Genomic DNA, 519,449 nt, shown 5'->3' on the forward strand with positions numbered 1-519,449 from the left:
TCCATTTTCGAGTAAACTTTAAATTTTCTTTTTTAAAGTTTCATGTCTAATTCTAAGTAAAACTTTAAGCCCAAATCATTCCAAATTTAAAACCAATTCTCCAAATTTTAAACCAATTCAACCAGATTCTTTTTGAAAAAGTTCCCTTTTAATTTATAACACAAGTTTTCTGAGAATATTCATCAAGTCATTCATATTGAATCTCAATTCTATATGCGTAATGCATGTATATTCCACCATAACTCCGGAACCCCGAAACGGTTCTTCATCAAACTTTAGTAACTTTTATTTTTGTTATAACAAACGACAAAGCAAATCGTTTTCCCATATAAAGAGATAAACAAGAAATCTTTTCTTTGTGTCTCCAATTATGTCAGTTTTTCGGTTGTAAAGTGACCACCAGATCCCGGCAGAAGGCCGAAACGATCGAAATTAACCAGTCCAGGCGACATCATTCTTCCGAACGTCTTAATTTGTTGTGGCACGCATTGCAGTTTTACACCAGTTTGCGTTGCGAAAATTATCACTACATTTGCGCTGAACTTTAAGACTTTAAGACAGACCCCAGAACCACTGGACTGGACTGGTGGTGGTTTCTGGTGGTGGTGTGTAAGGCGTCAGCAGACAATATTTTTTAATAGAGGAAAATTGTTGATATAAAATAAGTAATCAACAATCAGCGTAGCGAAGCTGCGTACGACACGATACGGCTTCTGGCCACGGTCCTCACAGGACAGGACTGCGTACAGTTCATCCACCGCCGCCGCCGCTGCCGCCGTCAGGAGCAACTCAAACCAACCAACCAACCAAGCAACGATCGTGAAATCGTAAAAATATTATGAGTAAATAAAACATATTACATGTAGTGACCAATGATCAAGTATCAATAAAACGTCCCATCAATAAAATATTATATCAATAAATGCGGAAATCATGTCGTATGATATAGGCTTTTGCAGTTATTAATAATGGCTAGCATAATGGGATTGGTTTCTAGTATTTTTACAGTATGGAAGTGTTTGTGTGTTCGTTCTAGAGCGGGAAAGAATACACAATTTAGCTGCGTGAGCCGGTGGAAGTATTATAAAATCCCATTAAAAATTGTGAAAAGCAATGTTTGTCGATCGCTTTGGGTCTTTTGTCGACACTTTTGATGTCGGTTAAAGTTGTTGTCCCAGTCTTTTTTTTTTACCGAAAACATTATAAAACTTTATTGCATTATAATCGGTACGAAAAAGTAACAACAACAACATTCATGTGCGTGTTTTTAACTCGCCAGCATCCGGTCGAGATTGTCCGTTTTTAAACCAATTTTGTAATATGATCCAATCATCTTTGGCTGGAGCCAACGACCTCCGTCAAACGGAAAGTTCTATTCCCCGTTCAAGGGTCGACTGCAAAAAAAAATAGCAGAATATCACTAGCGTAGCCGGGGCATAAACAAATGGTAGGGTGCCTGACCTTTCAGAAGAAACTACTTATCACATTCTCGAAAGAAGTTAGATTTAAAATCAAAGTGGAAATTAGACTTGGAACTAGAAAGTGGACCAAAAATCGGGCTTAAATTAGATATAAATTTGGACTAATTTGGGCTTCAACATTTATTTCAAATTAAACTGGATTTAAAATTGGATTTGAAGTTGGCTTTAAATATGGAATAATATAGACTGAAAGTTTTAAGCTTTTACTTCACTTTTTGCGCTAACGTAAGAACTGACGAAACTATTAACACGGGGTTGTTAACTGTTCCGTTGTCCCGTTTGTCCGTCCCAGCTTTTTTTTTTTATCCCGTTTGAACGTGTTTGGAAAAAGTCCAGTTGTCGTCGTTTCTCCTATCGGTTTTCTTTTTTCTCTCTTGTTATTCTTATTTGCCCTTTTGGTTGCTCTCGTTTTCTGTAACGTTTTCCCTTGTCTCATTTACCCTCTTTTTCATTCCCGTTTTTTCATCTTATCTATCACATTTTTCTCTCTCTTTTTTTACTGTCTTTTCTGCTCTTTCTACCCTTTTCATCTTATCTATCACATTTTTCTCTCTCTTTTTTTACTGTCTTTTCTGCTCTTTCTACCCGTAGTTTACTTTTCCTTTCCTGTTCCGTTTTCCGTCTTTTTTTATCCGTTTTCTCGTTTTTCTAGTCCCCAGTCCAGTTTTATTGTTTTCTGTGACTTTTATTTTTTCGTCTTCGTTTATTCCGTTCTTCTTTTAATTATGTATTACTTTGCCTCATTTTCCGTCTCGTGTTGTGTTTCGTTTTAATTTTTTACCTCCATTTTTCTCTCTTTCTGTTCTCTTTTCTCCACTTTCCCCCTTCCGTATTTTCTGCTTTTCTTTTCCTCCTTTTCTATCCCGATTTTTGTTCCGGTTTTTCACAGTTTCTGTCCAGTTTGACCTCATTTTACTTTTCGGTTTTACTTCTTTCAATTTTTCTTCCGTTCTGCTTTTTTGTCCAGTCTCCTGTTTTTTCACCTCTGTTTCTCTCTTTACGTCTCGTTTTATCTCCCATTCTGTCACGATTTTCACGATCCTCTCTTACAATGCCAACAGAAAGACAACGATCAGGTAGTAAAACGATAATATTTTTGCTGTCATAAAACAAGCAGGGCAACAGGAAAATGGCAAAATAGTGAGAGAAAAAACAAGCTACAAAAAGACGCCAAAAACGACAAAATGAATCGCCGAAGAAATAACAAAAAATGCTAATAGCAGAGGTCATAACGATAAACTCGATAAAACATGGCTAAAGAACCATTGAAAGATGACAAAAATTCGACAGAAAATGACAGAAAGACAATGAATACGAAGAAAAGACTTATTGTGATGATAAAAGACGGCAAAAAGGCACCGAAAAGATAAAGATAAGCTGATAAAAATACTACAAAAAGAAAAGTTCTGACAGCAAATAGACGATAAAAAGACGACGAAGAAATGGTGAAAAGATGACGCAAAAATAATGGAAAAGTAATTGGAAGTATGCGTAAAGGCGATGGAATAAATGAATTAATACTAAAATACGATAAAAAAGGTGTCGAAAAAGGCCAAGGAAGTGACAGAAAATGTCAAAAAAGACAATAAAAAACAGCGAACAGACTATAAACGGATGTATGGAAGGTGATAAAGAGATTAAAAGACAGTCAAACAGCAAAAAGAATTGGCAACAAAAAAGAACCTAACAAGAGCAACCAAAAATGCACCATTAAACACGATCAAAAATGAAAACAAATCGGCAAAAAATTATACAAAAGGACGATGATAAGAAAATGAAACAAAAAACAACATTGTGACACGATTGGAGAGAAAACAAGACGTAAAAGAAGAAAACCGTGGAAAAAATAAAATGGAAGAAAAAAGAAAAAACGAACCAAAAAACTGGAGACTGCGACTGGAGAGAAATTGAGAGAAAACGGAAGATAAAAAAACCAAAAAGAAGAGAAAAAAAGGAAAATTTATACAGAAAAGCAGAAAAATAGCAAAAACGGAAAGAAACGCTTTAGAAAAGGAGGAAAAACAAAGGAGAAAATACGGGAGAAATAACTGAACAGACGAAATAAAAAAAGGAAAGGAATCAACGGGACAGAGAACAGAGGAAACAGGGCTAGAAACTGAGGAAGAAAAAAAGCTAAAAAACGGAACAGAAAATAGATAAATAAGTGGATAGAGGAACGAGTGAAACAGTAAACTGCGGGCAGAAAAAAGGGAACAACGTGATAGTAAAAGAGGAAAAACAAGACAAATAGAGGGTAGATGAAGCAGAAAAAGGACAAAACGTGACAGAAACGGTGGAAAAACGGGAAAGTGTGAGAGGTAAAACGAGACACCGGAACAAAAAATAAGAGAATCCAAAAAGAAAGAATAAATGCGAGAGTAAAAAAGAAAACCGATAGAGCAAACGAGGAAACATCCCGTAAAAAAATTTACATTGAATTTTGAGTTATAAACAATGCGTTCTCAACAGTTTTTATTGTGGACATTGAAACTTATGGTAAATTTATTGTAAAAGTGTCTCAAATTCAAATTTTTTCATATTTTTGTTTCTTATTTTATGCAATAGAATTGGCCGTATTTCATCAATTTTATTTTTTCGCTTAAAAAATTACCATAAAAGAACGATAACTTTCACTGTACATGAAAATTTTTGTTCGCGAAAAATAATTTTTTTTATTATTAAGATACTTAATAACCCGTCATTTTTATAGTAGTATCTCTCAAAACCATGAAAGTTATGGTGGACTACAATAAGTTTGATGGTTTGGTTATAGTTTCTGACGATAAGTTTTATTGTTTTTACTGTATCCTACTGTTACCATAATTTTTATCTTCGTGATATGGTTATATTTTTCCGGGAAGGATATAGTCAAGCGGAATATAATAAGGGAAAGATGGAACAAATTGGGAATCAGAAATGAGATGAGAAAATGAGACAGAAAAAAAGAAATTTGGAAGAATAAAACTAAAAACAGTAGAGTAAAAACGAAAAACGGGAGATAAAAGAAGAAAACCGGAGAGTAAAGAGTAAAATAAATTGACAAATATACTACAAATGAACAACAGAAAGACAGCAAATAGACGATGAAAAGACGACAAAGAGGCAGCGAAAGTATGACGGAAAGATAACGAGAAAGTGATGACAGGTATGTGAAAAGCCGATGGAAAAAGTTAAAGATTACAAAGATTACGATGCAAACACGTCGAATAACGCCAACGAAGTGACAAAAAATGTCAAACAAGGCAATAAGAAACGATAAAACGACTATAAATGAATGTAAAAAAAAGTGTTAGAGAAACGAAAAGACAGCAACACAACGAAAAGGATTGCCAACAAAAAAACGCTATCAAGAGCAACTAAAAATACCAAAAAACACCATAAGAAATAACAACAAATCGCTGAAAATAGACATAAAGACAGTATAAAGTTGCCAGATAGGCTTTGTTAAAGAGATAAAAACTTTAAAACAAATCAAACATCAAGAAGACGCTAGCAATTAACATGAAAATACGACAGCGACAAACAAAAATAAAACAAAACTAGGTATTAAACTACCCAGTATAACGGGCGGCAGTAGTTTAGTGAGTAAAACATTCGAGTACCAGCCAAAAGAACTTGGTGGGTGCGAACTCCACCTACTATTGCCCTGATTTATTTCTGGTCTATAAATAAATTTACCAGTTCATCCAATAAATCATTCTTCGCATCAGACACTTCCTCTGTTTCCAAAATATGATTTTTAATTCAATCTTCTAAAAAACGACTGCTTTGGTTGAGTGATCGGAATTAGGAGCTGATCACAATTATATGCGTTCACGGTAAATAGGACAACGAAAAGTTGTAAAATCTGATAAAAAGACAAAAAACAACGAAACAGCGATAACGACGATATTAAGATAGCAAAAAGACCATACAAATACGATAGAAGGATGACAAAAGGACGGCGAAAAGGCATCGAAAAGACAACAATAAGATGGGTATGAAATGGGGAAGGCAAATGATGAGCGTCCAATATAGCTCTAGCCATCCCAAGCGCCTACCTAGCGCCTCCACGTGACCATACCTGGTAATGCTCTATTGAGTAGCCAAGCTAGGAGGTCTGATGCTGGGTAGTTCCCAGCTGCTTGATCTCAAAACCGCGGTTTTGGGCAGACGGCGGAGCCACACGGCCTTGCTAATAGGTAAACCTAATATAAGTTACTAGTTGAACCCGAATCTTACGATCCGGAAAATGTAAGTGTCTGTTCAGAATACAGAAAACTGCGGATACATTCCATTGGCCAATGTTTGCGAAGATATTTAATCTTTGTATTAGTTCTTGGAGAAGATATAAGAATTGCATAATATAGCTCGAAGATGTTGCCATAGCCGGAAACTGAAACAAATAGTTTTAATGGTCGTATTGGATTTTATTTAACTGAATAAAAACATTATCTCTCCACTGTGCCGATTATATAGGCGTGCAATATGGCTCTTTTGTGTGAGTGGCTTTGAACCGTCTATTGTCTGCCGCAAACCGATTCATATGGTCGGTGTTAAGTCAGACAGAACCGAGTGGCAAAATTCTGACTTCGAGAAAACGCATTCAAAGTTTGCTGCATTCGAAATCATCTTCTAACTTCACTCTGGCTGTTTGCAACATTGATGTAGTCCGATTAGAGTGAAATGTTGCTTAGAAAATTCTTGATCGTTTGGTATCATTGACTCATTTTTTTTAATTTTGCGACTTGGACCGGTCTGATTTAACACCAACCGACCCAGTTGAGCAGGTGAGTCGAGCAGCCGAATCAAGCAATCGTGTCGAGCAGTCGAGTCGAACAGTCAAGTCGAGTAGTCAAATCGAGCTGATCAGTCAAGCAGTCCGGTCGAGCAGTCCAGTCGAGCAGTTTAATCGAGCAGTTAAGTCGAGTAGTCCAGTCGAGGAGTTGAATCGAGTAGTCTATTCGAGCACTTAAGTTGAACAGTCGAACCGAATGGTTTAGTCAAGCAGTCGGGTCAAGCGGTTAAGTCCAACAGTTGAGTCGAGCAGTCGAGTAGTTTATTAGAGCAGTTGAGTCGAGTAGTCCAGTTGAGCAATTAAGTCGAGCAGTCGAGTAGTTTATTCGAGCAGTTGAGTCGAGTAGTCCAGTTGAGCAATTAAGTCGAGCAATCGAGTCGAGTAGTCCAGTCGAGCAGTTGAGTTGAGTAGTCCATTCGAGCAATTAAGTCGAGCTGTCGGATGAAACACATGTCAAGCAGTTGAGTCGAGTAGTCAAATCGAGCAGTCTAGTCGAGCAGTTAAATAAAGCTGTTCAGTCAAGCAGTCCAGCCGAGCAGTTGAGTCGAGCCGCCGAGTTGGACAGTTGAACCGAGCAATCTAGTCCAGCGGTTTAATCGAGCGGTCCAGTCGAGCAGTTAAGTCGAACAGTTGAGTCGAGCAGTTCAGGCGAGTAGTCCAGTCGAGCAGTTAAGTCCAGATGTCGAATCAAACAGTTAAGTCAAGCAGTTGAGTCGAGCAGTCTATTGAGTGGCTAAGTCGAGGAGTTAAGTCGAGCAGTCTAGTCGAGCTGTTGAATCAAGCTGTCAGTTAAGTCGAGCAATTAAATCGAGTAGTCTAGTCGAGCAGTTGAATCGAATAGTCCAATCGAGCAGTTGGTTCAAGCAGTTCATTCGAGCAGTCTAGTCGAGCAGCTGAGTCGAGTAGTCCAGTCGAGCAGTGGAATCAAGCAGTCGAGTCGAGCAATTAAATCGAGAAGTCCAGTCGAGCAGTCTAGTCAACCAGTTGAGCAATCGACCAGTGAGGTGACTGAGAATGCAACCCATTGCTACGAAAGTATGACGTCAGGGACCTTTTAATTACCGATAAGCCTCTTATGACGTCCTGTCAGAGACCTGGTTTTCGGTACAGACATAAGCCTCTTATATAAATAGATTTCAATTATTTTTTTCGTTTTAGCTTATGAAGCATCTCCTGCTATATAGTAAAAACTTTGGCCAAAACGAGTTTTAATACTGCACATGGATACCAGAATGAAAAAATTCAAAGGAGACAACTCTATTCCATACGAAGGACTGCTGGTGAGATTGTTCTATTGTTTGCCCATATATACCACATTTCATCTTAATACCATATTATTAATAGTATGTATTATTATTGATATCACAAATGTGAAAGGCTGGATGATGGAGTGGATTGCCAACCTGAATCCTTAAGTCTGAAGCAAATATGACACTTGTCAATTCAAAACAAACAAATCATCACGTGGGTTAAAGTTGGTACAACGAAATTGATGATTACATGGAAGGATCATAATGCTGGAAGGCGACTCTTATAACCCCGGAATGCGCACAAGTACCTCTGCTTGTCGGTCCGCCCAATCCCTTTTGGCCCTTCTGTAACGGCATTAGTGTGAAATTCATTTGATAATCAAATTTGGATCTACTGTAATTCTACCTACATACATTGGCAAGTCCTTGAAGTGATGGTGACTTTCCCCGACTACTACTACTACGAAAAGACAACAATAGGATGACCAAAGATAGAAAATAGACAACAAAAAGGCGTCGACGAGATGGCGAAAAGACAACGGCAAGATGATGAAACAGTGAGAGCAAGTAGATAAAAATGACGAAAAAAGTACGATAAAAAGACACCGAAAAACGGCAAAAGTCCAAAAAAGGCAATAGAAAAGCGACGAACAAGCAAGACGACTATGAAAGACGATGAACAAAATAAAAAAAAGCAAAACTGCTACACGACATATCAAAGAAAGCTACAAATGACGACAAAAAGACGATCTAAAGATGCCAAAAAGCGTGATGTTGAAAGATCGAAAAACGACTCACATCACAGAAAAAGACGAAAAGTTAAAGACAAGAAGCGAAATAATCAAACGTCGAAAAATGGAAAATAAAGGACGGAAAAGCATTGCGGAAGGGGACGAAAGGTGCCGAGTTCATCCAAATAATCAAATACTCTTGTATATTAGAAAGGATTGGTAAAGGCCGAAACACAAATGGCCGAACAACAAATAACCGAAATCCAAATGGCCGAATTTCAATAACTGTCACAGAAGCAAATGTTTCCTAAATGATTCAGGGCGAAATCCCTTATTTGAGTCCGAACAAGCGGTAGTGAGTAAGGACAGCATATGGCCAACATTTGTGCAGGTTGAAGGCTGTGAATTCGGTCGAATATGACATTCGGCCATTCGTAGGTAATCCTGTTAGGAAACAGTACACCTCGAAATAAATTTACATTAATTTATAACGCTGTTCCCTACCCTATGTCCAATCGCAATTCCAAATTTAAGTTTAATTTCGAACAGAATTTCAAGTCCAATTTCAACTTTAATTTCAAATCCAAATGCAAGTCTAATTCAATTTCAAATGCAATTTCAAACAAAAACTTCAAATTCCAAGTAAAATTTCCAGTCCAAATTACTCCAACTTGAAATAAAGCTTCAAGCCCAAATTGGTTTAAATTCAAGTCTAATTTATCTCCCGATGTTAAGTCCAGTTTCAACTTTGATTTTAAATCGTTTAAAGTCCGGAGTTGACAACCTAACCCGATTACTCGATTTTCCATAGGGCAAAACATTCTTCGGAATAGCTGGGTGCCCCACCTCTTGTTTCTCTCTGGACACGCTAGTGCTTCTTTCCTTGTTTAAGGATCGACTGCAAACAAAAAAAATAGCAGAAAAGTACGATAGAAATTTTATCAAATTTTGCGAATCATCTTTCGGATGCTGCCGCGAGGCAGCGAATATGCACAGGCACAGGACAGACAGGATGCTGTTCTCATAATCGCAAACCACCCGCCGAAAGGAAGCTGTGAAGTGATGCTGCGGCGGTGCGGTGGAACATCTCGCACTCAATCCGTGTTCTCTCCCGCTCTCTCCGGTTCTGCGCCTCTCGTGGCTCTCTTTGCTCTCGTTCGCGTGGTTCCCACCGACCGAACGGGGGGTTCTCGCGGGCGCGCGTACGGTCGCGGTCGGTTCATGATGACACGTTCATCGCCGGCCGAAGGTAGAGCACTCTCAGCGTGTGCATATCTATGCTCCCCAGCAGCAGCTACGGGGACGACGGTGGCGGTGGCTCCGCCGCCGCGGAGGACCGTCGTTGTCGTATTCACCGCAATCTGACGTGACGACGGTTGCGGGTTTGCGATTGTGACGCGGTGGCGGTGGCGGCGGCAGCGGCAGCAGCGACCGGCGCGCGCGGCAGAAGAAAACACACAGCACAGCACACAGTGCACGGACGGAGTCGTTTACCAGTTCGCGGCGTTCGGGCCCTGGCCGAACCACTGGAGAGCCCGCTAGTTTTTCTTCTTTTAAGCGGGCAGCAGCAGAAAAACGGCATTAGTAGAATTAAACACTTGAACCGAAGAAGACGGAACCGACCGCGTGGCGAGAGCGTCTTGGTCGTGATTTTTTTTTGAAAAAAAAAAATAAAAAAGGGTTTTCGGTGCGCGCGGATCCCGCACCCGAAGCCTTGAGCTTAACAAAAGTAATTTTTGAAAAAAAAAATTTTTTTTTTCCGATTTTTTTGTGACAAAAACCTAGAACTGTGAAAGTGCGATTTTTGAAATTCGGCAGAATTTCGAAATTCGATCAGTGTGGACTCGAGGGTCAGAATAGGACACAGTGCTTGCCAGTGCTCCCCCCATTTCGGGAGTCCGGTCGAGCGAGATAGAACGACCCGAGTCGTGAATGTGTGTGGACACGGACGAAACATACCACAAGAAATTGCAACACACATAGAGGAGCATACCGCCGCGGCGCGCGAGCGGAAAGCAGGAGCAGAAAAAAAAAGATTTTTCGTACATATCTCTCCCTTTTCGGGAAGGTGGTGAAGAAGATCTGTGCGCCCTCTCTTAGTTTGGTCGTGAACGCCAACCGAGCCAGTCCGGTCTGGTGTGTAGTCTGCTCCGGTGGTGGTCAAGCATCATCACCATCATCAATAGCATCATCATCATCAGCTAGCCAGCCAGCCAGCCAGCATCATCATCACCGCTAACAGTCAGCAGCATCGACATCATCCCCTTGTGCTGTTGTTGTTGTTGCTGCTGCTGCTGCTGCTGCTGCTGCCGCTGCCTAGGCCAGTGCTGAGCTTCGCCTCAGTCAGTCAGTTTCAGTTCAGTGGTCAAAGTGTGTGCAAGTGCGTGCAGTTTAGTCCCCTGGACTTCTCTGGTTCGAGTGTGGTGGCCTAGCGACAGTTATTATACACTAACTTACAAATGATAATCAATCGACCATCAATCGAGCAATCAATCGAGAAGGCAAATCAAACAAAAAAAAACAACTCAACCGCCACTTGTGTGTTTGATAAAAAAAATAAAAAGCTCCGTTCCGATTTCCGGGAAAAACAAATCTAATGAAAAAAAAATGAAAAAATTTTAAAACGAAAAGAATAGTTTGAAACCAAACCGAATTATTAGGCGGATGCTTTCGAAAATATTTGTGGTGTGGAACTAAGCAAGGATACTTCTTCAACTTGAAATTTTTTTTTACAGGAAAAAAAGCGAAAAGCGGAAGAACCCAATTATCGGATTAAAATAGTGTGCATTTATTGGAGAAAGAGAGGAAAAAAAATTGTGTGATTTTTATTCTGTTGTTGGTGAAAAACGACGGCAAACCTAAGCGCTACTAGGAACAACCCCAAATCGCGACGCGCCAGTGTTTTTTGTCCAAAAAATAAAAGCAATCAATCTCTCTACTAGAAGTAGTAGTAGCCGAAGTAGTAGTGTTTCGTCCGAGGGCAGGTTTTGCTTCCTTCGATCTAATCGACTAGTAATCGAGTAGTAACGGGCCTATTTCCCGGGCAGGCAGGGTTCCCTCCTCCTCCCCCACACCCCGCGTCAATTTGGATCTCGTCGTCGCGCTGCCGGACGTTGGCCATTTGTGTCGAGAGTTGGTGATTATTTTAGCGAAGATTAGGTGAGTAGTGATTTTTTGTTTTAATTTTTTTTGTGGATATTTTAAATGAAATAAAATTTAAATTGCTTTTTTCGAATCTAATTTGAGAGTAGTTTCAAAACTAGATTTTTTCTAGTTTTTGCAAAAATTAGAACAGTAAATGAGATTGAAAAAAAAATTTGAAGAAGAAAAATTTTTTTTGAAGAAAAAAAAATTTTGAAGAAAAAAAAATTTGAGATCAAAAAAAAATTTTTTTTTCAAAAATTAATCTACTAATTGAGAATTAAATCCCAGAAATTTGCAAGCTATTGATAAGTATCAGAAAGTGAAATGCTCCAATTGTTTTTCAACTAGGAATGAAAACGAAAAAATTAACAATATTTATGACTATCAAAATTTTTAAATATAAATTTTAAGAAGAACACTATTATATTTACATATCAGTTCTATTAAAAATATAGGCAACAGTCCCTTATAAAAGTGCCTTTAGATCATTTCTAGATGAATTTGGGACGGGGAATTTGGGAAATTTCCAACGTTTCAACATTCAACTGGCACGATTCTAATAAATCAATCAATGTGGGACACTTTTCGGGACACTTTCTGGAACGAGTCATTAAAACCCAGAATTGTTCCGCAAAATGTCCGAGATGTCTGGTCAACTTAGGGAAATTTTTTTTTGTGGAAATCTCAAAAAGTAACTGAAACTGAACCGCGACTCACGATGGCTAATAACAATCGACCTTGATTCGAATCTTGGTTGGACAATTATCTGCCTGACTCTTAACTGTTGAGTTTTTCTACTTCTGAAATGATGTTTACAGAAATCTAAATCAGTGAATTTTTGGGATTAAAAATGCCTTGAAGCTACGTTCTACATTCGGAACTTTGCCTGCTGTATTTTTATCTATCGACAGACTTCGCTGCCAGTTGTTACAGTACAGGATAATTGCGGGCTCTCGCAGTTGAACATAGGAACATACAACGCTTAGCTTATTAGACCAGAGTCGTACCTCGATTCAATTGGCACGATTCTTAACAATCAATCAATACGGGACACTTGTCGGGACACTTTCTTGGGGACAAGTCATCAAAACCCGGAACTGTTCCGTAAAAAGTCCGAGAAGTTCAGTCAACTTAGGGAAATCGTTTTTTTTTTGAAAATCTCAAGAAAGTAACTAAAATGAACCGATTCATGGCTAATAACAGTCGAGCTTCATTCGAATCTTGGTTGGAGAAAAGCTGTCTGCTTGACTCTCAACTGATTAAAACTGATTAAAGTGTACATTTTTTGTTTTTTTTCCGAAGTTTTTTTTCCCATTTTGAATTTATTAAACTTAAATTCAAAAACTTCGGCTCCAAATATTTATAATTTAAAAAGAATTTAAGAAGAATTTCGGAACTTTACCTTCAGTCAACTGGCTCGATAAAAAAAATCAATCTATGTGGGACACCTTTTCGGGACATCATCAAAATCCGGGTGGTGGTCTGGTCACTCTAAGGAAACATTTTTTCTGGCAACACTCAAGGAAGAAACTGAAACGGATCGACCTTGAGCAGAATCTTGGTTGTAAAATCTAGAGCAATTCCACATTCGGAACTTGAACTTCCGTTTTTTTTTGTTCAACAAACTTCGGCAGTCGGCTGGGCCACCGCCAACAATCGCAGAAACGAGTGGGATGAGTTTCAAACTGATACAATAACAATTCTTCAGGGCCAACTCTTTGACATTTTCATACAAAAAAAAACTCAGCTGAAGTATTTCTCCTAACGTTTCAACATTCTACTGGCACGATAGCAAAAAATCTGTAATTTATGGTCATTTTTCGGGACACTTTCTGGGACAGGTCAACAAAATCCGGAACTGTCCGCGCAAAATCCAGAATCTCTGAATACTAAAATACTAAGGAAATACTTCTTTTTGTAGCTCTCGAGGAAGAAACTGAAACGAATCGACTCATGGCTAATAATTACCGACCTTGAATTTGGTCTTACATTTAGTGTAACGGGACACAGCACTTACAGTTCTTACAAATTTGATCTTAGTTGGAGAGCTGTCTGCTTATCTGTTTTCAGTTTTTTTTTGATTTTGAACTTATTAATTCAGAATTCGAAAATTTCGGCCTCAAAGTTTTGCTTCATTCCGCACTCGGAATTTCGTTATCTGATTTGTTTTTTTTTTTTGCAGTTGAGCGTCTTCGCTGCCAACTGCTAAGAGTGCAAAACAATTGCGGAGCTAGTGATACGATCATTCGGTTGACTCTTATCAGGCTCGCCCAGTCGAACATGGGAACACACAACGACTGGCTTGTTAGATTGGTGCTGTGCCTTGAGGTCCACTGGGAAGTCTACTGGGACTTTTATGAATATTGATGTAAAGCAAAGCCTAGGTGCTACATTCCGTTATCGAAAATTGACCTTCTGTTTTTTTATACGACAGACTTTACAGTCAGCTGTTAGAGTACAGGACAGTTGCAGGATTAGTGATATGATGATCCTCCAGTTGACTCTTACAGCCTTTCCCAGTCGAACATGGGAACATACAACGACTAGCTTGTTAGATCGGTGTCGTACCTCGCAGTCCACTAGGAAGTCTACTGGGACTTATAAGATTATTAATATAACATTTCGAAACGCATTGAATGAATGAAGCATTCGCTTTACTAGATAAGCGCGTCATATTTTCAAAAACCGATTCCAGTAAAATTTACTAAATTTTTAAAACAGATGCTTTATATTATATTAGTGAAATGTCGGTATGGTTGGCCCATCTTTGAGCATTTAACTTTCGTTTCAAAAGGCATTTCGGCAATGGCAAAAAAATTACATGTATTTTAAACTGATTTAACAATTCTTCAATTTGCCTAAACATTCTTCTCAGCAGTAGCATTTCTCATTTACTGACACTGGCATCAATTCATATGGATCACTTTCTGGGACACAACCCGGAGCTGTCCTGCAAAATCCGGAATCTCTGGTTAGCCTAAGGAAACAAATTTTTGTTGTAACACTCAAGGAAGAAATTGAAATGAACCAACTCATGGCTAATAATTATCGGCTTTGAATTGGTCTTCTTGGTTGGAAAATTATCTGCCTGACTCTTAACTGATGATTTTCTATATTTCTGAATAGATTCTTACAGAAATCTAAATCAGTTCAGTTGTTTTTTTCTGTTTCGAATTTACTAAGCTAGAATTTAAAAGCACCGGGCTAAAAATTTTATGATGCCTTGGTCCTCACATTCCGCATTCGGAACTTCACCTTCTGTATTTTTTCATTCGACGGGCTTCGCAGCCAACTATTAGAAAACAAAACGATCGCGACGCTAGTGCTACGAACCTCCAGTTGACTCTTATCAGGCTCTCCCAGTCGAACATACAATGACTAGCTTGTTTTGTTAGATCGGTGTCATACCTCGAAGCCCAACTAGGAAGTCTACTGGGACTTTTATGATTATTAATATAACATTTCTAAACACAAGAACAAGTGAAACATTCTTTTTCCCAGATGAGTGTCTCATATTTTTTGGCATACTAGTCAGATTCTAGTCAGATTTTCTAACACAGTTGCTTCAATACTTCGTAAAAATACTTAAAAGAGTGTCAAAAAGGCGGCCAAAAACACTGCTGCGCTGATGAAAAGCAGAGAAATGCAAAATTTCCCTTTTAGTTTAAAAAGTTTGAATCAACTTAAGTTTCTTGGTTGAGTGTTTTGGTAGAATTCGAAAATAAAAGAAAGACCTATTCAGTGGCAATTAAATACAAAATTGCTTATTAACCAATTCTTCGTTAGGAGAGCTCTTCTCAGCAGCATACAACTGACTCGATAAACAAAATCAATCAATACGGGACACTTTTCGGGACATTCTCTGGGACAAAGCAATCATCAAAATTGTGTTCGAACTGTCCCGGGATATCCAATCAGGCTGAAGAAATATTTTTTTTTAATACTCAACGAAGAAACTGAAATAAAGCAACTCATGGCTAACGATTATCGACCTTGAATTGGGCCTTCTTGATTGGAAAATTGTCTACCTGGCTCTTTTCACTGATGGCTGCTTAGAGCGTATACGAAACAATTGCGAGGCTAGTGCTATGATTTTTTTTAATGCCCCTTGCAGCTTCTCCCAGTCGAACATATAACGACTAGATTGTTAGATCGGTTTCGTACTTCGGAACCCCACTAGGAAGCCTACTGGGACTTATATGATTAATAATATAACATTTCCAAATATGCAGAATGAGTGAAGCATTCTTTCACTAGATTAGCGCCAGATTCAGTAAAATTTTCTAAATTTTTAAAACAGTTGCTTTAATAGTTCGTGTAAATAATTACCGAAAACCAGTTGAGAAAGGTATAAATTCAAAAATTCTCGAATGGCTTGTCCCATGTGACCAAGTAGCATCCCAGAAAGTGTCCCGCATTGAAGATTTTTTTATCGTGCCTGTTGAATATTGAAACGCTCAGCGAAATGCTACAGACAATGAGACAGATTTTCTGAGAAAAATTCAACCAGATTTTAAAAAAACTTTCTATTAACGAAAGACTGTTGAAACAACCACAACTCTCAGTTCCCAAGTAACAATTTGGGTTTTATTACACTTTAATAATGGCTTTTGTGACCAAAATTAGTCATGAGAGCCGCAATAACAGCGCTATAAAACTCGCATGGTTACTTGGGTTATAGTGTGTATGTAACTTTGCATTAAGTTGCCTCTAAATAAATTTTGGGACAAAATCTAAACCATGAGTCACCCACAAGTATTCTCTCCAAGAGAAAAATAGTAATTTTTCATAAGCTTTTTCGACATTCTAAGAAAAATAACGGTGTCCCATTATTGTTCTATGGCTTTCCATGGTTTTGCACAATTATGGGTCACGCTTTTACGCAGAATAGCATTAAAAGCGCAGTAGAAAGTTTTGATTTTTTGGCTACTAGGTAATGGGAATGCTTTCTTAGAAAGCAATAAGTTCAACACGATTTAGTCTGTGTTATTGAAAAAGCACACAAAAGAAACGAAAGAATTTTAGTGATTTTTATTGAAGTTTTAAAACAGTTGCATTAATACTTCGTAAAATCAATTGTAAAAAGCTGTTGAGAAGCATATTTGATTAACAAGTTTGGATCAACTAAAGTTTCTTTGTTGACCATTTCAGTAGAATACGACAAGAAAACAAAAATCCGAGCTTTTCCCTCCTGTTGAATTCTACTTTGCATATTTTTCTTACAGACAAGCATTTCGCCTACGACATTCAGGCTTCAGCACCGTACGTGTGCGTGCCAACTCTACCTGGTAGTTAGCTAGATTACTAGAATAAAGTGAACAGATTATTTTCCAACCGAATGTGGGACACTCTGGATGGCAAATAGAAAATCGGGAAATTTATTGGCAGCACCTGAAAGTAAATTGATTTACTTTCAGCTTCGTTAACAGAGATTTGACAGGTATTTAGAACAAAACAAAGGCACGTTAAAAACTGAACAACGCGGGACACTTTCTTCGTCGTTTGGGACAACTTATCGCAGTGCGGAACTGTCCCACAACATCCGGGACGTTTGGTCAGTTTAAGCTAAAAATGAATTTTTTATCCGCGGCTTCTTTGAAAAGTAGCCAGAATATTAGAGCTAATCTCAAACGCGCTTCTTGTCTGTATTGGTATTTAATTTGATTAGCAAGTAATCTAGGAAACAATAAATGGCACATTAATAAAAGAACATGCAGGATACTTTCTGGGACACTTGGTCATTCGGGACAGGTCCCAGACTTACGGGTCACACGGGTGGGACCGTCCCACATATTCACTACAGAAAAAAAACGATTGCATGTACGTTGAAAATTTTAGCAATGTGGGACACTTTCTTAGGCGTCCGGGACAACTCATCGCAATCCGGGACTGTCCCATAAAATCCCAAACGTTTGATCAGCTTTAGCTAAAAATAGTTCTTTTATCCGTTAGAAGATTAGAAGCTAGTCTCAAACGCACTTCTTGTCCGTATTAATATTTAATTTTATTAACAAGGCAACTAAAGTTGCTTTGTTGAGCGTCTTAGTAAAACCCGAAAATTAAAGAAAGAATGGTCAACCTTTTCCGGTCAAATTCTACTGCATTTATATTATTCTGATAGATACTCAATTCGCCTACGACCTGCAGGGTTTATCACAATAACTTAGCGTACCAACTCTGCCTGGGTCGTAACTAGAATAAAGTGACCAGAACGGGACACTTGATCATATAGGATAGGTTTTACACGTATGAGACCGTCCCACATATTAACTGCAGAAAAACAGTTATTTCACGTTAAAAAATTGATAAATGTGGGACACTTTCTTAGTCATTTGGGACAACTCATGGTAATCGCGGGACCGTCCCACAAAATCTGGAACTTTGGTCAGTTTAGGTTTGAAATAGATGTTTTATCCATTAGAAGATTAGAAGCTAATCTCAAACGCAGTTCTTGTCTGCAGTAAGTTTCAATTTGCTTAGCAAGTCAATTAAAGTATCTTTGAGCTGAGCGGCTTGGTAGAATACGAAAAACGCAGAAAGAATAGTCCCGACAAAAACGCAACCAACATTCAACGACTTCTTGTAGGCTTCATCAGAAGTGTTCGAACATTAATGAGACGACCGAAATCATTCAACTAGGGACAACAGCCCACGTAACCGATAAGCATCAAATACAAGCCTCATAAGCATTTAAGTCACTCTAAATGCTACTTAAAAACTACTTCGGCGAAATATTCGGCTACTTTACTACTAATGCTCCTATACTGCTGAGAATGCTAATCTGCAAATGATTACTGACTGACAAGATGAATTTGAATTAGAATTTTGGATGCCAATTTACAGCTGCTGCGCAGCGTTAAAAAGCTGATATACAGCAGCGTGCAGTTAAAAATGCCAGAAATGCCAATAAATGAGTGATTTACTGCATTCATTATTGGGACTTATTGGTTACCTGGGGTTGCCTTTATCTGTAATGCTGTCAAATGTATGAAATTGGAATTGAAAAGTCGCAATTTTTCGTACCAGTCAATCGATTATATATAAGAAGAGTCATGCATGACTATTTCCTAGCAAGATTTTCCTACTCCTATTCATATCTTTTCTATTTTGTTGATGAGCAAAATATTTACACCCAACGCCCAACAAACAGAGTTGAGTGAAGTTTGGTTTTTCCGAACCAGAAACGAAACCGACCATATGGTCGGTTGGTGGTCAAATGCCAACCTACATTATGATACAATGATGGAAAGGAATGAAAATTCAGCAAACATAAAAACACAACTCAGCAGATCAAACAGGTGTTCGATAACATGCTCAACTGGAAGTTGAGCAGAGTTGAGTTAACTCGCGAGAGTGTTGCATTCGAGCAATATTGAAGATCTGAAAAAAAGGAGTCGGTTTTTCGGTTAAAACAATTAGGCTTTTTGGCATGTCCCATTTATCCAATTATTTTTTACTATTTAACACTAAACGTACCGTGAAAGGGGTCATTTGACCTCTTGCATTTTGGCTTATTTTCACAGCATTATAACACACTATTCTGCTCAACTGCTTTGCGAAACAGTCTCTGCAAATTCCCTAGTGGCTTTTCCCATATGACCAAGCGTCCCAGAAAGTGTCCCACATTGAGGAGTTTTTTACGTCATTCCCGTTGAATGTTGGAACCATGTCGGAATCATGGGTCTCATGCAAATTTTAGTCACCGTTGATTTAAACTACTTATTTACGTTTTAATGTTACTTATTGACTGAAAAAATAATTTTTCAAGGTAAAATTTGTATTCTCCTAAAGCGAAAAAGCCTGGGTGCTAATTCCGTTATCGAAATATGACCTTCTGTTTTTATACGACAGACTTCGCAGCCAGCTGTTAGAATACAGGACAGTGCGAGGTCAGTACTACGATCCTATTGACTCTAACAGCCTCTCCCAGCCGAGATTCGAACATACGACGACTGGCTTATTAGACCAGCGTCGTACCTCGAGGCCAACTGGAGGAAAGCGAGAGTTTTCTATAAGCTTTTTGACCGTTCTAAGGAAAATAAAAGTGACCCATTTGTTGTGCCATGGTTTTCCAGGCTTTTGCACAATTATGGGACACTTTTTCTGCAGATTACTACGGAAATTGCTGTCGAAAATTTTGATTATTTCGATACTAACTAATGAAACTGTTTTCTTAGAAAGCAATAAGTTCAGCACGAATAATTTCGTGTTATGGAAAAAGCAAAATATAATTAGCAACGTGATAATTTTTTAAGTGTCCCATAATTGTAGAACGATCGTCACAATTTTTTATTGTGACAAATAAGCCACACAATATGTCCCATATTCCACTAAAAATTATCTGGTCACTTTATCTTAAAGTACACTTTAATCTAAGATTCTGAGCGGAAAATTTGAATCTAGTTTCTAGTTTGGCTATTTTCTACCAATCTTCAGGCAGATTTTAAGATAATTCTAAGTTGTTTCAAACAACTTATTATCAGCAATTTATCGGAGTATTTTGTAGTGTGCTAAAAGGTTACAAAAAAATGAAGAATAATAATAAAGTAAGTTCTTCTTTATCGACATATCGAGGGGAATTAATTGAGTGCTCATGAATTAACAATGACATCAACTCTGAGAATTATTGCTAGATTAACATACCTAATAATCACAACAGTTCTCGCCTTTCTGCCATGAATAGCTTGGTTTGGTATGGGATTCCCACCAATAATCGTGAATTCGTGACTGACAATTTTAGGTAAATTAAAACGAATCAAATCACAGCTCTTCCAGTGAGACCAAGATTGTTGTAGAATACTGACGATTGCTGTTGCTTGTTCGTGTTAATAATTCTTCGTTAGCACAGATTTAGTGGGGTTATGAAAAAAATCCGTCTTACCTTAGCATTGCGTAGCATTAACATTTAACTGGCTTTCCTCAGTGGTCCAGTTTTGAATTTCTGTGACTGTGACTTTAACTTTCGAAACGAATGTTACGAAAAGATAAGTGCAGAACAATAAAAATCAGTCAATGCAGGACACTTTCCGGGACACTTAGTCATCCGAGACAGGTCTTTCAAATACCGGCCGTCCCACAAATTCACTACAGGACAAAAAAAGTAATGCACCTTGAAAATTTAACCAATGTGGGACACTTTTCGAGACAACTTTCTGAGCCATCCGGGATAACTGTGCCAATTCCGGGACTGTCGCACAAAATTCGAGGCGTTTGGTCCGTTTAAGACGGTTTAAAAAACTAATCCAATCTAAGTATCAGCCAATTAGAGGTTGCTGTTTGTTAAAGTTAATCTCAAACGCATTTCGCAAAATGAGACTCCATCTCTTTGAGATGGAAAGTTCATACTGCACCGAAACGCTGATAGACGCGCTTCGGAGGTTCGCTTTCCTTTGATTTCATCCTAGTTTTCAAGCAACTTGAAGCAGTAGAAATTTGCTCTGATTGCTGCCACTGATTGCTTTGAGCTTCCGAGAACAAATTTTTTTCCCTATCTTCCAGCTTCTCCTTGAAGCAAAACTGGGATTTCCAGTCGTCATCAAATATACGTTCTATTCAGAGTCGGAACAGCGCGCGCTAACTTTCATCCTCCAGTTTAGAGTGTGGCCTATGTCCAGCTGGAAGCTGGATTTTTTTCTCATTCGCCCCCCACAGAAGTGGGTCAAATTAGCCGGCCAGAAACGGACGCATCGTTCCGGACACTCTGATGATGAGCTGCCAATTGAATTCCTGATGAGGTGGCCTTCAGAGCTTTTATAACGGTAGTGAAGAATCACTAATTCTTTTACAAACAACTTCATTTGAACAGTTTAAACGTTTTAACCGGAAAACAGGACGCTTGCTCGCGATTCAAGTTCTCGTTGTACATAACAAAATTTCCCACCAATCGTATATCGATGTACAAAAATTATCGTAAATATCCCTTAACAAAATCGGAATCGTAAATAAAGCCTAATAAAGTGCGGTTGGCGTTGTTGGTCGATTAGATCTTACGGGTCCCGATTCCCAATCTGTAATTTTTTCTCACCATTTTTACTGCCGGGACATCAATTTCAAGCGTTTACTCATAAAAGAAATTGGAGGATGATACGCCTCAAGCTTGGTGTTGCATATAGGACTTGGTGTGAGAACCAAAATCCTAGTTAAAGTAGAAAGTTAGCCTAGTGTTTTTGTGTAGGTCTCTTACAAACAATTATTTTGTACGAAATTTGGAGAAATTGGCAAGTTTGAAGCAAGATCTTTACATACTTCCAGCAGCTAAAAAACCGTGCCAATGACTAACCCTTTGGGGTAATCTCATCAGGTGTCCAAACTTTCGTCTTAATTTGAAAGCAATTCTCAAATTTGTGCATCTAAAATTTGATCGAAATTTAATCAATTTAACCGGCGAGTTTTTGCGTTTGGGAGAAAACAGATACCACTCTTTCTCTCTCCCAATTCCAAAGTCATAAAATTCGCCATCGAACTTGGCTTTCGTGCTGCTCGAATCTCGGCCGGTCGGTTCGTTGTGTGGAACAGGATTGTGATAATTGGCAATGGGGCAAATTATGCAAATTATTCTCCTGTTTTTTTTTTGTTTTTTGTTTGCATTGTTTACACCAAAATGTAATGACCAAACTAGCGCTTTCGCGGGGCGCATCTAGGCAAGAGCTGTAAACCGTATTTGCCAATTTTCTTTTTGCACCACCACTTGACTTACGAGTGCAGTAAGCCGATTTCAGTAATTTCGAAGAAGGAACTGCCTACGTCAGTCAGTGGTTTACTTTCTTGTTGCGATTTCACAACTGTAACAAAAGGGAACTTTGAAATGCGATTTACTGTTTTCGAATTTCATAAAAAGCAACATAACAGTGCTAATTCATCTAATGGTGAAGATAACAAATGAAATCAGTTCATTTTGACATTCACCAAATCTATCAGCGGGCAAAGCATAAAAAGACCAACCGGCTTAACTGGTTGTCGGCTTCGCCGATCACCAAGCCTGACATATCACCATCCAATAAAAACCGTTGAACAAATTCACTTTAATATTCTTAGCTAACACCCAGCTCTAGTACCACCTTCGTTCCGTCGTTCCGTCGACAGAATGGACCCGAGCACTCAGCAGTACCGTGCCAGCCGGTTGGGCGCTTCTCGGAGCGCGCAAAGGGGCATTAATTAACTGCACATCTAAGCACGCGGCTTTAACGAGCTGAGCCCGATTTTAGCGGTTCGCTCTTAAGCCGGTTCCTCGAGCGCGGCCGGCGGCAGCGCGCTAATGCGCTAGCGTCAATTAAAACGGTTCGGCTAATCGTCGCGGCACAGCAGCGTGCCGTTCCGTACCGTACCGGTACCGTACCGTCGTCGTCGTCGTGTGTCGTGCCGTGTTTCAGTTCGTTCCAGTTTTAGCCCCTCGGGGTTGACTGACGGACTGACTGGCCTGGCCGGGTGCGGAGAAGTTTCACTGCCCGGTACCCACGCCGCGCGCCGACCGTAAGTAGTGAAATTTCGCCGAAACTCTCACTTCGCCGGCCTGCAGCAGCGGGGACCCGATCGGGGTGATTGGTTAAATGATCCGGCCGGCAGGTCGGTCGGCCGATCAGTCAGTCAGTCGGTCGATTGGTCGGTAATTTGACGATGCATCGATTTTGTATCCCACGGCTTGTTCTTCGGGGTTCCGAATGTGGGTTTTGTATGGCTTTTCACTTTCACGATGGAAGGATTTTGGGCCAAACAACCAGCTGATTGGAATGCTCGCTGTGCGGGATCCGCTTTCCGCGGCGACTTTTTCTTTGTACGCGAGTGCTAAGTGATGATCGCACTAGTTAGAGCTGTGTTTTGTAGTGGCCTAATTCCGATGATTTGTTAAAATCAATAACAAGTTTACTGAACTTTTCCAAACAGTGTGAAAACATGAAACAGAACTGATCGAAAAGTTAAATGGCATAGGATTTTTAGGACGACCAGCATAGGGACCACGATGCTACCTTGAGGAACATTCGAGAAGTTAAAAGATCAATCCTTCAATGGGAAACGGGAATTCAGCAAAAACTCTGTTGAATAACTCTGAACTGAGCTATTTCGTGACATCCAAATAGTCTTGCATCATAGTCGAACTCGAAAAAAATCACTGCAGCCATTAACACCGATGGTAAAGTTTGTTTTCAACTCAAGGCGTTTTTACCATGAAAATTTTCTTGGGAGCAAGGTTTAGTAATCCTCACATTTTATACAATAAGTAAGCTTGAGGTTTATCATCCTGATACAACATCACACTGTTTGTCCACTGTTGAGTAGGACATTTGATATTGATGTCTCGGTGGAAAAAATAACGAATCGTTGGCTTTTCGCCATTTTCTTTTGAGACGTTATTAACATTGGGAAATAAGTATAATTTTCAAACTTTAATTACAGCGAAATTATGTCTGCAAAGAGATTAAAGCCAACTAAACCAGCTACAAAAAAAGTCGAGAGGAAATCGAAACATGTTATAGCATGGAACAAGTTTATAATACAATTTTGTAGAAAAAAAAAACTTTTCACATATTTTTATAGCTTAAAAATTTCGTGTAAATCATTTTAATTAGGAGAGTGTCGTCGTGGTTGGGCCACGTTTTGGAATTCGCCCATAACTTTCGTTTCAAAAAGGAATTTCGGAAATCTAGATACATCGTTGCAAAGGTCTAAGAATAAAGTATATTTCCGGAAAGTTTTGAACTGATTGCTTGAAAAATAAAAAAGTTATAGGCTTTTAAGTGAAGACAAAAAATGTTGCATTGTCGGGCCATGTTGTACAGGTTGGGCCACCGCAGAAAATCTAAGACATACGTATTGAAATTCTATATAGAGACATGAAAAGAATGAATTCCGTGAACAACGGCTCGTATAGGTACAATACCCTATTTTTAATTGCATTTTTGCGAAATTTTGGCGATCTTGTAAAATCAATATTGCTACAATCGCTTTTTCCGAAGTGTACAACTACAATAAAAAAACAACAAAAATCTAGTTTATTGTATTAATTTTGCTTTATTTCATCACATTTTACGTGACTGACATTCTCTAGCGATTATTGCGCTTCTGCGCTTAAAATTATGGTGGCCCAACCATGACTACTCAAGTGGCCCGACCTTTACAAATAGCGCTTTTCTAGTATTTCACCTTAGCCTTCCCAAACACCTTACTGGAGGGGATTTTTCCATAGTCTTCGTGTGCAGCATAACACACTTCATATATTTTCAAAATTTATCTCGATAATTGCATTTCATGAATCATTTCTTGAAGAAAAGTTCATTGCGCCTGGAAAACTTTTTTTGTAAGATTTAGATTTAGTTACTAAAACTGTAAAATCGTGATGACCCGTCCATAAGAGTGGCCCGACGATGACGACAATACCCTACTTTTTAGATAGTTTGGAATCGAAACATTCCAAGCCTTCCTTCCTTTTTAGCCATTTGTAAGATATTCCAAGAATGATTTCGGTTAAATTTTTCCTCAATATAGGTAACACTTCTTTAAATAAAACATTAGAATAAGATCGCACCTTTTAGGCCGCGTGCTGGTCACATAATTACAAAGGCCTACTACAACTAGGCATAACTGAAATAGACAAGACCAAATGGATGAAAGGCCGAATAGACGTCAGATCGAATGGATGTGAGTCCAAATGGACGTGAGGCCAAATGGGTGTTAGGCTGAATTGACATAACACCCGATTGGACGTAAGACTTAGGCCGAATGGATGTGAAGTAAAATAGCCGTGAGACCGAATGGATGTGTGACAAAATAGATGTGGAAACGAACGGACACGAGGCCGAACGGAAGTAAGACCACACCCCTACTAGCACGGTTGTTACAAAGCAGTTGTGGTAACCGAATTATGACTAATTTCAGTCGTAACGAATGGATGTGAGACCAAATGGACAGGAAACCAAATTTATTTATTTATTTATTTATTTATATTATTAAAGTCAACAAGTAAAACATCACCCCAATGACAGAGTTAACTACACAACTACATATAAATAGTATTATAAACGAGCTTTACATTCAGTTTTATATCGAAAACGGCTTTTTTATTACTGCCTGACGTTTCGGCCTTCGATTTGGGCATTTTTCAAAGGGAATATGGTTACGTTTTCTTGTCTAGTCGTTGATTACCATCGGACGGAACTGCACAACTTGTGCACTATGGTCAAAAGGTTTAGGTGTGTACATTATTTTAGCACCAAACTAGTGCATTTGGAGCCGTTAAAATTTAAACTTCCGTCCGTTGGTAATCAACGACTAGACAAGAAAACGTAACCATATTACCTTTGAAAAGGCCAAAACCGAAAGCCGAAACGTCAGGCAGTTTAAAAAAGCCGTTTTCGATACAAAACTGGCTGTAAAACCGAGAATACACACGCCAAACTTAGTACCTCAGCCGATCTTAACAACAGAAATTGACATAAAACACGAATTGAAAATGCACCCATATAGGTGTGACCGTATGGATGTGAGACGTAATAAAATTTGAGACCGCATTAACGTCAGGCCGAATGAATATGAGTTCACATTGACGTGAGATCAAATGGGCGCCAGGCTGAATAGACGTGAGGCCCAATAGACATGAGACCGCTTGGAAATCAGACTGAATAGACATCAAACTGAACGGACATGAGATCGAATCGACGTGAGACTGAATTGAGGTGAGCTTGAATGATTGTGAGTTTGAATCAAAGTAAGGCCGAATGGACGTTGGATCAAATAGATTTCAGACCGAATAGACGTGAGACCGAATGGACGTGAGATCCAACGGATATGGGACCTGATGGATGTGGCACCAAATCGATACAAGACTAAATTGACAAGCGTACGCACATACACTCATACAGATGAAAATCAATGGACATCAAACCGATAGAATGCAAGACCGGGTAGACATGATGTTTTCGTGAGATCAAATAGACGTTAGACCGAATGGATGTGAGCCCGAATTGACATGAGATCGAATGGACCAGAGCCCGAAAGGACGTGCGACAGAATGGACGAGGAACCGAATGTACGCGAGGTCGATTTGCAGTTAAAAGGAACATTTTTCCCCTATTTCCGACGTTTCGATTTACATTGATGCTTTATCAAGGATTAGAAAAAGATCATTTTTCGTCCATTGAATTTTACCAATCTTTTCGAATCTTCTCCTGTCTCCGGTGATTTCTTGTTGTTTTCGCTGTGTATCTGGTGTCTGATTTAAAAAAGCGGGTCTGTTATAAATAAATAAAAACAATGTTTACCAACTATCTATTGGTTCAGGTGTCAAACGTTATATTGCAATTAACGATAAACACAAAAGAAACTGAGATGCATGGGAGAGCAATGTTGCTGCGTTGAGTAAATTTATTGTCGCACAGAATTGAGCTGTTTCCGAAATGTACAATATGCGTTATAAAGTAACGACATCTGTTGTATTCAACAGCGAAACTCTCACATGATAAGATACTAGCGCCAACTTCTGTTATTTATTATCAGAAACTAGAGGCGCTGTCCTGTAGGCGATGTGGGTTGTCCCGTTTAAAACGTTAAAACCTTCCATAGTTATTGATTTTCAATTGTCCAAACCGTATTTGTGACCGATTTCTGGCTAGAATAATAATAAACAAATCCGTACTCTAGAGCAAAACAAAACGGAGTTTGAAGCCGGTATAACTTTTTTTTTAAGTGCCGATGGGGAACAACATAATCGTTCGATTTGACTTTCATTTCAGCTGAGCTTTGATGTTCATGTCGGTAGCAAAGAAGCAAATAATTTTCATAAATAACCGATAATTCGTTCAAATCTACCACTTACAGTACAAGTTCCGTAAACTGTTCGATTATCGCAATATTAGTTTTTTTTCCGGCCTAAGTGCAACAGAACTCCCCTCTGCCTGCCTGCCTGTCTGCCTATCTCGGTATACCGATACTGTGTTCCTCTAACCTACATCCAGCGTGCACCCTGTGCTGCAGCCGCAGCATCTCACAATATCAATCTGGGTCACCATTAGCTTATTTTCCCACTCTGCCTGCCTGCCTGTTACCCGCGTCTGGGGTTTCCGTTTACGAGTTTTTTATTTTTATTTTTGCAAATCCCCTTCTTTTTCGCCACTACTTTCATCCCATCCACATTCAAAATATTGTCTCGAACCGGTTCTCTTCGACGGCGGCGGCTGCTGTCTCAATTTACACCTGTCCATCCAGAAAATCGAAAACGTTCTTTTGGTAATCAATCATCCGGTGTCCACCCGACACCCGACAGCGCGCAACAGGGCGGCCGGGCGGCGGCTTAGCGCTCGAATTACAACCGAACGACAAATTTGCTCACTCTTAGCACACTCCAAATATGGACGGACGGACGAATGGACGAACTTCTGTTTTGACAGCTCCCGGTTTCCTTGGACTTGGATCGGCCGTGGCGGTAGCAACCCAAAATCCGCAAGACAAAAAAAAACCTTATGAAAATATTTATCATAATGATTAGTATTAGCGCCATAATCATTTTATATCATCCAATCCTGCTAATTAGCATAATTCTTCTTTCCGGACCGTCGTCGTGCCTGCCTGCCTGTCTGCCTGGCTGCCGGGGACCGTAATAAAAACGTGTAAGGGGAAGGGAAACCACCGTTATGGGCTCTGAACTGATGAATCTCCTCCGTCGGGCGGTGCGTCTCTATTCCGTTCGTTCGTTCGTTCGTTCTTCAGGTTCAGTGATTTTTGTCGCACCCCGGTTGAGTGGCGGCCACCGCCATCGCCACCTTCACCGACCGACCGACCGCCCGCGGTCGTGTCTTCCAAATTAAACCGCTGCGATCTTCATCGTCGTCTTCACGTTCTATCGCACGTTTGGCCACATTCTCCTCTACCGGAGCCGAAAGAGTTGGTCTGTTCGGTGTGTATGGAATGTGTGTGTACCGTGGTTCCCGGTGACCAAAATAACAGCACCGAAGAACTGGTCCACAGCAGCAGTTCGTCTCGAAGAACAGTTTTTAAATTAATTAAACTATCTTCGCGATCATCGCGTGGTGGTTCGTCTCCTTCGCTTCCATCACTCATCAACGCACCACCGCGCATCACCCGGTAACAGAGGAAGTGATCATCATTGGCATCGTCAGCATGATCGTGATCATCAACGTGACGGTGTGTGTGTGTGTGGTGAGCGGTGGGAAGGCGCCTTCTCGTTCGATCGCTTCGATTTCGGACAGCGCGAAGATCCGTTGGTTTTAGGCCGATGCTGGCTGCTGCTTCTGTTGCTGTTGCTGCGCCGGCAGAGTAGCGGAAATCACGTGGTGAAATGTCTCCGTTACTTTTATTTTCCGCCTCTTGCCTAGCGAACCATGGCGCGATATGCGCCAGTGAGACTGCTGGCTGGATGGCTGCTGGGCTTCGCCGGTTGAGGGAACCCTCCCTGGATGGCCGGTCGTCCGATCAGCTTCGATTCATCATTTTGTCTGTCTGTTTCTTCCATCTTTTCCCACATGGTTCTCAATCATGACAGAAACCTAATTGGGCCACCGAACTCATTACGAAGATTTCAGTTTCATTATCATCACACTCGTTCGTTTCACTGCATCCAGGAGGATCTCCTCTCGGATGATGCATCATCCGTCCGTTCGGCTTTCGGCCGGCCGAGATTCGCAGCTCGGTGCAGTTAATCCACCTACAAATGGTAAACCATCTGTCCGATTTTCTAGTGCAACGGGGAAGCAAGACTGGCCCGGCCGGGAAGGACAATTTGGTTTCATTATCAAGTGTGTGCTACCGGTCGGTCGTCTTTCTCTCTTTCTCCGCTCATCCATTCATTCATTTATTCATTCATTCATGCGGTGATACGAATCTGTCTTTGGCTAGGCAATTTATTTATTAAATAATCTCGGAATATCTCCGAACTAGCCGAGAGCCGTCGAGTCTATTGTGCTACTGCTGGCTGGCGATTTATGCTTCCAGATAGGTCTTCATATGGCTGCCTGTCTCGGACGGGACGGGAAGGCAGATTCGCCTTCAGATGACATACAGACTTGTTGTTATAATGATGATAATCTATCTTTTTCCACCCTCGTAGATTCTGGCTTGAGGCTGTGACTCTCCCTCCTAAGTGTCTGCTCTGCTCCGTTCTGCTCAGTTTTGAATGGGAAGGGGACAGGGTGAATGGTGGTCAGTGGATAACTAGGGCTTTACGGTAATAGCCTCGACAGACGACAGACGAAAATCGATATTTATTTATAGCCCGGTTCTAAACTAGACAGGCAGGCAGGTTTGTCGCGAATTTGATCTTCCACTTGGTTTTGCTTTTACTCTCGCTTGCTTGTTCTATCCAAGCCAGTGGTGATGTTCTGCTGAGGAGAAATCACTTCCAAACCTGTTTAAGTCCGTCAGTCGAAGCGTCGCAATTGAATCATCGTGACCGGATCGATTGATCAACCGGTGATCGTCCGGAAATAGCCGCAAGACATTATTTAGTTCTCACTGGAGGAGCTCCTTGCTTCATGCAAACTTTTTGAAAAAGATAAATAAAATTTAGGCTGTTTATTTTAATACATGGAAAAAATGCATTTAATGTGTTTTGATTTGAAAAAATTAAAATGTTCACACTTGCAGTGACGGTCCGCCACCTCGTTCACGGATCGATGACTATTCAATTAAGAAAACTTGTTTACGCTGCTGCCACCACCGCGGCGCCGCCGCCGCCGTTCAACCGTTTGTAGATAGTCATCTATTTTGTTAAGCTATTTTTTTTATTGGTTTTGCTACATGCTGTTTTGTACCGTTTCACCGGAATGACACATACCCACAGCAGCCAGCGGTAGTTCCAAATGTAAACTTGGTTGGAATTGTAATGCCATTACTCAGCTTAAAAAATCTCCGAAGGAAAGGAAACTCCCAGTCTACCCCGAGCGGGCAGCGCAACGGTGTGACGTTCTTAAGAGATGAAATCATTACCGGAGTTGAGGCGTTCGTCGTGAGTTCGCATTTTAGATCCTCATCGACCTTCCTCGAATCGGCTAAAAATCTACACGACTGTTCTTTGTGACCAAATTTATTGTTTTAAGCTATTAGTGCGTCATTCTTAATCATGATTTGTTTTTAAATAGAACTACATCATATATTGTTGTAGTCTCAGAAACCCATGAGAGCGGCAGAAAGTACTACAGCATTGAAATACCATATCCAGGAGACAAGAAAGTCATAAAAAATCCTAACCCCATTCTGCAATAAAATAATAATAAATTGAAAGTCGGCTCTTATCAGTACTCGAAAACATTGACATCCCTGCATGAAGGCGAATATAAAATGCATTCAACGCATACAGTTAGTTTTACCCCTGATAGTATGCTTTTATCTGTCAGCCCATGAAAATGACTACTGGACTGTTGGCAGTGTTTGCCTTTCTCATTTGTCTACCCTTTAGCACAATTCATTCTTGAATTGCAGTGCTGAACGGTTGGTCGACTAACCAGTCAGTCAATTTGCTTGCTTTTGGCTGACATTTTAGATCTCAAAGTTTAGGGTTTTAAACTGCTTGCTTTTTAAAACCAACCTAAGCAACCAAGGCTGAAAGAAATTATTTAAAACTTTTAGGTAATGCTTACGTTTATTGCAATTTATTTTGCCGTTTTTGGGCAGATTAAAACAAATAAATGATTCACATTTCATTTCATTCACTCGAATCGTTGGTTTCCGGTTGCTGAGTCATCTGTTCTATACTAGAAACAGCAAAGAATTAGCAGTATATTGCATCAATTCAGGCGTATTGCATAAATTGAATATTACAATATTTCTAAACACTAACCATAATCACATCTTCATTGACTTCAAAGCAACATACGATACAGTCGATCGAGACCAGCATGGTATAGTTTCCGGACAAAGTGACACCAGAAGTCCCTTCTAGACACGGCGAAGGTTGCGACAAGCTGAGACGGCTTGTTCCTGCATGTTATTCAACGTCGCCCTTGAGGGGATGATCTGAAGTGCGGGTATCGAAACGAGTGGCACCAACTCCCAGGCGTCGCATATGATTTTGATATTATAGCGAGGAACTTTGCGTGGACGGTAACCGTTAACAGCGACAAGCTTGACAAGTTTGTGTATTGCGAATTGCTGGTGACCGCAAACAACAGCACTAGTAATCCAATAACTCATTTAAGCCGGAAATCGGTTCCACTTTGCACTTCGCAAAACGCTTCGAACCAGGAACATACGCCACCGTGCGAAGCTGACAATGTACAAAACCCGGTAGTTCTTCATAAACTTGAAGCTGTGACACTGCTCACGGAGAACGTACGCGCCCTCGTCGTGTTCGAGCGCAAGGTGCTGCGAACGCTATTTGGCGGAGCACGAACTGAAAGTGGAGAGTGACAGAGGTGTATAAATGACGAACTATAGACATTGCTTGGAAAGAAAGATTCCCATCGTACATCTGGCGAAAGCCGGTAGGCTACGGTTGATGACCGGACACGTCGTGAGGTTGCCGGACGACAGTGTAGTGAAAATGGTTCTTTTCTACAACCCCACAGGCACCAGAAACAGAGGGGCCGAACGTGCGGGATGGGTCAACCAGGTAGAAAGTGACTAGAGACACCTGAGAAATTGGTTACGAGTGGCTCGAGATCTAGCTGATAGGAGACACCCGAGCTCTATACCGGTGACGACGACAACGGAATAGCGGACCTGAAAAGGATCGTTTCAAAATCACTCTCGTATCCTCGAATTGTTAGTCTCGTATCGTCCGTTGTTGTCCTTCAGATAGGTCATTGGAGTTAAAGTAACAAACAGGGTTTACAACATGTTGAAATAAATGCTATTTACTGGATAAACGATACTGCTAGAGGAAGCAATCAAGGCAATTTTTACCATTTATGGCCATTTACATATTTTTCACGATTGCGAGCCAGGCGAGCTACTTGTTTCGATTCTACATTTTGATTAAACCTATTCTGATCAGGATTCTCGTGTTAAATTCCAATCGACATGTATCATAGTAGTACACAGTCTGATCTGAATTGAGAATAAAGTGCATCCCAATATAGTCATCAGAGAAGTTATTCTACGTCAAAAATGGTGTTTGATCCGGCACAATGCTGGGACTTTCTCGTCAGAAAATACGCGCACACAAACAAAGCGAACGCAAATTCGACTGGTTCGGTGGACGATTTATTACGGACTGATTTAAGTTAAATCTGTCGACGTTTGCTGTTCGAAATTATATCGATTGACAACATGTGTCGCTAGAGAGTATAAATAGAGCTACTTTCACCGACAATAAGACCGTTGAAGATTACGCTGTGGCCTAATTTAGACAAAATTCTAGTTAAATTCCTAATCGGTGCGAGCAAATGGTTGAGTGCAGACTCACCTCTGTGGATCCTTAACCTGAAAAGATAATAAAACCAGATTTTTAGTTTCCTTGCGACATTAAACTTTGCACATCACATCAGAGTTACTCGACGCAAAATAATTTAAAATATATATTAAACAAAAATTCCGGTTATAAACAAATCAAATGAGCACCCATGGGAAACCTCCTTTGAATTTTTCTGTTTAAGCTGTCTTGACAAAACATAGAAAATAAATTACTCTGCTCACAATACATACAGTAACAACAGCAAACGTTATCGTTGAACTTTTTTCACTAAAATATTATGACCCGATGAATTAGAAATAAATATTTTATAATTTTTTCCATGAGATGGAACACAGTTTTTACAATTTTTCTCTGGCGTTTTCACTGCCGCGCGCCGGTCACATACACAAGTTATGATGCTTGTTCCAACACTCACATTCGAGCAATTTTACTGTTGATATTTTTTCACTCATATTCAATTGTGCAACCGTGATTTATTGGGATAATTTTTAAAACATGCCCCAATAACTTTATCTACTATATCAGTTACATAGACGACGTAATTTCATCTAGCTATTTTTACTACCCGGACATCAATTGTCGGTGTCTGTTGGAACTTGATGTTAATAACCGAAACCTATCGAATGGAAGACAAGTCTAAACTAAAATAACTTTTAAAATATTAAGAATGCGTTCCCAAGCAACATTGTGAGTTTTATTGTACTCTTATGGTGGTCTTCAAGACCAATTTTGGTCTTAAATGCCATCATAAGAGTGTAATAATACCCAAATTGTTACTTGGGTTTGATTTAAATTGACACTGAAGGATTCACAAATACATTTCGTTTGAAGCTTAAGAATTATTTCAGATAAGATCATATCTGGTTATTAAAAGTTCATACATGGCATGTATTACATGCCAAATGAGCCTATACTCTTTCTCCACCTTATCTTCTAGTAGCATAGAGCCGGGGTGGCTCATGCCTTTATTCCTGGTGTCGGTAAAATCCTTGAAGAGATTTCACTTCACAGCCGTTCGGTATCCTTGTGACGTAAAATGTGTTGAATTAAATTTTTCAAGGACAGTGACTCTCGATTTTCGTTCTTGATCAACCTTCATCATTCGCCTTTCGCTTTCGCTTTCGTTGTTCTTTCATCTTTCATTTTGCGTCTTTTGTTCTAATTTTTTTGTCTTTTTTAAAGGCATGTTGTTATGTAGGACTCATTTTATGCCATTTTATGTTATTTTATGTCATTTTATGCTGTCATCTTCTGGTAGTATTTTGTTGGCTTTCTGGCATTTTGACATCGTCTTCTTGTCTGTTTTAAGTAATTTGTTGGCATTTCTTGTCGCTGTTTGCCGTCTTTTTATCATCTCTTTATCGCCTTTTCTGTGTCTATTTATAGTGTTTTCGTAGTATTTCATTCTTTTTTGTTTGGCATTTTTGTCGCTTCTTTGGCGTTCTTTCAGTACCTTTTAATCAAAGTTTTCTCGTTTTCGATTTTTTTTACCGTTTTCTCGCCAACCTGTCATCGCTTTTTCGTCATCTTTCCTCTAGTTTTTTCACGATCAATTCGCCGCCTTTTCGTCATCTATTTGCTGTCTTTTCGTCCGTTCTTTCATCGTCTTTTCGTCGTTCTACGTTACCTTTTCAACACTTTTTCGCCAACGTTTTGTTATTGTCATCTTTTTGTTTTCTTTTCTTTGTATTCTTCGTCTTCTTGTCATTTCTCGATCGTATTTTTGTCATTTAATGGTCTTTTTGTCATCTTTTCATCGCCTGTAGTTTTCTGACATCTGTTTATGGTTTGCTTGTTTGTTTGTTTGTTTATATTTGAGACCTTTTAACCATATCTAGTCATTCAGGTCTGTAGGAAAATTTATATTATATTACAATGCTTTCGTTACATGTGTGCTTTCTTTAGAATGCTGGTATTTTTGTCACTTTAAAAGTGATTTTTTTTGCCGTTTTTTCGTCCTTTTTTTGTTGGTTTGGTGTCTTTCTGACGTCATTTTGTGATCTTTTCTCCGTTGGTTCTTTTCATCGTCGTTTCACCGTTTTTCTTTTTATTGTCTTTTCGTCCCTTTCTTGCCGTTTTCTCACCGGGCTATTTGTTGTCTAGCTTCTTAGCTTAGTTGTTTGTTTCTTAGAGAGACTCCGGTGCATTCGTGTCTGAAATGTTGTCTTTATACTGTCTCTTCATCATTCTGTCGTCATCTTTTCATCGTGTTTTTGCGTGCCTCGTTTCCTTCTTGACGCTTATTAATTGAAATTTTCGCTTCTTTGGCATTTGTCCGGCGTCTTTTTACCTTTGTTTATCGTATTTTTGTCGTCTTTCGTCTTTTTTCACCGATTTCTCACTAAATCTTCATCACTCTGGTTTCATCTTCCACCTTGTTTTTTCACTATCTTTTCGCCACTTTTTTGTCATCGATTTGCTGCCTTTTAGTCGTTCTTTCATCGTCTTTTCGTTATTCTATGTTATTTTTTCAATGCCTTTTTGTCAACTTTTCGTTTTTATCATCTGTGTACGCCTCAAGTTCGGCAGTTCTAAGCAGTCTCAAGGCCGATCTGGAAATTGTCGATCTATTATTGTTATTATTGAAGATACGAAATTATACATATTTGTAACTTCTAATCATGTTAGTCACCAGCAAAGTTTCTTTAAATCATAGTCGATTTATTGTTCCAGCCGGATTCATCATCCAAACCAGAACCGTCCATAATAAAATTCAATAACAATGAATGAGAAACACAAACTTTTCGCTTTTCTGAAATATTTTTTTCCAGGCTTCATTCATATCAAAAAGAGCGCTCATTTGGCTACCAAAGGGGTAGCAATCGCATAGCGCCGTAAATACTTACTTCCTTCAACAATAATGTAGATATTAATTAGCTCTACAATTTCCCTTTACATTACTTTTTCGAGTTCTGTTTCGTTGAGGCGCTGCAGTCAATTGAGCATCTACTGAGCAAAAAACCAAGAATGAAGCCTGCTTTTTTCTCCAGCGACTTCAATTTTAAGCGAGTCAAAGTGAAAGGTTTTGTCTGTGCGAGGGATAATTACAATGTTTTTACATACTTTTAAGTGATTGATGTAGTATATTAGACAACAGTTTGTAACCAATCTTTTTTTCCTTCTGCTTTCAGGTAATTATGATTCTTGTTCAAGTAATAAAATGGTTCTAACCAATCTGACCATGCATTAGTAAGTACTTATAACATTCTAGAATTAAAGTGAAATCGAACACAGTTTTAAAAAAACGCGAAATTATAATCTAATCCAATAATTTGAGAAATGGAATCCAAATGAGCAGACGTCATTTTATGCCATTATTGCTGTAATATTTATATTTTTCATAAGCTTTCAATCAAAAGACTTTGTCTTATCAAACTTAAGAGTTTTTATATTAAAATTAAACAAAAAAAATTGTTTAAACTGCGTCGTTTCATTACTATTTGCTAAAAATGAATGAAATAAATTAAGCACGGCCAACACGAATCTTAGTTTGACGGACTCGCAAACTGGCAGTAAACGAGTTAACATGGAAGGCAGCAAATTTTAGCGCTGAAGAGGAGCAATCATTTCTAGTAGAAACTTGCTCGACGCAGTTAAACTCCCGGGAAAAGTTTTCTTCTGTGGTGGAAAATTGGCCACTGCCGAAGAAATGGTACATTTATTGGCAAAGAAAGCTAATTTGTGTTGATGTGCCTTTGCCTGGAGTTTTCATTCCGCCCTTAACTTTTGCTGCTATCATCTTAATGCTCTAAAATGAGACCCAACAGAAGCTGGCATGACGTTTGATTTTCTTATGATTATGAATTTAACAATTTTATTTATTCAAGTTGCGCCCATTTTCCGAAGAGCAGAACCGAGCAATCTTCTCCTAGGAACTGTTTGAAACTCTTCCGAACGAGCACCGGATGATAAGTTAGCCTTAATTCAATGAGGACAACTGAAATCAAAAGAAAATTCTTCTTCCATGTTTAATGGCGACCATCAGTGTAACACTTTATTGATATTTCCTACCACTTCTGCACTTTGTTTTTAACTTTGTTTCTCAATTTCATAAAATCAGACCTCTTGCCGTCTGCCCCGCGCAACACCGCATTACCGAAAAATGGCTATCAACCTAACACTTTACAGTCTTCTCAGCATCCAGACCGGTGCAATTGGATCGCATCTCGATCCCGGTTGTTCGTGTGCGCAATTCTATCATTATCATTATCAACCTCTCAATGGTCAATAAAATTCTTCCCCACTTTTGATGACGAGAGGCGAACAACAATACACAACATACTCTCCTCGTAAAGTGGATCGATTTTTACATCCCGATAAATGACGAGGTTCGATTTTACGATGATTGTGCATCGAAAGTTGATTACCGATGCCTGATCGAATTGTTCAAACATAAACCAACAACAAGAAGCAAGCGAAGAGAGGAACCAACCAATGGGTCAATCCAATTGCTAGAAAAATATCACAAACGAGAATCCCTTTCACGATTTATGATCACGCCCGTAAAAATAGTTTTGCATTATTCTATATAATTTCAATAACAGTTTTCTATATACTGGCTGATTCTCTCTTTCTCTCTCTCTGTCTGTCTCTCGCGCTCTCATTCAATCGTCGAATGCAGTCTGGCTGTCGGTCTTTGTGTAGCATTATGTTTCACACAAAGAACTGTGTGTTTATTTACAAAACGTAAACGTTTGTATACTTCTCCGATTTATGTCGGGAAACAAACCAAATACAGTTGTATTTCCTTCCACTGTACTGGCATCAGGAATACATGAATAATAGATTCGAAAAAAATCTAAGGGAAGATTAAGACAGAATTTAAGGGAACAGTCTGATGAAAAATACTAAGTCGAAATTGACAAAAAAAATCCACACTTCAAGCAATATGAAAACTGGTCTTCTTTCAGAGGACTCTCAGACGTCTTGCAAATAGCTTTCAGCCGATTTTCAACCGATCTTTAGATGACTGTCAAACAACTTTCAGACAATTTTCCGAAAACTTTTGGACGACTTTTTAAAAACTTCCAGGCTCCCGGATAATCAAAAGGTACCTTTTAAAAGGCTCAAATGGCTCAACTCCTTAACGACTTTTAGTCGATATTCACATGACTTTCACGGCGACAAATTTTATACGACTTTAAAATAACTTTCAAGAATCTTAGTTAACCTACAAACAAATTTCGGACGATTTTTCGATAACTTTCAGGCGACTTTTAAACGACTTTCAGCAGATGCAGCTTTTAGATGTTTTCCAAACGCTCTACGGGTAACTTCCGAATGACTTTTAGACGATATTGAGATGACTTCCAAGTCCGCCTTCAAATGGCTACAAAACGACTTCAGACTGGGCGATTTTCAGAGAACTTTTTCTGAAAAAATTTTCGACGACTTTCTAACAACTTTTGGACAATATTCAGATAACTTTGAAATGATTTTCTAGCGGCCTTCAATCGTTTTTCAGAAGACATTCAAGCCGTTCAGATGGTTTTCAGACAACTTACAGACGACTTTCGGACATCTTTCAGATGGCCATCGTTTTTAGATGACTTTCAAACGACTTTTAAAACCACTTTTAAACGATTTCCACTTTCAGGCGGCTATCAGACGTCTTTCAAAAAGCTTTCACGTAACTTTTAAGCGATCTCAAGACAATATTCACATGACTTTGGGCTGACTTTTGGATGGCTCCTAAACAACATTTAGACGACCTTCATTTAATGCAGATTTTTCTTTCAACGACTCTCAGGTAAATTTACGTCGGCTACCAGATTGCTTTTAGAGGGCATTAGATAGCTTTACAATGACCTTCAAACGGTTTTCAGATTACCTTTAAAAGGTTTTCAGACGACTTTCAGTCGATTTTTTTAAACGACTTACAGGCATGTTTCGGACGGTTTTCAGATGACTTCTTATACGACTTTTAGATGGTTATTAGACAACTTCCAGCGGACTACTAGGTGCCTTTTAGATGAGTCTCAGGTGACTTTCAGGCGACATTCAGATGATGTTCATTTGACTTAAAAGATTATCCGGCCAGTATAAGACTTCCCAGCTAGCACCAACTCGTATATCAATGTACAGAAATTATCGAAAATATCTCCTAACAAATTCGAAATCGTAACTAAAGCTGGATAAAGTAGGAACAAGTTAATTTTCTATCGTATATAATGATAATAACTGACACACATGCGATTTTCTGCACAAAATCGTATAGTAGTACGGAGCGACTCGCGCTTAATCGGGTATTATCGTATATAAATACTTATATAGTCGTAACACTCAAAATTATTCGCAATCTCGTATATCGCCTCCAAAATAGTACGGATATGCTAATTTTGCGCATCAAATACGATTTATTGGCATGTATATCTGTACGTAATGCTGATTTTTATCTTTTTTATGCATATGAAAATGCTAGCTGGGTTCTTCTAAACAGCTTTGTGACCTCTTTTGGGCGACTTTTTCGGACAGCTTTTACAGAATTGTTAACCTTTCGACTTTCAGACGATTTTCGGACAACTTTCAGATGACTGTCAGACGTCTTTTAAAATATTTTCAGATGATTTCTATTAATGTTTCAGATCGCTGCCGGATGGTTTTTAAACTCCCCTCAAACAATATTCTGACGACTTTCCAATGGCTTCTAGAAAGAAACTAGAGACCTTTCAGGCAGCGAACGTCAGACTCAGGACGATTTTCTGATGACTTTTATACGATTTTCTGATTGCAACGATTTTTTAAAACTTAGATAACCTTTAAAAGATTTTCAATCGATTATCACAAGTTTAGACATCTCCCAAACAGCTTTCGGGTACTTTTCAAATGACTAAATGTCTTTTCGGCGACTTCTGGACGTTTTTGGACGACATTCATACGGCTTTGACTTTTAAACGAACTTTTATAGTCAATTTTCAGACGGGTTCAAATAAAATCTTTAAAATCTGACTTGGGTGGCTTTTGGACGTCTTTCTAGAGGCTTTCAGGTAACTTCGCGACAGCTTTTAGACGATGTTCATGTTCACATATCACTTCGAGAGGCTTTGCATTCGATTTTTAGAAGAACCTCAAACAGCATGTAAGAGCATCAGGCGACTTTCAGACGATTTTCAGATGGCTTTCACACGACTTTCATACGATGTTTAGACAACGTTCAGGCGACTTCAAATAGCTTTCAGACAGCTGTAAGACGGATTTAGACGGAATTCTTAAAGGACTTCCTACGACTTTTAGACAGCTTTTCGGAATGATTTTGAGCTAACTTTCTTTCACGGCTTGCAAACGACCTTCAGGTGATTTTAAAAAACAAACAAACGTCTTCTAATGATTTTCAAGTCATTTCTGGACGACTATTAGGAAACTTTCAGATGACGTTCGTACGGTTTCCTGTTGACTTTTAGACAACTTTCTGACGCCTTTTAGAGAAGAGTCATTTTAACTCTTTTAGGTCATTCCTGACTTCTACGGGGTTGGGATTTGAACCCGGGTCCTCGGCGTGGTAGGCGTAAATGCTAACCAATACACCGGGACTGACCCCTTTGCATTATTTAAAAAGAACTTTCAAACGATTTTCGGACAACTTTCAGATAACTTATAGAAGAATTGCTGGCAGCATTCAGACGACCTTTAGACGATATGTAGATAACTTTTAAAAGAATTTCAGACAACTATTAGACGCCTTTCAGACGACTTTCAGAAGAAAGTCAGATAATTTTAAGAAAACTTTCCCACGGTTTTCAAAAAACTTTAGATGATTTTCAGATTACCTTCAGTCGACTTTCAAACGACTTTCGGACGATTTTCTCACAACTTCTAGATGACTGTCAGATGACTTTTAAAAGACTTTCAGATGACACTCAGATGGTTTATTACTGTTATTATTTTCTTTATTTCGGAGGTTTCCAGCCTAGGGACGGTGCGTCTCAGCTCTCAAACTGCCTTCAGACGTCTTTTAAGCGACTTTTCCCATACCTTCAGGCGACTTAATCTCTTTTAAACGATTACCGCATTTAAGAGGACGCTTAGATAACTTTCAGTTGTCTTTCAGAAGTATTTCACTCTTTTGGACGACTTTTAGATGATGTTATATAGATATATAGATGACTTTTAAAAGAATTTCAGACAACTATTAGACGCCTTTCAGACGACTTTCAGAAGAAACTCAGATAATTTCAAGAAAACTTTCCCACGGTTTTCAAAAAACTTTCAGATGACTTTCAGATTACCTTCAGTCGACTTTCAAACGACTTTCGGACGATTTTCTCACAACTTCTGGACGACTGTCAGATGACCTTTAAAAGACTTTCAGATGACGCTCAGACGGTTTATTATTATTTTTATTTTCTTTATTTGGGAGATTTCCAGCCTAGAGACGGTTCGTCTCAACTCTCAAACTGCCTTCAGACGTCTTCCAAACGACTTTCAGCTGACTTATAAACGGGTTTTAGGTGGCTTCTAGTTGATACTCATACGTCTTTTAAGCGACTTTTACCATACTTTCAGGCGACTTAGATCGCTTTGAAACGATTACCGAATTTAAGGGGACGTTTAGATAACTTTCAGTTGTCTTTCAGAGGTATTTCACACTTTTGGACGACTTTTAGATGCTGTTCGCGTGACTTTTAGGTGATTTTCAGATGACTTTCAATCGACTTTCAAACGATTTTTAGCTTGAAACTATTTTTTGATATATTTTATGCGACTTGCTTATGGCTTTCAGATGACTTTCAGTTGACAAACGACTTTCAAACATCTTTTACGCGTTATTCAGACGATATTTAGGTGACTTTCCGACGACTTTTAGACGAAGCTCAAGCGATTTTCAGGAACTTTACGGCGGCCTTCAGAAAACTGTTAGATAATTTTCGAATCACCTTGAGTCGTCTTTCAGGTGATTTGCAGATCGCTTTCAGTCGATTTTCAAATGACTTTCCGATGACTTTTAGACGACTATCAAATGACTTTCGGGCAATTTTCCGAAAACTTTCAGAAAACCTTTGAAAGATGTTCAGGAGGCTCTCCGGTGGCTTATAATAATTAATACTTTCTTTATTTGTGAGTCTTTCGGCCTAGGGTTAGTCTTTTAACACTCTTCAGTTGACTTCCAAATGGATTTTAGGCGACTTCTATACGACTTTAAGTGGACATTAACGCACCATTTAAGCGACTTTTAGGAGACTTTCAGGCGACTAAGACGGCTCTTACACGATAACAAACTGGCTTTTTGACGGCTTTTAGAAGAATCTCATAAACATCGAAATTCGTCTTTTTCAAATGATTTTTCGACAATTTCCATGCGTTTTTAAACGACTTTTAGAAATCTCTCAGATAGCTATCAGACATCCTTCAAACGACTTTCAGATGGCTTTCAAACGTCTTTTTCAGACGACTTTAAAACGGCTATTAGATGGCTTTTAGATGGCTTTCAGTTGACCTCCAACTACTTTTAGCTGATAATATAAAAGAGTTTCAGAAGTCTTCAAATTAGTTTTTGGCAATTCAGATCGTTTTTTAATGGCTTCAAGACGATTATCGGATGACCTTCAGGCAACTTTTACTTTAGAACGATTTTTAGGCAACTTTTTAACGGCTTTCAGGCGAATTTTAAAATACTTGAAGATTGTGGTTTTCAGACAACTTTTGTACGATTTCCAACCGGCGCACAGGCAGAAGGTTACAGCTAACTTTCCAGACGTCTTCCAACACCTTCCATGCAATTTCTAGACGACTTTCAGATGACTATCATACGACCTGCTGTCGGTTTTTAGACGGAAAACTTAGAATCATTTTAAAATGGCTTTAAAATGATTTACAAATGACTTTCAGGAAACTTTTAGAGGAATTCTAGACTTTTAGACGACTTTTAAACGCTGTTCAAATGATTTTCGGACGACTTTCAGACTGTTATAAAACAACTCAGCTAGTCATAAGCCGCAACAAGACTTCAATAAAACTTCACTTGAAATGAGCCAGAAACTCTTGGACGCAAGATGCTTGAAAGTGATGTCTCAATAGAACGAACTACCAGCAAAAGATCCTTTTTAACACCGTGATTTTAACATGCAGATTACTTTCATAGATTTTTTTTTCTGCTCTGGAGTATAAAATTGTACGGATTTGGTTCGTTCATTTTAAAATCCAAGAGTAACACAATTTGAGTTTGATTGCTCCTTTATACTAGATAGAGTGACTAATAGTGGTCATGAAACCAAATTGTTGTTTGGTTGTTGTGTTCATTTTTGTTTGCTGTCATGATTAGGTAATCTAAAACAGATTTTACATTCTCTAAGTTTTCTTTCTCAATTTATTATTCCTAAAAATGTTTTAACACTGTCTTTTTCAAAGAGTAGATATATCAATGGAGTGAAACACGGATGTCGTGTATGTTTCTATTAATCCAATGTTGGTTTTGGTAAAAAAAAAGAAATGAAAAATTAAAATTCCCTCTCAAAGTTGATGTCTGGATGAAGTCCCACAAGAATACCCATCTTACGGTATGCGGTTTTTTATGAAGTGCATTTCATTTTTGTTCGCTTTTTTGAACGTCTACACTTTCGGTTGCAAAAAAAGTCGGTTGCTCGTCAAGTTTGGTTGGTCTTCTACATGTTTGTGATATAAAAGCATCGCTATTTGAAAATTCTAAACTAAATTAGTGAAGTAGATTTTTGTGGTTCTGCCACTGAACTGCGGTCAATGTCTAGAACAGAGTCAAAACATTTTGTTTTATTTGGAGATAACGATCATGGGAAACTAGTGATATTTTTCATCACAAAAAAACCGACATCATAATCCAATCTGATATAGCACTCATTGCATTTTGGTCTTTAAAACCGGAGAAGAGACACAGCTGAGCCGCACCACGTTATGATGATGGCCTCGGATCTACATAGTTAGTAATTCAGCTCGAAAGCAACGAACTGCCGTGATTAGGAACCAACCTGCCCCCGCTCGGATCCGCTCCCCTCGCTCGTCCCCACGATCCACCCACGCTGTTTGCAGTTCAATGGCAAAGTACAATTCCGGCAGCATCCTCCAAACTGCTGAACTGCTCTCAGATTACCTCGGAATTTATGAATGAATTCAGGCCGTTGTTACCGCCGCGGCGCACTGCAAACGAACCGACGAACGAACGAACGAACGACGTTAGAATTTCTAAACTGGCCTCCTCCCGGGCAGCAAGTAATCAGTCGGATGCGAATTTTATGAGTGTCGGTAAGATTTCCTGCCATCCGCATGCCAGAGTGCCGGAGTGCAGAAAAGTTTTGCGCTCAACGTCGATTTTAGGACGAGAATTTCCAAACTGATGATGAAGACGTTTTTTGGAACATCAAAGTTGATTCCGGATGAATCGATTTTTGACGCACATGGCTCATGGAAAGAACGTTTCGGTTGAAAAAACCTTCAACACCTACCTACCTACCCACCCACCGCCTAGGTGTTCGCGTTAAATGAATTGAAAGCGAGAGAGAAAAAAAGTACTTTAGCTAAGTGTCAAGATTTACACCGTCGTCGTCCCGAAAACCGCACCCGCGACTTTACGGTAGATTTACAGGGCGGGTACATCAAACTGCTGCGGTGCACCAGGAGCCAAACGATGATGACAAAAAGCCTCGTAAAAATATTCTTTTACTCATTTTACGATCTGGCTAAGGTTAAATTGAATGGGAATTTATTGTCCATACGTTGCTCTGCTAGGTGAATTCGATCTTCCTGATCTGGACGGAGTCCGTCGTCGTCGGCTTGCACTTTATGCAATAATTCTATACGTCGTCGACGACGACGACGACGTCCATCCGGAGACCTTGTCAATCATCGTCGCTGCGCGATCCACGGCCATCCAGGCAGGACTTCACCGTAATTTAGGTCGATTTTCTTCGCTTGCTGGGCGAACAATGTTTGACAATGCAAAATGCAATTAGTCATCTCGTTCTCGTTGGGGCCGTCAAGTCGACGGAAATCCTTGAACTTCGTCGGTCGTCGCTGCGCGCGTTCGATCGGACGACGTAACACCTTTTGACGAAGGTTCGAAAACGCGTCCAAAACCCATCCATCCGCTTCCAGCAGGAGGTTCGCACTCTGGTTCCGAGAAAAAATGTGAGCAAAACTAGCGCTGGACATTCCGTAACGCGCGGGTTAACGGAATGCTGCCGGAATGGCTCGTAAGTAGTACCCCGTGAACAGATGTTATTTTCTGCTCCATTTTTTTCTGCTCCTCCTGCTGCTTCGATATGTGTTCCAGCCAACACACACTGGCCAACCGGCGGCGGCGGCGGCGGGGCAGTTCCTGGTACGAGGTACCGAGAACTCGAATAAGCGCACCAATCTGCAAAGTGGTTGCCCGGAGCCCGGGGGAACCAGGGCAGGGCAGGGGTATTTCCAACTTTGGGGTTATTGATGCTGAGCGGTTGCTCTATAATGTGTGTAAATATGCCGGACGGACGGACGGCCGGACGGTTGCCATGGAAGCTGGATGCTGGCAGGAAAGAGTCACTAACAAGAGAGGTGCAGAAAGCAATGAAGTGCGTGTCGTCGCCTTCTTCATCGTCGTCGTCGCAGTCGTTTTGGTGGTCGCGTGGGTTTCATTGAATCAAAATTGTGATTTTTTTTTTCTCGTATTCCATCTCAGCTGCGCGGGCCTGCCACTGCCTGTCTGACTGAGGTGGGTTATTTTGAAAGACGCCTGATTCATGAATTGAATCCGGAAACTCCGTCGGTTGGTTTGACGACTGGACTGCAGTCCCGGCTTGCTTGCTGCTTGCCCGTCAGTCAGTCAGTCAGAGGCAGGCTGTCGTTCTTGGCTCGTTTTTTTTGCTTCTCATTTCTTATTTTGATTTCAGATTTGCCATGTTTTTATTATTTCATTTGCGGGGAGTGTTTGGCTTGCAGTTGTTGCTGCAGTCGGCGGTTTATTGTAATCCATTCGCTCCATTTGCCGAAGACGGAGAGCCACACCAATGAACAATTAAGATCCGACCCGGACCAGTAGGGATGAAATTGAATGGCTGATTGCTTCCTGGCTGTCGGTCGGTCGGTCGGTCGGACGATCGACCGCGGCTTGGGGAAACTCTCCGGCACGGTATTTTGCATGTCACAAGTCACCGGAGATTAGTAGGTTGATGCCGTTTGACCTCAGCGCAGCGCAGCAGGCAAACCGCGAGCCTTTGAATGGCAGTGTCAGTGCAGTTGCAGGACGGTAAAAACCCGAGTGGCATTTTCTCACCTTCACCTGACAGTGAATAGGTTACCGATTTGTTTTATTATTTCGCTTTGAAGGCATCTAAACGGCCACGTTGAAACAACACATAAAGATAACTGAATCAAAATTTAATTTTTTTAGCTGAATTTTTGAGGAAACAACATCAAATATCTACTTAGGAATAAAATTATTGAAAAACATAAACAAAAATAGAACAAAATTTTTCGAATATTTAGATTAGCCTTATGAAACCGGTACATACTGAGTGTCGTTTCGTATGGCAGTTTAGCATGGTTTGTTTTAGTGCCTCGCTCGTTGCAAAAACAGTCATTTTTCCGAGAGTGGTTGTTTTTGAAGGCCATTATGATTTTTAAGGGCGCACTTAGCAAGCCAAGATTTTCATTAAAGTATTGTAAACGAGTTTTGTCGTTTTGTTTTTCTTTGTTTTTTCAATTTTGTATTAATGCTAAATTACTGATGCTATCTATCTGAGCGTAAGAAAAATCTATAACCAACCTAATCTAGAAATTTTCTCTTTTCTGCTTTTAGGTAATTATTATTTTCCCCTGAATTCTCCTACGTACCGACGAGCAAATCGGCATTCAGTAAGTACTTAGTAATTTGCTCCCATACCACACACCATAACACTACCCTCACGCAAACCGTACAAATAAATACAATGTTTAAACAGAATAAATTTCCAGAAAAAAACGGAGCGATCGAATGTAACAACAATCGTTAACCGTGCTTCTAGACCTTTCTCATGGAAAAGCTGTTTGCAGTTCCTCTAAAAATCTGAAAAGCCTTTGAAAGTTGTTTGAAAACCGTTCGAAGATATCCTCCAAAAACTGTTTTAATATCTCTTCTCCCGTGCGCATAGAAGTCTAAAAGCCTTCAGATAGTAGTTCGAAATTCTTCTAAAAGTCATCTGAAAGCCGGCTAAAGGCTGCTTGAAAGTACCCTAAAATTTGCACGAAAGCTGTTATAAGATCGTCTAGCAGCCGTCCGAAAGTCGTTTGGTCTACATCAGAGGTGGGCATAATTCCGCTAATCCGCTAACAGCTAATTAGCTCAGCTAACATTTTGGTTAGCGGTTAGCGTTTTCGCTAATTTTTATAACCGTTAGCGTTTTTGTTAGCTTCCGCTAAATTTGTATACCGCTAAATAAACCGCTAACTTTTTTTTTGCAGAAGGAAAATTTGTAAGAAATATCGCACAGGCTTCGGTCGAAGGATTCCAAATTCCAAACTTTTGTATGTACTTTACCAGCCAAGAGCCGGGGTGGCTCTTGCCGTATCAAGAATTCCTCTCCATTGTACTTCTGGGTCCTAGGCTACTCGTTTCCAATTTGTTACGCGTGAACATGCAAGTTGGCTTCAACCTGGTCAAACCATCTAACTCGTTTGGCCCCTCTATTCCTGTTGCCGGTGAAGCTCTTGAAGAGAACGAATTTTACGTTCGGTATCCTTGCGATGTGGCCGGCCCACCGTAGTCTCCCAACTTTTTCCCAAATAGTGACTACAACTCATACGTTTATGCCACTCTCCGCTATCCGTTTGTACTCCGCCAAAAATAGTCCGCAACATCTTTCGTTCAAATACGGCAAGTGCACTTCCGTAAACAAAGTTGTTGTCTCAAGTCCGTAGAGGACTACTTTTGTACGCGGACTCAAATAAATCGATATTTAAAAACTTCGAGGCCTCTTACATTCACTGAAAACATCAAGGGAGATTTTTCGATTTTCTCGGACATCACTCGTTTTATAAATGCATAAGTGCTCGGCCAAATTTCAACGCAATAAATTTTTCACAACAACCAAGGAAAATTATTATCTACAAAATATTTTTTTACAAATTTTCTACCTTCTGATTCTGATTCCTTTTATTTTGATTTCATTGTATTTTTACTAAAAACTTGAAGTTTTATTACTAGATGCGCCACTACTGGTACGGTATAAATAACTTTTTATTAAGCAATCCAGAGAAAATATTATTTGGAAAGCATTTACATAAATTTTCACAGCAATGGAAAACTCCAATAAAAAATCGAGGAATCTATGGCATGGAACATGGAAATGTTTTGTACCCTTTTAATGTGATAATATGCGAAGTGATAATGTTATTTAAACATTTGTCATGAATGCCTGCAATTCTTTGCACGGAATTATCTCAAGAATTTTTTCTTAGACCTTTGAAACAAAAATTTTCTTTTATTGCCGAAATCAGCGCTTATCAAAGTAATGCTGATTCTACAGTGCTAACAAATTTAGCTGTTAGCGGTTAGCGTTAGCTTCCGCTAAATTGTTGGTTGATTTAGCGGTTAGCGGTTATCGAAGCTAACGTTCTGATTTAGCGGATTAGCTGTTAGCGAAGCTAAAATTTCGGTTAGCGGTGCCCACCTCTGGTCTACATGAAAAATCGTAGCTGGGAAAAGCCGCATTGAGTAGAATAAACTATTCATCCTAAAATCCCCAAACCCAGTAAATCTTTTCATAACAAAAATTACAAAGAAACAAATAAATACAAGCATATTCCGGAGAGGTTCATGCAGACCATAATTGGTACGCCGTGTTCCTACTCCTAGAAGGTGTAATAGTCGTTGAGGTCGTGAGGGGCAATACAACTAAAGCGAAGAGAAGCTGGACAGATAAATATTCCCGCTAGAATTGTATGGGCCGTCGTAGCTGTGATATCTTTCGGTCTTTTACGATCGTAAAAGTGAGCAATAATATTTTATTTATTGAAATTCGGAATAAGTCATATATAAACAGCGAAAACAGTAAAGATCCTACAGTGCTACCCTGAGGTACTCCTGAGCAATTTCCGCATCAATCGGATAAAGATGCGCCCTAGTTACACAGCCATTTTGCAGTTCTGTAGATACGAGACAAGCCATGTTGTAAAAGTTACCGAAGATCCAAGTTCATCGAGTTTAGCTAACAAAATACCTTCTATATAAAAGTGGATTGCTGTCTGTCTGTCGGGATGTTCCTTATAGAATCAAAAACTACTGAACCAATCGGCGTGAAAATTTGCATGTAGAGGTTTTTGGGGCCAGAAAAGATTTTAGTGGTGGTTAGAGACCCCTCCCCCCACTAAGAGGGGGGCTCCCATACAAATGAAACACAAATTTCTGCATAACTCGAGAACTAATCAAGCGAAAGGAACCAAATTTGGCATGTGAAGGTTTTCGAGGCCAAGAATATTTTCTATGGTGAATTAGGACCGCTCCCCACTTTAAAAGGGAGGGAGGCTCTTGTACAAATGAAATACAAATTTCCTCATAACTCGAGAACTAATCAAGCAAATAGAACCAAATTTGGCATGTGGAGGTTTTTGAAGGCAAAAATATTTTCTATGGTGAACCCCTCCCCACTTTAAGAGGGGAAGGGGGGCTTCTACACAAATGAAAAACAAATTTCCTCATAATTCAAGAACTAATCAAGCAAATGGAACCATATTTGGCATGTGGGTGTTTTTGGAGGCAACCATTTTTTCTATGATGAATTAGGACCCCTTACCTTTTTAGGAGGGGGGGGCTCCCATACAAACGAAATACAAATCTCCTCATAACTCTAGAACTAATCAAACAAATGGAACCAAATTTAGCATGTGAAGGTTTTTGTAGGCAAGAATATTTTCTATGGTGAATTAGGACCCCTCGCCACTTTAGGAGGAGGGGCTCCTAAACAAATGAAAAACAAATTTCCTCATAACTCGAGAACTAATCAATCAAATGGAACCAAATTTGACATGTAAGTGGTTTTGGAGGCAAGATTTTTTTCTATGGTGAATTGAGATTCCTCTCCTCTTTAGAAAGTGAGTTATGACCCATCTCCTCTTTAAGAAGGTGGGCTTCCATACAAATGCAATGCAAATTTCTTCTTATCTCGAGAACTAATCAAGCAAATGGAACCAACTTTGGCATGTGGAAGATTTTGGAGTCTTGAATTTATTTTATGATAGTTAGAGAGCTCTCACCCCTGTGGTAGGGGGATATGGACTCTCAAACAAATAAAACAGATTTTTTTTGCGAAACTCAAAAACTAATCGAACTCGAGAAATTCGAGACTCTTCCATAAAACATTAGTCATTAACAAGACCACAAAAACTATCTATAGTAACACTAGATCATTCAGGACGAGACGGCCGCGAGTGTTGCCGGCGACCCGCCGTCGGAAGCGCCGCCCACTGGGGGGAGGCAACTCCCCGCAGAAATCACTACTGTCTAGGTTTATTTGTTTTCCTAGGCCTACCTGGGTTTCCTGGAACGAGCGACACCGAGTAAGGAGAGGATCGCGAAATGGTACTTTCCACAAAAAATTTTTCCGTTTAAGGTTTTTCGCTAAATTATATTCGGCGAAATGTTGTACAATCATGGCGAAAATTACTATCCACTTTCTGGCTATGCAATGAGGGGACAGGGGAGTTGTTTTCTACTTTACTGTGAGGAAAAATTGCGATTTTGTATATTAAACTACCCATTCCAGGTAACTGATAAGCATTAACATAAGCAGCAAATCAGCATATCTGGCATTTTATACTGCACGTTGTTGTATATTAGCTTTTTGACTGCATAGGTGTTGTAAATTGGCATTGTATTCAAATTCTTCGTGTCGGTAAATAGCTGTAAATTAGCATTGTCAGCACTATAAGAAGGTTAGCAGTAAAGTAGCGGTATATTTTGCCAAAATAGCATTTAAGTAGCATTTAAGGTGACTTAAATGCTTATTGGCCTACTTTCGCATAGCATTGGTGATGCTTATTGATTACCTGGGATACTTGCAAAACTCGAGATTGTGACAAAGATCTCTCGGATGATGATTTCATGATTTATGTACAACACAGATTAATTTGTGGTAATACGAAGTTTGTCGGGTCAGCTAGTTATCGTATAAAGATCGTTCAAAAGTGACCAGAAAGCCGTTTGGAAGACGTCTGATTGTCTTCTAAAAGATAGATGAACACATCAAACACCCTACTTGGCTTATGGGCCTTGTGATCACAGTAATAAAGTGAAATCGTTAAATCCTAAATAGAAAAACATTTTTTTTAAATATGCATCAGAAGTTTACCTTATCTGTATGGATTCAAAAGTCAAACATGGAAAGCCGAAAACGCAGTTAGAATTTTAGTTGAAAGCCAAAAGTAAAATGTCAAAAATGAAAACTTAAAATTCAAACGGAAAAAACAAAATTTAAAAGCCAACATAAATCTAAAGTCAAACAAAAATTCTACAAAAAGTTGAAGGATGGAGCTTTCCTTGAATTTCCAGAGGATGATGAATGCTCTAACATAGATGTTAAAGATGATTTTTGAATTTCCCGTGAAATTACCGTAAGCATTTGTAGAAGCTGAAACCAAAGTTCTCACCGGCGGAATCTACAAATGGAATGAATTCTAACTCGCACAGAAAGTCCACAAGAAGTGGTCACAACCCGCCATCGGTCGTCGTCATCCGGTATCGTTTACGGCGGCGGACATGCCGATCGATCGAAAACCACAAAATAAGAAAGTGCCATTAAATTGCATAAACACTGACGACCGTGGCGAACCGCAGCAGCGACCAAGACGACGACGCCGATCGGCCATCAAAGTTGTGGCCAGAGCGATCTCGACAAACAACACCGCGGCCGGTGGCGCGCGAAGGGAAGGACCCACATACCTCTCCAGGCAGGCAGGCAAGCAGGCAGGCAGCTGGCCAATCGGAGAGAAAGGTGCCAGAGAATGGTCCAATCTGGCTAGTGTGGCTGGTCTGGGAGGAGGGCTGGAGCCAGCGCGGACAGATGTGTACACATAAATATGTGTACCGAGGCAGCTCGAAGAATTCCATACCGGGAAAAATTAGGTTAGCGAGGAAAAAGCAGCAACTGACTGGCCTGGCGTGTGTCTCTCTCCGCACCGCCCCTTCTGCCGGTTTTGGAAGAGGAGCTGGGCCCGCTCGCTCGCCGGATCGAAAACCGGTGGTTGGAGGTCTGGTTTAGAAAAAGGAAAAAGGCTGAGTCTATGTAGAAGCGCAATGATCATCTATCGGTTATTATTGGTGACCTCCTTACTGGCTGGCTGGTGTGCCTCGCTATGAGCTGCAAGTGTAGATGTGGATGTGTGCGAGAGCAGCCGGGGACCATTCACACAGATTTCACAGAGCCATGCATCGAGCCGAGATGCACATTAGCTGCTCGTTTCGATAACAATTGCTGCCGCCGGGAATTGCATGGGGAGTTTCTCACATTTTTTCGCTAATAACGGCAGCCGGGCCTGTACTGTACTGTACTGTACGGCCGGAATGACTTGGCTGAAGTTTTAGGTGAAAGTGAGAGCCCAATCCCGGGGCCAGTTAGTTGTTGTTAGTTTTGATTTTACTTACTTCCCTCGGGAGGGAGATTTCTGTCACATCATCCTAATCATCGTCATCATCATCATCATCATCATCTCATACCATCGTTGGCGGCGCATCATCATTATCGGCAACCGGCCATCGGCCGATGAGGGAAAGTGAGTTAGTGTGTGATGCGCCTCCTAAAACCCGGGGAAGACCACCGCCCCCGGCATTCGGCATTTCGAATGGCGACTCGAAATGACTCTCCGAAATAACGGTATCGAACGCGACGATAAAGACTGTGTGCTTCCCCTGCCTGTCAGCCCCAGCCGCCGGCTGGCAACGATCTCGGGAATCTCGGGATGATTTCAGTGACCTATTGAAGATGTGTGTACCGGGGCCGGCTGGCTGGCAAAAGCAGAAACAAGGGATGAACTGCAGTTGCAGCTAACTTTTACTGCGCCTCTCCGCGGCGTTGGTGGGACGTTGTGTGTGGTTTCGTTCGCCGGACCGTGGCTTTGGCTGGCTCTGCCTGGCCGGCCTGGCCTGTGAGAAGCAAACCGTTTTTGGCCATCAAGATCGGCGTGAGATCGTGGGATTCGTTCGGGGTGATAGTCATCGTAGCTTTTTTTTTTCTTCCTCTATCTTCGTCCATAGCACAGCATCCAACCGAAGGCAAGTGAGTTCGATCTGCCTATCGGCGGGATCAGTCACGGGCCACTCGAAGCAAACGACCGGATAATTGGATTCGAATTTGGTGAGCTTTCACCAAACTAGGTCAGCGGCACACAGCGGGCCATTATGTCACATGTGAATTCCGGCCCTCAATCGCTTGCTTTCAGCTGGCCTGGCAGTTAATTTCCATCCATCCAAGCCTCGCAGAGCTCAATTAGACCTTCATACAAACGAATGGGCCTCTTTTCGTTCGTTTGCAAGCTCTCTAACCCGAAAAGTATCAACAAATCAACGCTCATCAGTTGTCGTTAACCGCAAATTGGCTGGAAGATAACTGCTTTAACGATCGTTTGTTCAGCGAGCACTTCACCACAGCAAAAATCCATAACGATCCGGCCGCGAAACAAGCATGGCGAAAAGAAAGAATATAAACACGTGATGTTATAGCGCTTGAACTTGCAATCAAATAAAGCATGTAGTGCTTAGAAATTCACAGATTAACTCAAGCCACGGGAAGAAAGAGACAACAGGAAAAAAAAAAGAAACACAAAATAACACAAACAGATCTTATCCTTTTAATGGCCCCACCGAACAACTTCCTGATTTGTGCGAGATTTCTCGACCATTTTTGCGTATGCCCCGGAGGGGCCAACAAAAAAGTAATAAAAAATCAGCACAAACGCACAAATACCCATCCCGCTGCTTCTGCTTCTGCTGCCACTTTTGTGCGTGCCTGTGCCTGTTGTACGTATGCAAGTCATTCTTGGTTCCCCCCAACCCCAACCCTCATCCGGTTCGTGTCGGTCGGTTTCCAAGCTAACGCGAGAAAAAAAGAAAGAAAAGCTCACTGCTGGGGTCAAGCTCTCGATGTGCAGAGTAGAAGTCGGCAAACTGTTGTAATACGTACGTACTAATAGGATGGATCTGGTGCCTCAGGATGTGACAGTTGCAAACCGGATCCGGATACGAATCCGCTGCTCAAGTGCGGAGCCGAGCCTATAACGGACGGAAGTTTGCATGGAAAACATCGGAGAGGCAGTTTGAGTTGGAAAAATATTAAAACTTTTAATAGAAAAACAATGGGTGGCGGAATGAAATTTTGGCCTTTGAAAAAAATTGTGTTTATTGGACACGGTTGGAATTGATGCTTAGATCGGATGATGAAAAATTGACTAGAAAGAACTTTTTCCTGTCAGATGTCAAAACCCCGCTATGAATTAGAAAGCTTCAATTTGATTGCGGTTTGCTGAACAGTCAGTATTAGGGTGTAAATGGCTTTATAAGCCATGAAATCCTAGCTAAGAGTCTATGGGGGGGACTTTTTGAACAAATTGCCCATTTGGTACAAAAAAAATTGATAACGTTTTGCTTCTGAGTAATCAGATTTTTTATGAAGCCGTACGACGTTAGTTATCATCCTTCACTGTCAATAAGTTGGTCATTTTGATATTCAAATTTTTTTAGCTTCTGTTTTCAATAATTTCTTTTCGCGGCTTCCTCTTAACTTGACACAACTTTCAGAAAACTTTCATTATATAACGTATATTAACTTAGAAAATAGTTCAAAGAAATTTTTGGAAATATAGGCCTACCAGTCGGTAATCGTCGATTATAGATTTTTCGACAAAAAAAACATTTAAAAAACATTTAAAAAGATAGATTTGTCGACTATTATATGGATTTTTCTACGTGTGGAAAATTTTGTACCAAATGCTTTACCTATAATATTCTTTTATTTTTCTTCAATATTGAGTCAATTTGCTTGCTTGGTTCAAGAGTTAACATTCAAGAGTTAAGTAAGTAATTTTGAACAATTCCCGTTTTGGCGAACTTCTTTTGGGATTATTTTTGAAATCCTTTATAAATTCTTTTGGAGCTCTTCTGGGACTCCTTTATAACTCTCGTTAAACTTATCTTGCGCGTCTTTTGGCGCCTTCTTGAGCTCTTTCTGGACTCTTCATGCATTCTTTTGAGGTTTTTCACGGACCTGTATTGAAGTCCTTTTGGATTCCCCTTGGATTTTTTTAGACTCTTTCTGAACTTTTTTAGACTTACTTGGACTCATTTCGGAGTAAGTTTGAAATACTTTTGCACTATTTTTGAACTCCTTTCGGTCTCCTCTTGGATTCCTCTCGGACTCCTTTACGACTTCTTTTCGACTACTTTAAGACTCCTTTTGGACTTCTTTTAGAATTCTTTGGGCTCGTTTTGGACTCTTTTGGGCTTCCTGTTGGTTTCCTTTTCGACTCCTTTTGGACTTATTTTGGATTGGATTGCTTTCGGATTCCTCTTGGATTCTTTTTGAGCTCCTTTTGAACTCCTCTTGGACTTCTTTAGAATTCGTTTTGGACTTTTCTTGGATTCTTTTTGTATTCCTTTGGGGATCTACTGTAGCTCTTTTTGGACTTCCTTTTAATTCTTGTTGGACTCCTCTTAAACTCCTCGTGGAATCTTTTTGAACTTCTTCCAAGCTGGACTTTTGGACTTTTTTGGAACTTTGAACTCAGTTTGGACTGTTTTTGGACTTCTTTGTAAATTCTTTTGGAGCTGTTTTTGGACTCGTTTTAAACTCTTTCTGAACATATCTCGGACTTCTTTTGACCTCTTTTTGGACTCATTTTGGACTCCACTTCGACTTCTTTAGAAGTCGTTATGCACTTTTCTTGAATTCTTTCTGAATTCCTTTAGGAATTTATTGGACCTCTTTTTGGACTCCTCTTAGACTCCTTTTTGACTTTTTGATATTTCTTTTAACTCTTGTCGGACGCCTCTTAAACCGCTCATGAAATCCTTTTGGACTCTTTTAAACTCCCCTTGGACTTCTATTGAACTTTGAACTCAGTTTGGACACATTTTGGACGCTTTTAAGACTTCTTCAGGATTTCTCCTAGGAAACTCCTAGTTTACTTCAGGAGCCTCTTCTTGGTCTCCTTTTGGAATCCATTTGAATTCATTTTGGACTCCATTTGAGCTCCTTCTGGACTCTTCACGCATTCTTCAAAGACTCCTCATGGACTCCTTTGGAACTCCTGTTGGACTCCTTTTGGATTACTTTTAGACTCTTTCTATACTCTTTTTCGACTCATTTAGACTCATTTTGGAGTCCGTTTGAAATCTTTTTGAACTATTTTTGGACTTCTTTTGACCTGCCCTTGGTTTCCTCCTGGATTTCTCTTGAACTCCTTTACGACTCAACTGGGCTTCTTTTGAGCTCCGTTTGGATTGGACTTTCTGGGCATCTTCTTGGACTCCTTTTAGACTCACCTTGGACTACTTTTAGGCTCTTTTAAAACTCCATTTGAACTTCTTTCGGACTCCTTGTGAACTCTTTTTGAGCTCCTTTTGAAATTTGAAATTTTCGATACTTTTTAGACTCCATTTAGTCTTAAGCACTTTTTTGACTTCCCACGAACTCCTTACGGACTTATTTTGGAGACTCTTTGGATTCTTTTTGACTCCTTCTAAACTCCTTTTGAACTTTTTAAGATTTCTTGTGAACTCCTTTTGAACTTTTTTTTGAGCACCTTTTGGAATTCTTCGTGAATCTATTTGAACTCCTTTTAAACTCCTCTTGGACTACTTTAGAACTCCTTTTGGACTTTTTGGACTTCCTTTCAACTCTTGTTGAACTCGTCTTAAACTCCTCGTGAAATCCTTTTGGACTCGTTTTCAACTCTCCTTGGACTCCTGTTGAACTTTGAACTCAATTTAGGCTTATTTCGGACTCTTTTTGAACTCCTTACTGATATTTTTGAAGCTCTTTTGGATCCCTTTCGAACTCCTTTTGAATTATTTGGGCTGCATTTGAACTCCTTCTGGATTCTTCTTTTAAAACTCCTTGTAGACTCCTTTCAGACTTCTTTTGGACTTCTCTTGGATTCCTTTCTGACTCCATTTCTAGGCTCCGTTTAGACTCATTTGGACTCATTTTGGAGCCCGTTTGAACTATGTTTGGACTCTTTTTGGTCTCTTGGGCTTCTTTCGAGCTCATTTTGGACTCCGTTTGGATTGAACTTTTTGGGTCTCTCCTTGGATTTCTTCTGGACTCCTCTTCGACTTCTTTTAGCCTCTTTTAATACTCCATTTAGACTGCTTTTGGACTCCTTGTGAACTCCTTTTAAAGGTCTCTTGGACTCCTTTTCGACTCTTTTTAGACTTCATTTAGACTCATTTGGGCTTCCACTTGAACTTTTTTCCGACTCATTTTGAACTTCTTTTAGACTTGTTTTTTTTCCTTTTCGACTCCTTTAGGACTTCTTTAGGCTTCCTCTAGGATTCCTTTTGGACTTGTTTTGGATTCCTTTTGGACTCCTTCTACGCCTCTTTGGGCTTCGTCTTGAACATTTTTCCGACTCATTTTGAACTTCTTTTAGACTTCATTTGGACTTCTTTTAGACTTCATTTGGACTCATTTAGACTCTATTTGGACTTTTTTCAGGCTCCTTTGGATTTTCGCTTGAACTTTTTTGGACTTCTTTAAAACTTCGGGCTTCCACAGGAATTTTTTGGACTTTTTTATGACTCCTTTTAGACTTTTTTGGATTCCTTTTGGACTCCTTCTAGGCCTGTTTGGGCTTCGTCTTGAACTTTTTACCAACTTCTTTTGGACTTCTTTCAGACTCTTTTGAGCTTCCTCTTGGACTCTTTTTGGGCTCGTTTTACACTCTATTTGGACTCTTTCTGAACTGCTTTTAGTCTCCTTTTGGACTTCTTTTAGACTCCGTTGGGCTTCCACATGAACTTTTTGGACTTCTTTAAGACTCCTTTTCGACTCTTTTTGGATTCCTTTTGGACTCCTTCTAGGCCTCTTTGGGCTTCGTCTTGAACTTTTTACCGACTCCTTTTGGACTCTTTTTGGGCTCGTTTTACACTCTATTTGGACTCTTTCTGAACTGCTTTTAGTCTCCTTTTGGACTTCTTTTAGACTCCTTTGGGCTTCCACATGAACTTTTTGGACTTCTTTAAGACTCCTTTTAGACTTTTTTGGGATTCCTTTTGGACTCCTTCTAGGCCTCTTTGGGCTTCGTCTTGAACTTTTTACCGACTCCTTTTGACCTTCTTTCAGATTCCTCTTGAACTCTTTTTGGGCTCGTTTTACACTCTATTTGGACTCTTTCTGAACTACTTTTAGTCTCCTTTTGGACTTCTTTTAGACTCCTTTGGGCTTCCACATGAACTTTTTGGACTTCTTTAAGACTGGTTTTAGATTTTTTTGGATTCCTTTTTAACTCCTTCTAGGCCTCTTTGGACTTCGTCTTGAACTTTTTTCCGACTCCCTTTGGACTTCTTTCAGACTCCTCTTGGACTCTTTTTGGGCTCGTTTTGAACTCTATTTAGACTGCTTTTGAACAGCGTTTAGTCTCCTTTTGGACTTCTTTTAGATTCCTTTGGGCTTCCTCTTGGACTCCTTTTGGGCTCGTCTTGGACTGCTTTGGGACTTCTTTTGGTTTCCTTTTCGACTCCTTTTGGACTTCGTTTGGATTCCTTTTCGACTCTTTTAGGACTCCGTTAGGACACCTTCTGGACTTCTTTGGGCTTCCTGTTGGACTCCTTTTCGACTCCTTTTGGACTTTGCTTGGGCTTCTTTTAGATTCTTTTTAGACAAGAGGAAATTAAAAAACTAACAACCGCATTGCAAGTCGTGCTTAAAAGTTTTTCTCCGTTCGGTCAGCCATATGCTCTTCATAGTCGTAAGTTTCTCCACTTTAGCTGACGTTATTTTATCATTTAAAGATTAGCTTGATGAGCAAGACAAAAATATTTTTTAAAACTTCATGAGGTAGAACATAATTCTTCCAATTTTTATTTGGATTTTTTCGCTGCTATGAAAAATTTTGTGCGTAAAATGTTTCATTTAATGTTTTTACTCGATTATTCAGAAAAATTATCTTCTGACGCCAAAAGCACCGTCCGAGGAAATCCGAGGAAATTTTCTTCGAATTTTTTTTTGGTAAAACGTGGATGTTCAAAGGCATTCAAGACCATTAGACTTGGTGATGACTTGGTGGTGATGTGATGAAATTTAGTTTCGTTAGTTTTATCAGTAAAAGATTTGATGTAAACGAACCTAGATTGTAATATTTTAACTATTATCTTTTCTATCAAAACCGCATGGTTTGTAATTCAGCTATGAAGTAAACCAAAAAAAACAATTTACTGCAGAACTTCTCATGTCGTGACAAACTCTCTTCCTTCGTTGGCTTCCACACCTGTTCCGATGAAAAACTTCGTCAACCGTTCTGGCATGCAGTGATGCTTCCGATAGCCCCGAGGCAAACTGCAGCATATTTCTAATCTCGGTGTAACCAACCAACCAACAACGGTGTCTGAGAACTCCACCCCACTTTACTGAGAACGACCCAAACGGCCGTCGTCGCCACCGCCGCCGGCCGGGTGGCTTTCGAACAGTGTCTTACCGACACTTTGCAGAATCTTGTTCCTCCCCTACTCGTTCAGTTGTTGTAAAAGAACGCCGCACTTTTGTGTGTGCTATGCATACATCATACACCGGATCAAGTCACGTGTGTGCATAATTGCTACAAACCCTTCGCTTTGCACCGTCCTGTCCCGTTCCGGTCCCTTCCCATCGCAATCTGTCATGTGGTCGGAACCTAGTCGGAGAAATTGTCCCCGTGTGTGCAGCAGCCCATCAACAGAGTAAACAGTTTGCCATAATCTGCGCTACAATTTATGTAAATCCAAATGAATTAATTACCCTGCCAAGTGCTTGAGGGAAGAAGCACCAACCGCCGCCCGCGTTTGTTGAGAGGACCGCGGCGGCGGCGGGCAAATTGAATATTCAACAAGAAGCCACCTTCTCCGGATAATGATGAACGGAAGACGACGACGACGACGACGTTGAGGCTGTGACTGACTGACATACACACAGCCGGTGAATTCCGTCTGCAGGTAGCAGCCGTTTTCCGCAATATTTCCATAGGTTGCAATTACTTTCAGGTACAGTTAAACTATGCAGAGGACCCCCGGCGGACCGGGGGCCGGGGCAACGGGAAACGTTTCTAACTTTCACAAATTCTTTCTCGGAATGCGGTGACCTATTGGGATGACCATCTTTTGCTGTGGTTGTACAAACAAAACTTCATCGTCGCTGTCGCGTGTTCGACCGTGTGCAGTGTGCACGGATGCTGTAGGTAGGTAGGTACGATGCATGCAGCAGCATCGATCATGTTCATGTCTGACTCATGTGTCAATGCTTTAACCTGTCTCCGCTTGCTTCGCCTCCCACCCACGGACGACACAAGTCTTTTTTTTTTGTTTTTTTCGTGTAGTCACAGCCAGAGTGCTGATAGTTGCTGATGTAATGTTTACTTTCTTCGGGTTGGCCCCGCAGGGGCCCTCTTTTCAACGGAAGGGGTTTTGGGTGATTTCACAGAGAACGAACCTGCTGCTGCTGCTGATGCTAAGGCTGCGTCCAATCGGGCAAACTTTCGTACCGATCTTCGCTTCCCCGGTCATCATCAGCAAGCAGAGTATGTGAAGGAAAAGAGAACGCTTTCCTTACCGTTATTTCTATATATACCAATATGAATGTGAATATAATCACTTGCTTCCTCCGCCGGAAAGGGGCGTACGATGGACCCCAATGCATTGGAAGAGGTTATCGATGTGTGTGTGTGTATGTGTTAGAGTGAAGCAAACTGGTTGGTATGTGCGAACTTCTTCCCCCTGTCGAACCATGATTCTGCTCAAGATCTGGATGGCAGCAGACTCACTCACTACGGGAGAGGAGTCCCGTTCCGGTCCACCTCGCGGTTAGAGGTTGGAGCTGATATGTTTCCCGAGGATGGGCAGTGCAAGATCGCCTTCAACAAAGCTATGAAAGATAAGATACGCACACTCACACACTCACCCGGAGAAATGCGAAGTTGACCATAAATCGATCGCGCAAGAAAATGTTTGTAGAATGTTGGTACACTCGGGTTTTTCCTTTGGTAAACCCGACACGGCTTGGTTGGCACTGTGTACTGTGCCGTGACATTCTTCTGGTCACCGTGGCACAGTGGGAGCAGGAGACGGACGAACGGAGGGAACGACGGCTTAGTGACACACTTTTTCGGCGGTTTGTCGAGTGCATCTCGTATGTCAAGCTGATTACGGGATGGGCTCTCGGTAACACGGTTCTACTGCTGATGCTGTTGCTGGCGGTGGTGCTGGTTGTCACTTGAATCGGGTTATTTGTTGCATCGAATTTCATTATCGGTGATAAGGACAGGAAAACAAGACTACTGTTTAACTGTTCTTCTTTTCAATGGCTTTGTGGTGATGGTTTCCTTGCGCTGCGAATTATCATGAGTTGGTTTTTACGACAAAACTTGCTGCAATTCAGGAAAACATTCATGAAAAGTTTCCGTAAAATTTCTTCCCTTCTTTACGATTTTTGTTCTTTACCCAGAAACCGCATTTTTATCAGTTGCTTGACTGACAATTTCGTACCAAACATTTCAACTCATCGGTTATGAATTTTAAAGCATTTGATGCCCGATAGAATTTAAAACGCATCTCATGATAATTCAAAACAAAATACCGTTCATGGATATATGAACAACATGTATGAATTTTTTTTCATAATGCTCTTTAGAAATGTTGACAATTTAGTTCTAACTTAATTTGATGAAGTATTTGATTCTAAATAAACTTTACCTCAAAAGTTTACTTTAAATTCTGGGCAACTCCTATAAACAAGCCGAAAGGGCATCCATGAGAAACACCCTTTCGCTGATTTTTTTTTCAACAATAATTTGATCCTCATTCCAAAGACAAGCAAGACATAATCAATTTTAATTTGGTTCAAACAAAACATTCTAGGAACAATGACTTTTACTGTCTCTTACGAAACTTCTTCAAACGTTTACCGATAACGAAAAATTCTCGAGCAACTTGTGAAAAGGGCTTGTATGCAAATGGGAGATTCTCTTCGTGTCTCCTCTCTTCCGCTTATCACGGCAATGCAAATGCACTTGAACGGATCAATTTTGCATGGAACGGTTGCTGGCATTACTAGCTTGCTATTGCTCACGAAAATATGCGTAAGAATGTATTTATCTCGCCGCATATTTCGCAGCCAGCTGTTAGAGTTCAAGACAATTGCAGGGCCAGTTACTACGATCCTAGTGACTCTTTGTTCCGCGGGTTACTCTGCTATTGCTGCTCATTATAGTGCTAAAAATTTTCCGATATATGTAAAGAATTGTGTCACAGTTTCACCACTATTCATGATTACTGCCAGGCATATTGCCAGAAGGTATTATGGACACAAATGGATGAGAGACCGATAAGACCCGCAGTCGAATGTGAGATCAAGTGGTATTGGACTACTATTGGATGCTCACTTCTCACTATTCACTTTTCACTATTCACTATTTTTAAAAACAACTTCACTACTCACCTCTCACTTTTGACTAGAAAAAGTGATTTTTTTACTCCCTAAACCCTAACCGGAGATATTTGATATAGACAAAAGTGTAGTGTAGTTTAAGTCCCGACTGCCTACTTACTGCCAGTATTTTCTGCACTTATTTAGTTTCAATCGCTCTAAACTATCAACAATTAATTCTTCAAAAAAGGCTGGAAGAATGCTGACCGACTAACCGAAGGTAAAAAATTCGGGAAAGTCAGTCCGCGATGCATTGTTAGGCGTTTTCAATTACGTCCTTATACTCGTCCACCACAATGTTTTGTTTCACGTTCAGGGTGGGTTCGAGTTCCCCACCAGACACGGAGAAGGCCACCCTGAGCATAGGAAATTACCTTTTTGTTCGCAAGATCGTTTCCTTCCTGAATTACCGGTAGAACCTTAGGACACGGTCCAGCGAAGATGATTTCACTTAGCTTACTGTACTCAACACCAAGCATTTTACACCATGCAATCGTACAGTCCATCTACTATTCGCTTCTCGCTACTCTGCATTCTCCACTTATCATTTTTCACTACTACTACTACTACTACTACTACTCGCACTTTCTCACTTCTGACTACTCAATTTTTTTGCATCTAACTTTACCACTCATTTTACGCTTCTTATTCCTCAACACTAACTTCTCACTTCACACAATTTACTTTTAACTACTCACTTTTCACTAATTTTTCACTACTCACTGCTCACTTTTTACTGTTTACGTCCCACTATTCATTACTAACTTCTTACCACTCACTACAATTTTCACTTATTACTTGTCACTTCTCACTACTTACATCTCACCAATCACTTTTTACTACTCATTTCTCAATAATTACTATTTTCTATTCATATTTCATTATTCACTACTCACCTTCGTTACTGATATACAAATGATTGTGCAAAACCGAAGCGGCTCATCGTCTTACGGGCAAAATGCTGAAAACGTTTTATAAATAATAAGTTCAAGGCGAAGAGACGGCTGCAAACCACTGCAGTGAACAACCTTCAACCAACCTTGGTTTGGTCTCACGGACATTCGACCTCGTTTTAATTAGCGGTTCTGCGTTGCATGCATTTTTCGAAGTTCGTCAAAAGCCTGGTTTCAATTCTATTCACAAGAGGACGAGACTCAATCCTGCAAATTTGCATTTGTCCTTGTGTTTTTTGCTTTCTTTTTAACAATAAAGTGTCGTCGGAAGTTTTGTTTGTATGTATATCCGTAATAATCTGAAAGTGCTATAAGTTAGTAATAGGTTACTATGATAAAAATAAAAAAAAACTATTTTTTCTGCGTTATGAAGGAGATAAAGACATGGAAAATGTAAAACCAAGCAACTTTGCTGAAGAAATGACATTTATTACTATATCGGTTGCAGAGTTACAGAGCAATTTCTTTGGAAGCTCTTTAAAAATAAGTTTTTCATGCTTAACTTTTGTTAGTTGCAATTTAGAAAAATACAATGCTTGTGACAATTATTGAAACACTCAAAACACATACACATGTGCGTTTCATTTTGAAGCTTAGGTCATGCACTCCCCAGCTAGCATCAAATCGTATAACAATGTAAGAAAATTATTGTAAATATCTTTTAATAAAGTTGGAATCGTAAATAAGGCTTAATCAAGTGCGCCCAAGTTGATTTTCAATCGTATATAATGACAATAACTGACACATATACGATTTTCAGCACAGAATTGTATAGCAGTATGGAACGAGTCGTGCTTAATCGGATATTGGAATACGAATTCAGAAAGCCCAAAACGCGGTTCAGAGACACAGAAATTCCTTGCAGGACAAAACAAAAACCAGCGGAACATTAAAAGCAAATAAAGAGGAAAACAATGCAGGGTTTGGAAAAGCAATAATTCAACCAAACGTAACCTTTTCGAACCCCGAAAGTCCGGGCTTTTAATTTCCGAATTTTGGTACCATTATTGGTCCAATCATGGTAATTTGTATTGAATGTTTTTAAACCGAAAACAAAACAGTTCGTCTTTCTTTAGTTTATCAACTGGTCCAAAGAAATAATATTTTTTAGTTTTTCTACCCCGTTGTTTCTATTTATTCCAGTCAATATGCTATTTAAATTTTTTGAAGCAGAACTATCTGTCAGTGAATGAAAATTGACGTTTTTTCTGCCATGGAAAACAATGTTCTTGTTCTTGCTCAGCCTCCCAGTTGTCCCCTCGAGGTACTGATCTAACTAGCCGGCTACGACTGGGGCCTCGGGAAGACTATCAGAGGTAATAGGATCGTACCACTAACCTTGCCACAGTGCCCTCCTGTACACTAAATAGTTTTAACAGCGAAGTTTGTCAAACGAAAAATCGGAAGGTCAGGTCCGGCAGATTACGCTACAGGTTCTAATTTTGATTTACCTTTTGTTCTGCTCATTTCGCTTGCTTGACCTAATCGTACGCCGCCTTGAAATTCCCAAATAGATGAAGTCTGAAGGTTGTACATTCGGAACTCGTGTAGAATCTTTTGAATAGTAATTATTTCATCATAAATTAGTAAAATATTCGATGACATGCACTTTTAAATGTTCTGCATAAGATTTAGTGTAACGTGAAGAAGTAATAGTGCTAATAACTACACACCATTCAGGTCATTCACTTGATTTTCGCAAACTTTTTGCTTTTGAAATAAATAGCGCAGAGCTGTTGTAAGAAAATAAAATGTCAAAAATTATTTTACAGAAACAATTGTTAAAAATAGTTCTTTTAATGATAACAAAAAAAATTCAAAAATATATTCAAATTAAATTATATTCTAATTTGAAATCAATTCTCTTCTCATTACAGGTAACGATCAAATTATCCAACTATAACAACCTGTTTCTTTAAACAAGCGCTGTACGGCCACACAAGTGAGTAATACTTCAACCTGCGCAAGAGACAAAAACAAATATAAACCGGTCTTTACTTTCGGTTTGCTAGAATTAACCCTCATTGGGGTCAATTTGGACTGCACGTCCAAATAAAACTTTTCCTGACAAATATCAACTGCATATCACTTATTCGGCTATTTCACTATCACTTGCGTTGTGCCGGGCCGGGCAGTGGCACGCGGGGGCACGCACGGAAGTGAAAGTAATTTTTCTATTTCGATGTTCGAAAAAAAAAGTCATAAAAAACAGCGAAAATACTCCTCATTCACATACGCGCGCGGAACGCAAATCTGGGCCGACTTCGAGCGACTTTACACCACTTTAAGACAATTTCACTGCTGCTGCCGCCGTCGTCTTCTTCCGCAGGCGCGCGATGCGCCGCCGGAATTCAAGTTCATCTCGTCGTCGTCGTCGTCGTTGCAATTTGCTCCCGATCCTCCATGATAATCCGCTCGAGTCCAAGTGAGTCCGTTCCTCCCCCGCATCAATTGCTTCCAGCTCACCGACCGACCAACCGACCGGAGACCTTGCTGTTCCATCACGTAATCACTTTTACTGCCATCAAACTACCGTGTTCGTCGTGGCATCTCATCCCTCTCGACGACGACAACGACGTTTTCGACGCACGCACACGACGCGGTTAATTGATAAATTGTGTCTCATCTTGGCCAATAAGAAATCCATTGAACATTCACGTTCAACCTAAGCTAGGCCGCGGCTTTTCGAGTTTTAGCCTGCTGAAAATCTGCGCGCATACAAATCACACGACGCAACGCAACGCAGCACGATTTGCATATCGCTCGACTCGGTCCGACTGCGTGGCGTTAGCTAAGGTGGTCCACGAACTTTCGTCTCTAGGAAGCCTCAACAAACGAAAGTTTAATCGGGAGCAACCCTAACCTTCTACGTACATACGTGCGTGTATCGATCCATATGGTGGCGAACAAATTCCAAGTGCTCTTCCCTCACGTACAAGAGCACACCTCGTTTGGAATACACACACGAGAAATGCGGACACCTGTCGAAGCCAAGCCGCCGTTGCCGTTGCCTCGCCGTGGACTCGAGGAGGCGTCCGACGAGGAGCGCAGCGTTGCGTTGCCCATCGAGAAGTACTTTCGTGAAGAAATCGCCGCAACAATTAGTCCACCATGCGATGCGAAGGGTGACCATCACCGTCACCGTCACCGTCATCATCATCATCATAAAGTTTCGTTCTTGACAACGCGACTGCGCGTGCATGACATGGGGCGTGACGATCGTCGGCTGTACGGGTTTTATGTCGTAGAAAACCCAGGACACGTACGGGACCGTCAGGTTCGCGCTGCAGCAGCGCTTGAATTGAGGTCCCAAATGTTGCCTTCGGCAACTACAATGTTGCACGGACGGGAGAATTTGGGAACAACGAAAAGAAAGTTTGGTTATTTTTGCACACAGGTCGTGACGCAATCGAAAGTTTGAAATCCCGTTTCGGGGGGAAATTTGTCACATTTCTTGAAGATACCGGATGAAGATAAGCGGCCTTCGGTGTGAACCTTGGGGAGCTCACACAGAAAGTTTTTTTTTTGATATTACATCGATCGATTGTAAATTTTAGATCGATTGACATTCTTTTTTTTGTTCTGAACAATGGCAGTAAAGTGATAACAATCTTGCCCCCAGCAGCTAGGTACCTGTCAGTGGAATGTATCGTTGACACTCTCTTGACGTTGGAGGGAGCCGTGCATACTAATTGGGGGCCGCGGTTACAGCTGTTAACATGCGCGAAGTACGTGCGTAGACAAGTGTGAATTTGTTAGTAAAGGTCCCTCCTGTCTGGGTTAAATGTGGTGGCCAATTTTCGATTCACTTTTTTATGTTTCTGCGTCATTTCATTCAAGGTATTTGTCATGAATTCGGTTTTACTGACCAACCAAAGCCTTGAGAAAGGTAGAGAATTGAATTTTTACAATAATGATGCCAGACGAAAGTGGCGACGGCATTGAAAGAGGTCGCTAGCATTTGATAGCGCTAGCGATTTTGATAGTCAAACACAGAATTTATTGAAAAAGTTTGATTCATTGGTTCAACTTTCCTCTTATATTATTTTAGTTTTGATTAGATTCTTTATTCCAAAAGTTTTCAGTACGCAGCTGATTTGCCTTTTTTTGTATTATTTTAATTTCAGTATTAAACTCAATTTTGTTTTTTGTATTGACTAATTATCAATCGTCAATTGACTTAAATTTCTTTCCTTTTTATCTAATGTTTTTGGTCAATTTAGTTTTAATACCCTCCTGATTTTTCGCTTAGTTCGAGATTGGAATTCATTCAGCATTTAATTTTCTAACAGTTTTTTTTGTTTTGTTTCGACTACTTATACTTAGTTTTACTGTGAAATCACTATTCACATTTATAACAGTTTTAGTGAGCACAATTGATTACAAATCACACAATAAATCTGATAATAAATATTAAATAATAAATCAGAAGTAAAACAAATAAGAAATGAGAATTAAAAAATAGGAAATAAGCAACAAGAAACAAAAAACAAGAAACAAGAAACAAAAAGCAATAAATAAGAAACGAGCGACTAGAAAAACAAAACTAGAAATAGGGCTCAAGTAATAAGAAATCAGAAAACAGAAGCTTGACTGAACTGAACTATTCAATTCTACTACAGTATTCCGATTTTGTCAGCTCCCGATTTTGGCTACTCCCGATTTTGTCTACCCCCGATTTCATCCGCATTTTATCCCGATTTTGTCAGCCTACACATTTTGTTTAACTTTGGTGCTTTTAAACATGATTTATAATACTTTTCAGCCTGCTTGAAACTATTCTTATTCTCTTGGGAGAGTTTTTGAATAAAATGATACCTTCCTGCGAGTTATTCGGGGTCAAAATTAGAGTATTTTTATAGTAAAAGTTCTATAGTTCCCAAACAAGCAAAGCTAGAGGTGTACTATATTCAGCAATGTTGCGTATTTTTACTATTTATGCAACTTTGTAGAACAAGAAAAAGTCATACAACAACTACAAAAACAGCTATAATAGAAAAATTGATTTTACCGATTTTTCATTTAGGAGAAATAGGATTTTTCTATCTTTGCTGAAGAGATAGAAGGTTACTGTGTTCAGCAAAATTTCTGGTGATAATATACTGTAAAACTTTGCAGAACACATCAATGTGTTGTATTGAAACTGAAGAAAAATAAATTTTTTATTTCACTTTTAAGGGTGATTAATCAAAATTTGAATTCCGCTGGACGTTAGAACTTTTAATTTTAAGACAGTCTTCCAAAGGTTCCATCAACCAGTGTGCTGTGCCCGGTTCATTGAGCTTTCGCTTGACCAATTGAGGATTAAAATTTAATTTTTAGTAGAAGTCTTCGATATTGCAAGGTCTTAGGTCTTGAATTTTGAAAAAAATTTCGAAAAAAAAAATTCCCGATTTTGTCAGCCCAAAATTCAACATGGGGCTGACAAAATCGGAACATTACTGTAATAAAAAATACAAAATAGTAGAGACGGATCAACCACAAGCTAAAATCTTTCAAAGTGAAGAATTCAATCTAATAAAAAATGAAAGAAGAACAACTCAAAACTAAAAACAAAACAAAAATAAAGTAAAACGGAAACGTAAATCATAGGAACAACAAACAACAACAACAAACAGAGCAACAATAGAATAGAAGAACAAAAGGGGAGGAGACCAAAAGAACATAAGAACAACAAAAGAAATGAACAGAACAGATAAACCGAGGAACAGTGGAATGGAACAGAAGAACAGAATAGATGAACAAAAAGAAACAGAAAAAAAGAATAAATGAGCAGAAAAATTGGAGAACACAGAAACAGAATAACGTAATATTGAAATAGAACAGAAGAACAAAATAACAATAGAAACAAGAAAGGAACAGAAGGACGGAAGCATATAAGAACAGCAAAACGGAACAGAAGAAAAAAATGAACTGAAAAATAGAAGGTCAAAAGAACAGAATCAAAGAATAGAAAAAGAGCAAAATAGAACTTTTTTTTTCGTTTTACTGATACTGACTTTTTCGCGGTCAAACGTAAACTCTATTTTGATAAAAGCAGAGGAGCGTTTGGTGCGAAAAATGTTAGACCGAATACTGGGCAAGTTTTCGATCTGCGGCTAAAAATATATTGGGTTTAGTTCGTGGCAGTGGGACTCCAACCCACAATTTCTCGATTGGTACTCGAGTCCGTGTGCGAATGCTTGGACTGGTAGGACAAAGCTAGATCTGAGACTAATTAATACATGGGTGTGGTATAGTTTAAATGCGTAAAGCAGTCGAGTACTAATCGAGAAATTGTGGGTTGGAGTCCCACTGCCACGAACTAAACTCAATATATTTTTAGCCGCAGATCGAAAACTTGCCCAGTATTCAGTCTAACATTTTTCGCACCAAACGTTCCTCTGCTTTAATCAAAATAGAAAATAGAATATAACAATAGAAGAACGGATGAACCAAAGAATTGAAGAATAAGAGAGCAAAAAAGCACAGAAGAACAACAGTAGGAAAAAGTACTGACTCGAAAAATGAAAAATTGTAAGAATGAAACATGGAACATGGAATAACAGGAAAACGCGAAATGTTAAAAGTAGAACGAAAAGTGAAAAATGGAAAATGAAAAATGAAAATGGAAAAGAAGAAATTAAAACCTAAAAATGAAAAATGAAAAATGGAAAATATAAAATGAGAAAAGAAAACTGTAGAATTAATGAAAAATTAACAATGAGGAATGAAGAATCAAAAATGAGAAATGAAGAATAAAGAATGAGCAATGAAGAATGAGATATGAAGAATGATGAATGAAATATCAATTGCAAATGAAAAATAAGGAATGAAAAACGAAAATTGAAGTGTGAAAATGAAAAATGCAGAATGAAAAATAAAAAATGAAGAAAGAAAATTTACGAATGAAGAATGAGGAATGAGGAGCGAAGTATGATGAGGAATAAAAAATGAAAAATGAAGAATGAAGAATGACGGATTAAGAATGTGGAAGGAAGAATCAAAAATGAAAAATAAGGAATGAAAAATGAAGAATGATGAATGGAGCATAAAGGAAAAAGGAGTAGAAACTAAGAGTAAAAAGTGAAGAATAAAGAATGAGGAGTCAAGAATTAAGAACAGCGCTTAGAAATCTCATATTCACTTTATGTAATCCGCCTAAATTGATGCAATATAGTGCTCGTTCTTTGCTGCTTCGGGTACAGATGAAATGAACTCAGCATCACTGGCGTTTATGACATGTTATTCTCAACATTCATTTATTCTCGATAATAGCGAATGAAATCAAATGTGAATCACTCATTCATTTTGAACTGCCGACAACGGCAAACGAAATTAGAATGAACGTAAACATTGCTCCGACGTTTTAATTGTGTTCCTTCAGCCAGGTTTTGGTTGATTTAAAAAAAAACAGGTATTTTACAAAACTAAACTTTAAAATCTAAAATATCAATCAAGAGCAAGAAAATTAACTCACAGGTTAGTCCAGCAATCATTTAGCGCTGTAATTCATGGACGAATTGTTTTGAAGGGTATAATACTGAGAAAGACAAATACTGTCAGCAGTTCAGTAGTCATACCCATGGGCTGACAGACAGATAAAAGAATACTACCAGGGGTAAAACCGTGTGCGTTTTATATTCGCCTTTATGCAAAGCAAAGCCTTGGGCTTAAACCGTCATTAAACATTGCCCTTCTTTATCGACTGGCTGTTACAGTACAGGAAAATTACGGGGTCAGTGTAACGATCCTACCGACTCTATCTAGCAAGCACAGCCTAGCCGAGACTCGAGCATACGACGCGACTAGCTTGCTAGACCAGCATCGTACCTCGAAGCTAACTGGGCGGTTCGCCTGGCTGCAGGGCTGTCAATGTTTTTGACTGCTGATTAAGAATGCAGTATGAAGAACGAAAAATTAAGAATGGAGAAGGAGGAATGAAGAATTAATAATGCAGAATGAAGACTGAAGAATGAGGAACGACGAGTGAAGAATGAGGAATGAAGAATGAAAAGTGAAAAATGAAGATTGAAGAATGCAGAAATGAAAGATGAATAAAAAAATGACGAATGAAGAATGAGGAATGAAGAAATGAAAAATGAAAAAATGAAAAATGAAAAATGCAAAAATGAAAAATGAAAAAATGAAAAAGGAAAAAATGAAAAATAAGGAATGAAAAATAAAATATGAAAAATGAATAATGAAGTATGAAAAATGATGAATGAGGAATGAAGAATGAAAGATGATAAATGAGGAATAAAGAATAAGGAATGAGGAATGCAGAGTGCAGAATGAAGAATAAGAAGCAGAAAGGAAGAATGAAGAATGGAGAATGAGGAATGAATTAGAGGAATGCAAAATGGAAAATGGAAAATGAAAAATGAAAAATGGACAGTGAAAAATGAAAAAAATAGAAATAAAATGAAATACAGCAAATACATAAAATATCGTTTGAATTCGGAATTCATTTGTAAGAGAAATTTTACTTGATAAATTTTTCAGAATTTAAAACATCTCTCTTAAACATATTGAAAGGACATATTTCGTTGAAATATTTCACAGAGAAGAGGTCGCTTATAAGAACAAAAAAGTTTTTTTTGAGTAATTCAATTGAGCGCGGAGTTTGGGAGTTGCTAAAAGTTTTTTTTTGTCTTTCGAGATATTCAAAACTCAAAGTCGCCGAATAAAAAAGTTGAAATCTATCTGTCTCAGACCCATTTACTATTCGATTATACGCCCGAATGCGCTCGTATCGAATCAATTTCTAACATCCAAATTAGATTCTGTATCCTTTAGCCGTTCCCTTCACCCGTGACCCGTGAAAATCTAATCAAGCAATATGAGTATGAGATACAATCCCACCATCCTTCTGAAGCTTCAGAAGGTTATTGACCGTGACATTTCTGAGAGAAGGAAAAACGGGCTTCCATGAATGAAAATTATATTTCTCCGAATCGTCGCCATGGGCGGCGCTCGCGAACTGTTCGCCAACGCATTCATCAATGATTATTTTCCATTTATTTCTGCGACCTATTATTATTTACTCAACTTCTGCATAACGACGGTGATCATCCATCAAAATTTGAAAACGATTTTTCCGCCCCGTTCAGCCCTGTTCTCAGCGCCGGCAGCGAATGATGACTTGAACGATATTATTTAGATTGTTGCCAAAAGCTTGCAACGGATCCAGCGGAAATTATCATCATCCTTTAGCCGCACTGAGAACGTCAATCAAAATTCGCTCGTCCCTTTCCCCGGACCGACCTTCATTCATTTCGGAATGACTTCGTCAATCAGAAGTCCATGTCTATTTTGGTGACGGACTGACTGCAGCAATGGTGAATTCTCAATTGACCATCCGAGACTCCCCCCCCCGTCTCCGTCGCCATTCGGTCAGTGAACATGGATCATCCATCCTCATGACAATTTGATCATTTGTGCCGTTTTGTGTGCGAGTGTGTATGCATTCCATTATAACAGCTCTCATCCACTGGATTCCCATTTTTCCCGGTCCCCAGTCACCCAAAGGACAAGCTAGAAAAAAGCACCAAAAACACACAACCGATAAAAACATCAAACAGATGCCTTCTTGCCCGGTTGTCCAGAAGCTGGATCTGGATGGGGAACGACGGGATGTGAGATTTTTCTGACGCAGCAGCAGCAGCATCGCAAATGAGGTCAGCAAAAGAGAAATCAACCGAAACGCGGGGAATTTGTCCGAAAACAGTCCAAAACTATACGCCAAACCGATCATCATCGTCGTCCGTCTCCGGCGTCGTCATCATCATCATCGTCAGCCAGTCAGACAGTCCTCCAGACTTGCTCCTGGGCAGGCGGTCGGTCGGTCGGTGATAAAAAAAAACTTTGTGTGTCCTCCGCGCCGATATGGGAAATAGTTTGGAGCACTTTTTTATTCGCTAGAGTTTGTCTTTTCGGACTGCGGAGGACTGGAGAAATAACTAGGCAAAATGTTTTAAATATGAATTCCCTGCCCGGGCTCGGGCCTGCGGGGTCCGGTGGCACCGGGACGGATGCGGACGCGAGAGGAGATTTGATGTGGCCTGTGGCCGGCTCATCACTATGTGCTGTCGGAACTTGACAGGGTATGGATTTGTGCATGTTTTGCTCCCCGATAAGGAGGAGGGAGTTGCTATTTTAGTTTTTTTTTTTTTTGGGGAAAGATGAGTTTTATTTTTATGCTTTTAGGGTATTTTTTTAAATTTTGGTTCACTGAATATGCTGTGGGAGGAATTGGGAGAAAGTTGCCTGTGCGGAATGTGTCAGCCAAGTTGATTCGAGTGTGGGCTGCGTTGGAAGTTGGCCAATCGGTTCGGTTCGGCGAGAAATTGTTTATTGATGCAGATTGGCAAAACTTTTTTTGGATAATGGAATTGGGTCGAAACTGATATGAGCCACAGCTGGATTTTTATGGTGGCAATTAACGTCCGATTTGAAGCTTTCCGATGACATGGGATGAATTTTTAATAGTTACAAATTATCCAAGAGGCTCACTAGGTCTGTCACTAGCCTGTCATTCTGTTGAATCACTTAATACTTCAAAGCCGACAACTTTCTGCTGAAACGATGCAACTACACTACCGTGGGAGACGAGCAACCAAGAAGCTGATTAGCAAATTCGATAACTTACACAAGCGCATCTTAGGTCAAGAGTACCAATTGGCGATCCTTCTCCTCCTCCTCGTAATCCGCCTCTGCCAGAACTCAAAAACTACCATCGGTTATAGTCGATAAATACCGACGTATGTATGGCGTAACGATGGCAACCGCGTCAACACTTGGTTTCGGAGGCTACGAATAAGCACGTTTCGCCAAGTGCCCTCTCGAGAAAAAAAGTGGCAACCCTTAGTAGTTTCCAATCCCCACAAGCAGAAGAAGCAATTTCTGTAACAATCCATCAAATGTGCTGCGCTGTGTACCCTCATTTTTTCTGATACTCCTCTCCCACTTCTGCTTCTCCTCCTCCTCCTCCATGTGTGTGTGTGTGCTTTGCGTTTCTGATCGCGCCTTCGCGTTTCGCATCTTCAAATAGCTACTCCCCCTTTTGCATATCGGTTGTCGGTCTTTTGGTCGGTCGGTCGGTCGCTCGATTCGGTATGCAATTCTCAATCTCCTGTGTGCACTTTGGGTGCGCTCTTTCACGATTTTCACTCAAGGGCAAGTGGCACACAAATGCTTGCCGCCGCCAAACCGATCTCCCATGTGGGTGCATGGTTATAATAATAATAATTATTATTATTATTACTGTGCGCGGGAAGCCTCCCAAAGTGCGGGTGTGCAAACGGCCAACCAGCCTAGTCTCCTCATCGGGCGGTCGACTGGCTTTCGGTTCAAGCTGATGATGCGAGCTATTAGTATTCCATGCGAATATGATAAGCTTAGTCAGCCAGCCGGCCAGCCAGCAGGGTCCGTCCGTCCGTCCAATGGCGCATTAGTGACCGGCTGACCGCACTAAGCTTGCAAACGCCAACGTTGCAATTTATCGTACTTTCAATCAGAGCAATAATAGTATTTTGAATCGATTTAAAATAATCTATATCGACGAAATTTATGGGTTTTTTTTAATCATTTTGTTTATAATTTGTTGAGTAGTTCTTGCTTGCTCTGATGATGGTGGTATAAAATAAGACCGAAACGTTGGGTGATTCGAGCGAAAGTCCATTTTACTGACACCATTCGGTTGATCCTGCAACTTAATGTGTTATAACGAGAAAGCGGAGAGGGAAAAATAAAAATTTCAAACCGCTGAACTCAAGTGGATATTTCTTGCAGCTTGTTTTGTTAAGAGGGAATTGTAAAAGCAATGTGAATTAGGATTCATATTATGTATATTAATATAACAATGAATCATGAAAAATTGCGATAAAATCAGATCCGAAAAAAAATATTACGTTGTTGAGAGTGATATGTACACATAACTAAAGAATGACTTAGCCATTGAAAAACTAATTTTTAAGGAATCAAACGCTCTATAATTCTGCACCCGATGAAGATAAAAATGTTATTTCTTTAGCAAAGGTACTTGCTTCTACATTTTCTACAACTTTGCCGTAGAAATCATGTCTCTATCTACTGATATAAAAAAACAGTTTAGCAGTGACCTGTAATGAACCAACGGCGGCCGCAAAATGCATAAAATTTATGCTTGCCTCAGATTTTTTTTGGCTCGGGTTGCACGTTCTCCATGCTTGCCTCACTCCAATATGCGTGGATGGGCACCTGGGCAAGTTTGTACCCGGGAAAAAATAACCATAAAACGACGATAAAAATTATGGTTACAAATTACAGTAAAAACAATAAAATTTTTCGTCCGAAAAGATAACCAAACTATCAAATTTATTATTGTCCACCATAACATTTATGGTTTTCAAAGATTCTACCATAAAAATGATGCGTTGTTATGTTAAGTATCTTAACAATAAAAAAATCTAGCTTTTCGCGAACAAAAATTTTCATTTAGAGTAAAAGTTATCGTCCTTTTATAGTAACTTTTTTGGGTGAAAAACAAAATATAATTAAAAAAGGCAGTAAATTTATAATGGAATATGTCCAATTCTGTATCGTGAAATAAGAAACAAAAATATTAATAAAATTTGAAGTTCAAGTTAAGTTTCAATGGTAACAAAAAAAACTGTTGTTTCTGGTACAAAATTTAATGTAAATTTTTTTCCGGGTACTGCTTGACCTAAGCTTCAAGCTGAAGTATTGATTTCATATTTCCACTTGCCCCATGTTACCCTACCGTAGGTTCGTGATGTTAAGGAAAAATTTAGCAGGAAAAATATGCGATAACTTTGTAGCGAAAGGTCCTAGAGATGCAACTAACAAAAGTTGAATATGAAAAACTAATTTTTAAGGAACTTGAAATTAAGAAAATACTCCAGAACTTTGCACCAGATGGAGATACAAATTGCATTTTTTCAGCAAAGTTTCTTGTTAGTGCAAAGTCGTTAGTTTAATTCGATTTTCATCATAGTCAGCCATGATTATCTTTTGATATTTTGGTTTTGTTACAGTTTGAGTAAAGAGCTAGTTTTAAGGGCTTGTCCAAAACCATCACTTCGTAGCTAATTTCCATTAAGTGATGCATGCTTGGTGGTTTTAGCAAAGTTATCTGCTTTGATATTTACAACAACTTTGCCGAAGACACCAAAGCTGTGTCTCGGATGTATGAGAAAACAAATTTCGTATCGCACGTTTAAGAGGATCAATCAGCCGACGGTTACAGCCCGAAGAAAGAGTTTTTTATACTAAGAAACTTTTCCGAAGACACTACATGCGAAATAGCATTCGTTTCGCCATAATCTCACAGAATTACGTATTTTGCTGTTTAAATTACTGTGCAAACGCGCGAATTGGCAGGATCGCCAATGTGATGTACGGTGTTTTTTTTTGCTTTTTATTGTTTGTATTTTTGTTTTAATTTTAATTCAACTTTGTTAAATTCTTTTTCTTAATTGTATTTAGCTTTAAGTTTGGTTCGATATTGTTTGAATTTTCAAATCTTTAAGTTCCGTCTCAAATTACTTAGTGACTTAGTAACAATGTAACCAATGAAACCAAGAACGATTAGGACGTGTAAAAGTAAAAGTGAATTCACTAAAAGAAAGAATTCATTTGGACAAACCAATCAAACCTACAAATTATTCTATTATCGCAAATTTTTAAAAATTTGACAAAGCAAATTTGTAACAAATGAATATTATTCTTGAATACAGTAATGTTCCGATTTAGTCAGCCCCATGTTGAATTTTGGGCTGACAAAATGGGGAAACTGACAAAATCGATAAAAAAAACTCGAGGATTTTTTTCAAAATTCCAGATTTAAGACCCTGCAATTTCGATGACTTCTACTATAAATTAAGTTTTAACTTTCAATTGGTCAACCGAAAGCTCAATGAACCAGGCACAGCACACTGGTGCAGAACCTGTTTTGGTGCGCATTAGCTTTGAGCGGAAAAACTTGGTCTTAGGTTTTTGGAACCTTTGGAAGAGTTTCTTAAAATTAAAAGTTCTATCGTCCAGCGGAATTCTAATTTTGATCAATTCCCCTAAAAGTGCAATAAAAAATTTATTTCTCTTCAGTTTCAATATAACACACTGATGTGTTCTGCAAAGTTTTACGGCATATTATTACAAGAAATTTTGCTGAAGACAGTAACCTTCTATCTTTCCAGCAAAGATAGAAAAATCCTATTTCTCATAAATGAAAAACCCTTAAAATCAGTTTTTCTATTTTAGCTGTTTTTGTAGTTGTTGTATGACTTTTTCTTGTTTCACAAAGCTGTAGAAATAGTAAAAATACATAACATTGCTGAATATATTATACCTCTATCTTTGCTTGCTTAGGAACTATAGAACTTTTACTATAAAAATACTCTAATTTTGACCTCGAATAACTCGCAAGAAGTCAGCATTTTATTCAAAAACTCTCCCCAGAGAATCAGAATAGTTTCAAGCTGACTGAAAAGTATTATAAGTCAAGTTTAAGAGCACAAAAGTTAGGTAAAATTTATAGGCTGACAAAATCGGGATAAAAAGCTGATAAAATCGGGGGTAGACAAAATCGGGAGCTGACAAAATCGAAACATTACTGTATTATGAATGGATGTCTTCTAAATTCTGGCTCGATTTAGAATGAATCTTCTTTGATTTTAAATCATGTATAAAAGTGAACGTGAGCATGTATGCATGTTCAACCATAACTCCGGAACGCTTGAACCGTTCTCCACCAAAATTGGCTTACTTATTCCATGACATAAGAAAATCAGTTCTGGGAGGCAAAAGGGGGTATAAGTACAATGGGTTGCGTTTCTCTTACATTTGGTCTAAAAAGCAATACTGTGGACTAAAAACACGAGGTGGTTCTATCCCATAGGAATGGAGTATTTCACCGAAAACCCGCGCTGAGAATCGCGGCTAACATGCTGACAGACGAACAGCTCCTTGCAAATCGCAAGGGCCTGCATAGTGTCGTCGTCCTGCCAGTAAAAACAAGTTAAATTAAACTTCTCGGTCGGTGGTTTCTACAGTAGACGGGGGAAGAGGCACAATTTATATCTAAAAATAACCCAACCAGATACGTCGCTAGCTTAATAATAGCTTAATAATAGCTCTTTTCCCTCCATTCCAATAAAATTTTTTAATACTTTCCCCTACCGTCCCTTCATCAATTCTAGAACCACCGTTTCAAACAATATTAATTTATATGCCTGACCGCATTTCAAGGTCAAGACTAAAAAAAATCAGAGGGGTTGTGTACAAGACACGACCGCATATATAGGTGACGTAGGACTACGTAAGTTTCTTTGTAGTGATAGTAGCATGTATTCATGCTTGTAATCATTCGATTCTTCATGTATATATGCTATATGCAACATATATACATGCTACATATTCATACAGAGTCGTATTGTAACCGAACACTACAGCTGTAGCACATTTTTCCAACACAGATATCAAATTCGCCTAGGTTTAATCGTCTCGCAGTAAAGAATTTGCAATCTGTTGGGACAACGAACTTGTGTCATTTTTTATTCTGGCATACTTCCGTAACACAGACAAATTAGACTAGGTTTAATCGCGTTCGTAAGAAATCTGTTGGCGCAAGGGGGCTTTAACACTCTTTCTGGCGTACTTCCCAAGCAAGGACATCAAAATGGTCTAGGTTTAACCGCGGCGATAAGAAATCTTGTTGAAATGAGGAAACTTCGTCACTTGTTTTGGCTCACTTCCCAAGCACAGATATCAAATTTGTATAGGTTTAGATCATCGTAAAGAATCTTCCAACCAATCACGAAGCGGGAATTTTGGTAAAACATAGGTTCATTATTTTCAATTTTTCAATAGTTCAACATCAAGAATTCATACTTTTCTTCATTTGGGTCAATTCTTAGAAGATTTTCCGATCGATTGGTGTAAGAATATTGAAAATCGATCGGAAAACCGCTGAGCTATTAGCGCTCAAAACCTTTCATTTTTCGTGACGCTCGCATTTTTCGATTTTTTGGAATGACACCCTATCTCAAAACTTGCCGTAAGACGTAGTCCTACGTCAAAACACGAGGTTGATGTAAAAGCAACAGTAAAAAAAAGTTAGGTATGGCGTCTGGAAAGTGGGGGCACCACTAAGGTAGAAGCTCGAATTAAGGAAAAAGACTTTGTTTTCCTTCTATTATAGGGATTTTCGGAGAGGAAACAGATGCAGTTTCTTTTGCATTTAAAATGATAAGAGATGTACAAGTGGCAGGGAGACAAGACCCAATCAACATTTTCCAATCGATATTTTTTCTTCATTGTAGAGAAAAATTTGTAGCATTTTCCCGAAAAAAAAAATTATTCTAGGACGCTTAGTCCAAGAGTTTTGAATGCACTTTTGGAACAAGTCCTGTCCAAGACAATCGATAAATTTCCCTTGGAGTTTTCTAGGAAAATCGGAGAGCTCGAACTTTTTAAATTTTTTTTGCTTGTATGCAAGATTTCATGAAATTGTGAGACATTTCTACCTTTTAAAAAAATATCCGAATATCACATTGGCGATCCTGCCAGTATGCACCTCCGGTGTGTTTGAGCAGGAAAGGGTTTTGTTTTCAAATTGATGTACTTGTGCTTGAAGGGACACTGTTGACAAAACAAGAGGATTGCAATTTCTTCTAGGCCGACAAGCTGCGCTATACAGAAGTAGATTCGTCTCTTCTTCCGCTCTGTGGTGGGTTTGAAAGTTGTTCAAATCTTGTTTTACCCAAAAGTTGTGCCCGGCAGGAAGGACTGTTTGCATATCCTCCGAATCCTCCGCAGGCTGCAGGCTTGGAGACGTAATTGTGAAGCAAACAGGGGGCTTGCTCTTATGGTTTGTGCCCGTTTGTTTTCGCGAAAATTGAGATCTATTGAGTCAAAGAAAGCCCGAGGTCAACACTTATAAAGATTAAAGGCCTCCTTATCGCGATATATTTTCAACGATTTCAATGCAACCTAATGATTTTGGCGAAGTTTTGGTACAATTTCTTTGTCAATTTAGTCATATTCTTTTAGTTACTTTTCCTTAGTACTTCATTCTAATTGAAGCATTAACAACTCACGTTTTTGGGGTTTGATGTCTTTTCTGGCAACAAATGACTTCTACAACGGCTTCTTCTTTCGATGTAGTAAGACGTTTTCCCGATCGAAGTGAATGGTAGTCGGATGGCGTCAAATCTGGTGAATATGGCGGGTGGGATAAAACTTCTTAGTCGTTGATTATCCATCAACGTTTTGACCGATATCGAATCAGTGGTTGATCAATTTTAGAAAAGGAAAATGAAATTATTAAATAGCAAAAACATCTTCCTAAGCTTAATTCAAAATGGCATTTAATAAATTTCCATTCAGTTGAACGTTTCTAGGTGGCACATAAAATAGAAACTAGCACAATTTAAATTTTTCTCATCGCAAGCGAACGGATTCTTCCTACTAACTGCGCATAAGTTGATTTATAATTGTGGTCGTAGAATTAGCTGGTTCAATTGGACAGCCCTGACCAGAATTATCAGGACCGTAATAGTTATATCATTTTAGGCTCGAGTCCAGCCCACTTTTCGTGAGACCTGCTGCAGACTAGCAGAAGCTTCTCGTGCTCCTAGAAACGGTAAAGATTATCTTGACCTGACCGACACGACGGTGACGGTGACTGACTTAGTTGAATTGGGATCTTTTTTTCTAGTAAAATAACGTGCTTTTGCACTTCTTTTGAGATTATCTTGTTACTAACCGCTCAAGGACAGAGTTGAAGACGTTCTTTTGTTGTTCAAGTTAAGTCAAGAGTAATTAGTATTGACCGGTTTAGAGCTGATCACCGAATAGTTACATGATTTAAGGCTAAACTTCTCACACAGTTCTGAGCTCGTCGAATGAACAACCGAAACAACGTGATCATCTCAAGGAAGCCCCGTTCGGGCTTCAACAAAAGCGGTCGGGAATTCCTCCCATCATCGTTGCGCTGTGCCGTGCGTTCACGTCTCGGCCGCTGATCTGATGGATGGATGGATGGATGCCAAACTTCCGCATCTTCCAAAAACGACCTAACAAATCATCGTTTTCCTGTTCGGCATATATTCCGGAGGGGGCAATTAATAACCACCAACCATCATCATCATTTCGCACCGATGCCTCAATTAGAACCTCTTACCACCTCCTCGTTTTATATTCACATTCCCATTCAGTCAGACACAGCTCGAGTTCAAACCGAACATTTTGTTTGATTCATCAAAGTGCGAAGATTCTCCAGGTCTCTTGATTGGACTCTCGTTTTGGCCCTCGTGTTCCCGGCCACAATAACAGCACATCACGGTCGGGACGGATAGTGTGCTCTAACCCACAAACGGATGAGCCATAATTGATTCCCGCCATTCATTGTTGAGCTTATTCCAGGAAGAAGCAACAAAAAAAATCGCGACCATTATCAAAAACTAATCCAACAAAGAACTTCGAGATTCCGGCTCCCACGATCATTTGGGGCCACAAAATCGAAGCAATAAAAATGTGATTCCAAACGGTGTGGTGTGGAGTGGCAAGCGGAATCCGAAATCCGGTAGCCGTTAATTTAGTGTCTACCTAGTGTCAGGCAACCGGAAGCTCGTACGGCACCTGCCTGGCCGGAGAGACGACAAGATCGATGGGGACCTCCCATCGCGATCGCGACCCATAGTTGATCTCTCTTTGGCTAATGATCTTAGCCAAATTTAAATTCCACACGACGACGACGACTAACCGGGACGGGATCAAAGTGAAAGCTTGAGCTCTGGGTTAGAAAATTTCGGCATCTTCGGTCGGGTGGTCCGTCCGACCCCTTTTGCCTTTTTGGGGTTAATTACGACGAGCCTCGTATCGCATCTTATCGTTCAGGCTACAAAATGCAATCAAATGTTTCTCCCCCTGTCAGCCTAACAGCCCAACACAGAAAAAAAGGATGGCCCATGAGTCCATAAGTTAACTAACATTTTCCCCCGCTGCGCTGAGCTCCGCACCGCTCCGCGCCGCACCAGAAGGAAACAACATACGAGTACAAGAACCACTCGCAAAGCAGAAGACAGCAGAATAGTCAGACTCTCGGGTGTTTGCATTGTGGGAACAAAATTAGTTCCATTTTTCATGTTTCACGATTTCTGCGGTTCTACCACTCCGGCTCCGGCCGCCTGCTGCCTCTGCCCGAGCCCATCAACCAGGCCGGGCGGTCGGTCGGTCGGTCGGTTGGTCGGTCAAACCTTCCACTCCCCGGTTCAAAGCACTGTTGTTTATTACCCGCCCCAACCCTCATTGTCCCTCATCCCACCACACCGGCGCGTTGCGTTCGTGTGGTTCGCTGATTCGTCCGCCCGAAGGGGACGGTGAAGATGTTGTTCTTTACCCCCTTGTCCGGCGCCGCCGCCGCCGCTGCTGCTGCTGCTGCTGCTCCTGCCAGGGATTCGCAATTGGAAGAGAAAGCCTCTTCAGGACTTAAGGGTTTAAGATCGACGACTTGGCTCCGACTTGGCAGATTTGATTAAGAACCCGCGAAAAAAAAACGAACGAACGAACGAGCTCTCAGAGGCCAACAGTCGAAAAGTGGTCATCTAATCTCGTCGATCACCGGTCCGGACCCGGAGCGGACCGGAGGGGCTTCAAGACCGAGGCTTCGCCCGGAGATGATTGTCCGAGTGCTGAAGTTGCAGGCCCTGAACGAAGTTTGCGAATCTTTGGCGAAACCTACTTCCAGTGGATTCGTTTCTATTTCGAACTGATTGACTGACTCCAGTGGGCTCTGTGTTAAGAAATGTTTTTTTAAGATGGATGATTTGGGAGAATCCAAACATGAAGATGGACCGGACGGTGGACTGTGCAATGAACCAACACTCTTGAAGGAAGGGGGAAGCATGAGTTGAAGAGGCGCGCACGAAACAACAGATGTTTGTTCTGATTTCGACGTTCTTCTTTTGTGTAAATAACCTGAACACAGGAAAACGGAAACGTACGCAAGGAAAAGTAAACAAACCGAAAACAGTTTCGTGATAGATTTTCCCCAGCACGGGGCAATTGGCTGGTCTCTCCCCACGGAGAAGTCAGTCTTTCACGATTGCGATTAATCAGACCTTTTAATTCGGGGCAAACTTTATTTGCTGCTGATGCTGCAATTATAGCTATCGACTGTCGAGATCCGAAGAGCTGCAAACAAATAACCGGCGGCGATTGAATTTCAAAGTTTTCTGTAAAAGAAATCTTTCCACCCAAAAAAAATCTATTTTTTTTATTGAAAGAATTTAAACTCTTCCAGCAAACGGTGAACCAACCAAGATAACCGGTAATTATAAAAACTCGCAGCTTACCGTAAGTTAATGTTTTTCATTATTACACAATTCGAAGCTTGTAAAATTAGTTACCGTTTGCATCACTTCAACAGGCGCTTCGAAAGTGATTAGAAACTGATCATAGCGGGTACGCACAATGAAGAGCAAAAAAAAGCAACTAATTTTAGAACTAAAATTCCTTTCCCAAATATGCACTGCTCAAACAGGAAATTATTAGGCTTTTTCGATTGACGTTCAGCCGGCCCAGCCTTCCAATCAGCTCTCTTTGTTCAATCGGAACAATATCCTAGAATTATGGCAAAAACAACAGATTATTTGATATAATGCATGAAAGTGCACTCTCCAGATCGAGAGCGAAAACTTAGCGAAAGTCAAACCGTTAAGACCCCGCAAAGAGAGAATGTTTTCATTCCAGACGTGGCTAAAAAAAACTGAAAACTTTTATCAGTAACATTCGACTATGTGCAAAAGAAACGAATTGACCTAAAGACAGCATAGGTATGCACTATGGGCCAGAAATTAAAATTTTGGGACAAATATATATAAATGTCTGTTGAAATAAACATGTTACAAGAAGAAATGTGATTTGAGGGGTCGTTTATAAACAAAGATCTATTGCTGAAAATGGGTAAAAGGTAGAAGTTTCATATCTTCAGAAAAATTACTTGAAATTGGTTTATCTGTAATATTTTGCATCCAAAAAAGTGAAAAAATATTTACTCAAAAAGTTATTACTTAAATTGTTGTTTAAGTAATGCTTAAATATTGGACGACCCCTTCAAAATATGCATCAATTTTTTATTCAAAAAGTTGCCGAAGACCACATTGAGCTGAGACATGCCGCTTAACCGTGAATATTTTTGACCCAAAATTTTAATTTCTGACCCATAGTGGTATGTGAAGCAGGAAAAGTTGAAGCAAAGCGAGAGACAAGCCGCACTAGTTAACCCTAGTGCTTGTTCGTAAGTTTTAGGGGATCAACTACTTTGTAGAAAATCTGTTCACCATGAGTGACGATGGCCAAAGACTGCCAAACGATGCTGAAAAGTTCGCTTTTACGTGAAAGTTTCTCAGTGATCAATGGTTTTCGAACCGATTACTAAAGAAGATTACAGTGACGAACGATGTTTACGTGCGAGAGAGTTTGAATCGACGTTTATTGCCCAATCCTGCGTTTTTGCGGTGATAGTCCTGGCCCGGTATTTCTTCTGAATTTACTTTCTGTGTGTGTCAATTACAAGCCGTGCTTGCCTTCAAATTTTACGGTTGAGCATCTTCAATTTTTTGTATTAGTCTTTTAACGGTTCAACAGGTCTTCCCCCACCACCCTAAAACGAACACAATATATAAGAACCTGCATGTCTTATAATTCCAACTCAAAGTCAGCAACCTGCGAAGGATTCGATGTACAAACAAACCGAACAAACATAACCATTTTTTGATTTGAGATTGCTTGATTCTTTTCGGTGAAATGATAACTATGTTTGTTTTATGCGTTACGCGTTTCAGCCTACTGCATTCTTTCGGCCATCTTCGGACGCCTGCGGAAGTGTAGAATTTTATTTACTTTAATTTTAATGTTTCACAATTACGCAATGATTTTACAAAAATTAGCGAGCTTCTTATCAATATAAAGTGAACAGTTATAAAACAATTTACAATACACACAAATCTAAATTAACACGAATCTTGCACTTACAAAACAGGCACGTCTAGTTACATTAAGCGTTCAATGTCTATTCCGTGGTATCATCGGTTCTCTGTTGTGTTGATCCTCCGTGGGTTGGGTTGTTTTTCGTTTGTATGCGACGGAGTTTTGGTATTAACCCGTCGTATGCTGTGTTGAAATTTCCACACTCACGCTGCAGGTTGACCGTTCTATCTTCACCGAGCACTTTAATGTGAAACCCACCCAACCCACGGAGGATCAACACAACAGAGAACCGATGATACCACGGAATAGACATTGAACGCTTAATGTAACTAGACGTGCCTGTTTTGTAAGTGCAAGATTCGTGTTAATTTAGATTTGTGTGTATTGTAAATTGTTTTATAACTGTTCACTTTATATTGATAAGAAGCTCGCTAATTTTTGTAAAATCATTGCGTAATTGTGAAACATTAAAATTAAAGTAAATAAAATTCTACACTTCCGCAGGCGTCCGAAGATGGCCGAAAGAATGCAGTAGGCTGAAACGCGTAACGCATAAAACAAACATAGTTATCATTTCACCGAAAAGAATCAAGCAATCTCAAATCATAATATTGCGGTGATTTAACGTTCTAAATAACCATTTTTTGCTTCCTTTCTGCCGAGAACAGTTTGCGGTAACACAAGATTTGAACAACTTTCCAACTCAAAGCGGAAGAAGATTCCAATCTTCTTCTGTATGACAACCTGTCGGCCTTCAATTTCCAGATCATTTTCCTTGTTTCAACAACCTCCTTCCAATCAGTTGCATCAATCGAAAAATAAAAACCTTTTCTTCACAAACACACTAGAGGTACGCGTACTGGCAGGATCGCCAATGCACCGTGCTCCAGCACGGAAAATTGAGTGGGAATTTAATTTTTCCTGCGAAACTCTATGGGATAGCCTCACAGTGCCTAAAAGAGAAATTTTGCATTGCAAAGAACCGTTCTATTGATGGTTAGGCACCGCATTTGATGGTTAGGGAGGTTTTAATTTTACAAAATAATAGTTATCTTGTAGCACTTTTGTAAAAATATTCAGAGCAAATCGGCCGTCTAAAAAGTTCAACCTAGAGCGAAACAAAGCTCACCCCGCATGAAAAAACAATCTTTTGGACAGCCGTTAGATTGAAACTAGGGCGAACCTAGGTTGGACCTAAACAAAAACAATTTTCATTTGTTTACGAATAACTTTACCGAAGAAAGCATCGTTCTATCTGTTATAGTTTCAATAAATGAGTCATCCCACGCGAAGCGTCCGAGACCTGTGTAAATCGACCATTACGGATTTGAATCAAATTTTTCCAGATTGTTCATTTTTGGTCAGAATATAAAAATCTAAAATTTGGTGCCGGTTGGACCTCTCTCGATTGAAGGGGGCAGCTCAGCTCGGATTATGATCAATGTTAGACATGTTTAATTTAAAAAAATTGTAAATAAATAGCTGTCCTGAGGTTGACAATAAATGAAAAATAATCATTTCCGCATGCAACCCGTGAGAAAAAGTTAGTACCCAATTTATTAAAAAAAAAAAAGAAAAGTGAGAACAAAACTAAATGAAAAGTAGAAAAGCATAAAGATTAATGAATTTCATTACTTTCATAGATGCTAGAATTGGATTTTTTCCGACTGAGTCTCTTTACCTTGGTCATTTATCGGCTCAACAGCCTCTCAAAAAATAAAAACGAACACAAAACATAAGAACATGCCCCCTGGTTGCTTTAAAATTTCCTCTCCATGTAGCCTGTAACCAGAAGATTCGAAATACAACAAAATGGTTCAATTACTTTTTTGCTTTCTTTCTGCCGAGCACACTTTTCGTTAAAAAACAAGTTTTGAATACCTTCCAAACCCAAAACCGAAGAAGAAAGCAATCTAACAGTCTCTCTAATCTCCATGTTTATGTGCTGCTAAGATAAAATTCTTTTCGCTAGTCTCAACAACCTCGCTGCAATCAGTTGCATCAATCCAAAAACCAAAACCTTTCACGCACAAACTCCCTGAAGGTGCAAACTGGCAGGATCGCTAGGATGTACAGTATCACAGTGATCCAAAGCTTTAGAGTTTTGAGTACGCAAACTTGGTTATAGGTTTGTGGAACCTTTGGAAGAGTTTCTTGAAATTGAAAGCTCTATCTTTGACGTGGACTACATCTTTTGATTAATTCACCTAAAAGTGAAATACAAAATTTATTTTTCTTCAACTTCAATATAACACATTGATGTGTTTTGCGAAGGTTTAGAGCATATTATTACAAGAAATTTTGCTGAAGACAGTAACCTTCTATCTCTTCAGTGACAATAAAAATATCCTCTAACTTATGTATGAAACGTTAATATCAGTATTTCTATTTTACCTCTTTTTGTAGGTGTTGTATGACTGTTTTCATGTTTTATAAAGTTGTACAAATAGTAAAAATACACAACTTTGCTGAATATAGTATATCTTTATCGTTGTTTGTTTAGGGACTGTAGAAATTTTAAAATAAAAAATACCCTAATTTTGACCCCAAATTATTCGACTATAAGACTTGCATTGCGTTGAGCGGGGTGGGTAAAGTAGAGCTAGCATTGAAGGAAGGGTAAACCCAATAGCCAATAGACACACAAGCACGCATGAGCTTTTTGCTCATTCAACAGCGAGCGATTATAGGAAAAATGTTATCTATGGTATGAGCTGCGTCCAGGGCTTGAAAAGGGATCGCAAGTTGAATGTGACTGCCGTGAATGCGAACTTTCCGCATTCAAACTCCGCTTTTTGAACGATCATTTGACTGTTTTTTGAACTCAGTCAATCTGCCGCTTGCGCTGCTGCCGTCTTACAATTCATGCAGTATCTCAGCAAAAGCAAATAGTTGATCTCCCGTTTTGCTTTGCGCGTTGAGAATATAAACTGCAAACTGACTGGAAGCATACGGTGACGTATTTTTTCGTTTCTCTTTTTGTCTCCAAATCGGCTGCTCACAGTAATAGTCCGGGTGACAAAACCCGGACGTCGGTCCGACGCAAGCAAAATATTCGTTTGTATTGGACGGAATCCGACCGACTTCTTCCATGCACTTGTAGTGGTTGTTTTTTTTTGTAGTATTGAATCATACGATTGTGCGGTTGCTTTTCGTTAGCGTGATGATTGCCAGTCACTTGACTGTTTTGCAGTCATTCGCTGCTCCAAACGGTAAAGGCAACTTGATCGAAACGAAAATGTTAAAAAGCTTTAGAACGCGTTCGTTCTACTGCGTGCAATCGGCGTTTGACTGAGCAAACTGCCAGTTGTGTTATGCATAGCGTTCATATTCCACCACTAAACGGACGGCGTGAACTTGAACGCGGGTTGGTGTGACTGCGGTAGAAAAAAAGGATCGGTCGAAGCTCTGGCTGCGTCATTGAAAATGATGAATGAAAAGAAGAGTCAACAATGCTACCCTGCGGTACACCTGATTTGTCTTGCCAATCACTCTTTATAGGTATTGCCCTTGATGGCATTTGGAGTAAATTAGTACTTTTTTCAATTAAATCACTACATGATACTTTTAAGATTTAACTTAAATCAATTAGGTCATTAAATTAAATTTATATGTTTTTCTGTCTTTCATCTTTTTTTCTGTTTTTTCGGTTCCGTTTTTTATTTTCGTGTTTGACATTTTTTGTCATTTCTCTGATGGTTTTTTTTCGTCGTCTTTTCATCGTATATTTGTCGTCTTTCGTCTTTTATGTCCATCGTGTTTATTTTCGCCTACTTGGCATCACTTTTTTGTCATCTTTTCACTCTCTTTTCGTCACCTCTTCGCCATTTCTTTTTCGTTGTATACTTGCTATCTTTTTGTCGCTTTTAATGTTGTCTATTCGTAATATTTTTGTTGTTTTTTTGACGCGATTTCACCGTCTTTTTGTCATCTCTCTGTCACCATGTTGTCGTCTTTTCATAGTCGTCTTGCCATCATTTCATCACATTTCCGACGTCCGTTCATCATTTTTTACTCCGTTTTTGCATTTTTTGTCATCTTTTTCAACGGCTTTTTACCGTTGTTGTAGTCTTTTTTGTTGTTCGTCATTTTGTCGAGTTTGTTTTTTTGTTTTGTTTTTTTTTTGTGAGATTTGGGTACCTTTTCTCGTCGTTCTGTTTGTTGCCAAGACAACCAAAACGACTGCCATAAAAGACGATCCATCTTAAGACTGTCGTAGTGGCCAGCGCAGTGGGTTAAAAAACCCAACGGCCTTCTGGCACAAAAAAGACAATCGAAATATTGTTTCCTTTATTGTCGTTTCATCGTTTTTTTTTATCATCTTTTCGCATAGTTTGTTGTGTTTTCTGGTTTTGTTGGTTTTTTACAGTTCGTGTCACTATTTTAGCGTCTTTTCGTCGTCAGTTTTTTCGGTTTTCAGTCGTATATTCATCTTTTTTTTCGTCTTTTTTTACGTCTTTTAAACATTTTTTTCATTTTCGTATTTTTTGTTTCTTTTTATCGTTGTTTTGTTGTCATATTTTTATTTTATTTCCACTGGCTATTTGTCAGTCGGGTTTTGACCTCCATTTTTGGAATTTTCGTCGATTTTTTCGGCGACTTTTTGACGCTGCTGTCGTTATTTTTTTTTTTGCTGTTTTGGGCACGTTTTTTATTGTCGTCTTTTGTCATCGTTTCGCTAGATTTTTTGTCGTCTTTTCATCTTTGTATTGTGGTCTTTTCGATACCATTTCGTCGTCTTTTCGTCATCTCTTTACCATATTTCTACCGTCTTCTCATGCTCTTTTTGCCTAACTTTCAACGCATTTTCGCTATCTGTTCACTTTATTATTGGTATCTGCTTTTGGCACTTTTTGTCGGATTTTACGGTTTTCGTCGTCTATTTTGTTTTCACACGTTTTTAACACATTTAAATATCTTTTTGCCGTATTTTTTGTTTTCTTTGTCATATTAGGTCATGTGGTTTTTTCGTTGTTTTTTTTTTAATTCGTCGTCCTTTTGTCATTACTCTATCGTATTTTTGTTCTTGCCTTATACCGTTTTTTGTCTATTTTTGGTTGCTGTTTTGGCGTCTTTTCTTCGTTTATGTAATCTTTTCCTAGCGTTTTGTCATCGTTTCGGCGTTTTTTGCTGTTGTGTTTTCGCTACTTCTTCATGATTTCAATTGCTGTTAAGACAGCAAAAATGTAACCTGTTAACTTTTTTGTTCATCGTTCTTCCATTGTCGTTTTTAGCATGTTTGACGCCGTTAAATCTCTTTTTGTCAGGTTTCTGTCCTTTTTATCGCTGTTTTTGCGTCTCTGCAACGCATTTTAGTGTTGCTTCGGTCGTATTTTTGTCGTTTTTCGTTGAATTTTCGTTAATTTTCATTGTATTTTCGCCATTTTCTCATTACTTTTTCATTTTTTCCATCGCATGTTCGGATCTGAGAAAAACGAAGTTGATTTTTTAATTGATCATTTTCAAGCGCACTAAACTCTTAATTTCCTCTTAATCTTAACTCTCAATATATTATTCTCAAAATATTTATCGACCGATTTACATTTCTCTGCTTTGCAACAATGTTGATCTGTGCGTTTTATGCAATTGCAAAAATTGCATCACAATGTCCCTCAAGGAAGTATTGTGGGACCATGTAGCATTTTTACTTTTATAAATATTTTTCATCTGAATACGATTTTCTACGAGTGAGGAACCAACAACAATATTTATTTTTATAGGATATATGTATAGACGAGTGTTTTTGAGTCACTCGCATTGTGGCATTGAAATTCAATGACGCGAGCACCATAAATTCAGATTGATCAAGCCAACCAATATTTTTCAGATGGTTTCTTTTTCATAACAAGCCAATCACTTCAATCAATGAGCTTAACATCGGTAGAAGTAACATTTTCGGAGAAGTTATGTCCTAAACCTATTCATATCCATCGAAAAACAGTTACTACGAGTACGAGTAGTGACCTTGGCACTCACCACTCGAAACCAACCAAACGAAATGTCAGGCAAAACCCTCAAACCTGGTGCCAAACGCACCCCCGCTAGCTGGCTAGTGGTTGTTCCAATTTCCAAGCTCACTCCGCGGATCGAAAGTATCCGTCCGGTCACTTCGCGAGCCCTCAATTTGGCTCGGCATTCCATCCGGCGTCATCGTCGTCATCGTCGTCGATCGATACAATGCCAATGTTTCGTCAAGGTCAGCTGATGGGCTCCTCGAAAACGACGTCCAAACGAATGCAGCCACCACCCTGCTGAGAAGAGCCCTTAAAGCTTCCCCGAAGCTTTGCGCCCGGGCTAAGCTAAGCGGCCGCATCCTCTAGACCTCTAACGAACGGGCTCGAACAAAAACAATAACACACTCACTACTCGATTGCACATCGATGCGTCTCAATTAGTTATTTCGATCGATCGATCGATCGATGGAGGTCACCATCATTTTGGGCCTTTCGCAAGTTGCACGAATTCAGGTTTTTTTTCTGTACCTTTTTTTTGAAGGCGATTGATTTAAGCCAAAAGTAGATTAACCTTTCCGGTGGGACCCATCTCCCATTCAGTCGAGAGACGACCATCGTTCGAAAGTAATCGTCCTCCATTTAGGCACGACTTAGCGCAGCTCTCGCGCAAAATCTAAGTCAAAATCCGGGCAATTCCCACAGTATCATGGGCTCGCATCGGCTCGGCGAAAGCGAAGATGCAAAAAAGGTGATTCGGCAGCAGCTGCTGCTGCAATCGATTGTGGTTTTTCGTGCCAAATCAGATCAAGTGAGGCTGCTTTCATCGTTGGTTGGAAGTGTTGCCAACCTTCAATAGGTCGACGTCGTCGTCGTCGTGGGGATTTGTTTCCATGACCTTGACCTTAATTCAGCCGTAATTGAATCTAGTGGACTTTTCTCCGCGTCGGTGAGGTTCCCGGGCACTCACTGGCAGCACTGGCAGACGTTTTTCCCGGAGGGAAGCTCGCATCTCACGGTTCGGGCGCAATTAGTCGCACGTCGCTAGCCAGCACCTTGGGCCCCTCGCGGCTGAGGGGACAAGATTGTTGAAAACGGCTGTCCACTTCTGCCTTTGCTCTTGTTTGGAGTTGTTATTTTTGTTACCCAGCACCAAAGGCAGAGCCAGAGCGGTCACTTGGCTATTCTATTTTTTCGTTGTTTTTTTTCGCTACATTCACTGTGCACTGTTTTCCCTCTCAATGCCCTCTGAGCACGGCCAAGTTTTCTCATCTATTCAGGCGAGGGAAAGAACGAGCCAGCCAGCGAATGAACGGACGAACGAACGAATCGACGTGCAGACAGGGGTAAAGTGCCGTTAAATTAGAGTATTTAGTTACCGTTGCTTCGAACAGAGGCCTTTTCGCGCGCAGTGGAAACAAGTTGCTCTGGATAAAGCCTCCAGGCGGCCTCGACTCCAGTTTTAGAGAAGAGCTCCAGTGCATTCGGTAGGGGCATGCGTGTGCTAATCCGAGGTGCCCGCTTCTATCGCATCCGTAGGAAGAAAAGAAGTAGGAAAGCTAGCTGAAGCAAAAAAAAAACAACACATAGAAGAAGGTTCCCGGCAGGAAGTGCGCGAGAAACTGGCGGTTGTAAATTTAATAGGTAGTATAAAGTTTTTCTCCAGTGAGGGGTTCAATACAGGGAAAAAATCACGGCACCCCACCGAGCGAGGGGGGTCCCTCCGACCGACGGGGGGTTCTCTCGACGGAGGGAACCTATAATTTTCCGAACCATATATGTACGTGCGGGCTTGTTATTTCTGCGCGCCTGCGCGGTAGCCTACGGGATTGCACGTCCCGTCCCGAGCGAGCGCAACTGAGAAGAAATCGATAATTATCGGGCAGCATCTCTTTAAAATTGCTCATCAGCTTCGATTTGCTGCGCCCAAATCGCCGCGCGAAAAGGTTAAAATTTGAACGATTCACCACCGTCGGATCGGAAGAATGGGAAGAATGGTGCCTGATGGGGAGCAGAAGAAGCCACGGCAAAAAAAAAACTCGACGATCGATGAAAGAAAAAAGAAAACTCCAACATTTGATCCATTTAGAAATTGAGCAAATAATAGGCCCCCCTTCCGAGAGGTTACTTCTCTTGTGTATGGCTCTTCTGCTGCTGCTGCTGCTGCGATGTTTAGCTTTTCAACTCGCACTGAACGGTCATCTCCATCAAGCTCATAACGACCCATGGATGGCTGTGATTAGCATAATTAAATAATCACCGGTCTAACGTTGCGGTGAATTTTTTTTCGGGGTCCTAACCGTCCCAGAATCCGTTGCCTGTGAGTGGTTAGTTAGCCGAAGCCGAGTGATGGAGAGCGGGGTTTCCGAGCTGGTCGCTGATCGCTGGTCGCGCGAATAAGGTATCATCGGTTTGGTCGTTGTCGTCGTCGATCGAATCGTGCGAAATATTTTCCGAACTCCTCCGTGCCCGGCAAGGCCTGGCTTGGCCAGGTCCGGCATGGCAGGCCAGGCAACACTTGAGACAGCAGCGCAGCGCAGCGCGGTACTCATCGAGGATCGAACGGCATGGATTTCGAGAAATTGTAGTCCAATTGAAGGGGGGCTTCAACAAGTGGTGCTGTAATTATTGCACGCTGGCGAAACCACGCGGTGAGAATCAAATCAGGTTTTGCCGAGCCGAACCGAGCTGGGCTGGTCTGCCGGCCGAGAATGAGATTTTGGTCTAAGGTTTTCCAAGAAGGAAACCTTTGCAGATGTTCTTTTCATAAGATTAGTGAGGATTCGTTTCTGGTTAAGCCATATTTCATAAATAGAATTTATTTAGCTTAGGTTTATTCACTCATCTAATTATCGTTTTGAAACTTCATAATATTTTATGATTCTTTTTCAACCCTTAAGATAGAGAGTAAAATTTAATTGGCTTAGATGACTCCCTTGAGGAACGAATGAAGTATCTCAGGATTCTGATCTTAAAATTCTACACATTTCGTTGAATTGTTTGAATTCGTTGAATAAAGCATCTAAACTTCAACAAATAGTTCGAATCTCCAGTTGTTTAATTAGTCAAAAATTCAATCTAATAACCATAATCTAACCGGAATTTGATAAAAAAAAGTCATTTCACAGCATCGTTTATGAAATATCTGAAATGTCTTTAAAAATTACAAATTTATGCCTAAAAAATGCACAAAGTTATGATAAAACAAACAGAAAAAAGCGCGCTAAAGTGAAACTTGTGAATCCACGCACTGCACTGCTAGCCGTGCTAAAATGTTTTGCACCATCACTCATAGCTAGCATGGTCTCGGTGCATTTTACCAGAACACGCTAAGGAAACGGATATTACACCACACCTTGAAGCTAATTTCTTTTGTATGGTATCAGCATCTGTGGCTCGAGCAGCACGTTCCTCACAATCATGTGGAATATTTGTACCTTCTATGGCATGGTGCTATAAGTAATCGGAGCGCACCGTGCGATACCGTGCTGCAGCATGACAACTTTTTAACAACTTTGAGCCGCAGTTGCTAGTGCTGTTTCAAGCAGTCGTCTTCATTCAACTCGTTTTTAGGCCCCTCGTCTCGGGCCATCTCACACGTTGGGCCCTTCTGTTCCTGCTACCGGGGGGTACATTTTGTACACCATTTGAGGACAATTTTTCAACGATGCTCGGCTACATACTTTCTGGGACAGTCTTTATCAATTTTGGAATTTCAGTAATAAAATAATATAAAAATAAAAGGTCCTACAACACTACCTAGAGGCGCTTCAAAAAATCTCAAATTCCCCAGTAATTTTGTAATTGCGTAAATGAAACCCTAACTAAGCTGCAATCCCAACAGATGCCTTTCTTCGCATCATTATAAAGATTGTATAGACTCTTGCGAATTTTTGTTGCTGCTGTCTTCGTTGGCAAACGCGTCTCTAATAAGAACGCTAAATTCGCGGCCGCACAGTCAAACAGTGAGGTTGTTGAAAAGAACCATATTCGTCGCACTGTCGTCCGGCATGCTTACGACGTGTCCGGCCCACCGTAGCCTACCGACTTTCGCCAGAAGTACGATGGAAATCTCTTGAAGCAGTGCTTCATATGTGATTCATATGCCTCCGCCACTCTCCGCTTTCAGGTTAGACTATGCCAAATATCGTCCACAGCATCTTCCGCTCGAAGGTCCGGCTTCGAAATCGGAATGTAGCGCCAAGGCTTGAAGCAATTCGAGGGAATTCAAGCAAACCGACATCGACATCCAAGCTCGACAAAAAGTCCCATTTACTAGAAACTAAACCGTGCTTGCTGGAATCTCCTAAACTTTTTCGAATTAAAATGCACAAAAATTCTCTAGTAACTGTCCAAAGTTTAGTACAGATGCAAAGATTTTGCTACACGATCCACTTACGTTTTGGGAGTAAACCAGTAGAGGGATTGTATGGCACTAGCAGCTGAATTGTTAGAAGCTTTTCCTGTAGCTATGCGATCTAAAAATGCTGTGTTTCATCGAAATATTTCAATGCTTTTTGTTTTCATAAATGAACAGTAGTTTAATGCAAATTCAATCATGAAAAGAAAGTCAGTAAAACTATGGTCTATGTTTTGCCTCGTGAACAATTTTCAAAATCTTTTTTTTTCTTTATTAACTATTGCTATCTCAGGGATCTTATCTTATCTTCTGATTAGCAAAGAGCATTTTTTCATTTTGCTGCTTTGCTCTGTCAGCAATGAGCGCTGATTTTTCTTCCTCGCCCTTTTTCTGATGGAGCACTTCTAAATGCATTTTCCTCTCACGGTTACTGAACAAATCGTTTCTGTCAGTTCAGTCATGCCTATCCGCTGTTCCGCCGCTATTTAACAGCATGCGAAGCAAGTAACTTGGCCTATAAATATGGTGTAAAAAGAAGAAAAGTGGGGCTAGAAGTTGAACAAAAAATTGAAAACTCTCCAAGTTGCTGTGAGAAGCAGATTTGTCTGTAACTTTACTACATAGATGAGCAAACAGAAGCTTGCTAATAATCGTGTGACTCAATCATGTTGAGCCCCTCTATTCCAGCTTCCCGTGGACTTCTTGAGGAATACAGATTTCACTGCACAGTCTTCCGGCATTCTGGCGACGGACGTGGCCAGCCTGCCGTAACATCTCGACTTTCGTCAGGCATACGACGGGAATCTCTCCGAATAGTGCCTGCCGCTCGTATTTGTTACGCCTGTATTTAGCTACCAACCACGGTCGTCGCTGTTGTTCGTCATTGCAGCCCGAGCAGCCAGTACCGATCCCTCGCGAGGGCTCGCACTCCCGCCCGTGAGTGGAATCGAGGGTGAAGCTGAAGAAGAAAAGGAAAAGTAATGCAAAATCTGTATGCCAGTGCGCCACTAGCACTAACGGGCAGCTGACTCCCCCCAGAGTTGTTTGACTCGCGAGTGGTCTGTGCAGAAAGACGATATGAGGCTGTGCGTTCGCGAGTGTGTACGTAGCAGAATGTCTACACACAGCAACGGCAGCTCCCAGCTAGTATTTTCATACGTACAAAAAAGAAAAAATTCAGTATTACGTACAGATATACATACTAATAAATCGTACTTAATGCGCGAAATTGGCATATCCGTACTATTTTGAAGGCGATATACGTGATTACGAATAATTTTGAGCGATACGACTGTATAATTATTTATATACGATAATATCCGATTAAGCGCGAGTCGCTTCGTACTACTATACGATTTTCTGCTGTTATTATCATTACATACGATAGAAAATCAACTTGGTCCCACTTTATACAGCTTTAGTTACGGTTTCGAATTTGTTAGGAGTAATTTACGATAATTTTTGTACATTGATATACGAGTTGGTGCTAGCTGTTTGTCTTACGCTTACGTGAGTAGCGTAAGTGTTGATTGCTATGCTACTTATATTCGTTCGCTTGAGAGTAGGCATCGTTGGCTTCTAGCTAGATTTGTAACATTGATCTCAAATCCGTAGAGGACTACCGATCTGACGAGCGTTTTGTCAGTGGTTTGTACGGTGGCGTATGCTCCTTGATCGAATCGTCTTGTAGAGGAAAATAAGATAAGATTTACACGGGAAAGATAAAAAGCAAACTGTTTTATTCATACGACCTATTGTCGACGTTGACCATAGATCCCAAATATGCGAACTCATCAACCACTTCCAGTTCATTGCCGTCAATAGTTACTGTCTGTGGGAGGCAAACTTTGTTTTCTCTAGAGCCCCTTCCTACCATATATTTGGTTTTTGATGCATGGACTATGGAGTCGTAACCCAGTTCTCCTAGCCTTCGTTTTTAGACTGGTGTAGATTGCCTCTATCGTTCCAGCTCTAGTAACCATTTGAATTTTATTGTATTCTTATGGTGGCATTTAAGACCAAAATTGGTCTTGAAGACCACTATAAGAGTACAATAAAACTCACATTGTTGCTTGGGAAGGTATCAAGTAATAATCAAAAGCAACAATGTGAGTTTTATTGTACTCTAATGGCAGTTTTCATGACCAATTCTGGTCTTAAATGCCATCATAAGAGTGTAATAAAACCCAAATTGTTACTTGGGATGTCAAGGTCGGATGCGAAAGCTAGGCAGGGCTACTTTTGCCGTGTCAGTTTGTTCGGAAACCCATAGTCATGCATTATCTGCCATGGTTGTTCGCGCTCGACTGTATCGTATTTCGCCTTGAAATCCACGTGGACACGCGGTACCCCCGATATTTCTGGAAAAAACTTGATCCGTAATAGGACGGCTCGCCTGAGAATGCTAACCAAGTTCTTTATCTTTTTCACGTTTCCACAGTGATAAACTGTAAAATTTTGTATTTGCGATTGTCACAGGGATAAGTAAATAGACTGGTTAAGATGTAATTGAATGATAAAGATTTCATTCTTTTGTTTGTTCATCTATTACTGTACACATTTAAGCTCCCATGTGCAAGCTGAATCTATGTTTATGTTGAACCGAACAAGCCTGCAAATTGGAGGTAAAGTAGTACTCTATCGGAATATTGAAGACATCGTAGAATTATTAAGAAAAATTTGCTAGTTCCTCAATTTATAGATTTTATTACTATACACTGAAGTCGCTTTTTACGCGACTATTTTTACGCGAATTTCGGAATTTACGCCTTTTTTACGCGAAATTCGAAATTTACACGGCTTTTTTACGCGATTTTCGGAATTTACGCGGTTTTTTACGCGAATTTCAGAATTTACGCGGTTGTTTTTACGCAATTTTCGGAATTCACGCGGTTTTTTACGCGATTTTCGGAATTTACGCGGTTTTTTTCACGTGATTTTCGGAATTTAAACGTTTTTTTTACGCGAGTTTTGGAATTTACGCGGATTTTTTTACGCGAATTTCGGAATTTACACTATATTTTTTACGCGAATTTCGGAATTTACGCAGTTTTTACGCGATTTTCGGAATTTAAACGTTTTTTATGCGAATTTCGGAATTTAAACGTTTTTTTATGCGAATTTCGGAATATACGCGGTTTTTTCACGTGATTTTCGGGATTTAAACGTTTTTTTTACGCGAATTTCGGAATTTAAACGTTTTTCGAATTTCGAAATTTACGCAGTTTTTCACCTGTTTTTCGGAATTTAAACGTTCGGAATTTACGTTTAAATTTCGGATTTTACGCGGTTTTTTACGTAATTTTCGGAATTTACGTGGTTTTTTACGTGAATTTCGGAATTTACGCGATTTTCGGAATTTACGCGGATGTGCTCAAAACGTCTATTTTTTCGCGTAGTGTTTAAACCCACAAAGTTTTTTTTACACGAAATTTTGGTTTTTCACGCGAATTTTGGAACTTACGCGGTTTTTTTTACGCGAATTTCGAAATTTACGCGGTTTTTTTACACGATTTTCGGAATTTACGCGAATTTTGGAATTTACGCGGGACGTATCCTTCGCGTAAAAAGCGACTTGAGTTTATAAGGCATCAGTAAGGGTGGCTCAGACGGCACGTTCTACTCTTGTAATAGAAGAATTGGGCCTCTACTACTGTACTGTGGCCATCTGGTAGTTCAATTATTAAATAACATAAAAATTAGATGTCCCAGAACACAACCTTGAGGTATTGATTTTTACTTTTTGTCCAGCTTTTTAGTCTTTATAGACATCAGAACAGTTTTTTAAATTCTGTCTGACGTTTCGGCTTTGTATTTATGCCTTTTTCAAGCCGAAACGTCGAAAAAATATAAAAAACTGTTCTGATTTCTGCAAAAGACTAAAAAGCCGGACAAAAAGTAAAAATTAACATCAAAGACACCAGTCGATAGAACACATTTTAATAAACCACATTATTCTGAAGATTCTTATCCATACCACTTAAGAAAAAGAAGACGTTTTTTATTAAATTTTGTGTGGACATTGTCACTGCGACCAGTATTATAATCTAAAGTGGTATCATCCATGAGTATTTTTCTGTATTCCGCACTTCGTTATTTTTCAGTATCGCTATTAATTGACTGAACTGCTTATTATCCGTGCTTGAATGTCGGCGTTTTTCATCCCACCCATATTTTTGTACTGATTTTCAACCATTCTATTGAGCCAGCAAGTGCGTAGACTAGTTTTAATTTGCTAATGGGCTTCATTGTGGCCCTCGAGTCAGTACCTTTCTGATAAACTTGCTCCAAAATTCCTTTAAACGGACTCTGTAACCACACGGTTACCAAGTCTGCTTTCACAAGTGAGTGGTCGTGGGTTCTTAGCAGGATCCAACCATTCGATGTCAAGTGGCTGTAGCATGGGTTTATTCTCAGACCGCTCATCACCCTTCCTTCGTGCTGAATCTTCTATTACCTCGATGAGACCCGCTTGACGGTGCAAATAAAATAAAAGGATCCATGTCAGAGATAATCAGAATGAAAATCAATTGTAGTAAAATGTTATGCTTCCATGGATCTATTTTGTGACACATATTTCTGCGAAAACGTTCCGGATTACGATCACAAGCTGACCATTTAGAACGACCGCTGAACGTTTAGAACCAATGAATCTCTGTATGGAGTTTTGCGAATTAAAATGCCCGAAAATTCGTTTAGTGTTCTGTTCAACGACCAGCCTCCCGAAGATAAAAACTTGGTCTTTGCATTTCAAAATAAAATCATTTGAAGGAAACGTGCAAAGTTCAGTGTAAATGCAGAGATTTTGCCGTAGAGTCCACGCACATTCTGGTAGTAAACCAGTAACGACTACTGAGTTGGAGTCACCCGAGGAGTCGAGTGGTTGAAAACATATTGAGAGCTAAATTTTTCTCTGGATTTTTTTACAGTTTTGAATCCTCGAGGATTGCTGTATCTTCTCTCAAAATTACAGACAAAGTTAGTTTCACAAGCCTCATTTAATTGGGGTTGGAAATGTTTCGATTGTGTCAAATGTCAAAAAGAAAAGCCGATGTGAAGTTTCTCAAACAAACGAGCCAATTTGTTTTCTGGATGATATTTTGATGATGCTTGGAAAATTTGTTCTTAATTTCAAAGCAAATCAAAGCCTAGGTGCTACATTCCGTTTTCGAAGCTTGACTTTCTATTTTCGTTTAACAGACTTCACAGCCTGGTGTTAGAGTACAGGACAATTGCGGGGTTACTGCCACGATCCTATTGACTTGTACTTAACTTCATGAATAATACATAATTCATTAATTCAGTAATCAAGTAATCAAGTAGCAAGCTACAATTTCATTGTTTTTAGAAATTTAGAGGTCTTAAGTTGATTAACCACATAATTATTTTAAATAACTAGCAAATTGATCACTTTAATAAACAATTACCAACGCTTATAGCATTGAACCTAAGTCAAATTAGGAATCTGGCCAAAGTGCATTACTCGGTTAAAAAAGACAATCGAAAAACAATCGGATCCATTCTGTCAACTGATCGCGGCGAAAAAAAAAATTATCCGCTTAATAATAATAAATTGTGATTAACCGGACCAGACAATACATTTAGTTGTGCATTTTGCTTTATGGTTAATGACTTTATAGCTCAATAACAAACAATTTAATGTCGCGCTTTGTTTGATTTTTTTTCCGGTTAAGTACTTTTTGGCGATCAGTTTCGTTTGAAACAGGTTGATTGAGTGAGTAAATTGTTCGCAATTATTTGACCAAACTTGACTGGGTGATGATGAATCAGTTCAAATGCAAAAAAAAACTAGTACTTCAGTCATTCAATTTAAGCTGTTCGTTTATTTTTGGTTTAATAACCTACTTCCTAGAATATGAATGTAAATTTATGCAGGATGCTTTTTCCAACGTTTCGGTTCCGGCTGAATGGACTTCAACGTAACCTGGTGTTTTCCCATTTTTTTTTTTTTGCGCTCAAACTACTCATCAAAAAGGACTGTTACTGACTCAAACCGGTCTGTGATAAAGCAAAAAAAGCGCACGAAAATATCATTTGTCATCCAAGTCAAGTCAAGTATCGGAAATTGCTCCCGGCAGCCGATCCCGGTTTCCAACAGTACCGAGACTGGAAGTGACTCGCTGCCACCAACCATCTTTGGCACGTCAATTCCCTTCCATACAAGGAGTCCGGAGAGTCCAGTTGACCGACCACATACGGATCAAACTAAACGGTGGAACAAATTTCCAAGCACGTCGCCTCCCTGCGACGATCGTCGATCGTGTTCTATTTCATCGGTTGACTACCAATCTATCTCTAATAATAATAATAGTAGTAATAACAACCGAAAACCTCGATCGCACGACGTGACTCGAATCGCGGCAGCGGTTCAACGGAACCTGAGATCGATCACACGAGAGGTTCTTACCCTCTCGGCTGAGCGCCAAAACCAGTATCCGAAAAGTTACGCAACCCTCGTTGTCGTCGTCCCCGTCGTCATCGTCATCATCGTTCTCAGAGCACCAAACCGGTGCTGCGGTGCTGCGATGCGGATGGATGGTGTGGCCCACTTCATCGTTGCCGCTTATGCGCGCTCTTATTATGCGGCAACGAACGGTCCGGTTCGGAAGAGATCTGCATTCGAGTCGCGTTGATGATCACGACGATGACGACGACGACCAGTGGTTGACCATGATCTTGAGCGAGGCGACGCGCTTCGCCTGTGCGAACTTGACCGAAACAAACCGGTGATCGGTTCGCTGATCCTTTTGCGGAATGCAGTATGTTTACTTGCGGCCATAAATATAGAGCGGCAGTCGGCCGCTCGGTAGCCCGTTGTTGACCAACTCTTGCACTATGACGGAACCGGATCGCCGCCGCCGCCGCTGCTGCTGCTGCCGGCAGCCGCGAAAGCTTCCATCGCGAAAAAAAATCGTGCAGATCAGCTCACACTCAAGTGGACGCGTGAACGCGAAAAGGAACCAGTTTTTACAGTAATAATAATAGCAATAATACGCCACTTATGGAAAAAAGAAACACTGACATAAATTTCGAACAGAGCGTTCCACTCGTACGTCCCAAACTCCGCGCCTCCGGCGCACCCCATACCAAGGAAAAACTCTACCCCGGAATCGATACGCCGAACCGAAAAGGGTAAGAAGAGTGCCTGAAGAGTGCGAGGCAAAATAAAAAGTAAGTCAATGTAATCAACGCCAGCCAAACGGCGCTGTTGGATGCTGTGAGGGAAGATTTGGATGATCTCTTCCTTCCTCTTCGGGTCCAACCCACCCCACCCCATACCTCCCACCGACCGAACTACTCCATGTAAATCGAGAAAAACCACAACGCCCGCGGCGGCTTGCTAATGAGCTCCACACAAAAGCGCCTGTCGCGCGCAATCTCAACCCCAACTCATCATCACCAATAGCAGCATCCGCAGCATCAGCAACGGCGAGTGAAAGTATCACTGCTTTGCATTTTCCACCTTCGCCATCAAAGCATCAGCGACGCTTCATTTATGATCACTTTCTCGGTGCGTCGTCGTCTTTGCATCCGCCCCGCCCCTAATCAATAGTAATAATTCGACTTAAACCCAAGCAAATTGTGGGTCACAATTCTTCGTCCACAGCCTCCCACCCCACCCAACAGGGTGGTTCGTCACTTGCGCATCGGTTGAAGTCACTCAATCGACAGTTAAAATCACACATAAAAAAAAACAGGCAGACAACGCCTGCTCTTATGCTTCTTTAATGCTTTAATGCTTTGACCCAATTTTAATCGATCTGTTTTTGTTTTGCTCTCTTTCTCTCTCTCTCACACACAGGGTATAAGGAAACAGTCGCCATGATCAGCAGGAGTTCGAGCCTCAAGGGGCTCGAATCGATAGCAACCTGTCTAATAGCAGTCGCGATACTAGTCGGGACATCACAAGTTAACGCTGGTAAGTAATAATGGCCCTCATCACCTCCCCCTCTCCCAACCGATCCCATCCCAACCTGGGGGGCGGCGGTACCGCCCGGGTGAAACACCGGAAGCCACCGTGATTGGCCGGGTGGCAGGCTGGCTCGTGTATTTAAATTTTTTTTGTCGCCAATAGAAAAAGTTGATAATGGAGGTGCAACGACGAAAAAAAACAGCATCCCAGTTATGGGAGCACCAGTAGCGGAATTACCTTTCCTTTACCTTGCACTCATACACTGGGACTGGAGGATTGGATTGGTTGGTGAATAATAACGAACGAACTGTGCGAAACTATGTCATGCGAGCAATTATGGGGCCCCCGGAACGATTGAGATTTGATGACACAATCATCATAGTTCCACTCTCCGGGGAGTCATAAAGCTACTGCTAAATCAGAAACATGAAAGAATAGTGTGCGCTTTTCTGGTGTGCGCGCGCGCTTTTTTTTTATCTCCGAAGAGTAACAAAACGATAATTGGGTACATTAGTTATGAAGATCCATAACGGACGCGCACAACAAACGAGGGTACAGTTATTTTCGCTAGATTGACTGTCTCACTCACTCACTCACTCACTCAGTTAGAGCGTTGTGAGCTGCAGCGTGCGCTTTATCACTTTTAGTGCGTACACCGGAGGAGAGAGCCTTTAATGAGGAAAATGTGTTTTTTTTTCTCTTCCTTTTTGCTCTGGCTTCGGTGCACAACTTCAAAAGGCGGTGATTGAAGCGTTGCATTTCATGGCACTGTGTTTACGATTCCAATTATGTGACATTTGTAAGGATTTGCTTTTTATTGCAGGAAGATCCGAGAATTCCAGGGAAATTTTATTGGACGGATTTTATCCCCTCTGCTGTCGTTAAAAACAAATCTGCTGTTATTATTATGTTTTTTTTTTGTTATCAATGCTTTTGAAGTTTACTAAAGAATTCCTAAATTACACACCGTTCAATGGATGTATGAGAGTTCTGAAAATGGTTGCCTTTCCTTGTGCGATTTTTAATATACAGTCGATCACAAAATTTAAAGTTTAATCTTTTCAAAATCGTTTACGGTTTCTGCCCATCAAAAATACTCATTTTCTGTTGATATTAAATATGAACTCTCATGCGTCTGCTTAGCAAAATGCAAATATTTAAAAACCCAACCAATAAATCTTCAATCCAATATGTTTCCAACAAAACTCACTGACATACCTTTCACTTGATCAATAAACTCGATTCGGTTGTTGTAAAATTATGATTTTTTTTTTATTTTTTTAATCACAAAGCAAAAATGATCCAATTTTTCCTCCGAAGAGGAGGTTCAGCGGATTTGAACAAAATCGAACCACTTTTCAGTTTCATGGGGGGAAGGGGAGGAGTTATGCGCAGGCTTCTGCTGTGCTCTCCAGGATCTCTCCAAAGGAATCGCAGAAAAATCAATTGAAAAATGTGTTATTTTTTGATAAAATTTTTTATAGCTCATCAAATAGGCATCTTCGCGAAAAACAGTCTTCAGAGAAAATGTGTATTTTAGTATGCTGAATAACTTTGTAGAACATTTGAGAGCAATAAAAAAATTGTGTGCAAAGTTATTAGGCACTAATTGATTTTTAAGTGCTCCTTTATTGGCACATCATTATATTTCGCAACCGGTAAGAGATAGATAGTTACTATGTTCAGCAAAATTGCTTATTTTAGTATGTTCTGCAACTTTTTGAAGAAAATTTTTTTTTTGAAATTATTTTTAAAAAAACAAAAGTTCGTATCACCCTAATAGGTGAATTCGCGGTCACCCTAATAGTGCAAAAAGATGCCCTATATTTTATTATTAAGCTTGTCCGAAGGCAACACCCCTGAAAAATTACGCATTTTTTACCCAATTGCTAATGTCCGCGTTTTTTTTTCAAAATTTGACCATTAACTGTGCGCTCCTTCTGCGCAAGATGAGTGGTCGTAAGGGAAAACAGTTCTATTCAGGCATCGTTCGAAAGGGACGGAGAGGAAACGGTTGAACAGAAAACGAAAGCTTGGACTTATACGTTGTGAGAAGCATATTGCTCTTCCTCTGTATGCATAAGATGAGCAAAATGAAGCCTGGTGTCGGATTTCCTATCTCGGAGATATTTTCTAACAAAGACAGAGGACCTCCCGTCAAGAGCAAAACCCTGTGATGAGGTCACTATTTTATTGACTACATAAATATAAATACATGACTGTTTTTACGTTTGACGAAAAGTCAGTTTTGCAGTGTTTTTCAAACGTTTTAGTACAAAGGCACAGAAGAGGAACTGATTTGCCTTTTATCTTTTGAAGTCGTTCAAAGCAACAGATTTTTTTGTCTCTTTTTGCAGGATAGATGAGAAAGCAGAAACCAATTTTCTTTACATTTGCGTTTAACTTGATCTAAATTTGATTTGTTTTTAATCAACTGGGCTAATGATAAATCCAAATTTGGTAATTTTTTATCGGTTATACTGGCTTCGAGTTACTATTTCTTTCCCTCGAGAAGATTAAATGCATTTTTGTGTACAATGACTGACTGAACTGTCAATCTCCGGTCGAGTGCGTTTTTCAATTAGACCACCGGCCAGTTTATCAGTAGGGAGTCTGATAAAGCTTGCTTTAGATAGTATACAAAAACAATTGCGTGTATTTCAGTTATTTATTATTGAATTCAACGGTTTCGAAAGAATTCTCTAACTTGTCCTGTAATATGGCTCATTAGGCGGCGCACACTTTCTTCGCCCATCGTTTTGGCTTTCTTATTTCATCAGGTCTTCATCTGATTGATGTCTTTGACAACTTTTCCCTACTGCCTTGAGTCTCCTCTTCATGATTGCCCAGTATTTCTCAATAGGGCAGAACTGGGGGCAATTGGGTGGGTTAAGATCTTTCGAAAAACAAACTGGACCCCTTTCTCTGCATACCTGCATTCTTGAACGACTTTACTGTAATGACAGCTTTTGGCCAAATCTGGCCAAAACATCGCGGGATGGTGATAGGTTTGAATGAACGGCAAAATTCGTTTTTGGAGACACTCCTTTTTCATTGTCATATTTGTAACGAAAACTTTCGTTTTTCTGCCACACAGCTGCAAATGCCCTGCCAAATCATAAATTTTCGTGCAAACTTGTCGACAAAACCAAATTTAAATTGGCTTGGAATATCTCCCCGAGCCGTTGACAAGTAAAATCTTTGATCTGGCATTTGCCCGAAGGTTTGGCTGTTCGCTAGCACGACACGGCTTGATTTCTTCCCGGAGTCGAATTCTCCTCACGGTGCTATGGGCAGCACCGAATTTTCTGGCCAAAGCACGGTCCGACCGATTGGGATTCCTCTTGATGGTCTTCAAAATCTTACCACGCAGTTTCCGGTCGACAGTTCCACTCCGATGATTAGCTTGAGGTTTCCGAATCGTCGTCAGTGTTTCCTTATGCCATTTGATGACGTGCCATACGGTCTTTCTGGGCAATTTCCGCTGTTTAGCTAGCCTAGATGCAGAACACAAGACTGATTGGAAATGCAAAGTTAGATAAGCTCATATGCAACTAACACAACCCAAGCAACAATTTGGTTTTTATCACTCTAATAATGGTTTTTATGACCAAAACTCCTATAAGAGTGTAATAAAACTCACATTTTTACTTGGGGACTTTGCATGGGTAAAAATTATTTTTCTTTTCGAGATAGTGTTTACAAACAGGCACGAAGAGCACGCATGGGAAACCTCCTATTGTCGTTAGAAATCAAACTAAAGGATAAAAATCTTTTACTAATTCATTCGTTGGTGGAGATGTGTAAACGACATTTTTTAAATTAAAAAATAGGATAAATTCGAAAAATTCTTTCCACTGCTGAGGCTGACTCTTACGTTTTCATCTCTGTCATCATGTCGGTGTCTTTTGCTTTTGGGAGTCGATAAAATTTTGTTAACATGGGTGCGAATCATAGTAGAATCAGGCCATTCGATGCATGATTCAGCGCAGGTTTATTCTCAGACGCCTCCACATCCACTTTTCTACAAAGTAGCCTCTTGCCATGATAAGTTATAAGAATCGTACTGGCTCGAGGGGCGTAATGAAACCTCTTCCTCCGTACATCCTTGTTCCAGATAACTAGAAATCGGCGAAAAGCTCGCGAGCCCCGGTTCACAATAAAGAGCGTTCAAAAGAATGGCTCTTGAATGGCAGATTTACAGTTCTTCAAATGTAGCCGAAGGTGACACGAAGTTTGGTTCGTGAATCGCAATTTACTGAACTGTCAACTTGGCGAACATATGAATCTTGAGTCATGAACCGCTCCTTTGAGTCAGCAAAGCAAATGAACGATTCAGATTTTAAGTCGCTCACTCAAGAGACATTTTACCCACCTCTACCGAGAATGAGATTGGTTAAAAAAATTGGGTTTCCCCAACATCAGTAAAACGCTTGGATAACAAATTGAACACAAATTTTATAGCAAATTATCATGATGACTTGGCATTGGTTACAAGCATACAGAAGGAGCGCCCATGGGAAACTTCCTTTTGCCGTTTCTACCAAGCGTACAAGTAGAAACCGGATTTTTTTCGAAGAAAACACGGTATTATTATTACATTCAAATGGAAAACCAATTGGCAATTTGTGAATGCCCCACGACACCAAAAGAACTGTTCCTTTTTAGAACCAAACCAGAATCAGAATTGGAGCGTTGCTCAGCAAGTGCATGTCTCATCGATACAAATAAGTTGTAGTCGGAAGGAGTCAAGTCTGGTGAATAAGCCGCTTGTGTAACACCCCGACAAAATAAACTTAACGGTTTTGCAGTGTGTGATGGAACATTATCATGCAGCAAAATCACTTTGTGCTCACTTTCTTACTGGTTTCATTAGTACTTTTTTCTTACTGGAAGACGCAAAAGCTCCATAGGAGCTAAGCAAATGCGTCAAACTGTCTAATTCTGAATCGCAAAGGCGGTAAAAGTCACTCAAGACTTTGTCGAATCTCTTCAAATGATAAATAAGTGGAAATAAGTGCACTTTTAATGGTCACTCACAATCCGATGGAAAAATGACGTCCTTCCTTTTGTACCTGCGGAGCAGCATTTCACATTTGTTTTTTCGGTTTCCCTGCTGTGTTTCGTTCAACTCTTGTGGAATTCATTTTTCGATCTTCTAGGTTTAGGCCCATGGCCTTCGAACGTATGGAACTAGTTACTTGAATGACGTCCAATTGATCCGAGAGTTGTTGTTGCGTTTGAATTCATTTTCGTCTAAAAGTGCTTGTGGATAGCTCATTATCATCGAACCTTTTAGGTTTTCCACGCACTCATACCATAATCAATTCAGAAATACTGTAGATTACGTTCAGTTTTACAAATGTTTCATTCATTTCTTATGCAGATTTTGCTTGTCTGAGACTTGTCTCGAATGAGTGCAAATAAGTGTAACTGAGTGCAGCAGCTCTGACCCAGATAGCACCAACCCTTCAATTCAATGTTGCCTATTCGAGTGAGAAGTCAACCATGCCTACTCACACGCAAAAGAGTATGAGAAACATTGCATTCAACGCTCACAGCGCACACGCAGGCGTAAAAGAAACAGCCGTCGGTGCTGTGTGCAGACATTCTGCTACCCACACACTCGCGAACGGACATCCTCACATCGTCTTGCTGCATAGCTTATTTCCGAGGCAAAAAACTCGTGGGGAATCAGTTTCTTCTGTCCAGTTCAGTTTCATTCTTCTTCTACTTCTTCATAATCTTCGCCCACGATTCTACTCACGGGCGGGAGTACGAGCCGTCGCTAGTAGTCGGTATCAGCAGATCGGGCTGCAACGACGAACGACGAGCAACGACTGTAGCTGTTAGCTAAACACACACACTCGCAAAAACTCGTTGCACCGCATGAAGAAAAAAGAGCGGGAGTTTAAAAGGGATGCTTATGCCGGTGTGTTCGTTTGAGCGAGTACGCGTGTGTGAGAAAGCTAGACCACACGAGTGTGGGCTTCGTAACACTGCCCTAATTGGGAATAAATTGGAGAAAAAACCCAAAATCGAGACACAATACTGCAACGACCAACGATTCAAACGTATTTTAAATACCATACGATTTGACTCATGTTTTAAGGAAAAATTCATTTTAAAATTGACCAAAGTTGACTTCTATGTTTCTATTCTCAATTCGATGACTGGAATGAACGGTGTGTGTGTGTGTGTGTGTGTGTGTGTGTGTGTGTGAGAGAGAGAGAGAGAGAGAGAGAGAGAGAGAGAGAGAGAGAGAGAGAGAGAGAGAGAGAGTGTGTGTGTGTTAGTGAGAGTGTTAGTGAGTGAGTAGAAGTGAATTAAGCTTTCGCTGCTATGGTTTTCTAGTTAGCTATACGTGTTTTTGGACTTGTATCCTCTTGGCATTGCGCAATACCACAATAAAACCAGAGGTAATGATTAATACCGTAATAAAACCTTTATAAAATTCAAGTAAACCCAAGTGGCTTTAGAATTGTTACTTGAAATGTCTTTTGCTGGGGGGCTCTGTAGCCTCAAGTTTACCGAGTCTGATGATTTAGCACAGGTTTATTCTGAGGCGCCTCCACATCCACATTCTATTATACTAAATTCGCCATTGACCAAGAATCATGCCTCTTGCCAGGATAAGTTATAAGAGTGGTGCTGGCTTGAGGTGCGTAATGAAACCTCTTGTCCATGGGCAAATTATATCTAGTCTCTGCACTTCCTGGTTCTAAAAAATTATTGGTCAAAAAAAATTGTTCTTCCCCAATACAACTTAAACAATTGGAAGTATAAAGTCAAAATTTATACGAATTACTTCCGCAAGCAGACCGAAGGAGCGCCCATGGGAAACCTCCTGTTGCCGTTTCGTATATGTATGAAACTGGATTTAAAAAAAACTCGTTTGTTGTATTAAAATGCCAAACTCTATTTTATTCAAACTATTTTCCATCTTTAGAACCGAACTATTTATAAGCCACTTTCCCACATTATCGTAAGAATTGAGGCGCTACTCAGCAAGTGCGTGTCCCATCGACAAAGATATAGGTGGTAGTCCGAGGGAGCCAAGTCTAGTACCGAAAGTCGCATATGAATGAACGCCACAACCAAATGACTTAATCCAAATGGCTTAATCCAAATGACCAAAAGACTTTTAGTAACAGTTTCGCCTGGTTTGAGTAGCTCACAGTAGATGGAACCTTTCTGAGCCCATCAAACGCAAAACACTGTATTTCGCCCATAACAACTGATGCTGATGGTTTCCTAAGATTTCACCATCCAAGATCTTTCACGCTTTGGACTCTTGAAATAAATCCACTTGTCATCACCAGTCACAATCCGAACGAGAAATGACTCATGGCTCATGTGGAACTCATTTTCAAATCTTCCAGATCTTTCCCACAGCCTTCAAACGTATCAAGATGGCTAAATTCTTGAGTCTCATTCAATAAATTCGCAAGTTGTTGTGGCATTTCCAAGTTATCTTCGTCCTAAAGTGCTTGGACAAGTGTTCCTATCATCGAACCTTTTGGAAGGTTTGCCACCCACCCATAGCGTAATCAATTCACAACTATTGTAGATTAAGTTCAGCTTTACAAATGTTTCATGCTTGACTACTGCAGATGTTGCTTGTATGAAGCAATACACTCGAATGAGCGTAAGTGAGCGTAACTGTTATCACATATTAGGATTAAATTGAAAAAAATAAAAAAAGAACCTAAGATCGAGACACATAAAGGGATTAACTACGAATGATCGAAATAACAAATCGCACAATAGATTTGAAGGCCGAATTACAAAAGCATTCCGAGAAAATACGTCTTTTCATGTTGAGCATTTCGAGACTCGCCAAAATACGACCTTTCAGCCTTTCGTGATTCGGCCAAATATGATTTCGGTTTTTTTTTAAAGTTGTTCAAATTCGGCCGTTTGGATTTCGGTTATTTTTCATTCAGTCTACGGCAGGAAAACCGCATGGCTACTCAAACGAGGCTAAAATTTCTTTTCGTTTTGTCTCATGTTTTATGGCGCTGGTGCCGAATGGCCGAAACACAAAAGGCCGAATCAAGAAAGGCCGAAATCCAAATGGCCGAATTTCAACAACAGTCACAGAAGGTCGAATCACGAAAGACCGAATTTTTTCGGAATGCCTAAATAACTATTCAATAAACAAACATAAATTGGCAATCAGATGACAAATAACTTTAATCAAACAAAAATGCAATAAGCAACACAACTATTTACTATGAAGTATAGATAATTAAGAGCTTTTTCTTCCCCTAAGCACAAATGATTTAAGATTTACGTTCATTATAAGGTGCGAGACCAATTTACCGTGTCCGTAGCAAATGTTTCCTAGAGGATTCAGGGCGAGACGGCCGCGACCCGCGAGTGTGCGCCGGTGACCCGCCTTCGGAAGCGCCGGCCACTGCGGGGGGACAGCCCCTCTGTAGAAACCACTTCTATTTAGGTGCTTACATTTTCCTAGGTTTACTGACTACTAGGGATTATCCCTTAGTTAAGTCCGAACGAGCGGTAGCGAGTAAGGACAGCATATATCCAACATTTGTGCAAGTTGAAGGCCGTGAATATGTTCGGCCGAATATGACGTTCGGTCATTCGTGTTTCGGCCTTTTGTGATTCAGCCATTAGATATATTACGCTATTTGTTATTTCGGCCATTCGTAGGTAATCCGTTTTATGGATAAATTCATTTTGAAATTGTCTCAACTTTATTCCGACCTTCTATGTTTCTCTTCTCAATTCCGTGAGTAGAATGACAGTGTGAGCGAGCTATTGAATGAGTGAGTAAGAGTGAGTCGAGCAGTTGAGCCGTCGTTAGGGTAGAGCCGTGGTGGCTCATGCTGTTTCAAGAAGTTGTATCCATTCAACTCGATCGTGGGCTATTCGTCGCATTTTTTCCAGACGAGCCAATACATAATTTTATTTAGACATGGAAGTCACTTTTTACGCCTATATTTTTACATTTCGAAGTTTCAGAATTTACACAATTTTTCTTGCGCGAACCCCGCAACTTTGCTCGAGAGCGCTTAGAAAGTTCTAACGCGTTTTGAAAATCAAAATTTCTAAGAAAAAAGAATGGTTCGTCAGCGCTATTAGAGTAGAATTTAAAATCAACCAAATTTAAAAAAAATCCTTTCAATACAAATTTTGTGATTAGCGTTCTTTCATAAATGCACTGTTGCATTTTACGATCTGATCCGACAAAAATGTTTTGCATTTCTAATTGACCGTTTGCTTTTTAAGGTACTTTACACACCATCCCCCCTCCGGGGAGAATAATGCAACGGAGTGAAATTGTTCTAAAACACCCTGAAATCGCATTCTCACCGGTTGTTACGCAACTATATTTACACGAGTTCCGGAATTGACGCATTCTTTTACGCAAATTTTGGAACTTACGCAACTCATTTTAAAACTAACAAAGTTTTTTCGTAAATTTTGAAATGAATTTACGCGTTTTTTACGTGAATTTGCTTACGCGAAACGTTCCCGTCGCGTAAAAAGTGACTCGAATGTGCTGATGTTCTCCAATTATCCTTTACAGAGAGTTACTATCATGTCACAAAGTATTTTTTCTCTAAGCTATTTTCAAAGCGAACGAACTGTTTTTTGAGCTTTTAAGAACACGTGAAAGTTTCTGCAATTCGTCAACTCACGTAAAAGTGGTTGTATTATTGCACTCCTACAATTATTTTTATGACCAAAATTGGTCATTAAAACCATTATAAGAATGCAACAAAACTCAAATTGTTATTTGGAAAGTTTACGCGAATAAAAAAATAAAAAAATTGAATACATTCTAACCGTAAGTTCCATTTGACAATGTTTTGTAAAGCGATTTTCTCTCAGACAACGCAAGGCTAATTCGCTAGATTTCACCAAAAACCTATTTAGAAATGGAATTCTATTTCCTTTTAACAAAACTTTGCTGTGTATTGTAGAACAATAACACAAAGTTACGCAGTCACGAAGCTGTAGGTTGTTTTTTTTGTTCGTACAGCAAGTGTTGGCAGTTAACACACAAATTAAACCGACCGTCCGCCTTGTCAAAAGCGTTGTTTTGCGCTTCCGCTAATCTCTTTGACCATGTCAGGTGAATCACTAGTTAATAGGTGATGAGCTCACATAATGGCGCGCAAATGAGGATGATGATTTTGCAGGATTCTTTCCTTGAAAGTAACAAGATGGTCTATGGTCGATCCACTGCGAACAAGAAAAAAAATCGAGTGAGTGAGTGTTAAAGATTGCAGTTGAGCGATTCCATGGCAGACAATAAAAAAAAATTAGAATGATTTTTCCTGGATCTTGACAGCTCCAATTTCAAATTAAATATTCTATTAAGCTGTGCCATATGGGCAAGCCCCAGGAGCTTTTTTCCTCTACTAACTCGGAGCAATCTGGCTTACCTTGGGCTGAATGCATTCGCGCGTGCATGCCGCGTTCTGGCGGTCATTCGGTAACAATTTGCAACCGATCTTGAATCGGAGCTCTGAGCTCTGAGCTAAACTGAACCGAGAGTTGAGGAACAGCAGCCGAAAAAAAACGGAACTCATTACCATAGTTCCATGTTCTCATTCGCTACAGCAGAATTGAAAAACTTGCAGCAATTGCGCAGAACATCAAACGCATCATCATCGCAGTTTATTACGGTTTCAAATTCCAGCCAAAAAAAGAATTAAGAAAAGAAACGACGACGGCGACGGCGACGACGACGGGGACCGAAGGCAAGCGGAAGCAAGGGGGGATTTCTCGGAGGGTATTGTGCAGGTCCGCGATCGTGCGGTCCCTGGCTGGCTGGCTTACTAGCTGATGGCTGACGGCACAGTGCAGAAACAGCGTGTCTTAATTGTGGCAATTAACCTTTTTGCAACCACCAACTTGGATGGAAAGAACCTGAGAAGTACGGTTTATTTTTTAATGCTTGTTTTTTGTTTGCCTGCTGAGCTGCCAAGTGGGTGTTACTATCGGTCCATTGCGGCGCGGAAACAACGGTCAAACGGCACGGCACTGACTTCCGGGGTACCTACGGATTTACTGCGCTGTGCGCAAACAACACTCGCTCGGTGGCCGATGCGATCCGATGGTGTTAATTAGGGGAGGAACATCTTCGCGCGTTGATCGTCGTCGATCGTTCGGTGGGTCGGTTGGTTGGTCTGCTATGATAATTGCGATGATCGGAAATTTTGTCCACAACTGCGCTGAGCTTCGGTTAGGGAAAACCACAAATGGGAGAAATCCTAAACGTTTCTCATCGATGATGATGATGACGATGATGATGCTGATGAGGTTGAGATTCGTTAGGTTGGTTCCAATTTGCTCACCTTACCGGAAGTTACAGCTTACGGCTTTGATGGCCCCGCAGAAGCACCGTGGCACAGTGAAATGCAAGCAAGGTGAGAAACGGTTTTCGTCGATGGAGAAGAAAAAAATTGGTCCATTCGGTCGAACAGGTTCAGAGCCAGTGGAAATCGTTCCAGTTTCACCTCGGCGGCGGCCGGCGCCACCGACACAGACCGGTGCCGAGTTCACCGATTCCGCCCCTTTCGGAGTTAGTTGGTAATCCAATTTGGTGGGCTCGAATGGTTCCCGGTTCGATGTCCTGGATTCGGTGATTGATTCATGCGCTTTGGCTGCCGTTCCCTTTGGTTGCCAGCAAAGGGGCAAAAAATACAATCTTAATTCAAGATAATCGACACTAATCGCTCCTATATCAGCCCAGCTTTTCTTGCTTTCGCTGCGGAGTTTTCTAAGCGAAACCTTTTTCTCTCGCTTTTTTTTTCCCACTCGTTCCTTTTTCTGATGAAGTAATCCCGCAATCTAAATGTCTGCCCGCCAAGCACAATGATGATGAAGAGAAAAGGGAAGTGGCTCGTTTTAATTGCCGTAAACATTCAACCCAAAGTGGTCAATTACGGTGGATTTTTTTTTTTCGTTTTCGGGAGGTAGGTAATGATTTAACCAAATATGAAACAAGACACGTTCTGCTTCCCCCGCACGAATAGCGATGGAGTGCACTTGTTTCCATCCAGCCCAGCCTCCGTCGGTTCAACGGGACGGGAACAGACCCCGGCAGACGGTCAGTCATCAAGTCGCTGCGATGGTTTGTTTTGTTTTTTGACAGTTTCACTCGTTCAGCCACCAACCAACCAACCAAACGACAGCAACGACGAACGGAACGCGGTAACGACATGTCATTCATCTCTGGAAATTGAGTAGGAAGAACATTCTTTCCCGTTTTTGTTTTATGGTTTCCCCTTTCCCAGCATCATCATCATCATCATCATCATCGTTATTACTATTATTATTATTATTATTATCATCGTTATGTCGGTGTGCATTCCTAATCATCTTCTAGACTCGAACATTCAGAGTCGTACGTATGCGTTGAGCAAACAAAAACACTTGCTGGTGGAACAAATTTGTTGTGGTCTTTTCGGACCACAAGCAGAAGGTGTCATACCAACCGAATCGAACCGATCGAAACCGGACTTTTCGATTTCGATTTGACCTAGATTTGTCTGACAACGGACTCCGTCCGTTGCTCACAAAAGAGATTGTTCGGTGGATGAAAAGAAAAGTTGTTAAAGTTGTCTTTAACCTGACTGATTTAAAATCATCACCATAGTTTAGATTCCAGAGAAGCGTCATTTAACAAAAAAGATGCATTTTTTCGATAGCATAAATAGTCATAACGTTTTGCTTTGACACGGTTTCTCACACATAAGTCGAAGCATCGCAACCGAGGAGATGGCATCTACTGGGATGTTATTTTTCATATATATAATTTCTCACATCACATAAAATTGACAGTTGAATAAGTGTGCCAACAGTGAGCTTTCTTCCAGTGGCACAGTTATTCGTAATTACGAATACTTTCGGTTTTACACTCTAACACTTTCACTGCATACTTCTTCAACGGAAGCAAAACAAAAACGTTTGTCAAGTTTCCATTCATATAAAATTCCATTCGAGGAGAAAATTAACAAAAAATATGACCTTTCGCGGCTGTCGAATCCAACTAGTGCTAAACAGAACACTGAACCTTGTAGCCTCTAGCCGGTCTTCACAAAAATCCGGGAAGGATATTCTTTGAACGAACCTGCCTTCTGTGAAGGGTTACGCAGCATCAGGCAAATTGTGGGGGCCTCCTCCGCCGAAGGTCACCAGCACCGTGAAGAGTTCTTCGTACTAAAAGGTGTGTTCGGCAAGGATCTTAAATTTCTTAAATTTCTCAAATTTTGCTCCGGCCTCCCAAATGCCGCCAAAGTGTGGGGGCTTCGAGGAGACTATAAAATTCCACTCAATTAACTGCCGTGAGGAACAAACCTGCAGGCATCGGTTATGTTGTTCGTTTCGAAAGGGTGCAACGATGGATCGCGTTGTTTGTCGCACTATTTGAATGAAGTCGCTCTCATAAAGGCCCCTGAAGACCGTCTGACAGTCGTTTGAAAGTCGTCTAAAACTCATACGAATGTATTCTAAAAGTCGTCCTAAACAGCTCAGCTAAATATCATCTGAAAATCGATCAGAACCATTTAAAATCCAAAAAAAGTCCAGTCAGATTACTGAAAGCTCTTACCTCTTCGGAAGTTTCCTTGTTACCCCATAACAAACAAGAGCTCTAAACTTCAAGAAAATAATTGGTCCGTTATGACTCCCCAGTATTTGCCAGTAACTGCCCAAGTGATTGTTGTAGTGATGCATAGTTGTCAGGTTTCAGCGGAACCAGTTGTCCCTACCAAATGTCTACAAATGGACACAAGACCAACAACACCGGAGCACAGTGGTCCAAAAGGCCGAAAAGCGGAACTTTTTTCCTAGTGTCTTTTGCTTTCATTTTAGCATTAATGGTCTTCAGCACATTTGTTTATATCCCCCTTAATCTAATACTGTCAAAAGTTAGTCATTGCTTACTATAATGAAAATAAAAAAATTACCTTTTTGTGTTCGGAAATATAGACATAGTTTTTTCGGCAAAGTTGTAAATAATGTAAAAACAAGCAACTTTGCTGAAGAAATAAAATTTCTATCTTCATCGAGTGCTGAACTGGAGGGCATATTCTTTGAAATTTGTTTAAAAATTACTTTCTCATTCTTAGCTTTTGTTAGTTGCATTTTACAAGAACACATTCTTCTAGGTAATTATCGAAGTTCTCAAAACAGGTTTTTGCAGAAGACCATAAGTCTCTAAGGGACTTTTACGTTCTAAGTTATCGCATATTCAAACTTTAAATTTTCATAGCTTCACGAGCCCATGGGGTAAAATGGGGCAAGTGGATTTATGAAATCAGTGCCTCATCTTAAAGCTGAAGTCGAGTACTATAAACTTGAACGGATTCCGCTTGTCCCCAACCACCGAAATGAGAGTACGGCAAGCATATGTTTTATGTGTTTGGAGTTCACTATAGGCTCGATACACGTACATTCTTTTGTGTTAGTAGATAGACCTTCGGCAAAGTTAGGCAAAATATAAAGGCAAATAACTTTGCTAAAGAAATGACATTTCTATCTCTATCGAGTGCAGAGCTATAGGGCATTTTCATTGGAAATTCTTTAAAAATTAGTTTTTCATACTTAGCTTATGTTGGTTGCATTTTACAAGAATATATGGTCCTAGACCAGCGGTTCCCAACCTTTTTTCGGTTCGCGTACCTCCTGGCGGATTTCCCTATACTATTCTGCAGCGAACTAAAGTTTTGGCGAACCCCTGGGGGTTCGCGAACCCCCATTTGGGAACCGCTGTCCTAGACGATTATTGAAGGACTCAAAATATATAGTTTTGCAGAAGATTGCAAATCTCTAGGACCTTTTCTTACAAAGTTGTCGCTTTTAGCTCGTGATGTTAAGGAAAAATATAGCTTAAATAAGCGATAACTTTTAAAGGAAAGGTCCTAGAGATTTGTAACCTTCTGCATAAACATGTGTTTTGAGTTCTTCTAGAACCATATACTCTTGTAAATTGCAACCAACATACGCTAAGTATGAACAACTTATTTTTAAAGAATTTCCAAAGAAAATGTTCTATAGTTCTCCACTCGATAGAGATAGAAATGTCATTTCTTTATCAAAGTTGTTTGCTTTTATATTTTGCATAGCTTTGCCGAAGAAACCATGTGTCTATCTACTAACACAACAGAATGGTCCCCAGAAAAAGTGCTTCAGTTCCATAATGCGTCTAAAATGGTACTTGAACAATTTTGTGACGGTTTCCCAGATGCCTCCGAAATGTGGTGCCAACCGAGGTGAAGCGAAATGTTCCATCATTCCCACAAAAGAGAAATGACCCCATTCTTTCGAACTTGAATTTCTGCAGAAATGAATTCCTGTCACATTTTACGTAACTGTAAATCCAACCTTCGACGAATTCCGGTCGCCTTGTCATACGAGCGAGGCGGCGGGTTCCCAATCTTTTGATAGTGCTGATCCCACTCAATGAACGTATGTAAAACGAAATCACAGAAATCCATCTCAGAAAATGAGAAACGGTTGAGCCATTCCTGATGTTATTTGTGTATTATGTTTTTGTGTTGCTTTTGTATACAGTAATGTTCCGATTTTGTCAGCCCCATGTTAAATTTTGGGCTGACAAAACCGGGAAATTTTTATTTTCGTATTTTTTTTCAAAATTCAGGATCAAAGACCTTGCAATATCGAAGACTTCTACTAAAAATTAAATATCAACCCTCAATTGGTCAACTGAAAGCTTAACGAACCGAGCACAGCACACTGGTCCAGAGCCTTTTTTGGTGCCCATTAGCTTTGAGCGGAAAAACGTGGTTTTAGGTTGATGGAACCTTTGGAAGCGTCCAGCGGAATTCAAATTTTGATTAATCCGCCTAAAAGTGAAATAAAAAAATTATTTTTCTTTGGTTTCATTATAACACATTGATGTGTTCTTCAAAGTTTTACAGCATATTATTACAAGAAACTTTGCCGAAGACAGTAACCTTCTATCTCTGCAGCGAAGATGGAAAAATCTTATTTATTGTATATGAATTTGTAAAATCAGTTTTTATATTTTAGCAGTTTTTATAGTTGATGTATGACTTTTTCAAGTTTTACAAAGTTGTACAAATAGTAAAAATACACAACATTACTGGATATAGTAAACCTCTATCTTTGCTTGTTTAGAAACTATAGAACTTTAACTATAAAAATACCCTAATTTTGACCCCGATTTACTCGCAAGAAGGCATCATTTTATTCAAGAACTCTCCCCCAGAGAATCAGAATAGTTTCAAGCAGGCAGAAAAGTTTTATACAATGTTTAAAAGCACAAAAGTTAAACAAAATTTATAGGCTGACAAAATCGGGATAAAAAGCTGATAAAATCGGGGGTAGACAAAATCGGAAGCTGACAAAATCGAAACATTACTGTATATTGAGTGTCATTTTTGTGCCATTTTAATGTCATGTTTGTACTATTTTTTAATCATTTTTCTAATCTGCGCCATTTTTGTGCAATTTTTATATCATTTTTGCGTCATTTTGAGTAATTGGAATTTTGCAGCATATTTTTTGTATTAGCTTGTGTTCTTTTTCAGATTTTTTAAAATTAATTTCCTGTTATTTTTGTGGTATTGTAACCATACTCCGTTAGAGTTTTGGACCGTTTATATTTCACTAGCTGACCCAAAGCCCCCCACATGGCAAATTAGGTTCTATTTGCTAGGTTAGTTCTCGAATTGTGAGGAAAATTGTATTTCATTTGAGGAGCACCCCTCCTAAAGTGGAGAGGGGTCCTAATTCACCATAGAAAAAAATTCTTGCCTCCAAAAACCCCCACATGCCAAATTTGGTTACATTTGCTTGATTGGTTCTCGAGTTATGAGGAAATTTGTATTTCATTTGTATGGGAGCCCCCCTCTTAAAGAGGGGAGGGGTAATAATTCCTTTCCTAAAGAGGGGATGGGTTTCCATTCACCATATAAAAAATTCTTCTCTCCAAAAACCCCCACATGCCAAATTTGGTTACATTTGATTGATTAGTTTTCGAGTTATGAGGAAATTTGTATTTCATTTGTATGGGAGCCCCCCCTCTCTTTTAGTGGGGGGAGGGGTCTCTTACCATCATAAATCATTATTCCCCGGCCCCAAAAACCCGTACATGTAAATTTTCACGCCGATCGGTTTAGTAGTTTTCGATTCTATAAGGAACATACAGACAGACAGACAGAAATCCATTTTTATAGGTATAGATTTTTGTTGCGTCATTCGTTAATTTTGCGTCAGTTTTGCTATTTTTCAGTTATTTTTTTTCGTCAAGTCTTGCTGTTTTAAAATCATTTTTGTATTATTTTTATTTTATTTTAATTAATATTCCTTCCATGAGCATCCTAACAAAATCCATAGATTGCGGACGAAAACACTTTTCCTTTGTTTTTGTTTTTGACGTAGGATTACGTCTCGCGGCAAGGTTTGGTTGGGTAAGGTGTCATTCCAAAAAATCTTTCTCGAAAAGCGGTCAGGTTTAGTTTTAAATGCTAATACCTTAGCGGTTTCCCGATCAATTTTCAATATTTTTGCACCAATCGATCAGAACATCTTCTAAGAATTAGCTCAAATGAAAAACGCTATTATTTCGTAAGTGTACACTATTGAAAAACTGAAAATAATGAAGCATTGTCCAACAAGAAATCCTCGCATCCTGATTGGTCGAAGAAAAGACGTCATCATGGTTTGCACGTGTTTTTTGCAAAAAAGTGACAGAAACACCTCGTCCCAATTGGTCGAAGATTCTTTACGTCGCTTAAACCTATACCAATTTGATATCTGTGCTTGGGAAATACCTCAGAGTGCAAAACTACCCCTCTTCTTCAACCGATGATATCGTTTCAGCTAGGTTTACTAGTCTAATGTGATGTCCTGAAAGTAAACCATTTTCTTAAAGTATAAAACCACCCCTTTTCTTCAACCGCCTTTAACAATTAAGATTGAAATTAGTCCAAATTGATGTCCTGAAGGTGAAACGTCATCAAAAAGTGAGCGGTCATCCTTTCCTTTTGCCAGATTGTATCCATATAGGTCCATATAGCAAGAATTTGTTCGAAACTGTTGTCTTGCATTTGTGCATGTGACGTGAGACGTGACGCAGAATTCTCAAATCAGTGACTCCGAGAATAGTTTTGAAGGTTTCGTTTGCTGCTTTGCATCAGTTAGTTACTGGCAATTCTTTACATAGTTTCCATAATCAAGCATTACATTTAAATTAATTTCTTTCGAAAATGATGGACAAGACCAGGCAGGAGGGACCCGTAGTAATGCTTGCAAAAATTCGGATTTCTCAACTTGCAGCACAACCAAACCATTTTAACATAACAATTTTTTGATATCATCAAATCAAATACATAAATACATATATGTCTAACTAAATAGTGTTTGATGTTGAAGTAAGATTTGAGACGCTATTAACATTCATTCGAAAATAATTGAATATTCTCAACCTGAAGAATCGTATTACTACATGCATGGATACATGCTACTATCGCCACAAAGAGACTTACGTAGTCCTTCGTCACCTATATGCGGTTGTGTCTTGTACACAACCTCTCTGATTTTTTTGCTTTACCAAATGCGAACTCGCGCTGTTTTTAAGCAGCATATTTCCTCATTATTCCGGAAAAAATATCTGGAAAAGTTTTTTAAACTTTGCAAGCATTACTAACAAGTTTTTTTCAACAGCTTCATAAAAAAATGTGGGTTTTTGTATCGGTTAGTACAATAGCTATAATTTTTTTAAACAAACCATGTTCGAAAAAATTATAGAATTTCCATTTAAGTTCTCGGAAAAATTATTACCTCGAATTTGAAATAATGTTTTTTGTTGATAAGTCCATAAAGTATGATCATTAACAAAAAAAAAGTATGATTTTTTTTTTTCAAATATAGCAAGCAGTCCTGGCTGGCGCTACATTCCGTTCGAAATTCTACCTTCTAATTTTATGTTCGGTAGACTTCGCGACCACCTGTTACTGTACAGGACAATTTCGGGATTAATGCTGCAATCCTATTGATGTTAGAGTCATATTCTTACAGTCGAGCTGAGAACATACGACGACCAATGTTGCAATTCGAGCGAGAAGCAGGTATCAGGTATTATCTAAGTATAGTTCTGCACAACCCGCTCATGAAACCAATAGCTCATGAACTGTCAACAGCGGGGGAACGTGATTCTTACACCCTGGCTTCACACGCCGGATAAGAGTGCGGGCCCTCGTAAGCGTTCGATATTAACTTCTCGGGATGCGATAACGAGTGAGAGCGACGACCGTGGCTGATAGCTAAATACACAGCTAAATGCAAAAAAATGCAGCTGGAGCGATGCAAAAAAGCTGAAAAAAAGCTGAAATTTCCGACGCTGTCACTGGCACCAGCTTAAAAGTGAAGTACATCAGATTAACGGTTGTTACAATGTTGTTATGGTAACCGAAATATGACTAATTTCAGTCGAAATCCGGTTGCTTCAACTAAATGGACCTTTAATGTGCTACTTGGGTACAGTGACGAAGATTACAAGTTGTAACCGAAATACGCATATCTAAGAAGATCGCTCTAAGCAGTAGTAGAAAGTTTTCTCGTTTACTATATGTAAGGAACATGCTGCTCAAGCCACAATTGCTGATACTCAACGGTACGCTCCTATTTTATTTGAAATTCTATGAATTCAGACATATTTTTCCATCCACTCCAAACAAGAATGAGATAAATTGCTTCAATTTATCTCTAGCACAGTGCGACAGATAGCATTCCTTTGGTTAGGAATTTTTTCCCCAACTGCCGGAATTAACCGGAAAACTGTGCGGTCATCGACCAAACCAACTCCAGCGGATCAAGATGATCTCACTCCGCTGATCAAGATCTAACGGCAGAAAAGTATCGTTTTTCACGACGACTCATCCCGTCCCGTCATGCATTGAAAAGAGGAAAAAAGTCCAAAGCCTAGTGTTGCGTGACTACTGACTGCCAGGCAGGAATCTGCACGCCCTTGACAGTGTGGTGGCCGTGTGCTGCTTATTGCGAAAAATAGGAAAAAAATAAAAACATAAAACTAATCTCTGCAGCTCTAATCTAAGCTATCGCGATGAAACCGATCCGTTTGCCGTCTTCTTCATCCAGTTACCATCCTCATCATCTCTAGAAGTATCACATAAATCATTATGCAATTCTTCTATTTTTGTCTTCAATCTTCTTGCTCCGCCCTTCGTTCGTTCGTTCGGCCGCCGGTGAGCGGTTAGTTCCGCTGTCGGTTGGTGCGAAGCTTCCGTGAAACCGATCCACACGAATTCATATTCTAAAACCCCCCCGAAAAAAGTCGAGCAAAACACAGCACCAAACCAGCAACAAGCGGAGAAGAATGGAATGACTTCCAGAAATTGAGATTTCACACACCCAATCCTCACCTACCTGAACGAACGTCCGTGGAATCCGTTTCATTCCGAAAACAAAGCAAGGTGTCTGCATCATTAAAGCTTGCCTTTTTTCGTACGGCCAATCTCCATTCCATTCCATTCCCCGGTACTCGGTCGGTCGGTCGGTCGATCGGTGGCTGGTGGCTGACGACGGTGTCGACCTAGCTCATTGCCAAGTTCACTACCGTTATAAACTAGTTCCACTCCGTTCGTCCGCCCGGCCGTCCGTCCGTCTGCGACGGTCGTCGTTTGCTGCGAGGCTCTGCACCTGACTCAGGCTTGGAAAAAGAAGGCACACGCGCCATCGAAGAAAAGATCCACACGCAACAGCAGCCACACCAGCAACGACGACGACGACGACGACGACGGATGGAAGACCATAAATTATTATACTCTCCTCTGAGCGGAACTTGCCCTGCAATGTGTATATTTATTTGCCGATTGCTTGTTGTTGTCCTGGGGCGTAGAAATTAAAATCAATGTCACACCGGCTCAGACAGCATCAGCAGTGGCAGCAGAACAAGAAGGGATTCGTTCGGCGACAAGATGCAATTAAGATCGGACCGTCGGTCGCTGCGTTCAATTTCGCCATTACCACCAATACCACCTACTACCGTGGCGGTGCGTTCCGTTCCGTTTCGTTCCGTTGTTGGTAAGATACCACCACACCAGCAGCGAAGACCGGAATCTAATTTCCTCGGGTACCGGCAAAAGGAACGAAAATAAATAAACAAGCGTCGTTGTCGTCGTTCTGAAATTTTCGGCTAAGGGCGAACGGAATGAATATTCATCAAGTATCGTTTACTACTTGATAACGGTTCCCCAACAACCAACGTTTTCAGTTCAACGGGAGAACTGACTGACTAAATGCGTCATAAGTTTAATTTCTCGTGGGATGCAGGCGGCAGCTAATTATAGCAAATTTCTTGTTTTCATCTCGAAAATAAACAACATCGCATCCCAACCGCATAAAAATCCGATAAAAATCTCCCCCCCGCTTCGCTTCGTACGGCTAGAGTTACGGTTTCGTTGTTGGTTCAGCCCGCAAAGAATGCAACGAGCGAACGACACACGAAATGATAGCCATCTATAATTCATGAGACCTGCCCGGTAGTACCTGGAACTGGTAATGGAAACCCAACCCGACCGAACTCACCCGAACCCAACACAATGACAGGGCGAATGGGAATCCAGCAACTATGCTGGATCCCATCATCATGGTTGGTGCAGAAATGGGCCTTAATTTTCCTGGTTCTCTTCTGTGTTGTCTGACTGTGACTGTGTGACACATTCTGACCGTTCCCCAGAATGGTTCCAGAAACAAACGAAAAAAAAACGAACGGTAAGAACTGGAACTGTTCGGTGGCAGTTGCAAAAGTTTTTGACAGAATAGTTAACGGTCACTCGGAACTACACACTGGCGTGCCCAGACAGAAACAAAAGGTGGACCACCACCCGAGCTTTCCAGAAGAATGTTTTAGCCTGGAAAATCGAGTATTCGTACTACTTAGCACAAAAATAGCGGCCGTTTAGGTTGAAAACTTCGGACTTTCGGGACCGATTGAATTTAAAATCAAAGATAAATAGGAACTAGAAATCAACCTTAAAGCAGAACTAGAAATTAGAGTTGAAATTGGACTTAAGATCGGACTAGACATAGGGCATTAAATTAGATTTGAATTTGGACTCGAAGCTTGACCCACGGAGCAAACCTCATCTTTCATCCCCCCGACATTTATTCACTATCTACAGGGCAAATTGAATGCAGCGCGACGGTGGCGTTCGCGGTAGTCGACAGAAGCTATAAGCCATCGAGTCGTGCCCGCCAAGACGCAACCCCCGAGATCAAACAACTAGTGCGCACTATTTTTAATGGGAATCCACGGCCAAACCTTAAAAACCGACCGCCACCAAGCACTCTGCTGTCTCCGCAGCTTCCTAATAGATATATGCTTGCAACCGCGGAATACGGTCGAATGGCCTCCCTTCTGAACATATAAAATTAACGAAATTTTTTAATACAGTAATGTTTCGACTTTGTCAGCCCAATGTTGAATTTTGGGCTGACAAAATGGGGAAACTGACAAAATCGGGAAAACAATTTTTCGAAATTTTTTTCAAAATTCAAGACTTAAGACCTTGCAATATCGAAGACCTCTACTAAAAATTAAATTTTAACCCTCAATTGGTCAACCGAAAGCTCAATGAACCAAGCACAGCACACTGGTCCAGAACGTTTTTTGATGCGGATTAGCTTTGAGCGGGAAAACTTGGTTTTAGGTTTAAGGAACATTTAGAAGAGTTTCTTAAAATTATAAGTTCTATCGTCCAGCGGAATTGGATGTGGGATGTGTTCTGCAAAGTGTTATGGCATATTATTACAAGAATTTTTGCTGAAGACAGTAACCTTCTATCTCTTCAGCTAAGATAGAAAAATCTTATTTCTCATAAATGAAAAATCGTTAAAATCAGTTTTTCTATTGAAGCTGTTTTTGTAGTTGTTGTATCACTTTTTCTTGTTTTACAAAGTTGAATAAATAGTAAAAATACACAATATTGCTGAAGAGTATATACCTCTATCTTTGCTTGTTTAGGAACTATAGAACTTTTACTATAAAAATACTTTAATTTTGACCCCGAATAACTCGCAAGAAGGCATCATTTTATTCAAAAACCGTCCCCAGAGAATCATAATAGTTTCAAGCAGGCTGAAAAGTATTATAAATCATGTTAAAAAGCACAAAAGTTAAACAAAATTTATAGGCTGACAAAATCGGGGATAGCTAAAATCGGGAGCTGACAAAATGGAACATTACTGTATTTTGATCCTACCTTTTTTCAGCGGTTTACTGTTCCTCTTCTCACCCAGATTTCCGGCAATAAAGCAAACTGAAAGAAAATGAAAAAAAAACTCCCTTTGGGTAGACCAAAACTTGCAACTCGGGCAAGCCTAGCCAAAGTCCTGAACGTTATAACGAATTGATTTAAAAAGGCCTTTGGTACACTTCACCACATTTGACATTTGTGTAAAGATACAGAGCAGCCTTAGGATGCCTTAGGATGTGGTTGCAGTTAAGCAATCCTCAAGGTTATGCCAAGCTCAGGAGATTTTACCCATTTTTCTTATTTTGATTCCTGTTTTTCCTCTTGCGTTTCACTCATTTTTTTTGTAACAGCAAGTTCCGTGTTTCGTCCCGTTTTTCTCTTCCCTTTTTCATTTGTTCGTTTTCAGTTTTCGTTTTTTTTTCTAAGTCTCTTCCTTCTCGATTTTCGTCTTCAAGATGTTCCAATTTTTCTTTTTTTTTTGTCACATTTATTCTTTTTCTGGCACCATTTTTCCCTTTGCTCTCTGGTTTTGCTTTTAATCTTCCGTCCATGTGTTTAGCTTTTACTCTACAGTTTTACCATTTGCTTTGTTCCTTTTTTGCCTGTTTTTCTTTTCTTCTTTTTTTGTCCCATTTTTCCATCCCATTTTTGCAACTCTTTTTCTATTTTCTTCATTTCATCTATCGGTCTTCTCACTCAGTTCCACTATTTTCCTTTTCCATTTTTGTTCTCTGTATCTCCTTTTTTCTTGTTCCGTTTTATGCCTTTTGCTCTGATTTTCCTCTTGTTTATCTCTTTTCGGTTCCATTTTTTGTCTTTTTTCTTCCATGTTTAGTTCTGTTTGACTCCCTTTACAGACTCATTTTATGTGCCCTATCTCGACAACTCCTTTTCGATTTATTTTTAAAAAGTCCTAACAAATGAATATCAATAACATAAGCATGTTTTGTATTTTTTTGTGTTCGTCTGTTTTGCTTTTCCTCCTTTCCTGTCACGTTCCGTTTTGTTTTCAGTTTTCGTTTATCTCTCGCTCTCTCTATTGTCCTCTTTTTCTGTTCTCGTTTCTCAATTTTATTGCTTCCACATTTTCTCTTTTTTATTCCGTTTTTCCATTTTTATTCCATCTTATCTTGTTTTCTATCCAGTTTATTCTCATTTTCTTGCACACTATCCTCGTTCTATTTATCGTTCTCTCTTCTTTTCTCCTCCGTTTTCCCTCTTTTCTGTCCAGTCGGCTCTTTTTGCCTCGTTTTCCCTTTTTCCGTATTCTTCTGTTGGGCTTTTTCTCCTTTTAGGTGTGTCACGATTTTTCTTTCGTTTTGCTTTTTTTCGTACCAGTTTTTTGCTTTTTCTCTCGAGGGTTTTGTCTTTTCCTATCACGTTTGTCAAAGTTTTGTCACGGTTTCTCCTATACTTTTTTCCCTTACCCTTGTCTTGCCTTGCCTTAAGAAAAAAGGAAAAATAAGAGAAAAATAATCCGTCTCGATTTTTTTGTTTTCGTCTGTTTCGTTCCGCCTATTATTATGCCCTGCTTTTCCTCCTTTTCTGGTGTGTTTTTCGATTTTATCCCGTTTGTTTATCCGTTTTCTTTTTATCCCTCAATTCTCTGTTTCCTCGTTTTCTTTACTCGTTTCCATCTTCTGTCTCATTTTTCTTCTCGTCTCCTTTCCGTTTTTTATTCTATCCAATCGCCTCTTTTTTACCTAGCTTTATTCTCTGTATGCTTCTGCACAACCTTTTTGTTTTCACTTTTTACGTCTCGTTTTCCCTTCCTTTTGTGTTTTTCGTTTTGCCTTTTTTTCATGCCAGTTTTTCTTCTTTTTCTCTCGCGGTCAGTCCCGTCTTTTTCTTTCAATCTCGTTGGTCAAGTTTTTGTTACGTTTTCCCCATTGCTCTTTTCCCTTGCCCTTAGCTTAACATTTTCGAGGAAAGCGAGAAAAAAAATGAGGACAAACTGGGCATAAAAAGGGAGAAGGACGGAACAAAAAAGGGAAAGACAACGAGAAAATGAAAAGAAGAAAATACGAGAGTAGGAAAACTAAGATACAATAATAAAAAAAAAGAAAAAAATGGTTTTCTATTTGGCTGAAAACCGAAGACAAACAGGATCAAACGAACAGAACCTGACGGAAAAGGAGGAAAAGCAGGACACAAGAAGAAAAATGGAACACACGAAAACAAAAAATAGAAAAGGTCCCGTTAGAAACGGTACAGAAACCAAAACAGAAAACCGGAAAAAAGAAAAAACGGGTCTGATAATGAATGAAAAACGAACAGAAAAGATTAAAAGAAGAGAAAAATTAAGGTCAAGAAACTGGATAAGAGGAACTCGTGGCTCGTGAAAATGGAAGGAAAAAACACAAAAAACGGAATAAAAAAGAAAAAAAAAACAAGATAAAAAGCAGAACTAAAAGAGGCAACAAGAAAAGAAGAGATCGAGGAAACAGCGAACAGAAAAAAACGAAAAACGGACATGAAAAGGAGGTAAAACGAGACAACTAGAAGGAAGACGGAACCAAAGAAGAAAAATGCAAATAAAAAATTTTCCCGAAGCAGGAAGGGAAAATGGAACAGATAACAAGTGAAACAATAATAAGAAGAATAAGAATTATTCTCAATTTAAGAACAGCGAGAGAACAAAGAGTGGAGGAAATGAGGAAAACGGGAAACGAAAGTAAAACGGGATAAAATAAAATAAGAAAGATTGGACAAATTTTAAATTTTTGCCGCAGCGAAAATTTAAAATTTTTACCAAACCACAAACCTAGTGGCGAATTAAATTGTAAACAGCGAACATCTGGGTTACGGAAATTATTTTGTTTTCTATTAGCTTTTAAAGAGAAGGTGGGCCCCAGAATGCCCCAACCTAGGCACACCATTGCATTGTTATGTTGAGTTTTCTATGCTGAGTCAACACGAAAAAATAGAAAAGGCAGAGTCTAATGAGCGGGAAACCGGAACAGATGAAATTAAAAAAGGAGAAAGGCAGAGAACGGGACAAAAAAAAAACGAGACTGAAAAAGAAGTAAAACGTGCCTGACGGAAACGGAAACCAGAACAGACTAGAGAAAAACAGTAGGAAAATCAGGACTGAGGAAGGCGAAAAACGGGATAGGATAATAAGAGAGGGAGGAAACCGTGGGCAGAAAAGAGGCAAAAGGAGACAAATAGAGGAAAAATAAGACGGAAAAAGAAAAAAAAACATGTTCGTCACAGGAAAGATGAAGATGAAGAGGGAAAACTGGAAAACTGGAATAGAAAATAATTGCAACCAAAAGAGAAAACAAGACGAGCGAGAGAAAAAAAAATCGATGGAGGAAACGAGGAAAACGAGAATAAGAGGTCAAACGGGATATAAAAGGAGAAAGGTGGGACAAAAAGTGGGATGCGATGTGAAAATGGGACCAAAAACTAAGAAATAATAAAACAAAAACAGACAGAACACAAAACCAAGAAAACGGACAAAATGAAAAGGTAAAACTGTACAGAAAAAGACGAAAAACGAGATATAAAACAAGAAAACCGGAAAGCAAAGGGAAAAAAGAGGGTCATAAATAGAATAAACGGGACTGAAAATAAGAAAAAAAGGTAGCAACTTAAATAGGACAAACGGAACAGATGAAAACAAAAACGAGAGGGGAAAAAGTATAGAAAAAGACGAAAATTGGCAGCGAAAAAAGACGAAAAACGCGAAAAAAAGTGACACAAAATGAGAAGAAAACAAGAGGCAAACCCGAAATGAAATTATCAGGAATGAAAAAATGGGACAGGAAACGAGGAAAATCGGAATAATGAAAAAGAAAGTACGGAAGGAAAAGGAAGAAAAGTGAGAGCAAAATTCAATAAAACGGTACAGATAAGAAGAAAATATAAAACAAAAGCTGGAAAACCGGGACTGGAAAAGAAAAAAAAATTGAACAGAAAAGTCTAATTCAATTTCAATTTTAACTCAAATTTCAACTCTGCTTTTAAGCAAAATTTGAATTCCAATTTCAAGTCTAATTTCTTCTGAATGGTCGGGTGCCTCACCTTTTGCCCTTCTGCCTGGGCACGCTAGTGACGGTCACTCGTCCTACGGCAGAACACGGCAACTGTCACCTAGCAACCTGATTCCAAGGAAAAAGTTCCATACTTCTTCCAACTTCCAACTTCTAACAGAACACGATACAGAGACGCGAAACGATTGCAGCAGAAACTAGCACCGGGAAAAAAAGGGATGATTTATCTCGATAATTAACTTAGCATCTGTGTGCATTTCACCACCCGCCGCCGGTGCGGTGCGCTATGCTGCCACACTGCGGCAAAAGCGACGAAGAAACAAAACCCGAAAGGACGCGCAAACAAGATATGACAGATATGATTCATAATTTTGCCATTTGCCAATTTTCTCCCCCACCCCTCCTCCCGTCGAGAAAAAAAGGGTCATATCGTAAAAGTTACCCGGTAGGATGCTCTCTCTCTATCTCACACGCACTCACCCACCGAGGTAAAGTGAGTGCTTCGCACTGCCCGGGTTGATGGGAAATTAGGCCCGCAGGGTATGAAGATGAAGCTGAAGATTGTGTAAGTCAAAGTGATGATGAAGTATGTGAAGTATGAATTTCATTCTTTGCCGACTCCGTCGGTACATTATCGTTATTTATGTGAACTTTTTTTTATGCGAAACGTTTACATGGAATTTTTTTACTGACGTCACAAATTTCGCGTAAAACATGTTTTACGACAACATCTGGTTTGGTTTATGATTCCGAGTTGAGCTGTGCCAAAAGTCAACCTTCCCTCGAACATATTACAGCGAAAAGTCTGTGATCGACAATTAATTTGAAATGTTTCTGTTCTTTTTCCTTTCCCTTTGCAGCACCTATGTACGAGAGCGATCAGACTGACTTAGAGAATTCTGGCGAAGCGATGGGCTGTTACTATAATTACCATCCCTACAGCGAAGGCGATCGTATTATGACGAAAGAACCCTGCCTCAACTGTACCTGTCACGATCGTATGCTAATGTGCTACCTCCGGGTGTGTCCCTTCACCAAAGCGATCGGTCAGAACTGTACGATGGAGAAGCGCGAAGATCAGTGCTGCCCGGTGATCAAATGTCCCGAAGTCGAAGTAGTGGTGGACCACCAGACGACCCCCTCGACGGCCGTGGCTGCGCCCGACCAGTTCGGTTGCATGATCGATAACCGATTCTACCCCGACGGAGCTCAAGTAAGTACCAGGTTCAACGGTTCAACTCGTGATCGCGATCACTAAACGTGTCCTTCATCCCTAGGTGCCATCAAACCCCCACAAACCTTGCGAACTGTGCTACTGCATTCATAACATGACCACTTGTGTGATGCAAGAATGTACGCTACACATCGACGGATGTCAACCAGTCTACAACCGAGGCGTTTGCTGTCCAGTGCGATACGATTGCGGTAAGATCCTCTCCCATCCACCTCCAAGTAACTCTCAACTTAACCCCTACACCTCTTCACAGATCACGAACGGGAAACTCCACTGGAAATTGAAGACGAAATGACCACTACGGTTCGCCCGACGCCTGGCTTCATCCTGCCGACTACGATGCCTCCAGCGACCACCACGGACTGTATCCACAATGGTGAAGTGTACGCCGACGGAGCGATGATCAACACCGACAAACCATGCGAACACTGCTACTGTATGCGCGGTGACATCGTCTGTGCCGTCCAGGAGTGCGGAACCCCACTGGAGAACGAAGGCAAGAACTGCAAACCAATTCCGCCAGCACCGGATCAGTGCTGCCCGGATACGTACATGTGCGACGGTGGAATGGATGCCACTACAATCCTCTCGGACGAGCAACTGCTGGAGGAAGCCGTCACCACAGCCAGACCTGCACCAGCCGTCAGCAGCGACGAAAGCACGAAACCGGAAGACGAGGAAGATGTTCAACAACAGCACGTTCCTCACGAAGGAGTCATGGTCGATGACAAATCAGAAAGCGAAGAGGACGATTTTGCCCCGGAACCAATTGCTCACGATGTCCAAACTGCTGATGAATCGGAAGAAGAACCACAAGCTCCGGTGAAACCAGAAGCAGATGAAAGACCAACAGCAACTACCAGCCAACCAAGTGCAGCAGCCGATGAGAAGGAATTCACTACAGTCGCAGCCGCTCAGGACGAGAAACAACCAGAAGCTCCGATCGAACCAGTTGTCGCTTCCGACGATGAAAAACCAGAGGAACCTCAACTGACAACTGTAGCTCCCTCAGTCGAAGCGGACGCCGTACCAGAACAAGAAGAACCCATCGTCAGTCACGACGTTCCGGAGGAACCATTCACCACCGAAAGCCCATCCGAGCCAGAGAAGGACCTAATCGCACCAACCGCCGCCAGCGACGAGGAATCCCCAGCAGCGTTCACAACCATCGCACCGAAAGAAGCGGAAGCTGAAGCACCGGAAGCCACCACCACGTTCGCCTTCACCGCCAGCGATGAGGACATCGGCCAAACCACAGAAAGTCGCACATACCTACCTCCACTGCACGATTCGGAAACCACAACCACTCGAGTAGCAGCGGACGAAGAAGCTACCACCCCTGTTCCAGCTCCAGCTGCCGACGAACTCCCAGAAATCGAACCCGAACAGCCCGAACTTCCAGCCGAATCCGACCAACCGGAAGCCCCGGTCACCACGGTTAGACCACTGGAATCCACGACCTACGCCAAGGAACCAGCTCACAAGTTCGAAGACCACGTACCCGAACAGGACTTCATCGACCTCCCACCGGCCGTAGTCGTCACCGAGCTGCCACCAATTCCATCCAGCGAAGCTCCAACCACTGCTCGACTCCCGGAAATGCCCGAGGAGGAAGTCCAAACCAGTTACCCACTGGAAGCCGACTCGCACGTTCTCGACGACGCCTCAAGCTCGACCGCTGCCGCTCCTGCCGCCGAAGAACCACAGGAACAACCCGAAAAGATTCAACCCGACCTTGACGAACCAGTCGAAATGAACACCGTCATTCCGTCGGAAGACGAAACCAAGAAGCCAGCCAGCAAACCGGTGGCCGATGAAACTACACTGGAGCCAATGTTCCCCGAGGCCATCCCCGGTGAAGGTGACTGCCTGGTAGATGGCAAGACCTACAAGAACGCTGCCTCAATCCCGGCGCACAACAAGTGCCAAGTAGCCTGTACCTGCTCCAACAGTGTCGTTCGATGCGAGATGGTACCATGTGCCAGCGCTCCGTCCAAGGACTGCGCCCCAGTTCCAGCCGCTCCTGGTGAGTGCTGTCCAACGTACAAGTGCAATGCCGTTGAACAACTCGACAGTACCTCTGAATCGGACAGCTCGGAAGAACCTCAGGTTCTCGAAGACGCCAAGCAACCTCAACCAACCGAAAGCTCCTCCACGGAAAGCTCGTCATCCTCGTCCTCATCCAGTGCCGATGAGACGGAAGAATCCAAGGAAGAAGATGATGAACAATCCGAAAGCGATTCCACTTCGGACGATGAAAGCGAAGAGGATGACGAATCTAACCAGATCGAAGATCAAGCCACGGTTACGACCAAGCGCCCGGTAGCAACCTCCACCGTTAAGATCGAACAGGATGAAACCTCGGAGAGTGAATCCAGTTCCGAAAGCGATGAAGCCGAGTCTGGGGAAGGACAGAAACCAGTACCAGTACCAGTGACTACTGCTGCTCCTGCCGCTGCGGTTGAACAACCCGAAGCTACCACTCCGGCCAAGGTTTCCGATGCGGAAGAGGAACAGGATAAGGTAACAACCGCCGCTCCAGTAGCAACCGCCGACGAAGTCGCACCAACTGAAAAGCAACCAGCACTTGATGAACAGCAGCACGTTGAACCAGTGGAAGCTGACCAGGAAGAGGATCAACCAGCCGCTCCAGCAACAACCGCTGCTCCATTGGCTGCCGCAGAGGAAGTACTGACCACCGCAGCACCAGTTGCCGATGAAGAAAAGCCCGAGTCTGCCGTCGTTCCAGAAGTTAGCGACGAAGTCGCTAAACCTGAATTACCAACGGAAGAGAAGGATGAAGAACCTGCACAGCCAGAAGAAGCAACCACCGTGAGGATCGCTGCCGATGAAAAGGAACCCGAGCCGGTTGAGCCAGAACGTGACCAAGAACCGGTCGCACCAGTTGAACACGACGAACCATCCGACGAAGATGAGATCCAAGAAGTGCAGGCAACGACAGCGAGAGTACAGGAACCGGCGGCCGCTGAAGCTGCCACCACTCTAGCCGCTCAACTAGACGAAGAGGAAGTAGCCGCTACAACGGCAAAGGCCGAAGAACCCAGTGCGCCCAGTGTTTCCGCCGATCTACCTGTTGCTGCTCAGGACGAAGAAGAAAAGGAAGAAGAGATTAGTCCGGCTACCACCGCTCAACCAGCTGCTGCCGCACCTGCCGAAACCGAAGAAATCAGTCCCGCCGAGCAGGATCAACCAGAAAAGGCAGAGGAATCTCCCGCTACCACCGCCCAACCAGCAGCTGCTGTACCTTCCGAAGCCGAAGAAACTGAAGAGGTCAGTCCTGCTGAGCAGGACCAACCCGAAAAGGCAGAAGAAGCACCAGCAACTACCGCTCAACCAGCAGCCGCCGTACCTTCGGAAGCCGAAGAACCTGAAGAGGTCAGTCCTGCGGAGCAGGATCAACCAGAAAAGGCAGAAGAGTCCCCAGCTACCACAGTCCAGCCAGCTGCTGCTGCTGCCCCATCTGAAGCGGAAGAAAGCGAAGAAGTTAGTCCTGCCGAGCAGGACGCCATTCCAGAGGAAGCACCAGCTACCACTGCCCAACCGTCGGTTGCCGATGAAGTTGCACCCGCCGAGAAGGACGAGGAAACGCCGGAAGCTCCGGCTCCAGCGGAGCACGACCTACCGGAACAACCCGAACCGGAAGCCCCAGTAACCGCTGCACCTGCCGAAGAACCCGCCGCTACGGTTGCCTCTGACGATCACATCATTCACTTCCCACAGGAGGACACCCAGTTCGAACCGGCCGCGCCTGAACATCCCAAACCTGCAGTATCGGCGGACGAAGAAAAGGAACAACAACCAGAACACGACGACAGTATTCACTTCCCCGATGAATCAGAAGAAGAGGAGGATGAGTTACCAATCCACAAACCTGCAGTCGAACATGATCACATCCCGGGACACGTTCACGAAGAAGAGGAACCGGAAGAACCCAAGGTAACCACAAGCAAACCAGCAGCCGCCGACGAAGAGGAGGCCGCAACCACCGTCAAGGCCGAACCAAGTGCAGATGAACAACCAACCATCGTAGAAGAAGAAGTCGAAGCTGAGAAACCAGCGGAAGACCTACCGGCAACCACGCCAGCGGCTGCGGCGGAGCCCGAACGAGATGAAGCTCAGGAGGAAGCTCAACCCACGACCGGTGCACCAGCGAGTCACGACGAAGCGCCAGAAATGCCAGCCGAAGAGATCCATCCACAGATGCCTCTGGAAGCGGACGATCAAATTAAGGAACACGACGAAGCTCCGGCTACCACCACCGTGAAGGCTGAGCTGGCTCCGTCGGCTGACGAGGAAGAGGAAAAACCGGCTGTCCAACCTGCTGTTGTCCCTGCCGAAGACGAAAACGTAAGCGCAGAAGAGGATCAGGAACATGTACCGATTAGCCACGATACCGGAGCGGAAGATGAAAGTGAAAGTGACGAAGAAACACCAGCGGACGTGCACGAAGTATCGGCACCAACCTCGGATGAACACGACGAAGAAGAAAAACCAGCAGTCGAAAAGGAGCAGGAAAAACCTGCCGTTGTGAGTGATGAAAAACCAGTGGAACAGGCCGAGGAAGAGGAAAAGAAACCAGTACCGGAGGTGCCTGCAGTTGTAAGCGACGAAAAACCAACTGAACAGGAACAAGAGGTTGAGAAACAGACCGAAGCTGTTCCGGCAGTGGAGAGCGATCAGAAACCGGTGGGTGAGGAGGAAGAAACTAAACCAACTGAAGGTGTTCCAGCGGTGGAAAGTGACCATAAACCTGCTGCCGAACAGGAAGAGGAAGCTGTGAAACCAACTGAAGCAGTTCCAGCGGTGGAAAGTGATCAGAAACCGGTTGGTGAGGAAGGTGAAGAAGCTCCAGCAGTTGAAAGTGATCAAAAACCAGTTGAATCAGATGAGGAGGAGGAGGAAGCGGCGAAACCGACTGAAGCGGCTCCAGCAGTAGAAAGTGACGAGAAACCGGCTGCAGAAGTTGAAGAAGAAACGAAACCGGTTGAGACCGTTCCGGAAGCCGATCAAGGACTAGATGAAAAGATTGACGATGAAGTGAAACCAGCTGAGGTTAAACCAACTGAAGCTCCAGTCGCTCATGATGAAGAAGAGGAGACAACGGCAGTGAGTGATGAGAAGCCAGCAGAAGAACAGCCAACGGCTACTGCGGATGAAGAAAAGCAACCAGCTCTGGACGAAGAAGAAGCACCAGCGACGACCGTTGCCCCAGTAAGAGATGAGGTTAAACCAGAATCCGACGAAACTCAGCCACCAGCCGTGGAAGAAATGGAAGAAGTACAAAAACCAGCAGTAACAGCCGATGAAGAAGAAAAGACCCCGGAAGTTGCTGTGGAAGAGGAACCAAAACCTGCGGAAGACGAAGAAGAGAAGGTTGCTACCACGGCTGCTCCAGTAAGAGATATGGAAGAACCAGCTCCAGTTGAGGATCAAGTTCCGGTTGAGGTTAGCGAAGAAGAAGAGAAACAACCTACTACAGTTGCACCAGCTAAGGATGAAGAGGAACCATCTTCGTTAGCTCCTGCTAAGGATGATGAAGCCCCGGAATCTGACGAGGTTGGCCAGAAACCAGCCGAAGTCGAATCAGACGAAGAAGAGAAGGCACCCGCTACGACGCAAGCTCCATCCAAGGACGAAGAGGAACCAACTGAGTCTGCGGAAGAACACAAACCATCTCCAGCTGCCGATGAGGAAGAGAAACCTGCTGAGGAACAGGATGAAGTACAGCCCACAACCGCAGCCCCTGCTGCTGCTGATGCCAGTGAACCAGTTGAACCAGTGGAAGAGGAGAAGCCAGAAGCCGACGAAGAGGAGCTGAAACCTACCGAAGCACCAGCTAAGGATGATCAAGAAACCGAGGAAGAGAAACCGGTCGTCAAACCAGTCGAACCTGTGGAAGCTGAAGAACATGATGAAATTCCTGAACTGGATGATCATACGGAGGAGGAAGAGGATGAAGTCGAGAAACCCACTCCAACTGATGTTGCTGCTGAAGAGAAACCCACGGCGGAACCGGTACCTGAATCCGATGAAGCTGAAAAACCAGAAGAAAAGCCAACCGTACAACCAGCGGAAAGTGACGAGACGAGTGAGAGCGATGAGACGCCAGCAAAACCAACTGAACTTCCGGTCAGCGCAGATGAAACTGAGAAGGCAACGGAGGCTCCAGTGACGGGTGTGGAAGAGGAACCGAAACCAGTGGCAACCGCCGATGAAGCCGAGAAACCAGCTGTGGAACCAGTGGAAGCCGATGAACAAGAAGAAGTCAAGCCAAGTACCGTTGCGGCACCACTTGAAGACGAAGAAGAAAAACCCGAGGACGACGGAACAGCTCCAGTGGAAGCAGAAGCTCCAACTACTGCTGCTCCTGCATTGGATGAAGAAAAGAAACCCGAAGCTGACGAGGTGGAAACTGAGACCCCAACGAAGGTTGCTGATGAAGAAGCACCGAGCGTGGAAGCTGACGAAGAGGAGAAACCAGCGGAAGCTACGACTGCCGCGGCAGCAGTCGAACCTGAATCCGATGAAGCGGAAAAACCAACTCCCGAAGCCGATGATCAAGTGAAACCCGAAGTCAGTGCTGATGAGAAGGAAGAAGAACCAAAGGTTACCGAGGCACCAGAGCAGGAACCCAAGCCCACAGCTGCTGCCGATGAGGTAGAAGAAGAAAAACCAGCGGAACAAGAGCCAGTGCCAGTTGTACCAACGGCCGATGAAGAGGAGAAACCAGTGAGCACCGAACAGGCTGTCGAAGATAAACCAGAAGAGGAACCTGCTAAGGTGTCGGATGAACTTCCCGCAACAACAGCCGTTCCTGTGGAACAGGACGTTGGAAAACCATCAATCGTTGAAGAACCAACTCACGCAGAGGAAGAAGAGCCACAACAGGTTCCAGTTCAACCGGTTGAGGCTGAAGAAGAGCAGCAGACCCCGGCTGCGCCAGTGCAAGACGAAGTTGAAACTGGTGAACAGGAAGTAGCTGCTCCAGTGGAGCATGACAAGGAGGAAGAAGAAAAGAAACCTGAACCTGTTGAAGCCGATGAGGAGAAGGGTCCTGAACTGGCTGAGCCAGTTTCCACCGTGGCACCTGCCGTTGCTGCTGAAGACGAAAAAGAAGCCACCGAAACCCCGGCTACTGTAGAAAAAGACGAACCAGCACCAGTGCCGGTTAGCGACGCTGAAGAGGAAGCCCCTGAACCCACCACGGCCAAGGCTGAGGTAACAGAAGCACCTGCGCAGGAACCGGAAGCACCCACGACGAGTGTTCCAGTTAAAGCTGATGAAGCAGAAAAGGAACAGGAAGCTACGACACTTGCTCATGAGGAGGAACCTGCAAAGGAAACCACCGCAGCACCAGCAATTTCCGCACTTGAAACTGAAAAGGAAGAAGTCAAACCAGCGCAACCGGCTCAGGATGAGCTCCCTAAACCAAGCGAAGAAGGAGTTCAGAAACCCGAAGAGGAGAAACCTGAAACTCCAGCGGAGGATGAAGAAGACTTACAGCAACAGGCTAAGCCAGTGTTCGACGAAGAAGGTCACAAACCAGTCGCTCCTTCAGCGGAAGACGAAGATGACTCACAGCAAGAGACCAAGCCAGTATTCGATGATCAAGATAGTCAGAAACCTGCTTCACCCGCAGCAGTACCCGAAGACAGTTACGCTCCATCTAGCACTAAAAAGCCCGAACCAGCCGAAACACCCGAACCGTCGTACGGACCACCTGGTACTCACTACGATGCTGGTTACGGTCACATGCCACCGCACTATCCACCGGGATCGTACGAATACGACGACGAGGAAGACCCATCGGCATTCGGACCGGGAACGTGTCGGTACGGTGGCAAACTGTACGTCTCCGCGCAACAGATTCCACGCGACGATCCGTGCGATTTCTGCTTCTGCTTCCGAAGTGATATCATCTGTCTGCAGCAATCGTGCCCGCCGCCGATCAGCGGCTGCCACGAGGAACCGATCTCCGGTTTCTGCTGCCCGCGGTACGAGTGTCCGGTCTCGATGGCCACCGTGCTCAATGTGACGACCAGTACGACCACCACCACAACCACGCTACCTCCGCACTTCCTATCGCACGCGTACAAGGGCGCGGTGACGAAGCGCGGCTGCCAGATTCAGGGCAAAGCGTACAACGTCGGCGAGACGGTTTCCTCGGCCAGTGGGCCCTGCATGCGATGCACGTAAGTACCGGTTGCTTTCTACGTTCATTATTAGCTTGAAAATGATATTTGTTGACGTATGGGCGATACATAAAATATCCAAGGAATAGGCCACTTACTTGAATATTGTAGTTCTCGTTATGCCTCTCGCATCTAATATCTAAAACTAAACAATATTCTTTGATTCAATTCCATATTCCAGTTCCATACTGGAGTAGGGCAATGGCTCAGAAGAAATTAGGTTTTCCACGACTGGCTAATATTGTTAACAGCCTCTCGTCAGTCAACCTTCATCCATCGTTAATCATTTTGATGGGTTATTTTATGGAACGAACCATTCTCTCCCACATCCCCCCGTATGGCGAGCAAAAACTGAATAAACTAGGTTCTTGCTTCAGTAAATATCAGCAATCTGGTCGATCACATTTTTGATTTGACGTTTTTTTGGAATTATTTGACCGAGAGAACCACGAATCTACGAACCACTATCATAAAAGACTCAATCGTCTAGGTGAATGCGGTAGTTGCCTCTCTGCATGCCGGCTCCTATTTTCTACCTGTTTTATATAAAAAAGACTTCGAGTAAAACTCATCGTGTTTTCGCTGTTTAATCCTACTACCACAGGAAATATTCTTCTCCACTCTTCAGGATTTCTTTGTACAATGACCGGCATCCATTGCTTGTCAATCGTAGCGACGTCATTGTCATTGTACCACTGCTGTTTGGTCAAATTTGAGTCAAGCTGCCAACTTAACTGTCAAATGCCGAGACTCTTTCTATTTCGTGTCCCTCGATGACAGCTTCGGGTTCTGTCGGGTTCCTGTCAACGGGCGGTTGTTCTCCGGATCGATGCCCCGGACATATCGTGGATTTGGGCCGAGTTTCTTTAATTCTCATCCCAGATTTTCACTGCAAACGTGCCAGGATCGACTCGCACTGAGCTTGTTCCGTTACAACCTTGATGCAAACCAGTGTATAACCAATTTGTACTGTGAAATTGTAACCAGAGCTGTGCTCTAAAATCGCCTTATAGAAGATACTTCTAAGCCCTTCTTTAATTCTAAACAAACTTATCGGGCAGTAGAATTGAAATTCCACTGTTTAATTTCTTTTACCCTACCCACAGAGGTAAGTTCAAAAGATGAAAAAAGGTGCTCCACATTCAGGTATCAAGTATCAGGTATCAGCATCTTTGGCTTGAGCAGCACGTTCCTCACAATGCCTTGCGCCTTTGTGTCCTGTTCATCTCGCCCGTGTCATCATTTACTTGATGAGGATGGGAAAAAGGAATAAGAAAAGACTACATCATTCAGTTTGGCTCGGTTAATGTTAGCCAAAAAAGCTATTGTTCTTTTCATTTTCCATCGAAGCAATAAAGGTTGCCCACCTTGAAAAGATGACGCTGTGAACAGTATCTTCTACCAAATTACTCGCCAGAATGAGAAAGCAGGAAAACAGAAAAGACGCTAAGCTTTTGTATTATAAAAATAAGGAAATGTAATACAAATTTCCAAGTAGAGGGAAAACCAAAACAGTACTTTTCAGGACATTTAATTTCCTCGAAGAGTTAAATTTATGTATTGTTGATCCTATCAAACAGTTACATATAATTCGTCTCAATAATGCTCAAACTGAGTACCTCTTTGAGAAATATTTAACATTGAGGGTAAATCCTATGTTAAGAGTAGTATTCCTACGGTAAGCCTATGTTCATGCCCCAGGCACACAAACCCTCCTTTTTGCTTCGTATAACCTTTCTACCAAGGATGGCAAATTAATTTATTGTACTCTTATGGTGGTCTTCAAGACCAATTTTGGTCTTAAATGCCATCAGAAGAGTCTAATAAAACCCAAATTGTTACTTAGGTTATTTCTGGTGCTAGGGGACTTCTAGAAAAGAACAGATTTTATTACAAAGTCGACCGGCATCTTTGCGCTGTAGCCGGCAAATTGATTGATGGCAAATCAATTTCTATGAAAACAAAATATCGTCAGTTTACCCTAAACTGATGCTCATTTCCAACAGTTTTTTGGGTCTTCTTCATGGTCAACTTTGCTCAGCTTTGGGGGGGGGGCGGATTTTTAGGCGGCATCTCACTTCATGGTCTTTGTTCCGTAATAAGCCACATGAATAAAATAGTTTGCTTTACTTTTCCCTTGTTATGTTTTATCCATACGACCTAATAACAGGTTGCAAAAATCGGCTAAAACAGCACGGAACAATTAGGAATGTTCCATTAGAAACTGTAGTAGATGGTTTTCTAGATACTTGTTGGCTTAAATTTTCTAGTTGACGGACCCAGTTGTACTAAAAATTATAAGTACAGGTAGCCTTCCAAACCAGCCTAACTGACAGTTTCATATGCTTGAAAATGTCTGCCACCCTTTTCCTTCCGGTGACTGTATAAAATTCCTAATCAAAAAGCCATTTGAAATCTGCCTCAACGTAGGTTTCATCGTCTATCACCAGGCAACCAAACTTTGGCACTTGGTAGCAGCATCGTCGTGGACAGATTCCGGGGTCGTGTTTTGATCATTTTTTTTGTTTGTCGTTGCGATTCAGTGAAACCTTTTGAAAAGCCGACAGTCCAGCTTGTTTCTTTAGCTTTAGGAAAGTTTGGAGTCCCGCTTGAAGGCGCTGCTGGTCGATTCGGCATTCGATTTGCCCTCTCGATCAAAGCTTCCTGACTGTCGGAAAAAGTTCTCCGAACACTTTTATTCCATTGGTGACAACTGATTTTGGTGTTTTTGAGCAAATGTCAACATCAAAATAGAGCTGTCATTCTGCACGCAGATTTCTGCAAAATGAAGAATATTTATGCTTTTCTACCCTGGCTTATGGCGTGCTCTAAAAATAATCTCATTTCTCAGCGTTTGGATTTGCTCTCTCTGTAGACCTTCTCCGAAAAGCAAGGAGAATATTTTCTTTTACAATGTGTTGATGACAAAACCCCAACAAATGTTTACTACGGGCTTTTCCCCGTTCAATCTCAATGTGCTTTGGCCATGGATTATCCTTTTTCAATCCTAATTTGCGTTGACCGTGACCTTTTTCCAGCCCACCTTTAGTATGCGTTGGCCATTGCCCTTTGCCGGCTGAACCCTAATATACATTGGTGATGGGCTTTTAACGGCCCAATGCTAATTCACGATAGCCATAGCTCTCTCGCCGGTTCAACTTTATGACGAATTGGCCACGGGTTGATCCCGGTTTAATCTTAATATACGTTCACATTTACCTCATGGTAATTTTTATTAGCATGTATAACTTTAATCACAAATGGAGTCCGGCCAGTTGCATTTGTTGTTGCGAATGTATCTACCTCTTTGCGTGCAAAACCCACAGTGCGAAAAGCTTCGCAAAACAAACGCCAAAGAACGCCGCTACAAAATATATCCCATTTTTCTTAGCTCAACGTCGTCGTATAAATTTACCCAGATGGTTCAATAGACAAGATCGCCAATGTGATATTCTGTGGTTTTCCATCTGCTTGACTGACTCGAGTCGATCGGGCCATTTACTCCGACCTTTTCTCTCTGTGCCAGTTACACGCTACAGGCCAGATAACACACTTTACACATTGCAGGAAAATCCTCTAATGTAGTGTAAATACAAGGATGCCACAGTGATGAGTGACCCGGTACCCGGATCGCATGACACGATAGCTAAGGGTTTATCCGTTCAAATGTTACTTGGAAATAGAAATTGGACCTCCATTTGGAACCAATTTTGACTTGAAACTTTACTTCAAATTGAACAAGAAATTGGACTTCGATTGAATTTTCGCATTGGACGTGAAATCGGACTTCAGTTTTAATGTGTGCTTAAAGCTTTGCTTCAAATTAAAATAGGACTTGGGATTGAATTTGAATTTAATTTGAAATCTTAACGTCCTCTTTTACTACGCCCGAAGTTTGAATTAACGTTCGCTCTTTTTACGTCCGAAATTTAAGTTAACATCCGGAATATGAATTAACGTCTTCCTTTTTTACGTTCAAAATTTGTATTGACGTTCTCTTTAATTTTACGTCCGAAATTAGAATTAACAGTCTCTTTTTTACGTCCAAAATTCGAATTAACGTCCTCTCTTTTTTCGTTCAAAGTTCGAATTGACGTTCTCTCTTTTCACGTCCGAAATCCGAATGAACGTTTTCTCTATTAACTCTCTATTAATCTCTCTATTATTATTTTACATCCAAAATTTGAATTGAAGTTCTCTCTTTTTACATCCAAAATTTGAATCTGTTTACGTCTAAAATTCGAATTACGTCCTCTCTTTTTTCGCTCAAAGTTCGAATTGACGTTCTCTCTTCTCACGTCCGAAATCCGAATTCACATTTTCTCTATTAACGGCTAAGATATAAATTACATCGTCTCTTTTTAAATCTAAAATTTGAATTGAAGTTCTTTCTTTCTACGTCCAAAATTTGAATTAACGTCCTCTCTTTTTACGTCCAAAATTCGAATTAACGTTCTCTATTTTTTCGTTCAAAGTTCGAATTGACGTTCTATCTTTTCACGTCTAAAATCCAAATTACGTCGTCTCTTTTTAGATCCAAAATTTGAATTGAAGTTCTCTCTTTTTACGTCCAAAATTTGAATTTGTAAGCCAAACTCCCCGAAAGACGTTCGAATCTACCGAAATAAAACGCACCGATTCTTATAACTATGCCTTTATTCCATCAGGGTATAATTCGTCTCTTTTTACGTCCAAAATTGGAATTACCGTCTTCTCTTTTTAAGCCCGATATTTTAAATAACGTCCTCTCTTTTACAGTCGACTTAACGTCCTCTTTTTTAACGTCCAAAATTTGTATTAATTTCCTCTCTTTTTACGTCAGTAAATTTGAATTAACGTTCTCTCTTTTTACGTCCGAAATTTGAATTAGCGTCATATCTATTTACGTCTAAAATTCGAATTAACGTCCTCTCTTTTTTCGTTCAAAGTTCGAATTGACGTTCTCTCTTTTTACGTCCAAAGTTCGAATTGACGTTCTCTCTTTTTACGTCCATAATTCGAATTGATGTTCTCTCTTTTCACGTCCGAAATGCGAATCAATGTTTTCTCTATTAACGTCTGAGATTTGAATTACGTCGATTCTTTTTACATCCAAAATTTGAATTGAAGTTCTCTCTTTTTACGTCCAAAATTTGAATTAACGTCCTCTCTTTTTACGTCCAAAATTGGAATTACCGTCTTCCCTTCTTAAGCCCAACTTTTGAAATAACGTCCTCTCTTTTAAAGTCGACTTAACGTCCTCTTTTTTAACGTCCAAAATTTGTATTAATTTCCTCTCTTTTTACGTCAGAAAATTTAAATTAGCGTCAGATCTATTTACGTCTAAAATTCGAATGAACGTCCTCTCTTTTTTCGTTCAAAGTTCGAATTGACGTTTTCTCTTTTTACGTCAAAATTCGAACAGATGTTCTCACTTTTCACGTCCGAAATCCGAATTAACGTTTTCTCTGTTAACGTCTGAGATATGAATTACGTCATCTCTTTTTACGTCCAAAATTTGAATTAACGTCCTCTCTTTTTACGTCTAAAATTTAAATTAACGTCCTCTCTTTTTACGTCCAAAATTCGAATTGACGTTCTCTCTTTTTTCGTTCAAAGTTAGAATTGACGTTCTATCTTTTCACGTCCGAAATCCGAATTACGTCGTCTCTTTTTACATCCAAAATTTGAATTGAAGTTCTCTCTTTTTACGTCCAAAGTTGCAATTACCGTCTTCTCTTTTTAAGCCCGCCATTTGAAATAACGTCCTCTCTTTCAAAGTCGACTTAACGTCCTCTTTTTTAACGTCCAAAATTTGTATTAATTTCCTCTCTTTTTACGTCAGAAAATTTGAATTAACGTTCTCTCTTTTTTCATCCGAAATTTGAACTAGCGTCATATCTATTTACGTCTAAAATTCGAATTAACGTCCGTTCTTTTTTCGTTCAAAGTTCGAATTGACGTTCTCTCTTGTTACGTCCGAAATCCGAATTAACGTTTTCTCGTTAAACGGCTAAGATTTGAATTACGTCGTCTCTTTTTACGTAAAAAATTAGAATTAACGTCCTTCCTTTTTACGTCCAAAATTTGAATTAGCGTCCTCTATTTTTACGTCCAAAATTGGAGTTACCGTCTTCTCTTCTTAAGCCCGACATTTGAAGTAGCATCCTCTCTTTTAAAGTCGACTTAACGTCCTCTTTTTTAATGTCCAAAATTTGTATTAATTTCCTCTCTTTTTACGTCCAAACTTCGAACTAACGTCCTCTCTTTTTATGTCTAAAATTTGGTTTAATATTTAAATTTTAAATTTTAATATGCTGTTTGAATCATTTTTCTGCAATTTTTGTATCAATTTGTTACCATTTTTGTACCGTTTCATATGTCGGTTTTGTTTTATGTTTATATGCCAGTCATTTTGATATTTATTTGTAGTTTTTAGTCAGTTCTATGTTATTTTTGTCTAATGCTGTTTTGATGACCATCCTATTAGAATTTATAGACTTAGGAAGATGCTACTATTACTGTTAACTCTATGCACTAGCTGTACTACACAATAAAATTTAATACAAACTAAATTTAATGCGCGTATGCTGTACAACTACGGCAACTGCTGAAAATTTCTCATATATTCTTTCGGATATTTTATTATGGTCGCTCTAAGTCGACTCGATCAGATCTAATCTGACAGTAAAACTTTACTTTATATATTTTCAAGTTTAAAGCTGTCTGGGTGTTTAAGGTTTTCACGCAGTTTTTCAAGTTTGTCGAACAAAGCGAAAAACTTCATTATATTATGATGGGTGCCGTTAAGTAGCGAAAGGCATAATCGGAGCAGAGCGTACTCAAGCCTACTTGAGCTTATGGTCTGACTCTTCAAGAGATTATAAAAACCTTCTGAAGAGTGGACCTCTTGGTCTAAAGGAAGTTTTATAGCGGTCATCAGAAGATTCTAATGGAGCTTAAAGTATTAAACGAAATAAAACTTAAATTGCTGCTTGAGAGGATTTCTCATCAATTGTTTTTTTTTTTTCGATAATTTTCCTTACAGATGCGGCGGCGACGGTCAGATGAAGTGCGAACCGAAAGCCTGCAGTCCCGAACCGATGCTGCAGCAGATGATCGCCGTGGCAGCGTCCCGACGGAGATGAAGGGACTAAAGCGGACACAACCACAACCACAACGGATTGGGGATGTTCGAGAGAATCCGAGAGACCGACAGAGAAAGAAAGAAAAAAGAGAGACAGAGAGAGAGCGAATGCGAATGCGGTGAAATTGCGAACCGAGAGTGAATTCAAACATAGAAGGTAATCTCGAGCTAGAACTTTTTTTCAAAACGGGAGAGACAACTGTATGATATGATGGTGAAATGGGAACGAAAGTGACCATTTCGGTTTCGGTAAAGCAGAACGGAAACGTAAACGACGGAAAAGGAAAAACAAACAACGTAGGAGACATCATCACACACGAAACAAAGTAGCTCATTTTATCTCGAAGACTCGACTCACACACGTACACACACATTCACACGTAAACAAACAAACAAATAGTTCAGTAAAAAACGAAACAACGATTTTTAAGCAGCCTTTGGCTGATCTAAGCAGGCCTTTGGCCTGCTTTGTCAGTGCGAATGGCGAACTTACAACTTTTTTCTTTTGTGTATAGAAAAATTGTTTCACAATTATAAACAAAAAACATTTAGCAGGCAATTTAACAAATTAGACAAACGTCGGAATCGTGATCGTCGTGTCTCAAACAATTACTTCTAGTCTCTCTGTTTTACAATTTACAAATAGAAGAAAGGACAAAAACGGAAGCAAAACGAAACAAAAACACAACAAAACCGGTGGATCGTTGCGTATAACTCAAATCGCCGAATATCTTGTCTGTGAAATGGCACACCATTCCCCCCCCCTCTCCATGCATATGGAACACATACATACACATCGAAACGACAACCCCCCTTTTTCCCCCTACCCAAACTCTCTACTAGAGCGCTCTTGTAAGTGTAAATTGAACCTCAACGTGAATGTTATTTTTTAATACTTGGATATGAATATGCATTTCCGTTTTTTTACGTGTTAAATTTATTGATTTTTGATGTAATTTCGTGTAGTAATCCGATAAGAAAGTGTGTAAAAGTGGCAACAAGAGGTGCATCGACTCGCCCCTCGAATGTGAACAAACAAAAAAATGCTCAAAAACGAATAGTGGAATGAAACTGAAACGGACTAACTAACTAACGGTAGTATTAGCAGCGAAGTCAAGCCCGAATTTTAGGAATGTTCAAAATGGAGGACGGGTGACAGGACAGTCGATGATCAATGGATTCCATGGAAGCCCCCCTCACAATAAGGTAAACAGCTTCCAATGAACTCATTAACTATTGACAGTGTTACCCAACCCAAAAGAAAAACCAGCACATCAGTCAAACTTGCCCGAAAGAAAACTTAGCTTACACACTAAAAACGAATCCGCACAAACTTGAGTGAAAAAAACCCACAACAAACGAGGTAGAAAGATGTGATATGTATTTTTACAACATTTAGCACTGCAACATTTCCGGGGAAAACTAGAAAACATTCCATCTAGTATTGTTTTTTTTTTCTTAGGATTTTGGTTTTTTCCAAAAAAACACTTAACTCTAACTCGTTTGGAACCGAACCGACGGACCGACGGAATCAAGCTCAATAGATCCACGAACAAACAAAAAAAAAACGAAGAAAAATTTACCTTTTTCCGACTCTCTGGTCGTCTCACTGCACCTAACTATTGCGCATTTCCATTCCTGTTCTGTGTTGTTTGTTTTCTCCATCATCATCACCAACACCATCACCACCACCTTTGTTCTATGTCAAACCAAGTTTGAGATTGGCTGGTGTTTGCTTGTGTGCGCAACAAAACAAAGCCCAAGATCGCGATCGAGTCAATTGGCAATCACAGTTTAGCTTCTTTTTTGATTGAGAAGGGGGGCGAGCAGAGAGCGTGAAAGATGTAAATATATTACTAATTTATAGAGAGAAAAAAAAGAAGATAGAGATAGAAGAGAGAGCGGTGGGAGAACGGAAGAAGCAGGAGATCATTTGATGACACACACACGCACTATGTAGTAGGCCGTTTTTTCTACTTTTAACTTTGTCGAATCGAAACGAACCACAGAATCGTTCGAAATTATTACAAAAGTAAGCGCAGAACCAATTGATAAATTAATTAGAAACGGAACCAGTAGACAAAGCTCAGAAAAAAAAAAGTGAAGGTAAAACAAAAGAGAGAGAAAAAGCGAAACAGCAGAAAAAGAGAGAGTATTTTTATCTTAGTTTATGTGTTTCTGTCACTTCTTTTATACTTGTATATTTGCCATAATTTTAATCAGTTTAATAATCAAATCGCAATGTTTCAAAATAATTTTGAAAAAAAAAGAAACGAAATCGTATGTGAAAAACAAGTTAAGCAATATTGCAATTTAGGAAACAACTTCCTTCCCGAAAGTAACGGAATAGAAAACATTTAAATATCAAGAAAAAAAATCCAAGCGAATATTGACTATCGATTTAAATGTATTACTTAGCTATTAATTTAATCAAAGCAACCCATACTTTATAGTAGAACAGAAGAAGTAAACAAACAAAAAAGAACACTCGAAAGAAGGAAACCAACAAGATCAAAACAAAAACAAAAGCAAGGGTAAACAAACAGAACTGAAAGGATCGTCGCCAAGTAAGTAAACCATCATTTTGTATGTAGAAAAAAGAAAAAAAACAACAGAACAGAAACCGAACCCTCAAAAAAAAAACATAAAATAAAAACGTAAAATCAGGTTGAAGCGAGAGGAGAAGATGAACGAAACCCGTGGACGCGCGTGTGAACTGGAGCGACATTAGCTCGCCCGTGCTGTACTTTTTTCCCCTGACGGATGCTCCGGTCGTGCCAACAACAACAACAACCTCGTGAGATTGTAATTTACTGACTAACAACATTTAACGCTAACACACACTAGTAGCTTTTTTTTTCTTCCTTTGTCACACACCGCCGAGACTGTACTTAGGAAGTTTTTAACCCAAATCACTGAGAGTGACCTAATCTTTGACCAATCCTCGATAGACACTGTGAAAACGAATCATGTTATTTTCGCTTAAGTTATTACAAAGTATGCCACTAGGAAATGAGAGAAAACAAAACAAAGAAACCAACCAGGATAGCACTAGGAAGCAGCCGCCCAGTTGGCAGCCTCCATCTGCTATCCTTTCGCGCGATGACCTCTTCCTGTGTCTATCGGCTTCCTCCCCAGTACTGGGGAGTTTTAGAAAATTAACCTTTGCTTGTTTTGTTTAGTTTTTTTTTTCGTTTGGTCGAACCAAACCCCAACGGAGCATACCACCAACATCATAGTGTAGGCAGCGGGAAAGCGACACAGCACGGCGGCGACCAGAAATCTTGCTCAAGTTCAATTTTTAAGTTATTTAATTTAACGAAACAAAAAAAATCACACTCAAACAAACACACTCACATGCAGAGAAAGAGAGAAACCGCACACACATTCAAGCGCAGCAACCGGGATCGGCAAGTAACGCTCTCCGGGTGCTGCGCAGCAGCACGTAGAAAGCGAATAAGACAAAGCAAATTAACAAACAAACAAAAACAAGTAAGGAATCGCATGGAAGCAACACCTCAAACAATTTCCCAAGTTTCCAAAATCGAAAACTTCGAAGCCCCGGTTTCTTCGAATTCATTAGAAGAGAATCGGGCAAGGGAAAGAATTAGAAAGTAAAAATATTGCGCCAATCAACAATAGCCAACAATAAATATGTAAAAGCAGCAGCTGCCAACATGCGCAGCATGCTAGGAGGGACGCTCGAGCGAGAGAGAGAGACAGACCGCTCGAGCGCACAAGAGCAGTAGTAGCAAGAACGTAAGATTGAAGAAAGAATTAAGAAAAAAAAAACAGAAGAATTAAAAAATAAATCAGGATATTTTTAAGTGTCCTTTTATACTGAAGAAAAATTTTTACGTAAAAATTGAATAAAAAATAACTGCCGTGTTTTCACTGGAGAACGAGATCCGAACTCATCACAGGCTGCTGTGTGGCTGCAGTAGTAGGCTGGTAATTCTTTTGTTTCCAATTACATATTTGGTAGCTGTCAAAAAACGTCGTTCGAGTATCGCTGAAAATTAGTTGCAAATTAGCTCATTATTACGAGAGCATTCGTCATCCACATTCGTCTCTTCAAGTAGTGCCTGCAGCTCGTGGCTCAAACACCTACGCCACTCTCCGCTTTCCGGTTGTAATCCGCAAAAAAATTGTTTGCAACACCTTTGATTCAAATCCGGCAAGTCGCGTATGGCTTCCGTAAGCAAAGTCCGTAGAGGACTACCGGTCTGATCCTGTCTGCTGTCGATACCCGCTCGCCGGAGCACACCTTTCATAGCGATGTTGAATAACATACAGGACAATCCATCCGCAACCCTCTGCGCGATTCGAAAGGACTCGCTCCAGGGTAGCCTTGATCAGCCGCGTTATTTCGACCGTTCTTGTGCATTAACTGCCATAGCTGTTCACACTCGACTGTATCGTACGCTGTCTTGAAATCCACGAAAATCGTTGTACTCCTGACATTTCTGGATGATTTGTCGGACAGTAAAAATTTAATCCCTAGTAGCACTGGCCCTCGTAAAGCTCGCCTGATACTTCCCGACGATCTCTCCTACTATTGGGGATGGACGACGTAACAAAATCTGGGAGAGCACCAGGCTGATAGATAGTTTCTCCTCCTTCCAAAAACCGTGCCGTTTCTTTGCTGTTTTTGGAGTTCTGCTGTGAGTCGGTTGCTTTGTTAGTTGCAGAGTTGTTTTCAGTTGTCCGATTTCTCATCAAATCTCTCAAAGACACTGTTATCACTCGATAGCACTCCTACATTAACTTCCGTTCCGTCTTCTGTTACATCGGTATTGTGAAACTCATCGAAGAACTGCTTCCACCTATCGACCACCTCGCACTCGTTCATCGTTGATCAGGGTTCTCTCCTCGTCCCTACACATTCCTGACTTCGATATCTATCCTTTACGATTTTGATTCACCTTCTCAGAGAACTTCCGCGTGTCATTAGTCTGGAATAGCTGTTCTAGCTCATCACGATTCCGGTGCTTCTTCGGGCTCTTCTTCGTTCTCGCTTGTTGGCATTCCCCGTTAAACCAGTCGTCTCGAGCAGTCAAAGTTTCGTCATCTCTCTGACGGCCGTGCGTATCCTGCTGCATCCGTCTTCGAGGGTCCAAGTACCTAGCTCCACTGAGGAAGACTCATTCAGTAAGCGTGCGTAATTCTCGGCAACTCGCGGGTTTACTAATAGCCGATTGTTTAACCAAGTTTTGAGCGCTTGTACTATTGCACTAGGTAATGATCCGAGACGGTATCCACACCCCGTAGTGAGCGTATGTCGGTGAGGTTCGAGAAGAATCGACTATCGATCGATGAGAATATGGTCTGTTTGGTGCGAAAGTTCGTTGGTCCCGTAATCTCCAGGTGGTTTTGTGGATATCGTTGCAGGAAAACTAAGTACTCTTGATCATCAGTCCTCGAGAAGCTGCAAAGGCGATGCATCGCTGGTCGATACCGTTCATGTCGGTGAGCAAAAAGTGCCAAACGGAGGACAGAACTTGTAAAGAAGCAGAACACTTGTTTCGATCTAATGACACGCGCAAGATTTATGAGAAGTTAAACCAAACTCGTAAGAGCTACACACCAAAAGCTGACATGCATAGGGAGGAGGGAGGGAATTCAAATCACAAACGAGCGCGAGGTAGTCAACAGGTGGAAGCAATTCTTTGATGATCAGCCCAATGAATGAAGAAATTGCAGAAGAAGGCGAAACGGAAGTTAAGCTAGGAGTACCCATGGAAGATAATAATGTCTCAGCATCTGATCTACAAGAAGTCAAACGAGAAATCGAATTGCTGAAGACTAATAATAAGCCGCTGGCCGGCAAGAAGCGTCTACCAGCAGAGCTCTGTAAATATGGCCGAGAAAAGCTGACAACCGTTCTAAACTGGGTAATTTTCAATATTTGGGAGGAGGAGAAGCTATCGGAGGAATGGATGAAGGGAGTGATTTGTCCCATCTACAAAAAGGGTGCTGCAACTATCGCGGCATAACGCTGGTTAACACTGCTGTCACCGATAGCACAAGGTTTCGTAGGGAATTATCTGGCGGGCTTCATGGGGCTCGCACCACTACGGACCAAATTTTCACCATCCGCCAGATCTTGCAGAAATTTCGGGAGTACAACGAGCCCACGCAACACATCATTATTGACTTTAAAGCGGCATACGATACAGTCGATCCCGAACAGCTATGGCAGATAATGAATGTACGAACACGGTTTTCCGAAGAAACTGACGCCACTGATCAGAGCTACATTGAATCGAGTGATGTGTTTCGTGCGCATCTCGAGCACGCTCTAGAGTCCCTTTGAAATGCGGGACGGATTATCCTGCATGCTGTTCAACATCGCCTTTGAGGGAGTTGATCCGAAGAGCGGGTATCGAACAAGAGGCCCGATTTTCACCAAGAGTAACCAACTCCTAGAGTTTGCAAATGACTTTGCCAGGAACTTAGCCAGGAACTTTGCGATGGTGGAGGTAATCTATGCCAGAGTACAGACAATCTATGTACCGAATACATGAAAGGAAGAGGCTCAAGGAGGAAACAAGCGCACGCCTCCCATGACCATTCCCATGACCGTTGACGGCGACGAACTAGAAGTGGTAGACAAATTCGCTAGTGACCACGGATAACAACACTAGTAAGGAGATCCATCGGCACATTCAAGCGGGAAATCGGGCCTACGTTGCTCTTCGCAGGCTGGCTTCACCGGCTGGGGTACGCAACTTTTCCGGTGGACTGGATGCAGGACCTATTGGTCAAAGTCTCTAAAAAGAGAGATCTAACTGAATACGGTAACTGGCGTGGCATCACATTACTCTGTAATACTCTCAAAGTGCTCAACCGGATCCACTCTCCGGTGGCAGCAAGCTGCACTCCTTGTTAGCCGATTATGTGTAGACCATATCACAACGTTCCGCATTGTATTGCCCAGATCAACGAATTCCAGGACTCTCTAGGCGCCTTTAAATATCTTGGTAGCCAGACAACGCCCGATGGTGGTCCCAACACTGATATAGCCACACGGATCAGGAAGGTCAGGAGTGCCTTTGCAGAACTGCGAAACATTTGGCGCTCAAGCCACTCTATCACTCTACATACGAAAACCCGAATTTTTTACTCAATTGTTAAATCCGTAATGCTGTTTGCCTGCGAAACGTGATGCGTCTCAGCGAAGACAATGCATAAACCGCAGGTATTTATTAACCGGTGCCTACGATACATCATTCGTGCCTGGTGGCCTGACAACTCGATTTCCAAAGAGGAACTTCATCGTCGAAGTCATCAACGGCCGATAGCCACAGAAATTCGTGAACGTAGGTGGAAGTGGATCAGACACACCTTGAGGAAAGGAGCGAACGAGGTTTGCAAAGACGCACTCGACTCGACGCACGCACTCGAGGTAAAAGCTATGGCGGGTAATCGCCAGCAGTGGAGATTTCTTATTTCATCCCTTTGTACTGCCGGACCGGCGGACATGGACACATAAGTAGATTGCCTCCGCCCAAGGTGTCTAGTAATGATGTGACAGTCCATCCAATTGCCACAACCCTCTGTGCGAGGGTTGCCATTGAAACACGCACGTAGCACATGCTCTGGAATAGTTTTGATTAATCGCTTGACTCGAAAACCGTTTGCGTGCATAGATGTTTGCACTCGACTGTATCATATGCTGCCCTGAAATCTTCAAAAATATGACGCTTGAGTTCGTTGCACTCCCGACATTTCTGGATGATTTGTCGGAGGGTAAAACTATAATCCGTAGTAGCATGGGAACCCCTGAAGTCCCTCTGATATTGCCCTACGAAATCTCTTGCTAGTGGAGATAAACCACGTAACAAGATCTGGGAGTAAGTACTTCGTAAGCAGCGTTGATCAACGTAACGCTGCGGTAATTGCAGCAATCGAACCAATCGCCCTTTTTATGGATTGCACAAATCACACCTTCCTCCTCCCAAATTCTTCAAATTATCCAGTAATTTCTGGCTCGCTGTTTTACTTCACCTGACCGATTTTTCGCCGGATCTCTTTGAGATCAAAAACAGGCACGCTGTTATGGTTTATAGACACTCTTATGTCGAATTTGTTTATTCAATCCGGATTGGAACTGGATGAACTTTTTGTGTTCATTTGCTTCTATCTGACAGATAAAATTTATCCAGTTTCAACCCGGATTGAATAAACAAATTCGACATTAGGTTAATTTCCGTTCCGTCTGTTATATCGCCGATGCTCATCGAAGAATTGCTTTACAAGATTGGTTCACCTTCTCATAGAACTTGTGCATCTCATTAGTCCGGAATAGCTGTTCAAGTTCTTCACGACCTCTGTCCTCCTTATGATGCTTTTTTCTCCTCAGGATCCTGCTCAAGTCATTCTGCGCTTGTCGATACTTGCCCAAATTCTCCCTCGTAACAATGCTTAGGAAGTTTTCCAAGGACTTTTTTCTTTCCTCTTCATTGCTTACTGGAATTTAGTGCAGCTGCAAACGTCATGCGACACCCACCGACAGTGCATGCTATGGGGCTTGATCACCGCTCTACGCATCGCTTTCTTCCGATATAAGCTTTTATATCCCCGATGACGATCTTGATGTCCCAGGACGAAGAGCTATCGTACCCTACCTCTAGCTGCGCATAGAACGCTCCCTTTCCGTCGTCGGATCTACCTTCGTGTGGACCTGGACAGTGCACGTTAAGGATGATGTATTTGAAGAAACGGCCTTTATTCCTCAACATATATATTTTCTCGTTGATCGTCTTCCAGTCTATCACGCGACCCTTCATTATGGCCATCACTACAAAACCTGTTCCAAGCTCGTTGCGCTTATTGCGTCGCCTTTGACCATTCCGAATGTCCCGAATCGAGTTTCCTTGATTGTACGTAGTATTTTTGATGTGCCACCCCCATCGATAAGGGAAGTTGAAGAAGGCATCCAGCGGCTAAAGAACAACAATGCAGCGGGAAAGGATTGGAGCGGAACTTATTAACATGGGCCCGGACAAGTTGGCCGGCTGTCTACATCAACTGATTGTCAAGAATTGCGGTACGGAACAACTACCGAAGCAGTGGATAGACGGGGTTATTTGCCCTATCTACCAGTTAGGCGATAAGCTGGATTGTGAGAACTACCGAGTGATCACTATCCTGAATGCCGCCTACAAAGTGCTGTCCCAAGTCTTCCATCGACTATCGCCAGTATCCAATAGATCAGGCCGGCTTTGGCAGTGCCGTGGTAATCGATGGGGATGAGTTTGAGGTAGTCGACGAGTTCGTATACATTGGCTCACTGGTAACCAGCCGTGATATTAAAAGGCGTATTATCAGCGGAAGTCGGGCCTGCTACGGACTTCACAAACACTTGCGGTAGAACAATCTGAGCACCCGTAAAAAGTGCACACTGTACAAAACGCTAATTAGACCGGTTGTCCTCTACGGGCAATCTTGAACACTGCTGAAAGCAGACTTACGAGCACTCGAAGTTTTCGAACGGCGGGTACTAAGAACCATCTTTGGTGGCGTACAAGAGAACGGTGTATGAAGGCGAAGAATGAACCACGAGCTCGCGCATCTCTACGGCGAACCCAGTATTCAGAAAGTGGTTAAAGCCGGACGGATACGTTGGGCAGCACATGTTGCTAGAATTCCGGACAACTATCCAGCAAAAATGGTTTTCGCATCAAATCCGGTAGACCAGGTGGAACGAGATCTGACGAGCACTGGGTGCCCGTGGAACTGGAGACCAGCTGCCATGGACCGAAATAGATGGAGAAATGTTACGCAGGACTTGTCACAAGACGCTAGGCCAAAGTAAGTAAATAAGTAACGTAGTATTTTTAGATGTAAGTAGGTTGCCCTTACAGGGACACACTATCGAGTCTACTGATGGGGCTGTCATCTTAGATGTAGTGCTGAGACAGCACATTTCCGGTCTGGTTCAAATGCTGTCGTGAGCCGCTCCTAACCTGGAGTACAACCTGGAGCACTTGGTTGAGGAATCTTCAAGCCATCAAGAGCCACCCCTGATATGGGAATAGACGCTCAAAGCTGACAAGCCAGCGTTATCTACGTTGCTTGATATTTTAAAATGATCTAGAGAACATCCGAACATCTACAGAAAAGTCGTGGCGGGAAGCTATCACCGATATTCTATGTCCGGAAATCAAAGCTACTTTAACCTCGATGATACAATTAGTTTCTGCCAGCCGAGCCGTTCCGTTTCTGTGCTCGATATACTATGAACCTGCAATCGAACAAAGGAGGGTTTTTGCTGATTTCGTCAATGCCCAACAACCGTTTTACCGCTTGAGTCACATTTGTTCATTTTTGGGATGCTCATTGCATTGAATTTTGGAAAATTCCTCTTGCCCAATCGTACCGTTTTCTGCCAATATTCACCGGTCGTCCCGAAACTGTGGCTAGATGTGAATCAAAGGTCTTCCAACTTGCCTTCTCAGGCAAGTATACACAAGTTCTCATAGATTCCTTATTCTCAAAAAAATAACACAGTAATCAACTATCGAGGCATTACATTACGCTGAATGCAGTCGCGAAGCTATTTAAACCAGGGGGGATCTATCGGTAAGGAATTGTGAAACTCACATGTGAAGGGGCAGGCAGGTGACCATAATTTTCAATGCCGCTCTTGCTACTTTTTTTCTTACCGATTTGCTGCTCTTACCTGTATGTGTAGCTTCCGAAAAGTTTATTAGTTTGTTTTATTTACGCTAAAAAGCAGATAAATCCATTATCGGGATCAAAACAATACAAACGACAATTGCGCTGCGTGTTTGGGTTTGAGTTTCTGTCAACTGCAGCAGACAAAAATAGAGTTGCGAGTCCCTTGGCTCGAAATCAATCACACGCCGTTTGGTCCATGACAGTACAAACGTCATGGACCAAACACCATCTGCGGTAACGCACACATGTATGGAATCTGACAGCAATAGATCCCCCCTGATTTAAACTGGTTCAATGACCCTCTACGTACTCGCCGTAAGTAATATCTAAGTACTGATAAACACGGTTTCACTTTCCAGCGCTTTTGCTCTATCACCACTAATCGACTGTGTCTTACATCTTATGTATGGCCCAACGAGCTCAAACAGATGCTTTACACACAGACTTGTCGGCAGATTTCGATGAGATACACCACGCCATCGCAATTGCAACTTGTAAGACTCGTCAAGAATAACTCAAGGAAGTATCCAAGATGATTTTAAAATGCACTTCTGAGTCCATTATGGTTAGAACCTGACAACTATTCGGGCTAAATCAAGCATGTTGATTTCAATAATTAATTATTGCATTATTCCAAAGTAGTTTGAAATGACCTTTGAGAGCGGTGTGAAAATAAGGTTTCCTTAGTTTAAGAAATAGATTTAACAAACAGTTTTTTTCAGTTGTTAGTAAAAGATTTTTCCCATAAATTTGATGAATTTGCAATTTATGGAAGATTTGTAGGTCACATAATTGTATATCTTCATAAAAAATTTCATCAATTTCTGAAATGGCGGTTTTTGGAAAATCGTTTTGTAATTTTTAAAATGTTTTTTCTTTTTTCAGTTTTTTTATGAAAATTCAGAAAATTTCCAAACAAAAAAGAAAGAAAATTTAAATTTAAGTCCCTTCCAAAAGTTAGCCTAGACCAATTTTGGAAAAACTAAGCATGCAAAGTTGCTTATTTACATGAACTCTCCACACACACACACACACACACACACACACACACACACACACACACACACACACACACACACACACACACACACACACACACACGCGCGCGCACACACACGCACACACACGCACACACACACACACAGTTTCATTGAATTCTGAGAGGGTCGTGCCAACCTTTGCTCGAGTTGGCATCAAATCCGTCCAACCCATCGACATCTCTATAACGAGCTGCAGTGAACGTCAGCGACAACATGTCCTGGGCTCAAAATTTGACAGCGGGCCCAAATCAGACTGCTGGCAGTTGAGTGAAACGCCGTGCTGACATGCTGTCTCATTTTCGCACGCACGAGATGTTGGCAGCGAAAACATGGTTGCCTGCCGATGGGGTGAATCCGTCTATTGTATAAGTTAGAGGTAGCGAGAAGAAAAGATAGGGGAGAGCGGGAGCTCGATACTTCCACACTATCACTTGGCGTACTATAAGCACGTTCCCTGAGAATCATATTTTTTAAAGAAAAGCTTTTACTCGATATTATTTATGAGGTTTCGGTTTTACCAGCACTGCTGCTTTTAACGCCCGGCGAAACGGAGTTTTCTATTTCACTATATATCAAAAATATTCAAAAAATGTATCTAACAGACCTCGTAGAACGAAGAACATAGAGTCAAACTAAGATTCAGTGAAAATTGTTAGTCGAAAAATGACATACAAAGATGGAATTTATGTCAAAATTTTTGGGGTGTAGGTTTTACCCACAGTTCTCCAATACCATGCAGATTTTGTTTTGTTTTTCGTTCTTCCAATGCGCATCCCAATATAGACATTGAAGACGTACTCCTACGGCAAAAAACTTCGGTGTTAGAACTTCTTACAAATATGGATCGAATCATCTTCGGTCACTGGAATTGAAAATGTACCCGTAAACAGTTAAAGCACCACGTAAAGGTATAGTTTCAAAAGCATAAAGATCGTCTGTTCAATGAATTAATTATTTATTATCACTGCTGGTCTGTTCGGTAAGCAGAATCAAGACTTAGGGAAAAACAGCTCTTCTACTGCTGCTGATGGCCGCCCGTCACGTAACAATTTATGAGAGAATTTCAATTCTTTAAATTAAAATAATAAAAAAATGGCGATGATAAAAACTGTTTTGATCGGTTCTATAAAGGGAAATAATTTACCACGTACCTGTCCTCGGCACTACAGAGTATTCAAAACTCCGCAAAACAGCAGCAAGCAGCACAGCAGCAGAAATCCGTCGACTAAAAACCTTTCAAATATTTCAATCCTTCGATATCAACCAAAGTGAAATCCTCAGCAAGCATGCGGTCCGGTAGCTCCAACCGCAAACAGCAATCTTCAGGCAATTATCCAGGAACCATTTCATCCCAGCAGCAGCAGCAGCGGCTTCAACAAACAGCCACAATTTAATCGTGCCCCTTACAGCCGATCTGCACTTTCCAGTTCCACCAAATACATAAATACACTCATTGATCGATGCCCTATTCGAGCCATACCAGAAACCACACAAAACAAAATGGTTATTAAATGAACACTCAGCATCAGCAACCACCGTCACACGGTGAACCCCCCTTTCACTAATCACTACACACTTGCAAAAAAGCAACGCCGGCCGAAGGCCACCGCTTTCTAAAATGGCGTTTGCCCCGGCATCGCACTTGCTTCTATGCACTATGACCAGGCCGCTTTTCCTATAGACTATACAAAATCACTGATCACATATCTGCTACTCGACGAGCATATTCTGGTTAAAAAAATTGACGGCTTTTCATCTGTGAAGAGGTGAAATTATCACCTCAAACACCGCACATTTTCTTTGCAAAACACTTGCTGCACTACCGCAAGACCGGTCGCGGGTCGCGTCGGACAAAATCGCGAGTAAAATCACTGTAAAACCACACTTTCGCGAAAACACTAACGTATGCAAATTACCGGATTTATGCTCGTCGCCAAATGTTTTACCGAAGCGATTAAACAAAAACCGGCACGAAAAGAAAACTAAACTCGTCGCGTTGCTTAGCTAGCAAAAACTGGCTGGTCAGAGTGAACTGCGATTTCAACTCGCGAGTCGCGACGCGACTCTGTTCGGTACCGTTCTAAAAGTACCGTTACATGCGTTCGGCGAGGGTTCATTCACGTGCTTGTACGAGCTAGAGACAGCGACGTCCAGCAGATCGGCGGATGTTTGTGCACGCATAAATTGAGGGCCCTTCCTTCTTTAACTCGCGACGCGAATGGATACATTCACCCGCATTTTATTTATTTGTATTCCGTTCCATTGAATTGTTTCGTTCATTCAATTTTGCTGGTGGAATGTGGAATGGCACAACTACTGTCGTAGTTTCGTTTGACAAACAGATCCGTAGAAATCAATGTGAATACATAGTCTATTTACCCTCATTACGTAGTTCTCAGCCAGTTCTCAATAATTATTGTTGAATTCGAGTTTGGCGCTTATCCAAAGTCAAGGAAAAGGAACAACGCCATTCTTTTCTTCAAACCGATCATTCCGCTGAAAAGCATTCCCAAAAAAAAGCGCTTATTCTGTTCTGTTTTTAATTTATTATTCGGTAAAAAATGCATGAAATTTTATTTTCATTAATTTTCACTTTTACAGAAGTGGAATAGCCTTTCCGCCCTAGCCTTCTCGTTAATTCTTCTGTGGATTTTTTTTTGTTTTCTTCCCCACAGAAAGACGACTGCACCACTGCGTGGGTTATGTAAATTACCTCCTGCCTTGTTTGCTCTCTTGGCTTGTATCGTCTCCTATCAATAGGTGTAAGTTTACTGCTATTTTGTTTTTCATTTTAATTTTATCTTCTTTTGTTTACTTATTTATCTGTTCTTTTTTTTAAAGAGAAAAACACAAAAAATTTGCTTGCTTTTTCTAATGGTAAACGTAGTTTTGCTTGCGAATGTGTGTGTTTGTGTGTTTTTACCTCCGCGTAAGTGTACAAACCGAGGAATACAACAGACAGAGTCGATTACTCTGCCGTAGATTTAGTACTTTTAATTCGTTGATTCTAATCAATGCAGCCAATGTTTGCACAGAAAATGATTATCAGCACCACATTCAAAATAGATTGATTATCTCACACATTTTCGATTTGTCGAACTGAAATGCAAAAAAGCTTTTTTCACGTGCAGGGAATGAGATGTGTGCGTTTTATAAATTTTTTTTTATTTCGTTTTTATTGTGTTTTTGTGAATTGTGAATGAAAGTCGTCGTAAAATGCTTTTTTTAGAAGAATAGATGACTAACTACGAAGAGTGTAGAAGAGAATGTTAAAGGTTTTAGCAATTGTTTAGTTTGATTCTTTTTTTTCATCTCGTTTAGTTTTAGTAGTTCTTCCGTGGTATAACTTTCCATTTAAGAGAAAAATAGTTTGGCCTTTCGTTTGGTCTTTTCTCCTGCGCACTTGTTTGCTGCTGCTGCACTCTTTTTGATTCACGACACTGCTCTAGTGTCGTCTTTCAAATGTTTGTTTACTTTTGCTTCTGGAAAAGTATTTACATTTTTTTTCATTTGGTATTTTACGGGAAATGTTTCATCATTTCTAAGTTTACAAACCTTCTGTTCTATGCTTTTTTCTTTTGTAAACAACTACCGTTGTTGTCCACCTTATTTTTTCGGTAAACTTCATTCATTCAGCTTCCCTCCTCAACTCTAATTACGCTTGCTTGCTTGCTTGCAAAAGCTTTTGCAGTGCACTAAATAGTATCACAAAGTACAACTTTTTTTTTGTTTGTTTTCGTTTTAATAGTTGATTTTTTTTTCTTCAAATAGTAAGAATGAAACGACTAGTTTTTGTGCTTGCCTGTTTTGTTGTTTTTCTTTCTCGCTCACTTCTGCTGCAGTTGCTGCAGCGCCTGCTTAGATGCTGGACATTGATGTTTTGTTGTTGTTGTTGGAGTGTACATCGAAACTTCATTCTGTGTTGTGTTTTGTTTTGGTTGCTAACTTTGGGACATACATTGAAGGTTACAAAAATGGTTTTGCGATATTTTGATTCCTTTTTTTTTTCGTGTTCAAAATTTTATCTTTTGCCGAACAGCCCCAGTGAGATGCTGCTTGCGTACTTACAATTCAAATTCGCCCCGCCTTCCTTCTCCCCCCAAAGGGGTTTGCTCTAAAACGACCAAACCCGCTTGTTTATGTTTTGGTTTATGATGAGTTAATTCACATACTTAATTGCGTATGTGTTACAATTTGGCTTTAGTTTATTCATTTATTTACTTTTTGTAGTATCTTCACATTTAAATACGTCAAAAGTTTGGAATTTTCTTTAGTTAAGTTTTTTTGTTTTCAATTATTTATTATCCTACTAGTGAAAGTGATGAATTTTAATGTTTTGCTCTGGCATGCTTACTGAGAAGGGAATGAAAAACACCTATTAAGGATTATGATTTTGATTTTTTTTCTAGTTTTGCATTTTAACTAATGCTGACAAATTGTGATATCTGAAAGACTGAATTTAAAAGGCTGTTTTTTCTTCTTTCTACAATATGTTACGGTGATTTCCGTCCGATCATCATCGGACTAATGGTGCATCAGCAATTGTGACATTTTAATGTGATAGGAAAAGTAAACTTTAAAACATGAGACTTCTAGTGTTCTAGTTTGATTTTTAAAAGATTTAAATATTACTGTATGCCATTTGTGTCTTACCAACAACCCTGTAATGTTTTTTTCGTGTCCCAAAGCAAAAGGGGAAATCGCCAATTCTGTGTGCGTGCACATTTTCATCGAAACTTTCCGTCTAATTGACCAACTACTGTCCAATTCATTTCCTACGCGGTTGAAACTTATTGAATATAGCATGACCTCAGGAAATCTTTCCATCTCTGACCCAACTTCCTAGAACAGATATCCTTTTTTAGTCTGTAAACAGTCTTTGAATACTTCATCCGATTTTTGGTTGATTAATTTTGCGTTATATCCATCTGTTTTACATTTCCATCAGAGAAAATTCTATTATTAATACTTTAATACAACAATGGAGACAAAGAGGAAACAAATTTTACATTCCATGATATGGTCGGAGTTCTGCCAAAACGAACCAAGCACCAACAATATCCAACTGATTGCAGACCTGACCTAATGAATAATTTTATCGCCCACTGTATCGGTGTATAAATCAATTGGTAATGGTAGGATCGTTGGACGACACATGTGTTGGTTAGGTACGAACCTCTAACGTATACGATTGCTCTTGGTTCAGTCCACTTTCGGATAGGGCTTTTCACACTAACACTAATGTGACTTCTGGGGGGCACACATTGCATTAGGCCAGCTCAAGTTAAAATGTAAACATTGAATAAAAAAGTGTTTAGCTGCATTTCTCACTGCTTTTTACCATTTTTTATGTACGAAAAGTGAGTAAAAGAATATTGTTTATGTTTAATTGGTTAAATCTTTAAGCCAGAATATAAAAAAAGGCATTTTACTTCGTAAAACTTGAGCGAGATTTAGATGCGGTGTTCGTGGGGATCATCGACCAATTTTTATGATATTTCTTATAATACTTAGAATCTAACATACATTAACTACTGAAAAGTTGCAGTGAAAAAGTTATTGCTGCAACATGTAAACTTGCTGCTTCCAATCTGAATATTGTCAAGGCAATTGCAATATGAAGTTTGAACCAAGGTTTGAACTATTTTGATAATGTATAGACCTCTTATTAAATCTTAAATCTTTGAAAACGTCTAGTCTACAAGAGTAGTTAAACATTACCTAACTATTCTGCTGACATTAACTATATTTAAATATAGTACTTTAGGAAAATGCCATTAAATTTGCCGCCTTCAATCTTTGATAGTAATTATTAAATTGTTTATACCTTCAACATTTTGCAAGCTTAAGGACTTATGTATATGATTTTCATGCATAAAAATTTGTTAGATACTTAACGATATCGAATTAGATAACGTTTTTCGGTAAAGTATAGGTTAAAAAATACTTTTAGTACAGTTGACAGGAAGCAAGACCTTTCCAAAACTTTTTTAAAGCAAACCAAAACATTGTACATCATTAAAACTTATCGCTATGCTGTTTCTGAGTATCTTAAACGAAATACTTATTTAAAAAAAATTAAAATAAATCTTATTCAACACCTTTCCCATTTATTTTGGCCTGGCTGTAAGGCCATGTGTGCCCCCCAGATCACTAATACATTTACACATAGGCAAAAGCCCTATTCGGAGAGTCAGTTAGAGATATGCAATCGTTGGAAATGGTCGATTTGTCGCCTCGTGCGTCGGTAGTATAGTCACGAGTGTTCGAATATCTTTTATCAGTACAAAATGGCGACGAGAAACAGAAATCTGGTGAACACGGGAACGGAAAACATGATTTCCTTCAACAAATGGTAAAGTGAGAGTACTGAATATTTGTGGTTTTATGTCAAAAGGTGAACCATAATCGAGGTAAAAGTGATGATGGGAAAAAATGTGCGTAAATATGGCTCAGTACAAGAAGAAAAGATGTATGCGTGCTCGCGTGCGGTGGGAAGAAAGCAAGCGAAAACTTTTGGCAGTAATATAGAATGTGATCGCAGCAAGCTGTGTGCTGTAAAGTGTGCGCTGAAATTTGAAATGGAAAATTATTCTTCGTGAATATGTTATGGAACGGTTTTGTATGAAACGGCCAGTATAAAATTATGGAACGGAGGGGCGTTCTATGTGCCGAAAGCTGTTTGCGGAAAATATGATTGACGTTTGTCAATCGGTGTGATTGCGAAATCATGATGCGAATACAGGTTAGTGTTGATATACAAAGAACATGTGTTTCCCAAAATGACAACGTGGATAAGAATGGCTTTCGAATTTGCAAGCGTCGAATTTGTAATCTTATACATAAAAATGGATTTCTGTCTGTCTATCGGGATATTCCTTATAGAATCAAAAACTACTGAACCAATCGGCGTGAAAATTTGCATGTAGAGAGGTTTTTGGGGCCAGGAAAGGTTTTAGTGATGGTTAGAGACCTCTCCCCCCACTAAAAGGGGGGGCTCCCATACAAATGAAACACAAATTTGGAACCAAATTTGGCATGTGCAGGTTTTAGAGGGCAAGAATATTTTCTATGGTGAATTAGGACCCCTCTCCACTTTAAGAGAGGGGGGCTCCTGTACAAATGAAAAACAAATTTCCTCATAATTCGAGAACTAATCAAGCAAATAGAACCAAATTTGGCATGTGGGTGTTTTGGAGACAAAATTTTTTTTCTATGATGAATTGGGATCCCTCCCTGCTTTAGGAGGGGGGGCTCCTATACACTTGAAATACAAATTTCCTTATAACTCGAGAACTAATCAAGCAAGTGGAACCAAATTTGGCATGTCAAGGTTTTTGGAGGCAAAAATATTTTCTATGGTGAGCTAAAACCCCTTCCCACTTTAAGGGGGGGCTTCTACACAAATGAAATACAAATTTCCTCATAATTCGAGAACTAATCAAGCAAATGGAATCAAATTTAGCATGTGGGTGTTTTTGTACGCAAGAATATTTTCTATGGTGAATTAGGACCCCTCCCCACTTTAGGAGGGGGGCTCCTATACAAATGAAATACACATTTCCTCATAACTCGAGAATTAATCAATTGATTGGAACCAAATTTGACATCCCAAGCAACAATGTGCGTTTTATAGTACTCTTATGGTGGTCTTCAAGACCAATTTTGGTCTTAAATGCGATCATAAGAGTAATAAAACCCAAATTGTTGCTTGGGATGTGAGTGGTTTTGGAGGCAAGATTTTTTTTCTATGGTGAATTGAGACCCCATTCCTCTTTAGAAAGCGAGTTATGACCCATCTTCCCTTTAAGCGGGTGGGCTTCCATACAAATGAAATGCAAATTCCCTCTTATCTCGAGAACTAATCAAGCAAATGGAACCAAATTTGGCATGTGGGAGTTTTAGATGGTAGACATTTTTTCTTTGGTGAATTGCATTCAGAGATTAAATCGGGAAAGGGATTTTTGAATTTCTGTGACATTGTGGACTGGCTATTTGAAACTTTCAACATCTCGGATCCATTCAACAGCTTTCTACTTGCCTTTCTTCCCACAGTTAAAACATTGTTGAAGCAACTAACAGCACAATGGCCCCTCTTTGCAGCTATCGTATCCATCGATGATTAATACGTCGAACAATGCTGTGAACTCAATGGTGCTGTGTTACAGTGGAACTGCAGAAGTATCATCCCCAAATTCGACCTTTCAAACAATTAGAGTACGGAGGGGTAAAAGTGCGATTCAATAATTTATCGGTGCAGATTCCGAGTAAATTTTCTACATTGGCATGGATGGGTGACTACTTTGACAGCTTGAATCTAACGAAAACTTTAGTTGCTTACGAAGCATAGCTGCTGAGTTATGTGCAAATGTTATTTTAGGGCGGTTTTGATGTCATTTTTTGTTATATGGCAAATGCGATATCAACAGGAGGATATTACTTGTTGAAAATTTGTAGCAGCGTTTTACATCACTCACATATCTGTTTTGAAAATACGATGAAAAGAATTTACAAAATATATTTCGCTTTTCCACAAATTAATCAAACCCCGTCAAGCCCCTAGCGGGATAACAGTGCGATTCACGGACGGGGCAAAAGTGCGGTTCATGGACAAGGCAAAAATGTATAGCTAATTATGTAAAGCTTTAGGCACTATATTATAGATACTAGAAATGAAAGATCTGCAGAAAACTGTGCGCTCTACAGATGTTGGCCGAAGAAAAACAATGTTTTTCCGCTGATGAAACAAAAAACAAACGTTTAGAAAAGTTTCGATCTAACTGAGGCTGCAATACACCAGCCCAAAATAGAAAAGGTGCAAATTGAGAATATTCCTTACCGAAACATAACGCAGATTGAAGATAATATGGTTTTGTTAGCTACTGCTGGGCTAATTTCATGGATTCTAGCTTCGAACTTTTGCCCCGCGGTATTCGCACTTTTGCCCCGCTAGTGGGGGAGATTTCAATGGAAGTCGCTATACGACGACAACCGATCCTCCCTAATTAATAACCTGATTGACGACTTCGATATGGCACTTCTAAATACTGGGGAAGCGACACGTATACGTAATCTTGCAGCTCGCGCCAGCGTACCGGATCTATCTCTGTTCAACATCACTAGCGTTAGATTGCAAGTGGAAGGTAATCAATGATTTCCACGGTAGTGATCATCTGCCAATCCTTATATCAATTACTAATGGGTACCCGCCCGTGCATTTGATCAATGTTACATATGACCTTACAAGCAATATCGATTGGATTGGACGCTACGCGGGGTAATCTGAGAAAACATCGAATCGCGCGATGAACTTCCTCCGGAGGAAGAATACGACTTTATTACTGGCTTGATCCTCGACGCCGCGACTCAAGCTCAGACGAAACCGATACCCGGAAAAAATGTTCAACCGGCGGTCTTCCACCATCTGGTGGGACAAAGAGTGCTCGGAACTGTACGCGCAAAAGTCCTTAGCGTATAGGGACTTTTGAAAACACGGTTCGATAGATCTGCTTATGAAGTACGAGGTACTTGAGAGACAGATGAAGAGCTTGGTGAAAGCGAAAAAGTGCGGATATTGGCACCGGTTCGTGAGCGGATTGTCGAGAGAAACAGCGATGAGCACTTTTTGGAGCACCGCTCGACGCATGCGGAACCGTTACGTTACAAACTAAAGCACGGAATACTCTAACCGATGGATCTGCGACTTTGCCAATGTCTGTCCAGATCCAGACTCTGTCCCAGCTCAAAGATCTTTTCGCGACGCGTCCCCTTCGACTGCAAGTGTTACAATTTTCTATAGCTCTCCTCTCTTGCAGCAACACTGCTTCAGGGGTTTTTTTCCTGTTGGGTACATTTTCTACTGCGACCAGTTATTTGATCTATTGTGGCAGGCCCCAGTTTATTGTACGCCACATCAGGGCGTCGAATCACTATTAGTATGAGTGATTTCCACTTGCAGATCGACGGCATTGTCCCAATAAGGTATTACGGCCGATTGCGATACTTTCCTGTATCCGAAAGCTAATGTAGAGAATGATCGTCCTTCGCCTAGATAAATGGATCGAAGAGAATGGCTTACTTTCAAATACCCAATTTGGCCTCAGCAGGGCAAAGGAACAAACGATTGCTTAGCGTTGCTGTCTACGGAGATTCAACTCGCCTACGCTCAGAAGGAGCATCCGAAATGGCATCCGTCTTTTTGGACATTAAAGAGGCCTTTGATTCTGTCTCCGTAGAAGTTTTGACCGAGAAACTTCACTTGCAGGGACTCTCACCGGTTTGTGAATAATTTTTTGCTTAATTTGTTGTCGGAAAAACGCATGAGGCTCAGGTCTAAGTCCTCTTCTGTATAATTTTTATGTAAACTATTTTGATAGTTGTCTCGAAGAGTCATGCACGTTAAAGCAGCTTGCAGATGATAGCGTTGTTTCCATTACAGGATCCACGGCTAACGATTTGCAAGGACCTTTGCAAGATACTTTGGACAATTTGTCCAGCTGGGCGTTAAAGCTGGGTATCGAATTCTCCCCGGAAAAATCAGAGTTGGTCGTTTTTTCTAGGAAGCATGATCCAGCCCAACTTCAGCTCCTACTTATGGGTAAAACGATCGCTCAGGTACTAGTTTACAAATATCTCGGTATCTGGTTCGATTCCAAATGCACTTGGGCATGCCACTTTAGGTATCTTTAGGTATAGCCAACAGAGGATAAACTTTCTTCGTACAATTACCGGAACTTGGTGGGGAGCTCACCCAGGAGACCTTACAAGGCCATACCAAACAACGATACTATCTGTACTTGAATATGGGTGTTTCTGCTTCCGATCTGACGCTAACGCGCGTATTGTCAAGCTAGAGCGAATACAATATCGTTATCTGCGTATAGCCTTAGGCTGCATGCAATCGACCCATACGATGAGTCTTGAATTGCTGGCGGGGATTCTACCGTTGAAGAATCGCTTTTGGGAATGGTCCTATCGTCTACTCATTCGATGTGAGATTATGAACCCGTTAGTAATTGGTAATTTCGAAAGGCTAGTCGAACTTGAATTTTAGTCTAGATTTAAGACCTTATATCTTGACTACATGGCTCAACATATCAACCCTTCTCAGTACACTCCCATAAATGTCGCATCACTAGATACTCCTAAGTCTGCTCTATACTTCGACACTACCATGAAACAAGAAACTTTCGGTATCCCGCATCAATTGCGATCGCAAGAGATTCTCAAAAAAAAAATTCAATAAATTTAAAAGTGTTAGTTGCGATAAGATGTTTTATTCTGACGGATCCTACCTCGGCGAGTTCACTGGCTTCGGTGTCTTCAACGAAAACTTTACTGCCTCCTACAAACTCGATGCTCCTGCTTCCGTGTATGTCGCAGAACTTGCTGCAATTCAATACTCCCTTGGGATCATCGAAACTATGCCCGCAGATCATTACTTCACATCTTCACAGATAGTCTCAGTGCCATTGAGGCTCTGCGATCGATGCAGATGGTAAAGCACTCCCCGTATTTCCTGGGGAAAATACGGGAGCTTTTGAGTGCTTTACCTGATAAAAAAAATTTAAGGTAACCTTAGCCTGGGTCCCTTCTCATTGCTCAACACCGGGTAATGAGAAGGCTAATTCTTTAGCTAAGGTGGGTGCGATTGATGGCATTACTTTTGATAGACCAATTGCTTATAACAAATTTTATAGTACCTTGCGTCAGAAGTCGCTCATTAGTTGGCACGAACATAGACGAGTTGGGACGATGGCTACATTCCATCATTCCAGTCTGTCGATGGATCAAGTGGTTTACATACCATCGTCCAAGAAAATAACAGCCAGATTTTGTTCAGTGTGACTTCAAGCGTTCCAGTTCAATAGCAAAATGGGGCGACAAATTTTGATGCTAAGAAAGAGAAACTAACGGCTGAATTTGCTCGGAAAGTCAACCTACAAATACCTGAGGGCTACAAATATACTAAATATATAACAGGAGGGCACTCAAAAGGATCAGCCTCGTCAGCCGTAAGCGGCTGTCTCCAGGTTAGGGGCGGCTCATGGTGGTGTTCCCATCGCACAGAGCATCGCCATTCCTGTACCAGGTATGCGACTGTACCCCAGGTTAGGGGCGGCATACAACAGCGCCCGATCCGGAGAAGGCGGTCAACCTATGGAACGCTAGGTCTCGCCAGCTATACCCAAGACGGCATGCTGTTAAAGAACTCTTTCGGGTATCCTGGCAAGAGAGCTGCAGAAGATGAAGGCTGAGGTTACAGCCAGGGCCGGCGCTAGCCAATTTGTCGCCCAACGCAATTTCTCAAAATGGTGCCCCCAGAGCGATCTGTGTGTAGACATTTTGCTACCTACACACTCGCAAACGCACAGCCTCGTAGCGTTTTTCTGAACAAGGCAAACAACTCACGGGCAGCTGTGAGGACTAGTGGTACATTGGGATACAGATTTTGCATTACTTTTTGTTTTCTTCTTCATCTTACGCCCTGGATTCTACACGCGGGTGGGAGTGTGACTCCTCGCGAGTGATCGGTATCAGTTGCTCAGGCTGCAATGACGTGCGAGAGCGACGCCCGTGGCTGTTAGCTAAATACACACTCGCAAAAGTCATTGCAGTGCATGAATAAACAAGAGCGGGAGTCCGAAAGGAATGCTTATGCCGGCGTGTTCATTAGAACGAGTACGCGTGAGTGAGACGTATGGATCATGCACTGCAGGCACTAATTGGAATGATTCTCAAAGCACATTTGTCGAAATTTGGGAGAGTACGATTGGTCGATAACGTCGCAAGAATACCGGATGACCGTGCAGTGAATCTGTTCTCTTCGGCCTTAAGGGCCCCATACACGTACGCATATATTGGCTTGGAAACGAATAAAATGTTGGGGAATCATTCAGGTCGAGCGACAAACCCAACATCTTCTTTATTCTGTGCTTGGTTCGTGGCGCTCATACACAGGCGAGAGTGTTGACCGAGCATGAATGTAAGGGAGAAAGAGACGGACGACGAATGATCACGACGAAGCGGCATAGAGAGAAGACAGTTAGTGTGCCGAGAGATCTCAAAGCAACCGTCCGAGTTTTGGTTGTTCCGCGTGATGTAGTTATTTGAAGGAAATCCCATTTAAATATATTATTGTTATTCTATTAAATAGCTACAAATAAAACTTGCTTATTATTATCACATGAATTCACCAACATTTTCGGCCAACATGTTCGTACGTATATGAGGGCATTTAGGAATAGAGAGACCCAACTTATTAGATGGCTCAACCAGGTTGAAGCCGATTTGCTTGTGTCGAGATGCTCAACGAATTGATGGCAAACAGCCCAGGACCCAATACAGTGGAGAGTAACTCTAGATACACCACTTGCCATCCCGGCTTTAAGCTGCTAAAGGAGAAGGAAGAAAGTTTATATTAACCACTTATTTATTTAATGCTACAGTTTTTTTAATGTAGGGTAAATGGCGCTCCAAGCAGCTGCCTGGTTGCAGCCATCCAGGAAGTGCGACATGGATCCCTCCATGGAAGGCGTCGAAGAGTAAAGCGCACAAACCTCCGTTGTACAGCCTCGATACGGTCAACTCCATTTTGGTAATGTGGATTCCAAATTTGGCCGCAATACTCGAGAGATGAATGCACCAGCTAACAGTACAAAGACTTTAGACAATAGATGTTACTGAAATCCTTAGCGATCCGGAACATGAAACCTAGATTTCTACAGGCTTTCCCGATTACAAATGAAATATGCTGCTGGAACGATAGTTTGCTATCTAACAGCACGCCTAGATCTTTGATGCAGTTAGTTCTTTCACTGCTAGTAGCCAAGAGCTTGTAGCCGAAAGAGATAGTGCTGAAGGTGAGCGTCGGCGATAGAGCTGATTCGATAGAAAATTTTCAAATCATCGGCGAAGGAAAAAAAGGGGAACTTTGAGTTTAAAATTCACATCACTGATGTATAGAAGAAATATCAACGGTCCTAGGTGGCTGCCTTCAGGAATTCCAGATAGAGCAGAAAATTCATCAGAATAATTCAGAAGTATCACATCTACTAATGTGGCAGCTGTAAAGCAGAGCATGCAGTCCAATTCGTGTTATATGGAAAACGAATGAAGCGTATCATTAGGTGGAGGCCCATTAATGACCGTCTATGCGTGTTGAGGATTGAGGGCAAATTCTTTAACTACAGCCTGATAAATGTGTACGCACCAACAAACGACAAACTCGATGACGTAAAATAGGAGTTCTAGGATCTTCTCAAGAGACATAATGATAGTCACAGAGGACAGACGCGAAGTTTCGTCCCGTTATTGGTAGCGAAAGCTTCCATCCGGCCACAAACGACAATGTCCCTAGGCTTATCAACTTGGCTGCAGCCAGAGGAACGGCTATCTGTAGTACCGATTTTGCACGATGGAACATTCGAAAGCACACCTGGAAACACCTCAATAGAGAGGCCTATCAACCATGTTCTGGTTGATGGCCGGCAATTTTCTGATGTCGCAGACGTGCGGTCCTTCCGGGGATCAAACGTCGACTCGGACCACTGTCTGCTAGTAAACAAGATCCGCGCCCCGTTGTCCACTGTATTCAAATCGAAACCAACGAGGAAGATACGACTGAACATTCGGCGGTTATCAGCGAAAGGAGAATTGCTTCGAGAAGCGGCACGATACGAGAAGCTTCTTAAATACGATCAATGGAACCAGGAACCGAACCGTGCCAATTCCTGTTATGTGTAACGACAAGGAGGGGAACCTGATTACCGAAAGATCGGAGGTGGCTAGGCGTTGGAAACAATATTTCGATGCATTGTTGAATGGTAAACAAGATGAAGCGATCAACAGAAATAGGATAACGATTGAGGATGTTGGACAAGCTGTGGATCTACCAACTTTGAACGAGGTTAAAAGCAACGAGAGAGCTGAAAAACGGCAAAGCAGCTGGAAAGGACGGCATCCCTGCCGAACTTTTGAAAGTCGGGAGCGAACGGCTGTATTGTGCAATCCAGCAGGTTATACTTGACTAGCTGTAAGCTGCGCGCGTCGCCTCGCGTCTAGTTGAGAGCAAATTGGAGGTACGCTATGTAACTCTATGAGGTGCAACTACGTTGCTTTTGCTCGTCTTGAATGCAATCTGGTATGATTGGTTTGAGTCCTTGCTTAATGTGGGCGAATATTACCACGAAAATACATTTCGCGCCCCTCGTTTTGGCGACAGACAAGGCTCTTATATATATAGATGAGGAGGAACTACCTACGCACTGGTTGGAAGGTCTCAAATGCCCAATGTACAGAAAGGACCATCAAATCGCAATGCAGCAATTACCGGACCATTACTCTCCTCAATTCCGCATACAAAATTCTCTCCCGCATCCGGTTTCTCCGACTGAGGTCGTTGCAGGAAACCTTTGTTGGCGAATATCAGTGTGGGTTTTGAGAGAGACGCTCCACGACGGACCAAATCTTCGATTACTTCCGGGAATTCAACTTGCAGACTCACCATTTGTTTATGGAGTTCCGGGCGGGGTACGATTCAGTTAAACGAAATGAGCTTGAACATGATCCTCCAACAAAACTGACTAAGTAGGCTGATACGTGTTACTCTCTTGATGGTTCAAAATCAAGCGTCAGAATAGTGGGTGAGACATTGGACTCGTTTGTGACGATAAATGGTGTGAAGAAAAGTGGCGTACTATCGAATTTGCTGTTCAACATTGCGTTGGAAGGTCCTATTCGAAAACTCGTGCTCTATTAGACACTGATTTTCCCGGTGGTACTCTCCGGCCATGAAGCGGTGGACGTTGAAAGAGCGACCAACCGACGAGCTGTTGGCGTTTTTGAGCGTAAGATCCTGCGATCAATTCTTGGCGGCATATTAAACGAAGGAGTGTGCCGAACTTGACCCATCAGTCCAGGCTTAAAATGAGTTAAAAAAGAGTTGTCGAGAATTTTGAGGATTTCATGTTCAGTTTAAAGATAACCGATGTAAATTGTGTGACAATGATTGTATGGTTGTTGGCTAAATTAGTGAGGGATGCAGCTCTGGTGAATTGAGAAAGAAATTATTGATGAAGGAAAGCTGTGAATGACTGTTTCTAAGAGATGTCCGAAGCCGCAAAATTTGATAAAGCTTCGGATATACAGGAACAATTACTTTCAGGATAAAACGATCGCTATCCTCTGGTTTATAGCTCGCTCTGGTTGAATGCCATATTGTTTTTTTAACTGTCCGGTAATTAACACGGTGTAAATAACACAATTTTTGAAAAATTAGTGCTTGGTTCATTTTGGTTCACCACGAACATAAGGCCCCAAAAAAGCTTAAATTATTTTTTGTTACAATCCGGCATGTTGATTATTGAGAATATAAAATGCAAAATGGCGGAACACCTCTTTTAAGTATTCTTTGGATCTTCTAATTTTAATCGAAGCAACCCAGGATAACACAAATCTGCAAGACAAAAAACAAAATAATGTTTGACAGTTTGGGTCAAATAAAGTCAAACTGGAATTCCTCTGATGGATCTGCACAGAATAGAGGTTCGTACAAATTGTTCTCTCAAATTTCAAAAGTGGCAAACTACAAAAGGAAAACAGTCACAAAAGAAAAAAAAACCCTGCAAAATGCACCAGCAACAATGATATGACGTTAGCTAGGATTTGGGAAAGGGCAAACAAACTATTAGTTCTGTGTTGGCTTGCTAAAATCTTCTGCACAAAATGTGTGCCCTGCTTCGGTCCTTCCCAGATAAAGGGTTTCGTAACGCGAACCGACCTGCCCTGTAAAAATGCTTGAATAATCAATAGCGTTCCTCTAGGTTATGTTAAGTTTCTTCTTTTTTCTTTGTAGTTAATATGTTTACGATATAATTCTTCATTAACATTAAATGTGTGTGCGCAATTGAGTTTACAGTAAATTTCCTTTCAAAGGTACAAATTTTATCATATCTTTTGCTCGTCTCTTCTCCGCTTTTTTTTCACCTCTAAAACATTTTGATAATAGTAATAATTATAATAATACGGTTGTATGCATGCTGTATGTATGTATCATCAGTATAAAATATAGGCTCTACTGACCCAATAAATATATTCGTTTTTTAGTGTTCCCCAAAACAGAAAACAAACTAAGTTCTTTTGTTTTGCTCCAATTTTAGTATATAACTTTTTCAATTCTCTTAAATAGATAGGTCTTCGATTCAATGTTTTTTTTGTCTCTTATTTAAATAGGATACGGCGTTTCGTTTCTCTTCTCCTCCGAACGCACTAGGACAGAATATAATGCAGGAAACAGGTACAAAATACGAGTAAGTAGCACGAATCACCAATTGTTTGTTTCTGTATGCGTTTTTTTTTTGTTTTGGTTTGGTTTTTGGTTCTGACAATTTTTTCGTACAATTTTAATTCACTCCAAAACATTTGTAACGGAAAACTGCTGGCTGAGACGCGTCGGTTGGGAGCACTGCCAATCAATCTATAGTCGGAGGGAATTTTCCATGACGACAACCATGCCATGGGCTACACTTAGTGGGGGGGCGGTTGAACAAAAAACAAAAAACTTTTCCTTTTAGCACCTGATTATAATACCTCTAATAACTAACGGTCGGGGAAAAAGAACCTCAAATTACTTCCCATCCCACTCCAATTTGTTCAAAAATTTCAGTTTAAACTGTACCTAATTTTGTGCTTCTTGTTTTTTTCCTACTTTTCCTCCAGCTCTCTTCACTTTTACTAAACGATTTTTCCTGTTTTTTTTGGGATAAAATCGTTCCAAAACACAAGCTCATCTAATGGTTTGTTTCCTCTTGTTTTTTTTAAAGCAACTGGCGACCTTTAGTCGCACAAGTTTTTTCTTGCAAAATACTCCCTTCTACCCAAACATTCAACATTTTACAGATGAAATCTTACGACTAGAAAATGTGTGTGTGTATGTGTCTGTGTTACGTTACGTTACGATTGAAACATCCAAAAACGATGCGGTTCAAACTAAATTCGTCTAAACATTCATGCACGGACTAAAACTGAATGGCACAACTAGATTTTCGATTAGATTTTTTTATGTTGGATAAAAGCATTCCTCTTCTTTTGTTTAGTTTTTTTCACAATCAATCATTCATCTTCAAACAAAATCGAGGTCACTCCCTGGCATCAGCGAGATATCAACCGCAACCGAGTCGCAATCCACTCGCTGGGACAGTGACTGTGACTGTGGCTGCGGATGTTGTGGCATCTGTTCCGGCTGCTGCTGCTGCTGCTGTAGCAGCATTCCAGTCCCAACTGCCGCCGTACTGGCGGAACTGCGGCGCACTTTGTGCCCCTTGTGCCGTCCACCGGCTATGATGGCCACTTCGGCGATATCCTCGCTGATAACCGTGCTCTGCCGAGGGGAGAGCCCTAGCTAGTTGAATCAGGAATCGACCAGGACGTGCCATCGCGTCACCAGTTCCGAGCGTGGATTCATGGCGTCCCGCATGTCGCCCCAGTGGGCGTTCTCCTCCGGGCCGCTCGAGTTCAGCCCGAGACTGAACCAGCCGACCATCTCGTTACGCTTCATGTTCCGTTTCGCGTACACCGACACCATCAGGGTGACGTCGTTCAACTGGAATAAGGCCACCTGCAAAATAAGAAAGAAACTCAGCATGTGGATTAATCGAAAAAATGTCGAGGCCAAACAAACCTGAAAGATAAACGTCTCCTTAAACAACGGATTCGGTTGACCACGACGGGTTGAAGTCTTCGCCCTGGCCATCTCCTGACCCATACTGCTGACCAGGCACAGCTTCACGTACGTGTCGGGCACTTTGTTCAGTGCGAGGTTCCGGAATTGGCTGCCCTTGACGATCTGTAATTCAAGAGATATGCAATAGAAGCATTTAAAACCGCTAGTTTGTCATTATCCCGAAAAAAATGGATTTTATTCCAAATGTTAATTTCGCCCTGAAGGACACCCTAGATGAATGCCCTGGTCGTCAATGTGATGGCAGGAACTACTTACGCTGCACTTGTCCAAAAAGGGTACACGACTCTGAGTAAACAGAACTGGGAGAAAACGTGGCAACCCTCTGGAAAGACAAGATTCATCACGCAGCAGCTGACCAACGAAATAGGCCTAACACTAATCGATTTTCCGTCTCCAAGGGTATGGCCGTACGTAATACTTTCTTCCAGCATAAACTCCATCTCTAGTACTCCTGGAGGTCATCAAATGAGACAGAAACACAGATCGACCACGAATTGATCGACTGTCGGTACTTCTCAGACATCATTGACGTCAGAGCCAGGGCTCAAAAAAAAAATCGCAAGTTGACTGTGACTGCGTGAATACGTACGCTTTCTGCATTCAACTTGCGCTTCAAGCACGATTGTTTTATAAATGCCGCTTCCCAGTTGGCTTCGAGGTATGACGCTGGCTTAATAAGCCAGTCATCGTATGTTCGAATCTCGACTGGGAGAGGCTGTTAGAGTCAATAGTCAATTGGCCCTGCAATTGTCCTGCACTCTAACAGCTGGCTGCGAAGTCTGTCGTATAAAAACAGGAAGGTCAAGTTTCGATAACGAAATGTAGCACCTAGGCACTATGGGCCAAAAATTAAAATTTCGGGACAAAAATATTTGCGGTAAAACGGCATGTCTCAGCTCAATGTGGTCTTCGGCAACTTTTTAAATAAAAAATTGATGCATATTTTGAAGGGGTCCAATATTTAAGCGTTACTTAAACAACAATTTAAGTAATAACTTTTTGAGTAAACTTTTTTTCACCTTTTTGGTTTCAAAATATTAAAGATAAACCAATTTCAAGTAATTTGTCTGAAGATATGAAACTTCTACCTTTTACCCATTTTCAGCAATAAACCTTTGTTTATAAACGACCCCTCAAATCACATTTGTTCTTATAACATGTTTAGTTCAACAGACAACTCAATGTGATGTTCTAGAAAATAATTTGCACATAAAAGAGGAATATTTTTGTGGAAGACTGTTTTGTTTTATAAGCATTAATTAATAAGATATAACTGATTTTATGTTAAAAACCGTTTGATGAAAAATCCGAATATCTTAGCCATCTGCAAGTATCTGCAATTAGTTTGCATACTAATTTGTAGGGAATTGTTAAAGTTATCTGCTCAAATACACATATTTTAGAGAATACCTGGGAATACCAGGGAATAACGCGGATTTTTTTTTCAAACATTTTATAACTTAATAAATATGCGTCCTAGCGTCAAACAGTCTTCACAGAAAATATGTATTTTAATATACTGAATAACTTTGTAGAACATTTGAAAGCAATAAAATAATCGTGTGCAAAGTTATTGAGTGTAATTGATATTTAAGTGCTCTTTTTTAACACAGCATTATATTTCGCAACCGGTAAGAGACAGATAGTTACTTTATTCAGCAAAGTTGTTTATTTTAATATTTTCTGCAACATGCGGTGAAAAAAACTTTTTTTTTAAATTATTTAAGAAAACAAAGGTTTGTATCACCCTAATAGGCGAATTCATGGCCACCCTAATAGTGCAGGAAGATGCACTATATTTTATTATTTTACTTCTCTGAAGACACCACTCTTGAAAAAATACACATTTTTCATCAGACGGTTTTTAACCTAAAAACAGTTATATCTTATTAATTAATGTAGAAAAAGCAAAACAGTCTTCAGCAAAAATATTCCTCTTTTATGTGCAAAATGTTGTCTGGAACACCACATTGAGCTGTCTGTTGAAATAAACATGTTACAAGAAGAAATGTGATTTGAGGGGTCGTTTATAAACAAAGGTCTATTGCTGAAAATTGGTAAAAGGTAGAAGTTTGATATCTTCAGAAAAAATACTTGAAATTGGTTTATCTTTAATATTTTGAAACCAAAAAGGTGAAAATAAATTTACTCAAAAAGTTATTACTTAAATTGTTGTTAAAGTAACACCTAAATATTGGACGACCCCTTCAAAATATGCATCATTTTTTCATTCAAAAAGTTGTCGAAGACTACATTGAGCTGAGATATGGCGTTTAACCGCAAATATATTTGTCCCGAAATTTGCATTTTTCTGACCCATAGTGCTAGGCTTTGCCTTTATGAATGCAGTCAATCTGCCGCATGCGAATACCGCAGCCAACTATCCATGTGGCCTCTCAAGAGAAGCCAACAATCGTTCTCCTGCGTTGCATTCATATTGAAGAGTGTAAACTCCAAACTGACTGGGAGCGACGTAATTTTTCGTTTCTCTTTTTGTCTTTAAATCGGCTACAGACAGTAAAAGTTTTGTCGCCTGGCGTCAAGCAAAATGTTCTTTTATGTCGGACGGCGTCCGACCGACTCAGTCACGCACTCACTCGAAGTCATTCTACCGGAAGAAGATGAACTTGAGCTGGAAGAGCAGGAGTATGCGGAGCTGGAGCAGCGTTCCCAAGTAACCAAAAGTTCCGATAAAAGGGGATTTTTTGGCTTAATCAGCCAACGAAATGATTATGAATAGAACTCTATTCAACTTCATTTTTAAGTAATTAACCGTACTTTCAAGTTCGTATTTGATGATTAAACTTCGAAGGGAATACAAAGTAACTTCTAACAGAACTAGAAAGTTCGCAAAAAGTATACTTAAGTCGCTATATAGAACACTGTTCAGCCCGAAAAGAAACTCCAATAATTTTAGAAATAAAAAAAAGATTGGGGGAATATTTTCCCACTTCTTTTTGTTTTGCAGATTCATGACATTTCTCATTAGGGTATTTAAAATTTCGATTAATAACCGACTGTTTTTTTTTTTTTAAATATTAATTTATTGTAACTTACCACACACCACCAACCAAAATCTCGAGGATTTGAACTCGAGTACTTCTTTTCGGTGACTTAGACGCATACCACTGCTCCGTTGCTGGAATATGTGATTTGCATCGTTTTTACTCGATGTGCTAATTTCGCATTTATCACAGCCCCGAAACGAACTTACACTTAATAACAACTCATCGGCAAAATTCATGTCACTAGCGGCGTCAGAGATGGTGCAATGCATTAGGATAGGCTTGCAACGCGGAACGCTCGGGTTCAAATCCAGCAGCGGGCGGTGTTAGTTAGGCCTTTTTTTATATGGTCTATCTTAATCGCATGACCGACGCAACCGACTTTACAAAAGTTAGGATGAGGCGGAGGAAGAAAATAGAAAAGTATAAAAATAGAACTAAAAGTGCTGTTTTATAAACTTTTGCCAAAGTTTCTTTAGAAGCTGCTTGGCGCTCTGTGCAGCGAACTTAAGGCAACTTTAAGTTCGGTTAATTACAAGTAAAGCTACTTAGCCAGCTATAAATCCATAGACATAAAGCTTGTTAACCTTCCTTAGACACCATTATCCGAACTCTAAGTTACTTTCAAGTTATATGTTGAACTTTCAAGCTGCATGTTGGACTTTCAAGTTGCCATAGATATTAACGGTACTTTAATGAGAATGAAGTTCGGTTTACAAATGTAGTGTCTGGTTGTTCAGCAAGAAAGTTCTGCGGAACTAAATTTGAACCAAATATGAACTTTCAAGTTTGTTTCTTAAGTGAAATTCGAACTTTTGGTTGCTTGGGTTGTCAGGTAATGTGAAAAGTCTCCACCGGAAACTGAACGCATTTTGCAAAAGATTTGTGTCACGAGAAAAAAAATTGTCTGGTTAAGAATGACAGTATGCAGAAGATGCACGATCGTGAGCTGACCAACAGGAGGAAGCAGCACTTCAATGAACTCCTAAATGGCATTCAGGTGGAGAACTTTGGCGGCGGGTAAGGGTTTCGAGGGTGCCACAAACGTGGAAGAGATGCCAGCCACAACGACAGACAGAAAGTTAAGGAGACAATCAAATTGAAGAGCAATAAATAAGACTAAGGAGGTGGCATCGGAGCGAAGCTTATAAAAATGGGACCGGAAAAACTGACCACCTGTGCACCGGTCTTGGATTATAAACGTCTTTAAGACTTGGCTCTTCTTTATCAACAAACTTCGCAGCCGGTTATTCGAGTGCAGGACAATTGCGGGGCTGGTGCGACGATCCTACTGACTCTAGCAGTGTTGCTCAGCCGAGATTCGAACATACAACTGGCTTATTAGACTAACATCGTAATTGGGCAGTTGACCCATTTGTTCGTTGACTTCAAAGCGGTATATGATGCCATCGACCGTAAATAGTAATAGAATCATGCACTTCTCTGGAAAGCTAATCAGATTGATTAAATCCACAATGGAAGGTACACCGTGCTGTTTACGGATTTTTAGTGGAATGTCCAATCTCACAGAAAGCTTCAGAGGAAGAAAGGTGACTGAAGATGGACGGATATGGCGAGCAGGGCATGTTGCAAAGATGCCCGACGATTACCCCGCTAAAATGGTGTTTGCTTCAAATGCGATAGGAATAAGACGTGCAGTAGCACAGCGAGCAATTATAAGAATTAGAGAGTGGCAGCATATAACCAAGTTGATAGCAGAAATTTTATTCATCAAGCTATGTCAAGCTATGACACGGGGTTCCATAAGGTTATTATAGAGTCTTCCTTGACGAGCGAATGGTCGTGGGTTCAAATCTTAGTAGAATCAAGGTCAAGCCATGTCGAGTGACTTAAGCACGCGTTTAATCTCGTCCCCCCCCCACCTACACCCCCACTTATTGAGGTAAGGTCCCGAATCGGGTGGAATCTTCCACATAACTTTGAGGCATAATATAGCGATTCAAGGCTTCCAGGATATGTCCCGAATGGTGTTGGATGTTAGGAAAGCTAAGACAGCTGCCCGTCAACGATACGCCGAACTGGAGAGGGCTGTTAAACGAGCTTGTAGGCGGGGGGAACAAGCGGAAACCGCCACCGCCAATGGTGATATCCTTAGTGGTGCCAGAATGAATGCAAAGATGCCGCTAAACGACAGAGCTGGACAGCTTCTGACTGACCGTACACAACAGCAGGGATCGACAAAAGCAGCAGCGTATGACGCTAATAGTTCGTCAAATTTATTACGTCAACTCGGAGACGCCATCGCTGGATGAAATTAAAGCATATTAGAGCAGATCAACGAATTCCAGGACTCTCTTCTGTTGGTGTTCGTTGACTTCGCCGTTCGATCGATTCAACCACGAAAACATCTGGGGCGCACTTAGGCGTAGATGAGTTGCAGATAAGCTAGTCCATCTTATCGATAAGATCAGATAAGCTAAGTACGAGGCGTTCTCTTGCAAGGTTTTGCACAACAGCGTCTTGTCCGATAGAGGTTACAGCTAGCTACAGTTTCTCATCGTTATGGATGAGATATTATTTGAAGCAATTGACAGTAGACCAAATCGAGGATAACCTCGAAATCGTCTAACCATGGAGTACCTGAATGACCTCGACCTAGTCAACGACATTATATTTCGCGCACAACGCCATATCGATATGCAAAGCAAGATGATCTCTTCTCCGAGAGCTTCCAGGCAGCATTCAGCAGGTTTCACAGACTGACTGACTGATTTTACTGATAATCCCATCAGCTTCATAGTAGCGGGACAACAGGTTGAGAAAGTGGAGCCAGGCTGCGCCGATGGTAGTGCCGAGAGTGATATAGTCTTTGCTGGTTGAACATTGGTATCCTTGAAACAGTCAATCCCATTCTCCAATAGGTTCGGCGAATGTCAAAGCCGGTTCGGTGATCATATCTTTAATCTCGTAGTATTTATTAACCCACGAAAATTTAACAACTCGCGCAAAGGTATTTTACGATTTTGCCACAAACCGATATGTGTCTAGATTAGGATGGCAGTCTTCTCACGAACTAATGAGAAGCGGTCGAAAGGTGGGATCAATACTACAATGAGCACTCTAACGATGATACAATAATGAACGTAACAGTATGGCAATAGATCTAGTACCCTATGCAGACGACGACCGGTTAACAGCCCTCGATCTTCAAAAAGAGTAGATCGGACGGTAAAGGACAATAATGACACACAACTTTGAGACGATGGCGAAAACGTAGATAACGCTGAAGCATGCGGCTCGTCTTCATGCATTATCTGCCATTGTCGGTCTCGATCGACTGTATCGTATGCTGCTTCGAAGTCAATAAACATGATAAGTGGGAACGTTGTATTCCCGGAATTTCTGTCAGATCACGTGGTAAAAATTTGGTCTGCAGGGGCGCTGGCTTCCATAAATTGCACTTGGTAGTTCCTTGCGAATTCTCGGGCTGCCGGTGACAATCGGCTGTACAAAATTTGAGGAGTGCTTTGTAGGCAGCGTTTATCAGCGTTATGCTGTGGTAGTCACAGCAGTCAAACTGACCAATCTTTGTGTAGATGGGTCAAACAACTTCTTCCATTCACTCTATTCAAGTCTCCTACGTCCAGATTTTGGAAATTATCCAGTGTAATGTTGTTTTTAGCGTTTCTTTGCCGTGAAACTCTAGTTCCACTTGTAGTCGGTTCTTACTGACGGCTCTGTTGGACTTCAATAACCAGATTTCTCACTTACCCGCTCAACTTTAACTTCAAAAGATGCAATTTTGAATCAATTAATAGACTGTTTGCTGAGATTCGCTGGGAGGAGTTTCTTGTTGGATGCAGTACTGATGAAGCCGTATCACGTTTCTATGAGCGCATTTATGGTACACTCCATGATGTTGTCCCTATGAAGCAACAATTTTGTCAGCGTGGTAGTAGAGAACCGTGGTGGAACAACCAGCTACAGCATCTGCGTAACCGTCTCTGTAAGGCAAGAAAAAAATATTTTCGCTGAAAAGATGATAGCCATAAAGCTGTGCTGCGTGACATGGAGAGCGAATACAACTCATTGCTTGCTCACTGCTTTCGTGGCTATATTCGTCGCATGGAAAACACCATTAAGCACGATCCTGCATCGTTTTGGACGTACGTGAAAAATCGCTAGCAACAAGGTGGAATCCCTCTTCTTCTTCTTCTTCTTCAGCAGCATAGAGCCGGGGTGGCTCGTGCTATTTCAAGCACTCGTCTCCATTCAACTCGATCTTGGGCCACTCGTCGCCAAATTCCTAGTCGTCTCAGAAGTCGCAAATCGCTTTCGACCTGGTCGAGCCATCGTGCACGTTGAGCCCCCTGTTCCTGGTACCGGTGGGGTTGTTGAAGAGGACTATTTTCGTCGCACTGTCGTCCGGCATCCCTACGGCGTGTCCGGCATACCGTAGCCTGCTAACTTTCGCTAGATGTACGATGGGAGTCTCCCCAAGCAGTGCCTGTAGCTCGTGATTGCTCTCCGCTTTCAGTTTGTACTCCGCCAAATACCGTCCGCAGCACCTTCCGCTCGAACACGGCAAGGGCGCGCATGTCCTCCGTGACCAGCGTCACGGCTTCAAGTCCATAAAGAACTACCGGTCTAATGAGGGTTTTGTACATTGTAAGCTTCGTGCGGCGGCGTATGCTTCCTAATCGTAGCGTTTTACGAAAGGCAAAGTAGGGCCGATTTCCCACTTGGATGCGCCGCTAGATCTCTTTACTAGCGTTGTTGTCCGAGGTCACCAGCGACCCTAAATACACGAACTCCTCTACCACTTCTAGTTCGTCGCCGTCAATGGTTAGCGTCCGTGGGAGACGCGCGTTTGTTTCCTTTGAGCCTCTTCCTTTCATGTATTTGGTCTTCGACGCATTTATGTTTAGCCCAATTCTCCGAGACTCCGCTTTCAGTCTGGCGTCGATTGCCGCCGCCGTCGCAAAGTTCCTGGCTATGATATCGAAGTCATCTGCAAAGCCTAGAAGTTGGCTACTCTTGGTAAAAATCGGGCCACTCGTTTCGATACCCGTTCGTCGGATCACTCCCTCAAGAGCGAACAGCATGCAGGATAAACCGTTTGTCCGGAAAACCGTGTCATAACATAAAATCATGTGAGTTTCCCATGACGGCCAAACCGAAAACCAAATTAACCACATCTACATTAGCCAAAATTGGAGAAGGCGCCTTCTTGATGCACGCAACAAAGGCAGCGCGGATATTGCATCTAACCACCACCTTGTTATCGCTAAGAGACGCGTCGCATGTGTCCGATGACGGAGGGAGAAAGTTGGGTCTCGTTACGACGATCGTCGAATCCTCAAGCGAAAAGGGCGTTTGTCGAACAACTTGAAACCCAAGCGCAGCGGTTGGAGGAACTGGAGCGGCAACTTAAAGTACTCTGTAAGGTGATCCTTAACCGGATTCAGGAGAAGATCGACACTACTCTCCGGCAGCAACAAGCTGAACGGCATACTAGCCGATCATGTGTAGATCACATTACAACGCTCCGCATTATATTGGAGCAGATCAACCAATTCCAAAACTCTCTTCTGCTGGTGTTCGTTGAAAAGGCGTTTGACCACGAAGAGTTCGAGATAAGCCAATCTATCTCATCGAGGCTCAGTACGAGGCGTTCTCATGCAGGGTGTTGCACAACGACGTCTTACCCGTCCCTATAAGGATTACTGCTGGTGTGAGGAAGGGCTACTTATCATAGCTGCTATTTATTATCGTTATGGATGAGATACCAGTTGAAGCAATTGATAGTAGACCAAATCGAAATTCGATAACCTCGAAACCCTCTAACGATAGAGCAGCTAAATGACCTCGGCCTAGCCGACGACATTGTTAAAAAATCGTGTAAACCGAAGCGGTGGGGATCGTCGTCATCGTTCAGCCGAGGTAACTCGTGCTGTTTCAAGTAATGGTCTCCATTCAACTTGTTCTTGGGCCACTTGTCGTCAATTTTCTCGCACGTTAATTTCTTCTATCCTAGGCGCCGCGCCGGTGAGGTTGAAGAGGTCCATTGCCTTGCTTGCGAGTAGTTGTTGGGGATCTTAGGATACGGTAAATAGTCGAAGCCGCAACATTTTCGCTTTTAAAATGTTGTACCGTATACTTTTTCCCGAGATCTTTGTGCAATTCGTAGAAGTGTACAACACGCTCGCGAAATGCTTCTTGTTTTGACGCCATTTTTAACTAAACTTGGCAAGTATAAATAAAATAAAAAATATTGGCAGAAAGAGAGAGAGAGAGCTAACACATACACACTCTCATTTCTCTTTGTGCTCGTTTGTTGTTATGCATAGGGACCTCGAAAAAATTACAAAATTTTTGTTGCCACCCGTTAGGTGTCTGAAGCTCTTACTAAAACTCACGTCACTCGTTTCTACGCACGCCTCTCGAATCTCCTTTTTTTTAGAGCGATGTTAAATAGCATGCAGGATAAGCCAATATCTTATCTCAACCCTCGCCAGCTTATCTTGAAGGGGATAGAGATTGCCTTAAATAAAGTGACCAGATTTTTTTAATGAATGCGGGACATATTAAATGGCTCATTTGCTAAATCGGTTCCGTAGTAAAGATGGGATCATTTAGAAATTGGGCACTTCATTTTGGCGATAGCGGCGCTCCCAGTGGCCGTGGATGCTAGCTTTCGGTAGCGTTGTGTTATTTGTAAAGAGTTCTGCTCGGTATATTTTTTTCGCAGTTTCGCAGGTAACGTGGTTTCGAGACATTCATCATGTAGGAGGAGAAATGAAAGTAATTGTGTGCGGTCACCTGCAGAATCCATCAGTGTCGGTTCGGGAGCCAGCGGAACTAGCTTCCAGCATCCTAAAAGAGCAGTGGTGTGAGTAATTGAGGGTTGCAAAAAAACTTTCATGACTGTCCGCAAGGCGCAGGCCGGACGTTCGAATTGCACTCTTGATCGTCAACTGCGTTTGAGGGTCATTCGACTGAATACTAACCGCTGTATTGAACGGCGAATCCGTCTCGTAATGGCTACAAGTGTTACCGTACAAGTGAGGAGCCCAACAGAAGCCTCAAACACTAAACAAAGGCTAGAATCCGGTCTCGCGGGCTACGCGGCCGGGTGGTGCGAAACCGGTAGAATCGAGGGCGAAGAAGAAGAAGAAAAGAAAAAGTAATGCAAAATTTTTATCCCAGTGCGCCACTAAGCCACACGGGCAGCTGATTCCTTAGGAGTTATTTAACTCGCGAGTAAGCTTAGCAGAAAGACGATGTGAGTATGTGCATGCGCGAGTGTGTGGGTAGCAGAATGTCTGCACACAGTACCGGCGGCTGTTTCTGTTATGCCTGCGTGTGCGGCGTAAGCGTCGAATGCTATGTTTCTCATACTCTTTCGCGTGTGTGTAGGCATGGTTGACTTCTCGCTCGATTCGCAACATTGGGCGAAACGCGATACATGTGTCTGACTCGATGATGAATAAGCTTCAGAGAAGGCCGATTTCAGCCAAACGCAGTAGGGTTTGTAGCAGATTTTAGATTGGTTTTGGGAAAGGGTTCGTGATAAAAGGTCATGACTTAGCAAGGGATCTGTTTCATTGGCATCCGTGTGAAAACCACTGTTTTGTGACGGATAAGAATTCGGATATACACAGGGGTAGGTGCCTCACTAAGCGGATTATGCCTTTCATTAAGTCCCCTGATAGCCTGCCGCAGTCTCAGCATGCATGCTACAATGGACAATGCACTTCAGTTCATCTCAATAGAGCTGATTGCACCAAATTGTCCCCGGGTTTGTGCAGTATTGAAATACTGGGGGATAATTAAGCGAAAGCTGAAGATGAAGAGAACACTCACCAGTGACATTGGTCAGATGAGGAGTTCGAGGTGTCGGCTGGCCGAGGCCGTGACTGCGGAGGGTGTGCACCGGCTGATGAGCGGTGTCAGCAATAGGTTTTTTCATGCAATGTAACATAATTTCCTATGTTTCATCCTTACAAACTGTTTCGATTAAAAAAATTAATCAATGCGGGACGTCTGGTCAGCGTACCTTAAACACACACGAACACGAACCAATGTTGCTCGGATCAATCGCCCAAGCTGGCTTGGAATTCATGCATTATCGGCTATTGCCGGTCTCGAACGACTGTATCGTATGCTGCTTCGAAGTCAATAAACATGATACGTGGGAACGTTGTATTCCTGGCATTTCTGCCAGAGCTGTTAGGTGGTGAAAATTTGGTCCGCAATGGCGCGAGCTCCCCTGGATTCCACTTGGTAGTTCCCTTCGAATCCTAGGGTTGTCGGTGACAGTCGGTTATACAAGATCTGGGAAGAATACTTTGTACTTTGTAGGCGGCGTTTAGCAGCGTTACGCCACGGTAGTCGCAGTGGATTGCCTATCGAGCTGCGCCAAACAATTCCTCCGGTAGCTTCTCTGACACCCAGATCTTGGAAATTATCCAGTGTAATGCTGTTTCCAGCATTTCTCCATCGTAGAGTTCCGCTAGTAGTCATTCGTTACTGGGGTATCTGTTGGTCTTCAATAACCAGATTTCTCCAGATGATGAATTTTTACGCAAATTTATAAACACACTTATAATCGTTTTTGTTAGGAATATCATCCGGGTCATTGCCAGATAAAATTTTTGCCCTGGTTTCTGAACGGAGTCCGCTATCACGTATGTTCATCGTCAAATTTGGCCAGTACATGATGGTGAAGCTTTTGGACACGGGTTCTGGCCCCACTGTTTTAAGTTCTTAAAAATATTAAATGATTCATTGATTCTACTCGCAATCGGCGTGAAGTTGGCCCTTATTTCACAAAAAAAAATATCATTGATTCCTACAAATTTCATTATTGAATGTTCCATAAAAGGGAATTTTGAAGAAAAGTCTTCTAGAGAAATGAATAACAAAGAAACTATTATCTAACTTACCTCCACTGTGAGTCGTCCGGTAGTTCCATTATACCCCAATCCAAGTAGAAGTTCGGATACACCGCCATGCTGCATGGAGGTCGTTGAACCCGTACTGTCCGACCGCGCCAAACTCAGTAGATCGCTGGTTGATCCGGTATTCTACAATTTACAGAGAAACAAAGGTTTCATTATTAAACGGCAACAAAAACAAACTAAGGTTCTACTCACCGCAGCATTCGCCCTCGGTTCCAGCGGTAGCCACAGGTTGGTTTCCAGCTCCAAATCAATATTGGCAAAACTGACGATCGCTTCTCCAATCAACCGTTCGCGTCGCATTCGTTCACACCCGTAAACCCGGATACGTAGCCCCATCGAGTTCACCTCCTCCGGGTTAACCCGGTGAAGCAGAAAGCTCTCCATAAACTGTGGATTCTCACCGGATCGGATCTTGGTTTTGTGCTTCTGCTTCTTACTGGGCAGCATCAGCAGCCGAACCTGGGTGTGCGTCGTCGATTGGCTGGTTTTGGCGTTCGCTTCAGCCGCCGTCGCCGTCGGATTCGACAGAATACTGGCTGCTGCCGCCGCACTCGCCACACTGCTACGGGACGGAATTCCACGGGCCTGCAGAACGTGCACCGTCATCTTGCGCATCGGTGCATCGTACAGAAGGGACACTTCCAGCACTCCGTTCGGACTGCTGGTCGAGGTTGGACTTTCCGGTCCGAGACCGATGGTCCCGGTGTCCGATTTGAGGGACTTCAAATCGCTAGTATCGAAAAGAGGTTCCTGCGAGAGGACCACAATACACTTTTGGATGAGAAAACAAAAAAACGGATTAAAATAACGCGTGAAATTAGGTGAAGCATACTCACGTCCTGATTACTGTTAATATCGGGCACATCTTCCAGGCTATCCTGGCGCTGAACCGGCATCCGGCTGTATTTAGCCGTTTCCGATAAACTCCCCGCATTGTTGTTCCCAAATTCCTTACCTTCCGCTAGTGTTTCCTTGCCAGCAAGACTACCAGAACTTCCCAGTGTCCTACCGGTTGCCGACGGCAGAATCAACCGCCGGTCCTTCTTCTCCCCACCGACCAGTCCCGTGTTACTTTCAACCGAAGCTTCGACGGAGCTGTTCGAACTGCACTCACTGCTCGAGTGAGGCATTCCGATCTTACCCCGTTCGGCCAACGCCAGTGGATCCCTCGATGACGATCCGTGTCGACGACTTCCACCGTGGTGATGACTGTGATGGTGTTGGTGCTGGTGACCATGTTTCTTGCTGTCTTTCCGGGATAAACCACCCAGTTCGGGCGGATCGCCCTGAGCGCCAATGGTGACATGCTGCAGACTACCGAGACTGGGCACAAGATCCGGTTCCAGTGGGCTCAAAGCCCCGGCACCGTAGCGCGACAGTTGACCACTGTGCAAACTGCACGACTGCTGCAACTTCAGCCGCCGCAGGATTTCCTCCTCCGAGTCGGAACTGGAGTTTCCGTCGTACGCAAACCGGCTGCCTGTGAAAATGCAAATAATAAATTTTACACTCTACTGTAAGCATCGACTGGGGAGCGATCTAAGATAGTGGTAACGAAGCCAGGCGCACGGAGTGTAGAATTGCATCAATTACGGAAATCCCACTGACTGACAGGTTTATGGATTATGCACTCCACATTCTGTCCCGCCCAGGCTGTGATAAATAAAGTTGCCTTCGTTATCTATACCGTACAGACAGACTGCAGTCGAAGCACACGACTGTAGGGAAATGCGAAACTGTTGCGTTCGGAAGCGTGGCATTATGAAACAGGATATAATCTTGTGGCAATCTAGTCTATCTAGGCCACACGGGCCGGAGAACAAGTGTGGAGGAGAAAAAAATAACAAGACATTTGACTCACACCTCATTTTTTTCGCTTTAGCTAACCGCAGCGGGATAGGTTATGTTACGTCGTGTACGTTTCCTCTTGCGCGCAACCAACTATTCCATAAGCCAAGGATAATAAATGGGCTTGATTTATGGCTTCAATGGGACGCTAATTAGTGACTACAAAAGCGCAGGATGATTCTGTACTCCTGCACTGCTAGGTTAAGGTCACCGAAAAAAAAAGAAACCTATTTTAATGAGGTAAAAAATCTAGGAAAAACCAACAGGGTGTAAACCTAGAAACGTTTCCTTTGTTGTTCCCCCTGGTGCGACGAAATGTGGCGACACGAGTACCGTACCGTACCGTCGTATCTGCGTTCTCGCAGATGAGCCACCATTTCATTCCGTCCGTGTTTGCTAACACGTGAAAAACGGGAAACTTCCCGAGCGGGATGCGACAGCTGCGGTACGGGAAAACAAAGCCACACAGCGTCAGCGCCGCCGTACCGCAATGGCCGATCACGTTTCGAGCACCGACTGCATGGCCAACTTATGTCTTTGCAAATGCCAGTCGCAAGTGGAATTGTGTTACCATAAAAAATAATAACAACCGGACTGCTGGCTGCTTGGTTCAGAAAAACTTTTCGGTCCAAGCAACCCAGCGCAGCGGGGAGGCTTGGGAAAAGTGCCAACCGAAGAAAGGATCAAAAGTGAGTAGCTGGACCCCACCGCTGACTGGGGCCGTTAAAAGGAAAGAAGAACCGGAAGTAACTGAACCAGTAATGCAGAACGACTAACGCCGTCGTCGGGTGGGTACGTTTTTCTTCTTTATTTGGTGGAAAATGGAAACTAAGATACGCTCTTTTTTTCTGGGCAGCTCTTACAGTCTTACAGTAATCAGTATACTTACTATACTGACTGCACTGCTCAAACTCAGCATCCATCGCATAGGGAATCGTAGGGACAGTTCGTAAAAAATAAAGGCACCCATGGTGGCAGTATCCAGAGCGGAACCGTGCCATAGTTTAGTTTTAGCTTGGCATTTCTATCCCTATGTATGTGTGTCTTTCTGCTCAACTTAGTGCAATGTTGAACTTAGATGGTTTTATTTTATTTTCAGATACATATATTTGATTCAGTCGAAGACATTATTAAGAAAATGTTTTACAGCAAAGGTATGTAACTGATTTCCTCGCAATAAATATAAAGAAGAATTAATTGAAATATAACCAAACCAAATTTTGTTTGATTTGATAGCAGGTTGATTTTGTCGAATGATATCAGATACCAGATACCTGATACCAGAGCCATGGGTCGAAAGCCCCGGGTAATGCAACTCACCAGCAAATGATGGATCTCGGTAGAAGCATGTGCGATGTACCTGAAAATACTGGGAACCGGAGCAGAGGGTCCAAAGCCCCCAGCGGAGGATGGTTTTAATAGCTGTTATCCATAGCTATATCTAATCTCTAATCTAATCTCACACTAACGCAGCCAATTCAGGAAGGCATCCTGGAAAACGACGATTACTTGAATCAATCATTTTTCTTGTCCACGGCCAGGCCAACTGCGCAGCATGTACCGCAGAGAGAATTCCAAGGAATCAAGTGGAACCAGGAAAAATACCTAATTCCATTAAACTCCTTGAAATCAAGAGGAAGGACGAAAGCGTAGACCTCCCGTACCAAACGAATCCCATATACATAGATAATGATTTATTTACAGTCGTTGAGAGTATCTTTGCTAATAAAGGTTAAGTGATACTCCGGAGTAAGTCGAGTAGTTCACTGGTTGCCTAAAACTACATTTGTAAGATTAAGAACTGGAAACCGCACGACCACGCTACTTAGCTTGGCTACTAAATTATACAAATTGAAGTATTTCCAGGTATGGTCACATGGAGGCGCTAGGTAGGGGCTTTAATTTATCTTCAGTGAGCGTGGACGGATTAAATAATCCGTTCGCAAGAGGTGGTATCCAGAGATCTCCGCCGATGGATACGAGCAGAAGCGCAAGCGTAAGCGGAAAGGGAAGCTGCTTACCTGCCGCTCCAACTGCATCTACGCCGGACGTAGCAATTAACGGCCTGTTGGTAATAAAAGCAGTGGAAGGAAAGAGAGGCATGCTACCAAGAGTGGTAGCGGCATCTCATCAGCTCGATGCCATTATCGAGTTCGTGGCAGGTCGCAGCACCCTGGCGAATGAGCTGAAACAAAGTCTGCTTACCCAAGCAACCAAAAGTTCCGATAAAAGTGGATTTTTTAGCTTAATCAGCTACCCAAATTATCATGAATAGAATTGTATTCAGCTTAATTTTTAGCAACTAACCGTACTTTCAAGTTTCAAGTAGGAATGCTCAGCAGCTTTCAAACAGAACTAGAAAGTTCGCAAAAAGTTTGCTTAGGTCGCTGTATAGAACGCTGTTCAGCCCGCAAAAAAAACTTCGATTATCTCAAAATTAAAAAGTGATTTTCCACTTCTTCCTGTTTTTTTCCTTAACTAAACCATTTGTTTTGGTTATTAATGATAAGCTTAGATCGAAAACCTAGATCAGAAGAATAATATTAATATTAATTTATTTTCATAACTTGCCTCGAGCTTTGAACTCGAGTACTCCTCTTGGTAACCTAGACACATATCACTGCTCCACTGCTGAAATATGAGATCTGCATAAATTTCACTCGATGTACTGATTTCTCATTTACTGTAACATCAAGGACAGCCCCTCCCAAGCAACAATGTGAGTTTTATTGTACTCTTATGGCGGTCTTCATGACCAATTTTGGTCTTAAATTCCATCATAAGAGTGTAATAAAACCCAAATTGTTACTTGGGCTGGTTTCTTTTTGAACTTAAAAGTCATGATCTCAACTTGAAGTTCAGAAATAGTACGCGCAAAACTTCATCCGAACGTGAAAGTTTTGAAATAGTACGCGCGAAACTTCATCCGAACGTGACAGTTCAGAAAAAGTACGCGCGAAACATTTTTCGAACTGGATGGTTCGAAAAAAATACGCGCGAAGCTTTATGTGAACTTGCGTTTGACAGTTCACCAGTTTGTTTTGAATGTTCCAGCAGCACCAAGCGGTATTTTTTTCTGCAGCAACATTTTTCGCAAAATTCAGGTTAGTAATTATTACCCCCAAAAAAGCATGGCTAAAATATAAATGTACGATCAAGAGGAATGGCATCCGGTTCTACGATGAGGCGACTCGCTTATATGAGGAACTCTCCGGTGAGTCCTCTTCAGATGCGCGGCCAGTCAACAGCCAACGCAAGAAAAAGGTTAACCAGAACCCTGTGAGCTTTCAAAACATGCTGATTATGGATAGTGCAGGTCTGCCTCTACCTCCAGTAATTGCAAAGCTGGAACCACCAGTCGCTCCACTACGACCAACCGCCGCACCGTTGCAGCCACAACCCATACCAATGCAACCACCACTCGCTTTATCGCAGGCATGTTAAACTTTCAAGTCGCATATTGAACTTTCAAGTCGCACGTTGAACTTTCAAGTCGCATGATGAATTTATAAGTTGCTACAAATATTATCGGTACTTTATTGAGAATCAAGTTCGGTTTCTAAATGTAGTATCATGTTGTTCAGCAAGAAAGTCCTGCGGAACTAAATTTGAGCCAAATATAAACTTCCGAGTTCGTTGCTTATTCGGAAGTTTTGAAGGCCTGTTGAAGGGTCTTGGCACGGATGTGCGGAGTATCCGTCGCTCTCGCACGGGCGACATGATCCTTGAGCTTAAAAAGAATGCCACTGAGAAGGGTTCTGCCTACAAAGTGCTGGCAGAAAAGGTCCTCGGCGATAGCGTACAGATTCGCGCACTAACGCCCGGGATGACTCTCCAGCCTAAAAGCCTGGACGAGATCACTGATGCGGGTGAACTAGTACGAGCTCTCAAGGAGCAATGTAATGTCTGCGTAAGGGACCGGCGGTAACCCAGCTAGCAACTAAAAGACTTCCACTGGTAGACGGAAATGCAGTGCTGAAAGTGGCTAAACTGAAGGTGGGATGGTTCGTATGCCCGCTGGGTGTATTCCAGCAGCTGGAGGCCTGCTTCCGGTGCTTTTAGCGGGGGCACAAGTCCTGGAGCTCTAAGGAGCCAGACCGAAGCCACCTGCGTAGAAAATGTGGCAGTGCGGGTCATATAGCGAGGGATTATACTGCGCCGCCCAAGTGCCTGATATGTACCGGCCAACGGGACGCTAAGCACACAACAGAAGGTCCAAAGTACCCGGCAGGCGCACCGGCGACTAAAACACGGGCAAAATGCAGGTAACGCAACTAAACTAGAATCAATGCTACGCGGCCCAGCAGCTGTTATACGAAAGCAGTTACTGAGTCGTTGACGGACATTGCCATCATCTCGAACCCATACCGCATCCCTGCCGGAAACGGTAACTGGGTCTCGGATAGGTCCGCGATGGCGGCTATATGGACTACAAGCAGGTTCCCGGTTCAAGAGGCCAAAGTATGTGGAGTGTTCTACCGCAGCTGTTATGCTCCGCCGAGTTGGTCTATCAAGCAGTTTACGCGGATAGTAGACCAAGTATCAGTCGTGCTGACTGGCCTAAGGCCGGTGGTTGTGGCGGGCGACTTCAACACTTGGTCGGTAGAGTGAGGAAGCCGTCGCACTTGAGGCTCTGGCAAAACTCAACGTAGACCTGGTCAACGTCGGCACCACAAGTACCTTCAGTAGGAATGGTGCAGAGTCTATCATCGACGTGGCATTCGGAAGTCCTGGTCTGATAGGAGACTGGAGGGTAGACAATGGCTACACTCACAGTGACCATCAGGCGGTCCGCTATGGTGTCGGTCAGATAATGAGGCGGCAGGTGGCGTGTAGAACCAACACTCCAACCACCCACGGATGGAAGACATCATACTTCGATTCCGAAGTATTTGTGGAAGTGATCCGAAGAGACGCGTGGCGTGTGACGCCACCATGCCAAGGAAAAGCCGACCTAGGTATAGTAGGTCACCGGCTTACTGGTGGACAGATGAAATTGCGGAACTCCGCGGAGCGTGCTTTCATGCGAGGAGAATTATGCAAAGAGCTCGTTCGGACGAAGGCGGGGCAGAATGTCGAGTAGCACTTGTGCAGAGCGATCACCAGAGATGCTGAAGTGGATCATCGAGGGCCTCTTTCCTCGCCACGAGCCAAGGCCCTGGCCTTGGGCCGCTGAGTCGTCCCACGGTCGACGTTCCAGTATCTCAGACCATAGCGTAAGATAGTTGGCAACCATTCCGATCATCCACAGTAACGTGGGCGTCGGCGGTTTAGAGGTCGAGGAGGAAGCGACGGTTACGAACGGAGAACTCATTGGGATCGCTTAATCCCTAAAGGTGAGCAAGGGACCGGGCCCAGACGGAATCCCGAATAGGGCCATTAAAGCGGCTATTCTAGAGGCTCCCGAATTATTCGGGGCAGTAATGAGTAGATGCCTGGAAGATGGCCACTTCTCGGACAGATGGAAGCGACAGAACATGGTCCTATTGTCGAAGCCGGGAAAACCTCCGAGTATCCCCTCGTCATATAGGCCGATCTGTCTGCTCGATACTGCTGGCAAGGTGCCGGAGAGGATTATCCTTAACCGACTCGTACAGTATACTGAGGGTACAAACGGTCTGTTAAGGAACCAATTCGGCTTCCGAAAAGCAAATCTACGGTGGATGCCATCTTGTCTGTCACTAAGACAGCCGAGGTGGCAATCCAGCGCAAGAGGACAGGTATCTGCTATTGCGCAGATGTCACGCTGGACGTGAGAAATGCGTTCAATAGCGCTAGCTGCAAGGGGTCGGACACTCAGCACATTGTACCGCGGCACTCCAGAGATATCAAGCGGCACACCTCCGGTTCAATTTTACATATGAAATGGGAGCACTGCCAGTTGTCAAAATCATTTCGCACGGTTGCCAGCTCTATCAGATTATAACGAATTTAACAAATTTTGCAGTTCGGCACTTTCGGTACAGCATCGGCACAGTTCGGCTCGTTGCAAGTCGCCTAACATAAAAACGGCTGTGCCGAGTGACCGACCCCTTGGCTAGCTGAGACTCCATAGCCATCTCGCTTCGAAGCGTTCAAGTGCCGGAGTCGCAGTACAGGATTCTGGAAAATTATTTCCAGAATCGTGTGCTATGCTACAACACGAAGGAGGGTCAGAATTGCGTTCCAATCACCGTAGGGGTTCCGCAAGGTTCCATGCTGGGTCCGGTGTTGTGGAACGTCATGTATGACGAGGTGTTGAAGCTTGAGTTTCCGGTAGGGGTTGTGATTGTCGGCTTTGCGGAAAACATCACCTTGGAAGTCTTCGGTGAATCTATCGGAGAGGTTGAGTTGACGGCTGCCCACTTTATAAGCATTGTTGAAGATTTGATGCGATCCAGGAAACTGCAGCTAGTGCATCATAAAACGGAGGCTATCGTGGTGAACAAGCGCAAATCAGTGCAGCAAGCAAATATCAGCATCGGGAATGCACTATTTTGTCAACGCGGTCCTTAAAACTCCTGGGAGTCATGGTCGACGACAAGCTCAAGTTCGGGAGCCACGTCGACTATACCTGCAAGAAGGCTTCAGCTACCCTAGTAACCCAGCTAGCATTTTCATATGTATAAAAAATGTAAAAATGAGCATTACGTACAGTTATACATGCTAAATAAATCATATTTCATGCGACCTTTCGTTTGCCTATACTTAGTAATGACCACAAAGGCACAAATTTTCCACATGATTGTGAGGAACGTGCTGCTCGAGCCAAAGATGCTGATAGTAATGACCTGATTAAGAATGAAACAGCGCAAGAAATGAGCTAAAATGTAACATGTGTTTGAAATATTTCAAAGTGACGCCTATGCGTTGCATGGTTTTCGCACTACCAACAGAAAAGCTTAATCGCGCTGTTGACAGGATTTTTTTTTTTTGATATTTCTCTGAAGTTATACATTTACAAGGAAAATAATGACAGACATTTTTCGCAAGATAAAATGGCTAAAGTATATTTCGGTAATTCATCAATCACTCAAAGCAACATTGTAGCCTTCAAATTAACCCAAACTAAAGTGCGCTGCACTCATCGTCATCGCTTCGCTCGCTGTTCAATGCCGGCAATTGCTGATATTTGTTTGATTTTTGTGTGAGAAAAAAAGAGAAGGAAGTATTTCTGCTTTTACTGTCGTAGTCGTGAATACTCAGTTGTAAATGATCGATAAAAGTTTAGCTTTACAACCGAAATACAACTTTAACCTGTCATTCTGGCTGAAAACCTCGGTGTTAGAAATAAAACATTTTTATAGCATCTTGTTTTCCATGAAACTTATTTATAATTTAAATGCAACTGTTTTCTGAATATTTTTCTAAACAACATGTTGCAAGTTTTACTTGGGTATTTCGGTATTGTCTCGTATGATGTCTAATAGCTCTGCGGTATATGGCAGCAAGCGAAGGCTATTAGCCAACGTGGGCCAGTCCATACTCAGGTATGGCGGGCCGGTGTGGTCATCGGCGTTAGGTACCAAAAGCTATCTAGCTAAGCTGGAAAGCACCGATCGTCTCATGTGCTTGAAAGTAACGAGTACGTATCGCACAGTTTCACATGACGCAATCTGCATCTTAGCGGGTATGATGCCTATTGGTATCATCATCAGCGAGGACGTAGAATGCTTCAACCAACGTGGAACTAGAGGCATAGGGAATACCACAAGATCGGCCTCGATGATCACATGGCAGCGGGCGTTAGAAGCAACATGATGGCAGTGAGCGGACAGGACACTACTCCGGATAACTTAGTCCAAAGGATGTGTTCTAGCTCGGACGTCTGGGGAGCGGTCAATGCGGCTGCTACCCAGATCGTACTTGAGCTACAAAACCGCCGGAAAGCCGGTTAGCGGCGAATAAACAGCCTAACTACCATAGTCCAGTAGTTATCTAAGAGTGTGCGTTAAGCACCATAGCCCTTCCCTGAAGTAATACCGATAAGGTGGTGCCAGGGGGGATTGAGGCTGGAGACTCGAGTAGGGATTTAGTGAGTCTAGATCCTCACGCCCTAGTAGGGGGGTCGGGATACCTAACCCCACTCCCTGAGTTGTCTTCTCAGGTGTCTGATAGCAGATTTCCCTACTCGTTAAAAAAAAAGACCTGGACAAGTACCTTCGCTGGAGAGTGCACTTTAAGTTCTAACGTATCATAGATAGCCATTAACGTTCCGAGTATATAACACTTGGTTGGATGCTTGTTTTAGACTGTGCAGAGCTTGTAACGAAAAATGTCCTGCGTAATGTGTACCACGAACTTTGGCCATATTCAAATCAGCGTTTATATCCAACGACTTTTCATGTTTCGGATTTTCGTCCAGGCTCTCCAGCACAACTGAGGAGTTTGGCATCCAATTCATTATATAGAATCGATCCTGCTAGTGAATGTATCGGACCACGTCAGCCACCGAGCCTCTACGCTAGTCAGCTTGTGGTTGATGTAGTGTCTATTGTTTTCGTTCAAGACGAAGATGGCTGTACTGGATGAACACGTTGCCCCAAATGTCACCACACGCCTCACGTAGTCACACGGCTCCATTGTGTATTCGCTAGCACATCACACAATCCATTGGCTGTCTTCATCTTCGGAATTCATCCGTATCTGACGTACATCATTGTACATCACCTCTTAGACTAACTAACCGTTACTGAAACTTGTACAACACTGGTAACAGATCATTCAGATGATCGAGACATTTCATCAAAACCGAGTTAAGTGAAACACCACCGGAAGAAGTACCAGGATCACTAAATTCACCCCCGATTTGGAAAATGGTTTCCAGCTGACGATACGCCTTGTTAATAATAAAAGCATAATGCTGTCTGAATGACATTTGGCTATCCAATACGATGCCAAGGTCCATCACACTATCACTGCGCTGTAGTGTTGTGCCGTCAATACAGTAATCAAAAACCATCAGGTGTTTTTTATGGGTAAAGCTGATGACAGCGCATTTCTGAGTACTGATTAGCATACGATTAGAGCTGCACCGTTTCACGAACATATCAACCAATTTTTGCGGACTCAAGCAGTCAGTAGTTGTTTTAATTTGCAAATAAATTTTTACATCGTCTGTATAGCACAACCTTCTTCCATGAGGCAATAGTCGAGTGACATCGTTAACGAACAGTGAAAATAATACTGGTACTAAAATGCTACCTTGAGGTACTCCTGATCCGTTCTGAAACCACCTCGATTGAGAAGGGCCTAGTTTAACGGCAATTTTGCGATTGCGTGAATAAGTGCTTAGCCAGGAAAGTAAACTAGTTGAGACACCCAATTTGTCCAGCTTGGCTAGCAAGATATCATGGCTAACACGATCGAATGCCGCTTTCAGATCAGTGTAAATGGCATCGATCTGATTACCCTGTTCCATAGTATGTAGACATAGCGAGGTGAACTCCAGCAAGTTTGTAGTCACTGGTCGGTCCGTCTCATGCAAGAACTCCGGCGAGTCTCCATAATGGAAGCAGATGTGCAGCGTGCAATGCTTGTTATTTATTCCAATTAGTAACTCAGGGTGAACGTAGGATTGTATCGACAAACCGCTGAGTTAATTATATTCGTATGCAAGCTTACGCATGGACAAAGATTGCAACGAAAATTTCAGTTCTTCGACTTATTTCTAGCGCATCCATCATACGTACCGGAGATATCAAAGAAAAAGTGTATAGCTTGTTCTTCGTATCGGGAAGTATCAGCTATCCAACGAAGACATAGTGTATGCTTTTAACCTCGCCAGTTCAGCCTCTTTCGCCAAGCATTCTTCCATGAGGGTCAAGAACGAGCACCTGTCTAAAACGCGTACGTGTTTACCTTGGCTTCGTTGCTATACAGCGTAATCGCTTCTTCGTCTTCTTCTAGCAGCATAGAGCCTGGGTGGGTCTTGCCGTATCAAGAAATCCTCTCGCCAACTTAAGCCAGATGTAAGCTGGGAATCTCTCCAAGTCGTGCTTGCTTTTCGTGGTTCATACGCCTACGCCACTCTCCGCTATCCGTTTGTACTCCGCCAAAGATAGCCCGCAACACCTTTCGTTCAAATACGGCAAGTGTACGTATGTCTTTCGTAAGCAAAGTTACTGTCTCAAGTCCGTAGAGAACTACCGGTCTGATTAGCGTTTTGTACATCGTCAGCTTTATGCGGTGGCGCACCGTGGGATGAAACCTAAATCTAGGTGGACGAAAGTAATTACGCTAAAACTATTAATCCTAGGTATATAGTATGTTCGGAGTAAATTTGTTATTTTAACTTCCGCATTTTTTGGTGTACATGACATTAGGATGACCATCATAGTAAGCGAGTGCAAAATATAAACTTTTTTATGGCTTAAGTTAGCTGAATAAAATGTTCAGCAAAGTTAAAGAACATTAAATTTTAAGTAACTTTGCCAAAGAAATTAAAATTCTATCTTTTATGGTTGATGGGCTGGAGCTATTTAAAGTTTTTTTTGTCGGGGTGGACCTAAAAAATTCTTTATATCTTCTTTCGTGTTTATTTCTCACAAATCATACCTTCTCAGCACTTTCACACACATGGAAAACGCACATTTTGTTTGAAGGAATTAAGTTGCTATCTCCTTCGGTTCCGAAGCTACAGGCATTTTTTTCTAAAAAAAATATGGTTTCTTCAAATGTCAGTAACGTAAAAACTGCTCAAAAGCAGCAAATCAAATTTTGTATAGATGTTTAGTAATATATAAGCCTCCGAAATTAATTGAGATCATTTCGGTCCAGGTCGGCCCTTTTTTGCTAGACCGTATTGAATAATGAAGTATAAATTACCGGTTTACGTACCAAAATCACACTTTTTACGTAAAAAGAATGGACTAAAAAACGAAAATAAGTCTAAATGCTTGTTTTTATCTTAATCAAGTGTAATTAATAACGGTACAACTTCTCGGGAGACGCTCTGCTACGAGCATACGAGAGGAAAGCATGAAAGAAAGAAAGTCTGCCAGCCAAATTAGCTGGTACCTTCTTAAATATTTTATTCCGGATAATGTCAATATATACATAACAGAAAACGAACCCATTTTGGCTAGATAAGAGATTCCAGATCTAACTCTATGTATAGTGCTTCAACAGTCGATCAGTTTCTCAGATTGCTGATCCCAATAGAACAATTCACAAATCCTAATAGATTCTCGATTAACTCACGGACTTCCTGCGATCCTGCCATATAAAGAAAGCGTACTTCAGTAGTTTATTGGCTTAGTGTGGTTTATTTCAATTATTACTACTCCGCACGCAATGTTGAGCCCGAAAAGCAGTTATCAAACCACATTAAAAAGCAGAAAGTTGGTCGAATCAAACTAGGCATTCAAAAAGAAAATTTCAAGATAAGCTGAAGCAGAAAATTTTTTCGCAAAAATGGTTTGGTAAGCGATTTGCACCTGTAGACTGAAAGCGAAATGTTTATGACAAAAGGCACTGTCAACCGACACATTCATGTAAAAATCATTGAAAAAATTGTAACCTTTTTCGAAAAAAACTTAACGAACTATATGAAAATCATACCCAAGATCAAAAACCCGTGTTTAGAGGCCAAAGTTGCACCCAATTATAGAAAATATTAACAACCGTTGAGTATTTCGAGAAAATTCACAAAACAGCAGGAGATTAAAAACAGTTCAAAACAATTTTGCCATTCTGCATCTTCAAGTGAACCATAAAATGAATGAATCGTATACAATAAGACACTACACATATGTGATCATTGCGATCGATATGTAAAGTCCATCCGATTTGAATTACTATTCTAAAACATAATTGTTAGGACTCGACCTGGTAAATAAAAAAGCAATTTTTACATTTTAGTACTTCTTCGATTAGAATTAGGTTAGAAACACCAAGCGCCTCCATCGAATTTTAAAGATTACCATTGAATCTATACTCCATAATTATAGTAAACAATCAATTAGCTTTAACTTACGAATGGTGTGCACCGTTTTCGCCGACAGCGTATTCTCGTCGCAGCAGGGAAAACTTCCGGGTGTCGCGAAGCACCATTTTCGGTTGATGTACAGGAACAGAACGAGCAGAAGGGCGACGAATCCGAGCGCTGCTCCCAGGAACGTTGTGGTCTCCATGGAAACTAATTGAATTACAGCGGTTGGAGAAGAAAGGGGAAAGAAGAAATCATTATCAGTTATAAATGAAAACACATTTTGCTGTACGCTGCGCGTAGCGCAGCTAAAGCACAAGTCGTTAATATGAGAAATACAGCAAATTGGTCGCCATTTCACTTGACTGTCTTGTCTAGACGGGATAGAGTCATTTCTTTGTTTTTCTTTTTTTTTTGCGACGCTGGCGCTGGTAACTGATACGTTCGAAGTGTGTCAGAGTCAGTGTCAGTAGTAGGCGTGCCCGATTGTGACAGGTGCGGTGGCCTCCAGCAAGGAAATGTTTACTCCCCTAAGCAAGCAGGTGTTGTTTGATTTTGATGGATGACCAGTTTTCCCTGGAGGGTGATTTACTGCCAAACAAAATCATCATAAATTAAAGACCAGCGGTTCAAGTGTTGAAACTTCCTAATTTTGTACCATCGAAGCACGATTCGATACGCTGAACGCTTTCAACCCGGCAGGTAGCTGATTTAAAATTCTCTTTAAAATTTTCCCGATAAGTTCAACCTGCACACAAGCAGTGGAGTGGAGTCACGTAAAAGAGGATATATCGATTATCGTTCCTCCCAGCTAGTCGGTAGGTAGTGGCACGGAGTAAAACTGTGCCGCACCATACCGGCTTGGACGGTCAAACGCATATACGAATGCACAAACATATGCGCGATAAGTTCTGCAGGACTATCGCTTCCTTCCCTTGGGGAGGTGAGGATGAACCGTGAGGGGCGGGGGTCACCAGAAGTCATTTATTCATGAAAATATGACTCATCGCGGCAATAAATTTTAAAATTTATGTATATTTAGCATTGAAACGGCCGAGTAGGTGGGTCGATCAACAGAAATAACAAAGTAAAGTGTTCGTCGTGTGATGGCTTGGTTGGTTGGTCGGTTGGTCGCGTGCAGTTGCAGTCCCCAGTGACCAATGGCCAACTTTGTTGTCCGAACAAACAACCACGCAATTCTTTGCATGTTCAGTTTTGCGGTGTTTGAAAATTGTACTTTTATGTTTCCGATTGAATCGCAGAAAGCCATGCCTCCGTGAAAAAAAATCTGCCAACAACACACAGTGACAGTGACAGTGCGAGTGCGAGTGACCCACCTCCCCGAGTTTGCAGCACACCGGGGAATCCCAGTTAACAATTCGTTACTCACGACGGGATGTCCTTCGAGAAACATCGTTGAATAACCAAACGGGTAAGCAAGGCAAGGCTTCATCATTTAGTCAGTACTCACCGTTTAGGTAATTATCGACACCAGCTATCAGGATCATGTTTCTGCTCTGTCAAAAATGACGGATAGCCTTCACCCCGTCGTTTACGGTCCGTCGGTTCGTTGGCGTGTCGCTGCTGGCGGTGCTTTTTTCCTGTCCAATATCAAAATGTCACCCCGAACGAATCGCATACAGGAGAATATGGCACCGTCCTTTCACTGACCCTTCCTGCGAGTCACAACGAGCCCTTTGTTTATGTTAGAGAATGTGTTTTTATTTGTTCTTTATTTTCAACCACCAACTTCTCCCGTGTTTTACTTGTTTAAAACTAGTGCCGTATCGATCGACAACTTTGTAATGGCTCAGACGCGGCTACACACACGTGTTTTCTATTGACTGGCACGAACTGCCTCTGCCTGAACAGGAGGACTTTCTCTCATTCACCACCTCGCGCTCTCTGTCTCACTCTCAGTCAGTCAGTCCGCTAGTCACTATCACTCTCCGCAAAGGATTATCCCGTCTTTGTCGAATTTGAAAACAAACACGCTTTTTCCTACGGAATTCACGTTGCACAAGCGGTCCTCCCGACGACGGTCACACTCATACACACGCGCGCGCACGACCATTGATGAGCACGCACTTTTCCTCTCCCGGTTTTCCCTTTCTTTTTTCTTTTTTCTTCCACACACACACTCACACCGTCACACGGTAGGGAAAATTTTCATTCAATTTTCCACACTGTCACTGACCGATCAATTTTCCCAGCTACTTTACAGATCAAAGATCTTTGACTTTCGAACGCCAAACCACGGTCGAATCTTCTCGACCACCGTCCAGAACTGCCCCCGAAGCCGTGCTTGGCAATTACCCTGCACCTCGCACTAGTCGGGCTTTCGTTCCTCGAAGAAAACCCAAATATGTCGCATTTGGCCTCGTTAGTCCTATCACATTCTGGTCAGTTTTCAGTTCTTCAACAACAACAAAAAACCCACAACTAAGTTATCCCTCACGTTAAAGTTGCAACCGAAAGAAGATTCGTCACTTTTCACCTTTTTCAAACTGGTTGCCGAACGAAACTCATCACCCAAAAGGACGAATGAAAATCACAATTTTCTTTTGCACCATTCAAATGTTTCGTGTTTAGGTTGAGGTTTTTCCAGACACGAAAAAAACCCGCTGCTACAGCGATATATCAATCAATTCTACACCATCCGGAACAAAAGTGTCCCCACCATATATAATGGTAAGGAGGTATGACAGCTTTTCCAACAATATCCACTACAGTGTCTGTGCTGTTCCGTGCTGATGGTTCGGCGATGCTTCTCGGCGAAAAGGACTTTCCAAACTAACTAGACGAGTCCTCTCGCATTGCCTCAGTTCAGTCAGTTTATGGTTTGCATGGGCTGGGCAGCAGTGGGCCAACGTGGGGGGCGTGTGTGGTGCATGTTCCCAATCTTTTAGCCACCAGCCTCTGAGAGGCAAAATAAAAGTAACGCACGGAGAGAGTGAAAATGGCGGCTGCGAGAGTGCGAAAGCTTTGCTGCTACGCAGCTGTTGGATGACGAAAGCTGTGGATTGCAGCTGTTTAGGAGTTCAGGAGAGAGAGCTTTTCCTTTTTGTTCGTTTCGAGTTGACATGACGGTGGGACAATTTTTTTACTGTTCTTCTGTTTGGGTTTCCAATAACGAAAGTAATGGCAACTCTGGAAGGATTTTCATCGTTGTGCTTACACAAGTTTTAGAACAGACTAGACGCTTGAAATTCTTTCATAATGCGTTGTAAAGGGTGTAAATATAACTGCCGATTTTCAACAAATTCGAACAATTATTGTGATCTGTCGAAACCATTAACCCTCTCTGTCCCAGGGGTGTTTTAGTGGTTTACAGTTTTTGATCATGTAAAAAAGCTATGAATTAACAATTCGTCAAACGCAACTATACACCTTGTAAAATAATGTTTTTACTACGTTACAAAATCAAAATATCCATATTTGAATGCCTCAAAAATTTTATCGGTCGATTTTAGTATCGGAAGTCATGGAGCACCTGTGCTACCATGGGACAGAGAGGGTTAAATAAGACTCGAATTTTGACTAATTTGGGCTTGAAGCTTCACTTCATATTGAACTAAAAATTGAACATAAATTTAAAGTAATTTTAACTGAAAGTTTTACGTGGAATTAGACACGAAATCGGACTTAAAACAGAATTTGTAGTTTTCATTTGAAATTGGAATTGAATTAGACTTGAAATAGGGCTTAAAAGCAGACATGCAATTGAACTTGAAAATGAATGTGGCCTAATTTAAACTTGAGGTTTTACTTCAAACCGGATATTGACACGAAATTAGACACGAAGTTTTACTTCAAATTAGGATTGACATTTTTCGTCTTATTGTCCTACATGTTTTGCCTTCTTTTTGTTTCGTTTTCTTAGTTTTTACTTTCACTTTTCTTCCCGTTTTTTCTGTTTCATTGTTCCGTTTTACTTCCTTTCCAATCCAATTTTTTCTTATTTTCTGTCCTGTTTTTTCTCACGTTTTAAACTCTATTTTTGTCATTTTGTTTCCCATTTTCCGTCTTTTCTCTTTTATTTTTTCCCTTCTTGTTCGTTTCTAGTTTTTTTTCTCCTTTTTTTTCACTTGTGTTATCTCCTTTCCTTCTCATTTTTCGTCGGTTCCATTTTTTGTCTTTTGTTGACTCGTTTTTCGGTCTTTTCTGTCATATTTATTCTGTTTTTGGTTTTTTCCTTTCTCGCTTTTCCTTGTCTTCCGTTTTATGCCTTTTTCTTCTTTTCTCTTTTGGTGTCTTTTGTTTTCTGTTCCGTATTCCCAGGGTTTCTTTCTCGGGTTTCCTTTATTCTATCCAATGTTTTTTCTTTCTATATTTCTTTTTTCTTATTTTCATGTGCCGTTTTTCACCCCTTTCTTGAGACCTGATTGTTCTATTCCGTTTTATGTCTTCCGTTTTTTCTCGTTACCTGTCTCGTTTTCGACCTGTTTCGGCCCTGGTTTTCGTCTTTTTACGCTTCTCTATTTCGTTTTTCATTTACATCTGTTTCCTTTTTCCTCTTATGTTCAAAGTCCTCCTCCTTTTCTATAACGTTCTGTTTTTCGACCCCTTTTGTCTTCTGTTTCCTTGTTTATGTCTCGATTTTCCTCTTTTTCTGTTCTCGTTTCTTCATTTTCATGCTCTCATTTTCACTTTTTATAACTCGTTTTCATCCTCTTTTTTGTCTCGTTTTTTTACTTTTCTGCCCCGTTTATCCTCGTTTTCTTTCTCGTTTTTTTCATTTCCGTTTTTCTCGATTTCCCTCATTTCTCTACGTTTTTCTTCTTTTCTATTCCCCGTTCGTCATTTTTTTCTGTCCAGTCTCCTCATTTTTTGTCCCATTTTCCTTCTTTCACTGTTCCGTTTTTTGCATTTTCCCTTTTTTCTGTGCCTTTTTATTTTTTTGTACCAATTTTTTTTCTTTTTCTCTTTTTTTGCCCATTATTTCCTCTTTCTCTGCTTCTTTCCTCGTCTTTTCTTGTTCCATTTTTTTCCTTTTCCTGAGTTCTGATCGTTATTTTCCGTTTTTCCTCGTTTTAAAGTCCGATTTCCCCATGTTTTGTCTCATTTTCGTCTTTTTTCACTTCTCAATGCCGTTTTTTATATTCGTCTGTTCCGTTCTTCGTCTTATTGTCTCATTTTTCCTCCTTTTCTGTCCAGTTTACCCTCATTTTCATTCTCGTTTTGATTGTTTTCTTCTTTTGTTTAGTTTTTTTCTTCTCTCTTCGTTTTTGTTTCGTTTTCCTTTCTGTTACCATGTCGTTTTCTACATTTCCACTCTTTTTCCGTTTTATACACCGTTTTCCAATCTGTCAGTTTTTTGCTTATGTTTTTCTCTTTTTCCGGCCAGTTTTTATTCTTTTTCTCTTTTACTATCCCATTGATTCAGTTTTTTTCACGGTTTCCCTCGTGCTCTTGCACGTTTATTCCCCCTCTCTCATTTTTCCTTGCTTTATGCTTCTTTTCGGGATAGCAACAGTAAACGAATGGCGTCTAATTCCATCTGTGATTATACTAAGAATAAGAAACTACTTCATTCCACTTCTATTGGGTACTCTTTTTTTTGTATGCTAGAAGGGCACTGGGTTCAAAAATGACACTGCGACAATCACGAAGATTGTCTTTTGTAGCTGGCCCCGATTGGGTACTCTTACCACTGCGTCTAGTATTTCGAACTATTGTAATATGCCCCGTTTATTACTTTTTCTGTATGCTTCAAGCTGACCTATTACTTATTGAGGAAGTGATAGGCTGGTAGCTGAAGCGAGACAGGTGCCAATCCGAGGTGACTTGGTTTTTAAACCTTATTACCCTGGCCGGCGATACCTGGTTTCTTCGGCAAAGTTATAGAAAATATAAAGACAAACAACTTTGCTAAAGAAATGACAGTTCTATCTCAATCGAGTGTAGAGCTCTAGAGCATTTTCTTTGGAAATTTAAAAAAAATTCGTTTTGCATTCTTAGCATATGTTGGTTGCATTTTACAATAATTTATAGTCCCAGGCGATTATTGAAGGACTCAAAATAGACGTTTTTGCAGAAGATTGAAAATCTCTAGGACCTTTCCTTACGAAGTTAAAGAAAAATAAAGCATAAATAAGCGATAACTTTTTGAGAATGGTCCTAGAGATTTGCAATCTTCTGCAAAAACATGTGTTTTGAGTCCTTCAATAAACGCCTAGAACCATATACTCCTGCAAAATGCAACCAACATACGCTAAATATGAAAATCTTCTTTTTAAAGAATTTCCAAAGAAAATGCTCTATAGCTCTGCACTCGATATCTCTATCAATGTCATTTCTTTAGCAAAGTTGTTTGCTTTTGTATTTTCCATAACTTTGCCGAAGAAACCAGGTGTCTATCTACTAACACAATAAAATGGGCGTGTGTCGACCCTTTAGCGAACGCGAAACACATAAAACGTATGCTTACCGTACTCTCATTTGGGTGGTTGGGGACAAGCGGAACCCATACAAGTTTATAGTACTTGACTTAAGCTTTAAGATGAAGTGCTGATTTAATAAATTCGCTTGCTCCATTTTACCCCATGGGCTCGTGACGCTACGGAAGTTTAAAGCTTGAATATGCGATAACTTAGCAAGTACAGCTCCAAGAGATTTTCGGTCTTCTACAAAAACGTCTATTTTGAGTGTTTCGATAATTGCCTAGAAGATTATATTCTTGTAAAACGCAACTAAGAAATGCTAAGTATGAAAAACCAATTTTTAAAGAAATTTTTAAGAATATGCCCTATAGTTCAGCACGTGGTAAAGATAGAAATTTTATTTCTTCAGCAAAGTTGCTTGTTTTTACATTATTTACAACTTTGTCGAAGAAACTGTGTCTATATTTCCTAACACAAAAAAGTAATAAAAAGTTAGATTTCTTCTTCTCCAGCCTAGCAAGGAGGATGCCGTAATCCACTCGATCAAACGCTGCTTGCAGGTCCATCTACACTTCAATTTGCTGCGGAAGTGTGAGAGCGTTGCTAGTCGATGCTTGGGCTACCGTTTACAGGAACATTCTAAACTAAGCTGGACTGGTTGTAATCACCGAATAATAGCAGCGCTAGGTCATTCGATGCTCGCTGAGAATACACACCTCCAGCTGATTCGATATGCTCATTAATACTGCTAGCGTCGTCCTTATGACTGGGGGGTAAATAGATTACACCGATGTTCAGAGATTGACAGGCCACTAGGACTTTTACCCCTAGTATGCGCTCCCGAAAGGCTGTAAATCTTCTCGTCTGTAAAGCCAGGTTTCCGCTAAAACGATTACATCGAAGTTCGATTCTTCGCAATAAAAAAGTCATCGATTCTGGTCCGAATTCCGCGCATGTTCTGGTAGTAAATCAACAGTGGATTGGAGTTATGCTGCGAGTCAGACAAAGAGCTGAAAACGGGAGCTGCGTCATCGAAAGTATTATTATAGGGGTTGTTGCACACGCAGGACCGGCACGACTAATGTTCGTTGGCAGAAAGACCTGGAGCTGCTATCGTCGCAGGAGTTAGTGTGATCCGTGGAGTGATACGCGATGAGAGGGCGTTCGATGGTGCCCAAAAGTTTTTTGAGACGACACCCTCAATCTCTCTAAAGCGAAGACCTTGTGGCGAGGTCCCCTTATTCAGCACAGAGTCCCGCAGTTTTACATTCATCCCGATTTTAAACGAGATGAAGTTCATAGCAGAGAAGTCTGTATTCTTTTTGATCAAGGGAATGACCTTGTACGGTTCATTCACTGCAAACATTGCTTTACCAGATCACCCAAATAGCAATATAAATTTTAATGCACTCTCATTGTGGTTTTAATGACCAATTTTGGTTATAAATACCATAATAAAAGCATAATAAACTTGTACAAAGCCAGATTCCATTGGAAACGAAGCACGTGCCAGAGGGAACAGAAACCAGGAATAGTTGTGGTAGATATCGTACTTATGATGATTAGGATTACACAACGTACTAAGAATCTCGAATTGTTATTTTATTTCTTTAAAACAATCCAATATATTTTCTGCTTAACAAATTTATAATGACAGAAGCGTGATGGTTTTGTTTGTGCCAATGTTACTAGATACATACTCGACATTGGTTCAATAAGAATACATTTCTTTTTTCTTCAAAAATTATTCCAACTACTCGCCTCAAGCTGGACCAACCGGGCAGTCAAAAAAATACACCATTACCAAATCCTCCCAATTGCAAAATCCGATATAGTTAAAGGACAGTTTAGCATCTTGAAATTGCAGCAACGGCCGGGTATCGCCATCGTTATACAATTTAACACTTCCATTGGGATAAAACTCAAACGTAATATACAATGGTTTAAACTGGGAGAGCAAACCATTGGTGGCTTGATCCCGCAGGACAACAACGTCTCTAAAGGTGCTGGGTGCCGTACGAATATAGCGACGAACTTTGGTTCGCTGATTCTCCCAACCCGAGAGAACTAGAAAATAGGGAAAAAAATCACTTAACCTCTATTTAATAGAACATCTGGTTTGATCGTACGGATTTCATGCATTTCCACGTTGTCATACGGGTATGCGACCGGTGCTAGCCGGAGGCAGCCACCATTTGCGCCAAGAACTCCCAGCCGAATTCGCGTGACGTTCGCTGTAGAGTGAATGTGCCGAAAGTTAGCCGTTGGAAAATACGGATGAGCTACAACGTAGCTATTGTTGATTGCGTTGTATTGCAAACATCCGAAGGTTCCTAACATTGGAAAGGGACGAAAAATAATTCAAATTAATCCTTTTTGGGAAAATAAAGTGAAAATAAAAATAATTAACCTCTAAAGCTGTTGTCGTATTGCGCTGCACTGAGGCTAATCGCAACTGACAGGCAAAGCACCACTAGTTTCTCCATGGCTACTAAATTGCGAATGGGACAAAGCGGCTATATATATTCTCTCAACCGTCTGCTTAACTAGTCTTAGTTTATTTGAACGCTTTCATTTTCAAATAGACTCGAGAAAGAGGTAGAATCATTTCTCAGTAAAAAACAAAGCAATGGGCTTAAACGTCTTACCTAGACTTGACGCTTCTTTATCGACAGATTTCGCAGCCGGCTGGACTGTTAGAGTACGGGATAATTACGGGGATAGTGAAACGATCCTACTTGACTCAACCTGGCAGGCATCACCCAACCGACATTCGAACATACGACGACTGGCTTGTTAGACCAGCATCGTACCTCGAAGCTTACTGAGCGGGCGGGCTATCAATAAATGGTTACTAAGTTATTGCTGGTTTATTTGATAAGATTAGAGCGATACTCGAACAAAACGCGATAGCATCCATCATTAGCAACCATTTCCCATATTACAACATTGTAACCTTTAAGGTGCAATTAGATTGGCAATGTCGTTTCGTGCCCTTAGAGGACTACCGGTCTTACTAGCGTTTTGTACATGGTACATTTGGTACGGGAGTGAAGCTTACCAGACCTTAGGTCTTGTGGAATCCGTAGTGGCACGACTTCCGGTAAGAATACGTCTGTGTATTTGTCTGCTGCATTTGTTACCCGACGTCACCGCTTACCCGAGGTATACAAATTCGTCCACCATCTCAAACTCGTTCCCATCGACTACCACATTATTACCTATGCAAGCACGATAGCACTCGGTTCCTCATGCTAACAAGTATGTACTTAGTTTTAGACATATTCACCTCTAATCCAACCTTCAGTGTTTCACGTTCCAGTTTTGTCCACGTCGTCAGCGAAACAGATAAATTGACTAGATTTATTAAAGATGGTGCCCAGCGCGTTCTATAACACCTTCTAGCGCGATGTTGAACAGGAGACAGGAAATAATTTTACATACTGCTTGGCGATCGATAGTATCGTAGGCGGCCTTGAAATCTATCAATAGGCGGTGCGTAGGATCTCGGTATTCGCAACACTTTTTTTTATTTATAATTCATCGAACGCTAGAGTTTACATGAATGACTTAATACTACGTAAGTTGTCACAAATTACATAAGTTCAGACGATTCTTAAATACATTGATACTGACATAAAAGTCGAATTCGTCAAACACTTGATTAAAAATTAAACACATTGCTTTAACAGGTTCGTTCTGCGCGTATTCGGACCTAAAAATGGTAATCTAAGGAACGGCCGGAGTCGGAGATTTCTTGGAGCAATGCTAAAGGTGCGTTTAAACTGGGCAATTTTTCGGTAACATGTGGAATGCAACATTTGGTATGCGACATGCTGCTAGTTGTTACTCAATGCTGCGTCTGTTGCTACCTGCACATTTATTATACGTTGCTATGTTGCTTGGAAACATTTGGCAACAGTTTGGAAAAAGTTGCATGCCACATGTTGCCAATCTAAACGCACCTTAAAACATTGATCTGACTCAAAATTTGAGGAGCGTCTATTTCACCTAACAGTAATTTCCCAACGAAAACAGCCTTGGCAATGTCACGTCTTTTCGACAGAGAGTGTTCATGCCAAGCAACGCACTTCGACTCACGTAAGGTGTTAAATCTCTTGGGTTATTCCAAGGCAGAAATCTCAAAGCGTAGCGAATAAATTTCCTCTGAACCGCTTCAATTCTTTTAATCCACACATCATGATATGGACTCCATACTACGGCTGCAGTTGTAAGTGCTGACCGCACAAGTGAGACATACAGTGCTCTCAGACAGTACGGATCGTTGAATTCCTTGAAAATCCGGAAGATGAACCCAAGATTACGATTAGCCTTCGCTATGATGTAAGAATAGTGCTGCCTGAACGATAGTTGTGTACCAAGGTCCTTAAAAGATGAAACCCTCTCGATTACTTCATCTTTAATCTTGTACTGCCGATGTACTACATGCTTTTTACGAGTGAGAGAAATTACGGCACATTTTTTTCACACTAATCATCATGCGATTTTCAGAACACCAATCTGCAAACAAGTTTACCATCCATTGTAGCTGCTTGCAATCTTCAATCGTTCTCACCCGCAAGAACATTTTCAGGACATCTGCATAGAATAGTCTGCATCCGTCAGGTATTAGGAAACAAACATCGTTGATGAATAAAGCGAAAAGCAACGGTCGGAGGTCACTCCCTTGTGGCACACCAGAAAGGTTTCCAAAAGCATTCGGTTCATGGGACTCAAGTTTTCCACACAATCGACGATTCGTGAGGTATGATGCTATCCATTCGACAAAGCTAGTTGTTGCACCTAGACGATCAATTTTTGCAATTAAAATCTTATGATTGACTCGCATTTTGACTCTGTCAAACGCTGCTTTCAGATCCGTGTAGATGGTATCAACTTGGACACCTTCGCTCATGTTTACTAAGCAGTATGACGTAAACTGTAGTAAATTTGTAGAAATAGATCTTCCAGGAAAGGAACCGTGTTGCCTACAAACTAGCTTTTTCAGTAGTTTTGATCCTGCACTTAGCCATGTTATGCCACGATAATTAGAGATGTTTCTCTTTTCTCCCTTTTTGATTACTGGAAACATGATCGAATTCTTCCAGCGGTCCGGAAATGTAGATGGGCTCAACGAACTGTTGCATATGAAACGCAATGGTTCACATAACGCACTCGCACACCTCTTCAAAACAAGCGTAGAAATTCCGTCAGGCCCTGAAGCAGCCGACGATTTAATTTCTTTGATCGCAGTTTCAACGGAAGTCCAGCACATCAGCAGGCACATTTCGCAACGCCCTCCTCACTTGTTGATTGCTAATAGCTTCATCACCAAACACATTCGAAAAATGTTTTGCAAATAGATTGCCTATGCCGTCAACAGAATCTGCACGCTCTTCGCCAAGAAACGTACTCGATGGAGGACCACTCTCCTTGCGTTTTTCGTTAACGAACGTCCAGAAACGTTTTGGGTTGCTCTTGAGGTTAGCTTGTGTACGTCGAACATACCAAGCATAAAGTGCACGGTTATAACTTTTGTATCTAGTGCTAGCTGTCGCAAACAATCTTTGTGCGAAAATGTTTCGATTTTTCGAGTATCTTCGGAGCGTGGCGGCTCTTTCGCGTTTTAGTTTTCTAAGAATACTGCTAGGCCAGGGAGGTTTCCGCCGCGGTCGGGGAAGCGGAACGTGAACTCGGAACAGTTGGATGATCGTTGCTATCAGAAATTCCACAGATTCGAGGATCTCTCGCAACACAAAGATTTGGTCCGTTGCCGATCACCCGTCCACAAAAGCGGTTGGATAACCTCACGAATCTACTAGCTAGGTGTAGACGGCGAAGAGAAAGCACTTTACAGGCGGCGTTGAGAATGGTGATAGCTCGATAGTTCTCACATTCCAACTTGTCGCCCTTCTTGTATATTCGGCATACTACTCTCTCCTTTGACTCCTCCGGTAGCTGTTATGTTTCCCGGATCCTGATCATCCGGTGCAGACAGGTAGCCAACCTATTCGGGCCCGTCATTACCATCATCCGCCGTACTGTTGCAGTTATTCTTCCTGCTGTCTTGGTATTCCGACTCCGCACTCCGACTCATTGTAATGCTGCTTCCACCTTTCGATCACCTCACGTTCATCTGACAAGGCCCGCCGTCCTTATCTCGACATATTTCGGCTCGCGACACGAAGCCTTTACGGGATACATTCAGTTTCTTGTAGAATCTTCGCGTTTCCTGAGAGCGATACAGCTGTCCCATGTCCTCGGACTTCATTTCTTCCAGGTGGCGCTTCTTATCCCGGAAAAACTGAGTTTGCTGTCTTCGTTTCTGTCTATGTCGTTCCACGTTTTGACGGGGGATCCCTGCTGCAGCATCGATGCCCGCGCAGCATTCTTCTCATCCAACTTCCTCTAGTGTTCCTCGTGGAACCAGGTCGTTACATCGACTCCTCTCAGCGAAGCCAATGCAATGGCATCTTCTGCTGCGCTGTTGATGGTTGCTTTAACGCTATCCCTGCAGTCGGAAAAGTGCCTTCTATCAATCAAAACGTGGTCGATTTGCGAGTTCGTCTGTTGTGGTGATCTCCAGGTGTACCGATATGAAAGGGTGTGTTGAAAGTAGGCTAAATTCCTCCTGGCCAACCTTAGCACTGAGTTCTGAGTCCTCGTCACTTCCTAGGTGTGTGGGCTATGCACGTTATAGTTGATAATGCTAATGTTGAAAAAACGGCCGCTAATCCACACACGGCGGTCGATTGGTCACACCCAATCACGTTCTATTGCATGTCGGCTATCACGATAAAAGCTGTACCCAGGTCGTGTGTATCCATTGCTATATGAATGTACGGGTAGACCCCTCCAACATACCTCCTACAGCGCTACAATGTCGAACTTGCGGGCCCTCAATAAGTCTAAAAGGATGCGGGTACTTCCCAGCAAATTGAGATGTTCCAAGCTTCCAATCGTTGGTCCTTTTTTGTTGCCTGAGTCTAAGCCGATTGTTTCGCTTCCTATTTACATTGTATCATGTACTGGTATTTTTACGGATGGCTTGTAAGGCCTGCACCAACCTCCTGTGTCACCGGACGACCATCGTGACAGTACTATCTAACGTTCCACACTGACACAAGGTTGATTATTCTCTCCCCCCTATCAGCATACGCCATTAGTTTCCATCGGGATTAGATACCCGATGTCCGCTAAGGTTGCTCGTATCCCGTCTGGTACCAACAGGAGGTAGGGATCAGTGTTGCCACATATTCATCTGTACTGGAAGGTAAAAAAATCTTTTTCATCTGTACTTTTGCTTTTAAAAATCTGTACCACAAAGTTGGTTTGTTACATAGGGAAACCTGGTTTGTTTGCTTTAAAAAATGCAAAAATCGCAAATTACTGATTTCTTTGATGATATGGGTACATAACCTTAAAGACAGACACGTTTTGTTTTGTTTGCATTCATGTCAAGAGGTGCTCCTCTATTGATTTTAAGTAACAAAACTGAAAGAAAAAAATTAGTTTTTGACACCCAAAAAATCTGTACCCATCTGTACTTTATGACAAAAATCTGTAATCTGTACCGTACAGAATCTGTACCAAAAATATCGGAAAAATCTGTACTTTTGCAGATAAATCTGTACATGTGGCAACACTGGTAGGGATAGCAGTTGCTGGATAAGAGGCTGAGATCCAAATAAATCGGAATAGAATATTCCTCAAAACACTATCACTTAGGATACTGAACTATACGTCACGCAAACTCCGCTGATGCTGATCGCTTTCAGATTCGACCATGCGATCTCCGTAGAACAAGGATTGGTGAGATGGAGCAAAATTAGAACCGGTTGAAGGAAGAAATGAAAGCGGAATTATTGCTGAAGGAAAAAGAAAGAATTAAAACGTGTGGTTGAAAGAAAACAGTGGAGATGCGAGAAGACGAAAAGGAGGATATGGCGCTACAGGAGCAGATTCTTCAACAAAGAAGGATGCAGATAAACCGAATAAAAGCGAGCCGACAAGCATTTCAAAACGAGATGGCAGATCTTGATGCGCGAATGGAATAGTTTAAAACCGCCAATGCAAAAGGTAGAGTAAAGCCGCCAACTGATGTTGAACAAAGTGAGTCGCTTCGGTTCACCACATTCTCAGGGAAAGTAAATTATACCGCTTCGTTAAGCCAGAGGTTGCAAGGCTGTCGGAGTAAAATCTAAAGACGCTGTATGGTTTTGCCCGTAGTAAGACTTCCGATGACCGCTGCCAAAAACATGATATCATGATTGTCATCGGGGATATCAATGCTCGAGTCGGCCAGAAGGAGGAATACAAACCGGTGATTACCAATGAAATGGGCCTAAGACTTATCGACTTTGACGCCTCCAAGAATATGGCCGTACGTAGTACCTTTTTCCAGCACAGAATCCTCCACAAGTACACCTGAAGGTCACCAAATCAGACAGAATCACAGAGCGACCACGTTTTGATCGACAGTCGGCACTTCTCAGACATTATCGAAGCGTTAACGTTGACTCGGACTAAGATGCGCCCAAGACTCTTCGTTATGAACAACATTCGGTACCGACGCCAGCCTTGGTTATATCTCGCGCGGCTGAAGCAGCCAGACGTCGCCGCAAACTACGCGCATTCACTCGAAACTGCGCTACCTGGAAGAGCAGGAATATGCAGAGTTGCAGCGGCTGCATCGTTCTCAGGAAACGCGAAAGTTCTACCAAAGGCTTTGTGCCGCGAGCCGAAATGTTTCGGGATAAGACTGGCAGTACTCTGACGGACGATCGTGAGGTGACCGATAGGTGGAAGCAGCACTTCGACGAACACCTCGATGGTGCCCTGGTGGAGAACCATGGCGGCAGGGAAAGTGATGTCGACTGTGCAACAAACGGGGAAGAGGTGCCAGTCCCAACGATAGGCGAAGCTAAAGAACAACAAGTCAGCTGGGAAAGATGGCATCGCAGCGAAGCTTATTAAAATGGGACCAGAATCGATCAAATCGGTTAAACCGTTGTTGAGGTTTAAAGCAGGTCAGTCGCACATTCATGCATTTCGAAACTCGGGAATTGATACACAGCAGATGGTTGCACGTGAGTAAAAATAACGTGTCGTATTCTAATTGATTAAACCTTGAATGAAAAGATGCCAGACATTTGAAGTAAATGTTATTCTTGCGAAGTCTTAACTTTTCCGGTATATTTTCTTCCCATGTCAAAAATCCCTGACTTCAAATGAAATTCCCTGACATTCCCTGACTTTTCCAGGTTGAAACGAATTTCCCTGACACTTCCAGGTTTTCCCTGATTTTCCAGGTAATCGACACCCTGCACTCACTTCTCACTTAAATTGATTGTATGTTATTAATAACAATTTCATATGGTAACTATGGCGACGACTGAACGAATACTGTAGGGAATTTGGAAAAATTGTTCAACTTTACGTGGAAATTCCAGGAGTTACTTACAAAATACAATCTTCTAATAAGAACTATACAAAAGGCAGATATTTTGTGATTCGAATGGTTTGCGAACCATAAAAATATATTCAGAATTGGCTAAGCTATAAACGCTCAAAATCTATCACTTTGTCGTGTCGCGGTCATTTTTGCTTCTCCAGCGTGCCACCCTATTAAAGTAAGACGTAGTCCTACGTCAAAACGCATCATTTCACTCACTCTTCGTATATAAATATTTCTGAGTGTGAGACCAGAGGTAACAATATCCATTTGTATACTGCAACTGACAGCATTCCAATGAGGTTTAAAAAGGTGTGGCAGATGAAGACATTTGATGGTATTAGTAGCGAAAAATCAGAAAACGACGTCAAACTACAAAAACAAACCGCGTCGGACAATGGGGTTTGTTTTTGGAGTTTTACGTCACGCTTCATCGTGATTGGTCGATTTACGATTTCACCCACACCATGATGAAATTTCTTCATTGCACTAACACCACTTAACCAACTTTGCCACACCTGTATATATCACATTGACAGCATTCCACATATCGCGGGCCGTATTGAATACGGCTCAAAATAAACAAACATTGCACATTGTTATTTGTTTGTTTATTTTTAATAATTCCATCCGACTCAAGGTCTTAATGAAATATATGACTGGGAAAAGCCATTGCTATTTTGTTTTGATTGTGTGGTGCGCATAAACTGGCATTTTTAACCTGTAGAAGCATCATTTCTAAAGCGCAGAAAGCAGTTAGATCGAAATTAAGAAAAACATGTTTCCAATATTGCGACATTTGCCCCTATTTAGACTACCCCGATTTACACGATTATCACAGTCGAATCTCGCACACGATTTCGCTCAAGGAAAATGAAGTGAAAAGAAGGGAAGGAAGGAAAAAGAAGTCCGACTTGTAAGTTGATTAAACTAAATGCCACTCTAGTGTCAGATTAACAGTGCAAAATGCGGTATGTTTTATTAAATGATTATCACAGTAGTCTAAATAGTCATAAGAAGGGCAATACCTCATCTAAACTATTATATTGTTTGGAAACATGGGGTTCTAGAACGCAGTCCTTCGTCTTTTTTGATTTGGTTTCGTAGAAGAAAATGATTTGCTATAGTGAATGATACCGGAACGGATAAAGTCGCGATCGGAACGCTGAAATGCTTTAGGTGGTTTGAGGGGACGTGTCGGGCCAGAGTTTCGGTATTCACCGCAGTTACCGATGTTGATCCCGGTAGTCTGTGTAGTTCGTAGTTACCCGTAGTGGGACCCGGACTGGCGCCGCGGGCACGTTCGGCTGTAGTTCATCTCGGGTAAAGGTGTTGAAGGTTTACGCCTAACGTCGTGCATACCCAAAGGGATTGAGTAATGGTAAACAGAGGAATGTATCAGGGGGCTGGATAGTTATGCATTGAGCTATGCAATTGATTGTCAATTACTGTCGGATATAGGGCTGTGAACTTGAATCATGAGGATCATCTTTTGTTTAGTTGAGTGATAGAACTCAACGAACCCTTAGATAGGGGGAACCAGAACAGTTATCGAAAAATTAGTGCTGTTCGATATCGGGAGTTGCAAGAAGGCTCTATGAACGTTGGTTTTCGAAGCATGTAGGATCATGCCCATTCATTGCCGGGAGGTTCATGAAGATACAAAATATGATACACACTAGAACGGATACGTGTACCCTATAAAAGATTTATCATGCAGTGTTTTCTATTTTGGAATACCTCATGACAAAACGGAGAGCAGCATGAGAATGAGCCAACTTCAATACGATTAACAAAGATGGTTGGAGTGCTGCATCTATACTTATATAATGTTGGCAATCTATATTCGGTTTGGAACAATATCTCATATTGAACTATTTATTTTACGCAAGGGGAGGATGTGGTATTGTGACATTTATACTATATTGAGGGGTTTGCCCGAACTGTGTAATAAGATGTTTACACTAGATTGGTAGAGTCGTGAGTAGCGTGTATCGATGGACAGTGAGGGATGTCAAAGTTTTTCGGAGGCGTATTATCAGCGGAAGTCGTGCTTACTATAGGCTTCACAAGCAATTGCGGTCGAGCAGACTAAGTCCCTGTACAAAGTGCTCCCTGTACAAGACATTTCTTCTCCGATCATGAAACATCTTCCCTACGGGCATGAAACATGGACAATGCTCGAGGAGGACCTTTTTCGAACGACGAGTGCTAAGAACGATCTTCGGTGGCGTACAGGAGAACGGAGTATGGAGGTGGAGGATGAACCATGAACTCGCACAGCTCTATGGCAAACCCTGTATCCAGGTGTGTTGCCTTTTTCTTTCTGGACACTGCTGATCTGATGACGTGTGTTCATCGCTTCGACAGTGTATGCATCACTAACTGTTGCAGTTATTATACTCTTCATCATTTTCGTGTCTTTGTGTACATTTTACACATCGTTTGGTTCCTTTGCAGTTCTCCAAACGGTGTCCGAATCTTAAACACTTGGAGCATACCGTGATTTTCGGGGTAGCAGCAAAACAGTTTTACACTGGATGGAAGCTCGTGTGCTCTAAACGTTATTATAAGACGATTGATTGGGACTGGCTCGTTATCTATCCTCTTCGTCATACGTACTACGTCAATGATTGGAGCGTCACATTGTATGTCTCCTTTTATATCTCCCAAATTGATGTCAGTAGGAACGCCTGCAATCATTCCTGAGATACAGACTAGATGTCTCGGGATATACGCTTTGTATGTGTCACTATTGTTATTCACCATCTCAACAAGTTGATTTGCTTTCGTGTAGCTGCTGACAAATACCATAATCTTGAAATGGACCAAATATTTCATGTCCGTGATAAACAATTTGAACTCTGGCATTCCGCGCAGATAAGCTCCCAACGCAAATTTATTGATTTTGTGGTTATGTTCTCCTTTTATCTTGTGTTCGATGTAAATCCGATATGGCGCCGCATCCATAGTGTTGTAGGTTATGTCTGCATGACGCCACGTGTGTTCCCGGGGTTTTTCCAAATTCTGGTTTTGCTTCTGTGATTTTTGTTTTGGTATTGTTCCGGTGCATAAGTCCGGAGGATCTTTTGACTCCCCCATTGTTGGTTTTTATCTTCTCACAGTATCCGTTTGAGGAAGAAATTTAGGAGTAGATACTATTTGAACTACGACTCAGATTCAACTGACTCGTTATTTCACATACAACTTATAACACTTTATGCAAACGACTGTGCTTTAATATTTCTTAATTCACCACTTTTCAAATTAATAAAATCGATAAAATCAAACCGACCGACAAAAATAAGATTTTCGCTATTCACACGCGGAAGAACTTCTTTTCGCTCAAGGCGTGACAACGCGAATGTGAACCCACTCATTGCATTTGCTTGCATGCAATAATCGTTGAACGTGAGTGGTAATTCTGTCTCACTTTCGCTTCTCGTTGCTCACTAGATTTTGACAGTTCCGTCGACCAGCCAAAACAAAAAAACATCAATCACCTATCAGCTGTTTTGCGCTGCGGTTGGGCTTAGGCGTTTGTTGTTTTGCAGGCGGATTTTTTTTGTGCTGATTGCATTGCAACTTTGTGCTGTTTACTTCAAGTCAATTTGCTCGTCCGAATGCCGGCTTTTGCTGATACCGAACTGATAAGCTAGTGATCGTTTTCACTCTGTTGGCAGTGAGTTTCTCAATATTATCACCGTTCTATAGCAGTGCTGCTGCGGTGATCTCCGCTTGAGGTAAGTTCTTTCTTTCAAAATTTTGTGAAATCCATCAATTACAAGAATTTTATTAGTAGAACGATGATGGGGACTCATCGATCAATATATCTTTTGTTGCCGCTGGTTGTATTACTCTGCGGAGAAGCCTCTCCCAGTTACGTGTATCAAACAAAATATTTGGACGTCCCGTTGGATCACTTTAACTACGTCAATGAGACCGTCACATTCAAACTAAGGTGAGTCACCCGCGCCATGTTGATTTAATCTTCAGTAAACATTCTGCTTCTCTTAAGATATCTGGTAAATGATACCTACAACACGGACGGCAATGGTCCGATCCTGTTCTACACCGGCAACGAAGGTGACATCGAACTGTTCGCACAGAACACCGGCTTCATGTGGGAACTTGCGCCGAAGCTGAAAGCTTCGCTGGTATTTGCCGAACATCGGTTCTACGGAAAAACGCTTCCCTTCGGGAATGCTTCCTACGATTCTCCCCAACACCTGGGCTATCTCACTTCGGAACAGGCACTGGCAGATTTCGCCTTCCTGCTGGCGGAGATTAACCCAATCAATCGCACGACACGTGGTCGACCGGTTGTTGCGCTCGGCGGTTCCTACGGTGGCATGTTGGCCGCTTGGTTCCGAATGAAGTATCCCCATCTGGTGGTGGGAGCGATTGCCGCTTCCGCTCCCATTCGGCAGTTCGATGCCAACTGCGGCGTGTTCAATCAGATTCTGACGTCGGTTTTTACGGTGGCCTACACCAGAGAGTGCTCGCAGAACATAGCCCGCTCGTGGGAAGCGCTGAAAAATTACTCTTCCACGGCCGATGGACTCAAAATGCTGCAGGATAAGTTTAAATTCTGCACCAACGTTACCAAAGCCGAAGACATAACCGAAACGTTCTTCGATTACCTGCAGGATGTGTACGGAAACCTGGCTATGATTAACTATCCGTACAATTCAAGTTTCCTGGCACCGGTGCCAGCCTATCCGGTGCGAGAGTTTTGCGGACGGTTGGCGGAAAACTTTACCGGTGCGGAGCTGATTTCCCGCCTGCAGGAAGCGCTCAGCATTTACTCCAACTACACCGGACAGACCAAGTGCCTGGAGATTAGTTCCTCTTACGATAGCAGCCTCGGTGACAAGGGTTGGGAATTTCAGTCCTGCACGGAGATGCTGATGCCTATGTGTTCCGAGGGCGGCGGGAAGGATATGTTCCCCAAAAAGCCGTGGGATGAGAAGAAAAATTCGGACGAGTGCTTTAAGAAGTTCGGCGTTCGGCCGAAGCCGAACGCTGCCTTCACCATGTATGGTGGTCAATATTTAGAGTAAGACAACTCTTTCCCAGTTTCTTTGAATTGACTGTTGATTAATTCGTGATTTTTTTGTATTATTTTAAAGCGGTGTCTCGAACATCATCTTCAGCAATGGCTTGCTGGATCCGTGGTCCGGTGGTGGCGTGCTGCGGTCAGGCAATAGCAACATAAAAATCGTACTGATCCCCGAAGGGGCTCACCACATTGATCTGCGTGCGGCGAACGACAACGATCCCGGATCGGTACGGGAAGCCCGGGAAATACATTTACTCAACATTCAACAGTGGCTAAAGCAGTTCCGCAAGGCAAAGAACTTTCGTTGATTGACGCCCCTCCCCCCAAACTTGAGATTCTTTTTTTCCAGTAACGTTCTACTAGTTAGATTATATTATAAAAAAAAGATGGTTGAAATATAGCTTACATCTAGATCATTTTCGGTCCAAACAGTGGTGACTGTTTCACGAACTCGTCCAGTTTGGTTTTGAACAGGTCCGATGTGACTGGTGTTCCGAGGGTCCAAAGAGGGTTACGCACTACGTATTCCACCCAAATCTGGTTGGAAAGAGTATGGGTTAAGGAAAAGGGTTGAATTTGAAGGAAAACTTTAACGTTACCTTGCTGTACAACTGCAATAGGAAGTCCTTGATGCCGGAGGATGTCGTGTCTGTGTTTAGTACAAACTTAAGCCCGGATGCGACCTCCACGTAGTGTAGAGCATATTTGTTTGTTTTGTAGTACAGGAAACCTTCCTTCGGATCGATTGGCGAAATCTTGTTCACGAACGATTTCAGCGAAAACAGCATACCGTACATCAGTTTGGATTCCTGTGGATGCAAGAGAGATGGTTTCTTTTCGTCAGATTTTTTTAAATGTCTTCATTATTGTAAAATATTTTAAATACATAATGCGTTGCATTCACGTAGGTATTCACCGTTTGGCTCTGGGTGGTGTTTATCACAAGCCTGGAGACACCAACCGGATTTTTGGTTTGGAATGGCTTTGGATTGGCTGGTAAATGGCTTGGTAATGCGTACCATCGGTGCCTTGTGCACTGGGCATAAAATAGACCCCACAGTGGTTCACAGCCTCTTACCTAGCAACTCCTACCCCAACCTCCTCGTGGTACCAGCCGGGATACGAGCAACCTCGGGTGGAGATCGGGTAACCAACCCCGGTGGAAACCAAGGTCGTATGCTGACAGGGGAGGAGGGCTCCTTCAAGCTACGTTGGCCCTCCGGCGATACTGTGGGGTTGGTTGCGGGCTTTGCAAGCCTGAACCACTAAAAAAACCAAAGCAATGGACTCCGTAAGTAATAATAATAACTCTAATCGGAACAATCGGCAAAGACCCAGGCGACGAAAACGGACTAACGATTGGAAATTAGGAACATGGAACTGTCGGTCTCTAAATTTCCTCGGAAGTACCCACGTGCTTTCTAAAGAAGTGAAGAGCCGCAAGTTCGACATCGTAGTGCTGCAGGAGGTATGCTGGAAAGGAACGATGGTACGTACGTATAGAGATGGTTATACCATCTACCAGAGCTGCGGCAATACACACGAGCTGGGCACAGCTTTTATAGTGATGGGCGAGATGCAGAAGCGGGTGATCGGGTGGTGGCCGATCAACCCCCGAATGTGCAGATTAAGAATCAAGGGCTGATTCTTCAATATAAGCATAATTAACGTGCACAGCCCTCACCTCGGAAATACCGATGATGACAAAGACGAATTCTACGCGCAGTTGGAGCGTGAATACGACCGCTGCCCAAGACATGATGTCAAAATTATCATCGGGGACTGTAATGCTCAGGTTGGTCAGGAGGAGGAATTCAAACCGGGGATTGGACGGTTCAGCGCTCATCCGCAAACGAACGAAAACGGCCTAAGACTTGTCGACTTCGCCGCCTCCAAGAACATGGCCATACGTAGTACCTTCTTCCAGCATAACCTCTACCATCGGTACACCTGGAGATCACCCAACCAGACAGAATCACAAATCGACCACGTTCTGATAGATGGTCGGCACTTTTCAGACATTATCGACGTCAGAACCTATCCGGGCGCTAACATTGATTCGGATCACTACCTAGTGATGGTAAGGATACGTCAAAAACTATCGGTTGTGAACAACATACGATACCGCCGCCCGCCACGGTATAATCTAGCGCGACTGAAGCAACCAGAGGTCGCCGAAAACTACGCGTTATCTCTCGAAACCGCGCTGCCGGAAGAGGGAGAGCTGGATGAAGCCCCTCTTGAAGACTGTTGGAATGCCGTGAAAACAGCCATTAACAGCGTAGCGGAGAACGTCCTAGGCAGTGTGGCACCGAATCGACGTAACGAATGGTTTGACGAGGAATGCCAGCAGATATTGGATGAGAAGAACGCAGCGCGGGTACAAATGCTGCGTAGAGCCACCCGTCAGAATGTGGAGCGATACAAACAGAAGCGGAGGCAGCAAACCCGACTCTTCAAGGAAAAGAAGCGCCACCAAGAGGAGAAGGAATGCGAAGAACTCGAACAGCTGTACCGCTTTCACGACACACGGAAGGTCTATCAGAGACTCAACGGATCTCGCAAAGGCTTCGTGCCGCGGGCCGAAATATGCAGAGATAAAGATGGTGGTGACGACCGTGCGGTGATCGAAAGGTGAAAGGTGAAGGCAGCACTACGATGAACACCTGAATGGCGTACAGACGCGCATCCAGCGACTGAAGAACAACAAAGCAGCGGAAAAGGATGACATTGGAGCGGAACTTATTAAAATGGGCCCGGACAAGTTGGCCGGCTGTCTGCATCAATTGATTGTCAAGATTTGGGATACGGAACGACTACCGGAGGAGTGGAAAGACGGGGTTATCTGCCCTATCTACAAGAAAGGTGATAAGCTGGATTGTGAAAACTACCGGGCCATCACTATCCTGAATGCCGCCTACAAAGTGCTGTCCCAAGTCCTCTTTCATCGACTATCGCCAATAGCCAATAGATTTGTGGGAAGTTACCAGGCCGGCTTCATGGAGGGTCGGTCTACAATGGACCAAATCTTCACCCTGCGGCAGATCCTCCAGAAGTGCCGCGAATTCCGAGTCCCCACGCACCACCTGTTCATCGATTTCAAAGCCGCATATGATAGCGTAAACCGACAAGAGCTATGGAAAATTTTGGACGAAAACGGCTTTCCGGGTAAGCTTACTAGACTTATCATGGCTACGATGGATGGGATCCAGTGCTGTGTGAGAATCTCGGGTGGATTGTCGGACCCATTCGAATCTCGCAGGGGACTTCGACAAGGAGATGGTCTTTCCTGCCTGCTATTCAACATTGCGCTTGAAGGTGTTATAAGGCGAGCGGCGATCGAAATGCGGGGCACGATTTTCAATAAATCCAGTCAATTTATCTGCTTTGCTGACGACGTGGATGCTGTCGGCAGAACATTTGAGGCGGTGGAAGATCAGTACACCAGACTGAAACGCGAAGCAGAGAAGATTGGATTGCAGATAAATACGTCTAAAACGAAGTATATGCTGGCGGGCGGGACCGAGCGCGACAGGGCTCGCTTGGGCAGCACCGCGGTAATCGACGGGGATGAGTTCGAGGTAGTCGACGAGTTCGTATACCTTGGCTCGCTGGCAACAGAGGACAACAATACCAGCCGTGAGATTAAAAGACGTATTATCAGCGGAAGTCGGACCTACTACGGACTCCACAAACACTTGCGGTCGAACAATCTGAGCCCCCGTACAAAGTGCACACTGTACAAAACGCTAATTAGACCGGTTGTCCTCTACGGGCACGAAACGTGGACATTGCTAGAAGAGGACCTACGAGCACTCGGAGTTTTCGAACGGCGGGTGCTAAGAACCATCTTTGGCGGAGTGCAAGAGAACGGTGTATGGAGGCGAAGAATGAACCACGAGCTCGCGCGTCTCTACGGCGAACCAAGTATTCAGAAAGTGGTTAAAGCTGGACGGATACGTTGGGCAGGACATGTTGCTAGAATGCCGGACAGCTATCCTGCAAAAATGGTTTTCGCATCAAATCCGGTAGGAACAAGACGAAGAGGGGCACAGCGAGCGAGGTGGCAAGACCAGGTGGAGCGAGATCTGGCGAGCACTGGGTGCCCGCGGAACTGGAGATCAGTTGCCATGGACCGAAACAGATGGAGAAATTATACTGCGCAGGCCTTGTCATAAGACGTTAGGCCAATTAAGTAAGTGTGTGCCTGAGATTCATCAAAAGGGGAATCTCATTGTCAAACTTTGACAACCAGTTTAAAATTACAATTATGGCTGCCAAGTAATGTGATTGGAAACTTCGCTTGCTTCAAATTTCTGAAAAAATCAGTGCAAAAGGGCGCAGTTGTGGGACGGATTCTATTCATCCGGACGAAAAGAAAAAGAACGTTTAAACTATTTCACTGGCATAAAAACACAGCGGAGAACGCACTGATGACAGCACCAACCAGCGCACAGATAAAGAACAGATAAATAACAATGAGCAACTTTGACAACGAAGTTCCCGATTCACAGACTTGATACCAGATTGTTAGCATCATGTTTACCACAATGAGTCCTATAGAAAAACAGCGACACTGGCATTCTATATATATTGATTCTACTGTGTAACGTCAATGCTCGCTGAGAATGAAGCCACATTTGTTGCGAAAACTTCCCTACCTGAGCATTCCAGTTCATCGTCGTCATTGACCATATTGAATTTGTGAAAAAACTACAAGGTATACAGCCCTAAGGGTTGTACGAAAGGGTGACGTAGGACTGTGTCATATAATACTCATTATATTGATAACATGTTTTAATCGATGAAGTATAACTATGTCTGATCATTAAATCAAAGACTAATGTAAACTGCATTTCTGGCATATGCATATTTGAGTATTTGTGAGTATCATTGTTTGAGTGTTTATTTGTAAAAGAAGAGCGAAATATTCTGATTTAATTCTTCATTGAATCAATGGTGGTTTTGAAAAAAACCGTTTGAAATTGTTTGGTGCCTACTGCTGAATTTGCTGCCCGTCGGTCGATTTGCTTCCATTTGCTGTTGGTTTGCGAAAATAACCGCCAAAATGCCATTGGGTGCCTCGAATTGTCATCGAAAATGACATTAGATGCCGCAAAGGTCCTTGGATTTGCCTCCAATAGCCGCCAAAAATGCTATCGTTACCTCCCGATTGCTATCGTTGTTGGCTCCGATCGCTGGTGTTTGCCGCCAAATGCCGTTGCTTCCGCCACCAATAGCCGTCGATGGTAAATACTGACCGTCCGTCAGTGCGATTGTGCGATGAATGAGCAGACGGCGAACCAAGAGCACCATTTTATAGTCACTGGCACTGCCGCTGCTGCTTGTAAGCTAGTGTAGGTGGTGGGGGAAACCATATCGGCTGCTGCTGCTTAAATGATTGTCCGACACTGATTGAGTAAGCTATCGAACAATTTCGCATGTCTGCGATGGGGATAATGCAAAATGTAATGTTAAGTGCATCGTGTGAGATTCACGTTGGCCATTGCCCTCTGATTCCGCTTGTCTTTGGGACCGGTGTTGCCGTCAATAGCCATCGATGTTGCCGATTGGATTGGAAAAGGGGTGTGGCTTACAAAGTGGTCTCAAGGTTATCATTTGGATCCAAATCCTTTGGTGTATCTAATTGTCGTCCGTGCCTGTGAAGCTAGGCGATAACAAGGGAAATGTATAGAAAAATTCGACCTTGAATCTTTACACACATTTTCACTATTTAGCGTATAAAAAATTATTATTAGTATGTTACTATAAAATTGCTGGACATTTTATCTATCCAACGACATATTAACTGTTATGTTTCGTTCAGTAGTATAGTAGCTATTAGCGTTTGAAATATTTCATTCAAACGTTACACTTCTATTTCTCGTTTTTACAAAGTGCTACCCAGTCCCAGTATAGTAAACAAAGACGTAGTCCTACGTCAAAAATACCCAAAATTTTGACTGCATTTGTTGTTTGCAGCCACTGGCTATCTATCTCATTGCCATCGCACCACCCTACATCAACAGCAACAGTTTTACGCAAGTTCAGCTTTGCGCAGGCAGATATCTCAAACAGATTGAACAATCTCTCCATCTCTTTTTGTTGGGTTGTTTTGGTTGTTACGATTACACTGATGTCGTCTGCATACGCCACCAGCAGATCACGGCCACATACTTGTTCAAGTTTGCTCACTAGGGGATGTAGATATAGAACAAAGAGGTGCATGGATAGAGGATCTCCCTGTCGTACAGAACGTTGGATTTCGAACGGGCGCGTTAGATGTCCATTGATTAACAGCTGAGAAGTAGATTGGCTGGCGATGCGTGAGAGCAGAGCGATAAAGTTTTGATCAAAACCGAGCGAGCGCATCGTATTGAACAGAAAGGAGTGCCGAACCCGATCGAAAGCATGATCGAGATCGAAGCTGATTAGTTTACCGACACGCCGGCGATGACGAAGATCGGCGATTCGGTCTTTTAGAGCAAGAGTTGCTTGAAAGATGTTTCGTTCTGAGTTCGAGCATTTCTGCCCGTCGCTTAAAATGTGGTGTTCACGCATCACACGCTCTAGTCTGATTTTGAGGATATGTGTGAAGATCTTGTAGTCACTGTTGAGCAGCGAGAGCGGGCGATATGATCGGACCGTACAGTCCCCTCCTTTCTTTTTCACTAGTACGATGATTCCGTCCATAAAAGCCGAAGGGAGGTTCCCACTGAGTGCCTCATTCATTAGCAGGTTCATTTCGCGGTGGATAATATCGAACATGCGGCGATAAAGTTCTCTCGGGATGCCGTCGGAGCCAGGAGATTTCCGAGGTGCACTTGTTACTATTGCAGACCAGATTTCTGCAGTCGTAATATCACTCGTGCAGGCTTCGTTTGTTGGATTGTTCTGTGGGATAACATTTGCGCACTTGAATGTGTTGTCATTACTTTCTCTTACGTCTTCTGAGTAGAGTTGAGAAGTAGTTGATCATATGCTCCTCGATCGCGCGATGCTGTGATTACTCCGTCCCGTTCCGTCTGCAGCTGTGTGATGGTGGTTTGTTTCCTTCGCCTCTCGCCCAGTTGGAATATTGACATGGCTCTCCCGCTACGTGGCTTTCGTTTATCCGCATGAACATGTGGGAGAATCTCCTTTGATGAGCTAGCATTTCCCCTTTTGGCCTGTTAATGGTAGTTATCGATTCTGGGTGTTGGTAGTAGCAGTCGTAGGCTAACCGCAGTTCGCTGATTTTCACAGTAGAATTCATCGAAAACGGCTCGAGATTTCCGTTTGAAGAAATTTTTGATTTTCGGTTTGACGAGCATAAGCCACCATTCCATCCATGAGCTATAGTGTCTACGCTGTCGGGACCAGGATTGCCACTTCGTCGGTTAACAGATAGGGCTGAAGTGACCAAAAGCCACGGCCATGTTCTTGCCCTAGATTTGGAAGAAGGAGCCGGAGTGTGAGCGCTTTATGGTCGGTGAATGAGCAGACATGGGTGTGAGTCGTTTGTAGATTTTCACGCAATGTACCGCTAACATAGATGCGATTAAGGCGCGATCGAGCGTTTCGACAGATGTAGGTACATCCTGCGTCGCCCGGGCAGTTTTTCCCATGCATCATGAATCTGCAGTTGTTGAACGGCAGCTTTGAGAGCGGAGCTGGTATTCGGGCTGCTTGAATCACATGTTCGAATAACGCAGTTAAAATCACCAGCTAGGATGATATGCTTAGTGCAGTGACGGAGATAATATGGAAGTATTTTACTGAAGAAGTTCTCTCTATTTGACTGTTGCGCGGAACCAGAGGGGGCTGTTCCTCGCATTATCCACATTGAAATGAATTGCGTAGCTTGGCAAATGTAGTTGTTCGTTGGCCACTTCTTGTAGGCATATATCAAGGTTTTGGCTGTACCGTGATAGTACCGATGTTGATGGATGAGATATTGTACGATGTGAGAGCCATTTCAGATGTTAATCTTCTTCTCTTCCGTCCTCTTCGTAATTTCGGCGTGTTTTTCTATTGTTTGGTCGTCCTCGGCTTCATTTGTTAGTGAGAATAGAAACTTCATCTGCTCTGATGTCGTTATCGTTCTCATCCTGTATTTGCAGCTCAATACTAGGATCTATGATAGCATGCAGTGGTGTTAGGGAAGACGGCGAACAATCTTCCCTCGACTCTGGTTGCTGGCACGAGGACGTAGAACCAGTTGTTTTCTAGTGACTTGTGTGCGTTTTAGAGCGCGCGAATTCACTGTTGTTACTGACACTTATTGGCCGTTCTAGGGAGGTAGCTGGAGGTACCGATGGTGCAGCTATAGTCTTTTGACCTGTTGGTTTTTTGTTAACTGGTCTCACATTGTTTATTTTTCGAGGTTGTTGACCGGTGATTGACCTGTTAGTTTGTATAGTTTGCTTCGTAATACTTGCATAGCTTTTCTGGTATAACAGTTTTTTGTTTTGAACACATGATATGCCATTATGCACTTGTTCTTTGCAGTGCCGGCATGACTGTAGCTGGCCTTTGTAGACAACGAGCGCTTGCTCTCCGTCGATAGTGACCCATGAGTCGATGTTCCGTCTAACTACCATCCGGACAGACCATATGCCAAGAGGTATGCCTTCACACTCGTTGCTACCGCCCCATGACACTTCTCGGAAGTAAATAATTTCACCGAACACACTTAGAAATTCGGCAACTTTCCCTGGCGATACATCTTCAGGGAGGTCATAGACACGCACTTCGACACTACCATCTTCTAGCGTGACCCGTAACTTGTACTTCTTCCCTTCACACTCCATTTCATGCTTCCCGTCATGTTCGTCCACGACTTTCTGCGCGATTGTTAGGTCGCTAACTCTAATAAACGCACAAGCATGACCTCTGTGGCACTGGAGTCTTTTTATATCTACTCTTTTCAATCCAAGATTCGACCGACAGAAGTCGTAAGTTTTTTCGATCGACGGCTTAACAACGAATTGAGAAAGATCTATCTTAAAAGTATTTTCTCGCCTCATCGCGGAACTCTTCACACGCGATGTGGCCTAGAAATAATATAACGACGTATACGATAACTGCTTCACTTATGATTTGCGCAATCGAAGAACACGTCTGCACGTTTCAGAAGCTAGCATAGTTATCAGAATCAACCGTAGAACAGTCGAAGAGGCCTTAAGACCGTTTAAATGAGAAGCAGCGAGATTGATATTCACAATTAACACTGCCAATACAAGCTACATGATTCCCGACAAGGAACGCGGGAGTCCAAATGATGCTGATGCGGAGATGGCGTTAGAGGGGGTTCGATATGAAGTAGTGGGGGATTCATAGATCTTGGTACGCTCGTGATATTGAAAACAATGAAAGCCGCGAAGTAAAACGACAAATTGCGGTCGCGAATCGGGGTTTCTACGGATCACGCAGCAAATTGGAGTCCCGTAGTTTGCAAATATGGACAAAACTGGCACTCTACAAAACACTAACCTGCCCGGTGGCCCTTTACGGACATGAGTTATGAACGCTGAAGGAAACTGATTGGCAAGTGCTTGGGGTGTGACGGAGACGTATAAATCACAAGTTATATCAGATATTCAAATATGCTGATATAAAGAAGGTACTACATTGTGTCATGGCAATAACCTGGGCACGTGACCAGAATGCCCGACGCGAGAGCAGCCTAAGCTATTTTCAGCAGAGAATTTTGGTCTGTGGTAACCAGCCACCAGTATATTACTCGCTATCCCAAACACTGCCTTTTTCTGCGACCGAACCGTGGCACCGTCTCGCTTGTTCCCGCTCTGTCATTCACTACACGCTACCGGGGATCCAGTCAATCTCGTGTAAACAGCCTATTACACACTACAGGCAGACTTTACAATATGGTATAAATAGCAAAATACCACAAGAACCAGGAAGAGGCCGTATACTTCGGAGCAGACCCCACCCTCGATGGATGTGCGCTGTCCAGAACGACGCACGTTCAGCAGATGTTTGAGGGTATTGGAGAATGGTAACCCTAGACCTAGACAGTACTGGAGGACCATGATTCGTACGACGCAGGATCGATAACGGACCATCGTCACTAAAGTATTGTATTTTGTCTGTCGATCATGAGGTAACCGAAACATTGGAGCAACACTTCGAACACCTGGATGGTGCCCCGGTGGAGAACCACGGCGAAGAAAGTAATTTTGACGGCGCAAACGTGGAAGGATTGTCGCCCGAATGTTAGGTGAAGTTAAGACCATCTATAGCAAAATATTTTAACTGTGAAGTCTCCTCTGTGTGAACTCTATCTGTCCGACATTCTCTCGCATTCCCTTGCTCAATGGCAATAAAATATGCAGAGAAAGCTTGATGGTCTCTACGGCAACTCCAAGGCAGCAGGTATCATAGTCAACGTCGCAAAGACCAAGTCAGTGGGAGTAATATTCACGTTCTACCTACTATTCAGCCGACGACACAGTAGCGGTTGAGGAGGTGGAAGAATTTCACTATCGTAATAGTCAGAAAACCCCAGAAGTTTCTACAAAAACTGATAAAGATACACGAATCAGGATGGCCAGCGGTAACTTTTTAGATCTTTGAAATGTTTGGCGCTCAAATCAGATCACTTTACCGTCCCTAACACGAGTTTTCAATTGGAACGTGAGATCCGTTTTGTTATCTACGAGACGTGGTGCGTATAATAGCGGTTTTTTTTTCCTGGTGAACGCGTAGACTAAGAGATGTCAAGGCACTCAAAATGCATTAAATCTTGTTTCAAAGTGGGCAGTTACCATTGTTTTGGTTCAAACTTTAACGCTTTTTGAGTGCCTTAACATTTCTATTATAGTCTATAAACTCTGTAATTAAATTGCATGTTTGTATGGTTATCGTCCCAGACCCAGAGCGGCAATCAAAAATATGCTGGCCTTAATGCTGATACGTATATCTTTCGAATTGGTTGAGAAATAATCGAGTTACTAACGCCTATAATTTTTTCGTGACGCTCGCATTCTTAGATTATTTGAAATGAGCCCCTATTTTGGCCACTTTCCAGTAAGAGGTAGTTCTACGTAAAAAAAATCACTTTACTGACTTGGCTTAAACTGTGACTTTAATAGCTTTACATATTTTTTTACCCTACAATCCTCTGACCGCTGCTTCTCAATACCTGAGACCCAACATTTGCCTTAAGAAATTTCGAATAATTACCTCATCTTTAGTGATTCCCGACTGTTTCAATCGATTCCACTCGCCGTAATACAACAAAGTTCCGTATTTATCAAAGATATACAGATTATAAATCATTTTACTGCAATAAAACTAAAATTAAATTCACTGCACCACCAACGGAGACGCGTTTATCAACTTCGACAAAATGTAAACAATCAGTACTGAGCTTTTGACACACAGCAGTGAGAGAGTGAGATTTACGGCGTGAGTGCGCCGTGAGGCGCGAGTGTTTTGACGTTTTGACAAAAATGTGTGTTTTGCTTTTGCTCTGAACAATATTTTTTATTGGTTCGGTTGTTTTTCACGATTTGCACGTGAATTTCCAGCATAAAATGCTTGCCAGTTTATCAGCGGCGTTTTCCGGGGTTTCCCTTTGTACGGCCGGCCGAGTGCTCAGCCAGCAGACTCGGGTAAGTACAATTTTTCCCTTTCAAATTTGAAGAACTGATCTCATGTTATTTACGCAACCGCAGAACACCTTCATCCTGAAGCGGCGCACTCCACCGAAACTGCACAAAAAAAACGAAAAGCCGGGCAAACTACGCGGTCGGCACTTTGTCTACGACCTGGTGGAGGATACCAACATCAAGAAGAAACCGAACCTGGAGGTTGTCCTAACAACCTTCGTGGAAGGCATCGGTTCCAAGGGGGAAGTTGTGTCACTTAAACCGCGAATAGCCTACAATCAGCTGCTGCTGCCCGGGTTGGGTGTGTACAAAACACCCGAATCGATGGCCAAGTATGCCGTTGCCGAAACGGACGAACAGAAGGAGCAGCACAGTTCGGCACACGCTCAACGGGTTAGTTAATTACTGGATTTTGTCACCTACAAGAGCTAATTCATTAGTGTTTTAGACTGTCAACAAACTGGAAAGTATCGTTCTGGCCGTCGTCATGAACAAAGACCATCCGTGGGTTCTGGAGCGGTGGCACATTAAGGCGTCCCTCCGCAAGGCCGGCTACTACGTTCCGGAGGAAGCAATCGCCATACCGGAGCAACCCATTGCCGGACCGGATCTGCTAAAGCAAAACAAAGAGTTTATCTGCACGATAACGGTGAATAATCTGGAAAAGGCACGCCTGCGCTGTCGCATTCACCACTGGAGTACGGAACCGAGCGAACGGCTACCGTACGTTACCGACCACTGGCTACAGCCGGCTGAACCGTTGTTTGGCGAGCCGGTGGAACCGAAAGCGAGTTGAATTCGCGGTTAGATAAAGAATAATTAGTAGATGTTTTATTGTTAGGTGGCAATAAACGTTTTTTGATGATGGAATATTCGAAGCTCTTTTTCTTACTGATTCGCGTTTCCAATTCAACTTCAACCCCCTTTTAGAAACTTGAACGCCCAACAAAAGCTCAGTTGTAAAAGCTTTTTGCCCATGATGAAGTGAAATCCGAGAGAGTCGACGACTGATCGTCTTTTCTTTGTGGCGGTTTTTGGCTCCCGCGCAAGATCGCGCCTCTTCTCGGATTCCACGGTATACGTACGAGTAAATACGGCGCAGGTGATTGTGTGGATACTAGCGTGGCGTGCCTGGTGAGCGTCTTGTGGGCTGTGGGAGAGGGCTCGTCCGTCATCGCGTATACTACGTACTACGTACGGCCGGGGAGACTGCACTGTTGAGCGAGCGTGGAGAGGTGGCGCTGCATGGCCGACCGCTCGCGCGAGGCAGTTGAGTTCGAGCTGTGAAGTGAAGTGCACCTGTTTGCTGATTGCTGTGCCGAGGAATGGAGCGATCTTCTTCGAATTTTCTTCGGTCAGCTGTTATGGCGGCTGGCAAGCAGTGAGTCGGTCGGTCGGCTACGGCGCACGTATTCACCGTTACACCGTTGGTTGGTTGTTCTGTGGCTTCACCGCGCTGGTGATGCTGCAGCAGGCAGCGCAGCGGTTGGTAGATTTCACGAACCTTGAAAGTGTGTGACCTCTTGCGATCGTCGTCTTATTGGAAGCTGCTGAGAACAGAAACAAAAGCCACTGCCTGCGGTGAAGTGCTGAGTGTTGTGACACTTTAATGATACACCGTCAAACGGAGCGGGTTCGCCTTCAGCCCTCAAGTCAGTTAAGAAGACTTCTGTGAAACATAATATCACCCGGATTTTTTTTTTTTTGGGAGATTATTGTCGGTCGGATCGGCATGCCGAGTAGTGGATTAATGTGAAAGGTGAATGCTGTAACGGGAGAAATTTGCTTAAGCACTGAGCATGTGGTGAAGCTTAACTCGTGGCTAAGCGGGCGTGCATGGCGAAGAGAAATTGTGTACTCATAGGTGTGTGAAACAAGCGGAAACATTCCGGAAGGTATTTGAAGAATTCTCATTCGCGGAGCGAACCTATAATAAGCGCGGTGTTGGTGTTGAGAGAAACTGCAAAGCAGACGGCAAAAAAACAAAATCAATCGGGAATAAAGTTGATCACTGCTCCTCTGTGACCTAAGCCGAGCCGAGTCGAGTGTGCTTGATCCTGCCTGTTGCGGAGGAGAAGAGCCAGCAATCGATAAGGGAGTGACGCGACGCACGCGGTGGCGGTACAGATTCTGCGAGGCATAACCGTTGTTCCGTTTGTTGGTTGGAACAGAAAAAGCAAAACAACAATTTCCCGAACACCGGGGGAACTCGCCCTGACAGGAGTTCTTGGCCGGGCCGGCGAACGGTGCGGTAGGTGCCGGAGCAACAGCAGCAGCAGGGGCAACAACAACAGCGGCGGTAGCGGTAAGCCTTCCACTGAAGATCGCTTAGATCGAGCTTTAATAGCATGTTTTTATTATGGCACAGCTGTGCTGCACCTTTTAATAAGCGTATGTGTGTATGTATGTATGTATGTATGTATGTATGTAAAGAGAAATAAGCGTAGCAGCTTCCTTCTTCTTCGTTCTATGACCGTGGGCTCTCACGGACCGGAGCGGTGTGGGGTCAGGTCTAGTGGCGGGAATGCCCATGGCCCATCCCGTTCGGTTGAGTGTGAGCTCGGGCTCAAGCGCAAGCAACATACGGCTAGAAGCGCTGCGAGGCGATCTGGTTTAGCGTTGACCGCTACTTGATTAGCCTGCAGGGCGTATGCGCTGCGAATCGATCAGAATCGTTTATTTATGTGTTCTGATTGCACCAAGAGATACCTCCACAAGAGGTCTGTCTGGTCTGGGTGTATTCTGCTGCCATTAGATGGTGAGAAAGCTGAGCCGTGCTAATTTCGTTATTTATTATTTCCGACTCGTTCCCGGCAGGCTCCGTTTTTCTTCGGTTAGGTGAGAATGAAACAAAGTTTTGAGTCAATTTCTTCCTGTGCGATCGTTTTATCGTAACTTGGCATGTGATCAATACTAAGTCGCTAGGTATTTCAAAATAATTTATAAATGATTGCGAATTCCGGCAGAAATAATAAAGAGGCGCTAAAACACTGATACTTAAGAATCATTTCCACTAGATGCTATGAAGCGAAAGCTGTTTTTCTCATTTTTTTGAGCTTTTGAGATTTTTGTCTTATCGTTGTTATATGCTCAAAAATAATATATTTACATAATATATTTACAGTCGTTGGAAGTATTTTAGTTCTTAGGTAATAACAGTTAAGTGATACTCTGGACCACCGGGAATGAAGTAATGGCAATTAGACCAGAAGGCAGGCTGCAATATGTCAATGAGAAAGCGTCTTATTTCGCTCTCTAAAGATAGATTAAAAACACCAACTACTAAAGTTATTAGCTTGCCCAATATAACACTTGAAAATAAAGTCGAATGGTTCAGTGGTTGCCAAAAAATATAGTTATTTATTCAGGAACTGAAAACTATGAGACCCAATACTTGGCTAACTTGGCTATTCAATTATACAAATTGGAGTATTTCCAGTTATGGTCACGTGATGGCACTAGGTAGAGGCTCGGAATGGCCAGACCTATGACGTTACACGCCAACCAATTATTTTAGGAAACTATGCAGTCTTGGTGTGCTACGTCCGTGAAGTCATAGCAACGATGTCAGTTTACTAATGGTGCAGCACTAGTAATGGGAACATAGCATGGCTTGCTCAGCTCAGAATGAAACTGTTCGGGTCCCTTGTGTTGAATCGGAAAATATCGAAAATATATACAGGGTGTTAGGTAGCTTAGCGCAAATATTTCAGGGGGTGATAGAGGACTATATTTGACGAAAAAACATTTTTAGTTCTCTGTTCTGATTGCCTTAAATTAGCTCTGATACTAAAACTATGCTAGCTAGCCCGATTCGGTTATTTTCATTCGAAAGCTGAGAAAATTTTGTACTAAAAATTGGTCTTAAGCCTCCTACTTTATGAGATTTAGTAACTTTCTAGAAGCAAAAAGCTATAAAATAAGCGTTTCTCAAGCCGTTTTTATCGAATATCTCCTAAAAATGTGTGATAAAACTGATTGCTGTTAATCACCAATTTAAATCTCTGGTACCGTTCTCCACTTCGTTCTTTGACGTAAAACGCCTATCTTTTAGTTTCGTTGCAATTTCATTTTAAACGTATCGAATTAGCATCTGAAAACTGCAGGAATTCATACATCACGCATAGCATACTAGATTACCACGTGCGATGAACACAGACTGACACAAAAAAAAACAACGTTTTTCATAAATTTAGGGTTCGTCTCCACTTTTACTTGTATAATCTTGCGAAACTCAAGCCGCTTAGGTTTATTCGCTGGCAGCTTTAGCAGCTCTTGAACCTGTAGTGTGGAAAGGATGCATTTTTACTCGGTTCAGCACGTTCCACACCTCCATGGTGACAAGGGACCGTGCCGTAATTTGCCTCGTGCCTGTCTTGAAACCATTTCCCACCATTTCGCAAAATTTTAGGGTCAATCGCTGACACCACTTGCTGATGAGGCTGAGGCTTCCCTCGAAGTCTCGTCGAAAACAACGTTCCTTCTCGGAAGCGCCACTGCGTTGTCATAGACGTCCCTGAATTAAAATCATTCTGCGACAAAACGAGCACTTTTGGATTTGTGTTCATTTACTTGCATTAGGTAACCGCCCAAGCAACAATGTCAGTTTTATTGTAGTTTTATGGTGGTTTTCATGATCAATTTTGGTCTTAAATGCCATCACAAGAGTGTAATAAAACCCAAATTGTTACTTGGGCGACGATCAGCAAATCTACAATCATACTCCTGCTGGGCTGTCGTTGCTACACAATTAGGGAAGCCATAACAAAGGTGAATGTCTGCGAGTGCTTCCGGAGGAAACATTTTAATACTACAATCGTTTTCAGAAACGTCACAGAGAGACCCTAGAAGTCAGTTTCGAAACTGTTTTCCATATGCGTCTAACCGTGCCTGTCGCACGCGTTGATCTAGTGGGCTATGCGTGATGTATGAGTTCGAGCAGTTTGCAAATGAAATTGCAACGATACTAAAAGAGATAGGTTTTTTACGTCAAAGAATGAATTGGAAAACGATACCAGAGCTTTAAATTGGTATATAACAGCGATCTGTTTTATCACACATTTGTAGGAGAAATTCAATAAAAACGGCTTGAGAAACCCTTATTTCATAGCTTTTTGCTTGAGCTATCCGAATTGAGCTAGCGAGTATAGTTTTTGTTCAAAAGCTAATTTAAGGCAAACAGAACCGTAAACTAAAAATGTTCGTTAACTCTCTAACAATTAAGATTTGGCCACATGCGTAGAAGGATTTTTCCGTCAAATATGGTTCTCTTTCACCCCCTGAAATATTTGCACTAAGCTACCAAACACCCTGTATAGTTCAAACCGATATTTTGCTGGTGTAAATGATAAACTAACATTTATTAGTGCTGCTTTTCCCTGATAGCAAACGACCTAGGCAATGCTCACGTGCAGTAGAAGTCCAATTTTTCCGTTATTGATTTGGGATAGAACTTCAAGGCCTCTACTTCACATCAACCGAGCACGATTTTTTTTATCGAAATTAATATTGCAATTAGACTATTCGTTGAACTATATTCAACAACTATGATTAGAGATACAATATTTTTCTAGCTTATTCCACGAGCTTTTGTGCTGAACATTGTCCTTAAACCTTCCACTTCATAAAATTAAGTAACTCTTCAGAAGCAAAAAGCTTTGAAATAAGTGTTTGTCGAGGCGTTTTTAACAAATTTCTCCTAAAAGGTGTGATTAATTTGACTACTTTCATACTTACTTACTTTAATTAGTGATTTCCAGGATTCTCAGTTTTGGGCTGCCAATCTCCATACACCCAACGAGTGCGTGCTTGTTTCAATCCGCGTAGTGTCACGAATGCATTTGATATTTCATGAGCTATTCTGACGCTTGATTTTGATCTGTCTGGCGTTGTACGACACAGTTTTATTAGCTTGGTCGGAAAGCCTTGTCTGCCATAATTCATTTCTTTTTACTGAATCGTACGCTGCCTTAAAATTCATAAACAGGAGGTGAGTCAAGGATTTGACGCAAGGTGAACATTTGATCGGTGGTCGATCTTTCTTCTCGAAAACCACACTGGTAATCGCCAACAAAGGATTCTGATGACGGTCGCAATCTGTTGAACAGCATACGGGAGAGTACCTTATAGGCGGAATTTGGAACTGTTATGCCCCGTGGCATGGATTGCTTTGTGCAGCTGCTCACACTTCACTTTTAGAAGTTCAGCCGGAATTTCGTCCTTCCCAGAAGCTTTCCATTTTTAAACTCATTTATCACCTTTTTATTTTCAACTAGTGTGGGTGGCTCCACTACTTGACAATCTTCCTCAATTCGTATTCTGTATCTAACGCTTTCTCCATTACATGTACCATTTAGAAGCTCTTCAAAGTGCTCTTTCCACCGGGCAGCCACCATAGTCTCGTCAGTCAACAGGTTTTTATCCTTGTCGTTGCACGTCACTGGCACCGGGATGCTCTTATTCGCCGTACTGTTGACTATTTTATAAAAACTCCTCGTGTCGCTCCTGGCAAAATAACCTTCTTTCTGCCTCACTGAGCACCTGCTCCTGGTACTCACGCTTACAACGCCGATGCGTACTTTTCTCTGCTGCTCGTAGCTTTTTATATCGCTCCCTATTTTGATGTGTAGCCGCAGTGAGCATACGGTCCCTAGCTACGTTCTTCTCATCTGTCGCTCTTTGACACTCTTCATCAAACCAGCCATTTCTTGGTCGGCTTGTTCCGGTACCCAGTACCTCAGTGGCTATGCTTTTTAACACATCATGAGCCCACCCATCATTTGTTGTTCAATTCTTTCATCAAGCTTCGGGGCATATTCTGTGGCCACGCTCTGAGCCGCATAGTTTTCTGTCTTCTGCAACTTGTTACGCTTGAATCTTACATACCACTAGACTAGGTAATGATTAGAGTCGATATTGGGCCCTCTGACCTGACATCTATGACGTTAGAAAAGTGTCAGCCATCAATCAAGACATGGCCAATTTGGGAGCACGTTTTAGTACTCGGGTGTCTCCAGGTGTGCTTTTGAATATTTCGGCATGCAAAGTAGGTGCTACCATACCTCTGGCTGCAGCGTAGTTTATCTACCTCAGGCCGTTATTATTGGTCGTCGAGTGAAGACACTTTCCCAATGATTGGGTGAAAAAACTCAGTATCATGAACTCAACGCCTGTCTCTGCTCTTTCGCCGCTATTGTAGTAGATATGGTACTTGAACGAGGCTTTAGTTATCGGACCAGCTGCCCGGAATGCCCGTTCTGCTGAGCCTCGCCATCTTACTACTTGGAAGGCTGCCACCTCAACGTTGACTTTGTGCAGCCATCGAGCAAGTAGGCCGGCTCGTGCAGGTTCCAACAAGGCTCTGACGTTCCAAGTACCGAGTATCCAATCAGAGTCCATTAAACATTGCCGAGTCTTATGCCGATTGTCCAATCCTGTTTTTCTAATTTCATTTTTCTGTGTTGTTTGTTGGTTGTTCAGTAGGCCGCCGCCTAATCAGGGCTGCGCTACCTAGCCTCGTAGACGGGGCTGCCATCTTAGGTGTAGCCGGCGAGACACAGCATTTCGGAACTCAGCCGCTCCTCTGGAGTACGTCTACTCACCTTCAAGAAGCCGTTAGGGGAGACTTGTAGAGCTCACTATGCATCTCCCAGCCCTAACGAGCTCTTTTGAAGCTCTGGTATCATTTTATAATTAGCGGTGTCGTTGTAATTTAATTTTAAACATATCGTGTTGAGTGTTGAATTGGTATCTGAAAACTTCACGAGTTCATACATCACACATAGCACACTAGATCACCGCATGCGACGGATACGTCTGACGCGTATGATAAATAACAACAGCAACAACAAACAAGTTTTGAGTCAATTTATTTTTGCGCGATCGTTTTATCGTAACTTGGCATGTGATCAATATTGCAACTATATATTTCAAAATAGTTTGTAACGAAATGGTAGAAAGGGTCGCGTTACTGGAGGGTCCTTTTTTACATTTTCTAACCTGATCATCTAGCGTCTAACACCACCACTAGTAGACTAGAAAAACTTTCTCAATCGTTTCAAATAATTCAGTTTTTAGAACTCGAAATCTACAAAATGAAATTTAAAGAAAATTGATTCAACATTGTCTGAACTGAAGTTTGTGTAGTTCAACTTTGTATTGTTTTAAGTTTGGTAACGTTAGCATGTTTGTCACTGGATTTTGAAATTGTCAAATTTTCGAAGTATTTTTTTTTTCCTTTGAAAAAGTTGTCCAAATTGCGAAACAACTGATAATCATGGGTTCCATGGGTCTAGTGAGAATTCAGGATGACCAAAAACTTCCAACATTCAAGAATTCAATTTTGAATGTGCAATCAATCAGCGTCAGCGCTGTCCGGCAATTTGAGCTACGATTTTACATCCGGCTGCACCAAAGCGAAATTTTAAAAACGATATGTGACACATCTAAAGCTAATTGTTATCTACCTGCCATATGATTTAACCAGAAAAATTGTTATTAAAGACAAATTAATAAAATTATGGACGAAATTCTCTCAGTTTAACAAACTTAACAGAGACTATAATCGATGAACCAGGTTTGATGAATTCAATTGATCAGCATCTTTTGAGGAAAATCGATATCGACAGAAACAGCTTTGTAAGTTAGTTCCAAGCTTTAGGTTTAGGTACTTTTTGTTGCATTTGTATTCATTTCTCTAATTTCAAAGAAAAATATATTATTGTGATCTAATTTCGTAGCAATTACAGACATTAGACAAATACCATGCAAGCACCATATTCAAAATAGTGCCTAATTCAGAACAGTTGCAAATTTTTCATAAATATTGACAAAATTCCATCTATTTAAACAATTTAATCACTACATCTGATGATTTCCTATTACTAAAATGGTTTAAATAGCTAGAGTTTTGTCAATATTTAAGAAAAATTTGCAACTGTTCAGAATTAGGCACTGTTTTCAATATGATGCTTGCACGGTATAGAAAGAAAGTGGAAGTCAAATGGTATGATTTATCCGCTATCAATTAAACTATTAAGTAAAGCCTATTGCATTTGAAAGCTACACTGAAATTAGAAACATTTAAAAATTTAAAATCTCTTTGTTGGGCATCTTCAGGCTTTAGTCAGTGTCGACTTTGCAGCTCAATAAAAAAAAAGTTCACGGTTCATAACACCCTATGTTGAACCGCAAACATGAGAGAACATCACATTGTCAAAGCCCCGTGCCAGATTCGGATGAACTACACAATCCACCTGAAATCCGTACCAGCACTGCGTACAATTCAACATAGCCCTAATTTCCGGAATAGCCGTTGTCGTTTTCCATAGCTCTTTACGGTCGACGATGTCATACGTAGCTTTGAAATCAACGAAATAATTTGATCAGCCAGCGAGCGTCCTTCGACGAATGTGCGGCATTGAGAAGGATGGTCGCACGGTAGTTCTCACAGTCCAGCGTGTTGATTTTCTTGAAGATTCGGCAGATAACTCCATCTAACCGGAGAAGTAGACATCCGGTTGCTGTTCTGTATCCAATATTCTGACAATTAAATTATTGCAGACAAGTGGCCAGCTCTCAAGAGCCATTTTAATACGCTCCGGTGTCATCGTTTCCAGCCGAATTCTTTTTTGTCTGCTGCTTGCTAAACTCCTTAACAAGTCTGTCGCACCATCGAAATTGCTTCCCCGACCTCCATAGTTCTCTTCCTAGGCGCAAGCCTTCTTTTACATTTCGGTCACCACATGATCGGCCATCAGGATACTGCTTTTCTTATCCTCACACATTTTAGCTCGCGGTCCGAATCCTTTACGGGATACGTTGAATTTCTGCTAGCACTTTCAGTTTTCCTCATCTATCATTCCTACATTGTCGCTTTTTTAAGTTATCGGGTTAATTACATGTGAATTTTCAAGTATCAAATAAGATGATTTCATAAAAAATATAACCCCAACAGTTCAATATTTATGAGTCTTAAATAGAAGTTTTACTTTAAAATCCACTAACATTCATCCGGCCTATATAAGCATCTTATGGAGCTTGGAGTCCCTGCAGTTCATTATTTACGTGAGGAATTGTGATGAGGAAGCAGCACCATCCAAGGGCCTATCCGGCAGATTGCGGTACTTCAACAACACACCAAAAGGGAGTCAGATTTACTCAATACGCTAGAAGGGTTCTTGAAGGGTTCTTCTAGTAGTGTAGTAATGATGCACTTCAGTTGGTTTAGGCTGGATTTAAAACCGAGATGAATTTTCAACTAGTGAATGTAAATTGATTTATTGTTTCATGTCAGAGTGGGTCTTTTGTGTTTCATCCTTGATGAAAAGAAGTTATTCTATGATATAATTCTAACAATTGTTTAATTTCTAGAGCAAATGTGAAAAAAATTGTGAGTTTTTTTAAAACCAGCCTAATGAAGTGTAGAAGTGTAGTGTAGAAACACTGCTGATGGTTTGATGTTCATTTAATTAAAAATTCGTGAAAATAGTGACTGCGTGACTGCATTCAACTCGCGCTTTTAATAGGATCATTTGACTGTTTTTTTTTAATGCAATCAATCTGCCGCTTGCGAAGATTGCCGCCTACAATCCATGCGGCCTCTCAAGAGAAGCTAACAGTCGCTCTTCCGCTTGGCTTTTTGTCTGCAAATCGGCTACCTACAAGAAAAGTTTGACGTCCCCTCGTCGTCCGACGCAAGTAAAATGGGGCCCCAAACGGTAAAAGAAACTTGATCGAAACGAAACTGCAAAAAAAAGATCAGAACGCATTCGATCTACTGTACAATCGGAGGTATGACTGAGCGAACTGCTGGTTGTATTATGCCTAGCGTTCGTATTCCATCACTAAATGGACGGTATGAATCTGAATGCACGGTGGCGTGACTGCGGTAGGAAAAAAGGATCGGTTGAAGCCCTGTTTGGAAAAGCGTAGCAAAAGAAAAGGAATGTGAGCTGAATTTAGTGGTAGACTGAAAATACCCTGCAGTTTTGCAGTTTTGGGTAAGCGGAGGGAGTTTTATCTTAGTATGAAAACATGTTCCGCTTAATTGGGTTCCGGTGGAATAAAATTGATCTTTTTGACGTAGTACTACGTCTTTCAGAAAGATAGCTGGTATAGGGGGTCATTTTGAGCGCAAATAGCTTAGCGGTTTCCCGGTCGATTTTCAATATTTTTGCGCCAATCGATCGGGAAATCTTCTACGCATACACACCAATAAAAAAATTCAAGCTATACATTCCTAAGGGCTAATTAAAGCCAAAGCACGTTCATCGCAAATATGACGTGCCATTCGAATGTCCTTCTCTAGTGAATGAATGGCAACAGGCACGTAAGTTAGCGGCGTCGATTCACTGGCTTTTACTCCGAGAAGGTTTTACTAGTTTACTTTCACAGCTTACCGCTTGTTACATAGGGTAAAGAACTAGTTTTAAGCAGTCTAAGCGGGTCACTGATTGTTTTACCTTATTACAAGCGATGGGTTGACTAAGTGGGGGATATCAGCATACCAATCTTCTTGCTATCTTTAGTTCTTCAAGCTGTTACCATTGGAAGACACTATTGTTGAGCTAAACTTTTGATTTTTCGCTTTAAAAGTTGGAGCGGCGGAACTAATTTTGAACAGACCGAACCCATTTTCACCCGCAAGGTGCTTTTTTAAGCAATCCTGAAATCTGAATTTTTTACGTCCCCTTAAAAAATCCTTCGAACTTTTCCCCCTATTCAGTAAGTTCACGTTCCTATCCGCGACCTACTAATCGGCATCTGATGCGTAATCGGCATAGCGTATCGGCATAGATGCGTAAAATGCCATCTGTCTAAATTGTTTATCGGGGCATACACTCACCGCACCGTTCGGCAAACGGTATTCGTCGTCTTTTTTATTCTCTGGTGTTCTTATGGGAAACTGCGAGTTTGACGTCTTGCAGAAAATATGGCAAATTCGCCAAAATTTTTGTTTTATTTGTTTGAGAGTCCTTATCTTCCTACCACAGGGGAGAGTGGTCTCAAACCATTATAAAATAAATTCATGCCTCCAAAAACCCCCATATGCAAATTTTGTCCCATTTACTTGATTAGTTCTCGAGTTATGAGAAAATTTGTATATTATTTGTATGGGAGCCCCCCCCACCTAAAGGGGGGAGGGGTTTCAAATCACCATAGAAAAAAAATTGTCTTCTGAAACCCCTATAAGGTAAATTTGGTTCCATTTGCTTAATTAGTCTCGAGTTTCGAGGAAATTTGTGTTTCATTTGTATAGGACCCCCCTCTCTTACGCCCTCCATACAATTGCTAGTTATTGATAAGGAATATTGTTGTATAACCCATACACTATTTGGTGCTGGTCTAATGTCCTGACACAATTAGGTGAAGATCGTCAGAGGCCTGCTGCTTTTTTACTGATTTCAGTACTTGTTTCCACTATCGTTTTGTTTATGCTAAGTTTATGCTCAGTTGCTAGTAATAGGTAATAATCTGTTATGAACAATTATGAAACGTAGAATCGCGTATCCATTTTTGCTGTTGAACTATAGATCCGACAGCAATTTTATCACATAAAATGTTGTTTATGGTGAATTTTATTAGCAGAGAATTTTATAAGTATATTTTCGACACGTTCATAATTAATTTACTTTAATAGCGAAAATTATTGGCCAATTTCGTGCTTAACGTAAATCTGGCATCAGTCCCGTTTCGTTGGTAACGTATCAACAACAACAACAACGACGGTCGTGAATTCGGAATTGCAATCGAAACGAAGTAAAGTTTTTCATATCAATTCAAGTGAACAGTTTGGGCAAAATCATTATAATATCTTACCCGATAACTGTTCGGGTGGTAAATTTAAGTTTTCTGTATTTCAAGTTAAGTTTTGCAAGTGATGTGATGGAACGAAACGGCCGAAAAAGATTAAAGAAAAATCGACCGCGAAAAAGTGAAAATATAGTGATGAAGTTCAATTGGGCAGAAATCTCAGTACTTAGTGTAATTTATACCCCAAAAAGTAATAGAACCTATAGAATGCAATGTTTAGTGCTTCGAGTTGCAAGATCTGATTACGGCTAGCAGGTTAGTTGAACTAATTTTATTTTTTTTGTAATGGTTTCCCGAGTCTATGAGAGCATGTTGATACACTGAGGAAGTACTGACTGCCATAAATGGACTCTGACGACCTTGCCCTTAATGTGTGATGGACAATGGTTGACATAGCAGAGTATAATCAATATATATATAGAATGCCAGTGTCGCTGCAGTGCGCGTGGTAAACATCACACATGTTCAGATAATGTATTTACATTATATATGCATATGTGTGTGTGCCTGAGATACATCAAAAGAGGAATCTCATTGTCAAACTTTGACAACCAGTTTAAAATTTCAAATAAGGCTGCCAAGTAATGCGATTGGAAACTTCGCTTGCTTCAAATTTCTGAAAAATCGGTGCAAAAGGACGCAGTTGTGGGATTCAATTCATCCGGACGAAAAGAAAACGAACGTTTAAAAACATTTTACTGGCATGAAAACAGCGATGAGCGCACTGATGACAGCAATAAACAGGGTACAGATAAAGAACAGATAAAAAACAATGAGCAACTTTGACAATGAAGTTTCCGATTCACAGACTTAATACAGATTGTTAGCATCATGTCTACCACAATGAGTCCTGTAGAAAAACAGCGACACTGGCATTCTATATATATTGACTAGCTGACCCGACAAACTTCGTATTGTCACAAATTAACCTGTGTTGTACATAAATCATGAATCTCGGATGATCTTTGTCACAATCTCGAGTTTTGCAAGCCCCCCAGTGGGCGGCGCTTCCGACGGCGGGTCACCGGCAACACTCGATACCGTCTCGTCCTGAATGATCTAGTGTTACTATAGATAGTTTTTGTGGTCTTGTATTGACTAATGTTTTATGGAAGAGTCTCGAATTTCTCGAGTTCGATTAGTTTTTGAGTTTCGCAAAAATTTTTGTTTTATTTGTATGAGAGTCCATATCCCCCTACCACAGGGGTGAGAGGTCTCTAACTATCGTAAAATAAATTTAAGACTCCAAAATCTTCCACATGCCAAATTTGGTTCCATTTGCTTGATTAGTTCTCGAGATAAGAGGAAATTTGCATTTCATTTGTATGGAAGCCCACCCTCTTAAAGGGGAGATGGGCCATAACACGCTTTCTAAAGAAGAGAGGGGTCTCAATTCACCATAGAAAAAAATCTTGCGTCCAAAGCCACTTGCATGTCAAATTTGGTTCCATTTGCTTGATTAGTTCTCGAGTTATGAGGAAATTTGTTTTTCATTGTATAGGAGCCCCCCCCCCCTCTTAAAGTGGGGAAATCCATAAAAAATATACCATAGAAAATATTCTTGCCTACAAAAACACCCACATGCCAAATTTGGTTCCATTTGCTTGATTAGTTCTAAAGTTATGAGCAAATTTGTATTTCGTTTGAATGGGAGCCCACCCCCTCCTAAAAAGGTAAGAAGTCCTAATTCATCATGGGAAAAATGGTTGCCTCCAAAAACACCCACATGCCAAATATGGTTCCATTTGCTTGATTAGTTCTCGAATTATGAGGAAATTTGTATTTCATTTGTGTAGAAGCACCCTCTCTTAAAGTTGGGAAGGGTCCTAATTCACCATAGAAAATATTTTTGCCTCCAGAAACCTCCACATGCCAAATTTGGTTCTATTTGCTTGATTAGTTCTCGAGTCATGAGGAAATTTGAATTTCATTTGTATAGGAGCCCCCCTCCTAAAGTGGGTAGGGGTCCCAATTCATCATAGAAAAAATTTTTGTCTCCAAAAACACCCACGTGCCAAATTTGGTTCCATTTGCTTGATTAGTTCTCGAATTATGAGGAAATTTGTATTTCGTTTGTATAGGAGCCCCCCCTCTTAAAGTGGGGAGGGGTTCTAATTCACCATAGAAAATATTCATGCCCTAGAAAACTTTCACATGCCAAATTTGGTTTCATTTGCTTGATTAGCTCTCGAGTTATGAGGAAATTTGTATTTCATTTGTATAGGAGCCCCCCCTCCTAAAGTGAGGAGGGGTCCCAATTCATCATAGAAAAAATTTTTGTCTCCAAAAACACCCCCGTGTCAATTTTGGTTCCATTTGCTTGATTAGTTCTCGAGTTATGAGGAAATTTGTATTTCGTTTGTATAGGAGCCCCCCCCTCTTAAAGTGCGGAGGGGTTCTAATTCACCATAGAAAATATTCATGCCCTAGAAAACTTTCACATGCCAAATTTGGTTCCATTTGCTTGATTAGTTCTTCAGTTATGAGGAAATTTGTATTTCATGTGTATAGGATCCCCCCCTCCTAAAACGGGGAGGGGTCCCAATTCATCATAGAAAAAATTTTTGTCTCCAAAAACACCCACATGCCAAATTTGGTTCCATTTGCTTAATTACTTCTCGAGTTATGAGGAAAATTGTGTTTCTTTGGTACAGGAGCCCCCCCTCTTAAAGTGGGGAGAGGTCCTAATTTACTATAGAAAATATTCTTGCCCTCGAAAACCTTTACATGCCAAATTTGGTTCCATTTGCTTGATTAGTTCTCGAGTTATGAGGAAATTTGTATGGAAGCCCCCCCTTTTAAAGAGGAGAGGAGTTATAATTCCCCTTATAAAGAGGGGAGGGGTCTCAATTTACCATAGAATAAATTCTTGTCACCGAAAACACCCACATGCCAAATTTTGTTCTATTTGCTTGATTAGTTGTCGAGTTATGCAGAAATTTGTGTTTCATTTGTATGGGAGCCCCCCCTCTTAGTGGGGGGAGGGGTTTCTAACCATCACTAAAACCTTTCCTGGCCCCAAAAAACCTCTACATGCATATTTTCATGCCGATTGGTTCAGTAGTTTTCGATTCTATAAGGAACATACGGACAGACAGACAGAAATCCTTCTTTATAGGTATAGATTCTACTCATAGCACACGACCCCAGTTAGGCTCGAGTCGTTTTATAAAGTCTACTACCCTGCCAGGATCACTTTGCCAAATTTAAAGGGGCTCTAATAATATCTTTCCAAATTAATATTTTTGAAACGATGGTTCTACAATTGATGAAGGGACGGTAGGGGAAAGTAATGAAAAATTTTTTAGAATGGAAGGGAAAGACTGGAAATGCGAGGGGGGGAGGGGGGTTATTGGTAGCTATACTTAACAAGTAGTCGTTGTGACTCCTACCTTTTGTCCAATGCTGGAAGGTGCATGGGTCGAACCAACCTGTAATCTGATATAACCGGATTCGAACCCACAAAACCCGCCAGGGCATGTGAACCACAGAGGCGCTGGTCAAAAGGAGACTGCACAACCCCCTTATAAAGCTAGCCACGTGGGTTGGGTTATTTTTAGACACAAACTGTGCCTCTTCCTCCGTCTAGTTTTATCTAACTTCAACTTGTTTACAACCTGTACCAACTATTACCTTCAACAAAATCGTACAGACTGTATACGATTAACTTATAAACTATGTTACAAGACGATATTTCACTAATTCGTTTTTAAAAAGTACGGGGGTCGGTGCCTAGCGGCACGGACGAAGGACTCACGTAGGACTACGAATGTAGGTTCAATTCGTCAAAGCATGACCTTCTGCAAGTGTTTGTTACGTAAATTTTTAATTTACTCTATTTTAATAAATGCTCTGGAACGTTCCTATAAATTTGATTCAAGAAAACATGGTTAAATTTTTTAAATGCCCGTGCTCTGTATATCTGTTTTATTCATTTCGTAAAAGTTTCATCAGCCCACAAACACGTTTCTTGTAGTGATTGATGACATCACATTATGAAATTTTTTGTGTGACTCGTAGCACAAGCCAACTTTAGGTTACTGGTTTGAAACGAATGTAAACTCGAAACATAGAATATTTGTCATTGGACGCACAACTTACGGGTGAACGGAAAAAATAAATAAATAATCTGGGTTATCATTTGGCACTGATTCACATTCGTGAATTTTCTTGAAAATGTAGATATTCTCTGTTTATCAGTTATTTTATCACTTAACAGCAATACAATCGAAAGTATGTAAACAATTGCATGCAACTAATTGCAAGCAACAAATTAAACGCCCCAAAACCTATTCATTCAGGAATCAGAGAGTCACTAATTCTTCCTCACTTTGAAAATTGCTGCATCCCGTCACATACATGAATACTTCGTCAACCCCATTTTAATATATGACATCAGTTTTGAATAAATTTTTGCGGTATGTGGATACAATCAGGCGAAAGATAGGGTTGGTCAATCACTTTTTTATAACTGTTCAGAACAGCTGGACTAGGTTTATCGCGCTTCTAGAAATTTTCCTGGGATGAGAGGACTTTATCACTTTTTTTGGTGTATTTCCCAAGCACAGATATCAATTTAATAACAATCTGAACGTCGTAAAGAATCTTCGACCTGTTCGGATGCCACTTTTGACGTAGGACTACGTCTTACTTTAATAGGGTGGCACGCTAGGAAAGCAAAAATAATCGTGACACGAAAAAGTGATAGATTTTGAACGCTTATAGCTCAGCCAATTCTGAATATACTTTTATGGTTCGCATACCACTGGAATCACAAAAGATGTGCTTTTCGTAAAGTTTTCATCAAAAGATTCAATTTTGCAAGCAACTCCTGGAATTTCCACGTAAAGTTGAACAATTTTTTATAACTTCACTATAGTTTTCAATACATTATTTCATTATTTGTTTTCGTTGCTTAGTTGCTACAGTTGCCAAGACTACTTGATCACATAATCTGTTTCTATGCAACATGTTGTACGTAAATTGCAGCATCGCATCGTTAGAATGACACCAACAGTTAGTGACAAATTGACCAATAAGGGCAAGGCAAATGAACAAGTCACGCCATAAGCAGAGCTAAAGCAGTGTTTTTCAATAGACGATCAGCAGCATGAACTATTTAATCAATGATACCTTCAAATGCACTACCGCTAGGTTTTCCGATAGGGCCCACTACCAGAAGTACTTCACAATTAACTCTCGCGGGCTTTAGATCTCTATTAGTTTGCTGTCATCTAATGAATTGGGTAAGCTGGTTGTCTCTGAAGCTACCAAGGTTGTTACCAAGTAAACTTCAATGGCCATACGGGACTTCAAACTATTTCATTTCTTCGCTTAGCAAAATAATCGCTACTCGCTCGATTACAACCCTGGGTTTGCGTTACCCGATGCGGGCACCAAACGGTAGAAATGTACTCCAAGATGCTATACGCATCAACGAGCAGTATAGCGTTTTCGTACGTATATCAGAGTAACAAATCAGAAATATATACCGGTATATATCTAGAAAAATCGTATTCGATGCACGAAACCAACATATGCGTACTATTTTGAAAGCGCTTTACGTACTGCAGATTATTTGTAAACAATTTGCATTCATAAGTATTTGTATACGACGAGATTCGACTCTACATGATTAGTTCCATAATGCTATACGATGAAAGCCGTATGTAAATAAACTAGGGTGCGTTTTAATAAGCTTTGTGTACGATTTCGATATTGTTTAGAGATATTTAGGATGAATTTCATACATTACTATACGACTTTTGGTTTGCTGGATGGAAGCATGACGGCGAATGAATTCCAGTGTGCAGAATGCTTTCACGGTGATAATTCCAATATGCTCGTTGCATCCGACATTCTAGTCAATTGTGACGCCCAACTCGCAAATTGAGTAAATACGATCTACAATATCTAACCCCAATGGGTATTGATAATGTAGAGCGTTGTATTGTTGCTTCGAGTGAATGTTACTGTATTACATTTTTTGTGGTTGATGTGCACACCAAATTAATATGTAGATTGTTTAGATCCTCTTGCAGTTCCATACAGTCGGAAATCGACATTATTGCTCGAAAGTTTTTCAAATCGTCGGTGAACAAAAGTACAGAAGATGACACAAGTGCACACAAGTCATTTACGTAAAGGTTGAAGAGCAATGGTCCGAGTACACTCCCTTGAGGTACGCCGGAAAGAATAAAATAGGTTGGAGAGAGAATGCAATTCACTACAACGTATGCAGCCCGTCAGACATGAACTGAGCCATTCTGTAATCCAATCCGGAAGGCGCATGTGCTTCAACTTGACGATAACAAGAATATGTGCTACAATATCGAAACCTTTTGCAAAGTCGATGTACACCGAGCCCTCTTGCCGTTTTGCTTCGACTTCTCTGGATAAAGTAGAAACATTGTTTACCGGTTCCTCATGAGGCCGTGCTGAGTCTCAGAAGAGATTACTGGTGCAACTGCGTTGTATAGCACGCTGTGAACGTGTTTTTCTAATACCTTGCTAAGGCAACAAAGGAGTAAGACCACGGTAGTTGGAGACAAATCGGCGATTACCTGATTTGTGAATGGAAGCAATATAGACCGATTTCCAGACGGGAAAGACCTTGAAAATCGCTGCAATTGGTACCGCCAGATAATTATCAGCACAGTTTGATAATAGCACTGGAGGAATGTCGTCTATACCTGACCATTTGCCTTTTACCTGATTCGAAGAACGATCCGGAGAGTTCTGCAGCGTCCATGCTTGTACAAGCGTTGCCCAAGCGGTAGCTGAATTGCAAGAGCGATTGCTGTTTACTGGCTGCTTTAAGGCGATCAAAGCTGCATAAAATAAGCACCTAAATGGTGGTTCAACAAGCGATGTTTAAACTACTTTAAGATCTTCAAACCAGCTCTCTCTCAAAGGCTAATAAACAAGCTTAATAGCGTATTTTTAAGCTAAACAATCCGCTTCTAAACAGCCATAAACATCAAACCGATCTACGGCTGCTTAAAGGTGTTAAAGTGGCTTTACAAAATACTATCAAGTTTTCATTCGGCTCACAGCACACATACTGTCAGATCATAGAATTTCGCAATTCGGCTGACAGCAAAAGTTTGTCAGTTATCGACATTATCGACTGCTTTCAGACATTCCCACTGCCTGTTCTGCAGATGCAGATGGGGCGGGTCATACGGTGAGTGCTTATGGATCAGAAGGTGGCGGATTCAATTCCCGAAAAAACACATGCATTTTTAATTAGGTTACTTATACGAATTATATAAAATTATAAAATCGTTTGATCTGCCTGAAATAGTTACTTGGGTTGTAGCGAGAACAGAAGGTGAGAAAGAGGATCGTTTGATTGTTGACTAGTGAAAATGATGTAGAAGCTGATTAAGAGAGTTTGTCCATTAAAAACAGTATAAATTTATAATCATGACTTAGTATTTCCGTAGGAGGGGCAAAAGGTAATTACTTTATCAATAAATATATTCTCTGCCTTACTCTTCCTTGCATGCAATTTCAAAATCGGCTTGGAGAAACCAGGCATTGTCCGCCATTCCTTTCCTACTCATAAAGAGTTGGACGGACCAGAGGGACCAACACATCGGCGGTTCGTTGGAGTAAATAAAGCAAGGCGTGCCTTCCCCTGGAATGCAGCACGAAGAAGCACAACGGGATCAAGAAGTTAGTGTTTGGATCTAGCCCAACGGCCAACCTACATGAATCGCGCACTGATCGCTCGGCTCAGCTGACCCCCCAAGCGCTGATACGACCGACGACTACAGATTATTGCTCAACAACAAAATACGCCACACATCGCCACGATAGCGGGTCAAACGATCCAGCCTCTGCTGGGAGGAATCACTATTTCCAGTTCCGCCCCTGATTTTGCTGTGTTTGTTTTTGTTTCTATCAGCCTCGCCGGGCCGGGTTAGGAGTACTCGGGTTTCGGGTTTCTCGCGAGCTAAGCGCGACTTACTAACCGTGTCGGACGGGGACTGACAGAGAAAACGAAAAAAAACCACAACATAAAAACCATTCAGAATCGGGGGCGAAACTCTCGACGATCTTTTTTTTCGGTTAATTGAGAGCAACTCCGGCTCTAATTATGTGCAGTATAGCTCGCAAAAACCCAAACTAAACGGTATGCATGGAGGAAAAAGTGAAACAAGTGTAGCTGGATGGCAGGTCTAGGGAGGTGTTTAGGTTGGGTTAGGGTGCACAAGAGGGTGCCAAGACGGAGAGGCAAAAAACGGCGCACCAAAACAAGGCACGGTTTCGAGAGTCACTCTTCCGCAGCCACAAATCACCCCGCAAAGACGGGAACGTAGAGGTAAGTGGCGGGTTACACCGGAGCCGGGAGTCACGTGGTGGGTGAGCGTGCAGTCACTGCAGCGGAACGAAACAGTGACAATGGGTGCTGAGATATGTATCATCGCAATTTCGCATGGAAAATGTCGGCTCCTTGATTTACCTGTTCTTTTTAGACTCTCCGGTCTCAGGTTTGCAAGATGGAATCAAGCGTGACAAAACAGCCGAAGCACAGTTCCCACCACTTTGGCTGCCCCGGAAGTGGAACGAAATGCTATAGGTTTTGCACCAGCCAGATCTAGAATTGGTGCAGGATGGTGTATTTACCACCTATACAGTGTATACATCTTGGTGGAAAGACCACAACCCTGGGAGGCCTGTGCATTTTCCGCTGAGCCTGCTGAGCACATTAAACACATGTTTCACTGCCTTCCTTCTTCAGATAGCAGAGCCGCATGGGAAACAAGCCAGAAGAACTGCAAAACGGTCGGTGTGCCTTCTTGCGGTTTTCCAGTGGGATTTACCATTCCCCTCCGGCCTCGTCGTTTCGGAGTATATCGGTTAGCATACCAATTACCACCGATGGTTATTAGTTTCGATACCGACCCGCCCCGCTACTCTCCGTCCGGTGTGTGGTTCTGTTCGGAGTTCAGTACCTGCCGGCTGTGTTTCGGCGTTGTTTCGCATGTGTTCTGACTGAGATGATATTTCGCAACAAAGTTCCTACCGCGTGACCTATTGGCCGCAGCAATCGGACGTTCGGATTCGAACACCGCAAGGCTCCGATTAGCAGCAGCAGCAGCAGCTCCGCAGTGTGCCTCCGCTCACCGACCGGAGAGCACATAATCTGCGGCCTTAATTATGGGTCGCTCGTACCGCGTCTCGTACATGCTGCTGCATGTGAGCCACAATCATAAATCTCCCGCGGAAAAGAATGGATTTCCCACAGCGGAATGTCGACCCTACACAGAGTCGCGGTCGCCATCGTCGCAATCGCCGTCGTCGCCGTCTCTGTCTCCATCGCAGTTGCCATTGACTTGCTTTCTATGTGTGTACGATCTTCAGAAGCCAGAGCATTCTCTCTGTCTCTGCACGGTCATGGCGTACTTGGATCGTACTTGCTGGAGCGATTCGCCATTATAACTTCATTTTCAGGCAACCAGCCTCCGGCGCGGTGGGGCATAATGGTTTTCCGAGAAACTACCGGTCGCGGCCAATTTTTTCCCTAGTTTATGATGCGCTGACTGGCAGCAGCAGCAGCACCAGAGCAACACAGCACAGCACAGATGGAGGATATGTGGTTGAGATTGCTGGTGCTAATTGTGATTCTATCGCCACATCGACGCAATGATTATCTTCCCTAATTAGTAGCTAAGCCGCATCTAGCTTTACCTGCGGTAAAGGTACCCGTCGTCGTCGGTCGTCGTCAGCGATTCTAGCAGAGCGAAAGCAGAAACTATGAAGAGAGGAATGAATAAAAAAACATATCTTCATAAGGCAATCGGAATCAGGAAGCGTACCTTGAAGTTGAATAAGTAACCATCTGATACAGGTGCTGTACAAGCAATTAAAAATTGTAAACGTTTTGCCGAGGCAAGTCTAATTGATGAAACTTATTTCTGATTTACTAATGGGCACTTTCCTAAATCATCGTACAACTAGAAGGGTATGGGAATTCCATAAAATTTTGTACACGAGCATATATTTCCAGAAAACTCTACGGCAAATTTTCAAATTTTGTCATCAATCAAAAAATCACTGAACAATGAAAAATATTTTTAAAAATTTCCATGGAACTTTCGACTGTTTTTTTAGAGTGTGCTGAGAATATTTTCCTATACATTTTCGTTAAAAAACTTTTTTCTACCATGCTTGGTTTAAGAAACATAAATTTTTAATATAAGCGATGTCCGAAAACCTTGCTCTAGGAATATAGGAGACCTTGAATTATCCAAACATTGTTTTTGTTAAGAAGGTCTTAAACTTGGCTCGTAGATTTTATGGAATTTTGGGATCGTTCGGCCCAAAACTATACGATAATGTTGCAAAATGTCGCGATGCATTTTTCCGGAGGAGAAATAGGGTAAGGAACGAGTTAAGCAGTGTCACCTATTTTAATCAGTTGAACATAAATGAGCCGAAAATGCACTTTTTTATTCATATTTTCAAAATCTTTTGATAGGATCATCTTCACAAATCACTTAACCATACATTTGATTCACACAAACACAATTTATTGGGTTTCCGACAAGAAATATGATGAATTAAAAATTGTTGTCCAAAAACGTACATTTTTCAGCTGCTGAAGCCAATCGCCACCTCGCTACTAACGAATCCATCACATTTTTCAGCACTGATTACAACCACTCTAAAAGTCAAGCACTCAATTGTCACATACCATATTATTCACTCTCTTTTTGCCTTTCTACTATATAAATATATAGTATAAAGGTATAGAAATCACTTGGAAAACCGAAAATGGAAAGAAGGTCCTGCGGGCCGAATGTTATATACCATTCGACTCAGTTTCGAAAACTGAGCATTTTCTGTGTGTGTGTATGTATGTGTGTGTGTGTGTGTGTGTGTGTGTGTGTGTGTGTGTGTGTGTGTGTGTGTGTGTGTGTGTGTGTGTGTGTGTGTGTGTGTGTGTGTATGTAACGCTTTCAATCTCACTCACTTTTCTCGGAGATGGCTGGACCGATTTTAATGTTCTTAGTGTCAAATGAAAGGTCTAGGTGTCCCATTGGTCGCTATTGAATTTCATACTGATCGGACTTTTAGTTCAAAAGTTATGTATAAAAATACGAAAAATATGGGACTTCATTATCTCACAGATCCCTTAACCGATTTGAACAAAATTGATTGCATATGAAAGAGGAGCCTTACAAACCCTTAACTTCCAAATTTCATGACGATTGGACTTGTAGTTTGAAAGTTACATAAAGAAATGTGAAAAAATAGTAGTTAAAACCTATTTTTGTAACATTTAAGAATTAATTCAATGAAAAACATCACACATTTTATTATTATTTCAAAATTACTGCTGAGATCTATCAAACGAAACCGAGTTATTGAAAATCGGACGGTTCATTCAAAAGTTATTCAAACTTTAACACTTAAGCACCGTATATTAAACCGTTAAAACGTGTGAAAACAAAACATATAAATCAAATGTTGATTGTATTCAATGTGTGCAATGTATGTATGTATGCATGTATGTATGTATGTATGTATGTATGTGATGATAATTTGCAATGAAATTCAAGAAAAGTGAGAAACATGTCAATAGTCTGAAGTTTTTGAAGCCTCTTAGTGGAATACGAACTCTGAAATAAAAGAACAAAAAAATTTTACCTACTAAACTGCCCATGGATGCATAGTTGACGTAAAAACCAAAATGACCAAAATGTACTTTTTCGGTCCTACGCACTCTTAACTATGTTGTTCAAATGCCCAATACTCAAACAACATATGTTTGTTCGAAAATATTCGAGAAATTTAGGAAAATTGAGTTACTCTGCTATTGGTTTCACGTAATGCTAATGGTTGACGTAATTTCCTGCATAATCAATCAGCATAGTAACCTATTTGTTTTTGTAGCTTGACGCCAAGTTATGGGAATAATCGTTCAAAAAACAGTCTGTTTATTCACATAAACTGGCGTTCGCATTTTTTAAACACAATAAATGAGGAATGAATCATGAAACCCCATCAGTCCTCTTTTGATTAATAAACTCTACTAAATAGACAGATTATTCGTTGTTCGTCTACCGCATTATGAAAACCGATGCGCGCTTATCCATCTACCGACGCTGACAACTAGAAGGACACTGCTGCAACGGCTTTTTGTTTTCGACCTTCTTGGCAATAATATCGACTGCCCCGACTTGCTGAGCCGTGTTCCAATCAACGTGCCTCCAAGGCCTACTCGCCAGCCTCATTTCCGTCGGCTTCCTGTGTATCGTACTCAATATGCCCAAAATAATCCGTTTAATGTTTGCTGTAGAGAGTTTGACAATATCTCAGAGTGCTATGATTTTAACATTAGTAAAATAACCTTTAAACATAGAATAAGTAATATGTAGGGACAGTATGTACGAATTAGTCGAAGACTTGTAATAAATAAATAAATAAAAAAGTTTATAGCAAACATTATATGGCTTTATTTCACGATAAAAATGCGTTTTCTCAACAATCATGGTGCTGGTCGTTACGTCGACTATGCATCCATGGCCAATAAATTCCACTATTTAATATTTAATCGCGACAGATACGTATACGCTTTGAAATAAGACACTGATGAAGCCTGCACGTCGTAGGCGAACTACGTATCTGTCGCAAATAAATATTAAATAGTGGGATTCAATCGAAAAGTTTTTTCTTTTCTTTTTACCTTTGTTATACTATATAACAAAGGTTTAGAAATTGGTCGAAAAACACGAAATTGATCCGAGACCCGGAGGGCCGAATCACATATACCAATCGATAGAGCTCGACGAACTGAGCAATGTCTGTGTGTGTGTGTGTGTGTATGTGTGTATGTGTGTGTGTGCAGCTCATTTTCTATCGCCTGTTTCTCGAAGGTGGCTGAACCGATTTGACCGCTGTTACTTTTGTTTGAAAGGTAGTATTGCCTAGTATATCACTATTGAATTGCTTTGCGGTCCGACGTTTCGTTTAAAAGTTATAAGTAATAATGTGAAAACTACGTGACACGCGTTTCTCCGGAACTACGCAACCAATTTTAACGATCTTACTACCAAACGAAAGCTCTTGCTATTACTAAACTTTTTACCAAATGTTATTGGAAACGGACAAGCAGTTTAAAAGTTAGCCTTAAAAAAACACTTTTAATAAGGTTCAAATGATCGCCTGTTTCTCAGAGATGGCCAAACCGATTAATGCGCTATTAGCTTTATTTGGCAGGTAATATAGCCGGATAGATCACTATTGAATGGTTTTTTGATTGGTCGTTTAATTTGAAAGTTATGAGCAATCGTATACATCACACCAAAATTAACAATAATTTATAATGATTTTAACCACGATAATTAACCTGATTTCAATTATTTTAATATCAAACGAGAGATTTTGACACTACAAATATATATGCAAAATTTCATAATAATTGGTTTTACCGGTAAAAAGATATTAATCCTCGAACGCTTGCGCCAACTTTTGCAACACAGTTACTCGCGCGCAATTAGCCAAAACCAAAGAAAACGTGCGCACTAGAGTTTTGACTAGGAAAACTTGGTTTTAAGTTTATCAAACCTTTGAAAGAGTTTCTTGAAATTTAATGCTCTGTCATTTGGTAGAATTTAAATTTTGATTAATCCCCCTAAAAGTGAAATAAAAAAATTATTTTTCTTCAGTTTCAATATAACACATTGATGTGTTCTGCAAAGTTTTAGAGCATATTATTACAAGAAATTTTGCTGAAGACCTTCTATCTCTTCAGCGAAGACAGAGAAATCTTATTTATTGTTTCTGAATTTGTAAAATCAGTTTTTCTAGTTTAGCTCTTTTTGTAATTGTTGTATGACTTTTTCATGTATTACAAAGTTATACAAATAGTAAAAATACATAACTTTGCTGAAAATAGTATACCTCTATGTTTGCTTGTTTAGGAACTGTAGAACTTTGATTATAAAAATACCCTGATTTTAACCCCGAATTACTCGACTATTAACTGACGGATACATTTTAAACATTTTACATTTGCTGATAGTTTTGCTACATACAGACGGCATTTTGCCATATGAAGTAACGTGAAAAAATTCCAGTTGGGGCCAATAGCGATACACCTCACATGCTGCTTGCTTCGTTTCTGTGCTGTCGGTTTATGCTGATCTATTTTCCTAACAAATTTAAAGTATTATTACTTTGAATAATTCAGACATTTTGCTCATAACAAGTTTATTGAAGAATATACGTTAGTTAAACAACGATTGGTAAATATGGCATTCAAAAACCTACACATGTTGTTCAGAATACAACAGCGTGAGTAACCGAAGGTTAATAAAAATTGATGAAATTTTTTCAAGAAAACTTTATTGATGTGAATCGAATAGAATGGCATTACAGGAAATTATGCATAGTTCAAAAACCTATAAACTAGACCTTTACTACGCAATGTATATGTTAAAGAATAACATTTCTACTTACAACTTACTTTTACTTGCACTTACCCACATTAGTAACAACTTACTCAGCAATTTCATGAGAAAAAGAACTATCAAAATTTGTAAGTGCTTCTATTTTGTTCAAATTTTGTAAGCTTTTCAATTTCCAAAATTTTTATGTAAACCAACGCACAATGCAACGTTAACTAATAGATGAATTATGTTCCGAAGACATGTCGATTTCTATCTCATATAGCAAGTAAGACCGTAGAACAAAGGTTCCTTTCACCACTAGGTGGATTAAATCAGGTTTTTAGATTTCAATAGTCATTTTCTTCATTTGCTGTTACTCACAATTGTACAAGAAAAGCAAAAAGCGGAGAAAAGCAGTTAATTTAAGTATATAAGTACATATAGTGGTGTATAGGATCAAAATACTAGTGAGTTGATTTTTCCAAATAAATTTATACAAATTTCATACAAATTTTGCGCATTAATAGATGCTCTTTTCAATCCATAGATACTAGAGCTTAGAAATGTTATATGAAAAATAGGAAGTAAACGTTGCACGGTAGTAACTTTGTAAGATTTGTTTTCGTTAGTGACATTTTAAAGGACAGATGTCTTATGTCATGTATCATATTTTATTAATAAATCAAAAATGACAAGCACTGGAAATCATGTTGATCATATTTCTCGTTCTCAAGCATGTTTATGGCGCAGTTTTTGCACTATTTTTCGACCTCATCTTGTTTTCCTAACCCTCTAATATTGTAAAAACGATGTGATCAAGTTAATGACTATCTTTTCATGAAGGTACATTCAAAAGAAGCTTAAGTTTTGATTTTCATGCAAAAATAATTATCTGAAGGAGCGCCAGCTAAGAACAAAGCGTAGTATAATAATAATTTTTCTGAACTCTTGTTTTTCAAAGATGCTAACTTTCGAACGCATGGTATTAATATCAAAATATCAAAAAAATCTACCCCAAAAAACCACTAAAAAAACCACTCAAAAAAAAATATCAAAAAATCTGCTATGAACACATATTTCATATTGTCAGTTCGAAACAAGTTTCGTATGTGGCTCTGAAACCCGAAAGTTAAGGCCAACCGATTATAAAACTAAATAAGGTGTTCATCAAATAACATAAATGACGCTTAAAGTATTTACGCACCCAAGGAAAGAAAATATAATTATTCTACGCAATACGTTGTGAATTTTTCTGGCAAATAAGGATTTTGAGGAATACGGAACGGATATTTAAAAATGTAGTCAAGTTAATTATAGATGTTCCTGAGAAATTAAATAATGATTATTGTGGCAGTAGAAAGGCTAGGTCACACCGCTAGGTGGATTAATTCTGGTTTTTTCTATTATCTAAGGCTTTGTCACTAGCCAAAAGTTTTATTATTTTCTAACAAAACTGAAAACAAATTCTGAATTGACGGAACCTGTTCACCACTAGCAGCTGCTGCTGCACAACTGATGAACTATCGTGTTGCCAAGACACTGTTTCGGTTCTGGAAATAAGAATTTTAAGTTTGAAATTAACTGAAACCTCCTATGGTGAAAATGTGGTTCAATACTTTCAAGAGAAATGTATGTTCATTATTAATTTTTCTTTATTAAAAACAACATAAAAGACAGCTTTTTCAATAATTTTCGAAGATTTTCGCAGTGATTTAATAAAGCAACGATGTGTTTCAATGTTATTTGCTTTAACAATACTGTTCTGAGTCGGATCGTTTGTACTGCTATATGTTTACCTCTTTTGTTCTCCCACCATCCTTATGAACAGCGAGTGAGACGTCAAACTCGCAGTTTCCCATAATAACACCAGAGAATAAAAGAGACGACGAATACCGTTTGCCGAACGGTGCGGTGAGTGTATGCCCCGATAAACAATTTAGACAGATGGCATTTTACGCATCTATGCTGATTAGTAGGTCGCGGATAGGAACGCGAACTTACTGAATAGGGGGAAAAGTTCGAGGGATTTTTTAAGGGGACGTAAAAAAAATTCAGATTTCAGGATTGCTTAAAAAAGCACCTTGCGGGTGAAAATGGGTTCGGTCTGTTCAAAACTAGTTCCGCCGCTCCAACTTTTAAAGCGAAAAATCAAAAGTTTAGCTCAACAATAGTGTCTTCCAATGGTAACAGCTTGAAGAACTAAAGATAGCAAGAAGATTGGTATGCCGATATCCCCCACTTAGTCAACCCATCGTTTGTAATAAGGTAAAACAATCAGTGACCCGCTTAGACTGCTTAAAACTAGTTCTTTACCCTAGTACCTGTTTATTTTATTGGGAGAACAATCTTTACATCGTGATCCAAAATTAAAAACCAAACTTTAGAAAGAAGCACCGGGCGTTTGCTTCTGACTATTACGAAAAACAATGGTCCAAGTTGGCTCCCTTTAGGCACACCAAACCAAAGCGGTAACTATACTCACTCCTATTCTACATTTCGAACGGATTTTTATTTCATTCGACTTGTTTCGAACGAGTTGCTTTGCTCATTTGATTTTACTACCGGAAAGAAGAATACCATCCACTTTCGTTCGAAAGACAGCATAGGAGTGACTGATTTAAAATGCAACCAACATACGTTAAGTATGAAAAACTTATTTTTAAAGACTTTCTAAAGAAAATGCTCTATAGCTCTGCACTCGATAAAGATAGAAATGTTATTTCCTTAGCAAAGTTGTTATATTTTATATTTTCTATAACTTTGTCGAAGAAACCATGTGTCTATCTACTAACACAAAAAAATGGACGTATATCAAGCCTTTAGCGAACGCGAAACACATAAAACGTATGCTTGCCGGACTTTCATTTGGGTGGTTGGGGACAAGCGGAACCCATACAAGTTTATAGTACTTGACTTAAGCTTTTACCCCATAGGCTCGTGAAGCTATGGAAATTTAAAGCTTGAATATGCCACAATTAAGCAAGTAAAGGTCCAAGAGATTTGCGGTCTTCTGCAAAAACGTGTATTTTGAGTGCTTCGATAATTGCCTAGAACATTGTATTCTTGTAAAATGCAACTAAGAAAAGCTTAGTATGAAAAACCAATTTTTAAAGAAGTTTTAAAGAACATGCCCTATGATTCAGCACTCGATAAAGATAGAAATTTTATTTCTTCAGCAAAGTTGCTTGTTTTTATATTGTTTACAACTTTGTCAAAGAACCTATGTCTAGATTTCCTTACACAAAAAAGTTATTTTTTTATTTTCTTAATAGTAAGCGATGACTAACTTTTAACAGTACAAATGAAAACAAAACACACAGGAAAAAAGCTCCACTTTTCACGCTTCTGGACTACTGTGCAGCGTAAAACGTCAAAACCTGCTTACAGTGTCTAATTCAGATACATATTTCTGCTCCGACGAGCAGACACCATCAGTATCTGTTCAGTTGACTGGGGGTAAAACCTGCACATCGTGAGCAAAAACTAAATAATGAACTCTAGGAATAAATACCGGGAGCTCATTTCTTTTAGTCTTCTTTTGCAAGGGGGATAGATATGTAAAAAAAAAACCACACGTTCCGTTAAATCTTCGGCAACATATTTGAAGAGGATTAAATGTTCCATACTGCGTGTGATGATGTCTAATGTAATATGTACTCAAATCTGACGGTCTGCACTCCTAGTCCATCCTAGTTAATGGCATCGTGTAGTTGAAGATGATCGGATTGTGCGTTATGATGTGACATTTTTTAAAGTTTGCTTTCATTCCATTTGTTTCACACCAGTGCAGAAGCAAACCAATGTCTTCTAGGAGTACGATACAATCAACAATTGACGTTATCGCTCGAAAGAATTAGACATCATCAACGAACACAACCCAGGTAACCAATAAGCATTTCCAATGCAATTTAAAAGCAAGCCAATAAGCATTTAAGTTGCCTTAAATGCTACTTAAATGCTATTTTGGCAAAACATGCGGCTACTTTACTGCTAGCCCTCTTATAGTGCTGACAATGCTTTTTTGCAGCTAGTTACCAACAAGAATTTAAATAGAATTGTGGATGCCAATTTACAACAGTTATGCAGTCAAAAAGCTGATAAACAACAACCTGCAGTATAAAACGCCAGGGATGCTAATAAACGACTGATTTACTGCTTATTTTAATGCTTATTGGTTACCTGGGAAGTTTCGGTGCTTTGAGCAAGTTGAATAAGTCTTTGACTAACCAAACAAAAAGCAGTGGTCCCAGATGGGTGCCCTGTGGTGCCTCCAATTCGCGCCGACGCGCTTCGCTTATTCAAGTATGAAGAAATTCACGTTGTCAACCAAGCGGGAAAATCGCTTTGTTTTAACTGTTCTACGACAAGTCTAGGATTAAAACAGGATTAAAAGCCTTTCAGAAGTCCACATATAGAGCGTCGACTTGCACTCTTACTCCGACGCTTTGACAAGTGAGACATACGACATTACATTGATAAAATAATGTGAGGTTACACTGCATTCAGGACAGGACTACACACTCGAGGAAACGAGGATACTTCATAAAAATAAACCGTGTTATTTCAACAATCGTAAAAATAAGCGGTGTAAGAAAACTTGAGTGTATTAGAATAAATAGTAAAATAAACTACTGTGAAGTGAAAAGTCTTTGTTTGCGCTCCCCCCTAAGCGCCTTCAAAATCTTCTCCTCGAACAGAGTCGAACGAACTCCTACGATTTCGTGAGTACGTCGGCCAACACGGGCTGGTTTGGACCATACCATAGGTTGGGCTTTCCTCCATGAATCGTTTAGTCCAGACCAGCTGCTGGCATCCTTCAGCAAGCGCCACGAACTCCACTTCGGTCGAGCTCAATGCAACACGTGTCTATTTGCGCAAACCCCACGCAATTGGTCCACCTGGGAGCATAATGAGGACACCAGTATTCGACTTCCTGTCGCGAGAATCTCCAATCCTTTCCGCCGATGTGCCTAGCTGAGCTTGTGGTCACTGGTCTTGAAGACTCTTGATAAATTTCGTCTCCATGTGCATCACGATGATCATGTCATCGACACCGTTCCTCCGTCTTCATCCGACTTCATTGGCTGTAGTCTCATGGCCTTGAGGCGGAGTTTCCTTTCCTATTCTATACAAGCGCTGCTTACCTCAGACCATAATGATTCCTCCGGTTGTCACATGTAAATGTTTTCTATTAGCGGTACCGTTCAAGTATGCGTTTTTGACATTAACTGCTAGACGATGGATTCCCTCCGGCTGGCCATAGACGGAAAAACTCAGATCAGTGCGAAGACCTCATCGTCTTCGGTATTTCAAAATGGAACCCTTCTAGGTCTTTAATAGTCAGTTACAACCGATAGTCTTCTTGCTTAGAGGTAGTTCTCTAACAGCGCCAGAAATTCTTCATCCAAGGTGGCCTGCCACTGGAACGTCTCGTCACCCTGTAATCCAAGTAACATATTTGTTGCATAATAGCTTGTCAAGCACTTGTTCTACGCGAACTAGCTGTACAATAGTTGAATAAGCTGAATGTTCTTAAACAAAAATGTTTACTAGGAATGCTTCTGCTGGAGTTTGAGTATTGCCGGTCTTTCTTTTCGTCCGTCTCTTGCTCGCCGTGCGTCCGCCAAGCCAAGAACTGGGGAATTGTAGAACGGAAGGTCTTTGTTCGTGTCGTGAATACAACGTCATAATACTTGTCTGGAATTGCGCGCTCCTCCTCATCACCGATTGACCCGTGGTCTTTAAGCTTGGCTGGCTTTTAAACACTTGGCTCGATTGGACGTTCCGGTCTTGCTTCCAGAACGTCGAGGAGGAAATGCAGTCCCACGAAAGTCCAATCTTGGAGTTGCGGAGTGCTCGAAACTAAATGTTGTGCATCGTCTTGAGATGACTCATTGAGGAAAACCACATCTCGGCTCGGGTGTCAGGAGACTTCAGTAACTTCCGAACTCGAACAGCGTGCAGCCATCATTGCACAACCGCTGGTTGTTAGGAGCGTGCAAAACGTCGACTCTTTTATATGACTTCCCACAGCTCTTCCAATTCGAGGTACGTCTCCAACGCGAATTTCTAGGTTGACCAATTGTCTCAGCCGCTCAAGCGGCGCTCGTTCGGTGGAAGACTTGTTAGGTTCTACTGGGAAACTTGCTGCTTGATCGGTTGCCTATCACCAGCTCCCGGTAGACATCTTGAAAATTTTTCTTGAGAAAGTTGGACTCCAAGATTGATGAGAATATTAGAATAAAGGGTGTCCTACCTCAAATTGCATCACGGAAGAAACGCTGTAGAAAATTGCTTAGTTGACCGATTCCTTTCAAACCTTCAGACAATAAAATATAACCCATTAGTAAGCTTTTGGCATATTTATTTCATTCAACTTCAATTCCATAACCGTATGCTCGCACCATACGCTTAACTCAAGTCATAACGTTCTGTACAACATCTGGCAGCAGCTTCTTCTGTACGGAAACCTTCTTTTTCTTCATATCTTCCCCAGATTTGACCTCTGTGGAATGCTTTCGTGGTGCCTGCTTCATAATGGCCCAGTATTTTTCGACGGGTCTTAGTTCCTGTGCAATCGTAGGGCCTTCGTGTTGCTTCAACAGAGGAAGCAGACGCCTCTGTAGACACTCCTTGAGGTAGATCTGCCCGTTTACAGTCCCCGTAGTCTCGATTTACGAACGGCGCACTCCGCTTGCCACATGAACAGCTCGCTTGCCAAATCATGCATTTCTTGGCAAATTTTGAGAGTCTCTTCTTCCTTACTTCTCCTGGGATCTTAAATTTGGGCTAGGCGGTGAAGAACGGCAACCCCGGAAGCTGCCGGACGTCCGCCTTGACGTAAGTCTCATCATCCATGATGAGACAATACGGCTTCGTCAGCATTTGGGTGTATGCTCTCCAGGTCCGTGACTTTCCCACCGTATTTTGCCGTTCGTCACGATTTGGAGTCTTCTGTACTTGGCTCGCTGAACGAAAGACTTGGACAGATTCAATCTCTTGGCCACATTCCTGACCGAAGCATAGTGATCCTGATCACTAATTTAGAACACCCATTCTGACCGCAATCCGTTCGATGCTCAGAGTTTCATAATAACGTTTAATCACACGACTCACCGTTGCACAGTGGAACCATTCTGGAAAAAGGCGCTCAAAAGTCTTTTCTCGCTTTTCCTGACGTTTTTGAGCTTGGGTGTCTTCCGGGAAGTTTCTTAAAAAAGTATTCTGCATCTGTTGACATTTTCATACAATTAGATATTAAGGGGATAACAAATTTGAAAAAAATATTTTTTTATAAGAACTAGATAGCATGTTTATGTCTTCGGCAAAGTTGTAGATCTTTGAATTTCATTAAACTTTACCGAAGACACTAAGTATCTGCATCATATGGTTTGCGAGATATAATTGACTTTCTGCCGTGGCCCCCTTAAAATCAGTTTATTGAACTTTCTGTACACAAAACCCCATCTAACAGGTTTGACATGTTCTACAAACTTTTTGATACTATCAAAATACGTAATTTCATAGGAGGTGTAAATGTCGTATGTTGCTTTATTTGCCTTAAAAATTGATTTGAAGCATAAATTTTACCGTTTTTACAAGTAATTTTTTCCGTACCTACTGGCAGCTAAAGTTAGCATCGCTTGAACCACCATAGAATATAGTATAAGTGTGCCAAAAATCACGGCCGGGTCTGCTCGGGCATTTTGGTTATTTCAATTATGAATTACATACATATAAGCTGGTTTTAGTAAGTTATCAGGGTTTTATTATTCCTGTACATAATAATTTCACAGGACCTCGTCCACGTCTGTTTCACTAACTTTTGCAGAATTACTTTCGTTCTGGGACTTTTGTAAAAGTTTGTATGCTGCTGAGAACAATCGCATTGATTTTTTTACTGTTGGTCTTCCTAAAGTTGAAATCAACGGATCCGACGTCATTAACAATCTTCTGAAAACATCTTCGTTCGTTCGATTATTTAAATAATTACATACAATCATGATTAATTAGACCCGGCCGTGATTTTTAGCACACTTATACTATATTCTATGGCGATTCAAGCGATGCCAACTTTAGCTGCCAGTAGGTACGGAAAAAATTACTTGCAAAAACGGTAAAATTTATGCTTCAAATCAATTTTTAAGGCAAATAAAGCAACATACGATATTTACACCTTCTAGAAAGTTACGTATTTTGATAGTATCAAAAAGTTTGTAGAACATGTCAAACCTGTTACATGAGGTTTTGTGTACAGAAAGTTCAATAAACTGATTTTAAGAGGGTCACGACAGAAAGTCAATTATATCTCGCAAACCATATGATGCAGATACTTAGTGTCTTCGGTAAAGTTTAATGAAATTCAAAGATCTACAACTTTTTTTTTTTTTTTTTTTTTTATTCTATATTAGAGAGGTTTTCAGCCTGCGGCTGGTTCGCCTCTTTGTAAAAAGTAAAGAAATTCAATTTGTTTCTGCCAAAGCATTCAATTTAAATTTGGTCGAATAAGCTGCAGTCTTTCAGGAACAATATTATCGTCGTTTCTGCTACAGGATCGTCGCTCAGTGCCTCCCTTACGCTTGATGAGATGTTGTAAGTGCGTCGTGGTCCCTCGAACTCCGGGCAGAACGTAATTATGTGCTCCACAGTTAATGTGACATTGCATATCGAGCAGGTTTTCCTGAATTCTCCAGTGCCTGTTAGATTGTGCGTTATTCCTGTGTGTCCAGTTCTTAGCCTTGATAATACTTTTCTTTCTTTCCAGTTCTTTCTTTCAGTCCAGGCGATAGTAGCGTTTTTTATTTTTCGTAAGAAAATATCTTCACAGCCGTGCCATCTTTCTTCCCATGCTCGTCTCATTTCGCTTTCCAACCACTTTTTGACGTCTATGTAGGCCACGTTTTTGGTGTACAAAGTTCCTTTTCGACCGAGTCCGGCGAGTCTATCAGCAGCTTCGTTGCCAGGGATGCCACAGTGCCCTGGAACCCAGATGAAAATTGTGTCTGTTCTGGTGTCTTTCTGTGTTGCCTGAATCCACGGGTGGCGAGCTGTTTGTGATTCGAGTGCCTGAATTGCGCTGAGGGAGTCGCTAATAACTGCGATTGGTTGATCAGACGGTGATGTTGCTGCTCTGTATATTCCTGCTGCCTCAGCTGAGAAGACCGAGGTGATGTTCGGGAGACGGTGGAATTGGTCTATTAGATCTTCGTGGACGCCGAAACCGACACGTTCGTATGCCTTTGAGCCGTCAGTATATCGGTGTGTATGATTGGGATACTTCTCACGTAAAAGTTCCGCTGCAGCCATTTTGATGCTTTCAGGGTTGCGATTCCGGCGCATTTCATACTGTAGACTACGGTCAGTGCGTAATGGGTGAAGAGCCCAGCCCCTGTCACCGGTCCAGTGTATTTGGGTCACGGATGGAAGCTTTTGCCCCATTGTCTGTCGTAATGATTGGTTTGCATGGGTAAGGAGGTGTATCCTTCGGTCTTTTGGTTTGGTTTTCTCAGCGTGTCCTGCGGCTCGTTTTGCGATGGTAAGGCTTACCAGAAAATCGAAAGGTAGTGTTCCCAGCTCGGCGTGGGTTGACAATGTTGGAGTGGAGGGGAGTAAGTTGGATATGATCCTCCTAGAATGATTATAGGTAGGACCAAGTGTGCGGACAAGTTCGGTATCAGCGCTGCAGGTCAGTTCAATACCGTATAGTAGCCTGGAGTCCAGTATTGCTTTTGCTACTTTCAGTCTCGTTTGCCTACTGCTGTTCGTTCTGCGCCCCGATATCGCTCTGAGGAGATTTATGGTGGTTTTGCAGCGTTGCTTCACCTGTGCAAAATGTTGTTGAAACGATAGCTTCTTGTCCAATAGGACGCCCAAGACTCGCATCGTTTTTTGATGCTTAATTGGCAGGCCGTTTAGAAGGATCTGTCGTGAACTGGTTTGGTGATTACTAGAGCAGCAGTGGAGTAGTGCGCTTTTGTCTGGAGCGAGCTGGAATCCGGATGTCGTCGCCCATTTTTCCACAGCTCTGACCGCTGCTTGTGTTCGCCGGAAGAGAGCTGGCATTGTTTTGCCACTGCCAATCAAAAGGATGTCATCGGCATAGGCTATTGCGTCGATGGTTTTTGGTAGGTTGCGGAAAACGGTGTCCATTATGACGAGGAAGAGAGTGACTGCTAGAACGGAGCCTTGAGGAACTCCAGTTTCCTCCTTCAGTATTCTCGATCGTGTGTTGCCGACGGTGACCTGGAACGTTCTATCGGTGAGAAAGTTTCGAATGAAATAAAGGATGTTGCCAGATAGTCCCCATGTTATCAGTTGTTCGATTGCTTTTGGCGTCCAAGCCCTATTATACGCCTTCGCGAGGTCTATAGAGACAAGATTCGTATGCAGATTAGCCTCCTTCGCCTTGCCCAGAATATCACCTAGTGCAGCGAAGTATGTACCAGTTCCATGTCCCGATCTAAATGCATGTTGACGGTGGTCAAGGAGGTTTCCGGTCTTTAAAAAGTGGGTTAGTCTTCTGTTGACCATCCTTTCCATGGTTTTGCAGATGCAGCTTGTCAGTGAGATAGGTCGATATCCTGCGGGATCCGTGTTGCTGTTGTTCGGTTTGGGGAGTGGTATTACAAGGCTGTGCTTCCAACCTTCCGGGAATGTTCTTCCAGTCCATTCGCGGTTGATTAATTGTAGCAAGCATTTTTTGCCAGATGGGGGAAGGTTTTTTAGCATCGGATATCCCACCTCGTCGCTTCCTGCAGATTTTCCCTTGGCTTTACAGAGGGCGAAGCTGAGCTCGGTCATGGAGAAGGGGGAGTTAATATACTCATTCTGCCCTGATTCCGGGATGACGGTATTATGGATTGACTGGTTCGATACGCCGTTTTTTTTGACAAAAGCTAGAGAGTAGTTGTCGATCGATGACATGTCCGCGAAATGATTAGCGAGTGCATTTGCCACCGTGTTTGTGTCGCGCGTGAACTGGCCTTCGATTTGTAGAGTAATTCCCGTGGATCGCCGCTTGCCATTCATGGAATTGACTCGACCCCAAACCTCAGCTGGAGTCTGCTCCTCACTTATGCCATCCAGAAAACTTTCCCATGATTCCCGCTTTGCATTCCGGATGACTTGCCTGCATTCATTTCGTAGGGTACGATATCGCTCCATGACTGCCTCCTTGGAAGGGTCTTGGTCTGCCATTCGTTTTGCGGCCCGGAGAGCCTTTCGCCTAGCTTTCACCACTTTTTTTACCTCCGGCGACCACCAGTGTATGGCCTTCCTGCCTAATTTTGAACTTGTTTTGGGAATGGCGACTTTAGCAGCTTTTACAATCATGTTCGTAAACCCCAGGATATTGTTGGGGCGATGTTCTTGGATCGTGGTTAACAAGTGACTGTCGAAAAGGGCCCAATCTGCCTGCTCGAACAACCACCGTGGTCGTTTGGTAATGTTGATTGGTTCGCTGTAGGAGTTGATAATGATGGGTGTGTGGTCACTTCCCATCATATCGACATTGATATTCCAACCCAGTTTTGGCAGCACTTTTTGACTGGCCAGAGATATGTCGATTGCAGACTGAGTGCTTCCTCGGAAGAAGGTGGGAGATCCGTCATTTAGTATCGTGAGCTGGGCTTCCTCAATAACGTCTACAACGATGGATCCTCGCTTATTCGCTTTTCTGCTTCCCCAAGCTGGATGGTGGCTGTTGAAATCTCCGAGCAGGAGACGGGGTTCTGGGATTTGTAGGATCGCCTCCCTCAGTTTTGATTTAAGATTCGGGATTTCCTGGCATGGCAGGTACACGCTAGCGATGGATATTTCAAAAGGGGACATTACCTTTGTTGCCACGATCGGCAAATCAGTATCCAGATGAATTGGTGTGTGTGGGGTGCCGGTTTTGATACCCAGAGCGACTGTGTGGTACACGTTACTAGCTTGGTTCTGCAGCCAGCTGTATCTTCCTCCGAGCGTTCTGTCCATAGTACTTGGCGGAGCTCGGTGAATTTCCTGCAGTGCGAGTACTAGTGGGGCTTTGTCATGGATTAGCATCTCCAAATCATTCAGGTTGTGGAAATACCCGTTGATATTCCACTGGATTGCTAAGGGTGGGTGAGTGGAGTTGGCTAATTGCTGAGTACTCGTAGAGTGCTCGGAGTTTTCCGAATCTGATGATCGATGACTATTTGCCAAGTGAAATACGGGTGCATGTGGGTCTAGCGGTCTGTCGGCACATATCGGGCTGTGTCTTATAATTTGATCCCTTGGTGGATCACTTGCAATTCCACAGTTCGCTTCCGCTAGGGACTGTGGGGGGGTGCTACTCTGCCGAATCTCAGATGAGTTGTTCCAGGCGAAAATTTCATCGACTTCATCCGCCGTGTTTGCAGCGTTATCTGTGGGCCTGCCTGACTGGTGACGACCTATTTCAATGTCCGCTCCCAGGGGATGGGTCATATGACCCTTGTCCGTCCTGTCCGAGCATTTTCCTTCCTTGCTTTCTCTTTTATGCGGGGAACAGGCTTTTACGCCCTTGTGCGTCCCGCCCGCCAGGGGCCCAGAGAGCCGCAGCTTGTCCTCCGATTCCGCTCTTCTTGTAACTTCCGGTACGGTGGGGCTGCGACGCCCCTGGTGCCCCGAGCTTCCTGTATTATCCTCCAGGGGATAGGTAAAAATACCCTTTTCCGTCCTGGCTTCTCTATAGCCTTCCTTTATCGGGGAACGGGTTGTTAGGCCCTTGTGCGTCCCGAACCCGGATGGTTGCGGCTTGTCCACCGATTCCGCTCTTCTTGTAACTTCCGGTACGGTGGGGCTGCAAACATCGCGGGCATTGCTGCCTTCTTCGGCGTGCGACGAAAAATTATCGGTGAGTGGTTTTTCGACCTCGTTTCTTTTAACACAGACCCGCTGGTCCATCCCCAGGGGCTGTGCGGGAGTACTAGTCCGCCGAGTCTCAAATGCAGGGTTCCTGGCGGATGTTTCCTCGACCTCTTCCGCTCCTTTTGCGGTGATAATTGTAGAGCTTTCTGGTTGGTAACAATCTGTTCCACCGAGCATTGTTCCCAGGAGATTGGTTGTGGCCGTGCATCCTTCTCTGCTACTTTCACCATCATGCTGGGTGTGGGCTTGAACCGTTCTTTGTTGGTTGTTTGTCGTTGTGATGAGTGGTACTCTTGCAGGCGCGTGGAAAGGGATTGTGGAAATTGGTTGGGCCTCTTCTGTGTTGTCTTGTTTGGAGGATTTATTTGGTGGGAATTTTATTCTGCGTAGGGATTTGTTTCGTGCGGGAAGTAATTTGGTAGGGATTTTGAGGCCGTAGGAAATTGCACTGCGTTGGTCACTCAATATCGATGGTTTCACCTACCATCGGGACGTCTTGATATTCTTCAAATTGTTCATTGGCGTTTTGTTTTGGTATCTTGCTGCTGCGTTTTTCCTGTTTGATGTCGAATAGCGGTCGTTTTGGAGTGCTCTGTTCTGGTGGGTTAAAGATGCTGCTTAATGATGAGCGTGTGCTCATTGGACTGATATCTCTGGGTCTAAGGAACTCTTCTTTGTCAGTGTTGGAGTGTTTTGGTGGGATCTGGGGGGATTGCACGGGGGATGGGCAGAGTTTCCTTAGCTTGGTTTTCAGTTGTGAAACTTCCAGCTCTTTTTTCGCGGCACATTTTTCCAATATTTTTATACGTTCTACCATATCCTCCATTGTACCGTATTTCTGTACTGCCCCCATTCGGTGGGACGCTGAAAGCTTTTGTTCCAGTGCATTAATCCGCTCGTCTTTTTCTGCCATCTTCTTTGTGATTTCGTCTAATTTTTTCATTAACATGTTTATCTGTTCGTCTTTTCCGGTATTTGTTATTCCAGCGAACGTACGAGGGTTATGGCTAGCCTCATATAACCGTTTTGCATTTGGGTAGGACACGCCTTGGTCGATCCGGGTATGTTGAATTTCATTCTCTTTTATATATTGTGGGCATATTTTCTCCGAAATGGCGTGGCTACTATCGTTACAACGACTGCAATATTTCTCCTCAGAGCAGGTATTACCTTCTGTTATTTCGTGAACTTTAGCGCACCGTCCGCAAATTGACTTTTCCTGTTGGCAACGGAGCTTGGTATGGCCAAATTGCCAACATTTGTAGCACTGCATAGGTGCAGGGTAATATGGCCTGGTACGAGCACGGAGAAATCCGAATTCGACATATTCGGGTGCTGTTGTTCCATTAAAAGTTAGAATCATGGAAGCCGTGTTTACTTTGGTTTCACCCACTCGTCTCGTAATTTTTCGAACGTCGATAACCTTTTGGTCTTTGAGGTGGTTTTTCAATTCCGCTTCGGGAATATCCCGTACATCTGAACATGAAACAACGCAGCGAGCAGTGTTGAGGCTAGGGTGGGTTGTAACCTCCACGTGGGTACCATCTGTAAGTTTATCCATCTTAAGCAGCTTCTTGACCTGATCGCCATTCCTCACCTTGAGGGAATAATAAATTCCTCTATTTTCAGGGAAAGCTCCATCGATTTTTCCTCCTGCACATATTTCTACTGACGTACGTATGATGAAGGGGTTTTTAAGAACTTGCCCGTCTTTAGCTTGCAGACGTAGAATGCTCAGCTCTCCATTGCTATTGCTGGGGTCCATCCATTCCGGCAATTTTCTTCCCCTCTCTGATCCGTCTATTTTACCCGCGGATACCCTGGGGCCCATGCCTCCAGGAGGGGGATCGTACGTGGACATGATGTCCAGCGGCCGAATGGCCGAGGAGGTTAATGTATTCTAAGACTATATTGGTTACCTGGAGGTCGTCGTCCCGTTGGAAAAACAAGCACTCCCTTATCCCCAACTTAGGTATGAGATAATCTCCCAAAAATTTAACACTTGATACAGATTCTTCACTTGACTACTTGGGAACCGTCGTCCCGTCAGAAAAAACTAGTCTTCGTTTCACCCCGTCAGGAATTGGAGTTAAGCCCCTTTGCGTTGGCACTGGATTGATTTTATTAGCACTATATCGAATGCGATTTTCACGCTTACGCGTAAAATATATATATATCTTCTACCACTATTCACTATTGATACCACGTGTTATTGCCACACTTTTCCGCGATTTTTTTTTTCTGATGTCACTTTCACCGGCAATGTGAAGCTATCAAACTTCGTATTACCTTTTACTCCACCCACTGTTTAAAAACCACTCGAAACTCCCGCAATAAGTCAAAAATTCGCGATTGAAAGCCGATGCTTTTTCGATCGAAATGAGAACAAAGGCAGTTAATGCAAAGAACAATAGCACTTGAATTTCGATACGATCGCTTACGGAGTCTAAAGAAAAATGAACCGCACGCGACGAGTATTCGATCCGAACTGATCTACAACTTTGCCGAACACATAAACATGCTATCTAGTTCTTATAAAAAGTTAATTTTTTCAAATAAGATATCCCCTTAATATCTAATTGTAAGAAAATGTCAACAGATGCAGAATACTTTTTTAAGAATCTTCCCGGAAGACACCTAAGCTCAAAAACGTCAGGAAAAGCGAGAAAAGACTTATGACCGTCTTTTTCCAAGAATGGTCGCTCGGTGCGTTGACTGCATGATTCCGAGTTGTTTTCCGATGTCTTAATGGGAGGGTTGAGGATTTTCCAGGTGCTTGCGCAAAATCGATTCGCCATGTTGCTTTTCGGTCAATTTTCGAAAAACTGTCGGCGATAAAAATACAGTGTAAACAATGCACTCTAAACTACTTCTAGCCAAATTTTAAAGAGAAAATACCTAATGGCTTATTTTCTACAGCGTTTTTTCCGTGATGGAATTTGATGTGAAATTCTGTTAAGTGTCAAAAGCTAAGTTGTGATTGTAAACCTTTTTTTTTTGTTTTCAATCTTCAATGAACGATAAATTTGTCACAACTTTTTCGCTTTTAATCAGTGTCTACCATTATTTACTAGTTAACAATAAAAAAATATCTTCATTCTCACCGTCTCTTTCCACATTGTTTATAGAAGAGGCATTAAAATCGTCTGCTAATATTCAATTTTTACTGCTGACTTAAATGAACAATTACAAGTCACGGCAAAGTATCTCACTTGTACATCAATAACTGATTGGATCCGTGTTGGTCCGGCTTCCCACATAATCATCGCAAATACCTGATAGCGCAAAAACTGTTCAAAGTCAGCAGTTACTCAATCGACCATTTTCGGAATTGACAATCAGTACCGGGTCCGTGCGGTGAAAACAATAAAATTAAACCAAAATTGGATCAGACAACAGCAAAAAAAAACATGAGATAGGAATCCCATCCAAGCAAACCGGACTAATTCATTTTAATGAAATTCCGAACCAGCCAGCTGTGGCACGGAGCCGGAGGTAAACGAATTGAATAAAAATAGTAATAATAATAAAATAATAGCTAAACTCAGTGCAATCGAAATCAAATTACCGGCCGATAGTTTTGAAAAGCGCGCACCGAACCGCACAGGCACATGCACAGGTAATCTGGAAGCCGTCATCTACCCTGCTCATTTGTATGGTCCTTTTCAGCCAACTTTGATTGATCGTATTTGCGTATCGCCGTGAAAACTATCTGTCTTTCCTTTGGCACTATTGTGGCTCAAAATGAAGGCGGCTTTCGCAAGGCGAACTCTCCGATCCGGTTCCAGCCAGCCAGCCAGCCAGTCAGCAAAGTAAAACCGTTCGTTCGTTCGTTCAGTTGCATTTGACTACGACGACGTGTGCTGCTATGAATTAAATTGCATTTTGTGTTTTTTTTTGCCAATCCAAACTCGAAGCACGTAGGTAGGTAGGCCTGTGCACTCGCACATCGCACAAACTGCTGACGGATCTTCAATCGATCGATTTGACTCTTCTCCGTCGAGCGATCGCCGTTCCGCGGTTTTAACTCCCGGCAAACAACCCAACCATCAGGGACTTGAAACTGAAGAAGCAGCAGCAAAAACAAAAAAGGAGAAGACACTGATGAAGCAGATAGTAGATTTCACTAAATGACTTCTCGCCAGCCGAGGACGCTCGAGTGGTCAATTTGAAAACTTTCTTCACATGTTTGATTTGCCTAAACGGACGGATACCGTTCCGCGGGCGCAGATCGATGCATGCATAACATATTGGTAACACTTCTTGCTGATTGCTGATTGCCGAGTGTGTGCAGTTTCTTCCGCGTGCTTCGAAGAAAGCGAATCGTTAATAAGCGCATTCCACTATAGCAGCCAGCCAGTGTTTCCAGCGGCGAGCGAGTGTTTCGAAGTGTTCGAAGATTGCGAAGTGCGTGGGTGGGTGGGTGCGCAGCAGCAGGAGCAGCGGGGAAAAAAACATAGAATTCAACAACAACAATACAGGCGCTGTTCGCGGGTGAGTTATGCGGTCTACGGCCGCCGCCCGCAATCGGCGGAGGTGTACTTTCTCACATACGCATGTGCTAAGTCTGGGCTAAGTAGTACCTTGCTTAGTGGTTCAGTTAGTAGTAGAAGTACACCATGTAGGTGCCTTTACCTGCGCAAAGGTGAAGGTATTTTCTTGAAAGCATTCGCCAGTGATGACGTGGTGGGTTGTAGAAAATAACAAAACAACATTCCATCCATCACTTCCGGACTTGAATGTATTATGGCCGACTAGATTGATTCGACCGACGAGACACGTCTCGCGGATGGATTTGGCGATACATTTAAATGTTCGATTTTCTCGTTGAAATTCATTGCGTATGAGTAGGCGTGGACCACGCCACAGGTCTCCGACACGGAACTTTGATTGCGATTTGCAGAATATTTTATGATTGTTACCGGAAATAGCAGCACAATTTGGCAGATTAACAATTGCCATCCTCCAGTCACATTAAGCTTGAGTCACACTGTTGATGATGGCATTACCTACATATAATTCGTTTGAATTATCTACTTTCTAATTTCAGCTTTAACAGATCAGTTGCAGGGTCAACAATATAGCTTCACTCAAACCACACTTGAAAAGTGCGTCAGTTTATGATGATAATAAGGATTTTTACAATTTCACTGGGGAAACTTTAAATAAATTAGTAATCACAAACAGGACGGGGCCCCTTTTCAAACTGCGTTGAAATTCTTCAAACGTCGTACTTTGTTTATCACGACTTTCACGAATAAAGACTGTATTCGAAGAAAAAAAATGGAGTCACACACAAACAAAGTTGTATGCATTTTCCCCTCTTCGCGACTTGTCTATGCAGACACTTTTAACGACACTTTCTTCAATTAAAGATTTAAAGTTAATTTTCGATCATTTTGGGGCTTTTACGAATGTTTGCTTTTGTAATAGCCTGAAGTTGCTCGATAATGCACAGCTCCGGAATGTTAGGTTATAGTACGTAAACAATATTATGTTGTAGTTTTAGTACCAGTCTACGACGGGTCGAGCAGGGTACCATATCCGGCCGAAACAGTGTCAAACCTTTGTGGGATATCAACAAGGGCAAAAGGGTCGCTTTCGGAGGTATTTGTCCTTGTAAATTTGCCCATTACCCGTCCCTGACCAGACTTCGCTTGCCAGACGAGGAATCTCTTCTTCCGTATACTCTCGGGAACCGGGAAACTTAGAATTGGCACTGCAGTATTTCTATCCCGGTATTTCTCTGGTGTCTGCTTTGATTTGGGTGACATCATACATCACATATGCAGAACGGTTTGTAAGCTTCTTCCTGTACAGCTTCCTTGTGCGAGTTTTGGCCACCGGTTTGGTACCTGCAGAATTTAGTACACGTATAACCCAGAATCTTTCGTGTAGTCTTATGCGTAAAACAAACAAAAGCAATTGCCTTTTAGTCACATCCTGAATCAAAACATTGGGTTGACGCTTGAATTGGTCAACTACAGGATACAGTTGAAAGTATGGTTCCGTTCCTATTTACTGGTCCATCAATGAGAAGCATTTCGAAATTTGAGGTGACCATCCATCCCTTCTCCCATCTGATTTCAACGTCCGGCACTGGTCTAAAACCCAGTCATCATACGTTCGAATCTCGGCTAGGAGAGGCTGTAGAGTCAATAAAATCGTATCATAATAGCCTCACAGTTGTCTTGTACTATATCAGCTGGCTGAGAAATCTATCCAGCTTTCCACAAACGATAATGGTGGTTATTGAGCACAAGTGGGCACAATCTTTTGACATTCACTGCAGGAGCGTCAAGTTTGCCCTGACGGAGTTACTATGGAAACATCCATGATTGTTTGTTGTTCGAGTGTAAAATTGTAAACATTGTTTCATTTTGCAGATCAGCTGAAGTGAAACATAACTGAACGGATTCAAGCTTTTGTAGTGGTTTGCAGCCATAATTTCCTGAAAGCACCGACTCATAATACTTTTTTCTATCGTGCAAATTAAACATTCGAGTGCACTCAGAGGCAAACAATAACTTCATATTGGTCGAGCCCTTGCCCATGCCAAGTTTGCTCTCGAACAACGTCTCGACTTGATAAGAAACTTTCCGTTGCGTATTTGGACATTCTCCCTGAAGCTAGCGGAAACTGCAAAACCACAATCCATAAAACTTATTATCCGTTCAATTAAATATGTTCCTCTTCAGCTGATCTGCAAAATTAAACAATGTTTACATTTTTACACTCGAACAACAAACAATCATGGATGCTTCCATAGTAACTCCGTCAGGGCGAACTCGACGCTCCTGCAATGAATGTCAAAAAATTGTGCCTACTTGTGCTCAATAACCGCCATTATCGCTCGTGGAAAGCTGGATATTAACTCCATAACTCCAGAACGCCTTGACCGATCTCCATTAAACTTGGCACACATATTCCTTGATATAAGGGAATCAGCACTGGGGGGTTGATAAGAGGAGGGGTGTTCGTAACAGGGGAAGGGGAAGGCCATAACTCCGAAATGCCTGAACGGTTCTTCCCCAAATATGGCGTACATGTTCCTTGACATAAGGGAATCAGTACTAATGGGGTTGACAAAAAGGGGGAGAGGGAGGCTTTAACTCCCAAACGCCTGAATGGTTCGTCATCAAACTTGGCATACTTGACATAAAGGCATCAGCACTGGGAGGTTGCCAAAAGAGGGGACCCTAACAAGGGGCTAAGTAAAGGGGATGCGCTTCTCTTGCATTTAAACCGATTGCAGTTGTGCAAATAACTTTGAGAAAAGAGGGGGTTCCACCGAAGAGGAGTATATGGTAAAAATGACCTTTGTTTAGTTTCCATTATAGAGATTTTCATAGAGCAAACCAATGCCTAATTAGCTACGTGACAGAAGAGGGAGCTAACTGGGAAAGAATCGACAAGTAGGGGGACGAAGAACGTATGTATGTATGAATGTATGTTTCGCCATAGCTCCGGGACTTCTGGACTGTTCTTCATTAAACGTCGTTTATCAAACACATGTATTTTGACACAAAAGAATCACCGCAGGGGGGTTGACAAAAGAGGGAGATGGTCTCATACAAGGGGAAAAGAAAGGTTCAAATGGGTAAAGGGGCGCGTTTCTTTTGCAATTGAAACGATAGCAGTTACACAAGTTGCTGGATTTCTGAAAGGGGGGGATAGGGTGGCCATTACCAAAGAGAAGGTTCAAAAACCGTTTTTTTCTCGATTTATAGGCATTACCGGGAAGAAGTCAGATTTACAAGTGGCTCGGGGACAACATGAGAGAAACTGACGAAGAGATTGACACATTAAAATGAAAAATGGGTTTGGTTTGTTGCACTATGAGAATTTTCGTTACAATAACAGATGTACAAGTGACTGAGAGGCAAAGGGGCCCCGAGCAAGATTGGGTAATCAGCTAGTCTAATGAATAAAAACAGAAGGTCATGTTTCGAAAACGGAATGTAGCATCTAGGCTTTGCTATGCTTAATCACTCTAGCGATGTTGATGAAACACTCTCAACCTGAGGGAGAGTCGCGGAGACGGTCTGCTTTTCTCAATAGGGAGGGGAAAACTATCATTAACTACTGATAGTTATCACTTTATCAGTAAGCAATAATATCACTGAGTATCAGTAAGGTCTCGCGTAGGGATGGGAAAACTATCATTAATTACTGATAGTTATCAGTAAGCAATAATATCACTAAATCAGTAAGGTTTCGCAGTTATTGATACTTACTGATACAATTAGGTCGCCCCGTTAGAAAAATCAGTTGGTTCAAAGTTAATGGTCGGTAGTTGTGTACGATAGATGAGAGTGACACAATATGTCGTCGTTGTCGTCAGCAGCCCAGAGCCGGGGTGGTTCGTGCTGTTTCAAGCAGTCGTTTCTATTCAACTCGATCTTGGGCCATTCGTCGCAAATTTCTCAGTCGTCTCAAAAGTCATAAATCACTTCGACTTGGTCAAGCCATCTTGCATGTCGAGTCTTCGTGTTTCCGGTGCCGATGGGGTTGTTGAAAAGAACTGTTGTTGTTGCTCTGTCATCCGGCATCCTTACGGCGTGCCCGGCCCACCGTAGCCTATTGAATTTCGTCAGATGTAGATGGGAGTCTCTGGGATTCTCAAGCAGTGAAAGTATGTCGTGATTCATATACTTCTACCCCCGATGAAAATCATGCCTCTCGTTTCGATACTCGCTGGTCGGAACACCGTCTGAAGAGTGATGTTGAACAGCATACTGGATAAGCTGTCACCTTGTCCTAACTCTCGCCGAGTCTCGAAGGGACTCGAGTGTGTCCCGGAGACGTGCGAAACGCATTACTCGTTCTAATGTAGCTCTGATTAGTCAGGTCAGTTTATCCGGATAACCGTTTTCGTGCATTATGTACCATAGCTGGTCTCGATGGACTGTATCGTATGTTGCTTTGAAATTAATAAAAATGTGATCCGAGGACACGATGTACCCTCAACATTTCTGCACGATCTGTCGGATGGAAAAAATCTGGTCGGTGGTTGCGCGAGCCCCCATGAAGTCCACCTGATAAATTACAATGTAAAATTACAATGAATAATGCAGTTATTACAATTTCCTATTTTTTTGCTACAATGCCGTGATGGATAAAATTACTGATATTTACTGATAGTTATCAGTAACGTACTGAAACTACTGATAGTTATCAGTAACGATTTTTAATGATAGTTCCCATCCCTAGTCTCGCGGTCTCGCTGTTATTGATATTTAATGTTACAGTTTCGTCGTCCCGTTAGAGAAATTAGTTAGATTAAACTTATTGGTCGGAAGTTGCGTACGATAGCCGAGGATAACGCAATGTGTCGTCGTTGTTGTCGGCAGCATAGAACCGGGGTGGCTCGTGTTGTTTGTAGCACTTTTAGCAGGGCTCCTCATCGCCAATTTCCTAGTCGTCTCAGCAGTCGCAAATCAGTTTCGACTTGGTCAAGCCATTTGCCACGTTGAGTCCCCTGTTCCCGGAACCGGTGGGGTTGTTGAAGAGAACTGTGTTCATCGCATTATCGTCCGGCATCCTTACAACGCACCCGATCCACCGTGGCCTACCGACTTTCGCCAGATGTATGATGAGAATCAAGGCAAGTAGCGCATGATTCACGAACCTCCGCCACTCTTCGCATCCTGTATATATTCTGCTAAATTTCGTGAAGGGAATCTTCCGCTCGAACACGGCTTCAAGTCCATAAAGAACTACTGGTTTAACAAGGGTTTTGTGCATTGTCTGCTTTGTCGACAGTGTATATCTCTTGTTCGTAGCGTTTTACATAGCGTGCTCTCCTTTCATGTATTTGGTCTTCGATGTCAGTTTATCCAGAAATCCGGTTTCGTGCATTGTGTGCCATAGCTGGTCTCGTTCGACTGTTGTATTCAACAGGGAAACATTGATAGTTTCAAGCATACTCTCACGCATGGCGCATGATGAAACACTTGCGCCAACTTCTGTTATTTATTATCAGAAGTTAGAGGCAGTGTCCTATTGCCTCACTACGTGGCACTAGCGTATATGTAATATTTATATACATGCTGTATCTTGCGCTGCTGACTACTTAGAAAGTTGCGGTCTTCGGGAAGGTTACTCAAATGACTGTCACCTTCAAGATGGCATGACAAACAGCATAGAACTGAGTCACTATGTGGCGCTAGTGTATATGCGATATGCTTAAACATACTGTATCTTCGCTGCTGATTATCTAGAAATTTGCGGTCTTCGGAAAGGTTGTTCAAATGACTGTCACCTTCAAGACGCCAGGAAAATTAGCGCATAACTGACTCACTACCTGGCCCCAGTGTATTTGTAATATGCTTAGACAGGCTGTATCACTACACTACATACACTAGCGCCACACAGTGAGTGAGTTCTGCGCTATTTTTCATACCACCTTGAAGGTGTCAGTCATTTGAGTAACCTTTCCGAAGACCGCAACTTTCTAGATAGTCAGCAGCGCAAGATATAGCCTTTATAAGAGTATTACATATACGCTTGTGCCATGTAGTGACAATTCCGCAATAATATAATCCAATGAAAACCTGTTGATGAACTGAACAACTTTGACGAAGACACTAACCTTCAATACGGTCAGGATCACGAGTTATTCCATGTTGGAACCAATTAAGTCAATTCCCATATGCTACGTAGACTCCAATAAGGACGTTCGCCCGCGTTAATGGAATCACTCGAGATCGTCCTTATTGGAAACGTTCTTATTCGAAACCGCGTTATTGGGGGGACTGCTGTACACTGTTTACTACTATTTAGTGCGATTTGTGAGCCGACGGAATCAGTCTATACATTTATGGTATCCAAACGCCGACACGAACGACCAATATCAGCAGCAAAATTCTACATATTTCATCCATCACGGTATTCGTTAAACTTGTTCGAGTCATCCCAGTCGTTCTGGCATTAAAGTCGGGAATCGGCAAGTGGGCCTTCGAGTATCCCTTCTCAGGGATGTAACGTGATATGCGTTCATCGCCACTACCTGAATTGATTCCGTTTTGCAACAAATTCCATTCTGCCAACTACCAACTATACTATCAAAATATTCATCGTCATCGTTCTTCTGGACAGTTGGCTCTGTTATCGTACCTTTTCTTACCAAATATTCAGAGACTATTCTAATTCCAGACGGGTCTCACACACTGCTGGGCACTACAATCTCAACCTTTTACGGTAAATCTGTGTCTAATAAGAATGGTCGAGTGCTAGATTTGTGTTTTGTCTCTCGTGAGTACTGGCTACCATCATACCGTCTTACATCTGACGCTTAAAGTGAATTTTTCTTCGATTAGCTAGGATTTTGGGGTGTATTACTATGACCGATATTCCGCAAGGCAGCCGTCTTGGCCCAAACATCTTCTCGCCATACATCAACGATGCAAAGTTTTTGTTACGAGGACCCAGGCTTTCCTTTGCAAAGCGCGCCTGATGCTAATCGAACTGGACAGCTTAGCAACCAGGAGAATCCCAGGAAATCTGTGTCGAACAATGCGAGGGCCGATTGTCCTTAGATTCTCAATCGTATTAATCTACGAGTTCAATCACGACCTCTTCGTAGCAGAGTGTTCCTCCAAGTGTCGTTTCGAAGGACAAATTATGCAGCAAACAGTGCCATCGCCGGGCTTCAACGAGCCTTCAGCTTCAGCGAAGACATCAGTTGAGTTCGATTTCCACCTTACTCGGAAGACTATACGAGGGAACTTTTTAGACATTTTCCGTACTGGTTAGATTATAGTTATCATTAGGACAACAATATGTCTGTTGGTATAAACAAATAAATGAATTCCGAGCCAGTGCAAATAGCCATTACAGCTATTTTTGCTAGAAAAACTTTCAGCCAGTCTCCCTTAGCTATAGATATTCATATGCTTGGGTCGTCCCCCAACACTCCAACACCTATTCAGACACCCATCTTTCCACGTCACTGTAGAACATGATTGAACCATTGCGAACGGTGAGCCCTGCCTAATCCGATATTGAACGAGAGGGTTCATGCACCGTGCATGTTGGACCTATGTTCCATTCAACCGCTTCCTTTCCGTGGCTGGTTCTTATAGCTTTTGGTTCGTGAAGTTAACGAGAAATAAAGCTTAAATAAGCGATAACTTTGTAAGGAAAGATCCTAGGGATTTGAAACCATCTGCAAAACGTGTGTTTTGAATCCTTCAACAATGCAACCATCATACGCTAAGCATGAAAAACTTATTTTTAAAGAATTTCTAAAGAAAAAGCTCTATAGCTCTGCACTCGATAAAGATAGAAATGTTATTACTTTAGCAAAGTTGTTTGTCTTTATATTTTCTATAACTTTGTCGAAGAAACCATGTGTCTATCTACTAACACAAAAAAATGGACGTGTATCGAGCCTTTAGCGAACGCGAAACACATAAAACGTATGCTTGCCGGACTCTCATTTGGGTGGTTGGGGACAAGCGGAACCCATACAGGTTTATAGTACTTGACATAAGCTTTAAGATAAAGCGCTGAATTGGGAAATCCGCTTGCTCCATTTTACCCTATAGGCTCGTGAAGCTATGGAAATTTGAATCTTGAATATGCGACAGCTAAGCAAGTAAAGGTTCAAGAGATTTACGGTCCTGTGCAAAAACGTGTATTTTGAGAACTTCAATAATTGTCTAGAACATTGTATTCTTGTCAAATGCAACTAAGAAAAGCTAAGTATGAAAAACCAATTTTTAAAGAAGTTTTAAAGAATATGCCCTAAAATTCAGCACGCGAGAAAGATAGAAATTTTATTTCTTCAGCAAAGTTGCTTGTTTTTATCTTGTTTACAACTTTGTCAAAGAAACTATGTGTAGATTTCCTAACCCAAAAAAGTTATTTTTTTATTTTCCTTATAGTAAGCGATGACTAACTTTTCACAGTTTTAGATTAAGGGGGATATTCATATGAACAATGTGCTGTGGGCTTTTGGACTACTGTGCAACGGTCGACGGGTTTTGTCGGAGAACTCGAACTCGACTGTTAAGTCTCCCATCTATTCAAAGATAATATGGCTGTGATCAGACAACGAAACCTCGTTCGATACGAGACAGTTAGGTATTCCCTCAGCAATTGCTGAACTGCACAAGGTCAGATCCAAGACTTCCTGCATTATTTGATTAAAGCCGCAACCTCCTGAATGGGAAGGGGAGAGGGGGAGGAACTTAATATTTACCCTTACTTAAACAGCAACCGTCGGAAAGTCAAGTTTTCTTCTGCAAAGAAAGCACGCCCTGAGAGTCTCTCTGAGTTTCTCCATAATAGAAGTTTATGTTCAAGTTTCTTCTTACCAGTTAACGCATTGAAGTTTAATCGACGATCAAACCGCGTAAATTTCATGCGGATTTGATTTCTGCCAAATTTGCCACTTATCGGTTATAAGCTCTTGCCTCGGAAAGGTGCAGCAACCCAGAAGAGGATTCTGTCAAAGCTCCGACTCCTGTTCTGGAAGTCATGGAGTGGACACACCAAGCCTTTTTTGTTTCCGAGTTCCAGTGCGCTGTGGTTACGGAGGAGATTTATTGGACGTCAATGAAGCGGTTGGTTACCGTCGGGTCGGGTTCGCTGGTCGTCCGGTATATCTGCTGGACCGCCTATCACCTCGTGTTCGGCGTGGCCAGATTGTCTGACGACCTGGTGAAATCTACACAAAGTGGGCCACTCGTAGATTTAATCAGTTTGATGAGCTTCCTGGAGAAGCTGTTCTCGTCCATGATATTCCATAGCTATTCGCGATCGATGGTATCATATGCGGCTTTGAAGTCAACGAACAAATGATGCTCCGATCAATGAGGGAGTTTGAGTTTGAGGGTCATACTGAGTCAGTACTTGGTCCATTCACTAGCGCCTCGTGCAAACCCTGCTAGCTTTCGGCACATGAAAGATGTTAGAGATCGAAAGATTGTTTAAGCTTAGGTTTAGATTCTTCGTTCGAAATTCCCCGTGCGGTAAATAATGCTCTGCTACATCATTGACCCGCCTAATTTCAGCATGGACACTCCTGTCTAAGTGACAGTCACTCTTTATAACGAACTTTCCTCGTAAACAGCACCGTTGCGTAATCCTGCATCGACAATATCATCGTATCTTAATCACTACCTTCTAATTTTTTAGTCTTCAATTTGTTTTGACGAGTAGCCGTGGTACATTTTTTCCTCTTCAGCATCACTTATGTTAGCAGCTCGATTCGTACGTGACAGGAGGTTGGCTGACAAATTTGTCAAGCCTGCCTATCTGGTGTAAAACATCGCTTATCAGCTGCCTGTGGCTTTCATTTTTGCAGATTAGTAGGTACCGACGACGTGACGTGACGTGAACTTCTCGAAAGAAAGGTGGCTGACTGACGCAATTACGTATGAGCGGAGGAAAAGTGCTTCCTATACAAAGTTGAACCTCGTAAAAAAATGGTGTGTCCGTTTTTTTACGACAGTCATGGATTAGACCAAACAAACCCGTTCCCTCCTCTAGCTAGTCTAGGTGATAGTAATCAAACTATCTAATGGCGTCCATCTAGCTGCGTTGCGGCGCCGCTTACTGCGGTGTTGGTTGGTTAGCTTCTTTCGAACGGCAAAACAGGAAACGTCAAACAAAAGTGCAAAAATAATCCTCGTCTGTCGACAGCCTAACTAACCTAGCCTACTGTACTGATGGTCGGCCACTGGATTCGTACACATACGGTTCGTTCCCCTTCACTTGTGTCATCCCCACTGAGCCGTAAGTAATAGGCATTAGAAGAGCAGTGTTTTCCGCATTTGGACATTTTCCAGCCATTCTGTGTCTATAAGCTGTTTTTACCTAATTTTTTGAGTTTCAAAAAACAAGTTTACTAATTAAAATTAGGTAAACTTCTGAAAATACCTAGAAAGTTACATTCCACAGCATGTTTTTCTGCACGGTGCTTAACTTTGTTAGCAGGTGTCCGTTGTTGACCGCCTCCGGCCACACCCTGCGCGAAGCTGGCGTAACAGAGGGTCTATAACCGATGTTTTGGCCACCCTGTGCAGTTCTCCCATAAAAAAAAATTGCAGTCGGTATTGTTTTCAAATTCGGTGTTAATTTTTTTCTCCGCTCACTCTATGCAATTAGGTGAGAAGTATAAGTAAACGGCAAAAGTCACGAGAATGGAACCGTCTTCACTTAGTTTTTTTTTTGTTTTGGACTCAACATTTTACGAAACGGCCACTTTTTTGCCAATCGCCCGGCTTGCTTACTTGCTTGCTGAGCTCAGCTCAGCTCAGCTACAATGCAATCGGCACACAAATTGGCCGATCGCCTATTTGCACAGTTGCATCGCCGGTGAAAGAAGAACACACCGAGACCGCGAGAGAAAGGGAGAGAAAGAGAAGGTGCACTCGGTTGGAACTGGAACACTGCCAATTGGTCGCAGCATTTTGACATCATATTGATGTTGGCTGATGGCCTTTCTTTCTTTGCTGCCGGCCGACAAACCAACGGTCATCCTTCCGATGGATCGGATCCGGATGGTTGTTTAGAGAAAAAGAAAAAAAAGTTGTAAAGCTTGAGCAGTGTTGCCAGTGTGTAAATCACGACCGAAGTAATTACAATTCAGTTGATTGGCTGAGAGCAAAAAAAAGGGAATTTCTGCCAACTTCGATTGCTTTTTTTTTGCTTCGACACGGTGGTATTCACAGTCAATAATTGCATCAGTCAGCGGCGCAGCGCGTTACTTTACTTCTTTCTGTTGTGCTGCAATTTCGCTGGATTGCTGTACCGAGTGCAACTGTAAATTACATCTTTCATTGTGGCTGGCTCTTCGAGTGCCACACACACACTTCACTGGAATTATTTTCCCTCCTACTGTTGTGCTTTGAACGACCTGCCCAGATCGCACAGCCCATTATTAACGGAGAAATTTGTCATCCTCGACAATTGTCATTTTTTCCGCTTCTGTGTTGATGGTTGTTGTTGTTGTTGTTGGGGTTGGATACGGTCGGTGTGCCGGCCTACTGAGATGACACGATGACGGTTACGGTTTTGACAAGTCCGCAACCGTCAACTTTCTCGTGCAGTTTGGTATGTGCTATAAGAAGGTATGGCATGCACACACACACACAAAAAAAGCCATTGATCTTTGGCATTTTTGTCAGCAATTTCTTCGAAACGGAACCGATTACAGCCTTTTCTGCTCCGGGCAAACCGTCATCGGTGAGTGATTGGACAATTCAGACGGCCACGGACATTGGCCAAATAAAAGAAACTGGTTTTGTTCAATAGAATCATGGTCTATTGAAGTGAGTACCAACGGAAAAAGGCTAACTGTCATTCGAATCATAAACCCTTCTTGCTTGGACCTTGGACCATGTGAAGGTTATTATGCTTCAAACAACAAACGAAGTTGTTAACCGTAGGCACTGAATTGCTTTCCTCGGGGTGTTAAAAATCAAGGTGAAACCTCATGGCCGAGTTTTTGCTGGTTTGCTTTCAGCGATAGTTTCCTCATAAATTGCAATTATTGTGATAGGTTTGACATTGACGAGTACTTTCTTAGGAAAGCTTGTCCCATTCATTGTGGCGTCTAATCGCTTGAAAAATAAAATAAAATTAACGGTGAGTAGAATTCAACACCATTAAAACTATAGCCACATAATTGCTGCCAACCTAAAAAGTGAAAGAGTTCGTTCGTAACCAAACAGATGGCGTTCCAGTCTCTCACCTCACACAGTGTGAGACTGACTGGAATGGAATGGCAAAAATAAGCACCGGGTTTCACTTTCTTTCGAGCACCTTTCTCTCTTCTTTCACATCGCTTTACCTATCGACCGATGACACGCTAAAATAAACAAAAAAATGGTCATTGTACCCCGCTGCCTGGCCTCTGCTATGTCGTAATCGCTATCAACAGGGCAGCCAAATTGGCTGCTGCGCTGCGCCAAAGCTATGGTTGCCATGCTGATGTAAACAAACAAACAAACATACAACCAGAGCAAAGGGGGCGCACCGCCAAAGGGCCGGAATTTTCAATCCGCATTTTTCCTCCCAATTAGCTGTCACGAAGGGGACTGTGCGGTGCGCTCTGTGATTGATTGTCCGTTGGTTGGTCGGTTTCCATCATTTGTTTTTTCTGCTTTTCTTAATTTCCCCAATAAGGTTTATATTTTCTCCGTCTGTCACTTTCGACAGCTGAAAAGCAACCAAACTGGATTGTAATGAAGAAAAAAAACGGCAAGCTATCGATAACGGTCCCGACCCGATGACGGGCGGGGGGAATGAATATTAGCAACCGGTTGCCGTTCATTCTCGGTGCAACATTAATTGGGGCTGGTGGGCGGAACAAGGGACAACGGGAATAAAGCAAAAAATGCTAATTCGTTATGAAACAACACAGGCTGACTGCCGGTCTCGCTCGGTCCGTCCGTCCATTGCCCGCACCGGCGTGACTCAACAAGATGCTGCTGAGACAAAAATCCAGTTTCCGCGATTACAGCATCATCGTCATCATCGCAGCGCGGCCGGCAGAAATATTTATGTTTGTTCAGAGAAAGTCGACAAGCTGGTGCAACATTGGATTGCCCCTCGAAGTCGCTGTCGCTGTCGCCTACTGCGCTGCGGTACAGCGCAACGCTAGGATAAGTGATTTGACAGATAGGCTTTTGTGCTGAGAGTTTCCAGCTTGCTGCTGGAAAGCCCCGAAAGCTGGCCGGCGTGGACTCGATTCGAGTCGCACTATTGGTTTTTGATGGCCACTTGCCGCCCGGCAAAGGAGTACGCAAACGCAACGAATTCCGTCGAGACGAAGAGGCGGGCGTGGAAAATCGATTTCAGGAGGCGGCTCTAACAAAGTCAAAATTTGTCCGAAAGAAGAGTGAAACATTGAACCGAAGCGCAACGTTGAGTAATGCGTGAAAATTCATCAAATGATAGTCCTTCAATGCTAAAATCATATAATCGGTTGGTCAATAATCTAGGTTTTTTCTCTTCATCTATTGCAGGTGCGTCAAAATCGCGACCGATGACGGTAAATCTTTAAGTAAGCAAGGCGGGTGTTCAATAACCTCACCGCCGGTTCTAAATAAACGCAGACACGTGCGTGTCTGTGGCCGTAAACTCCAAATCAACCTCATTTTAAGAAAACAAAATTAAGCACTCACTCAAACCCCATGTTTCGTGGTCATTACTTTTGCCATTGTGCCGCGCCGCGCATCGATGCTACGATGCTGCAGCGATGATTCAACAAACCAAGATTTACAAATGTGAGAAAACCCCCATCCAGACACAAAAGAAAGCATAGGGGGCAAAACAAATAGCATTTATTTATCCCATCGCATCGCAAAAAAAAAATGCGTAATTGCATTACGAATTCCATCTTTTCGTGACGAACTCACCGAAAATGGCGCGCGGATGGCCCGCCACACAACCAATGATTTCGGTTGAATGGCCTTACGTGAACGAATCCGGCGAATTTGCTCCGCTCTCCGTCTGATTGCTTTGTTAGCTTTGAATAAATTTTAATTCAGGATGGTTTAGCTTGTAGCTCATTATCAATTAAAGGGCTTCAACTGGTGCACGATGCACGATGGGATGCATTTATTTTCACTCGAAAGTGAGGTGTTTATTTTTGATTTAAAAGCGTTTAACAGTAAGCGGGCGAATCGATGATTTAAAAACAGTTCGATTACGGGGGTTCGTGGCTTGGGAAAAAAGATTTCAACGGTTCTGGCTGTTAATCGTTGGCAAAGTCGATGACTTGGATACTACGGCCGATCAGGGATAGGAAACATAGATTAGAATTCGACAAGGTTATGGGCCCAACTTTTCTCTGTAGAATCATAGTTTAATGTGGCATTTTTCAAAACCAATCAATACTGAAACTAGGATTTGTCTCCGCCACTGCCGGTCTCAGACTGTCATCCTCCAATCTCCCCGTAACTTCCGTAACGTAAAATCCTTGCTACGTGGCCAGCCCACTGTAGTCTACCATGGTTTACTGACTGTAGTCTACAGAAGATCCTACTTGCAGACGGTATCCATCTTGCTACTTCACTGCTCGCATCTTTGTTACATGTGACTAATATACCGAGGAAAACAAATTTATCGACCACTTCAATCTATCACCACGGAGTTCCAAAGGTTTCACAGTTCGCAGCTTACGGTCTCTGCAATTCGATGATATTGATGTCGTCCACGAAAGAGCAAAGGACCATGTGAGATTTCTTGAAGATAGCACCGTTTCTCTGCACGCTTGCTTACTTATCCTGGTGCAATCAATTGGTCCATTGGGATTTCACCTGCATAACAATGTTCCGCCAACAAACTCGATCCATGGTCGTCCATCTCCAGTTTCTCGAATGTCCCCTTTCCAGGTCTTGCTCCACTTGGTCTAATCATTTGCACTACCTAGGACGCAGCGCATCTCGGCATCTGGTACCAACCGGATTTGAGACGAACACCATTTTTACGAAGTTGTCAGGCGTTGTACCAGTTAGTGGTTCATCCTTATCCTGGACGGTGTACCGTTCTCACATACCCCGCAAAGGATGCTCCTAAGCATACGTCGTTCGATACTGGCAAGTTCTTGCAAGTTTTCATCGAGTATTGACGGCCTTTCGTGCCCTTAGAGCACTACTGATCCTACAATGAATACGGTGAAGCTTACCAGACCTTAGGGTCTTGTGGAGTTCATAGTCATAGAAGCACGTCCGGCGGAACAAAGGAATGAAATCAGAGATCTCCACTGCTGACGGTTACCCGCCATGGCTTTTACCTGTCGCCAGGACAAGTTCTCGTTCACAGCCCGGATGTCGTTGGCTAAGCTCCATCGCCATGAGCCTCTGGGTCTGCCTCTTCTACGCTGTCCTTGTGGATTCCAGTCGAGTGCTTCTCTGCAAACCTCGTTCGCTCCTGCGGATTTCTCTGCTGCAGTTATTATCCGAGGTCACTAACGACCCGTGGTATACAAATTCGTCCACCACCTTGAACTCGTCCCCGTCGATTATAACGCTGTTGCCTAGACGTATTCACTAGCAATCCAACCTTCTCTGCTTCACGTTTCGGCTTGGTGACTGCTTAGTCACTGTTTGGAACGTCTTTTCGACAAATTCACGTCATCAGTGAAGCAGATAAATTAGCTGAATTTATTGAAGATCGTCCCCCGATGGTACGCAGGAACTTGGTATGCGCGACACTGTCAGAGGATCTGCCGCAACACAAAGATTTGGTTTGTCGCCACGAAACCGGCTTGATAACTTCCCACAAATTTACTTGATAGACTTGAAAGATCTGAAAAAGCACTTTATAGGCAGCGTTGACAATAGTGATCATTTTGGTAGCTCCCACATTCAAATTTTTCACCCTCCTTGTATATTGAGCATATTACCTCTTCTCCGCTAGCTGCTCTATGTCCCAGATCATGACTATAGGCCGATGCAGACAGGTAACCAATCTTCCTTTTGATAAAATCTTCGTTAAAATGCCATCTTTGCCAGCTGCTGTGTTGTTCTTGAGCTGCTTGATGGCTGGATTTCATAATTGTGGGTGTTTTGATTCGTAAGAAAGTAATGACTAATCATTTGGAAGTACTGACGGCCAGGTTGTTTAAGCGACACAATTTTGTAAATTGGTTGATAAAGCCTTGCATTAGCTTACAGTCCTCAACAGATCATATAGAGAGGAATATTTTAGATCATCAGCGTATAGTAGCTTGTAGCCCGATGGGATCACAAAGCAAACGTCATTAACATATATGATGAACAGTAATGGTCCCAGGTGGCTTCCCAGCGGAACTCCGGATTGATTGCAAAACAGTACGATTCAATCGAGCCTAATTTTCTCAGCCGATTTGTTCGATAAGTATAAAGCCAGCAAACAAAATTATCAAGAACTCCTAAGCGACTCAGTTTCCGGAGCAGAATTAGCTAGTCAATGCATTTAAAAGCAGGTTTAAGATCCACATATACTGTGTCTACTTGAGCAGTGTCTTCTATCTGTCGAAAGCAAAATGAACAGAACGAAGGTTCGTATTGAGCGTTTGGAAAAAAAAGTCATGTTACTCCATCGAGGTACATGATTTCCCTTTACTACTTTACACTTTATTCATACATCATTCGGAGGCAGAGCAAGCGGCTGAACAGAAAACAAACTACATTTGATCGTTGTGGAAAGCAAATTTCTCCGTCTTTTTATAGTTAAGATGAGCAAAAACAAGCCTGCGATGGCTTGGTATTTCGCCTCTGCACCATTTAGGTGCTCATTATAGTGCTATTTTCACCTTTCCATTACGTCACGTTCATCCGATAGGATTCCTCCATCTTTATTCCCAGTCCTGACACCTTTCGGCTCGCGGCACAAAGCATTTCCCGGATATGCTCCATTTTCTCGCACTCGACATCTTCCAGACAGCGATCCGACTTACCCCGGAAAAACTGGGTTTACTTTCTTCGTTTCTGTTTTTATAAGAACTTAACCCTTCCTTATCGACAGACTTTGCAGCCGGTTATTAGAGTACAGGATAATTCCGGGGCTAGTGCAACGATCCTACTGACTCAATCTACCAAATGCCGCCTAACCGAGATTATGAACTCATGACGACTGGCTTGTTGGACCAGTATCGAACCGCGTAGCTAACTAGGCGAAAATTTGTCTATATCGTGCCACGTTGTGACGGGTCTCCTGCTACAGAATCTCGTCTTACTTCGTCTGGTATTCTTCGTCGAACAAGTCAGTACGTAGACTCCGCTCAGCGATCCTAATGGCTGCTTTAACGCTATCGCAGTAATCCTAGAGTGGGGCTTCATTACTCGTACATCGGGCTTCGTACTCAGTAACGGCTTTAACTAGATTGAGTCATTCCAGATTGTACTGTGGCCCAGAGCCGTAGCGGTAGAGCCGAAGAAGGCCCACAGGAAGTGTAACGCGATTGTAGTGAAGCTGACAAGTTAACTGTCATACGGTAACCTACTTCGCGGGGTAAAGACGGCGGACCCCACGCTACAAGAGCTCACGAGCAACGTCATGAAGACCCGCAAAACCCAAGCGGGAGATAGGATCTTTGAGTTTCAAAAGAACCCGATGGTCCAAAACTCGAAGTACAAGGGATTAGTAGAGAAGTCCCTTAGTGAGGCAGGCCAAGTCAAGGCCCTACCTGAGAGCATGGAGTGTAAAAACCTTGACGAAGTCACTACGGCAGTTGACCTGCTAAATGCAACACTAAATTTGCTATGGGCGACCGCCAGCAAAATGCTGGAGGGTGCTATAGTTAGGATCGGTTGATCCGTATGTGCACCAACGACCAAACAGTGTGCGCAGCACTGTTATAAGTACATGGGCTTCGGCTTTCGGGTGGAAAAGTGTAAAGCCCCCGGTCGGTTCAAGATGTGGCATAGAAGACCACTTCGCAAAAGGGTGCACCAAACCACCCAGATGCCTGCGTTACACGGCAGAAGCAGACAATAAGCATTCCACAGGCTGAGTAATGTATCTAGCCTTTAAGCAAGCTCTAAAGAATTAAGGTGGAGGTTTCGTAGAATAACCTCAATCACTACGATACGGCAGAGTAGTTGCTCTGGTAATGGACAGTCTAGACCATGTGCGATACTGCCATTATCAATGACCTTTACTGTGTCCCTCAGGGTAAGGGCAGCTGGGCAGCAGACAAGGGTCGAATGGCAGCGATCGCTATCAAGAGGTAGTACTGTAGTCAAGAGATGGTATCGAATGACCAAGAAGGTACGTGATCGTTGTTGTCAATGGTGTCTGCATCTAGAGCGTAAAGCCTTCAGCATCTTTGGCTCGAACAGCACGTTCCTCACAATCATCGGCGCAGTGGACGAGTGCAGCGGACTCGTACCTCTGGGGCAGTGACCGTACCTCGCCAGGATCGTACCTACCTCGTACCTCTACCAGGTGATCATGAAACAGATGATGAGTGCATCGAATTCGCAGGAAAGCTGTCCGCAGAAGCTTGGAGACATCGTGAAAGGTTTATTACCGCAGAACGATGCAGCAACGTAGCCTCCGACCATGTACGGTCAAATAAATAACACCCTCACTCCTGTCACGAATGAGACGCTCTGTCAATTTAGACCAATAAAATGCGCCCTCACAAAAGCTTAGGTGGTACATTCCGTTTTCGAAACTTGACCTTAATTTGTCGAAAACTTTGCTTACTGAAGGGTTTTGCATGGCTTGTTGGATTCGATGTCTGTACTTATAGGCACCTGTATGCCCACTAGTCTTCTATTTTTCAAGGATTTATCCAGCTTTTTACGAGCCATAATGGTGGACGTGTTCGTAATATTTGAACAGCATTTTTGACATTTCCCTAATATATCGCACGTTTTCTTTCCGCGTGTTCACGGCAAAACTAACGGAAACGACCGTGCGATGTATTAGAGAAATGTCAAAAATGCTGTTCAAATATTACGAACACGTCCGCCATTATGGCTCGTAAAAAGCTGGATTGTTAGAATTCAACCAAGCACCCATATAACTACATCAAAAATTTGGTTTTCTTTGTTTTTCGTAATGTTTATGATAAAAAATAGGACTGTAAAGACTCCATAGGATATAATAAAGGGATATGTAAGAAGACCACAGATTCTCCATTAAGTAGACAAGTTTTTTCACACATTTCTTAAATCAGTGCATGTTTACACTGAAAACAAAACGTTTTAAAACTGTAAGACTAACCCACATATCGCTGTTATCGCTAAAATCATCTGAAAACGAGCTTTCAATGCAACTTTTCATGCCGGATAAACAAAACCGGTGCAGTGTTGCACTCGTATCAAGGTAGAAGGTACTAGTATTTTGGCAAGCAGCCATTGTTCACAACCGTCAGATTGCCGGCTGACGTCCGCCTCCTCTGTCGCGGAATTCTATTGTTCTCCAGCCAGAGCCACAACCGCAGAAAGGGATAGCAAGAGATCTCGCGCATATTTGCAGAGCGGATCTTACGCAATGTTTTTCCACTTGTCTTGATGGCTGAACCACGCTGCAGTCAAGTCACTGGTAGTGTTTCGGTTCGGATTTCGACTCGAAACGAACTGAAACTGGGATGCCTTGTTTGAACTCGTTCAAAACGTTCATAATAGATTATACGTAGATGCATATAGGCCTCAATATCGCGTGGCACAAAACCTCACCGTAAGAAAAACACACCAACAACAGCGAGAAAGATAGAGCGAAACCTTGTCTGGCTGAGAGTTTAGAGGAACCTTTTAAGCGTTGCAGCTTAGCAAACAAATATTGAAATCTCACTGCTGGGGTAGTTGGAACGACTCGCGGAGGACGGACTGAAGGAGGGAGGGAACTCTTTTTGATCGTTTTCATTACAATCAATTGAACAAACACTAAATCACTGCACGATATTACATACTATACTGCGCCGCGGAGCGGTAGTGAACAACTCTACTCTACTCTACACAGAGCCAGTCAGAGTAGAAGAGAAAAAGCCGCCTGCTTCGGTTGCTTCGGTTTTGTTCAGCACTTGTCGACCTTCTTTCCGCTTGTTGGGCGCCTGGTTTTTGAAGCCGCGCAATCGTCTTTCCAGTACCTACCGAGTCACTATAGTGTTTGCTTAGACTTGATTATGTTTGATTTTGGCATTTATTACCTATAAATGCGCAATCAAAATTAGGTTTTGGGTTACACATTTTCTCATTGGCCCCATTTGTGCCAAGGGAACGCAAACCCGAACGAAACGAGCCAAAACTTGATGGAGCAACGTGTCCCCGCATGTGTTTGAACTAATAATTTGAACAATTAATTAAACAAAGTTTTTCCAAACTAATGTTTGAGCTACTTTATCTTCGCAGAAATAAATATTCCATCATTCACAGACTATTACCCATCATCACAGCAGTCATAAATAATTTAGCTACTTCTGGTTTACTGTCAGTCACTGGACTGGCACCATTGGAAGAGTGCGGTGTGCCTTCCCGAAAATTGGTTGCTACGATGCATACTTTTTGACAGTTAGCTTTTTCGTAAGCTTTAATTTCTGCACTTTTCGCACCGGGAACCAGTTTCATCACTTCCCTCGAAAACGAGCAAAAACATGAGGCACTGTTGCTGTAGGTAGCTGGCTGGCTAGCTAGCTAGCCAGCTAGCCGGTGAATGTTGTGTACGGAGTTGTATTTTTTTCCAAGCAGCTATTGCTGCTGCTGCGGCGCGGCTTTTAACAAGCAACATGAAAAGCTGGAAGTAGCAATAGCAACTAAACCACACTCAGGCTCAGACTTGTTGTAAGTTTTTCACGGGAATCGGAAAAGCCGTACAAGGAAAAAAAAAGCAGTAGAAAAAAGTAAGCAGCGATGTTACGGGTGCATTCCAATGCGCGAAAAATTTAAAATGCGCATGTTTTTTTCTTCATGTCCGACACGCCGCACTGCTGTGCTGGAAGGAAGTGGTTCCGGTGGCGGTGCGGAGCCAGCCGTCATGAAGCTAGTGGTCGTCTTCTTAGGGTTTTTTTTATTGTTTTTTTAGGAGGAAACTTAACACCGCATAATACTGTTTAGATTAATTTAGATTAATATATTTGCAACGATCGATCGGAAAATCTGCTACGCGTCGAGCCAAAGAAAACTATTTATTCTTAAAGTTGCACTATTGAAAAATCGAAAATGATCATGCATTGTCTAAATAGAATTCTCGCTTCGTTATTGGTTGAAAAAGACGGCATCAGACTGATGTTTTACACGCCTGTAATTTAGTCCATTTTTAATATATTCCAGAGACACTTGAACTAATCGATCGGCAATTCATCTACGCATCTCCAATAAAGAAAAGATAAAGAAACTATTGGAAAGTTGAAAATAATGAGAAATTTGTAGTATGATTTAGGTTACGTAACGTTATGTAATATGTTGGTCTACCCTATTCCGTTTCACTCATGTTCCGTTACACATACTTCCGTTATTTTGGGCGCACTGCCTAACTTGTCAAATCAGTACGCGCCAAAAGTCTTCAGTGCGTGTGTGTACGAAAGTTTATTGTAACCGACATGATAGGACATGAAAGATGATTCCGTATTGTACCATTGTTGGAGGATGACGCAATAAAGTTAAGTTTGCATGATAAAAGTGTTTCCGTTAGTTAGTTTTCCGTCGTCCATAGTGTTTTCTGTTCAAAATTCTGTCTCCACAAAATCAACAACTGAAAATTCTCGCTTCGTGATTGGTTGCAATAAGCATTGCTAATTTCTAATTATTGCCAAACGTGTGTTGGTATGATGCACGAATCAACGAGAAAGTTGAAAGAAAATTCCATTTAATTGCATTATAACTAAGTTACAGTAGAATTAAATGAAATTTTACCCTTCCTCGTTGATTGCTAATTTGCCTTAATGGTATCGTTACTGCAATCAGTCGCGGTTAAATTACTGCTATTACTGCTTGTATAAGATCTCTCTTTTTTCTACTTCAATTTAATTCTCGTTCCTCTCTCTTTCACACACACACACACACACACACACACACACACACACACACACACACACACACACACACACACACACACACACACACACACACACACACACACACACACACACACACACACACACACACACACACACACACACACTTGCATCGGCCGGCGAAATCCGGCGATAAGACAGACATCTAGACTTCTAGAACCTACGAGCGGAAGCGGAAGACGGCCTTTGATCTTTTCGTCGAGGCACTCTGGGTGGGCGGTGGAAAATCGCTCTTGAATGAGAACGAGTTGACAGATATTTTGGTCAGGGCATTTGATGCGAAGAACCGAGAAAAGAGCGGCGACCGGCTTATTGGTGGAATGCAGCAATCAGCAACCATCGTGCTAGTTGTCTCAGAGCCAGACGACGCGCGCAAAGAGCCAGAGCTGAAGCAGATCGAGAAGAACGCAGCGCGGCGTTTAGAGGGACCAGGGATTGAAACGGGAGATAAAACAAAGTAAACGCAACTGCTTCAAGGAGCTGTACCAAGATGCAGACGCCCCAACCCCTGGGATGACGCGTACCGAATCGTTATGGCGAAAGTAAACGGTCCTGTGACAATTAGGGAGTTGTGTCCGAATAAGCTGAAGGGGATTTGTTCAGGACCGTGCTGCAGAAATGCTTAGAGGATGGTAGCTTCCCGGACCGATGGAAGATCTAGAAGCTAGTGCTGTTGCCGAAGCCAGGAAAGCCTGCGAGAGACCCGGAATGCGGAAAACTCCTGGAGAGGATAATCCTGAATAGGCTTACGAGGTATACAGAAGGTGAACACGGTCTGTCAAACATGCAGTTAGGGTTCCGGAAAGGGAAGTCCACGCCGAGAAGTCGTCCAAACTGAGCCGAAGAGGAGTTTAATCGATTGACGTAAAAAATGCCTAACAGCGCCAGTTGGGTGCCATTGCCGAATCGCTGCATATAATGCATGTCCCGGGATATCTATGCAGAATACTGAGGAGTTACTTCAGGAATCGGACGCTTGTTTACGAGACCGCCGAGGTACGCAAGCCGATGAACATTACGTCTGGAGTACCACAAGGCTCCATCCTTGGCCCAACGCTTTGGAACGGAATGTACAACGGTGTACTGTCTCTGAAGCTACCTAGAGGCGCGGTGATCGTCGGCAAATCGCCCACCATAAAACGGAGGTTCTGCTGGTTAGTAACTGTAAGGCCGTACAACATGCAGTCGTCACCGTCGAAGAGCACATTATTACTTCAACGCGCGCGGTCAAGCATCTAGGAGTAATGATAGACGACCGGTTGAACTTCAACTGCCACGTCGACTACGCTTGCGAGAAGGTGGCGAAGGCTATCAATGGGATAGCCAGAATCATACCGAATTGTTACGGGCCGAGTAGTAGCAAGCGAAGACTGCTGGCTAGTGTGCCATCATCGATACTGCGGTATGGAAGTCCAGCCTGGATCGCAGCACTACGATCGAAGCGAAATCGCGTGAAGCTGAATAGTACCTTCCGGCTGATGGTTGTAAGAGTTGCCAGTGCGTATAGAATAATATCGTCGAAGGCAGTATGTGTTATCGCTAGAATGATCCCCATCATCGTCATGCTCGTGGAAGATAACGACTGCTACGGACGAAGAAACACCAGAGGAGCCCGGAAGCTGGTGAGAAAGGAGTTGGATAGGGCCGAGAATGGTAGATGGACTCACCGACTCATACCGGTTCTGTCAACCTGGTTGAACAGGAAACATGGAGAAGTCGGGTTCCACTTGACGCAGTTTCTCTCGTCACCGGCGTTTTAGCACAGATTATGTTGCAACTGCAACGACAGTGGAGAAACGACCAGCGAACTACCGCTCCCGATTAGCAGACAATCTTGACAGACGCATCGGTGGAGTGCCAAGCGTGACGGAGCAAACCAAGCTTGCACAGAAACACCACGAGGGCGGCCGTGAGAGGATGGATGTTATGTTGGTCGCTATCCCTGGATTGGTTCGCGTCTCGACAGGTGAAGTGCAAGTGCAATGGCGAACTCGACGGAGCAGTGGTGAGCTCAACAAGAGACCCTGCGAGTGTGGTCGTGAGGAGATGGAAGTCATGACGGTCGCCATCTCTGGATTGGTACACGTCTCGACAGATGCTCGTCGGATCACTCCCTCAGAAGCTCCCTTGTCGACGGAACTCGAGAGTGTCCCCGAGATGCGCTTGAAATACATCACTCGATCCAATATAGTTCTAATCAGTCACCTCAGTTTATCCGGAGAACTGATCGACTGTATCGCATGCTGCCTTGAAATCAATAGAGATGTAATAAGAAATAAGAAATGTTCACAATGAAACTGTAGTGAATAATGTTGTAAATGAACAAGTACTTGAAACAAGCCACCGTCATAGCGAAATCTCTGCCACCGTATGTACACTAACGCAAAACACTGCGAAAAAGAAAAGAATGTTTGATATTTATTATCAAAACATGAACAGTATAAAAGGTAGCGAAAGGCAAAAAAATTTATTTTTGTCTTCGCTAGAATTGGACATAGATGTATTTGCATTTTCTGAAACTCACCTGGACGACACTGTAATAGATTCAGCACTCTTCTCGCCCTGCTTCAACATTTACCGCTGCGACAGAAACACCACCAATAGCGACAAACAATCCGGCGGTGGTGTATTGATTGCTGTACACAATCGTTTCAAAAGCACCGAGCATTCAAAGGCTGAAAATAACGAAGCAATTTGCGTTAAGTTATCAATAGCCAATGGTGCACTATTTTTGTGCTGTGGTTATATTCCACCTACCTCCAGCGTTGATCGCTACCGCTCGTTCTGCTCATTCGTTGAATCCATCGAAGAATCAGCTGCTCCTGAAGATGAAATTATTGTGGCCGGCGATTTGAACCTGCCAAATTTGAAATGGAATCAGTCGCATTTTGATTCGAACAATATATTCTACTTACCCGACCAAGTCAGCTCCCAGCGCGAGATAGCTATTGTTGACAGTTTTCTCTCGGCCGGTCTGTTGCAAGTGTGTAACATTCCAAATGACAACAGCTGTTTTCTTGACTTAGTGTTCACTACGGCACCGAACATCTGTCAAGTAGCATTAACGGATCCATTGATAAAAAACGAAGTTCATCATAATGCGATGTTATTGACCGTCAACGTAATCGGACCGATAGAGTGCGAACAATGGGTGCTCGAAAATCACTTAAATTTAAAGGCAATGGATTTTGGAAGCGCCCGTCTGGAACTTGCAAATATCAGGTGGGATGAACTGTTTGTAGCAGAGGATATTTATCACGATTGTGAGGAATATCAACGACAAACGGAGAGAATGCGCGATTCTCTTCGATCAATGAACATTTTAAATACTGATTGTGAAATCGCAGTGGTTGTCGAGAATTCAGTCGACTATAATGCACTAGTGTTTTATTATACAATTTTTGACATATTTTCTCGTCATTCTCCGATGATAACAAAACGGCGAAAATACTCAAACAGGTATCCAGAATGGTTTACACCGGCACTTGTAAATTTAATGAAGGAGAAAAGAGCAGCTCTGAAGCGGATGCGTCGGTCTCCTTCAAACGAAAACGTGTTAAAGTACAAACAAATACTAAGAACGTTTAAGGCCGCTCATAGAGATTCGTATCAGGCTTACATCGCAGACATACAATTTCGTTTGAAAAGTGATCCCAAAGCGTTTTGGAAATTTGTAAACAGCAGAAGAAAGAGTTCCGGCGTTCCGGATTGTGTCTGTTACAAGGGTGTCACATCTACCGATGTTCAATCATCAACAGAGCTTTTCGCGGAGTTTTTTGAAAGTGTTTTTACTGAAGCAACGGGCAGCACCACCGAATTGTCCGTTGATAGCGACGATGTACCATACCAATTGTCCAATTCTTGTGTCGAAAACGGTATTCGCGAGCTCGATGTCAATAAGTCTGCAGGTCCTGATATGCTAACAAATAGAATCTTAAAACAGTTTCGACTAGAATTTGTGGTGCCTCTTACACGCTTGTTCAATGTGTCACTAGCTACCGGCCATTTTCCGGGGATCTGGAAGATCTCGCACATCACTCCGATACATAAAAAAGGGGCTAAAGCTCATGTGGAAAATTACCGAGGAGTTGCTATTCAATCGGCAATTCCGAAGCTTTTTGAGTCGTTAGTTTACAGTCGCCTTTACGATAATGTGAGTAGCCGTATCTCTCCTACGCAACACGGATTCCTGAAGAAAAAATCTGTCATTACAAACCTTTGTGAATTCAGTTCTACAGTTACGGATTACATTTCAAAAGGTTTTCAAGTGGATTGTATATATACAGACATGAGCAAAGCATTTGACGCTGTCGACATTAATAGTATCTTGGAGGCGGTTAAAGATTTCGGCATTCGTGGCTCGCTGTACAACTGGGTAAAATCTTACCTCAAATATAGAGTACAATTTGTAAAAATGCGTGGCTACAAATCTTGTTCGTTTACTGTGCACTCAGGAGTACCACAAGGCAGTCACTTAGGACCATTGCTATTCGTGCTCCTGATGAACAAATTGCCTGATGCTATCTTCCATGCAACTATACTGATTTACGCAGATGATGTGAAAATCTTTTTTCCCATCAAATCCATTGGTGATTGCATGAAATTGCAGATTGATTTAGGTCATGTGGGAAGGTACTGCGAAATCCGTGGATTGAAAGTAAATACCAACAAGTGTTCAGTTATGACCTTCACCAGAAAAACCAACCCTGTTATCTTTGATTACGCATACCGAGGAAATGTAGTGCCGCGAGTTGAATATGTTCGTGACCTGGGGATAACGTTCGATCGCTCGCTTTCCTTTAGTAGGCACATTGACAATGTGATTAAAGAGAGTCTGAGACTTTATGCACTTGTCAGAAGATTTGGCCGTGATCTCGACGACCCTTACGCAGTACTTTCGATCTACAAAGGCCTTGTCAGAAGTAAACTCGATTTTGCGAGCATTATTTGGCGTCCTCAGTATATAACGCACATCCAGCGCATCGAAGGCATCCAGAAAAGGTTTGTAAGATTCGCTCTCAGGAATCTTAGATGGAACGGAGAACAGCTTCCACCGTATCACGATCTGTGTTCTCTGGTGGATATTGATACGGTCCACTCGAGACATAAAATAGCCGACATAGTATTCTTTTTGAATATCCTCTCAGAACGAACAAACAGCCAACCTCTGAGCAGTCGGTTAATATTTAACGATAGTGCAGTCACACTCCGACAACGCAGGACCTTTGAGCCGCCTTTTCGGTCCAGAAATTATTCGCAGCACGAACCTACTTCTCGCTTCATGAATGCCTTCAATGCACTGCAGCATATTATAACCATTGGCATGAGCTCGGATGTGATTAGGCATAGACTTAGTTTATACTTCAGAGGACAATTACGTTAACTCTAGACTATTTATTTTATGACTTGTAATTTTTGTAACTTTTGTAACCTGTAGAATTAGATTTATAGTCATTATTACTTGTATAGATTTAAGAATGGGTAAAGGGCTTGAAGCCTATATTCGAAATACATTCAATTCAATTTCAATTCAAAGTAATGCGTGTAGAGCCAGCCTTTTTCGGTCACTTTTATACAGCTCTGCCGGTAAACGGTCCTTACAAGCAGCTTTGTTGGTTCTTGGTTCAGCAACCCGATTTCTCATTTGACTTCTCGGAGATCAGGTGCTGGGACATTACTTTCTTCCATGGACATTTCTAGGTATTCCGTTCCACATCCTTCTGCAGATCTGTCATTGAACTGTTCATCGAAGAACTTCTACTAACTGTCAACAACCTCGCGCTGGTTTGATCAGATTTGATTCCCTCCCCCGTTCCTAAACATATCAGGTTTTGGTTCACTTTCTCATAAAACTTGCGCGTGTCATTAGCTCGGAATAGTTGTTCTAATTCTTCACGATCTCCTGCCTCTTTTGGCGCTTTTTACTCTTCAGGATCGTGGTCAACTGGTTCCTTACTCGTTGGTATTTGGACAAACTCTCTCTGCTGCTCTCGCAACTACAAAACTGTTCATATTCGTTTGGTTTTTACGCGAGAAAAAATAATGGTTTTTGGTAGGTGATGAAACTCTTTCTTAACAGTTAGGTTAGGTTTTAGAGTTTCTTCTCGATTTAGTTTAGTTGGGAACAGAATAGAACGACTTGAATGCACGGTAGTACACCATCCACACCAGCACGACTTGAACGGAACTGTAACCTTCTTTGCCGCGTCCAGACAACTCTCAATTTAGGTTGACTATATTAATGGAAATAGCGTCAAAATCGGCCATCTACCGATTTACCTCTCGTTATATACTAGAGCAATAATCGAAGAAAAGAGTCGGCTACGTAAATGACAAAACTGGAAAAATGGGATGGACTATAATTGTACCTGAAATGAATTGAAATAAAACGAGGAGTAAGCTCTACGCAGCACGCCCGCAGTTGCTGTGGAGCGAATGAAGGGAACGCGCTACGTGCCCTCGAGGGCCCTCTCGAGTCCTTGTAAATTGCGCAGAGGGTTGCGGCAAGAGGATGGACTGTCCTGCATGTTATTCAATATCGCTATTGAAGGTGTGATTCGCCGAGCGAGCATCGAAACGAGTGGAATGATCTTCAGCAAGAGTAGCCAGCTCCTAGCCTTCGCAGACGACCTCGACATCATTACTAGAAACCTTGGAACGGCGGAGGCAATCTACGCCATACTGAAAACGGCTAGGAGGATAGGATTACAGATCAATGCGTCGGAAACCAAATATATGGTAGGAAGTGGCTCCAGAGAAAGCAACATTTGCCTGGAGATTCAACGACGCTCAAGATTCAAGCTGGAAACATGCCGAAACGAAAACTACCGCCTGTTGAAGTAAATCCACCCGATTTTGGATATTTTGGACCGCATAACTGCTAAGGCTTCTTAGTTGGCTCGTTGCAACAAGTCGTACTAGTTTGCAGTTTTCGGTAGGTTACATCCATTGTTTACTGCGAAATGAAAATCAGACTGAACGCGTTGGTGCAAGTGCACTCTTCTGCTTTGTGATAAAGTTGGACGCTGAAGATTTGAAACTAACAGGTATGCCCGCTCGTGACAATAAGAAGACAGCTCATGTCATTTGCAGCTGGCCATCCGTAATGGCAAACAATTGAACAAACTTCTGAATGGGATTACTACTGCCCAAGGTGGTGAAAACTGAAAACAAAGCCTATAATGTTGAAGTCAAACAGTACCTTAATAGTCAATGTAATATGGCGATCAGATGCAAGGTGACCGCCAAAAATCTGTAAGTCCATGCGGCTGTAAATTGAGCTTGAAACACTCACAAGTTTAAATTTAAACATATAAATAAATTTTACGACTCATACCGGGTTGCGCATGGTTGCTGGGCCTTCAATAAAAATTGCCATCAAACGTTCAACTGATTGGTGCATTTTATCACACAAGAGTTTTATTGCCGGATTAGAAACAATAAATTCTATGAAATATTAGCAAACTCAAGTTGATATATTATGGTTCATTTAAAATCATTCAATTGCAAGAGCGAATGTCAAATGTTTCCTAACTTATAGAACAACTTTACGTTCTCGTCGGCTAATTGCGGTGAACCAAACGCAACATTGCTGCAGAATTCTTCGAGCTCAGTCAAGCCGGTCTCCGGTTGTTGTCGTCGTCGTCGTCGTCGTCGATTCCCAATTTTGAGGAATTCAGCTAGACCGAGCTCGGTGGTTTTTGTGGTTTCTGACAGCGCCGTGACATTCAGTGCTGGCAGCACAGTTCGTTGAACTCCGCGGTCAACTGCTTGCGTGCTGTCGTGCTTTTCTGTCGTTAAAAAACAAGAATTACATCAATCGGTATGACTTTAAACTTCAAACAACTTTTACTATTATCTTCAACTTTTACAAGTCGCTTGCCAGCGTTGCACCAAGGCGGCGCGGCGCGGCGGGGCATGCAAATTCCATCTTTCTCCACACAACAACAGCACGTGCACGTGAGCTCCGCGCGGCGCATATACTTACAGTGTTGCGGCACATCTGCTGTGGCACAACAACATAACAGGACGGGGCAAATCAGCCACGGACAATTGAACCGTTTAAAGCACCATTCGCCACCAGCTGACGCTTTCCCAGACGGTGTGGACGGACAATGATCGTCAATGACCATCGCATCGAACGGAGCCAGCAGCATAAGGAGGAAAGCCATTGGAGATTTATCGACGACACTGTCGGACACTGGCTTGTCTTACTGGCTGCGATTTTTCTCCATTTAGCTTACCCTCCTGCCTGGAGGGAAATTGCCCGCCCGCGAGGCAAGGTGCAGACCAACTTTTACTTTCACTCCGGAGACAGCGACTTCGGCAACGGTGACGACGACGACGGCGACGGCCAATTTGGCCATTCATCAAATTTGTAGCGTTTAACTTCATTGCCGTATTGCCGCGACGCCGCGTATTGACGCTGTTTTGAAGTGGAAACCACCCATCGTCGTAGTAGGCTCTGTGTGATTATCATCAACGCCGCCGTCGCCGGGCCCGGCCGGGTTGCCACGAAATTACTTTCGATTTTCCCTGCGCCTCCCGTTGTTTTCTGGCAGATAATGTAAGTAAAATATGCCTCATTGTTTGCGTTTAGCGTATAATTACGGTGGCTCTGCGGCGATAAATCTCCGCAAAGAAATATTGATTTTCGAATCCACAACTGGTGGTCATCGGACTTTAGTTAAGCTTCGCCGGAATGCGGAGTTCAAGTTCAGGCGCAACATTGCATCGAATCAGCGAACTGAATCACACCATCACAAAGTGCGCTTTTTGTGGTCCAATCCAATCGTTAGGGGAATGCGCGACCAAGTGCCCTCTATGATCAGCCAATTGAGACGCCCCCAGCGAAACTGGCCGGTTTAACCAGCGCAGCGCAGTGACGAAGTGGCGAACGGGGAAAAAATGACAATGTGATCAAATCCAATTAGAGGTGTGGTACGAGTTGGTCCACTATTAAATTCAGTACAACAATCGATCTTCATGCCTAAAAGGCAACTTGATTGCAATGCAAAATAGCAAATTGAAAATTGGGGAAATTGTTTGGGAGAAAATCTCTTGTGACTCATCGAATTCAGTTGTCAAAGACGGCTGGTCCATATTTTGAACGGTTTTGCATTTTTATTGGCAAAGCAATATGAGTTTAAGATAAAGTACTTGAAATGGGGAAAAGTTTGAAATAAAACAAGCACAAAACTCCGGAAGATTTTTAGTTTCCCTGGTAGCAAGCTTCTTTAGAGCGTAAACATAACCTAAACATTTGCTTCATAACACAAGTTAAGTTCAAGAGCGTTAATCTGATCAACGCATTCGAGAACAGCTCCGATTATTGTCAACTTGTTTCTATTACACTAACCAGCAAAGTTATCCAACAGTATTGCCAATCGGTAGCAATCCTCGACAGAAATCACAACTAGATAGATCTTTAGATCGTCGGCATATATCAGTACGCATCCGGAACGCAACAGAAAGCGAAGAGCGAGGGTGTCAGGTTACTTCCTGGTGGGACACCACCAAAAGTATTAGTGAATGCTTGCACGTGAAGCTGGGGAATCCACAATTTGACCCGCAAAATGCCAAAAATCTGAAAGATTAAACCTTGAACGTGTAAACTACAACTTTCTCTCGCCAAATCGTCGTCCGAAATTCCACATAATAGGGTATGTCTTTGCTTCGTCGTAATTGCCTATTCTCGTCCTATCCTGCACAAATTATTAAAAATATCAGCTATGTTTAGGACGCACAATGCAAAATTAGTTATTCCCTAATATTTTAGTTTGTTGACTGTAGTAGAACTAGACCGGAACTAGACCAAATAAATTACACCCTTGCCGGTCACTCTCTGCTGCACTAATGCAGTGTATTTTTCTGTTTATTGTATTGCGATGGTTACGACGCTAGAATATTTACTTCGATGGTTACGATACTACATTACTTCCCTTTTTTTATTTTTTTTTCGCAATTACTAATTAGTTTACAAATAATCTTGCAAGTACGACAATTAACAAGTTAAACCTTCAGCACTGGACTATAGGCTCATAATCTCATTCTACTGGACTTTTACAGCTTCCATCTCCTGATGTGCTGACTGAGTCCTAGATTTTCTTCACTCGTGCCAATTTTTGTACTCATTTGTCTGTTGTATGCGTTATCAATCTGTTGTAAATGTGACACGTGCCAACGAAAGGTTATTTCTCTGGACCTCTGCGATAGTTCAAGCCAATGAAAAGCGTTCGTTGCGTCCAATGTTGAGAAAACCTTTGCTTTGGCAAGATCAGGAAAATCTGCATTAGCTAATACAGGATGATTTTTCTTTTCAACTGCCTCGTTTGCTTGTTGCATATCGACACAAATTTGCTTATTAACGCCTTTGGCACAACGGCTGGAGACAACCATCTAGATGGTCCATTATTCTTTTCGATTACGCCCTTGAGCCAGTAATTCATTTATCACCCACTAGTTTCACCAAAACCATAAAAATTTGCCGCTATGGTTGAACAACCAGTATGACCTCAATATTGATCGGTAGGCCAACTATTACATCCTAGATGGTTCCAAAAAACTTGGTTGGCTTTCAATCTTAGGGATTGAAGCGTTGATTTTCAAAACACCCATCGACTTAGTCCGGTGACTCGTCAATTAAGTTTCAGTTACATTTTCATTTTGGCGTCCTGACTTATTTTATTTATTTATTCATTTATTTATTTTTTGCACTTGGCATTTCTAGATGATTTTAATCGCGCTTAGCAACAGACATCCTAGTGATCTTTCATCTTTTGCTTCCATACCGATTAACACCGATGACATTACACATTATTGAAGCAAGTGGATTGTTTCTATTGTTCGTTTTCACTTCAAACTGTTACTAATTATTAACTTTATCTGTCGTACTATTGCTGGTAAACTCCGACGAAAGATTTCTCTCATTGACCGACAATTTCAAAACTTTTTGCCACACGAGCTTTGTCAAGATTAACATCTCGTTGCTGAAAAAATTTTCTACGCTAAGCAGCAGTTTGAATAATTTGGTCTTTCAAGTTTTATTCATAATTGTCACTTAATCCAGCCATATTTCAACAATTTTTAAACTAGATTTTCAGAACATTAGACCTCATCTTTTCCGCATTTAAGCGTCTGATCTATTTCAATTTTTTTTCAAACCTGCTCGAAGCAGAATAGAATCAGTCCTTTTCCTCACGTTTTCCGCATTTAAGCGTGTGAGCTATTTCAATTCAACTTTTTTTCCTGCTTTGAGCAGAATAGAATCAGTTCTTTTCCTCATGTTTTCCGCATTTAAGCGCCTGATCTATTTCCATTTTTTTTCTTGTAGCTCAGATAATACTTTTTCACAATTTTTTTTACGTGCTTTCATGTTCTTACCTAATAATTTTTTTTTATCTTTTAATCCTCGTCGCCAATGTAGTAGAACTAGACCGGAACTAGACCAAATAAATTACACCCTTGCCGGTCACTCTCTGCTGCACTAATGCAGTGTATTTTTCTGTTTATTGTATTGCGATGGTTACGACGCTAGAATATTTACTTCGATGGTTACGATACTACAAGTGTTACTTCGATGGTTACGATACTACATTGACTATCATACACGATCAATCAAAGTGAACTGAGATCTATTTAAATGCTTTTTTTAGTTAAAGAATTCCTAGCAGCCAAATTTCCTACGTTTTTTCGTTCGACGAAGAAGAAAATGTCGACCAATCGTTTCAATTTCTGTCATTCATAAAATGAAAACAACTTACGCAACGCATTGTCGTAATTCTCCAGCCGGGAAAACTTGCATGACGAGCAGATATCTTGCAAAATAACGTTTGTCATGCCGTCCTACATAAATACATGCGCGCTAGCTGCGTAAACATTATTGTGATTTTTAGTTCGAACGATGAAAAATGTTGATGGACGGATTTTAAAACGGGAAGACGAATTTAAGTAATAAAGTCAGTGGCGTAATTTCAATAAAATGCTTTAATAATCGCTTTTTAGTGAATTCAAAGTGCACGGATCGGAAGGTAAGTGTGTTTGAGTCAAATCAGCACAAGAACTTTTGGAGTATTCATTAAATCTACCTAAGAAATGATGAAAATTAGAGTGGCTTGCCTTGCTACGACGGGAATTAAAAATAAACCCTACTTAGCGTTGCTAAGTTAGCAATTTAGGAATTGGATTTAACTTGCTTTTCATATAAGTACAGGTTAACATTTTCCATGCAAAACCCTGCGAAACGAACTACAAAACGAAATTTTTTTGCCGATTCTCGGAAATTGCATGGTTCGAATTTCCATTTCTGTTCCGTGATAAAATCCGCCCAAACACTCGTTTTTCGAGTTCTTTAGGTTGCAGAGCCCACGGACAATTAATTTAAAAAAAAATTAACTTATATCCTACAAATTATTTTATTGCCCCTCGATTTTCAAGCCAGTTTCAAAGGGGGGGATGACGAAAACTTTAAAAAAAATATTTGCAATGGCCTAACTTCAAACCGCACATGGACACGAAGCTTTACTTGAAATTAAATTGATATTTTTCATCTGATTCTCTCACACGTTTTACCTCTTTTCTGTTCGGTTTTTTCTCTTTTCCAGTACCGTTTTACATCTTTTTTGCTCGGTTTCCATTTTTTCTGTCCCATGTTTCCTTTTTCTCTGTTTCCTATCCAATTTTTTCTCGTTTTCAATCTTGTGTTGCACTCGGTTTTTGTTATTTTCTTTCCCGTTTTCCGCCTTCTCTTTTGTCCTTTCTCTTGTTTGTCCTTTTTTTCGTTTCTAGATGAAAACTAACTGTTCATTCTAACATTCTGTAACATTCTAACTGTCTTTATCACCTTTTCTTCTCATTTTCTATCTTGATCTGTTCCGTTTTTCCTTTTGAAGTAGGACTACTTCTTGGATTTCTATATTGGGGTGCACTTTAGAAAAATGAAAAGGGAACATGTAACGAAAAGTGGTTATAGTTTGCACGCTTATAACTCAGTCATCCCTTAATAGATTCTAGAGATATTGATATCAATTGATTGGAAATTTAAAAAAAAATCCATTACAACACAGTAGATTACCTGTTTCCCTAACAGACGTTTAATAATTGAGAAAATATGAGTCGAATATTTAATATTTCATTATTTTCATTTTTTTGCCTTCCCACGTCAGATCTTCCCTAGCACGGATGACAGAAATATATACGAGATGAGCTATGGGTTAATCTTCCTTATAATTTTAAAGGTTGTATTTGAAACATTGTTTGCCTTTGCCTCGGTGAGCGTCATCAGTCGCTCACCGGCTTTCGTTGGGGACACATCGGCAAGCAGCTAGCTTGCGACTCATAACATCATAAACATAGAAGTCTATCTTGATTACAGATCCTACCAGTAGCGTTTGTCCGATAAACAGTATTCCCACCATTAATCCACACACCAATAACCTATCTGATGGACGAAAGTAGACAATGGACACCACGAGTCAGAAATTTGAGAATTCGAGATTAACAAACGGATCTTTTCAGGTCCACCATTTAAATTGGCTGAAGAGTTGAAATTATGAACACAATCCTTTACTTTTGGTCACTCGCGCAAACTCCGATTTATAGGCATGCTAAAACGTAACAGAATTCACTCGAATACTAATGCCACTTGGTGAAACACTTATGGAACTTTTTCCACCATTTAAAAGATCTTTGTCTACGGATCGACTTTACTGAAAACAGTAATTTTATTTATGCGCAACTGGGGAATCTATTATATGGAATTCGTACAAAAATCACCGGCTTTGACATTGGGAAACGAATTGCTCTACATGCGTAGTCCTACGTTAAGGCTGCGCCCGTGCCACTAGGCATGGACTTTGTTGATGCTCCGTTTTTCTGTCGTATCTGTCACATTTGCTACGATTTTTGCTCCTGTTTTTCCCTTTCGTCTCCGGTTTTTCCCCTTCGTTTCCAGTTTTACTTTTTTATATCGCATTTTTTCGTCTTTTTCTCTTCCGTTTTACCTTTTGCTTTGGTCCATTTTTTCTGTTTTACGTTTCTTCTTTTTCCGCCCAGTTTATATCAAAAATTTTTTTTTATATCCCGTTGGACCTTTTTCTCCGTTTTCATCGTTTCTCTCACAGTTTTTTTTTCTCTACCGGTGTTCTACCTTTTCCTTTTGATTTCTCTTGTCTTCTTTCCGTATTCCCTTTCTTATCTCGTTTTCTCTTCTTTTCACTCTCATTTTTTTTCTTTTTCCTACCTGCTGTTTGCTCTTTCTCTACTTCTTTTCTTTTCTTTTCTCTATCTCATTTTTGTCCTTTTCCCGTTTATCCTCTGAAATACTTTCCGTCTTTTTTCTTATGTTTCCTTCATTTCCTGGCCCGTTTAACCTTTTTTCGGTCTCGTTTTTTGTCATTTTCTGTCCGGTATTGGCCTTTTTTGTGTTATTCAGTGCCAGATTTCGTCTTTTTTGCTTTTTCACTGCTTATTTAATCCCATTTTTCTTTCCGTCTGTTTTGCTCTTCCTCCTTGATATGTTCTGTTTTTCTCCTTTTCGTCTCCGGTTTTACTTTTTTATATCCCACTTTTTCGTCTTTTTCTCTTCCGTTTTACCTTTTGCTTTGGTCCATTTTTTTCTGCTTTACTTTTCTTCTTTTTCCGCCCAGTTTATATCCAAACTATTTCTTTTAAATCCCGTTTGACCTCTTTTCTCCGTTTTCATCGTTTCTCTAACGGGTTTTTTCTCTCTACCGGCATTCTACTTTTTCCTTTTGATTTCTCTTGTCTTCTATTCCGTATTCCCTTTCTTATCTCGTTTTCTCTTCTTTTCACACTCATTTTTTTCTTTTTCTTACCTGCTGTTTGCTCTTTCTCTACTCCTTTTCTTTTCTTTTGTCTATCCCATTGTTGTCCTTTTCCCGTTTATCCTATGGAATGTTTTTCGTCTTTTTTCTTATGTTTTCCTCATTTTCTGGCCTTTTTTCTGACTCGTTTTCTGTCATTTTTTGTCCGGCACTCGCCTTTTTTGTTTTATTCAGTGCCAGATTTCATCTTTTTTGCTTTTTAACTGCTTTTTAATCCCATGTCTCTTTTCGTCTGTTTTGCTCTTCCTCTTGATGTTCTGTTTTCCTCCTTTTCTGTTCCTTTTTATCTTTTTTATCTTCTTCCGTTTCGTCTTTTCCTTTTTATGATATCCCATTTTTTGCTCACCTTTTTCCCCAAGTAGCACACTATAGGTCCATTTTGTTGAAGCAACCGAATTACGACTGAAATTAGTCATAATTTGGTTACCGCAACAATTTTATAACAACCGTGCTAGTAAGGCGCTTTCGTTTCCGGTTTTCATTTTCTAAGTCCCGTTTTTTCGTCTCTTTCTCTTCCGTATTGCCATTTTCTTTAGTCCGTTTTCCCTGTGTTTCGTTGCTTCTCCTATTATATCCCGTTTGATCTCTTTTCCCTTTTGATTTCTCCAGTTTTGTGTTTCGTGTTCTTTTTCTTGTCTCGTTTTCCTCTCTTTTTCACTCTCCTGTTTCCTTTTTTCTGTCCGCCGTTACCTTTTTCTCTGTCCCTTTTCTTTTCGCCCTTTTTCTAAACCCTGATTTTCTTCTGTCCCGTTTGTTATTTCTTACGTTTTTCATCATTCTCCGGCCCGTTTTTTCTCTTTTTTTTGTCTCGTTTTTTATCATTTTCTGCGCGATTTTCGACTTTTCTTTTTTATCCGGTCCCGGTTTTCATTTTTTTTGCTTTTTAACTTCTCTTTTATCCCGTGTTTCTTTTTCGCCTGTTCTATACTTCCTTATTATGTCCTGTTTCTCCCACTTTTCTCTCCTGTTGTTGTTTTTGTCTTCCATTTTCATTTTTTTCTATTTTTCTGTCTCATTTTTTTCTGTTTCTGTTTTCTTAATTTTCATGCTACAGTATTTTTTCCCTTCCCATCCCGTTTTTTTCATTTTTTGTCCCATTTTTACTCCTTTTCTGTCTAGTTTATCTTCATTTTCTTTCACGCATTCTTAGTTTTCTTTTTAGTTTTTCCTTCTTTTCTCTTCCGTTCTTCATCTTTTTGTCCAGTCCTCTCGTTTTCTCACGTTTCTGTCCCGTTTTCCTCTTTTCCACTTTTTTCTCTTTCACTTTCCCTCCCATTTTGTGACAATTATTCTTTCGATTTTCGTTATTTCATATCAGTTAGGCCATTGCAAATTATTTTCAAACTTTTTGTCGCTACCTCCCTCCCTCCCCCGATTGAAATTGGCTACAAAAATTGTGGGGAGAAAAGTAAACGTACCGGTTCAAAGCTTTTTCTAAGTCAGCGCATACAGACAAAAAGCTGCGGCCCTCGTTCGTAGCTTAACGCTTCTCTCCCGATTGTATGATCACCGTCTCGAATTTCTCAAAGTGGCAACGACAGGCTTTGCGTGGTCCACTGTCTAGTCTAGAGTTAAATTGTACGAAGCGTTGTTCTGTTGAATGCCCATGCATTTTGAAAATGCTAGGAAAAAATATACCGCTGCACAGATTGCTTAGACGCACAAGTCAAAAAAAACAGGACGCAGCCACAAAATGCGGACAGCGGTTTCTGACTGCGTCCATAGTTCCTGGCACAGTCTTTACTGCTGTGATTACTGATGATTATGAAATTTCTCATTTCATTTACTGTTTTTTAGTCCTCTCGAGATCAATGTCGTTCCTTTGTTTGCTCTGTGAAAAATGTTTGTATAAATTACTCTCTACAGGTGTCGCGTGACATAACACAATGCAGTTCACAAAGATTTGACCGTTTCTGACAGACCCTGCCAAGGAAAGCTGCAGCCCAAAGCATCGGTGTTTCCTCTCAAGCAAGTTTTTTGAATGACATAACGGAACTTCCCATCAGCATCTACCGATGCTGCGATGCTGAGATGATTGCGTACGCCTACGCTTTCCAATTATTGCTGCTTACCCTCCGGGGGTCAGATCAAACATCAAAACAAGCCAGCCAGCAGCCAAGTAAGATGTCACCAAGATGCAGGCAGCAGATGAAAAAAGTCTATAATCTTCTTTTCTTTTACGACACTAAGCGATGTGACCGCCCGATCTACCCGGTCCCGGACAGTTTTACGTTTTCTCAGTGACCGTTTGCGTTGCGTTTGGTTTTCGTTTTCTCATGCTTCACGAAACCTCGCTTTGACATAATGGCCCCGCTCTGACCGAGTTGCATTATGTACTGTTTTGGGACTTTCAGATGGAATGTAAACAGACACTAAATGACGCGACGACGGCGACGGTTAAAGCTTTAATCTGCGAAATGAATGCCCGAAAAAACTATCGTCAACTACTAGAAAAAAAAGACAGTATAAATTGAAGAAAAAAAAGCTAATCGTTGACGATGGTTAGTCTTATAACACTAATTGTGGCTGTGATTAGTTTTTTAAACTGCGAACCATGAATAAAATGATGGTGATGATGATGATGATGGCGATTAGTACAATACTGAATGACAACCGTTCGTTGTTGAGAATAAAACGTTCCACTGTTACGTGAAAGCAGTCAACAACCTGCAACGACAGTAATCATTTCTTGATTTTGACAGGTTTAAGCAAAGTCCGAAAACTCCTCGTCATGTCCCAAAAGTTGAGGGACCCTTTTGCGTCGCCACTCGCTTTGGCCGCGGTGCGGCTCGCCTCGGGCTATTATCACTTCCATGCAGATAAATTAAAACCGAAAAGATTGTGCGACCGACCAGTCGATCGGACCGGACGGTCAGCGCAACAACGGGGCCCGAAATGTTTATCATTTATTTCGGTTCTGCCTTTTGCGTGTTGGACCGACTGAATCGCGATCATCGAGGAGTCCGAGATTATATAAAAACCAACAGAAACGAACGACCACCTTGCCCGGCCCGGCCCGGATGGGAGAGGAATGTAGGTCCGTCGGACCGCGGAGGCCAATTTGCACCTTTTGCTTCATCGGGTAAACACGGACAGCGAGAATCGATCGATGGAAAGCCTTGAAAGGTGATTATCGTGGTACAGATTTACAAAATGAAACATTCATCTTTTCGTTTTTAGATTTTTTGGAATCATAACCTAGCTTCCCATAAGACGTAGTTCTACGTAAAAAGCAAACGAAATACAGCCTACTGTCATAGCAACCGTTTGTTGATTATTTGATGGGTGAATCACTGAACCTAAACGAAGCAAATCAACCAATTCGAATGATGAAATGTTGTGATTCATTAACTGTTAGTTTTTAATCATACAGTCTGCGTAGTGTTACTTCGACACTATGCCAAGAGCTGACAAAAGGTTCCATAACACAACGCCGATTACCATCTACGGCTACGGCTAAAAGCTACAAAACCCTCGATCGAGGACACACCACTATCTGCTTGCAGCAACCCATGACATAAGAGTATCTCATTAGATTGCAACTCCTAACCACCAATTAATCAAATTCCATCACACCGAAAACAGCAACCAACACCGAAACCGCGATTGTGCCCACTTCTCCTTGCGGGTCCAAGTCCAAGTGCTTTGCCGGTGGATGGATGGGCGGAAAACCTTCCCATAGGAGGCTTGGGGTTCACTACTTCACTACCAACGACCACAGACGCAGATCGACCCGGCCGGAGCCCCGATGGAGCTGATTGGAGAGACCTCTCGATTAATCAACCGAACCGTGAAGCAAAGTTTCGTCACACGCACCTTTCATCAGTGCATTTCTCCTGGCGTTGGCCTCCGACCGTCGCGTCGCGACGGCAGGGCCGAGCCGCACCGGGGGTTTCATAATCGCTCTGGCTGCCTGCCAGCGCAGTGGTTCAAGTGGCACATGGAAAAGGTGAGAAACCTTAGGCGGAAATCGATAAACAGACAAAGGTTCGAAGTGACACCACCAATTAGAGTACGCACAGTCCATACCGTACGAAACCCGGGATCAAGTACCCGGGGGCTTTGCCACTCAGCACAGCAGAAGGACCGTTTACCGGTCCGTCCATAAGAGGGAAACGGCTATCATCACGCGGTCCACCTAAAGTGGCACTTTCATTCTCGACGCCTCGACGGCCACGGATATGGCGGGCGTTTTTGTTTAACCGAAAATGGTACAGATTTTACCGGTAAGTCCCCGATTTCGTCCGCCGGATGCTGCGTCTCGGTACACGCACGGTACCGAGCCACACCGCCGATGTGAAAGCAAAACAAATGGGCTCGCGGTGATGCGAAGAAGATGCTGATGATGATTGCGCGACTGTGATATTGTGTGTATTTGCCTACTCGCATCGCAAGTGAGGAGAAACTTTTTTTTTTGTTAAATATTAAATCTCCTTGACAAATGTGAATGCACTTCAGGGTTGGAGATTGTTTTGAGCTGATAATGAGTTAAGATGTTTGTTATGTTCGGTAGTATTTGGATGTCACGACTTCGATGATTTGCAAATATAATAAATCAACATGATTGTTGGGAAATCCAAAATATGACATCATCTTCAGATTGGCATTTATATGCGAAATACATAACAATATTTGCAGCAATGTTTCAACTCTGCTTGAACGTTTGCCTGCCACTTCCGTGAATGCCTATTGGGAAGTGTTGGTCGGAATTCGAGGTGCATAACTATATCTCCTAACTTTAGAGACGCTTGGAAGAGCCTCGGCACTTTCTGCGTAGATTTGTCACAGCACGCGAGGCGCAAGCCGACGAACGAACTAAAATGTTTCATTTGAAAACTGTCCAAATTAAATTGTCCAAATTTCTTCTAGCAAATACGAAACAGGAGATTTGTCCATTGAGCACAGTTATTAAATCCCAGCATTCCAACGTCACCTCTGTTTCGTCTACATTAACTAACTCTGGGAATACTTATTTTTAAAAACCCGGCAGCTCTTGCCAAGTTCTGAGTCATCCAGGTGGTTCGCTCCTGGGGTTGGTGAGGTGTTCTCTCGTCAACCACTCTCTGGCAAGTACGACACCGTTTTGATCGTGACTTCTCCTGATCCAGCTTATGTCAACCAGTGCCTCCTGGACGGTCATCCCCTAGATTTCATGTGGGACGTATTGAAGTTGCCGTTCCAGAAACTTGTACTATTTCGAAACTCTTTACCCACACACACACACACCTGTAAAGCGGATGGTATTATAACGTAATATCAGAATGTATGAGGTTTGATGACTAAAGTTGACGCCAGATCTCGCTCCACCTGGTTTTGCCACCTCGCTCGCTGTGCCTTTCTTCGTCTTATTCCTTCCAAATTCGATGCGAAAACCATTTATGAAGGATAGCTGTCCGGCAGCGTGTCCGTCCAGCTTTAGCCGCTTTCTGAATATTGATTCATTCATTCTTCGTCTCCATAACCGCTCCTTTGCACACCACCAAAGATGGTTCTTCAAAGCACCCGCCGTTCGAAAATTCCGAATGCTCGCAGATCCTGTTCTAGCAGTAGAGAACAACCGGTTCAATTAACGTTTTGTACAATGTGCACTTTGTACGGAGGCTCAGATTGTTCGACCGCAAATATTTGTGGAGTCCATAGTAGGCACGACTCCCACTGATAAGGACTGGTACCGAATGGCCGAAACACAAATGGCCGAATCACGAATGGCCGAATTCCAACAACAGTCACAGAAGGTCGAATCACGAAAGGCCGAATCGCGAAAGGCCGAATCACGAATGGCCGATTCACGAAAGACCGAATTTTCCCGGAATGCCCAAATCAACAACATTATTATTGCTCTTGTTGTGAGACCTTACACATTTTGAATAAATTTTGTCATCCATTTCTCTCCGAGAATTTGAAACATTTGCCTGAAAAACCTGTAAAATTTTCCCCTCTATTGCCTTTTGTTCCACTTGCAGCTCTATGATGATCCGCGTCATTCATAGCCACTGTGGGCCAGAAATTGCAATTTCGGGATAAATATATTTACGGTTAAATGGCGTGTCTCAGCTCAATGTAGTTTTCGGCAACTTTTTGAATGAAAAAATGATGCATATTTTGAAGAGGTCGTCCAATCTTTACATGTTACTTTAACAACAATTTAAGTAATAACTTTTTGAGTAAACTTTTTTTCACCTTTTTGGTTTCAAAATATTAAAGATAAACTAATTTCAAGTATTTTTTCTGAAGATATCAAACTCCTACCTTTTACTCATTTTCAGCAATAAACCTTTGTTTATAAATGACCCCTCAAATCACATTTCTTCTTGTAACATGTTTATTTCAACAGACAGCTCAATGTGATATTCTAGACAACATTTTGCACATAAAAGAGGAATATTTTTGCTGAAGACTGTTTTGCTTTTTCTGCATTAATTAATAAGATATAACTGATTTTAGATTAAAAACCGTCTGATGAAAAATCCGAATATCTTAGTCATCTGCAAGTATCTGCAATTAGTTTGCATACCAATTTGTAGGGAATTTTTAAAGCCATCTGCCCAAAAGTGTGTTTCAGAGAAACAGAGTTTCAGAGAAATATTTCTCTTTTATGTGCAAAATATTTTCTAGAACATCACATTGAGCTGTCTGTTGAAATAAACATGTTACAAGAAGAAATGTGATTTGAGGGGTCGTTTATAAACAAAGGTCTATTGCTGAAAATGGGTTAAAGGTAGAAGTTTCATATCTTCACAAAAATTACTTGAAACTGGTTTATCTTTAATATTTTGAAACCAAAAAGCTGAAAAAAAGTTTACTCAAAAAGTTATTACTTAAATTGTTGTTTAAATAACGCTTAAATATTGGACGACCCCTTCAAAATATGCATCAATTTTTTATCCAAAAAGGTGCCGAAGACCACATTGAGCTGAGACACGCTGTTTAACCGTAAATATTTTTGTCCCGAAATTTTAATTTCTGGCCCATAGTGCATAGGTGAAGGAGAAAAGCTTTTAAATTTTTTTTTTAAATTCTGTACCTTAGTTTCAGAAAAACAAAACATACTTTGCGTCTAATTTTTTTTGTAGAGTATAGATGATTGAAGATTCTTTGTTCCCCTAAGCGCGAATTATTTACGTTTATTATAGGGTGCAAGACCTATTGATCGTGTCAGTAGCAAATTCCCCCGCTGCAGAAACCACTACTATTTAGGTACATGCATTTTCCTAGTCCAGGTAACATTTTTGTTGTATAATAGCTTATTAAACACTTGTTCCACGGGAATTAGCTGTACAATTGTTTAATAAGCTATTATATAACAAAAATGTTACTTGGGAGGTTTACTGACTAGTAGGGATTATTCCTTAGTTAAGTCCGAACGAGCGGCAGAGAGTAAGGACAGCATATACCCAACTTGTGTGCAGGCTGAAGGCCGTGATTATTTCGGCAGAATGTGACGTTCGGCCATTCGTGTTTCAGCCTTTTGTGATTCGGCCATTTGTGTTTCGGCCATTCGCGATACGGCCATTCGTAGGTAATCCCAAATGGTCGAATTACGAATGGCCGAATTCTAACAACAGTCACAGAAGGTCAAGTCACGAAAAAAGGCCGAATCGCGAAAGGCCGAATCTAGCCGAATCACGAAGGGTCGAACTTTCCCGGAATGTCTAAATAACTATTCAAGAAAAACAGGAAATGGCAAACAGCTAACAAATAACTTTAATCAAACAAAAAATAAAATAAGCAACACAACTATTTACTATAAAACAAAACATACTTCGAGAACACCTTTGTTTGGCACTTGATAAAAGTGCAACTGCGTCAAAAAAGTTTCTATTGCTCATTTTGTGAGACCTTACACATTTTGAATATATTTTTTCATCTATTTCTCTCCGCGAATTTTCCCCTCTATTGCCTTTTGCTCCACTCGCAGCTCTGTGATGATCTGCGTCGTTTATAGGTGAAGGATAAAAGCATTTCGTAAAATTCTGTACGTTAGTTTCAGAATTATTTTTTTTTATTTTGGTAGATAGATGATAGATGATTGATAGTTGTTTCTTCCCCTAAGCGCAAATGATTTACGTTTATTATAGGGTGCGAGATCTATTGATCGTGTCAGTATCAATTGTTTCCTAGATGATTCAGGGCGAGACGGCCGCAGGCCGCGAGTGTGCGTCGGTGACCCGCCTATTTACTACTATTTACGGGCATGCATTTTCCTAGGTTTATTGGCTAGTAGGGATTATCGCTTAGTTAAGTCCGAACGAGCGGCAACGAGTAAGGACAGCGTATTCCCAACATTTGTGCAGGCTGAAGGTCGTGATCATTTTTGGCCGAATATGACGTTCGGCCATTCGTATTTCAGCTTTTTGTGATTCGGCCATTAGATATATTATGCCATTTGTTACTTCGGCTATTAGTGTTTCGGCCATTTGTGATTCGGCCATTTGTGTTTCGGCCATTCATAGGTAATCCCATAAATCTATCCAGCTTTCCACGAGCGATAATGGCGGATATTGAGCACAATCTTTTGACATTCATTGCAGGAGCGTCGAGTTCGCCCCGAACGGAGTTACAGTCACCCCAATATTATGGGCCACCCAGTATTATGGGCCAGTCTATACTATACGCTAGTTTTATACGTAACAAAGTAATATTTAACTATCGAGTATGAGTTCAATAGATAGAAGCAACATTCCGCTGCATGCTTGACAGCAATACACTTAGTTCCAATGCGTTAATTTTCTTAATTTTCCGATAATTGTCAGTTGGCTCCAATCGACTGTCGACTTGTTGTTATTTTTGCGGTTGTTATAAAAAGTCGGTTGTGAATTATAAGCTGAATAGCGACGTAAATTTGTGTGTCTGAGCATAAAATGAACGGAAATCGAGGGAAGAGGTATGTATTCATTGAATTACGGTGAAACCACCTAGAAAAATCCATTTTCCGCTTTAATATACGAAATTAAACAATGGCCCAAAATACTGGGAGCAAAATTGACTTTTCCCAGTATTATGGGTCAAGCATATAGATCAACAGTACTTGCTGTTTTTGACTAAAATTGTAATTTGTTTGCAGTAAAACAAAAAAACGTGCAAGGAAAAGCAATAGCGAAGCACTGTGATCTCGATATATTGCATCACGCTCTTGATCTAGCAAGACAAACCGAAAAAGTTCAGGATGTTGCAAAGAATCACAATCTACCGTACAGTACAGATCCGCGTTATTTTTGGAAATCACCCAAAACTAGTAAGCCAGGACCAAATCTTCCTGAACTTACTTACTTTACTTAGCTGGCTAGCCGTCCTAAGACAAAGCCTGATGAACAAAGTTTCATCTATGCATTCGGTTGTGGGCCAACGCTCTTCAATTCCTCGGACACCATGTACTCTCCGCCAGATCTCGCCCCACCTATTCTCACCATCTTGCTCGCTGCGCTCCTGCTCATGTTAGTCCTACCGGATTTGAAGAAAATACCATATTTACAGGATAGTTGTCCGGCATTTTCACAACTTGTCCTGCCTATCGTATCCGTTTAGCTTAAGTCGCTTTTTGTATACTTGGTTTGCCATAGAGACCATCACGTTGATGAAACCCTCTGTGTGAACTTGACAATACAATCGAAATCCGAACACAGCATTGAGTACCATCTATCATAGATTGAATCAGTTTGATGAGCTTCCTGAAGAAGAAGCTAAAATTGAATCTAATCTGACCTCACTCAGACAGTTGCTGAGTTCAGTTTAAATCTGTGTTTCTACCAATAATTTTGCAGCATCATAATGCTTAACTGGCCCATAATACTGGGATGACTGTACTATGGAAACATCCATGATTGTTTGGTGTTCGAGTGTAAAAATGTAAACATTGTTTAATTTTGCAAATCAGCCAAAGTGGAACATAACTAAACAATGAATTGCAGAGCCAGTTGCTACGATCCTAGTGATTCCAACAGCCTCTCCCAGTCGAGATTCGAACATACGACGACTGGCTTATTGGGCCAGCATCATACCTGGAGGCCAACTGGGAGGGGCCACAGCATAATATAGCATTTCCGTGTGTCATGAAAGCGATACAACTGCTAGAGATCTTCACAGTCCGTTGATGGACACATGGGTCGGTAATTAGGTGTGGCTGCCACTTCTGTGAACCTGAGTACCTCTTCGGAAAGTTTTCTAGAATTATGACAAATGGTCTTTAATTTTTCTTCATGCTTCGAATCATTCGTTCCCAACGGCCGCCCGTATGAGGAGCTTGTCTGAACGGTCGCGAAGTTGTTGATAATCGGGTTGTAGTCGAATGTGTTGTTCAACCTTTTGAGTTTTCCAACGAAGGGGCCAACGAAGTTGACTCATCGATCGCTTCGCATCGTTCTTGAAGTCGATCGCGTCAACTGATGAAGATTCGAAGTTCACGAATCGGTGCTGAACGAGCTAAGCGGAACAGAACATCATCAACTTCGTACAGTTTATCTATAAACAGTGGGGTACGCACAGGGTTCTTGGGTTTTCCGGAGCAAGAGTGGCCGAATTCTGCAGATGTTGTTGTAGATACAGTTAAAGAAGGCTGGTCATCAGTTCATTTGGGGTTTCTGTATTCGATTGGTCCGGCAAAAGTCGACTTGCAACAGCGTAACATTTGCCCCACAGCGTCCGTTTTCTACTCATCTTGCCTGAAAAACATCGATACAGTGACCTGCTTAACGAGCAATATCATGGCCTTTATCATCATGCGAATTTCGAAACTGCGGTGAACGAAATTGTCAATTTTATACATATATAATCATAAATATAAGAGGCTTATGTCTGTCGCCAAAACGACGGGCGCGATATGTATTTTCGAATTATTAATAAAACGGTCGGTCGAAGTGTTTAATAAAACATTAAAGTGCTACAAATTATTGGTGTGCCTTGTGCCGAAAAGAAAACCTGCTCGCCTTTCTAGCCAGCATTATTGTCGTCTCGGCGGATTACGATTTACCGCCAGTCTCGCTCGTTAACAGAGAGAATGTCAGTAATATTTACTAATGCCAATACAATCTTCAGTCCACCAAGTGCTCCAAACATGGGCGGTGCCTGGGAGCGGCTGGTCCACTCAGTAAAGGCCTACGATTGGAGATGCATATGCCGAGGGAAAGCTCAATGACGAGGAGTTGATTCTGCGGAATCGGAATCACTTATTCCAAATCATTTTTTGTTGGAGGGCTCCAATGGAGTCATGCAACCAAGCGTATATAATGAGTCTCAGCAGGAAGTATCTCTGCAGTCCTGGCACGCAGGCTGTAGGAGTTCCTCTTAGTGCAGTAATACGAAAACAGTCCAAATGGTTAGATGAGTAGCGACCAGTAGTGACCTGGTATTGATAGTGTTCAAAGGAAAAACAAACGCATGGGTGCAAGCAACGGTAATCGAGTTGATCAGAGTGTCGGAGAATTCTTTTGCCCACCAGTATCTAAACTCGCAGTACTCGATGTTAACAGTTAACAGTGAGGTCATCGAAGTCCGACTCTCATCCACATCTGGGGGAGAATGTTGCCACAGGGACACCGAGTGAACTGTGCGTGCGGTGGCTTTCAATTTTGGTAGTCGAACAGATAGAACTTTTTCACTTGATTCTTCTATTCGATCAGTGCCTGTGTCAACTGTTTCGAGTTCGGAACAGATACTGAACAGAAGCCTGCAAGTCGGAGACAAAATGCTTTTTATCATTTGAAATTGTCATGTTAATTCAAGAAAACAATTATTAATACGACACGCATTGGAGATGAACAAATATTCATTGTTTCCACAAGTGCCTCATAATTGCAGCTATTTGCGGTTTTCCCCTTCCGTAAAAAAATTTAATTGTTTTGCATAGATAGATTGTTAACGAAAAACTATCCCATTAATTGAGGCAATTATGAATGTTTAATTTGAAAAATAACGTAAAACTAAATGATGTTGAAACTATACAGTGAGTGGTCGGCAAGACGGGGTTTGGGTTTTTCTTTTTGCGGCCATCGCCATCCAGCTGTTACACATTGTCCAATTTAATAGAGTATGTATGTATACGAAAAAAAATCCAAACTCGATTATCGAAGCTTTGCAGCCCGACGGTTATTGCTGCAGCCCAAAGGCGTTGAGGCATAAGCGCGTGATTATTAATAATTAAGTTCTAATACGACGTGACGTACCTCGGCGAAACAAATTCGAACAAGCGCGCGAAGCGCGAACTGGTCGATGTGTGGCCGATAAAAGCGCATCGGACGTCTTAGCTAATATATGCTAATTTGGTTGGAGCATTAATAGAGCATGACACACTCGAGAATTTCTACACCTACAAAGTGTGAAAGCCGAACCGAATCTTTCGCTATCAACAGCCCCTCCAACCGCGGATTGTAAATTGCAACGGCCACAACAACAACATCGCCAATGGTTCCGCGCGCTAGGCATAACCTGCGCAAAGCTAATCAAAACGTCGATGGTCATTTTCCGACGGCCAGTCAGTGGTGGACAGAGCTGTCCATCATCCAGGTTGCCACGTGGTTCGGTCGTGTTTTGTTCAAAACTATGGTGACTATTCCAATTCCAATGCCAGTGCAGTGATGCAGGTCTGTCTCCCACGAGTCACTAACCTTTTCTGCTTTTCACCACCCAAAATCTCATTTTATAGCAATCTAGTGAGCATCGTTTTTCTTTCAATGTTTCATTTCATCGTTCGATTCGCATCATTACCGAATAATTGATTAATTTGCTTCCATTTTTCTCTCCTCTTTTACAGTACAGTGCCGTTTTTGGGGGTATTTTTAGCCTCTCGACTGGGACGTTTGCTGCGGCCACAATTTTCCACTAAATAGTGCAAGAAGGAAGAAGTTACTTCTGGAGCAAGGTGGAAGGAACAAAAACAACAAAAGTGCAAAGTGAATTTTAGGCCAGAAAACAAAACTCGGTGCTCGTCGGTTTTTTTTTGCTGGTTTTCTAATGAAACGAAAAAAAAACGCGTTCCGCGGTGTGTCTGTCTGTGTACGTGTTGTGCCTTTCTGTTTCCTTTCTGCACGGTTGTCCAGAAGAAATAAAGGCTGCAGAAAATAACTAGCGGGAGTTTGGCCGTCAGTCTCGGAATTGAATTGCTATTTATATGATCCAGAACTGATGGCGATGCTGATGATGATGATGATCGCCGGCCTGCAGTGATGATTATGGGGATGATGATGATGATGATACAACATTTGGAAAACCATCCGACGATTCCGGCTGGAGGAGCACTGACTGCTGCCGTTTGGCCTATTCATCTGTTAGCATGGTAACGGTAAGTTTTTCCTATATGTATGATGCGTACAACAGTGCCGGCTGCATTGCTCCACTACCGGACCCGGACCGGACTCGGACTGGGCCGGCAGCCGGAATGGGGTTTTTGTTATGGTTCGGAAGTTTTAAAAGTTTTCTACCTTATGCAGCAGAGGAATCTCTATCGCAGTTGTTTGTCTGTGGATGGAAAATCTATGCATAAAAGCTTTTATGCGGTGTGCGCTTTAAGAACGTTGAGCACGATTATGTGATTGGATGGGAGTTCTAACTTTCCGACCAATTTAGATGCCTGGTTTAGATAAGAGTTAAGTACAAACAGAGGGGTCTAGCAACATGTGATTGCTTCTGATCTTTAGATAACCGTAAAGGGAAAAGACGGATGCTCAAGAAGTTCGAACTGAAATTGAAAATTGTTATCGTGTAACAGTGCAACGAATTGAAACTATTTTGAAAGTATTTAAAGCAGAAAATCCGACTCAAGTCGAGTACTATAAACTTGTATGGGTTTCGCTTGTCGCCAATCACCCAAATGAGAGTACGGCAAGCATAAGTTTTATGTGTTTCGCGTTCGCTATAGGCTCGATACACGTGCATTTTTTTTGTGTTAGTAGATAGACACATGGTTTCTTCGAAAAAGTTATGGAAAATATAAAGGCAAACAACTTTGCTAAAGAAATGACATTTCCATCTCTATCAAGTTCAGAGATATAGAGCATTTTGCTGGGAAATTCTTTAAAAATTAGTTTTTCGTACTTAGCTTATGTTGGTTGCATTTTGCAAGAAAATATGGTTCTAGGCGATTATTGAGGGACTCAAACTACACATTTTTGCAGAAGATTGCAAATCTCTAGGATCTTTCCTTATAAAGTTATCGCTTTTGACTCGTGAAGTTAAAGAAAAATCAATCTTAAATAAGCGATAACTTTGGACGTGTATCGAGCCTTTAGCGAACGCGAGACCCATGAAACGAATGCTTGCCATACTCTCATTTGGGTGGTTGGGGACAAGCGGAACCCATACAAGTTTATAGTACTCGACTTAGGCTTTCAGATGAAGCACTGATTTCATAAATCCACTTGCCCCATTTTATCCCATAGGCTCGTGAAGCAATGGAAATCGGTCATTTTCCTGTCCCTTGTTTGATAAACTTCTGGCACTTTCTAAACACTCTTTTGACATTTTCTAGACACTTCTGTGACACTTTTCTGATACCCTTCTGACACTTTTCTGACACATTCTTAAAACTCTGCTAACGCTAACGCTGCTAATATTTTTCTGAAACTTTTCTAATACTTTGCTGACACTTTTCTGAGACTATCCTGGCATTGTACGGTCGTTTTCCTGTCCCTTATTTGATAAACTTCTGGCACTTTCTTAACACTCTTTTGACATTTTCTTGACACTTCTGTGACACTTTTCTGATACCCTTTTGACACATTTATAAATGTATTTCGACATTTTCCTAGCCTTTTTCTTTTCTAGCCCTTTTTCGACATCCTCCAAGCGCTTTTCTGACACTTTCCTGGCACTCTTTAAAAACATTCCTAACAGTTTTCTGACATTTTGCAAACAATTTTCTGTCGCTTTCTTGGCACTATTCTTGCGCTTATATGACAGTCTCTTTACATTTGTCCATCACTTCTCTGATACTTCCTTGTAAGTTTTATGAAATTTTTCTGTCGCTTACCCGACACTTTTCTGACAGCTGACACTTTTCTAATACTTTTACGAAGTTTTTTTTGACTCTTTCCTTACACTTTTCTTTCGCTTTCTCGAAACTCGTTTGGCACTTTTCTGAAATTTTCCTGAATCTTTTCTGACTCATTCTTAAAACTCTGCTAACGCTTTTCTGACCCTTTCGAGAGACTTTTCTGTCACTTTTCAACACTTTTATTATGCTTTTTTGGCACTGTTTCAAATCTTTTCTGACAATCTGCTGACTTTTTTTTGGCACATTTACACTGACACTCTTCTGTTACTAATATGATACTTCTCTGATACTTTTTTGAAAGCTTTCTAAAACTTATTTGGCACTTTCTGTCACTTTTCTGCCATTTTTCCCAGATATTTCTAATGCTATTCTGATACTTTTCTGACACTTTCCTAATTTCTTTCTGTAACCTTTCTAATATCTTGCTGACACTTTTCTGGCACTTTCCTGAGACTTTTCTGAAACTTTTCTAGCCCTTTTTCGACATCTTCCAAGCGCTTTTCTGACACTTTCCTGACACTTCTTAGAAGCATTCCTAACATTTTTCTCTAACATTTTTCTGACACTTTATAGACAATTTTCTGTCGCTTTCTTGGCACTATGCTTCCCCCGCCCTTTCCTTTCCACTCTTTCCCCTCGATTCCCAAAAAATCTTTCTTCGTTACTTTCCCTTACCATCCCTTTATCAATTGTAGAACCATCGTTTCAAAAAATATATATAATTTATGCCTGACCATATTTCAAGGCCATGACTAAAATCACGAGGTTTGGTTTATTTTCACAGGAACGGGTCCTTTCCCCCGAAACCCCGCGCTGAGAATCGCGGCTAACCCGCTGACAGACGAGCAGCGTTTACACGCAGTACCTTACAAGTCGCAAGGGCCTGCATAGTGTCGTCGTCCCGCCATTAAACACAAAGTTAGATTAAACTTCTCGGTCGGTGGTTTCTACAGTAGGTGGAGGAAGAGGTTTGTGTCCAAAAATGTAGCCCAACCCATGTCGCTACATTAATAAGGGGGGTTGAGCAGTCACCTTTTGTACAGCGCCTCTGTGGTTCATAGGTACACGGGTACCAGTGAGCCACCCCAAGCAACAATGTGAGTTTTATTGTACTCTTATGGCGGTTTTCATGACCAATTTTGGTCTTAAATGCCATCATAAGAGTGTAATAAAACCCCAATTGTTACTTGGGACATGCCCTGGCGGGTGTTGTGGGTTCGAATCCGGTTGTATTCTCAGCTTATAGCTTGGTTCGACCCATGCACCTTCCAGCATTGTACAAAAGGTAGGAGTCACAACTTGTTAAGCGTAGCTACCTATTACCCCTCTCCCCTTCCTTTCCACTCTTTCCCCACCATTCCAAAAAAAATCCTTCATTACTTTCACTTACCGTCCCTTCAACAATTGTAGAACCATCGTTTCAAAAAATACTATTCTTGTGCTTATCTGACAGTCTCTGTACATTTATCAAACACTTCTCTGATACTTGCCATTTTGGGTTAGGTTGTGTTTTTTATCGACTGAATTAAATTATAACTGTTAATATTTGGCAGGGCAATCTCCGGAGAAATTTATCAAAACTGAAACAAAACAAAATACTAAATTATATTACCCCTTGAAAAAGACACCAACAAAGTGTCGAAACGTCAGGAAAACATCAAATTTCAGTCTTGCTAAATTTCTGCCCTGCCAAATACTAACACTTCTTGGATACTTCCTTGAAAGTTTTATGAAATTTTTCTGTCGCTTACCTGACACTTTTCTAACAAGTTTTCTGACACTCTTCTGACACTTTTCCGACATTTTCTGACATTCTCTTGACATTTTTCTGGCACTTTTCTGACATTTTACTGGCATTTTCTTACACTTTCCTGACTCTTTTCGGGCACCTTTTTGTCGCTTTCCTGTCACTCTTCTAGCACTTTTCTCGCACTTTCTTAACACTCTGCTGACACTTTTTGATTCTATTCTGAAACTTGTCTAATATTTTTTGCTGATACTTGTTTCGCATTTTTCTGTAACTTTTCCGACTCTTTCCTGACACTTTCCTGTTTGACTTGTTTGACAAACTTGTGGCACTTTTTTTAAAATTCTTTTTACTCTTTTTTGACAGTTTACTGACACTTTTCTGACGCTTTTCTGGTACTCTTCTGACACTTTTATGACATTTTTTTGAATGTATTCGGACACTTTCCTGATATTTTTCAGACACTTTCCTGCCAGTTTTCCGACGCTTTTTTGACACTCCTGTCTGGTCACTTTTCCCCTACTCTTCCCTGGCACTCTTCTGGTACCTTCTGAACACTTTTGTGATACTTTCTTGATACATTTTTGAAGCTTTTCTGACGCATTGCTGGGACTCTTATGGGACCTTCGTAGCACTTTCTTTAACTTATGTTGCGAAATATGAAATCAAAAAGTAAAAGACAAAAATTTTAAAAACAAGCAGCCGAAGAAAATTGAAACAGAATTTGCAAATGACAAAATGTTGAGCAAAAGCTTGCGAATATATGAAAGGCAATTAATTAAAATTAAGATATCTGATTTTTAACAAATGAAGAAAGAAAAAAAAAGCTAGCAAAACATACCCAAAGTGTATGCGTATCCCAAGTAACAATTCGGGTTTTATTACACTCTTATGATGGCATTTAAGACCAAAATTGGTCATGAAAACCGCCATAAGAGTACAATGAAACTCACATTGTTGCTTGGGATGTACCGTGACCGCTCCTAATTCTGCGCATTTTTTTATATAAGTATTTATTAACATTGTGCATAACTATGATCATTGCGTTATTTTTTTATAAACGTCTGTTGAATATTACGCCATTATTCACAAACGGGCCATAATATTTGAGAGCGAAATAATTTAACGTGAAACTGAAAGTCTTTTATATGGCAGAAAACATCGTCGTTAGCACCCACGCTAAGATTGTCCTTCTAGAAAATCAACAAATTTATGATCGAAATTCTTTGCAATGATCCTAATTACCCAGCATAATTAGAAAGAATAATTAGTTTTAGCCATGTTTTAGACAAAAAGAGTGATTGCATGCATTGCTTTCCTTACGAAAATGCGTTGCAATAATGCGCAGATTTATGTACAGATTTTTTATTCATGTTCCAAATTCTGCGCAGTAATGTATCCTACGAAGAAATCGCGAAAGAATACGCAATCTCACCCAAATGGCTGAGGTATAGAGGCATGAAAATTCAAGTAGAATCTTTAACTTGCATTGATTGGAATCCTGTGCTGCGTCTCGGGGTCCGAATCTACGAGCGCCAATTCATGAAACCATGTCTTCTATTTTTTTGGTTTTGATGTCCAACCTCATGGGGCTGTCAGAGAGTGGGGAAGTGGTTTCTATATGAAAACACAATTTTTAGTATTAGTCTAAAGTGTAAGGTTCATTAAGTTTGAAAATGCGATTACTTAGCAAGTAAAGGTCCAAGAGATTTACGGTCTTCTGCAAAAACGTGTATTTTGAATACTTCGATAATTACCTAGAACATTGTATTCTTGAAAAATGCAACTAAGAAAAATTTAGGATATGAAAAACCAATTTTTAAAAAAGTTTTAAAGAATATACCCTCTAGTTTAGCACTCGTTGAAGATAGAAATTTTATTTCTTCAGCAAAGTTGCTTGTTTTTACATTATTTACAACTTTGTCGAAGAAACTATGTCTATATTTCCTAACACAAAAAAAGTTATTTTATTTATTTTCATTATAGTAAGCAATGACTATCTTTTAACAGTTTTAGATTTAGGGGGATCTTACGAACAAAAGTGCTGAAGACCATAAATGATAAAATGAAAGCAAAAGACGCTAGGGAAAAAGTTCCGCTTTCCGCTCGCCCTTTTGGACTACTGTGCGCTCGAGGAGCTTCTTTTCCAACATCGGTTAAGGGCCAGCGGAAGAAGGTTTTACGTAAATTATTCAAATTGCACCTTTAGATATATACAACCTAGGCAAACATTCCCTTACCTTCGATCGATTTAATCCACTAGTACACTAGTGTTTTATTTATTAAAAACTGAAGTCTTGACGGAAAACTTAGGTTGTAAAATGCAATTTTGTGTATTAACAGAAACAAAACCTTTACCATGTCTAAAGTAAGGACCGTACCGTTAATTATGGACCCACAAAAAAAATTTTTTTTGACATTACTTTCGGTATAATTCGGCATTCATGTTCGCGGTTGTAATATAAGGGGATGATTTCATACCACATTGGCAGATTGCATGCCAGAATACCACATTTTCATCATTTTTTTTTTTGCGAAAAAGTTAACATCTTCAAGTTTGGCTCATTCATTTCAGGCTTGACAGTGCGCAATTGTGCCCCTGGAAAGCGTTCCATAATGATCCATAAGCATTGAGTTACGTCCCCAGCAGTGAAATTTCAATTACAACACTCGCAGTGTTTGAAGATGAAGCAGTCATTTGTAAATTAAAACAGTCACACATCCGGATGGTCCGGATGGTATTCCCGCTGTGCTGCTGAAAACGTCTTGTGATGTCTTGTTGAAATCGTCAACAACTACATGTGTTTTTTCTTGGCAAATCGGTTTCCACAAATTCGCCTCATTTTACCTCACTGTGCTTACGGATAGTGAACCAGCTTGAACAGGTTGACGCTGTTTACACTGATTGACCGCGTCATGATATTTTGCTAGCTAAGCTTAATAAACTAGAAGCTTGGATCTCATCTACTAGAACCTGAATAGCCGTGAAATTGGGTCCAACTCTATCTGACTGGCTTGGAAATTGCGCAGGTGTTCCTCAGGGTAGCAGTTTAGGACCTTTATTGTTTTCACTGTACATAAATGACCTTTCCTGGATGTTTCCGCCCAGCACAAGAATATTTTATGTTGACGACACCAAAATTTCCACTATCATTCGTACCGAAACGGACTACTTGACACTCCAAGAGCTGATCAATATGTTTACGGAGTGGTGCGATTGTAACGGTATGATGATTAGCATCCCCAAATGCTTAGCTACTAGTTTCTCACACAAAAAAAAACAAACATTGACCTACTACTACTGTCTATGTGGTCAGTCTCTGCAACGAAGTAATATTGTAACCGATTTCGGCGTTCTGCTGAATTTTCACACAAAAGCTGTTGTAGAAGGACCAAAAGGGATTGGGCGGACCCACAAGCAGAGATACTTGTGCGCATTTCGGTATTATAAGAGCTTCCTGTAAGCATTTGAATCCTTCCATGTAGCAATCAATTTTGCTGCACCAGCTGTAAGAGTGCAACATAAATATTGTTTCATACCTTCACGAGTTTCCTCTTAGTGATTCCGGTTGAGTCCTCACTCCATCATCCAGTCTTCCACTCATATGATGCCTGTGTATTTATTAATTTATCATATAAAGCATATAATGAATTTATCACATGATATATAATGAAATGAAATTAATATGGGAGTAATTCTCGTTGAAACGGGGCCACTACTGACACGACACTACTGACATTTGCCAACTAACAAATGGCCCTGTTCTGTATAGAAGAACAGGGCTTTCAGATGGAGTAAAAAAAAATTTTGGCGACCAAAATTGGATTTGGTCATATTGGATTTGGTCGCCATATTGGAGTTTGTCAAAAAGACTTGACACTTGACCCTTCTTTATCGACAGACTTCGCAGCCGGCTATTAGAGTACAGAACCATTACGGGGCTAGTGCAACCTTCGTACTAACTATCAGCAGCACCGCCCAGTCAAGATTCGAACATGATGACTGGCTTATTCGACCAGCATTGTACTCCGAAGCTAACTGGGCGGTTGACTGTTGAGGCTCATTCTGCAAAGATTTTTCTTCTGCACTAACTTCCGCTGCTCATCTACGTTGCGGCACCATTGAACTGCTGACATTCGGCTACTTTGTGACCTGCTCGGCCCCAAGACAAGTATTGGTTGCCTGGTTTGGGGTTGGTGTTTGTAAGGATACTCCTTGGCCTGCAAGCTGGATTTCCTTCTGCGAAGTGGGGTTGAACGACACCTGTATTTCCAAGTTTCTGTTTGTTGCTTCTGGTTTCGGTCTGCGAGCTGAACTTCGAAGTACTTGGTCCCGGAATGTTGAAGGAAATTCCGCTTAACGACGAGACCCAGTTTACCCAGTCGAGTCGCATTGAACCTGGGAGCTCCTCCACCAGTTCCTGTAAGAGAACCGGATTTGCCAGATGATTGAATTGCTACGTTGCTTTAAGGTGGTCGACCAGATTCTGCACTGCTGGACTGAATTGCGTGACCGTCTCTAGTCTCTAGTCAGTCCTCGACTGTAGGATTTTATCCAGCAGAGATCGGATCAAGAGTTGCGGTCTTACGAAACGAGTACGCAAGGTCTGGACGACGTGCGGTAGATTTGCTAGTAAGGGTAATCGGCTTCCTCTCAGACTCGAGGGCATTGCCCTTTAGAAAACATTAAATGCGCGCCAGGTATTTCGAGTAACTGCAGCTAGTCGAACACTGTTCGAAATTACTGATAAAGATGGGCCACTCATCTGGGTTCCCACTGAAAACGGAGTGTTGTACCTGAGAAAACGGGAACCGTCGGTGCGAGTTGTGACACTTGTGTTGGTCTTGAAGGATGCGATCCGATTACTGATGCTATAGCGGTTGGAGGTTGCGGTGAAAAATCGTGAAAACATCATGCATCCCCGGGATTGTGAATCAGCGGTAGTAGGTAGACTGGAAAATCCTATCGTCACTCGTAACTCACAGATTAAGACGATATGCTCGTCGATAAGCTTGACAGCTTTGCTTCTATCAGGAAGGAATCAGAACCCTCGTGCCTTTGATAATAGCAGAAACACAGATTTGTTCAAGACAATTTCCATGCCTTAACTGGAACCAGGGAAGTGTTAAGCAATGCCGGTCAATACGCCATCAGAACTTTTTTTTGTCACTATTCCTCGAGCTATGATCACATCGATATACGCTGAAGGCTGATCCAAACAGCTGAAAGTAAGTATATAATAATTCTATTATTCTAAAACGACCTAGTATTGAAGACAAATTACATCATAATTGCAGTTATGGCCGTCTACTTTAGTCGTTAAACCTCGCACATTCTGATAGTACGCGCAAATACTCTCATGTGTCATTAAAGTGTTGACATCATTACACGTACCTTTGAGAGGATGGCGGACACGTACATCGGATTGAAAGCTGACGCCAAACGGATTGGACTTGTCATTAATGTATCGAAAACAAAATACATGAAAGGAAGAGGTTCTAGAGAAGTGAATGCTGACCACCCTCCTCGGATTCATTTAGATGGTGATAAAAACCGAGGTGGTAGAAGAGTATCTGGGCTCACTGGTTGCCGCAGACAACGACACCAGCAGAGAAATACAAAGACGCATTATGGCAGTAAATGACCCATAGAGCTGTTACGAAACGGTGAGATTCAGGAATTTTGCCACACCTGAGGTCTGCAATGAAAGAGCAGGCAATCTACCTACTGACAAACCGACGATTGCAGCCAGGTGGAAGGAGCACTTCGCAGTCACCAACGCAGGAGGGAGTTAAAAGGCAATAAGTAAGCTGATAAATGATCAGGCTATCAGCGGAGTCCTTCGGCGGCGGGTATCAAGCTGGTTTTCGTGATGGTCGCTCCACGACGGATCAAATGTTTACCCTGCGTCAGTTACTTAGAAGATAAATTCCAGAAGTACAACCTTGCAGACTCATCGTCTGTTTGAGGATTTTGAGGCGGCGTACGATTCAGTCAAACGAAACGAGCGGTGACAGATATTGCTAGAACATGGTTGTCCGACAAAACTAGTGAAGCGGATTTTAGCGACGCTGGGTGAGTCACAATCATGTGTCAGAATAGCGGGCGAATTCTCAGCCACTTTCGTGACTTTTGTTGGATGGACTGAAGTTAAAGAGGATGCACTCTCTAACTTGCTATTCAACATTGCCAACATGCCAATAGAATCAATGAATCTTTTTTTATACTTGCTCTCAGGCAAGAGGCACTGCATTTGAATTTGAAAAAAGTCAAAAATGGCTGTTGATTGGTAGTCACTGTTCGCCATTTACGAGTGCTGTTTCCACTGTTTATTTGTTTCGACACCTCGTAAACACCCGACCGCTCTCCGTTGCGATGCGATAGTCCAACGGCATCCCTGAAGCATTACACGAAACCCCATTTACCGCTCCCCGGTTGTGCATATAGCTTCGAGTTGGAGTTCAACCACCGGATTTCAACCGTTTCGAAAACCAACGGGTCGCTCCACACCCTTCCATTAGCAAAAGGGTTAATTTGGCGGCTGATCATAGTCTTTGCATATTATGACACTGGACTGGACCACATCGCATCGGACCAGGCTGTGCGTGCCTCTCTCTCGTCAGCTTTGTTTACCCGGGCGTGCAACCACCCATCGCCGCTACAATGAACTAATTGATAGCTTTTGTACAACCCAGCCGGGGTGCAGCCAGTCAACCAACAACCAACCAACCAACCAACCACCCAACATGGGCTGGTGCGGCGGCGAGGCCCATTCTGTGCACTTGTTTTTCGCCTTCGATCCCGTCAAAGTACAAATAATAATACACACAGTGAAAGGTCCCCGCCGCCGCCGCCGTCCGTCGATCGGAGCATGAACAATAATTCTATAGCATTAAGCGTCGGCGATGGGCCAATCGTTGGACCACTTGGGTGCGTACGCAATCGCGGACGGCCATCCGCCCGGCCCAGCAAAATGCAGGTTCGTGTCTTTGCTGTTGAAATTGTTCCTTCTCTTTTCTGTCGGGCCAGGTCTAGCGGGCGCCGCTAGATTGCACCGTTTTGATGCAAATATTTCGCAATCGATTCCTAACAAGGGGATACTCTCCCTTCGGGTGTTGTTTTGTTCGTTTTTACAGCAAATTGAAACTTGTTCGCTCCTCGATGGCAGTTGGTTAAACGCGCCCAATCACGCAATGCCGAAAGCTAGTGAAGGCGAAAAAGTGCAGGTTATGTAAGCGTCACAACTGACTGAGCCCTCCGTTGGATCTCTTCGAAAAGCAAGCAGCTTTCTATTCTGAGTGTAATCGATCCCTTATTTGAGGAGAGCGAAAAAAACCTGAAATGTAAGAAGTTATGTTTGTTTAGTTTTTCTGCTTACCGGGAGCAATCGAAGAAAGTTGTTTTGTCCAAATGCGGCGGCAGCGGCGGCGAATGGTGTTGAACGTAATCTAACCCAGCAGTCCGCCGCGCCGCGCCGCGTCAATACCGGTGTGCAATAGTAATAGTAGCTTTCCTACACCAGCCAAGGTTTGCCCTTATCGAATCGAAATCTGTTGCAACATGATCTCAGCAGGCTTCGATCAATTGGTTGCTGTAATACGATGTCAGCAGACCTCGGACAGCGCCGCCATGTGTACTTGGATTCATACTACACCCAGTATAGGTGGTAGAGTGGATATCGCTTACTTGCTTTGCAAAAACGAACGACAAACAACCTGTCACCGGGTGGTGTGACAACCAGAAATATGAAGCAATTTATGCAGCATCCGACAGAGCACGCAGCGCGGAGCATAAACCGGCTCGGCTAGGTGCAGTTCATTGATACTGTGAACTTGGCTCGATCTGGGAAGTTGTTTACTACTGCTTTACTGGACTTCACATGCTTCCTTTGCTAGGTTAAATCACGCACACGATGTATGGATTCCAAGGAATATGAACTAACAAAACTACTTGCTAAAATTATCATACAATTTCCGAACAGCTAGATTCCCACAACTTTCCCTACAATTGTCCGTTTCACCGAATCACCGCACTCACATTAACCATTTAGCTGCACATTGTTAGCAACTAATAGGTAACCATCAAAAGCTCGAAGGTGTGATTATCATTCGGCACCGTGCGCATGCACGCGAGAAAAGCTTGTTGATGAAGCACAGCCTCCTTCGATTATCACTTGCTTCGTATGCACGACGTTCCGACTGGTCGGGGGTCGGCCGGTTGTAGGTACGTCAACAATGGCACTTTCATTTATGCAAACAACAGCCAGCTAGATACACGCCGATTTGTCACGCTAGAAGGGCAAAGTGTCAAGCGGAAGTAACTGCCGGCGCTCGAGAAGATGGCCAGCATACTGATAAACGCGCGCGCGTTTATCTTGGCGATTTAGTGACTGTTCGGAAAGCTCCTAACCCCAAACACCTCCGAGTCCGGCCGGGTGTGAATTATTTTCGCTTGTGACGTCGATGACAGACAGACGGTAGCGCACCACACAACAATGGCCTACTACAAATCAACTCTCACTCTCGGTCAATTGTTCGAGCAACGACCACTCAACCACCAACCAACGGGCGTTTAGCAGGGGTTAGGAAAAATTGCACCTCTTTTCTGATGTTTCTTCTTCTTCCGTTTTTGTATGGCGGTTTGGTGGCGAGGCAAACCCTGGAGGGTACCCAGACAGCATTGTTTTCGATACCGGCGGCCCGCGGTGTGATCCACAGTAGATTAGAGCTGGGCGGCTAGCCCAGGCGCCACCTGATGGAAAACGTTTTGATTTCTATTATGTTATGAAAATCAGGTGTGGCTGATGGCTGGCTGGCTGGCTGGCTGTGGACGGGGGGATCTCTTGCATCTAGAGCCATTGTCGTAAAACTGCTATTTGAATGGGGTGTAAAGGAAAAATTGGCCTAAGGCTGAAAGGGAAAGGGCATTCGAAACGGCAGACCCGCCAGTGGAAAAGCGTAATTTGTGTGAAGTATGTTAATTGTTTAATGAGGGGGCGAAATTGAAGTAAATTTTTACAATCTGTGGCACTTCTTGGCGCAATAGAGCACGAAAAGGTTGAGGTTGTGGAATTGTTTAGAAATTATCAGTATTTTTCTCAACACTGCCCTTTCCAAACTAAACGACACATTATGCTTATTGGCAGGTTTAACGTGGATCTACATGTCTACTATAAGAGCAAAAGCTAGGTACGCTTCGTAGTTGTCATCGTCATGGTCAAAAACAAAAACCTCCGAACTTCCCACAACTGACAACAAGGGATTATCTCCGATAGTTCCTGACAAAAAAGTCGTCCTTGCACTTTTGATCGTAATTGGTGAAGGAATCTCCCAACAACCACTGGCAGGCCAGGATGATACAATTTTAAAATTGACTTCTGATCCATCGCCTCAGTCGTGCAATTCCTGCCAGCGGCCAGCAGTCGTCCCTGCTCTGTATGTGCTGATGTGATGACAGGGTCTTTCAACCCAGTGATGCAAGTAATTATGTTTTTTAAGCTTGGAGCTTGGAATTTCCATGTTCAGGGAGTTCTATTTTGGAACTTTTTACACACTTTAATGAGACATGAGTAGTATTTGCGCGTACTATCAGAATGTGTGAGGTTTGAAGACTAAAGTAGATGGCCTGTCCATTGACGACCATTTAATAACTGCAATTATGATGTAATTTGTCTTCAATACTAGGTCGTTTTAGAATAATAGAATTATGATGTAAACATGCCAACTGAAACCGATTTAGATAGATGCATCGATTCCTTTCAGCTGTTTGGATCAGCCTTCAGCGTATAACGATGTGATCATAGCTCGAGGAATAGTGACAAAAAAGTTCTGATGGCGTATTGACCGCCATTACTCAATAATTCCCTGGTTCCAGTTAAGGCATGGAAATCCAGGCATTGAGGCAAACTCTCTCAGGAGAGAACAACAGGAAACAAGGCGAAGATCACGTCTAATTGGGAGGCCTACAGGGCATCTCTCACCAAATACAACGCAGAGCTTCCCAAAGCCAAAAGAACGTCCAGAGTCAAGTTTTGCGAAAGCCTGTGGCGGCGCGACTCCAAAAAGCGTTAGCCAAGGACCATGATAATGGCCTAGGGCAATTGAAAAAAGAAGATGGCAGTTTCACTGTTACTACTAGGGAATCGTTGGAGATTCTTATGAACACGCATTTCCCTGGTTCGACAGTGTCCACTGGAAGCGACGTCGGCGCGCAACAGCAAATCGAGTCGTCGCGCAATGTGTCAAGCGACTCGGTTCTACTTGCGCGCCGACTGAACCTGCAGCTTTACGTTGGGACATGTCCTGGTAACCTGGCGGAAGGTCAGGGCGGTATTCGTATCTAAGGGAGGCAAAAAAGGAAAAAATATGCCAAAAGCTTTCAGATCAATTAGTCTGACATCAACGCTTCTCAATTTGATGGAAAAAATCACGGATAATCACATCCGTAGAGAGTTTCTAAAGAACTCTCCTTTACATGGCAATTAACATGCTTATCAATGCTGTAAATCTATGAAAACTGCACTACACTGCCTAGTGACGCTAATTGAGAAGTCGCTTCAATACCAAGAGACGGCATTTTGTGCTTTTCTTGACATTGAAGGTGCCTTCGATAACACGTCATTCGCCTCAATTAACACGGCTCTCCTTAACCTTTACGTCCCCGACATCAAAAATGATGGTACTTGCAGTTACACTTTTTCTCTATCTCCACTTATTTTCATTTGATGTTTATGCAATTAGTCTTAAAAGAACCACAATAGATTGGCCTTTAATGAAAAAATAAGGTAATAAATTATGGATCACTTTTCCCGGAGATATTTCGCAGTGGGATTTTTTTGACGTCATAAGTAGCATGAGAAATAAAACTCTGAAATCTGCTTAACAGAGTGCGCAAAAGTGATCCATTTCATTTGTGGTCAATAAGAATTAATCTTACACTATCCTGTAGAGCGCCTGTAGAGTTCATGTCCCACACTCCGGAACATCCGGTATGGGTTCTACCGCAACTGAAAATTGACCGTTTTGAATTCTCTTCAGTAATATAGCAAATGGTGTATCCAGATCCCACTGCGATCTGGAATACCTGCGGAAAAATGGATCCAAAATTTATTGCCTTATTTTTTCATTAAAGGCCAATCTATTGTGGTTCTTTTAAGACTAATTGCATAAAAATCAAATGAAAATAAGTGGAGGTAGAGCCAAAAGTGTAACTGCAAGTATCATCATTTTTTATGTCGCGGACGTAAAGGTTAAAGACCGACTTCTCTGTGCTGCTAAGAAACTCCGTTCCCAGAGCTTGAAAATGAAGCCAATTTTTACTGCCGAGTCTCCTCTGTAGAGAGCCCACATTGTTTTGGAACTTGTCAAGCCCTTCTTCCATTTTACCGGGCCTTTCATTACAAGGTTTGCATGATGTAGTTCTCTATTGGATGCGAATACCATTTTTAAGTTAAAAATTAAAAATTTTAACCACTTTCTAGATACTGCGTTAATCGTAAAGACGCGCGTCATTCTTCGTCTTCATACACCGTTCTTTTGCACACCGCCAAAGATGGTTCTTAGTACTCACCGTTTGAAAACTCTAACTACGGTTGCGGCTTTAGTTCTTCAGCCTGTTTCTATTTTAGACTTACCCTTGGTTCTCCGCATCCTAGGTGAAAAAACATCGCTAATTCTTACCATTACCAATATACACTACTATGGTTGCACTTTCGTTCCGTGATGATAAACTGGTTCTCCGGGTACAGGTAACACGAAAACAGAATAATTAGCATGCCGAAAGTACCATCCACTCAATGCCCTACAGAACGCTGAACGCTGAAAGGCCGGCATTCTGTTTCTGAAGGAATCACACAATTCTCCCGTTCGTGGCGGCGACACAATCCTGAAAGTACCCTGTGAAGGTGGGAATCTTCGGCAAGTTCTTCGTGTCGTAGGCACGTAGTTGCGCCCCTTTCCATGGTACGAGTATAGATGTTATTCGCTCCAGCCATTTGACCTTGTTGATATTGATATTGATATTTATTGAATAATTTCAACCGACTCATTGGTCTAAATGAAATGCTGGCTGGGAAAAGCCGCCTTGAGAATGCCCAAATCACGCATCCTCAGAGGCATAAAAACCCAGCAACTTTTCTTAACCATAAATACATCGTATGTCCCCACTAGTATCTTGTGTGCCATACTAGCGATGATATCTTTCCGCCGTTGTTCAAGAGAGGTAATGCCAATTAAACTACACAGGTTTTCGTAAGATGGTAGACTTTCGGGATTCCTCCAAGGCAACATATGGCAAATTTTCCTGACGAAACGTTTCTGAATTCTTTCAATTCGTCGGGACCAGTTGTCATAGTGGGGGTCCCACACAGCGTAGCTTGTTTCTAAAATGGAACGAACCAGCGAGCGCAGTATAAAGCGCGCAATGTTCCAGGGTCTTGAAATTCTTTGCCAATCCTTAGGACCATTCCCAGCTGTCGAGTTGCCTTGCTGATGATCATCTCGTAATGTTTTCTAAACGTTATTTGCTCATCCAAAATAACTCCGAGACCAGTAACCCTATCACCACGTTGCAAGTCTTGATCATTGATGCGGTAGTCGTATACCAATGTATGTTTTTTTCCGGGAGAAACTGATGACGGTACATTTTGGGATGCTTATAGTCATGCAGTTGCAAGTGCACCATTCAGAAAACCGGTCAATCAGTTCTTCAAGTCTCAGACAATCGTCGGAGTTGCGAACGATCATGTAGATTTTGGCATCATCCGCTTAAAGCAATCTACTGCCGCACGGTAATAGACGGGGTATATCGTTTATAAACAAAGAAAACAGTAGTGGTCCTACCGTGCCTCCCTGACGAACTCCTGAATTGTTTTGGAACCAACAAGATAGTCCAGCGCCTCTGTGGTTCATAGATACATGGGTACCAACGAGCCACATGCCCTGGCGGGTGTTGTGGGTTCAAATCCGGTTATAATCTCAGATTATAACTTGGTTCGACCCATGCACCTTCCAGCATTGGACAAAAGGTAGGAGTCACAAAGACAACTTGTTAAGCGTAGCTACCTATTACCCCTCCTCCTTCCTTTCCACTCTTTCTCCAACATTGCCAAAAAATCCTTCTTCATTGCTTTCCCGTACCGTTCCTTCATCAATTGTAGAGCCATCGTTTCAAAAAAAAATTCCAACAACATAGAGACGCATCTAGTTTTATTATAGATAAGAATAGAACCAGGCTCTTAAACCAGCAGACACAACCAGTTTATCAAGCTTAGCCAGCAGAATTTAATGATCCACGTGATCAAATGCAGCCTTCAAGTCAGTGTAGACTGCATCAACTTGAAAACGCTGGTCCATTGCGCGCAAGCATAGAGAGGTGAACTCCAGCAGGTTAGTTGAAACAGATCTTCCTGGAAAAAAACCATGCTGTGACGTAGATATGTAGTTCTTAACATGAAACCAGAGATGCTTATAAACAATTGCCTCGAAAACTTTCGAGCAAGCGCACAGAGAAGTAATTCCTCAGTAGTGTTCCACATTCCGTTTGTCACCTTTTTTGAACACAGGAAACAGAACGGAGGGCTTCCAAATACGAGGAAATTGCTGACATTGCATGGAGAGGTTGAATAATGAAGCGATTGGCGATTTCAAAACTTCACAACATTTCTTCAACACTCATTACTGAATACTCCCGAAAAATATTTAGCGAACAGATCACATTTACGGTTTACGGTAGAAGCTACGTCGTTTTCAAGATACACACTAGAAGATTAACCATCCTCCTTACGCTTTGAGTTCACAAACTTCCAAAAACTTGGAACGGATTAAGCCGAAGATTGTGCTCTGTTTTTTGTACATAGGTTCGGTAGAGTCTCCTGTTTAGGGGTTTATATTTTCGTGGTGAATTTATCAACAGCTACATCTAAGCATCAAGTAAACATGTTCTGCTAGCATTGAATGCAGAATGCAACGTGTCTACGATTAAATAGTTGCTACGAGGGGGTTTCGACCAGGAGAGACCTGCACGATTATAATCGCTAAATAGAAAAAAATCATCGTTTGTACCTAGCAAATCGGCAGCTTTTTCGATAGATAAAATGTGGCGTTCGATCACGTCAAGTTCATTTTGCAAATTCGATGGAATATAAATTACACCAATTACGAATTCCCGGATTCGATTTTTACCCATAATTGTTCTAGTTCATTCTAGTTCTAGTGTTCTCAGGCTACCCTTTGATCACATATAGCGTCGCCGGATCGAGAAGAAGATTCTCCGTGCAAATCTCGTTTATAAACAAAAGTCTGTTGCTGAAAATGGGTACAAGGGAGAAGTTTCATATCTTCAAAAAAAATACTTGAAATTGGTTTATCTTTAATATTCTGAAACCAGAAAGGTGAAGAAAAATTACTCAAAAAGTTATTACTTAAATTGTTGTTAAAGTAACACGTAAATATTGGACGACCCCTTCAAAAGATGCATCATTTTTTCATTCAAAAAGTTGCCGAAGACTACATTGAGCTGAGACACGCCGTTTAACCGCAAATATTTTTGTCCCGAAATTTCAATTTCTGGCCCACAGTGCACGGGTAGCGTTGCACCGAAGACTGAAAAAGATTTTTACAAGATTTGCCGCGGAAGAGACCCGATGAATCTCCGGCAAATTTCCCATGGAGTCATCCGGAGCTGCGCGATCCCGATCCCATTTGCTGATTACTTGTTCACTCTTTTTAGGGAACCACAAGTGGCGGTTCATCAGCAAAGGGCCGTCACTGGCGGAGTTAAAAAGCGATTTAAGTGGAAACACTATTGATTTGCCTTTGAAAAAAATAATAAATTCATCAATTAGCTTTTTTTTCTTCGTATTCGGCCCCACCCCGTGACCGAGAACGGCAACGGCATTTTAGCTACAAGTATTCCACTCGATCCTAGAGCGGACTAGAAATTCCAGTTGAAAAGCTCTTGAAATGTCAAACGCGCCATGAGCCAGAGCGTGTAGACCCTACTCACTCCTACTGTGTCATGTAGCACAGAACCAAGCAGGACGTCCTGCTGCGTGGGTGCCATGCTTAAGGTCGCAGTTCGCCATGACTTGTGTGTAGTTGCTGCTATTGGAATGTTGTCGTTGTTTATACGAGTACGAGTACAGAATCCAAATCCATAGCAACCAACCAATTGACCACTTGGCACTCAACTAAGCAAACTTTCCATTTGTAACAGACCTTCTTTCCACCCGTCTTCTTCCTTCGCCTGGGTGAATCTGAATGGAAATACGAAAACACCAGCATCGGCTGGTACTGGACTGGACAGGACGGTGCAAAAACGCTAAAACCCAAAACAAAAATGAATCACACTCGGCGCAAGCAACGGCGGCGCGGTGGTCGGTAGAGTTGTTTTCTTCTTTCCACCTGGCTGCGTAGAGAAATCTTCGCCATATCGAAGAAGCCCTTCCGAGGAGAAGAGCACATAAGCGTACATACATATATCGATATGAAAATATGTTTTTTTACTGCCCTCCTTGATCCGCTTACGTTTGCGGTCAGTTACCAATGGATTGGCAACAATAGTGCTGCAATAGAGCCAAGGAACGAATGAATGAATGGATGAATGAGCGAGCGAGCCAAGAAAAATGGCCATTAAACCACCGCGCATCGGTTGACTCTTTTAAAACTAGTTCTCTGTCCCTCTCTCTCTCTTACTGGCACTTCATCTCCAGCGAAAGAAGATTCGACGCTGCCGATGACCCACATGATCAATGATTATCCCCGCAAACCGTGGGCTGGGGAAACTGATGGTGAGGCTGGTAAAATTTCACTCGAATAGCTACTTACGATGACATGGCGTTGAGGTAAAAGCGCCGCACGCAACTTGACGGCGCAGCAGCGCCTTTTCCATGTCCGACCGAAAGGTTTGCGTGCGGTAATTTCCAGTCCAGCTCTGCCAATCCATGATCAATCGATCCGGTGTTGGGGAAATATCTCGCATTCCACAACTCGGGCGCTCGAATGGTCCCGGACGGACTAGCAGGTATATTGTATAACTCGACCGGTTAGCATCTCATTGAGTTGAAAAGGTCCCAGCAGCACTGCACTGATCTTGCTAAATTAATTCGATAATTTCCACAAATGTTGCCCAACCGGCCAGAAAATTGCCTGTTACTGTTGTTGAGGGCAAGCCAGAAAAATAGGGAAAACCGAACGGTAGCAGCAGGTGCACTCTCCCTGACCAGAAGTCTATTTCGCGCTGCGCGCTCAGATTCAAATCGCAAACCCGCCGCCACATTACTGAACTTGGCCAATCACGGAGCACGGCATGAATATCAAGATTAGACGCGCGGGCTTTGCAATAGGAGCAGTGCAGCTAACCTCGCGTGCTCTGGCCGTTCGGATCGAGCCTTGCCACGGCGCGGCGCGACTGTGGTGCGGTGGCGGCCTCCATTAGCATTATCATATTATGGTAGCGAACGACTTGGTTTGGTAGCATTCCCACGACGATGATGGCGGCGAACAGGTTATGTGTCTGTTTCCGCTCGTGCTCGATATTATTATTACTATTGTTATTACTACTTCTGCTACTACCTATTATGTAGGGGTAATTTTACTCCCGGAGCTGATTACGTTTGGCACGATATGAGCGGATTAATTTCCAATTACAAACCAACCCAACAACGTCTACCGCGGAACTGCTTCTTCGAATTTTGTCCTCCTCCGGAGGGAGCCGCCGCAATTAGGCGGATAATTATTTCTGGATTTTCTTTCGTCGGGGATTTCGTTGATCATTCTGGGAACTTTGATAATTTTTTTTTTTTTTTGCTAAATTAACTTCGTTAGGTTTTTCACGGTTTTATCCGTTACTGCCGGCTACCAGCCGGGTTGGTGGCCATCGACCTGTTTTAAATTGGGAAACTTCGCCGTAAACCATATTCACATTCTTTCGTCAGCAAGCGATCGTCTGATGTTGGCGCAAAGTGGATAACACCTCGCAGGCAGGCCGACATTACCGATGATGGCGGCGGATCGCGCGCAGATCTAGCGATCACTCAATTTTTAATGTGCGTGTTGTGTAATCGACCGCCCCGTACAAATTGTTGCTGCAATCTGTGCGTGTTAAGACGCGGCTCGGTTGGCTTTTTAAATGGTTTTAAATCTGAAATGAATACATCGTCGCTCCGCTCTCGGTGAGATTACACCGAAGAACAACGGCACAGCACGAGGTGATGTGCAAGCTGCAGAGAGTCTAATGGAAACTTAGAGCTAGAAATCGTTGTTTGTTTAACTTTTTTTTAATTTCCTGACTATGATATTGATTTTATGCTTCAATGCATCAGTGCGCCGTGTTCTAGACTTGTTCTGCTGCCTATTTCGTGGAGTACTTACATTTAAACTGATAAATAACACCGCTATGTATGAAAGTTACCATCGTTACCATGTTAACTTTGACAGCTGTTTGTTATGATTTTCAACCCTGAGAATTAGAATCCAGTTTCTACATTTGATATTGAAAACGCTATAATTTAGTAAATCGGTAAATCGTTTAAAAAAAGGTATAATTTAATACCTGTCACGATGTTGACCGTTCCATCGCTGACAAGCACTACGGTGTCGGTAGAAATGCAGAACATGGAATAGGTTTTTTAGCGTTGGGAACAGGGCTTCGACCGATCGTTTTTTTCTAACGCAGTCACACCAACGCGCATTCAAGTTCACACCGTCCGTTTAGAGGTAGAATACGAACGCTATGCATAACACAACTGGCAGTTTGCTCAGTCAAACGCCGATTGCACGCAGCAGAACGAATGCGCTCTAAAGCTTTTTGACATTTTCGTTTCGATCAAGTTGCCTTTACAGCTTGGAGCAGCGAATGACTGCAAAACAGTCAAATGACTGGCAATCACCACGCTAACGAAAAGTAACCGCACAATCGTACGATTCAATACTACAAAAAAACAACTACTACATGTGCATGGAACAAGTCGATCGGACTCCGTCCAATACAAACGAATATTTTTCTTGCGCCGGACCGACGTCCGGGTGACAAACTATTACTGTGAGCAGCCGATTTGGAGACAAAAAGAGAAACGAAAAAATACGTCACCGTATGCTTCCAGTCAGTTTGCAGTTTATATTCTCAAAGCGCAAAGCAAAACGGGAGATCGACTGTTTGCTTTTGCTGAGATGCCGCATGAATTGTAAGACGGCAGCAGCGCAAGCGGCAGATTGACTGGATTGAAAAAACAGTCAAATGATCGTTCAAAAAGCGGAGTTTGAATGCGGAAAGTTCGCATTCACGGCAGTCACATTCAACTTGCGATCCCTTTTCAAGCCCTGGTTGGGAAAACAAAAGCAACGAGTTATCCGTCTGAGACCCGTAGATGAGCATATATGTGCGTTGAGAATTAAACACAAGTTCTTCAACTACGGCTTAGTCAACGTTTACGCACCGACAAATGATAAATCCGATGATGTTAAGGACAAGTTCTGCGGTAAGCTCGAACGGATCTATGGAGAGTGTCCAAAACATGACGTGAAAATCATCAAATGGATACTCTAGCTTTCGGATGATTGCTTTCGGAAGTCATCGATGTACGGCCTTTCGGCTGACCAAACGTCGACTCTAGCCATTATCTCGTGATGGTGTGTAAGATTCGCGCAAGGCTTTCCAACGCGGCGAAAGCTCGCGCTGAGAAGACGCTGCGTTTCAACATCCAGCGGTCCGTCCATAGCAGATGGCGTGGCAGCAGAATGCTCCAGCAAGCTTGATCACTGAAACAACTGCAGAACAACAGATGGAAGGCACGACAGCGAGTGGAAGACAGCGTAATAGCTGGTTTGATGCCCAACCAGGCCAGCAGTCACATGCTAACAAAAATTGCTGGTAACTCAACTTGTTAGAAAGAGATTGTCAACATACATTTTAATTGTTCTATACACATGACTGTGAAGGATTTTTAAAACAACTATAACTTTTGAGGATACAAACAGATACAGTCAATAGACACTTGCTTTTGAAGGTTTTTCGTTGTACTTTTAAATAGGAGTTGTTTGTTCTGCCACCATTTGCAACCTTGGGAAATATTTAAGTTCAAACTAGTACTATTTTTCATCAAAAATGCTCAAAATCTCTGAAACTGCAAAAAATCACTTATAATAATGTTCTACAAAAACGTTGATTTTAACCTGATAAACAACTTTCTAGAACACTATAAACACGTAAAAGTTGACCAGAATAAGTCAGGGTTTAAAAACTGTTTTAAAGGGTTTGTCCAGGAATAACGCTTCATAGATAATTTCCATGAAGAGATACAAGTATAGTGTCTTTGACAAAGTTGTTTGCATTGATATTTACTACAACTTTGCCGAGAGTTCCAAACCTGTATCTCGAGTGTACGAGAAAATAAATTTCTTATTCTCACTTTTAACCCAAAGATTTCTCTCACAAGAAGGGGCTTGTTATACCAAGAAATGTTCCTAAATACGCTATATGCGAAAAACTTTACGTTTCGGCGCAATATCACACGATCACGTATTTCGCTGATTGGACCACTGCACTAAGGGCCAGAAATTAAAATTTTGGGACCAAAATATTTGCGGTTAAACAGCATGTCTCAGCTCAATGTGGTCGTCGGCAACTTTTTGAATAAAAAATTGATGCATCTTTTGAAGCGGTCGTCCAGTATTTAAGCGTTACTTTAACAACAATTTAAGTAATAACTTTTTGAGTAAACTTTTTTTTACCTTTTTGGTTTCAAAATATTAAAGATAAACCAATTTCAAGTAATTTTTGTGAAGATATGAAACTTCTACCTTTTACCCATTTTCAGCAATAGACCTTTGTTTATAAACGACCCCGCAAATCACATTTCTTCTTGTAACATGTTTATTTCAACAGACAGCTCAATGTGATGTTCTAGAAAATATTTTGCACATAAAAGAGGAATATTTTTACTGAAGACTGTTTTGCTTTATATGCATTAATTAATTAGATATAACTGATTTTGGGTTAAAAACCGTGTAATGAAATATCCGAATATCTTAGCCATCTGCAAGTATCTGCAATTAGTTTGCATACCAATTTGTAGGGAATTATTAAAGCTATCTGCCCAAATGTGTATTTCAGAGAATACCTGGGAATACCTGTGAATAGTGCGGATTTTTTTTCATACAATTTATAACTTAATAAATATGCGTCCTAGCGTCAAACAGTCTTCACAAAAAATATGTACTTCAACATACTAAATAACTTTGTAGAACATTTGAAAGCAATAAAATAATCGTGTGCAAAGTTATTGAGTGTAATTGATTTTTAAATGCTCTTTTTTAACTTATCATTATATTTCGTAACCGGTAAGAGATAGATAGTTACTTTATTCAGCAAAGTTGCTTATTTTAGTATTTTCTACAACTTTTGGAGAAAAAAATTTTTTTTCCAAAAATGGTGTGGCTTCTCAAAAATTTTATACCGGCATTCGATCGGAAGAGCGCCCCGAAAGGTTATATAATATAAAAGAGGTCCCAGAAAAAGTTCCTCGTTTGGCATTCGATAGGCTTCTGCGGGCTGAAATGTGTCACTTTCATAAGTTCTGGAACAATGAACCAGTAAATCAAACGAAGAAGTGTCTTCAGTAGACACTTCCGTTTTTTGAAGCAGTTTTTTTCTGATGCGACCTTGAAAAACAGTCACTATTCAATGGTACAATGACAATGGCGTCACTGCACAGTGGTCCAAAAGGGCGAAAAGCGGAACTTTTTTCCCAGCGTCTTTTGCTTTCATTTTATCATTTATGGTCTTCAGCATTTCTGTTTGTATGAATATCACCCTTAATCTAAATTTGACAAAAGTTCGTCATTGCTTACTATAATGAAAATAAACAAAATTTTTTTTTTGTGTTAGGAAATATAGACATAGTTTCTTCGGAAAAGTTGTAAACATTGTAAAAACAAGCAACTTTGCTAAAGAAATCAAATTTCTACCTTTATCGAGTGCTGAACCATGGGGCATATTCTTTAAAACTTCTTTAAAAATTGGTTTTTCATACTTAGCTTTTGATAGTTGCATTTTAAAAGAATACAATGTTCTAGGCAATTATCGAAGCTCTCAAGATACACTTTTTTACAGAAGACCGCAAATCTCTTGGACCTTTACTTGCTGAGTTGTCGCATATTCAAGCTTTAAATTTGCATAGATTCACGAGCCCATGGGGTAAAATGGGGCAAGCGGACTTATGAAATCAGTGCTTCATCTTAAAGCTTAAATCGAATACTATAAATTTGTATGAGTTTCGCTTGTCCCCAACCACCTAATTGAGAGTACGGCAAGCATACTTTTTATGTGTTTCGCGTTCGCTAAAGGCTCGATTCACGTCCATTTTTTTTGTGTTAGTAGATAGACACATGGTTTCTTCGGCAAAGTTATGGAAAATAAAAAGGTAAACAGCTTTGCTAAAGAAATGATATTTCTATTCCTATCGAGTGCAGAGCTATAGGGCATTTTCTATAGAAATTCTTTCAAAATAAGTTTTTCATACTTAGCTGATGTTGGTTGCATTTTACAGAAATATATAGTTTTAGGCAATTATTGAAGGACTCAAACTACACATTTTTGCAGAAGATTACAAATCTCTAGGACCTTTCCTTACAAAGTTATCGCTTTTGGCGTAAAATTGAGTAAAAATCTGTCTGTGCCCTAGAAAGCTGACAGCTTTTTCATTGATTTTGCGTACAATGTGTCGTATTATGTACAATATACCACTGAAAGCATACGCAAACGGATTAATTCTGCCCTTGGCTGACTAAAGGCCTTAAAAACAACCAAAATTACAACAACCAATTATAGTCTCAGATTTCACGATCAAGTTCACGACTGCTTAGATGAGCCAAAATTTCACTGCTTAAATTGCAACCGCTTCCTTCGATGACTAACTTAATTAGGGGCGAGGTCATTTTTCTACGGCCGCCCCCGGCCCCCGTGGGGTGAACGATCGCTATCCACGATCGCCCACGCGCCTCAGTTCAGTTTGGCTCACAATGGCGCCCACCACCGCCGCCGCCGCCGCCGAAATATCGCACATCAATGAACTATCAACAGGGTAATCTCATTCGCTGTAATTGCGCGATGGTCATTGTGTTGGATACTTATTACGTGGAGAAAATTACGATCCATAATTACGATCATAACAAATTGGGGCTTTGCTTTCGTGGTTGCTCCTCTGACCGCTCAGAGCGGTCCATTCAAACGTTTTCTTCGACCAAAAGATTTGTGGTACGTTTAAACTTCGAATTTAGGGGGTCTAAAGCTATCACACGACACTCAATCAGAAATCGTCACTTTGAATGGATTCGGTGGGACCATTTAAATTGCGCAACCTCACCCTAAATGGTCCCATCTCCGTCCCCGGCTGGCGCTGCGACTGCGACGCGCGGGGAGAAATCGGAAAATTGTTCATCAGCTTCGTTTTTTTTTCTGGTGCACCAAAATGAATCAAATTCGATTAACGCAATTGCTTTTCCACCCGCCATCGTGCTGATAAACCGCCAAACCGAAAAGCAGTGCTCTCAATAGGATGGTTTTTCATTATCTGTACGTCTATGTACCGAACAACGTTTGCAGCCTCTTTCAAATTGGGACCTCTTGCATCACTTGCCCACGTCGATCGAACCGCCGAACAAACGGGTTCAATGCTTCTGGTCTTCGGCGTTCGTTCATAATACTTATTGACGAGGAGATGCGGTAATCGTATGCATGCGGACATATCAACCAAGGAGGGAAAAAAGTTTGAGTTTAAATAATTAAATCAGCAGTATTTCGGTGGATCCATCCATCGTGTAACCTTGGCAGTTAATTACTGGCGGTTTCCGGTGGCAGTTTCGCGGAATCAATTTCCGAAAGTTACTACGAAAAAAAAAACTCGAAACGATTTCCTCTCACATTTGCAAGAACTTACCTTAAGCTTTGCGCCCTTCACAATGGTCCAGCGTGGGGTAGTCGAGTCGTAATAGAGAGAGGGGAAACTAAAATTACCCTACAAACGTCTTCAATGTCATGGGAACGGCTAGCCAAATATAATTATAATGAATGGCTTTTTAGTGCCTACATCCGATCAGCACCACCACCAAATATGCTTCTGGACAGTGGACACTCTGTGTGGTAGCGAGTTTGCCCGTAAAAACACCCCTACACCAAGAGGTATACTTCTATATGCGGCAGACAAAGTGTTTTGTTTTGATTTAATTTCCATTGTTGTTGCTTCTTACAATGCAGACATTAAAATGTCATCATGTGAAACCCGGCTTTGCCGGAAAAAACGAGATCGAAGTGTGCCACCTAAATTGGGGCTCCCTATCTTTGATCTAGAGTACGAGAATGAATTATTAGTTGAAAATTGTTTCTATTCTAATCATAGCAACCTTGCGTCGGACGTCCGTCGCTGCGCTGCGCTGACAGAAATTTGATTGACGTAAACAAGTTGGAAGTTTCGTAAGACGATTTCTGTGTTATGCCCGGAGTGGACCTCCTCGTTATTACCCAATAACCTGTCCCGGTTGGAAGAAGCCCTGCGGAGTGCTGAGTTGATCGGATGATCGCTAAGGTAAGCCGGAAGATCAAGTGGTGGCTGTGGCTGTGGCTGTTCGATGGCAATTAAAATCATAAAAACAGCGACATAAATTTCGAACAAAAATGTCATCTGCCGATCGATCTAATGACGGTTGGTTGGTCGGTGCTAAACTGGCCGCTATAAACGCCTTAGAGCGGTGTAAAATAAAATTTACAAGCAATCTGCGGCTTAGACGCGCATTACGCAACCACCGCGCACCGTGTGCACTCACTCTGTTTGACGAGCGCACCCGAGTGTGATAATTCGTGACTTCCCCGGTGACTTCTGCTTTCCGCCGCTGTTTTAAATGTTTATGTTTGTGGTTTTCTAACAAACACACAAACTGTCCCCGTCGCCGTCGCCGTCTAATAAACGCAACGGTTGACAAGCGGACGGAGAGAAAGGTGTAAATTTTTGTTGATGTTTTTATTCGCCCTCTCGTTGTCATGGTGGCGAGGCTTTTTGTGGCCTCGGGGTTCTGAACGGCGAACGTGACCCTTGAATTTGGGCCACATTTGATTGGATGAAATGTTATGCGTTCCTAGGTGTTCAATAGATTAGAAAGGTATTGGTCGGAACTTTGCTGGCGGCATTCCTTTCGGTGCCTTGTGCACGTGCTCTGTGTTCCTTCCTTGTGTTTTGTAAACTAACATTCTATTTTCGACAAGCTAATGCCAGACTAATAGCAATATTCACAGATGATTTGTATCTGTGGTTGCTTTTAATTCATTTGTAAATTTCTTCTAATGCAATCATAAACTTCACCGTAATGGGTTTTGGCGGATTTTATGGATTATTAGGGCATCTTATTTTTCCATAAAACTCGCCATTACCCTTGATCGTTGTTCGATTGCATGCAAGGCGTGGCCTTTCCAGACAAAAGACCAGAGTTCTTTGTATCGCTGCAATCTGAAAGCAAAATTAAGCTAGAAGGATAATTGCAAACGCGAGCCTATATGAAAAGTTCAATAAAACAAAATTACCACTCGATGGAGTAAGATTCGACTTTCGAAAGCGCGTTCGGGTTTTCTCAATAGCAGATGTTTTTACAAAAAATAATGAAAAAACTGTTTCACTAATATTTCACGTTCGTAAAAAAAATTGCGCAATGGAAAAATGCCGGCTCAATAGGTTTATGAGGGACTTCCGTAAAATTTTTAAAACAGTTTTTTTCATGTCTGCCAATTGATAGTCTTTTAGTGGCACGAATTTTACGATAGCGTTTTTTACCGTGCCTGAGTTAAGCAAAGCAAAGCCTTGGTGCTACATTCCACGTTCGGAATTTGATACTCTGTTTTTTTATGCAACAGACTTCATAGCCCAGCTGTTAGACGCTACAGGCACCAGCGTGCTCAGACATAAACAAACGGTGGGGCCTACCCGAACTCTAAGAAAACTCTAAATTTTGGATCAAACTGGATTTGAAATCAACGTTGATCCTGAAATCGGACTTAACGTAGGGCATTTAATTGGAGTTGAATTTGCGGGAAGTTGGGCTTGAAGCTTCACTTCAAAATGAACTAGAAATTGGATTTGAAATTAGATTTAAATTTGCAGTAACTTGGACTGGAAGTTTTACTTTAAATTAGACTTAGAAGCGGAATTCAAACAAAATTTGAAGTTTTTATTTGTAACTAGCTGACCCGACAAACTTCGTATTGCCACAAATTAACCTGTGTTGTACATAATTCATGAATCTCGGATGATCTTTGTCACAATCTCGAGTTTTGAAAGTTTCTGAGGAGTTCAACCGTAGAAGATTCATTTGGGCAGTTACGTAACTATGAAAGCATCCCAGGTAACCAATAAGCATCACCAATGCTATTCAAATATAAGCCAATAAGCATTTAAGTCGCCTTAAATGCTACTTAAATGCTATTTTGGCAAAATATACAGTTACAGTTTACTGATAACCTTCTTATAGTGCTGACAATGCTAATTTACAGCTAATTACCGACACGAAGAATTTGAATACAATTTTGAATGCCAATTTACAACACGTATGCAGTCAAAAAGCTAATATACAACAACGTGCAGTATAAAATGCCAGATACGCTGATTTGCTGCTTATGTTAATGCTTATTAGTTATCTGGAATGGGTAGTTTAATATACAAATTTGCAATTTTTCCTCACAGTAAAGTAGAAAACAACTCCCATGTCCCCTCATTGCATAGCCAGAAAGCGGATACTAATATTCGCCATGATTGTACAACATTACGCCGAATATCATTTTGCGAAAAACCTTAAGCGGAATGTATTATTTCACGGAAAACTTTTTTGTGGAAAGTACCATTTCGCGATCCTCTCCTTACTCGCTGTCGCTCGTTCCAGGAAACCCAGGTAGACCTAGGAAAATAAATAATCCTAGACAGTAGTGATTTCTGCGGGGAGTTGCCTCCCCTTAGTGGGCGGCGCTTCCGACGGCGGGTCGCCGGCAACACTCGCGGCCGTCTCGTCCTGAATGAACTAGAGTTACTATAGATAGTTTTTGTGGTCTTGTTATTGATTAATGTTTTATGGAAGAGTCTCGAATTTCTCTAGTTCGATTAGTTTTTGAGTTTCGCAAAAAATTCTGTTTTATTTGTATTGGAGACCATGTCCCCCTACCACAGGGATGAGAGGTCTCTATCATAAAATAAATTCTCAAGACTCAAAAATCTCCTACATGCTAAATGTGGTTCCATTGGCTTGATTAGTACTCAAATTATAAGGAAATTTGATTTTCATTTGTATGGGAGCCCCCCCACCTCCTAAGGTGGGGAGGGGTCCTAATTCACCATAGAAAAAATTTCTGCCATCTAAAACTCCCACATGCCAAATTTGGTTCCATTTGCTTGATAAGTTCTCGAGATAAGAGGAAATTTGCATTTCATTTGTATGGAAGCCCACCCTCTTAAAGGGGAGATGGGTCATAACTCGCTTTCTAAAGAGCAGAGGGGTCTCAATTTACCATAGAAAAAAACTTGCCTCCAAAACCACTTACATGTCAAATTTGGTTCCATTTGCTTGTTTAGTTCTCGAGTTATGAGGAAATTTGTTTTTCATTTGTATAGGAGCCCCCCCCCCTCCTAAAGTGGGGAGGGGTCCTAATTCACCATAGAAAATATTCTTGCCTACAAAACACCACATGCTAAATTTGGTTCCATTTGCTTGATTAATTCTCGAGTTATGAGGAAATTTGTGTGGAAGCCCCCCCCCCTCTTAAAGGGGAGAGGAGTCATAATTCCCCTTCTAAAGAGGGGAGGGGTCCCAATTTACCATAGAATAATTTCTTGTCACCAAACACACCCACATGCCAAATTTTGTTCTATTTGCTTGACTTGTTCTCGAGTTATGCAGAAATTTGTGTTGCATTTGTATGGGAGCCCCCCCTCTTAGTGGAGGGGTCTCTAATCATCACTAAAACCTTTCCTGGCCCCAAAAACCTCTACATGCAAATTTTCAGGCCGATTGGTTCAGTTGTTTTCGATTCTATAAGGAACATGCGGACAGACAGAAATCCATTTTTATATATAAAAATTTTATATATAAAAAATTTTTATACATAAATATATATATATATATATATATATTGACCGCATTTCAAGGTCGAGACTAAAACACGCGGTTTAGTCTATTTCATAGGAACGGAGCCTTTCTCCGAAAACCCTGAGAATCGCGGCTAACACGCTGACAGACGAACAGCGTCATACGGAGTACCTTGTAAGTCGCAAGGGCCTACATAGTGTCGTCGTCCCGCCAGTAAAAGCAAAGTTAAATTAAGGGCCCTATTCTGTAAGTCACGTCGAGTGTCACTTTGCTCGACTAGTCGACTTTTGGTATTATGTAAGTCACAGGCGACCCGATTTTGTCGAGTAACTCGACTGAGTCCACCGCCAAAAAGCTAGTGACTAAACGGTTAGCAAGTGATGCCTGAGCTAGCTTTGTTTTGGTCGTGCATTGAGCCGCTATGCTGCCCGTTCTTCTTGCACTCGACACTCGACAGTGACTGAGTCGAGCCGAGTTGCTCGACGTGACTTACAGAATAGAGCCCTAAACTTCTCGTTCGGTGGTGTCTACAGTAGACGGAGGAAGAGGCACACTTTGTGTCTAAAAACCCAACCCATGTCGCTGGCTTAATAAGGGGGGTTACGCAGTCTTCTTTTGTCCAGCGCCTCCTTGGTTCAAAGGTACAAGTACCAGCGAGCAACATGTGGCGGGTGTTGTGGGTTCGAATCCGGTTATAATCTCAGATTATAGCTTGTTTCGATCCATGCACAATTTATAACACCCCCCCCCCCCCTCCCAATACCCCCCACCAATAACCCCCCTCATCTTCCCACTCCATTCAACAATTCAACTGAATAAAAACTTCTGGCTGTTTGCAACATTTATCTAGTCTGATTAGAGTAAAATACTGCTTAGAAAATTCTTGATCGTTAGCTATCATTAACTCATTTTTTAAAATTTTGCGACTTGGTTCGGTCTGATTTAACACCGACCATATGATATCGCGACAACCAATCGAGTTGAGCAGGCGAGTCTAGCAGTCAAATCAAGCAATCGAGTCAAGCAGTCGAGTCGAGCAGTCGAGTCGAACAGTCAAGTCGAGCAGTAAAATCGAGCAGTGTATTCGAGCAGTTAAATCAAGCTGTTCAGTCAAACAGTCTGGACGAGCACTTGAGTCGAGCAGTCAAGTCGAGCAGTCAAGTCGAGCAGTTCAGTCGAGCAGTTTAATCGAGCAATTAAGTCGAGTAATCCAGTCGAGCAGTTGAAACTAGTAGTCTAGTCAAGCAGTCGGGTCAAGCGGTTAAGTGGAACAGTTGAGTCGAGCAGTTGAGCTGAGCAGTTCATTCGAGTAGTCGAGTCGAGCAGTTCATTCGAGCAGTCGAATCGAGCAGTTCATTCGAGCTGTCGAGTCGAACGGTTTATTCGAGCAGTTGAGTCTAGTAGTCCAGTTGAGCAGCTGAGTCGAGAAGTCGAGTCGAGCAGTCAAGTCGAGCAGGCGATTCGAGCAGTCGAGTCGAGTAGCCCAGTCGAGCATTTAAATCGAGCAGTTAAGTCGAGCTGTCGAATCAAACAGAAGTCAAGCAGTTGAGTCGAGCAGTCAAATCAAGCTGTTCAGTCAAGCAGTTCAGCCGAGCAGTTGAGTCGACCAGTCGAGATGACCAGTTGAACCGAGTAGTCGAATCGAGCAGTCCAGTCAAGCAGGTTAATCGAGCAGTTAAGTCGAGTAGTTGAGTCGAGTAGATCTGTCGAGCAGTTGAATCTAGTAGTCTAGTCGAGCAGTTGAGTTGAGCAGTCGGGTCAAGCGGTTCAGTCGAGCAGTTAAGTCGAACAGTTCAGTCGAGCAGTTCAGTTGAGTAGTCCAGTCAAGCAGTTGAATCGAGTAGTCGGGTTGAGTGGCTAAGTCAAGCAGTCTAGTCGAGCTGTAGAATCAAGCTGTCAGTTGAGTCGAGCAATCAAATCGTGTAGTCTAGTCGAGCAGTTGAATCGAGCAATCAGGTTGAGCAGTTGAGTCGAACAACCGATTCCAATAGTCCATTGAGAGCAAATTGGACGTACGCTATGTAACGCTAACGCTATGTAACTCTATGAGGTGCAACATTACTTTTACTCGTCTTGAATGTAATCTGGTATGATTGGTTTGAGTCTTTGCTTGATAAGGGCGATCATTACCACGAAAATACATATTGCGCCCCTCGTTTTGGTGACAGACATAAGCCTCTTATATAAATAAGTTTTCTCCCCCTTTTCGACTTATTTCTTATTTTTGGGTCCGGTTTTCAACTTTTTTTGCACCTTCTATCCCATATTTTGTTTATTTCTTTCGTTAGTACGTTCCGTCCTCATGTTTTATATAATGTTTTTTCTTTCGTTTTTGTTTCCTTTTCCGTTTTATCCCTTTTGTTTTCCGTTTTCATATTGTCTTCAGAATGTATTCCTTTCTGTTTCGTTTTTCCTCTTTTTCGGTTCTTGTTTCTCTATTTTACTACTCGTTTTATCTTCTATTTGTTTGTCCCATTTTACTCTCGTTTTCCTTAGAGTTCTTTCTTCTTTTCGCTCATTTTTCTTTTCTCTTCCGATCTTCATTTTTTTCTGAGTCGTTTTTACCTCATTTTCTCTCCCGTTTTCTTTCCTTTTTTCTCTGTTATGTTCTGTTTATCCTCCTATTCTATCGTGTTTTTTCGTGCTTTCGATTCGTTTTTTTCTTTTTTTTCATGCTAGTTTTTCCATCCCGTTTGTCCAGTTTTTGTCACATCCCTTGCTTTTTTATTTTTTTCTTGTCATGTTTGGAACGGTTTTTCGTCTCCGTCTCCATTTTTTTCTGACCCGAGTATCGTGTTTTATTGTTTCGTTTTTCTTCGTTTCCTGAATTTATTGGTTCAGTCCTGTCTTTTCTCATGCTTTCCAGTTTTATTTTGATATTTTCTTACCCGTTGTATTGTCTTGTCTTTCTTGTGTTAGTCTTGTCTTTTTCTCTTTTTTTAGTTTCCCTTTGTCGTAACTCTAACTGTTTATCACATGTCTTCCGACTTTTTTGACTTCATTCTGTGTTTGGCTTCCTTTTTGCCCTTTCCTGTCTGGTTTTAATTTTTGTCTTCCATTTTTCGTCTTCATCCGTTTTATCTTTTTATTCAGTCCGTTTGGTATATTTTTCTTTTCTTCACTAGTTAATCCTTTTTTCCTTCAAATAGCGTCCTTTTTCTACCGGTTTTCTACTTCTTTCCCTTGTCTAGTGTTTTGCCCTTTTTATGAGTCCTAAATTCCTTCTGTTCTGTTTTTCTTTTCCATTTTCCCACGTTTTTCCTCTTCAGAAAAGTTTTTCGTCACTTTCTACTTTGTTTCGGTCCCGGTTTTAGTCTTTTCTCGTTTTTTAACTCCCGTTTTTCTATCCCGATGTTCGCTGGCTCATCGTTCGTTTTTTCGTTCGTCGGATCGGAAGGGCGGAACATTCTTTTTATTATGTCCTGCTTTTCCTCCTCTTCCGTCACATTTTTTCTTTCTTTTTCCTTTTTTATTTTCCGTTATATCCTTTTGTCTTTTGTTTTTATTTCTTTTTCTCATTTTATTTACTTTTTTGTCCCGTTTTATCTCTTGTTCTTGTTTCTTGTGCTTAGGTTTTTTCTTCTTTTTCGTTCCATTTTCTCTTTTTCTGTCCAGTTTCTCCTCATTTTCTTCAGTTTTCTCCGTTCTTTCTCTCAAATTTTTCTTTTCTCTTTCGTTCTTTACATTTTGACTCAATCCCGTTTTGTCTTCCGTTTGCATTCCTTTTCTACATTTTATTTGCTTCACGTTTCCCTTCGTGCTCTTTTCCGTTTTTCGTCTCCATCTTCTATTTTTGAACCGAATTCGTGTTTCATTATTCCGTTTCCTTCGTTTCCTCTACTATGTTTTGTTATCTCCAGTCCATTTCTTTTCTCATGCTTCTCGGTCGCCGTTTTGTTGTTTTCCTTCACGTTTTCAGTCTTCGTTTCCCCTTTTTTTTCGTTTCCAGTTTTCATATACTTCTAACTTTTTTTTATTTCCTTTCACCTACCGACCTTTCGTCTTTTTGACTAGCTCTCTTATTTCCTATTTTTTTAATCTTTCGTTTTTCGTTTTTATCCATCCACTTTTTTCTTTAGTCCATATTTCCAATTTTTCTTTTCTCTTTCATAATTCTTTTCGACGCGAATGCACTATTAAGTGTAAAGAGTCGTTAATAAAAAAAACAACAACAATTATTATGCTTCTTTTGTCTTTTGGTATATCTTATTTTCCGCTTTTCCTCTTTTTCTATCGTTTTTCCGTTCTTTCTTGTACTTTTTCCTGTCCCGTGTTTGGCTCCTTTGTCTTACTACTTTCCCCGTCTTCAAGCCTGGTTTTTTCTTTTCTAACTCGCTTTTTGTCATTTTCTATTTCGGTTTTTCGTTCATTTATTTCGTCCTTGTATTAAACTATGTCCTGCTTTTCCTCCTTTTCTGTCACATTTTTTCTTTCGATATGTCTTCCTTTTTCATTTTTTTCATCCCATTTTATTTGCTTTTCAGTCTCATTTTTCCGATTTTTCGCCTCTCGTTTCGCCATTCTCGTTTTTTTTCTTTTTTGTCCCATTATTTTCCTTTTCTGTTCAGTTTATTCTAATTTTGTTTCTCGGTTTCTTCGTTTTCTTTCTTTAGAAGAAAGAATTCTGTTCTTCCCTTTGCTCTTCAACTTTTCTGTCCAGTCTCCTCGTTTTCCCTCCATATCTCCACCGTTTTCTTCTTTGTCACTTTTTTTCTCTTTTTAAGTCCCGTTTTCTTTTCCATTTGTCACATTTTTTCTTTTGTTTTTCTTTTTATCATGCTTGTTTGTTTTTTTTATCACGTTTTCCTTCGTTTTTTTTTCTGGAGCAGCAGGAGACGGACTATTATCCTACTGACTCTCACAGCCCCTCCCACAGTTATGTTTCGAACATACGACGACCGCCTTGTTAGACCAGTGTCATACCTCCTGGCCAAATGGGAGGCCCTAAGTAAATGAAGTGTAAATTAATCATGTCGGGACCGAAATCATAAATATTGCATAAAACGTCCTCCAGCTACTTTCAAATCAACACATCGAAACACTTCCATTTACATCCATATCGAAAACGGCTTTCCAATCGGATCGAGCCGAAATTTTCGCCGATCGCTCGCGGGTGACAAAGCAAATCCCGCCGCTGAAAAACGCATGCAATCCACTCAATTCACCCGGTTGTTGCATAATAAGTGTATGTCCCCACGAGCGAATGAGCGAAACATAAACCCGCTGTTTCGGATCCTCGGCGCACCCTTTCCTCTATCTAGAGTGAGTGTGAGCCTGCGAAAAATCCCGCATCATCGAACATGGAATCGAATCGAAACGAGGCCACCCCTTGGAGCCTGCCGCTGGCGCTGCTCGGGCTGGCACTGGCTGATTGCGTAAAACTTTCACCGACCTGCCGCAACGCAAGCAGGCTCGCGTTGGCCTGGCCTGGCCGGGCATGATGGCGAAGGATGCGAACAGATTGGCAGCTCTGCCCGATCGTCCCGTCCCGGTCCGTCCGCGTCCATCCATGAGTTGGCTTTTATCTCGCACCGCTATTTGGGCTGTTTCCGTGTGGAGTGGACACTTCATCAAACCCGTTGGAATTTGGGTTTGCATTTGGTGAAATTTTTGCCTGGCAAACAACGACGAAGCCTGGAACCGGTTCACCGGCTGTTGTTTATGTAATAATGAAATTTGAGGTTAGGAGCAGTCCATCATCACATTCGGGTTGAAGGTTGTTATTAGGAGTTAGAGCATGAAAGCTTCGAAGGTGAACCCAATTATGGACTAGTTGAGTGCTTTTTAGCACGTGGAAGAAACCTCATTTAGCAACTTTACAAAGTGGCTAATCTTACTCTTATTTTGTTTGCCTATGTCAAACCTCCAATCGAGTTAATATTTGCAGTGTAAATGTCTTCGAAAACAAAATCTCTATTCCAAGAAGGTAAGCGTCAGTTCCGTGCCACCGAGCGGAGTGCATGTGTGAGGCACGTGAACTGATTACTGGCCGCTAATTTGACATCCCGCTGAGGTTACTTTTTGCAGTCAGTCAGCCAGCGCCAGCGCAGCTGTCAGACAGCTATAAGCTAAGATTATCATTATTTTACTTCACCGTTTGAGTTGAGAGCGGACAATGGGGTATTGTTTTTCGTGAGCTCATTTTACCAGAACACATTCTGCTGTGCAATTCAAAAGATGATCCAGCGCTTACAGCAATCTGGATTTGTCCGCCAAAATGATAATGTCCAACAGCTTGACTAGGTATCTTATACTGATGGAGGGTGTGCGAAAACGGCGAGACATAATGGGTGACAGTCCGATTCATCTGTACACAATCATGACAATCATGGCCTGCCTGCTGGTGGCATGACGTGGGAACTGCATAAACAATAAAGCAGACTCTGGGCTGTCACCAAAAGTGCACGCCTGCTACGTCAGACCACGTTGTTGCAAAACTTTGAAATTGCGAAAGCAACAATAGAAACTTAAGTTTAATAGTCTGGTGTTGTGGTTTCACGACCAAAATCGGATTTTGTCTTCATATCTTAATCGTGCAATGGTTTAAAGCCAGCCATTCAATTAGTGACGCATCTTCGGTATGGTGTGTATTTCGCAGGAAAAATAAATCCTCATTTGGGTTAACAACCCAGTGCCAGCGTCGTTTAAGCGTCTGAAAGGTATTCCTCTGAGGTAACCTAAAATTAACGAACCATGTAAGAGGCAACCCGGGCTGGGGGCGAAGGGAGGCCGAAAGGAAATTTGAACGGTTCTCACGAGCAGCAAATAAAATTCCCCCCGAAATCAAGGCAAACAAAGGAATGCTTTTAAATAGTGGTAATCAAATTACATGCTAAATTTACGGTAGAACGGTTTACGCATTCGACGCGAAAATTTAAAGTATTTTCCTGGTTTTTTTTTCATCGTGCCCGAGCTGTGCACGTAGGCAGGAACGCGATACGACGGGCCGGTGCGGTGGTGACCGTGAATGTTTGTGGCCTACAACAGCTGAAAGCTGGCTAAAAATTAGCGTGAAATTTCATTCTCGGAAAACGGTGCTACTGCGATCGTTTTCCTGAGAGGTTTGAACGGTCCGTATCGTAGTGAAATTTTGGCTCGGCAGAGAAACAGCGATTTTTTTTTATCAAATCATGGTATTTAACATTGAAACAAATAGAACAAATAGACCTGATAAACTTGATTTCAAACGCGTTGATACTGTACCTAAAAGGCCTACTATTCCCACAGTAGGCTTAGACGTTTTCATCCCGAGTTTATTGAAAACATTGAATCTATACCTATAAAAACTACAAGGTATACAACCCTAAGGGTTGTACGAATGGGTGACGTAGGACTGTATCAGATCATTAGATCAAAGACTAATGTAAACTGCATTTCTGGCATATGTATGTTTATAAGAATCTGTGAGTGCCATTGTTTAAGTGAATGTTTAAAAGAGAGCGAAATATTCAGATTCAATTCTTCATTGAATGCAATGGTGGCTTTGAAAATACAGCAGTCCCCCGAATAACGCGGTTTCGAATAAGGACGTTTCCATTAAGGACGGTCTCGAGTGATTCCATTAACGCGGTCGAACGTCCTTATTGGAGTCTACGTAGCATATGGGAATTGACCTAATTGGTTCCAACATGGAATAACTCGTGATCCTGACCTAATAGACGCTTGGTGTCTTCAAAAAAGTTGTTCAGTACATCAACGGGTTTTCATTGGATTATAGTATTGCGGAATTGTCTCACAACGTGGCGCTAGCGTATATGTATATGTAATTTTGTATAGGCTGTATCTCGCGCTGCAGGCTATCTAGAAAGTTGCGGCCTTCGGGAAGGTTGCTCAAATGACTACCACCTTTAACATGGCATGGAAAAAAAGCGCAGAACTGACTCACTACGTGGCGCTAGTGTATATGTAATCCTCTTATGCAGGCTGTATCTCACGCTGCTGACTATCTAGCAAGTTGCGGTCTTCGAGAAGGTTATTCATATGACTGCGACCTTCAAGAAGGGATGGAAAATATTGCAGAATTGCCTCACTACGTGGCGCTGGCATATATGTAATCTTCTTAAGCAGGCTGTATCTTGCGCTGCTGATTGTCTGGAAAGTTGCGGTCTTCGGGAAGGTTATTCATAAAACTGCCACCTTCAAGATGGTATGAAAAATATTGCAGAATTGCTTCACTACGTGGCGCTAGTGTATATGTAACATTCTTAACCAGGCTGTCTTTTGCCCTGCAGGCTATCTAAAAAGTTGCGATCTTCGGGAAGGTTATTCATATGAATGAGGCCTTCAAAAAGGGAAAATATTACAGAATTGCCTCACTACGTGGCGCTAGCATATATGTAATCTTCTTAAGCAGGCTGTATCTCGCGTTGCTGACTATATAGCAAGCTGCGGTCTTCGGGAAGGTTATTCATGACTGCGACCTTCAAGAAGGAATAGAAAATATTGCAAAATTGCCTCACTATGTGGCGATAGCATATTTGCAATCTTTTTATGGAGGCTGTATCTCGCGCTGCTAACTATATAGCAAGCTGCGGTCTTCGAGAAGGTTATCCATATGACTGAGACCTTTAAGGGATGGAAAAAAGTGCAGAATTGCCTCACTACGTAGCGCTAGCATATATGTAATCTTCTTAAGCAGGCTGTATCACGCGCTGCTGACTGTATACCAAGTTGCGGTCTTCGAGAAGATTATTCAAATGACGCTGGGATTTTTCTGGCCATTTAGGAAGTAGCATTTACGGATAGATGGTAGACTAACCCGATGGATTATTTTTGCAAGGACTGTGGGGGATACACGAGTTTCTTCTAAAAACACGCATGTTGAACACAATAGCATAAACATAAAGGTCAGCATTGATTTGCAATTGTGGAGCCCCACCTCTGGGCACGTCGGTGAGCAGATGCGTTCCATGTAAAAAAGTTGTAGGGACCTAAACTGCCATTTTCGAAAGATGATTAGATCACGATACTATTTCGTGGTTACCGTTGAACCACTATTATCAAACTGGTTCATCTTTACCAGGATGCTTACCAGGATGAGTCGAAAAATTTTGGTTTGTTAGGTTTCAACAAAAATTTAACTGTACAAAATTTTTGTATTTAATTTTTAATATATGGAAAAATAAACACTGGTTTTTTCTTTTTTGTTTAGCTATTGAAGGTCTGATGTTATTATCTTTTTCTTGCCCCCCTCTTCAAAAAAATTTCCAGACCAGGACACGCAAGTAGCACACTTGTGTCACTTCTGGTTGCTGCAACCTATTTATGACTGAAATCAGTCATTAATCGGTTACCACAACTAGTTTATAATAACTGTGCTAGTAGGGCATAAACTTTTTTACAAATTTGTATAAGCTTTATTAAACTTATTATTGGAATGTGAATTGGTTGCATGATTTTAACAGATATTTTGTATTCACTGCAGCGCAATATAAAGCCTTCACAAGAAGATTACATATACACTATCGCCACGTAGTGAGATAATTCTGCAATAACTTTCTCGAAGGCCACAACTTACTAGATAGCCAGCAGCGCGAGATACAGCCTGCCTAAGCGGATTAAATGTACACTAGCGCCACGTAGTGAGACAATTCTGCAATATTTTCCATACCATCTTTAAGGTGGCAGTCATATGAATAACCTTCCCGAAGACCACAACTTTCCAGATAGTCATCATCGCAAGATACAGCCTGTATAAGAATGTTACATATACACTAGCGCCACGTAGTGAGATAATTCTGCAATATTTTCCATACCATCTTGAAGGTGGCAGTCATATGAATAACCTTCTCGAAGACCGCAACTTTCCAGACAGTCAACAGCGCAAGATACAGCCTGTACAAGAATGTTACATATATGCTAGCGCCACGTAGTGAGATAATTCTGCAATATTGTCCATCCTTCTTGAAGGTCTCACTCATATGAATAACCTCGAAGACCGCAACTTTCTAGATAGTCAGCAGCGTGAGATACAACCTGCATAAGAGGATTACATATACACTAGCGCCACGTAGTGAGTCAGTTCTGCGCTTTTTTCCATGCCATCTTGAAGGTGGCAGTCATTTGAGCAACCTTCCCGAAGGCCGCAACTTTCTAGATAGGGGGCCATCCAGATACCACGTGGACAGAAAAATACCAATTTTCAACCCCCCCGTCCCCCTCCGTGGACAAGCGTGGACATTCACTCAACCCCCACCCCCCTCCTCTGTTTGTCCACGTGGACATTTTTTTTCTTATGTCAAATTTAACAAAACAGGAATGCATTGTTCTAAATTTTGCTTTCAACATGATTTATGCAGTATTTATCAAAAAACCTTACGTGAAAGGAAGCGCCAGTCTAAAGACCACGACACAATGCATACGGCTTTTTAGTCGTTGCGGTAATTTGAGTTTTTCCATGGATTTTCCGTCAACTTTCCGCAGCGTAAAATCCGTATGCAGGGTGTTAGGACCTTAATTCTTGTGATCTGGTCTACTGCAAATTATTATCGACTGCAAGAAAGCTGATAGCTTGACTTTCGCTTGACGATTATTCTCTGTCCAGAGTATCTTTGTCTAGAGTATCTTTGACCAGAACATCTCAGCCTGGCCGTCTACTTCAACGCAACACAAAATCTTTCCGACGCAATGTAATTCGTGTTATTTTCTGGAGGCGAATCCTTTTGGAAATAGGTTGTCCTTGGAAGCCCTTTTTTTGGCGAGCTGCATTTGATTTTGAGGCAAAATGCAATCATTTGGTGCAAGCGCGACCTAAGTGATAAATGAGTCACGTGACTAGTAAATATTCGTAGATTCTTCCGTTACCTTTATCATTTCCCAAAGAAGGCAAGAGTTGTAAAAAAACAATATATTTTGTTTATTATTGCATTACATCAAATGTCAGGCTAGGCAATCAACAACTGTGTACTAACGCAGGCTTAATCTTTTCTACAAGATTTATGCCAAATACGTGTTCTCGTAATGCTCGGTTCATGTGTTTACGTGAACATATACCTCATCAGAATATAAAACTTTATTTGAACTTAAAAACAATCACTGATCAATCACTGATCAATCGCTAATGCTAATATGGATAATTAATTCTATATTGCTGTTTCTAATTTCTATTGCATGAAAAAAAAACTTGTCCACGTGGACATTTTCCGTACCCCCTCCCCCCCTTCCGTGGACAAGCGTGGACATTTTCATACCCCCCACCCCCCTCTAAGCTGTCCACGTGGTATATGGATGGCCCCTAGCCTGCAGTGCGAGATACAGCCTATACAAAAATATTACGTATACGCTAGCGCCACGTAGTGAGACAATTCCGCAATACTATAATCTACTGAAAACCCGTTGATCTACTGAACAACTTTGTCGAAGACACCAACCGTCTATATGGTCAGGATCACGAGTTATTCTGTGTTGGAACCAATTAAGTCAATTCCCATATGCTACATAGACTCCATTAACACGGTTTCCATTAACGCGGTCCCTATTAGCGTCCTTATTGGGGGGATTACTGTACGTGGACGGGGGTTCATAAGTACAACGCCTGCAACAATTGAGACACAGAAGATTTCTTTTAAAAATCACTTGTGTGCATCATACAGGTTGAAATAGTAATGAGTGACCAGCCCACAGTTTATTGTATTAAATATAATTATGCGTAGCTTGACATGTTTCAATAATCTTTAACTCGCTTGTGGCCTTTAAAAGGGCCATTGGTTACAAATAACATTAAAGCCAAAGCACGTTCATCGTAAATATGACGTGCCATTTGAATGTCCTTCTCTTTTGACATGAATGGCAACAGGCGCGTAAGTTAACGGCGTCGATTCACTATCTTTTGCTCCGAGAAGGTTTTACTAGTTTACTTTCATAGCCTATAGCTTGTTACATAGCAGAAAATATGGCACATTCGCAAAAATTTCTGTTTAATTTGTATTAGAGTCCTTATCCTCCTACCACAGAGGTGAGGGGTCTCAAACCATCATAAAATAAATTCATGCCTCCATAAACCCCTACATGCCCAATTTGGCTTCTATTGCTTGATTAGTTCTCGAGTTATAAGCAAATTTGTATATTATTTGTATGAAAGCGCCCCCCCCCCTCCTAAAGAGAGGAGAGGTCTCAATTCACCATAGAAAAATTTCTTGCCTTCTGAAACCCACACATGCCAAATTTGGTTCAACTTGCTTGATTAATTCTAGATTTATGAAGAAATTTGTATTTCATTTGTATGGGAACCCAACCCCCCCCCCCCTTCTAGAAAAGGAAAGGGTCTCAGTACACCATCGAAAAAAATCCTACCTTCTAAAACCCCCACATGCCAAATTTGATTCCAAATGCTTGATTAGTTCTCGAGTTTTGAGGAAATTTGTGTTTCATTTGTATAGGAACCCCCCCCCTTCCCTTACGCGGTCCTTAAAATTGCTCTCTCGCTCCCTCCATAAAATTGTCGATCATTTTACCTTTCCAACGACATATAAATTGTTCAGTTTCGTTCAGTAGTTTAGTAGTTATTAGCATTTTAAATCTTTCATTCCAACGTTACACTTCTATTTTCGTTTTCACAAAGTGCTACCCAGTCCCTGATAGTAAACAAAGACGTAGTCCTACGTCAAAAAGGATTTCTGTCTGTCTATCCGTATGCTCCTTATAGAATCGAAAACTACTGAACCGATCGGCGTGAAAATTTGCATATAGGGGTTTTTGGGGCCAGGGAAGGTTCTTATGATGGAGAGAGACCCCTCTCCCCACTAAGACGGGGCCCCCCCTGCAAATGAAACACAAATTTCTGCATAACGCGAGAACTAATCAAGCAAATGGAACCAAATTTGACATGTGGATGTTTTTGGAGGCATGAATTTTTTCTATGATGAATTAGGACCCCTTACCTTATTAGGAGGGGGGGGGCTCCCATACAAATGATATACAAATTTCCTCATAACTCGAGAAGTCATCAAGCAAATGGAACCAAATTTGGCATGTGGGGGGTTTTGGAGGCAGGAATTTTTTTAATGATGATTTGAGACCCGTCACCCCTGTGGTAGGACTCTCATACAAATAAAACAGAAATTTTTGCGTAACTCAAAAACTAATCAAACTCGAGAAATTTTAGGCTCATAAAACATTAATCAATAACAAGACCACCAAAAACTATCAATAGTAACATTAGATAATTCAGCGCGAGTCAGCCATAGGCCGCGAGTGTTACCGGCGACCTGCCGTCGGAAGCGCCGGTCACTGCGGGGGGCAGCCCCTCGTAGAGATCACCTCTATCTAGGTTTATTTATTTTCCTAGATCTACTGACCTCTATTGCTTTCCTTCAGTTGGGTCATCCCTGCGAAATGGTACTTTCTACGAAAAGATTTTCCGTGAAGGTAAGGTAAGGTAAGGTTTTTCGCGAAATGGTATTCTGCGAAACTCTATATTTCGCGTTATGGTCAACCGAGAATTGGTGTTCCGCAAATGGTATTCGGCGAAATGCATTCCGCTTTATTTTATCAGGCTGAGCGATGGGAGGAGTTCTTTTCTACTTTACTATGAGGAAAATTTGTATATTAAAACACCCATGAACTCCTCAGAAACTTACAAAACTCGAGATTATGACAAAGGTCATCCGAGATTCACGATTTATTTACTACATAGTTTAATTTGTGGCAATACGAAGTTTGTCGCGTCAGCTAGTATACCTATAAAAATGGATTTCTGTCTGTCTGCCCGAATGTTCCTTATAGAATCAAAAACTACTGAACCGATCGGCGTGAAAATTTGCATATAGGGGGTTTTGGGGCCAGGGAAGGTTCTTATAATGGTTAGGGACTCCTCCCCCCACTAAGAGGGGGGCTCCCATACAAATGAAACACAAATTTCTGCATAACTCGAGAATTAATCAAGCAAATGGAACAAAAATTTTCATGTGGATGTTTTTGGAGACTAGAATTTTTTCTATGATGAATTGAGACCAGGGATGGAAAAAATCGCTTCTAGCGATCAAGATCATAGGAGCGATCAAATTCAGATTCATTGATATCACTACTTACAAGCGACAAACACTACGCACGACGACACTACGACATTCTACGCAGTCAAGACATTTTTATGATTCTTCCGCTATTATAAGTATTCTAGATTTAAATTAATGACGTTGATAGCAGCAACATGTAGTGCTACGGTCTATAATATCTGGTAAAAAACATGGGAATTAAAAGTCGACCAACAATTGAGCATCGCGACAAAATTTGGACATCCCTAAACACACACAGCTTCGGAAATACATTAACAATAAGCGAAATATTTTGCAAAGTGGTAGATGTATGTCTGTTCTTTCTGAAAATATAACACTTGTTTATATTACAAGCGCTCAGCGTAGAACGGCGTCGAAAGAAGACCAGATGCGAAAAGCAATTGTGTGCGGTCGCAATGAAAATCCGGATCTCTCGCTAAGAAAACTTGCCAAAAAGCTTGGATTTCTTCCAAGCACTGTTCACGGATTTGAGGAACCACCACAAGGATGCGAAGGTAAAACAAATATTACGGAGGAGACCAAATCTCTCTGTACGTACCACTGCTCGTAAAATAAAAATGTCGTCAACATTCGCCAACACTTCTAAGCAAGGCATGAAGTCTTTCAAGGTGTGGACTGTGCCAAACCGTAATGATAAGCAAAATACGACGGCCAAAACACGCGCTCGTAAGCATTATCGCGAATATTTAACGAAGTTTCCATGCGTTATAATGGACGATGAAACGTATGTCCTAGAAGACTGTAAACAGTTTCCTGGTATGTCTTTTTACACTGCCATGAAACCGAATGGCGTTGCAGAACATTTTAGGACAAAGAAGAAAGCCAAGTTCCCCAAAAAATATTTAGTATGGCAGGCCATATGCAGCTGTGGTCAAGCAAGCAAAAGTTACACCACTACGGGAACAGTTAACAAGGAAATATATCGTGAAGAATGCCTAAAGAAACGATTTTTACCGTTCCTACACAGCCATGATGTACCCTCGCTGTTTTGGCCTGATTTGGCATCCTGTCACTACACCAAAGATGTTTTGGAATGGTATGATGCTAATGGAGTCCATATTGTACCGAAGGAGGCGAGTCCACCTAACTGTCCAGAGTTACGCCCCATCGAGCGGTATTGGGCTTTAGTGAAGAGAGAGCTGTCCCAGCACAAACAACAAGCAACAACTATAGATAAATTTCGAAAACCTTGGACAAACGCAGCTAAATTTGTTGCCAACAAGTCTGCACTAACCCTCATGGCAAGGGTAAACTCCAAAGTTCGCCAATTTTTCATGCAGACCAAATAAGTAAGTGATGATAGGGTTGTGATAGGGTTGCTGATCTCGGAGTTGTATTAGATAAGCTATAAGCAACTAACGTCTAGACAGCATTGTAACATGATCATCAACAAGTAACCACTGGGAATAATATTGAAGATTGGTAAAGAGTTTCATGAGCCCGGTACTTTATGCTCTTTGTACTGCTCGCTGGTATGCTCGATTCTAGAAACTAGTTGCGCAGTCTGGGATCCCCAGTTTGGCAACCCCAGAACCTGTGCTTGTTAATTGGCGTAACTTCGCTTAAGGGACAGCGGAAAGATATCGTCGCTAATACGGCACAAAAGATTTTGATGGGAACATACGACAGCCCCGCTATACTATTCTCGCTCCTGCTGCCCATTCCGTCCTCAACAACATCAACAAATGCTACGTGTAGGGACTCACCGCACCAACTAGGCTGACTTCCAGCTTGAATGTGTCGATGAATCTCCTTACTCGTATTATTGTCGGCGGTGAACTGAGATCCCAAATATACGGACTCATCAACCACTTCCAGTTCATCACCCTCAACAGTCACTGTCCGTGGAAGGCAAACGTTGCTTTCTCTGGAGCTGCTTCCTACCATATATTTAGTTTTCGATGCAATGATTTGTAACCCAATTCTTCTAAACTCCGTCTGCTTTAGTCTGCCGTAGATTGCCTTCGCCATCCCAAGGTTTCTAGTAATGATATCGAAGTTCTTTACGAAGGCTACAAGTTGGCTACTCTCGCTGAAGATCGTTCCTCTCGTTTCAACGTTCGCACACCGGATTCAATAGCGACAGGACATTCCATCCCCTTGCCGCAACCCTCTGCGCGATTCGAAAGGACTCGAGAGTGCTTCCGAAACGCGCACGTAGTACAGTACATACACGTTGTCCGGAAAACCGCACTCGTACATTATCTGGCACAGCTGTTCGCGCTCGACTGTATCGTATGTTGCCCTGAAATCCACGAAAATATGATGCGTGGGCACGTTGTACTCGCGACATTTCCGGACGATGTATCGGAGGAGAACGGGCAGCACATCGATTGATGTATGACCAAAACAATGCAAACTCACTCGTTATTTGCACGTGTCCCATATGACTCTCCTCCATATGAAACCTCTAACGACAGCACCCAATAACGCGGATCGTCCTTTGGAGACGTCGACTGTCTATCCGACTATCCTCTTTCCCACCTGACTGATCATACTTGTTGTCTCTAACAAGTAACAACATCACAGAAGAAATAGGGAGTAGCATTTTGAACATTTTCGTTGAAATTTTCAAAAACCGAGGTGTGAGAATCAAGTACTGGAAATCGCAAGAATATCTCTGACCGAGTTGTGTGGTTGTGTCTTCTTTGAGCCCGAACGGAATAAGTAAGCTGAGAGCTAGCATTACGGAATTCGGTACCCGACCGAATAACAAGCTCCGTGGAACAGATGCCGTGGAGAATGATTACCGTAAAGTAATCAGTTCTCAAGTAACTTTACAAAAGATCCATTCTAACAATGAGAGTGTCCTTCTCTTCTGATTATTACAGCGTCATAAGCGCATTTCAACGTAAGATTTCTTCAGGATTAACTAGCTAATGATGCCTGCAACCGATTAATTGCAATGTAGATGCATTCAAGTGCATTTATGTGTCCGTAATAAGTTCAAGAGAGTAGACGCGAAGAGAATTTCTCATTGTTACACTTGGTCTATGTCTTTGTCGATAACTTAGAATCGATGAAAGCTAGACATTGTTCGACTTATCTATATTTTATGACCATTGCCAACTAACGAGCGACCTTTGCTGGCGCAAAGTAGGACTGAAGAAATCAATATAGACAATACCGCCTTTAACTGCCACTCAGAAACTTTTAATAAAATTGGCTATAAAATTCTTTTTAATATGATCCACTTTTTGACAGTCTCAACACAAAGCAAGCACTGATTTTCCATTTGGAAAAAGCAGTTCCCTTGACCTGCAATTCTTCCAGCAACAAAAACAAAGCCGACAATTTCACTTTCGGCGAGCTCCCTTACTCTCGAGCTCGAAGGAGGGGCGGGAATAAATCAGTACGGACCTGCCCTGTTTTGATACAATTCCGGACAAGAACAACAACAAAAAAAACTGCTCCAATTAAGTACAAGTGTTACCATAGCCGCTAGCTGAAATCGAAAGCACTTCAACAAGACAAAAAGATCACTCATCTCAAAGCATAAGCCCGTAGCATTATAATTGATCTTTTGTGTTATAGAGTGCCCTCAATACTGCAGTATCTACCGAACTAATAGCAGCCACTTGGCCAGGAACAAAGGCGTCGTTTTATTTCTTCGCGACGCCTGCAGATAACGAAAGCGAAAATGTAGTCAGTACTCGCCGGCCGCGGTACGTTGAATTTATTGGCGACCTGGCCTAATTGGTGTACGCCCAGCTTGAAAGATGATTTTGGTGAATTTTCATGTACCCTACGGGTGTCAAAAAAAAAAACAAAACGGCTACGTTTTTCGATCGAAGCAAGCGCGCGCGACCGCAAGCACGTGGTTACCAGTTGGGCTTGCAGAATCCACCTCCTTCGTGAAGCGTCGTTAATTTGATGAAATTTCACAACTTTTTCACTCTGCCTTTTCTTATCCGGTAATTACAGATTGGATTAACTGACTGCACAACAACAACAACAACAACAACAACAACAACAACAACAACAACAACTATACAACAACGTAGGAGCTGATATTGCGCGGAGCGCAATTTCCAATCAAAAGGTGTAATAAAAAAAAATCACACGGTACTTATTCGATTTCAAAAGGCTTAAAAATGGGGAACTCGGGTAGTATGAATGGTTTACCCGGATATGATGATGGCTACCATCACACTCAGTACCATCATCAGCATTCGCGCTATCACGAGATGCTGCGAAGTGGTGGCCATCGGGGGGGAGCCCCTCCCGGGTGGCTTGAAGCCTACCAGCGAGAACTTCGCGGCGGCGGTGGCCATCGAACGTTCGACAATCGCCACGTTCACGAACCACTGGGGCATCGAGAATCCACCAGTAGTGGACCGAGTCTGCCACCGCCGATGAAAGTTCTTCCCGATATTCCCGGACGGGTGGCAAAGCTGCGTCCAACTAATAATGGAAACATTCTGCATGCCGGAGGCACTATTAGTAAAAATAATAATCTGCAACGCTCGAAGAGTATTTCGTCTCCGACGTATCAGCAGCATCAGCAGCAACAGCAGGATAGTTTTGACGAATCGGCGGAGAATGGACTGCTGACCTCGCTGCCGGCGCATATGCTTATGACACGCTCCCGAACGCAGGTTAATATGATGGTTCCGCAAGGCCGGCGGAACTTTGATAACTCACCGTCGAGGGCGCGAGGTTTCGCGCCCAATCAGCAGCGCTCGAAGCAAAGCTACGAACATGGCACGCTGAATTCGAAACGTTTCGGATCGGAACCCGATCTGCGGGGGGTGGTTGCCAGCGAACAACAGCAGGATGAAAACGTTAACGGTGGAGGTAATGGACACCGTAACAGCAAACCGGTTCAGTCGAAGATAATCAAGGGGAAGAATAAGAAGAAAGCACCGGTTCCACCGGTTGTCGAGAGGGTGAGTTTTTTTCCGTAAATTCTAGTTACAATTTCTAATTTTGAGTGTTTTTTTTAGCGTGAACCGGAGATTATCGAAAAGCAACGCATCATAGCGTACTCGCCGCTGCGAAAGACCAATTCCGACGCGTCTTCGACGCTACCGTCGTCGGACAGTAACAGTAACAATCCGAGCCGCAAGCTGCGCCTCTTCAAGACGCGTGCCGAAACGAAGAAGAACCTCAACATCGCCAAACTGCCGGAAGCTTCCGACGCAAAATACTCAAAAAATACTCAACCAAGCGGCGGACTGAAACTGCAGGTCTCGCCAACGAACAGCAGTACCTACAAACCGGCGGCCGGGCTTTGCAGCGACCCATCGGACTTCAGTATAGGCACCCTGGACAAGCCCGGCAAGTCCCGGCTCAATCCAACGTCGTTTTTCCGGCGGGAAAAAACCTTCGACATTGGTGTACTCGAGCGAGATCGTGTTCTTCGCGGTGGCAAGTCGTCCGCCGAACATGTGCCAGAAATCAAACCGACCATGTCGCCGCCGATTTCCCGACGGAAGTCCATCGTCAAGTCGCTGCTGGAAAAAGATCAACAAGAGCAACAACAGCAACAACAACAGCAACAGCATCTGAATAGAGTGGCCTCCGTGGAGCCGAAGCTCAAGCCCAAAATCCAAGAAGACAAACGTAAGCAATCGCGTCCGGCACCAGTTGAATCGCCCATGACCGATTTCCAGAAGGAGTTGCAACAGGCAACCCGTAAAAAATCCACACTCACCGTGAGCAACTCCAATCCCGGTCAATCGCAGCCAAAAGCTCCGCTGTCATCGCGCAAAAGTGCCGACTCAAAGCCAGCTGGCAAACAATCAGAACCGGTGAAAAACAGTCTCATAATAACGGTGGAATCAAAATCCGACAGCGAACGGGAGAAGTGCTCGATCAGTCCGCCACCACCTCCGCCGCCGCTACCGAAGAGCAGCTTCTACTTCGGTATGGTTGCGAATTCCACGAGCCCGACCAAGCGGGAGTCGAAAATCTCCCCGACCGTCCTGTCGAAGGCCCGAATGATCGAAACCCGAGTCGATTCCGATCATGAATCGATGGAAGACGAACCCGGCCGGTTGCTGCTGCTGCAGCACGACGACGATCTGCCGGACGATCCGGAAATGGACAAAACTCAACTGGACGCAATTGATCGCTTCGCCGCCAGTCTGCTGAACGGATCGAAGTTCCACACGTCCGGGTCGGATTCGGCTGCCTCCTCTGAGGTGGATATTCGCACCAATTCCGGTGATGTCGACTCCGAGGGGCAGGAAATCTCGCTAAAACTGCGACCTACGCTTCCCCGCAAGCAGTTTGAAATCCCACGCTTCAGCCCGGCAGCCGCCTGGCGGCTGTTGACCACTGAGGATGACTTTGGAAGAGACTCCACCGAGCTGTTTCCGTTCGTGGAGAAGAAAACTATGCTTCGTAGTTTGGAGGCCGTTGATGCGGCTGCTGAGGATCGGATCGAACGTATCTATCGTGAGCCGATTCCTGGTTTGCAGGACAATAAAAGTGGTGACAGTGGCATCTCCGGAGATGCTGGTCTTCCCGATATTGGGGAAGCTCAAATGCTTACTTCGAGCAAGGAACGCGATTCGCCCGAAAGTTCTCCGGTGGATGACTCGGCAAATAATGCCTGGTCTTCGAGTGCACTCCGACTAACCCCGTGGACACCGCAGCAGGACCTGGAGGATGACGATGATACAACCGGAAGCAGTGACAATCGACAGCTGATCGAGGAAACCCCGCTGAGCAGTGGACCGAACGATTTTTCCAGCAAGGGACATTTGTTTAGCCTTTCGTTACCGAGGGAAAGTCATCTGTCCATCTATGCTGGTCCTGGAAACGGTGAGAAGGTAAGTTTCTTGATAACCACACTCTCTACGAAGTTTGATGACTCTTTCCCCCCATTAGGCTGAGAAGCAAATGTTCAACAGTCTTCAAAAGCTACGCAAGTCGGTCTCGGATGTGTTCACCAGCGATGCGGACGTTAGCCCCCTGGAAAGCGGAGACAATTGGTTCCTCTCGCGGCTAGAATCTCCAACGATCAGCAAACCCTACGAAAAACGCCAGCTAAGTCCAACAACGCCCAAGCAATCGCCTCCGGAAACGCCAGCCAACGGCCTAAAGAAGGACGAAACATCAACGTTCGGCAAACCAACGAAACATTCCGCCATTTCCTACGTCGTAAGCGGAAGGCACATGATGTACCTGCCGAAGGATGCAACCAAGGTGATACCGAACGGCGGAACCCCGGGCAAGAACGACCAGAACAACAACCAAGTGCCAGAAGTCCCAGCCCAGCCGGTCAGCACCACCACCACCACCACCAACGGCAGCAAATCGCACGCGGAAAAGCGACGGGAAAGCAAACAAAACATGCAGGATCCGGTACCGGATCCGGAGGAAGCGTTCCCGGTCAAGATTAGCCACCGCAAGAACCATCGGTTCACCTTCCAGAGCACGATCCGGCAGATCGAGAAACGACGCGTCGCGGAGAAACTTTCGCGCGAGGCCGAAATCAAGGAAGCGATGCGGCTGAGCGAACTGGAAGCGATGCGACGGGTCGAGGAAGAGTTCCAGAAGAAGCGGGCCCGCGAGAAGGCCTCCATCCGGCACCAGTTGCGGTTGTTCACGATGGAGGAAACCGGACAGACGTTCGATGGAAATGAGGAGGATGAGGTAAGTTTTTCCACCCAAAAAATGATTTTTTAGCTTATTTATTGTGTGTTTTGAGGCAATCGAAATGAGCAAACGCAACGAACTGGAAGTGGATCAAGTGCCCCAACTGCCCAAAACAAATGGTTTGTACCGAAAGAAGGATTCGACTTCGGAACGGGCTCCCTACATGAATGGCCAATCTCGACGGCTGAGCCAATCACGCTTCCATGCAGGATTGGAGCGAAAGTTTTCCTCCGGTGTAGATCAACAGCCGGATGATGATTTCAACAGTGACGATGACGACGATGAAGAAAATGACGCCGGTAAGGGGCAGAACAACCATAACGGCAACGGGCACAACGGAGATGACGACGACGATGACGACGTCGACAGTAGCTTGGGGTACGTCGACACTCGGACACCGTACATTTCGCGGATCATCCAGGCTAAAAGCAGCAAGAGTTACAGCGCACTGAAGAAATAATCACGCCGCCGTCGCGCCCGTCGTTGGTGGACGGCCATCTAGTCATCGTGTGAATGTGTGTTGCAGTGCAGTGGCGGCCCCGACCCCGGACAATGTTAATTTTACTAGACAATTTCTGTTCCAACGAAAGCTCAATCTTCTTGAAAAAAAAACCCACAACGTACTCAATCCTCAGCTAGTGCAAGGATTTATACTCATATATAGGTATGAAGTAAGCGAAACAAAACGTGCCGTGCCGTGCCGGCACGCGTTTTGGTCATATTTGTTTCTTATTTTTTTTAACCGAACCAATTATCCGAACAATAAATACGATTATTTTTTCCCCCTCAATTAACATCGAATTGCATGTTATTTAGTGTATAAGATTCACTAACATCCGCGAGGAAGGTTCAATAAATAAATGTTCAGTTCTTTAACTTGCGAGTACGAAACGCGATGACAGCTCAGTAGTGGGCTCCCCGGTTCGGTTTTCCCATTGACAGAACAAAAACATGAAATCAAAGATCTCCACTCGATGTCGTTGGCTAAGCTGCGTCGGCATGATCCTCTGGGGCTGCCTCTTCTACGTTGCCCTTGCGGACTCCAGTCGAGTTCACGATAATATCTCAGGCAGGGATTAATAAATACCTGCAGTTTTTGCGTTGTTTCCGCTGAAACGCACCTCGTTTCGCAGGCGTACAGCAATATGGATTCAATGTTTGAGGTAAAAATTCGGGTTTTCGAACGTAGAGTGATCTGGTTTGTGCGTCAACTGTTTCGTAGACCTGCAAAGGCACTCCCCTGGCCTCGCTGATCCGTGTGACTGTATCGAGCGCTGTCTGGTTACCAAGATATTGAAAGGTTTCCACCTGCTCAACCTGTTTTCCCGTTGCTGTGAAGTTGATGAGATTGTCTGAACTTTGCCGAGGGTTTCGTTACGGGTCGTGACGAAGACAGCCTTGATGCTAGTTCATTACTCTTCGGCAGTTCCACCAGGCGGCAGCTCCGAGTCTGGGGATTGAAGTTGTTCGACAAAAGCCCTGTTCCTCTCGGGATTCTCCAATGCTTGATTGTCGTAAGCGTAACGGTATCTACTTGTCTTTAGACACGTGCAACGCATAAATCTATCTAAACGATAACAAGGCGATCCACTTTCGGCTAATGCAGATGTGGTTAGTTTGGTTTTCTGTATGGCCCTCGCGGGAGATCTACGTAACCTTATGTGCGAACCACCAATCACCATGTCGTTATTACTACAGAACTCTGTTAATAGCTCACCGTTTTCCGTATTATCTCCTAGGTCATGGCGCATTCAAGGTCCGCATTGCTTAAGTAAATAATCGTCGCGTTGAAGTCACCCAAATGGATTTGAATGTCCTCTTTCAGGATTTTCTTAACCATGCTCTTCAGCTGGCTGTAGAAACTCTCTTCTCTTGCAAGTCGGCAGCATCTGTTGACGCATAGCACTGGATTGCAGTAAGGTTTATAACCCATTTTCTAGATCTGACCATGATTATTCTTTCGTTTATCGGTTTCCACCTCAACAGGGCTCCAATCGGATCATTATTGAGAACTTTTTTAACCGGGCTGTCATCCGACATTCTGCCGACGTGCCCAGCCCATCGCAGGCGACCTACTTGTGCGGTGTGAGCGATGGGTAGTTCCCTAAGCAACTGATGCAATTCATGGTTCGTTCGCCTCCTCCACGTTCCGTCTTCCATCTGCACTCCGTCGTAGAAGGTGCGCAACACCTTCCGTTCGAAAACAATAAGGGCGCGTTGGTCCTCCACGAGCATAGTCCATGTCTCATGGCCGTAACCCAAGTAACAATTTGGGCTTTATTACACTCTTATGATGGCATTGAAGACCAAAATTGGTCTTGAAGACCACCATAAGAGTATAATAAAACTCACATGGTTGCTTGGGAAAGGACTACCCGTCTAATCAACGTCTTGTAGATTGTTAACTTCGTGCGGTGGCGAATTTTGTTCGATCGCAAAGTCCAAAATAGGCGCGATTTCCTGCCATAATGCGTCTTTGTATTTCTCTGCTGGTGTCGTTGTCTGCGGTAACCAGTGAAACCACATACACGAACTCTTCTACCACTTTTAAATTGACTTTTTTGCTTAACGTAAGAACAACTTAACACCAACAAACAAGACACATCACTTATGGTTCTTACAAAACATTAAAATTACCTTTTTCGCTAACCGGTTTCGGGTTTGATCCAACCCATCTACGGAGCGGCGGTCGACTGCATACGTATTGTGATTTCGTCAGTTGGAAGAGAGGCGATGAGATGAGCGCCTCATCTTCATTCATTAAAAGTCGATCTGCGGCGCTGATGTACATCGATTCCCACGGATTTTCTCACATTTTTTAGCAGCTTGGCGTTCTCCCAATCAATTTCATGTTGGAGGCAGATAGAATGCATCGCCACACTCGAATCGTTGGTCCTTTCATTTTCCACAGCTTTTTTATGTTCCTTTAGCCGAGTTTTAAATTTTCGACGGGTTTGTCCGATATACACCGCTGGGCAATCCTTACAGGGGATTTCGTAGATACCCGACCGTTCTTCCGCCGGAACTTTGTCCTTTTGATTGTTTAGAAGCTCCTGTAATGTATTACCGCTTTTATGAACCACATGGAAACCGTGTCGCTTGAGAATTTTCCTAATGTGGTTCGTCACTTTAGGGTAAAATGGCAAACTGATTCTGTGGATTTGCTCTTTTTGTGGCTGTAAAGTAGTGGTGTTTTGACGCTGTTTTTTACGGATATGTTTACCGATTATTTTATCCACAAAATCTTGTCAGCGGCTGAATTAAATGGGTATCACAAATCTTGTCGTACCCATTTAATTCAGCCGCTTTCTGAATTTTTTGGCTTTCGGCTGCAAAGTCCTCCCTCTCCATGGGTATATTGACCAGGCGGTGCGCCATAGAGTGAAAGGCTGCTTGTTTTTGGGCCCCGAAGTGATTCGAGTCCGTAGTAATGTAGCGGTCTGTAGTTGTTGGTTTGCGGAAAATGCTGAACTTCAGAGTATTGTCTTCCTTTCTGGTAATCAGCAGGTCCAAAAATGGTAACTTTCCATCTACTTCTCGCTCCACAGTGAATTTTATTTTTTCATGCTGGGTGTTTAACCAATTTAGTGTTTGGGGTAGGTAGCGTTCTTTAACTATAGCGTAGATATCGTCAACATACCGTTTCCACACACGTGGGAAAAGTTTTTCCGTTTTCAGCTTATCCTCAAAATCACTCATAAAGAGTTCCGCCAGAAGTGGAGAAATTTTACTACCCATGCTAAGGCCGTGGATTTGTTTGTAGTATCTGCCTCTAAACACAAAATAATTTTGATCCATGCACTGTTTTGCTACGGAAACATAAGCCTCTATGTGGTTGTGTGGGACTCGGCTACGTTCTAAATGATATCGTAGGCTTTGAAGAGCATCTGGTACTCGCTTGGGAATAGAGCACTAACATCAAAAGACACCAGAATTTCTCCCCTTTTTACTACCACATCCTCTATTTGACTCGTAAGTTCGACAGAATTCTTCACACTCTTACCGTGTAAAACAGGATACTTTTGCATTTCCTCAACTAGCCAAGCTGCCATTTTTTCGGTTGGTGTGCAGATATTCGACGAAATGGGTCGCATGGCTAACGGGTTTTTGTGGATCTTTGGTAGGCAGTATAGCGTTGCCACTTTCGGATTTGACACTAGAAACTTACGGTTTAGTTTTTCTTCTCCCATCAAGCGAGCCACTTTTTGGCGTGTGAAGTTCGTTTCTTCAATCATGCCATTCAGCGGGTCTTTAGGGTTACCGTTTTTTAAATTTACACTCTTCATACGGGCCTGAATCGATCATATCAAGCACGCGCGCATCGTAATCCTGCTTATCCATTATCACCACAGCATTTCCTTTGTCTGCACGGGAATACACAACGTCACGGGCTTTCAGCTTCCGAACTGTGCACCACTCATTGAACCGGGACGGCTTTGTGTTAGCACTTGAATCTATGTGTAAGAGAGCACTTTTATATCGTGACGCGCAGCTGATTTTGCCCCACGAACTTCTTTGCAAATGGTGATAATCGACGACATAAAAGTTGGGAGAGTACCTTGTAGGCGGCGTTCAACAGTGTGATTGCGCGGTAATTGCAACAATCCACCTTGTCGCCCTTTTTGTAGATCGGACACACGATGCCTTCCGTCCACTCCTCCGGTAGCAGCTCATCCTCCCAAATCTTGACAATGACCCAATGCAGCGCTCTAGCCAGTGCGTCACCACCATATTTCAGCAGCTCGCCGGGTAGCTGATCAACACCAACCGCTTTATTGTTCTTCAGCCGACCAATCTCTTCTGCTACCTCCTGGAGGTCGGGGGCTGGTATTCTGTCGTATTCTGCACGTGCTCCAAGATCTATTGTCATATCGTCACCTTCATGTTCAGCTACATCGCTGTTAAGGTGCTCGTCATAATACTCACCGTTATTCTGCGAGGCGAGTGACGTAACTATTTTGGAGTCGCCGCGAATCAGGTGACGATTATCACCTAGGTGACTCGCTTTCCGGAGTGCTGCAAAAGAGACAAGAACTTTTTCTGCTGCATCAGCTAGAATGCTTGAGAGATCCTCTTCTAGGGTAAGTGCCGCAATCACATATTCTTCCTCTGGTTGTTTAGTTCGGTCAATCAATTTGGATAACAGGTCTGTACATCCGAACTCGTTCGTTGAAACATGGTGGATTTTAAAGTCGTAGTTCAGCATTGTGAGTGGCCAGCGTTGCAACCTGTTTGCAGTGTGTAGTGGAATGCCCTTCTTGGAACCAAAAATGGACAGTAACGGCTTGTGATCAGTCAGCAATGTGAAGTGACGTCCAAGCAAATGTTTATGGAACTCTGTTACTGCATAAACCAACGCAAGTGCCTCCTTTTCAGGTTGTCCATAGTTACGTACTACCGGTGCAAGCTTTCTGGCACTCAGGAGTCCACCGCCACTTTGTTTCTTTCTTCAGTAATTGGTCCATCGGATGACGCAGTTCATGTAAGTTACGTACGAATCATCCGTAAAAGTTGATGGCGCCTAGATACGAACGCAGTTCGGTGATGTTAGTTGGAGGTTGAATTGCAGCAATACTCTTTACTCTCTCAGGATCTGGATGGATGCCTTGATTATCCACGATATGTCCCAAGTAACGAAGTTGTGGTTGGAAAAACCTACACTTTTCAGCTTTAACATGAAACCCATACTCCTTGAGCCGTTAAAAAAGCAAATTGAGTGATGCTGCATGCGACTTCATATCCTTCCCAAACACGATGACGTCGTCGATGAAAGAGCAAACTCCTGGTATGTCCGCGATCATTCCGTCGACCAAGCGTTGAAATGCTCCCGGAGCTGACTTCACTCCTGGAGCAAGGCGATTAAATCGGAACAAACCACGATGTGTATTGATGGTGAGAAGCTTTTTTGATTCTTCAACTTCAAGTTATAGATATGCGTCTGAGAGATCGATGATACTAAAAACGGTGCTGCCATTAAGTTGGGCGAAAATTTGCTTTGGAGTAGGAAGCGGATAATGTTTAGCTTCCAGTGCTTCGTTGAGCCCAGTTGAATAGTCCGCGCAGATGCGAACTTTTCCATTTGGTTTGCGCACTACCACGATAGGAGCGGCCCACTCGGGGAAGTCGACTGGTTCAATGATGCCCAGCGATTGCAGTCGCGTAAGCTCGGCATCAACCAATGATATCGTATTGAAAGGAACAGGTCGTTTTGGACAGAAAATCGGTTTGGCATTTGATTTTAGAAAAAGCCTTACCATCATTTTCTTGCAGTGTCCAAGTGAGTCTTTGAAAACGTCTGCATGGTTCGCTCGGAATTCAAGAATTTGTTGATCGCTTTTCTGACCATAGTCCAAACATTTCTATTTCTTTGAGATTTGGAGTCGTTGTGACTAAACATCTTCCTTGATAGGTTTTACCGTTGATCTGGATTTCGCACTGAAACTCGCCGATTAGTTTAAGTGGCTGACCTGATGCGTTGACTGCTTCAATCGCCGGATTATTGATTGCAGGTTTACCCTAATTGTTCCAGGTCTGCTTCGAAATTACCGTGATATCGCTTGCTGTATCGAGCTGAAGTTTGGTTTTCACACCGTTGATGCTGATCGGTATAAACTTCCGCTTGCTGGATTGGTGAGCGATTTGATTCACAACGAAAATTCCTCTTGATTTGGCTTTCTTTCCCTTTTTCCTGCATTGCTTTTTTTCCTCTTGTTCCGACTTAGAGTTGCTAGCTGACTTGGAAATGCAACTACAGTAGCCTTCCTTACTGCCAACACGGTTGCATGTCTTACACTGATGACTCGAAAACGGACAATCGCGAACGTAATGCATTTCACCGCATTGCCAACAAGGTGTGCGTGGAGATTTACCAGCCGTTGAGTCATTTTTCGAAGTATCTTTATTACGAACTGTGTACACCGTTTGCTTCGAGCTAGGTGGTTGCTCGATTAATGTAGTGTCCGCTTTGAGATTGACCAGTCGTTGATACTCCTCGATAAGATTTTCAAGTTTTATTGGTCTGTCTAGCTGTCTCGGTTTCAATGCGGGAAAGTAGTCTAACGCGTGTCTGCATACAAAAATCAGACATTTGAATTGGTCTATCGTAAGTTTTTCAAATTCGAAAACTTCACAGTCGCAATTCACCTTCCCTCCGTAGCTGATGATGTCGTCTGCTTCGGACTTCAATAGTTGTAAACAGGGCTTCGACCGATCCTTTTTTTCTACCGCAGTCCCATCAACGCGCATTCAAGTTCACACCGTCCGTTTAGTGATGGAATACGAACGCTATGCATAACACAACTGGCAGTTTGCTCAGTCAAACGCCGATGGCACGCAGTAGTATGAACGCATTCTAACGCTGTTTAACATTTTCGTTTCGATCAAGTTGCCTTTACCGTTTGGAGCAGCGAATGACTGCAAAACAGTCAAATGACTGGCAGTCACCACGCTTACGAAAAGCAACCGCACAATCGTATGATTCAATACTACAAAAAAAAAACCACTACATGTGCATGGAAGAAGTCGGTCGGACTCCGTCCAATACAAACGAATATTTTGCTTGCGTCGGACCGACGTCCGGGTGACAAACTATTACTGTGAGCAGCCGATTTGGAGACAAAAAGAGAAACGAAAAAATACGTCACCGTATGCTTCCAGTCAGTTTGCAGTTTATATTCTCAAAGCGCAAAGCAAAACGGGAGATTGACTGTTTGCTTCTGCAGAGATGCCGCATGAATTGTAAGACGGCAGCAGCGCAAGCGGGAGATTGACTGGATTGAAAAAACAGTCAAATGATCGTTCAAAAAGCGGAGTTTGAATGCGGAAAGTTCGCATTCACGGCAGTCACATTCAACTTGCGATCCCTTTTCAAGCCCTGGTTGTAAACACTGATAGTTTTGAGACTACCAGCCACGTCGCAAGGATGCCAGACGACTGCGCAGTGAAATCCATTCTGTTCAAGAACCCTACCGGCACCAGGAATAGGGGGGCCCAACGTGCTACATGGCTGGACCAGGTTGAAGCCGACTTGCGTGTGTCGAAACGCGCAACGAATTGGCGATGAGTAGAAATTCCTGATGCGGCAAGAAATAACCCAGCTCTATGCTGTTAGAAGTAAGTATTCTAAGGATATTGAGTCAAGACCTCCCAACAAACATTTTTGTTGGATAACAGCTTGTCAAACACTTGTTACTCAGTAATTAGCTGAACAATGGTTGAACAAGCTACTATTCAAAAAAATTGTTTGTTGGGCTAAGCCAACAGGGAAGTCCATCCACTGTGCAGTGCACTACCAGACGACATAAAAGTGAGGTTAGTTCTAACCATGCAAAATTCTGTTTCCGGTTTCATGGAAAATTTCGGTCATAGGAATTGTTGTAAGCTAACAATGAACCATTGAAATGTAAAAATAAATGGAATTAGCGATGTGAAGAGAAATTACCTGTTATTTTGTCTTTGACAAGCTGCAACGATCCGTTGATCTATTTTACCAAGAATTTTCTTCTGCACATTTAGGTACACATTCGGCTGTATTTTATTCATTCTTATTTTGTGAAAAGTGAAATTGCAAGAAAAACAAACACGCTTTCACTGCTTGCACGGCTTTATGACAGGATGGTTTTGCTTCTTTCTCAGACTTCTGAGCTGTTAATTTTCTTTCGACGGATTTATATAACTTGAACCTAGCACTTTACGTTTGAAAATTGCTTTTCACGAAAAAGCTCATTTTTGTCTGCAAACAATTTATCGCACCAAGCCAAAAAGCTCTAACAAGCTGTGAGATATATGTTTATTACCTGAGCATTATACCATCTTCAAGATTTTTGTTTTAAACCTTGATTATTTTAACTCTTGTGGTCTCACTGGAATTTACAAAATTTAAAGCATTATTCATAAACTTTTCACACCGCAAACCGAAAGAAAAGGTTCCAAATTCATGCACGTAGGAGTTCAACCGCCAAGACAACCGCGTTTTCATCTGATTTTTAAATATGCTGTAAGATCAGCTCTTGATGATGAGCTTTACCTACTGACAGCAATGAACAGCTGTTTTTGACAACCGATGCTCGCAGCTTATCATCAGAGTCGCTTTAGGCGTGCAAAGAGCAGGAAGCAAAACAAAAAAGTCAGAACAAAGTGGAAATTTTTTTGCCAGTGATTTTCGCAGTGGCAATATTTTTGTTTAATGAAAGTGAAAAAAAAACCGTCATCGGCCGTGGTGTGTCTTGAATTTATTCCAACCAAACCATAAGTTACGAAGCGGACGAAGCACAACACAATCAAATCTTTTGTGTCGCCCGCGTGCGTGTTTATAATTCAGTTTCGTCAGCCAGCAGACGCTGACACGGCCAGAATTCTGTGACTTTGTTTACCTATTGGCTTGGCAGATTACACTGAGTCATCAGTTTACAGACCCGTAAAGAAGATAAGCGCTTGTGAAATATTCAGTTCAAAATGGAGTGATTGTTTCATTACTGTTTCTGATAGTTGAAATAAAAATCAAGTTCTACCAACTAAGTTGTAAATCACAACACAACAATGGCCACACTAGAGAAGCCAAAAGTCAAGGTAACTGTTCGGATCTGCTGCGTAAATGCGTCGCATTAAACGGGTTTCCTTTTTTTTCGTGTTTCGTTTCATTTCGCAGAAACCGAAAGCCAAACTAAAACCTCTCGTGCTGCCGGACGTCCCGTCCGGTGACCCACTGGAAGAGGACGGCGAGGATGAGCCGTTCGAGCCCCTAGCGGCAGTGGAGATTGATTTTCCCAGTACTTCTACCTCGGAGGAAGCTCCGATCGTGGTTGGAACGAATGCAGCAGACGAAGCAGAAACGAATTTTTCTGAATCGGAAAAAGTTTTTCAGTCGGAAGATGTACCTGAGGAGGAACAGGTGGAGGTTGTTACGGTGCCTACGGCACCCGTTATAGAGGATCGTGCTGTTGATGTGCAGACAAACGAACGACCTGTGGCTCAACTTGCTCAGCAAGTTGAACCACTCTATCCGAATTTGAGTGAGCTGAAAATCAGAGATTTTCAACCGGTAACAGATGTAGGAATTAGTGCGGGTGTATTGCAACCTTTTACCCGCCAACAACTGGCTCAGTTCTACCGGGTGGATGAAGAACTTCGACTGGCGGAGGCTTTCGAACAGGAGTTTCTCACTCGAGAACTGGATGGAAGCGATCAATACTGTGGTCATCCTCTGTATCAACTGCTGCAGCGATATGCTAAGGCCCGTGCTGATTTGAGCTTGAACATGCTCGAGTTGGATGCCTTGCGACGTAAGAGCAAGTTGCTGGAAAAAGATCTGTGGGTATTGAAGGACCATGTCTTTGCCGGGACTGATACCTGCGCTGATGGGAAGCTTCTGCGGGCTTGTCATCATACCACGTAAGTAGACAATTTTTTACATGACAAAAACTGTTTTTAATTCGGATATTTTCCGACAGTGTGGCTTCTCTGGAGGAAACGGTCCTTGCCGAGTATGTCAGCACGTTGGAGGAACTGATGAGGCAGTCCTGCGTTCACAGCAATCGCAGTGCTTACGAAGTGGCCTTTAGTCGGCTTATGATTGAACAGAAGATTTTCGATACCCTTAATCTTCATCCCGTGCTGGGTGGACTCCAGCCTAACGCTCCGGTCGCGCTTAATCCTAGCTTCGTCGATCCCGTACCGATGACGGCTGCCATCGGAGAGCTTCGGCTGTGTATTTCGATTCTGTTCACGTTTCTTCGCAAGGGTATCACCGACAAGCGCTTTCTGACGGATGTCAAAGCATGGACCGGGAAGCTAGTGGCTACGCAGCTGCGGATTGCCACCACCCACGATCATCTGTTTATATTGTTCCACGTTTTGCGCAGTCCAAGCGGGATTTCTAGCTGGGCTACAAAACTGGTTCAGATGCCAGTTGGGGAACAGTTTCAGTGGGGTTGCGGGGAATTCCAACACGCACTGGTAGTGGCGGCTTCAATTCTGCTTCCGGTTAAGAAGAGAAATGACTTTCTCGAAAAGCTAAAGATGGAAATGAATCGCTCGATCGATGTTGTTCAGGAGGAAATGTGGGCCATCGTGGACAGTGACGGAGAGGACTGCGGTGGATCGGATTCGATTTCCGAACTCAAGGAAGCGGATATGGTAGCGCTGATCGATCAGATCCCCTTCGGAAGGCTGTTTTGTGCGATTACCCAAGTCGAACGGAGGCAGGATGGTACCTTTCACATGAATGACGAAGCTGTTAGTGGAAATTATATACTAAAATGTGTTGCCTTTGGATCGATTTTTGTCGAACTACTAGGAAACGGTTTGATGACTTATGACGCCGATCGGTATCGGCAATTCGCCAAGCGTTTGGCTCGACTGATTAAGCATACCGTATATTACGTAAGTGATCTCTACCGGCTCCTGGGAGAACGCATCAAAAGCGGCCAGCTGGTGCTGGATTCCAACCAGCAAATGCGCATTAGTTTGGAGTTTGATGTGTTCGTTGTTAGAGCAGCTCAGTACATTTACCGTTCGAGAAAGATTGGCACATGGCAATTCCTTTCGGGATTTCCGTTCGATCAGCTTAGCATTGGCGCCCTCTGGAAGCTTTACTACTGTTTGCATCTCGATGAATTTCGCGAGGAATTGATCGCCGACGCGGGACGCGATTTTCGGGCCTGCTGCACTGGAGCAGATCAACGGGAACGATTCCGTAGCAGTCTGCTCGAAATGCCTTCGGAAGATTGCTACTATTTGCTGCAAATTTTCTCCAACATGGCTCTGGCTAGAGAGTTAAACGACTTCGAATTTATTGAGGCGATAGCTTTGAATCTATTTGACGTAAGTTTGCGACAGTTTCTAAAAATTTTAATTGACTAATTGTTTGTCAAATCCGCAGATTGGCTACCTTAACGAGCACACCAAAGATTTCTGCTACAAAGCTGTGAAAGACCTTCTGTTGAATGTTGTCATCAAGTATCCGTCGCTGGTTTCGAACTTACTGCAATCGCTCAAGCAGGAAGTCGCTTCCGCCGACCAGTCGGCGATGTACATCTTTAAATCGCTGCCACTGGATCTGTGGCGACCGCAGTGGGCCGACTTCGAGCTGCTGGCAAGCTGGATCCTAAACTATGCCTTCGATACCATACAAAGCTCGACGGCGCGGGTCATTCTGATACATCTGAATTACAACTTCGATCGGTAAGTAGTTTTGAATAGTTTTCTACGTTAATATTACCTATATGCAAAAATGGACTCAACAACCGTGAAACCGAAGAGCTAAACATGTGTGCCTCTTCGAAAATGGTTAATAGGTGATAGAGAAATTGCTTAACTTTGTGTAAAAGCTGAGTCGACTATTACATGGCAAGCAATTTTCTGTTTGGAATTGTTACTAATCATGAGATTTTTGGAATTTGGAAGGTTTTGGGGAATTTTAGAATAGAAGCAATAGCATATGCTATTAGGAAAACTGTCAAAATAACGTTGACGGACGCATTGACGCAGCATTGTGTTTGGCTCTTTAGTACAATGCACCTAAGTAGGCGTGGAAAAAAGCATAGAAAAAAATGGCAACGCAAACGAAGAAAGCTCCCTCCCGTTGGATCTAAGCAGAAAATCAACTTCGACAGTGTGTCATTGAATAAAGGGCCTTTTGCTTGATACCTAATTCTGAATTCAACACCAGGGAATAGGTTAACGAATGACTGGATTCACGGTGAATACAGGTAACCTTAACCTGACACAATAATTCCCTGGAACGTGTAACCAATAAAATGACATCGTTCAGTGACTCGTGACTGGTGACACGTGACTCGCGGTTTTCTCCATTCCAAGTGCCATAGAACAGACCATGCGGACAGAGAAGGAGGCACTCATGCGAATGCTGAGAGTAAACTCTCCGCCTGCAAATGACGGATCTCAGTAGAAGAATGTTCATGAACCTGATAATACTAAGAGCCAGAGCAGAGGGTCCAAAGCCCCTGGAAAGGAGGATGGTTTTAACAGCTGTTATCCATGGCTAAATGTAAAAACGTGAATGGATAAATCCCTAATCCAAGGTGTCATGCGACCCATGCCGAGGGATGAATGGGGGGGGGGGGGGGTATTCTATAAATACTCAGCCGCAAACGGAGCCTGTGGAGTACCAGGGCGCCCCCAGAGTAATCTGTCCTTACCGCATCATGAGGTAAGCATTCTTTCCCCTCAACTCGTGGGACTTTAAATGGATGAAAACATAATAAACTTAACTTCAGTGAGCGTGGACGGATTAGATAATCCGTTCGCGAGAGGCGAAATCCAGAGGCCTCCGCCGATGAATACAAGTGGAAGAGGAAGCGGCACACCTGTCGCATCTACGCCGGACGCAGCGACGACCAGCCTGTCGCTAATAAAAGCAGCAAACTCGTTCGCGGGAGGAGGCATCCAGCGTTCTCCACCAAGGGTGGAGAAGGATGCACCTAGAAGCGCTAGTGTGGGTGGGAAAGGCAGCAGTATGCCTACCACGCCGGACACAGCGTGGAACGGTCCAGCGCTAATCAGGACGATGGGAAAGAATAGAGACGCACTACCTAAAGTGGTAGCAGCGTCACAGCAGCTCGATATAATTATCGAGTTCACGTTAGGTCGCGGCAATTTCTCCAAGGACCTGAAGCAGAGCTTGCTCATGCTTCGGAGAAAATTGTGTGCAGCGACCAAAACACACAACGACCTCGTGGCGCGTGCTGGAGTGGTGAAGAAGGGGACCGTGAAGGCGTCGAAGTCAGTGCAGACGGATGCTTGCCCGTTGACAGGGTGTCGCAACGCGGCTGAGCAATCTACGGAGAGCGCTACCAACAGCGGTAAGGCGCCCGCCAAGCGTATGAGACAGTCCCCGGCGGATGGCACCCCTGGTGGACCAAAAAAAGGCCGGATTGGTAAAAGCCCTCAAGCGAGCGGGTTGGCGGAGCCAATCGATCAACCAGCGGTAAGCTCCATGACGGGTGGCCCGTGGATCGAAGTTAAGTCGGAGGTTAACTCGGAGGTTTTGAAGGCCATGAGAGGAGATGCCCTACTCAGGGACCTGGGCGCCGCTCACGCACTGGTGAAATGATCCTCGAGTTAAAGAAGGACCTGGGCGCTACCAAGAAAAGTTCCGCATACAAGTCGGTGGGGAGTGAGTGAGGAGGGAGTGCAGGTACGTGTTCTCACACCAGATATGACTCCAGCTTAAGAAGCTGGACGAGATCACCGAAGTGCGCGAGGTCGTACAAGCTCTCAAAGAGCAAAATGGAGTGGTGGTGGCAACCGAGGCGGTTCGCCTACGCAAGGGTCCGGCCGGGACCCAGGTAGCCACCATACGACTTCCACTGACTGACGGAAACAAAGCCATGAAAGCTGCCAGGCTAAAAGTGGGGTGGTCGGTATACCCACTGAGCGTGCTCAAGCGGTCGGAGGCTTGCTTCCGGTGCTTCGAGCACGGGCATAAGGCCTGGAACTGCAAGGCGCCAAATAGGAGTCAATTGTGCAGGAGATGTGGCAGTGCTGGCCATAGAGCAAGGGACTGCGCGGAGCCGCCCAAGTGCTTGATCTGTACCGGTAAACGGGACGCAAAGCACGTAACGGGAGGTCCAAGGTGCCTTGCTGGTGTGCCGGCGACCAAGCCACGATCATAGTGCAAGTGACACAACTCAACCTGAACCACTGCAGCACAGCTCAGCAGCTGTTACACCAAAAGTAGTTTCTGAGTCAGCAATGGACCCATATCGCGTCCATGCCGGAAGCGGTAACTGGGTCTCGGATGCGTCCGGGACGGCGACTACATGGACGACAAGCAGGTTCCCGGTTCAAGAGGTATCAACCGCAGACGAGGGATTTGCAGTTGCCAAAGTGAGTGGAGTGTTGTACTGCAGCTGTTATGCTCCGCCGAGATGGTCTATCGAGCAGTTTACGCGGATGGTAGACCGAGTATCAGTTGTGCTGACTGGTCTAAGACCAGTGGTTGTGGTGGGAGACTTTAACGCTTGGGTGGTAGAGTGGGGAAGTCGTCGCACGAACCATAGGGCTCTGGCAAAGCTCAACGTAGATTTGGCCAACGTCGGCACCACAAATACCTTCAGTAGGAACGGTGCGGAGTCCATCATCGACGTGACATTCGGCAGTCCTAGTCTGATAGGAGACTGGAGGGTTCGGCCCGAACATCCAAAGTAACGTGGGCGTCGGCGGTTTGGAGGTCGGAGAGGAAGTGACGGTTACGAACGATGAACTCATGGGGATCGCCTAATCCCTAAAGGTGAGCAAGGTTCCGGGGCCAGATGGTATCCCGAATATGGCTATTAAAGCGGCTATTCTAGAGGCTCTCGAATTATTCAGGGCAGTAATGAGTAGATGCCTGGAAGATGGCCACTTCCTGGAAAGATGGAAGCGACAGAACCTGGTCCTATTGCCGAAGCCGGGAAAACCTCCGGGTGTTCCCTCGTCATATAGGCCGATCTGTCTGCTCGATACTGCCGGCAAGATATTGGAGAGGGTTATCCTTAACAGACTCGTACAGTACACGGAGGGTACAAACGGTCTGTCAAGGAACCAATTCGGCTTCAGAAAAGGCAAATCTACGGTGGATGCCATCTTGTCTGTCACTAAGACAGCCCAGGTGGCAATCCAGCCCAAGAGGACAGGTATCCGTTATTTCGCAGTTGTCTCGCTCGACGTGAGAAATGCGTTTAATAGCGCTAGCTGGGACTCCATAGCCATCTCGCTACGGAACGTCCAAGTGCCGGTGTCGCTGTACAGAATTCTGGAAAATTATTTCCAGTATCGTGTGCTATGCTACAACACGGAGGAGGGTCAGAAGTGCATTCCAATCATCGCAGGGCTTCCGCAAGGTTCCATACTGGGCCCGGTTCTGTGGAACGTCATGTGTGACGAGGTGTTGAAGCTAAAGTTCCCGGTAGGGGGGGTGATTGTCGGCTTTGCAGGCGATATCACCTTGGAAGTCTACGGTGAATCTATCAGAGAGGTTGAGTTGACGGCTACCCACTCTATAAGCATTGTTGAAGATAGGATGCGATCCAGGAAACTGGACCTAGCGCATCATAAAACGGAGTTTATCGTGGTGAACAACCGCAAGTCGGTACAGCAAGCAAATATCAGCGTCTGGGACTGCACTATTTCGTCAACGCGGTCCTTAAAACTCCTGGGAGTCATGGTCGACGACAAGCTCAAGCTCAAGGAGCCACGTCGACTATGCCTGCAAGAAGGCTTGCACAGCTATTTCGGCATTGTCTCGTATGATGTCTAATAGCTCTGCGGTATATGGCAGCAAGCGAAGGCTATTAGCCAACGTGGTCCAGTCCATACTCAGGTATGGCGGGCCGGTGTGGTCATCGGCGTTAGGTACCAAAAGCTATCTAGCCAAGTTGGAAAGCACCTATCGTCTCATGTGCTTAAGATTGGCGAGTGCGTATCGCACAGTTTCACATGACGCAATCTGCGTCCTAGCGGGTAGGATGCCTATTGGTATCATCATCAGCGAGGACGTAGAGTGCTTCAACCAAAGTGGAACTACAGGCATACGGAGTACCACAAGATCGGCCTCGATGGTCACATGGCAGCGGGCATGGTCTAATTCCACAAAAGGCCGGTGGACACATCGACTTATCCCGGAACTATCCGGGTGGGTCAACAGGCGCCACGGCGAAGTTAACTTCCACCTGACACAAATTCTGTCAGGGCATGGTTGTTTTAGACAGTATCTGCACAAGTTTGGGCAAGCGGAGTCCCCCGCGTGTCCCGAATGCGTGGATGTTGAGGAAACTGCAAAACATGCTTTCTTCATATGCCCTCGTTTCGCGGGCGTGATAAGCAACATGATGGCAGTAAGCGGACAGGACACTACTCCGGATAACTTAGTCCAAAGGATGTGTTCCAGCTCGGACGTCTGGGGAGCGGTCAATGCGGCTGCTACCCAAATCGTACTTGAGCTACAAAACCGCTGGAAAGCCGATCAACGGCGAATAAACAGCCTAACTACCATAGTCCAGTAGTTATCTAAGAGTGTGCGTTACGCACAATAGTCCCTCCCTGAAGTAATACTGATAAGGTGGTGCCAGGGGGGATTGAGGTTGGAGACTAGTTGGAGTAGGGTTTTAGTGGGTCTGGATCCTCACGCCCTAGTAGGGGGTCGGGATACCAAACCCCACTCCCTGAGTTGTCGTCTCAGGTGTCTGATAGCCGATTTCCCTACTCGTTAAAAAAAAGGCCACCAGGCACGAATGATATATCGCAGGCACCGGTTAATAAATACCTGCAGTTTTTGTGTAATCTCCGCTGAGACGTACCACGTTTCGCAGGCATACAGCAGTACGGATTTAACGTTTGAATTAAAGATTCGGGTTTTCGTACGTAGAGTGATCTGGTTTGAGCGCCAAATGTTTCGCAGACCTGCAAAGGCAACCCTGGCCTTCCTGATCCGTGTGGCTATATCAGTCTTGGTACCTCCATCGGGCGTTGTCTGGCTAGATATTGAAAGATATTTAAAGGCGTCTACCTGCTCAACTTGTTGTCCCGCTACTGTTAAGTTGGTGGAATTGTCAGTGTCCAGGTCATTTACCTGCTCCATCGTTAGAGGATTCCAAGGCAATGCTCGATTTGGTCTATTGTAAATTGCTCCAACGATGAGAATGCAGCGCTGTCTTTCGCCAGTAGTAAACTTTATAGGGACAAGACGCCGTCGTGCATAACCTTGCACGAGAATCGTTTTCCATGCCCCTTCAAAGTGCTGCCCCAAAGGATTTTCCGCCGTCTATCACCAATTGCGAGCAGTTTTGTGGGATTTCATCAAGCCGGCTTCGTTGAAAGACGGTCATCAACGGATCAAATATTTACACTGCGGCGGATCCTCCAAAAAGGCTGTGAATACAGAATTCCTACGCACCATTTGTTCGTTGACTTTAAAGCTGCATATGATACCATCATCGAACGAAAAGAGCTGTGGAAAATCATGGATGAGAACGGCTTTGCCCGGGAAGCTGATCAAACTGATTCAATCTACGATGGATGGATGAATAATACACAGTAGGTCTGCACTAGGATGTCGGGTGGATTGTCAAGTTCATTCGGAAGACGCAGAGGGCTTCGTTAAGGTGATTGTCTCTCATGTCTGCTGTTTAACATAGCGCTATAAGGTGTTATGAATCGTGCGCATATCAACACGCGGGGAACGATCTTCAACTAATCTGTTCAATTCGTCTGCTTTGTCGATGCTGCTTAGGCAGTAATATAACGATCGACGGCGATGTGTTTGAGGTAGTTGACGAAATTGTCTATCTTGACTTTCTAGTAACGGCGGACAATGACATTAACCGTGAAATTCGGAGGTGTATTATCACTTATCACACTGCGGTCGAACAGACTAAGCCCACGTGCAAAGTGTACTCTGACAAGACGCTCTTTGGATCGGTTGTTCTCTACAGGCATGAAACGTGGACAATGTTCGAGAAGGATATACTAAGAAGAAGAAGAACGATCTTCTATGGCGTACAGAAGAACGGAATATGGAGGCGGAGAATGAACCATGAATTCTCACAGCTCTACCCTGTATTCAGAAGGTGGCTAAAGCTGGATGGATACGAACGTGCTCTACGTTGCACGAATGCCGGACAACCACCCTGCAAAAATAGTATTTGCTTCAAATCCGGTAGTAATCGGAGACCGGTAACTCACAATTGAGTGTATTGAAGAAATTTTGTTCATCAGACGGTATCTTGGGACGGCAAGTCATTTAAGTGAGTAAGTGAAAGTTGCATTCGATCGAATTAATCATCACATTCTGATAAAAAAAAATTATGTTTGGGGGTTTCATAACGGTTTTTCACTAATTAGGTGTGCCCCATGGTGGTATTCTCGGCCCTCTGTCCATCGTATTTTTTTTTTCATGTAAGCTTCGATTTACATTCATGGAATTGCCCATATGAAGACAGAATCAACAAAAGGGCAAATACCGCAAGCGTAAACAAACCGGGTGAGAGTTAATTTTCCTATGCTTGTCCAGTAAAAAAATAACTCTCACCAGTTTTGTTTATACCTACGACATTCGCCTTTTTGTTAAACCTATCTAGATGTGTGAGTGAATGAAGAATTATTGTCAAAAATCTGTAAGAACTCTTTGACGGTTTTCTGTCGTTACTTGTTTTGAAGACTAAACTTATATTAGTTGCAGCAGCTTACCTTCGTATTCGCTAATTAGGTGAAAATTTACTTAGACGGTTTGAAATAAGAACCTTACTCCGATTTAACCAATCGATTGGATCGCTGAAACCAATACTTCTGTCAATTTGTCTTACAACAAACTAATCCGGTTAGCTTTACTATTGATCAAGAGCTAAATTGGTAAAATGTGTCGCATATACTGTGCAGTTTCTGGACGTTCCAGTTCAAAATAAGGTCCCTCGAGTGTTTCGTTTTACGAATTTATTCTATCAAAAGAGAAACTGTTTTTGAAATATTTCGATTTTCAACTTTGCTATTTTCCTATATCAGTTTTGCAATTGTAATTAAAGGTTTTATTGATTTTTCCTGCTATTTCTATTATCCACAATTAATTTTTATACCTAAAGCGCAGACAAACAGACATAACTCTTGGAAGAAAATCAACAAAAATTATCGTACCTTACATTTAGCCTGAACACTAGCACCATCTATGATCGACGTTCCCAAATATCAAATAGCAACATGAGTATCCCTCGAAGTAGCAAGTATTTTTTATGAGGAATTCCCCATCTTTCGTCAAAAAGCGCCACTCTGACCAAAACGGAGACATTCCCAACTAAGCCCAAATTATGTCTGTTTGTCTGTGCCTAAAGTTACAATCTAGAAGAATGACGTCATAACGATAGAGATAGCACATTCAATCTACCGCACCTTTTACTTATCATTAGTTACACGCTTAAAAATTTTTATTGCAAAAAGCTTTTAGTCACTTTTGCGGCTTTTGCGTCTTTTCGGATATATATGAGATTTTGCGAGGTGAACTATATTGTTAATATAATATATTTGCTCGCACGGAACTTGCTCATCGAGCGTGTGCAGAGATTTCTATGTCTTGCGTTAAACGACTTAGCCTGGTGATATCCCAGGTGTTCTACCATCCACATCAACGGCGGTCATCCAGCGGGTATGAAGTTTGCCTCGAAGTCATCGCTGGTTTCTCATACGGCATCCTTGCTACGAGCCAGCCCATTGTAGCCCGCTGTGTTTTAGTCGCTTCACAATAGCCGCATCTTAGTATATTTGGTAAGTTTTGTGGTATATGCATCTGCGCCACACTCCTTGAATCGCAAATCCTATGGTCCGTCGCCTTGCTTCAAACCATCTAACGTCACAAACGAGCCCGATGTCTCGCCCGCTATTCTGACGCTTGGTTTTGATCCATCAGGGATAGCACGTATCAACCTATTCAGTTTTGTTGGAAAACCAAGTTCAAACATAATCCTCCACGGCTCATTTCGCTTAACTGAACCGTACGCCGCCTTAAAGTCACACTCGAGGAGAGCGACCGATGAAGCCAGTGCACTTAAAAGCAGGAGGAGGTCTCATGACAGCTCCGTTCTTTAGTGCCTTAAAATGGATGACTACACGACGCGGATATTGCAACGTAAACTGGTCTGATAGCGGCACAAATTCCTGATCTCCAAGCTGGACGCTAGCTGATGATTGACTGGGAAACTCAAACAGTTTTGATGTCACACGGTAAGGATGCTGAGCGCTTATTCAGTACCCTTTGAATACAATGAAAATTTATTTCCCCGCCCAGTTCCCATCAGGGTGGTATTTGGGAAGCGGCGGTGAAAAGTGCCAAGGGCTTACTTCTACCAATAGTTGAGAATGAAAAGCTAACCTTTCGAGAAACTGACCGCTCTGTCCAGTCAGATGAAGTCTTGCTTTAATTCCAAGTCGTGAGTTCATATGAATCGACTCGATCATTGGGGAAAAGTCTAATGGTACTACTGGTCCATTACAATACATCAATAAATCAATTGTATGCCAGGTATGATATGTTACGCTGTCTTATTGTTAATGGCACTCAATGGAGCAATGGAGATGACTGGCCCTCTCCCTCGCTAGTTATCTGCCCACTGCAGCACTAGGGAGCTAATTCCCATTTGCATGATCTGATCTTTATTTATTTTTTCATTCCAGAAACAACGAGCTCTTCCTTCCGCACGACATCCACGTACGGATCGCCTGCTTGGTAACGGAGGTCTACACCAAACATGTGCCCGAGCTGCTGGGCGCATCGCAAGGTCTGGCCGCCTCCGTTGGTAATTTGGTGAAAAGCCGAGCAGCCCAGGAGCAGTTTCTAGCGTGGTGCTGGAACATGGTCGGCCTGCTGCGGTTGCACTGTATGGACCAAAGTTCGGAAGCCATAACGGAGATGATGAAGAATCCGGCCCTCATTCTGCGCCATGTTCTCGAGCTGGAACGAGCGCAACAGATCTACCAGGGTGTTACCGAAAATCGGCCTCTCGCTATCTATCTGGCGATTTTGATTAGCCAGTGGGGGCACTCCGTGCCCCAGATCTGTCACAAGGGTTTCGAGCAGATTCGGCTTCTGCTGAACGATCATCGGTACACCGTTGTTTTGCGCTGTCTGCAGCTGATTACGCCGCTGTTTGTTGAGTGCCCGGATAGTCTGAGCCGTTGCGAAGCCTTTAAATCAATTTTGTTGAGTTTGATTGCGGCTGATAGGTACTACGCCCGATTTACCAAGGATCAGTTTCGACCGGAGTCGAATACTCCTTTGCTTGAGATGCTCAAATGTATGATTCTTTCGCAAATCACCAACTACACCTGCTACGGTTTGAGTTCGCCTACGCTTCTTATCAACGTTTGGATGCTTTGTTTTACCGAACTTCCGAACTGGACCAAAGATTCGGCAGTTATTGGCCTGATAGATGCCATGATGGGAGTTGCTTATCAGTTTCCCGACGCGTGGCATTCCATGAAGGAGTTCTTTCGACCATATTTTTCCGTAAGTAACTTTAATGCTGTGATTACCATCGAATAACCGAATTTTTTTACAGCGTTTTGAAGACATCAAAGCTTCAAAGCCCTCCGGTCTGTTAAACCTCTTAACCGCAAGTCCAACCGATCTGTTCAGCAACCCCTCGCCTAGCACCGTGTTTCTTTCACTTTTTACTCTCGAACTAGAGTATGAAATCACCGAGATTCAAACCCGACTGTGGCACGAAACTTTGCGGGCCATTGCGCTGCCCGGCAGTTGTTCCAAAGTGTCCTTAGAGACAGCCCTTAAGAAGGCAACCTCAATCCTGGGCTACCCATCGTTTCCCGTCACCTCACTGACGCTGTACAAACTCGCCAATCTAGTGGCCAGCTGTTCGATCAAAACCTACATGTATCCGATTGTCTGTCAGCTGTTTTTCACCATTTACCTCTCGCGAGTTCCGCTGGGGCCGGATGAGGAGCGCTTTGCCACGTTCTTCGGTATTAGCGATCGTTTCTACGAGTATCATGTCGCTTTGATGAAACGAATAAAGAAGCAGCTGTACGAAGCGGAGAGTTACTATAATGCAGCTTCCGTATGTGAAACGGAAGAACGTCAACTGTCCTTCTACAATCACTGCACGAGACTGTTCAAAACGCTACAGCTTTGGTTGGAGGACACACAACTGAACCGAGTTCGACCGCAGTCGATCGATCTACCGCCGCAGTTCGACTGCCACCGACTGGCTTCGATTTTCCGCGGCAATCGCGAACATTGGGTGGAGTTTGTGGATTTCCGTGCCATTCGGGCAGACCACAGAGATCTAGCGAATAACTGGCAGAAGCTCAGCTTTCGATACAAACCTGTTCTTCCCACAACAACCAGTGCATCCCCGACCCGTTCGCTGAACCCCAGCCAAAGCTGCATCGATCTCCGCGACCCGAAACAGTCGATCTACAAGCGACTGGCAGCGTACGACGTTCCCGTGTCTGCTCCGGCAGTATTTAAACCTTCCTCGCTGGTGACAACCATAAACTTCACCACACTATCTTCGAGTGCCCTGATCTCCTCGCTAAAGTCCGATTTCTCCATCCTGGATAACTACGTCAAGAAGGAGTTCCACCACATGTACAACGAACATCTGCTGCTGGACTCCCGCTACCAAGAACAGGTTCGCAAACTCTACATCAACGAGGACAAAATCCTCTACAAAACGGTCAACTGCGGCAGCAAATGTCTCACGCCGAGGAAGATTGCCGTTCGCTACCAAAACGCCAAAATGGACCAGAACGTCCGCGCTAATCTGACGGAGAACCGATCGGCGCATGATGCGCTGCTTCAGCGCGAAACCAAACTTCCCGATCAGGTTGTGAAAGCGTCGGTTCGGATCGAAGCCCTGTTGCGACAGCTGGTGGAAGGCTACCAAAGCTACAAACTGTGCAACGATGAGACGCTCTGTGCGAAGCTGAATAAAGTTGGTACGACACTGTTCTACGAGTTCGTAGATAAGTTGAACGACTACACCCAGCTGTGCCCTGCGACGAAGGATGTTTGCTCGATGGGCATCTCGCAGCTAGGCTTTTTCATGCAGGAAAACCAGAACACGGAAGGGATTAAGTTGCTGAATATTGCGTTGAAACGTTCGGATCTGGTTAGTTTGATTACGGAGCTGCTAGTGCCGGCCAACTGTCCACCGCAGTACTTCCTGCGGATGTACGGCTTTATAATTGATTCGCACATTAAGAAGTGCGATACCCACGTGCTGTTCGTGCTGCTGTCGAAGTTCGATATCGTCGGCTGGATGAACCGCTATCGACCGAAGCTGGTGGACGTCAATCAGCTGGTTGAATTGGTTCTGCGCGGGCTGGAAGGTTGGAACCAGGAGAATGCTGTGATGATTCAGGATGTAAGTAGACGATTGTATGCCATTGCCGTGAAAACCATTCCCGAGAATGACTCATTTCTCAGAATTCCATACCCTAGAATCACCCATTCCGTAGAAAACTATTTCCCTAGAAAATTTTGTCCCAAAATGCGTAATTTCTTAGTATAATTTCTAATGTATAGCTTGTATTTGTGCGACAGGATCTTGCAAGTGAAACTAGGTTTGAAGTTATTGTCCTGTAAATCTAATGTACCGCAAGGCAGTAACTTGGGATCGCTTGTGTTCATTTGATTCTTAACCGATGTTACTTCTGCTCTTGAAAGAGGCTGCAGACCGGTATATGCTGCTGATTTTTAAATTTACTTGTCGATTCTTTGTCGTTATTGAGGATAACTTCTGTGACTATCAGCGTCACTAAATGCGAAGTTATGACGTTCCAACGAATCAAATGGCTACAAAAATGACGATCAGGCACTGCAAAAATCGAACAAGATTTGAAAGACCCGCGCTGCCTAAATGCACTGTTTTATGCGTTAGTTCCTCCCCTTCTCGAAAGTCACTAGCTAATTGCCCGATCTCATTCGGGGCCCTTTCGTCTCGCAGCCACTTGTCCATCTGTTATTGTAACGACAATTCTTATAATGCAAGAAACAAAACCCTTTTTGTTCACTTGAATGTGTCTACCCTATGTCAGCTTACCCCTCCTGTTGTCCAGCAGTCACTTTAAAATCCGTCTTCTTTTCGGTAAACCCTTTTGAACCTACCCCTTACCACTCTATCTCCCTCTTTCAGAACTCCTTGCTTGTTATCCAGCGACTTGTATAACTGCTATTGTTCTAAATGCAAAAGACACATACGTCCATCGTCCCCCCTGTTAACTCCTCAGACTCCCACCCCTCCCGAACCTCTCTCATAACCCCCCAGCTTCTTGTCTCCCAGCCAATTGCGCAACTGGAATCAATATAAATGCAACCTCTTTTACTTAATTAACGCTCACCCTTGATAAGTACCACCCCCCTTTATTTAGCCTGTTTGTCCATTTTTTTGCGGTAAGGAGAAAAAAAACTCAAAAGGCTGGCCTGTAGTGTGTTGGCGCTGTGTGGGATTCACAATTTGGACTTTGTACCTAACCACTAAAAAAACTCCTTACTTTCTCCGTTCACTTTCCACTCTGCCGGGACTACCGGCTAGTATTACTTTGCCTTTTCACTAACCTATCGAGATGTGAATCGAATCAGCGATGGCGCCCACGGTCACCTTCGCAGGGTTTCTGTTCAAGCCGGGTGTCTGTCGAGACGTGCTAACTAACCATCGTTGGTAGTTCGCCGGTCATTTTGCCATCTATGTGGTCCACATTCAGGGGTGGCATCTCGCTCCGCGTCGCGGCGTGCCCGAACCGGTGCAGGTATTACCTGAAACAACCATAACAACCCAGCAGGAACTGGGTCAGATGACAGCCGACTTCTCCATGCTTCCTGTTCAACCAGGTCGATAGAACCTGCATGAGTCGGTGCGTCCAGGTATCGTTCTCGGCCGTGTCCCAGTCTTGCAGCCACTTGGTCAACGATTGCTCCCTCACTAACTTCCGAGATCTTCTGGTACTTCTTCGCCCGTAACACTTGTTATCTTCAACAAGCATGACGCCAATGGGGAGCAACGCTATTGTGCACTGTCCTGTCCTGAGCATGTCCGGGAATATTTGTATCACTGCGAGACTTGCAGACCGTCAGCGTTGCCCCTCTCTTCTGCATCCTACGGCGTTGGTGGCCACATTCTAGGGTCGGAAAAAGCCCCTCCACGATAGCCTTCAGCTTATCCGGGCGCCAACTCCCTGGCTCTCGCTGGTCCTTTAACTTTTGCCATCGCGATGCAGTATGCGTTACCCCAGGGGTTGGTGTCAGCTTCTCGGCACAGTTCGTTGAAGCATCTCACGTTCCAATGAAGTCCTGGCCACTCTTAACGCCGCGCTACGCTCTTCTCGATCTGCTGCAATTCTAGCTTTTTGCACTCGACTTCTGGCTGTGAGATAACTAGCATGAAGGTTGCTAGTTGTCTCATCCCACTAATAAGCTGGGCGCTGCCCGTTTTTCGGCTTCTGTTTTCTGGTTATTGATGGTGGTCAATATATCCGTCAACTCGTTTTCATTCAAGATCGATATTCCACCGTCCACCCGGAGTACCTCGACGAAAAGATCCCTATCGTCTTCTACTTCCGTTCGTAGATTCTAGCTCCACAGTCCAAGCGTTGAAGTCTCTCGCAACGATGATCAGCCTTCGCCCGATTAGGTTCTCTCGGTCAGCGCGTCCAGTATCTGATGGAACTCCTCCATGATCCGTTTTTGGGGTGTGTAACAGCTGCATACGAAGATCCCGTTGATTTTGAGAATCACGATACCTTTGCACGAACTGGAACGAGGAACTTGCCCATTAAGTGTATTGCAGCCACTGCTGCTTTATTAACTACCCAGTAACTATTACCGGGACGTGCTGCTCGAGCCAAAAATGCTGATATCGTTACCGGGAGGCTATTAGTTACGGCTTTGCAATTATTGCGACGTAGCACAGTAGCACACAACTCAATGATTCGCAATGAACGAGATTGATCTGGTTCACTTTCATCACTGCTGACCCGGCGTCGCCTTTTTATATGGTGTGCAGTCGCTTGCAAAATGGCCGTTTTGTCGCATTTCTGACACGATCTAGAGCTATCTGGATCTTCACAGTTACGTGCCAGATGCCCGAAGCCCCAGCACCTGTAACAACGTTTCATTTCCTTGACCATACCAGGGATGGCTTTCAGAACGCACACTGACCACCCAAGTTTAATTTTGCCCTTCTTCAGTAGCTTGGGAGTTGCTACCACTGAAAGACGAATCATCGCCGTCTGGCGTTCCACCGTAGGCCTTCCTCAGTCGGATTATCATCGGTGCGTCGCACTGTACCTTCAACGCACTTCTTACTTCCTGTTCTGTCGTGATCTAGTTCAGACTCCCTATACTCCCTACAATCAAACACGGTTTCTCATGTTCGCATCATCTCCAAGTGGTTTGGTAACCAACTACTTGAAAGCTGCGCTCTTAACCGATGGATTCTTTTGCAGCTCAAAAAGCATCACTCCTTTTTGAGTTGGCCTGATTCTTATCGCTTTTTCTCCGAGTTCCTTCAACTCCGGGGCTTTTCGCACTTTTTAGACGACCGCTGCATACAAAACGTTGCTGTTCGCTCGGACAACTAGAACATCGGCTTTACTCTTCTCCTGCCGAGACTTTCTGGCTTCTTCTGCTCTACGTTCTGGTTGCCTCTGTTTTGTTTTGTTCTTGTTCTTCCGGTTGTCAACGATATGCCATCCGCTGCCTTTGCCCTACAGAGACTGTAGATTACAGAGACGCCGAGATACTCAAAATCCGCTAAGGCTGCAAACCATTTCGCGAAATTTTTAACTTTTTTGTTAAAATGTGACAGTTCGATGGTTTTTTACCTTCTGTCGAAAATAACCCTGCTCGGGAGCATGGTTAGCAGTGTTACCAGGTCGATTGCCCATTTTCCCGCTGCCCAGAGGTTGATTTCCCGCTGAAATCCCGCTGTCTAGAGTCTATTTCCCGCTAGAAATCCCGCTGACCCAAAAGTCATATTATTCCTTCGTTTCTGGTGCAGAATATTCATTTCAGTAAGGCTTGCATTTGAAATCAAGATGATCTGCTGAAATTGAGAGGTTGCAATTAAATGAACATTATGCAAATTTGCTGCATTCATGTTGACGAAGCTTCAGGAAACAGAAAAAGAAGTATCTTGTTATCCCTCATATAATGACAATTTACTACGACATTTCGCAAGAATAATCTTATCTTTAATCTTATCTTTCCTTAATCTTATAATTAAGGAGTCTAAGAACACATGCGAAAATTTCGAAAAAAGCTTTAGCACAAATTCTCTTTCTGTGTCTAGCTATGATAAAAATAATGCAAAATTTCAGCAAAGCTGGCAAATGGTTATGGTTTTTGGTGACAAAAGAAGATATGTTTCAATCTTTATAAGCAGCCCAAATTCAAAAATATCTGAAAAGCGCATCGGCTCTTTGTTCTCGCTGATATTTTGTTTTAGTAAAAATGTACCGATTTGTCTTTTAGACTTAGGGTTTATCGGCTCATCAGCCGATTTTTTTTGGTTTTGTTATCATACAAATGCTGCGGTATATAGCAAATTATGATGTATATATATACATAAGTTGTTTGTGTTGTTTTGTTTGCAATTCATGAATCAGTTAGATTTTGCCATTGGCAACGAATTAGTTTGTGGGAAAATTAGGAATACGCAAAACGGATTGGTTTGGTGGTCTTCTTGTTCAGTAAGTTCTAATGAGTATTTGTCAGAACTGATCCCATTCTAGGCAAAAATTACGGAGTTTTCTAATCAGCAGGATATACTGAACCATCTGCCAATGCATGAGCAGACATTAGGCTGTCAATAAACGAAGTTTTTTGCTGTCAACCTCTCTGTCAGCACTCTTCTTGCCTACCAAATATCGCTAAATCGAGATTCCGCTAAAATCCCGCTGAGTTATTTAAGAAAACCGCTAGATTCCCGCTAGCCGCTGTTTGGTTATTAAGTCCCGCTATCCGGCTTGAAATCCCGCTAAATCTAGCGGGAAAACCGCTGATATGGCATCGCTGATGGTTAGTTTTGACCAAGGTTTTGACAGTTCGATGGTTCGCTTCTGAGAGCCTATGAGATATGCACAGGTGAGGAAGAGAGCTTCAAAGTGTTTCACTGATTTTTCGTTGGAATTTTTTTACATTGGTATGGATGCTTATCGCATAATAAATTTGTTCAAACAACCCGGGTTGAAATGAGATGAATTTTATCTATCAAATAAAAGCAAATGAATATCAAAAATTCATCCAATTTTAACTCGAACAGAATAAACAATATTTTCATCCTCACCTTATATGCTCTCATTGAGCAAAAAAATTATCAATCCGTCAAATATGAAATGGTTCGCATTCTGAACTGTTTTCAACCACTCAAGGAGAAATAGCCATCGAACTGTTAAATTTTAACCAAAAAGTTAAAAATTTCGCGAAATGGTTCACAGCCTAAATTTTGAAACAAAACGGAGAGGTAACTCTCCACTTTCGTTCAAAATTTAGCGAGTGTCTCGGCGCCTCTGTAATCTACAGTCTCTGTACTTTGCCCTGGTCCGGAATGTTTCCTTCCTCATTCTTTGCCGTTTTGATCTTCTTGTTCTCCTGGCGTTTCCCTCTTACTTTTATCAGTACGAGGGTTCGGGTTTGGAGGCCTTTTCGGCGTCTTCAATACTGCGACAGCCATGCTCCTCTTCACACTAAAAAAAGTACCGAGTTCGGTAAATTATCGTAAATTTTACCAAACTGAGCAGCAGAACGTTCGGTAAATTTTTTTTATGATGCCAAACATTACTAATGATCTGAAAACGTCGATTTACACTGCAGAATTTTTACCAAACGTTCGGCTACTCAAAGTTCGGTAAAATTTTAGTGAATTGTTTAATGGCGAATTCATAAATTAACCTGGGATCGTGCTAACTCGAAATTTATGAACGATACGGGCAGTTTGACAGATCGACCCGTAAGCCGTAATGCTAGACAGTTTTAACCTGCGCTTCAAACTGAATGCTGTCAGTTTAAACGAGCTACAATCTCGGTTAATTTATGAAAGTTTTGACAGCACTTCGATTAAAACTGAGTGCTAATCGACCTGAGCCAGGTTAATTTATGAATTCGCTAATAGGTAAGCCACAGACACACTATATATATCTAATATATTAGATAGTCTCACATCCAGTTTCGATGATTCTAGTCTAACCTGTCTGTCTTGCTGTCTCATCTATTTTTCTGTCCCACCTATCCCGTTTGTCTTGCTGTCCCATCTGTTTGTTTGTTTCGTGTATCTTTCTTCCCCACCTGTCTCGTCTGCTTTTCTGTCTCGTCGGTTTTTTAGTCCTATCTGTCTTTCTGTCCGTCTGTCTTTCTGTCTCGTGCATCTTTCTGTCCCGTCTGTCTTTTTACCCGATCTGCCTTTTTGTCCCGTATATCTTTCTCTTTCAAGTCTTTCTGTCCCGTCTGTCTGTTTGTCCCGTTTGTCTTTCTGTGCCGTCTGTCTCTGTCCCGTCTGTCTTTCTGTACCATCTATCTTTCTTTTTCATGTATTTCTGTCCCGTTTGTCATTCTGTCCCGTCTGTCTTTCTGTCCCGTTTGCCTTTCCGTCTCGTCTGTCTTTCTGTCCCGTCTGTCTTTTCGTCTCGTCTGTCTTTTTGTCCCGTTTGTCTTTCTGTCTCGTCTGTATTTTTGTCTCGTCTGTTATTCTGTCCCGTCTGTCTTTCTGCCTCGCTTGTATTTTTATCCCGTCTGCCTTTCTGTCCTGTCAGTATTTCTGTCCCGTCTGGAAGAGGAGAGCTCTCATTCAAACGAAACAAAAATTTCAACCAAACATGAGAATTAAACTAAAACACAAAATGTGTATTTCTCGGGTAATAAGCACGCTCTGATAAAAGTTTGAACCCCTCCTTGGTCAAAAAAAGTAGCTACTTTCAGCGCTACATTATGCACAAAAAGGTAATCATGCAAGAGAAAGTTATCAAGTTATGCAAGAGAAAATTACGTTCAAGCTGACATAATACGGCACAGAAAGAAAAACCATGGTAAAAACTATCGGTCCGACTACCTTGCGGGTTTGGGAGATTGCAACGAAATACGTTGCAATAATAGCATAAACTGATCGTTGCTCTTGTCATCAGATGCCTCTGTAACAAGTAGTCCGGTTGCTGTTTGTCTGAGTGTGCAAGTCGGAGGAAGAAACCTCTCCAGTAAAATACTCAGCAGGTTGCTGCACATTTCCTCGCAGCACGAAGGATTTCGACACTTCACAATTTAACTAATACATTTAAGTTTTACCATGAGTTGATATAGAAGAATTTTAATTGTTCATGAGTTTTCCCCTCTCCCCCAAATAGGATTTTGTAAGATTTTGCAGAATCCCCCGCACCCCCATTTTCCCTTACGTAATTAGTGTACGACCCCTTACGTCTGCCAAACTGCCAAAATGAATCATCAGAGGTTGAACTCCTTAGAAACTTGCAACTTGAAATCCAGATCGTGACAAAGGTCATCCGAGATTTACAATTTATTGCCGTACATACATTTATTTTTTAGTTTTAGTTCGGTTCAGTTTCATTTGTGGCAATACAAAGTTGGCCAGGTCAAGCTAGTTAAATATAAATATAAATATAAAAGCAGACTAAAAACTTGATTTGAAATTTTACTTGAAGCTGGATATGAAAATTACTCAAGCTCAATCGGACTTAAAATTGGACGCAAAATTAGCTCGGAATCGAAATTAAACTCAACTTGAAATTGGACTTACAATCAAAGTTCTGATTTTACTTGAAATTAGACGATCAATTTGAAATGGGAACTGAAATTGGATTTAGAATTAAACTTAAAAATTAGCTTTAGCATTAGCATATGTGGCTGCACACATCGTAGGTGGCTATATAATCGCATTATATACCTGACTACGTCCGAACAACCGCAGGGGAAGTGGGTAGGAATGTTAGTGTAGCATCTACTTTTGAAAGTGCAAGGAACCCATACTATCTTCATAGATATTACAGGAAAACAGAGTATATCATGTTAGTAGGGCAAGGCAAACAATAAGGATCATGAGGAAGATTTATTTATTAATAAACTGTATATATTGTAGTATATATTGAGTATATATATACGCAAAAATAGAACAATCTCACCAGCAATCCGTCGAGTAAAATACAATTGCGTCATTTGAATTTCCATCAGTGTATCTAATATTCAATAAGTAATTTAATTTTTACATATCCATGATATGCATGTGTATTATTTAAACTTGTTACGACCAAAGTTTTAATCGTACAGTAGGAGATGCTTGATGAGCTAAAACGAAACAAATAATTAAAATAACATATTAGACTTACCTGCTACCAAGGCCGGGTGGCTCAGCCGTCTGCACAAAATCTTAGTTTTGAGGTCTGGCATCTGGGAACCACGCAGCATCGCACCCCCTAGCTTAGCTACTCAATAGAGTATTACCGGGTATGGCCGCGTGGAGGCGCTAGGTAGGAGCTTGGGCTGGCAAAAGCTGGTCGCTTTAAGTAGTAGTAGTTTAAGCTCTACTATTGAAAATAAATTAGACTTGAAATTGGACTTCAAATTGAAATTTGACAATTTTGCAGAGTTTAAGCTTGAATTAAAACGTGAAATTGGACTTAATTTTGGATTAATTTAGACTTGAAACTTTACTTGAAGTTGAATGCGAAGTTGAACTTAAAATCGAACTTAAAATTAATCTTGAAATAGGACTTGTTTGTATTCTTGAAATTGGCATGAAGTTGGACTTAACCTATTTAAACTAGCAGCTTTACTTCAAATTGAACTGAAAGTTGCACTCAAAACTAAAATTGGATTCGAACGGCAATAGGACTTGAAATAGAACATGAAATTAGACATGAAATAAGATTTAGAATTGAATTTAAAACCTACATGAAATCGGACATGAAATATGATTTGAAATGGGACTAAAAACTAAACATGAAATTTAAATTAAACTTGAAATTTTACTTGACGTTGGACTTTGCATGAAAATTGGTAGGCAAAGGTTTTTGGGGCCGGGGAAGGTTCTTATGATGGTTCGAGACTCATCCCCCTTCTGGAAGGAGTTTTCCATACAAAAGAAACAGAAATTTTATACAGAAACGATAACTAATCAAGAAATTAGAAACATATTTGGCATGTGGAGATTTGTGAAGCTACGAAATGTTTCTATGGTAGTTCAAGACCAAAAATTAAAAAAAAAGATAATATGGTATATTTTTTATAATAAAACCATGTCCCGCGTTGGCCATCGTGGTCATAGGTACTTAATTTGACTTATATGGATCTATTTTAAGAGTTTAATGTAATTTGTGGTATCGTATGATGAGATTTTGTTCATGTTCGAAACTGGCGAGATCCCTAGGGATTCCCGGAGTCCCCGGAGATACCCAGGAGTAACTGGTTCGGGGGTTCGTTCGCCTTGGAAAATGGTTTTCGGGCTAATTGCATACACAATCTGTGAGTACAATTAACTGATTGAGTTTTTTAATGGCAAATTTTCTGTAAATTTTTAGCTTGTCCAGCGTCATCTGATGCACCTGTTCGAGTATGATTTTCCCGAGCACTACGGAGACATCCTGCAGATGAGTTTAGCTGCATGTTCACTAAAGAAAGTTAAACCAAATATTCTGCTGGACCTGGTGAACTCGGTGCGTCGTAAAGTCGGCTGCCAGCCGATGAACTTCGGGCTTGGTTTGGTAGCGATCAAGGAAGAATTCCGCGCGTTTGCCACCAAACAAAATATCCTATCGTATAAGGATATAATCGATACGACCGTTCTGTTAACTCAGCACTTTCACAAGGAACGACTTAACTATGGATTGCACGGTTTATATCCGAAGCACTGTGATTACTGCGAAGCCATATCACTGCTGTTGGGTTCTATGGGACATGCCGCCGTGGTCGCTGCTGTTCATACCTACCCCGGCGTACTGGCCGACGATTGTAAGTCCCACTACCAGAATTTTTACAACATTTCACTAATCACAATTTCCCCCACAGTAATCAACTGGTTATGGCCCGCATTGTGCGACATGTTCTCCCCGTGGCTCATCCCGTACTTCCCTCAGAACATGAAAGGACAACCGCAGCAACAGGTAGCGAACTGGATCCAGCAGATCGCCAGCGACAGTACGGTTCTTTCTCCCTGGGGAGAACTGCACGCCGACACCGCCTTCCGGATGGTGAAAGTGTTCGAACATTGCCTACAGTACCTGATGGACACATTCCCCTCGAGCAGTGCCGTCCTGGGGCATCTGTTCTACTGGTACGAACTGAACTTCGCCCACCCGAACGTTCCCCGATTCGTAACCGTCCCGATTCATACCAATCTGATGAACCTAGCCTGGGATCGCTTCCGACCGGTGCCAGCACACATCACCGGTTTCAACCGAATCCTACAGCAATTCATCCCGGAAAGTCATTCCTTCGTGGGTCACATTTTTATCCGGATCGCATGGAGCCCTTGGCTGCAGCAAAACATTCAAACCTGGGACTACCAACTACGCTATCAAATGCTATCCTCCCTATTGATGATCTTCGTTAAAATATCCTACGAACCAAACGCCCGGGAAGGACTCAAAATCGTAACACTACTGCAGGAAGCATGCAACTACCCGTGGCATCTACTCGAATATCAGGGTATCGAAGCGGTCCTAGATTGGTTCGTCCTTTCGGCGGAACCATCCGTCGTGCTGAAAATGCCCTCCGAAGCGGAAGCCGTGGACAGTGCCGTGCTGGATTTGCTACAGGTCGCGGCAGCGATGAAATTCAACCCAAGCAATCCGCTGGAGTCGTCCAAGATGCAATCGCAGATACAGACCAAGCGAATACTGTACGTACGCTCGACGGTTCGGCTGCTGAACGCTTGCGGAGCCAAGTATCACAAACTGTTGGGCACGAAGCCGGGAGTGCAGGCGTTCCATAATGCCGTTCTGGGGTTGTTGAACACCATCGAGACCGTACTGCTGCAGATTAAGTTAACCAAAGATCGCGAGTTCGAGGCGAAAAACCTGATGGCGGAGGTGGTGGTTTCGTTGCAGTCCCAGGGAGAGAACACTTCCAAGTGAGTATTTTAGTAGGATGTAGATGTAGAATTCTTGCCATTTGCTACTGATATACTATCAGAACGTTCGGGGACTTCAAACAGCAATAATCGACAAATTATTCTTGCAAGACCCTTGGTATTGAAGTCTTGATCGACGACATCAGGTTAGGCTGCAGGTTAGACATCAACACTTCTCAAAACGTCTCGATGTTTGAAGTTTTGAAATTATCTGGTCATTAAGCCTAGAAAAATACTGCAGCTACAAATTTGCATCATTGTTTTACTTCGCGGCTTACATCGTTGTCACTTGTCACGAGCGTATCAAGGTATATACATTCTTTCATTACTTCATATCGTTTCCATTCCATAGTCCAGGTTAGAACATGATTTTCGTCGGAAAATCATGTTCTAGCTTTATCTGCCACAGCTCATTTCGCTTGACTGAATCGTACGCCGCTTTAAAGTCCTCAAACAGACTATGAGACTATGCAAGTTGTGCTTTTGGAACTTGTCCAGTAACTGTTGCAGGATAAGCATCTGATCTGTCGTGGAGCGATCCTCACAAATACCGTCTTGGTACTCGCCGACGAAGGACTGCGCTAACGGTTTCAGTCTACAGAACAGAATACGGGAAAGCACCTTATACGCAGTATTGAGCAATGTTCTCGATAGTCGCCTCTCAGTTGGCCTCGAGCTATGATGCTGGCCTGATAAGCCAGTCGTCGTATGTTCGAATCTCGACTGGAAGAGGCTTTAAAAGTCAATAGGATCGTAGCAACTGGCCCTGCAATTGTCCTACACTCTAATAGGTGGCTGCGAAGACTGTCGTATGAAAACAGAAGATCAAGTTTCAATAACGGAATGTAGCACCTAGGCTTTGCTTTTTTTTAATGTCTCGATAGTTTTTGCACTCGATTCGGTGTCCGGAGTCGATATTTGGTACCCGGAAAGACCGTGCATTAATAACTTTCAATGACAATCAGCGACAATCCCTCCAGGTGTGTGGAACGTGGAAAGTAGGTGCTACAGATGGTCATTCTTCTGGCCGCGGTGAAATGTAGGAGCCTCAGACCGCTGTCGTTGGTCGACAGATGAAGGCTATGTTTTCCAATGACAGGACGAAAGAATTCTTTCCTCCCGATCTGCGTATTACATAGGCCCTTCCGAGTCTATCGTAGAATTCGTACTTAGTATCATCGGATTTATCATTTACCGCATACGCTGATTAGACTATATAGTTGAAGAAACCCTCAACTTTAAACACACGTTCACGGACATTTACGGGTTCCCAGTTCCACCGGATACATAACTCGTTGCTTTTGCTTTCCCAACACTACGAAGCCGACTCCATATTTTGCCTTTCTACCGTCACTGTAGTAGATGTGGTACTTGCAAGACGTGCCTGCAAAGGGGTCTACTGCGCGGAACTCCCTCTCTCCGGAGCTTGGCTATCGAACTTCCTGAATAGTAGCGATCGCCACTCTGAGTCGATGTAGCTCCCGAGCAAGCAATTCAGCTCGTGCCGGTTCATGGAGAGCTCTGATATTCAATTATATCGCTATATCCATTAATCGTTTTCTTGTTCTTTGCCGTGTCCTATGCCTTTTTCGTGGTAAATTAGGATTTGGGTATAATACCTACCGGGAACGCGATACCTGCATCCCCTGAAGGGTCTGCCATCTTAGGTGTAGCTTGCGGAATACAGCGTTTCATATTCAGCCTCTCGCTCCGAGACAGACGCCGCCTCTCATCTGGGAAGCAGGCACTCAGATTCGCACTTCCTAGCTTAGCTGCTCCAGTATGTACATGAAGCATTTCCAGGTATGGCCATCGATCGTCATCATTGACTTTGATCTTTGAGGAGGTACTAGGTAGGGGCTTGAGAGCGCCAGAGCTTTATTTGACGCTCCTTCCAGATAACTCTCCACATTTCATACCCATCGCAGAGGCCATCGCGCAATTGCAGAGCGAGTGCTACGATCCTATGAGTCTAATAAAGGCTGTTAGAGCCAATCCCAGCCAAGATTCGAACACAAGACGACTGGCTTGTAAGACTTGCGTCGTGCCTCGGGGCCAACCGGGAGCCGCCTTTCACTGTTGCCAACATTAAGGTGCGTTTTGTTTAGTTGGCAGCATGTGGCATGCAACTTTTTCCAAAATGTTGCCTGATATTTCCAAGCAACCACGGAAACGTATCACAAATGTTCAGGTGGCCATAGCACCAACGTTGAGCAACAACTGGCGACATGGTGCATACCACCATGGTTGCATTCCACATGTTGCCAAAGATTGCCCAGTATAAACGCACCTTTAGAGGTACATACGAGTGATGCAAACGCGCCAAAGCTCGTAACCCGGGTTACCGATTGATTTGTAAAATAACAAATCAAAGCACTCGGGGGTGAAAATTTTCGTTAGGACTATATTCAAAAGCTTTTCTTGAGAGAGGTTTGAATCTAGATTGTTCTATAACATGTTCTGAAAAAAATTACTAGAAAATGGAAGGTTGAATTTGTTTTAAAGCATTCTTCAAATCGCTTGGGCGGATCGACGCAAAAAAATTAACTGTCACGTTTTTCATAGATTTTCGAAAAAAATTTTGCGGCTAAATTTTTTTGAATAGTGTCGTGTTTAAGAAATATTAAATTCAAGTGAATTTCGATGAGGATGTCTATGCTGTAAAACTTCCGAATATTCAGCGGCTTATGCGAAACCGGACAGAAGTGAAAATTATAGTGAAATGCCTTCTCCATACTCGAAGTTGCTATTTGGAACTAACACTTGGAGGATCTGTTCCCGATATTTCTCGAAGAATGTGCCGTCGTGAACTTCCAGAACAATTGAATACCGGTCAATATTACCCACTGAATCGAGATTCGTCGTTTTATCCATAGTATTGCGGAAATATTTAAGGACATGGCTGATTCAACTGACAATATAACCTGAGTACCAGATTTGAAATCGGGTGAGGACGTTCCTTATATTTATTTATTCTTTATATACTCTACTGTGAAATCAAAGGGCAATGTTTGGCAAGTTTGGAGTCTTCTATTTTCCCGGAGGGGAAAGTTTTCGATTCTTCGGAGATCTTGTTTCGAAGGTTCTTAAACCAGTTCTACGACAATTTCTATGTGACGGTAACGGAGAATTTTTTTGTTGGTAAACGGCCGGATAATGCGGAATATAGACCCCATAGTGGTCGTTAGCCTCTTATCCAGCAACTCCGATCCCGACCTCCTCGTGGTACCAGCCGGAATACGAGCAACCTTAGCGGAGATCGGGTAACCAACCTCGGTGGAAACTAAGGTCGTATACTAACCGGGAAGGAGGTAGTGAGTCTCGGCACTATAAGATGGCAGCCCCATCGCGAGACTCGGTAGTGTTGCCCCAGTACGGCTACACACCTAAATAAACTTAAACTAACAACATTCAAGCATTTTCGGAGCGGAATATTCGGCATCGACCTAGGCGACGGAATAAGGACGACGAATGGAGACTCGGGACTTGGAACTGCAGATCGCTAAATTTCGCAGGTTGCGAGCGGGTGCTGATTGAACAGCTGGAACCCCGCAAACTCGGCATCGTAGCTCTGCAGGAAATCTGTCGCAAAGGAGAGAAGGTATGGAAGATCCGTGGCGGAAAGGCCCAGTTTTACCAGAGTGGTGGCGCTACCAACGAACTGGGAACGGGCTTTGTAGTGCTGGGCGGAATGCAGGATCGCGTGATAGATTGGAAGGCGATCAACGAGAGAATGTGTGTACTGAGGATAAAGGGTCGTTTCTTCAATTATAGCATCATTAACGTGCACTGCCCACACGAAGGTAGACCCGACGATGAGAAAGAAGCGTTCTACGCGAGGCTGGAGGCAACGTACGACAGCTGCTCGTCACGGGACATCAAGATCGTCATCGGGGATATGAACGCCCAGGTCGGTAGAAGAAATGTATAAACCGGTGGTAGGACCCCATAGCCTGCACACCGACACAAACGATAACGGCCAACGATGTATAAACTTCGCAGCTTCCCGAGGCCTGGTGATCCGAAGCACCTTTTTCCCGCGCAAGGATATCCACAAAGCCACCTGGAGATCACCTGACCAACGTACAATGAACCAAATTGACCACGTTCTCATAGAGGGCCGGTTCTTCTCCAACATCACGAACGTACGCTCACGTCGGGGTGCGGATATCGATTCTGACCATTACCTAGTAGCAGTACATGTGCGCTCAAAGCTGTCCACCATATACCGGACACGTCAAAGCCGCCCTCCTCGGCTGAACATCGGGCAGCTAGATAACCCACAAGCTGCCGAGAACTACGCGCGAGTACTGAATGAGGCACTGCCTTCTTCCGAGGATTTAGGTGCTTCAAACCTCGAAGACGGTTGGGGCAGAATACGCTCGGCCATCGGAGAGGCCGCTACCGCGGCACTAAGTATTGAGCCTCGAAGTACACAAAACGATTGGTTTGATGGGGAATGCCAACAAGCGGTGGAGGAGAAAAAAAATGCTTGGAAAAATTATCTAAGTATTGCCACTAGAGAGAACCTGGCCAAGTACCGACGAGCTAGGAACAAGTTGACCACGATCCTGAGGAGAAAAAAGCGCCAAAAGGAGGACAGAGATCGTGAAGAATTGGACAACTATTCCGAGCTAATGACACGCGCAAGTTTTATGAGAAGGTGAACCAAACTCGGAAGGGCTACACACCGAAACCTGACATGTGTAGGGACGAGGGAGGGAATCTAATTACAAACGAGCGCGAGGTGGTCGACAGGTGGAAGCAGTTCTTCGATGAACACCTCAATGGCGATGTCGCAGAAGGAGGCGGAACGGAAATTAACCTAGGAGCGCCCATAGAAGATAGTGATGTCCTAGCACCTGATCTCCAAGAAGTCAAACGAGAAATCAGGTTGCTGAAGACCAATAAAGCCGCTGGGAAGGACCGCCTACCGGCAGAGCTTTATAAACATGGCGGAGAAACGCTAGCAAAGGCTCTACACTGGGTTATTTCGAGGATTTGGGAGGAGGAAAAGCTACCGGAGGAATGGATGGAAGGAGTGGTTTGTCCCATCTACAAAAAGGGTGATCGGCTAGACTGCTGCAACTATCGCGGTATTACGCTGGTAAATGCCGCCTACAAGGTACTCTCCCAGATCCTGTTACGCCGGCTGTCACCGATAGCACAAGGTTTCGTAGGGAATCATCAGGCGGGTTTCATGAGGGCTCGCGCAACTACGGACCAAATTTTTACTATCCGACAGATCTTGCAGAAATGTCGGGAGTACAACGTGCCCACGCATCACATCTTTATTGATTTCAAAGCAGCATACGATACAGTCGATCGAAACAAGCTATGGCAGATAATGCACGAATACGGTTTTCCAGACAAACTGACGCGCCTGATCAGAGCTACATTGGATCGAGTGATGTGTTTCGTACGCATCTCTGGGACACTCTCGAGTCCCTTCGAGACGCGACGAGGGTTGAGACAAGGTGACGGTCTATCCTGCATGCTGTTCAACATCGCTCTTGAGGGGGTGATCCGACAAGCGGGCATCGAAACAAGAGGCACGATTTTTACCAAGAGTAGCCAACTTCTAGGCTTTGCAGATGACTTCGATATCATTGCCAGGAACTTTGCGACGGCGGAGGCAATCTACGCCAGACTGAAAGCGGAGTCTAGGAGAATTGGGCTAAAAATAAATGCGTCAAAGACCAAATACATGAAAGGAAGAGGCTCAAAGGAAACAAATGTGCGCCTCCCACGGACGGTAACCGTTGACGGTGACGAACTAGAAGTGGTAGAAGAGTTCGTGTATTTGGGATCGCTGGTGACCGCGGACAACAACACTAGTAAGGAGATCCAGCGGCGCATCCAAGCGGGGAATCGGGCCTACTTTGCCCTTCGTAAAACGCTACGATCAGGAAGCATACGCCGCCGCACGAAGCTAACAATGTACAAAACCATTATTAGACCGGTAGTTCTTTATGGACTTGAAGCCGTGACGCTGCTTACGGAGGACATACGCGCCCTTACCGTGTTTGAGCGGAAAGTGCTGCGGACGATATTTGGCGGAGTACAAACTGAAAGCGGAGAGTGGCGGAGGCGTATGAATCACGAGCTACAGACACTGCTTGGGGAGGCTCCCATCGTACATCTAGCGAAAGTTAGCAGGCTACGGTGGGCCGGACACGTCGTAAGGATGCCGGACGACAGTGCGACGAAAATAGTCCTCTTCAACAACCCCACCGGCACCAGGAACAGGGAGGCCCAACGTGCACGATGGCTCGACCAGGTCGAAAGCGATTTGCGACTTCTGAGACGACTAGGAAATTGGCGACGAGTGGCCCAAGACCGAGTTGAATGGAGACGAGTGCTTGAAACAGCACGAGCCACCCCGGCTCTAAGCTGCTGAAGAAAGAAGAAAGAAGAAACGGCGAATTTTGTACAGTAACATCAAGTTATGCCCACAGTTATTGTTAAATTAATTTTTGTATATTCCAAAATACTTAACCATCTACTTTTGCGTTGCTGGTGTATTTTATATATTTTCAGTGAGCGAAAAAAGGCACTATAACCTTGACCAATAGCAGCCGGGCTTTTGGTCTAAATGCCATAAGTTTATTCCCGAGGGTCCGGAGTATCACTTAACCTTTATTAGCAAAGATACTTCCAACGAAACAAATTTACAGTTAATCAGAAACGGTTGGTACGAGACGTCCCCGTTTCGTCTTCCCCTGTTGATTTTGAAATGCATCTATGTATGGATAACTTATTCACACAAGATTTATTTCTTATAATCGTCTTTGCGGCAATACTTCACAGTTGGCCGATTAAACATTTGCAATATATTATTTATTAAAATTATTTCCAGGAATCCTTTATTGTGGCTGTGTTGGTATTAATAAGAATAAGAAGGATTCTTCAAGTCGCTTGAAATAAACGTATGTAGTCAAACCAAAATCGTAACAAATTTTTAGTTACTCTCCGACGTTTCGCTTTTATTTTTAACCATAAACAAGCTAAACAAACTAATAGAAACAGGACACACATACACAGATTGGGAAATACAAGCCCTCAAGGAAAAAACCGCTTTAATCGCCCATTGCATAGACGAAAAACATAGATTTGACCTCACAACCACCAAAATACTAGACCAAAGCTACAAAAGATCATCACTAGCCATACTAGAGATGTGCCACATATACAACAGTCCAAACGCAATCAACAAACGAACAGACGTAGAAGGATTAAATAGTATATATGCCGGAATACTATTTTCTGTACGAAATAAAACCAAGAACACCCCCACAACCCTAGTGCCTAACCAAACATATCCACACACATAAACAGTAATTGTAGATCCAGGTTACTCTTAGACCGATAGTGCAGAAACAGAATAAAACTCAAAAATAATAGTGACGAAAGATACTAAAAATCCACAACAAATGACAAACTACAGGTTAGCAATAGACGACTAAAACAACAAAATCTACAATCAAATTCATCATATACAGGAACCTAAGATGGAAACATAAGACAGCAGCGACAATTTTAGACATTTTCAGACAAAATCATTCAGACAACGGACAGACTAGTTAGTGAGTAACAAACAAATACTAAAAATTGTCATATAGTTAAAATACCAATGTTTATAGCGATTCCTTGAAAAAGCTTTAAAAATAAAAGCGAAACGTCGGAGAGTAACTAAAAATTTGTTACGATTTTGGTTTGACTACATACGTCATTTCCCAAAAAAAGCTACAAACAAATACAAGTCGACACCATACTACGCTTGAAATAAAGCTATCAAATACGAGACGAACCACCGGGGCCACCAGTTGCCAGCTAGCGTCTAAAATCACCATAAAACTCTGCAAAAAGTTTTCCGTTCTTGCTCTTTTTATCTGGACCATGTTGTCCCATGACGCGCTCAAGGTCCGCGTTAAAATTACCTAAGTGGGACTTTCTCGGAAACACTCTGCAGCTGGCTGTAAAATCTTTTTCCTGTCCTACAATTACGCGACATCACTTGGCGTGTAACACTGGATCGCTGGATCGTAAGGTTTCTCACGCTTGTTCCGAGCTCTACAGAAATCCAATACCTTGCATTACCACTTTGTATAGCAGAATACAATAAGAGTAGCAGAATATGTACAATAAGTTCACCAGTATTTGTCCAACAGATCTTCCTCAGTCGCAGTATTTCAAGCTATAGGCAGCCAGCTTCTCCAGCCAAGGTTCAAGACGTCCCATGTTGCGATCCGTGTCCGTATTTTCATGTGAAAGGGCGGTTCCAAAAATCCTATCTTCATTTTCTGTAACAATAAAGTTGTCAGGTGCAGTAGATGCCCCCGCCTATTTTATCTAGCACCGGCCTGGAAACAGACATTCGTAGAAAGTCTGCAAGATCCATGCACCACGTAGAGGCAGGAATAGATCTTGATGTTCACTCTTTTGTCAGCCTGCGTAACAGAGGAGTGTAAGTTGATTTGATCACGGTATCCCACTTGCAAAGCTTGAGAAACTCAGAGTTTCTCACCATTCTATATAAGGCTGAATATAAGGATCGGATCCAACTCTCTGACGTTCCGCAGGGAAGCTACATTGGACCACTATTGTTTTCTTTTTTTTATGAATGAACTGTCAGTTTTTCTAGTAGACAGAATTGAAGATCGATGCTGGAGTGACCTATTTGACTTTAACTTGACCTCAGACATTTTTCAACGACAACGCTCTCGTGTTTTGGCTATCTTTCTGTTGATTGTACTATTTTATTTCAAGTAAGCCATTGAGTGTCCAACGAACTTTTCAATAAATACTAACATAAATAAAATTGAAGTCAATTAAACTAAATTTCTTGCTTACTTGCTCGCCGTAGGTTATTCATCGAAGCCATTATTTTGTGGGCGGAAAATTGTCGCACCAGCGACAGTTTTATGATTCCCTCGATCCTGGAAGCAACGGGAATGTGCAAAAGCTTCACCGTCAACCAGTACTCCCTGGTGGAGGCGATGCTGTTTCATTACTTCTGTAAATCTTGGAATGGACAGACCAGCAGTGCCAGCGGAGAGCCACTGTTGGACGCAGCCTGGTCGAAGGCAATGCAGAAAATTGGACCAAAAACCATTCGACGATACGACGAAGAACAGCTTGTGAAGCATCGGTTTCTGTTGGTGTTGCATCTGCTGGTTCTGCAGCGGCTGCAGGATGCTTCCAGCAGCGGGGAGAAAATTATTACTCTACAAAAGTTGTTCCGGTCGGTGGAGGACTTGAAAGTGAGGTTCGTATTTTCGTTTTTAATTATCTTTTGTAAATGTTGGTTAATGCTACATTGTTTTTGCAGTGAAGTGGATGAAAGCAAACTAATTTTGCTGTGGAGTACGATGGTGGTTGTCGGTGTTGAGATGTTAAAGGTTTCAATGAATGTTCAGAACCATCTACTGACCCTGGCTCGTTACCTACAGACGTGTTCCAAAGATGCCGACGGTTGGGGCGAAGGTTTGCTGGGCGCTATCGGCATTCGCAAGGACGGGGTAAGTGTTCGGCGTAAGATTCTAGCCAAGTGTCTTTCCTGCATCGTATTTTTGATGTTTGGTTCGAAAGAATCGGAGGAAGTGCTGGAAGCAACCGAAGGTCCTCCTTCGATAGATACCAGCAATCGCTGCCGGGAATACGTGCAAGCCATGGGTGACCTAAAACAGACACTGGTCAACAAAAGGTACACCGATGTGCACGTCAAAACGCGGGCGGCCATTAACTTGATCGAAAATACCGCCATGCTGGCGAACATTTCCGAAAATGTGTGCAAGATTTTGCGACTGTTTTGTGACGAACGATTTTTTCATTCGGTGGAGGACGTGTGGAAGCCATAATCTGAACGAAATTTTACGGTGATATTTTTTTTTATTTTGCAATAAAGGAGCAAAGCCCCTTTAACTTCTTTTAAACAATTTATTTAAGAGATAAAAGGAACAAGTACAAGAACGCTTTTTCCAGTCTGATTTGTAGCAAAAACATCTATTTTTTATTACAAAACTCTATAAACAATTGGCTTACTGGGCTGTGAAATTAGTGCCGAAACCATCGCTTTGAAATAGTCAACAAAAGAATCACCTCGCCGTTTATGCGGCTTTCCCCAGCAGCACTTCCCGCTGATCGTCGTGCAGCTCCTGCAGATCACATTCCAGCGTTACTCGAAAGGAGTCGAGAAATTCGGGTGTCACGGCGTCCAGTCCAAGCGGACGCCCGGTTTCGTTGCTCAGCGATGTCACTCCTTTACCGGCGATCCCACACGGAACGATATGTTCGAACCAACTGAGATCATTCCGACAGTTCAACGCCAGCCCGTGCGTCGTTACGTACCTACTTGCGTGTATTCCGATAGCACAGATCTTCCGATCCTGCACCCAAACGCCGGTATCTTCGGTGGTGCCAGCCCGAACGCCGTACCGACGGCACAGCTCAATGATGGTCTTCTCAATGTGACAAACATACCACCGGACGCTGGGTTGAAAGTTTCTGAGATTCAGCACCGGATAGGCAACCAGTTGCCCCGGACCGTGGAATGTGATCAGTCCTCCGCGGTTTGTTCGGAAAAATTGCGCGCCAAGAGCACGAAGCCGCTGCTCTTCCGATTCGCCGTAATCTTTGGTTCGAATTCCTACTGTGTAAACTGGGTCGTGTTCGGTGAGGATCAGTACGTTACGAAGCGGTCCGCCGGGGTTATTTAGGATCGTTGAGGAGACGGTTTTCTGCAATAGTAACGCACTTTGATAGTCCGTCTTTCCGGCGCGTAATACGTGAACTAGACGGGACATGATTTCTTACGATTAACTTAACTATAGGTGATGATTAAAGTACGAGAATTGCTGCTTTTGTTACTGTTGATTTGCTGGTGCCAGCAAAGCCAGGTCCAGTTCCTGCCGTTCCTGCTCCAATTTAAGTTCCTTTTCTTTTAGCTTGAAATAGATTTCCTGACCGATCTGTGAACGACAATATTGTACTGATTAGACTGCTTGTTATGAATTTACAACAGATAAGGGAATGACTGACAATTTGAGAATGCCTTTGAATGTGTGCGTGAGCCGTCCGACGCGGGCATGAAAATCGATCTTTTTTATCGATACTTTGATGTTGCAATATATCGATTTTTTAAAGGATCAGACAATTTAAATTTAAATTCCACGGTAATACCTATCGCTTTGAGAGTACTTACATAGGCATCTACAGCGGCATACATCTTCTGGTCGTCGTTCAGCGGCAGCACGTGCCACTTGCTCATCCGCACGTGCTTGCTCTTGTTGATCCGCAGCTGACAAACCTGCAGCACCAACCGCTCCATACTCCACACACCGGTCGAGCCGTGAATCCGATTGTACCACTGACCCAAATCGGCACACTGACCTATCATCGTTTCGGCGTCCGCTTCCGGAAAATCCCGCGCCAACTTACGGAAATCATTCTTCACATTGACACCGTGCAGTCGAACCTTCGGATGGTGCAGCAGCTGCAGCAACGCTACCGGTAGCCTCTTGAGACAGGACAGCTGGAACAGATAGCAGCACTGCAAGTCGGCACACAACTGCATCAGTGCCGTCGGTCCGGGACCGGTTTGAAAGCTGAATGGCCACTCCAGATCGAACGCAATCGGAACCGGCGTGAGCGGTTGCTTTTCGACCCACTGCAGCAGCTCGTCGCAAGCGCACGCAACATCCCGCCAATCCGTGTAGTACCGAATTGTTCCCTTGTAGTCGATGAACGGAACGTCGTCAATGTTGATTTTCACTACAGGCTCGCGCTTCGGATAACCATCATCGTCAGGGATCTTATAGTTGCTGCGCAACCTGCGTCGGGGAGTGTTCTCGTCTTCCGTGGTAGGTGTTGATTGAGATTCCTGTTGATCCTGCTGCACTAGCTTCACCGGTTGAACTTCCGATTCTTTTCCGACGGTTTCATTTGGCGTTGCGTCTCGGAGGATACGTGGCCGCTTGCTCGCATTAGCTACGGGAGACAGCTCAGCATCTTTCATCCATAAAGGTAGGTTCCGTTTAGCCATATTAACGATATTAACACTTCATTCAGAAAAGATAACGATAACAACTCGCGTAACGAACGAATCGAAATAGGAAACACACAAGCAAAAGCAAATTTTTTTCGCGCTTTTTGTTTTGCAGTTTGTTTATTGCTTGATTCTGGCTGGTAGTTTTCAGAAGAATGCACCAGTTGGCGCTTTCGCTAGTCGCTAATTCCATCTTTCACCAAATCCTTGACCAAATCCATAGGTGAACAAAAGCTTCATTCGACAAGTAGTTGGCGCCGCGGTAAAAATGATGATATTTTTATTTCGAGCTGTCAAAACACATAGAAAACTAAAATCATAAGAAGCGAATTTGAATTTTTTTTAAACATGCGCGCTTTGGAATCAATCAAATGTTATGGTTGGGTTAGAAAATAACATATATACTCACTATAATTTTTATTTGCCTGCATTTTATTTAAAACCATTTATAATTTTATTACATAATAAATACTAACCAATAAGGACATTGATTCAACATGCCTTGTATGAAATATTGTTATAATTTTGCTTAAAATCATTGAAATTACCTTAAACAATATATAGAACACTTTCATGAATATATCTGGATCTAAATTTTTCGGTCCGGAACCTATAAACATAACCACACACACCTAAACTAAATCCGGATCTCAATTTACTTGTCCTAAGTACACATTTCATTTGCAACCACCAGTGCGCTAGCTGGTAAATAAGATTTCTAACCCGCTGCAGAAAATTCAATGTTCGCAATATTCATTTTACTGAGATTTAAATGAAAAATGTTTTGATTTGTATATCCGTCCAGCGAAAATTTGTAACTGATCATCATTTTCCTAGTTCGGACAGCCAAATGTAGGAGTCGCATGGGCTTCATTAGTTTTGCGTTTATTCGCCTATTGGCAGTTAAGAACTTTAATAGGCGAATAAACGCAAAACTAATGAAGCCCATGCGACTCCTACATTTGGCTGTCCGAACTAGGAAAATGATGATCAGTTACAAATTTTCGCTGGACGGATATACAAATCAAAACATTTTTCATTTAAATCTCAGTAAAATGAATATTGCGAACATTAAATTTTCTGCAGCGGGTTAAAAATCTTATTTACCAGCTAGCGCATTGGTGGTTGCAAATGAAATGTGTACTTAGGACAAGTAAATTGAGATCCGGATTTAGTTTAGGTGTGTGTGGTTATGTTTATAGGTTTGGGACCGAAAAATTTAGATCCAGATATATTCATGAAAGTGTTCTATATAGTGTTTAAGGTAATTTCAATGATTTTAAGCAAAATTATAACAATATTTCATCCAAGGCATGTTGAATCAATGTCCTTATTGTTTAGTATTTATTATGTAATAAAATTATAAATGGTTTTAAATAAAATGCAGGCAAATAAAAATTATAGTAAGTATATATGTTATTTTCTAACCCAACCATAACATTTGATTGATTCCAAAGCGCGTATTTAAAAAAAAAATTCAATTTCGCTTCTTATGATTTTAGTTTTCTATGTGTTTTGACAGCTCGAAATAAAAATATCATCATTTTTACCGCGGCGCCAACTACTTGTCGAATGAAGCTTTTGTTCACCTATTGACATATAGCTGGCACTGCAGTAAAAATGATTTTCTTGCATTTACACTCAAAGTATTCTGCACATAATTTAATTTAATGTTATCTTCGACATAAAGAAACATCGCACAGACATAAAACTTATCTAACTAACTAAATACTACTAATTCTTAGCCTAAATACATTTTTTGACAAACCAAAGTCGAATATAGATAGTAAATTTCATTGAAACGACTGCAGCAAACTTCCAGCGGGTTATTCATTCCGTATAGCAGTGCGATGAGACAATTGCCGAAAAAAGTCAGTTTGGCGCATCACCCGTGATGGCGTGTTGAAGCGTAGTTTGCTCAATATATCCGCACAGTCGATATTGCCTGCTATAACGTCGAAAATAATCATGCGTTGAAGGAATACTCGCCTACTTGACAACGTTGGTAGGCTGATCAGCATGCAGCGACTTCCATACGGTGCTAGGTTTGTCCTATCCAGCCAAGATTCCGAAGAGCGTATCGAATAAACTGCCTTTGCACACGTTCGATTCGGTTGATGTGAACTACATGATATGGTGTCCACCCTTGCACACCATACTCTAGAACACCCCGCACGAGCGAGCAGTACAGGGTCTTCAAACTGTAGATATCTGCAAAAAACTTCGTATTTTATTTATTTATTTATTTATTGACATATGTAACGTAAGGCAAAGCCTTTTGAATTGTTACAATAAGATTTGATCGTGAATTTAGTTGGACTACCAAACTTATCTCTAAATTGATATTTATTCTAAGTGATATTGTGTTTCCTCTACATTGAATTAAGGGAATAACTATGTGCTGTTGAGCCGTGCAAGCAACTGACGCTTAAAAACTCTCGTGCTTGAGCTCGATTTTATCGAAGTTGGTAGTGAGTTCCAATGGACAATGCCTCTAACGAACAGTGACGAACTGTAGTCTCTGGTGCTGTGACGCGGCACGGAAAAATTTCTAGTTCTCAAGTTCCCTAGGGGTTGCAAAATAGAAAATAGATATTCAGGTTTCCTAGTATGGTTTATCTTAAATATCGATAAACAGGACCTATATTTATAGAAATCTGAGAAGGTGCAACCTAATAGCGACTTGTGTAGGTGAGAAACGTGAGAAAATCTGGAAAGGTTGTATACGTACCTAACACAAGCGTTTAACGCCATTCGAAATTTATTCAAGATTCCTACAGAAGTGTTAGCGTAGAGTGCATCGCCATAAACAAAATGTGGTAGCAATATTGATTTAAAAAGCTTTAACTTAGTTGATGTTTTAAAATTTTTAGTAGCCAAATTGAGCTGTTTTAGCGTTCCATATATTTTACCACACTGGGCATTTATGTGAGCTTCCCATTTAAGCTGAGATGTAAAAATTACACCTAAGTTGGTAACTTTATCAAAAAATTGAATAGGTTCACCTTGTAGGAATAACTGAGGAGGAGTCATGTAGTTAACGTTTTTAGCAAATAATACAGCCTTTGTTTTACTCGGATTGATCGACAAAAGGTTTGTATTGGACCATGCAGATAATTTGTTTAAATCATGATTTATTTTGCGAGCAACATCATTTAGATCAGAGTCACCATTAGCACAGCAGTATATTTGCACATCATCGGCAAATAAATGAATAGAACAATAGTTCTTTTTAAGAACTCCAACATTGCGTATGCCTTAGCCGGAACAGCAGAGATATCCCAAGTAACCAAAAGTTCGAATAACGGTGTCTAACGAGGGCTAAGCAGCTTTATGTATATTGATCTATAACTTGTTAAGCAGCTTCTCTTTTAAGTAATTAACCGAACTTTCAAGTTGTTTTGAGTTCGCTGCATAGAACACTAAGCAGCTTCGAAATAAACTGTCAAAAATAAGGAAAAAGCTAATATTTAGCAGCACTGCTATGTTCTATTTTTATACTTCTACCTAACTTCTATATTCGTTGCATTCACCTGCTGTTGGGTTTGAACCCGGGCGCTCCGCGTTGTAATCCTATCCCGATCCACTGCGTCATATTTGCCGTATACAAGTGATGTGAACTTTGCCAATAAGTTATTCTTGAGTATAAGTACGTTTTAGAACTTTCAGCAGCTTTGTGCAGCGTGAGTTAATTATAGAACATTAAAGTTCGGAGTCAGGCAATCAAGTAATAGTGAAATATTCACCTACACCCGAGCCTACAGCTATGTTTTTGATATGCGCATAGTTGAAAAATAATGAAAAGCATTGCATTCTAATTTATTATATTTACTGATTAGACATGTGCTCTGATTAAATTTATTTGAGTGATGGAGTGAAATGAAAATGTTTGCTGGTTTGATCACTAAAAATGTAAACATAAAAATAATTACAATCATTTCGTGGCCAGAAGCATACAAGCAGAACTTGTTAGCAACTAAGGTTACTTCAAAACTTGATGTAGCATCGTAAAAGCTTTGAAGTATCTATGAAGTACTTACAGCACTTCTTAAAGCATTTAGTTCTACGTACACTTGATATACACTACTAATCAGCAAGGAGGGTCTACGGAACTGAAAATGAACTAACTGTGAACTTTTGAGTTCGCTTGTCAAATAATATTCGAACTTTTGGTTACTTGGGATGTTCTACGAATCTTAGTTTACTATCAATCAGAATTCCCAAATCCTTCACAGTTGTCTTTCGTTCCAAACTGGTTGCTGCCATGATGTAATCAAACACAATAGAGGTTTTCCGTCAGATCATACCCCTCCTTTTCTTATTTTTTCTCGAAAGTACTCCCAATACGAGTGACAATGGTGCAAAAATATATTTTTTTACTACGATTTTTTAAATAATGCAAATTGCAAGAATGTTGAGTTTCTTTTCACCAAATCACGAATGTTGAGTTTTAAAAAATCAGAGGGGTTGTGCACAAGACACGACCGCATGGGTGACGTAGGACCACGAAAGTCTCTTTGTAGCGATAGTAGGATGTATCCATGTATCCAGCTTTTTACGCGCTATAATGGTGGCCGCTATAAATTGTGTTCGTAATATGCGAACAATCTTTTTGACAACTCTGCATACATCAAATCTGGCACTCTTCTCTTGCAACACTACCGTGCTCTTTCTTTCGTTTACGTCAAAGAAGGAAAGCAAAACTGTGCGAAATGTAAACAAAACTATTGCCTTCCTTCTTTTGCGTAAACGAAAGAAAGAGCAACACTGCGGTACAAGAGAAGAGTGCCCAGTTTTGATGTATGCAGAGTTGTCAAAAAGATTGTTCACATATTACGAACACTATTTATAGCGTCCGCCATTATAGCGCGTAAAAAGCTGGATATAATAATACGATTCTTCATGTATACAAGCTACATCCGTAACGGTCATCAAAGTAGAAACATTGTATACATTCAATCCTCAACCGATTTTGGAGTTATATCCATGAATTGATTGAATCTATTTTATTAAAACGAAACCAAGTTAGTAACTAAACCAAACAGTAAATAAATTTGTATGATATGTTTCTACGTAACGTTGAATAGTGCTTTTCCTTTGGTAATCGGTAGACGGTACGCGCGAGTTTTCAAAAAGTTGAAAATTTTGCGCAACTTTTCTGCGGCTTACAAAAGGACACGGATAAAGCATTTACAACCTGCAGACGTATTGGAAGTCGCAGAAAATGTTACCTGTGACCAGAAAACTTATTACCGTCATTGGTTGGTCGTCCGCAATGGCGAAAAATTCAACTTTTCCCTCGTTGACTGTGTTAATTATGGTATTAACTGGGCAAGAAAATATAAAAAACTCTTCAATCGCTGTGTGGCCCTTAAAAGAACCGATTGTTTGATTATCATAACTCCTGCTTGCAATAAACTTGCACTAACGCATTCAACGTAATTCTCTGTTCGGTAAATTAGAGTACCGATAACCGCTAACCAGGCACGACTTGAAGACGTAGTCCTACGTCAAAACTTGATTGGTTGAACCCCTAATCCAAGGTGTGACGCGACCCGTGCCGAGGGATGAACGGTGGAGAGGGTTCTATAAATTCTCTCGCCGCTACGGAGCCTGTGGAGTACCAGGGCACCCTCCACAGTAATTTGCCCTTGCTGCTTCAAGCCGGTCACTGATGCAGTGGACGATTTCTTACCGTGCATGTTCTCTCTGCCGAAAAACAAAGAAACGAATGAGGTGGAGAGGAGAGTAGGGGAGGAGCAGGACTTGAATGATGCGCTAGCAGAGGTTCAGTCCTGGATTCTCGTCTATCCTCAACACGCCAACTCGTTGTGAGTCGACAAACGAAGATGTGGCTCCAAAACTTTCTACTCACGGGTCGAGATTAACTCTGCCTGATCTCTGAGTGTGTGCTGGAGGGTGGGCGGAAACAAATGAGAGCCGAATAGTTATGGCCAGTAGGATGGCTGTACAATCGCTCAAATATTCTAAAAATATATAACGTCGAGTGTGAGGGTTACGGGTCATGGCGACGCAGTTCAAACAACGACATCTGGGCTGTAGACGACAACCTGTCCTGGCGACAGGTAAAAGCCATGGCGGGTAACCGTCAGCAGTGGAGATCTTTGATTTCATGCCTTTGTTCTGCCGGACCGGCGGACTTGGACACATAAGTAAGTTTATGTGTGAAACTACATAATGTTTTGCTGTTTGATCTGATACATAACATATATGTGTGCGGCACATAAAAATCATTTGTATCGCCATGAATAATATTTATGGCCCCATTAAAAGTATGTACAAGAGCACATAATTTTCGACTATCCAGCTTTTTTCGAGACGTGTTCGTAATATTTGAACAGCATTTTTGACATTTTCCAAATACATCGCACTTTTTCTTTCCGTACGTTCCTTTAGTTTTACCGTGACGCGCGGAAACCTGCGATGTATAGAGCTTTCTGACAGCTCAAGCACCCACACTAGCGAACACGAAATACGCGTGTATATACATGATGTTTACCTCATTTTGGGGAACAGCTGATGCTGGAGGAACAAACCGAAAAATAGCGATTACTAGTTGTGTTTCTCCGTTTGCCGCACTGCAGAGCACATATTTCGCTCAAATTTTCTATCCTGTTCCAAATTCAAGCACATATGTTGAAAATTTGCTGGTATTTAAACCAGCGGAAGACGAAATTCATTCTGTACCTTGGTTACAAAGGAATGCATCTCTTTTGTTTACTGTTGTTGTTTGCCTCATTTTCAAGCACCAATACACACATAACTGGAAAGCTCTATTAGGGAAATGTCAAAAATGCTGTCCAAATATTACGAACACGTCCGCCATTATGACTCGTAAAAAGCTAGATAGGATATGAAACATAATTTTTATGGCAGTTCACACATAAATGAAATTTCTAAAAGGTGTATGACTACCTTTTATGGGCTCATAATAATTAAGAAATTTCTTTGATATTTATGTTTAAACATATAAAAAAAATGTATAAGTAACTTAAAAAGTATGTGTTCAGGTCCAATACCGTGGACCCCCGTTCGTTTGACCATTTTTAATCTGAACACTTTTTAATTTGAACCCCGTTGGTTTGCACGACGTGCAAATTAAAAATGGTTCAAATGTCATTCTCAATATGACATCATTTGTTCGATTCGTTTGTACTGATCTAGCGTGTTTAATCGGTTTCACATTTCGTTTTCCTAACGATTAAGAGAGAAATCCGATCGGAAAATGCAATATTCGCACTTGCAACTGCCAACTAAAACAAACCACCAAAACAATAACAAAGATCAGGGCGGCCAGTTCACACAGGTTTCAGCATATTTCGGGTTACCAGTTGTTCAAATTAAAAAGTAACCCCGTTAGTTTACATGAGGAATCGTTCAAACGAACGGGGGTCCACTGTAATTGTTAGGTTTAAAGTTTTATTAGTATATGCTGTGCTGTGAGCCGAATGAAAACTTGGCAGTAGTTTGTAAAACCACTTTAACGCCCTTAAACAGCCTTAAAGTAGTTCGAAATCTGTGAATAAATTTTATTGCAGCGCCAGCTACTTGTAGAATCCTCGAACCTAGCCTTCATTCACCGTATTGCCGCAAGATGTCTCTTCTGCAGTTAGGCAATTTAAAACTGTCAATCCAGCCGATGACACTTTAACTTCCGCTACGGGCTCTCGATCTGCCTGTTCCTCTTTCTAGTTTGATCGTCAAACAAGTGAGTTCTGTTTAATTTCTGTGCTGCTCTCGTTTCGTGTCCCAGCGACTTAAAAGTAAGCTTTAGTGTAATTTTCTTTGGTTTTTCTGTAGTTCACTATAATTGCTTTAAATGCATGCAGTTTAGAATGTAGAAATTCTGTTAAAATTTGTCATAAATCCCGCGTTTTCTCCGTTCGATAGCAGCTGCACCCTTACTCATAAAATGTGATGTCAAAACTCACTTCTTTCTTTCATTTCTCTTCCGTAGAATGCGTTACGTGGCCGCATACCTTTTGGCTGTCCTCGGCGGAAACGCCTCCCCCTCCAATGCTGACATCGAGAAAATCCTCAGCTCGGTCGGTATCGAGTCAGACTCGACCCGCGTCACCAAGGTCGTCAGCGAGCTGAAGGGCAAGTCCGTGGAGGAACTGATCGCTTCCGGTCGCGAGAAGCTGTCCTCGATGCCAGCCGGAGGAGCTGCTCCGGCTGCTGGTGCCGCCGCACCCGGTGCTGCCGCTGCCGCTCCGGCTGAAGAGAAGAAGGGTAAGTGGCACGATGAAACATAACCTCTCGCAAAATTGTTTACGATGTTGCATTTTTTCTGTTTTTTTTTTCAGAGGAAAAGAAGGAGGAATCCGAATCCGAGGATGACGACATGGGCTTCGGTCTCTTTGAATAAAAGGTAAGTTTGTGATATTCGACTCTAGATGTGTTGAATCAAGTGGTCTTCATATGATGATTAAACTTAATCACCATCTTTCGACTGATCAGTCGTGACTGTTAAAATAGTTTTTCAACTGAAGCAATTTCTTTTAAAATTGTCACAAAATGCAAACTATCGGAAAGTACAAAACATTTTCCTCTTATTTGCAGATCTACCCATTGGAGTTTTACGACGAATGTCGGTTGGAAGGTGGCAAAATATTTATTTCTGTGAAATAAGTACGGCACGAAGAAAATAAAGAACACTTAAGAACAACAGGGTGTAAGTTTTGGCTTTGGTAATTGAAAGAACTTCTGTAGTCCTATGTCAAAACTATTTTATGACATTTCTTGGTATGAACTGGTACGGCTGTTTGCATAGGTATAATTGTTTAGTTTGTTGAAAAGCAGCTCACCCGTACCAGATTATTTCATATCCCGGGGTCGAAATGTTAAGAACATTTAGGGTGGCTTTTATGAAATTGCTGAAAAGTCAGGAATTTTTCCCAGTTCTTACCAAATAATGAAACTTTAATTACTGCGATACAAGAGGATTTGAGTTAGTCCCAAATCATTATCCAAAAATACTCTATATTATTGTTTATCATTCAGCATACGTTTTGCATAAGAAGTTAAAAAAATCCAGCGTTTCAGACATGTGTCATTACGAAAAAAACCTTTAAAAGGACAGGATTAAATCTGACATCTCGGATACTTTACCATCAACGTGACTCGCAACGAACGTAACCAGCGCATCGCACTACTTTATCGACAATTCTAAAAATACCCTCATTCAAAAACGCAGTATGCCGTAGATTTCGTTCTGATTTCTGTCAAGTTATTCCCGTTACTCCTGTTGATTCCATCTGACGGAAAGAATATTAATTCCTAATTCCGGTCGTTCTGGTTTTGGTTTTCAAAATTCAGCATAACTTTATTTGTAATTCATGTATTTGTGCTTAGAAGTTTCCGTTTTCGACTTTGTTCTATATCTGTCCGGTTGTCCGGTGAGTGTGTGAATGATCTTGGAGGTTGAAAATCAAGCGCCAGTAGTTGTCGGTGTCTCTTCGGAATCGGAACATAAGGGTGTCAGTCCTTTCTCGCCGCTAACAACATTAGCTACGGAAACGTTATTTTTGCTCGGAACCGGTGCCTTCGGAATAATGAGTGTTGTGCAGCAAGGAAGTAACTTCGATGTGCTCAAGTATGTTACGTTGACAACCGGAGGATCTCTGCTGCTGTTGCTGGTTGCCAATAGGGTAAGCAATGCCGGAAAGAAGGAAGAAAAACAAATTTCACGCGAGAAGCTGATCGTGATCGTAACCGGGTGCGACTCTGGTCTAGGGTGAGTACAAATAAAAAATTGTTTCAAACAATTCAAAATTGTGGCATCACTCGCACGCAATCCTCATTGCCGATGCCTAATTTTATGTTGTTTACTTTTGAGATAGAGTTTGCTTTATCGCAATTCTGGGAGAGTAAACATAAAAAAATGTTTGCTTTACCGGCTTTACAGTACAGTAGGATTCCGATTTCGACATACCTCGATTTTGGCAAGAACAGATTTTTTTTGGCCACGTAAACTAGGTGATTTCTGAAAATATGATAAATGCCAGTCATTTTAGGTAAGAGGCGAAACAGCCGCAGGCTGAAAACTTCTTAAATAAAGAATATTAATAATAATAATCATTTTAGGTAGCCAGCAAATTGGAGCCTTTCTTTTTAATTTTGGTATTTATTATCCCGAGGCATTTTGGCATGGGTTCACATCAAAGTGCATCTCAGACACTCATATCGGCCAACGGGGCGAACTTTGTAGGGATGAATAACATTTGAGAAGGGCAGTGTCCTAACGAACCTTTGCTAATGGTCAAACTGCAAGGTATATTAACCGGCACCGCCTGTACTGCATACAGGGGAGGTTCGTGGGAGCGCTTAGTGCAGGCTATAAAGACAAAATGGGAGCAACAGCCAATCAATTTATCTATTGGTCCTAGTCCTACGCTAAAGTGCGGCAGAGATGTTTTTATGGTTCAGTCGGTCAAATGCTTTTTTAAGGTCAATGGACACCATCTGCTCCAATATAATGCAGAGTATTATTATGTGATCTTTACTTGATCGGTTAGCGCTGAATCCAGCTTGCTGCTGCCGGAGAGTAACGTCGATTTTTTTGGATTTGGTTGAGGATTACCTTGTACTCTGCAGAGTACTCTTGAGAGTAATACAGAGCTACATGATGCCTCGCTCTTCCTCTTCTTCAGCATAGAGCCGGGGTGGCTCGTGCTGTTTTAAGCAATTGTCTCCATTCAACTCAGTCTAGGGCCACTAGTCGCCAATTTCCTAGTCTCAGAAGTCGCAAATCGCTTTCGACCTGGTCGAGCCACCGTGCACGTTGGGCCCCCTGTTCCTGGTGCCGGTGAGGTTGTTGAAGAGGACTATTTTCGTCGCACTGTCGTCCGGCATCCTTACGACGTGTTCGGCCCACCGTAGCCTGCTAACTTTCGCTAGATGTACGATGGGAGTCTCCCCAAGCAGTGCCTGTAGCTCATGATTCATACGCCTCCGCCACTCTCCACTTTCAGTTTGTACTCCGAAAAATATCGTCCGCAGCACTCTCCGCTCGAACACGGCAAAGGCGCGTATGTCCTCCGTGAGCAGCGTCACGACTTCAAGTCCATAAAGAACCACCGGTCTAGTAAGGGTTTTGTACATTGTTAGCTTCGTGCGGCGGCGTATGCTTCCTGATCGTAGCCGCTGAATCTCCTTACTAGTGTTGTTGTCCGCGGTCACCAGCGATCCCAAATACATGAACTCCTCTACCACCGTCACCGTCAACGGTTACCGTCCGTGGGAGATGCGCGTTTGTTTCCTTTGAGCCTATTCCTTTCATATTTTTGGTCTTCGACGCATTTATTTTTAGCCCAATTCTAAACTCCGCTTTCTGTCTGGCGTAGAGTGCCTCCGCCGTCGCAAAGTTCCTGGCTATGATATCGAAGCCATCTGCAAAGCCTAGAAGTTGGCTACCCTTGGTAAAAATCGTGCCTATCGTTTCGATGCCCGCTCGTCGGATCACCCCCTCAATAGGGATATTGAATAACATACAGGACAGTCCATCCCCTTGCCGTAACCCTCTGCGCGTTTCGAAGGGACTCGAGAGTATTCCAGAGATGCATACGAAACACATCAAATTTCAAATTTCTTACCAACAGGCAAGACTTGCCCTAATGGACCTTAATAACTAATACATAAAACGTCGAAACATACAGACAAAACTCGAACGTGACACTCGTTGTGATAAATTAAAATTAAAAAGTACAAGGGTCCATGCCTAGTGGCACGGGCGCAGGCTTGAAGTAGGACTACGAATGTAGTGAAATTCGTCTCCCAATGCTAAAACCGGTGATATTTGTATGAATTTCATATATAGATACTCAAGTTGCGCATTAAAGAATTGTGTTCTTACATGTGATATATGTTGGTGCAGATGTGGGGAATTATTTCGAACAGTTTCGGGTAGACGCAGATTATTTTTTGCAAAAATCTGGCATCCCAGGTTCCGCTAGGCAGCTTTAAACACATGTGTATGTGATACGATTTGTTTCGACCAGGGATACCAGACTTGCAGATTTGTCTGCAAATTCCAGATTTTTGGAACGGTCTTGCAGATCATTACACTCAAAATAATTCACACGTCCTTTCCACGTGACGTAAATTTCTCTACAGGGATTTACGTGACTTTTTGGTGATTGTTATTGGAAAAAATAATAACATCTATCCGATTTTCACGTTAACGCATTAGTATGCGTGCGAACTACCTGAAAATCACGTAAATAGTACAGGAAAAGCTGGGTGGAAAATATTCACATAACTTTTCAGGTAACTTCGACGTGAAATATATTTTGAGTGTATAAATTTGCAGATATTTGCAGTTTTTATGACTTTTATTGTTTTGATGCAGATTTTTGTTCGAAGCTCTTTAAACTTTCACAGACTTCCTAAAAAAGTGTACAGATTTTCGCAGATTATTTTCAAACCAGAAAATTCGAGTATCTGGAAAACTGCTCGATTTTTTCGGTTTTCAAACAGTTCCAGACACTTTTTTAGAAAATATGGCATCTCTGGTTTCGACTACATCATGGACACGCTGCTGTTTTGTTAAGGAAGGTTGGGAACACGATTACGATTCTGCCTGGACTGGCACTGGACCGCTGGCATCTGCATTTTGTTTCGTGATGCCGTAATTTACAGCAATTCGCCATTACGCTATGAAGGTCGTCTGTGGTGTGCTGGAAATGGCAAGGTCGCAGAAGTTTTACAATTTTCGCAGCTAAATAATAAACAAGCAAAGTAAAGAATGAAAGTTTCAATTTAATCATTCGTAAGCAAAATACTACACCAGTCTGGCAGCTTTGTTTTAAATACATCGATGTTTTGAATCCAACACGGTCGGCGTAATTTCCACTCCACACCAAACAATAATCGGCTGCTGCCGAGTTTTACCACCTTTGCCGCGTCCGGACAGGGAGATAAAATCGTAACTCTCATTATTATTTGTAACCCAAACAACGCGAAAATGATGCCGTTCGCAAAATCAATTCAACTGCTTCATATACTTATTCAGTAGTTCTTAAAAGAACTGATTGTTTTCTACCAGCTGTTAATAATACAAATCGAAGAAATTTACTGCTTGGCAGCAGATTTTTTCGGACATCATTCTCCGTTAGAACTTCTTTTGGCTTTGGAGTTTTCGATGCCTTTGCTATGGTCTTCATTGACTTAGTAATCTTGCTTCTCGCTAGCAAGTTTGGTAGGCGAACGAACCGGAAGCGCCAGTTCTTTGTTTGGACCAGCTTTCTCTTGTTGAAAACTAACTTCAAAGCCTTTTTCACGAATGTGTCCAACTTTGAAACGTCACAATTGTAGCTGGCGGCGATATACTTCTAGACGGCTTGCAACGAGGATCCATTGACTCTTCGGTTTATTGGCGTCTCGCTTAGTGAATTTGGATGTCTTCGTTGCCTTATTCCGGGAAAGAACAGCTGAAGCTCAACGATTTTCGAGCGGTTCGATTATAGAACGTAAATTAATCCCTTTGATCCCTTTGATTCAAAGGGAATTTAATCCATAGCTGTTCTCCTATATATTTCTGTCATCCGTGTTAGAGAAGTATTGGCGTGGGAAGGCAAAAATTTTTAGCAAAAATAAAATTAAAGCAACGTCATGAGTTAGAAGACCGCATGGTGAGTCACCACATATTTAACGTTTTATAGATCAAATCAGAAGAAATTCTTCATGATTTAAAGAATCAGCGACATTTAGAAATTTAATTAAAGAAATTTAGTATACAGAAAATTTTCATCTCTTCATTAACAAATTCGTTGGTCCTAAAAAGGACGGGTTGTGGTAATTTATGAGGTTGAAAATCCGGCCAGCAGGAATGGCTTGAATGTTTGAAACAACACCTCCCAGGGCAATGGTGACAATGGTTACCGGACAGAGCATTTTCCATTAATTCAAGCTCTTCCGCTCCCGCAACCAAATATTCTAATATAGCAGATAATAGATCGATGCTCCGGTACCAACGCGTTCTGCGCACTCTACACCAAACAATGATCGGCTGCTGCCGCTGCGCTGCGTTTTACCAGTTTGCCGAGTCCAGTGAGGGAGATATAATCGCAACTCTCTGCTGTCTGCTCTGTACCGTACCGATGTCACTGCGAAAATGATGCCGTTCACCGGCTTACTTCTGATTATATACCAGGGCAAACGGCACCAAGTTGTAACAAAGGCGGATCAACGTAGGGCAGAGAATCATAGACACGAAAGAAAGGCGGTACAACGAAACCGTACTCCGTACATTGTTTGAACAAAACCGGTGTCCGGTGCTTCCTTAATGAAGAGCTACCAGTTTCTGCAGAGCAAGAGCAACCTAATATGAAGCATCGACATCGTCTTCATGCCTGCGAAAATCAGTGGAAAGGCCGCAAAGCGCGATAGGAAAAAGAAGACAGAAATATTCTTCGGAAGGTTTGTCTTAATACAGTTTAAACATGTAATTTCTGACGGGCTCGTACTTCGAACGCTCATACTAAACTGCCAACATCACATTAAAATGTGAGAAAAATCAATTTTACTGCTTCGTATACTTTTATTCAGTAGTTCTTAAAAGAACTGATTGTTTTCTACCAGATATTAGTAATGCAAATCAACGAAATTTACATCTAGGCAGCAGTTTTTTTCGGGCACCTTCTCCGCTGGAACGACTTCCTTTGACTCTGGGGCTTTCGGTGCCTTTGCTACGGTTTTCATTGGCTTAGTAGATTTTTGTTCGGGGGCACCATCGCATATTTACTAGTACAGCTTTAATCGGAGCCGCCTTTGCAGCAGTTAGCAAAGATAAATTGTTTTCGTACGTTTTATCAACCTTGAACGAATCGGAAGCGCCTGTTCTTTTTGTTTGGACCAGCTTTTCGACAGCTAATTTCAAAACCTTTTTCACGAATGTGTCCAACCTTGGAACGTCACAATTGTGGCTTGCGGTGATTCACTTCTAACGGCTTGCAGCGAGGATCCATTGATTTTACTGGGTATTGATAACAGCAAAAACCATATCGTTCGCTGGCGGGCGAGTCGGTGGCTTCTTCGGTTTTTTGGCGTCTTGCTTGGTGAATTTGAATGTCTTCGATGCCTTATTCCGAGCAAGCAGCAACCGCTGAAGCTCAACAATTTTCGAGCGGATTCTATAGAGCGTAAATTAAATACAATTAAAGGTCAGCTTAACCCATAGCTCATTTCGTATATATTTCTGTCATCTGTGCTAGGGAAGCATTGGCGTGGGAAGGCAAAAACATGAAAATAATGAAATAATGAATATCCGTCTAAAATTTTCTCAATTATTAAACGTTTGTTTGGAAAGCATGGAATCTATTGTATTGTTATGGATTTTTTGAAAAATTTCCAATCGATTGATACCAATATCTCTAGAATCTGTTGACGGATGACTGAGTTATAGGCGTGCAAACCATAACCACTTTTCGTTACATGTTCCCTTTTCGTTTTTCTAAAGTGCACCCCAATATAGAAATCAAAGAAGTAGTCCTACTTCAAAACCGCCGAAATTCGGTTGAAAGAACGCTGTAGACCAGAGATAGTGCTGTTGGCACTGTAATTCGTCCGTCGAAAAGGTAAGTTTAGTTGAGATAACCTCCTCAGTGATCTGGTTGGTGCATTCAAGTTGATTTGACGAAGGATGGTAGGGCAGTCGATGTTGGATGTCAAGATATCGCGCTGTTTCTCGGCGAAGTTCGAGAGTATCGATTCGGATGAGTTGGCAACGATACTCGTATCGAGTATTCCTCATTGGCTGTCGCCATGGAAGCAATCGAAGAGCGTAGCGTACGAAGCGACGCTGGATACTTTCGATGCGGTAGATAGCGTTATTGTAGTGAGGGATCCATACTACGGAACAGTATTCTAGGGAAGTTCGAACCAGTGACCCGTAGAGCGCTACCAAACATTCAATGCTGTTAAAGTCACGTGTCATTCGCATAATTAAGCCTAGTTGTCTAGAGGCTTTGACAACAATCAATGAAACGTGTTGTTTGAAAGTTAGCTTAACATCAAGTAACACGCCGAGATCCTTGACTTGTTCCACTCGCTGAATTGAAAGTCCATTGAGTTTGTAGTTGAAGTGAATCGGTTGATTTTTCCTCGTAAATGTGATTACAGAACATTTGATCGGATTTAGTAGCATACGATTCGTCTCGCACCAACTGGCAAATGCATTTAGCTGTTGTTGAAGAAACAAAGCATCGTCAATGTTTCGGACAGCGTTGAACAATCGTAAATCATCCGCGAAAGCTAGACGTGGGCATTCTAGCGAATGGATTCCATCGTTAAAATACAGGACAAACACCAGCGGACCCAGATGGCTGCCTTGTGCAATCCCGGAAGTAGCAGGGAACGAAGCGGAAGTCACATTACCAATTTTCACACTCACACCATGCCTATCTATTTTAGCGACAGCGATGCGATGATTAACTTTATCGAAAGCAGCGGAGAGGCCTGTGAATCGTGTCGGTTTGAGCTCGTCCAATGAAGCTGTCAGTTACATAGCTAGTGAAGCAAAGTAGATTCGTAGCACAGGAACTTTTTGGGAGAAATCCGTGTTGCTCATCTGCAATCGCTTGTTGGCAATGCGAAAAAAGTGATTTAATGACCACTAGCTCGAATAATTTCGACGTGGCACACAGCGCAGAAATTCCTCGATAGTTATCGACCTTCGACCGATCGCCTTTTTTGTGAACCGGAAACAAAAATGCTTGCTTCCAAGCTGCAGGGAATTGTCCAGTAGAGATGGACAGACGAAACAGGAGAATGAGAGGCTGAAGCAAACCAGCAATGCACTTCTAGAGCAGCGTAGCCGGAATCCCATCCGGGCCTGGAGAGTGCGAATGTTTGAGCTTTGCAGAAGCGGCCAGAATCATGTTGGCATCAATGTTCATCGATGCGGAAGGGTGATCAAAGCGAGGAACGATACTTGCGGCATCCGATACTTGGCTTGTTGTAAGTACTTCGTTGCAAAACACACTGGAGAACTTTGCTGCCAATATCGGCAGCATTATTGGCCATTTCGCCATCTAATTCCGTAATGGAGGGCAGGCCTGACTGCTTGCATTGTCAACGTACCACATCGATCATTTGGGATCTCTCACCGCGTCAAATAAGCAATACCTTAAATTTTCACCGCTATCGACGCGTTTAGCAAATTTGTTTGGATTTATCCAGTCAAATCAACTACTGCAGAAGAAGTACTAAAAAACTTGACTATCAAAAATGTGTTTTTGGAAATCCAAGACGCATTATTTCCGATCGTGGTTCAGCATTCACGTCAACTTCTTTCCAAGAATATTGTGAACCGGAGCAGATCGAACATATTTGAATTACTACAGGTGTACCACGCGGTAATGGCCAGGTAGAGAGAGTACATGGCGTTATCGTACCTACGCTAGCAAAACTTTCTAGTGATAAACCGTAAAACTGGTACAAATACGTAGGAGACTTGCAGCGATTCCTGAACAATACGATTCAACGGAGTATCGGTCGAGCTCCTCACGGGTTAATGTTCGGCACCAAAATGCTTTCACCGGGAGATGTCAGATTGGCGGAAGCAGTAGAAGCAGAGTGGGTCAAACAATTCGATAGTTTCAGGGAGACAGCCCGTATCGAAGCTCGGGCAAACATTGAAAAGATCCAGCAGGAGATGAAAACGAATTTCGACAAGAATCGCAAGGAAGCTGAAGGATACGAAGTAAGAGATCTGGTGGTTATTAGTAGAACGCAGTTTGGCAGCCGTTTGAAGATAGCAGCGAAGTTTTTGGGACCATATCGGGTTACCAAGAAAAAAAGAAACGAGCGATATGATGTCGAGAAGGTAGGAGACGTGGAAGGTCCAATCAGGACTTCGATATGTGCAGAATATATGAAACGTTTCGTGCCAAATGATGAAGACGATGAGTATGATGACTGGGAAGGCGAAAACTGCAGTGATAGTATTTAACTGAAGCAGGTTAGTATATCATCCGGGCCGGATGATTGTCAAGAGAACCGAATGTGGAGAATTATTTTGATCAACCCTAGAACCAATCTTTTGCACTCGTCCTCTCTTTAATATTGTGTCTCTCTAAACTTAAATAAAGTTAAGTTAACTTTGAAGAGGCAGTACTCAAGTAAGAGCGCAAAGGACCGGTCCTATTGCAACGATTCGTGAACTTGAATAAATCCAGTAATTATTCTAAGTCACGGTGTGAAACCCTCTCTTATCCGAAAGATTCCATTCCCGATTATCGCGGTAGCTAGAGAAAAGCGACATGTATTGCAGGGAAAAGATGTGTGCGAGTGTGGCAATGCATTGCATACGTGTTTGTGTACATCCATATTTTGATTTACATACACTAGTAAGTGTTAGTTCAACTTTAACTCGCCAGATAGCATTGCTGTTACTGTCTCTCGATTTTTGGCAGAGTTGCCAGTCTTCTTGATGGAATGCTTTTGGTTATGCTTTGAATTCTGTTGCACGTTTAGCATATGTAACCTGTAAGTTTTGGCGTGAAGATTCTTATATGCAGCTTCCATGTTACGAAAAGAGCTGCGGTTGGCTGTAGTTTTCGACTTAGGGTAGTGGTTTCTCATTTTACAAAGCATATTCGTCATAAGGCGAAGCTCAGCAGTCCAGCAAGGCTTTCGCAGGTCACGCGCAAGACGTACACGAGGAACATATATATATTTAGGATTTCAAGTAGTTTTTTGCAGAAGGTTGACACATCCAAATAAATCCAAGGCCATACTACCATTTTGTTGCTTTTCTTCTTCAAACACATCACTGTTAATGTCAAACAATACGTATAGGGCGGTATGTGATGAGAATCAACAGGTACTAACAGTTCTGCTGGTTCGACTAATTCCACATCATCCGGAATGTTGACAAAGGCTAGGTCTAGACACCGTCCACGTGAGTTTATGAACTGACTAATTTGTAGCATTTGTAGGTAATTTGTGGAATTACCAATCTCTCGGCAGCATCGAAATTATTAGAAATAATTGTTTCGCACAACATCTCCACCGCAAAATGTTATATCTCTGCAGACCAACATGGATTCATGCCTGGCCGTTCAGTTACTACGAATTTATTAGACTTCACGTTTACTTGTTTTGCACATATTGAATCGAGAGCTCAGGTTGACGTGATTTATACTGACCTCAAAGCAGCTTTTGATAGAATAGATCATCGCATTCTTTTGCACAAGCTACGTCGTCTTGGAACCTCCGATTGCTTGATTGAATGGCTCAACTCATACCTTAGCGACAGAACGCTACGTGTAAAAATAGGTGCATGTACTTCATCGCCATTTGGTAACCAAAGTGGGGTACCCCATGGGAGTAACTTGGGACCACTGCTGTTCACTATTTATTTCAACGATGTTGCATTATTGCTCGACGGTGGCTGTATACTTATTTACGCTGACGATCTAAAGCTGTATACTGTGGTGAGATGTTTCGAAGACTGCAATCATCTACAAAGATTACTAAATATTTTCGTTGATTGGTGCAAACGCAATAAACTAACTGTCAGTGTACCAAAGTGTTCCGTCATAACATTTCACCGTACCGTACAGCCAATAGTTTTCGACTATCACATTTAAGGCGTTAAGCTCAACAGGGTCGAAGAAATCAATGACTTGGGAGTTCTGATGGACAAAAAACTCACCTTTACCAATCATCGGTCAGCTATCATCGCCAAAGCTAATAGACAATTAGGATTTATAACGAAAATAGCCAAAGATTTTAACGACCCTTACAGTCTCAAGGCTCTGTATTGTTCACTAGTACGACCTATTCTGGAAAACGCAGCTCTAGTTTGGCTCCCTCATCAACTGACATGGGATCTAAGAATTGAAAGAATCCAAAAACGATTCATCCGCGTTGCTCTACACAACTTGCCTTGGCGTGACCCTATGAATCTCCCACCTTACCGTGATCGCTGTAAACTGATCAACATTGACACTTTAACTAGACGCCGGAAAATTCAACAGGTAACTTTTGTTGCCAAGCTTCTAAACAACGATGTCGACTGTCCACGATTGCTGTCGTTACTGGATTTCCGAGTTCCATCGCGGTTCCTGAGGAATGGATCGTTGCTTCAACCAAGGTTTCATCGTACTGCGTTCGGGTACAATGAACACATGTCTTCGATGTTGCGCGCTTTTGCCTCTGTTGAAGACTTGTTCGAGTTTGGAGAAAGCACCAGCACCTTCTCAAGCAGAATCACTGCATCTGACTCCTTCGCAATGTGATAATTGTACTGTGCTATTTTTTATGTATTTTTATTCATTAAGACATTATGTTGGATGGATACAATAAGCTAAATAAATAAATAAATAAATAAATAAATGACTCTTGATGGAGTTTCTCTCTAAAACCCTTCAAGCGTCCGTGGGTCTCTACTAGAGCCAGAATAGTTGAATTGTCGTTTGTCATTTGGCCGTAACGTCTGGCTTAAGGATGAATTTGCTATCTAGAACCATTAGTTCATCTGTTTCCTATAATCCGATGTCCGGAACACCCTTTTTAAGTCACTGCGCAGTATCCTCTGCTCGGCTCTGCTTCCCTCTGCTATTACACCGTAGCAAAGACGAACTCTTCAATCAGTTCCATCTTTGTCATCGGGTAGTTTTCCAAGGCAGCGGGTCGACCTTGAATCGACTTAGAACAAAGGAGTAGATTGGAGGCCATTTAGTTGTACTTGCCGGGCCGTTTTCGGATTCAACAGGCCTTCCAATCGCCTCCATTCTTGATTCCTTAAGCAGCTTTAAGGTATTCTCTCTTTCATTTTGATTTTGATTTACCTTCACTTTAGCAAAAAGTATTGAACAGCCTCGGTCTTTTGACGAAATGGTTTTGATTCGCTTCGGGTGATTTGACTGGACTTAGTCTTCTGACCAATAGTCTACCCTGAGACATTTCTTCTCCTTTAGTGACACCAATAGTCTGACCAATAGTCTACCCTGAGTCATTTCTTCTCCTTTAGTGACACCAATCAGGTTGACACCACAGTGAAGTTGGCCGACTATGGTTGTGGTTTCCGTTTTTAGCCGTCCGACTCTTCCACAGTTTGGTCGTTCTATTCCCAAAAGTCTGATGGTACCTTTGCCGGAGAAAAGGCTGGAACTGTTTACACAAACAGTGATTAACTGTTTCGGATCAACCGTGGTCAAACATGGGCGCCAGCACTGCCTTGCTTTTTGTGTTCTGAACTTGCTTATTTGGCCCTACCGACCGGCTAAGCAAAGTCTGCGCAAAAGTTATGCATAGCACTTTGGTAATGCTAATTATTTTACAATTATAAATACAATTTTGCCAAATTAAATCAAAAACCAGAACAGTCCTGAAAGGCGCAACTTGGGTTTGTCTACTTGTCTGACATCACAAATAAAACCACGTGAAACTGTTCTACCTGCTAGACTATCGACGTCAATCGCACATTTGCATCCTTGCCATGTAGGAGCAGGTAACATTTTAGAAGCACAGTTGTAACCTTTAGTAAGTCAAAAACTGCCTGGTATTTCAACCCGACGTCTTTGTACCACACATGGGAGGACCGTGGGAGTGCTTAGTGCAGCTTGTAAAGACATTGTTGCTTTCAAGCTGATCATCCGAGCTATGAAATTCTGGAGACGATTACATTGGATGTGGAATATATTATCAATAGTGGGCCTCTAACTTACGTTCCCTGGAGATGGAACAGCACCAGTGTGAAGCAGTATAAACAGTGCCGTAACCACAAAACGAATTTCTTTTGCGATTTAATTTATTTATACGTCATATTCATTGAAAATTATTCGAATAGAATTAAATAACGATATTACTTCCATCGGGTTCTGGTTTCATCCACACTGGTTGATGAATTTTACTTTTTCTATACAAAAAATTACTTTTATTTGATTGTAAAATAACCGCTTGAAAGCACTGTTCGTCCTCATACCTTTTATTGGAAACAACACAGGCATTCTTTTAGGAAAAAATCACAATATTTGCTCCCAGATTTTACAAAACAATCATATTCCTTATGCTGCTGGGCTTACTCTTAGTGCACATATACGAATAATTAGATTCACATTGTTTGCCAGAACAAAGCATTATATAATCCTAGAAAAAATTCCTTTCATCACTATTCAGATAAATCCTGATTAAAATTTCAAATTTCGGTCCGCTCTTCTGTATTTCCTTTCCTAAACATTTTGTACCTTTCTTTATCTTCGGTACAGAAGGCATCAGAACGTGTGATATGTTTCACTTTCCTAATGGTTCCCCTATAGTAGCTGCGACAGAACGGAGCTCGCGTTTTTATGCTTCACTACGAATCGCTTGCATCATGAGCCTCTTTAGCTCAGTAGGCAGAGCGCTGGTCTTGTAAACCAGCGGTCGTGAGTTCGATTCTCACAGGAGGCAGGTGTTTTTTTTTTCTTTCTCAACCTAATTTTTTTTGTTGTTGCAATTCCAGTTATAACATCGCTAGGCTGTGCCACCGGCTGGGATTCGTCGTTTTTGCCTGTTGTCTCAACAAGGAATCGGAAGGAGCCAAACTTTTACAAAAGTCAGCGGAAAATGATAGTAACCGTCTGCATGTGGAACAGCTAAACATTACGCTCGAGGAAAGCGTACTGATGGTCAACAAGTCCGTTAAGACTTTCTTGGAAAATAATCCATCCTTTGGTAAGGAAGTATTGCTGCTTGTAGTTGTTGAGCTTTATCTGAAATCAAATATTTTCCTTTCTTTTTACAGAGCTGTTCGCTTTAGTCAACAATGCGGGCGTTATGTGTTTCGGGGAGTTTGAATGGCAACTGAACGAACACATTGCGCAACAAATCAACGTTAATCTACTGGGGACGATGCGAGTGACCAAATCGTTTTTACCCTTGCTACGTAAATACCGCGGCAAGCTTATCAACGTGACCAGTCACTGTGCGTTGCAAGCCCTACCGGGTATATCGACCTACGCGGCGACTAAGGCGGCACTCCGGTTCTGGACCGATAGTTTACGCATGGAAATGTCCTGCTATGGTGTACGAGTAATTGATTTCATTCCCGGCTCGTTGGTGATGCAAACCAATCTGTGTGGCAGACAGAATCAATACGCCGCCCAAATGAGGGCTGGCTTCAATGCGGAACAGTTGGAGTTCTACGGTTCCTACTTCGACGAGTACAATGCCTATCTGCGGGTGGTTGGTGATGCGAAACCGGTGCAAAATTTACCGGATGATCATGAGGTTTTGCGCAAATTTTCCGATGCTATTACCAACGAACGGCCCAAGCGGTTGTACAAATGTGAACCCTGGCGCTACCGGGTGTACCATTGGCTGTTCTGTATCACACCGACACCGGTTCGGGACTGGTTGGTGCGTCGCTTTATAGCCATGCCGGAGTATCGACCAGTGGAGAAACGTGTTGGAGGGTATGCTATCGGGGCTGGTTTGTAGAAGGATCGCTGGGTCTGGTAGAGGCACAACTAAACTGGTGGTGAATGGTTCTTGTAGTGCTAACATGCTCGCAAAATAATACATTGATCTGAACAATGGTTCTATTTGTATAATGCTTTTTTGCGTTTGCTAAGTCCAAGTAGACAGCGTTCGAAAGATTGATTATGTTACTATACATTTTAGGAGTGACGCTTCGAATAGATGCCCGCCCACTGGGAACTAAGAAAAAGCTGATTTGTGCACAACGTCTTCCTGTTCGCTTTTGATGTCTTTTGTTTGAGTTATACTGCTTAAACTGGTATCGGAATTTGACTCTACTGCTAATAGATGCTGTTGGCAGAGCATTTATAATGATTATAACTCTTGATTATGATTAATGTGGATTTATTCTTTGATAAGTCAAAATATATTGAGTAAGTAAAAATATTTTAGCAATATACATTTACATTTACAAAAAATGGAATGCGACTGCTAACTTTTTCCATTCCGTAACACTTTTACTCGCCTAAAATGGTTCATTGAATTTATTAGTATCAGGGCACGGCCTTCTAGAAGGCAGTTCCACTATAGTGTACGCTGAACAAGTTGCAAGTTGCTTGTTGCCAGTCTAAACGCATCTCAATAGCAAGCCATGAAATTTTCTACAGCTAAGCAACGCATAAACAAAATCGTATGAAGATTATTTTCAATCCGATTGTACTTAATGGTTGTGTTTCATATCATCATTTATTGTGATCCTTGAAATCTACGGAGGTGTAAACGGTTATAGAGAAAAACCAAGTAGAAAAAAACAGCCGAGGTGAGTAAGGTTTCATTTGTTTTAAGTATGTACCTACAGAGTTAAGCAATAGCTTCGGAAGGCGTAAAAGTGACATTATTTCTGGAAGTTTTCATCACAGACCCTGAGACTCCCAGTGGTCTGTTCTAGAAGCAATGAAAAAGTGACGTTTTTTTCTATGTTGGAACTTCCAACCGGAAAGCGCTTCGCGCCAACATTTGAGATTGAGTTCCGCAATTTCAAATTTCGAAGAAGTTTGGGGACGACGGTGCTGTAGCATGAATTTTTTAGTAGACTAAGAAGGACGTGGCCAAGCCGGTTAGACTGGCCGTTACATAAATGACAAAGGTTATGAGAGGAAGAGGTTCAAGAGAAAGAAATATCAGCCTCACAGCATAAGCAGTGGTAGACGATTTAATATTGCTGGGCTTAATTGCAATAACGACCATAATACTATAGAGAACTACAAAATATTCCAAAAAACAAGTCCTACCTAGAAAAACCGAACAAAAGATCAAACAGAGAAGCCGAACGAACCAAGAGCAGCATGTTTGGATAATCATTATACTGACTTACGGCGTACTCCAGGTTAGTGGCGGCTCACGACAGTGTCAGAGCGGGCGGCTGAAATAGCAAATGTGCTGCCTCGGTACTACACCTCTACGATGGCAGCACCATCATGAAACTTGGTACCTGCAACTGCGGATCGCTGAACTTCGTGGATGGTAACAGGGTGTTGCTCCATCAATAAGAGCCCCGACAGTTTGGCATCGTGGTACTGCAGGAGATCTGTCGCAAAAGCAAGAATGTGTGGAGGATCCGTGACTTCAAGGCCCAATTTTACCAGAGCGGTGGAGCGATCAACGAGAAAACGTGTATCTCACGGAGTAAAACCCGTTTCTTCAACCCACACGAAGGTAGACCCGACGAGAAGAGGAGGAGGAAGCGTTCTATGCGAAGCTGCAGGCAACGTACAACAGTTGCTCGCTACAGGGCATCAAGATCTTCAATATGAACGCCCAGACCGACAGGGAAGCAATGTATAGATCGGTGCTTCGATGCATAAACGTTCTTTCCCCGCAAAAATATCTACAAAGCCATCTGTAGATCGCCTGAAGGTTGAACCAAATCGACAATATTCTCATCAAGGGCCGGTTTTTCTCGATTATCAGTAACATACGCTCCGTACGGCACGGGGTGCGGATCCCGGCTTGGATCATTGTCTAAGCGCAGTACAAGTGTGCTCGAAACAACTATTGAAAAACATATACCTCGCGACAAACTCGCCCTTCTCGGTTAAACATTGGGCAATTAGACAACCCACAAGTTGCCGAAAACAACACGCGCGTGCCGGATGAAGCTCTGCCTTCCTCTGTGGAGCGAGGTGCTTCTCCTCGAAAACTTATGGAACAGAGTACGCTCTGCCGTCAATGAGGCCGCTACAAAAAGCAAACGAGAGGAAAAAGAAGAGCTTGGAAAAACTATCTAAGTATTGCCACGAGGGAGAATTTGGCTAAGGATCAACAAGCGCGGAATGAGATGCACGATCCTAAGGAGGGAGGACAGAGATCGTGAAGAACTAGATCCATAAAGAAGATGACTGAACCAATCTCGTAAGGATACACACCGAAGCCTGATATGTGAGGGACGAGGATGGAAACTTGGTAACAAACGAGTGCGAGTTGGTTAACCCTCTCTGTCCCATGGTAGCACAGGTGATCCATGACTTGCGACACCAAAATCAGCTGATAAAATTTGAAAGGATTTTAAATCTGGCTGTTTCTATATTAGAACGTAGTAGAAACATTGTGGTATAAGCTGCATAGTTTTGCTTTACGAATTGCTTATTACTAACTGTTTTAGGTGACGAAAAGTTGTAAACCACCCAAATACCCCTGGGACAGAGAGGGTTAACAGGTCTAAGCAGTTCCTCAATGGGTATCTCAATGCACTATGGGCCAGAAATTAAAATTTTGGGACAAATATATTTGCGGTTAAACGGCATGCCTCAGCTCAATGTGGTCTTCGGCAACTTTTTGAATGAAAAAATGATGCATCTTTTGAAGGGGTCGTCCAATATTTAGTTGTTAATTTAACAACAATTTAAGTAATAACTTTTTGAGTAAATTTTTTGTCTCTTTTTTGGTTTCAAAATATTAAAGATAAACCAATTTCAAGTATTTTTTCTGAAGATATCAAACTTCTACCTTTTACCCATTTTCAGCAATAGAGCTTTGTTTATAAAAGACTCCTCAAATCACATTTCTTCTTGTAACAGGTTTATTTCAACAGACAGCTCAATGTGATGTTCTAGACAACATTTTGCACATAAAAGAGGAATATTTTTGCTGAAGACTGTTTTACTTTTTCTGCATTAATTAATAAGATATAAGGCCATTGCAAATAATTTCGAAAGTTTTTGTCACCCCCCCCCCCCCCCCCCCCCTTGGAAATTGGCTTGAAAAATCGAGGGGCAAAAAATAATTTGTAGGAGATGAGTTAATTTTTTTTTCATAAAATCAACTGTCTGTGGGTTCTACAGCCTGAAAAACTCGAAAAATGAGTGTACGAGTTGAGTTAATGCCTCTAGCACGAAACAGAAATGAAAATTCGAACAACGGAATTTCCGAAAATCGGCCGAAAATTTTTTCTTTCGTTTTAGTCTTTTTTCGTAGATTTTCGCATGGAAAATAATAACGTATACAAAGCTGCTGAAGACCAATAAAGCCGCTGGGAAGGACCGCCTATCGGTAGAGCTTTACAAACATGGCGGAGAAACGCTAGCAAAGACTACACTGGGTTATTTCGAGGATTTGGGGGGAAGAAAAGCTACCGAAGGAATGGATGGAAGGAGTGGTTTGTCTCATCTACAAAAAGGGTGATCTGCAAGACTGCTGCAACTATCGCGGTATTACGCTGGTAAACGCCGCCTACAAGGTACCCTCCCAGATCCTGTTACGTCGGTTGTCACCGATAGCACAAGGTTTCGTAGGGAATTATCAGGCGGGTTTCAAGGGGGCTCGCGCAACTACGGACCAAATTTTTACTATCCGACAGATCTTGCAGAAATGTCGGGAGTACAACGTGCCCACGCATCACATCTTTATTGATTTCAAAGCAGCATACGATACAGTCGATCGAGACAAGCTATGGCAGACAATGCACGAATACGGATTTCCGGACAAACTGACGCGACTGATCAGAGCTACATTGGATCGAGTGATGTGTTTCGTATGCATCTCTGGGACACTCTCGAGTCCCTTCGAGACGCGACGAGGGTTGAGACAAGGTGACGGTCTATCCTGCATGCTGTTTAGCATCGCTCTTAAGGGGGTGATCCGACGAGCGGGCATCGAAACGAGAGGCACGATTTTTACCAAGAGTAGCCAACTTCTAGGTTTTGCAGATGACTTCGATATCATAGCCAGAAACTTTGCGACGGCGGAGGCAATCTACGCCAGACTGAAAACGGAGTCTAGAATTGGGCTAAAAATAAATGCGTCGTAGACCAAATACATGAAAGGAAGATTTTAGCCTCTTTAGAAAACTCTTTAGATTAGCCTTTAGCCTCTTTAGAGTTTAGAAAACAAAGGCGCGCCTCCCACGGACGGTAACCGTTTACGGCGACGAACTAGAAGTGGTAGAGGAGTACGTGTATTTGGGATCGCTGGTGACCGCGGACAACAACACTAGTAAGGAGATCCAGCGGCGCATCCAAGCGGGAAATCGGGCCTACTCTGCCCTTCGTAAAACGCTACGATCAGGAAGCATACGCCGCCGCACGAAGCTAACAATGTACAAAACCATTATTAGACCGCGATAGTTCTTTATGGACTTGAAGCCGTGACGCTGCTTACGGAGGATATACGCGCCCTTGCCGTGCTTGAGCGAAAAGTGCTGCGGCCGATATTTGGCGAAGTACAAACTTAAAGCGGAGAGTGGCGGAGGCGTACGAATCACGAGCTACAGGCACTGCTTGGGGACACTCCCATCGTACATCTAGCGAAAGTTAGCAGGCTACGGTGGACCGGACACGTCGTAAGGATGCCGGACGACAGCGCGACGAAAATAGTCCTCTTCAACAACCCCATCGGCACCAGGAACAGGGGGGCCCAACGTGCACGATGGTTCGACCAGGTCGAAAGCGATTTGCGACTTCTGAGACGACTAGGAAATTGGCGACGAGTGGCCCAAGACCGAGTTGAATGGACACGAGTGCTTGAAACAGCACGAGCCACCCCGGCTCTATGCTGCTGAAGAAGAAGAACAAGATAACATTGGTTGAATAGACGAGACATACTTCGCACTGGTTATTGTACCTAGACCATAATCCGTCCTAGCTGGAGAGAATACTGAGAAACAAGTGATATCGTAGATTGCGGCGACGAATATTTAGCATGCTGAGGAGTATTGAACAATCAACGTTACCTTGCATCGCCAATAAAGCATACTTTTGCCACATTGCGTTTTTCCTCTAGTAATTCCAGGCCGATCAGCATGCAACGGTTTTTATAGCTGGGTAAGTTCCGCGGATCCATCCATCTGACAGGACGTAAAGCGAAGCGGATGAACTTTCGCTAAATAGCCTCGATGCGTTGAATTTCGTACTGGTAATAAGGAGACCATACGGGACACGGGAGACGCGTATTCCAGTACAGGTCGCTCAATTGAACAACAGTGTTTTCAAGCAGTAGATGTCTTTAAACTTTTCGCGAGACGAAATAAAAAGCCCAGCTGTGAAGAAGCTTTTTCCACCACGTATGAAACGTGATCCTTGAATGTTAATTTTGCATCGTTTAAAACTCCCAAATCCTTAACTGTGGATTCGCGCAGTAAACGTACGCCTGCCAAGGCATAGTCATAGTGGAATAGTGCATGTTTTCGTCCAAATGAGATTACCGAGCACTTAGACACATTCAGCGACAATCGGTTAATTTGACACCATTTAGCAAAGTTTTCCAACTGCTCCTGCAGAAAACTCATATCCTGTGGTTGCTTTATCGTATGGTATAGCTTTAGATCGTCAGCGTATGAGAGTTTCGCGGATTTCAAAAATGGAATTAACGTCGTTCATATACAGCAGAAATAAAAACAGTCCTAGGCGGCTTCCTTGTGGAACACCAGAACAAACAGGAAATGGCGAAGAAACGTGGTCACCAATTTTCATAGACATGCTACGCCCACATAGGTAAGATTGAAGCCAGAGTAGCAGATTCTGCAGATAAGTCTGTGTATCTCGCGTCCACGTGATGACCATCCTCAATTTGGCGTATTACAAACGAAGTGAAGCTATACCCCGATAGTTCGAGACTACTCGTTTACAACCTTTTTTAAAGACAGTAAAAATATATGACTGTTAGCGTCCCCATACAGCGTTTCAGAATGATTGACGAGATACCGTCAGAGCCATATCCTGGTGACGGCTACATCCTGCGGTTCGAGATGTTCATTGGTGAAAACGTTATTGAAATGAGAACGGAACAAGTCGGCAATGTCAGCGGTGAAGTCGGCTTCGAACAGACCATTCGACATCGTAGAGGGTAATCCCGATTCTTTACGTCGCTCATTCACGTAGCGCCAAAAACTTGAGACGGCGTTGCAGATTGTTCTGATGGGCGTTATACAGGCGATCATTGAGTTGTTTATAGGTAGTATTTATTTCTATTATTCTCGTAGCATCAGTGCGGTGCTTGCTGTGCCGTCTAAGGGCTGCACGTTTAATCGTTTTAAGGCGCTTGAGATCAGCGTTCGCCTAGGCTGGTTTAGACGGTACGCGCTTAGACTTGACGGGCACGAACTGGTCAATAGCACATGCAAGAATGCTAGAAATGATCGATGCAGCGAGACTAGCATCATAATCGCGGAGAACCTCCTCCCAATCAACGTGGCCCAGAAAATCGTTCATACCGTTCGTTCGTATTGGAATTGGTTTTACTAAACTCATATGAGAGGCTTTCGAAAAAAAAACCCGAAAACGTTGCTGTGGCCTGATCTTTAATTGCGCTAGTAAAGGTGGATGATGCATGCAGATCTTTACGAGTGGTACCGGAGCTTCTGTAACCGTACAGTCTACGCACAGCTCGCCACTAACGGAGCACAGATCAAGGGTCCGATGATTCTCGTTTTCAATCCCATTCATCTGTTGTCCAGCGGTGCTATATGTGTCAAGCAGTTTTCGCATCCATGATACCAACAAGAGAGCGTCCGAGTGTCATGCTATTTGCTGAAATAAGCGGTCGTCTGAAGATGGCAGTCACGTCCGGTTGACAAAAGTCGAATATCATCGGTGTGACGGAAACTATAGTCCGTCTACTGAAGGAGTCTGCGGTAGGTCTGCAGTCGAAGGGAGTCCTAAAGGGACTAGAGTTAGCGCCATTGGAGTGACAGATGATGAACCAGCACCGGAGTCATCGTAGGGTCCAACTCATGGACCAGCGGAAGGAGCGGGAGCGATAGGGGCAGCCATACCGCTGAATTCGCCCGAGCATCACCAAATTCCCTGTGGCCAAGTATCAGTTTTCAAAGCCGCATTTTTGTACGCCAGAGGAATGTCTACTTTGAAAGAAATGAAGTTGAGCGATTGAAGGTCGGCCCCTTTTTTCACCAGTAAAACAACACTAATTGGATCCTGGTTTTGTAGACCATCTCGAACAAGTCGCTCGACGACCTTGGAGGTCACGGTGGGGTGGAAACGTGAGAGATACACCCAGAATAACTTCGCTTTTTCCGGGTTCTCAACGAGCCTGGTACCAGTAGTCGGTTTTTTCGAGGTTTCCAAGTCACCGGGACGACGTTTAGCGGGACGATCGCGAGCTGGCATTCGCATCGGGGTTGCTGCATTGACTTTATCGGCGAGTTTGTCGCCGTCCATGGAAGTTTAGTCTGCCAAATTTTGAGTTACACATGCCTGATGGCAACAGGCACGCAGGTTATCGGCATCGATTCACTGTATCCTGCACCGAAAAGCTTTTACTAGTAGCTATCACTGCAGTCTCCCCCCGCTTGCCATTTGTGATGCTCGCTTGCCCTTAAGTTAATGAAATTTCACCTTTACACTTTACATACTACTTCACTATTAAGCGATCACTTTAAAAAGTTTTTATAAGTAAGTTACTGTAAAATTGCTGGACATTTTATCTATCCAACGATATATTAACAGTTATGTTTTGTTCAGTAGCAAAGCAGTTATAAGGATTTGGAATCTTTCATTCAAAAGTTACACTTTTATTTTCGTTTTCACAAATGTGCTGCACAACCCAGTATAGTAAACAAAGACGTAGTCCTACGTCAAAAATCTCAAGCAAACGTTAAATAAAATTCCAATAATTTTTATTAAGCATATCGGCAATGACCTTAAACACCAAACTTGTAGTTTTAATGCTGTCCAAAGCTGTTCTATCGCGTTCAAATGTGTTCTGTCAGATCTGCTTTATCAACCGCCTCGCAATGATGCCAGATTTACTGATTTATCCATGGTTGTCGACATTCAGGAATTTTCTACGGACCTGCGGATCAAGTACTGGTATGTATAGTGCGATAGCGCTTCAAAATCCTTACAAACGAGTAAGGTTGTTCTTTGTAATTTGCATTAATGGGTTTACTCTTTTTACGCAATAATTTTTAAACAGTGAAAAACAGTGTAAAACCGACGAAAATACGATAAAATGTTGATGAAAAGACGACAAAAATATCATGAAATGCTGAAACAGTGAAACAACCATTAGAAAAATCGAATAGAGACGTCTAGAAACATGCAAAAAGACGACGGAAGTAAAAAGAAAAAACGACGAAAAGACAAAGACAACGTTTTGCTATCTTGACAAAATCAGAAGAACAGAAGGAAGAAAAAATGCCAAACAAATTACGTAGAGTCAACGAAAAACGGTAAAAGGATGACACAAATACGACAGATGACAAAAAGAAAAAAATAACAAGATGCAAACGAAAAGACACCGCAACAGCAGCAAAAACGACAAAAATCCACTGAAAAAATGAACAAAAAATACCCAAAACAAAGACCAAAAAATCACAAACAGACGATGACAAGACATCAAAACGACCATGAAACTTCCGCACGATTTCGCCTTCGACGTTAACCGCGAGATACTGAACTGATGTCAGTAGGGCCAAAAGGCCTGTTGAAATATCAACAACCAAGTATTAAAATATTAATACAAATAAACAAAGCTGGAAGTTGAGCCTACTTTTCCCTTCACAAGACGCTTTGATCAAGGAGCATACGCCGCCGCACAAAGCTGACGATGTACAAAATGCTACTCAGACCGGTAGTCCTCTACGGATTTGAGACAGTAACTTTGCTTACGGAAGATATACGTGCACAAGCCGTATTTGAACGAAAGGTGTTGCGGACTATTTTTGATGGAGTACAAACGGAAAGCGGAGAGTGGCGGAGGCGAATGAATTACGAGCTACAGGCACCGGTTTGGAGAGATTCCCATCGTACACCTGGCGAAAGTTAGAAGACTAATATAGGCCGGTCACGTCGTAAGGATGCCGGACGATTGTGCAGTGCAGTTCTCTTCTAGAACCCCACCGGCACCAGGAATAGAAGGGCTCAACTTGCTAGATGGCTCGACCGGGTTGAATTAACGCCTAAACCAGCCAATTAACTACGGGATACGATGCTGGACTAACAAGCCAGTGGTCGTATGTTCGAGTCGCGACTGAGCAGTGCTGCTATAGAATCGGTAGGATCGTTGCACTAGTCCCGTAATTGTCCTGTAGTCTGTCGATAAAGAAGGGTTCGTTTCGAGTATTCATGATAAATTGTGCCTTCAGGTGCAGGTAAGCAGAGTAGTTCCAATAATTAGAAGCATGCCAAAAAAATCATCCGATGACCTATGTGGGGCTTCACGTCGGACTTTGAGTTCGTTTTCAAAATTTGATGCATTATAGATTTTGATAAGTGCAACTCATTAGAATCTAGGTCAATTCGCTTTTAGCATTGTAAGATTTGTTGCGGTTTCAAGTTTTGGGCAAATTTGGATTGATTTTTTTGTCAAACAAATTTTCTTTATCCTGAATGGTTTAAAGTGGAATATCCAATAAGCATTTTATGAAAAAAAAAAACAGTTACCTGTGCTGGCCAAGGGATACAGTTTCGGCACTATGCTAGTTTTCGTTTCGTTTATTTGCGGTTCATAATGCAAAAAGAGATGCTGAAAAAAAATACTCGGTTAAACCAATTTACGATAAACTTGTGTCGGGTACCTAATTTACACTTGAACACTTCGTGTTAACTTGAACTGCATGCAGCTAGAGATCACCACCACTGCTTTGGTCTAGGTAATTCTGGACGAAATTAATGCTGGCTTGACAGGAGCAAATAAAATCGAACAACGTGACCGGAATGAAGGTAGCCCGAAAACAGGCCACCCATCAGCTAGTTTGCTTTCCATGTAGGTAGATAGAACGAGGTATTCGCACACGTTACCTTTTCGAGTTGGCTAGGTAGGTACTGCGCATTAGTAGTTCCCACGCTGGCATGTTATTATAGACGTTCAAATTTACTTTTCACCTCGAACATTTTTTCGGGATGAGTTTGCATTCCATCGTTGGCTATCTATTAAGTTCTTTTGTTGATATTGGCACAGCTGGATACAGCTGTTTCACTCCCTCGTTGCCTTGTACAGCGTAAAGATCGTTTCCAGTCAGCAATTTAGTTATCTCGTTAATAATCTTATCCTTCTCCGTTCCTTGCTGATTATAGATGATGTCGTATAAGTATGAATTTCCGGAACGCTAGTGCTATCGGGTTCTCGATCCTCCTCCGATCGAATGGAGATTTTTTTCTGATCAAAGTTTTCCGATTAGCACCGGGCAGCTCACAATAGTACGTTCATAGAACATTAAGAACATTTAGAACAGTTTGGGTTATTGGTTTTTAAATTCGGATTCGGACGATAGGCTTTTAAATCACTACCTTTATTACGAGGAAAGCCTATTGTTCTTCACTACACTAAAGTAGTCTGGCACTGTTGATTTGACTGCACTTTGCAGCCTAGCGGTTTTCGCAAAGTTGAACGGTCTAGAGTCTTGACGTAAAATTTCAAAAGATTGTTCTACACGCTGTTAACAATTAACTGCACAGCCTCTCTATTAATAAAAGGATTAGTTCCTTTTAGGAAATGAAGCAGAACTTTCACAAGAACGATTTTGTTGGCGTAGTTCAATTAAACGCCATAACATGCTCTTAGGAGCTCTTTCTATTAATTCACCCTCGTACGAGGTCGCTCATCATTTCCGTTTAGAAATTCAAACTGTTAGGAATATTTCAGTTAATGTTTGAAGATCACTCATGCAGCATGACAGTTTCTAATCTTAAAAAGCACTTTTCGTTTAATTAAGATTTAAGATTCTAATCTTAAAGAGCACTTTGCGTCCAATTAATTTTGAACTGCTTATCTATCAGGGTACGTTTTAATCTCTGCTTCCTTAAAAGTACATCCTTAATGTTGCGAAATCCTTCCGCGTTGGCGATTTAAGCGGCTGTACGATTGTTTGTTCAAAGTTGCTTTGAAGTTGTTCTATGCACTGAAGTTTTTGCGTAAGTCCTTCGATGTTTTATTTGTCGGCAATTGTTAAAATGCTGAGGACGTTGGGTTGAATTTGACTTAACTGAAGTCGTTAAATAGGTTATACGATAAATTATCTATCATTTTGTTTTGAAGCATCACAAAAGCCGATGATTCACCGTTGGTTCAGTTTCCAAATGTGGGCGTTCAGTAAAAGTCCTGTATTATTTGCTTATGTGGAAGCCTAACTTCGAGTTTTCCGCTTGATTTCTGCAGAAGTGGGCGACTGTAGACTGTTTTTGTCGAATTTGTTTTGTGCTAAAACAGGTAGAATAAAAAATATCATATACCTTCCAAAATATGACCAATTTAGGACGGCGTCTGCCGGTTGTTGAATTTAAATGTTGTAAACATTACTGCTGGTTCTCAGCAGCGATAATCCAACGATGACTTTCGCCGTGTTTACAATGTGGTCTCCGATGAAAACTGCTTCAAAGTAATCACTAAATGATAAATATATAATAAATTATCCGCAACATTTTTTCTGACAACAATCCAACGACGGGCTCGTTCAACTGCTTGTTGAGGTCCAACAGTAGATGATTGTTAAAAAAGTTGTTTTAAATTTATTTCTCCTAATTTGAAGTCGGTGAATACACGATGTGATGCATCCTCTATTGTTCCTTTTTGTGATAATCCAACACAATGGTTTATCGAACTTGTTTGGGTTCCAAAAATGGAAAATTAGTATTAGGAAAATAATTGCAACTAGCTGTAACCCGCCTGCGTCGGTTCGCGTCTAATTGAGAGCGAATCTGAGGTACGCTAACGCTGTGCAACTCAATGAGATGCAACTACGTTACTGATGCTTGTCTTAACTGCAATCCGGCATAAGTTTTGATTACAGAAGAAATTAAAGCTAATTCCAGTTCAAGCTGTTCTTTGTTTTTGTTGACTCATTAGTTTGATACTGTGGGTGTCTTTTGTCTTAACGGCAAACCGATCAGAATAGGTTCGTTATATCAGAGGCTTTCAGCCTCTGCCGGATTGTATGCTTCTGTTTCACTGTTTCATTGATCTCAAGCCACAGACTAACGTCATTGAGTCTCATATTCCTTTTATAGTGGTCACTATGTCAATCATGCGTCCTTAAACAGAACCGTAACTCCTGTGAATTAATTTATTGCTGAGTAGCGTTTTTCTCAGATCGACTGTTGTGCTGTCAAGATTCACTGTTTTTAAGACACGAACATAACCTTAATTAAATGTACAGAAAATGTCGTTTTTACTGTGTTTACTCGCACCAGACTTAGTAGCTTCTTGTACTGCGACTGTTAGATGTAGTTGTTCGAATACTAGATTTATACTATGAAATCAATAAAATACAGCTTCATTTTTATGGAAGTGATCGCACATTACGTCCTCGTTGCTTATCCGCAGCCAAAGTAAGAAAAATCTGCATAAAATTCCATGACGCTTGTCCAGCCTGCTTTGATCCGGTAAATAATTGTCGAATTTCTCATTAATGCGAGTATAGCGCGAATCTGCAGAATAGGATAAAATACAGAACTCGTAGAATGCTATGGTTTTATCGATAAAGGTCCATTCTGCTTGTAGTGAACTGTGTGCTTCTCCTTCCTTCCAAAAACAGCAAAGTACACGTTGAGGACTGTAGATATTTTGTACAATTTATTCCGCTGCATCAGATACAGTACTCCAAAAATGTTTTCAATAGTTTTAGAGGCATAATAGCTGCTTGATACGATTTTTTGAAATTCCTAACATTAGTTAGGAGCGTTGAAAAAGTCGAACTTCACCTCGCAAAGCTTGATAATACACGGACGTCTCGTACTACTCCTTACAGTTTTACCAAAAAGATAAAATCCTCTAGAAAATAAATTTTTCTGCCTGTGGTAAAAATATAGAAACAGTCAAGTTCCTTGATCATTTATTGTTTCCGGTGTTAGACAATCCCTCGGCGACAATTTCTCAGCATCCGCTCCAATTTTATTCCTCAAAAGAGGTTCAATCGTCCATGATATTCCATCAGACTAGTTATAAAATTTATTATTGTTGATATCAAAACTGGTTTTATAGTCGGTTCCCTGGTAATAAGTTGTTTCAGTTGATCCATATCCTGATAATCAAATTGTTCACAATTACTTCGTACATTTTTTACTCCGGTTTTACACATTTTACGTGTAATTTCAAATGAATTTTATGATTGTAAAATCATAGCCTCGCATTTTGAAACCCGAGTTGGTCCTTCAACCTGTTTCAATGTTGATCAGTTGAACTCCACTCAATTCCATCGATGATTTTCACTTGCTTTCAGCTGATCCTCATTGTTGCTATATCCTTTGGCCTAAGTTTACGTTACTGCAGTCTTTAATTTACAATATACTTAAACAAATATGTTCCTGAGTACGGTTTTTAAAGCTTTTTCATCACAGCTTAACAGGTTGCAGCACTTGGTGCTAGATCACAGCATTGTTTCAGCAATAGCGGCGGCATTGAATAAATTCGGCATCGGAGCTATCATACTTCAATCAAATACCCCTTTAACAAAACGGAAACTTACGCGAAATTATTTCACTCGAACTCTTCTTGACTTGACTGGAGCAAAAAAATCGTCCTTCGTTCCATGCAGGGGATTCCTTACACTCACTCCTTCCTTGTCTCCTTCCTTTGACTTTGATTGATTTTCGAAAACAACTCAGCCAGGCGGGTGCCATCAGCTTGGATCGTTAGAATATACTATACTTTATTCAATATGGTTTTGTTTGTCTAAATGAGCCAATACTACACACACTAGCTTGCTTGCTTGCTTGCTTTTGCTTTAATCGGCAATAAATCTGCGTCGGATAGTTACAATCCTATTTCGTCTGGCTTGCACCTTTCCTCCTCCGCCATCATTGCTTCTGATAGCTGGTCAAATAGATTCCAATAATCCAATTTCATTCTTAAGTGTAAGATTAATTATATCCACATCATTTAATTCTGAAAAAAAAAGGAAAAACTTCATAAGAATGGCTTTACAACAACCCACCAAACGAAGAAACCATACCTCCTACTGCTTACTCACTCGATTCGCGCTTGGCGCGCGAATTTCCATTGCTAGCGGCACCGGTGCCGCCACCGGCACCACCTTTGTCATCCACAACGTCATCATCCTCTTCGTCCTCCTTGCTGTTCTCATGCAGCAGCACGTACTCGCGCGAGCTGAAACCAAACTTGAGCACGTCCTTCTCGAGCAGCTCGACGAACTTTTTCGTTTCAATCTTTTTGTTGTTGACGAACGTACCGTTAGCCGATTCCAGATCGATAATGTACGGCCGAACGCGTTTGCCCGTAGTTCCATCGTCCCGATCGTACGGCACCAGCCGGTACTGCAGAGCAGCATGCTGCTTCGAACAGGACGGGTGATCGATTGGCAAATCGCAAACTTTTCGATCGCGACCGATCAGATAGCAGCTCTGCCGGTGAATGTACAGCGTCGGCAACGCTTGTTCGCCCTTGAACGGATACAGCCGCCAACGGCGCTTGGGTTTGCGGGACTCCGCCGGTTCGGCGTACTTAATCACGACACCGTTCACTTTGTTCGCTTCTTCCGTCAGCTTGCCGGACAGTGCAAAGTTGGGCTTTTCCTTCTCCTCCGGAGGAGGCTTCTTCTCCGAACCGGACTCTTCGCTGCTGCCACGTTGGAAACCTGCGTAAAGATTAAAATTAGCTTAGTTTTGAAACGTAACGATCGTACTAACAGTAAACGTCTTACCTTGTTCGCGTTTGATCGGTTGCTTACGTTTGCCACCCCACTCGTAATCATCGCCGTCTTCCTTCTCATCCTTGCGGGGGAACTTACGCGGTCGGTGAGGCAGCGGAGCTGCCGCAGTCCTTCGGTCGCCGATCGGACTACGGCTGCGACTGCGCGACGAAGGTCCCCGACGTTCGACCTTTATCGGTGGTGGACTGTCTCGGCCTCCCCGACCGCGGTTACCCCCATTGCGATCCATTTCGTCCCGATCGCGTGACCTCGAGCGAGATGGCGATCCCCTGGGCGATGGTGGTTGCGATTTGTGACCCCAACCACCACCCATCGGTCTGCGGTGATCCATTTCGCGATCCGATCCGAAGCTTCGATCGGAACCGCCACCGAAACCACCACCCCGACGGCCACCACGATCACCGCCGCGACCACCGCGGTTAAAGGAACCACGCCGCGGGAAACGACCACGTTCCGATTGTGGCGCCGGACCATCGTAGCGATCACGATAGCCTCCTCCACGGCCGCCAGCATTTCCGAAGTCACTGCGGAAGTCTTGCTGCATCGGACTGCGATCGCGACCACCACGCTGTGGTGGTGCTCCCATCGGGGAACTACGACGTCTCTGAGGAGGACCTCCTCCACGATCTTCGTAATCATCACGCCCACCGCGTTGGAACCGATCGCGAGGATTTCGATCACGCCTGTAAAATCAAAAAAAAAAAACAGAAATTTATTCCAATCTTCTAATCCGCTCAGTCTTTCAAACTTACCCGGAGTAATCATCATACCGCTCCCTCGGCGGGGCATGTGACTGTTGATAATGATGGGAACCGCCACGCCGGTTCCCTTCAAACCTTTGCTCCTCTTCACCAAATCGGCGCCGTGGTGAAGGCTTCCGGAAGTCATCTCTACGGTTACCACCATGTCTATCGTCATCATATCTGTTGTCACCACCTCCACCCCAACGACGTTCCTGTTGGGCAGGCGGCGGATGCGGTGAAGAACGACGGTCCTCATACCGATTACTTCCACCTCCCCGGCCGGAAAGGCTACGATGTTGCGTTTGAGCTCTACCGCTCCGATCGTAGTCAGCTCGAACGGGCGAATCACGCGGCGGGGGTGACCTGGGGGCTTTACGATAATCATCGTAGTTTCCTCTTTGTCCGCCGTGCCGGAAGTTACCTCCACCACCACCACCACCACCACCGGAATCCCGCGGTGAATGTGATCGTTTGCGACGATAGTCGCCATCGGCCGGGCTGTCCCACTTCGAAGACGAATGAATCTTTGGGTTCTGACGTGTGCCGGAGCGGTCACGACCGCGACTGCGGCCCCGCTCCGCCGGCGAAGCCGCACGCCGATCTCCACCCGTATCCCGTGATGAACCATAATCTCGATCCTTACGGTGATGATCGGCGGACTTTGTCCGATGTCTTCGATCCGGAACTACTTCCTCGATAATCTCTTCAACTTCATCGTCCTCATCGTCATGTAAATCTGCCCTATGCTTTTCGTCTTCCGAAGCGGCATGGGACTTGTGTTTCTTGTGCTTTTTTGCCTTCTTCTGTTTCTTATGCTTTTTGTGCTTCTTCTTGGCAGCGGCGGCTGCCTGGGCAGCCTTCGCTTCCTCGTCACTAGACTGTTCACTGGCGGAGTCCAGCTCCGTTCCGGAGCTAGCATGTTGCCCTTTCCCGGATGTCTTTTTATGCTTCCGACTGCTGCTGCCACCTCCGCCCCCACTACTCTTCTTCTTCTTATTCCGACGCTTGATTTCAACATCATCCGAGCTGGAACTGTCACTCGAATCGGACACATCCGAGGAGCTTGAACTGCTGCTACTTTCGTACTTTTTCTTGGATTTACCCATTCTGAAAGGATAATTAACAATTATGTAGAAAAATCTTAAGCAGCCATAGCACCGAAAAGTAGGTACCTCGGTAGTTAAGGTTAGAAAACTTTCAAAGTTAAAGATGGGTTTTCACTAGCAAAAACACTCACCTGTCGGTGGATTTCGAGCCGAATTGGATGCCTTCGAAATAAGTCAATCAGTGCACGTTAGTTTTAACGGAGATTTTACGATTTTCACTACAGAAAATGAAGTTTTAACTGCACTTTTCCAGGAATGATACGCCGTGTCGCTGTCGCATTAAAATTTTTCAGCTTTTTTGCGTTGTCAGTCCGCTTTCCGTGATGTCCCGACAATAGCGAACGACAAGCGCCTTTTACACGATTTATAATATATATACAGAAGCGAAGGTATATTTAGGTAAACGCCGTTACCTATTTTTGAGTGGTAGAGAACATACCTGAGAGAGAGAGTCGCGAAGACGGTCTTTTTTTTCTCATGCTTTGACCGTTTTTTATTTTTCCTACCGCATGTTTGTACAGCAAAGATTCGCTAATTGGTGGTTCGTTAATTGGGCGGTTCATTAATTGGGCGTTCGCTAGTTGGGCGGAAATGTCAAAATTCACTGTCAAAATGAATCATTTGAGGGGTCTAAAATGCGATTCAAAATTATATTTATTGTTGCTCATGGGATAATCTCCTGGATTCAACGTCACGGATTACGTCTAACTTTTTAGCTAGAGGTAATGTGCTATATTTGCGTTTTGTCGCTGTGATTTCCGGCGATATAGCCATTATCTGCTTAAAAACGAACTAGTCATATCAACAGTCGATTATTAAGCATCATACTTGAATGCTAAGACAGCAGACCAAAATGTTGACTTACTCCAATTTTAAACTTAACCAGATTTGCAATATGTATTCCGAGTCACGAAAGTTTTTAAAATCACAAACAAAAATAATTTGCGTACCCCTCAAGAAACTGTCAGTCCGCCCAATTAACGAACACGACTCGATAGTCGTGGCCCAATTAACGAATTCTGGCTGTATTCATTTTCTGGCTAACTGTTCAAGCGCATTCGTGAACTCTACATTGAACGTGGTGATAAGGGTGATAAGTGCGTGTCTTGGAGTGACATTTTTTGCTGCTTGGGTACATCAGCTTTTGCAAAAATACTGTATGAAACATGCAATAAATCGGAACGTCAACTTTTGTCAAGTTTTCCTAAAGAACTATTACCGACAAATTACTTAATCCGTAATCCTACTACATATAAATTTAAAGCATCCCTCTTATACTTTTGAATCATGATTCCCATAACACATCAATTATTATTATTTTTCTTGAAATCAATAATGCACGAAACATTCAAAGCATTTCGGAAAAATATTACGACTTATTTACATTGGTTTTTACATTATATGCAATAATGAATATTAAACGTAAACAAAACAAATATCCATCCTATAAGTACATCGCTATAACACAATACTCGCGTCACTTTTCATTTCGTCCAATGTAACAATTGTAAACAAATCCGGTTTATCACAACAAATTATTGCTCTTTTTAAACTCTATGTTATACAAAAACACCTGCCCAAATAGAATTATTTTGAGGTGAAAAAATTAGCATTATCAAAATGTCCAATGTGCACATTCGAATTACGAATGACTGACTGTTACTTCGGTCGTTCTCATTTGATGTCCAAAGTGCAAAAAAAATCAAAACCAACCCAATCTGTACATTGGACTTTTAGCAAGTGAAAGTTTTTTTTCGCATTATTTATGCATTTTAAGTGAAACAAGCGGTCTAATATTGAAAAATAACCTCGAAAATAGCGTAGCACGGCAACGCACGTATTTTACGGTGATCTCGCTTAATTTATGTGCAAGAGCCTGGAAAAATAAAACCGTCCAAAGTACAGCATGAGATGGTAAACAGTCCAATGTAACTTTTTCCATAATAAACCAAAACTGCTTAGTTTTAACTAGATTTTTAAAATCTCCGTTAAATATTGAATGTTATTATTCATCAACCACGTTGAGTGAATGACTGAAAATTATATCATTTTGAAACAATTTAAAGTTCAATTCGAAGAACTTCGATCTCGTTTTTCTCAATATGGTGGAATTGTTACATTGGACGAAATCAAAAGTGACGCGAGAATACATCGCTGCTTTTCCGTTTTTCCCCGCGTTGTAAATAAAATACATCCTCGCCAATATTTCGGTTTCGGATTGTCCGTAAAACATCTCTTGTATCAATCAGCAACCTCATTCGGGCTGGTAGGTTGATTTAGGTAATTATTAGTTAAAAATAACTAATCAAAATTCATTTTTTGCTCGTGGTGCTCTGCGACTTTCCGGTTTGTTCTTGCTGCTTTCAGCATAATGGCTGTTGATTCTTTTGTCATTTTCTGGATTCAAGTGATGCTTCTTGGAGGCAATTCTTCAGTGCTAGTGCTCTGGATAAGTAATGTAATCCAGGCATGGAAATTTGAAGGACTCCTGGAAGGTTATCGCAGATAATAGAATTACCAATTCGTTGTGCTAACAGGTGCCAACCAAACAAATTTAACATTTGTCAGCAAAATTGATTGTGTGCGCACTAAAAATGCACTTCACGTTGACGAACGTTGACGTAGCATCGCAAATTAAGAATCAACCGTCGTTTAATGACTTTAGCAGCAAATCCTATCACAAGTTTCATCATCGGGCGGCTTGGGCACCAAGTCCAGCCGTTCGCAGGGCGGACTGTGTAAGTAATTTTATCTCCTGAAGGAAAATATATGATTTTGATCTCTTTTTTCTCACACAGTCTTATAAACTTTAATGTTGGAATGTATGCTACATCTGCACAACTATATGGTGATACTTCGGGAAAATCGAAGGCAATGGTATCATTTCCGCCAAAGACGTCCTGCACATCTCATATAAAGTTGCCCACTACGTTCTCCGCACAATCTTCAGCAGGTCCCTGCGATAACAGGACATCAAAGCTAAAGTGGCCAGCTTGATCGCAGTGCTTTGATTAAAAGATTGCAGCCCACCAATATGGACCTTTGGAGTGGCCTTGTTATAAATTATGTTTTTAATTAGGGTAAAGAACTACTTTTAAGCAGTCTAAGCGGGTCACTGATTGTTTTACCTTATTACAAGCGATGGGTTGACTAAGTGGGGGATATCAGCATACCAATCTTCTTGCTATTTTTAGTTCTTCAAGCTGTTACCATTGGAAGACACTATTGTTGAGCTAAAATTTTGATTTTTCGCTTAAAAAGTTGGAGCGGCGGAACTAATTTTGAACAGACCGAACCCATTTTCACCCGCAAGGTGCTTTTTTAAGCAATCCTGAAATCTGAATTTTTTACGTTCCCTAAAAAAATCCCTCGAACTTTTCCCCCTATTCAGTAAGTTCGCGTTCCTATCCGCGACCTACCAATCGGAATCTGATGCGTAATCGGCATTGCGGCTCGGCATAGATGCATAAAATGCCATCTGTCTAAATTGTTTATCGGGGCATACACTCACCGCACCGTTCGGCAAACGGTATTCGTCGTCTCTTTTATTCTCTGGTGTTTTTATGGGAAACTGCGAGTTTGACGTCTCACTCGCTGTTCATAAGGATGGTGGGAGAACAAAAGAGGTAAACATGTAGCAGTACAAACGATCCGACTCAGAACAGTGTTGTCAAAGCAAATAACATTGAAACACATCGTTGCTTTATTAAATCACTGAGAAAATCTTCGAAAATTATTGAAAAAGCTGTCTTTTGTGTTGTTTTTAATAAAGAAAAATTAATTATGAACATACATTTCTCTTGAAAGTATTGAACCACGTTTTCACCATAGGAGGTTTCAGGTAATTTCAAACTTAAAATTCTTATTTCCAGAACCGAAACAGTGTCTTGGCAACACGATAGTTCATCAGTTGTGCTGCAGCTGCTGCTAGTGGTGAACAGGTTCCGTCAATTCAGAATTTGTTTTCAGTTTTGTTAGAAAATAATAAAACTTTTGGCTAGTGACAAAGCCTTAGATAATAGAAAAAAAGAGACTGAATAATATGGTATGTGACAATTGAGTGCTTGACTTTCAGAGTGGTTGTAATCAGTGCTGAAAAATGTGATGGATTCGTTAGTAGTGAGGTGGCGATTGCTGAAGAGCAGCTGAAAAATGTACGTTTTTGGACAACAATTTTTAATTCATCATATTTCTTGTCGGAAACCCAGTAAATTGTGTTTGTGCTTGAGCAGCCTTCGGGAGACAGAAGATACTTAAAAGTAAACTTATTAAATCCTAAATGTAAACTAGAACTCTACCCCGTAACAAAGGGAAAGTTATTAACAGTTTCCCATAACACCCGCCAGTGTCAAAAATGTCGCGACGATCGTTTTTACGTGCCGGTCAAAATTGACGCACCTTCGATTTCCAAAGGAAATGTTAATTTTTGTTACGTTAAATGTGAACGCAAAAAGCTGTCTGGACAACGATTTCAAAAGTGCGTATTGATTATTTCAGCATTATTTCATGTTTTCGGTAAAACTGTTTGAATTCTTGGTGGGTTGTTTGATTGATTTGTTTACAAGATAAAAAGCGGTATTTATTACAAGATTGTCACTCTTGTGTACGAGTTGTCTGCTCTAAAGTGTTTAAATATTGCGTGTTTCATTAAAAGTTATCCGCTGCGAAATTTAAAATAAAATGCTCTTTCATGATTGCTGGGTTGATTTTGTCGTTAACAGAACAAGTTAAGCAAAATTCAAGAGTAAATCCAAGCAATAGAGATCGTTGCAGTTGTACAAAAAACACTCTGTTACATGACAGAACCAAATAGAGCATGTTATTATGACAGAAGAACCAGTTATGCTGCTATTGTCATTACCACGGAAACGTTTTGATACTTGACATAACATTGTCAGTTCGTAAAATACTCTATTGAAATAATAAACCAATTCAGATCTTATATGCACAAGGGATTTTTTGCCAAAACAAATGATAATAAACTCTTTCTTCGAAATTTACGCCGCTTTCAAACATCTGTCGTGAACCATGAACCAGCAGTTTTAGGTACGTTTGATTAGTATGGGAGCTGTCACATTGTTACCGGGTTGCTAGAACTAATATCTATCCAGCTTTTACGTATCCAGCTTTTTTCGAGCCATAATGGCGGACGTGTTCGTAATATTTGAACAGCATTTTTGACATTTCTCTAATACCGTTTTTGTTTTTGCTTAGGTCCAATCTACTGTGTTACCTGACTCACTGCGAATATGCGTTGTGTTCGCGGGATCGTGTTGGTTCGAAAGGTTTCGAAAAATATCGTCCTTGTATCGAAAGTATCGTTAATTTTGATCACTAAAAATAACGTACTTAAACGTTATATTACAAGTGCTAGTAGTACGCAATAATTGTATTGTGAAACTGAATTGTTATTTATGCAACTTTTTACAAGTTAAATGCAATAACAAAAGCACAACTTATAAAAAATCGTTTGTTATCGATATTAGCTGCATATGCGGTATAAACGAATAAAACGCATGGTGACGTTTTATTTCAATAACACGCATATTCGCAGTGAGTCAGGTAAAACAGTAGGTTCGCTCTAGTTCCAATCGAACGGCTGTCAAAACGTTTGTTTTTTCACTTAGGTTGAACTTAGTTTCACTCTGGGTTGCACTTTTTAGGCAACGGGTTCGCACTGAGGTTTTTCACAGTTTGAACCTCGCAATAAGCAATACACTGACAACCCGAAAACGTTTATTTATGCTCGCGTAAATGTTTGTTTATTCAGTGGTCAGTTGGAATAAACCCAGGTTAAAAAACAAAAACGCTATACCGTGTACCCCCGTTGGTATGACCTTCTTTAATCTGAACATTTTTAATCTGTACCCCGGTGGTATGAATGCGTTCACATTAAAAACCGATCAAGCGTCACACACAATTGACGTTAAAGTGGACCGGTAAATAAAAAAAAAGCAAAAAACCTTAATGCGTTTCCTCTTGCTCAGGAGCTTTGGAAATATAGCTCATATGCAACTTATCTCTCTCCAGCACTCAAAATAGACCATTTTAGTCGAAACTGCCGAGCCAATTTCGTATTATACAAACCGACCCTTTAGAATTCGCGCATGTTTGAGATGTTTTTAAAACGTTTGTTTTCGTCAAATCAAAACAACAAGTTCATAGGGTGCGCGTCTTGCGCGTGTGTGAAAATGAATAGAGTTACCAAATATTCAGATTAAAAATGAACTCGCCCAATCTGAACGAGCTGTTTTTCATATTAGCGGGGGTTGAGTGTAATACATCGCACGTTTTCTTTCCGTACGTTCCTTTAGTTTTACCGTGGACGCGTGGAAAGAAAACGTGCGATTTATTAGGGAAATGTCATAAATGCAAGTTTTACGAGAAGGTGATGGTGAACCAAACTCGCAAGGCCCACACACCAAATCCTGACATGTGTAGGGACGAGGGAGGGGATCTTATCACAAACGAGCGCGAGGTAGTCGACAGGTGGAAGCAGTTCTTCGATGAACACCTCAACGGCGATATAGCAGCAGGAGACGCAATGGAAGTTAACCTCGGAGTATCTACAAACGACAACAGCATACTGGCTCCCGATCTCGAGACGAGAAATCGGTCTGCTGAAGAATAATAGAGCCGCCGGGAAGGATCGACTCCCGGCAGAACTCTTTAAAAATGGCCAAGAACCGCTAGTAACGGCACTTCACTGGCTAATTTCAAGGATTTGGGAAGAAGACAAACTACCGGAGGAGTGGATGGAAGGCGTAGTCTGTTCCATCTACACAAAAGGGCGACCGGTTAGACTGCTGTAGCTACCGCGACATTACGCTGGTCATCGTCGCGTACAAGGTGCTCTCCCAGATTTTGTTGCGTCGTCTATCTCCAATAGCAAGAGATTTCGTAGAGCAGTATCAGGCGGGCTTTATGGGGGCCCGTGCTACTACGGATCAAGGTTTTACTCTCCGACAAATCCTCCAGAAATGTCGAGAGTACAACGTGCCCACGCATCATATTTTCGTGGATTTCAGAGCAGCATACGATACCGTTGAACGCGAACAGCTATAGCAGATAATGCACGAGTACGGTTTTCCGGACAAACTGACGCGGCTGATCAAAGCTACTCTGGAACGAGTGATGTGCTGCGTGCGCGTTTCGGGGACACTCTCAAGCCCTTTCGAATCGCACAGAGGGTTACGGCAAGGGGAACCAAACCGTTGTTGAAAACCAAATATATGGTAGGAAGAGGCTCCCGAGATAGTAACGTTTGCCTCCCACGGACGGTGACTATTGACGGCGATGAACTGGAAGTGGTTGATGAGTTCGTATATTTGGGATCTCTGGTCACCGCCGACAATAATACGAGTAAGGAGATCCAACGACGCATTCAAGCTGGAAATCGACCCTACTTTTCCCTGCGCAAGACGTTTCGATCAAGGAGCATACGCCGCCGCACAAAGCTAACGATGTACAAAACGCTAATCAGACCGGTAGTCCTCTACGGACTTGAGACAGTAACTTTACTTACGGAAGACATACGTGCACTTGCCGTTTTCGAACGAAAGGTGTAGGGGACTATTTTTGGCGGAGTACAGACGAAAAGCGGAGAGTGGCGGAGACGTATGAACCACGAGCTACAAGCACTGCTTGGAGAGATTGGGCCACGTCGCAAGGATGCCGGACGACTGTGTAGTGAAATCCGTTCTCTTCAAGAACCCCACCGGCACCAGAAACAGAGGGGCTCAACGTACTAGATGGCTCGACCTGGTTGAAGCCGACTTGCGTGTGTCGAGACGCGCAACGAATTGGCGACGAGTAGCCCAGGACCGAGTACAATGGAGAGGAATTCTTGATACGGCAAGAGCCACCCCGGCTCTCGGCTGAATAAGTAAGTAAGTAAGCCATAAATGTTGTTCAAATATTACGAAAACGGATTATGCCGTCCGCCATTATGGCTCGTAAAAAGCTGGATAAAACGCAATGGTAAGTCGCTTAGAACATTGTGGCAGGCTCAATTTAGGGAACAGCTTACTAGAGTCCATGTGACTATTCAGCTTTTTACGAGCCATAATGGCGGACGTGTTCGTAATATTTGAACAGCATTTTTGACATTTCCCTAATACATCGCACGTTTTCTTTCCGTGCATTCCTTTAGTTTTACAGTGAACGCGCGGAAAGTAAACGTGCGATGTATTAGGGAAATGTCAAAAATGCTGTTCAAATATTACGATCACGTCCACCATTATGGCTCGTAAAAAGCTGGATTGATAGTAATTCGATCGGAGAATGAAATATTCGCTGCTTGCAACTGCCAACTAAATCAATCTACCGAAACTGTAACAAAAGGCAGGGCGGCCAGTTCGTACAAGTTTCAGCACATTTGGGGTTGCCAGTTGAGATTAAAAACTAACCCCGTTAGTTTGCATGAGGAATCGTTCAAATTAGCGGGAGTCCGCGGAGTACCGAATATACAAAGATGCAGATATTGCGAAGCGACTAAAACACGTCAGGCTAAAATGTGCTGGTCACGTAGCAAGGATGCCAGATGAGAGACCAGTGAAAACAATATTTAGTAGAGAACTCGTAAAGTACAAGTAAAGTAATGTAGTCATCCTGTAATTCGCCATCTGCCCAAGTGACTACGACGGCAGGAAGCGGTCAGCCAACTGCGGTACTTTCTCACTGTTCCAGTTACACGCTAACCGAAACTATACCCTGGTCGGATCCTCGTAACCTTCCTCGTTATGAGGACCGCTGTAAGCTGCTGAGTATCGAAACGTTAAGCAAAAGAAGGGATCTATCTAGAGCCATCTTTGTCGCCCAATGGTTGAATTCCGAAATTGATGCTCCTGAACTTCTGGCGTTGGTAAACATAAACGTAATGCCTCGACCGCGAAGATCTCGTGGATTTCTTCGATTCGACTTCCACCGCACTCAATACGGACAACACGAACCAGTCCAGGCGATGTGCTCTGTATTTAATGACGTTTACGACCACTATGACTTTTCTATAACGACGAACGCTTTTAAAGCTAGAATTAGATCTAATTTAACTTAACCAAGATTTCATGTATTATGTTGTGAATTTTATGTATGTTTAAGTGTATAATACGTTGTGAAATGGAAAAGATAACGGGTTTTTATGCCGATTTGAAAATGGGATACTATATCTCAACTCAAGTGGGCTTTTCCCATTCATAGTATTGCATCTTCATTTAGACTGAGTGTCAGTTGAAGTAAATAAATAAATAAATAATAAATAAATATTTAAATGATGTGTAAAACAATACAGAATATACCTTCCAGGCATTGGCCTTAGTTAGAGAGCCTTAGAGAGTCGCCATCTGAAACAAATTATCTAGCAACAATACACCTGCGTCTGTCAGTGTTGCCGCACGCACAAATTATTCTGTGATCAACAGACATTTGGAATAAATTACTTTTATAAAATCTGGATATGTAATTCCTTTTCATGATAATTTTACCACAGTTAATGGTCGTACCGTAAATAGTTATGCTGCTCTTGTCTGTTATTGCTAATTCTTTTGAAAACCAGCGATTTAAATTAAAGATTTCGACTTTCGCGATGCTATATATAATAACAACATACTAGAGGAATCTTTCTCTGAAGCTTTTATCACAGACAAACAGACATAACACTCGTTTTCCATTCATCGTACCGATAAAACCGTCATTTCAAATTTGGGCTTAGTTGGGAATGTCTCCGGTTTGGTCGAAGTGGCGCTTTTTGACGAAAGAAGGGGAATTCCCCATAAAAAATACTTGCTACTTCGAGGGACACCCATATTGCTATTTGATATTTGGGAATGTCGATCATAGATGGTGCTAGTGTTCAGGCTAAATATGAGGTACGATAATTTTTGTTGATTTTTCTTCCAAGAGTTATGTCTGTTTGTCTGTGCTTTTATCTTGAGTAATGCATAAAAAGCTGCTAAAAATTCAAAAAAATCTGCTCGAAAAATGTTCTTGATTTGAGATGACGTCTCTCTAACTTTAACAGGCTCTCTAGTCGTTACTCTTTTTAAGACTCGCTAATCGGTGTTTTGACAAGTCTCCTGTTCGATTGGACTTACTTTTGACAACTGATTCTGTTCGATTGGAATTTTCGGTTTAAGATGGCGACTCTCTAAGGCTCTCTAGCCTTAGTATATATAAATACCAGGACAACACATCCTCCCCCTACGTAAAATGAACAATTCAATATTCAGCTTTTTACGAGCCAAAATGCTGGTCAAATATTACAAAAATGGATTATACCGTCGGTCATAAAAAGCTCGTAAAAAGTTGGAAACAGAAAAAACATAACGATGCGATCCTGTTTTCGAACGAGCATTTGTAAAAACATCTCTTTAACACCGCAGCTTTCTGGCCCTGGTATGGAAAAAGTGAGTCCGTCAACCTTCGCCGCTGCATCCCAGAAAACTTGAACTTTTCCTAACTTCTTTTTGTTAACGATCACTTCAATCGGCAACACCCAGGTTTGCCGCAAATCAAATTTCTCCACGTATTATGGCGTCATGGCTCGTGTAAATATAACCTTTGACCTTGGGGCAGGGTCGTTACATTCGTTCCACCATGGTTTGGCCATCGGGAAACTCAATATAATACAGTGTACAAAGTAATCCAATCTCAAGCTTTCCACTGCTGGTACAGTGCATGATTTCTTCCAGCATCTTATTTATGAGTATTGTAAATCTTAACGGAATTTTTTTCGATTCGTTCGACATTCGAGATTTACAAGCTCTATATTCAAGGATTTTTTACAAAAAAAAAGGTGTGAAAAAAAAGAAAACTGTTATCTGCTCAACTTTTATGCTGAGAATAAGCTTTTCCAAATTTTAAACATAAATATCCTAGAAAATTAAGCTTCATTTTTATCCGAAGCTTAAAGCTTCGGCTTGCAGCCGAGCCTCAGAAGGTCGCACATTTTCCGGCTGGCACAATTTCCAACTGCTTGTTGATAAACTGCTTGCTACCAGCACCAGTGGCAGTGGCACAAAGAGAGCCTCTTATCAGTAGTCAGTAGCTGGCGAGCTGCCATTCGGTACGGTCGAGGAAAACTGTCTCTGCCTACCTTAGTTCCGCTCTGTGTGTGCGTGGTGCGTGGTTCCTATCGGTTAGGTGGTTAGTGGAAAAAGTGTTTCCCTCACATAGAGCGATTCGTTCTTCTCGGAAAGCCCAGACCAAGCAGACCGCCCGGTGCCAAAGCGGACCAGACCGGATACACACAGCTTGTTGCTGACCGTTTAGACTGGTGGTGCAGCTTTGCCACAAGGGAAAACCACGTGCTCGCGGTGAGCCGTGTGCCGTGTGTGTGTTTGTGCGAGTGCGAGTGAAGCAACAGGTTCAACCAGCCAAGCCTGCCAGGATACCTACTTGGCGGTTTTGCAATTCTCTTCTATTCGGCTTGCAACGCTAACACCCGGGCCGGGAGGCCGTACTACCGGAGAGTTTACCAACCGGTAGCTGGAAGTGCAGCGTGTGTGTAAGTGCGGAAAGTGTAAGGGGGGCTCCGTAGCCGCAAGGTTACCGAGTCTGCTTTGACAAGCGAGTGGTCGTGGGTTCGAATCTTAGTAGAATCAAGCCATTCTCGATGTCAAGTGACTTTAGCATGGGTTTATTCTCAGGCCCCTCCATTTACCCTTCTTTCGTGCTGAATTCTATATTTACCCTCTGAAGCCTCTTAACAGTGCAAATGTCCCTCCTATAGTTAAGTGTACTGGTCAGAGGTACGAATGAGTCCTCGCCAGGGACGGCTATAATATGGGATAGTGCTGGCAGCGAGGAATAAGTGGGTAAAGTAGATTAAGCTTTGAAGGAAGGGTAAACCCCAATACACGCAAGCACGCATAAAATTTAATAAGCATATCGCTCACTCAATAGCGATTATAGCAAAAAGAAATGCAGTGCAGGTCATACAGCAAACACCCGGGCGATATTACAATAGATCAACTATACTGGTCGCAGTAATGAGTCCACACATGGAAAAAAAAAAAGTGCGGAAAAGGAAAGTGAAATCGTATTCTCCACTTTACTATGCTGAGCTGACGATGGGTTGGGTTGGCTGATGGGTGGCTCCCTCTCGCACCTCACTGTCCTCACCGCTCCCTTCCTATGTATATGTGCTGCTCTTCGGTACCAAGCGCAGGACCTAAATGTAAATGCAAAGTGGTACTCTGTTGCACAGCATTTGAAGGCTTGCGCTCGGGTTCAGCAGATAAGGTGCCGGAATTAGCAGAAATTAATTGGCCACGTTTACTGCGGGGATGAAAATCGATGCAGAGAGCATCATCGTAAAAGTTAAATCGGAAGCCCGTTTACTGTCGGGTCGGTCGGGACAGGATGATGGGAAAAAGCTGTGTCTGGTGTGGTTAGCGAGTGCGAGGACGAGGAGGTCTCATTAGGATAATTAGTTTGTTTTGAATACTTTTCCTTCATTGTCAGGCTGAAGAAAGGTTTTCGAGATGCCTCTCTACTTGAGTTACACTAATTTTTGCAGGAAGTTGGGCGAGAAGGTAGGTTCTAAATCATTAGCCGGGTACTAAATTCTTTCATCAACTTTAATAGTCTAATTGGTTCAACGGTGCAGTATTGTTTCGACAAAATCACCTTTTAACAATAGGTGGTACTTACAACCTTCTCGTCTCGCTTCGGTGAAAAGTGTACTGTTGGGATACATTATGAGAAGGATATACTTTTTTTATGAAGCAGAAAATAGAAGCAGCAAGGCACGGAAAACGACCGTCCGTGAAAGCTGTTCTATTTGTCTTGGCCGTAACCGGAATGGTTTAGGCGTGCTTCGGAAACCTTTTAACGAAGTAAATACCGGACCTATCGAACAGAATAGCCTCTAGGAGGAGGGACTGGTAAATGACGACCAAAAAATTGCAAATTACTTTCTTTTGCTTCTCTCTATCTTGGTTTGGTACCAGAAATCGATCAAAGTAGCCTTACTTTTTGAGTTGTTTTTTTTTCTTTCAAGATTACTTCGGAACCAATTTAAGTACGTAAGAGATAGGATTTTTTATGCTTGGGATCCTTACTTTTCTTTGTTTCACGACCGTTGTCATCAGTGGTCAATCCTTTCGGAAAGGTTTCTCACTAGTAGATGACAGTTCTTGTTATCATGAGCGTGTCCAGATACAAACAAAAGCTGGGGCACCCAACCTTTCAGAAGACGAAATGCTTTGGTCTTGAAAAACGGAGTAATCGTAGAATGGCGAATCTATTGTTACTTATCACAAAAATATCAGTCGATTGGATTGAAAACTCCGGAATTTCGGGTGCAACCTGAAATTTGACTAGAAAATAGACTTTACGTTCAACTGGAAATCGGATTTGAAATTGGACTTAAATTTAAAGTAATTTGGACAGTAAGTTTTACCCGGAATTAGACACGAAAACGGTCTCTAAAACAGTTTTTACTTGAAATTTGGCTTTACATTAGATTTGCAATTGGAAATGACTTTAACCTTCAAACTGAACAAAAAATGGATTTAAATTGGACTTGATATTAGCATTGGCGGAACTAGCGCTCATTTCTAGGGGGGGCTATAGCCCCCGGCATTTTTTCGACCATTTTATTTCCTTAGCATATTAAAATTTTTTTTTTTTCCATGTGTGGACTCATTACTGCGACCAGTATAGTTGATCTATTGTAATATCGCCCGGGTGTTTGCTGTATGACCTGCACTGCATTTCTTTTTGCTATAATCGCTATTGAGTGAGCGATATGCCTATTAAATTTTATGCGTGCTTGCGTGTATTGGGGTTTACCCTTCCTTCAATGCTTGATCTACTTTACCCACTTATTCCTCGCTGCCAGCACTATCCCATATTATAGCCGTCCCTGGCGAGGACTCATTCGTACCTCTGACCCAGTACACTTAACTATAGGAGGGACATTTGCACTGTCAAGAGGCTTCAGAGGGTTAAATATAGAATTCAGCACGAAGGAAGGGTAAATGGAGGGGCCTGAGAATAAACCCATGCTAAAGTCACTTGACATCGAATGGCTTGATTCTACTAAGATTCGAACCCACGACCACTCGCTTGTCAAAGCAGACTCGGTAACCTTGCGGCTACGGAGCCCCCCATTTAAAATTAAAATTAAATATACATTGATGCATAGGAACTTTAAGTTGTGATGCATATAAAAATTACTCTCAAGTTTTTATCATGTAAAGTTCTCTAACTATAGTTTTTTCTTAAATTTAAAAGTCCAGCTTAATTTTTCTAGGGGGGGCTAAATGTCTTCTAGGGGGGGCTTAGCCCCCCTAGCCCCCCCCTAGTTACGCCAATGGATATTAGACTTAGAATTACAATTGAAATTATACTTCAAATTGGATTCGCAATTATTCTTAAAATTGGACTAGACATCAGAGTTTAAATTTGACTTAAAATTGAACCTAAAATTGGAATTAAATTAAACTTGAAATTGGGCCTAAAGTCGGACATGCAATTGAACTTTATATTGGACATTAAACTAGACTTGAATTTAGACTAATTTAAACTTGAAGTTTTACTTCAAACCGGACATAGACACGAAGTTTTACTTGAAATTAAAATTAACATTAACATTTCTTCTTTTTCTTTCACACGTTTAATACTTTTATGTTTCGTTGTTTACCTTTAGTCCTCCACTTGTCTTTCAGTTTATAATCATTTTCTATATGTTTTTTTTGGGTTTTGCTCTCACTTTCCTTCTGGCCTTTCTCCTTCTCTTTCGTTTTCTTTTTTTGCCCCGTGTTTCCTGTTTGATTATTTCGGTTTTCTTTGTTTCCTAAACTATTTTTCCTATTTTTCAGCCCTGCTTTTCTTCGTGTTTTTTACTGATTTTTGTTATTATCTTCTCTTTGTCCCCTTTTTTCGATTTCAGTTTTCGTCATTTTCTCATTTTCTCATTTTTATTTTCTTTCCTTCTCGTTTTTCGTCTCCCGTTTAACCTTTTTTTGGTCTGTTTTTCCTATTTTTTCATCGTTTTCTGACCCATTTTCCATTTGTCCCATCTTTCTTCTTTTATATCCCGTTGGACCTATATTTCCCGTATTAATCGTTTGCTCTGTCGGTTTTTTTCCTTTCTCGCTGTTCTTCTTTTCCGTTTTGGTTTCTCTTGTTTTTTATCCAGCTTTTTAATAGCCATAAGGGCGGACGCCATAATCCGTGATCGTAATATTTGAACATTTTTGACATTTTCTTAATACATCGCACGTCCCATACCAATGAAACACAAATTTCTGCATAACTCGAGAACTAATCAACTAAAATTTAGTTACTAAATGGAACCATATTTGGCATGTGGGTGTTTTTGGAGGCAAGAATTTTTTCTATGGTAAATTGAGATCCCTCCCCTCTTTAGGAAGGGAATTATAACCCCTCTACCCTTTAAAAGAGGGGCTGCTATCTAAATGAAATACAAATTTCCTGATAGCTTGAGAACTAATCAAACAAATGGATATTTTTTTGAAACGTTGACGATGGTTCTACAATTGATGAAGGGACGGTAGGGGAAAGAAATGAAATATTTGGAAAGGTGAGGAGAGGGGGAGGGGGATATTGGTAGCCCTCCTTCACCAAATATTTCATTTCTATCCCCTGCCGTCCCTTCATCGATTGTAGAACCATCGTTTCAAAAAAATATTAATATATGTATGACCGCATTTCAAAGTCAAGACTAAAAACTTGAGATTAGTCTATAAACAAATGGAACCAAATTTGGCATGTGCGGCTTTTAGGATGCAGAAATTTTTTCTGTGGTAAAGTATGACCCTCCCTTTTTTAAGAGGGGGAGGGGAAGCTCCTATATAAATGAAATACAATTTTCCTCGTAACTCTCATTACATAACAACTCATTTCTGACCTCTATTACTTTCCTTCAGTTGGGTCCGGCCGAGCGACAGCGAGTAAGGAGAGGATCACCCCTGCGAAATGGTACTTTCCACGAAAAAGTTTTCCGTGAAATGGTACATTCCGCTTAAGGTTTTTCGCGAAATGGTATTCGGCGAAATGTTGTATAATCACGGCGAATATTGCTATCCGCTTTCTGGCTAAGCAATGAGAGGAGTTGTTTTCCACTTTACTATGGGGAAAAATTGCAAATTTGTATATTTTTGCATTATAAGCATTTCGGTTCCAATAACTGATGTACAAGTGACTGTGAGACATAGGCGCCCCGAGTAAGATCGGGCACTCAGCTAGTCTGTATCCAGCTTTCCACGAGCGATAATGGTGGATATTAAGCACAAGTGGGCACAATCTGTTGGCATTCATTGGAGGAGCGTCGAGTTCGCCCTGACGGAGTTACTATGGATACATTCATGATTGTTTGTTGTTCGAGTGTAAACATGTAAACATTGTTTAATTTTGCAGATCAGTTGAAGTGGAACATAACTAAACGGATTAAAACTTTTATAGTGGTTTGCGGCCATAATTTGCTGAAGGCACAGGCTCAGAATACTTTTTCACAATTGTGCGAATTAAACATTCGAACCATTAACTTCATGTTGGTCGAGCCGTTGTCAAGCTTGCTCTCGAACAGCGTCTCGACTTGATAAGAAACTTTCCGTTGCGTATTTGGACATTCTCCCTGAAATTTGCGAAAACTGCAAAGCCACAATCCATAAAACTTGTTGTCCGTTCAATTATGTTCCTCTTTAGCTGATCTGCAAAATTGAACAGTGTTTACATTTTTACATTCGAACAACAAACAATCATGAATGAATCTATAGTAACTCCGTCAGGGCGAACTCGACGCTCCTGCAATGAATGTCAAAAGATTATGCCCACTTGTGCTCAATATCCGCCATTATCGCTCGTGGAAAGCTGGATATATATATACAGTCACCCCTGTATTATGGGCCAGTTAAGCGTGATGATGCAACAAAATTATTGGTAGAATCACAAATTTAAAAAATTTACAGTTTATTTATAACTTAATTGGTTATAAATATATTATAATTTGATGTTCTGTAGGTAAACTTATTCCAAAATCACACACTTTTTTGCAGAACAACAAAATGTAAGCATGTTCCATTCCCAGTATTATGGGCCACTTTTAAACCTGGTCAGAATTAGGGGTCAATGCTCCCAGTATTATGGGTCAGTAAAACAAAATTGGTTTTATTTAGAGAAAGGCGAGGTGTGTGTGTGTGTGTGTGTGTGTGTGTGTGTGTGTGTGTGTGTGTGTGTGTGTGTGTGTGTGTGTGTGTGTGTGTGTGTGTGTGTGTATGTGAGTGTGTGTATGTGTGTAGTTCTCGCGATTTAGTGATCTTGTACTGTACTTAGCAACTGTCTGAGTGAGTTGAGATTAGAATCAATTTTAGCTTCTTCTTCAGGAAGCTCATCAAACTAATTCCATCTATGATGGATGGTACTCAGTGCTGCGTTCGGATTTCGAGCAGATTGTCAAGTTCATTCGAATCACGCAGAGGGTTTCATCAAGGTGATGGTCTCCAGGATAGCACATGGCAAACCAAGTATACAAAAGGCGGCTAATGCTATCCGAATGCGATAGGCAGGACAAGTTGCAAGAATGCCGAACAACTACCCTGCAGAGTATTTGCCTCACATCCGGTAGGAATAAGACGACCAGGGGTGCAGCGAGCAAGATGGTTAGACTAGGTAGAGCGAGTCTGAGAAATTGGAGAGCGTTGGCCCAACTTTGTTCATCAGGCTTTGTCCTAGAACGGCAAGCCTACTAAGTGAAGTAAGTAATTTCAAGAAGAAGGAAAGCATTTGGTTCTGGCTTATTAGTTTTGGGTGGTTTCCAAAAATAACGCGGAACTGTACTGTATAGTAGATTGTGATCCCTTGCAACTTCCCGAATTTTTTCGGTTTGTCGTGCTAGATCAAGAACGTAATGCAATATATCAGGATCATATAGCTTCGATTTCTGTATATTGATTTTCCTTGCATGTTTTTCGTTTTACTGAGAAACGAATTACAATTATAGTCAAAAACAGCGAATACTGTTGATCTATATACTTGACCCATAATACTGGGAAAAGTCAATTTTGCTCCCAGTATTATGGGCCATTATTTAACTTCGTATATTAAAGCGGACAATGCATTTTTCTAGGTGGTTTCACCGTTATTCTATGAATGCATACCTATTACCTCGATTTCCATCCATTTTACACTCAGACACACATATTTACGGCTCTATTCAGCTTATAATTTACGACCGACTTTTTATAACAACCGCAAAAATAACAACAAATCGACAGTCGATTGGAGCCAACTGACAACTATCGGAAAATTAAGAAAATTAACGCATTGGAACAGAGTGTATTGCTGTCAACCATGCAGCAGAATGTTGCTGCTATCTATTGAACTCATACTCGAAAGTTAAATATTAATTTGTTGCGTATAAAACTAACGTAAAAATATAGACTGGCCCATAATACTGGGGTGACTGTAAAAGTGAGCGTGAGTATGTTTGTATGTTTGTATGTTCCACCATAACTCCAGAACGCCTCGACCGATCTCTACCAAACTTGGCACACGTGTTCCTTGACATAAGAGAATCAGCACTGGTGGTCTAACAAAACCGTGGGGGGGGGAGGTTCGCTGAGAGGGGGGGGGAGGTCATAACTGCGAGACGCCTTCACCGTTCTTTATCAAACTTGGCACACATATTCCTTGACATCAGGGAATCAGCCGGGGTTTAATGAAAGGTGGAAACTAATAAGGGGAGAGACCATAACTTCGACACAAAAGGGGGGGGGGGGATTGTAACAGGGGGAGGCCATAACTCCGAAATGCCTGGACGGTTATTCATCAAACTTAGCATACATATTCCTTGATATAAGGGAATCAGAACTGAGGGGGTTGACAAAAGAGGGGCGGTGGTAGCAGGGGGAAGGCTCCGTAATATTTGAACAATTTTCCCATAAGTGACGGTAGGACAAAAGGGGGAGTTGATGACCGGAGGTTGCTGGCAGGAAGGGGAGAGTAACGCCCACATGACTGTAACAATTTATCCGTGCCACAGAAAAAATCAGAGTATGAAACACTAAACCGCAATGCTCGCAGCTGTAGATTTGTCAAGTGTGCGATCGTTAGTGCTAAGTGTTATTGACCGACTCTATTTGAGTCACAATCGGGCAATCATTCAAACTGTGTGGAATTGATCTGAGAACACCATGTGTTTCCCATGGTCATCTTTATGTGGCATGTTCCACAGTGGGCTCGGCCAATAATTCGTAGATACTTGCTCCTGGTGGTGAAAATAAAAACAATGTTTACAAACAAGTTTTGTCTTGAAGCGAGATGAAAGGAATGACAGGCTTTTTGTATCCATGGAAGAAGCACTGTTGCACCTTCTATTCTTTTTTTTATTGGGGTGGCCATTGAAAGCGAAAGGTGCAAATAGGAAAAATGCCTTTGTTTCTCTTTTTTATAGGGTTTTTTTAGGGAATTCCGTAAAGAAAACAGATGTGTAAGTGGTAGACAAAAGAGGGGGAGATGGCAAATGGGGAGGAACGTCCAAAAGAGAAACAAGCGTTATATTTTTGCATTATAAGCATTTCGGTTGATGTACAACGCTGTGAGACAAAGACGCCTCGAGTAAGATCGGGCACTCAGCGCACGCGCATTTTAAAAATTTCATTTTATGTGGATCTTAAAGGTCGATAAAAAAACAAAGAAATCAAGGGGTTAATCAAGGGCTCATGCATACACCCTCTTACTTGTCCACATGCAACAAATACCTCTCTCGCTCTCATTCAAACACACATACAACAATTGTGTATTTCTTATATTTTCTCAACTAACTCAAAAAAAAAATTTGGAAGTGAGTGATTGGCTTTAATAGTAAGAATTGTGAAAGTAATAAGAACACTAAGAAAAATGAGCGTGAAAAAGCAGGAGATTAAATGTGAAAATAGTCCACAAAAACTGTGTTATGCCTGTGGAAACTCTATTTTGACAACCCCGGTTAATTTCACTGCTTCATTGCAAACTGCGTTTCGTGTGTGCTTTAAAGTTGATCCTGAGAATCTTGATGAAGGTGTCCATATTGAGAGATCATGAGACAAGCAATTCGGTAAATGTTATGCCAATTAAGACAATGCTTGTTAGTGTTTGGATGTAAAGGGGCTATTTGTGAGCCCTATGACCCAGCTGAATGGCGTTTGTTCATAGCCAGCATTAAGCATAGTTTGAAGACTGTATAGGACACCGCCTCTAGTAGTTGGTAACGCATATTGTACATATTGAAAACAACCCAATTCTGCGCTACAAAAAATCTACTCAGCTTGGTAACAGCACTCTCTCTTTCATCTCAGTTTCTTTTGTGTTTACCACTAAAGGCGGTATAACCTTTCACAGTTGAATCAAGAAATAGTTGGTAAATATTGTTTTTGTTTATCGCGTCCATGTCACGATATTTAATTTCTTTGAATCGAAATGTCGCATAAATACTCAGCACGCGGTTCTCGCACGATACCAAAATCACCTTTCCGGGGTCCAGAAGAATGGTAGTAAGATGCAATGGAGCATGGGCGTAGCGAAGGGGGGGGGGGGGTTTGGGTGTTCAAACCCCCCCCCCCAGACGAAAATTTGTTCTACACTTTGAAGCTTGAAATTTCTGCTACCAATTGCTTAGAGCACAGGAAAATTTACGGAATTAGTTGTACGATCCTCGTTGTCGTCGTCAGTAGCATAGACCTCGTGCTGTTTCAACTAGTTGACTGCATGCAACTCAATCTTGGGTTACTCTGTAGTGTCTGCCTCGGCTGCCTCCGACCGAGCCCTCCGGAACACGGAACAACAACGTCCGTAAACGTCTACGTTCGTCCAAAAACTGACTCTCTGGTTTTAGAGCAAGCTTTATCATGCCATGTGCCAGTATACGTGAGTCTCATATTGACCGATTCAAGATTGCTCTCCTTGTCTCTTACCGTTCGTATGACAAATTCTCGCAACACATGCAAAGCAATTTCCGTTACACTGAAACAAATGATTTAGTTTCATTAGATTTATTTTTACGTTAATTCTTTTAACTCCGTACGTTCCCTACAACTCGTCGCCGATTTTCCAGGCGTTTCAGAAGGCGCAAATCGCAAGACCAAGTTGAGTCATCTCGCACGTAGAGCCGCTCTGTTCTGGGTGCCCTTGGGGTTGTTAAATAGAAACTTATTCCTTATGACTGTCCGGTCCACCGTAGTTTACCGTTACCAGATATCCGGTGGTAACCTCCCCAAGTTGTGTCTGCTGCTCGTGATTCATATACACGCAAATTTCGTTTTACGTCCACTATTATGGGACGTAAGAACAATCGGTCGAAAAAAGGGTGGACGTCAATTCAAATTTTAGACGTAAAACGAGACGACATTAATTCAAATTCCTTAGGAAATCACTTAAAATAAATGGACGTAAATTGAGATTCTAGTGTACCTTCGCCGCTCTTCGCTTCCAGCTTTTGCTTCATGAAATATCGTCCGCAAGTGTGGGCTGTCCTCCCTGAGTATCTTCAAATCCATAAAAACTACCGGTCTAATCTACTACATCGCACGTTTTCTTTCCGCGCGTTCACGGTAAAACTAAGGGAACGTACAGAAAGAAAACGTGCGATGTATTAGGGAAATGTCAAAAATGCTGTTCAAATATTACAAACACGTCCGTCATTATGGTTCGTAAAAAGCTGGATAGGAAAAGTTTGTTTTTTATCAAATTCAAGGATCTAAGAATCCAACATTCCAAGAATCCAAAACTCCAGAAATGAGACAATCCATGGATTCAAGAAATCTCGCGTCACTTTTCATTTCGTCCAATGTAACAATTGTAAACAAATCCGGTTTCTCACAACAAATTATTGCTCTTTTTAAACTCTATGTTATACAAAAACACCTGCCCAAATAGAATTATTTTGAGGTGAAAAAATTAGCATTATCAAAATGTCCAATGTGCACATTCGAATTACGAATGACTGACTGTTACTTCGGTCGTTCTCATCTGATGTCCAAAGTGCAAAAAAAAAATCAAAACAAACCCAATCTGTACATTGGACGTTTAGCAAGTGAAAGTTTTTTTTCGCATTATTTATGCATTTTAAGTGAAACAAGCGGTCTAATATTGAAAAATAACCTCGAAAATAGCGTAGCACGGCAACGCACGTATTTTACGGTGATCTCGCTTAATTTATGTGCAAGAGCCTGGAAAAATAAAACCGTCCAAAGTACAGCATGAGATGGTAAACAGTCCAATGTAACTTTTTCCATAATAAACCAAAACTGCTTAGTTTTAATTAGATTTTTAAAATCTCCGTTAAATATTGAATGTTATTATTCATCAACCACGTTGAGTGAATGACTGAAAATTATATCATTTTGAAACAATTTAAAGTTCAATTCGAAGAACTTCGATCTCGTTTTTCTCAATATGGTGGAATTGTTACATTGGACGAAATCAAAAGTGACGCGAGAAATCAAAAATCTAAGAATCGAAGAATCCGGAAATAAACAAAACAGAGGAGTTGATGGGATGGAAGTGGAACACAAGAAAAATGAGACGAAACGAGGAAAAAGGAGCCTGAAAACGGAGAAAGACGAAATACGAAACTGAAAAGAGAAAAAACCATGGAGAAGAACATCTGGATTGAAACGTGCGAAAAAACGGGACCAGAAAAGAGGAGAATGAAAAGAAAAAACAGGTGAGAACAGTATGGAAGACGAGAGGAAACAGGACGGAACAGAAAAAGAAAAAAAAACATGACAGAAAAGGTTGGAAAACGAGAAAGAAAAAGAAAGAACCGAGACCAGAAAGGGAAAACGGAGCAGAAATCAAGAGAAACCAAATGGGAAATAGATGAAAGGGTCTATAAACAAAAATGGGAAAAGAATAGATGCGTGCGTGTGTGTGTGTGTGTGTGTGTGTGTGTGTGTGTGTGTGTGTGTGTGTGTGTGTGTGTGTGTGTGTGTGTGTGTGTGTGTGTGTGTGTGTGTGTGTGTGTGTGTGTGTGTGTGTGTGTGTGTGTGTGTGTGTGTGTGTGTGTGTGTGTGTGTGTGTGTGTGTGTGTGTGTGTGTGTGTGTGTGTGTGTGTGTGTGTGTGTGTGTGTGTGTGTGTGTTTGTGCAACGATTGCATTCCAAAACATTCTTCTGAATGATTGGGGGCGCCATCTTTTGTTTATGTCTGGGCCCGCTAGTGCTCATTAGATGATAGTTCTCGTTATTAAATACCATCAAACTTGAAAACTAAATAACATTAAATTATTCATACGTGCCGTTTAACTTTATGCGGTATTCAATTTACCCCATCCACGGTGCGATCGGTCATGCACAAATACAAGGCCGAGCTGTTTTCGACGAAAAGTGACACAACTGCAAAAGTGCTCCGGGCGAGACAGTAAACAAGCCGTCACTAGCGAAGCGAAGCTTAAAATGTGAGCTTTTCCCGGGAGTAATCTATGTGGACAAGGACAGTGAGTGAAACCCCACACCGGATTGACACACGGCTTGCATGTAGCTGGTAGCAGCAAGCCATCCATCATCGGTAACAAACGGATAACAAACGTCCTTCCACGCCAAAGCTTGACTGCAGGCAGGCAGACTGGCAGGCTGAACAGAAAAGGTTTTAAAGCAGTTTAGCTGGTTGGTTGTGACCGACTAAGCGACCGTAAAAGTGACGGAGAGCACGGAAAAAGCGTCCAAGGGCCGCGTATCATATTGCTATTAGCATATGTACGTACCCGACACTACCGACTCACATACAACACGGCACACGGGACAGCAATTCATTGCGTTTGTTTTTTCTTTCTTGGAAAACGGTGACTGCCTCTTGCTTGCTTGATAGTAGCAGTAGGTACGTACTGAAACTGCAGCCACGGGAGCTGGTCGTATTTTTATGCCTCTTTCGCTCGCTAACTCCGTAACGCAATATCCTCGTATCAGCGAGCATTAAAGAGGACCAGAAAAAATGCACCGATTGAGCTGCGTGTCCTGTTCCGCTCGAAAAAAAAACCGGTGGAAACTGTAGGGAGAATAACACATATGTAAATGGTTTAGGCTAGCAGTGTCCATAGGTAATTATTGCACTGTTATTATGTTACGGTAACGATGAGATGGATGCAAACGCTTTACTAGATTAGGTAACGATATAAATAAATTACTGCGTAGCAACCATTCGTGGCTTACTGGGATGGTTGAATGCACCAGGTGGCAAAATTGAGCACCCACCCAGTCCTGCCACTCTAGGTCCTATACGTCGCAACAAGGTATGGTTCTAAACGGCTTGTATGCACTTTCTACTGCTGCAGTAATATCAGTGAATAAACCGAGTAGAAGCGCATTTGTTTAATCTAGAGACAGGCTTTGTCTTGTACCTGTTTTTATTGCAGCTTTTATGTGATGTTTTCATTCGCAGCATTTTGTACTCCGCTCCGCTGCAGCTTCGCATGCATGACCATGCGAGGGAAAGGGGAAATGCTGTGCTAAACATGAACTGCGTTAGACCATCTCCAACTTTAGTTCAAACTTGATATAGTTTCTCTGTTTGAATTATAAGAACTTTGCAAACATGCAGAAAAGATTACAATATGACGCGGAAATGCGTTCGAGTTTTCTTTTTGCATTTTTGAACAAAAATTAAAAAAGTTTCAAGACAGCACAACATTCACTAGTTGTGCTCAACGTCAAACAATTTAATTTACAACTATTCACCAATGTATCAAGCTGTATTTTAAGGCGTCGACAGATCTCGATGCAACGGATCATCTACGTAGGGTAGATTTCAAAATAAAAATCAGCTGTCTCAAAACAAATTTTAACAGTTGTGGTAGCGTTGTTGAAAAATAAAACATACAGGCGCGGTCCTAAGTTACTGCCTTGCGGTACACCAAAACGTCTGCATCAGCATTTGTTTCGCTATTGCCCCCCTCATTCTATCCCATCATTTGTTGGCAATTTCCTTTAAAACTGTCATGTCCGGCAGAGCCGTACCTTTAGCCTATGATGAATCTATTTTTACCGAACACATAAATATTAGCCGACTAAGATGAAAATTCGGGACTCCCAGGTGCGATCGGACCCGATCTCATAGTACAAGAAACGAAACCCTTTTTCTTCATTTGCATGTGTCAACTTCTTTTGTCAATTCCTTGTCCCAGGTTGTCCCCCATCCACTTGTAAATCTGTCTTCTTTTAGTAATCCGTATAAAGCGAGGCCTTCCAGTTGACTTCGAGGTATGACGCTGGCCTAATAGGCCAGTCGTCGTGTTCGAATCTCGCCTGGGAGAGGCTGTTAGAGTCAATAGGATCGTAGCAACTGGCCCTGCAAGTGTGCTGTACTCTAACAGCTGGCTGCGAAGTCTGTCGTATAAAAACAGAAGGTCGAAATTCGATAACCGAATGTAGCACCTAGGCTTTGCTTTCTATAAAGCGAGGCGCTTTTACGTTTTTGAATCTCCCCCTTGTCAATAGTTAATCTATTCTCCTTCCAGAAACCCCTCATCCAGTCACTGTTAACTGTTATCGTATCGAATGCAAGAGAAACGCACCACTTTACTCATTTGAACTTGTTTCCATATCCCAAGCAGCAATTTATGTTTTATTACGTTCCTTTAGGGGTTTTCATGACCAATTTAGTAAAACTACGAGCTCCACTAGAATATTCTGATGACTGATTGCTATAAAACTTCTTTTCGACCAAGAGGCACGCTCTTCAGAAAGTTGTTGTAACATCTTGAAGAGTCGGACCATAAGCTTATTAAGTGTTATGTTCTGCTGAAAACAGCAATAAAACCGATTATGCTTTATGCAGCTTAATGGCAACCACCATACTCTACTAGCACGTAATAAAGTAGTTGTGGTAACCGAATTATGACTAATTTCGTAATCCGGTTGCTTCAACAAAATGAACCTAAAGCGTGCTACTTGGGTAATCTAATGAGGCTTTTTGCTTTTTTCGAGAGACATAAAACTTGCTATGTAAAAAGCTAAATCGCCCATCAGGCAGCTTTATTACTCTTGAAAATATATAGCTGAAAAGCAGAAAAGGTAAAGTTTTACTGTCAGATCATCCTGATCGATTTGATTTACAGCAACCATAATAAAATGTCCGAAAGAATATATAATAGATTTTCAGCAGTTTCCGCTGTTGGGCAGCATATGCACATTGAATTTTATCGTGCATATTGGAATGATAAACGGAATCTATCTATCTATCTTCCTCTCTTTTATTCTGTTCTCTCTTAATACTTCTTTTTCTCTCTCTCCTCTTCCTCTTGCCTTTCCTCTTATTACCCATCTAACTCCTATCTATATTATTCTTCCTTTCCGTCTATCTGTTTCTGTTTCTATTTTTAATTCTGTTAAATATTTTTATACTCTCGTTGGGTGATTTTTTAGAATAAGCTAAAAATTATAGTCAAAAATTTTTACGAAACAATTCTCCTCTAGCAGTAGAGCATAATTTTCGATTTCTTGTCAGCCACCGCAAGCTAACGGTTGATTAGAGCTGTACCTGTACGTAGCTAGTAGTAGGTATTTCGATTTAGTTCGAATTTAGTTCGCTCTAGGCTGACTCAGGCCGCAATGAGGCCACAGTAATGTGACATTTCAGTCACTTCACCGTTTACTCGTCACATTTGTTGAAACATCAACAAAAGCCTGTCTGACTATAGAGATTAGAGCATATTCAATTAAAACTGCCATCCTAACAATCCCAACAACCCAAGCAGGCGGAAACGGAAACGGATGACAGTGCGAAAATGGAAACGGACAAAATAAATATGAAAGTAAGTAGGATTGATTTAAGTTGAGCAGCAGCAGGGATATATCGAGCAGAAAAGAATCAAATTCAATTAGACGAGGATTATGATCTAAATCTGTTGCTTTGGTTGGTTTGTTTTGGTTGGGTAAATAAACCTAGAACAGCATGTTTTATTGGAAATACAATTAGGTAAAGCAGGAGAAAATGTTCCACTAAGAATTTTTTTAAGTTTCCACCAGTACCTAATGGCCGCAGTTGGATAAAATGTCATGGTTTGTCAATCCACCCTCCTCGGACGGCACATTTAATCAATCGTGTTCGATTACTTTTTCCAAGAAGTCTCCGGCATGGACATATCTATCAACCGATTGAATAGCGGGGCAAATATTGAACCGAAAGTTCATCACAGAAACATTTGACGGCTGCCGACCGACCGCCGAATTGCTTTCTCACAATCACAGCATGCTACGACCATTCATTCTCGTTAAACAAAAAGCATCGCTTTCCTTTTATGTTTTATTACCTACATGAACTTTAACCGCCAACTTTTTCATTCGCATCAGACATAAACCCGTTATTTCAACGTTGCTAAGCAACTAGAATTTTTCCATTCTTCGGCAATATGATTTTTCCATCCCTCTCCACCCAAGTATGTGTACTTAACTCGTATCTCTTCTATCAAAGTTTGAGACACTCTTTAAACCGGTTGGTTCGCATAAGTGCGTACAAATGCACAACGGACGAGCTTTAGAAGGGACCAACCCTCTGCTGTGCAGTAAACAACCCGAGCGTTGTGTTTCGCTACGTTAAAATAACCGAGCAAAAATGTACCATTCCATGAAAATTCCACGAAAAACATCGGAACGTGAGTTTATTCCACTTGCCATCCATCCAATGGAAAGATGAGTCCTGCCTGCGAATCCTGAACTGAAGTGGAAGACCAAGCGACCGACTGAGTGCGTATGTTATTGTACACGATGTCAAGCAAGCAGGCAAGCAAGCAAGAGATAGCTTTTCTGTCAAAGTAAACCAATTTGCGAGAATTTCGTTCGACTATAAGCACCAGTCGTTTAGATTTTCAGATACGGATTTGGGTAATTGCTAAGTACCTAAATCTATCGACACGCCATTCTAGTGAGCAAAAAATCACTCACAGAATAACATTCCAAATCTAAACGACACTTGATAGGTTTTCCTTTTCTTTCCAAGCGCACTTGAGTCAATTTCAAGCCGAAATTCAACAAGCGTTTGTTGTTACCATGGGAGCAGCTTTTGTTGTGAATAATATTTTGATTTTAGACTGATTGACGTTGACTTAAAAAAGTTCATTTGTTTTACTGAGCAAAAGAGATAAAAAAACTCGTTTGTTAATATAAAACCACATACCAACACAAAAAAAGTATGTATTCGAGTCCCATCCATTGTATAAACTCTGCCACCCGGGGTGCGGAAACTCACTGACCCGGCTCGACAATGGGGTGAACACGTTCCGGTTCTATAAATAAATCCGGCTTTTTTTCTTGTATGTATATTTTTTTTTGCAAGCCACGAGCGAAGGCAATTGTGCCGCAACGCGCCGCATAAAAATTGCATACCACACCAAGTGGAGCAGCTTCGTTCGTCAGAATCTTGTGTGCATGCATGCCGCTTCCAGGAAGCCAAGTCCCGAAAAAATCCCCGAAACATACGTGCACATTTTGCCTAATCACACCAGCAGCGCCACGCTACTGCTGCTGCTGCTGATTGGATCGTTGGTAAATCAAACAAGTTCCTTTTCGTTGGCTTACATTTTATAGAGCCTATACCGAACCGACAATCAAACGGTTCCTTCGGAACCGGATAAGCGGTTTCGATGGAAACGCACGATGAATTGTTAAAATTCTACCCAAAAATGTGTGTGCTCTGTTGCGTCCCAGTAGGGGGACTGGGGGTATAATGCCCACGTTAAGAAGAATATCATATTATTCATCAATGCGGAATGCATTTCCAGAAACTATACTATAAACCTTAAAGTAGAACAGTTTTGTACCTAACATGCTTGTCCTGAAGCATAAAAGCCAATAAAACACGTTTAAATCGTGAAATTATATAAGGCATTTGAAAATTTGTTTTCAGATTCGTTAGGGGTAAAACGCGCATAGGTGTGTACAAAACGAACCACAACAAAGGGGCCAAATGCACCACAACAAATTGGCAAAATGAGCTGTCTGTTTTATTTTAATGCAAACCCGGCACGACTCAGAGTAGCGTGAGGACCTACCTACTTGTTAAATCCGTCATTCCGGATCGCGGTTTTGCAATCGCCAGGTCCATCTTCGCTGGAGCGGTCGATGCTAACATATCACACAAGGGTTTTTCTTGGTACCTTGCCGGCAACGCGTCTTTCACTGTTTTTCACTGGTTTTGACTACCGCCACGAGTGGCAGGTTCCGGCCAAGACCGACGGTGGGGTTTTCTTATGTAGCTTCGCGACATCTTAACCGGGTTTTTCGGAGCGAATCAGAATTAAAACAACACTTTGCCTTTTGCTTTTATCAACGTTTTGACGTTTGCCTAAAAGTGTATGGGTTACTAGATCGAATAACGTTTGGTTGCACTGCAAGTAAATTCATGCTTCTCACGGCGCATTTTGCCCCGCTAGAACTTGTTTAAAAAAAATCGTTTAAATCACATAAATAATAATTCAATTGAGCAATTTTACATTGGCTGCTGGATACCGAGACCATTGTTCAAAACAAGAGCCATTTACAGATACGTAATATTGTTTATTGGTGGCGTAATGTCTTACGAAAAAGTTGCGAATATTGTAAGAAATAAGCCTGCAACTAATTTTTTTGTTTTTTAATAGGATTTATGTAATTTAGAAAGCTTATATGGTCAACACAAGTTTGTAATGTAAAAAAGAAGCGATTGGCACCTTAATTACAGTTTAAAAGTGAGTAATTCGTGAAATATTACAGCGGCGCATTTTGCCACGACTGGGCATTTTACCACCAGTTACCCTATACCAGAAGGTGCGGACTTTTGTTGTTATGTTTTTTTTCCGAGTGGAAAGGCGGAGAGTCTTTCGATGTTATAGGATTCGGTTGGGTGATTTTTCGTGCCGTGTTCATAACTATAGAAATGAAGGAGATTATTTGCTTGGAAACGGCACAGCTGAGTGGATCAAACAATTAAATCATCGCAGTAGGCAACAGATGTGTTTTTGCTTGTGCGAAAGCTCGTAGCTAAGAGTATGTCCAGCGGAGATCTAAATATTTGTTTGAAATTATGGAGGTGCAAAAATATTTTAACCGAATATTGTAACACACCACGTACGCGTTTCTTGTACGTGGTGTGTCAGAAATTTCTTTTTCATGACCACACAGATATATACACAGAATATACACAGATTTTTGATTGAATAGTGAGACAAAAGTTTGAAAGTGATCAGTTCCGTCAAATTTTGGTCTAATTTTATTTTAATTCTAGTTAACAAACGTTTTTAGCTGCTCGACAGTTTCTATTTAAAAACTCTTAGTAATCAAATTATAGTGGTTTTACTCACAGAATAGTGGTCCTTAGCCTCTTTTCCAGCAAATCCTATGCCTACTTCACCATGGTACCAGCCGGAATGTGAGCAGCATGAATAGCGCGAAGTTCGGGTAACCAACTCCGGTGGAAACTAAGGTCGAATACCGACAAGGAAGGAGGCACTCAAGCAAGCGCTGAATGTAGCAAGGAGGAATAGCTGTGTCAACCTTGAGCCAGGGGCGGCTCTTGGTTCTTTTCTCATTTTTCAATCAAGTGCGCGGTAGTAATCTAGGTTAGGAGCGGCTCACGACAGCGTCTGATTCGGAGCGGGCGGCTGAGTTAAGAAATGCGTTGTACGGGCAGTAAACCTAAGAGTCAGTTACAGATGCCAAAATCGAACAGCTCGTAAACGGTGTTGTACCTTATCGGATTGAACTGACCGTAGTTAACCGAGCAAGTCGGAGCGTCGAGGTGAAGGACGTTCCTTGTTCGAAGTGCCCGTTCCGGAGCGTACAGATTCAGCTGTTCCAAGACAGGTGGACAGATAATTTGTCCGATCAAGAGCTTAGCACGAACTTTTTTCCACAGCGCACAGTCAAGATTCACTCCCAGGTCAAGAATATAATGAACCCATTGAGTGCATGGCCCAAAATAGAGTAATCGAAAGTAATCGGGTCCAGATCCACCAGCTGCTGCAATCTGAAATAGTCAAATGCGATTTTTTGTGGACAGGAATATCCTAACATCGTCCGAGTAAAACAGACGCCATCCAGCTGGTAGCAATATAGACAGTTCGTTGATAAATAGAGTGAAAATCAAAGGGACCAAGTTGACTCCTTGAGGAACTCCTGATAGATTGCCAAACAACAACAATATTTCGTGGTCGACACTATCGAAGGTGGGTGCATGCTCATCAATCTTATCTAAGTAGAACGAAACAAACTGCATTAGATTAGTGTCGACTGATCTTCAAGGGAAAAATCCATGCTGATCGGTGGATAAGTATTGCGAACTGCAAATAAAAAGTGCGTCGTGGTTAATAATTCCCAACACCTTCGAGCAGGTACAAAGTGACGTGATACCACGATAATTTCCCACGTTACTCTTATCCCCTTTTTGAGCACGGGAAACATGAAGGATTTTTTCCAAGACGTAGGAAATATATTTTGCCGGAGAGAAGTTTAAGCCTTTTGATTGCGGTTTTAACGAGATGATCGTTTGCGTGGAATACATTCAATTCAATGGTATACAGAGCAACCTGCCTTTCCGAAACCACGAAAATGTTAAAGGAATTTTTGAAGTGAGCGGTAAGAAATTCGCGTTTTTCCTCTGCAGTAATCGCATTACGGATACCCAGAAACATGTTTACTGGCAGTGCTACTTCGTTTTTCTTGGAATTCCCGAACGACCATAATAGTTTTGGATTTCTACGCAAGCAGAGGACTCGACTGATTGCATCGGCTAAGGTAGAAAAGTACGCTCAGCGGAAGGCCAAGTTACCAGCGTCTTCAAATTCTATTGAAACTGGCAAATCCACTATGTATTACTTCAACGGCGGGATGATCAACGTCATGTGGAACTACAGGATCAACAGCTTCGTGGACCGAACAAAACAAGCTAGCAGATTCACTCCGGAGGTTACATCCATCAATGTTGTATTCAAACACAATCGGGCTGTGAATGCGCTGGAACGTGATTATACCTCACATTTGGCTATACTCACAATCAAGTAGTTTAAATTGCACCAGTTCCCAAAGGCGTCTAGAAGATCCTGCAGCCGGTGACAATCGTCGCGACAGAGCGCACATTAAGATACAGTTTGAGATCATCGTCAATACACAAGTAAGCAACCGGCTTCAAGTAGTAACGTGACATCGTTGAAGAATAGGATGAACAGTACAGGTCCCATATTGCTTCCTTGGGGAACACCGGATTTGTTAGTAAACACAACTGAAACGGTAGATTCCAATTTGACTTGCAAGGCTCTATCACGTAAATATGAGCCAAGCCAACACAATAGTCGTTGCGAGGCTCATAGACGCTGCAGTTTTCGCAAGAGAATACGGTGGTCAATCCGGTCGAACGCTGCCTTCAAAACCGTGTATACTGCGTCCATTTGTGCTTTTTCCTCGAGTTGCACGATGCAAGCGGAAGTGAAGTCGAGTAAATTAGTTGAAACCGACCGGCCTGGCATGAATCCGTGCTGGTAGATGGATATGTAGTTCTTAGTACGATTGAGGATTGCGGTGCTGAGGATAATTTCAGAAAGCTTAGACTAGTCCTTCGGGAACGTTCAACGCAGCATGTTCAGTTTCAGCGTCAGAAGCAGACACATTCGCGAACACAGAGGAGAAGAAAGATGCAAACATTTCGCAGGAATCAGTGATGGAGAGTGATTCTGACTCGTCAAGGTAAACGTTGGTCGGGATAAAGGTACATTTCCGCTTTGAGTTGACAAAACTTTAAAAACCTTGCGGGTTTCTTCGCAGATCAGTTTGTACTCGGAAAACATACGACTTGTACAGAGAAGCATTAAGCTGACGACACTCCTCACTAGTACTCTTGAATTCACGTTTTGATTCGGCGGTTCTACGGTGACGATAATTCAACTGTCGACGTTCACTTACGGAGGGCATATCGTTTTCCAAACAATCATTCAAAGCAAGTAACGAGATCGACAACGGGGGGTGATGAGTGTCAACAGGGAGCAATGGAGCAACACACGTTTCAACAGATACCACATGCTCAACCGACTGAAAAATCAAATCTAGGACTCTACCAAGCTGATTACGCTCCAAGTTGGCTTGTTGGAGGTTGAGAAAATCCATACCGTCGATTAAAACAGCAGCGTGGTTGATTATACTCGCCGCAAATCAAACCGTCGATTGTACTGTTTTTTTACATAATTCACGAATAGATAACACGTGCATTTCGATCACAGCGGGATCTTGGCTCTTGCCGGGAGGGATGTACACAGCGCCTAATAAAATTTTCAGACCGCGAATTTTCGCAGTAACACTAACCTGCTCTAGGCTACTTGTATGCACTGAAGTGAGGACTGAGGACAGCGCAAGGATGTTGCCGGGTGACAGCAATTAGTACTCATCCGAAGCTGCGCTTGTCCCTGTTACGAGAGGAACGATCGCAGCGAAAAATATTGAATTTTTGGCCAACCACTGGACTTAGTTTATAGTATCGTTGAGTCCAGTTTCCGTCAGAATGATGAAATCAAGACTGCAGTCACGGCTCGCCAAATAAATATCGTCCACTTTTGACCTCAGTCCCCTGGCATTTTGGTAATAGATGCAAATATCGTTGGAGTGTGTGTCACAGTACTGTAACGTAGGAATACTGTACACCGCAGTAGGATTAATCGTATTAAACAGATATTCGCCTTTGGCGGGAACTCTAAGGTTCCCACCGTTCACAGAAGATCGCATGGTATTTAATTCATAGCAGCAACATCCTCCAGCGCACAGTAGTCAAAAAGGGCGAAAAGTGGAACTTTTTTCCTAGTTTCTTATGTTTTCATTTTAATGGTCCTCAGCACTTTTGTTTGTATGAATATCCCCCTTAATCTAAAATTGTCAAAATTTAGTCATTGCTTACTATAATGAAAATAAAAAAATAACTTTTTTTATTAGGAAATATAGACATAGTTTCTTCAGCAAAGTTGTAAATAATGTAAAAAGAAGCAACTTTGCTGAAGAAATAAAATCTCTATCTTTATCGAGTGCTGAACTATAGGGCATATTCATAAAACTTCTTTAAAAACAGGTTTTTCATACTTAGCTTTCCTTAGTTGCATTTTACAAGAATACAATGTTCTAGGTAATTATCGAAGCACTCAAAATACACGTTTTTGCAGAAGACCGGGAATCTCTTGGACCTTTACTTGCTAAGTTATCGCATATTCAAGCTATAAATTTCCATGGGGTAAAATGGGGCAAGCGAATTTATAAAATCAGCACTTCATCTTGAAGCTTATGTCGAGTACTATAAACTAGTATGGGTTCCACTTGTCACCAACCAGCGAAATGAGAGTACGGAAAGTATACGTTTTATGTGTTTCGCGTTCGCTAAAGGCTCGATACACGTCCATTTTATTGTGTTAGTAGATAGACACATGGTTTCTTCGGAATAGTTATAGAAAATACAACAGCAAATAACTTTGCTAAGAAATGACATTTCTATTTCTATCGAGTGCAGAGTTATAGAGCATTTTCTTTGGAAATTCTTTAAAAATAAGTTTTCTATACTTATCGTAGGTTAGCTGCATTTTACAGGAGTATATGGTTTTAGGCGTTTATTGAAGGACTCAAAACACATGTTTTTGCAAAAGATTGCAAACTTCTAGGACCTTTTCTCACAAAGTTATCAAAGGCAAGGGAACGTATATTATTCAACATCTCTATTGAAAGTTTGATTCGGTGAGCGGGTATCGACACGAGAGGAGCGATCTTCAACAAGAGCAGCCAACTCCTAGCCTTTGCAGCCGACCTCGACATCATTACTAGAAACCTTGGGATGGCGGAGGCAATCTACGTCAGATTTAAAACGGAGGCTAGGAGGATTGTGTTACAAATCAATGCGTCGAAAACCAAATATATGGTAGGAAGAGGCTCCAGAGAAAACCATGGTTCGCGTCCCATGGGCAATGACTATTGACGGTGCTGAACTGGAAGCGGTTGATGAGTTCATATATTTGGGATTTTTGGTCACCGCCGACAATAATACGAGCAAGCAGATTCAACGACGCATTCAAGCTGGAAATCGAGCCTCCGTAAGAAGCGTATCATGAAGCATTTGCTGACGCACAAAGCTGACGATCGACAAAACGTTCGCTAGACCGGTACACAGTGGGACCATTCTGGAAAAAGGCGGTCAAAAGTCTTTTCTGGCTTTTCCTGACGTTTCTGAGCTTAGGTGTCTTCGGAGAAGTTCCTTAAAAAAGTATTCTGCAGCTGTTGACATTTTCATACTATTAGATATTAAGAGGATAACACATTTGAAAAAAAAACTTTTTATAGGAACTAGATAGCATGTTTAAGTGTTCGGCAAAGTTGTAGAACTTTGAATTTCATTAAACTTTGCCAAAGGGACTAAGTATCTGCATCACATGGTTTGCAAGATATAATCGACTTTCTGTCAAAACCTCCTTAAAATCAATTTATTAAACTTTTTTTACGCAAAACCTCATGTAACTGGTTTGTCATGTTCTACAAACCGGTAAACTCATATGTAAATTCATAATTGAAATAACCAAAACTAACTTAAGCTGCCAATAGGTGCCTATTTACGGAAAAAATACTTGTAAAAACTGTAAAATGTATGCTTCAAATCAATTTTTAAGGCAAATAAAGCAACATACGATATTTACACCTTCTAAAAAGTTACGTATTTTGATAGTATCAAAAAGTTTGTAGAACATGTCAAACCTGTTAGATGAGGTTTTGTGTACAAAAAGTTTAATAAACTGATTTTGAGGAGGTCACGACAGAAAGTCGATTATATCTCGCAAACCATATGATGCAGATACTTAGTATCTTCAGCAAAGTTTAATGAAATTCAAAGTTCTACAACTTTGCTGAACACATGAACATGCTATCTAGTTCCTATAAAAAGTTATTTTTTTCAAATATGTTATCCCCTTAATATCTAATTGTATGAAAATGTCAACTGATGCAAAATACTTTTTTAAGAAACTTCCCCGAAGACACCTAAACTCAAAAACGTCAGGAAAAGCGAGAAAAGACTTTTGACCGTCTTTTCCCAGAATGGTCCCACTGTACGGTAGTCTTCTACGGACTTGAGACAATAACTTTTCTTACGAAAGACATACGTGCACTTGCCGTATTAGAACGAAAGGTCTCTTCAAGAACCATACCGGCACCGGAAATAGAGGAGCCCAACATGTTAAATGGCTTGACCAGGGCGCCGAGACGCTCATCGAATTGGCGACGAGTAGCCCAAGACCGAGTACAGTGGAGAGCAATTCTTGATACGGTAAGAGCCATCTCGGCTCTATGCTGCCGTATATAATATTGTTGAAGAAAGTAAAGTTTTAACTTTTAGGTTTATGGCGCTACGAGGTGATACCCTGATGGTAAATCTTATGGAAAGAGCAAAACTATACACTTCCAGTTCCACGTTTGTATACTTAAATATAGCAGTAGAACACGTAGAAGCCACACGTGCACCAGTCAATGAAAGTATTTATCTTCAGCAGCCTCTTGTTGCAACGCAAATTACTCCCGAAATTACCGCACGTAGGCGTAATCCAATCAAGCAAATCAAAATAAAACAAAACAAACAAATCTCAACCACAACGGAAACTCCGATACCAACAACGCCTACTGTTGCTGTGACCTACGACCGATCGCTTAGCGCGTACGCTACCAACCAACAACGCAATGGTAGGGGGGCTGTCAGTTAGTAGATAATGTTGTCTCGTTCTTTAGTATGAAAAGAACAAAAAAACTCACCCCCACCAGCCAGAAAGCAAATGGAAAACCGTGATATCATGAATGAAGCCCACGTAACTTCCCACGGTGCGGTGGTTCGGAGTCCCAAACGCGCCAACGCTTGCCACGTCATTTTGCGAGTTCATCGCCAACGCACGCGGCGGGAGCCCGTCCGTCGAGGTTGGCGTTTAATTTCGAAAAGCAAAAAAAAAAAAAAATACTGTTTTGGTTATAATTTGTGACGTTTGTTTTACTACCGAGGGACTGGTGGATTTGATTGCGGTCTCGGGAGAGGTTTTGTCACCAAAATGACACTGATAAAAGCTGTATTAGAAGGTAAATTTCAACAAAAATATTTCAATGTTAGTTATGTTTCGACCATAAACGAGAAGTGATTTTAACAGATTGTTCGACTTCCTCCAAAATACCGGCACTGTGCCACCGCAAGTGGGTTCGAATTTTATGAACCGCACATGTTCGAAGCAGATGTTGCCGGACCGTGATCGGTCTTCATCGGCTTTTCTGATTGTTTCTACTTCGTTACGGGTGGCTTACTGTCCCGGGGCGAAGGCACTGGCAATAATTCGGTGTGGCCTTTCGAAGGATAATGGACCAGACCAGACGTCCTTTTGCTCGTTGTTGTCCCGTTGATAAGGAAGACCCAAACAGCAAGCGTTGGATTATACAATCAAAAACCCTTTTGCCCACGCAGCGTGCGAACGAACACGTAATCAACAGCCTACCACGTTTTGAAGCAGGGTCAGAACGCACAGTAACCTTGCGTCTCCATTAAAGAGATCTACTCCTCTGCTCTGTGGGGGACGTCCAATTCAACCAACACACCAGCAAGCATCGACCGTAAGTAAATAAAACCGACGACGTCGTCCGCAAAAGCAAAGGCAAAAGCGTAGGCATCTTTGATCCCAGGCAGCCTTTCTGTTTTGGTTAGGTTTCGAATGTGATAAAAATATCATCTCCCACTGCTGGCAAGCCCCAGGCAAGCCAACTTTTGTGTAGAGCTCTCAACCTCAACTGAATGGGCCAAGAAATGGGAAGAGATTCCAATATCAAAAGAACCAATTTGTTTTCCATCGATTTGAGCTAGCTCTCTATTTCAGACGCAACGAGCTGGAGGTGGAAAGTTAAAGTTAGCGAACAATCATTTGCATAAACATATGTTGGCAGCTGCTCGCTGTTACACCGGCATAGTCGCTAGCAAACACCGGCGGAGGTTAATGACATCGCGTCTCCTAACCTTGTAACTTTGGAACAAAAAAGTAAATAGGCTGCTTCATAGTTGCATGTTTTGATGCTTCCAACTTAATCATATTAAGCGAAAAAGCTTACTACTTCAAATTGGTAATTGAAATTACTTGGAAGAAACAAATTTATTCCGTTTGAAACGCATTTTCCCCTGGTTTGTTTACGTTATACCCGCCGGAACCACAAGCTTCGGTACCGATTGTTGATGTTTGGGGATCCATCCTGCGTAGCAGGCTGAGATTTTTATTACCCATGCTGATGCTGCCGACAACAATGATTGGATAGCGCGCCGTTGTCGTCGAGGTAAACAATAAAAGTTGATTGTTTCTGTTTCGCAAATGTTTTACGACGGTCGTGCGATCGCTGTCGGGGGACTAGCTTTTCGCGATATTGCAGAATTATAGCAAGCCAATAAATTCGCCTCTCATTTGTTCGTTCTGTGAATTGGTTCCTGGGGGCTGGCCTCACCAGCGAAATTTGCGGCTTACTTCAATCCGTAACTGTGACTGTAACTTTTTCGTTTGTCTTTGGTATTGAAAATTTTCGCAAAAATGCGTTGCCTAATTTCAGAAGGCGAGATTAATAAACCAAGCCGGTTTTCAACGAATAAAATACCGGTCCTGTTGTCTGTTGCGGCTGCTGCGTGTTCTATTCAATGTCGCCCTGGGGTCTGTTTTTCGCCGGAAAATGTAAGCACAACAACCGCTAGACAGACACAATCTAAATTCAGCGCATGAAAGGAAATCTCCACGCCGGCTTGGCTGGGGAAAAATAAGAAAGATAAATCGCTAGCTAGTTACCGACCGAGTCGGAGGACTCCCGAATTTTTATCAGCCCATCGTCGGCCACCCAAGTAGGCGAAGAGAAAGAATACATGTTCGCTTACTCGCCTACTGTTGCTGTTGACAGGTTGGGCACGCAACAGGAAATATTTTGTCTCTGTTGTTGACGACCACCGCATAGGTTTAGAATCTAGTAGACATAGCAAAAATGCTTGGTGAATTATGTTTCTGCAGTCTGTGTGAGATTCTGAGATTAACAAAAAATCACAGCAAATTCTACAAAGCTAAATTAATCGCACACTTTTAGAAACTAAAGCAGTCCTGCTCTTAACCTTTCCTTTTTTAAGGCGATTACGATATTGGAACACTACCGATTGCGACTGTTTATTCAATTTTACTTCCATGAAGTGTACTCTGGCGTTCAAACATTAGTTTTACTTAAGTGCCTCGGCATTACCGGAGCACAAGAGTAGGGAGAAAAGTCTCCGGGGACCAACAACATTTACTAGAAAGTCGAGAACGTTTATTAAAAGTTCGCTTGCTGACCTGAATTCATCGGCCTTGTGTCGTCAGCAGGGGTTGCAATGCACCATGATAGGAGGATGGCACTGGTCAACAAGTGTCAATCGAATCCATTGCCCAGCCGTTGCCTAGAGTCGAGCCTTTTCGAAATTATTTTATCACCCAGTGTAATCAGCTTATACTGCAGACAAGGGCGAGACTTCAGGGAGAGAAAATATATAATGCTTACTTCTGGTGGCGGGCGTCGTCGGGAAATCTGTTTGTACTGTTATTGCAGAGAAACTTAACAGAAATCACAACTTTTTTCCTATTGCAAAAGGATATAAAAAAGGATTTGTCGATAACAAACAGAAGCATCGTTTGTGAGAAGCTCCGCTGTTGTTGCCAATTGTATTTGAATTCTGACTGCTGGCTGGATGAGTGAGTAATCTTTCGAGGATCGGTTTTCCATGAACGGGCTCCAGCTGTCAAACTGCGTGTATTGTTCAATTCGCTAATAAACACCAGCAGCAGTAGCAGCCCGTGGCAGTAGGCTAGGCGTTGTATTTGCAAGCGCGATTAATTGGTCTGATTGTATTACACGGTAATTTATGTTGCAGCGTTGCACTGTGCTGGAGATAATAGCACTATCGTTGGCTGGTGCTGCTCGTGGTTTCTGCGTATTCTATTTCTATTTAGGTTGGTATATTTAAACGAACGACCATGAGACTAAAATTAAATTTATAAGGTACAAGCAAGGAGTTTTTATGTATTTTCCACGCGTTTAACGCGCTACGTAGTAATGATCAACAAGGATGGTAACCATGGTACAATACATTGCTTTGCAGTATTCATTGCTCATATTTAAGTTGATTTAATTGGCATTATATGCATGAACTGCATCCCAGTTGGCCTTGAGATACGACACTGGTATAACAAGTCAGTCGTCGTATGTTCGAATTTCTTTTGAGACGAACTGTCAGAGTCAATAGTATAGTGGCACTAACTCGCAATTCTTTGATAACCGAGTCTACTGAGTGGACTGAAAACCAACTAAAAGGAGCCTGAAAGTTGTTCGAATGTCATTTGAAGGTTTTCTAAAGGTCCTCTTAAAGTCGTTTGAAAGTAACTTAAAACATCCTAAAGCGATATGATATGATATGTAAATGCTGTTTAGTTGGTTGTCAAAATATCACCAAAACTAGCTAAAAAGCAAACAAAAAGAAGTCAAAATGTTGCTACAGTGTTATTAAATTGTTGTCCAAATATTGCCGAAATGATACCAAAAAATCACCAAAAAGATGTTAAAAAAGGTTTCTAAACAAATGCCAAGGTATCCAAAATAATACCAAAAACTTGCAAAAATGACGAATAATAAAAAAAATGTCAAAAACGGTAAAAAAATAAGTGAAATGAATGCCAAAAAGTTTCCAGAAAGAGCTGAAAATTAATTAAAACAGCCAATATTAGTCAAAAAGTACCCAAAAAATGCTAACAAGCTAACAAGAATAGCTAATAAATTGCCAAAAAGTGGTTGTCAAAAAGTCGTTAAAAAGCTGCCAAGAAGCAGCCAATATTATTATTGTAGCTTAACGACAAGGTCGTCAGAGTCCATTTATGGCAGTCAGCATGGCACCGAATATCACCCTTCCCTTCCCTTCTTCACTGTAGCAACATGCTCCCATAGACTCGGGAAACCGTCACAAAAATATAAAATTAGTTCATCCAACCTGCTAGCCATAATAAGATTTTGCAACTCGAAGCACTAAACATTGTATTCTATAAGTTCTATTACTTTTTCGGTCATTAATTACACTAAATACTGAGATTAGTGTCCAATTAATAATATTATCATTATTCATCGCTATATTTTCACTTTTTCGCCGTCAGTTTTTCATTAATTTTTTTCAGCCGTTTCAGTCGTCAAATCACTCGCGAAACTTAACTTGAGGCACAAAAAACTTTAATTTACAACCCGAACAGTTATTTAGAGAGATATTACAATCAATTTGCCTAAATTGTTCACTTGAATTGATAGGAAAAACTTCACTCCGTTTCGATTGCAATTCCGAATCCGCGACCGTCGTTGTTGTACGTTGCCAAGGGAACGGACGTTTATATGGAGTGATGTCAACGTAAATATTTGAGCATGAAATTGACCAATTATTTTCGCTGTTAAATTAAAGGTCGTAGAGTGTCGATAGTATACTTATAAAATTTACGGATATTAAAATTCACCGTAAACAACATTTTATGTTATAGAATTACTGTCGGATCTAGTTCAGCAGCAAAAATAGATACGCGATTCTACGTTTCGTAATTGTTCATAACAGATAATTACCTATACTAGCAACTTTATTCTCAACAAAACGATAGTGGCAACAAGTACTGAAATCAGTAAAAAAGCAACTGGACTCTGACGACCTTCACCTTAAAAGTAACGAAAAGCGCCAAACAAGGGTAATTCATTGCTGGGCTAACATAGCGCAATGAACTTTTACTCGGTTTGTTCACATTTTGGACTAGGACATTTTTGTTTACTTACTTTTTGGCTGTTTTCAATAACTTTTTGACAACGTTTCGGCTATTTTCATGTTTATCTTTGAACTATTTATGTTACTTTTTGGCAGCCTTTTGGTTACTTTTTGGCAGCCTTTTGACTACTTGTTTGTTGTTTAACCGTCCAGTTAGCTTCGAGGTACGATTTTTCGATATAGAATACACTCTTCGGTTACTATTGCTTGACTATATTTTAGCTACTCTTTGGCAGATTTTCGGTTAGTTTCTGCTTAGTTTTTTATTTTTTTGCTATAATTTGACTGCTTGTTGGCTACCATTTCTTAACTATTTTACTATTTCAAGCAGCTTTTTGGTTAATTTTGAAATATTTTTAGCATTTTTTTAGCTTTTTTAATTATGTTTTTAGCTGCTTTTTGACTTTTGACAACTTTTTGGATACTTTTTTATCAACTGCTTTTTAGTTACTTTTTGCAAATTTTTGGCAGCTTTTTGACAACTTTTAAACTTATTTAGGTCAAAACTATTAACTATTTAGGTCAACTGTCTGCTAGTTTTTTGGCTACTATTTGGCTATTATTTTGTTTTTTTGCCTGTCTTTTTGGATCCTATTAGCTACTACTTTTTAAACCATTTTTAGCTACATTTTGGCAACTTTTTAACATTTTTGTTTAACCCGAAAAGCATCACTTGACATATTTTGTACTTTTCGCCATAAAATAAAAACAAATTGATATTTCCAACATTTAGTAACATTATTTAGTAAAATTATTTTGAAGGCAATTGGATTCAGTTTAACAAAAAATATCACATTAAGTATTTGAGCATTGTACTTTGATGCACATGCAATAGCATCTCAAAGTTGAAAATTGACCTGATTTTGCGGGGTAATTCTGGGCTGATTCGGGTTTAAAGGTGGAGGAGCATTTGGTGAGAAAAATGGTAGAGTGAAACTTCGATTTGGGGCCAAAAATATATTGCGTGGTTCAACTGTTAAGTGGGACTCCAACCCACACTCTCTTTCGGTTTGCGCCCAAGTGTTTTGACAGTTAAACTACCCTATATTAGATAGTCTCACATCTAGTTTCGATCATTCCAGTCTAACTATTCGTACGCATACACATACGCTCCATCTGCCGGCCTTTAAATAATTTAAATAGTTCGCGTTGGATCGCGATTCGCGACAGAGTCAGTGACAAGTAAAACAGAAAAAACTTTTTAACAGCTTTTTGGCTAGTTTCCGTCTAGTTTTTTGGTTTCTTTTTGACAACTGTTTGACAACAACAACAGTAGCTAACTCTGGTTTTTTTTTCATGTGTGGACTCATCACTGCGACCAGTATAGTTGATCTATTGTGATATCGCCCGGGCGTTTGCTGTATGACCTGCATGGCATTTATTTTGCTATAATCGCTATTGAATGAGCGATATGCTTATTAAATTTTTATGCGTGCTTTTGTGTATTGGGGTTTACCCTTCCTTCAGAGCTTGATCTACCTTATTCACTTATTTCTCGCTGCCAGTACTATCCCATTTTAGAGCCGTCCCTGATGAGGACTCATTCGTGCTTCTGACCAGTACACTTAACTATAGAAGGGACATTTGCACTGTCAAGACGTCAAGAGGCTTCAGAGGGTAAATATAGAATTCAGCATGGAGGAAGGGTAAATGGAGGGGCCTGAGAATAAACCCATGCTAAAGTCACTTGACATCGAATGGCTTGATTCTACTAAGATTCGAACCCACGACCACTCGCTTGTCAAAGCAGACTCGATAACCTTGCGGCTACGGAGCCCCCTTTTTGGTTACTAGTTTATTTATTTATTTTTTGGCTTCTATTCCTCAATTATTGAGCTTCTGTTGGCAACCATTTTGCTAATGGTTGTTACTTTTTAGCATCCTTCTTGATTTTTTAGTTACTTTTTTGCTACTTTTGGCTTCTTTTCTGTCTACTTTTTGTCTAGTTTTAGCTGCTTTTGGACTAGACTTTTACACTAGACTGGCTATTTTTTGGGTTACACCAATTTTGGTTACTTCTTTAGTTAATTTTTGGTAACATTTTGACTTTTTTACCTATCACTTCCTGACTATTCATTTTTAGGTAATTTTTGTCTTTCTGTAACTTCTCTGTAAGCTTTTAAGCTATTTTTTAAATATATTTTTAGCTATTTGTTAGCCACTACTACTTGACTATTTTTTAACTACTCTTTGGCTACTTTGTGACCATTGTTGTTATTTTATGGCAGATTGTTGATTTATATTCGGCCAGAGTTTTACATATTTTGACTACATTTTTTGATATTTTTTTGAAACGATATGCCTGACCGCATTTCAAGGTCATGGCTAAAATCACGAGGCCAATTACATTTTCTGTCTGATTTTAACTACTTTTCGATAAATTTTGATTACTTTTCGGCAACTTTTGGACTATTTTTGGTGGTTTATTAGTTGCTGTTTGACAACTTTTTAACAACGTTTTGGCAACTTCCTGCTTATCTTCAAGCGGTTTTTTTGTCAACTAGTTAACCGCTTTTTGACTACTTCATAGCTACTGTTTGGCTAATATTTTTGATTTTTGGTTGTTATTTTGGGTACTTTTAACTACCACTTTTTGGTAACTACTTGTTGGCTATGTTAGCTGCTTTTTTGGCAACTTTTTACTAGCTTTTTGGTTAGTTTCTGTCCAGCCTTTTTTTGAAAACTTTTTAGCTAGTTTTTGGCTGCTATTTTATTTATTTATTGATTTATTTTTTGACTGCTGTTTCTTAATATTTTTTCGAAACGATGATTCTACAATTGATAGAGGGACGGTAGGGGAAAGTAATAAAAAATTTTTGGGAATGGAGGGGAAAGAGTGGAAGTGCTATTTCTTCATTATTTGGCTTTTGTTGATAACTGTTTAGCTACATTTTATCATTTGTAAGCTGCTTTTCTGCTGCCGTTTTGTGTGCTTTTTGACTAATTTGTACACTTTTGGACTAGTCTTTGACACTTGGCTACTTTTTGATTGATTTTGACTGCTTTTAGTTAATTCTTGATAGCTTTTTGACTATTTTTCACCTATTACTTCCTAACTATTTCTAGGATATTTATGAGAACTTTTTGACTGTTTCTTGAAAACTTTTAGGCTATTTGTGATTATTACTTACTGACTATTTTTAACTAGCAAAATAGTCAAGTCAAGTCAACCAAGTGACAAAAATGTGGTTTCTAGAAAAACAAAATTAAAGTTTGCCACTACTGGGTAGTTTAGTATCAATTTTAGTTTGCTCAAAATTTAGTTTGCTGTCATTAATTAATTTTTTTTTAAATTTGCGATTTGGTCCGGTCTGATTTAACACCGACCAAATGATCGCCAATAAGAAGAAACCAAACATCGATGCCAAAAAAAAAAATCAAAAACTAACCGAAAAGTTACAAAAAGAGTTAAAAAATAGTCAAGAAGTGAGTGAGAGTTGATTTTCTTATGCTGGTCCAGCAAAAAATAACTCTCACCCGTTTTGTTTACACTTGCGACATTCGCCCTTTTGTTAATTCTAGCTAGAATCGCAAGCCTTAAGGCCCAAACAGAATGCTGCGTCAACGCGTCCGTCAGCGTTATTCTGACAGTTTTCCCATGGGTTTACTGTCAAATTGACGCTGACGGACGCGTTGACGCAGCATTCTGTTTGGGCCTTTACGCTACAATGCTATTAGCTCTAACATTTGCTCCTAGTTAAGATTCGAATTTACGACGACTGCTTTGTTAGATTAGTATCGTAACTCGAGGCTAGCTGAGATGACGATAATTGGTGACATATTTTAGATATGTAATATTTCGCCAGAATATTCATATTAAATATTAATATTAATTAAATATTAAATAAATGAAATTATAACACAGAATGTGTGGAGCATAGTTTATTGTTCATGTTTTGTTATGTCACAGTTTTGTGCAATATGGATACAATAAGTTACACATAGTGATTATGAAGCATGATATGTCTGTTGTTTCTCCAAGTTTACAAAAAATTTCTGTGGTTGCTGTGATGTTTGCTAGTTCTGTCAATGCAATTCTGTCGTCCTTGTGCAAAGTGTAATTTTCAGAATTATCTAAAATGGAATATAATTTCAAAACGCAAATGAAACGGAGCCATGTCATCCTGACATTAGCGGAAAAGGTACGTATAGTTGAAGAGGCTGAAGAAGGAACCGAATCTCGTGAGATAATCGGGAAAAAATACGGCATGGCAGGTTCCACCATTTCAAAGTTTCAGTCTGAAACTGAATCATTTCAAAGAGCATGGTGTGAATAACAGGAAAACTATGAAGGAACCACTTTTACCATTGTTAGAAAAGGCTCTGTACGTATGGATTCTGCAACAACGTGACGAAGGAATTCTGTCACATCCGACATTCTGCGAGCTAAGGCCGAGTTATTGCTTGGTTCACTTAAAGAACGTGGCGTTTATGTAAACCAAACTTTCACTTTTTCGGAAGGATGGGCGCGGCGCTTTAAAGAACGTTCCGGGTTGCGCATGAAACGTGTTGTCGGAGAAAAGGTTTCCGCTGATCTACCCGCTTGTTCGAAATTTAAACCTGTCTTCGCCAAAAAATCGACGAAATGCAACGCAAACCATCACAAGTTTACAACGCTGATGAATCTGCTATATTTCCGAAGCTGCTGGCGTCACGTAGCATAATAACATGCAATGAAAAACAAGCATATCGGCGGAAAGTTTATAAAACCCCCTATACATTTATGCCATGCTGCAACGCCGACGGTTCCAATAAACTAAAGCTATTGTTTATTGGAACCGCTGCCAAGCCACGTTCGCTCCCTCATAAGGACGAACTTCCGGTGGAGTACTATCATTAAAAAAAAAAGCTTGGATGACGAGGCAACTATTCCACACATGGTTCTGCGAACAGTTTGTTCCGTCTGTGCGAGCTTTTTCCGCAGAACAAGGATTGTTACTGAAAGCTTTACTTGTGCTCGACAATTGCACGGCGCATTACGATGGCAGTACCAACCTGGAATCCGACGATGGGCTGATACAGGTAAATCCGAATATATAACATAATTACAGTAACTACCCAAGCGACAATGTGACTTTTATTGTCTTCATAAGACTGTAAGAAAACCCAAATTGTTACTTGGGTATAAATCTAAAACAAACTTAACTTAACATATTGCATTGACGTCACTTTTTAGGCTATCTACCTGCCACCGAATGTCAGCCGATCATTAAGCTAAGCCGTCATTAATGTAATCAAAAGCAGATACAAGCGCAAATTGAGGTTGGCTTTGGTCCTCGAAAACGACCATTTGCCCTTTGAAGACAGGTTAAAAAAAATTAGTCTTCTACAAAGTATGAGCTGGCTGGACGAAGCCTGGAAAGAAATCATGCCAAGAACCATCAAAAACTCATGGAAAAAATTAATAGACCAGTTTCCAGAAAGTACCGGATGCTCTACAAAGGAGGAGTTTGCAATATCAGATATGCGGGCTCCTTGCTACTTCAGTGAATACGTTGGCAGGAACTACTACTTCTGAGGAAGATTTAAAGCTTTGGCTGAATGACCGTATATACGACGCTAATAATATCCCGGCTTGGACTACAAGCGAAATCTTTACCGATGAGCAAATAATGCAATCGATTTTGGGAAAAAGCAATTCGGAGTACGGTGCTACTGAAGGTGATGATGTAGAAACCATGATTGATGCTTCATCGATGCAACAAAGCACAATCCAAAAAGAACCGAACAGTTTGACGTCTGAAGTACTGTGCAGAAACTAATGCTGCCGTGTCAAAAATTGGATACGAGCGAGCTAGCTACACGTTACGAACACATGCGAAATCTGCCGATTGAGTCGTATGACGAACAACCGAAACTGCTGATCGGACTCAACAACATTCACTCCTTCGCTCCCTTAGAAATGAAGGCTGGTGGAGCTGACGAGCCAATCGCAGTGCGATGCAAGCTAGGGTGGACGGGGTACGGACCAAAACGCCCCACGTTAGCTGATACAGACTGCTATATTGGTTTCCACCAGGAGATTAGCAAAGAAGACCTCCATGAATTGCCTAATAACCGCTGCGCTCTTGAGGAATCGATGATAGTAGTTCACCAAGAATCTAGCGAGGATAGACGAATGGACAATAAACGTCGCCAACAAACGCGGCCGGTCAGTTGCTTAGGCTTCGACAACCTAGGACCCTCTAAAGTGTTGGTGAGCCGGCGAAAGACGCAGTGTATCAAATGGCGGAAGAGAAGTGTAGCAGAAGCGGTGATACAGCGAACTGATGGACGAATCCAGCAAGCGAATATGGACGCTGCGGATATGTCAGAAGGCAGTGTGCAGAGTCGTGCTTGGCAGTGTTGGAGATTGAGTAAATCCAGATCGACCAGGAGTACACTGGATGTTACGGGCGGGGGTGTTGCAACACGGCACCCCCTGTTAAAGAAGGCTGGCTTACAGACCCCTGGCCTGACGTTTGCAAAGTAGCAGACTGACAGACCCTTGGTCTGATGTTCAATGTCATGTACGGAGGAAGGAAAGAGTGTAAATAAACAAAGTGATAAATAATTCTAGCAAGTACGTTGTACAAGAATTAAAGCTATAACAAATAGAATTTACTGATTAGCCAGGAATAAATAGAGTGCGGTATAGTGTTTCCGATAGAGAAAGATAGACCTGTAAGTAAAATAATGAAATTGACGGTGAAACGATTATAATTAAAGCTATACTTACCTGTAGAACGCAATTCCCGTACAATTGGAGGTAAGCCACAGGAAATTTTCTTACCTGTGAAACCAATCCTGTAAGTTGCTGAAATAGAACATAAGATTTAGAAAATACTAACCATTATACCTACCGTGTCTATCCGCAGAACCTGGAAATTAAACAAACCCGTTCATTGACTAGTGATAGCGTAAAGTAATAGAGGAAAGTGAAGGAAGATAGAGGATTACTAGAACCACTTCTTGTGAGTATACGGAAGAATTAGATTATTGATGTCAAACTAATAAATAAATTATTATAGTTTGAGCGACACAAAATAAAGGTCTGCTACAAAAAGGGTTTCTTTCGAAACAGATAAACGTTGGAGGTCATTCAGAGACCCCGTCATTCGCCGAAGCTCTCCAGTCTGTTGGACTGCCTTATTCGTTATTTGAAAGACGATGCAACCCAAATAAGTCGACTGAATTTAATAAGAACTACAATTGTCGAAAACGAATGGTGTAGACGCAGGAATTAAATAATTTTATTATAATAAAAAACTGCTAAAATTTTAAAATGTTTCTCCATTTAGCATCCCCTTGCCAAACTTGACAGTCAGACGTCACAGTAAACTTTGACTTTTAACTTTTGACTTTTGACTTTTAACGTGCAATTAGCGCACGAATGCTGTAGTGGCTAAAAAGTAGCTGAAAGGTAGCCAAAAAGCAGTCAAAAATAGAATCCAAAAAGGCAGTCAAAAAGTAAAAAACGGCCAAAGCCTAGTTTTTTTTTTGTATAGGCTTATCACGTTGACCACAACATTATTGATCTATTGTAATAAAAAGCTTAGTTACAAAGTTTCCAAAATAATAAAAACCTATCATAAAAGTTACCGAATTAGTCAAAGAGCTGCAAAAAAAGTTGCCAAAAAGTAGTAGTCAAAAAAGCAGTCAAAAGGTAAATAAAAATAGCCAAAAACTACAGCAAGAGCTGCGCCAAAAAATTACCCAAAAGGTTGCCAAAAAGCAGCCAAAAAAGTAGTTGAAAGGTAGTCAAAATCAAAATCAAGTAATCAAAAAGTATCCAGAAAGTAGCCAAAAAGTAGTCAAATAAACATTTACAAAGA

At 41.9% G+C, this 519,449-nt stretch overlaps 12 protein-coding genes, 1 long non-coding RNA gene and 2 other non-coding genes across 16 annotated transcripts; 9 read left to right on the forward strand and 6 right to left on the reverse strand.

Moving 5' to 3' along the window:
• Nucleotides 1–103,398: 103,398 nt before the first annotated feature.
• LOC128732434 (titin) lies at nt 103,399–147,316 on the forward strand. The gene is made up of 6 exons (XM_053825684.1): nt 103,399–103,495; nt 131,597–131,949; nt 132,014–132,161; nt 132,224–139,525; nt 139,589–140,183; nt 147,211–147,316. The coding sequence occupies exons 1-6, from the start codon at nt 103,399–103,401 to the stop codon at nt 147,308–147,310; spliced, it is 8,595 nt and encodes a 2,864-aa protein (XP_053681659.1). The 3' UTR covers nt 147,311–147,316.
• A 30,128-nt stretch (nt 147,317–177,444) lies between these two features.
• LOC128732496 (synaptotagmin-16) lies at nt 177,445–204,973 on the reverse strand. Its single transcript, XM_053825759.1, has 7 exons — nt 204,937–204,973; nt 203,514–203,675; nt 190,546–191,189; nt 189,902–190,480; nt 189,692–189,832; nt 177,715–177,879; nt 177,445–177,651 (listed from the first exon to the last, which is right to left on the reverse strand). Exons 1-7 carry the CDS (start codon nt 204,971–204,973, stop codon nt 177,445–177,447), a joined length of 1,935 nt encoding a protein of 644 aa, XP_053681734.1.
• Nucleotides 204,974–222,831: 17,858 nt separating this feature from the next.
• On the forward strand, nt 222,832–224,808 carry LOC128738062 (lysosomal Pro-X carboxypeptidase). 2 transcript variants are annotated; one of them, XM_053832908.1, is made up of 4 exons: nt 222,832–223,045; nt 223,102–223,263; nt 223,321–224,361; nt 224,435–224,808. In XM_053832908.1, the coding sequence occupies exons 2-4, from the start codon at nt 223,109–223,111 to the stop codon at nt 224,670–224,672; spliced, it is 1,434 nt and encodes a 477-aa protein (XP_053688883.1). In that variant the 5' UTR covers nt 222,832–223,045; nt 223,102–223,108; the 3' UTR covers nt 224,673–224,808. The 2 variants fall into 2 exon arrangements, with proteins under 2 accessions (XP_053688883.1, XP_053688874.1); XM_053832899.1 differs by having other exon boundaries at nt 223,105–223,263; nt 224,435–224,807.
• LOC128738073 (trafficking protein particle complex subunit 1) lies at nt 224,716–235,686 on the reverse strand. The gene is made up of 3 exons (XM_053832918.1): nt 235,552–235,686; nt 224,964–225,173; nt 224,716–224,901 (listed from the first exon to the last, which is right to left on the reverse strand). The coding sequence occupies exons 1-3, from the start codon at nt 235,645–235,647 to the stop codon at nt 224,773–224,775; spliced, it is 435 nt and encodes a 144-aa protein (XP_053688893.1). The 5' UTR covers nt 235,648–235,686; the 3' UTR covers nt 224,716–224,772.
• Nucleotides 235,687–235,848: 162 nt separating this feature from the next.
• Nucleotides 235,849–236,841, forward strand: LOC128745287 (39S ribosomal protein L9, mitochondrial). Its single transcript, XM_053842319.1, has 3 exons — nt 235,849–235,982; nt 236,046–236,372; nt 236,428–236,841. The coding sequence occupies exons 1-3, from the start codon at nt 235,905–235,907 to the stop codon at nt 236,773–236,775; spliced, it is 753 nt and encodes a 250-aa protein (XP_053698294.1). The 5' UTR covers nt 235,849–235,904; the 3' UTR covers nt 236,776–236,841.
• Nucleotides 236,842–237,735: 894 nt separating this feature from the next.
• On the forward strand, nt 237,736–383,481 carry LOC128732729 (uncharacterized). Its single transcript, XM_053826061.1, has 7 exons — nt 237,736–238,284; nt 294,052–294,077; nt 330,123–330,650; nt 379,158–380,122; nt 380,180–382,012; nt 382,071–382,838; nt 382,894–383,481. The coding sequence occupies exons 4-7, from the start codon at nt 379,328–379,330 to the stop codon at nt 383,299–383,301; spliced, it is 3,804 nt and encodes a 1,267-aa protein (XP_053682036.1). The 5' UTR covers nt 237,736–238,284; nt 294,052–294,077; nt 330,123–330,650; nt 379,158–379,327; the 3' UTR covers nt 383,302–383,481.
• An 8,512-nt stretch (nt 383,482–391,993) lies between these two features.
• On the forward strand, nt 391,994–427,456 carry LOC128732728 (ectopic P granules protein 5 homolog). The gene is made up of 10 exons (XM_053826059.1): nt 391,994–392,408; nt 392,488–393,230; nt 393,290–394,661; nt 394,720–395,021; nt 403,998–404,829; nt 404,882–406,708; nt 415,863–416,292; nt 416,350–417,412; nt 426,279–426,680; nt 426,744–427,456. The coding sequence occupies exons 1-10, from the start codon at nt 392,379–392,381 to the stop codon at nt 427,270–427,272; spliced, it is 7,530 nt and encodes a 2,509-aa protein (XP_053682034.1). The 5' UTR covers nt 391,994–392,378; the 3' UTR covers nt 427,273–427,456.
• On the reverse strand, nt 427,363–428,328 carry LOC128732731 (putative lipoyltransferase 2, mitochondrial). The gene has a single exon (XM_053826063.1). The coding sequence runs from the start codon at nt 428,215–428,217 to the stop codon at nt 427,522–427,524; it is 696 nt and encodes a 231-aa protein (XP_053682038.1). The 5' UTR covers nt 428,218–428,328; the 3' UTR covers nt 427,363–427,521.
• LOC128732730 (3'-5' exonuclease) lies at nt 428,037–429,455 on the reverse strand. The gene is made up of 3 exons (XM_053826062.1): nt 428,616–429,455; nt 428,228–428,382; nt 428,037–428,151 (listed from the first exon to the last, which is right to left on the reverse strand). Exons 1-2 carry the CDS (start codon nt 429,453–429,455, stop codon nt 428,278–428,280), a joined length of 945 nt encoding a protein of 314 aa, XP_053682037.1. The 3' UTR covers nt 428,037–428,151; nt 428,228–428,277.
• A 7,720-nt stretch (nt 429,456–437,175) lies between these two features.
• On the forward strand, nt 437,176–438,149 carry LOC128732732 (60S acidic ribosomal protein P2). Its single transcript, XM_053826064.1, has 4 exons — nt 437,176–437,242; nt 437,437–437,711; nt 437,786–437,850; nt 438,042–438,149. Exons 2-3 carry the CDS (start codon nt 437,438–437,440, stop codon nt 437,845–437,847), a joined length of 336 nt encoding a protein of 111 aa, XP_053682039.1. The 5' UTR covers nt 437,176–437,242; nt 437,437; the 3' UTR covers nt 437,848–437,850; nt 438,042–438,149.
• Nucleotides 437,896–437,977, forward strand: LOC128733239 (small nucleolar RNA Me28S-Am982). Its single transcript, XR_008411913.1, has one exon. It is a non-coding gene; the product is annotated as a small nucleolar RNA Me28S-Am982 (small nucleolar RNA).
• Nucleotides 438,150–438,811: 662 nt separating the features above from the next.
• Nucleotides 438,812–453,316, forward strand: LOC128743775 (D-beta-hydroxybutyrate dehydrogenase, mitochondrial). The gene is made up of 4 exons (XM_053840439.1): nt 438,812–439,215; nt 451,930–452,141; nt 452,212–452,881; nt 453,090–453,316. Exons 1-4 carry the CDS (start codon nt 438,890–438,892, stop codon nt 453,127–453,129), a joined length of 1,248 nt encoding a protein of 415 aa, XP_053696414.1. The 5' UTR covers nt 438,812–438,889; the 3' UTR covers nt 453,130–453,316.
• Trnat-ugu (transfer RNA threonine (anticodon UGU)) lies at nt 451,805–451,877 on the forward strand. The gene has a single exon. It is a non-coding gene; the product is annotated as a tRNA-Thr (tRNA).
• A 7,621-nt stretch (nt 453,317–460,937) lies between the features above and the next one.
• LOC128732708 (uncharacterized) lies at nt 460,938–463,109 on the reverse strand. The gene is made up of 3 exons (XR_008411832.1): nt 462,916–463,109; nt 462,782–462,863; nt 460,938–461,189 (listed from the first exon to the last, which is right to left on the reverse strand). It is a non-coding gene; the product is annotated as an uncharacterized LOC128732708 (long non-coding RNA).
• Nucleotides 463,110–466,735: 3,626 nt separating this feature from the next.
• LOC128739907 (serine/arginine repetitive matrix protein 1) lies at nt 466,736–470,086 on the reverse strand. Its single transcript, XM_053835411.1, has 5 exons — nt 469,984–470,086; nt 468,756–469,853; nt 467,995–468,686; nt 467,287–467,928; nt 466,736–467,219 (listed from the first exon to the last, which is right to left on the reverse strand). Exons 2-4 carry the CDS (start codon nt 469,850–469,852, stop codon nt 467,297–467,299), a joined length of 2,421 nt encoding a protein of 806 aa, XP_053691386.1. The 5' UTR covers nt 469,853; nt 469,984–470,086; the 3' UTR covers nt 466,736–467,219; nt 467,287–467,296.
• Nucleotides 470,087–519,449: the final 49,363 nt, after the last annotated feature.

This window comes from Sabethes cyaneus, chromosome 1 (assembly GCF_943734655.1).
Source record: "Sabethes cyaneus chromosome 1, idSabCyanKW18_F2, whole genome shotgun sequence".
NCBI classification, from domain to species: Eukaryota; Metazoa; Arthropoda; class Insecta; order Diptera; family Culicidae; genus Sabethes; species Sabethes cyaneus.

Bases quoted from the DNA above. Each gene is read 5' to 3' on its own strand.
- LOC128732496 (XM_053825759.1), bottom strand. From the start codon at position 204,973: ATGATCCTGATAGCTGGTGTCGATAATTACCTAAACG. The intron at 191,190-203,513 runs GTAAGTTAAAGC...GCATTTTCACAG, and splicing joins GAAAACGGTGCACACCATTC to GCAGCCGGTTTGCGTACGAC. The intron at 189,833-189,901 runs GTGAGTAGAACC...TGTAAATTGTAG, and splicing joins AACCGAGGGCGAATGCTGCG to AATACCGGATCAACCAGCGA.
- LOC128743775 (XM_053840439.1), top strand. From the start codon at position 438,890: ATGATCTTGGAGGTTGAAAATCAAGCGCCAGTAGTTGTCGGTGTCTCT. The intron at 452,142-452,211 runs GTAAGGAAGTAT...TTCTTTTTACAG, and splicing joins GGAAAATAATCCATCCTTTG to AGCTGTTCGCTTTAGTCAAC. The intron at 452,882-453,089 runs GTATGCTATCGG...TATACATTTTAG, and splicing joins GTGGAGAAACGTGTTGGAGG to GAGTGACGCTTCGAATAGAT.
- LOC128732729 (XM_053826061.1), top strand. From the start codon at position 379,328: ATGGGGAACTCGGGTAGTATGAATGGTTTACCCGGATATGATGATGGC. The intron at 382,013-382,070 runs GTAAGTTTCTTG...TCCCCCCATTAG, and splicing joins GTCCTGGAAACGGTGAGAAG to GCTGAGAAGCAAATGTTCAA. The intron at 382,839-382,893 runs GTAAGTTTTTCC...GTGTGTTTTGAG, and splicing joins ATGGAAATGAGGAGGATGAG to GCAATCGAAATGAGCAAACG.
- LOC128732731 (XM_053826063.1), bottom strand. From the start codon at position 428,217: ATGTCCCGTCTAGTTCACGTATTACGCGCCGGAAAGACGGACTATCAA.
- LOC128738062 (XM_053832908.1), top strand. From the start codon at position 223,109: ATGATGGGGACTCATCGATCAATATATCTTTTGTTGCCGCTGGTTGTA. The intron at 223,264-223,320 runs GTGAGTCACCCG...GCTTCTCTTAAG, and splicing joins ACCGTCACATTCAAACTAAG to ATATCTGGTAAATGATACCT. The intron at 224,362-224,434 runs GTAAGACAACTC...ATTATTTTAAAG, and splicing joins TATGGTGGTCAATATTTAGA to CGGTGTCTCGAACATCATCT.
- LOC128739907 (XM_053835411.1), bottom strand. From the start codon at position 469,852: ATGGGTAAATCCAAGAAAAAGTACGAAAGTAGCAGCAGTTCAAGCTCC. The intron at 468,687-468,755 runs GTAAGTTTGAAA...TTGATTTTACAG, and splicing joins CGGTATGATGATTACTCCGG to GCGTGATCGAAATCCTCGCG. The intron at 467,929-467,994 runs GTAAGACGTTTA...ATCTTTACGCAG, and splicing joins ACCGATCAAACGCGAACAAG to GTTTCCAACGTGGCAGCAGC.
- LOC128745287 (XM_053842319.1), top strand. From the start codon at position 235,905: ATGCTTGCCAGTTTATCAGCGGCGTTTTCCGGGGTTTCCCTTTGTACG. The intron at 235,983-236,045 runs GTAAGTACAATT...ACGCAACCGCAG, and splicing joins TGCTCAGCCAGCAGACTCGG to AACACCTTCATCCTGAAGCG. The intron at 236,373-236,427 runs GTTAGTTAATTA...TTAGTGTTTTAG, and splicing joins GTTCGGCACACGCTCAACGG to ACTGTCAACAAACTGGAAAG.
- LOC128732730 (XM_053826062.1), bottom strand. From the start codon at position 429,455: ATGGCTAAACGGAACCTACCTTTATGGATGAAAGATGCTGAGCTGTCT. The intron at 428,383-428,615 runs GTAAGTACTCTC...TGTCGTTCACAG, and splicing joins ATGCCGCTGTAGATGCCTAT to ATCGGTCAGGAAATCTATTT.
- LOC128738073 (XM_053832918.1), bottom strand. From the start codon at position 235,647: ATGATTTATAATCTGTATATCTTTGATAAATACGGAACTTTGTTGTAT. The intron at 225,174-235,551 runs GTAATTATTCGA...TTGCATCCACAG, and splicing joins CGGGAATCACTAAAGATGAG to GAATCCAAACTGATGTACGG. The intron at 224,902-224,963 runs GTAACGTTAAAG...CTTTCCAACCAG, and splicing joins TATTGCAGTTGTACAGCAAG to ATTTGGGTGGAATACGTAGT.
- LOC128732728 (XM_053826059.1), top strand. From the start codon at position 392,379: ATGGCCACACTAGAGAAGCCAAAAGTCAAG. The intron at 404,830-404,881 runs GTAAGTAACTTT...ATTTTTTTACAG, and splicing joins TCTTTCGACCATATTTTTCC to CGTTTTGAAGACATCAAAGC. The intron at 426,681-426,743 runs GTTCGTATTTTC...TTGTTTTTGCAG, and splicing joins GTGGAGGACTTGAAAGTGAG to TGAAGTGGATGAAAGCAAAC.
- LOC128732732 (XM_053826064.1), top strand. From the start codon at position 437,438: ATGCGTTACGTGGCCGCATACCTTTTGGCTGTCCTCGGCGGAAACGCC. The intron at 437,712-437,785 runs GTAAGTGGCACG...TTTTTTTTTCAG, and splicing joins TCCGGCTGAAGAGAAGAAGG to AGGAAAAGAAGGAGGAATCC.
- LOC128732434 (XM_053825684.1), top strand. From the start codon at position 103,399: ATGATCAGCAGGAGTTCGAGCCTCAAGGGGCTCGAATCGATAGCAACC. The intron at 103,496-131,596 runs GTAAGTAATAAT...TTCCCTTTGCAG, and splicing joins GACATCACAAGTTAACGCTG to CACCTATGTACGAGAGCGAT. The intron at 132,162-132,223 runs GTAAGATCCTCT...ACCTCTTCACAG, and splicing joins TCCAGTGCGATACGATTGCG to ATCACGAACGGGAAACTCCA.